Below are 567,996 nucleotides of genomic sequence, written 5' to 3' on the forward strand. Positions count from 1 at the left end.
CAGGAGGTTTAAGACGTATGCCCGCTTCTCATGCATGAGAGTGCGGGTTCGAAATCTACCAACTGCAACTACCAATGTGAGTTTTCCGAGTTATAGCATTTATTTATCAGTTGTTTTACACTGAGATCAGCACTTAATAGATCCTAGTACATAAACTTAATCTACGACTCTAACTTAATTTTCGAACTATCAGTATACGTTATAATTATGAATATTACATAAAAATATAATGTACCCTTAGTGTGAGTTTCCTTTACGTTTAGAGTAATTGAAACGAGAGGGCGTTCCGCACTCTGGTCATTGGTCGGATCGAATAACCCAACCAATCATAGCACCGAATGCGCTCTCGTTTCAATTACATGAAACGTAAATCAAACTCGTACTATGGGTACTGAACGTGGAACGTAACTTTAACGTCTTGCAGCGTCCAAAGATAAAGTGTGTTTATTAGTTTACAAAAGTGTGTGGTAGTAAGGTCCTGTACCACCAGTGGCCGGTTACTGGAGCTAATCTAATTCGGGTCTAAAGTGTTTGCGTAAAATTTTATGTTAATGTCCCCGTTAATATTATGTCCTGTTCGGTTGTAGGGCTTACACTGTGAATATATAGTACCGGGATAATGCTTTGATGGTTTTCTTTTTGTATTTCGATGGTTAGGTTTATTCTTGCGAATTCGAGAGTAAAATTGTAGCAATAATCTACTTTTGGAGTAACTCTTTTTTTATGGAATAAACCAGAAGCGTTACAAGTGCGTTGCCGGCCTTTTGAGGGTTAGGAATTTAAGCGTTGTTGGGGAATCGGGGATTGGATAGATTGGGGAGGGGAGTGATTGGGCCTCTGGTAACCTCACTCACACAACGCAAGCGTTGTTTCACGTTGGTTTTCTGGTATCACTCCGGCCCAATCGCGCGGAAGCAAGACTCTCCCACACTTAGCCATAATTAGGAATGTACTATTTGCGCTGATCCATTTATTTTATTTCGATATAATGTTTAACGTGACTCCTTGCTTGGTTTAACGACGAGACGTATCTACGCATTTGTGAAACTGTTAAATTACATTCTATAGACTTCACATTTAGATTGATTTTCACTTAAAGTCTTCCAAGAATCTGTTGCTGCTAACTATGAGTTGCCGGACAGCCCTGTGCTCATAGTTCTCTCTGAATGAGGGTCTTTATGGTGACATTAGAGTGTGTAATAGCGTGTGTGCATACATTACGGCACCTGCACCTATGGAGATGGAGACAGTTTCCAACCCTGCCTGTCTTATGCCCATCAACCGCTGTTTGAACTACTTACTTCACTATAGTTACTCTCTCACAGTTTCTGTTGATTTTACTATAAAACTGTTAATCCAAGATTGGGATGAAGTTGTATGGTTAGAAAATTGAATAATATAGTCTTTGGTGGTTTTTTTATGGTATAAACTGGTAAACGAGCAGATGGATCAACTGATGGTAAGCAATCATCGCGCGCCAAGGACACCTAAATCATCAGAGGCGTTACAAGTGTGTTGCCGGTCTATCGTTCTAGAATCGGGGATTGGTAAGATTGGGAACACACACAATGAAATAACGTAAGCGTTGTTTCACGCCGGTTTTCTGTGAAGTCGTGGTATCATTTGTGCCGAAGCATGGAAATTATTATTATTGAAACTCAATAACATCGGCATCTTCCAAGAAGAAACTATAAATGTTTTATAACTAGAATTATATAACAGTTCTGTGTTCACAATTCCAGGTAAAACCAAACTTGCAAGGTTGGTCCGAGCAATATAAGTTGTTATGTAAATTAAGATACATAAGATAAATAACAAGCTGTCCAACACTCGACCACTAGACTAGACTAAACAATGCCTACTTGTTCAAATAGCCTAAGTTTATGGATTCATAACAAGTAACTTAGGTCGAACTAAGCTAACTAGGGCTAACTTTAAGAGCTGTGTACCTACGCCGAAATAGATTGACGATTGGTTTTACTTGGGGATGAAAGTAAACGAACCATGTCGGATGTTGATTTAAGACATACTCCTACTTCTTACTTATTATAATTATATTTTTTGCAACGATACGCCTTTTATCCACAAATGGGTAGGCAGAGGTGTACATTACGGCACGAATGTCGCTATACAATGTACACCTACTTTTCCCTATTTGTCTTATAAGTCCCATTTAATATGAGGTGATCCTATTGTCATATAACTGGTCACAATTTTAGGCTTCATGCTACCACTGAGAAATTTTCAGATAACCGAAAAATGCCTAGTTATGCTTTGCCCGACCTGGGAATCGAATCTGGGACCCCTTGTGCGGCAGTCGTGTTTGCGATCACTCGACCAACGAGGCAGTCATGTCATGTCACTTACTATAAGAGGTTTTGATAGGTATAAATATTACACTGTTTTCCCAAGCCTAGTTGAGGCTCAGGCCATTAACACGAGATGCCTACAGACCACGATCAGTGATCGACTTACAGTTTAGCGAACAAGGAGATTATAGCTGATATTTTATTTAGATCCGAGAAGCCAGGGCACGCAAACTTTAGGGTCCTTTTCTCACGTGGGAGCCTGCACAGTTAATATCATTAATCTTCGTTGGAAATTCATAACCAACTAAACTCACGGCGGGTCCCGGGGGCCGGAGGATGTATTAAAGTGGTGCGTTCAAATAAATACGTAATGAATTTGTCCGTCCGGCCGTGTCGCCCCTGGGACAACGATTTTGTTGTGACTAATAATCCTGAATCGTTGAAGGGTTGTTCTGTTATCTTATGTACGAGTGTACGAAACATTTGTTTGTATTTATCGAGCGCAGCCTCCTTTGTTATTGTGTGCCCATCCATCATCACAAGTACAATGTACATCATGATTATGGTAATTACTTCCTTATTTACATATTGTATCCATAAACGTTAAAGTAACTTTTTGTTTGCTCTCAAAACGGATAGACATAGAGTATATTATCCTCTTAATTCTAAGTATAGAGATATAAAGAGCAAACTGTTGTTATTGTAACTGAAGGAATTCTGAAGGTAATTGTCCAAAGTTCAATGAGTAATTAGTTCCAATATTAATATAGATGGTTAAGTAGTCCACAAATAGAAGGAGGTATTAAGTTGAAATGTTCTTGTAACAGGAACTCAGTGGAATGTCTCGAACCTAGGCCCTTGGGCTGGTGGCACACTGCTAGCGAGGTATCGCTGACAAACTATATCTGTTTAAATTGACTAAAAATAACGGTTTACTCACGTAAATATATTGAGTTCTTCTACTAGTTTCGAGTCACAGAAGCGCTCTTCCTCATGAGCAGACTATGTCGCGGCTAATTTAGTATGTCTCATGATATCTATTTTAAAAATAAATATACCAGTTTAACCCTAAAGAAAAACAATTTTCAACTTTTAGTATCAATATTATGCTGTTTCACATAATTTTGAAAATATCATGAATTAAACATTTTTTAAGGGGGAAATCATACAATAACTTTTCTAACCTTGGGCAAGGCGAGACGGTGTGTCAGACTCTTACTCACTAAAAACCATCCCGTTCCTACTCCTTGGCTCTAATTCTCTAAATCTTAGGAATAGGTTTAGTCATACAAGTTAGAAACTATACCATACGTATTATAAACTTTTAGTGTTTCTATACGTATATTTGGGCGGCGTGGTTATGTATGAAATCACCTAGCTTATCTAAATGTAGGTACATAATTCACATGTGCGAGCGACATTATTTAAAAAACGTTGGTTTATAAGATAGCCAATGAAATATTGAAGCCATCACAATAACAATAACAAACATAAAAGTTGTTAAGTTGAATAATTTGTCGCATCGCCATCGCTGGGTGAGTGTCATGCCTCAGTAGCTACTACCAGAGTCACAGAAATACATTCAGAAGTACAATACATTCAAAGATTTGTGTTTTGTAAGCTGGTAAACGAGCAGACGGATCACCTGATGGTAAGCAATCGCCGCCGCCCATGACACCCGAAACACCAGAGGCGTTACAAGTGCGTTTCCGGTTTGGAATAAGGGTTGTTGAGGAATCAGGGATTGGGAAGGGGGGTAATTGGGCCTCCGGTAACCTCACTTAGCAAGCGTTGTTTCACATCACAATGTCCAGAGATAAAACTAAGCTGGCGATAAATGTATTGTGTCCTGTAGTGAACTGTCATCACTACATGGTTTTAGAAATCGCGTTTGTGAGATAAATGATGTGTAACAGGGTGCAAAAGCTTTATCTAACAGACTACGCATCCATGACCTGTGACACAAGTCATAATATCAATATAAAAAAGCACAGGAGATATTTCTGTAATGTCTTCACAATGGTAACACATCTGATGCATCTTTTATCGTAGATTTCCCCGAACGACGATTAGAGTCCGCCTTATTACGTTTTTCCCCGGTACCGTCACGGCCTCTATCCATTCTTGTCCGTAAGTACGGCTATTAAAATACTAAATTATGTGTATTTTGTGTACGTTACTTATGTTTATTTACGTTTGTCTAACAAATCTAGAACTAGGATGGTTTCAGTCGTTGTTCAAAGACACTGTCCAAAATTACTAAAATTGAAGACTGATAAAAGTGATATTCATACAGTGCTAGTAGCCAAATTGCACACACTATAGTGGCGTATGAATATTATTTTTTTTATACTTCATAGGTCGACGTTTGGCTGCTATCTCGCCTGGTGCACGCTTGGCAAGAAACACTTCTGCCCATAAGGATAGGTTATTCACTTGAAGACACCCAGGTTAAACCCTTCATATGTCAATCCCATAATGTAGATTTTTCTCTACCATTCTTTACGATAGTCTGTTATAAATAGTTAATTTATTGTTTTGGTGTATGACGTGTTAGCCTTCTGTGTATATTAGTGTGTGTCGCAGTGGCCAGTATTCGCCCGTCAGCTGACTCGACAATTTCGTTCAATTCAATTTCGCTGTACTTGTGTTAATTACTCAGGCGAGATGCTTAAGGCTCGCTCGCTTTTCGTTTATAATAAAATAACAGAATCAGTTTTCTTACAATATTGAATAATTTCAACGCTACTCAGTATTTGATGGGTTAATTCAAGTTATAACTTAGTATAAACACTTCTAAATGCTTTTGTTTGTAGTTGCAAAACTAGTTATATTGGTAAAAGCGATGCTTTACTCGATTTTCTTTTATACTTTTTTCTTTTATAAGTTTTCTTCTATAATGTGACGTTATTATTATTCTATAGTCGATATATTCTTGAAGGATATATAACTGAGAAAACGATTATTTTTAGCTCAGGAATCACACATGTTTTAATAAGGACATACAGCTCTTAATGCATTATTATCTTAAGTTTTGTGACCTTTTTAACAGAATCTGATATAAAATATTATATTATTTGTATACAACATTCTACATTTGCTTACAAACACAAAAGTACTTATTTTCTAACAACGAATGCTCCACAAATCCTTTGCCTTAACTCGAGAAAAATCTCATTTGCTTTTATATAAAATTAAAACTTATCTATTTTTCCGAGCGACGCCGGCGGACGGACCGAGTGTTCTTAATTATGCGACTCACAGTAAATGCTTTCAATAGTTTGTTTGTTTGCTTGTTTTTTTTTCTACTTTATTACTTACGAAACTTTATTGAAATACTTATTTGTTCCCACTTTCCCCCTTTTTTTAGTTTTATTTTATTTGCATTCCGTTTTCATTTAACTGTTGTTGGTAAAGTAATTCTGTTTCCATAGCGATTTGGAAGTATTACCAGTAATCAAATTATGCTGGTAATAATATTTCTTGCTAAAACTTTTTGTATTTACAATTAGAAATGTTTCATCAACTTCTTGACTGTTAACTTACTGAATGACGTCAGATCAAGTTATTTACAATTTTAAGTAATTAATTTCTGAAGTACATAACAGAAGCTCATTCTATTTGTGACAGTTGTCAAAGAGTAACTTTCACAATACTTATGAAAACCGTTTTTAATGTCAAGTAATGTAATGTCCTACGTAAGTGGCGAAAACCACGGAATACAGAAACTAGACGAAAACGACACGATGTCATAATAATATCCTTTGTTATTTGGTGTGAGAGAGCCATGCTTCAGCACGAATGGGCCGGCTCGACCGGAAAACTGACGTGAAACAACGCTTGCGTTGTGTGAGTGAAGTTACCGGAGGCGCAATTACTCTCCCAATTTTCCCAATCCCTGATTCTCTAACCATCTGTAAATTCCTAACTGACCCACAAAAGGCCGGCAATGCACTTGTATCTTATATATTCTGATGTCCCGGGCGGCGGCGATTGCGTGTCATCAGGTGATCCGACTTCTCGTTTACCGACAAAAAAAATGGATGTTTAAACCTATTTTCGAATCACTGAGAAGTATAGAACAATGACTTGATGTCACGTCTGATCACTTACAATACAAAAGCGCGTTACTTCACGGCTCAAGACGTCTTAATTAAAAATCTATTTTCGGCTCGTCAGTTCTATAGGGTTTCAGTCAAAAACTGAGATAGATCTAGAGATCTTGGAGTAGGATTCGATCTTTAATCACATTCGTCGCGTTGTAACACATGTACCTATAGCCTCGCAAGACATGTGTACTACTACATTCTTGACTTGCGTTCTACATTCACAAATTATAGTTTACTAGCTTCTGCCTGTGACTTTGCCTAGTGGGATAAAAAGTCTCCTATGTACCTAACGTTATACTTCTGTCTTTTAGGATAAAACGTGTCCTATGTGTTATTCCAGACCATAATCTACCTCTGTTTCAAATTACATCCCGAACCCTTCAGCCATTTTGACGTGATTGAGTAACAAACTCACAAACATTCGTGTTTACAATATTAGTTAACATTTCACATGCTACTATTGTAATTATAATTATAATTTAATTACTGCAATCTCTGTATTTATTAATGAATTAGTCGCTGATTATTGTTTCCGATTAATTGTCGTCCGGATCAATATTACGGTACCTAACGGGTAAATGGACAAAGGGACGGGTGGCTTATATAATGTATATAATTTGTATTGCATTGTACATAATTATAATATCGAACAATGTCTATTGTCTTACATAAATAATTATTCGCATTAATTTGTTCTGATTGATTAGTATTTTGAGTTAGGATAATTATTTACTTTTGTTTTTGAAATAAAAATATATCTATGTCCTTTCTAATAAACTATATCTTCAAGCTTTTTTAAGTTCACTTTTTTGAAGGAGGAAAATCATCCAATGTCTTCTCCCGCCTTGAGCGAGGCGAGAGGAAGTGTCAGACTCTTACTGACTAAAAACCACCCCGTTCCTACTCCTGCTTTTCCAGTCGAAGCCCCGGTGAACCCACTGCCACTAGGTAATCTATAACTTCGGTTTTCAGTTCACTTGGTCTTGTTTTTGCTTGGCTAATTATCATTCGCACTTTTAAAAATCACTGAATGAATTAGAACAATCAAGTATCTACAAAGGATTTATCAAAATTTTTAGTTACAGCGATTATATTTAGGTACTCATACACCCACCACCATTGTCCCTATACACATAAAAGACAATAGCCATCCCAACGTCAAGTATTATACTTATATGTACTTAATCCAAAAAAAACCAACGATGGCCTTGAATCAATGACCTGGGACTTGATTTTGCGAGCACAGTCCGAAGTTTATAGCAGGCCTGAGCCACAGCCACCCCGAGTTGATCAGGCCACGTTGTAAAATGCGTCAATAAACTTTATTACACCTTTTCAGATGAAGAGCTTCATATACCTCGTATGTAAGTTTTAAAAAACTTAGTTTATAGTATAGGGGAGTCGTTTTCAAGTAGCTATTAAACTAGTTTGACTAAGAGCGGCTACATAAATTTAACTGTGCAGTTTTAACTGTACAGGTAAATCGTAAGACTTGTAAGGCAAACAGTTGTACTGTATAGTTTTATCTGAATCTAATCAAGAATAGATGGCTTGTCGTTCCACGTGGAGGACTAAGGAGGAGGCCTTTGTTCAGCAGTGGACGTCTCTCGGCTGATGATGATGATGATGATGAATCAAGAATAGTTAACTGTAAAGTTAAATCGTAAGGTGTGTAGGCTGTATGGATCTACGATTTAAATGTACAATGGTGGTCACATGCGCTTGACCACCACTAAGTCAATGCTTGCTTGCACCTGATGAGAAAACTCTGATAGACCTGAACTTTTTAAACTGCCTCTCAACCCTCTCGCGTAGAAGAGGTTTATAGTGACATGGATATTGATATTGAACCTAATATGTATAAATAATAGAATTTATATTTAAATGATTCGTATATAGTAAGTACTAAAAGTATTTGTATTTTATTTTGAACAATTACTTTATTTATAGATCAACCTACGCGTATAATTGTGATTACTTTTGTCAAGTTGTATCGATCGGTATTGTTGGTATATTTATGAAATTTAAGTTACACGTGTTTCGGGCGAATTGTTGTGGTGTTCAAATAAAGTTAATAGATACTTAGGAGTTTGTAAAGGCTTTCCTTTTGTTGTGTCGTCACTTTATGCCATTTTTTCAGGGCTAAATTCTTTATTTTTTTATGGAACACACTTATCACCTGATGGTAAGCAATCGCCGCCGCCCATGGACACTTAAAGCACCAGAGGCGTTACAAGTGCATTGCAACCCTTAAATTCCTAATCCCCAAAAGGCCGGCATTTGGGGATTAGGAATTTAAGGGTTGTTGGGGAATCGGGGATTGGGAAGGCCGAGGTCGAGCCGGCCCATTCGTGCCGAAGCATGGCTCTCCCACACTTTCTGCCATTATCATAACAGGTGAGCTTAGTATCAAACACTCATCACGCTTGCAGATATACTTTGACGAAGATACGATACGACGCTTTTAAAATTCAAAATACGTCACGTAGTGCTATAATAAGCTACGTTTTTTTATCAACAACCAATTTCAGAGCAATGTCCATATTAACATATACGTTTCGGGTCAATGACCCCAGTTCACTCTACATACTCCAATCACTGTTAATCACAGATCGTATATTTAAAAACTCGATCCTATAGGGACTAACACCGGAGCTGCGGACTATGTAGCGGGTTTACCGGGGCTCCGGCTCGAAAGGCAGGAGTAGGAACGGGGTGGTTTTTAGTCAGTAAGAGTCTGACACTCCCTCTCGCCTCGCCCAAGGCGGGAGAAGGATGATTTTCCACCCTTAAAAAATAGGTTACTTACAAGAAACAAATGTAAAAAACAATGTTTTTTTATTTTTTGAAAAAATCTATAGTAACACGAAGTTGCGCCCAATATATGCCAATAGGGTCACCGTCTTACCGCCGCGCCGCTGCCAACCCTTAAGTTCCTAAACCCCAAAAGGCCGACAATGTACTAGTAACGCCTCTCTCAAACTCATCTTTCAATAAGTCATCGTTTCCCCACACACACTCCCCCACATACACAACAACAAATCAAAACTCCAACATTCAATAGTTGAACACTACAATTCGGTGTATAATGTAAAACAAAACCGAATTGAAATGAAGCGTCTGTCAGTAATAATTAAGTGAGCCTCTCAATATGGCGGCGGTGCAGGAAAACACACCGGAACTTTAATTTCCCGCAGTAAACACGGCGCGCATTGACTGCCTCAATTACTACCGAACAAAATACTCCACAGCTATTTAGATTGTGCTCTTTTATAAACAAACATCTACTCGTACCTGCTGTAATAATCTAAATATGTGTATTTTGTTCGACTGTTTATTCTTTCAAAAGCAACGTCACGCTTTTTATCCCCGAAGGGGTAGGCAGAGATGCTCATTACGACACGTAATGCCGCTATACAATTTACACCCACTTTTCACCCTTTGTCTTATAATTCCCATGTAATAGGGGGTGAGCCTATTGCCATATACTGGACACATTTCCAGGCTCCATGCTACTACCGAACATTTTTAAAAAGCCCAGTAATTCTTTGCCCGACCCGGGAATCGAACCCGAGACCCCTTGCCCGGCAGTCGCACTTGCAGCCACTCGGCCAACGAGGCAGTCAAAACAAACATCTACCTGCTATAATAATCTAAATATGTGTATTTTGTTCGAATGTTTATACTTTAGTTTTGAATGTTCATTTTGAATACGTTTTATTTAGCTTTGCCTAGTTTGTTTGTTTGAGTCAAATTTAGATTGCCTCGTTGGTCGAGTGGTCGCAAGTGTGATTGCCGGCCAAGGGATCTCGGGTTCGATTCCCAAGTCGGGCAAAGTATTGTTAGGCTTCTTTTTGGTTTTTAGAAAAAATCTATAGTAGTGGAATTGTGCCTAATGGCAATAGGCTCACCGCCTTATCGCCGCCGCCAACGCTTAAATTATTAATTAATTAAATTCCTCACCCTCAAAAGGCCGGAAACGCACTTGTAACGCTTCTGGTGATTCGGGTGTCCATAAGCGGCGGCGATTGCTTACTATCAGGTGATCCATCTACTCGTTTACCGGCTTATACCATAAAAAAACTGGAATTTGAAAAAAATCTTTCACCATTGACAAGCTTACACTTATAAGATTAATATAGTTAGGCTTTAATCTTTATATTCCTACATGTTTAGGGCCTATATTTAAAGAATGCTGGTAATAGAAAAATCAACTTAAGATTCTAAAAATGTGTTAAGTATTTTACTACAAAAACAATTTACAAGTATAAAAATAACAAAAAGAGAATTATTTACTCGTAAAAGTGTATCATTTATGCGAGTGGGTTGTCTGATGTAAACACTTATACTTTATTATAAGAAAAAAAAATCTATTTTAAATATTTATGAAGCTGAAGGCCTAGTACGAGTTTTTTACTATTTAACCTTGCGATTGGCAAGTTCCAATTAACCAACCAATCATAAGGCTAAACGTGGTCATGTAAAGTTAGAAAAAATCTCGCACTAGGCTCTCTAGTATCTATTTTAGTGGAATAATCTGGAGCGACCTTCGTGTCTAGTGGTTAGAAAGTACTCGTCGTGTCGCTCTTCTCTAATTGGGTCAGGGTTAAGATCCCCACCGCTGAATGGACACGCTCACAGAATCCGCTTTTAGGCGCTGGCACCACGAGCGAGAGAATCGCGGCGATATTATCGTCGTGCTTTAGGGAACAGAGAGTAAAGTTCCCTAAGAAAAGAAGGATCCTCCGACCAGGTGAGGTGATCGTGCCTGGCGGGCTTTCTGCCCAACTGTTGTTCGTTGGGATTTTCTATCCGTGTTAATTCGCATGCAAACTTCATATGTGCGATGCAGGATATTTGTGACGTCATCCGTTGATTTGCTCGTCGCTAGTCTATGTGCGACTTCTGTCATCTATCACTTGTTACTTGTCAATGTGTCGCCACAGTGCCACGTATTTCTTTGTACACTCTCTATGGAACCGTCTCCACACGGCGATATTATCGCCGCGATGCGACGAGTGGCAATGAGCGCGCGAAACGTCATTACATCGTCGCGACTAGCAGCGGGCCCGCCGCGCGCTCGCGACGAGCACGCAGCGGAGCGTAATTTCAGCGTTGCCTCTCGTTAAGCAAGAACGTTTCGAGAAGGTTTTTAAACGCGTCGTCAAGGAAACGCGGCGATACCGTTACGAGTCGCCACGATAACTATCGGAACTATCGCTCGTTCGTGGAGATTATCCGACGATATAAGGGCGGACTCGTCGCGATTCTCTCGCTCGTGGGGCCAGCGCCTTAGGAACGCGCCTAACAACACCAGAGTCACGGTCACGGTTATTGCTTCATGGTGAAAATTGATTTTCACAATTTCCCCGCGACTCTAATCATCTGAGAGAAGTCTTTGAAACTTCGGTAAGACGATGGCATGTAATAAAATATTGATTAACAGTGTAACCAAATAATTAAGTTTTGGGTGTTTTGATAATTTGATTAATAGGAGTAACAGAGTTCGAATTTCTTCATGAGATTACTAAGTAATGATGTGAATTAAAGTGGTAATATAATTGAACTAACGAAAAAATGTATTCAAGTATTCAAGTATTTATTGCATCCATAATGTACACAGGTGTTAAAAAATACAGTATTAAGTCACAATTATGGACCCTGTCGGGCACAGCAAAATATAAAATTAATGTAACCAAGAATTGTATTGTGAACCTGATTGAAAAAGAGTAACCTATGGAGCTTCTTGCTCGTTCTTCTCCATAGGAATTTACACTTTGGAACGAGCAAATAGCTTCACTAAAGGACTGACCGACAGACAGACATTTTGTTTTCTTTATACTGTAATATTTGCTTTGACGTTCAAAAGTGCCTTCCCGGTCTATTTGAAATAAATAATTTTGTCTTTGACTTTGACTTTGGTATAAGATACATATCAAAATGACGTTAAATTAATGTTTAACTAATTATTTACATAATGTAATAACAAGACAATTAAATCCACATTAATAACGACCTGACTTCTGACCGAATTAATTAATTTTAGAGAAAACTGATTGGCCACGTCATTTGCATAGATATTACTAATTGTATTAATGCTAACTGATTCAATTATCACAAGTGCTACCTACTGTTTAGTGCATGATTTGTAACACCGTGTGACGTCACTGTGGAACTTGGAACTTACTTCAACTGTTCCATGGAAATGGATTTTTTTGTAGAAAGCCTTGAGACACTTCAAGAACTAGTGGATTTCTTGGTAGTAGTGATTGGAACTGTTACCTCCTGAAAGGTGTTTCTTTAACACATTGATTGAGTACAGTACAGTTTTTAGTTTTCAGTTTATTTACTCTATACGTGTCACAATGTGACTTATTCCAAGTTATATGTACTTTCTAAGATTATTTATTTATCACTTATAAATAGTGAAGGAAAACAACGTGAGGAAACCTGAGCTTATAATTTCTAATTATGAGTTTGAAATCTCATTGAGCAAGCGTGGTGATTAATGTACAAACTTTCCTCGTGCGAGAAGAGGCCTTTGGTCACCAGTGGCTACTTATAGGGTGTTGATGTAATGTGTGTGAATATAGCATCATGCCTTTAAACAAGACTATTTTCCTGCATACCCGCCCGGGCACAAAAACCAAAAAATTACTTAGCAATTGCACTTCTACCATACAGCAAACGACGGATTCAACAACCAGCTGCTAACAGCACTAAGTTATCACCCTCCTATAACTTAAACTAATACATTGAAAGACTACTGTCAATCAGATCAGATCGGAGCACAAGTGAACTATCGGCAAGTTGCGAACTATTCACAGGAACAGCTTACGTAAACGTTCCGAAGATAAACATGCTCTCCGCGAAAGGTAAACTGAGATAGGAAGCAATCCGCTAAGTAACTGCTGGTAAAACGGATCGCAGCGACAGCCAACCGATATCTTTGAGTTAAGTATATTTAGCAAGAAAGTGTTGCTGTGCTAAGTGACGTACTAAGTATTTTGTTGGCTTAACTTATTACCTGGTGAAAAATTGCATATAAGTGTATTAAGTAAAATTCTCAAATTGTTTTTCTCAATTTTCACATTCAATTGTACTGTTTCACGGATTCCTGCGTGAACGACTCTTCGTGTAATGAGTTCTCCCGCCTTGGGTGAGTAGTGTCAGACTGACTAAAAACCACTCTGTTCCTTCCCTTGCTTTCGGCCGAAGCCCTAGTAACCTGTAACTTAACATCAAAATTTGTTGTTGCGAGTCTTTGTAGTATGTAAAAGATATATAGCGAGGTGGCACATTTAAAAAAATAAATAGCATTGATAGTAGATTTATAAAAAGATGTAAATAAAATAATAAACACAGTTACAGTACCATAATTACAAAAAAAAGAAAGAAATGTAATACACTCTCAAAAATAATACGAGAATATGTGAATACAAATAAATGTTAAAATATAATGTAGATTTTACATATTGGCTTCGCTACGAGCTTCGTTCTGATATACAGTGAAAATAAATAAAGCCAGCAGCAACATGTTTGGTTTCTATAAATTCCTGTGTTCTGTACCACCTGTATTCTGCGCAAATAAATCTTTTCTTTTTTTGCAAACGCGGAAAGAGAGGCGTTTATCCTCTTTCTTTCATTCATGTTTTTAGTGTGTAAACCTATTTTCGTATATGGATACAGAATATCTGCTGAAAATTCAACAGCATTCAGAAAAAAAGGTATTTCGTTTTCGTTTTATTATGCATTAGAAGTCATTTTCTATTGCCGTTGTCTCATGATCAGCAGCTAGTAGGTCAGGCAAAGTATAATTGTACTTTTGTTGATCTAATTGTTCTGAATCTTACATTTATCGCTCTCGTAAGTATTTCACGAGCACTTTTCATGTCCACACTTTTTTTTAGAGGGAAAAATCATCCAATTACTTCTCCCGCCTTGGGCGAGGCGAGAGGAGTGTCAGACTCTAAAAATCACTCGGTTCCTACTCCTTTTCGTACTGGAGCCCCAGTAACCTGCTAGGTAGTCCGCAGCTCCTGGTCGGTATTAATACTGGCTGGATGGCTCGTTAGGTGCGCGTGGATCACGATGTGCCAACCATCAACCAATTGAGTTGAAGTTTTGTGTCCAGGTTTAGTTTACGTGACCATAACTGCTTAGCTGCGTAAGCTTGTTTTAAAATAAAAATTTAAGTTTATTTCTGTGTGAGTGTCGAGCTTCCAGCACGTTGCGCAGTAGCCGATAGCTCAACTTAGTTACCTCAACCTATTTACAGTAAAATTGAATTGTATAAGCCCCATAAGTCTTTTGGGAATATGTACGAAGGAGGGTTGTTAAGTTATATGATTATTAATTTTAATAATTATAGTATGCACTAAATGACGTCAAGTGTTAGTACAGCTACATAAGTACACAGCGAATCATATAATACCAGTTTATCAAAGTCTCGCTTTGTACGATACTTCGTCACAATCGACGGTCAGTTTACACTGGTTTAGCATGTACAGCCAGTATCCAGTTTACGGCGACAGCTTCCGTCATAATTATTCAAACCTACCAACTTTTAATATTCTATTCATTAACATATTTTTATTATTTAACTGTTGTTGTTCGCAGTCGACCATAAACCAGATGTGGGTAGTTATAACTTCACTCAAACAAAACTACCCTCAAATATTTTCACTTTGAGTGTTTCTACGTCATAACTTTAGGTATCGTTAGTTATGTAAAATATATAGAAATAGTTCTTTATAGGAGTGAAGGAGATGGAAGATGTTTGCTATCTTTCTCTCTCTCTGTGGTTTTGAAGACTAGGTAAATATTATTCTTTGATAACCTTTCTCTATGATAGTATACGTAATATTGTGTATCTTTTCGTGTTTGTTGATGTTTTAAAGTGGTGTGTTAGTTCAGTGATAGTAAGAATTAGTGTTAACCATGAGGTTTGGTGGTTTGATTTCAGGTTAAGCTTTTTACAATCCTTGAATCCATTTGTAAGTCCAAAGTCAACTAATTTATTCTAATTAAAGCATAAATGGGTATCAATTATAGTCTGTCAGTGAAGCAAGGTATATTTTTTCCTTTTAAAAACGTTGTTCCCAGATTTTCTTCTGTTTCGTGGCTGCGTTTACAAATATACAAATTCATATAACCCAAGCAACAATAATGTGGATCAGGCAAAGAGTTACTCTGTGCGTTCGAACCTGGGACACATTGAGCAGTGTCTACTGCTCAATGTGTCCCAGGTTGGCCCAGTTGTCCCAGGCTGGGCGTCTGCCCAGCCACCGCGCCAACCGTACAGTTAAACAATGGAAATATAATCTGAATTGAACAATAAACATTAATTAAGAGATTAATAATTTTGTCATAATATGGCAAATAATTAACGCCCAGGTTAATTAATTCAATACTCATATTATAAAGGTAATATATTTTAATATATTGAAAACTAAGAGTTACAGCAGTAATAATAAAAATATCACACTTTATGTGAAATCGTTCATTATAAATTTAGTATCGATTATCTACATGAATTAATAAAATTGGAGTGTCTGTTTGTAATACTGAAATAACTGCTTTTTGCTACAGGCATATAAATATACGTGCGATACATACACCAAAATAATATTTTTTACAATTTTTATCTGTCTGTCTATTTGTTTGTTCCGGCTAATCTCTAGAATAGCTGGAGCGATTTTAACAAGTCTTTTATTGGTAGATAGCTGATATACTTAGGAGTAACATGGGCTAATTTTATTTTGAAGGTCACAAATTCCGTTATCCACGTGGGCGAAGCCGCGGCATCAGCTAGTAATCTATAAAAGTATATATATATTTTTTCAATGGTGTTATTGCATCTGTTTTCGGAGTGCTTATCAGTTTTAGTTTTATTTAATGTGTAAATAGTCCAATGAACCAGTGAATATCATTCATATAATATGATTTATTTCCGCGGTTTTTGTGTTTTCACTAATTCAATTATACATTCAATTTAATTAAATATCCATTGTTTAATTACATAAATAATAATATTTGTAATTAGCTTCATTTCATAATAATCTGTTAAATTGGTTTCGGTATTAATAAAACCACAGTCGGCGTAGCAGGTACTACGGCGTAGCATATTTCGTAGCACTGCGCTACGTTTTTCCTTCTATGCTACTGGTATGCACTTAAGTATTACCTTCGAGCTATTTGACTTTGCAACATATTTTTGATACAGAGATATAACAACTTAGACTATTAGTCGACACTTGACAGCGTAACTAAAATGTAATATCCCTTCCATCGTAAAATATCTCAGTTACAAACACAATTTCAAGTTTCACCATGGACTTTGGGATGTAGGACGGCTATGCATAATGTAATCCACCAATAGCAGCCAAGTCTCGCCGCTCGTCGACATCTCTGAAGGCGGCCGTTCATCATTTACGTGTCCCATATATTTCGGATGCATTTCTGCCAAAATTCGTTATTTTTAACGTTTACTTTCAGCAACGTTCTCGAAAGCTCTTTTATGTAAAGTGTATGCCGTTGAAGTATGAACGAAATGCATAGGGAAGCACTTTTGAGACCTCATGAACAGAACATTCTGTGGAGTTTTGTATGTTTCTGATGCGATACAGAGACTGTAAAAAGATTTTATGAAAGTAGCATTCCTTGCAGAGACAGAGATTGCGGAGTGCACACGTTTATGTTATGCTCTCGTGATTATTTTGTTACTCTAGTGTGTATGAAAGCACATATTACAGTATTACAGCAATGCTGCGATTACTCGGTCAAACATTGAAGTTGGACGTGACTGCGTTTACAAATATGATATTGTACATAGTTTTCTTTTGTATACATTTGACTAGTTACATAACATTACAGACGACGCGGCTATTCGTTCAGACTAATCGAAGTGTAACATCTAACAGTAAATGTGTTTGTATGTATAATACTGGCAACACGGTTCCGAGCAAAAGTAATAAATAAGGAAAAGTTTATACGTAACCTGGCATAAGGTCGAATACTTGAGTGTAAAACTTAGCTTTTACACCGCTGATTAACGAGCAGGGAAATCTAATTTAAAAGAGTAACGCTTTCAGCGCTGGTTTAGCGCGGCGGGTGGGCAGGCGGCAGCCGGGCACACTGCAAACAAACGTTAAACAATAAAGGCCTGGTATCGGAGTATCAGGGGCGTCGCTCCGAGTGCTGATGCCTGATACGGCTCGGACGGGGGCGTGTACCCAGCATTTACCATTTACGAAAGGCGGGCCGCCACGCTACAACTTTCCTGTTATCTTCGTGTCTACAAGTTTTCTTTTCAGCTAAAAAGGTTACTTTGTGGACTCGCAGAGGAAATTTTTAATTAGATCACGTACCTGCTTTTGTTAGTTTTTACGAAGCGGTAATACGATAGTGAGATTAACCTTGGAGGCTCGCTCGAGAGTTCGTGCCCGAAATAGAATGTCATAATGGTACTAAAGTAGCTTTGCCTTGTCTCTCTGCTTCGCTTGTTTTTTATTTCCAGATTATTACAATATAAGCCTTAATTAAATCTGGATAGGTAATGTACACCATTTAATATTAAATATTACGATTACTTATAGATTTCATTGTGTCACAGCAGGAATTTTGAGGTGGTTAATATTACTGGAACTAACGTGTATTTTCCTAATACAAAGATGATAAAAATAAAATCTAAGGCTCAGTTCGTATTAGCCTCGTGGCGTACAAGTGAAGCTAGATAACAAAATATTGAGGCTGTGTGCTCAGGAATGCGGGTAGACTTCAAGAGGTCATCGAGAATGCCGGCATCGGCTCGGAGGCACACGGTAGCACACTGCTGCATACTTGGCAATACGCCTCGCATAACTCCGATACAGCTCGATATTGTTTCATTATTTTATGAACTCCTGGTATTTTCAACAATTTGATTCACAACGTAATTGATTTTACTGAGTAATCTGAAGTGGATGTATTGAATTAGCTGGCAGACCGAAATGCCGAATTGTGGTTTGCACTAATCAGTTTTTGTTACTCGAAATGTAGTATCTAGTATGTTGTGGTTATGTGTGTTATTATAATGTTATGGTTTGGCTCATAATTTGTGTGAGTTGTCATAAATCTTTAATTATGAATGGAAAATAAACTTCCAATTTCCCGAACCTTATTAAAATAATCTTTTGTGTTAAGTAGAGGGTCTTACGTTGTCACCGGCCGTGGCCATCTGTCTCATATTAATGAGCTCAGCCCCATTGTCCCTCGATAGCAACGTGTTTAGAAGAATTTTACTAAAACAATTATATCAACTGCGAACACGCACCAGTTACTAATTTCATTATTAAGTAAGCTGTAAGTTGTTAGAAATAAAGTTATTGTAAATCTAACATATTATTTTTGTTTTACTTTACACACATGAGAGATCGTTTAAGAAATTTGGTCATGTGTGTGCGATGTTTGTTCGCAAGGTAAACTGTGGATTTATTTTAATAAGATTGGAAAGTTAGTAGAGTGAAGGAATTTAATTAAGCTGTTGCTAAGTTTCTTTTTGTAGTCAGATACTCGAGGACTGAAAAATGTATATGCAAATGATGTCGGAGTAGAACAGAAGGAAGTTGGGAAGTTGTTCGAGGTAATTTGATAAAGAGACGATTGTTTGTGTCTCTGTTTTTGTTTATATAAATAAATAGAACGCTCTATGTACTACGTACTTCCTCAACAACTTACAACAAGCAACAATTAATTAAAATACTTCAAATGATGTAGCGAACAAGACAAAGTTTCATATATTGAGGGTACGTACTATGTAGATAATTAAAACTTTAATTTTCTACTAGAGGGAGCTGTGAATGCTTGAGTTAACGCTAACATCATCATCTTTAAACTCTTACTTAGTGTAACAAGATTGTTAACTGCCGCACTCAGAGACATTTAATAATTACTTAAACTATTCCTTAGTAACGATTTTGTATCGAAAACAATTGCTAAAGACTGGGTTAATTAGCCATTAAATGACTCTGAGTACGGCAGTAAGACATTTTAATTAAGGTAAAATTGTAATTTCCTTACTAATTGTACACTGTAGTTATGTTTTAAAGGGAAGCGGCCCTTTAATTATCCGTAATGACGTATTCAACCAATATAATAAATACGTAATGATTCATATATTTAATTTGGTATCATTTGACGTCGCTGTGAACAACTAGAACAAAAAAATGTTAAAAAAAGAAACTGATTCCGTGGAAGTGGAACAACAAAGCGTTTAATAACAAAAAAGTTTTCGTAATTATGTCTGTGCGCACCTACCGCGTTAACTTTTAAATACATACCGTTATTCTTTGACGTTTGTTATTCCAATTTAACTTTACTGAAAGAACTCAGTTGTACAGTCAGCCACATTATTTTGTATGCAGATAAATACCAGTGACACATAAAAAGTTGTGTTAAACGGATTTAATGAACTTTATTCTACTGATCAAGCCCATAATGGTGATAGTTGTTGAAAAATATATTATAATATTGTATGGTCATCAAATTTAAGTGCGTGTACCAAAATCAGATCAATCTGTCCTAATGAAGGGGCAAAATTTCAGTCACTAAAAATATAAAATACCGTTTACAAATAAAAATTGACTCAGTACAGAGCAGTAGGTATACTGAATTGTATGCTTTTTAACAAAGCCATATCTTTAGTAATAGTAAATAAAAAAATCGTGCAATTAGTAGCCAACCAATGGTTAATGGCTCAAAACTGAAACAATCTTATTTTTTTTATCTATATACTAAATAACTCGCCTTACTGTACTTGTAGTGATGTACACCTTTATAATACAGGGTACAGCCAACAAAAGAGCAAAGTATGCAGGTCACAGCTAAAACTGGCTTTTACTATTATTGTGGGCATTGTATAGTGCAGTTGTTCAAAGGGTTTGAAAGTCCACTGCGAACATTTTGTTATGTAGTTTATGTACTGGACATGAAGTTGTCGTGTAAAGTCTAAGCTTGGCAGGACTCCGGTCAATAACTTCTAGTTGTAAAGAAATATTTACAAAGAAGTTGGTTTTAGATAGAAACACTAAAATCTTTAATTCATATTTTATTGGCGAAAGCGTACGCGATTTTAATTTAGTTTGATTTTTGTATCTGGATATATGTAATTATAAAACAGGATATTTTTTTTTCCTTTGACGGGTGAAGACGCCGTGCAAAGCTAGTTTTCAAAAAAATAGTAGACACTAGCAGAAGTTATGCTTATCACACTTAATTCTAGAACTGTTTGCATTGTTGGTGTACACAAAACTATTTTGTGGACTGTACGTGTTGACGGTTTCAGAGTCGGAGTAAAATAAACATAATTTAATTAAAATTCGTGATCGCTCGCTCAGCTCCGAGCGCCGAGCGCCGAGCGACGTGAGTCCTTTGTGTTGATATATTGTGATAAATCGTACTCCACTGCTTTTTGCCGAATGCTTTTTTCTGTTTGGGGAATTCATTTCGGATGGTTAATCTGCGATTGATGCTGTGTGTGGCTTAGGATTGATCGCAACACCACCATTACTCGTTCCAAAGTAATTGTACGACGATTGATGAATGTACTGACTTCACAGTGAAGCTCCCTTCCTACTGTTCATTTTGTAGGCAATCTTTTATCGTAACCTAAAATAACATTTTCAAGTAACAATAGCTTAGTCGACTGTGTAATCAGGGCGAGGTAAGTAAGGCGTTTCGTAATTACCGCACGTATACACGAATATAGAATATTTATAATTATGATTGCCATATCTATGTTGGCTACCGGCTTAACAATTACGGTGACTTAACGACTTAGGGTTGTTCCGCACTGGTACGCCGCTCACGTCGCGATGCCGCGCCGACTTCGCAATATGTGTAGTAATTACTTCGCCCTACTAAAATCATAACGATGCCGTAAACGACTTTCGAGATTTGCCCACCTGTGGGACTATAGTGTCGCCTTCCAAGTTATAATGGCTGCGCGTAACTTCTTATTGTATTGTAAACTGTATACGTGTTGATACCGCGGGTTTGTTTGTCGCGCAGTTTAAGATTCAATGTATTATGCATGTTATTATGAGCATACTTAAGAATACTTGTTAATTTTAGTTTCGTGATTAGGTATTTACAGAACGTACGGTACAAAATGTGTAGATTTTTACTGTGTGCAAATGAGTCAGATTGCATTTTTACACAAATTTTGAGTTTGTTTATTACACATCTATGAGTACCAACCCTATTCCCCCTTGTAACAAGAAGGCATTATCCTCTCAACATCATTGTGATCTTAACTAATTGAAGTGATTGCCAGATCGTGTACTATTGTGTGGCACTAGGCAAGTAGGCACTATTGTATGTGACTAGTGGTGCTGTAGTGTGCTACTATTGTCGTAGTGTCAGTGTGTGCATGTGTTAGTGCCCGATCAATCAGCTGCAGCTGTTCTAATTAGGAACTTGTTAATATTTGCCCTAATTTGATTAGATACCTAAACAATTAACCCACTACACATATACAATTGTAATGAAACAAAGTATAAAATTACTATATAGTTGCAGTCTTCATTAAAATATTATACATTTTCCATATATTTATTTAAAACACTCTAAAATTATATTTTTAAACATTACTTATAAAAATAAAAAACAAAATAACATTTAAAAATATAAAAATAGGAGCCAACCAGTAGCGGGAGCATGGTCCAAGCTACCGGTGGTTAGGGCTCCAAAGACAGAAACCTCCTCACAATACGTGCCGTTTCGAGGAGTACTGCCTTCTGCATCAGGCCCTTGATCCATCCGCCCAACCCCAGCCTTCTAAGGTGGTTGTCGAGGCTGTTGGGTATTAAACCGTTGGCCGACACGACTATCGGCACAACGATAGCCGAATCCACATTCCACATGTCGACAACCTCGTGAGCCAAATCAAGATATTTTATTTGTTTATCTTTTTCAGCTTTCACGAGGTTCTCGTCATGAGGGATGGTGATATCGATTATCATCGTGCGGCGCGCTTGTCGGTCTATCACCACTATATCAGGTTTGTTGGCTACAATGGTCCTGTCAGTGATGATAGATCGATCCCAGTACAACGTGATATGGCCGTTTTCGAGAACTGGATCGGGCGCATACTTGTAGTATGGAACCTCAAACTCAACAAGTTGGTAGTGCAAAGCAAGTTGCTGGTGGATAATCTTGGCCACCTGATTATGTCTATGCAAATATTCACCATTAGCCAAACGACCACAACCAGAAATTATATGTCTTATGGATTCACCAGGACTATGACATGCCCGACATATGTCAACGGTCCCATCCTTAATAATATATTTCCGGTAGTTATTCGTAAGGATAACTTCGTCCATAATTGCACAGACAAATCCTTCAGTTTCTCCAAAGAGATTACTGAATCGTAGCCAAGATACGGACGCCAGAAAATCTACACTGGGTCCATGAAGGGCCCGGAAGAAGCGTCCATGGAGCTCCTTGCTATGCCATACCTCCTTGCGGTCATTGACGCTTAGTACCACAGGTTTGCGCCAGTTCTCTTTTGCTAGAGATAGTGGAGTGAATCCATTGTCCACTGCTGCTACTTCTCGATGCATACCCTCGTTTACTTTCAGGAAATATTCCCTGAGGTTGCACACCTCACGGTTATGAAGGGTCTTAGCATTTAATAAGCCTCGACCCCCACACTTCCGCGGAATGTACAACCTCATGATCGATGAACGAGGGTGATGCATACGATTTGCAGTCAGCAGTGTTCGGACTCGCCTATCCAGAGTGTCAAGTTCAGTCTGAGTCCACTTGAGTATACCAAAAGAATACATTAGAACCGGCATGACCCAACCGTTATAGGCTCGCACCTTGTTTCCGCCTGATAATGAACTTTTCAGCACTTTATTCAGGCGGCCAAAGAAGCGTTCCCGTAACGATTGTTTCATGTCCGGTCCATTAATGCCTAATCCCTCTGACATACCCAGGTACTTGTAAGTATCATTTGCGGAGAGCGCTCTTAGTTTTGTGAAATCTGAGAGTTCTAGACCCTCAGATTCCACAATCCCTCCTCGCTTCACATGCATGACAGCACATTTATCTACTCCAAATTCCATTCTGATGGAACTACTAAATTTTTCAGTTATTTTCAGTAGTTCCATCAGTTGTTTGTTATTTGGAGCAAACAACTTGAGGTCATCCATGTAAAGCAAGTGGGATATGACTAGACCCCTTCTCCGCAAAGGATAGCCTAGCCCTGAAGCCTCTAATAAAGTACTGAGAGGATTCAAGGCCAAGCAGAACCATAGTGGGCTCAGACTGTCACCCTGGAATATTCCTCGCACTATCCTTACAGGTTCTTCACTCCCTTGGATTTGTCTACATCCCGGATAGCAAAGCACAGTACTCCATTGCCTCATACATGACTGCAAGAAGGCGCGTAGAGTTGCATCTATCTTATACAACTCCAGCACCCTCATGAGCCATGTATGCGGCACAGAGTCATATGCCTTTTTATAATCTATCCAGCATGTAGACAAATTCTTTCGGGACCGACGAACCTGTTGGCTTACAACCATATCAATGAGGAGTAGCTCCTTAGTTCCACGAGACCCCTTCCTACATCCATTTTGAGATACAGACATAATGGAATGTTTTTCAATATGTTTTGTTATTTTTGTTCTCAAAATAGATGTAAGAAGTTTATAGACCGTTGGTAAACATGTTATTGGTCTATAATTTTTGGGTTCAGTGGAACTACCTGATTTATGGAGCAGATGGGTAACGCCTGTTGTTAGAAATTGGGGCAACGGTCCAGCTTCTAAAGCTGCCTGGAATTGCGATGCTAAGCGAGAGTGTGAACTGGTGAACCATTTGAGCCAGAAGTTGTGCAGCCCGTCTGGCCCCGGTGATTTCCAATTTGGGACCGAACAGGCTGCACTGCTCACATCAGAGGAGGTGATTATCACCTCCTCCATCTCTGGCACAGTTTCACACCTTCGCTCAACATCACAGATCCAGTCATCCTCTGTGTGGCTAACAGGCACCGACCAGATGTTGCGCCAAAATGTGTTAGTGGCTTCATCATCCGGTCGCCGCCCATCAGTCACATCTTGGTTAGATCGTTCCCAATTTCTATATACCCACCTCTGATCTCTTTGGAACATGCGATTCTGAGTATATCGCTCAACTCGTTTTTTGTACCGCCTGATACGATTTGCCCATGCGTAGACTTTCTGCTTCAGGAAGTCGATGCGCTCTGTAACACGCGACATGTATTCATGAGGACTGGTTTCAGTCCCTACAAATGCACGTCTTACAAAGCGCATCACTCTAGGACGAGTATTGCCCTCCCTGAAGCAGGATAGTTTGCCGATAAGCACCCTGGCCTCACTGATACGACGCTCAATCCTGCACTGCCAGGCTGGTACTGCTGGTTTTGGTCGGACTGCTGCGTCAAGATTCGAGAATCTGACGTTAGCCACTCGACAAGCTGCTACCGCCCCACAGTACAGGATCGAGTGTGTATCATAGAGGTTTTCGCTACTTTCAAAATATGTTTTAAGTAGCGAATCCAGAGCGCTTACCAGCGCTCTATTTTTTCCACACATGGGCAAACGTGGCAGTTTTGGTTTTAAAGGAGCAAATCTATACTCACGAATCGCATCCTCCAAAGCACTCCTCAGTCGTTCATTGCACTGAGTACTTACTTGTTCAACCCTGTCGTCCTCCACTCCAGCGGCAGGAGTGGTCGGTATCACATTTTGTGACGCTATAGGTGTTTGTGCCACCTCTTGTGGTGGGGCGGGGACGACACGGTTGCGCAGTGCTTCTGAGCGCAGCCGATCAAGTGCAGCCTCGTCCAATCTACGATTGCGTTGGATGACCCGCACCTGATCCGAGAGTCGTTGAGCCGAGACGTTGACGGATGGCTCGAGTACCTGAAACATCGACAGCATCCTTTCACGGTACGCAGTGAGGTTGGTTCCTCCCTCCGTAGCACCGTAGTACGCGCGCATGACGTTCTCATTTATTGTTTGAGACCATTTCATGCGCCGCGCACAACCACCGGTAGCGGGGACCCGTCCCGAGGTCTGTTGACCCCTGGCTCCCAAGCCCGTCGGTGGCCGGCCTCTCCTCGGCCGACGTGCAGGTGGTGGCGACGTCGGTGGGGAGAAATATTCGTCGCTCGAGCTCGACGCAACTACTGTCACCGGAAGTTCTTCGTGGTTGGGTTCCGGTGACGGCGAGGCGGAGCTGAGCGACGAGTCCGGGGATGGTGGGTGTGCGTAACATCGTCTTGCTCGTGTCAACATTTTTCACTTTTCACTAGTATAATATAATATAATTATCAAAACGATTTTTGGCTTCTCCTGTCAGTGTCATGGTGTACATTTTTATTTCTTCTTAAATTTTAGATAATAGATTTTTATTGTAGAAGGTTTCTTATTGTAAAAGATTTCTTGATGATTTTGTTGATGATTTAATGTGAATATTGCTGTACAAATCGGCTTTAATAAAATATTATAAAAACAGTGTAAAATTTGTATGTTGACGTTTTTTAGTGTTGCAAGTTTTTTTTTTAAAAAAAAATATTATACTATTATTAGATTAGGTAAAAACTAATTAGCTTCTGCCAGCGGTTTCGCCGCGTCCTTGTGGGATAAGAAGTTGTATATGTGTTATTCCAGGCCCCTACCCCTATTCTAAATATCATCCCGATAATTTCAGCCGTTTTGACGTGATTGAGTAGCAAATATACAAACAAACCTACCAACTTTTGCATTTATATCTAATATTAGTAAGATAAATAAAATATTAGTAAGATGTGAAAGTTTTAATGTTTAAAAGTACTGTAAGAATTACATTTACAACACTATATCGATGCATATAAAGTATTCACATTGTAACGGGGATTGGCCCAATTTACACAAAAAATCTCTCACAAACACAAATTATTTTGAGTTTATAAAGTTTGGGCTCTTTCGCTGATAAAAAAAAACAACAAGTAGCTCTATAAAGTATTGATCAATGCCCATTCAAAAACTGATACTGATAAAACTACTGCTTATACTCGTAGTAAAAGGTTTCACATGAAAAAGCAGATAAATCAAAATGAAAATAATCTGTATCGGAGTCAAAGCGAGCCGTGTCCGACGCTGGCAGTATTGACACGTTCGATGACGATGTGATTCTTTGTCACAAACATCGACTCCTGGATATATCGTCCGATTTGTAAGAAAAAAACTACGAGTCGAGTGGATGAAAGAAGATTTTTGTGGGCGTCATGTATGTAGATATTTCAAGTACTAACTACACACACAAAGCCGTCAGATCCAACGGTCAGCTTCAATGCACAAAGCTAAAAGGTTCTGTAACTTTTGAACAAGTCTCCGATACAAGTTTTTGTCTCGGTACTTTCCGGGTAATTCTGAGTAACCAGTGAATCCCGTGCTGTTATTAGCTAGTAGCAAAGGTTTGATACAGCATAGAGCCCGAGTTTTATGCTGCATTTATGAGAATACTGTGAACGCATCTATCATTTTAGGATCGAAATATTTCGTAGATATTGCCCTAGTTTTAATCCAGAGCCTTTTAACTTTATAAAGCTTTGAAGATTTGCATCAATAAACTCTTTGGTCTCATCCCAAGTTTCAGCTCTAAGATTCTCTTCTCGCAGTGCTTAGTTAAATTCTCAGACATAGCTAAAATCTCGGTTTCAGTCTGTGAATTTCCGAGAGAGCTCCGGGTATGCGAGTTTATTTCATTTTACGGACACGGGCATTCGCGCTCCTTTAAAATTTGCAAGAAGGAATGTAAGCACCTCCAGGTATTCCACAGGTATTTCCGGGAGCGGTGCGCGGTGAAGTGAACTCGTCAGCTCGCGCCGTCGCCCACGTGCCACGTACGTAATCACCAAAATGAAATCTCTACTAAATTCAAATGTTCGTTTAAGACAATTGGGAATGTAACGGATTGGATCGGGAGCCGGTGTGCCGCGGCCGGCCCGTCGGCTGCCACGGGATGAATCTCCCATTTCCTGGCGGTATTGATCACGCAGTGTCACGTCGGTGCGTGCAGCCTGCCCTGCCGCCCTGATTCATTGTCTGCTGGCCGATATTACCGTCGTTGTGGCTCGCAATTCGGGGTTTGATCGGGTGATGCCCGATAGCATGTGAAGGCTCCAGTGATGGCTTTTAACACATTACAGAGAACGAACAAAAATAAAAGGAAATCCACTTTGACATTAAAAAAGTTTCAAAAGTCAAATATTAATGTAGTTCATTGCGTTGACCCAGAAAAATGTATGTAACTTTCTGGGTCGCTTCTTATTAAAGCGGACATTGACAGACAGAAAGTTTGACTTTTAAATATTTTTCGTGGGCGGCTCGGGCTCGTAGTATTGGCTAAATTATAAGAAAAAAGATGTGTCGACTTCCTGAGTTACATTAATTATTCTATAGAGATGATGTAACAGTAACAGGGAAAGACTGGTAACTTATATTCGGTTCTGTGTGGTAACCGCGTAAAAATGTTTCATGTGGAGGCATACATATGAAGGTATACGAGACTACACATAAGCTATACAAAACCAGTTTATCATGGTCTTGATTTGTTTTACCTTTCCGCACACTCGACAGTCAGTTTACACTGGTTTTGCATAGCTAGATGCGTAGCAGTGTGTACATAGGTACAGTCCACACAGTGAGCTCGCAGCCCATGTGTCACTCTACACGCTTTGATTTCAGTAAAAGCCTTTTTTGTGGTGTTTAGATTCTAACGGAGTGTCACGTGTGACGTACGAATATAACTAAAAAAGTAGGTACCTATTTGTTACTGGCCCCGCCTGGGTGTGACAGGCTGATTTTGTGATTGTACTTTGATTTATGGCATTTAATTGAATTTGTAATAACTTTCTATTATTTTCTCATTCATGTTTATATAATTATTTTTGTGACACATACTAAATTAATTGTTATGTCTTTTGGCTTACGTAAGTAAGTATTTGACGAGGAACTCAGCTAGTCTAAAGTCATACTAGAAACTCATATACTTGAGCAGCATTCCGCGACATACGGTGCGGTGACAATCGCATTGCTACTTATTTACTTCAAAAACATTTGATATTTTGTTTAGTACGTCAAACAATGATTTTGCTGACAAATATTCCAGATTCTTTTGAAAGATGTGATATTGATAAGTTTATTATTATTTTTATCAGTCCATCGATCAAATACAATACTTTAACAATTGATTGCTTTTCATTGGATTTTTGTTATTATTTTTAAACAAATAAATCTTCATTTGTTATTGGTTATTATTATTTGTGAAGAATTCCATTGAAATTTATTGGATGACTTATACAATGCAAATTTATTTGTCTAAATGATTGATTGTAATAATTATATAAAATTTATTACTGAAGATTTTTAGTCATTATTGAGATTACTGTTGTGGATTAGCTTTATGTGTGATATTGAAGATATTTGAGTGAAAAGTGTCGTACAAAATCTTTTTATGTAAAAGCATTGTTATCTACATATCATGGCACTTGCATCAGTACCGAAATATCGGAAACTCATAGACAAATGGTAAATATAATATGGTAAATATAACAACATGGTAAATATCCCGTCTTAAATTCTAATGACATTTCGAATTTATAATATTAATAAGATAAACACGTCATAATAAATACTTTTTTGTGGGTATTCCTGATCAGTCGCCAGAACTAGCAACAGTAGGTACGTTCTCGACAGAAAATATTGAGATATAAATTTTTCGATCGCTGGAAATTGAAATATTTCCAGGGTATAATATAAAATTCTCTCAATCAATGCCCCTCCTTCACTTTTCTTCATGAAATGCGATAAAAATCAAAATTTATTATTCTGGGACTTATACCGAATTTTTCCTTGAATTTTTATTTTCTGCTTTCTGTCATTCAAATGAAAAACTGTTAAGGAATGAAAGATTAAAATTACAATTTCGGTTTAATTGTTCGAAATTGAATATAAAATTAATATTTGTATTAAATTGTGCCTGCTGTTATTTACTTTACTGGATATATTTTATTTAAAAAACTTTTTGTGGGGTTACGTTGAAATCTTAATACATTTGTGTAAGGAGGAGGTTTTATGAAATTTAAATTCAATTTGCCTGTTCTAGTTATTGAACCCAAAATATCGTGTACAACAAAGGTACTAACGACCATTTGATACAATCGATTTGAATATTTAAATTCTACTTTATATTAAGTAAAATTAAAATTATTTAAATAGGCCTTTCTTTAATGGAGCGAGGCTGGAGTCTGACACTAAGTTAGACTCTTGCTGACTAAAAACCACCCCGTTTCTACTCCAGCTTTTCGAACCCCTATCGCCTGACGCAGGTACTTACCAGACATGGGAGTTTCGGTAGGTTCCTGTTTCTGATTGGGCGGGACGAAACGCCCGGGTGTCATCATTGCGAGAATCGCCCGGAGGACACGGTGGAGCATACGGTGGTGGTTTGCCCTGCATGGGTTGAGCACCGCCGTGTCCTCAGGGATGTGGTTGGCGACGGTGACCTCTCGCGTCCGGCATTGGTTCAGACCATGGTGCGGAGCGAGGGGGACTGGAATGCCGTCTCCTCCTTCTGCGAAGCAGTCATGCTTGCTAAGGAGGAGGTGGGACGCGTGATGGAACGAACTTCCTCACGCCCCAGCCGACGCGAAGGATACTCCGGGCGTCGGGGATCGCGGGACGATCTCCGGCCACCGTAAGTGTGGGCCTGGGGACGGCGAGAAAGGGTAGCTCGCCGCCCGACCAGAACCAGACTCGTGCGTACGGCGCGTCGCGTTCCGCGCGCGCCTTAAAGAGCCATCAGACCACCACAGATGGGGCTCAGTAGGGGTGATGCCTGATCCGGAGCTGCGGACTACCTAGCGGGTTTACCGGGGCTCTGGGTCGAAAAACAGGAGTAGAAAAGGGGTAGTTTTTAGTCAGTAAGAGTCTGACACTCCCTCTCGACTCACCTAAGGCGAGAGAAGCCATTGGATGATTTTCCCCCTAAAAAAAAGCTTTTCGAGCCGGAGCCCCTGTAAACTAGCTAGCTTTGGATCAGATTTATATACTTATACATATACTTACCCAATCATATTGTTATTTATACATAACTTTTGTCAGTCAGCTAGCATGTCTTTTTATTTTTTTTCAGTTGGCTTTCACATACATATATAGATGACAAAGGACGCGGACGGTAAAAATAACTCGAGTAACTCTCAAGTATTAAAAAAGAATTCTTTACAAGTGTTTTCTTCTCGGAACTTTGATATTTACTATTAGTGTTGCTCGATACAATGGAATTGATTTCAGTAGAACAGTTTATTCCATTACCTAGTAGTGGAGATTTGCGCTATTTCCCACAAACTAGATATCAAATTATTATGTTTTTCGCCTTACTCATGTAATTATTTGCCGGCGAATTTGACTAGTTTCAAACCGTGCTAGAGACACAAACATATTCATGACCAGCATTCCGCGACACACAACGTGGCGATTGTTGCGCTATTGCTACAGTTTATGTTTTTATAGGTATAAACTAGTCGAATTCCACGACAAATAATTACGTGAGTAAACCGAAAAACATAATAATTAATTTAGATATACGTGGATTCTAGAAATAGACTTCTATAAATTAATCCAATTTGTATCTCTATACATAAAGAAAATTGTATTTATAAGAACAATAATATCAGTTTTTAACCGACGCAAAACGAAGGAGGTACACATTGTTTTAAGCATACATTGTTTCGTTGTGGGTTCACTTCCCACAGCGAGCAAATATTTGTATGAAACACTGAATTGCTTTTGTACGTTTACAAATACAATTTGTTTGTAAACGCACTTCCGACAGAAGAAACATCATCGCCGAGAAATATCTCCTACAAAAAGATTTTTGTGTTATTGACACGTCGTGTGTGGCGACCTCTCGTGGCAACAATGGAAATATTATACTCAACTTTAATTTCATACACCGCTAACTAATTTGCTTCTTAAAACCACTTTACTCAGTGGTTTCTTTGTTATACTTGAGTTACGCCGTAAGAGTTTGTACCGCAAGTTTGTTCAAAGACTTGAAATAAAATTGATGAAACGTTCATGTACCGAATGCATAGATAGGTCAGCGTGGAAACGGTTGATTCGCCTTTAAATAAACAGAAGAAGCGGCAGTTTGGGGAACAAAGTATCTGGTTGCCAAAAAAGTTGTACCAGCAGTTGTGTATGCAGATGAGCAGGTTAGCGAGGCTGGGGGCGGCGACCTTGGCTCCTCGGATTTATCGTCAGAATTAATTCTTAATGAGTTGCGCTTACATTTCTTGCCCTCCGCCTAGGGTTGCCAGTTTTATAGTCAGTTTTATTCGGTATTTTTATTGTTGGGAATTGTTTAATGCTTTGTGGAATAGCTTTATGTGCGTCGGTTGAGGATAGATTGAACGATAAAAGTCTAATTGTCTCGACGTTTGTACGAGCTTACACGAATGTCTGTACGTTGTTAAAATTGCGGCTTTTACAGTTTAACAGTACACGATTGTTTAGTAAATATTTACAACTTATAAAACGGTTGACGTACAAAGTCAGGTGACTGCAGGTTTCAAATAAATTTTATGTTTGTTCACCGTGACTCAGCATTTATATGTTTAGCAGTTATTTGACTACGGTGGTTATTATACTGTATTTTTTCACAACAAAGACATGGTAAGTTAATAAACGTTTAGTGTTGCTTTGAAATTCGAACAATGGCAAATGTCATACTAAACATAGACATACACACTGAACAATTTAATCTACAAGCATTTTTAAATTATACTAGATTTAGAAAAAGTTTGTTTTTAATGAAACTAAAGACACGAAACTTATGAAAGCATATTTTTTATTTAGCTGTAGTCACTTGAGAATTTGAGAAGAAATAACTTTGGAAATTACTGAGGCTCTCTTGTATCATAAATAAATAACTGTACTTTACTTTAAGTTTTTTGAAAAGCAGCTAAGTTAAAGTGTGGACATTTTTCTCAAGAAAAAGTTGTAATAATTCATGTGACTTGTCAACCCTAGTTAGTGGGTTCACACTCGGGCCGTGACAAAATCACGTGGCTAGGAGCTTCTCATGCAGATTCCATATAATTATATGTTTATGTAGGGAACCATTTTATTATTCATGAATATTAATACTCTGGTCGTGTCTTAGAGATATTTTTAATTGCTGGGTGCTTTGGCTTTTTTTAAGTATGTATGTTTGTAAATGTATTTCGTACATCGTAGTACCTATACCTTGCTTTTTAAGGGTGTTAAAGTTGTAACGATTCTCTTCCATAATAATCTCCAAAATGGAACAGTTAGGTATGTAGTCACAAAATGAAAAGATCAGCTTCATTGACGAACAAACTAACGGATGCAAGTTCACAAACACATGGTACCTAGACCCTAAACAACAGTTTGTTGATCATACAAATAGCTGTTCCGTGCAGGAATCGAACCCGCTACATGTTGCGCCCAGCGACCACGCCAACCGTTAGTAGCGGGTTTGCCCCAAATAAATAACAAAAAAGCCTTTTATAGATGGCGGTTGCAATCGATTTATATAAATTTTCCTCGGTTTGTTCCATCCTAGTGTCTACTTATAGTAGTAGTAGTAGTAGTAGTAGTAGTAGTAGTAGTAGTAGTAGTAGGAGATTAGTACTCCAAAGTGTTGCCTAGGTAACAAAGCATAAATTACCAATCTAGCTGGACTTGACTGAGCAAGTTTGAGAATCACAAGTAACAAGTTTGTTCGCTAAGTGTCCACAACCTGACAACAAGTAAGTGTAAACTGGACGTATTATTTTATAGTTTTTTTTTTAGGGAGAAATCATCCAATGGTACCCCTCACGCATTGGGCGAGGCGAGAGGGAGTGTCAGACTCTTACTGACTAAAAATCACTCCGTTTCTACTCCTGCTTTTCGAGTCAGAGCCCTGGTAAACCCGCTAATCAGGATCCCCCTCCGGATCAGGCATCAGCCCTACTGAGCCGCATCTGTGGTGGTTAGATGGCTCTTTGAGATCGGAATGCGACGCACCGTACGCACGGGTCTGGTTCTGATCGGCGGCGAACAAGAGGTTACACTGACAATATTTGGTATAGACAAGAAATTAATTTAATTCAATCAATAAATAAAAAGTTGATAACACATGCATGATTCAAGTGAATCCAGGCTGATAAAATCACTTCATCAATTTTAAAGGTCGTGACAGTCCGGTGCTGGACTATTGGTTCGGAATAAAAAAGTTTGCCATAATCACGAGTTGAGATAAACATCATCACCTACGCAAAATTTAAAATTAATTTCGCTGAAATTAACTCTGACACGTGTTGTGTAGATATGGTCTTATTATCGTTCATCATGTTGTAATTTGAATACAAGTTTGAAACTTAAATTGCATATAAATTAGTTTCGAGTTCAATGTGTGTGCAGTCACACTTAATATTCACACTGTTAACATATTTAACCTTTCGTAAAGTCTGGTTAATAAACTGGTTATTAACAACATTTTCACTTTGGAAAAATATTTTATTAACGAAAGAAAATAATAATTGAAACAGGATATCCAATTTGTTCAATTACTGTGAACGTTTACTTGGCAAAACAACGACGAAATTGATATTGTTAAAAATAAAATAAATGAAACGAACTGCCTGTGTCCCAGCTGTGATGTGACGAGGTGACACGTGCCTCGTGGACCTCCTGCTGGCATGACATTGACTTTCATGTTGGGAGGGGCGCAAGGATAAGGGAACCGTCGACAAACTGCTATTGTTTTGTTTTGGAGGTCATTAGAGCCGCCCGTCGCTCTTCGTCTAAAAAGGCCAACAATGCAACACTTGTAAGACTGGTTGTCTGGTGTTACCACCATCAGGAAACCATCAAAGTCAAAATCGAATAAGATTTTTTTTAATTTTTTCCAACATACGAACGTACGTTTACAAACATACAAGTTCACATACATAACACACCCAGACTCGAAACATCAATTTGTGGACCATACAAAGAGATTTCCGTGCGGGAATCGAACCCGCTACATAAAAAAAAATACAGTCTGTCGTTCAATAATCACTTTGTCACTCATTCCAAAATATAGAACCTAAATGATTATAAAAACTACGCGTAACTTTTTCATACGCGATTTGCGTTTTTCAGACCTAGCTTTTCACAAAACCTTTATTATAACTTCACCACTATTTTCTAGGCAAACATTTTGAAACCTGCATTAGTATCAAAAGCTTATCCTTTAGATGTACTTAGCGTACCCTTTTTACCGCACCCTCTATAACAAAGTTAGTGTTAGACTGTATAAAGAACCATTTAGGAAAATATGACGTGAGATTGAACAAATATCTGTATTAAAATATCTATATTGGGAACCAATTACCTGTAGATCTTGCAAATATTTGTTACGTTTGGGAATCGAGGTCAATACACCTAGCAAGAGAACTTATATTTAACTTATTTTATGTAATATATCATCATCGATATAACATGTTTGTATATCTTAAATACTAGGTACACACAGTTGGTTATTTTTGAGACTATCACCAAACTCCTCCCCCCGGTTAAGTTTTGATTATAATGTCGAGAGAGAGGCCGTTTATTTCCAAGTGTATGTAACAAAATATTTCGTTCCAAGGCTTAAATAGAATTGTTAAATCCAGAATAGAAGTCCTAACACTAGTCAGGGACAGAGTAGAACTACAATGGCTTTAGAGTCGGAGCCACTAACAAACGGGTTGGAGTTGAGTCTGGCTCGTTGTATGGTTGAGTAAATGATAAATGAGCGAGCTCTGAGTGTGGCGACGCTGGGCACAAGTCGCAACGTCGACACGCAACCGTCGCGCTGTTGTTGCTAACTAGTCGCTGTCGCTAGTCAAGGAGCTAATTTGTTAAGCTATTTTTTGAAATGCCCTGTTTCATTAATTTGTTTGTGCAGTTTTATGCAGTATTCTTTATGAAAATTATAAGTTTCGTGCACAACGGATAGCTTTAACCACATAGCCATTAAACTTGATAAAATATTACAAACCTAAATCTGAAACAATTAACAATTACAAAAATTAGTGCAAAATCTGATTAATGCCCTCGTAAAGGTTGAAATTAACTAGAAAACAATCAAAATTATAATATGAGATTAACACGAGCGGCCCTTAAAACTAATTTATTAGAAGTGGGTCCACTAGCCCCGCTTTTATTGTTCACTAAATTATAAACGAGTTCGGAGAAATCAGCGTTTGTTTTAACTACTAATAGGGGTTTGGGGAAACCGTAATAATAATAACAAAAGTGCACTGTTTCGAGTTAAAATGCTCGGTCGGGCTCGTGTTCAACCTTCGCCCTTAAACTAATGTCAAATTGTTACATTCACTGAATTGTGAATACCCTCAATTAAGGAGCAAAATGTAACTTATTTCTACTTATGACATTTAGATTTTACTCACATATTTTATACTTTTTCAGCATGTTAAATAAAATATATAATTTGTTGTTATTGTATATTAAGCTAAAAGTAACCAAAACTTGATTTTTTTTAATAATTTATAAGTTCACGCTTGACCACTATCTCACCAGATGGGAAACGACGATGGAGCGCCCTTACCTAGAAGTAACCTATTCCCTCATTTGATTTTTGTTAAGGGAATAAAGTACTAACACCTTGTTCCTTCCTTTAACCACCCGACGTGTGAACTACTTTTTTATCAACTATTTGATCAAGACTCTTAATAACTAACGAACAAGTACACCAATGATCCTGCAACCAGTAGCAGTCGCACTTCGACCAGCAGCGCACGGCAACAGCGCGAGTGTCGACAATAATTAGCCACTTCATGAATAGTAAAGTACTTTGTAGTCGCGACTCCGTTATGATGCACATTACTAAATTATAGGCAGCCAGCCTCCCGCCACAGTACCAAGTACAGTCAGCCGAGTTATCTAGTACACAGGTAGGAAAATAACATTGATTCAGTACATAGAGACGGCAATCATTAGTTGCAAGACAATTGGTTACAATAGATTTGGCTTTGTTAATATATCCACAATATTTCATGCAAGAATAGCTACTGTCTTTGTAATAAGTCAATGTATATTTTCGTGCTTGTATACTAAATAATTTTGTTGACTGTACCTACTTTACCAAACTCAGGGCACATCGTTCATTGTTCATTTTCATGTGATATTTCCCAATGGGGTGCTACAGTTCAACTCTTCAGACAGATATTAATGAAATATGATTGATTCGTTTCATTTTGTTTGCCAAGCCTTAATGTAATAATAGCCAAGATATCATTAACCTCATCTGGAACATGGATCCAGTTCACAACTCCCACAGCGAAACCCAACACCAACAAAGGTTTCGTTTTAAAATAAAATCATAATAAAACAAGTTGAAGTTGAACAATAAACAATCATTTCATGGTTTGTTCATTAACTTCGGGGCAGAGCTGTCGCTAGTTTTATTAGCAGTAAAAGTAATATCTACAGGGTGTGTCGGTTGTCGACGCCAGCATACAAACACGCTGTATAGTTCCCGCTATTTGTCAACAACATTTGTTGGCGAACCGTCGCAGATAAGAGCCCAGATCACCCGCAGCTTAATTAAAATTATTTCAAATGTAATCAAGTGTTAAATCATTACATTACGAGCGGATTGGATTGGGATTGTTCCCTGCCTGTGTATCGGCAGGTTGAGCCTGTTGTTACCATTTTATTGGTACTTATTCTGTTTTTGTTCTGGATTTTTATGGGAATTTGAGCAATTGACTGCCTTGTTAAAATTAACGACTCGTGACTTGGCATGTGTATGTACGAAGATTTTTTTTTTAAATTGGTCCCTGTTATCGTGAAATTTTGCTGCATTATGCGCTAATAAATAGAAATATTTTATGTGGAACCAATTTTATTGGATCGAAGCACGCTTTTTACGATTTTCTCAAACAATGGAGATATTTATTTATAACTTTATTCATTTTAATGCTTAGTAAGATGTGCTTTCAATTACACATTGAGCTGTAGTAAAATTTTTCATTACACTTCAACATCTGTGGGAAAACTTTAAATAAAATATCACATAGATTAAACTATGCTACTTTTTAAATTGCCACGATGTACACACATGTACGTGAGGACGTGCAATACTGTACTGTCACCGTAGCTATCCAATAAGGCCCACGTTTTCAAACATTCAATATCTCAACACGTTTCCACTGCGCTTAATACAAAACCGGTTTGTGTGCGTTACGTAACACAACGGTACGTACACAGATCGGCTCTGTTTAATATTTGAGTGGCGCGAATGACTTCGCATAAACCGGGACATAACAACCTCCTACCTCTGGACCCTCCGTGCTCCGGCCCGTAGCGCCGTGCTACGACCCGCTACGAACCGCTACGACGGCTACGGCTACGAGCGCTACGAGCCGTAGCCGACCAAGTTATGAAGCTCAACTTATCCCGAAGTTACAGTTCATGTGGAAAACGATTATATTTTATTAGTTCCGGCCTTTCAAAGTATTACACAAGATTCTCTTTTACCAAGAAGCTTTATTGATTACTTGCGAATAGCTAATTTTAAAAGTTTTTTCTTTGTATTTTCATTTTGGTATCAGTTCGATGTGTAGTCATGGCTGTCCCAATTTTAGAAGGTTTCTATTTCATTCAATATTTCATGCATGTACTGTTTAAATAGAGATTAATTTATCATTGAAATTAATGGTTTCAATGATTTAAAAAGCTTTTGTACATCGAGTACAAAAAGAAACAACGAAAAAAAGGCTGTCGATGTTTAAACCGATTGCGCTCTACACAAATACATGTTTAAGTTTTTGCAACCGGTTTACTATAAGCATACAAATCGTAGGTAGATAAAACGAGAAGTTGGAAGTAGCAGGACGACATACGGCCACAGACTCCCTCTGGGTACGGGAGATTAGTTACTCATGCGTAAACAGTATGAAAGTAACATAAAGCAAAATATCCTCATAACAAACTGTGTTGCCATGCTCCGACCTTTCCCCGCCCGCCCCACCCGCCGTCGACCCATACAACATTATCTATTTTCATCTGCGCGTAAAAAGCATAATTAAACTTGATTCTCATATTTATCTCAACAATTTGTATAAATGTTAGTGTTCCCTTCGCGGGCTAGCACAAAGCATCCTTAATTTATTCATTAATCACCATAAAACTTCAAGTTGAAACTGTTCTGCGCACTGAATTATAAAAATGTAAGCGGAATATTTTAACTACCGCCTACAACTCTTTGATGGACTTTAGAGAAAATTTTATATTTTAAACTTTGTGTTTATTTTTATAAAGTTTACTTTTATTTAATCACCCTTTCGATTGAAGCTTTTCACTGTCTGAGTGGGGGCGACCCACTCTAACTGGATAAATCGCAATTAGCAGCCGCACAGTGACGAATCATTTGTAAAAAATTAAGTAAACATTTGTAAAAACCTGTTCAATCTGGGTCTGATATTCTAACTAACGTTAACAGCTTCGTTATCTCTGTTCGTAAAAATGGTTCAAAAGTCGAGTTACACAACACATGTAAAATGAGCGAGAAAATTCGTAGATTTTGTGACGTAGGTAAGTTCTATATAGGTAATTACTATAGTGAAGTGTACACGTGAAGTGGTGCTCACAACTTCATTAAAGCTGTATACGAGGAAGGTGCCACTTGTGCTAAATATTTCGCTCGGACAAACTTCATCATCTTCATCTCAGCTTACAGCCGTGCTCAGTTTCCAAAACCGCTGTATCTAAGTGTGAGGCCCTTTAGAATTCCTTTACCAAAACACAGTGTAGAATGACTAATTCAAGATGAACTTAAAACTTTTGTAGTTATGCAAAATTACCCACCTTGGAAGTTGGAGGCAAAGTTGTAACTACGCACTTGATACAAATGACGTCACACCGCTCGCGACGCGACGCGCCGCCATCACACGTGACGCCTGTCATTTTAGTTGTCGCGCCAAATTGTTGGAATTTATGATCAGTTGTTAATATCTTACATGGTTGTTCTTAATTAGAAATTCCGGAACATATTATTATGTACTGTTGATTATAATTTACATACTGTTGTCTTTTTACATGATACTGTATTGACGCTTATCGCGCTTACAAAGTAATTATTTGGAAGATAAGCACCCTCAAATACTTACTGATTACATCTTACGCAGCGAAATAAGATTATGAAAAGAATAAATACACGAAATTTGCATCTAAATTAAATGTTGATAGAATTTCGAACGCAATCTGGATTTATTAATATTCATCTTCCTTAAGTATAAAAGAAAAGGTAATCCAAATTAATTAAAGTTCCAGTAAACAAGGAAATCCCCGTGGTGTAGTCACGAAGTAAGACGATATTTTATATTCCGAAAATAATTCGTATCAGACTATCTAAGACAATATTACGTAAATTTATATTTATGTACAATTTAATTATGAGAAACATCTAACTTACTGTTTCTTGTGATTCTCCATTTGTATGGTATTTCATATAAATCCACGTGTTTGATTGGGTTTTTATTGGTTCCTATCGAACGTGGCTGATTCATGTCATTGTATGATGACAGGAGATAAACTTAATTATATGAAGATTACCATAAAGATGGCTACTAGAAAACTTTATGTCTGTATGGGCGGCTTTACGGCGCCAAAAAAAGAAAACTTTGCTCTCATGTTTGACTGTGTCATTATTTTTGTTTACATAATCGAAAAGTACATATGTATTTTATCTTCTATATAAATAACTGTAGTATATAATCTATATGAATAACGTTATTTAATAATAGACTTAGTTAAAAAACATAGGTACCGACTAAGTACGTTAAGCCATAATAAGTTTTGGTATAAGAAGAACGTTTACGAGTCGTGGCTCAGACAATCTCCCGCCGATGTTTTTCCAGCAGATCAGCACAGCCTCCTAATTGGATCACGTAAGACGGGAACACTAAATTATTGCGTTTACCTACGTGTTTGTGGAGAAACGTCGAGGTCGATTTTTATACCGAGCAAATGTTTCGTAACTATGGCTCGGGAAGGCGAAGAGTTTGTTGGTAAAAAAAATTACGCGCTTCTGTTGGTATGAGGGGAGAACTTCCCCTTCCACTGAGAGCCCAAAGATTGGCGATTATGGTTTCATTACTTCTCTTTGTTTCATGAGAATGCTATGTTGTTGTTAGACATTTGTAACCTTGCTATCCTACTTTGACTTTGAAAAAAGACAAAAACACTATAAAGTGATGAGGTTTCATAAAAAACAAAAGTATATCTAGGCCATCCCAGTTATGGCAGTCAATCAGTCAATAAGAAATCCTGTACGCAAGTATTGCACAGTTTCTGTACATTACGACGAAACTTCTCATCGATAACTTAATTAAAAGTTGTGAAATAGTAGACGAGTAGACTGGCTCACTATAATATTTGTGACTCAACTTTCAATGGTAAAAACCTTCCAAGTTTTATATGACATGTTTTTAAGTATATTAAAAAATGAAGTTTACGAGTCATATTTTATGAAACTTTCTGACGTAGCTAACGAAGCCATATATTAGGACAGTCCGTTCAATATAGTGAAACATTATTTCAAAATTTGTAATTGAATTTATCATCAGAATTGATGACTACCTTCAAGTTTCAATTCATTATACTGAGTATTGATTACGTTTTTACAATTATTCGCTACTTATTGATAACGAGAGAATGATACGACTTGAAACATTGGGAGTAATGTTCAAAGCCGAGCTTAGTTTAATTACTTTCCGATTTAAATCGATGATTGATTATGATTTCGTCTCGATACCGAGAATAGGTAGGTACACCTTTGTAGGGTTGTCAGTGAGGTAATGGTTGTGCCTGTCCGGTATTGTGTGGCTTCGATTGGACAGCGTGAGCTGTTATTGTCTCCCACAAAGCGAGTTTGAGGTTGTGAGTGGTAGAATGTATACGTTACTTGTCGCTGCTATTAATTCTGAGCTCGCTTTTGAAGCGGTACCGGTGGCCATATTTGTGGCAACAACAGAGGATTGTATTTGATTGGAAATTTCAGGTAGGTGACAATAGGTTGGATGCGTTCCTCTAGTCTTGTTAAATTCGAAAGTTTAGCATGTTTTTTATATGGGTAATATTGTCAGTAAGTAGACACCCCTTACCAGGAATCTGTTGGAAACTCATTTTCAGTGAATGGCAAAAATAACAATCGTCAAGGTGTTCCGCGGAACATCCACCATTTAGCATCCAATTAACGGGTGAGGGGATGGCCGACATCCTTCGACTGGAAAATCATCCGCTTTGAACTTTTATCCTTTTGCTGACACAGCCAATATCGTTAAGGGAGACATTTACAAAATGTATTTCTGTCTGTGAAATGACTTGGCTTAATTATAATTTTGTTTGTTTCTTATATCGTTTCCATTTAATGACATATTTTGTGTTGGCAATTTACGAAATTACTCAAGTATTTTTGTTGGTACTTGTTGCGAATGTTTCTTTATTTTTTCGATATTTTTTGTAGGTAGGTAATTGATATTGACTGACAATATAATATTTTCATTCCGAATTAGAAATAATTGTAGCATTATTTTTGTTTGGATTGATCAAATCGCTGCCTGGTGGGAGGCTCACTGCGGCCTTGGAGCTTATAAATTAACAAAATCTCAATGTTTGTATACGCTTGGCATGTCACACCGAAAAATATAGGTATGAATAATTTGTCAGTTACGTAAGATTTCAGAGATAAAACGTGTTAGTAGGTTAACAAATCCAACACATTCATGTAATGAATTTACTGCAACTTTAGTGTTCACAACAACGCTCGCGACCCCGCACATAAAAAACAGATTCAAAACTCACATTATTTCTAAAACTCCAGTTTCCTTAATTATATGTACGGTTGTAAGTTCCTGTGTGCAATTTATTCTGCGTGGCGTGGAGCGTAACTTTCTTAGTGGCGCCCACGTGGGACCGGACAAACTGGTGGAGTGGTCGCCTCAACATATGACTCAGTGGAGGTTCTCTCTCACTGACTTTACGAAGGGAAAATTCTATGAGAAACTATCCAATAATAAGTGATTTATTTTACCTAAAATAATGCTTTACAAAACCAGTTTTGAGGTATTTCTGTTCGCCAACGTACACTGTGCGTTTACCTACATAAGAGTATGCACAAACAACATGATCCGGCACAATGATCCAATCCATTTAAATAATTGATTGTGCAGAGATTGAATTCCTGAACCAAGCATGGGAATCCTATTATTTAGGCTTTTCGTGTTCGGAATTAAAATGAAGTATTTTATGTGTGTACATAGAGGCTAGAATGGCTTGCGCTCGTTTAACCGGAGCTGACGAAAAGTTGTCTGTTAAAAACGAGTTAGTTTTGCGAATAGCGATCGGCTTCGGAACAACGGCAGGTCAGGGTGGATGTGACCGCATCGTGGATGTAGGTCGCCACAAAATGGACCTCAGCCCGAGTGCAGGTGGTCAGAACAGAATTCTTAATAGCCAGAGAGGAGCCTGCCATTTGATCTAGAATTCTAGATCGGCGAAAACTGTTCAAAAATGAACGTGGGGAATTCTGGTGTCCTGTAAAGAAAGGAAAATCTGGTTTAGAAAAGAGAAGCTCTAATCGTAGATAAGGTACCTTAATGAGGGTAATTAGTGCTTAGTGCTGAAGACGGATATAATAGTAATTTGACATTATGAGCCTATAGTGGTAAAGTTCGATGATCTACAAGCGGTCCCTTCTCCAGCGTGACAGAATTAAACAAAGGCCGACGTAATATTATTATTATACTTTAGTGAACTCAAGAGCCGTGACGTTAAGATGATAATGGAATCTTAAGATAAAGTCGTCTGAAGCGTGCGCCCAACACGAATATCTAATCTGGACTATTTTGTAAACAATAATTTGCATAATTACTTGGTATTCCAGTGTGGCAAGTGTGATATATTGAGATTTATGGCCGAGACGTTGTTTAAATGAATGGCCATTGTGTCAGATAATAAAATGGCTGACGAAATAATATACTTTGGAATATTTTATGTAAATTTAGCTAAGTACGAAGAACTAGCAATTTAATGCAGTCTTATACTCTATTTGTAAACTGACACACATGATGATATATTTACTTTATCACAATATAAACTTCTAAAAAAGTGTGAAGAGTGGGAACACGTGTAAATTTCACCGTAAAATGATATTTTTACGCTTTGAAGTATCTGCTAATGAAGCAATGCATACATACAACTACAAGAGAAACTCTGGAAGCTTTATATATGTTGTTACCTATATATTAAAGTAGTACGTCGTTATCGACGTGCAGACTTCCAGGTATATATTGAAAAGTAAAATAAATTGCAATATGTCGGAATTATTTTTAATGTTACAAAGTTATTTTAAAGGTTATTTCGATATAAAGCGTAATAACAGAGACCATCCCTGTTTTATCTTCTTGGTGAAATGCAATAACGCCATTGTTTGACGCTCTCCGGAGCTGGGGCACGGCTCGGTGATCAAACACAACATACTTACGTTGCAGCGCTGTCGGGTAAAATACAAATAATATTTAATTTACTGCCGCGTTCATTGAGTGAGGGATTATAATGTATATTATTAATTATGCTGAATATTTTGTTCGAGGAATATTTGAGTTTAATATTCTGTAATATTTGAACACGAGTCGAGCGGCTGGTATCCGCACTATGTGTCGCGGTTTCGTTCCCACGTAGTACTAATAAGTCGACGAGCCGATTATGCGATACGAGAGAAATTCGTCGTACTTTTATATCTTATTCAGTTATATAAAAATACTCTGTATATAACTCGAGTGCGTAATTTCGTAGAAATTAAAAGTTGATTATATTTTATAAAATTCATTCGAAAAAGTTATATAAAAGTTGAACTTGTACAACTATGCTTTAATAGATGTACAAAACTTTTATATTTTCATGATTTTTCTACACCAAGGAGCTTTGTGCACAACTCGAGAAAGTCCGTGACTGAAGCTGTAAATATATTGTATAAAATGAAAAATATAAACTTTTCACATTTTTTTTGCAAAAGACGTATTTTTTTTGGATTTGTAATGAAGTGGCGTACCGCTGGGTTACAGATAATAATTTTCTTTAAAAAAACATTATCTCCTGTGTCATGGGTGCGTTTACAAAATATACAAGTTCACATTCACATGACTCCCAGACCAGGAACAATTATATGTGGTTTGACAAAGAAGTGTTCTGTGCAGGATTCGAGCCCGCTTAACGTTTCGTAACTAACGAAGTTGGATGAAAAATCGAGAGCACACATTTATTTATTTATCACATTCGCTAAAAGTTTTTTAAAAAGAAGTTTCTTATGAAACATTTCTACATACATACATAACATCACGCCTGTCTCCCATGGGAGTAAGCAGAGACAATGGAACGCCAATTCCTACGAATCTTACACACCTCTTTCGCTTCATCAACAGTCATCAATCTTTTCATGCATGCTCGTCGGTTAAGGGAACTTTTAATTCGGCCCTTCTTTAATATAAATATCGATGGAACATTTCTAGAATATAACAATTTGAGAACAAATCTCTACATACAAGTTTGTACGTTCGTGTTTTGTTATTAGCTCACAATATGCTGTAGTACTTACTGTAAGTTACTTTGTCGGCTTTATATGTACGCCTCCAAGTTTTGCTCGTACAACAGAGTCATTTTCACAGTTAAGCCGAACAGAATCTAACCTTAAAACCCTTTAGTGGCTTCTCTATTAAATATCAAGTTAGGTCAAGCTCTACTTCAGGGCACGGCTCATTAAGTTACACATAACCAGTTTATCTTGGTCTCGCGTTCTATGATCTTTCTCCACATTCAGCGGTCAGCTTATACTGGTTTTGTGTAGATTGATGTGTCTCAAAGCCTAGCTGACTACTTAACGACCTTAAAACACCCTGCAACTATTTTAATTGCCGCAATCAACGAAACTTCAGAATTTCTTCACAAAATATGTGAATTAAAGGTGGCCTTTACATTTCAAATATTTGACCTCTCGGTACCTCTTGTAAGTGGGCACTTTAAACTATTTCACTTTTATTTGAGACCAATTTTTTGTTTCTTTATGAGTGCGTTTGTGTATATGAATTTAAGTTAAGTGGTCCAAATTCAAATTGGGTTTATTTGTTTATGAGGGCCTGTTTTCAAAATGTCTAGATAACCTGGATAGATAAAGAATTAAGAACATATTTTTATGTTATCACTTAAGTATCATCACATGTTATCACTTATGGGGGTACTTATGTGGAGGTGGTGGAACTGACTCTTAGACTGCCTCGTTGGTCGAGTGGTCGCAAGTGTGATTGCTGGGCAAGGGGTCTCGGGTTCGGGCCCAACCCGGGAAGAGTTCGATTCCTGGGTTGGGAAAAGTAATACTGAACTTTATTAGATTTTTCGAAAATTTCTCAGTAGTAGCACGATTCCAGACTCCGTGGAGTCCTGCATTGTTCAGTTTCCTGTCCATCCAGTTTATGAAAATAGGTTCACCCCCATTACATGGGACTTATAACAGAAGTGGTGAAAAGTGTACAATGGACACCACATTGTTCACCCATGTAATGTGCACCTCTGTCTACCCCTTCAGGGATAAAAGGCGTGACGATACGACACGAATTTGAATCAGCAGACAAATAATTTTACTTATTATGCTACATGATAACCACTACAGCTTGTATTTTCACTTCAGTATATTTTTTGTCGTGTGTACGAGGGATAACTAGGAATTTCTTGTATTTGTGTAGCGAATAAGAATACAAGAACATTATATCTGTAACGGCAGGGACGCCAGACGTGTTACCAACTTACATACATAACATAATGGAGTATATACAAGTATTACGTAAATTAAGAAATTACTTATGCATTTGTACATTTAAATGGTTTTGAAACATTGTCGTTTTTAATGGTATAAACCGGTAAACAAGTAGGCGATAAGCACTTTATGGTAAGCAATCGCCGCCGTCTATGGACACCTGAAACACCAGAGGTGTTACAAGTGCGTTGCAGACCTTTTGGGGTTAGAACTATATTAAAAAATAACAATACAATTATGGGCCGTTGTACTAAGACGTCACAGTATGACGTCAATTTTGTGTGAGAAATTCTATTTACAAAACTTTAGACGCATATAATTCCGTCAGTTTTCATTGTACAACAAAAATAAGTGCATACAATCATCAATTCATTATATTGAGGGCTTTGTAGTTTTTAGACATACATGTAGTATGTCTAAAAACGTGAAGATTCTTCATTGTGAGATTTCATATTTCATTTGATAAATTAAAAATACAATTAAAAAAAATATTTCATTTGATTTATTTTCTTCAGTACATATAAGATAGATAGAGTGTGCATTTCCAGCAGATTTTTAAAATTAGCGCGTAATGCTTTTAAGTTTGAAATGTCTTTCTCAAAGAGGTTCGTTATTTATGATGCGGGTTCTATGCAGGTGATTGAACTGCATTTATTGTTAAATCGATGATCTTTATAAGTTTGTAAGTAGTGATATCAATAATATGATTTGCAAATGAAACACTATAATGTTTACCCCGGGAATTAGCCCAATTGTTAGATTTTGAGGCTATTTTACTGAAAATGTTTTATAATTTACAAAAAGTTGTAATAGTTCTTCTGATCTTTATGAAGCTCTTATTACACATCATCAGAAGTCTATGAGTAACTACTGCTGGCCAAAGGTCTCTTCTCGTACGAAGAAGGTTGGAGCATTAATCACCACGCTTGCTCAATGTGGGTTGGCGATTTCAAGCTTATAATCAGAAATTATAAGCCCAGTTTTCCTCACGATGTTTTCCTTCCCAGTTAGTCAGTGGTGTCTAAATAATCTTACAATGTATGTGTACGCGGAAGAAGTCAGATTGGTACTTTGCCGTTGGTAGGTTTTAAACCCGAACCCTCATGCATGAAAGCGGGTGTCTTAAACCTCCAAGCCACCACGATACTCTTATTGAAGCTTTTATTTACAAGTACATAGATTTACTTAACGTAGTAAAATGTAAAAGTATATTCCTGTAAACGTACATAAATACCGGGAATTTTGATAGGGTATACTCAATTTAATAAATAAATCACATAATTTTAAAAATTTCACTGAACCCTGTGCCAGTGCCTGTGATAGCTTTCACAATTCTTAGTAAAAATCTAGGGCCAAAATATATTTTATTAATTTAAAATATTGATTACACTGAGCCCATGTCCATGTGATGAACTGTTGCTAAGTATGCAGATGTGTGAGTGAGGTTACGGGAGGCCCGATTATCCCTTTTCCAATCTTCCCAATCCCCGATTCCCAAACAACCCTTAAATTCTCAACCCCCAAAAGGCCGGCAACGCACTTGTAACGCCTCTGGTGTTTCAAGTGTCCATGGGCGGCGGCGATTGCTTACCATCAGGTGATACGTCAGCTCGTTTACCATAAAATAAAATGACACCTCTACAGACTTACGCAGAGCAGGTTCATAGTCCAGCAAGAGACTGTCCCGGGCTGTTAATGTTATTGTTCATTGATTAAGTTATTTTGCAGTAGAAAATAATTTCCCTCACGCTGTTTCCTAAGTGAAATAAGCTATTATAGTTATTTATATTACTGATTATGTTATGTCTTTAGACGTTTCATTCTACTCTCTCTCTCTCTGTCTACTCCATTGGGACATTTTGTCTATCTGTGGATGATATATGTACTACGTAGTACGTATTTAGGTATGTACGTATGGAACATGTAATAAATTAGATAATCTCTGTCACAGATTCAAAATTGGCACTCAGAAAGCGTGACAACAACGATCGAATTAAACATAGACCTTTGTAGTTAGTAGTTTTAACATTTTCAATATATTCGATTATTTAGAGAGTCACTGTAAATAAAATAATTGCGTACAACACTCGTACCTTGATACTTACGTACTAATTTTAAAGTATAATTATAACAAATTAATTAAAGGATGGAGGGCGGCCTCAGGTCGTCTCAGCCCGCAGTTCGACATGTTTAGGCAGCTCGCTAGTCAAACGACTGACGTACAACTGACGTCACTGTCAAACCACCGTCAAAACAACCACCAAGTTTAAATATAAAAGCTCTCCGCCGAGCTTTCATAAGACAGACTTCACTGATTTACTTATTAATTCAGTGGGTTAAAAGGCTAATGAATTTTTATACTATTCTGGCTTAGAATATATTTTCAAGCTAAAAGTATTTTAGCGAATGTGACGAGAGAATTCTTAAAGATTTTTGGCATTGTTTTTAATAGGCTGCCTTAGTACATATTATAAAAGTATCAAAATCTTCGCTAAGTCTCAAATTCCCCGGACGACGCTAAGCTCTTTAATAGAGAACTTGCGAGACAAATGTTAAAAAGCGAAATGTTTATTATTGTATAGAATAAACGTTTATTTAGAAATGTTGAACGATAGAGTTTTATATTGTGTATTACGTTATACTGATGTATAACATGATCACAAGATACTTTGGATATGTAACAATTTATTCGACAACGTAAAAAACAGACAGGCCAATTTAGCCCCAGGTAGTAATAGCCATTGATTAATTTTTAGAGTGTACTTGTAACATAATTTTTAATTTATTACAGGGCGAATTCAGCGAAACTCGCGCCTGAAAGGGATTTTCAGCGTCCTGCGGCGCGGCGGGTCCCGGCGGGTCTCGGCGGGGGCGCGGTGGGGTGCGCGGGGGCGCGGCGGGCGCTCGGGGCGCCGGCTCCGGCAGTGAGCGACCGCCGTCCGCCGCGACTGCCCGTGTGTGCCCGCCCTTAGCCGCGCCCCCACACATACGTGAACACTGTACGTACACGCGCCGTGCAAGTGTTACTATTAAATATGCATATAATTGTGTGTGTGTGCTGTGAGAATTGCCATCATATGTGCTCATCTATGTAATGAGAGCGCGGTCAGCCGCCGCCGCCGGATCTCTGTGAGACTACATGTTCATTAATTGGCCGTATGTTTACGTAAGGCGTTCGTGATTACTCCTTATGAACTAATAAATATTATTGTAAATAACAAACGCAGATTTACGATACGTTCGCGTGATTTAGAAACCAATTAACGTCTCGAAGAAATGTATTTCAGTGTTCGTTTCCAGGGCTGTACCTACTGTAGGAGGAGGAAAACTTGATGACTGCGAGGGTGACACAGGAAACGTTACAGGAACAATTTGTCCAAAATGTTTTTCGTACACTTATATCGGTGGCGTAACTTATGAAGGGTGAAATTAAGGAAGAAGGGTTCCAATCTCCTTTGGAAATATTTCCACATAAGTAATAGCCATAATTTCTTCTGAACGATGCCTTACGTTTAGTTCACAAGCAATCATTTTTGTATGGCATTATATTTAGTAAGAATTGAGACACATACCGATATACCACAGCGATTTATTTTGAGGCAGTGCTGACACTTTGTTAAATATCTCCGAAGCCCCGAGGGTTGGCAACCCTGCGTAGGGCAAAGGTTTATTAGGTTTTTAGAAGGAATTAGTGGCAGGGTTGTGGCTGGCAGCGCGTGGCACCGGCCAGGGCTGCGTGCCACACTCGCCAGCTCCCAACCAATAACCAACCATTTAGACAGACGAATATTAAAATCAAATTATAATTACTGTCACGACTGACGACAGAACTAATCGCTCGTGACAGAAAAACGGATAAAGTAAAAAAATATCTCCGATAGGGATGAGCTTTCCTCGCTGCGAAATAAACTGTTAAACTCACTCTACTATGAAATGCTAGGTAATAAAACGTAAGTACATTGAGAATATCCGCGAGTAGACAGCCCTATTAAAGTCGTTAGGTTTTTGAATAGGATTCCTATGCAGATCAGGTATTCTATATAAGGCGAAGAGGTTTCCGTTTCTTATCCCACGTAAATTGGATCTTTGTGTTTTTGCTGAGGTCACCCTCCCGCCTTGATGACGGCTGCTCAGGTTTGGGACGGGATCCATCTTGAACTGTGACTATGTACAGTTTTTTTTAATCTAACTACAGTAACTAACTAGTAACTAACTACAGTACAGTTGCTTTTTTATAATTAAAGCTTTACTTAATAATAATATGTGTTCGATACGATTAGACGAGTTTCTCCGTATTATGAAAACTATTTTCAAATAGTTAACAATTTTGTTAAATAAATATATGATGCGAAGTAGATTGGCCTGTCGACCTTTAATTAAAGTTAGTTTTAGGCACTAAGATTAGTTTAGGTTTTAGTATTCATCTAAAATAGCAGAATATACACTGAACTAAATATTAATAGACGAAATTGTGACTTTAGTCGGTTTGACATCTCGAGAGTCTGCGATCGATTCCTAAGACGTTGTCAAGATGACTCGGGTTTGAGGCCAGGCAGTTTTACAGGCATATAAGTAGAGAAATATGTTTGCTTTTGATAAAGTTGTAAAATTAGTTTGATTTTGAAGCTAATATCATATGGTATTGCTTAATGGAACCTTCAAGTCCACTCGATTTGAAGCTTCATGTATAATTAAAGATCAAATACGAAGATGGAATGTGTGTGTATGACCTGATTGTAGGAACAGTTAGTAGGTGCATGGTATATCTGAGTCTTGATTATAGATTCATATATTTATTTGAGGTACATACATTTCTTATAGATGTAGAATCTCTCAGTAGAAAAGAGGTAGCATTATTTTTAAAGTATAAAGTCTTAATTTCATTAGTCCCTAGCGCCACCAACTTACATTTCTGATTACTTAAACTCGAATATAAAGGAGATAAAATGTAAAACTCAGTGTTTCCATGAAATAAATAGCTGTCTGTCGTGTGACCTGACTCCGTAGTTACATTCCGTCTTTATATTCTTAGGATTATTCCACGGTGGGGAAAATGATAGCAAGTTGGAGATAACAATATTTCGTTTAGCAGCCGTCCTTGTTAAATCCAGATAAACACCAAAGGCGGGCGAGATAAAAAGCTATTCACTAGTAAAATCTTTGCTTGCTTCACTCGAGATGTTTCGTTTTTCCATGTGTCGTGTAAGTGTTGGGACGATTCTGTCCTATTTGCGGAGCGCAGTAGGTGCGGTGTGGGTCTACAAGACCCGGCCTGTCAGAACAAACATTTATTCTTGTGATTAATGGTCTAATGTGACGCCGATAAATGATTTCTTTTGTTTTTCTTTTCGTAAATTATAAATTGTGTACGTGAGTGTATTTGTAAACTATAAATAAATAATAAAAAAATATGATTTTTATTTTATGATGATTGACGTAAGAGTGATGAGAGAGCTATGCTCGGAGTTTCTTTTCGCGACTATATCCGAAATATGGAAATTCGCCAAAGAACAAGAGTTACAGACATAGTTCTCAAAATATACTGAAGTGGCAATGGGCAGGCCACGTCACCAGATTGATGGCTGCTGGGTCAGGAAGGCTATCGAATGGGGACCGTGGACCGAAAGACGTAACGTGAGCAGACCTCCTACTCCTACACTAGGTGGACCGACGATATCGTCAGAGTCGCAGGAGCTAGTGGATGCAGGTGGCGGCTTGTCGTTCTACATGGACGTCTTATAGTCAATGATGATGATGATGAATAGAGTCCGTTGTTTAGATAGTAGATACCACCCAGGTTGCATTGGCAGAAGTTGATATGATTGAAGACATCATGATTGACATATTGAGGGCTAGTAAAGATATTTTTTAATCATAGAACAAAACATTGAGCCACCACCGATGGCTTATAGATAACAGCGGTCAACAGGTCGCACTGACACGTCATCTTTGATATTTTCAATTAAAAAACTAAACAAATATTTCAGAGATATTTTAAATTTAATCCGAAATGCTTTGGAAACATAATATTCATTAAGTCTGACACGATGCGCCTTATCAGACTTGAGTACCCTTTAAAGTCTTGTGTTAATTTATTTTTCTAAAGTAAATCCGCTGGCGTTTACAAAGAGTTTCATAAAAATATTATAATACCCGAGGGACACTCGCAAAAACATTTCAAACGGACTTATTTACTCAGGTGTTAATTAAAGAAGGTTTAGTGTTTAAGAAGCTGACTCCTCCCTTGTAAACTTCAAAAGCGTTATTTTTCTGAATATCCTATTACGTCACTGCCTCGGAAGATCGCAAGTACGATTATTAAGTAAGGGGGATTCGATTCCTAGGTATTTTTAGACTTTCTATGAATGATTGGAAGGTGGGAGAACTGTCACGGGGTCTGGAATTGTGTCGGGTGTATGATAATAAGGTTCAGGTCATTCCCTATTACATAGGACTTATATTATAACTGGTGCTAAATGGGTGTACTAAGTTCCGTACAAAACGAACTCGTCATTGTTTTACCGAACATCTTATAGTATGTAACTAACCACTGTCAGCGGCTTGGGCCGCGTTTTTGAGAGTAAAAAGTAGCCTACGTGATATTCCAGACCATAATCTACCTCTGTTCCAAATTCTATCCCGATGCTTTCAGCCATTTTGACTTGATTGAGTAAAAAATTTACTCTCTTTCGTATGGTTCAAGCTAATTTCAATCGGCCCTGAGTGTTTTTCTAGTAACACCCCCTACTATTTTTTAATATTTATATACTCTATGGCTTTTCAGGTTTATAAGGAAAATATTGAAAGTTTTAAAGTTTTGTTCACAGACAGTTTAGCGTTTGATTTCATATTCCAGGCGCCAACTTGTTTTGTGTTAACTTACAAAGTAGATTGTTGTCAGAATTACAAGTAAGTTTCTTAAAATATTCATTTTACAAGTTACGTAGGTACTTTCTTTAGGTAACAAAAAAATGAAGGCTTTGTCGTCTTCTTGTAGTGAAAAAATAGAAAAGTAGAAGTTTTCCTTTATTTTCATGAATAGTACATTAGTACTTAGGTCTGAGTGGAAGGCCTAATGCAATAATAGTTTGTCCCTAGTTGCGTCTAGACTTCGTTACGAATAACAAATTAGAGCTTACTTCTATTATAATAGCCTTAAAATAAATCGACTAAACTGCCATGATAGTGAAGTGATCACAAACATGAATTTCAAGCAGAGAGTCTCAGGTTTGATTCTCAAGTTAAGTAAAGCAAAGTTGGAGCTTTTTTCAGTTTCTCAAAAGCACAGAATCTGGATAGTATCCGTTGTATGGCAAAAGCCTATTTACCTTATAACTGTAGGAGAGCCATGCTCCGGCATGAATGGCCCGGCTCGACTGGAGTGATATCACAGCCTTACAGAAAATCGACCGAACCGACGAACCGCTTTGTGTTTCGTCGTGTGAGTGCGGTTACCAGTAGCCCAATTACCCCTGAATCGCCAACAATCCTCAAATTCCTGACCCCTTAAAGACCGGCAATGCACTCGTAACACTTCTGGTGCTTCAGGCGTCCATAAGTGGCGGTGATTGCTTACCATCAGGTGATCTGCTCGTTTACCAACTTACCAAATAAAAAAACTATACTTATCAGAAGTGGTTGTTATATTGCACTATTTGTGCACCAAGGATTTAAATTCATGACGTGTTTCATGTTAAAATAATAATCAGTTTCGAGTGTGGAACTGTTTATTCAAGCAGAGTATAACAATTCCCAATCACTACAGAATTTACATGATTAGCTAGTATTGTTCTGTCGGTCTGTCTCGCAAGTTTGGGATTCCTATAGTATTACTTAAGTCGAAGTTTGCTAGCAATATACCGCGGCTTCATCGCTTTGTTTGTTCTCTGCATACATCAGAAGTTACAAAACTATCTGGATCTAATCTAAGATAACATAGTACATACAATATATTTTGGATAATAATACGACTGTTTTGTTGGTCGAGTAGCGCCAATGCTGAGCAAATCTTCTGGTAGTTTTGATCAAGGCAACGTCACGCCTTTTATTTACGTTTATATAATTGTAATGATATCATTATAACTTAAAACGGGATATTTACCATGTTTATTAGTTTTGTGAGTTTCCGATATTTCGGCACTGTTGTAAGCGCCATGACCACGGGTAAATATATAATTTTAACTCCTTATCTAAGAATGTTTGGTGACAACAGGCATTAGTGATTGTGAGAAAGGACTACCTTTCTACAGGCCACTACCTTGTGGTAGTGGTCTCAGATTCGGTTCCCGTTTCGGGAAAAGAGTTAGTAATTCATTTCTTTTCGAAGATGCTCCGTAAGGAGTAACATAACAAGAAGGCAATAAATTTATACCATAACTGGAGGAAGTCACATTAGAAATATGCAAAACACCTTAAAACGCGAGTATTCAATAAAAAAAATAAACTTGGTAATATTGTACAGAATATAATCATATTTGTTGAGCAAACACTGCCGGTCAAATAAAGGACTGGCACAAAAAACCATTTAAACACAAGAGAGGGTTATTTAATTTTATATAAATATTTTTTAAAGTCGGTTCGTTAGTACTTAGTCAGCTGTGAATTAAAATAATAATCCGTGTAACAAAAAATATGGGAATTTATACGATACAAATCAAGAGGCACATATATAGAATTTGGTTCCGATTAGGTACATTTTTTTATATATAACCCATGGATAAAATTATGATAAAAACATAGAACATGGAAGTTGATACAAATGTTTTTGAGACTCATTTTGTTAAGGTATTTAATGAACTTATTTTTCTTCGCATGTGTGAATCTGGGGGCACGGTAGTGCCCCCGCCAAGACGAGCCATATGTTAAATTAAACCATATTACTGACATACAAACATAGACTAAAATATTTACAACTTAAAAATTCCTTAAAAGAAATATTTTTTTGTGAAATGTTTCGGATGTTCAATATTTAATGTATTAACGAGTTTTATATTGAATTTATTATCATCAGCTATTATATATGGATGGATAGAAGAAGATTTTGTCGGAATGCCTGAAGTACTACGAGAGGAACTTAGGAATTCTGTTAATTTATGTGTTTTAGTTATGTATGTAAGTTACTTTAATTGGTTGTATATCGTTGTAACTTTTGAATTAAATAAATAAATATGCTATACTTGTGATAGTGATGTGACAGAAAGACAAACAAACACACATTTTGCGTTTATTAGTTCAATAACATATAAAACTATTTCTAAAGAATGCAATACAAGGGCCAGGCTGCTTTCCAGATATCTATTTACAGACACGTTTCTCTGTAACACAAACTACTACAGGCTTCAGTAAACGGATATAGATAAAGTTTCACAACTGAAATGAAATACACGGTTTATATAAAGAACCCACCCACCTGCATCTCAGTATAGTCCCAACAACTCAGTATGACTTAGTTCAGATTTACTCAGAAATGTAATATTATATTTACTGGTAACTTTACTGAACTGAACCTGACTGGTAAAGTAGACTTATTTTGCTGATTGTGTGCTTTTCCACCAGAGATGTGCTATGTAGCTAATAGCTATGCTTCGAAGATGTAATAGCTAAGCTGTGAAACTATGTGACCGCTGACTACTAAGCTATGTAGCTGTGCGAGGAAGATGCGCAGCTTCAGTATGCGATGTATCGATAGTAGGGAAACCATCCATAGCACGCATCTTTCCATTAAAAAAAACCATAGCTTAGCCGAGTCCGTTTCCACTGGTGCTTAGCTATGTGGACCAATGAATATGATTGGTGGAAGCCAAACACATCTATAGCAACATAGCATAGTACATCTTTGGAGGAAGAGCACCCTTAAGATTTCTTTCTCATGTCGTTGATGCATTTTAAAACAAACAAAACATATTTCATCGGATTCGAAACAATTATTGGTTTACTTAAAGAATTGCGAATAGAATGCATGGTAGCCAGTTTTCCAGCCACTGCGATATCTAGGCAGTCGATGCTAAAGGTTTAGAGAGCCATGCATTATTGGATTACCGATTTCAACATTGCTCATAGGTCTGCTCGTGTTTCGTTAAACATATTACATAAATGGCGAATCATGTATGTGTATTAACCATATATATGTGTAGTTACATAATACGTGTAACTTAGTCCATCCCCTCCTAAAACAACAGGTGTATCTGTTGCTTCCAATCTAGCAGAAATGTAGGTGATATACCTACCTACGGTTTCCAGAATTCTCTTGTGTGTCCGTATTGTGCCTTATTTTATACAATAAATATTTTAAACTTGGAATAGGTCTTATTGCATAACGTCTAGCCTTATAACCCTCGAAGGAATTGGTAGGAATTACGAATATGTCTTGATTATGAATAATATCGAACCCTGCTCTTAAAACGTCGTTCCAATTCTTTTTATTATTTTGTGCTTACTATAATTTAACCAATGAACCATTTCTGAAGTCTTTTACAATAAACGGAAACCTCTGTGTTTTACTTACGCTATCAACTCCCTTGCTATTCGATATTGCACTCTAACAGCACTATATAAAGTTGTGTTTTATTTCCCTCTTATCGAGCACTATTAGTCAATGTCGAGTTGTACCTAGAGAAAGGCTATACCATAATAAATCCCTTTTTGGGGTCGACTACCGTTTTTCTCGGCGCCTTTTTTGTATGAAAATTGGATTATTTTTCTCGTTAGTGGGTCTTGTTAAATAAAATTAGTTAAAAAAACGATAGACCTTTTAAATCACGAAGTGAAGAAACCTTAAGAGTAAACCGATGAAGTTACCTCAACAATCTTGGAGCGGTTAAATTGATCAACTTTTGAAATACTTTCATATCTGCTCTTCACAGACGATTTTGTAACCAATGAGCATTTGAGTTCCACAAAAGATTCCGTTTTTACGTCACGTCTCCCGTGTGGCCGAGACAAAGGAGTCTGACAGTTTGACTTTCAATCGTACCTACCCAGATATCTGCTTATTCATTCTACATAGTGTAAAAATATTTCAATAAAATGAAATACACAAATCATTCTGGCTTTAACATGTTTGTTACTGGCCTAAATAAACTTTCTTATAAACTCAATTAGAAAATGTTTTCGCTTTTTCTTAACATTTTCCGCCCGTTTGCCGTTTTGATTCGTGAAATGAAGAAAATGTAATTGATTCCAATTTCATCGCTTTTGAGTAAGCATTTATAATTTGTTTATGATAGATCTCATTAGTAATTATAGATCGTAATGAGTTGTACGAAGTATTTTCGATTTGGTTCGTCTGTATGTCAACAGCTTTTAATAATATAAGTAAAACATCATCCAAAGTAAGATCGAAACAAAATTTCATCTCAATCTCACAATAAACCCAGCACGTAATGTACCAAAATATAGACGGCTAAGCTTTCTCGCTCAATTCCGTATAAAATATGCATTTTTTCGCTGAACGATATTGAAACCGTTGGTTACCTGGGCATAATAAGGCCCTGTGCCCGCCCGTGCATAATTTAGAGCCCCTTTGGACACTTGGGGCCGCGTCTATAACTTATACGCGAGGCGAGCGGCCACACAACACAACCCGTACCACGCACCTTCTATGCTGGACCCAGTTTAATGGAACCAGTGTCATCTTAGTCTCGTCATTAAATCTTACTAATATTATAAATGGGAATGTTTGTGCGTATGTTTTGTATTCAACCATGTCAAAATGGCTGAAAGGATCGGGATGAAATTTAGAACAGAGGTAGATTATGATATAACACATAGGATACTATAACACATAGGGGTAGGAATGGAATAACACATAGGATACCTGTTACTCCATGGGAGCGCGGTCTTAGCCCCTGGCAGAAGCTAGTATTATTATATACACACATGCCATGTTTGTATCGTGTGATCATGGAATAAAATATATATGTAATTAGTCCTATTCTAACACTAATCAGAGCCGTCTTGCCTAACCTCTCTTCTCAAGAAGAGGCGATAGTCCACCAGAGTCCTGTTGATAATCTTTCACACATAAATTTTCATTACCTCTCCACATACTATATATACTAGCTGCATTGATGTTGCGTTAAAAATAAATACCAATCTATTTTAAGCTTCTTTAAATAAAATTTCACTTAAAGGAGCGAATTTACTTCAAATTTTTCTTTTTCTTTTGAAATCTCCGTATATTTAAGCGTAGGTACTGATCTGTAAGCGGTACAAGGCAATCTGCCGGTCCTTTGATACACGACGCTCGTGTGAGCACCTGGAGAAGTGAGAGCAGGTACCTACTTGTACTGTCGCGAACACTGGTGTTAGCTGCCGTCCGTATATATTTTTTAAGTCTTAGACTGCCAATAGAAAACTGTTGGAGGCAAATCCTCCGCTAACATCGTTCACTGGTGACTACCACGGCGTTCAATGTGTTAAATATGGTCCCACATTTGGGCTTTCTTTGGTGTAAACAACAGTTTTGAGTAAACAATTTGTAGATTACAAAAAAAATATAGTTTCGTGCACGCGCTGATCACTTACCATTAGGGGACTCGTCTGCTCGTTTGCCACCTATTCCATAAAAAAGGAATTGAAAGCACAACACGTTGCGTAGTAGCTGGTTACACAGCTACTGAGCTTACAGAGCAGTCAAGTGAGTTGCGCTTTATTATTTTAACAATTTAAACAAAATCCACAAAAAGCTACTTCCAACATAAATAATAACGTTGATAATACAAAAATTTACCCCTACCTTAACACGAAAAGCATTAATTTTTGTAAAAATAAAAATATATTTCTCCAATGCTTTATTGCCTGAACCGGGAATGTAATCTGGAAAGGCTAGCGACCGAGATATTAACGAGGCTATGTTTATAGCCGCCGTTGTTAATAATTAATAACAGCCTTTTGCTGTAAATTATTACTCTAACCGACAAAATGTAAGTAACTATTATAACCAGAATATGTACAGTTCACTACAGAGGTCTAAAAACGTGTTATTAAAAAATATTAACATCAAAGTCCGTTCTAATATTTTACGGATTCTTTTAGTTGTGAATCGTGACAAGTATTTAAATCTCAATCAACATAGCTTGTCATCATATAACACATATAAAATATCAACAATATGAAAAAAAAAACACGCTGTAGAAAGACAAAGCACATAGACCATGTTAAAATATACACACGTACTGTAATGTGTTTAAAATATAAATAAGTAATTTAAAATAAAGAATTCTCAGATGAATATTTAATCACTTATACTACGTATGTTGCTGAGCACTTGTCTCCATCGATCAACTTCATCGCACATATTTGTATACTCATAATATAATGTACATTATACCTTTCACTCTCGGTAGACTGCTACCAGTAACTACACTCGGTAGACTCTAAGTGTACGCTAGGTAGCAACTTGTGTAGTCAACTGTACCTATTTGTGTAGCCGTAATTTATGGCTGAAGCCGAATGAATTTGTCACAAGTATATTTTATTAGCGCTACAGTAATAACTGCCTCCAACGCTGTTTATATTAATACCAGTAATTTGTTATTTAAAAATAACAGATTTATGTAATCTGTTGTTTACGTGCTTGTTACTCAAACAACGATTAAAAATGGCACTAAAATTAACATCGTTGTATTAGTCAAAGTTGAAATTAAATATGCTATACATAGTCAATATACCTATGTATATTGTATAACTGACGAGGGAACGTGAAAGTCAATTTTCTCGTTTTATTATGTACAATTTAATAACTCAAACGATCAAAGTTAAATTTTCCTCTTCTCAAAATTCAAAATGAAAACCAACATAAAGGAGGAACTGTACAAGCTACTAACTGTATAAACGCCTTTATTATGTTATGCAAGTAAATAGAATAAGAATTCGTAGCGTCGTAGCACGCGTAGGTTATTCCTACAGCGAGCACGTAGCAGCAGTGTTTGTTGGCTATATCTACGCCGTGCTACGGCGCTACGCAGTTCGTAGTCGCTACGTGTCGTGTATATTCGACGTTCGGAGTTCCTAGGCTTTATCATCATTTAAAAAGAAGGTCAATTTTTATAAAATATCTGAAAAATATTGTGTATTTCGTGAAACCGTTCGTAGACGGTTCATTGCTTGTAAGTGACATCTTTGAATTTATATTCTACAAGTACCTACAACCGATATTTACATTTCAGAAAATAAGTTCCATACACTCAATTGACTTTTACTTGAACGTATACATTGATTTTATGTTGTTTCTGACAGAAATCCTTTTTGATTTTTACATTCACAGTGAGACAAAGTAAATGAAGTTAGTAGTGCCAGCGAAACAATGTAACGGAACAGACTGCATGAGAATCTTGAAACGATGCACATGCAGATAAAGTTTTAAGTTAATAGCGTTAACTAGGCGGCGCTAACCCGGTGCCGCCGGGCCGCGGGCGCGCGGGCCCCGTGACCTCGAGATGTGGCTGTTGGCACAGCGCGCTCCGCTCGACGCGAGCGACGAGCGTTGCGGAGACGATAAATCCTTGTGCGGACACTTTTTCTGCTTTCCAACACCCCCTTTCCGCCCCGCACACCCCCCTCTGCCGCCCCGCGACTTGTTTGTCGCCACCTCACGTTTTTGATTTAACTTTTTGTAAAGGTTCCGCGGGTGTCGCGCCTACACCAACTTATTGCGTCGATAATCTCCCTATATAAATCTGTTTCGGTGACACATTTAGGGTTATGTTTCCTGTTTATTTTCCACGTTGATTTGAAAGGGAAAACGATATTTAATGTATTCGGTACAAAATTTTATGCAAGTATATAAACGGGCGTGGTGCTACGTTGTTCCTTTGTTTACATACATACAATAACAGTAACTGGTACACTAGTTCAGGCCACTGTTCCTTTTATTTCACACAACACGCACTCGCTAGTCGGTGGGTACACATAACCGCACATAATCAGATTTAACGTCCGATTGGCACGTCGCGCCGCGCCGCGATTTCAAATGCAAATCCGATATCTGCGATACACACAAGATTGTGTGAACAGCAGATACAATATAAAATGTAAATATGATGGCAGCAGCGCGCGGGGCTGGTGGCAGGGACCAGGAAACGAGTGTAGTGAGTTGGCCAAGTGGCGGCGCTGGTGTCGGCCACTCGTTCTCCGCTGAACGCTGGGGGTTGATTAAAAATATCCGGTGTGCACGGCCGCTTCGAATCCGTATTATTTTGCATAAAAACTCTCAAATAAAATATGGCCGGTCCGCATTCATTGAATATTCAGCATCGGAGCTATGCCCGGATTAAAATAATATTTTATGACGACGACAGGAAATTAAATCTTTTCTATTGTTTTGTCACCTAAACGTTAAACAATGGAGGGGGGATAAAGCGCGCGTACACTCGCCCTCGCCTGCTGAAAAGGTGTCGCCTCTTGTAGTTTTGGTATTCTGAGAGCCTTTTCATCAGTGAATCCAAGATGTTTTCAAAGAAAAACAAAAGACTCTTGACGCTTATTAGAAAAGTTTGTCGGCTGATTTGCATAGTTGGATCGGTGGAAGATATTCGATCATGTGGGGTGCTTGATGTTTGCAGGCGTAGTGTATGAGTGTGCATTGAGCGCGGTATAGAGTCACGGATGCACGTGTGTAGTGGACAGCGGGTAGCGGACAGGTCGATAGTGGCGCCCTCGAGCGTGAGCACCGCGTCTCGTGGCGGGCTGTGACACCAGCGACCGGTATGATGATTGCCTCACTTCCCTATGGTCACGGTCCTGGTTGTATATTCTCCCTCACATACACATTCGATCGTCGATAACTTAAAAACTTACTTTTCCAAAGCATTGTAGTTACAGCATAAGAATCTTATTGTTATTTTACTTCAATAAAACAAATAACAGAACAAACTGTCTCAGATAGTCCTTTACGTAAAGCTACGAGATTATCAGATTACATACGATGTTTATACGAATATCTTATTCAGTAAAATGTAATTTGTAACTTTCTACGGCAAATAGAAATAATAAAATATAAGAGAAAGAGCATTGTTTTGATAATTTTGTTAAATACATTTCGCTGTATATGACAGTAAGTGTTAGTAAATTGTACATGAAACAGCGGTGGCATTAGATGTATTGCAACCACATTGTTATAATAGCCGGCGAGCCGTGTGCTGCTAACATGTACATAAATAACGGCCATGTAACTATTTCAGGCGATACCATTTAATTTGTCCAATTACACTGGTTTACACGACACACTACGTGTAAATATTGTCACAAAATGGAATTTAAACATTTGTAATTTAATATAACTATAGGTGTTTTGAAATTATTTATTTACTAGCTTTTGCCCGCGACTTCGTTCGCGTGGAATAGCGACTTCCGGCAAATTTTTGGTTTTAACCACATAGTTCCCGATCTCGCGGGATCTCTTCAAAAATGAGATGTGGAAGATATTCCAGGGAACTCTTCAAAAATCAACATAATGAGCTCTGCGTTTGAATTTAATAGATGTATACTCACTTAGGGCATTGAAAAAATAGTTTAAAAACGGACTTAAACTAACTTAAAACTAAAGAAAGCTACGAATTACGAATTTATAACAATTAAAAAAGAAACTATATTACAACCTATCCTCTATGCTATAATAACCAAGCTTAAACTAAATAATTTAAAAGAAACGACTTAAATCTAATCTAATTAATTTATAAATTAGACTTACAATTTTATTAAAAAAACTAACTACAGTAACTACTAATAATCGATATCAAACTAAACCTACGTTAAATAGTTTAACCAAAAAACCAGGAAAACCCAACAAATAAACTTATTAATTGACAAATACAACGAAACCAATTTAGAATATACGAAACAGCAGGACCACTACAGACAAATAATCATACGACTGATAATACACTTTTTCTACGATAGTACCGAAGCGCTCGGCCGATACCCAACCAAATGAATGTAATTGGATTATTTATTTATACTCCGTTCGGGCATTTTCTTTGTACTAAAAGTTTAATTATATTGATATTATTTTTTTCATACCTTTTTACTATTTATTTACTTTTTTCGATGAATTAAAACAATAACATGAACCGAAGTCGTGTAACGATCGACATAGAATTATCTATACTCCGTTAGAGCATTTTCTTTGTACTAAATGTTTTATTATATTGATATTATTTTTTTCATACCTTTTTACTATTTATTTACTTTTTTTCGATGAATTAAAACAATAACATGAACCGAAGTCGTGTAACGATCGACATAGAATTATTTATAAATAATTTATTTCTTATTTTTATTTTTTGATTTTTGAAATAAAAATATCTATGTCCTTTCTATTCTAAACTATATCTGTACCAAATTTCAATCAAATCCGTCAAATAGTTGCGGAGATTAATGGTATAAGCATAGAATGTTCGACGTGATTCTTTAATTTGACATAACTTTTTTATTTATGAACCGATTGACATGAAACAAACACTAAATGTAAATTTAAGCATCCCACAATATATTCGTGAAAACCGCATCCAACTCGGATCAGCCGTTTCTGAGATTAGCGCGCACAGACGAACAGACAAACAGACAAACAGACAAACAGACAAACAGACAAAAAAAAGTTAATTACATTTTTGGGTTCGACATCGACATAACAATAACCCCTGCTATTTTTTTTATTTTTATTTTCAATGTACAGACAGCACTTTTCTACGATTTTATTATATGTATAGATGAAATGGGTTAGCGCTTTGTAGCACAGTATAACATACACTATGTTTAATCAATAATGTACATAGTTTGAAGTAGTAATCTTGATAAAAATGGTTTACAATCAACAATTTTGCTTTAACAGTTTACAAAGTACGCCTATATTGTTCGAAATTTCGTATGTATCAGATATCTGAAACTGTCATCAGTAGCCGGGCGTGACCCCGTGTACAAAGCTCGGCACACACTAGTCGATTCTTTGGGCACACTGAGTGATCGCGCACCTGTGTCTACTGTCGCGCGGATTATGATCGATCGTGACGAGATACAAGCCTCTAGTGTCACGTTTGTCTTTAACCATCGCCATCTTTCTGTTTTTATCGTATTGTTTTATTAACTGGCTATGAATAGTTTGTTAAATGGATTTGGTTGGATTTTTAATTGTTTTTTTTTTTGCTGTGTTAATATTAATTTGTGTCAAAGAAAGTATTTCATGTGTCCGGTACATTTGTGTATGTCACTGATGTTTGTTAGATTTTTTTTAAATATTCATATTTTCAAAGCTCTGCCGAGGTTGTCATCAGAATCATTACACATGACTTCATCAAACGTACAAAATACAGAACGAAAGTTATAAATAATGATAGAAAGAAAAAAACAAAACCAATGTCTCTCCGCTACGCAAACAAGGCATCAGAGTGAAACTAAATTAATTAATTATTCGCAAACTTACATTTCTAGGTCGTCGGTCATCCACAAAAATAATCTTTGGGATTTGTGTTTTATGTTGTTACGGTACCAGAAATTGTAATAAAAATGTAAACATCACATTATTTGTCAAACGTCCCGTGAGATCTCATGTCACGAGTTTGTCACGCGTGTGACGTAATTTACCTTCATTTTTTTGGGATTGTTGACATTAAAAATTTAAGTTGTCCATCATAAGGCCGGTGTTCACAGGCGGGCTGCCAGCGTGACATTGTACCGTGAAAACTGGCGTAATATTCACAAGCAGGTCACGGCACGTCCCAATACCGGCGTGAAGACGAGACGGTTCGGCACACTACGTAATTAGGTGCTCGGAGAGCGGGGCTCGTGGCACGCTCCTTACGCCGGCAGCGTGGCAAATAAGTGTTTACAATGTTAACGGTACCCGGGACATGCCATGTATACTCGTACATCCCCAGACTCAATAATCGTGTTTGTTGTTTCGGTACATGAATTCCCCTGTTTGACAACAGTGCATGTTTTGCCTTTGAAATTAAATATTTATTGCGTTTTCGGCGCCCCATATGTCTCTCCTATCCTCAGAATTTTTCAAGATCCTTTCCAATATTAATTTGATCTCCAAGTTGAACTTTCTATCGCGCTTCCAGACGTTTATCTAAATCTCTTAATGCATTTTAAAAGCTTGCTCTGTAAGCTGATATTGGATTTCTAATTGCAAAAAATCTTTTCTCTCTAATTCTGAAAACTGAAGTGTGAAATAATGAATCCCACCTCCGTTTGAAGATTGAACCTTAATATTATTCTAAAAACGTACCATTAATATGCTGCAATTTACTTTTTGTACAAATTCAATCTAAAACTTTAATTCGTTCGTAAACGTTTCGAAACTCAAAATTTTCTATTAGTTGTTACTTGTGAAAGCGTTCACTTGTAACTTTTGGTCGGAGATATGCAAGTTTAGCAACATTTTAACGCCCCGAATTTACTATGTAGATACATTTATAGAATTTTGCAAGTAAAGGGAGAAGTTTTAATAAACTTACTTTTTAACTCGGGCCGTATAAAAATATTAGCATTACGAATTCAATTTTCATTTGAATACGAGAAGAGGTTATTATTCGGGATGACTGAAGTAACTTGGAATATTCCAGAGATTTATTGTTTCCTATGACGAACACCTTGTTCTTTGTTCTCGAGGATAATCGATATTGACTTTTTCGTTTTAGACAGTTTCGATAAAAGTACCTATGGAACCTTTCTATAAAAATGGCGATATAATGATGATGATGATTTCAGCCATGATCGTCACACTGCATATTTAAAAATTCGTTATTTTAAAACATTGCACGTTATAAGTATAATTTAATTAAGTTCGACCCCGATTTTCCAACAACCCTTAAATTCCTAACCCCATAAGGCCAGTAACACACTTGTAACACCTCTGGTGTTCATGTTCATGGGCGGCGGAAATTGCTTACCATCATTTGATCCGTCTGCTCGTTTACCGGCTTATACCTTAAGAAAAGTAAAGTTATTCACATTAATCATAAAACACAATTAATTCCTATCATCGTTTGCTTCATACACGGTACATGAATATTTACTCGTATCTTTCTATATCCAACTGCATACACTTTGACATCTTGCCGATACATTTCCGCCACTGACGTTTTCGTATGTAGATGACAAACGGCCGGCGATGCGTCGCAGCGTGCGGATAAATCTGAACGAACATTTGACTGCCGGGTACAAATCGCAAGAGATTTGTCTTTGCTCTCCCATCCCGTACGGTGCACTGTTACGTCACTGATCCATGAAAATCGATGCTTTGATCAAAATCCTGCTGTTAAATTGACAATGAAGGCTCTCGTTTTTATACTTGCCTGTTGGCGGTAATGTACCGTGAAGCCTGTTTGTCCAATAGAGAATGAGCTAGTGTCAAACCATTGGACGTTCAATTTTTGCAAGTCACTCTGATTGGACAAACTCATTACTTGATTGTGGACTCGTAACGATAGAAGTAAGTTTTTGTCTTTATTTAGAAGTGTTACTGGCCACATTAATTCTGTATTTAGCCATTAGTTAGTACTAATTGTGCTATAATGACTACATTAATACTCATTTACTTTGGGGCAACCTTGACCTTGGTTTTGTCTTCTGACCTTTGTCACGTTTCTGAACTGTTTTTACTAACTTATTTAAGGCTATCTTACATAAAAGGAGCTAGAATATGTCTTTGTGTTAACGATCGATCGAGAATACGAGTTTAAAATACGTTATATTCTGCCTTAAAAGCTACTGAAATGAATTCACATTGAATCTCCCTAATAATTGGACGTCCGCTCCAATCTTTACAATGATATATGCGTGCTATCTGAGATCACGTTTCGGAACAGGATCCTGAGGACGGAGGGTTCTGGAATTCCAATATTGTAGCGGAGCGGAGTGTAAAGCAGGTAAATATTGCGTGGCACGACACTCGAGTTTTATCAGAAAGGGTTCTTCAGGTGGAGCCGAGCTCTCGAGCAGTTCCCTTGCGTTACGGCTTTGTGCCAGTTATTCTTATTTCGTTACTCGAGCCTCCTCAAGTGTGTTTTGAGGTTTGTGTCTGGGTTATTGTTAATTCTTTGTGGTTTCAAGCGTACTTCCTTGCCATGATTGAATTAGAGGATACCGGATTTTGAGGTCTTTTTTGATTGAGATGATATTTTCGTGCACTGGTTGATATTATTGTTACTTTGAGTGTTAGACGATATGGTTACTACCTACAATGGTACTCAAACGTCTTTAATGCGTTCTTTTACGCGAGTAAACGGCAAGGGTTAGTGTTGTACCGCTGGCGTTATAAATTGCTCGGTACGAACCTCTTTGTTCGGCGGCGGTTCAATGAATACTATATGAGTCCGTGCTGTGCCAGCCCTGGCCGGGCTGATGTCAGCCAGTGCTGCTCAAGGTTTTTCGGCGTTTCATATTACCATTGCATATTAATATGCGTGCTATATGTTCTGTTTGAAGACCTCTTGTGCGGATGTTTGGGAGATCTGTATTTTATGTTATTGTTTTTTGTGTGATGGTAACTGAGTCTCCACTAGTTAGTAGTCGACTACTCTGCCATATGTGGTAAATGTTATTGTTGTTTAAAAACATATACATAGCTACACAAAATACAGCAAAACGTTGACGGTTTGTGGTCAATGTGACATTCTAACAAACTAAGTAACATCACCGAAGTTTTCTTCGGCGGTAATAAGTAACGGACCGCAGTACATGGGTAGCGCGAGCCAGCAGCCCGCATCACGCCGCCAACACCACCGACATTGTAGCCTACACAATCAAACTTCATTACGAGCGACATTAAAAAGTTGCAGGACAAACGACCAACTCCTAGTTCCAGTTCACTTTACGACACACGAATAAAACTCCTTCATTTTATATTTAAACTCTCACATACACTGTGTTGTTATTTTGTCGGTTTTTGGCCATTTACTTTGTACCTTTTTTGTTAGATACTAGGTTTCTGTGACACATTTTATAGCAATTTATTCTCGGTTTTTGCAATTTGTGATTTTGCTTTACCTGGCTCTGTGTGTGGGGGTTTTATCTTGATCTAATTATCTCAGTGTAACTGTTTGCATTACGTACATTATGTTAGTAGTTAGGTACATGTGTTTTTTCCCGCTTGATATAATATGTTATAACTAGCTTTTGCCCATGTCCTCGTGGGATAAGATAAGATCCTTTCACCCAAGTCAGCTCATACCCTGTCTGTATACCAAATTTCATCAAAACCCGTTCAGTAGTTTCAGCATGTTTGACGGACAAACATCGAAACAAATAAACTTTGACATTTATATGATTAGTGTGATAAAGTTTCGTTCATGTTCATGTAAAAGTTGATGAAGACTGTTTCCTCGATCAAGTAGTTGCAAATGTAACTGCTGATCAAGGGTGTTAATTTTGGGTAGTTAAGCGGTATACAAAAACAAACATATTGAGCAAACATGGGTTTATAATTTGTATTAGGTATAAGTTTGAAATCGCCAACCCGTATTGAGTAAGTGTGGTGATTAATGCTCAAACCTTCTCTGTGCAAGAAGAGGCCTTTGATCAGCAATGGCCTCTTATAAGCTGTTAATGTGGTATACGAGGTTTTAAAATATTTGTCAAATAGCCACACTTCCTTTGGGGAGTAATTGACTGTTCCAAGACATGCTAATTTGCCAGTATGTATTTAAGTTCTTCATCACAGTTCAATAGAGGTCTAATAAAAAGAGGTCAAGCAAGTAAAACCTCATCCGTAGAAACGGTACTGCCTACTTAGTGTAATTACAATGAAGTAGGATCTGATGAATAATGTAGGTATACAGAAGTAAATTACGTAGCAGGATGGTACTTGTACGGGAATCATGTAATATACTGTCTATGTACTATAGTTAGTTGTATGTTCTGTCTATGAAACAAGGAAAACAGCTTATTAGGTACCTGTGTATGTACTATGTATGTGTGTATAAATACAAGATCTCCTGATAACCCACTGTGAATCAACCAGATGGGTCACAATCAGGATAATGAGGAATACATATTTAATGAATTTATTAAATACGAGTACTCATGTAATCCATATAACGCATTGCCTCTCATTAAAGTGAGACTCAGCCTACTTTTTACCCACATAAAATAATATTGATATAATTTTTCCGTAACATTAACCAAAGAAGGTTGTATTATTTTATTTTAGCTGAGTACTGGAGCAGTTATAAAAGCGACATAATCTGTGGACTCAGGCGTCCGCCATGATATATCTCTATTACCCACTTTATGGCCTACCTTTATGAAAATGTTATTCAATAACAGCGATCTTAAAGCGAAAAGCGCTTCAGTACAAAGTATGAGAGCAATAACAAGCGCTGGATCGCTGCACGCCTCATTTTGATTGTACTCATTAAGCCTCTGCAACTGCACATATTACCTCGTAACCTCTCGACCCTATTTCGTGAACAATAAAGGCGGTTTTTGTGTGCTGCCACTGTGTAATTAAGTATCTTTGTATTGAGTAGAATCTAGCATAAGCTTTTGTTTCGTGAGAGAATTATTGGATGTTCTAATGTATGTTATATGCATCTCGCATATTGCTGTAGCTGTGGATGATCTAACAATACCAATTACTTTTCAATTTAATGTTATTCGCGAATCACTTGAACCTTTTATTTTGTGTTTCAAACAATAGTCTCAGTGGAATATTGTAGAGTAAAAAACACTCCAATCGTCTTTCATTTTGCTGTCTCCGTGGAAACAGGCTTAAGATACTACTTATTGGCACTCGTGGACTTCAAAGATTTTTTATAAAAGAAATATAGTAAAGTAGCTGGCTTTTGTTGTGAAAAAAGAGATTGGATGCGGGAGCTGGCCTATAGTTTTCGTTATTACGCGATCCATTTACAGTAAGTAGCTAGAAGCAGGGAATTATGTTGGCGGACAATTAAGCATTATTAGACAAAAACGAAATAGCTGAAGATTAAGAAGTAAAAACAAACTGTATCTCCAAATATTTTACGTTCATTTTTCATTGTCATTGCTCTCTGCTAATTACATGCACATTTTTTTAGAATAAGTTGTAGTGCGTTTAAACTTAGTGTCGGTGTGAGTGTGTGAGATATTTATAAAGCAATTAAATGCGCAGGCGACGCAAATGAAGTGTTCGCGCGGTACAAACGATGTGCGGTTAATAGTCGACTTATTTTTAGAGTAAACGACACGAATACCTTTCTCTGCTACTGACTGTACATGCATTCAAAACTCATACAAGGAAATGTAGATAATATTTTTTATATACATTCTCCAATATTCCAGAATTTGGGCAAAGTATTATAAGGGCCATTTTCGGTATTCGAAAATAATATGGAGTTTGTAAATAATTGTGCTTGAACTCATCTATACTACCACTACAACACCCGTTTATACCAATCTGTCATTTCAAAATTAAATTATAGAATTTTTTGTTTTGACTAATCTAAAAGTGACACTTAACAGTACAAGTACGGGGTTAATTTAGGTGTTTGTTTGACGTAGCCGTCACGCTAAGTGGCTTTTAGCTAAGTGACAGTTTAGGAGTGATTAGTGAAAATGACCATAAGACACTCATATCATATCTATACATAAATGTGGGATTTTACATTGTACAGGGTGACTAGTAATCAGTGAAGAATATTTAAATACGTGATTGTACTCATGATTACAAATAACTTTCCCAAAGAAACTTTCTTGAATATTCGAATTGTATGTTCGAAATTTTGTTGTTGTATATGTGTACCTCTGTCTACTTAAATAAATCATGTATGTATGCAAACAAGAAAAGGGAAACTGGAACCACTTAATAACACGATTCTTTATAATCTTTTTCCCAAAGACACTGACCTAAAAACGGGACACTACATTAAATGGGAAAGTTTTTGATTTGTTTAAATGAACTGTCCGTCTCTGTCGAAATTACACCAAATACTTTTACTAAGTGGCTCCGATGCTGAACTTGGGGATATTGGGTCGTCCCTAAATTTTTCATTAGCATTAAGATAATGCAATCGCTTCGATACCGAGTCCAGTACCCTTACTACGAGTTTGCTTTACGTTTAAAGTAATAGAAACGAGAGCGCGTTCGGGGCTATGATTGGCCGGTGCAAAAATACCAACCAATCAGAGCGCCGATCGCGCTCTCGTTTCGTTTTCGTTCAACGTAAAGCAAACTCGTACTAAGGGTCCAGTTACCTAACTCCATTGGGCAACACCCGTTTGTTTGTTCGCTGTAAAATCCAATGGCGTCCTAATTAAAAAGTTGTATAATTTGATGATATTACAGCTGCTCCATTATCTTGAGATTAGCGACGACTAAAGACGAGTTAAAGTCATTAACTTCACGTTTTTAACTCAAAGGGTAAAGATATTCGTTTAGTTTAGTTTAGTTTTACTATTTTTCTCGAGTTGAGAGTTTTATAAGTTAAAGCTAGGAGTATTAATTTTTCAAGTTCTATTTTTTATTTATTTTAACGTCATCTAACACTAGTTTATTTTCCTGTGTCGTGGGTGCGTTTACAAACATACAAGTTAACATACAAATAACACCCAGACCCGAAACAACAATTTGTGGATCACACAGAGTTGCCCCGTGGGAAAATCGAACCCGCTACACATTGCACAGCAGTCGGCTGTCCAGCCACCGCACCAAACGTGCAGTCAGTTTATTTATTTATAGCTGTATTTTGACAAAGTGAAATATTTATTTTGGTTGTTTGCTTGTAGTTTGTACAAAAATAGTGATGTACAGTCATCGAATCATCACAATAGTTGTTACGGCGCCGATGTATCCGCGTGAAGATATTACTCGTCTCTATTTATAGCAGATATTCGGTCCCCGCTAGTTAGAGCTGTATAAATCATTGTCGGTATTTCTGTACGTCCGTCACTCTGTAGCGTCGTCTGATTTATTAAACTAATTACCCCTATGTTTGTCTTATTGTCTCATTCTCAACAACCCAAAAGTATTCCCCGAGATTAATTTTATGTTCTTAATTAACTTGAAATACTTTGACTTTGAGGCTGTTAAAGAGTCTTTAAGTAAGAAAGCGATAATTTGGTTCGGATTGAGTTTGAAACTATCGGATTTAGAAAATACGACGCGTCGTTTCAGAGTGATAAATTACTGAGAAAGATTAAAGATTTTTATTAAAAGCTCTAACAAAAGGCGTACTTTCTTAACGCGGCTTGAAATGGTCCGAGACACGCGTCACCAAACTACAATAGAATATAGTATTAAGAGTTATGTAACTATTGGCACTAGACCTATATTTACTGAGCATTCTGAGTGTTAAATATTCAGCATTCTCTGGTTGAGACTCATTTGACACAATAGTCTCTAAATACAAATTTATTTTCTCCTTGTGAAATTCTCGGCGGGTGACACGACCGCCTGAATTCAGTCAAATTGCAGGAAATTCCGCAGCCACGCTACGGTAATTAACATTTGTAGTGAATTGCTCGTTGTTGCTCATTGTTGCCCATTGTTGGCAATCGTTGGCAATTGTCGTACGAGTGCACGATGCATGGCTGTGCATCTCGACGTCTTACGGCTAATCCGAAACATAGATTTTAAACTATTTATAGTCCGGACTGATTACTGCTCGGCTTAATTAATGGCGGCCATTAACTTGGTTTACTGCACACTTTTTACTGTTATCTTATTGAGCTATTTAACGCTTGGATTAAACCTCTTTAGGAGTTATTGAGGGTGCTCACATTCGTCTAGTAATTCGACTAAATAGGCAAGTTTTTTTAGTATTGTTCGATGTCACTGAACTAAGCTAATAATAGGACATTTTTATCCTAGGCTCTGCTAAAAAATAATTGGTTAAATAAATCAAAATTACTTCGGAGACCTCCCAGCAGTGCGCACATTTTTCATATTACCTTCGTCACAAAATCCAAGTTATTATTAATGCTATTTTAAAAACTCCACCAAAATAAACCCATTTTATGAAATCGCTTTAGATTATTGAAAAATAATTGCCGTTTTATAAAATTAAATGTTATTTCATTTACGTTGCTGCTTAATATTAATGGTTATTATCGATTTTCGATATTTGCGCCCTCAAACATGTAGTTAATTGAAAGGCTAAACACTGGATCGCTCTTAGGGCGCGGTGTGTACACTATGTTGTCACGGCTTTACGTATTTGTTGAAATCAATACATTGTATTAGACAGCTTGTAGTGTCACAAGTTCATTGTGTAATGTTATTAGTTAAATATGTACACAGTAAGTGATATGTTGTCGCGTCATGACAGACACTAGTCAGTTAGCGACCAGTGTGCTCGACTATTTATTTCACTAATATTTGTGGACACACTATAAGGTTTAATTAAAGTGGCGGTCACGAGTGGCTCCTGTTCCAAATGTAGGTGTAAATCCGAGCAGGAGGGCAATTGTGAGTGTAACGCGAGTGTTTCGGCCCTTACACCCTTTATTACAGCCGCCATGAATACAATTGTAATTAATTTAGTCGAGTGTGCATAGGGCGCGCCACTGTTCACGTTATTTTTATACCTTCCTCTGAATGTTTTATGGGTTTTGGCGCTTTCAAAGGTATTCGTGTAGTTGGTCATTTGTTTTAAATGGTAATTTAGTTTCAGTTTAATTTTAGAGAGAGTTGCTTTAAATTAGCGTGCGAGAGGGGTCGCGCTTTCTCCATTGTTGTATTTAGCGATTAAATTAAGGGAACGTGATATTTTACAACTTAAATGATGGATGTTATGCATTAAAGCTATCAAATTTTAGATGGATGGGCTATCTTTTCTATTTATTATTCTTATAAAGCCCACGTAAAATGAAATAGAACAAAACTAATTTCTAGTTTACTTTAGCTAACATATAATGGGAAGCCATTGAAGTTTTGAGTGAGACATGAAATAGCTCTTAGTTTCGTCGTGTACTGAGTGAGTAGGACTACATTAGATGTTGAGTAAAGGGTTGCAATTACATAAGTAATGAGTGGTGGCTAGTCAATCGTCCTCTGCCGTTGGAATTAATTATCCTTTACCCAGTCCACAGCCGGCAGCTGACTCCTCGACCTGTGTTATCTTTGGAGTACATTTAAATTCGAGCCAAGGACTGAATACATATACATTATTAAAGCAAACATCTACTCGACGATTGAAAACTTCACAGCGTACAGTTTAATGTGGGTTACAAATTAGATTACGTCGTCAGAGTGTGAGTAATTGTATTATTTTTATCATAAATTAATTATGTTTTGAGCTGCGCTGTATTTAATAGCAACTATGAGTACTCTAGCAATATTAATTTGAAAATGTTACATAGAATTTAATTTATAAGTTCTGAAGCACCAAATATGTTTCAAGCTGCATACAGAAACTAGTACTATAACAATGAAATAACCACTGGAAAATGGAATCCTTACGGAATGTACGGAATGGAATTTAGTTTATTATTTTTTGTGATTCACATCTTAGTGGACGCTTACATAGGAGGCTTCTAAGGTTTTCATCTATTATGAGAAACTGATACATTACCATTTTAGGCATTCCAGGTATTCCAGAATCTAAACTACGTAAACATAACAATCTAATCATTGGATATACGAGTAGATACATCCTTTAAAGAGGAGGCGAGGAGGCAATTCATCACCGTAGTGCTCTTGATAGCTAGTGTTTTAGGATATTAGGGAAGTCATAACCTTGCGGATTACTTAGTAGCGAGAGAAACAATAAACTTTGCTATTACACTACATACGTATTTACGAGAAGTATTTAAGGAAAGTGAGGATAATGCCGGCAATACCACGGGCTCGGCTCGCTCGAGTGGGGCGCTCGAGCGGTGTTTGTCGTATCGAATTACCGTCTCGCCTAGCGTTTAAATCGATTTGTAGTAAGTCTCAACACATCTCCATTACATTTTTAACACATTTCTTTTAAGAAATATATTACTGTTATGAATGTGCCATTTTATGAATATGAATATGTGATATTTTACAATACACAAGAAGTATTTAAGGATCGTGAAAGCTGAGTGGAGATTACGTCAAGAAAATAATAATAATACTTGAGTGATCCTTTTACTTTGTTGTTGTTGTAAGGCAGGAACTTTTCAATCCGGCCACGTATGTTCTCTCAATCCCGAACTAAGTACTAATTGTGTTCTTCTGTTTGATTTTCCAACGAACCTTTTTGTTCGGATCTCGTTTCGGGGAAAAATTCTCTTTCTACTTTCCGTAACGTAACGTAAAAGATAGTTTCATTGGCATCGATGATTTGTAGAACAGAAACACGTTCCCGAGACATTATAAAGCATCATTAGTCACAGTTATTAGCCGTGCTACGTGTTTTCTATGAAAACTTCAAACAAATGCGTCTCGTCGGGGCTCTACGACTAATTTATTTCAGTTCACAGCAATTTGTTTAATAACGTTTTTTGTTCGCGCATATTTTTATAGAGCCCTTGCGACCTGCCGCTATGTCGGACTCGGTACAGTGAAATATTAGGTTCGTTACTGGTAATTAATTTAAACTAACAAATTGGTACTTTATTGATTTCACACCGCTTTGCAGACGAAGATATTGGTACATGTTGTTTGCATCTTCTAACCATAATTAAACATTATAAAATATATCAAAAGTGATAATAGAATAATACTGAGATGGTATTTAAAAATCCTTCTAAGTTCTCGTTAAATATAGATGAATTATTTACTATCCAAACGAGTTGTGAATACAATATAATATCTTTTCTACATTTTATTTACACGTGATAATGAGGCTTCACAGTATCTTTTCACTTTGAATTTGAATGAATTCACATTATAAATAGATACTTATTGAGAATATTATTATTACAGATACATATATTTTTTATTTGTTTATTTGTCTACGCAGTTACGAGACGCACTTTATTGAAGCTTTGTTTGACAAATCGAATATTTACGTAAACAATAACTGCGCAATAATGTTTCACATGATGCTGACATAACATTTAACATTATTGAAAAAAATCTGTTACAAAAAAGATATATTTAGACGGAGGGTACCAGAGTCAACGAAGTCATAGGGTTAATCACAGGGTTAATTAATTATAGCTCTATACTCGAAAGGTCAAAATCCTTGTAGAATTTAGACGAGACAAAAAGAGCCGGTGACGAAGTGAACTGACAAATAAATTCAAATGTACACAAAGTAAATTGAGCCGAGTACACTGCTGAGCATCCTCTCAGCTGTTATCTTAGTCAAAGGATCGAGATACCGTGGAGGCGGCACTTTCTTCAAACCCGGCCCCATAATTAAAATGCTTTAGTGTTTATGTTTAATTTTGTCGTAAAAGCTGATTTAATGTTTAAAGTTATTAGCTTAGGAGCGCGGAAGAGGGGCTTAGCTTTTGTTGTGAGAAGGTGCAAAAAGTTTATAGGTGTGTTCTCCAAGGATTCTATTAAAATTTTACCGAGATGACACTTCCTAGTTATGGTAAACGCAGTCATCGCTTGTCTATCGGTTGTACTTATCTCTAAATGAGTTTGCGCGTTGTGCAGCGAACGCTAACGTTGCTATGATAGCAATATAATTTTATGAAATGTTAATTAACCTCAACTAATTTGGTTGGATATTAGTATTAGTATTTAGTGGGCTGTGAATGTTATCTGTCCCCCACAATACACTATGATACGCCAATCCTGGCTACACTCAAACTTTTGGCCATTCGATTGGTCATCTGAAAATCATTGCCTTTTAAACGGCATCAACGTTTTACGCATATTTTATTTATCGGATTCAGTATTATTTACCTAGTTGTATGAATTTCATCAATATTTGAATTTGTACCTGCATATATGAAATTACAATATTTGCGAACGTTGGTCATTACTGAACTGATAGTTGGAATAAAAAAAAATCATCGGTGAGGCAGGATGTTGGGCGTACCACAAATTAATACAATTTGTTCAATGCATTTGAGCTTCCTATATTTGATATGGATGGATGCCTATTTCACTGCGGTGTTTATTAATTTACGTGGTAAATATTTACAGCAATAAACGACTTTATAACACGTGTAACTAACATTTTTTATTTATTTATAGACACTGCTTACTTACAAAACTTAATTTCTAACCACATGCAACTGTTAAAATGTTTTAAAACATTACGTAACGGAAGCTATCCTGTGGTTTCTGTTTCCTTTACCAAACGTAAACTTGCGCGTTTACGGCGTGGCTTATAAACCGCGGTTACGGATAGTTAACATTCTTTAACAGGGTTCTCTTAGACCCCCTGTTTATGGGGTCTTTTGTGTGGGAAGATGTATTGCTTGCTATTGCGTACTAGAGGTTTCAAAGATTGATTGACAGGAATGAAATAGCAATTTGTTTTATTGTATAAATGCACTTTAGATCTATCACAACAACAATCTGTGGGAGTTCACTGTTAGAGTATGGACTTCTTCTAAATATGAGGGTTTGTCATAATCTCTACATGTCAGGTTTACACATGAAGTTAATACAAAGCTTTAGTCTTAAAGTATAAGTTTGAAGTTGGTTACGTGTTGTCGCTTCATATTGTCACGCCACGCTGCGCTGGTACGTCGCTGCAGTTATGATTTCGAACTATAACAGCAGCACTACTGATCCACGGTCGGGCGTCATTGAAGTCTGCTACTCGATGACGCGTCGCTTGCTTCGTGTCATTAAAATTCATAGAAATACATAGAAAGCAGTAAATGTCACACGTCGTCCACTGCTGCCCCATGTCGCTCTCTTCCAAGTTCTGCGATACCCGTGTGAAGAGTAGGGATGGTGACCAATGTATTCTACTCTATATTGTCACAATTGCCATGTTGTCAAACTTATGTAGGTACTATAAATATTAACGTCACGAATATTTCAATTCTATTAAATTATCAAAACTATTCAACGTTGATTTCAAAGGATGTTTCGATATTATATTATACCTATATAGTTGCAGAGTTCATTTCCAGTTAATTACTAGTTATGTTATTTCATTTTATAAATGGCACATAAAGCCAATCATTTGTAAAAGTGATACATTTTCAGCAGTGAAATAACCTATAGAATATAATCATGTAGGATATCAATATAGGTACTGCATAAATATTTTGTGTTATGCAAAAATGGTTTTTATTGATGTAAACATAAGGCGCAATTAAAATGTAAGTAAAGTAAGTAGATTAGGCTCCTCGATCCATCGTTGATTGAGTCGTATACCGAGGAGTGACGTCACATTATAAATGAGCGTTTTTATTGGTTCGTCTTCCTGTGCCCCTCCGTAGTAGGAGCGCCTACTTACCTACCTCGCTGTATGATCGAGGTATAAGTGGAAATTGACTTTTCCGGGTGAGGGGTTCAAATTAGATGGCGCGAGGGGAATACCCAGCATATAAGGCAATTTATTTTAGGTAATAAAACAAAATAAAAAAGTGCGTTACACGTGCTTTTATAGAGCTCAAACAGTGACGGTAACGACCGCGACCTGTTCCCCACAGACATCGGCGTATTTTTGGCACAAGTACTTATCGTGTGTTATCGGAATTTGTTTGATATATTAGTCTATAATCGGATAAATAACATATTTTCTTACCGATGAAAAGCAATCATCATTACTTTGCTTACGCCGACTAAAACAAACAACGTTGCGGTAAAAGTAAAGTATTTCCGTGACAACATCCCGTAGCCAGATATAAAAGATTTAGTTTTACGACGCGGCCCTAAAAGGATCCAGAATTACAAGGTATTAACTCAACGAATCTTTATTAATCTGCGGCGGCAGGTATTTTCTCCAATAAAAAGATATCACGGAGTCGCGGCGGTAAATTAATTCTATTGATACTTGACCGGATACTCTTATAAGCAAAAATACAAGAACTCAAAAAAAATGTTCTAGAGCTCACGTTGAGGCCCGGCTTTAAAAGCTCAGTGTCCTTGGTTTTACGGACGCCAATTTTAGTCTGGAGGCTTTTATTTTGTGACGTAAGCACCCTTATCTCCGTAGGCATCGAGGCTCCCGTAATATCGCGAGGATATTTCTTATCTTGTCATTTTCACTAGTAGCTTTAGTAATTTCGCGTTTTTAACTCGATTATTAAAGTCCCGGACAACCGAAGATCAATCATTATCGCCATAAGTATTATAAAAGAGCAAGTTTTTGTGTCGTGTGCCCCAACTTGGACAAAGATTCATCGCGCCGTTGTGTGCGTAAAGCGATTTTGTAATACGATGGTCGCCACAAAGGAAGGGCGGCGAAACTTTTAAAAATTATCGTCTCGCCCAACTCGCCGGTATCACACGGCTCGGGTCAGGGCTGCTGCTATAAATTACGAATCGATTCCGAGAGCATGCCAAATCGAATGGGATTCGATTAACTCCTCGATTTCTACGACGATTTGTCAATTACAAGCGTTTTCAGTGAACGATTTGGATATTCAGCTTAATTTATTCAATTTCTTGAAAGGCCCGAATGTTGCGGCATTTACGTTTTAATGACATTTTCTCTAAATTTGTTTGAAAGATCGCTTTATGCTAAAAAATCGTAGACGAATCGATATAAAAGAATTCGCGTTTTCCCACCTCTACGTTCGGTATCACTTCATCCGAAAACATCGATGTCCATTAGAGTCTCAAAGTTTCGGGAGCGGAACAGCCCCCGTGAGTTGTGTGCCGCGATGGGGCCTTTATAGGTATCGTAATGGGCCTGTAAGAGCCACCTTTGTGAGAGCAAAGTTGTATGCACACGTTGTACAAGAAAAAATGGGCTCATAAACCGCAGGATTTCTCTAATATATTTCGCGGGAGTGCGTGCGTTGTATCGATGCGATGTGATATTAAAGTTCGCTCGACATTTACTTACTTTTGTTTTTATTCTGACTTTCGACAATATTGTTTCGAGTACATGGCTCAGCACTCTGAAGTTGTCGTGAGCTGTCTGTGCCAATACATTGTCTGATTACTGTAATGTATTGAATGTTTACAAAGAATCTCTCAATACTTACACGCTGAGCTATCGTGTTACTATTTGTTTTGGCCGCAGACATATTGATTATTATCAAGTACACAAACACTAGTGTTTAGGGAGTTACGTCATTAGTATACTACAAATATATTATTGTTATTTCTTAGGTAGTTAATACCTACACAATATTACTAGGAATAATATTGGAACAGGAGTACCGTTGTCCTTAGTAATACATTACTAGGAAATTGTATCTATTATGTACGGTTTATATAGATTGTAAATGATTACATAACCGATAGAAAATTGTGGGGAGCTATTTTTATCAGTAACGACTTTGCCTGTAGATAAATCATGGTTACGAAATTGTTAATAGGATGGCGTTAGGTAACTTTTTGAAAAATTGGTATCTGGTTTATAAGGGAAGGTGGATTTTGTCAAAAGTTGTTGGAAGTTGGCACGTTACATTTATTATCAGTTCAGTGTGGAAGTAACACGGGAACTTTGTCTGGACAGTCGCACTAATTGTCTTCACCTCGGGTCTGTTTTGTTAGTTAAACAAATCCAATCAATGCATCTGTGTTCAGTAACGTGGGAGTTCCGTGTGAGTAGTAGCTAAATAAGTTTGTGATTCGAAGACCTTATGACTTTGGTTTACTGACCATTCTTGGATGCTTAGGTTATTCTCAAAAGTATTAGGAATAGGAACAATAACATAAATGATGTCCAAACAATAGTTATCGTCGATATCACAACATCACACCACACACGTTGCCACGTGCAATCAGGTATACCACCCACTGCACCACTACAGCACGCAGTGCGCCGAAATTAAAAAAAAAGAACCACAGCATCCGACTCTCCGTCTCTTTGTTTGGCCTCAATTCTCTGACGTCACATCCGCCACATCGAAAGATTAAAAACTTTATTTTGGTGCACAACGAAATTGTTTAATCAAAGCGTCGTTTGGGATGAAAGGGATGGCCGAATGGAAGTGCTGTGTGCGCTGACGGACACAGTACAGCGAACGCAGTGACTCAACTCGCCCCTGTGACTAACGCAAGTTTTGTCCGAGGGAAGTGGAAACTATCGTTTTCTTTTTCTTCTCCTCTAATAACATCTTCTGATTTGTTTCGTTGCGGGATCCAAGACAGTCATTCATTTCCCTAGGACGCGCCGGACTTCAGTGTTCCGGTGTTTTCATGTTTGTATCTATTGTAGATCCTGGCTTACAGGAGTTGCAGCGGTATGGGAGGTTGTGGCGGGCTTGTCCCAATAACGCAAGGTTTGCAAGTGTCAGCACGCATGTGACATGCATGTAGTGTAACAGTAACTGTCAGTGTGCAATGAGATCCGGAACCGAGGTGTAATGTAACGCCTGCTGCGCTAACGGCTGTAAAAGTCGATTAATGTGATGGACATTTATATGCCGCGACTTTTATGTCGCTCGTTAACACACATTAGTATTTATACATATGTATATGAAAGGAATATTTTTGTCAGAATCTTAAGGAATCTTTTGTCATAACATTCGGTTGAAATGGTAATTAAATCAAAGCATTTTATTTCAATCAAATAAAATTGATGTCTGCTAAACATTTCCACATTAATGTGCAATGTATAAAACCCTCTTTAGTCAGCGTGCCACGTTCGTGATGAATGCTAATTAAGTAAATTAATAGTTATCTCAGAATTATTCCTTCGTCTAATGATAAAGTAACACGAAAAACATTTTTATTGAAATGTCGCCGAACATTTAGTTTGTAATTAAGTAGTGAAGTCATTAACGTTCGCTTTTTGTCCACATTTTTCATAAAGTTTGACGTAAAAACACATTTCGTGAAAATATATATTATGTTGAGGTTTGATATTCAGCAAACGTCATTAATAAAGGCTGTGACTCGGAGAAATGTGGAGATTTATTTAATTCTTCTAGACTATGAAAAAAAATCATTGACTTACTGTGCGGGCGTCACTATGTTCTTTAAAACTAGGTAGACGAGTAAGAAAAAAAATAGGTGAGCACACAGTGCAATACGCGCCGTACATCATGTCAGGGACGAGCCGAATGTGTTCCGCTGCAGCCTGGCGCACTGTGACAAAAGTGTGCGTTTTATTTCAAACGTACTACCTATTGGAATATTTTAAATTTATGCCGTGTGGTTATGGCTGCTCGCATATACACATAAATATGGGAATTGTCTTCGCATCTAGTTCGCGTATTCGTTTATTGAGGGCTATAAAAAAGAGGTCACGTCGTTGGTCTACAATAATGTCGCCATACAAAAATGATCGAAGATATCGAAATGTATTTCTATCTACAGAAACGTCTGTGGTAGTCCTTTGTAGAAGTTAATTTGTCCGAAGCCAAACAGAGCAATCTTTACAAATCGGGCGAGTATAATCTCAGCAGTTCCACACATCCATTGATCCCACTAATACCACGGCTCTGTAGGAAACTAAAACTTCCTTCATACTCAGGACATGTTCGTTACAGCTATATTTAGCTATACCACTGTATGCCGTAGTCGAGGAGTTTTTCTCGCCAACTTTATTGGGTCATAGTTTGGGAGCTCACTTGACGAAGTTTCTGCATCTTTTATAGTTTCGTAGTAATCTCATTTTTTGTTGTTTTTGTTTTTGGGGTAAACTGGTGTAGGCGCGGCCTCGCGATATTAATACTTTTTTTGACTTGTACTTGTGGACGGACATGGGTTTTCTTATTTGTTTGTTACAGTTACATGTTGCGTAAGAACTTGTTGTCACCGATGTTATCAGCCTTTTTGCTGAATATGAGCGTCGTCGGCTGACCTTGGCATTGTGCCCGATATTAGGAGATAGGCTCTTTTCTTCGACACGAATATGTTGCCTTTTTTATCGCGAAGAAAAAGTAAAGACGTATTGGAATAATCTCTTGGGTAGCGTAGGCTCAGCTGAATTATCTAAAAAGATTAGCTGAAAGTCTGGTCGGGCAGTAGCTCTTTCATACCTTTCTCCTAGACTACGCCCACGTTGTCTACACTCGACGAGCGCTCGAGTGTAGTTAAGAATGCTCTTTATTGTGAAACTTTTAACAGTTATTGCTTCATTGATTTTTCTAAATCACGTATCTTCTTACAGGTTGTAGTGTAAGTAATATACCTATATCTACAGTACAGTGGTCAGTATTCGCTAGTGCGGATCAATATTATGGTTAATTTCTCGTGTGACGTCACTCGCCAGCAGCCACCAGCCACCCCGACATACTAGTAACCCCACGCCTCTCTGCCAACATAATGGCTGTGCAAATTGTACCCAGCTTTTAGGAGTTAGGTGCACTTTTAGTGGAGATTTAAACGTCGGCCGAATAACGGAACAGAGCAAATCGAAATCGTTTGTTGAATTCTGGTCAGTGTCCTTCTTGTATGACGTCCAAAGGTCTATTTAAATTGATAATATGATTAGTGAATATTTTTGTACGATAATAAAAGATTATATGATATAAATAAAAGTTTCTACAACGGACAAAATAAGAAAATAATCTCACTAATAGAGACTCCGCTCCTACACACGATTTACCTACGCAACTGTATTTGTCTGTAAACTGCTTACCTTTTTCTTAGAAGACGAAAAACTTGAGTAAAGGAAAAAGCTTATTACGTAGTCGGTAGGCAAGAACTCGGCAACCTATCATCATTGGGAGGCTGCAATTTATACACATGGCTTCCTTATAGTAAACCCTGGTCCACAGCCGAGCATAACACAGAAGGTTCATAAGACGACCCGAGTTAAAAGAAGAACATTAAGTTTTTTATTCGATCGATAAGTAACGAGCTCTCTTTGAACTTATTTTTGTTCGAAGACTAAAAAAAGCCGATCCATCAATATGTTCGACCATTTTCATACAGAACATGGAAGTGTGGTTTGGCTAAACTCCACTGATTGCTTTGTAACAAAAGCATCATATAGCAGTGACGAGAACCATTGAAAGCGGTTCCCGCAGGTTTGGGGTAAGCGAACCGGCTCGTATCCGTGCCTTGTTTAAATTAATTCGCGCGCTGCGCTGCCAAAGCCAATCGAAATTGTTGCGCGGTATGAAAACTAAAACGGAACTGTTACCGACGACTGTGGCCGCAGTTTGCACTTGCTTTTGTTTCACTCCGCTATGGATTTAGTTGGTCTTCTGTTGTTGACTGCACTGTGACACCAGTTCAGCACTGTTGCCGGGCCGAGGTGTGGGAAACGTGAGGCGTGAAAATGTGCAACGTTGCTGTTTATATTAAAGTAAGACACGTGGAAATTTCACAAGATTTAACTGTTTATTAGGATTATTAAATTGTACAAGTGAGGTCGTTTAACATGTATATACGGGACCTTTTCACAAGACTCGCGGTTCACCTATAGCCGATATCTCACAAAGTTTCTCGTGAGCTCGCTCCCTGCCTCGATATATAGGAGGCACGTAGTTATGTAGGTAGCACTCACTTTTATCAGCACTAAAACGAGTGTTTATACCATTAGTGGCAGTTTATCGGCGAACTTGCACATCCAACACTTTTATGATCACACACACACTTTGTATCGACGCCGGCGGTACTCGGCTCACCAACTTTACTTAAACTTTGTGTTTTACGATACTCTTTTGTTTATTAACGTTCGCTCTGCTAGTCTCACGCGAAGAGGTATATTTTGTGGGTAAATATTTCGGGAAACTAAAACCTACATGTAACCTGTCTGAGTGATAACAATCGTTACGTGGTTCTCTTCGTCCGTTTTAATCCTTTTCCTGATTCCTGTAATTATTACATAAAACAGCGTAGCAACAATCCCTGTTGATTGGTGGCGGCACGCCCCGCATACGTAATCGCTTCGTATCATTGTACCATACCATAAAGTTTTAATTATAATTTGGCCAAAATACAATTCGTATTTTGTATAAGCGACAGACAAGCGAGGTCGGCGGTCCAGCGGGTGGACAGCTCGTCTATTGTACAGTCAAGCATTTGATACAAAGCCGACTGTATCTAGTCACATCGCCACATCTTTGATATTTAATGGGCTGTCTATAATGTGTCTGAGATGGCGTAAGGGACGACTATGGGATTATAATGTTGAACGATAATCGGATTGAATTATTGGACTGCTTATTGAAGTATTAACGGCGAAGGTTGTGTGATCTGCGCAGTCAAGTGGTGCTTGCTGGTTACAGGCTCCCGCGGCTCACCTTGAGATGTTCTTCAAACTCCTTTACTCTTATAATATTGTACTTCATTATTTAACGCGGTTTTATTACATGTTTAAGTAATGAAGTGTTTCTTTTGATATTTGGTTATATTCGTCGGTGTTGTTATGACTGCGATAGTTGGTTTCGTTATCTAGTGGTTAACATATATGTTGTATAGGTATGATTAGTTTATGATCAGCTTTAGCATCAGTAATTAGTTCATGAATATACTTTGTACACGTAACTTGTATACTTAATTAACTTGCTATGAAATAATTACATAAATTGTAAACTAAATTAAACCTTTTTTTTAAGTTATTTAGTCACTGTGCAACGTCAGTTTAGTTCTGAATTAGGCAGGTATGGCAAGGTTTCTCAATGTTTAATAGATATCCTTACAACAAACGGCCAATTTTAATGAACAGGGATGGCATATCTCACACTTACACTAATGATATAATGTTTGCTTCTATAACATATATGTATTTGTTTACAAACACAAACTGATTTCCAACTTTGCTTACAGGTGGCCAGTAGCTCCCAGAAGTGCGGACATAGATGTGTGCGTAGTGCGCGTGTGTAAGTGCGAGTGTGTGTATTGCGCGGTGTGCGCGCGCGCCGGGGAGTGGCATGCGCAGGGGGGGCGCGCGGGGCTCGCCCCGCTAGCGACATGCGCGCACGCGACGCTGCGCACCTTGCCCTGCTGCTGCTGGCGCATCTAGTACCGCCAGGTAAGCTGCACTTTAATATCATCATCAGCCCATATCTGCCTACTATCTATTGGATTTTTTTTTGAGAGGGGAAAATCATCGATTGACTTCTCCCGCCTTGGGCGAGGAGAGAGGGAGTGTCAGACTCTTACTGACTAAAAACCACCCCGTTCCTACTCCTGCTTTTCGAGCCGGAGCCCCGGTAAACCCGCTAGGTAGTCTACAGCTCCGGATCAGACTATCTATTGGCTGGTATTGGCTTCTTAATTAAAAGGGCACTGAACTAATTCTTCAACTATTTCTACTATCAGTTACTTTAGAAATGTCTTCACATTCTACCAGAGTGGAGCTTGCATTACGCATTCTTATACTTAGGCTAACTAACATAACATCAACTGTCTACAAAAATCAAACATCAACAGGTTGTTTATTGTAGATAATACTATAATTACTTTAGATGGTAAATTCCAAAGTGTAAGTCCCTCTTCTTTTGTCCTGGCTAATCAACCTATAAACATATGTCACAAGAAGCCTTTGTCTTGCAGTCTTTTTCCTGAAGCAAGCCCAAGGAGTTCCTTTGTCTGGCCGTCATCTTTCGCTTTTTGTTGATTGATTTTCCTTTCGTTTGACAATAAATTCGGATCACTTTCCTTATGAGTTCATATCGGGTTCCCTTTAGTGGCACAAAGAAATAACTTATGCGCGAAGAATATTTGTTTCTAAATAAATTCATAAACCAGCAATATGTCGGCATTACATTATCGCAGTGAATCCATTCCGCTGCCTACTTGTACTGGCACGCTCGCATCCTATGTACAAAAAGAATTATTCATAGTGATATATCGTGGGCGACAGTTCGCACTGAGAGTGTCCTTCGTTTCATCACATAATACATGAATATCCAAAAAAATAACGCACGAAAATATTATTCAGCCTTTTCATATTCATCGGTTTTATTTGTCGTAACGACAAAACACTCGAGCGATAAGGGTTTCATGTTCAAATTTTGCCGAGCACAGCTCTAAAATGGTCAATAAAACGCGAAATTGATGCTCAGCCGGCCAAAAATTGTTTTATCTCCAAAGTTTCCTCACCGCGCCGATAGAAAGGGCGATCCTTGTTGAAATTGAAAAGCGTTTCCTAGTGGGGCGCGCTGGGCCTGCTCTATGAATAAACTCGATAAAATTTACCTAATCGTAAAAACTTGGGGACCTTCAGATACGGGCCGGACTGGCAGCGCCCCAGGGCCCCGGAGCCAGCCCGCCGCGGCCCCAACTGCCGGATACTGCCAAACTGAGGACAATAAACCTCAACTGATTACATCGACAAAATTCGTTATACGTAAACTTTGAGAATATCATTTTAGTATTAAATCGTAAACGTGGAAGTGTGACGAAGCGGCTATAAAGATGTTAGGTGGCGCTAGGAGCGAGCTGTGACGTCACAGGCAGTGAAAGGCGTTTTCCCGCGTCACTGAACCGTTTGGGAATCTCCGCTGCTCCGCATGCCGCCGATGCTGATCAATTCCATGTAGAATTCTATTAAATAAGTTATGGGGAAGTTGGTCGAGTGAAGCAGCCGGCAGTTTGAAAGTTATGAGGGTTTTAATGATGCAGAATCCCATCAAGCGTCACAACATCAAACTGCGCCACTTGTTTATTAATGGGAAAACTTTCCGCCGAATACACGCAAGACGCGGACTGGCGACGGCCATGTGGCTCGTCAGTGACCCGCACAAAGGTCCGCTAAATGAAATTCGTAGCTTTGATGTGTCCTGGTCCGCGCGCAGCTGACCCTAAACAAAACTATTGATTGTGCCACCGCGAGGAGTCACTGGTGACGCGTCTATTAGTGTTATCGATTCACAGTTTCAACATAATTGTTTCGCTGAATATTTTATGTTGTCAAAGTAATGTGCCATTCGTTTGACATCATTTCTATAGAATGAAGTTATTCCAGTGCCATCACATTAAGTTAACTTTGAAGTTATCGGGGACATTATCAAAGTTTACGTTATCTACCGGCGCCAGGCTTTACTCACCGTAAGCTTCCTTTAATGCCCGTTCAAGGTTCCATTAAATACTTGGACGCGAATAATAATCTCCGGATAGAATCCCGAACATTTATTAATTGCAATGTACTTCGCGAATAGTATATCTCTGGAATGAAAATTAAATGTTTATCGTACAATAATTACGAAAGGAGAAAAGCCGCCCGTTGCACGTTGATATAATAAAAATATCTCATTATTTGTAATTACTTTAATATAATCCAATAAAGAGTGTTTGCGTTGTGTTGTGTGTGTGCAATATTTCCTTTCATACACCTAATAGCTCTTGGAAGAAAATTATCATTAACTAAAAATTACGGTACATTAATGGAGAAAAGCTCTACTAGTTTCGAGTCACAGAGCGACGTGAGTAAACAGTGATTTTTAGTTAATTTGGTATGTCTCACTACAATAGGAGGTGCATCATGACGATTACTAAATAAGAGTGAGTCATATCTGCATTTATTTGTTCTGTGATCCTTGTTTATAGGATTAAACGTAGGTGTTTCCCACACATTACTTCTAAGCATTATGTTCTATGGACCTCCAGTATGTCTGTGGTTAAACTAAGATAGTAAAGTATGATAAAGATTTACGATAATCTCCGTTATAGTGTTTGTGATGGCTGTTGTTACCATTACACACTACCCACACACACATAACATATACTTAGGTTTGTTACAGGGGAAAAGGTGACTACCATACATTCATTCTGTTTCTCAGTGAGTTCGTGTTCTATACTCAAAGTCAAATCATTTATTTCAACTGCCTACGGCCGAAAGTATTCTATTCAATACTTAATTGAACTTTTTTGTTTAAATTTAAAAGTAAATTATTAGTATTTCCAGTGTTCTAATTGATGGAACTCCTTTTCTAATTTTAATGACAGTCCCTCAGAATTTTGGACAAGAAATTAAATTCTATTTTTACATTTCGACTTAATTTAATTTAAAGGGCGAAAAAACCTAACGTTGAAAATTGATATCCATTCATTTATTTTCACTGTTGAGTTAAAATCCAAGAAGGCTTTTGTTGTAAAATCCTAAAAGTTAAAGACTTGGAAGGATGTATATTTTGAGTTCGTGAAGAATAACTTTTGTGAGAACTCTTAGAGTTTTTGTTCGAAGAAATAATACAAAGTGATTATTTTATAAATATTTTTCTTAGTTATAATTGGACAATTACGTTGTGTCAATAGGGGCGAAGACAACAAAGAGTCGATGAAATGTATTGTTACAATATTTTACAAATACAAACAGATACGTGCCTGTGAACTAACGACGGCGACGTATTAAACACCGATGGTCGAACAACCCGGCGACGCGACGCTTATAACAAAGTAAATCTCTGCGCGCACAGCATTTACCCTCAATTATTCGCACGACGAGGACACAAGGGACCCGCAGCGCTCCGACAAAATACCTGTCCGCCATTGTATGCTAGTTTGTCATTATTTGACATAAAAAGGATCGAAGAAAACTGGGAGTCCTTGACGATAATAGTCGGGCCACAAATCACACAAGGACGATTTTCCGGAGAGAGCGGCTTACAAAGAGGCCGGCTATGTTCACGGGAGATCAGCTCGATGCGAATTGACTAGGGTTACGTATGAAGGGCAGGCTTTCTGTTAGATTGTAGGAAAATGTCTTGTAAATGGTTATTGAATAACTTTGACCTTTTTCATAGCTTTCAACCTGAATTTTGATTTTGGTTACTTTCCAGTTTTTTTTTGCGTGTGAATTTGGGAATAAGTTATCGTTTAGTGGTGGATGTTCAAACATCTTCATATTCAGTTCCTTTGTCTGTCTTTAGTTTCTTATTTAAGCAATTAATGGGGCTAATCTAAATACATTAAAATGTTCATAAACTTCATGGTGTATTTTTAGATAATCTCCCAACCTTAAGAAGGATAAAAATAACATAGAAAAATATTGTTATGTCGGTGATTTGTGAGCAAAGATTTTGCATGACCTTCTTAAATGTATTTATAGCAAAGAAAAATGGTTGGCCACGATTGTGTGCTCGACCCTAACGGGCTTTGTTACCGCGGGTCCCTGGTGTAGCCCTGAGGACACACAATACATTCTTGTCAGCTGATCACCAATGGCCGCGGCTTGCTGAAGGGATTGAACAATTTTCGCAACTTCTTCCCTGTATTCTCTGATGTCTAACCTTTGAAGCGTGATCATGCTATTTGAGTAATTGGATAATTTGTCTTGAAGTTTAAGTATAGTGGATTATTTTGTACAACTCTGTTATTGCTAGTGTTGTTTTGTTCATTACATGTTCTTTATCTTTTTTTTTAAAGAACATTGCCTCACTCTAGGATTTTCGGTGTCGTGGGTGCATTTATAAAATATACAAATTTCATATACACATGACACCCAGACCCAAAAAAACTATTTTTGAATCACACAAAGAGTTGCTCCGTGCGTGAATTGAGCCCACTACACGGCTCACTCATTGCATGTTGCGTGCATACATTGTTTCAATAAACATAATTTGTAAAGCAGAACTATGATGTGTTCTGAAATTATCACGTTAGTTAAACCACATTGCCATATAAATTGACTGCATACATTTTCAATTTCCAGCAATCAGAGACTGGTGTTACCAGCTACCATAGTCGTTACACTATGAAATAAAAAACCTCATCAACTTCAGTTATAAAACGTATTTTGTCACTGAACCGAGTTCAACACCGGGGTGAATGACCTCTTGACGTCTAGTTATTATTTTAACGTCACACCAGTCACGGTTCAGCACCACTATTCATTTTCTTAACTGAAATTTAGAATGACACGACACAATACTTATCAATCTAGTTAATAAAGGGAATATTCACGAATATCCGTCCCTTTTATTATTGTTAGTGATAAAAGAAATAGTAAATCTTATTTTATCGTTATAAGGGTTCATTTTAACTTGGCGATAATGATTAGTGCGTCATCACATTGTCTGTGTGTGTGTGTGTGTGTGTGGGCGTTAATTTTAGTAATTAAAGGGGCGGTGGTGAGGTTAATCCGCGAGTTAATCGACGTTTTCCCTAATAAGCGTGTGTATGTAGGTATCTTGTAATTGTCTAGTGATTGATTCATTATTAATACGTGCCTGTATTGATCATTTGATGTCTCATGTGTCATTTAGGGCTCTACAGTATGGAGTTTACAGGTCGTAGTTTAACCGTCGTATGAAGAGTCATTTAATGGTTACTTAGCCCAGTCCTTAGCAATTGTTTCCGATACAAAATCGCTACTAGGGAATAACTTAACACGTTAACTGCCACGTAGGTCACCGGTGGCCTACGTTAGTGGAGGATTTGCCTTCAACAGTTTTCTAATGGCAGTTAAAGGCTTAAGTAATCATTAAATGTCTCTGAGTGCGATAGTAACTCTTGTTTATGATAGTCAAAGTTCAACAATACAGTTGTCACAAGGGGTTTTGTAGCACACAGACGATTGCATTCTCCCATATTGCATTATGGCCACCGTCGCGGCCAGTACAAGTACAGCTACAATCTGCCATCAGATCGATACCCGTGCCATTCAACTCTCCAGGTTCATACGAAAGGGTCCAACTTGTGCCTTTGAAACCTTCATACAACTTTAATGAACCATGAATGTACAAACTAACGAACATTCCCTTTCACACATAGCCCACGTTTTATATGAAATTGTGCACGAATTTCTATACACACACAATCTGAAGTCCGATATAAAATGACTTCGGTACTCCAAATCCTCTGCACTGGTCCGCTGGGACTTCCCTGCAGCAGCAGTTTGGTAATGAATTTTTATAGCAGAAGTCAGACAAGTAAAATGGAAGCTGTTGTTGGCTCGTACGGTCCGAATGTGAATAATCCCGTAGAGTAACGAGAAACTGCCTCGTTGGTCGAGTGGTTGCAAGTGCGACTGCCGTACAAGGGGTCTCGGGTTCGATTCCCGGGTCGGGCAAAGTATTGCTGTGCTTTTTTCGGATTTTCGAAAATTTCTCAGTAGCCTGGAAATGTGCCCGGTATATGGCAATAGGCTCACCACCACATATGGGACTGACAACATAAATTGTGAAAAGTGGGTGTACATTGTTCAGTGGCATTAGCCATAATGTGCACCTCTGCCTACCCCTTCGGGGATAAAAGGCGTGACGATATGTATGTATGTAGTAACGAGAAACAAAGGCGTCGGAGCTGTGAGCAGACAGCCTCGACTCACCATCCATAATCCGTAAATGAGATAATGAATCGCCGATCTAATTAGCAAGTTAATTGCACAACCCGCCGATGTTGCCAACTTCAAATTGAAACAACTTTGCCAGGAAAAAATACCGAAAACTTTGTACTTCTTGTTAAGTAGCTTCTTTACTGGTTCTTTAAATATCTAGCTTTCTTTAAGCTGGTGACGGTGGGCGGCGGCCGCGCGGCGAGGGGGCGGGGGCGTTAATTAAAGATATTTTTCGTGCGCTGTCAGTGTGCCTGTACACACAAGATTTGTGGCCGACTCGAGCTGCTGTAAACATCGTCGTAATTACCGAAATTATATTATTTGTAGAGTTCACTGCTTTAATGTCGCGATATTTGTTGAGCTCTGCAGGAACCGATGGGGTGATCGTGTGGTTGTATTGATGTGGTTGCGCTAGGGGTACCTCTCAGTAAAGGGGACGATTTGATTTGTATTTTACGAGTTTGCTCGCCAGTTCAGGCCGTTCAGGCAGGTGTTGCTAATAAAACATTAACGAAGCTAATTTGTGATTCTGTAATACATAACAAAGTGCCAAATTTTATTGCGATCCTCTCGCTTTACAACCTGTAGCGGTAATTAAACACTGAACCTTGAACATCGCCGTAAAGGCATGTCCATGGTTTATTTATAATGTTGGCAACCCGTAAAACAGAATGCACAATCAGGTTAAGGCTGAATGGAAAACGGGTCGTTCAGCCAGCTCTTATTTCCGCCCCGTGAGCAACAAACAACAAAAAAAAACTCGTTAATTAACGCTCTATACCTCCCTCCCTCCCAACTTTAACCCTTTAAAAACTCGCGTAAACACGGGAAAGTAAAATAAACAGAAATATTAACATCTGGCAACGGGAATAAAACCTCCTTAATGAGTGGCGCCGGAGAAGAGAGCCAGTGGTGGTGGTGGGAGGGGGGAGGGTGTGGTAGTAGGTCGGAAACGTTCACGCGTTTATTGCATATAGCTGGATTGTGATACGACTGATATAAATTACGCCATTGTCGGGGAGCACGTGCTACATTTAACTGACGCGACGTTCATCTCTTATGGAAATATTCTGCTCAAAAATATTCGTCATCCGCCGACACATTAAAAGTTAATTTTCATAACCATTTCGTAGCTTTAAAATAACTACTTATACGTGGATCAATTATTATGTTTTCGGCTTACACACGTAACTGTTTGACGAGATACTCGACTAATTTCGCAGCTTGAGTAGTAGCGCGACAATCGCCGTGTCGTGTGTCGCGGAATAATGCTCATGAATATAAGCCTCTAGCATAGCTTGAAACTAGTCGAGTTCCTCGTCAAACAGTTACGTGAGTAAGTCGATAACATAATAATTAATTTAGTACCCGTGGATCGTTATAATTATATCGAACAAAATTCAAATTAGTTGCTAACAGGCAAGCGTGAAGAGTTCAATAATGTTATAATTATCTATTTATTCAGTAGACTAGTAACATGATTGCCTAGTATTTATAAAGCCTCTGTCTGAGCACTAATTAGTACAACCTAGATTTTGTTTACAGCGTTTACTCGCAAGCTGGTACTTCAATCAGTAATTAATTTGTTACGCTCACTATAATTGTTACTAATAAGTCAAAATAACATATTTGTTCAAGCCATCTTGCTGTGGCACGCTCGAAAGTTCGGGAGCTTCTTTTGAAGAGGTGGTCAGAGTCCTCATGACCATGACCATATTTTTGTGTAAATATATACCAAATATAATACAATACATACATACTTATACCACCTATATCCCATACAATTATATTAGAGTGAATCTATTGCCATCAGTATTAAAATATTCTTTATTTATTTTCGTTAAAAGCATACTATAATTTTAAAGTACTTCACATTTCAGCCAAAGGTAATAATTTCCATGTATTTTTTAAACATATTGCTTTATAAAGTTCATTGAACTCTGAGCTCCGGTGTACGTTGAATCAAGTAGTCACGTACGTTATAAAACCTCAGCTTCATACATCATATCTTGTACTAAATTGCTAGGTTTAGAACGAACCCTAGATTAAGTGTATAACCTATAAGATCTACATGTCAAAGTTAAACCCTAAATTGAGATGTGTTAAGTTTATATGATCACATTTCAAGTTTATACTAAGTACGTATAGTACATATGTATTTATTTATAAGTGCTACTGTATACTTGTAATTATTTTAACTTTGTGAGGTTATATCATGGATCAAGTACAAAGAAGAGATACCATGATATGGTTGTGCACTGTGACAAAAGAAATTGCATGCACAAGCGTTGTTTCACGTCGGTTTTCTGTGAGACCGTGGTATCACCTCTGTCGAAGCATGGCTCTCTCACACTTAAAAGTAGATTGTGGTAAACCCTCAACTTAAGGTGACCCATGGTCCAGCAATAGACTGTAATTTTTAGTGTAGGTACCTACTAAATGTTAAACTAAACTAATCGAGTACCTCGTCAAACAGTATCGTGAGAAAGCCTAGCGGTGGTGAGCATCATACCTACATACTGTATTTAGGAATAAATGCACTTTTTTCATAATTTCACAATTACGGTCTTAATTTGCACATCCTCATTTAACGTGGACAACCAGTTTAACTCAATTTAATATAATTACGTGAAAATTATAAGAATTTTTCGTGAAGATTTCAGAAACGCGGGCACAGCTTTAATGACGTAATAAATGCTGAAAATGCAACCCTGACAACTTATAACGACTTCATTTGTCTACGTTTTCGTTTTTTATCGTTCTATCTCGTTTCCTCACTTCCTTCCTGCTCTAAATGCTTTTTGTTAGGATTACTTTTTAATTACTATTTTATTGAAGCGAAAGAGAAGGAAATTACGTGAATAATAGCTTCTAAAATAGAATAGTACATAGAACCACTATGTAACAATATGTCAGACCACTCGTATGTACGTCAATTAAAAAATATCGCTGCGGTGTTCTCACACAAAAACTCTTGAAAATAACTAAAAAAGCGCGCTGTCCAGCGGGCGGCGGTTCCGTTTATCCAGCGAGCCAAACCCAATCAAATTCGGTTTAGCGGTTATAATACTGCAGAGGGATCTAACGGCTAACGGCAGTTTTTCCACGGATTTACAACTTTTTGTTCCGCGCCCAACTTTTGCTGAATTCGGTCGAGAGGGTTTTGGCGACTTTATTTTTTTATGGTCGCGCAAATTGAACGATGGCTTTCAATAAACTTGTTGTTAAGTGTTTAGACATTGAATAACCCATGTTTATTATTGGGTTGCTAATACCTATATATCATTAAGATTATCTAAGTAAAATATGAAAAAATAGATATCCCATTTTGAAAAAGTCTCAGAGTGTCGGCCTCAGAAGGATTTGGAGACACACAAACACCACTAAATACTTGCCTTCACTATTTATTGTTTCTTCACCTTCCCGCTAGGGGCGTTGCTCGAACTCTCATCGACATTAAATTGACGCCGAACCTAACTAAATTAATTGAGGTAATGAAACCATAGCGCGATCTATCTCGATACCAACACCATCTATCGAGCGCCGCGTCAACTTTAAATACTAATAATATTTTTATTGTAAAATGTTGATTGCGCTATGATTCGGTTACTGCTTCGAATATATTTATTTAGATTAACCATCAGAGGCTGTTATTAAATAAGAAAAAAAAAAACTTTATGCAACCGCAATAAGATAGGTAATTCAAGGTCTGAATAATGTCACAATGTCAATTAGTTGGTTGGTGCCATATTCGCAGCCACGGTGATGAACTACGCTCAGCAATTGTTTCTTCGCGCTGATTAGAGGGCGCGCACGAACCCAAGACGTAATGTGATTCTTGTAATATGCATGAATTGTACTCTGTAAAGTGTAAAGGCAACATCATGTGCTAGACTCATTAAAGTTATTCAAGAGCTGTAATAGTTAGGTACCTGTTATAACAAGACTGGGTTGATGAACATGAATTGTAGAATTCACTGAGGTATATAGAATTTATATTTAAAATGAAAGTTACAAATGTATCTATTTTATTCTAACCTAAAAAAATGAGGTTTTAATTATCAACAATCACATCGATTTTCTCGTGGCTATGTAACTCGATTTTTAAATCTAAAACTGTAGCTGAGCCCTTAAACTTTTTGCAATAGGTGCCGTGTGGTGCTCAGCCCCATTACTCAGTCTCGCACAAGTAAATAATGTTCAACATAACTCGTGTACTCAGCTTTTCGGCCTCACTTTGTAGAACAAATCGAAAGCTTAAAACAACATTAATCTTTATGTTTCAAAAACAATCGAGAGCCCTTTCAATAAATACAAGTAAAAGAAAGCAATGACTTTAAAAGGCGGATTCATAAATCTTTGATAATAAATAGCTCGGGGCAGTCTGCAGCCGGTCGACTTGCTTTCATCGCAAGTTTTAACGTGAATGTTGGTGGCACGCTGCTGTCACGCTGCAGGGTTGCTTGCTGGTATACTGTCTGGTAATTGGGGTAGTTAGTGTAAGTAGGGTTATGTTGTGTTGGGCTCAACAAATTTTTGTCAAAGCAAAGTATAAATAGTTCATGTGCTTGAGGTTCAAAACAATCCAAGCAGGATGACTACTCGTAGTTTTATTCCACAAACTAGCTGAAACCTGATTGTTTTTCTCACAAAACTCTCTTGGCTTTGATGTTTAAAAACACAATTGGCAAACGTTCCCAAAGAAGAAATTGGTTTAAGTGGATTGAGATGTCGAAGGTGGAGCTAGTTTATTTTTTCCTGTATAAACCTTTGTTCATAAGTAGATTTAAAAGCTTTTACCAAATAAAAGACACTGTCAGATCGAAATCAAAACTGTACCGTACTGTTTGTTTTGTACAATTTTTCGTATGGACCAACAGCGGGACCATAAATCTCGCTAAATAAATAGCTCCACAGTTTGAGACCGTTTCAGTTGCTCTGTCTCGCTTGCAAGTTTCCTAACAAATACTTGTGTGAGTTATTGCAGGCCGGCGCCGGCGACTTCAAGTGATACGCTCACGGCGCCATCACTTCACAGCTTCAGCCATCGATTATAATATATTGTCTATTGTTGTTGTTGTCCCAGTGCACCAAAATACGATTCATGTGTGAAATCTCTTGAGAGGAGATACGGATCAGGATCTTAAGTTTAAGGGTGTTTTTTCACCGGGCTCAGCTAAGCTATGTTTTTCATATAGAAAGATGCATGGTAGGGATGCGTGCTATGGATAGCTTCCCTACCTTCTTCGCACACCTATATAGCTTAGTATCAGTGGAAACGGTAACATAGATTCATAGTTTAGCTCTTCGTAGCATAGCTACATAGCGCATCTTTGGTGGAAAAGCATCCAAACACAAAATATATTTCCTTCTAACTGGTTGAATATAAGACCAGTGTCGGTATTTGTAACTATGTAACAATGTTGTTGATAGAGACATGCTGTATAAAGATACTAAAGATAGTGACACAGGACAACACAGTACGGTAGCCAAGTATAAACAAGTACAAAGTAACAATAGCGGGAGTTTGTTCAATCTTTTGACTGAAACTTGTCCCTACCATAGCTAGTGCGACTTCCAATGCAACAACGAAAATTCAAATCGTAGATAAGAGCGCATTTTTCTCACAAATATTGTTAAAGTTATTCAATTTCACGTCGGCGGCTTCAAAAGACACGTGCAAGCGACATCTAGTGACGTGCTTCGAAACACGCTAAGTCGACTTGGAACTTGTGTATAAGAGGCTTTGGGAAGTTTCATGTGCAATAAGATGCTGGAGAATACTTGTTTCGTTAGTGGCTTCGGTTGCGAACGGATTAGCTGGGACGATGGATAGTTGGTACTATTTTTGGTAGATACATGAAAAATCCAATCCAATTGCCAATCCGCATACGCTATACGAGAAGGCACTTTTAGTCAGCAGTGGCCATTCATAGTTATATTTCGATGAGATTTAATTAGGTATTTATTTGTGAATGAATGAAAAGACAATATTATGGTGGTAAAACTAATCGGAATGTATAACTGTTGATGTGCAATAAAGCTTACATAATATCTACAGATCTATCTAATTTTGGAAGCTCTGTGCAGTAATGCAATAAGGTGATCCATAGGGGTTTTTGTATGGTAGGTAGGTAGTACATTTGTCCACAAGTACCGCCGCCGCGTGTCCCTCGGCCCACAGCACACACACTGCCTCAATCTGCCGCAGCCGGTCAAGTTTTGTTTATTCGAATCAGTGTGACGTCACAGCCGACAGTTTTCTGACGGTTCGATCAAAATTCCTTTGATGTTTGTACTCTTGTGTGAAGCTGATTCGTATCTCGTGATAGCTGTCCTATTTAGGTACAACTGTTGTCAAAGCCAAAGTCAAATTTATTTACTTCAAATATACCAGGAAGGCACTTTTGAACGTCAAGCAAAAAATGTTTGTCTGTCGGTCATCCCTCTAAGTCTTGTGAAGTTATTTGGTCGTTACAAAGTGTTAATTCCTATAGAGTAGAATGAGCATGAAGCTCCATAGGTTACTCTTTTTCAATCAGGTTCACAATACAATTATTGGTTACATTGTTTCGTTGGTTCAATTATGTGAGAACAATATAGGACCAATATTCAGTCAAAGAGATCGCTGAGTCAGTCAAAGAGTTGATTGCTATTTATTGTATGAAATTACAAGTTAAGAGGAAAAATTATGTTTTATTGTATTGAGGCGGAGTAGGTTAAATAGTTTCTTAACTAAGCTATAGGTACAGATGAACTAACATGGCTCAAAACTAGAGTTTAATCCAAATTAAGACATCATGTGTAATACCTAAACCTGTTAGTAGTTAGTATCTGTTAGTAAGTAATCCGTTCTGAGAAGCCAGAACATCAAAGTGGAGAATGAGGAGATGTTACTTTTAATCACAGCAGCCACATCTTAGGCCGGGCACGACAGACAGACACGTCTGGCTAATTGGCTAAAAGTTTACAATACGAGCGCTGTTCCACTGCGGATCTGTGCCGCTCAGCCCTGATTGGTAAACCGAGCTCTGACGAACGCTCCCGACTTAATCTGTCTGTTAGGGCTGCCCAAACATTATTCCACACTCGAAATTCAAGGCTTCTGTATTATTTCTCAAATGTTTCAAAAACCCCACTAGAATATTGTTCCTGATTCCCAATAACACTACACAGCTGTAAAACCGCTTGTCGTCCCTCTATTTATCATTCGCTGTATTTTAAAAATGTCTCCCAGAATCCGCACTCCAATGTTTTCATCGAACGTTTCCACTGTTTTGATGAATAAATGGAAAGTTCCAGCGAGTTGATCGTCGCAATAAGTTTTAAAAAGTAACGAAGGAAAACACTTAAAGGAAAATAATAAAATGTCGTAACCGTGTCCTCCGCGCATTGATCTCAATATTCATTTGCAAATGGATCGTTCCTTCGCCTAGTTTGTACAGTAAACTGCTTCCTAATTAATCAGCATTTCACGAGGTACTGTTTTGAATAAGCCCTAAAGAAAGTTAGGGTTGCCTAGATATCAGGCAAAGGGTTCGTCGATAAGCTTACTAGTATTGAAATTTCCGTCGAATCTCGCGGCCCGATCATTAGGCGGCCCTGGCAGGGCAGGACGAATTAATTCTATCGTTTTCTAACTAGACAAGTTCGGCGTGATGGCTGTGCCCCGGTTGACAGGTATTTTGCTCTGATTAGGGTCCCCTTTAATATTTATGGTTATTTGTTATTGCTGATTCGATTTGTATGATGGTGGCTCAATGTTATGGGTCACGGGAAGGTCAGGTATCATTTGCGTATTTACATAAAGTGGGTAGGTGTAGCTCTAGTATTTAAGTACTCGAGTTATGTAACCTTTAAGCCTGCGTATGCGTCTTTAAGGCGATTAATGGATTTTCTTAGGGCGGAAGCGTCGAATCCTTATTTGATAATTCGTTTAATCTGCTTAGTAATTACTGCGTGGTTGTATGTGTGGGCTTAGCATAAATATGTTGCGTTTTAACTTAAGTGGAACAGTAGGTTATTTTTAGTTATGGTAAATAATTATAATGTTAATGATTGCATGCAAACTCAGTGCAATTTCCAAGGAATGTAACATGGTGGCAATGCTTCATTGGCTCGCTATAACAATCTCAAAGTTTACACGAAGTCACATTGGGATCGAGCGGGAATTACTGAGTGCCTATAATAATCCTGCGGTGAATATGGTAACTCTATGATTTATGGTAAGTACCCGTGTTCGGCACCACCGGAAATTGAATGGGCTTCATTGTACAAACTCAAATAATACGACCTACCTTGTACCGGACTGTGCTTAGGTAGGGGAGATTATTATACCACTAAATATTCATCGCTACTCATTTTGTTAATAATAAATGTTCGAGGCTTACTATTTACTTTTTTTTATGAAACACTCCAGTAAACGAGCAGACGTATCACCTGATGTAAGCAATTGCCGCTGCCCATGGACACTTGAAACACCAGAGGCGTTACAAGTGCGTTGCCGGCTTTTTGGGGGTTAGGAATTTAAAGGTTGTTGTTCGGGAATCGGGGATTGGGAAGATTGGGAAGGGGGAATTGGGCCTCCGGTAACCTCACTCACATAACGCAAGCGTTGTTTCACGTCGGTTTTCTGTGAGGCCGTGGTATCACTCCGGTCGAGCCGAAGCATGGCTCTCCCACACTTATTCACAAAACATGAGATGATATCACCGTAGCGATATTAAAAAGAACATTAAGATAGAATTCACCTAGTGTGAATTTAGTCCACGTTAATGAGGCGCACTTTTCTATACACATTCAAACTATTCCGCTAAAGGAAAAGTTGGCCAGAAGCGTTCATTATATTTTATCATATTTTTCCACGAGAATATTATCCTTTGATGTATATTTAGGTCTTGGCTGGTAAATTACGATGTATAAGTGTCTGTTAGTGTAATAGGTAATGACTAAAATTTTCATAACTATCGTAAGATATAGCAAATTAACTAAAAATCACGGATTACTCGTAAATTAATGGAGAAAAGCTCTACTAGTTTCGAGTCATCATGAGCCGCGTGCGCAGACGCGGCGACGTCGCGCGACATTAGGCTAGGCTAAAACCCTTATTTTTAGTTTATTTAATGACTAAATTTGTTTTATTGTCAGCCTGGTTTACTAGATTATTTTAAAGACTAATAATCGTTTTTGAAGACGTCGCGAATTTTCTACTTTCTTATGCAAACAAAAACCGACAATATATTGCCACATGTCATCGTTTATACGTTTTATACTTAGAATGACGTAGGTAGTCCAATTCTTAAATTTTAAATCGTTTAATCTAAGTATTGTTTTGTTATACAACAAAATCAATAAAATATGCACCTATATTTTATTGATTTTGTTGTGTGTATGTATGTACGTTTTTTATTGTGTATCTTGTCAGATACACTAAATTAAAAATATTTGTAGTATGTCTACTACAAATATTTTTAATTCTCATATCTTGTAGTCATCCCTATTACATTGAACGGGTATGCTCTAGGTATCCTAGCTAACTGGAGCCTGTCACAACTGGATTACATTAACCACTATCTATGACGTATCAATCTCAATCGACGGCGGGTGATTAGTAACCGGGTGATTCCGGCGATTAGGCAGATGGGGGGAGGGGGGTGGTGTTTAGTCGTCCATGTTTCACCAGCCCACTGCGATTACATTTTGATGATGAATTCGGCGTAAATTATAAACGTGAGTTGAAATTCAAGTCGATTTTATTTTATTTTATTCTAAGCCTTTTTCTATCCAATTGTGGTTTTTGTTTATACTGCAATTCTTGTATAGTTTTATTAAGATGGTCGAGTTTTATTATCGTCTAGTGCAAAGCTTTCACAGTCTGATAGTTTTTTTATTATAACAGTTATTGAATTTTGATAAAGTGCAAAATATTATTTTATCATTTATGAAATGCTCATTTTATATTTATCGGAGTTTTTATGAGAGAACGTAAAATAAAGCTGCACTACCTATTTATAATATGATAATGCTTTGAATTTGAAACATTTTATAGTTAGAGTTAGAATTCTGACTGCCTCGTTGGTCGAGTGGTCGCAAGTGCGACTGTCGAACAAGAGGTCTCGGGTTGGATTCCCGGTCGGGAAAAGTACTACTGAGCTAATTTCGGATTTTCAGAAAAAAAATCTCGGTGGTCTGGAATTGTGTCCAGTATATGGCAATAGGCTCACCCCCTATTACATGGGACTTATAACACAAATGGTGAAAATAGGGTGTACATTGTATAGCGGCATTATGTGCCGTAATGTGCACCTCTGCCTACCCCTTCGGGGATAAAAGGCGTGACATTGTGTGTTTGTGTGTGAGTTGGAATTCTCTAAGATGGTACTTAGGGCACCATTAGTTGTGAACTTGTAACAGTAGGTAACAGTAAGTGAAGCCGTTAATTACCGCTGGTTATGGCCAGTCAAGGGTTTGATTAGCGACGGGTCATATTGATATATTGAAACGCAATTAGTCACTAATAGTGGCCTCCGCCTGAGCCTTTGATTACCGCTCGTATCGAGCTAATTACCGTCGGCGACTGTCGCTACACGTGGACGTAAACATTACTCACTCACCCACTCACCCACTCACTCACTCACTCAGTTACTATGTAATATTGTCTAGTTCACACTACCCAAGTATTTAAGTCGTAGTAAAGAGTATTTAGTAGCTTCAATTTTGGAACAAAAGCGGTAGAGACCTACTAAGTACTAACTATTCAACTAAAATATTAGCGTAGTGTGAACAACCACATATGTGCGTAGCTAGCCCAAGAATTTATTCTCAAGCTCATTCAGGACATGTTCAACTGTTTATTGCTTTAAGTACCACATCACTAATCCGGAGCTGCGGACAACCTAAGGGGTTACCGGGGCTCCGGCTCAAAGCAGGAGTAGGCATAATGGGTGGTTTTGAGTCAGTAAGAGTATGACACTCCCTCTCGCCTTACCCAAGGCAAAGTCAAAGTCAAAGCATTTATTTCAATTAATCCTAAATTAGGCACGTTTGAAACGTCAAATTGAATTGTCCGTCAGTCCGTCCGTTAGTGAAGCTAGGCGGTACTTCTTCTGCTTTCCCCTTATGATTTTCCCCCCTCAAAAAGTACCACATGAGTAGTTAATAATTAGAAATATATAATGACGAGGTGGAAGTAAACTGTATTTTTGTGTAAAACACGGTTTTTAGTTGAGGTAGATAATACACTCGATGATAGTATGGAACATAAAAATAATGATAGTCTTAGAGTAATACACTCGATGATAGTTTGGAACATAAAAAAAAATATAGTAGGAATACATTATATAGTAGTTCAATCTAAGAAGGAATGTCAAAATAGTTTCAAGATTAAGAAATAAACTTAGGTACGACTACTTAATGACACCACTAAAATATGTATACAGGTACATTTGTAAGTTTGTATATTACAAACTAAAGATACAATACAACGCTTTCTAAGGTAGCTCTAATAATATAATTTGAAATGGAACTAAAGACACATTCCTTGTATTTGTGAATAGCATATGTATGTTAACCTCGTTACGATGAGCGACCTAAGTAATGGTGGCTATGTATGTCATAATATATTACTGGGGATGTTACGTAAACGTGTCATTTGGCCAGATTACCTGCTGTTTGCTTGATTACCAAATAATTATGTGTTTCACTGAGGCACCCAGTCTGTTGGAGCTACACAAATTGCTTTGAATTCCTGTAAATATACGCTTTTGATTTCATCGTTTCACTGGGTTCATGTTCGCATGTGATAAAATAATATATCAGTACTTTTACTTTGATCATTGGTAACATGTTGGGAGTTGGGGGGTCTCTCGTGCGCTTATTTTACTTTCAAATAGAAGCCAATAACCTCTTTTTAGATGACAAGTCGCAGTCAACGACCACACTCGTCTTTGTTCAACTAGGTATATTGTGATGCGTCTTTGGAAATCGTTGGACTGTTCATCTCAGACGTCAGAGCAAAGTCAATTCTTGTTGAATGTTGCACACTGAAATAAATAGTTGGACATACTGAATGTGACGTCTTTAAAGTCTTGCCCCTGGGTTAAGCTTCGTCATTTGTTTTGCAGTAAACTGATTCTGAAAATACTTTCGTTCTATATCTATTACCCAGGTGATTACAGTTTTAATGGCGTGATAATATTCCAAAATGAATACATGAAATGTTAAATGTAATAAAGATAATTACATCTCTGTGCACTGTGCAGCTCATGTGGAAATATTTGTATGTGTGATATTGTTATGATTGTTTATTCTCTCCATAGCTAAATAAACGAAACATTTCATATGACGGTAAACATCTTTGTAGTCAACATACAATCATTGATATCTGTCAAGAGCCAAACTCTTTGTAATATTTCGAAAGCAGTTGTGATCGGTTCTCCTAAACACGTACATACAACATAACACACATATTTGTTATGGTTAGAGCTGCCGAAACTCCATACAAAAGTAATGTGTAAGGCTTACTACTGCTTTGTGGCTGCCCTTGATATATTTGTGAAGCTCAACGGCTTTATGCGGCCACGGAGGACCATTAGTATGGATTCAGTAATTTATGAGACTGCTTTACTTAAACGTCATTATACTACGCTTGACATCAAGGTCAGTCGATTTTATTATGTTTTTTGTAAGTACCTACCGTGACATTTTTACCTATAGTGTACGTGGAAGGTGATATTAAAAAAATATTAGAAGAAATCAATTATTATTGTTAAGAGTGTGATATAATGAAAATATATTTGTCACCACCTTTAGGTACTCTTGGGTAATAACCGATTACATAACTAACATTAACTACATACATATTAATATAATATAATATTTGAACATAATTTGAACCTAGATCACACTTCCTCTCGCCCCCCCAAGACGTGTGAAGTCATTGATATTTTCCTGTCAAAAAAAGGGGGATTTTACTCTTGAATCACATTCCGATCAATTGATATTGATATTGTGCAATTTTGTGCTCTTGAGTTGCAACATGCAGCGCCCAATGCATCCGTATTGCGCGGATATTGAATAAACTAAATGCTATTGAGTTTGGCTTTCTATTCCGTACTCTTAATGCTATTTTAACAGCTACGATTGGGGTTGTATAGTTTTGACATTGAATATTTATTGAGATTTTATTGGATTGAAATTGCATTGACATTGAGATTGGTTTCAAGAGTAAGTGCCTAAAAGTGAAATGTCGTCTTTTGTAAAATATGATTTGGCGAAATGACACTTAAAGAAGACATGAAATGATTTTACAAAAATCGGTGGTTAACATCCAAGTATGTACTAAGCTAAGAAATAAATTAAGAAAAATCCAAAAAGAAGAAATATTACCTAGGGGAGTGTAATTTAAAATATAAATTAGGAGCTTAAAATGGAATTAATTAACCTACATATTTTCTTAAAACCTAGTTCTTCTTTTTTGTCTGTAACGAAACGACTATGTAGACAGATATTTTAACCTAGTATTTTCTTGTACCTAGTACAAAGTACTAAGACATTAGCATAGTTAATGATTACGAGTTTTTGATGTCTTTATAAGCAAAGTATCAAGTTGTGAGTGTGTGGACAAATACGTGTGAGTCAATGTTGACACGAGGAGCTAATTCGAAGGTAATACAGTCATCAAGTCGTTTGTTTTCTTACATTAGTGGAGCACTCAGCTTAATGTCATTCTTACCTATGTATTAGTGAGTAGTGAAGGATACTGATAATGTTTATTTAATTAATTACGAGTGGTCTTGTAAGTAAGGAATCCGAAAAAATATTATTAGACTTTTTTAGTCTTGTAAAAATGATCTGCAAAGCAGTAGCCGAGTTATATCCGGAGCTGCGGACTACCTAGCGGGTTTAATGAGGCTCTGGCTCGAAAAGCAGGAGTAGGAACGGAGTAGTTTTTAGTCAGTAAAAGTCTGACACTCCCTCTCGCCTCACCCAAGGCGGGAGAGGTCATTGGACGATTTTCCCCCCTTAAAAAAAGAGTCTGGGATTATGCCCAGTGTATAAGTGATAGGGTCATCTCGATTATATGAAACGCATATTTAACATAACTGATTAATTTTAGTATAATGTACACCTCTATCTACCCCTTCGAGGATAACAAAACATAATGTTACGTAGTAATGAATATTTTTGAAATACACACATTCACATACAACCATGTAGAGAAAAGGCCATGAAAATCTAAATTAAGCGCAGAATTGTATTTAAAGAAGCAGTTTAAACTTTAATATATGTTCGTGTTACATTAAATATCTCTTAACAAATATGTAATGGGTAGGCTCCGAGTCTAATACACGGGGTTATTAATTCCACTCCGCCCGAGAAACTGTTCAAGCGACATAATAATCAGTTCGGAGCAAAATTACATTTGAATTTCAACGTTTTTTATGTTTTCTATCAGACTCCGTTTATTGCCAGATTTCTCTAATAAAATGTTCGTTTTGATTCAATTACTTTTTCTCCAAGATCTTTGGTTAATTGAGTGGAAGTCATTGTTATGGCTAAGAGGTGGGTTGTCGAACTGTGATTTTTTTTTTAATTTTAAGTCTGTTAGTGCTTGAAGAATCTGTCGAGTGGTTTTTATATTTGAGGGGCTCTATAGTGTTAGACTTTAGCTTCAATGTCACATTTTACGTATTTGCTACGTAATGGAACTTTATTTTATGGCATCATAATACTGTGTAATGTACAGTTTTCATTAATTATGATAAGATTCCCAAGTAACAAAAGTTGAGCTGATTTCAGACGCGATACTACTGATAAAAAATTTTATAAACCCACCATCCAATACATATTTGCCTGCCCGCGGATTCAAACTGTAGATCTCTTGCTCGGCAGTAGCACTAGTCTCAAGTCACTAGTATTTAGATTTATTTTTCTATCTTTTATTCGCGCATCGTTTAAAAGCTTGGGGCACCATGTGCGAAAAACTGACTCGTTGAAATAACTCCGACAGATATGTGTTCTAATAATATAGGCACTTAAATAGACTTGAATGCTCTGTAACGGCAGTATGGGAGTAAGCAGGGCACATGTAACTCGGGCACAGGTGTGCACGTGCAATTATTACGCACTTGTCGTAAAACCTTAGTACAATGCCGCTCCGTTCGCTTTGTTTACTGCAAATAGCATTCTCCTGTATGTCTGAGAGTCTTCAGTGAGAGAAGCGTTTCGTAAAAGGTTTTAAAAAGTTGTTTTAGGCTAGCTTTAAAGTACCTTATGTAAATAGAATGAGACTAGAAAATCTGTTATTCTTGTCTTAAACAAGAATGATGATTAATGATGATTATAGAATCATCATTGTAACTTAATGATGCCTTAGTTAGATAATAATGAGCGACAAGGTGTCATTTTTCGCTTAATGCTGTTCATGACTGTGAGCCCCAAGTGTAGTTTGAAATCAATCGAGTTACCTCGTGAGTATATCGTAAAATTAAATTTAAAATATCTCAGAATAATTACTAGGGATCTGCAAAAGTGCTTTCAAAATTTATTGTTTAAACAGTAAACATTACATAGTCACATAAATATATGTATAAATTGTATCCCGGAATACATGTGTGCTTATATATTTACACAAACGTAACTTGTAGTAGTATAGGTAGTGATTGTGCGTGATATTCGACAGTCAGCTGCTGTCATGTCGCCTGTCCATTAGGCGCGTCCTTCCAAATTGACCGATACACATTTTTGTGACATCAAAGCGCATCGCTTAATGGATCATTACTACGAAATCATTATTTTCAGGAAATAATATAGTTATGACATTCAGGGATTTTTTATTTCAGAGTATGTTACAAAGAATATATTATTATTAAATTAACAAAAAAAATATTTAAGGCTTAATTATTAACTGGGTGGATAGTGGCTTGAAACTAGTTGAGTTACTTCGTCAAACAGTTACTTAGTGAATAAGCCATAAAAGATAATTAATGTTTATAGGTGTAGGAATTTGAGGTACTAGCTTGTATATGGAAAAACATAATAATGACGTCAAGTAATTTCGCCTTAATGTCAGTATTAAGTGGCCACTTTTAACGTTCACTTCAGTAAATGAAATTTTAAGTTCAGTTTCCTTCAGTACGAAGGTCGCAAAGAACGTTTTCCAAATATTATTCAGCTTGGCGACAAACAAAGAGAAATTAACGTTGAAATATTAATAAAATGTTACTGTTATTTCAATTTTACGTCCAAACTTCAATCATAGTACTTAGTTAATCCTTCTGGACTTCTGTGAATTGGGATCAATGAACGTATTTGCGTTTCAGTTCGAATAGTCTATTTGTTTTCAAGGACCGTAGCGCGTTCTTTTTATGAATTAACAGAAATATATTTAAAAATGTATTGAACATTGCGTCGAATAAATAATTCTATTCGCTTTTATTTTCCTTCAATAGTGTGTAATTTCGAGTGGTATAGCCTATTGTCTATCGCAGCTGTTAACCTCGAAATCTTTTGTGGAACACATTAGAAACAGACGAGAATGCCTAAACAAATCCCGTGGGTCGACTTAGCAAACTTTAGAGATCAAAAAAGGTCGGTCAAATGACTTAGGGGCCTGTAAACCTGGATCAGGAGGCTATCCGAGCTGTAGTCTTAAATAAATTAAATAGTGCTTCTATCTGGAAATTAAGCACTAGAGAAATGGTACCTAGGTAATGTAGGAGATTCTCGTGAGCGGACGTTTTATGAGGACCTGCCATGAATTATTGATCCTGAGGTAGTAAATGCGGATCAGTCAGCCACCACGCGGGTCATATATAATGCGACTATGTAGGTTCTGTTCTCAGATAAACTCATAAAGCTGGACGATACCTGAATACGTTATAATTGCACTGCACGGTTGGCGCGGTGGCAGGGCAACCGGCTGCCACGCAACGTGTAGCGGTTTCGATTCACAGAGCAACTCTTTGTGTGATCCACAAATTGATGTTTCGGGTCTGTGTGTACAGGAGAAATATTTAGTGTGGTGCAAAGTTTAAAAAACAATTGTGTGGAATCTGAACTCATCAGGTAATTGAACTTCAATTATTACATTTATGGAAAATGTTGCTAAGAACAACATTAGACTTTAATAATCATGGACGTGGAATAAACAAGTTGAGATGTTTTTTTACAAAATTCGTAAAACTTGCTTCATAGTTCGGTAATTCATTTGACGTCTGTCGGGGTTAGTGCTGTTGCTAGTTTGAAACCATTTAGTTTTTTTAGTTTATAATACTATTACGTATAATGTTTTTTATGTCTGTAAAGTTTCACTAAGTCAGAGCAACTTAGTCTACTGCAAAGATAATAAATATCTCGCTTTAAATAAATATGTTAGCAGAGCTAAGATTGACATAATTATTACATCAAGTTTGACTCGTATAAATCTCCACCAGCGTACAGTAATCCTTTATTGAATGCTCATAAATTCAACAAAGAAAGCTCACAAAGGAATTTGAATAAAACCAATCAGATTTTGATTAAACAGTACCAGAATGTAGAACATACTAGAAAATGTTTCGTTCGTAGTCTCGAGAGGCGGCGATCGGGTGACTCGAGGGAATATTAAAACGCAAACATTCGTTAACATTTAGAAGCGAATCTAAACTTAGAAATTTACTTAAAATAGCCTTAGCTAAGCGGCGCTTACTTTGCTAACAAACTGCTTCAGTGTACATTAAATCTGTAAGTAGTGTACCAGCCACCATCTTTGTTTTAGTTGAACACAATGCACAAACACATTCCACTACTTCGCTGCTTAAATATATTTTTAGCTTCCCCGACGCTATGATATATGAATGAAGTGTTAGAACTATAATTGTTCCGTTAAACAACAGAGACGGAAACACACATTCATAGCGCTATCTCGGTTACACATGGAACTGCAATAATCATTCATGTTGCGACCCCTATTTTTAAAATAACTCATATGTACGGTACGGTACGCGTAGATTGTTTAGAACGTTCATACCGTTTTTATTCCGTCCTCATTCATCTTCATAAATGATATCTGGAGCAGTGCATCCGTGGGTTGCAGCTCTACTGGCTTCAAATGACAGTAACTTTTCAAAATAGTTTATTTTCCACGTCTGAATGCAGTGCGCTAACTACGTATTAAATGTAGTTCTGGAGTACCTAGGTGGTCTAGCTTTGAAACGTTAGCAATGGATCGTTCTTCACGTTTCAATCCACTATCATCAAACATTGGATTCGGTACTGAGAGTAAATCAAACAGTACTAAGTCACACATTAACCCGGGCACCGGCCGGCGCCTGGCGCTCGCTCGAGGAATGCGATCGCCGATATAACGAACAGCAAATACAACAGAATCTCATTTAACGGGAACATTAATTGCTGTTTGAAGTTATGCCTCTTGTCCGACGTGGAAGTTTACCGTAGGCCCCTTTGTCTTCGCACGGTGAATTAATTAGCCAACTATGCTCCGTAACTATGCCATCGTAACGTACTTGTGAATTGTATTCAATTGTTTTCAGCTTGTGTACATTTTGGGCCGGCTCCGGAATGTTGCCGGAATATTTGCGAAGCTGTAGCCTTGTTAGGGAGTGACTTGAATGTATTCCTTAATGGGTACACATTACGATCTGTTTTATTTATAGCCTGTGATGTCATTACGATAATCAGTTGGGTTGGTCGCTGTTATTAGAGATTTTTTCCTGCTATTATCTCTTATTTTCTTCGCTATATTTAGTGTGTATGTATGTATATTTATACAAATCTGTAGCGCGCCTTCCTTAACAACGCGTGTCTGTTGTTATTACGTTTAATACGATTAAACGTGAGTTAACTTAATTATTCAGCTTACGCAGAATTCTGTTGAGAACATTTTTTTTGTGTAATGATGACTATGGCGCGACACAAGTGACGTAAAAAGGGTTTTTAAGTGGCAAGTCGGAGTACGGCGCGTATCTTTAGTGCTTACTGGAGAAATACTGATATCTGAGCTGAAATATGGATTTGAAACGTAGAAGATATTTTCTTTTTCGTACAAGTAAGTAGTAAAGTAGATAGGTATATATTTAAAGTTTTCGGTTAAAATTCCTAAGTCAAATATTGAAATGTTCAATAGCTAGTTATTTGTTAGAAAATTATTTTCGAACAGCTATTGTGTACAGTACAACAATATTGGACGCAAGAAAATTAATTAAAGGAAGACTCAAATTATTATGATTTCTTTAGATATTCTAGAATTCGTGTCCAGCAGACAAATCATTTGCAATCGCTCGACCTATTAGGCCGTGTCAATAAAAATAACAATAACACAGACTGCTAGGAATATCCCAATTGCCACATTTACTACGATGACCACAAAATTATGAATATCTTAGACATGAGACTGCTAACCTCAAACCCTTCACAGAACCCGGGGTTCTACACGTATAACCATTTACTGGGTCACAATATAATATCGAATATCACATTACATATTAGACAGTTATTGTAAGTTGATAAACGGAAATAGTGCGGTACAAAATAGTACCACGGCCGACCGGCCGGTGAGAGGGTTGGCTCGAGAGGCTTCGCGCTATTTCGGCCTAACTTATTCCCGGCTAACTGTGTTAGATAAGTTCAGGGTCTGAATCGATACTGAAATGTTTATATTTTTATCTGCCTCGTGGATTCCAGTGTGCTTCTAAACTGATTGGAATTGGATATTTTGTTTCATTTCAAAATACATACGAAGATTACGTTATTTACATGTGTTTGTATGTATAAGTAAATAGAAGGGAGTCTGAAATTGTATCGAATTTCGTTTCTTATATTTTTACAAAATAACTGGTGAAAAGTGGGCGTATTGGTAACACACGTCAAGGTGTTGTATTAGATGTTCCCTTAGGGACTAACACGTGTTATGTTATGTATCGTCTATCGTATAATAATATTTATGTTATACACATAAATATGTAGTGAATTGATTAATCAATCGCTGCTCTAAGACAAGTATGGTGATTTTATTATGTACTTATAATTTATAACTCCTAATAAGTAGTGACCATAAAGATAAAGTTATAAGAAGAGTAATATCTTTCTTTTCTTTGATGCATAAAGAATACTATTATAACAAAGAAATACGAAATCGAACTGTTACCGATGGTGACGTAAAAAATCACATTAAATAAACACGAGCGAGCCTCCCCCGACTTTGACCGTGTCGCCGGGATAAAAGTATTGTATATGTTATCTAAGCCGGACTAAAGTCACTATTTTTGTATATTTTACGTGAAACAGTTACATAACGTACTATCTATTCTTGAATTGTATCACGAAAAAAAATTTTTAAACGAGATTCACAGAGTGTTGCCACCCACTCTAGGATATTCTCCTGTGTCGTGGGTGCGTTTACAAACATATAAGTACAAGTCACATACACAGGACACTCAGACCTGACACAACAATTTGTAGATCACACAGAGAGTTGCTCCTTGCGCTACTCGTTGCGCGACAGCCGGTTGCCCAGTCACCGCGCCAACCGTGCAGGCAGAAATGTTATGTTGCTAAGTTTCATGCGTAAGTGATGCGTCTGAATGTCCAACCTGCTGTTTGATAGCGCCATTATTTGCGAGAAGCCCTTCTCTTTGTGAAATAATGGGCAGATTAAACAGAGGGCTTAGTACGAGTGTTTTACGTTTAACAACAGTGGCTTCGGCGCGGCGGTCTGATTGGTTGGTTCATTCGCGATGGCCAATCAAAGCGCCGAACGCGCTCTCGTTTTGTTTAGAAAACTCGCACAGTTTCTCTCATGGTCAATGATGATGACATGCTTGTAATATATCGGGCATTTTACTGATGTTTTATAATACAATGATTATTCAGCGAACTATAATCCTTGCAGCTATTACTAAAGCGATACTAGTATAACGAAGAACTGTACTACGCAGTTAAAATATTGGACAATGTACTTACGTAGATAAAACTTCGGCCAGGGTCCTAGACGAATTGAAAATACGACGTCAAACAGATAGCAGAGGGGACTTTGTGCCTCTTTAACCGATTTCTTTTATAATACATTTGATACGTCGCTCCGAGGAGTCACACCAGGGCTGACTGTCGAGCTGATTTACATGCTCCAATGAACCGATGCCTCGGGTTTATTCCAAGGAACTTTTCCAGCATTTCTCGACACACCTCTCTCGTTTCCTACCTATATTTTAGTACGTTCTAATTTCCAAAGAGGTAGGCAGATATTTTTTTATGGAACACGCCGGTAATCGATCATACGTATCACCTGATGGTAAGCAATCGCCGCCGCCCATGGACACTTGAAATAACAAAAGCGTTACAAGTGCGTTGCCGGCCTTTTGGTTTTTTTTTTGTTTATTTACATTTGTTCTCCACGGACTCTTGGTCCGTGCCCTTGTCATACAATTTGTTTTTATTTTTACAATAAATTTTATCAATATGGTATCTACCTTACACACTACAATTAACCACAACTATTCAATTATAACTACAAAAATACTTACGATTAACATATTTGTTTGTTTTTTTTTATCCACTAAATTAAATTTACCGGCGGCTCTGCCAAGTCAGTCCACCGGCGCGCTGGGAGAGCCGACCTGTCCCAGCAGAAGGCACTCGTTCACGAGTATGACGTGTGTGTCAGCAATTGGTCCGGTCAACCATTTTGTTGGGAACGGAACAACCCAACACACAGCGCCACCGACTGTAGGACATTTATGTGTGCATGACGCCTCAAACCCTGTCGGGTGGGCTGACTTCAACAGAGCTTACAGAAGTCAAAGAGTTAACAATTATATAATTATGTATATAGCAGTTATGTACTTATTTACGCTTTCCGCATACACATTACCCCCCGCTATATAAATTTTTATTTTAGTCCAAGGAACATTTCTCACCCAAAAGCGCCCCCACAACTGCCGCGTCTCTGTGTTTGATGGCCATTTTCAGGTTGTAGTCCATAATCCTATGGTCGCTCTCTTCAGCAGCCCTTCTGATTAATTTACTTATCGCGTCATCGCAGTTGTCCGTGTAGTAGATGCAACTATGTGTGTGACGCGATATTGCAACTACTGCATGTGGTACGCTATCGTGAATTTTCTGCCTCTTTGTTGCTGTGTTCACAACTACCACTTTCGCGGACGAAAGTCCCTGAGCCTCATGTATAGTGAGGATGCGTGATCCATCGCCCGACCCGTATCCCTGGTTCTTAAGGGATTCCTTTTCTGCCTGGGTGTGTACCAGGTATAAGGTGTCGGGGAGTGATTTTGGGATCATCGCTCCCGAGAATCTTTTTGTCTCGAGGGATCTCACGCCCGACCTGGACGAGTATATGCCACTGTAAACTGTGTTGAGAGCATAGGCCACGTCCATTGGATTCCTGTGATTGCCTTTTGGAGGTTAGGACTTTAAGGGTTGTTGAGGAATTGGGAAGTGGGGGAATTGGGCCTCCGGTAACCTCACTCACACAACGAAACACAACACAAGTGTTATTTTACGTCGGTTTTCTGTGAGGCCGTGGTATCACTCCAGTCGAGCCGGCCCATTCATGCTGAAGCATGGCTCTCCCACACTTATACATGCAATGTAACACCAAATTTCATCAGTTTTCTTAACTTACACTGAGCACAATTCAAGCTATCGTGCTGGCAGTAAGACTCCCGTGCTCAGCTACCCGAAGCAGCTATATTTCAGTAACACCAGCTAATCTTATAATCCATTGAAAAATACTGTAAGAAAGCGTATTGTTTATGTGTTGTTAGCGCCAGTTATAACTGTTGGGTTAACAGCTTATAGCTAACCGCGGCGTGGTGCTAGTAAAATGGTTCTTATACTGGCTAATCCTACGTTAAGAGCCGTTGACATAAGACGTAGGAATTTTTGTATTTTCTTTTCTTTACAATGAAGTTTTGTTTATTTCTTTCATTCATGGGAATATAATGTTCGCCTTTGAAGCACTTGCTTTCTTGTGTCGGTTTGGTCGAATTTGTAGAAAAGATTTAGCGTTTTCTTAATTTTATATTCCTTAGTTGATGATATAATTTCTCTTCAAATGGTTACTCGAGTAGACTTAAGATTCTTAGAAGACTTTTAGAATACTTGAATCACTACATAGTATAAAACAAAGTAGCTTTCTCTGTCCCTATTTCCCTTTGTATGCTTAAATCTTTAAAACTACGCAACGGATTTTGGTGCGGTTTTGTTAATAGATAGAGTTATTCAAGGGGACGGTTTATATGTTTAATACATGCGTAATATATCACCATTGCATCCATGCGAAGCTGGGGCGGGTCGCTGGAAATAATATAAAATTAAACATTGTCAGTTAGTTGTAAAGTCTCAACATTATATACTGGGTCCACATGAACGTTCAGTTGTTGCCAGTTATCGCGTGTGTTCTGCTTATGGTACACTAACACTACTGGTAATTGATGAGCCAAGTTGTACCAGCGGCAGGTGGGCGCCGTCTCTGATACTAATACTAGTGTAATTACTTGTTACCACTTGATTAATTGAATTAATTATTAAGCTATAGAATTATGTGTTTCTAGAACATACGGTAATTGCGCTCTAGTTTCGTTTGAAGTTTAATTCTAAAGATGTAAAAATAAGGTTGATACACACACGTATATTATACGAACCTTTATACCTAAAGCTAAAATAACTCTCATCGTGTATGCGAAGGTTATTCAACGGGCTGGTTAACCACTTTTGCTGGTCCATTACGCTTCATTCTCTCTGAAATTTTTAAAACAAACCAAACCACCCTCGCGCTACGTAAACAAAACACAACGTAATTCAATTAAAAAAAGCTTCTCGGAAATGAATACTAAAACAGCAGTGATCTGTGTTGTCGTCAAACTTAATTTCCGTGGAAATACACAAACAACGAGGTACATAGATAAACAAACAAAAAGTTGTGCAAACGCCACAAGCCGCCATTGACAGCGCACTCTTTCACAAATAAATTGTTTTAAATTTATACTAAGTCCTGCTAATGAAGGGGACGAATCCAGGATAAAAAGTTTATGAAATTGTCTTCTCAAGTTTTTCTAAGTTTATTTGGGAATTGTTTTACTTTTTTGTTAACTTATGGCTTTGACGGGAAAGTTTAGTTGTGTTCAACTGGAGTGTGGGTTGTTCCTACTCCTGCTTTTCGTGCCGGAGCCTCGGTAACCCGCTAGGTATTCCGCAGCTCCGGATCAACTGCTGTGTGGAATAAGAGTCTGTAATTACAAAACACATATTAACGTTTAATGACTGCCTCGTTGGTCCAGTGGTCGCAAGTGCGACTGCCGAACAAGGGGTCTCGGGTTCGATTCCCGGGTCGGGCAAAGTATTACTGGGCTTTTTTCGGATTTTCGAAAAAATTTCCCGGTAGTAGCACGGAGTCTGGAGTTGTGTCCAGGATATGGCAATAGGCTCACCCCCTATTACATGGGACTTAAGCACAAAATGGTGAAAAGTGAGTGTACATTGTAATGTGCACCTCTGCCTACCCCTTCGGGGATAAAAGGCGTGAAGTTGTGAGATATTAACGTTTAAAAGGTAAGATTATGCTTGTAACGGTATGAGGCAGAACTGAGAGCGGCGGTGCGCCGGATGGGCGCCAAGAACACCGCCCCAGGACCCGATGGCCTACATGGCAAGGCGTGGGTCCTGGCCTCGGAGGCTCTCGGGCCTCGATTAATAGGTCTCTATAGCGCATGCTTGGAGAGGGGCCAGTTCCCGCTTCAGTGGAAGACGGGAAAACTGGTCCTCGTGAAGAAGCCGGGGCGCCCTGCGGACTCTCCATCTCTCGCATACCGGCCCATTGTGCTGCTCGACGAGGTGGGAAAAGTCTTCGAAAGGATAATTTCGAACCGCCTCGTCGCGCACTTGTCCGGATCTGGGCCGGACCTCGCGGATGGCCAGTTCGGCTTCCGCAGAGGGCGCTCCACGGTGGACGCCATCATGCGCGTAAGGGACCTCACGACGGGGACTGCAGTGTCCAGGGGTAAGGTCGTTGTAGCGGTGTCTCTGGACATTGCCAACGCCTTCAACTCCCTACCCTGGAGCTGTATACTGGAGGCACTTCGGTATCATCGGGTGCCTACCTACCTCCGTCATATAATCGAGGCCTACCTGACAGACAGGTATGTCATATACCCCGGTCACCAGGGCGAATGGAAACGGCGAGAGATGTCGCGCGGTGTTCCACAGGGTTCGGTTTTGGGACCGCTCCTGTGGGATATCGGTTACGACTGGGTGCTGCGCACCGACCTCCCGAACGGCGTCGACGTAATATGTTACGCCGACGATACGCTAGTGTTAGCGCACGGGAGGTCGCACCAGGCGGCGGCCAACTTAATGGCGAGAGCGGTTGCGACAGTTGTTGATAGGATCCGGCAATTGGGACTCGAGGTGGCGCTCCACAAGTCCGAGGCCATGTGTTTTCATGGCCGCGGGAACGCGCCACCTCCGGGTGGGTCCCAAATAACGGCAGGAGGGGTTACCATCGGCGTCGAGACGACGATGAAGTATCTAGGACTCGTCCTCGACAGTCGATGGAACTTCGTGGAGCACTTCCGACGTTTGGCTCCTAAGTTGGAACGGACGGGGGCTGCGCTTAAGCGGCTCCTGCCAAACCTCGGGGGGCCAAATGCCTCCTGCCGGAGGTTGTACGCGGGGATCGTGCGGTCCATGGCCCTCTATGGCGCCCCTGTGTGGGCGCCGAATCTGATGCGGCGGCCAGCTCGGACGCTGCTCACGTCTCAGAGGGTCATGGCCATCCGAGTGATCCGTGGATATCGCACGATCTCCGGGGAGGCGGCGAACTTCCTTGCCGGATTACCGCCGTGGGATTTGGAGGCGAAGGTGCTCGCGCATGTGTTCAGTTTGCGCGCCGACGCGTGCCGCCGGGGCGAAACTCCACTGCCGCGCCAGATCAGTGCGTGGCGGGACGAGCTCCGGCGCGATCTCATGGCGGAATGGCAGCAACGACTGTCGCAACCGAGGGCTGGGCTCGCTGTCATCGCAGCGGTAAGTCCCCTCTTTGAGGAGTGGCTAGAGAGGCGCCACGGCGTCCTCACCTACCGCCTGACGCAGGTGCTTACCGGACATGGGAGTTTCGGTAGGTTCCTGTTCCTTATTGGGCGGGAGGAAACGCCCGGGTGTCATCACTGTGAGGACCGCCCGGAGGACACGGTAGAACATACGGTGGCGGTGTGCCCTGCGTGGGCTGAGCACCGCCAAGTCCTCAGGGATGTGGTCGGCGACGGCGACCTCTCGCGCCCGGCACTGGTTCAGGCCATGGTGCGGAGCGAGAGGGACTGGGATGCCGTCTCCTCCTTCTGCGAAGCAGTCATGCTAGCTAAGGAGGAGGCGGGGCGCGTGAGAGAACAAACCTCCTCACGCCCCAGCCGTCGCGAGAGACAGTCCGGGCGTCGGGGATCGCGAGACGATCTCCGGCCACCGTAAGTGCGGGCCTGCGGACGGCGAGCAAGGGTAGCTCACCGCCCGAACAGAACCAGAACCGTGCGTGCGGCGCGTCGCGTTCCGCGCGCGCCTCAAAGAGCCATCAGACCACCACAGATGGGGCCCAGCAGGGCTGATGCCTGACCCGGAGCTGCGGACTACCTAGCGGGTTTACCGGGGCTCCGGCTCGAAAAGCAGGAGAAGGAACGGGGTGGTTTTTAGTCAGTAAGAGTCTGACACTCCCTCTCGCCTCACCCAAGGCGAGAAAAGTCATTGGATGATTTTCCCCCTCAAAAAAAAAAAAATGCTTGTAACGGTATAGTGTTATAGTAAAGGGAAGTAATATCAGTACTGGGGGCCAAATCCCGCGTAGCATGCAGCAATCATCAAATAACCGAAATAACGCCTGCACCGCATCCCGGCTGCATACAATCACAAGTTCCCATGTTCTCAACACAAGATTACAGCGATCTCCGCTCTCGCACACCAAACTATTCGGAGATTGCAGACTTCTCAAATTAAGGGAGTGGGGCGCCATCTCCGCATAGCAGGATATTAAAGCGAAACTGTGGCCGCGCTCAAATTTATTATCCTATAACTAATATTTACCTGTGTGTCTGTGTGTGGAATGAGTTTACTGCTTATTGTTTTTGGCGAGAATTTTGAATCGTTGCGGATTTTTGTTGGTGCTGTACCGTACCGCATTACTGACAGCTCGCTTTATGTGCTGCAGTGAAGCGCCCAATAAATGCTGGATATTACCCTCGTAACATATTATGGCGCTATTGTTTTCCAAAATATATTTTAAAATGTGTTTATTGTTGCGCTAGTTCTTTATTGCTATAGTTTCTGCCAGTGGGTTCACCCACGTTCCAAAGTTTCAAAGTCCGTTCAAAAGTATCCTATCACTTAAGTCAGCTCATACACCGTCTTTATACCAAACTTCATGAAAATTCATTTAGCAAATCTAGCAAAAGCTCTAATTTTACTACTATTTCTCGAACATTACATAGCTTAAAATCGCAACATTGTTTGGACAGATAGGGCTCTCTCTTGCCTTGGCCGTGCCTGTGGAAACTCATACTCTTGTAACCCTTTTAATTCGGCTCTGCACCACATACTGACTCGCCTCACGGTTTGGCCTGCGCTATATAGCTATATAATACACACACCACAGCGTGGGCGGGTAATGACGCGCGCTAATTTCACTTAAATGTGAAATTTTACTTAACCGAGGGTACGGAAGGGTTAACATGCGTTGTATGAAATATGATGCTGAGAAGTTGTTTTTTCTTTTCAATAGTAATTAACTGCGTTAATCTTATTAGACCTTTTACTTGATTTTTGAAGCAAATATGAAGACAAAGAGCTTTTACTGTTTTAATCTAATTATTACCAGACTGATGGTAATTCAATAAAAAACATTTTTAAACAAGCAACTTGATCTTTACTTTACGAAAGTTGTCTATAAATCTCTTGAATCGTTCACCCCTTATTACAGCAGTCAACAGACTAAAAACATTCACAGACAATAAACAGATAAACGGTTAACAAAAATACCCCGTGGACTTGCCCGGGGAGGGTTCAAATATAAATCACGCCTAAAACAACAATACACAAGTTTTAAGTTAGCGACTGGTGGGCTAGTTGGACGGAGTTGGCAACACAAACTGAGCCGGGCAATATACGGGCGGGCGGCCGCGGCCGGCGCGCTGTGGGCTCGCTGCAACTTGCAACTTACTGCGACCTACTGCATGCTGGTCTCGTAACTACTGTTTAACTTTCACTCTTGACCAGGTTTATTTTGCACTGGTTTTGCTGTGCGAAATAACTGGGTTTTACTTATTTAGTATTTATTTATTTTATTATATGGGACTTACAAAATTGTGAAATGTGGGTGTACATTGGCATTATGTGCCATAATGTGCACCTCTGCCTACCCCATCGGGGATTAAAGGCGTGACGTTATATAATATAATAATAATAAAAATGTACCTATTTTATTTTTCCTCAAAAATACAGTCATAGACATCTTTATTCGTTTACTTTTTTATGTGTATTTTCTCTGGTAACCTTGAATTTAGAAATATTTTTAAATATGTTTTATTTTTCACTAAAACACTGCATCTAGATCTATAGCCATTTTTAGATCTTTCAATGTTTTTTACAATTACAACAAATTGAATAGTTTTCTACACCATAAATATTAATGATAGTAAACGCATACATCGTAGCGCGCGGGCCATGTGTTTCCACTTGGGGAAGATATCACTGACGCTTGCTGTCAAGGGTCAAAGCGATGAGTGTTAATGACGAATACAAGATACATTATCATGGTGTTACTTTCATCTCTTTCTCTCTTACAGTTTCTCTATTCTCTGTCTCTGTCGCTCAACAAGCCGGTATTTGTCTTATTATTCAGGATTTAGTTCGTTTAAAAGCTACTTTGATAAAGTTAAATACGTAAGAGAGAACTAAATATTGAATACTGGAAGGTACCTAATTAGTAACTCACTCGGATATTAAGTTTAATATTATTATTAAAGACAACTTTTTCTTAAACGAAATCTAGAACCTGGTTTAAGGACTAAAATAGTCTATAATTTTACACCCTAGAACAAAAATCTTTTTAAATAATTGATTAATTAAGAAGTTTAAATTCAGTCAATCAGCTTTAACACTATAAACCACGTGTGAATGCACTTGGCTTATCCATATGTTTTTTATTCCAATATCACTTCACAGGGCTGCGCACACGCAGTACTAATGACAAATACAGGCGTGATAATGCGCGCGCGCCCCAAACTATTTTTATTCAAATGTCGTCGCGTTAAGTCGCGCGTCTGTCTTTTGTCTTGTCTTTCTCACTAATTGTACAGTAATCGTTCCCATCGCGTTAGTCGCAGACAGGTTTACTGCTGTTTTTAATCCGAATGCGTTTGTCAGACAAGTTACAGTTAATGTGTGAAGTGTAAATAGGAGATCCGTTTCATTGGAGCTATAAGAGGAGTGTTTTTGTAGGTATATTTTAAATCACACTCACACAAATACAAGTTTTATAATCCCCAAAAATGGTAAACACATACATTACATGAATAGTAGGTACATTATAATTATGAATATTTTTATTTTAACTGTGAGATCATTAGAGATTACCGGTTAAGTGTGGGAGAGTCATGCATCCGCACGACCAGAGTAATACCACGGCCTCACAGAAAACTGGCGTGAAACAACACACTTGTAACGCCTCTGGTGTTTCGGGTGTCCTTGGGCGGCGGCGATTGCTTACCACTAGGTGAAAAATCATTAACATTTTAGTTCAAATACATCAGACAGAGACATTAATTATGATCTTCCAGTTGTTGTCGTTTAAATACACCATTCCCATGACCTTGAAACACGTAATACCAAAATTCGCAACATAACTGATTAGATACTGTAAACAGTTTATAATAGCGATAAGATCAGTTATAGATGTCTATACACCCCGTTGTTAATCAACACCGTAGATTATATAATGTTGGCAGTTGTCAAAGTTCCAAGGAATCATTAGTCGCGATCAAGCCGGTAATCCTCCGATTAAGCCACAAGATCGGCAGTTGTAAGGCAGGTTCACTATAACCGCTCAAATAGCATCATCTCAAGACGCTAATCCTATTATTATATTGTCAAGTTTATTGAAGCAGGGAAGGAATGTAACCTAACTAATGTAACTAATTAATAGGTGGAAGAATGGCATTGGTAGTTCATGTTTTTCTGTGTTGAAAATTCGCGGTAGGTTTTGTGGAAGTTGAATAAGATTTTACACTACATCTCACACAGTTTATTCGTTTAAGATTAATGCTAATGTAGAACCCTATTTCAATACCAATATTTCCATATTTATTTAAAATTCTCTAAAATTATATTTTTAAAATCTTACTTATGAAATACAAAAAAAAACATAAAAATATAAAAATAGAAGCCTGTAGCCGGAGCATGGTCCAAGCTACCGGTGGTTAGGACTCCAATACTATTATTGTAAATCGACTACTACTTTTGTCGCCTAGGAAATCGAAACCGAAATCAAACGAATGAGTTTCTCCAATTAGTAATACATACTTTTATTTGTCAATAATAACGAGAAGTCGAGAATGCTCCCAAGCCCGATTGCCTAGGGGCCCGGAGCGCCTCCGGCCCTGCATATCTCACAGCGCAGCAGTGAGAACAAACTTACACAATAACATTGATATTATTATCATATCAGGAATTCTGCGTCATCTAATATTTTGTTGATGGCTCTGTTTTTTTCCTCTAACACATGATAGGAGGAGAGCCGATGTTGAGTGTGGAAAGGAGATTAAAACATTTGTTTGTATATCAATTTACAAGTCGACTTTTGTGATATTCATAAAAATATTTAGGCTATCTTTATTTTTGATTGAAATTGAAATTTTATTTCTCCAAGACTGCGGTGGTCTCTGCAGTTATATATACTTATGAAGTTATGACCTCAAGGTAGACTTTATATTCATTTTAACAGAACAAAATATAGTACATCAGTCTTTATAAAGCCATAAACGTTAGTAGGCCTAATAAAGAGTTTATAGTTAATAGTGGTTGAAGTTTAGTGCTCAGTAAAGGTTACCTAAAGGGTGTTGTCAGACCTTGAGACAGTTTCCACGACCTGCCCTGACTTTTATAGGAACCATAATGAGAAAGGTCGTCAGACCTAGGGAATGAACCCATTGCCATGACATTGTGGCATTACCTACCACACCACTGGGAAACTGGGTGATTCATTAACTCGTCCCACATGCCTACGGCCCATTTGGGACGACTTGCAGAAAATCAAAATTAATATTATTTTCATTCTGCAACTCGTCTCACGTTACTTTTTGGGTGGGATTTTAAGGGACGACTTGCAGAATGAAAATAATATTTAATTTGATTTTCTGCATCTCGTCCCAAATGGGCCGTAGGCATGTTTAACTCGTCCCAAATGGGCCGTAGGCATGTGGGACGAGTTGATGAATCACCCGGCAAACTATGTCTAAAGAAAACTAGAATAAATATATAAGTGATTTATTTATTTTCAACAATTTAATACATGAATACTGACTGGGATACATTGATCCGATTTTATAAATAAAGTCGTGTAGTGTGCGCCCCCTCTCACTGACAAGTACTGACAGGTTTATACACAGTTCGTATAGCACATGTGTTTGTGCTACTCACTATAACACTACACACGCCGCCCGGATTCATTCAGCTATTGACACAAAAATAGAACCCTCACTAATGGTACTCTTTGTCTTTTCATTCAACAGCCAACTAATTAAAGGTTCCTTTAAAAGAGGACTTACTGCCGTATTCAGAGACATTTAATGATTACTTAAACCATTCCTTAGTAACGATTTTGTATCGAAAACAATTGCTTAATGACTGGGTTAAGTAACCATTAAATGATTCTGTTTTTTTTATGAAACACGCCAGTAAACGAGCAGACGTATCACCTGATGGTAAGCAATCGCCGCCGCCCATGGACACTTGAAACACCAGAGGCGTTACAAGTGCGTTGCTGGGTTTTTGGGGGTTAGGAATTTAAGGGTTCGGGAATTGGGGATTGGGAAGGGAATTGGGCTTCCGGTAACTTCACTCACACAACGAAACACAACGCAGACGTTGTTTCACGTCGGTTTTATATGAGTCCGTGGTATCACTCTCTGGCTCTCCCACTCTTAGATTATGTCGATTCAGTAAATAATTTCACCGATGCTCATGCTGATATACAAATAAACTGGCTACCTATTTACTAATAACATTTACTTTGTGCGGAAGTTAAACAATGGAAGAGTTCATCTGTTGTTCCCGGAAATGTTGGAAAAATATCGAATTATTCTGTGCAGGGAGGCTTGATAATGTGGCCGACGGATGTTTCGGTGTCAGGGGCTTTTATAAACCTCTCATCGACTTCCTGCTCTGAATAATGTCAATTAATACGTCAAAATTTTGTTTTAACCTTTCTAGAGTTACGCTACAAACAAGAAGCATTTTTATAAATTTTATACCAATAATGTAAAAATGTTTTTGATATTTTTTTTCATTCTTCTTCAAACAAATAATGGGGGACTTAATGCCTCAAGCATGATTTGTAGTGTACTCTATGATTCACGTTTCATTTGTGTGAGTTTGGCAACAGAGGTTCCCGTAGTAATTGTGTTAGATGACATTTCCCTTAGTTTTTTCTTTTCCATGCCCTCAAGGCATTCTCTGACAGTCAACCATAGGGTAGTGCAGAGAAATTAATTTTGAAAGTATTGGGTGGACATTTTTGTTTTGTTTATTGGATACGATAAGTATTCACGAGATACAGCCTTTTTTAGGGGAGAAATTCATCCAATGACTTCTCCCACCTTGGGCGAGGCGGGAGTGATTCTTACTGACTAAAAACCACCCCGTTCCTTCTCCTGCTTTGAGCTGGAGCCCCGGTAACCTGTTACGTTGTCCGCAGCTCCGGACGAGATACAGTCTTACTTTTAGATAGTGTAGAGGTTGAGTATGTAGTGTTACGTAGCAAGTACCGGTAAGTACCGGTTAGTGTCGGTTAGTACCGGCAGGCCATAATAGCAAGTAACAGGTGCAAATTAGTTTCTATTGTTTAGGCAAATATTGACAGTGACGGCGGCTGGTTTACTGGTCACTTTATCATTCTCATTGGCTCGTCTGCGCCCACAATCTGTTCCTGAATTTACGGAATAATTTCACACAGACAAAAGCTCTTATAACTCAAACAATAGGGCCGAATTTCGTCCGCCAACATTGCATACTGTTTCCACTTGCTTGTTGTCGAAACAAAGTTTGTTTTGCGAGTATTGTGCGCTTTAATGTGGAGTAATAAGGTATGTTTTCGCTTGTTGTGTCCGTGTGTATTGTTATCTATTCTGTTGCTTAATTAAGGGTACATCCATCACGGGCAGCCATTGATGGCTCATTGATTAAGTTTGTGTTCCATTTTTTGGTCGAGTCCTGAGATTGATTGGTTTTGTTAGTGACCATTGAAAAAACGCCATTAATTAATGTTTATTTAGCAGGAACTACCGCGGGGCCGCACATGTATGCATATTTATGTATTGTGGTTGAAGCCGCGCTTTTCATGAATGCTATGTATTGAATTTAAACGTTGTAGCTTAACATTTGTGTTGTTATTGCTACAATTATGACAAGTAGAATTATGTAGATTGTATTTTATTGTATTGGTTTCCATAGCCTAACCTAATCGATGACCTGTATACCTCTGCTACCCTACATATTGTATCAGCCACAATCGTGACAGCAACCAGGAAGGTTGCCATAGTAACGCCACACAAAAAGCCTTTTCTCTATTATACAGACACTTCATCCTTTTCAGGTCAAGGATAATCGTTTGTCATATTTTAATGAAATTAAAAAAAAAATATTTTGATCTCCATTGCTTTCAAAATACCTATATCAATCAACTAATTATAATTTTGCGCTAATTTCATTAGGGGTGAAGCTCATATCGAGTGTAGAATGATGATGTGAGATCTAAATAATTAGAGAGCCCCATTAATAGGAGCTCCTTAATATAATTAAAACGCATATCAATCATGGAAATCACTGCGCAGCGCAGTTCCGGGGTTAACCCGGAATTGGCCCGGATGCGCAGTTCCATAAATGGGTCACAACTAAGACAAACACAGAAGGTTCACAAGAACTTTATGGATTTTCCTCATTTAAGAAAGTTTGAGTTTGTTTCTTTGGCCTTAAGGTCCGTAGTTTGACTACAAAATTCCACATTATTAATTCAGTAAACACTAAGCAAAGAAGTTAGTAAAGGAAACTCAAAATAATAAAGAAAATTCTAGTGTGAGACAACGTCTTAATTAAAAATAAAAACAGTTTTTTTTCACCGATTTGGAAATAAAATCCTCACATTCAACTCTATACATTTATTTCAGAGAAGTAGCAAACGATGTTATTTTACATATAAAAGGTCGATCTTGAAAAGGATGACCGGTATTTTATGAGAGTCTGAAATTGAGAAATAACTGTTCTACAATATTGGACACGTCTCGTGTTGAGCTCTTACAATTTCTCCCCACTCCTGAGATATCGCTATAAACTAGTACTCTCTAGTAATGAGAAACTTTAGTGACGGACATCTGACAGTGTCCCATCCTCACTTTATTTTAAACTTGAGTACACTCAGTGTCAATATAATCAGTCGGAACATGCAACAACTGATGTTTAATGACCTCTCACTTAAAAAAAGTGCTTGCGTTTCTTAATCCCTACGTTTGGTTTGTGGCTTAAAAATTGTGGTAAAGTGATCTGAAGTTCTATTAAAGATCGTAAAAGACCATATTTCTGTTGTATTTTGACATACTACCCTTAGGTATGCCTAAAATTATGACTTTAAAGTTAAATAATTTATTTCAATTCGACCAATAAAGAGCAGAAAGTATAAAAAAAAATATAATAAACGTGACGATTTGGAGTTCAGTCCTCTGTGAAGCTATGACTTCGGTCCAAAGAGTAGATTTCCACGGAGAAGAACGAGCAAATAGGTAACTCCATGTTTACCCTTTTACAATTAGTTTCACACCTTCATCTTGAGTAGACCTTCTGCGTCTTCTGTCTCTAGCATAACTGCGGGGTTAGTGTGCAACATCAATCAAGTATTTAGGCGGTGTGGAGCTAAGCGGAATGATTTCCTCGTTGACATCCGCGCCAGCCTCGCTTCCAATGCATAACGATGCTTCTGCTGAGTTCTAGACTTTGCCATGTTTACAGTTAAGTGAATTTGAATGCCAAGCGGTCAGTTTGTTAGCTTTGAGTAGGATAACATTGGGGTTAAGATTGTTAAGTTGAAGTAGAAGTGATAATTTGATGTATTGAAGAACATACAAGGTTATTGTCGCATAGTGAGTGTAAGTCATAAACTATATCACTATGTAATATACCATTATGTGATTAATTATATTTATGTTATTCATTTTTCGAAGTTTTTGTAAGAAATACGTCTTAAGAAGTAAGAAGGAAACTCATAAAAAGTTATCGTTTTAAATTCTTATTATTTTAATTGTATTCTCTGTTAACAGCGCTATCTGGCTACCGTATTTTACACAATCACACTTCAACTGTCGTTTGAACTTTCGTTTTTAATGACGTCTTAAATTTAGTGAGAATCTTCCGAACCAGATCTACAGAAATGAAGACGAAATATTAACTTAAAGTTTGACAATCGTCTGTGGACTAACCCTCGAGAATACTAGGCACTCAAGACAAACTCAGATACTAAGTTTACTCGCCTTACAATGGGAGGGATCATGTTTTCATACGATTTTATTGTTGTTGAGACTCCAGAAATAAAAACGAGGTTTAACGAAGGCATATCTTCCGAGCATAGTTTAATTAATGCCGGGGACAATGGGACTGCCGTCTTTGTCTCCGCACAAATAATCTTAGCTCCACAATGAACACAGATTTTATTTGGCCGTAAACTTTACGGATGCTGGATGGATTTATGATGATGTTACACGTGTTGCTATAGTGATGGCGGGAGAATAACATGCTCATTGAGATTGTAAGCTGTACGATTTATCCGAAACTCTATAGATTTCGGAAAGATATCTTTTATGGATTATGAAACGATTTCGGGAAATATTTGATGAGTACGCGTAAAACAATGCCGGCTTTGTTTATGTTGTTTCTTTATAAATAAAGGTCTATGAAAGATGTTTATGATAATTATGTTTGTATGATATGCCTTATCATTTACAGATTTGCCTATAAAATATATATCTAGTAAAATATCTGTCTGACTTGTTACGGCGTAGGGTAGAATACTTGTACCTAACTCTTCTCATGTATATCGTAATCGTAAGCTTCAATTAACATTCAACAGAAACCAGACAACAGTGGTGTCTAATTGAACATGACCGATAATGGAAGCGAGGTGATTGTGGCAAAACCCTTTAAAGTAGAGGATGCCCGTGGTCTAAGCCAATAGAATGTTGAGGACAAAAATATGGCCAATTAGCCTATGCCAGCGGGTTTACCCGAGTTACCGCTCATACCCTGTGTGTATTTTTTTTTGTGTGTATACAAAAATTCATCAAAATCCTTTAAAAAATTGTATAAATGAAACTTTCACATTTATGACATTAATGTGATAATTCCAATTTTCTTTATTCCCAGGTTCATGCGACGTCGCGGGCGGGGCGGGGTCAGTGAACGCTCTGCCGGCGGGCAGCGCCGGCGCACGTCTGGCGCCGTCCTTCGACGCAGCCACACCACGCAACGTCACCGCCCTCGTCGGGAAGTCCGCCTACCTCAGCTGCCGGGTTCGAAACCTGGGCAACAGAACGGTACGTACTTGTTCATTAAGATATTCAAGGTCAAAGTCAAAGCATTTATTTCAATTAATCCTAAATAAGGCACTTTTGAAACGTAAAATTGAATTGTCCGTCAGTCTGTCTGTCAGTGAAGCTAGGCGCTCGTTCCAAAGTGTTGCTTCGAATGGAGAAGATCGAGCAAGAAACTCCACAACAAACTATATCATAATATAAAAAATAGTATTATTTCAAATATATAGAATGATAAATGATATTGTATGATCCTGTAAAAAGCTGCAACACTTTTTGACAAAGTCAAAGCCAAATCCTTTATTCCAGTTAAACTATAACCTATACCTACTACTTTTGAAATGTCAACAAGTAAAGAAATAAAAAAATTGGCTGTCAGTCTGTCCGTCAGTGAAGCTAGGTGCTCGTTCCAAAGTGTAGCTTTGATAGTTTCTAGGAAAAACGATACGATCGGTCGGTATTTTCAAACTGTTTTCTCCGAAAAGAAATATCGAAACAAATCTAGAGATCACAACGGACACACATTTTTTGTTTTTGATTAAATTATTAGAATGTTTTTCTACCATTCTTTTACAACCGATCTCGATTGAAATTCAATGAAATATCTGCCGGTCGATTGGATAATATAAAATATTGACACATTTTGTTCCAAGGCTGCGGACAACGTAACAGGTTACCGGGGCTCCGGCTCAAAGCAGGAGTAGGAACAGGGTAGTTTTTAGTCAGTAAGAGTCTGACATGCCCTCTCGCCTCACCCATGGCGGGAGAAGTCATTAGATGATTTTCCCCCACAAAAAACAACAATAGAATAAGCTTATGTCAAAATTCTATCATTAAAAGGTCTCTATCTACCTAGAAATTTATTGAAAATAGCCGTTAGTAGACTACGAATTGATATAAAAAGACTAATGATATAAACCGTGGCAATTGGCGTTCCATGGTCTCTGCCTACCCCATGGGAGACATGTATTGGTTATGTATGTATGTAATGATAAAAAGATAAAAATGTGTGTAGCTCGAATTCTTCAAATAAAGTAGTACTATAGACATGATAGGCTATTCACATCGACACTTGTATCCTACATCAATGGCTATGTGAGTGAATATTTCTTATTTCTTTATTGAACTTTCTCAGAATTGCGTGGGCGGCTGAAATGTCAGTCAGTATTGGTACTCTTTTTTATATTCCAATTGTGAAATATATTTAAGTTATTACCAATTTATATAATCGTATTCATACTTAGTATTAGTATTTTATTAAACCTTGATAAAGGATTTCCTACGTGTGCTAGTACGTTTACAAACATACAAATTCACATACAAATGATACCCAGACTCGAATCAACAATTTGTGGATCACACAAAGAGTTGCTCCGTATGAAAATCGAACCTGCTAAACGTGCCGCTTGCCCAGCTATCGCGCTAACTGTGCAGTCAATTTATGAGTTGTTATTATTTCAAAAAACCTTTTATACGAATCCAGTAATCAAACAAGTTCAATTAGATATTTTTTTAAACCTTACCATGGCTTATGTACCTTATTGTTTCTTGCGAAAATCGAGCCTATAATATGTGAAAGAGCAAGTTTCCTAACAAATGATGTTCAAGACAGAACCAGTAAATCTGTGTTAAAGAATAAATAGTAACAATCAAAGTCAATAGAAAAATCTAGTTATTTTCTCCGCAACAAATTCAGTACCTAAAGGAATGACAGCATTTTTACACATTTTCAAGAGATACGTTATTGTTAGGGTCTCTCTTTTATTGTTCCAAAACAAATAAATATTAAACAAAGAATCGGGCCTTAGTCGGTATTTATTTAATGGAATGTAACAAATACCTTACGTCGCGGGATTGTTCCACGCTCTTAACCTTACAATAATGTTCTTTGTACTCATAACTAAGATAAAAGTGAAACATTGAAATAATATCCTTTTATACGAATTATTGAAGATAACCATTTGATTTTTATACATGCATTACTGACGGTCAGTTCGCTTTATGTGCTGCAGTGAAGCGCCCAATAAATGCTGGATATTACCCTCGTAACATATTATGGCGCTATTGTTTTGCAAAATATATTTTAAATTGTGTTTATTGTTGCGCTAGTTTTTTATTGCTCACTAGCTTCTGCCAGCGGCTTCGCCCGCGTTTCCGTGGGATAATAGTTAGTACGTATACCCTGTCTGTATACCAAATTTTATCAAAATCCGTTCAGTAGTTTCAGTGTGATTGACGGACAAACATCGAAACATCCAAACAAACAAACTTTCACATTTATAATATTAAGTGTGATAGACAAAATATAAAAAAGTGACATGGTGCACGTTATTCTATAAGATTATTTTTTTTAAATTCGTTTTCTATCCGATACAAACACCGGACCTGCGGACGGATTACCAGAGCTCCGGTTCGAAAAGTAGGAGGTGGTTTTTAGTCAGTAAGAGTCTGACATTTCCTCTGGACAGGATGATTTTTCCGCCTCAAAAAAATAAGTCACGAATATCGTAGCCTACCGCCCAATTATAAAACCATACAATCAGTTATTATTATCACAATTTAGAGATAGAACACCATAACACGACTAGACATTTCAAAACCGACCACTAAAACAGAAACTATCAAATAAATAACTGAACTGTGACAATCCTGGAGTAACTACAGTTCCAACCCTTTGCCCTTCCGCCCTTTAATATTGGTAAAGTCAGTGCTTCGTAGTTTGTGTCCGATATTGCGAGTCAATATCCTAAGATCGCATCGCCCGTTACTCGGTCACTTGGTCAAAGGACCTGTGCTGCCATTTTGATATTGCAAATAGTTTATTTATTGACTTCAATGGAATTTTACAATCTGGTTGCTATTGCATTGCAGTTCGAAATAGCGGTACGATACTGTTGTTAAGGAATTGTGTTAATTTGTCAAATAACATGACAATAAAAACGTAATATCTTTGTTCTGTACCCTTAGTACGAGTTTGCTTTACGTTAAACGAAAACGAAACGAGAACGCGTTCGGCGCCGTGATTGGTCGGCGCGAATGAACCAACCAATCAGGTTGCGGAACGCGCTCTTCGTTAAACATTAAATAAACTCGTATTAAGGCCTCTATTACATCTGCATTTATTCGAGAACAGTAGTTTTATTACAATATGGAGAGAATAATACGACAAAGCGTATTTTTTGCAGAATATAGAAGCAAACTATCACAAGTTTCCTGGAATCTCTTTGTGTTATTATACGTTTACTGAGCTTTATCCCTTTTTGTACATTTATTTAAAATGGAATAGTTAGTTAGTTGTGTTATTTAACAGAATACAAAATAAGTAAGCTTTGTTTTTTATTTGGAAAGATGTGTGCTATAGATGCGTGCTTTGGATGGCTTCCCTACTATCGATACATCGAATACTCGAGCTGCGCGTCTTCCTCGCACAGCTACTTTGCAGCAGCGCATCTTCATAGCACATCTTACTCACACAGCTACATATCTTGATATCAATGGAAACAGTCACATAGTTTCGCATCTTCATAGTATAGCTTAGTATCATTGGCAACGGTCACATAGTTTCAAATCTTCGTAGCATAGCTATATATAAGTTTTTAAACTGACATGGTCACTAACTTACGACCAGCTATATAGCTATCTCTGATGGTACAACACCCTTACGTTGTAAATTAATAACCATAATTCAAAACCTCTTAATCGATCTAAATTAACAGAGCCCTTATCAGTCAAAAATCGATCTTAATCCAAATATATAAGATTGAGATTGGTTAGTAATTTCGGTCGTAAGTCGACCTTTATCGGATTATTGCAGCCATCATTCTTGACTAATTGCACTTTAAACTTTATCGCTTTTAAGTCGTATTTTATTTTATCGATATAATTATAGTAGAAATACTGTCATTGGCTAGTTGTTGTGAACTAGCATTCTTGACCAATATGTGGTTAATTTATTATTGTAAAAGGGTCAATCTCCGAAACGGGGGTATTTGTGTGATTACTCTGGCGCTTTTCAGATATCATTATTTTCAATGAGACACATAATTACCATTAAATATCTATATCTAAAAAGCACCACGAATACGCCTGTTTTGAAGATTGACCCAAAAATTAATGTGTAGACCATAAGTCGGTAGACCAATCTGTTAAGACTATAAATAGCCACATATCTTAGTTTTTTTATAAGTCATTCAGAAGAGACCAAATCCCTAAACAAATTTAAATAAAACCATTGACTAGTTCCCCATGTCTAGTCATCTTCACAATATCTATCACAGTGAAGTGTGAGGCGGAGAGACAAACGCGTCGCGCTCGACTCGCGACTGCGACTAATTGCTCGCGATAATTGCGCAACCGCCGCCTTCCGGGCGCTCGGCGCGTGCCTCCCCTTGCATCCGCTCCCGACGGGTGTGCAGGAAAGAAAGGATGTGTCGCTGCTGCAAAGGGCTGAGGATTTATTGCAGATTTTATATTTTTATTTTCATGGGAGTTCTGGTTTTATTCTTGTACATATTAACTAGTGACTACATTAGGAATAGGTTCAGCACATTACGTATACGACGAATTAAATAAATCATAATAAAAAAATCTGTATAAATCTAATGTCGCCTCTTGTTAACAAATAAAATTATCTTAAAAATAATATTTTTCTTCTAATCAAAATAGTGACGAAAATTAAAACAGTTTTTAATATAATAATATCTTAATCTATACATAGTATAAAACAAAGTCGCCCATTTTGTCTGTAGTCCCTTCGTATGCATAAAACTTTAAAACTACGCAACGGATTTTGATGCGGTTTTCACTAATAGAAAGAGTATTTTCTCCGACAGGTTTTTATATATAATTGAAATACATTGAAACTATATTAGCTGAGTTATAGCGATTTATGTCCAAGAAGTCAGAAAAAAATCTAATTGAAGATTGCATTTGTGCGTGCGCCGCTTATACCGTTGGATACAAGTAAGAACAATGTATAGCAAAAACATTGGTCTTTATTAGTTCTACAAAAAAGTCCGCGATGACATATATCCAGCTTTTTTATTTAAGTCACAAAAACTACTTTTCTGTATTAAAAAAACATTTAATTCGTTGGGTGATGTTTAACTGGTGATATAACCAATAATACATATATCCTTATCATAATAAGTAAGTTCATCATCACGAGCATTTAATTTAGATTATTTTTGCAGTTTACAGTGTGTTATTTAGACATATAGTTTAGGAGATATCACGATATTAGTATTGCGGCACGGTACGGGCCGGCCGCGGCGGCGGGGGCAGCGTCCCTATAAATAATATTAAAAAGTAGGTACTACGACTTTGATCTATACATATAAGACAAAAAAAATCTGTACATTACTTAAATATTTTTTCCAAAAACTGATAGGGGGGGCGATCAAAGAAGAGTCACAGAAACAAAAAAACATTTTAATATTTTAAACGCGGTTAAGGGAAAGAGAAGTTATTGTGAATTGAAAATTAGTATCCAATATGTGTTGGTGCGTTGACTGTATTTGTCGAAGTAGCGGGATACACGCAAACGAAGTTGCGCGGGTCAGCTAGTACAGTATATGAGAATATTGGACAGTATTCAAATAATATTTATTTCAGTACTTTAATTATTTATTTAGTTCAGAGAACCACATTTAAGTCTCGTAACATAATTAAAATACGTGTAACATTGATATTGTTAATAAAAATGAATTACGGCCGAGCCTTAATTCATTTACCAATTAAAAACAAGGTTTAATTTCCATTTTTAATTTGTCAAAATTATTAAAATTTACGGCCTTTCGGCCTTCGCAGAACAATAAATTATTGTAATATCTTAGCTGGGAGAATTTCTGGTATTATTACGCGAAGTGCTCCAGTACATTGTGGTGAATAAATGTAAGGAATTAAGTTTGGTGTTAGTGGTTCTTGCATAATAATTTGAGACCGCGATGAAGCCTGCCTGCCGGGCGGCCGCGAGCGCCATTTTACCGCCGCGCTACGATTTACACCACACTTTCTTTATGCATGCCTGAATGTATAATGTTTTAAAAGGTTTCGTTCCCATCACTTTTCTTTAAAGTTTTATATTTTAATCTGATGTATGTGTTAAAAATGCGGCTTCAGCGAGTCCCGAGTGGCTGCTCGAGTAGGTACGGCAAACAAGTTACGAGCGCACCGACTTCCCCCGGGTCTCTCCACAATGGCCACGGACATGAAATATTCATGAATGTCTAAAAAATATGCAAAACCTTTGTGCATATCTTATTGACGCTTCATTAAGCATTACTAATAAGCAGACGTAGCGGGGTATCACCATAAACACACCGTTGAGACCGCGACCCTGCCCTCGAAATATTTTTCCTATAAGTACCTAGAGGGCAGCTCCCGAGGGTATTTGCTTATGATAATGATCTGATGAATATTCAAGCACCCTGAAGCTTCACTTGCGTACGGCATTATAATTATGGGCTGCGCATTAATTTTGTTTTGCTTATTGTTGCCGATTTAGTTTTGGAAAATGTAAGGACGAACTTTGTACTGATAGTGTGACGTATAGCGTTGTTGATAACGAGGACAAAGTTGGCTGATTAGATAGCTGTTTAGGCTGTCTACGTCTCCAGGGCTCCGGATGACAACACCCTATATACGTCATTCGCTGTTATTTATACACCCGATAGGCGTACGCTAAAATGGCTACAGAATTTCTAAAAACCTATTCGATCCTTACTTTCATGTAGGTATAAATAATTCTATTTTTATTGGGTGCTTAAAGGAAAATACACTTTATGCGGGACACATTCGGTTCAACATTGTGGGATTCAAAGCTTCATTAACATGTTTAATTTTATGACTATTTTAAGCTTTCCTTTTGTAATTATCTTTGGTACTTGAATGAGACAGGGATTTGGAAGTATGTATATGTATAATTTTCTACTGTTGCTTAATTTCTTTTTTATTTTATATTTTCTACCTACTGTCCGTGAGTGCGCACTGCAGGAACTTACTCGTATGTATTAATGAAAACTTATATAATAACAAATCGATAGATTTTCAACTTTATTACATAGTAGTTACATCCCAAGTTTCCTACTAATTTTCGATTTTATTACATAACAATGAAACTGACTATGTGTTAGAGTAATGTTCAAGAATTAGTTTGGAATACAGTTGTGCTATGCAGATACTGCAATATATGTAGTATTCCACCTTACTAATTTTATAAATGCGAAAGTCTGTGAGTTTGTGTGTATATTTGTTACTCAATTACGTCAAAACGGCTAAAGGGATCGAGAAGAAATTTGGAACATGGGTAGATTATGGTCTGGAATAACACATAGGCTACATACTTTTTATCCCACGGTAACGCAGGCGAAACTGCTGGTATATATATTTATAAATGTACAGTTTTGCAAAGGCTCAGAAACATAATTTGAAATGCTTTGTTAAAATAACTAAACAAGGAATGTTTAGTTAGTTGTTCAAATATTTCACTTAAGCCGCGACTCATTTACAACGGCTGCGGTTCAAGTCAGATCGCACTGCGGTCTCTATGCTCACGGCCAAACATATATATTGTATACTATGTATATATTGTATATAACTCTCTGTACATACATACATATTCAGTGAGTATCGTATATACAGGCTTATGATATAAAGACTTATAAATATTTAACTTAGTAGTACTTATAATAAATAGTTATCAAACTGCCTCGTTGGTCAAAAATAATATAATCATTGGTTGGTTATAGAATCAACCATTGATTTTTTTACTAATTACAAAATATATTAATACATGTTAAAAAACATATAATTTAATATGACAATATATGGCTACAGTCTCTATATACTTGTATGTTGATGATTTTGATCTCCAAATACATATGTTCATTATTTATGTAATTCAGTTTATTAATATATAAATAAATTAAATGGGACAGCTTTAATATTTCACATATTGCCACCGGCAATCTAATTTATAAACACTATTGTTCAATCATAACTCCATGCGATTTAACATGTATTGTGTAAAGTTAGAAACTGGTCACGAGATAATTATTATACTAGTGTCGGTTTGTCAATACCAATAATTTATATAAATATAAATGTAATTTTCACTATGAAATTACAAGTTATTAAATATTCTTTAACATGACTGCTGGGCAAGCTAAACATGGTTTAGCTGCTTTCTATGCACTGTATTTTGTATCATATAATGGGGCTGTCATGTTCCTATTAGGAAAAAAAGCCCTAATAAAAATTTTGATTAAAAAAAATGACTGCTAAAAGTGAAACGCTTATTATCCTACTAACATTATAAATGCGAAATTTTGTGAGTATGTATGTTTGTTACTCTTTCACGCAAAAACTACTTAAGGGATCAGGATGAAATTTGGAATAGGGATAGATTACGGTCTAGAATAACACATAGGCTACTTTTTATCTTACGGGAACGTGGGCAAAGCCGTTGAAGCAGGAGGTAGTTTAGAAATATAAATATGTATACATACAAAGATCCTAATAATTTACATCAGCAGTACGTCAGTACGGCAGTCCGCTACTGATCTATTTGCCTTTTCTACATAAGAGAGGTTTGGTCTAATATCCTTGCTTGGCAGTTGGGTTAGAGATAAAGTGCTGCTCGGTTTTTATTTATTGTTTAATCTTTTAGTAGGCTACTGTCTACTGTGTCATCCGCGAAAAGAGTAGTGAGAAATAGATTAGGTTTCGTTAAAACTTGTAACGAAACAAATCATCACTAATTCATTAATGAATAAAATATTAGAGTTTAACTCACAAGATTATATAACGTGCCCATTAGGACCATTTTAACGATGTCTCTTTGAAGATGATCACTCGCTGCTAAAAGTTACGGAAGCACTGGACTCCTGGTCTTTTTGCGCGATTTAAATCGGACCAAAGGACCAGAACTTCCACACTTACTAAAGAAATTTAAAAACTCCTTTGTCGGATATTGTCGAGCAGGATTAAATTGTACCTAGAACTGTCTGTTTGTTTGTCTACAGAAGTAATGGAGCGATGCTTTTAATGGAGTATTATGAGTTAATTAATTCCTTTGACTTTACACTGAGATACTCGCTGATTAACTTTGTAGTACAATAGCTGCTCCTATTTATTATATAGTTTATAATATTCTGCTTTTGTTGTTCTCACGACTAGAATAAAATAAAGGAATGTTTTATACGAACTAGTTTTTACCCTGACATGTATATTAGGTATACGGTACACATTTTATATGACATAATATTTTACAGACTAGAATAATAACTGTTCCAGTTTAGTCATAAAGATACAACATTTTTTTACGCAGCCATCCAAAAAATTCGCTGAGCACTGTACACAAACACAATACATAGTATATGTGTAGTCTGGTGCTGTGACCCCGGCCGGGCAGACTATGAATATGAGCCAGATTACCCCGAGTTTGATAACTAGCTTTGTTGTTTTAGGTATTTAGAATATTAATGTTGTTTTTGTAAAGTTTAATTACCGCGAACTTTGTTTATTTCGACATCGTTATCTTTAAATGGGTCAGCAGGTACAATTATTTTAGTGAAAACTTTCAAATTGAAAGGTTGAAATAATTGTACAGGCAATTATCGACTATAATTTTAACTAGCTTCGTAGAATTCAAATCAAATTCTCCTCCGCCCGCTCACGTAGTCGGTGACGGGCTCGGTCCGCTCCACCGAATGTTCACGTGTAATTGAATTTTATATCAAGCTGCTACCTGGTACTTTAAAGTACCTAAAAGATTAATGTTTAATAATGTCTAAAACTCGGTCGGAGGCGATTTCGAATTCATTTAGTACCAGATAGCATTCTGTTAGAGCTGAGTTGGTCCTTTGAGACGGAGCTGGAATTTGGGTCGAAGATTCATAACTGTCAACTGACAAACGTATGTAATAACTTGAACGAGGAGCTTAATATTTTCGCGGCTGATTATCTATATACCGTAATACATAGAGAGGCCTCGTAAGAGCACGGGAGTTATTTACACGACTCGATAATCCTCGGCAATCCGTAGAAACATTAGTGTGTAACCTTTAAGCCGACACTAGTGACCGATGTGCTGGGATAAACCTCGCCGGCCCGTGTTTGTGTTTCTGTCTGTTTGTCCAAGTTGTTTGTTCAAATATCTGAGTGTATTGTGTACTGGTAGGAGATATTACATCGTTTCAATCGTCCTTATTGCGGAGTGATTTAGGCGCTGCTTTATTGATGACTGTCTATTTGAGGAGTGTTCTATTTATTTATAGCTTAACGCTGTTGTCTCTTGATACTAGTTCGCTGTCTCGCGTATATTTTATCTTTGATGTTTAACAGAAAGCCATAAATACGGATGGTCTATTTATATCATCAAGGTTTCGCAGTATCATCTGAAGCTTTAATTAAGTTACGTAAGCAGATTACATGATTCTCTTAATTATCACAAATTACCCTAGTTATTGAATACTCTAATTATAAAGAACACTTTTTATATAAAGTGAATAAGTACTTTCTAAGTGTTCGTGCTTCATCTTCGGCGACATCTTCGCTTTGCCGTCCTGGCAGTAAGCGGGTTGGTGGCTAAACGCATACTTATTAACGTTAAAAAAATATATAATTGTCGGTTCCTCCAACCCATTCTTCTTCTCTAAAACCGAGTCATAACAATGCAGTTGTTTTTATGACCGTCTAAAAATTACCGCCCGTCAACTTGAATTTCAATTAGAATGGCTTATATAACTTTATGTTTGTTCGTTCGTTTGTTTGCCCCGTGGGGTTGATAATTTGTTCCCTCTACAACTTTAATTTGAACAAAGTTTCGGGAGCGCACTGTAGGGGGCGACGTTGTTTTTATGCTTTATGGCAGCTTGTACAATTAGTTGAAGGGTTGGAGGTGCAACTGAATGATACTGTTTATCCTATTTCCTATTAATATTATAGCTACTATACTTTACTAGAATTTTTTTTATAACTTCTTATTTTTTTAAACTTTGCCCCTCATTAGGCTTGTCTCCTGTGTCGTGGGTGCGTTTACAAACATACAATTTCACATGGACATGACACCCAGATTCGAAACAATAATTTGTGGATCACACAAAGAGTTGCTGCGTGCGGGACTTTCACGCAAAGAGTAACGATTGAAAGATGATAGATTATAGTCTGGAATAGCAGGAAAGCCACTTTTTACATGGAATAACATGGCGTGGGTGAAATAACTGACATACACTGCTACAGAATAATTTCTCTGCCCACTTCAATTCGCTGTTTATCAATATTGATGTTATTTTGCGGCCAAATGCTATATTTATTAAGTCATGTTTGCAGTTCTCGCAAAATGAAAATCGAAATACTTATGGATCCATGAAAAAAGTAAACGTTTATTTAACGATCAATTTTACATACATTTAATCAATGTAACCACTTACCACCGTGTATCGCTTGATATGACTGGGACTTGAAAACTAGTTGAACTTATACTGTAGCTGTATTGAATATGTTACGATTTTATTTAATTCCATGTGTTTTATATGCATAATCTATCCATACAATTAACATTGTCAAAATATGGGTATGGAATAACGCAGTATTTATATTATAATTTTCGTGACACACACTAATTTAATGATAACGTTTTTTGGCTTAATCATGTAATTATTTTACGAGGAAGTCGACTAGTTTTAAGTCATGCCAAAGGCTCATATTTAGCAGCAGCGCGATAGTCGCGGAATACTGGTCATGAATATGAACCTCTAACATGGTTCTAAACTAGTTACTTAAAACATAATTATGTAATGTTATAACCATGCTTTCCGATATTGTCTATAATAAACTAGCAACCCGCCCCAGCTTCGCATGGGTGCAATGGTGTAATTTTGCATGTATTATACATATAATAAAAGATTCTCTCGAATCTTTCGGAGAAACCGCATCAAAATCCGTTGCGTGGTTTTAAAGATTTGCCTAAGCATGCAAAGGGACATAGGGACAGAGAAAGCGACTTTGTTTTGTATTATATAGTGATAATCTGTATCTCTTTAATAATTAAGTCTAAACTTCCCCTCTATAACCTTAGATTCTTAGCTAAATTAATCCTATATACCAGTTAACCACAGAAATATCTTAGCCGGGGTCTTCCCAAGTATTTGAAGATTTCGCACAAAGCGATTGATATCTTCCGACGAAATTTATTTTACCTAGTAGTTCAGTTAATTTAATAAATTATGTATACAACCTCCTTTAGTTTCTAAGAAAGCTGCGACCTTATCTCGTGACAAGAGTTACGAATTTAATGACTTTTGGCGTCTAGATTTCTATCTAGAATTTAAATCGGTACATGGTAATTATCAAGGTGCCTAGGATCTAGGTACTAGATTTTACCCGCGGCTGACGATGATTGCGTACCTGCAGACTGCCAAATGGTTACCTGGAGTCCGGGTCGAAAAGCAGGGGTAGGAACGGGGTGGTTTTAAGGGTCAATAAGAGTTTTAAAACTCCCTCTCGCCTCACCCAAGGCAGAGAAGTCATAGAATGATCTTCCCCCACAAAAAAAAACTGACGATGATGTCATATGAATAAAGTATTTAAGTATTGATGTTGTACTACGCACTTCGGAATTAGTAATGCTTTCAAACTACCAACTTTAATAGGTACAGACTAAGGTCTTCTAAATACATTTAAAATCTACGTCGCAATAACACAAAATGAAATAAAAAGATTCTAGCATCGAAAACGTAAAATAAAATTGGTGTTGCCTGATTGAATATTGTTAAATTGTCGCTTGTCATGGAAATTGTGTTGTCACATCGAAAAACGTCGTTTATTTAATATTATTCATACACATGGCTGATTTAAAAGACTTTGTTCTGAATTATTAGTGATTGCCGAGAGGGAATTTTATATAGGTATTTCTCTACGGCGTCTTGATTACGTTGCCAATTATTTAGCAACAGGGACGTTAGTCGTCAGTTTACTCACTTAAAATATGAAAATAAGAAGAGAGATCGATTCATATACTGAAATGTGTATCCAATTATGTATATCTCTATAAACATTCAGAAATTATTACACTAGCTGTTGCCCGCGACTTCGTCTGGATTTGGGATTTGTTTTTTTATTCTAAATTAAAATTAGCCCAAGTTACAAGTACAAGTATTACATCAGGTACTTGCCAATAAACGTCCAGCCATTTCGGAGATTAACCGGGACATTGTAAAAAATGTGATTTGGGTATATGTATTGGATATTCATATGCATGTTACTACATGAGCGAGTTTTTTAATATTACAAACCGACACTCCAATTTTATTTACTAGTCTAGACTAGATATTCATGTATTTATGGTAGCACTGTTTTTATAAGTCTAATAAAAACTAATTAAACGCTAAATATCTTATTTCACTCCGGTAGATATACAGCTACCTATCTATCTAAAGCATAATAGGCGTTACAGGATTCAAGTTCTCGATAATCGCGTCTCCATGATCAACTACAACGAGATCTTAATAAATTCGATTACACAATTAGAGCGAACGTAAGTCTAAGCTCTTTATCCCGACTAAACTTATTAAGTAAAATATCTTAAGTCATGCATAACTTAGAATATGTGCGACGCTAGACGTGCGATATGATGGAGCGCTTATTATATTATATGCGAAGCTGTGAGTTACTTCTCTTACGCTTGCAAAATTACGTCATCCGACTCAACTACCGACCTTTTGCAGATATCGTAAAATTGTTGAATTCAGTTGTAGCTTTATTATGTGTATTGAAGTGTGCGAGCAGTGGATTTTAATACCTATATCATAGAGTACACGACTAGAGGTACATATTTTTATAGTATAGTGCACCTACTTAAAAAGAGTTTTGGAAATATATACATTTGGAAGGAAGTAAATAATATGTGTGTAAGAGCCATGCTTTGGCACGAATGAGCCAGCTCGACCGGAGTGATACCACGGCCACACAGAAAACCCCAATTACCCCCAAATTACCAATTACCAAAAGGCCGGCAACGCACTTGTAACGCTTCTAGTGTTTTGGGTGTCCATGGGCGGCCGCGATTGCTTACAAAAAAAAACATACCTGAAAAAGAGAGTAAACTTAACTTTCGACAAGTTAGGCCTAAAAGTGTTTTAAATAGTTTAAGCCTTAGGCCATTTATAACATTTTAAACCGCCATTTTGTAACCTGTAGAGAAGATGAAGAACCCTACAAGTTCTTCTACCAAACACTCTATATTTCACTTTATTAAGTCGTCTCGTGATTGAGCAAAATCTTTTGATAAACCTCTCGAAATTAATAATGATTCTAGATTCAATATTTGTCAAGCTAGAATTGATGTTTCAGTTCATACGAGTTTATTGGGTTGTTCGTCAATAACCAATCATTGCACTGTGTTTGCTATGGATTTACTATTTCATTTGGAATGTAGAAAAAGGATCGTTGATTAGATATCGGCTGCGTATGAGATACGTAATTAATTTTGAGCTAGATTGAATTGTGAAAGGGTTTGATTTATTTCGGTGACATATTCATCAATCCATGTTTTATTGTATAAAGGTTTTTGAAGTTCAATATATAATGTCTATGTAATATCAAGCTTATAATGTTTTTATGGGATAAAGAGACACTGACTTTCCATAATTTATAGTATAAAAAATGACAATCGTCCTCTGACTGGCTTTTGAATACTACTTATCTAGAAGAACATACAAGACAAGTCACATATGCGTTGACGGCCTTTAAAAAATACAGTATTTTCTTAAAGGTTTAAAGGTTGCTTAAGTAAAGACAGAAGAAAGAAAGAAAAGGCATCTATTTCACAGAAGACAGGCACACAAATACAAAAATTATAAAACACAGAATTACTTATATAATATAAAATAATAAATATAAACTGCAAAGAGTAAATACAAGAACAAAGAAACAGCGGAATAGAAGAAAACAGTGAACATGAAATAAAAACAGAAATTTAATACTAATATAAACAATTGCGCTTGCCCACGTTAAAAGGGACCACGTCAGAAGGTAATAATTGTTTAGTATATTTAGATAGGTACATTAGTTTCTAGTGACGTATTGTATAAAGGAGATATGTTATTGTGAGAGAATCACAGAGGGCAATAACACTCCTCTTGTTATTAGTTTAATTTAGTGGAGTGCTCGTCTGGCTCCCACGTATCGGCTTCCCTTAACTAGTTTGATTTAAAATAATCACTAGGCTAGGCAATATTCCACGCTCTTGTTATTGGCAATTTATCGCCTAAGCTGTTATATGGGCGTTAATTAAATTCGATCTTGTCATTAAAAACTGTACCTAGTTATTGAGAGGTTTCTGTTTCATGAAGACTATTTGTCTATATTTAACTTTGAGTGAGTTAGGGGGTATTCAGATAACTCTATAGGTTATGGCGATTGAGACTGATTGGTAGGTTGAAATTCATTTTATAATGAACTTAGTGAGTAACTTAGTAGGTATTTTATGTCTCTTTCTGTTTCTTTTTCTTACTTTATCTTGCAACTTAGCAATCGGTTTTCTGGAAACAATAATCCAACATGCTATCAGATTTCATCAGAGAGAAGTGTCGTGAGCCGAGTTGGGCATCCATTGATGACTAAATCATCTGTTGTCAACAAATTTTGTAACCAGATCTATTACATTATTTCTCTTGAGCCGAGAAAATCTTATACTGCTACGAAGCCTCGTAAGAGTCCCGTTTTTTCTGTTTAAACAACTTTTTTTCTTTGTCGTTCTATTAGTAACTTTACCAACAATGAGTATAACAAAGGCACAATACGGGCAAATCTCTCCCAACCACAGTGCGACCACTACCAGATAGGTACGTATTAATAATTCCATCAGCTGGAGGCTAATCCAGCCAGACGCCCACTTGGAGCCGCGGAAAAGCAGTTCGGCTGAACAAAGGAAAACATCTGCAATCTTATTGTTATTCGATATTGACCCGAAGCACTTCACGAGGTCACCATAGAAATTGAATAATTCATGGCAGAACGCTTCCAAATTAATTTATAGAGTGGATAATTACACGCCCTCGGGGAAAATTCCATTTGAATAATGTAATTATGACCGTATGCCGTAAGAATAAACCCAAATTGTAATAAATTGTAGGAAATGGGCAAATGTATTAAATGGACGTTTGTTATTAATGTATTTTTTTTTCAGGGCTGTACTTTTATTTCCTAGATTAGGGCATTAATCAAAGAGCCTACAATTACTGCACAATGGCCGGCCGAGTGTTGAATGCCAATGGAAGTGTGTGTATGTATTGTGCCACCGACCCACAGCCCGCCACCGACCAGTTACTGTGTCCGTGTTGATTGTGTTTACCATTACTAAATGTATACTTACAGCAGTATACAGCGTGATACCAACCGAGTCACTCAACAATGATAGTCAAACATAATCCCCCGCTGTATTTTTATGTGGTCACCTGATTTCGGAGCAGACGCTCATTAAAATGAACACAAGCCGAGCGTCCTTGAAATACTTGACTTGTAAACTTTGCTTTAAAACCACCAAAGGCCTAGCCCTAATAAGACTTAATTGTAGTGTATCACATATAAACTTGTGTTGCTCGGTTTTGTGAGCCCAGTTTAATGGGTCGAGATCAAAGGCCCTCCAGGCTGAAATCCCTTTGTTCGGCGGACGCAAACGCGTGCGTTCACGTCGGACCTAACCACGAACGCGGCGGTTAGCGTTAAGCCGCCGCACAAAGCTCGCCACTTACATAATGTGAGGCAAAAAGTTGGACACTAGGCCGTATTTATGAGCAGGTGTATTAATGTTCATAATAGATGATGAGGCGGCGTAAATATGGAGGAAACGAAACCAGGTGATAGACGTGCGAGATCAAGCTGCGACTCCTTGCCCCTCCCCCACCTTCCTCCGAAGCCTCTTAGTATTGTTCCGGTAAATTCACAGACACGCCGCAGCACTCTCAGACCTCAATTAATTCATATTATTTTTAATGCGTGGACAACAGACATATTTTTGAAAGAAGGTCAGAGTTATTTTTGCAAACTTTATTAAAATGTTTATCTTCAGTACACTGTTGATGATAATTACAGAAGAATTAACTTTTAAACAGCCGAGAAGACACCAGTGTCACTTCCATTATAGGCTTTATTTCCATTGTTTAGAGACTACTATGATATGAACAAAGATGCGAAGTTGATGTAGTTGGGTTGACGGTAGCACATGCAAGAAACACATGATGTTTGACATAAAGGGGATGCATCATGCATGCATGCGAGTTTACTATAATAATAATAACTTTATTGACCAAAAATCTAGCAACAGACACATACCAGTATATTATTATTTCACAAAAAAAAAACATTACCACAACAAGAGGCCGGCAACAAAAGTCTTCTCTGAAAAATTGTGAGCCGAGGTATTTTGGCGCACAATATAAATTAAGACGCAGCACTTACTCCACAAGAATAAAAAGAAGCTTTTCTGAAGAATAATTTTAAATCGAGCAATTTTTGTTTGAGTCTTATTTGGGAAACAACGGAGGTTGTGCGCCGTCTTGTCACTGGTATAATGATGTAATATTGCAATAATAGGAGACACGACGACCTTCACCAATTAAATTGGTTCATCTTCTAAAAATGGACAGGTCTGTACTTTGCTTCTTTTTAGAAAAGCCATTTGTATCTTGAGTTTTTCTCTGTGATGTGCTGACTACAGTGAATGTTTCATAATATTAACTTTAATACAACTTCATAGGCTGACGGCGCGGTTGGCGCGGTAGCTAGGAAACCGGTTGCCACATAAAGTGTAGTAGAGGGTTCGATCCCGCATGGAACAAACCTTTATATTATTCACAAATTGTTTTTTGGATCTGGGTGTCATGTTGGACGTGAACTTGTATGTTTGTTGTGCCTCACCCACAACGCAGAGTAAAATTCTAGTGTGAGGCAAAGTTTTTATAAAAAATAAATATAAATAAAATAAATAGGCGCCAAACCAGTCTTTCATCACCTTCATTTTCCAAGTAAATTAATTTACATTCATCGTCGTACAAAAATTTAATTCCATAATGCGAAATATTCCTTTCAGCCGTACGCAAACCCAAAACCGCTATACATGGTGAAAAAAGAAGCGTAATTTTTCGTCGACCATAATCACGTCATTAACTGTGAGGGCTGGTATTATGTAATTGGCTCTTTGTGCAGGAAAAGGCACTCGCTACGTACTTTGAAGTGTACTTATTTAGGGCTCCGGCATTCTTCGCCGGTGAAGCCGCGGAATTTACATTAGCTATGGCCAAGGGGCTTTATCAAACAGCTGCTGCCCCCGGATTAACCTCTCCGTAATTTGACGGAATTTCGCCAGTTTACGAGATCTTCTGCCCGGTGTGAAGCCGAGGTAGTTTCGCGTTGCGTTCCATGTTAAGCACGACACGTTCAGTCGTCGCTACTCTTTATCTCCGTATCGATGGTCCAATATTTCTGCAAATACTTCTATTTCTCGCAATGTTTGAATTCTGTGAGGGTATAATAACATGTCAAAAGCAGTTTATCGCTTTGTTAGCGACCCTTATTTATTTAGATGTTCTCGTACACATATAGGTAAATACATAAAGTACTAGCTGCCCTTTGTGCGAGCACCGAAAGAGTCGCGCGGTCTAAAAACAGTCATAAAAGTTTACTTTTATGACTTCCGACTTGTGTGAGGAGATAAGATACTCCTACTAGTCAGTTTTACGTGAGTTCGGCCATTGTACTTCACGATGAAATATATTGGATCGCTATAAATCGATTTCTTAAGAGGGTTTTCTATACCGAAGCCTATATTGTAACAAAATAAGGTAAGATAACTTATTTATGTCGAAGTAACATATCATGGCATTCTCCTTTATAGCATCGTGTTTAATCCACAATGATTACCTTTTTTCAATTTAATTCTCTCTACAATAGCTTGATCAAAGTACCTTTCTAAGTACCACTGTTGATCTTCAAAACAATCTTAAAACAAAACAAAACTCGTCTCCAGCTGATCCCATCCTCGTCCCTTACACTCGCAATAACAATAAAAACAAAGGGACATCAGAATCAATGGTGGGCCCTTCAAACTGCGTGTAAAACTATATGTTGTTCCGAATTTCCGAATTTCCGAAACGAGAGTCGGTAAATTGAGGCGAGAGAAACATGGACTGGTCCAGTGGACACCTTGGAACCTGGCCAGAGGTCCTCCCTCCCTGAGATCGATACCTCCGCCCTCTTGGAGGCTCTATCGCTGAATTATCGCCTCTCCTTCGTTTACACGGCGCGTTGGATAGCCACTTTTGTAAGGTTTATGTGCGGACCATGTAGGAAGTTGTGTGGCGACGCGGGGGTTCTGAATGTGAGGCCGGCTTTTTGTATTTGGAAATGTACGTTATTGTGTTTGGATGCAGTACTATACTAGTGTGGTTAATCAAACTTTATTTAAAGGGAATTACGTTAAATTGCCTCTTGTACTTGTACTACAAATATTAATAAGTTTTAAGCTCTCGTATATAAGACACAAAGTGCTTGCATACCAAGGGTTAGTACTCTGAATATAACTTTAAAATAATTTCTTTTTTCGAATATTTTATATCGATTCTACGATCGAGATGAATAAAATAATACAATGAACATAATTTCATCAACCGTTTTCAATGTTTCAAATGATTACTCGAGATTTTTCTATCTTTTTATGTAATACAAAGAGTCACTTAATTTAGAAAAAGAATACAAAAAGTCGGTATGACGTCACTAACATGTTATTTGTTTATTTTTTGTATGGAATCGTCATTCTATAAACATTTTTAAATTTAAAATGAGAACAAAATATATTGCTATTCTAGTCATTTTGGGCGTGACGTCATTGACATGTCATTTGTTTTTATTTATATTGTGAATGAAGAAAGATAAATTATGTAAAACAAAATCACACAACATTTGTTTTTAAAATACGTAATGAATTATGGATACCAATAATTTTAAATTGTAAATCATTACTAAAACCTCTCTACCATTTAAGCGCGATACGAAGACTAATCGATTTCATATAAAATTAAAATTCTATATTACTACATAGAATTTAATTATTTTTTTACGTAAGTATATATAAAAAGTTATTTAAAACGTTAACCAGTTAAAGCAAGCACAAGCGTGTGTAAAATAATGTATCATACGATTTCAGTTCGGTGTAATGGCAGGATTTAGTTAACCTGTTTTATTTGCGCGCCACAACGTTAAAGTCGGCAGCAATTTTCACGCTTAAACGGCGTCAATTCAATGTATCACAATTTCATAAATATAAATCCTTACCCAGGCGACCTACAAAAGTTTAAACATTTTTATTTAATGCTCGAACATATTTTTATGTGAAAAAATAAAGTTGGGCTGAGTTCCAGGGCGAAGACATGCGAAGCGTGCCACTAAAACTCTCTTAGCTTTGTGCATAAACAAGCTTAAACATAAGTGCCGTTAAAGCTCTGGCATCCATATTTAAAGGGGAGGTATGTGAGCCTGTGTACTGTGTAGTGTGTGTGTTTGTGTATTGTGTATCACGTTACAACACAAATGTCGTAAGTGAGGATACAAATTGAATGGTTCCAAATCCCCCAAATGGAAATATCCGATTCCTCGGCAGGCACCAGGAAGACACTCCTATTGTTCACATCCAGAGTTTGTGTTACAGCTTTATTAATTCATTGTTTACTTCATTCGATATTTAACGCGTTTATGCGTGTAACAATATCATATTCGTTGCTGAAAACTTTCATACACAAGAGCCGGTGCGTTCCAATAACAGCGAAAACAAATATATCATCGAAACGAAACAAACTTTAGTATAGATGATCAAACAATACGTGGCTAAATTTTGTAAAAAAAAAAACATTGTTCATATTGTTGCAAAACTGTTTCAATTTGCCTAAACTTTGTACATATTCATTTTAATCAAAATTCTATTTTTTACGGCTTGCAATATATAATTTGTGGAGTTGAAATGATTCATTCTGTGCTGACAAAAGCCATTCACGTTTTATATTTTTACCTTCAGTTGACTATTGTTGGGATCAATAGAAACTAGGACAGAATAGAGGTCCCAAAAGTATGCTCTATCTGTTTACTTACAGAACTTTATGTTATCTCCACTCACTGGGTGGTTCCGGATTCAATTCCGGGAGTATGTTTGTCCTAACAAAAGCTATGCATATTTACTGCTATGTTTGTTTCAAAATATTATTTTAGAGTACATAACAAGTATTTTGAATGCATATATTCATTGGCTATCAGGAAACAATGGTGCAGTTAAGTGAATAGTTTTTAGAACAACGATAGTGCAAACCAAAACGAAACAGAATAATAATCAAGTTAAGTAAAGAGCCATCAGACCACCACAGATAGGGCCCAGTATGGCTGATGCCTGATCCGGAACTGCGGACTGCCTAGCGGGTTAACCGGGGCTCCAGCTCGAAAAGCAAGAGTAGGAACGGGGTGGTTTTTAGTCAGTTAGAGTCTGACACTCCCTCTTGCCTCGCCCAAGGCGGGAGAAGTCATTGGATAATTTTCGCCCCTCAAAAATAAAAGTAAAAAGTAGCGTGTCAGTAATCAGCATCTAATGAGTAGAAATAAGCAATAGACAAGTGCAGCAGGGGCGCGCCATTAGTCTAGCTAACGAGGAAGTTAATGGGACACTGAGCCAGCAATTACAAGCTTCAACAAATCCCTATTGTGTTATTGTTTTTAATGGACAAGTTGAAGTGTTTACGCGAACGTTAGTTACTCCAAGTTGCATGATTTACGCGCAAAAGTTGCGTAAGAGATTGCGGCAGCGCGTACGCTTTTATCTTCTTACATTATCCTATTACTCAGTTACTCAGTTATAATTCAATTGTAGATGTTTGGCCAACGACAGTTTTTGTGAATTCGTGCCGGCGACGATGTGTTGGTAAACATGGTGATAGCTTGCTTTCCTGAATATATTTGATGTTTCGAGTGTTTGTCGTGTTGTGTGACGTCACCACACGCCATTATGTCATCGTGTTTTTCCATGTGCTGTCGTGTGAATTCTGTGTTCTTGTTAAATTATTCGAAAATAGTTGCAGAAAATTGTTAGAAAAAATGTTCTGTCGTTAAAAATGTGATTGAATAAATTGATCAATTAACCGTTGACTTTTGTTTGAGAATTTTCACGTAAAACTGTATTTAGTAAGCTAAATACAGTTATTACAAAGCATTTGCCTCAAAAAACATATTAAGAAAATATCAAATAAAAAAAGAACGAAAAGCATACGCATTACGCATGATTAGCGCCGAAATATCAAGCATCCACTCGGATTTCGGATAAGCAAGTTCCAGCGTCTTAGCGAACATATCCGAATATCCGCGTATCCGGGCCGGTGCGGTAATAAATCTGCCAGTTTATCGGAGCCGGCGTGACGCGGGTGCCGTCGAACGCACGGATAACAAACATAAGACTAGCATTCATTATTCTCCATTACCCAAACAATACTCAATGCGCTTCAATTCTTTACTTTAGTACCCAAATAATAAGCTTCACTCTCCACTTGCCCATTTCTCCACAAAAAGACCATTTGGGTGTTTCCGCGCAATAATTTTTAAAACAGTTTCCCCCAGTATTAGATGTTAAAAATGTACGAACCGTATTGAATTTTCTCCTTTTGTGGTCCGCGAAGAAGTAACGGTAATTGTTATGGTCTATTGTAATTATTGTAATGTTGAAAGGATCGAGTTTTTGGCACAGATTGCACCAAGAAAATATTTTATAAATAAACGTCTATTTTAAACCACGTAGATTTTAATAGAAAACATAAACACAGCACATTTAGAGTATTAAAAGATAAAATAAGACGATCTAAGTGCTCCCTAATTTAGAAAAATGATTTTAATGATATCGTTTTGGCCATCCATTAGGTAATGAGCCCCGGCATGTCAAAGCTGACATTCGTCCATTAATGCCGTAAAAGGCCGAAAACTTTAAATATCAAGATCTTATTTCCTCTGAGTAAAAGTCGTTTTGAAACGACATTAAGTTCAGTCTATCTGCCGGCCATCGCGACTCATCACAACTTTCAAAATTATCTTGAGATGAGTAAGTGGCAACTATGTACAGTAGTCAGTAGTTCAAGCTACTCCAATCTCCCAATTTTTGCCATTAGGTTTTCAACTTTATAGTCAATGTAATAAAGTTAAATATCTAATAAAGAAAGGAGTAGGTTGATGTGCTGCAGCCACTGTAAACACATAGGTTACGCAACTACGCATACATGAATCAATTAAAAGTTTTCTATCATATTAGTATGTATTCTTAGAATCTGACATAATTTAAAGCCATATCTCATAATAAGTTTTCTTAGCATCAAAAATGTATGAAACGATATTAATTTCCTAAAGTTAGGCAGTGCCTATCAACATCCACAATATTGGAATCTTAAGATACGATCAATGGAGCGGGCCGAGACAGATTACTGTTGCTATTCTTAATATACTACCTATGTATATGTACTAAATAGGTATGTATCGCGGTCTGTGTCCCAGATTGTACACAAGATAATTTGCATAGTGCCATCACTCAACTAACTCATAAGCCACCTTTATGTGGATCTCAGAATTAATGGAGAATTTGCGTTATATTAAATTTTCACTTAATTTACAGTATAATGATATCTTAGTCGATGCTTATCATTAGGGTCTGAGATGAAAAGGAGTGATTGATGATACCCTGGCACGTTGAAAACACTGAATCACTGTTGTCTGTCGGTTTCACTTAAACCCTTTTCATTTTATAAAAGGGTTCATATTTTTTAGCATAGAAAACATGACGCCGTTTTTGCCCACAATTTTACGGCACTAACTTAATGAATTCGTTTTATTCTTACTACGAGTATAAACAAATGAAGTTTGGCAAAGTTTACTTGAACATAAGAATTCGTTGTAGTCAATTTGGAGCTAACATTTACTTAGGTGCTAGTCATTACGTAAAAGAAGCGTTTGTTGTTTTTGTTCTAGTCCTCACTGTTGTAAGACATTATTATAAAGTTGTTAGTATTTTAATAGTAAGTTTAGTAAATTGTTGTTTTATCAGTATGACTGGTGAAAAGTGGGAGTATTCAGTTCGGGATAAATATATAGTTAGGTACCTAGATTTTTTTTATTCAGTACTCATATCCAAAGTTTATTTATTTTTTGTCTTTTTTCGACCTAACCGAACGTCCACTGCAGGGTACCACCCGAAAATCAGCGTTGAGTGTTACCGCACTCAACATAATGCTGAGGTGGAGGCCTATTCGGTATAGACATGTTAGGAAACTGTTTTGAGCTTTAATATTGTTATTTAAATTTTGTAATGTTTATCTTTTGGTATTATTATTATTTCTGTCTGTATCTGTGTACATGTAATGTGCCGAATAAATTAATTGTTTCTTTAATTAAGTATATACTCGTATATTGTTAAAAAGCAGGCTGGTTAATGCTCAAATCAACTTGTGAGAAGAGGCCTTTGCTTAGCACTTGTAGATTATTTATGATGATGAGCATTAAAAAAATAATTACCAATTAAAGCTTCTAATTGTCGCCATCTATTGTCTTATGAAATAGATATACATAACAATATTTATATGCATGTCCGTACGTACGTAGATAAGCAACGACGAACGGACTGAATAAATTGATAGCGACTTAAATGTGTGCAGAGATACATAAACTTGAGAACAATGACAATGTCACTAGTTTAATGTTTCGTGATGATAAACATAATGAGCCTGAGACAATATTGTGAGGGAATTGAAGCAAATACATGTAAATATTGAGAGGAGACACTCCCTCACAAATTACGTGAGAAGTAAACTTTGACAATGGGTCATTAGGATGTGTCTCATGGTCCAAAAATGATGGGCACTCATCTTAACGAGTGGTAAAACGAGGCGAGCTCAGTTTGCTGCCAAAGGCCTCTATTTCTACAGTACCACAGTGTGGATATCAACACCACCCCCCATTTTCTTTTGTTATGGTAATCCCCGCGCAATGTAAAGCAGCTTTATTACGTTTCAGATGACGTTAAAACTCGTTCTCAATTGCCTCCTTAAATATAACTGAAGTCGAAGTGAGTTTATGTTATCCCACTAAAATACTTTGTCTTGTTTAACAAAGATCTATTTTATTGGAAGCATGCCCCTAAATATCTAAGTAATAGTTGGGTCTTCAGTTATTTATTTAGTAATTAATTTTGATTGTTTTCCGATTACTTCTTCTGCGCCATAGCGATAGTTAATAGAGCTTGTTTAAATTTAATTGAAAGGAGGCTTATAAACTATGGCCGCCCACGTACGAACAAATTATTCAGTGGAAGGGGATACGAAACAGTTTGAGTGAAGCACTCAGCTCCCTAGAATATAAGAAGTATAAGAATAATCCAAGGTCGGAGTGAAGCGGATCCAATAAGTAATACAAACGAGACGGCCCAGTCTGGCGGATCACGTTTTCAAATCAACACTTTAGACGGTGTAAACGCGTATAGAGAAATGAAAGGGGCAGTAACGTGGGCCCGGATAAATTGGCGTAGATTCAATGTACAATAGTGCGGCGCGGGACGCAGCAGGGCTGCCCGGCCGCGCGGACTCAGATAGCAGACCAATTTATTTGATAACACCAACACTTGAAGAAATAGCAACGGCTTTCTTCTGAGTGAAATAGTTTTTGCAGTATTACAGCTTAAAGCGATGGCCACAGGACTGTTGACTTGAAAAACTTTTTACTGGGAACTACTGTATGGACCGGCAACCCTAAACGCACTTTAGGCTTTCTGTTCGGCAGCTCATTATCTGGTGCGGACGTGGATAGCATCGGACGCGAGCCGCTGCGAATTTCTATCCGCATTTTTACACCCCAACAACCAATAAAAGGCCTCAAATGAAACAAAGCCCTCTCCAGATAAAACTGAACAATGGTCGAGTTTGACGCAACGCTATCTCGCGCCCGTCACCATCTCGACCGCTTCGCCCTTTTTAATTGAATGCTGTTTTATTTTGGATATGTGTTCATTTACTTTAATCGTAAATAGAATTCCGCCTCTGTGTATATCCGTAAAACGGTAGTGGATAACTAACTACACAATAATTATCGACGAGACGGATTTAGACATCTTGAGATACAAGATGTTTTCTTCACTTTCTACAGACTTTCGCAAAAATATAATGAAGACAGTCTGTTAAAAACGCAACAGACCTTATGATTTCATTAATGTACCAAGATAACATCGTAACAAAGCTGAAGCAGCGAATACATCACGCAGTGTTCATAACATTGCACAATGATTGAGTAGTAACATGGTTATTGTTCGTTAAGGAAAACACGAGGTTCCAGGGCCGGCAGCGAGCTCCGCGCGGCATATTGTTGTAAGACTCGGAATGAGATTCCAGCCGCGTACACCGGCATAAATGTGGGATATTACACGCTCCGAGCAATTTACCAATTTACTGGCATTAGTATACAATTCTCCGGCTCTGGGTTGTGTTACCCAATGAAAGTAAATCAGAAAAATAATGAATAAATCATAAAATAAATGTAAGTACTTCACGCTTCTTGTCGACTAAGGCCTTGGGTGTCTAGTGTGAGCGTCGGGTTTATAAAAATGTTAAATGGCGTATAAAAATATGTTGATAGCTCATTATGCTTTCCCTTTCAACTTATGTTTCCGCCATTAAGTATCTACTTTCATTTCTGGAAGATATTGTTTGTGGACTTACTCGTGTTTTTTGTTATTTTTTAAAAGTACCTCTTTGTGCAGGATTACTACATTATCCCTGGTTATGATTACAATCTCCAGGACCATTGCCTTGTTATTAAAGATATTACATTTTATATTAAACTAATTTAGTAAAGCTATCATACATATTAACACCGAAATGCAATAACAACAACATATTTGTCAGTGGGAGCTTGTCACACAAATCACACCTGCGAATCGCTGGCCACCATAGATCAGAGCGTATTCATGAGTCGGCAATAATCGTCGGAGCGGCGCGCGTAAATCATTTGTCGCCGAGTGACGTCACGCGACACACGCGTCAGTCGCGCGACATTACCTTCGCAATATGTCTGCGACGTCGTGTCGCGCCTCGTCTGCTGAGTGCGGACACGCGTCACAGCAGCAATACCTAAACATCATGTCATTGGAAGTGTCATTTTATGGCCACATCAATGCGATGAGAATGTAGATCACAAACACAAAATGTGTATTGAACTAACTATATTGTATCATTCAAACGCATTCCGATTTTATCACGATTAAAGGGCCTCTATATAGAACGAGCCTACAGTGCTAGCAGCCTTCAAAATACCATTACTGGCACACATCGCACTAACAAACTAACAATCTGTGTCAATAGCTGTTCCAGAAGCTATTCAGGCTCAGCTTTATACGAAACAAATGAGGTTACTATTCGGATAGCTGTGTAGTCTGAACTACATTGAAATTAAGCTCGTATTCGCAGTTGTAGCACCGTATTACCCGCCGCCGCGTGGCTACCGCCCGTCAAACATTGTTGTGTGAAATCTCCACGGAGTCGTAAATGCAAAGGCACCTATTAAGTTGTGCCGTTGAGCCGATATCTGGTGTACTACTATGTACATAGTACCTACTCCGTGTAGCAATGTGGAGCTTAGTAACAGCTATCGATCGTGTCGCTTTCAACTATTTTAAGACTCACCTGTGTAAACTTGTTACTGAATATTGAAATGTTATCGGTGACTCTCCTCTCAACGTAATAAGGTATATAAGTAGATTTTAACATATTCGATAGTTAGAGGCTTTGCAGTAATTTGTATCACAAGATTGTTTGTCGCACTTAACTGCAAGACGCTGTAACTGTAATGTATTTCATGGGAGCATTTGTTGTGAGAGTGTCCCGAGACGCGTTATGTCAACAAATATCACGTTTCCCTCTCGTGGCGTCCTCCCAGTGTTAACTCCCAGTGTACACACATAATGAGTTCCAAATCGTTCCTCCCACCACTCCGCTAAGTAAACACTCGAGTGTATTGTCCAAAATGTTTACAGCAATTTCGTAGCTTTTAAACAAAAACATCTCTTCCCTAAACAATCCGCTGGCCCATTTCGCAGAGTGATAAATTTCTCACTTATCTGGGTTCGTTTAGCTTAATTGTACACACAGTAGACATCCTATTGTCCTTGTTTAAGGCGGGCTTTTTTCCTTTTCAATGGATTTTTCAGGTAGCCCCCTTCTCTGGTGGCACGGCCAGCCTGCCCCCAGATAATGTATTTCCTTTGTCTATTGTGTACAGTGATTCATCTAAATCACTTGGGTTTACGGCTCCCCGTGGCACAGCCGCCGGCGCTGGTCCGCGGCCGCCGTGCCTGTCATAATGTCTTGTAATAAATCCCTTTGCAATTATTAGCTGAGGAACTCGATGTTATAATCCCATCTGCTTACGTTCTATTGTATTGTGCGTTCAGTTAAATGAGATCGTTTTCAGTAGGGCTACATATTTGGTGGCGAATGACACGTAATTTATATTGTTAGTCGGGTGGTGTTGCACATTAAGCCGTCGCCTGGTGCTGGTCGTTCGTTGTGTCTGATCATTTAGAGTGTAATCCTAAACACAATCGATGATATTGATTGTGCGAACAGAGTTATGCAATGATTCATTGTTACCAATTGTATTTGAGCCGCAGTACGTATTATTGTTTTGTGAACCACTCTATTTTCGACACCTATCACACTTTTCATTGGCAGAAGGGGTAAGTTGGGGTAAAATAGAATCTATTTATAGGTAGTAGACCCAACGCCACTCTTGTGATCAATGAACCAGCAACGTAAGGATTAGGCAGGTAAAAACAAAATAGGCGACATATTTTACACATTGTGTTTATCAAAGTAATTAGTAGAAAATGTTACTCCGAACGAGCAAAGTGCACATACAATCACAAGAGTGGTAAGTTTTATTCAAGCGGCAACTATTCTTAAAACAAAGTGCTGAGATTTACGCAGCACAGATGTACACATTGCAATAATTTCAGCACGTATACTTGCAGCAAACTGCAAGGTTTCCATAACGCAAGCAGTTGCAGGGCTGTGCTGAGTGTGTCGTATATTTCGCACAACTTTACAACTTGTACACTTAAATCACGCTGTACACAAACTGCTCCCAAACATACTTTCTGTGGAGTTTCACCTACATCTGAACTGCTGTGTTGCTCTGTACTGGGCGTGAATATTAATATCATAAGTGCAATAGTAAGAGCCTCGTCTCAATATGGATAATCGCTAATAGGATCTTGCTTTCAATCAAAGCATCAGACAATCTTGTTATTTTCCAAGAAACTAACATTTTAAGAAATCTATTTCGATATCCTTGACATTTATAGAATAATTTATCCACATACCCAAGTATTTATAATGGCACTGTCTAAAGTTAGTATATCATCTCGGAACTTGTTGTTTATTCATTTAGAGTGTTGACCTTCAATCCCACACAGTACTTGGATAGGTCGGCGGCGGCGGCGGCGCGGGCGGCTCCTTACAAATGTAAAGTCCAAATATTTGAGGCGTCCAATATTTCGGGATCAGCCCTGCAGGGGTCGTGTCAAGTGGCAGAGTGGCGACCACCCTCCGTAGTCCGCGGTAATTAAAACGAAGCTCGGCGCTCTCCACAAGTAGGTCAGGTATCAATCGCCGGCTGATGGTATAACAAGCGATACTGCTGCCTCCAACTCTGCCGGTGACGCTTCGCCTCCACCGCTCGAGTACTATTGTCTCGTCTCATATGTTTTTGTTGCTGACTTGTTACTCGTTCCCTCTTCTGTATAAACTGCTTAGTCATTGAATTTACCCTGGAATTGAAAAATACTGAACAAAATCCACCACTATCTTTATCTACTTTGGAAAACACTTTTAAGCTGTGGCTTCTTTTATTTAGTTCCGTGGCTTTCTCGCCTGTCAGATCCTCGGCTCATTGTACTGGTATAAAAGTACTGAAAATGCAATTAACTTATTCTTCCACACTTTACTTAAGACTGGCCAAGTTCCAACTTATTCTACAAGCTTAAGTTACTTTACTTGGTGGCCCGAAGTGGCTCGGAACTTCAATTACACATCACCGCTGACATGTCCTTGGAAGGTCCCTCACGTCACCGTTTGTCCCAAGATTGAGTGACGTCATTTACTGACGAATTATCTCAATTGAGCAGGTTCTTCTTTTTGTAGTCGCCTGCGAGTCGTGTGTGCCCGCCAGTCAACATTGACTTCAGACAAATAATTCAATGCGAATAGAATGCTTCTAGCAATTTGTCAAATAAATATTTTCTACTTCGTTTTATCATTCCAATTTATTTTGTAGATTCAAATTGGATGAATAATGAAAAGGAATTTCGTTCAAAGGATTTTTTGACGTTAAATAAACAATTGTAGCGAAACTATAAAGTTGAAAGTTCTCGTTAAAAATGCCTTTAAATAGAAAAACATTTTGACTGTCAAAGAGAATACTTTCACTGGGTATGAAGTCATCAGTGGAGAGAAGTTACAAGTGAGTATGAACAGTTAGTGGATGGTAACAGTAACGTAGTGGAACACGTACACCAACAAACTGCTGCTAGTTGTGGCAGTCGAAGTTTAAACTCAGTTATTTCTTACAAGGAAACCTCGCGAACAAAAAGACTTGCTCCTTGTTAAACGGGGAACGAGTTGCCGACTGTAATTATGGATGATTAAACTTCTACTTTATGAAGCAGGGCTGAATCAAGGCAACAAATAATAGTATTAAAGGTCTTTCAATCTTACGAAACAATACTGTTCATAGAATCATTATATATAATTGTACAATAAAACAATACTGTTCCCAAAACCATTTCATAATATAATTCGTATAACTTAATTAGGTACAAGAATAGAGTAATAATGATAAATAATTACCCACCAATCACTCACTGTTCGTAGCACTCAATATGGCTGACATTGAAAAATCAGAAATTGTTTGATTTATCTTTATATAAGCGAAGTCGTTTCCGAGAAATGCGATACTGATAAATTGTGGGATGTAAATAAAGCGGGGACCGCGGGCGGCGCGTGACGTCAGCATCCATTGTACTGTACTCGCTGAAATGTGGTTAGATGAACGAAATGTTAGATGTACTGAACAATAAACCACCCTATAGATGGCATAATTAGGTTATTATCTCTCAATCTTGATTAAAAAACATTGAAATGGCGTTAAAAATACAGAGTGAAACAATTACAGAGGTTTTATACTCATTTATTCGTTCTACAAGACTATGTCTGGCGGTGTAGCTGCCAGTTAATCTCATTACCTAAGTACTAGTGTTTTAGAACGATCTCTTTGTAAAAAGTACAATAAACTACACCAGTTGTAAAGAAAATGTAGTTCTTTCACAATTAAAACTAAGGGTTGCGAAAATGAACGGCTGTAGATAATTGTCACGTCTAGACAAAGATCTTTATGAAGTCTGTGGTCTCGAACACTAGGCATGGTTAATAATGCACGAACCACGATCTCAGGCGCGATCTCTCGCGCGATCTTCATTTTAATAGGAATTTTGGTTACAAAACAATATTCAAAGTTTTAAGAATTGAAATGTCAAAAACAGTTGAAGATTTTAATGAAAGACGTTTCATTTATTTGCTTTTTGTTCAATACGAGTTTGTAGTAGACGCACCTATGTTTAACATCGATGGATTGAAAACGTTTTCAAATGGACCTACTTTTGTATTTTTAAGTATTGATGCTAATTGAAACAATTCATAATTTTATTATAACTTTCGTGAGACATACTAAATTAATTATTATCAGCAATAATTAGTAGCAGCGCGACAATCGCCGTGTCATATGTCGTGGAATGCTGCTCATGAATATGAGCCTCTAGCATGGCTTGAAATTAGTCGAGTTCCTCGTCAAACAGTTACGTGAGTAAGCCGATAACATAATAATTAATGAAACAATTCATTTAATACTTTTTAATCTTTTTGTAATAGAATTTGGGAATTTTTACGTTTTTTGGAAACTAAAGCCTTTTGCAATCAGAGCTGCATGGCTGCATCCGATTTGCAGCAACGTGTTAATTCGGTATTTAGCAGCAAAGTGCGCTAATGTTGACTCTACTACCTGAGCGATGAGCCCCAAATTGCAGTAAGCGCTTACATAATATATACAGTAAACAACAAAATAATATGATTTACTAAAACTATTAAAATATGTATAATCCTCACAAATAATGTCTGCACCAAAAAATATGAATTAAATATTTCTAAAATTATAAAATTTAATTCGCATTAAACATTGAGTTTCAACCAACTATTTTAACTACGGACAAATAAATACAAACAACGTAATTTATTCAGTGATACAACAATTCGTCAACAATTTTAAATATTTTAACGTAACCGTCGAGAACATACCTAAAAACAAATAACATTAAATATATTGGGCAACGCGCAGAGTTGCGATGTCACAGCGGATGCCTAGACCCGAGCGTGGGCCGCTGTGCCACCGAGTCACTGCCGGCGTGCCACGTAATTGGCGAGCCGGTCACGTCCCTGCGAGGCCGCTTGCCACTAATTAAGCGAGCAGCGGAGGACACTTTCTAAATGGCACACCTATCAATCCCATCTTACGCCTCCATTTCGGAGAAAAATTGGCCCAGCCAGGTGCCGCAGTTAGCTGCTAGATGGATGCACGGGATTCCGAGCGCGTCCCGACGTAATCGTTTTTCTAGGTTTTGCTGGTTGTGTACTGAATTGTTTATACTGTTCGGGGAAATGAGAATTGATTCGATTGCCTGCGACCTTTACAGCTCTGCCACGAGTTATATTGGAAACGGCGAATCAAATATATAACGGCCTGGTATTGCTCAAGAAGGTCTCCTTAAGATGATTGATAAATTGATTCGCCGAGTTAAGCCCTCCTTTCACTGTTCAACAGTGAAATCTTAATAGTAAATCTCCCACTACTGAGCAACCAATGAACGCCACACCTCGTAAAATGCTTTCCTTTCGTTAGATTTATAGCAATCATTAATAAAAATCACTTAAAAGCCGAGACCTCTGATAGAGACCGCACACTGCGATGGTTGATGACGGCGAAAAATTATTAGTATCGACGTTCCCTCTGAATTATCTTCTAGTAATTGGATTTTAGATTGTGTAATTTATGAAGCACATATTTCGTGATATTAGTGGCCGAGCTCGCGTGAACCTTGTAATAAATGTGTCGTCGTATATTTTCTACGAATTTGTATGATATTTGTGTGGAAGTAGTCTTGGGAATCGCAATCGAAATGTTATTGTTTCCTTTTAAAACATTTTGCTGCGTTTAACTTTAATTAAACATATTCACTGGCCATTGATTCAAGGGATAAGTACCTTATGGTTGGAGCACGCGGGCAGCGGCGGCGTCACTTCGTGGTCACATGCATCATTCATTTGATGAGCTCCCAGTAATGGACGCGTGTCGCGCGATGATTGTTTTACGAAATTCATTCATACATTTATTTTAAAATTCACTTTTGAAATGTTTCCACAATTTAAGCTTTGATTGTATGTATATCCTACAATAAAACGTCAACACGACACCACAACTGTTTTGGTTCAGACCAGAATAAATAATTCATGTTTCACCACTGTTTTCAGTGACAAACTCACCCAAATAAATTAATGTGCGTTGAATTTTGAACCGTGGCTTGAGACGTTAAGGTTAAAAGTAGCTTGTTGCCTTCAATTATAGTGTTGCAGTAATATTTCTTGTTCAAAAAGGAGCACCTTGACAGCTATCGACAGTTCTTTGTCGTGGAACTTTGTGGAATCCGTTGTTTTGATCAAAGGCGAGGACTGGCGGCTCGATCTCTGAATTACCAATGATCGATCAACGTCAATTAAACCTTGAAGTTGTACACGAGTCAATCGGCTTGATTTACAGACGAAATGTGGCCGGATTAACTGAACATGTTTGTAAATTAATTGACATTAACAATTTAGAACTTGCTTATTGTTGCGACCTATTTAATGAATTGGTGTCTAATGTAGACTCAAATGTAGCTTTGGTTTGAGTGATGTTAATGTTACCTGACACTAGTAATTTTCCTTTTTGATTTCACTTGTGACCTCTCGCCATTTAGAAGTCTAACTCCAAAGGTTAAGTGTAGTAAAAATAATTAATAACGTAAGTTATTATAAAGCACATCAGTATAAACAAACAAACACACAGTGCCTTCCTCTCAGCCCTCAGTGTTTACACTCGGAACAAAGTTCAGCTCTTACAAATAAACTCATTTCATCAGAATTGTCTTTCTTTAAAAGAATGAAAAGCTTCAACTGGAACAATAGCTTTCTTTCGTTTTAACTTTTAAAATTCAACGAACAGCTGAATAAAGTCCAAGATCTGTTACCTCATTTCACAGTAAGATTTTTAACGTGAGTTTGTGAGGTAGCGGTACCTGTGTGGACGGCGCGGGGCCCGGGGCCCGGGGCTCGGAGCTCGGGGCCCGCAGCGCGGGGCTCCAGTCCAACCAAGTTTCCTCGTAAATAACTGGAAGAAGCGCGGCTTGGATCCAGCATTGTTCGTTACAAACTTACAATTGCAATCGATCCAATCCAATTTGAACTTTAAGTAGTAGGTTGTAGTGTTCACAAAGCGGCAAAGCTTCCGCTCGGAGGTAATGGGATACATTTGTTATTGAATACACGTCTGCATTTGTTCATTAGGTCTTACCAGGGCATGTACCGATGCACTGGGGACTGGCAAACTTACTACTGCTCTATTATATACTTTACTTTGTAAACCGCCGCGATTTGTTGTTCAAATGATTTCTAAGAATTCGTCTTCAGTTATATTATATTTGAATTTTACTATTGACTATACAAGTTCTATTTTTAAGGTTTGTATTTAACTCTGAATGATATGATATGATGTTCGATATTTTATTTCAAAAAGGTGTTTCAATCTACCGTAGCAGTTAAAAAAATACGGAATTGGTACCCTCTAATCTACAGCAATTGATCTATAATAATAACACACGACTGGCGACTAAAAGTACGGTTATAAGTCTGGAAAATTCCTTCAAAATATTATAATAAATATAACGTCATGTTTATGTATAAATTGATAATCGTTCTCATAGTCTTTATGAATTCAGGTCATGTTTAATCTTTTTAAGTATTTATGTAGTCAGCTGTCTGTCAAGTTAACCGGCCGCCAACGATTACGTGAACTTCTTTCGTAACGAACTAACTTCTAAGAAAACTGTTTTATTTAACCCGGCGTCATGGGGTTGGGTCTGTGCGACCCACCAAATTTTATTTCGCTTGTAGTTCGGTTACTATGTATGCGACGTTGCTGCTCTTCTCAATAGCTGGAGCTGTTGAGTTGTCCTACGCGTTGCAAGCCACACGTTAGTCGTGCCACGGCCGCAGTGGGAGATACAGGAGCACAAAGTTAAAAAAGGTACGTGAGACCCATCCCCGCAGTCGGTGTAACAATTTCGCGCCATTTTGTATACATATTGTTTAACTTATAATCTGTGTTTTTATCATTTTTATTTTTGATTTTTATTGTTATTTACAATTGTAGCTGGTTATATATAGTTCTATGTATTTTATTTGTATTTTTTGTAGGTACTTAGTAAAAATGGACCGTGAAGAGGCTGAACGACAGCGTATTCTGGCAATTTTACAAGAGTCTGACTCTGATACTGAGTTGTCAGACCAGGATGTGTGTGACGAAGAAGATCACTTGAGGGAGCGTAGTATTTCAATTGCCACAGAACAGGATATCTCAGAGTCTGATAATGATGATATACCACTGTCTATTCGATTGCAATATATCTGCGTAGAACATATAGTACCTTTCTGTGCTGACTGTACCAAAGATAATGATTCTAAATGATTAATTGTTTATTTTTAAAAAATATTTAGTTACCTACAAAAAAGTGCCATTAAATTTTAAGACTGATTGTTAATTAATAATAATATAATTACATTTAAGTAGAAAAGAAAATGTTTATTGATAATTTTAGTTCTTTTTTTAAAAAATTTATTATATACAATTAAAACATAATATAACATAATATTTGTGTTTTATTTAATCACAAAAATACCCAAAAATATAAACATGCATAAAATAGTCTTTGTTATTTATAAATTTATTGAAATAATTTCGACATTATGAACGGGTCGGTGAGACCCACCCCAACGTCCGTGTAACACCTTTCCACCCCCATGACGCCGGGTTAACGTCTATTATCACTTTTTAAGAATACAAATTTAAAATTTACCCTTTTATAAATAATTACAGTACCTAAAATAGGTTTCTTAGTATAGTGCCTTCAAACACAAACAACTAATTCCAAGAAAATTAAGAGCTCATATTTTTTAGGTAGAAATAGTACAAATTAGAGTTAGTATAGTTCAATATGAAAGAACAGAATTAAACAACAGTGCATTAGTAGGCGCACATAATAATATGCACCTGTGCGTAGCGCGTAGTATGTAGGCCGTAGCACGTAGCTCGTAGCCCGTAGCGCGTAGCCCGTAGCGACTCAACGCACTTGTAACAAAGTTAGGTAGGTACATATATTGTACCGTGTGTAGTATGTTGTAGTGTGTATGTACGCAACAGTCGCATCATGATCGCGTAACCAGCACGAATTTACCGGGTTTTATTGTGAACATTGCGAGTTTATTGCAGCCATCGATAACGTTAGAACGGGAGCCAATTTTCAGTTGCACCGTTTGCACGGAACCCGTTCTATATGCACACTAAATGTGCCATCGATATTGCCGAGTGTTTAGACGAAAAGTGAATTTGTATCGAACGTATTTGTATGTGTCCGACGAAAAAATGGCGTGGAGTGATTGAGGGGCTCGAGCCTTCAGGCCTCGTTTGCTTGTTTTGTGTCGGTGAAACTTTCATATTAAATTCTAGCTAAAACTGAAGTTTGGTTTTGTGAAGCATTCGGCGTTGAACAATGTTAGGCGAGTTATGTATTTTTATTTTTTTAAATGTTAACAAATATTTTGCTGACAAATATTGCAGTGTGTTATGATGCGACGACAGGCCACTAGCCACACACCACATGCCAACATAAATACGATGCACTCTACGTAACGAAGGCTGCTACCTTGCAGCGAACTCTTTCTGCTTCCGGGTAACTTAGCAGGTAGATTGTGTTTTACGTCTCGCATAGTTTTTGGAAGAGTTCCAAATCTTCTATGGATGCAGTAATGATGTACAATGTATTCTGCTGCCAGGTTCAGCCCGTGCTGTGGATAGGAACACCGCCAGACTCATTAAACTCTTACTTTATAATACTTTATGAACCTTTTGTGCAATTGTGTGGATTCACAGAGAGTTAAGACAAAAACGCTAACAATAACGTTAAAAGTTCTAATACCTAAGTGAACTTTAAGAAATTGGCTCATACACATTCTAGTGCAATGGAAACTTAAGATCGTACGCAGGATTTCTGTATTTTGTAAGCGTTTAACTAAAATACACTCATATTAGTGATAGTGATACGACGGTTGCTTGCACTGTATAAAATGAGGCAGTACTTTGAACATTGACTAAGACGTGCTATAATAGCTGTCGGTACCACACAACTCTTAGTGGCAGCACAGTACAGATCTGAATCTGGTAGTACCGTTAACTGATTTTCATGCAATTTTTCGCTTTAATAGTATTAATAGAGGAGAACAACAGGGGCTTCTTTTTTTCAATGAAAATAAAAAAGTTACAATTAAATTAACAGTGACATAGGTTAACCAATGAAATAATTTTAATTAAAACCTATATGTACTATGTAGCTACATTCGCACAACTTTACAGAATTGCATCCAAATTGCATTTAACACAATGGCATTATTAAACAAAGCTGTAATAAAACGAAATCACTTCGCAACACACGATTAGAGTTTCGACAATATCAAGCAAAGCGTGTTGCGGCTACAAGTCGTGCAACTTCGCAACGGTTGCTGTAACAGTTGCATCTTATGTACTTTGCAACAGCTAACGCGAATATGAAATGGAATACGACATCTTAGTTGCAAAGTGGGACGTACAGACAGACAGCTTCGTTCGCGGAATATTATACATATTTTGGTAATGTTTTGCAAGTCTCTTTGAACGTGTTGAATATAAATTAAGATGGCCTTTTACTAAAGCTTGAGATAGATGCGGATCGAATATTGAAAGCTGTGCGAGAAATAATCACAGTCGACAACTTACACAGCATTTATTTATGAACTAGACGTAGATGCTTGATGTGTAGTTTAATTAATATTTCGAGGCATATCTGTTTGTGGCTTTTCCATAATGTTATGTCACTTTTTATTCAAATGATTCACTTGATATCAAATGAACAATGTTTTCAATTTTTCTGTGATCGTGTTTCATCTTTCTTCTCCAATTAGAGAGCCTCCAAACAACTCAGTTACTTCAAAGTTTAACTAAAGTATCGTGAACTAGTGGCCCGGACAAGTATTTGTGCTTTTAAACTAACAAAAATTGATTTTATCTTAGAGTTCTACTTTTGAGTAAAAGACTTCGAAAATAAAGTTCAAGAATTCCTCTGTTTAAAAAGTTTGTTTTTGTTAGAAAATATTTTCAATATCAGCTAGTACTAAATAGAAATCGCCCCTATCATAATAGACCTCCTAATAAACTGTTCGAGTTATAAGCCTAATTACCGAATGAGAGTTGACCAATCTCGCACGCGATACGGGCCTCACAGACCCGGCCCCAGGTACCAAGTTTTAATTAAACCACCTTCGTTAGCCGATAGTTTTTAATCTGCCCCCGATCGTTTCCGCAAACTTTTATACCGAGCTCCAACAACTTGTCCGGATTTTGCGACCTCCGTCCGGATATTTGTATTGAGTTGAGTTTTTTCGAAGTTCTTTTTAAAATGCGATTTACGTGACTTTGTGTTTGGACCCCGAGTTTTGGAGATAGTTTTTAAGCTTCGAAATGTTGGCGCTACGAGTTGTACGTAAATGTCTTTTATTTTTGTAAAGTTTGCGGTTTCAATGGTTCATAGAATTTGGTTTGACTGAATGTAGGACAACGTTTTTTAGGAGTTTCAACATAATTCTGCTGCTTTAGCCCATATACCTAATAATTTAACTTCAATGTATGTATAACCTTCAAGCGTATATGTTAAGCTAACACGCTCCGCTCCGCACCGCGCTATAACGTCAAATCACGCCGAGGGATGTAGAAATAAACAAGGCAGCTGTATCGAGAGGTCGGGAACATAACTTGCACTAAGTGCGTAAATTATATCGTCCCAGAAAATACGAGTTAAGGCTCTTAAACAAACGGAAGGGGTTCGAAAAGCAATTAAAAGCAATGACCCAAACAAAAGGGGCTTTTCATAATAAATCAATTTCAATCGGAGAATTTTTTCACGGATTGTTTTATAAAAAAAAAAAAAGTTAAATATAACTGTAGCCGCTTATTGCCGGAAATGAACGATTGATTTTAAAATGGCATCTGAGCCCCTCTCTTCTGTTTGTTTTTGTAAAATATTTGTAACTTTGTTTTTGCTTCGGAGTGTTTAATCAGTGTGCTAATGAAAATACTGGCAAGCCTTTTAAGCAAAATGGCTGCCGGTAGGCAATGTAAGGTATCTACTCGGGAAATTTAACGGATGGACTCCACTACCCATATAGCTGATTAAGTCAGGAACTCCACATATATTCGAATTTTGAACGTAAGTATCTATAGTACAGGCTACATAAAGTAGCACGGTACAATAATGTACTACGTCCTGCTCTATTTGAAGCTATAAGCTGAAGAGTTATTTATATGCTATCAGCAAGCCGCTCTCCATGAAATCAGTATATTTCACACGGTCCATTTACTGCTCCGTAAAAATCCATCCAGTCTGAATTAGGTTTTCGTTTTGGTGAAGCCTGAGTGGTTTTATTCGCGGCTAACGCACGTAGGTCCCGAAGGAAGCATATCTGCTCCTACACTGCGATAAATTTACTGCAAACAAAGAAAAAAGGCGGACTTGGCCCCAAATATATCATTTGAAGTGATATCAGGGCGTGCCGGGCCCCGGCGGGGCGGGGTGCGGCGGGGAGCGGGGCCGCGCGGATAATGCACCAGTATAAACTTGCTCCTTCCACTCCATTATTATGTGGCGACAGTCGCCACACTTGCCGTACATTACGTGCTCCGTATGGTAATCGCATCGATGCTTTATTGGACAGTTCAGCGAGGCAGCAGTGTATGCGATACAATGGTGCTGGACGGAATTGTGCTGCTCTCATGCTAATAAAACGTCGCTGAAACCATTTCATAAGTCCTGAACTAACATAGAAAAATTCAATAACCAATGGTAAAGTTAAACTACCGTATAGTACAAGTTATATGCGGCTCGCTTATTAAAAGCTGGCAAACATCGCGTTTGTACAGGAGTTAGTGAACTATAGTTATTCGGGCTAATTTAAAACTCGATAAGGATCACTGACATGAAAATCATGTTATGTAAAAGCGTTGCATGCGCCATTTCTATTTACCGCACAATTTATCATCGCCCGCTTGCAATTTTGCCTTCATCGTCCTGTGGATTAACGTAAGGTGGACACGAAATAGGGCTACCACCGGCAGCCACCGGCACCTGCCGACATATCACGGGGACTTATTCAGAGAATTAAGTGACATGAAGGTACCTTTATGTGAAATTAATTCATACTTAGTGTCACCAGCATTTCCGTAATTTCCGCAGAATTTATTTGACAGCAGACACGCACACAATTAATTACAAAGATTTTATAAAAAAAAAACACACAAATACTTATCTATATAATACAAAATAATAATAATATCTAAACTTATAAGAATAGTTAGAAGAACGAAAAAACAGTGAAAATAAAATAAAAACAGAAGTTAAATATGAAGTACTTTTAGTTTTAGTTACTTACCAAAAGCACATCATATTTCAAACCACATACATATTCACATTCACAAAATAAATAAACAATATATACCGTAACTCTTATTCTACACTTACTACAGTCTTAATAATCCGCAGCCAGGTATCGTGGCTACCCTACGAGCTGATTACGCGGCGGTCGAGCAATTTCCACGCGCGCGTCAAGCAGGCGATGTCAAAGGAGAGCCGCGCCTACATTTCATGTCGCTCCTTTGAGCCACCACCATCTTCCTGCCTCGTTAAAAATAATGCACCTTCCACAGATATTAATATAACCGCTTTGTAGAACACCCGCTTCTAGATTAGATGCTAAGAAAATCGTGTGTATTAAAAGACATTTTCTTATAAACTTTTTAAAAAGTCAAAGTCATTTTTTTTTTTTTTGACGGGGGAACATCATTTAATGACTTCTCTTCGCCTTGAGCGAGGCGAGAGGGAGTATCAGACTCTTACTGACTAAAAACCACCCCGTTCCTACTCCTGCTTTTCGAACCGGAGCCCCGGTAAAGCCGCTAGGTAGTCCGCAGCTCCGGATGGTGCTCGTTCCAAAGTGTAGTTTCGAATGGAGAATAACAAGCAAGAAACTCCACTAAACTAAAATGTTAATTATTTTTTACCCCGTTTCGATGAACATATTATCTGTCATAATGTAAAGAGCCGTGTTACGTTGGAATTTAATCTTGCTACCATGAATTGGATACCAGTCGCAATACACTTTCAATCAGATTACTACCACAAATGCAGATGTTAGATGCCTGTGACAACAAACAGATCTCGCTACTCTTAATACGTACGTGTGAATACACGCACACATACACACGCACACGTACAGGGTGTCACACTTTGAATAGAATTACTGAATAGAAGCAATATATCATTCAGATTGGTAACATTTACAATTATACACACAAACACATACATATTCATGACAAATTAACTGGAATTTAAATATTTATTTGTGATATTGATATTGGTACTATTGTGACAACCAATCAAAATTGATTATTATTTTTAAAAATGGAATGTTTCTTTTTTAAATCGGGGATACTGGCCTATTAATTGTTCTTCTTTGTCGTTTCGCTATTGGTCGTGGTCACCTTGAGGTGGCCATATTTGTATTGGAGGTGGATGCTGCTTTCTTCACGGTCTCCCACCATCTCTCCCTGTTAGTGGACTATCATTAGAACTTGAGACGGGATATTTACCATGTTTATTTATATCTATGAGTGTCCGATATTTCGGCACTGTTGCAAGCGCCATGATCACGTATGAACTGGAGTATATGCGGGTGGATGTTTATGAGCAGACAAATCGGTCTAGCCTCTTTCTAGTTCATTTTTTCTGTTAGTGGATTGTCTGGCCCAGTCTCACCTAGGTTTCCCGTTGCCGATTTGACTTAATCAGACTAGCGCATTGATTGTACTCCCCTCCATATACTTTAATGTCTACATACAGAGGTCATAAAATACACCAGAAAATACAATACGAAGGTACTCTACTGCCGAAGCGTGGCCTATACTTTACTTACGTACTTAGTGAGTTGTATAGATTCCTAATTGAAAAGAGAAAATGTAGGCACGAGCCTGCTCATCAAATACATTCATTATACCTAGGTACCGTGTGTACCAATCTGTGTATTCTTCAGTGCGTTCCATAGAATTACCATTCCTTAGAATATAAATAGCCTATTTGCCTTTGATTAATCCGTAATGAAGCTTCATCAAAAATTCTTATAATTCAAGGTTTTCTTAGAAACAAAGTATTTTTAAATCTCGTCTAGAAACATTGTGTTTTTCCGAAATTAACTTAGAGTTGAGAGAAGTGCTTGTTAACATGCTATTTTCGTGTTTTCGTGTTTACTGTTTAAGGGGTTTATTTTAAGAAATAATACATTAATGCATGCTTTATACATTAAAAGCAGGCAAAACTATAATTATCTCATTATATTTAATTACTAGCTGATAAGCGTGGCTTCACTCATGTGGATTACGGGCTTTGTAACTAACCTACGCACTTAGTACATCAGCTACCTACCAGTAAAAGTCCTGTCAAAATCGGTCCAGCCATTTCAGAGATAAGCCGGAACAAACAGACAGACAAAAACATATTTTGGTGTATGTGTTAAGTATATTCATATGCATGAAGTAAATATAGATTACGCTTATTTTTATGTATAGATTATAAACCAAATTAAGATTTTTAAACTAAATATTGAACAATCGTCTAAGACCAATCAACACCCTTTATAAGTAGTACCTAACTAACTCCACACACATAGTTATTTACTCAGATCTTCCCTATCCTTCCCTATCTGCAGGTAAGAGGAGCAACGATCAATATTGCGGGCATCACTATCGAGTTATGCCAGTGAGCCTTGCAGCTGCAGAATTATTCAAAGTCCATCGTCAGTCGTCACCCCATCCGAGTCGTCGGGCCGTGCAATCAGTGCCGTCGCATTGAAACTAACAACGTCACGCTTACAGCTCCTCTAGTTTACAATCATCCTGTATAGAGTACAGTCTGCACCGTTATTTAGCATACAGGTACGAAAATCAATGTCGATTCAGTAGGTATATTCCTATAGAGTAACCATTATTTTGTTACTGAGCCGACTAGTGGCTATAAAAAATATGGCCTCATTGAAAACTATTTATATAATTTTGGGTCGATTTTGCTAACGCCATATAGTTTTTTGTTGCAAGAATTAAATATATGTATAAAAATAAATTGCTGTTCGTTAGTCTCGCTAAAACTCAAGAAGTGATTTGGTAAATTTTGTTTTTGAATTATTTGTGAAAATCCAGGGAAGGTTTAAAAGGTTAGAAAAAAATGTCTGAGGCGGTACGAAGTTTGCCGGGTCAGCTAGTGTTACAATTGAAAATGATCCATACTAAAAACTGTCAAAAATCAATTTTATTCTACAGTTACAATTATAATATACTAGCTTCCGCCCGCGGCTTCGCCCGCGTGAAATTAGTTTTTGTCAATCCTGGTCCTTTATGTCTAAGAGACTCTTACAGGGGCCAGCCTCACGTTGTGTACAAAAATATTTTTAAATGACCTAATTTAAAACATTTTTGTACACAACGTTTGCTGTTTTGTTATCATTTGTTAAAATGTGGAGATTGTTTTGGACTCGACACTCGCGAGCAGGCCACGTACAGTTGGTCATGCGAAAAACAGTTTTTCTCTAAATGGACACCTGCTACTTTAAGTGTTTGCCCTTGCGCTTTGTTAATGGTCACGTTTAAATGGAAAAAAAGTAACTAAGAAATTAAATTATCAATATTTATTTACAACCAATGCATAAAAAAGTAGGAGGTTAGTAGCTTAGGTTAGTTTTACACCTACTACGACCTCTTAGATTAATTAAAAAAAGGAAATAAAAGCAAATCGGATTTTTTAAAGTAACGGAAACTATCTTACCTACTTTTAACTATGAACTAAAAGAAATATCAAGTATGTACAAAATTAATTTACTAATTTTGAAAAAATTAATTTATTACAAGGACCTAATTAATAAAAAACACTTAAAAAGTTATACGAAACAAAAAAAATAATTTTACTGGATCGAAAAATGTAATTCTCTATAGCGCAAATTTCTCTAATCGCATGCGTCCGACAACGACGTCTGCCCTCACGTGTCTGCCCGTTCGGGTAGGCATAGTTAGATTCGTGCGCTCCCCCACCACACGACAGCGCCGCGCCGTTGCCTGCCGCAGATGCCGCCACACTTCGGCGAATGTGCGCGACGACGACCGACGGCAGCGGCGGCGATGCAGAGTATTCGTTAAAAGGAATTTAAACTTCAAAAACGAACTTTTTTGTAACTTGATACACCCAAAACTTCTAAATTACATGTTCCTAGGTTCAGTGATTAAGATTTCGTATACAAAAAGTTTGGCTTTGTAGTTCCAGTTCCGAATCCGTTCCGTTCGAATTTCGGGAATTCCGTTTGTAGAAAAATTCTGCACATCCTTTGAGACCTACGTACCAAGATTCATGGTCTTATCTTCAATTCAACCCCTATTTCACCCCCAAACTGGTAAAAATTTCAAAATGCTAGAACAAACGATTTTTTGTTTCTTATGACGTGATATTTGACGAACTTGCATACTAACTTTCAACCCTTATTTCACCCCTTAGCTGGTCGAAATTTCAAAAATGCTAGAACAAATGTTTAATGATTTCTTATCAAGTGCTTAAATATAAAGTTTCATGGTTTTATCTTTTAAAATTAAGAAATCCCATACAAACTTTCAACCTCTATTTCAACCCCTTCATCCCTTTTTTTCGAAATAAAAAGTAGCCTATGTTCTGTCTCAGGGTCTAAAGATTGTCTGTACCAAATTTCATCAAAATCGGTTGCGAGGTTTAAGCGGGAAAGCGTAACAGACAGACAGACAGACAGAGTTACTTTCGCATTTATAATATTAGTTGGGATTGATTAATAAATCAGTTCTTAGTATAACAATAGCTACTGCCTCTGTACTGAATCATTCTGTACCTGTATACCAAATAACTGTGCAGACTGTACGTACATACATACGTCATACTCACACTAATGCAATCACCCATTCATTGGCGTTCCATGTTTATAAGTGATTATCATCAAAGAGCCTATAAAAGGGGGGTCGCAGATATAAATACCCCTTTATTGTCTTTGTACTTTTACCTGTAGATACTTAGGTAGTTAGTTTACGAAGTCGGTGGTAGATTGGTAAATTATAATAAGCTCATGTTCAGTCAATGAGGTGTGCTTAGTATTGCTCAGTCGGCAAGGAATGTTAATTATAGGTTCGGAGTTTATCTTACTAATATTATGAATGCGAATGTTTGTAAGTTTGCGTGTTTGTGTGTATGTTTTTTATTCAAAATGGCTAAAGGGATTGGGATGAAATTTAGAACGGGGTAAGATAATGGTCTAGAATAACACAAGACTCCTTTTATCCAGCTGGCTATAGCTAGTGGGTACATGTTTTTAATCTTTTTACTAAAATTGAGTCTGTATTGAAACAATTTTGGGAAAGTACAAAAAATACAAACGGTGGTCATCTGACGAATGTTTTATAATTGAAAGCGAAGTTTATCTGCAGCACAGACTAACACACACATAAACTTATATACGCAGTCATTGTACCTTCTATGAAGGTGAACCATACAACGCAATTTAATAGCACCAATTAAAATTGTAACGATACGTATAATTAAAAAGACGGCGGCATCAAAATACCAGACTGACGCCTCGGAACACGCAATTTATTTTTGCGCAAAATATTCGTAATGCTGGAAGATCGACGAGCGACATTGTCGCGCGACACCGAAGCCTACGTTAATTGTTTCAGGTGACACGAGACAAATGCCGCGTTTGTTTCATCCCTTATTTATTTGCTTGAAGCCATTCTTTGTCGGCAAACAATTTCACTGAACATCGGGCTCAATTTCGATCTTAAAGGTCCTTTGTAGCGAGCAATGAGACGATTACACATTTTTATCATTGGTTTTTATGTTAATTGTTGTCAAAAATGTAAAAAGTAAAGATAAAGATCATTTATTTGCATAAACGTGTTTTACATACAGAAAGCGTACAAGATGTTATTGTAAAATCAGTTTCCATTGCATATTATTTTGCCGTCAGTAACGTACAAATTTAAAATTTTATCAATGGTTTAGTACCATAATTAATACATAAAAAAAAATATTAAATTTTTGTTACAAATAGAAAATCCATTTTACAAATTAATAAATATGCTCTCTTTACATAAGGTCAAACGTGTCAGCCAGAAAGTCATTCAAACTATAGTAACACTTTTCTGCTAATAAACATCTCATTTTTATCTTAAACATTTTGACGTTTAAACATTTATAGAAAACAATCTCTATTGTAATTGACTAGAACATTTTTTGCATTGTAGTTCATGTAAATATGAGATACACTGAATAAAGTTAATCCAGTGTTTTGCATTGCTTCTGTACTACATACGTAATCCAAGTAGCAACCCTCAAACTAGCCACGAGGTAAAAGCAAATGTATGTGTTATTTTAGGAACAAAAGAAATTAAGGGTCCTGGGCCTGCGTCCCAAATCCAGTGGCCCGTTATTTTATTGTACGCACATTCATGTACCTAATTTATTTTTCTATTTAAACTTGACGTTATTGAAGTGAAATCCTAATTAAACGATAAAAAGACTCAGGTACCCAATCTTTTGTATCAGATTAAGTCCATTCTATTATCTCACCAGTAATTTAACTAGATTTTTTAACTGATAAAAAAGTAGATACGAAGATACAGGCAGACGTGACCGTACTTTAAAAAGTATTTAGTAATTTCTCAAAGAAACTGAATTTAGTTTAAAACAGTTTAGAAATCACGGGATTAAAATGAAAACGAACGCTTGAATGGATCTCAAGTAAAATTGGTAACCGATGTCCCTAAAACTTTAAAAGCATTGATATAATTTCGAAGAGAGATGCTCTAATGAGACTGAACATAATATTTAATTCAATACTTTACATGAAAAAGCTTTTAAGTGTTATCGTGGTAATAATTTTGGAACATTAGACGGAGTTAATGTGTATTAATAAATAGAAGAGGGGTGTTGGCCCGAACTATACACATTCTTGTGCAGAGTCTTAGAAAGGTCGGTTACTCTAGCCCCCGTCGCGTCGCGTGTCCCGACGTAGGTACAAGGACCCTACTTAGGGCTCATTACCGCAGTCGAGTGGCAGCTTCCTTATTTAATATGTGGAACGAAAGGATTGCTCGTCCATGTGTGTAAGCAGCCATCGTTTCCATGTTGGGATCTTGAAATTCAGGTAGAACGGAATTGTTTGAGTAAAGTATGTCAAACAATTCCGTTTCACCTCAATCAAGACCCTCCGCATTGTTTGTTTCATATTTATTTTGAATTCATCCCGATCATATTTCTGGTGAACTTTAATTGTATATTATATACTTATGTACCCTACATATAAATTGAGGTGGTGAAATGTTTTGTCTATTTAGCGATCAGTGAACATATTTCCTTGTAACCCATACCTAATCAGCGATGTTTTACAGTACATAAAGTCCACGTTTTTTCTGAAATATATTTTGTTAAACGACGAGAAAACGGTCTTTAATCGTGGACATTTTCCTTTGCCATTGATATCGAGCGTACTCCATCTTTTAAAACAAAACGCTTCATAAAACAATTGACAAATCGTTCAGATTTCTACCGCCTCGGAACAATGAAGGTCACAATAAGGAAAAGTCAGTTGGAAGCTGGAAGGAATGTATTTGATAGCTCGCGATTAACAATAATGATCTGATCGATTAATCTTTTCCTTTTTCTTTATTTATTTCGCTTTAATGTATCGCGTATGTTGGGTAAGAATATATCTATCATTGCTCATCGACGCTGTGACCCATAAAATGTAGAATATGCTAAAGTTCCACTATATTTGCATGCTCGAAACTTCATCAATCGTTCATTCAAATTCATATCTAATTCTCAGTAGCTAATGTTCTGCAAAATTGGTCGACCTTTGCAGACTCCATTAATTTCCAAATTGTTCGTCCTCAAATATCATGTGGAGCGACATCTATAACAATAACTATAACTACATTACTGTGTAGTTGTACGTTGAGCATGTTGGATATGCTTCATTAACAATGTGCGTATAATACGCATGTATGTACGAGTATCTACATACATATACATAATATAATATGTAAAAAATATTGTGCTTTATTACTTTCATCAGTTTACGATGTTATTTTTATTTTATCGAGTTTCATATATACTAAACAATGAATTGTTTGAAAGTAAAGTAAGCCTTTAATTTTCAAGTTAATTATCGATGACAAGACTTTCACGGCTACATATGTACATATACTGTGACGTGGGCGGCCGGCACTAAAGTTAGATCAAAGAATAAAAGTATTTCATCAATTCTTGGCTTAAAAATACGTGACTACTAGTAAGTATTGAAGGAAAAACCACAAAAGCAAGTACGTGAATGTTATAAAAAGTAAAGTTTCAGTGGTAGTGCACCATTTGTCTGAAACCCTTCAGTAGTTGTGACAAACGAGCCTCATTCGATTTACTTCGGCTGCCAAAGTGTAAAAGGCTCTCAACGAAAAGATTTTATTTTTAAATAACAAATGAGTATGCTCTTAATGTTTAAGTATAATCTCTTTCAAGTGGTTGTCCAACCTCAGACGCTGGCATTTTTCAACATTTTTCACATGAAAATGTTGTTTTAACTTTTGATGTAATTAGTACGTTTATGTTTAGGTCCTTTAGTTATATTACAGGCGAGCGGTGAGTGTGTCGCTGGGTGCTGTTGCTACAGATATGTATTATGTACAGTTAGCAATGTTATTTGGTACCCAGGTAAAAGAATAAAGATTGATTCACAACAGAGCCTGTCATTGTTAATTGTATCCTTTAATGAACGAACATAACTGTTGTAAACACTAGTACCGGCTAAGTTCCCAACCAATGGTTACTGTCTCAGTCTTCAATGAAATTTTTATATAAAAATATACGATAATTCTTACATGCATACCAAATAATTTATTTGACTTTTCTCAATTAAACATAGTATGAAAAACTGAAATATTATATCCTTTAAAAAGAATCACAATCTCAAAGGAATCAGAGCGCGCAAATCTCAAATCCATTCGAACATAAAAAGGTCGCGAAGATTTTTCAATAATATTTCTATTCGTCTAACTAAATTAAAGTTGTAGGTAGTTCGTCAGGTAACAGGTGCTGGGGCACTGCTTCATCACATCTTACTCCAAGTTAAAAATGAATGGCTGCAGTAAACCGTTACCGTTACGAGACCCTTTGTCGTCTTTGATAAATTACAATCGAGGGATACACGCATACGTAACATATACATACACACATATACTTCAAGCTGTAGATGACTTTATAGAGGCAGAAAAAATAAACGTAAGAATGAATTAGGGGTGATTTTTTTTTACGTCATAAATAACAAATGTATGTGAAAGTATTACGTGTTATAGAAAATTATTCAGAATGAAACACCCTGGCAGCCACATAGTATCGCAAACAAGCATCAGTAAGTAAGCAGAACTGTGCTAGCTACTGCTACTACGTTATCCTGAACATTTTTCTTAGTCCGACGCCAGTTTTTTGCTGTACTCCTTTAACTATGTTCTCAAGTACCTATCGCTTTACTTTACTCGCTATAAAAATCTGTTGAAGCGCTTTTAATTTATTATCAATTAATTATGATACCCGACGTTAATTTCCCCTTCCTCTTAGATGTAATTTATTATCTTATTTTTGTTTTATATTCGTTCATGAAGACGTTGAGTGGGAAATATAATGTACAGGGTGAATATTTGAAGTATTTGTTAATGACGGTAATAGAAGCTCGATTGGAGAACCAGCCGGTAATTAAGCAAATGAGAGTGTTATTCTCAATTTTGTAGCTTTATAAATGTGCTGCCTGTACTTTAAATGTTTAAAGAAATGCTCAATGTTAATCAAGTCACGCTTCATACTCGATTCGAGAAATTATCTATTTATTCATGAGCCCCATTAGTTTGGAGCAAATGTCTTACTTTACAATAATGTACCTAATTTTGTAACTGTTAGGTTCCATTTTATGTTAGGCTGTAGTATTGAATGGATTATCGTAAAGTTTGTGAGATAATGCAATAAAAACAATAGAATGTAATAATTCAACAGGTTTGGAATTAACTTTGTTATATTCTTGGGTATATTCCTAGGTTGTGTACTGCGTATAGTGTATGTATTGATTCTGTGTATATGTTGTAACGTCTGCCACAGTCGGGTGGTGTCGTGTTTGCGTTCCAAGTCTCACATTGATCAGTGACAGCGGGAGTATTTGCGCCCGTTCTTCACGTCAACTCAAATCAAATCATTTTGTTTGCTCCGTGAATATGTATCGGTTACAGGGGGCGCTGGCGTCGCCACGCATGTGTAGCTCCTTGCGAGCAGTTTGCTGAGTCACGCTAACTATCGTACATATGTATCTGTCAAATGCAAAATGTTTGATAGAAAATATATTATAACATTGTATATTTTATCCTTCTAAGATTAAGATTTTGTCCTTAATGGAAGATTCTAACAGCCGCACTTAGAGATATTAAATGACTACTTAAACTATTCTTGAAAACAATTGCTAAGGACTAGGTTAAGTAAACATTTAATGACTTTAAGTACAGCGGTAAGGAAGAACTTAGCGAAGATTTAGATTATGTTATAGAAATAGTTAAATGTTTTTACTTTCTCGATTAGTTATCTTAAATGCAGTTTCCGGCTTTATATTGCTGTTGTTCCTGCGGCCATTTTTAAACAGAAAGCGCGGGTTTTTGCATTCGTAGAGGAAATAAAAGTGTATTCGTGAAATGCAGGAAATAAGGGAAGAGAGGTAAATGTAAATATCTTAGAGCTCAACGCTGAGAAAGTTGCAGTTGGAACGGTGCACAGTAGCTAACTGTTTCAATGCTACTGACCATTGCACCTATATCTACCTATATACCTTGAACAGAATAGTAACACTAGCAAACTAACACATCTTCAAATATCAGACTCTGACATTCGAAGATGGAGGTGTTTCTTTATTCAAAAATATTAACAATTCTTCAGTTCAGCCTAATCTCTTGATAGCTTCCACGAAATAATTTAATTTATATCGCTGCTTATAATATTAAAAGACAAAATACGTTCCCTGATATTCATATAACCTCAATTCCAGCAAAACAATCTCATTTATCATCAGTTTTAAAGCTTTATCTTAACTCATAAGATGAAAATTAATTTATTCAGCGCTCGCTCACGAGTTCCTAGTGTTTGACTTGCGGAGTGAGGGATAAACTCACTGCATTGCCTCTCTCTTTCATTTAACCTAAATACACAATTTAACTTCACCATATGAATGTTAAAGAGGTTTTAATAAATATTATCAAATTCATCTCCAGCTCGTGAAAGACTTCGGGTCTCTTTTGTAGTGTTGTTTTATATTGTTGTGATAGTATTTTGTTTTAATCTCTACGATTGGCAAACGAGTTAGCGATCTCAGTTAAAAAGGATCTGTACACTTAGTATGAGTTTGCTTACTTTGCTTTACGTTTAAAGTTATCGAAACCACTCGGCGCTCTGATTGGCCAGCGCGAATGAACTAACCAATCAGAGCGCCGAACGCGCGATCTTTTCGATAACTTTAAACGTAAAGCAAACTCGTACTGAAGGTATAGGTTAATTCATAGAGTGTATTAGTGAACGCTGCTAATAAATCTGAGGCCAACCCTTTAATATAATTATACTCCCTTAGGCGACTGTCACAAAAATCTCGGGTGCAGTAGAATTGGAAACTTTCTTTTACGTTCATGTTCCCTAAATTCTCAAATGGCATTGGCAAAAATCTGTTATAAGTATTGATTCGATATAAACACCTACCAAGCCATTACATCCACCTCCACCTTCATTTACTTTCCTTATACATATTTCCGATTAGCAAAATCTACCGAAAAGATAAATAATAACCGAAACATCGCCCTGTTCGCTGAGACGTCCCGCTAATTAACACAACACATTAATCTAGATATGGCAGCATTGTGCGCCATTGTGTGCTTAGCGCCAGGAGTATTAGTCAACGTCCTGACGTCCCACGTGATACAGGAACAAAAGTGTTCTGCGGCTGTCTGACACGCCTAATTAACTGTGACCTTTAGCCGCCATGATGTGCCCCGATAAACATCTACCGCTGAGCTCGAGACGCGGTCACTTACCGTCATTTTTCCTTCTTTAACGAGATTTCTCACAGACATCTTACAACGAGTTTCCACTACGCATTTCAAGATTGAATGACTTCATAATCTAATTATTTGTTGCCAAAAATATTTAACATTAAGTGCTAATAATAATCGTAATTTTCTACACGCTTCTAATTCATTCCGAAGCTTTTAAAACTCTAATTTGATGGCCCGAAATAACTTTTACTAAGTAACTTTTCCTCTCGCGAGTTCAAACTTGTCATTACCTATTTTTATCAATTACGTTTGGATAAACAATTTTAAATGGGACTCCCATTTCATTGACAGTGGGCGAACAGCGCAAAAACTAAATTAAAAGTTTCTTTACGTCGTTCCGCGTAACTTCCGCAATCAGAGGCGAGCTTAACTTAATGAGCAACTCTTGCCAAACCAACTTAGCGATACTAAAAACATTTTAAAATGAATCTGTGTAAGAAAATGCATATATTACGCGAGAGCCGTGCCTGCTCCGAGGGGGGATAATAAAATCTCCATAATATATCGCGGGGCATCGTGGTAGCGTAGCCTTGTCAGTGGGGGCACAACTTTAAGCCGGCCAAATTCCCTTTGTTAAGTATGCCGTTTCACTGACTTTTCACTGAGGATTATTTTCGGCGGATAGAGGGCGCGGGGGAGGGGGTAAAAGTTTTATTGCGGGTTGTTAGTTATCACAGTGAGACGGCACCGCTTTATGTGTTTTCATAGGAGACGCCATTGTGTAGCGACCGATATTCTAATGTATTATCTCCTGTTAGTTTAGGTTAGGCGCGTCTAATTTGGAAACATGTTTGGACTGATTCAACATTATTCTAATGTCCACAAAGTCTTTTTCCAACATCCACTTAAACGGAACAGAAAACAAGTAGACCTAAATTACTAGTAGTGAAGCTATAACTTAATTACAAAGCCGTGGATTAATAAACTGAGACAACTTTGTCTTGTAATGCATCGAGCTGACATGTCGGCGAGTCGGCAAAATGCGACAAAGTCGTATAAAGTGTGGGCACTTGCGACAAGTTGTGACAAGTTGTGATTGCTGTGGCCGTACAACTAGTTCCCCAGTAGTTTCCCACCAGCCGGCAGCGCTGGCAGGATACATCTAAATACTTGATTAACTACAAACACTCAGTCCGGGATTATATGACTTACTACTCGTGTGTTGTGACTTTTGGAACTGTATGAACAATCACGACTGAATGTGTTTTATGTTGAGAAATTGAGAATGGTACCACGTGTTCTTTAGTTACTGGTACTGTGGCTCAAGTGTGATCAGTTTGTCTCATAATCAAAATAGTAATGGCAGTAATCTAATCACTGTGGTCAATGATCCTTACAGTCAAGGCCATCAGAATGTGAAAGTGAGGAAGATAGAAAGACCTGAAAGGGTTCCTGTAACAATAAATCGCGAGAAAATCGGAAAACCGCCATAAAATGGAGTCCACCAGTTCTAAAAACATGAACACCACAATTGTAACGGCCGAATCTCATAAAACAGATTTATATTAAAAAAAAATGTATTCCCACAAAATCGCATGGCACCTTTTTTGCGAGAATTTCTTTTTTTTTGGTAAATTTATTGCGTGCGGCCTGTGCGTGCATAGACTGTTATTGGACAATATTTTCCGCGCCGCTTCGAACCAATGAGCAGGCTTGTCGATATTAAACTCAAATACTACACACATGAGTGATGAAACAAACGCTCTGGTGAGCTCGCTCCAAGGAATTATTCATAAGTGGTTAGCGGCACGACGAGCTGCGTACAGATCGCTACGTTAAACGATTTTCATATTTGCATATTCTTTTAGATGCTGCCGAAGCTGGAGCGGGCTTTGCTCTGCTCTCGGGATTTACTATAATTTTAGATTGGATTGTGAGCTGATAGCCCGTCGCCTTATGATTTATACATCAAGCCGTTCTTTATACAAACGCTACACAAAGAGTTTATTTTTTTCCGACACGCTTTTGATGTCTGTAACTACAATTTGAATTTGAAATAACACTAGTTACATTTGATATTTTCATACTTAAGAACTGCATTTACGAACTGTAATCAACTTTGCTATCAAATCTCAGCGTAATAAAGCAAAGCTGAATATACGTGTAATAATATTTATGGCTCAGGTTAAATAATTTCGCCGAGGCTCCATTAGACGTCTTAACTTAATAATAAAAGATGTGACGATAGGCGCCGCTATTCCTACTTCATAATCCATCATATTCCGGCACGGCGACCTCTCGCGTCCGGCTTTGGTTCAGGCCATGGTGCGGAGCGAGGGGCACTGGGATGCCGTCTCCTCCTTCTGCGAAGCAGTTATGCTAGTTAAGGAGGAGGCGGGACGCGTGAGGGAACGAACTTCCTCACGCCCCAGCCGACGCGAAAGACACTCCGGGCGTCGGGGATCGCGTGACGATCTCCGGCCACCGTAAGTGCGGGTCTGCGGACGGCGAGCAAGGGTAGCTCGCCGCCCGACCAGAACCAGACCCGTGCGTGCGGCGCGTTGCGTTCCGCGCGCGCCTCAAAGAGCCATCAGACCACCACAGATGGGGCCCAGTAGGGCTGATGCTTAATCCGGAGCTGCGGACAACCTAGCGGGTTTACCGGGGCTCCGGCTCGACAAGCAGGAGTAGGAACGGGGTGGTTTTTAGTCAGTAAGAGTCTGACACTCCCTCTCGCTTTGCCCTGGCGAGAGAAGTCATTGGATGATTTTCCCCCTAAAAAAAAAAAAAAAAAAAAATCATATTCCGGCGCTGGATTTAATTAACGCGTATCATCCCTGTGTCCCCCTTGGCCCCCGTCCTCTGTCCCTGTCCCCGGCTGTCCACCTGTCTGTCCGCGCCTTATATTTCAATCAGGCGATGTTAACGATGGGCCCGAGCATCAATCTCACTCATTTACATTTTATTTCAGAATAGAACACCTTTACTGAAGCCCCTGTTCGTTTCTTCATTACATACTTATTGATTTATATTTACCTTCGAAGATGTTTGTTTTTTTTTCTTCAAGTTGTGACGTAATACGCTTATAAAGGTTCTTTAAATATTTACTTAAGGACATTCACACTGCGGCAGTTTCCACAGTTTCAGACCGCTACCGCTTTTAATGTTGTGACAATAGTCAGACGAGTTCTTAAAGTGTGCGTGTTGTTGCGATGTCAGCGAGTAGACAAACACAATGACTCGTACATATATAAAGAAGTAGGTATGTATGTTGTGTGTAGTGAGTGTATCTCTTCCGGTCTCGTGGCCGTGTTGCCCTACAAAGCCACTGTAACCTTTTATACAGAGTCATTCGCAATTCCCTTATAATCAGATTATTCTATATTTCCCGAAGGCCGACATATAAAAGGGAAAAGGAAAATTTATCCAAACAAGTACTCTTAAAGGTTTGGTAATTTTTGAAGGTCCGCGAATCTTTACTCTCGGTTCGTTTAAGATAAAAATAATCCTGATCGGTCGTGAACGTGATTGGATCGATGTCCGTCGGGGGCTTATCGTAATTCATTAAATTGATATTTGATTGGATTGCGAGTACCATGATTGCGAACGTTTTTCAAGGATTTTTATGAAAGACCTTTTTAGTAAACAAAAACGGAATTTATACATTGTAATTGTAATTCGCGCGAGCGGAACACTGAAACAATAACAATTTGAAACAACATTCACGAAATGTTTGTAGTCATTCCGAATGTATCATCGGTTTTAAAATAAATTGACGCGTGTGAATACCCTCGCAAGTGGCGAATGGAAAAGTTTGTTGGACAAAACATGGCGAAAGTAATGAGATAATTAATCATTAGGACAGTACTACTATTAATTTTCTAACTGCTAGAACTCACTGACAATTATGACAATGCTTTGTACGGGACAAAGTTCGTGAGCTATAAACGGAACACGTGGGCGGAACACCCACACGTGAACAGTTTTACCTGTATTTGTGTATAATCACGTTACAATACATGGGATCATGGAAACTTTAGTTTATTATTTGTTCTACATAATTGATTTTGACAAACAATTATGTGGAGGATCAGCCTCCTGGCGAGGATATCTGTCGGACAAATGCCGGCGCCATTTGTGAAGAGATAAAAATTTCGAACGCACGCAACGGCCGGCCGCGGCCGGTGAATGCGGGTTCAAGCCGGGTAATGTCGGCCAATTCCCGGGGAATGTGGCCAGCTCACGTCCGTAACGTTTATAGGCGATGAAGCGGCATCTTGCCTATTTATCAGTTCGTTTGTAATTCGATTTGTACGTTTTTTGATCGCAGTCTCACGCAGCGCCCCCTATGTTGTTATGAATGATATGCGTATTACTTTCTGCTCGAAGCTTTTCGGTTCGGTTTGCTTATTGGAAGGCATTTCGAGGAACATATCAATCGCGTTTCTTTTATCATTACATATCATCATTTTTGTTTACGATTCTTAAATTTGGCAACCGACAACTTAATCGAATCGAAAATTTACCAAGAAATAAAATGAATTGCTCCATTTTACTGCATATACTTTATCTTCAGTCAGTTGGCATTTTGAAAACATAAAAGAAATCTCGCTTTAACGAGGTTAAGGTCAAAATCCCAGTATTATGAAAATCGACAAAAGAAAATCCGAATTGTGAGTGGAGCTCTGTGACACTCGAGTCTGTGGGGCTGTGGGAGACAATCGCGGCCTTAATGATCGGTGGCCGCCAGCCGAGACGTTAATTCGAGGTTCCACAATCAGTTCCCGGATTACAGAGCTCGGAATAAAAACAAACAAAGCCACACAAAGTGTGACGAGGGTACAGGACCGCCCTTATCTGAACCAAACCTTGACTCGTTCTCTTCACAAGAAAAACTCGTAGCTTTTATTTTATTTTCAGCTATACACAGCCCACACACACGATATACAAATGTCTTACCATCACAGTTTCGTTTCTATTTATAATTCGCAAACAATTCAGATTTCTACATAAACAAACAACAGTAACAATCTGAAACGTACCTAATTGTTAGATAAAAAGCGTCGACGAGTCTCGTGGAATAAAGAAAACTTAGTTCTGTTACAAGCTCTATAAATAAAACGAATGTTTCAGGTGTGAAAACAAAGGAAGGCGTTGATAAATTGTATAAGAAATTTTGCGGGGCCCGAGCCGGGAGAGGTTCTTTAAATCGACTTGGCTGCTGTGAGGCTGTATCAAATTGGATAGTTAGTTCTGGAGAGGAAAGTGCGGGAGAAATGCACAAGAAATGCTCGATAATTAACTGCATGAGAGCTTACTTCTCACATCTGTTGCGCGGGAACGGTGCAGTGAATTACTTTCTTGCATAAAATCTATTGCAGATCTCGAGGTGCAAATTAATAGGTACAGTCATACGGAGCGACAGTCGTACGTAAATCAACTTTATGTCACGTATCCTGCAGTAAGGAACGGCGTGGAAAATAGAGTTTTTAAAGCAAACCTAGTTTAAGCTACAATTTTGAAACTACCTATTTTTATTTTCTTTAGAAGAATATACCTAATTATGCCGTAGAAAAACGAACACTACAATTTGGTTAGAGTTTGATATACAATTTCTTTTTCACTCAATGGTTATGTGAAATTTTATATAGTGTATAGCGAAATATCGTCGCGGTTTGTCGAAGACTGTCTGGGTCGAAGCTATCGTGCAACCATCAAACTATTCAAACATTTATTACTTTTAGCTCTATGCATGTTTAAGTTTTTCTATTTTATATTTTCATTTTTATTACTAGTCCCACACGAGTGTCGTCAAAGTATCGTAAAGTTATTTGATAAAATGGATGTTAAAAGTTTTATTTGAAAATATGAAATAAATAATTCTCTTTGCGTCGTTGTCTAGTCCCACTATACAAAGTGATAGTAAATTTCTAACAGGTATTGTATTTATTTAATAAATAAAAGTAGTAGCTGACTTCATAGCTAGAGCTATGTGAGAGAAGGCTTAGTACGTGTTTGCTTTACGTTCGATCGTTAACCAGATCGAAACGAAGCCGCCTTTGGCGCTTTGATTGGTTGGTTAATTCGCGCCGGCCAATCAGATCGCTGAACGCGGTCTCGTTTCGTTTTCGATCAGCGTAAAGTAAACTAAAGGTACAGTAAAGTAATCGTTTGCCGCTGACGATATTTTTTAATTACCGATCTATTCTCAGTTGACTGCCACGTTTATAATTGTGTCACAATTACTATAACTAGTTGGTCACTACGAGGTCGTTATGCATATTTCAGGTGAATTCATTATACCAATAAAATGTATTTAATGCACGTTATTCCACTAATAACTATATTTGCCCGGTACTTCGAAGAATCGCCGTCGCACATTGTCCGGCGCCGTGCAGTAGTTAAACCGGTAACTACCGGTTAATACCAGTTATTATAGTAAAGTAACGTATGTTTAGTACATTAGCGTGTCTCCGGGAACAATAATTGTATAAGTTTCATAATAAATGCTGGCAACACTTTATAATATAATTCGTCGTAATAGTTTATTACTTGGACAATATTGTGATGCATATTGAAATGTATCCGTCACAGAAAAGTCACTTGTTATACCTACATATGTTGTAGTATGTTGTTGATCTTGAGTATTTTTACTATTTTTGTAAAGACTTCTATACTATCTTAGCGTATACAGAGATTGCTAAATGCTTACTTAAAACAGATATAACAATTTAATAAACCCATCATCACACTAAGACGAATCCCACATTTTGTCATTATGAACAAGAGAGACGGATACATGATAATTTCCTTCAGATTAAAACTGTTATTACACCACGCAAACATTAGTTGTTTGTGTGCTGAGAGCGCTAAAATGTTGACTCTCCTCGCTACGTGTGGCGGCCCCGCCCCCTGTCACACCGACACGGCGTGTGTATGCATGTGTGCGTGTATGAGCCCCTGTCGCGTCGCGGATCACTTCGAATATTTCCTAACTTGTTTGTAGAATAAAAGTGATAGCTTTCCTGTCACATTTTTATAGAAATGTTATTGTTCTTTTTTCATATAGAACGGCTGTCAAAGTCCCTAAACTCCTTATATTACTGTGATACAAAAATCCTAAACAGAATAGAATCGAAAATATTGGTTTGACACAAGAGTGTGCGTCTTATAGCTGAATTGATTGAATTTATTCGTCATATGTGAATGGCTTCGTATGGATAACTTGGCAACGTTTGTGTGGAGGAAGGTTTAGATATACATATACTAGGTAAACGAAATCCCTGCGGTACATACGTAAATGAACCCGATATCATGTGAATATTGTCTCGAAAGAATGTCTTTTGGCTCGTATTCTAAAACCGTGCTTTGCTAAGCAGCTACTGAGGATTTTTATTGTCTTCACTTATGCATTTAGGACGGTAGCATTTAATTCTACATACAATTGTGACTTCACTTAAAATTATTAAAAGTCTTACCAGCGTAGTCAGAGTCATTTTATGGTTACTTAACCCAGTCCTTGGCAATTTTTTCAGAACAAAATCTTTAGTTCAATTAATAATTAAATGTCTCTAAATACCGTAGTTAATCCAATACAGTACCTACTGCAACCACAAAATCAATAACATTAGATAATATTTGCATAATGCCGAGTCAAAATAATCTCAATAACAACATGACACATTATAAAGTGTAATGGTGCGCTTCCAAATCAATAGAGCCCTCATAATTCCCCTCCATTCGCCTCCCCCCAGTAACATATTCGAATAATATTAATATAGCGTGGAAAACAGCGAGAGGATTATATATACCATCTACATATATCATTAACTAGCTACTTCCGCACGGTTTCACCCGCTCTGCTCGGCTCCTATTGGTCACAGCGTGATGTTTTATAGCCTATAGCCTTCCTCGATAAATGGACTATCCAACACAAAAAGAATTATTCAAATCGGACCAGTAATTTCGGAGATTAGCGCGTTCAAAGAAACAAACAAACAATCAAACAAACTCTTCAGCTTTATAATATTAGTATAGTATAGATACCCCCATTTTCGCGTATTTGGTGCAGTTAGCAAGTGCAAGAGTTTCCTGAGAATGAGAAAAGGTACTCGTGTCATATAAAGTTAAGTTTACGAGTCGACTGCTTCTATGAATGTAAAGCTTGGTACGATTAGTGCCGAGTTCGTACTATTTGAATGGCTTCTCCGACACGTGTAGTGCGATCGATTCGCAGTTGTTTACGAGGACAAATACTAGTGTTTGTTTATTTATTTATTTTACACTTTATGTACAATCATACAATGGTGGACTTAATGCCAATTTGGTATTCTCTAACAGTCAACCTTAGGGTGATGCAGAGAGACAACAGTAGGTGTAAAAGTTTGAGTTTTTCTTGAAATATTATATGTAGTTTTTAATTTTATTTTTGTTTGCTATTTGTATGTCTGCGATGCAAAGCAAACACAACTATATTAATGACATAATTTTTATGTTAGTTACACTCTTCATAAAAAGTACAACTATGAAAATTTAGCTACATACTATTCCCACCAAATTACACTCATAATATATCTTTTTGTAAATGTAGCAAAATAGTTTATACGCTGCAAAGAGCACTTAGTCATACGAGTCGCGCTTAACTTCGTTTTCAGTTCACATTCAACTGAAACTTAACTAAGATTTCCGTATGTTTTCATGACATATATTTTCCTTGACTGAAACTTTCCTTTGACTGAACCTTTTTTGATTTAACCTTAATTGACTGTCTCTTGGTATTGGGCCGTGGATGTAGTTTTGTTTTGATTGTATGTATGGTATAGGTATATGGTAAAACTTTAATGTTTTGCTTTTGACGTATTTATTACTCGTATTATCAGTTAAGGTATGATACAAAAAAATCCTAGAGTAACATGTTACATTTTTTTAATTACAAGAACACAACATTCATACATTAATTGCTGCGTTGACCATATTCTTTTATATTGTTAAGTTTGTTTTTTGTAAGTGAAGACTTGTTATTGTTATTGATGGCTGTCAGTCTCAAATACAATTTCTACTTTCTGTTATGTCAGCTTTAAGTCTTCCATAGTTGTTAAATGAAAAATGTTACAGTACCTACACTGTTAAATACTAAACACACAACAGGTATACACTTGCTCATCATTTCCACTACACTTCTCTCATTTAATCCCTCACAGTCCGGGCTCCCGACAGCGACGTCTTCATACCGTCGTGTCTACTCGTAGCTGTCTTTCTCAATAAATATTTAAATTCAAAAGAGCAGAGGCTCTACATTACAAGTTCCTCGGATCGCTTTTAATTAAACTTGCAACTTTGATCGAGCCTCCACAGCGGCGCCAACTAATCACGTATCACGACTTGATTAATTTGTGATAACCCGAGTGTCGTGTTAACCAAGTTTTTAGTTGACAAGTCTGCACACATTCATGAGACGCGAACAGGGTGAAACCGGGTCTTTAACATGTTTTGACGTGATGTAACTACATTCACCCTCATCAGGAAGTTAGGAATGCTGATGCAAGAATACTCGAAAGTTGTTTGTTATTGTAAATGAGAAATATATTATAATGTTTTATGGTTTAATTCTATATTCTGCACTAATATTTGTTGACGTTCGCATATTTATTCACCACATTGAATTTGAAATAACTTCTGTTTTTGTATTATTTTATAAATTTTCATTTGACCACAACTATCTATTGCATATTACTCGTATGTTATATATGTATATGTTCCGTTATACTACGGGTACCCAGTAGGCACTGCCTCTCCGCCTCTGCCCGATGCGTAATTTCTAAAGAATGAAGTTTCCTTGTTATCTTTTATTAGCTCCCAAGTTTACCCAGCAAACAATAACGTTCAAACTTTAAAAATTATAATAATCTTTAAGTAGCCTCCAGAAAGCCGATAAGGCAACATAAAGATAATATAAAACTACTTTCATCATCGACTTTTACACTTTTATAGAAATGGGGAGTGAAAAAATTTAATGTAAAGAGCAGCATCATCTAGGCTCCGTAAGCAGATTTGCGTGTGTCTAGAGGGAATATAATGCAGTGTAATAATGAAACAACACAAATCTCCCCCGCGCCCCTATCTACGATCCTCTGAATGCGATAAAACCGCACGCGTGCTATCATAATATCTAAAAGCATTTCGCTATCCTATTTATTGAAAATCCTATATTCTTACGGGAATGATAATTCAATTTCTTTTACAGTACTGAATATATAAAGAGCGACTCATATTTCAGGACCTCTCTTTGTCTTTTATACTTTTGCGGGAATTCCGCGCCATTCCTTTGCACATTATTTTATTTTGCTTTTTCCTGCTTGATTACACTACAAAGTTTTATTCGTTTGTTTTGTAAACTGACAGTTTCTTTTTACTGCGGACTGTATTCCGAGATAATAATGTTGTTACGCAATATTCAGACGAAAACATGAACAACAACCATTGTAGTCAGTGCTTGCATATTATATAAAGTAGACCTATATTTGTTTTATTCAGTTGTTTCTCTCGGCATCGCTCTCACACGACAAGCAGTCAGCGCGACTCGTCTCAGGTCCCTGGAGACAATATGGTCCGGTCTTCCATCTCTTATTCATTGACGAATAAAAAGTATACAAAGATATAACATTCCTAGCCCACCTAGACGGTTGAATAACTTATGCACATGAGTTATTCAGGGAAAATCTTATATGAAGCGCAGGCGGACTGAATAATAGATGGCACAGGATGGTGAGGAGTGGGAGTGTCGTAAGTATATGACGGTGACCACGGGTATTACGAAGTTTGTTGGGCAAGTGTGCCCAGTAAGCTGTTTGTAGCTGACTGGGCAAGCCCGGCCTGCCACAACTAACCACATGAAAGGTAGTTTACGGGGCAGCGCAGCGGTGCGCGGTTTCATTATATTTTTAACTTTATGAGAGCAAGTTTTGTGTAACTGTGTCGGCAGTTTCATCATACTTCGCGAACTGTGGCCGTCGATTACATTAACTTTAGTTTATTCCATTTTCACGTTAAGTTAGTTTTAAATAATAATTACACATTTAGTTTGTTACATTCGTGTATTGCGACGGTCAAAGGGGATATTTCAGGTAGGATTTACTTTATGGACCTCTGGTGTAATTTTCCAGTCACATGAATGTACAATTTTCCATTTTCAATATACCTACATACCTACACGTATATTTGTAACAAATCAAGGTAAGACGGGTCCTGTACAAAATGCGAACAATACGTTTAGTGTACCTACATTATTTGTGTTTCGACGGACAATCTCAACAGCTTGCTACGAAATCTCTGAAATACATAGTCTGAAAGGTCAAACGTACCTATGTACAGTATATTTGACTATTTATGTACAGTATGTATGACTAACTTTCTGCGCATGGTTTCACTCGCTACACTAAGTCATAAAAAAGTAGCCTGATTTACGCTCCAGGCGCCCAACTATCTCTAGACACAAAAATCATCATAGGTACAAAAACGCTCATCGGTGTAAAAACTGTCTGTCACGACATAAAAGTTATACGAATAAACAAACACACACATTTACCTATAATATTAGTATGGATTCTATTTGTACATAAGACCTGTGGCAACCATTTTTCAATAGTTTCATTGTGACACGTGTATGTACCTAAGTAAGTAATTCTAGGAAGGATCACTATTATTTGTCAATGTGTGTTGCCTCAGATATTTTACTTGACAAAAGAAGTTACATTTTCTTATCTGGCTCTGCCTCCCCGCTACTTTCCCCTCGCTCCTTTTGTTTAAATCCGCTACTATTCCACTTTCATTAATTTGAAATGGACTGATTAAAAAGCTAATGTAGATAAATGGGACGTCGAGAGCATCTCTTTTGTTTTTACTTAAAAACGTGTTAATTAAGTTGTTTATTGATATTGTTTCAGGTAAGCAAAGTGTGTACTACGGGGCAGTAGATAAACGGGTCGGAGTTCGAAGGTACTGTGCATGTTGGCAGTGGTGCTCGTCTTATCAAGCGTGCCATTTGTTTGCTAACCACATCAAGTGACGTCACGTTCATAAAGTTTAATTGCATCGTTTTTACTGCGCTATAAAAACAAGGTGCGCTATAAATAGGGCGCACGTCGCGCCGCCGCGTGACGCTCAGCTCGGCACGGCTCGTCATAGCGTGTAGATCGCGCGTGCTACGCCGGGCTCATAAATCGTGGGCTCATGCCTTCACATTATTTAACGCCGATGTCACGCGAGCGCTGCATGCCCGACGTCATTTGTCGGCAAATTTTTATTTACACGATGTAAATAGGTTGCGATATTGCGTAGCGTAGCCGGAGGTGGAACGGGTGGCGCCCTCTGCCGGCTGCCGGTGACGTGTGACGGGCTCTCACCCGTTGTTTGTCAAGATTTCGGAGATTTAATATTATTAAGTTGAGAGACTTACGGCCTGATCATTCATTTTTATCGTTGATGTTGACATCAAGATATTAAGTATTTACCTTTTTTATTTAGGTACAGGATATAATCGCGTAGATGCGACTTTACACAATGAAGCTATGGTTGATGTAGAGTACCTAAAGCCTTTTTTTATTAACTTGTTAATTACAACCATCAACTGGAGCGGTGTAAGCACTACGAGTACAAACAAACACGGACTACATTCTCACAAAACAGAACTCATTTTGATTCAATTACAACCGCATTTCGTCCACGGTTGTTCAAACATAATTTCCAGTTACACCAAAAAAATGCAGTCAACCTCATCTCCCACACGCGGCCATTTTCTAAAGCAGAGTAATAAAACAGTTGGAAAATATAATTAAACTGCGGGGAGTAACTGTGCCGTTGAAATTAAACCTCGTTTGACCGGCGCCGCCGCCGCCCTGCACTTGTGACCGGCACAGATTTTATTTCAGATAGCACCCTGTGATGTACACACTAACTAATAGTTAGCGTAATTGTAAAACTTGGATGACTGCTGGTTATTACCCGGTTAACCTAACCTGTCACTACTCGCTAACGGAGGTTCCGCGAAAATTTTAATACGACCTGTGGGTTCAGCCGCTACCCTTATTAAATTCCTAGCATTGCTGTAATTGTTAACATATTCTAACTGTGGCTACGTACCCACTACGTAGTTAGAGCTATGGAACATCGCACTGATTAGGTACAACACGCAAGTTAGTACAGCCTATACTGAAATGATAAACTTGTTTCGTTTATTTAATACGAGCCCACATAGTTCGAGTATCAGGTGGAATAAAAATAGTAAAAGAATGAAATTTTTATCAAAAAACGTTGTCAGTGTGAATAGACAGTAAATATTTATTTTGAATCCTAGTTGTTACTGGATTTTGCGTGAGTAGATATGCGGAAAACATATTTTTATTTTTGCCTGCGGGCGAAATGTAAAAATTGCCTGGTAAGTTATTTTCATGGAATGTTGGCAGCTGTTGAGCGACTGCGGCGCGCCACCAGAATGTGGTTATCAAACAACATAACTCAGCGGGCGCCTACTTTTTGTAATATTTTAAAATATAACGTGAAAATTAAATGCTGTTCTCTTATCTATTGAACTGTTTGCACAGCGCTTGTCATTTACATTCTGACACAACAATTGCATTTACATCTCACCACGAGTAATAAAACTATTATTCATTTTGGTGCGACACCCGGACATGCAGCTCCCATAAACACTCTTATATTTAATACATGTGTCTCCCAGTTTATATAAGACAGTTCAGAAACAGGCGTCAAAAACGAAATTGCTTCCGTTGAGCCGCTGACACTCGCTGGATGTGTCCCCATAATAACTTCACTGCAAACTGAATTACTAACCCACCTTCCTTGCTTTATGCTGAGACTGCCTTATGTTCTAAGCGGTAAGGTTGAGTATCGGTGGTGTGGTGCAGGTGGCGGCGACCGCAGTTGGCGGCCGGGCGTCGCTAGTGACAACTGTCCCGCTTTCCTACTACTGTCTGTCGGAGTGACAAGCTCAGTTTCGGCTCAGCGTTTTGAAGTTCGGGATTCGAGTTTGTTATAACGAGTAAATATTTTGCCGACGGACTGTCACCATTTCAACCAGCATTCCAAACTGTTATTTCGGAGTTCCATTTTGAATTTGACATGTTCTGAAAGTCACTTCAGTTTATATTGTTAATTAATTTCATTTGTTTTTTCTCAGTATTTATATCCACCGACAATTTTATTAATAAAACAAAATGAGTAACAAAGTTGATTAAGTTTAACTTACTTACGCGATAATATAAACAATGTGTCGCATTACCGCGCCGGTGTGCGTTACATCGCGTCACAGTGCGGTGCGCGCGCCGCAGCTCACCCGCCGGTATCGCGCCACGCGACTTCAAGTCAAACGCAAACTGGATTATGAGTATAATAGTGCACGAGGCGATAAGCCTTCAACTAATATAACTTAAGCGATACTGCAATCTTTAACGCCTAAGCTCGGTTCACTTTGTATAGCCATAAAGTTTACTGAAGGTAACCCCAATCTCAAACCCCACGTATATAAATAAAGTCATTTTCCTGACTTTCATATCAAAACGAATAAATAGTACAGTTTGTTCTAGTTACAATTATTATAACAAGATAAACATATTCAACTGTTGGTATTCATAAAGGTGAACTAGTAATAAAGAAGGTGAATAACAAAATGAGATTTGTTTACGGGAGCATTTCTCGGAAACGTTCATCATGATTTTGTAAAAATAGGTCACGACATTATTATAATAATATACAAATGAGATAATACATAATGATGTCGCTAAACGTTTGGGTTATGCCGTAGTCAGTACTTTATTTAGGGCATGAGACACGTGTTCTCGTTCACATTTATTACATACTACTCCTACTAAGAACAAACAAATGAGTGTGTAGGAAGTCAATCAACGTAAGATGTCCGCTTTATTCGTAAATGTGCGAGGAACAATGTAATTGTTACGCAACCTACATAGTGTAGGGCTGCCTCGCAGTGGATTGTGTTTACCGCGCGCCGCACCGCGCGCCGCACCGCGCCGCGACAGACGCGCGACTCGTGTGAGCTATCTCCAACTTAGATTTATGTGTTGTCGCTACTTTTGCCCCTCAGCGAGATGTTTTACATTTCTCAGAATCTGTTTTCTTGTAATCTTCACTTTTATCACAAACAGTTTTTTCTGACTTCTTATACGTTGTGTAAGTGAACATGCGTGTCGATCGTGACACATTTCTGAGTAGTAAAATATTTGACTTATTACTCCTCTTTTCTAAGTCTGTAAGCTTCTACGATATAAAGTTGCCATAGCAAACACTCCTTACAGCGGCACCAACTTAAAATAACTTAAAGCAAGTCGTAAAAAGTCCATGAATAAGTTATTTTCAGTGCAGTCTGATAAAAGTTAAAATTGAATCTAGCATAATTGCATACATCGCCCGGCAGCACGCACGCCCCTCCCCTCCTTCTACTTCACTATATTTGATTATTTCTAAAGCAATTTCAGCTGCGATATAGCGGTGTCAAGCAAACTGTCTCGGATCACGAATGCATTTCCATTCGTGAGAACATGCCGTTACAATATAAACATTATAATATTTCTTACATTATATCACTGTTGTATACTAGCTTAATGTAAAGTGTGGGGCGAGCTGTCACTGAAACCTGCTTCGTGTCATATATTATACTTATGAATACCCTTACTTGACCTCAAAGAGTTTATAGCTTCATCGTTCCAATGGCGCCAGCAACATAATCAGCAAGGGGCCTGCACTCCGCACTGTCCGCAGTATTCACATTGAAATCACAACTATGCATTAATGTGACAGGTTATTAGCATACGATCTACATATCATTGACCTACCATCATTCATTACCCCGCAATAACCAATCAATTTAGCTGAAAGACGAATCACTCACTATCAGTCCAGTATCACCAACATTAGAACATGGTGGACTTAGAAGAAAGTCGGTGACACTGGCAGACACTATCATTCCGTTGTTTTGCAACGTGGCGCGCATTTGAGCGAATATTCACGGGACATTACTGGCGTTGAGGAACTCAATTTTCAACGTAGACAAAAGTGAAGTGTCACGAACAAAGCCAGTGACAATGCAAAAAGTAGGAATGCAGCTCTCTCAGCTCAGTGGAGACACAAAGAAAATTGTACAGTGAAATGTTCAGTCAATTTGCGAGCGCGCAGGCCGCTGCCCTCGACTGATTGATTCGATCTCGCGCCCCGCGCCTGCCGGGGTTTTGTCCAAGTTTTATGAGATCATCTGTTTTACGGGTTGATGGGTCTGTAATTAAATCAAGAGCCTTGTTCCCCACCACCGTATATAGGGTCACTGGGCACATGTCGGCAATCCGTTACAGGGCTGTTGGGGTGGATATTTGCTACCAAATGATCCCTATGAACCGTATACTGATGCCAACCATTTTCGGCTTTTACATTTTGTTGTTTATTACTTGAAAATTTGCCCCGACTTTACACTGAAGCTCCACCATTACTTTTGCAGTTTTATAATTTTTTCCGTTTTATTTTTGGCGGAACTTTAAGCTACCACCCGCTGCACAGCAACGTCGTATTAAAGTCAAAACTTTTTAAAGAACTATTAGTGTTTTAAACAGAATGCTTACTTGTTAGTGAAGCACTTAAACTCTGGCAATGATTCAATAAACGATCGCCGTGAAGACAGCGTAGAGGTTTATTACAGTCTCGGGCGCTATCGTATCGGCGGCAGATAGTGTGGGTCAAGGGGCCCTTACTGCGAGATAATTCCCAGCCTAGATAGCGAGACACGATTAATTGCCTGCTAGTGTTCCATGGATAAAGGGACGTGCACCTGATTGTCACCTCGTAGACGTATTTAAATTGCTAATTATCTTAGGACTTGCTTTAGGTTTAGGTCATCTGCTTCAGGAATTTAAGTAGAATATTTCTACATCTAGATCACACATTTTTTTTATCCTTCGTTAGAAAATCCTCATGGAGTCTCCCTGTTCAAGAAACACGAAGTGCAACTGTTTAATTCCTATTTATAAACTCCTAGCCTCACTAACAGACAGACTGACGAACAATTCAATTTGACATTGCAAAAATGTCTTATTTAGGATTAAAATAAATGCTTCGACTTTGACTTTGAAAGACTAGTAAAGACTACCCCGGTGTCTTACCTCACACGTACGCACGAGGGTGTGGGAACCTCACACACATACATCACATGCTGATTTATATCACAAACAGTATATTCTTTCTTGATACAAAACCGTCATACGTTCAACACTGAATAACAAACAAATGTATCATCTTCAAATTGTTGCAAGTTAGTTGACGTCCCATTTACAACATTTGGAGTAAAGTTTTGACATATTTTTATTGCTAGCCAATTGTCTGGATTCTAGAATGCACAAACAAATGTTTTGTGCACATTTTGTTTGTGTAAACACTATGACAAATACGATATAGAATTGAATCATGAAAAATATCACTTATGGTCTCATAATCATCTCATCGTAAAATTCTGTTTAAATTATTAACTGCCGAAAGAAAACTGTTGAAGTCAAATCCACTAAGCAACGTGGCAGTTGACGTATTAACTAATCAAGAACTTTAACTGTCTAATTAAAATATCCAATGGTTTGACACTAGCAATTAAGACAACACACTAGCGCCTTTTGCTTAAAACTATGGCGCGAGAATCATCATCGCTTGTGATAATGAGAACCGTAGTTACCTACGTTTTATTACCCGACTTATGTATAACAGTCGTTCGTAACATAGGCAGTATGAGGTGCGAACCGGTGTCGTGTACCTATACCGGCGAGGATATGGGTCACAACTGCACAAGGTGTTGCGTGCAGTGCAATGGCGCGCTGTCGCCAATCACCAATAAATCTTAACGAGCGCGATCCCATCGTGCGATGGTTTCTGCATTGCAGTGCATGGTGTTGCCATTACCTGCGATATTGCTGCGTAGGTACACACATTAAACTATGCAAAACCAGTATAACCAGACCTTTAAATCTATAGAAAGATCATACAAAGCGAGACCATGGTAAACTGGTTTTGTATAGCTCCATGTGTAGCTGTGCACCACCACTCATGTTCATGTTACATCAAATCGTGCTTTGAAATCTATTCAGTGCTTTATGCACTGCAATAGCGCCAATAATACCTTAACTTACACCACTAACTTTTCCTATTGTTCTGTGTTTGTTTTCTAATATATAAAGTCACGCTTTCAACTGTTCTATCTGGAAGTGTTTGGTTGAGGCCAGCAGTGGACGTCCCGGTTAATATATGACAATGATAATGATGAAAGTGACACATTTGGTTGCCAGAAATCAAAGATTGCCACCTAATATGTTCATTACGTACTTCTTTAGCTTCTATCACAGTCATGCTATTTGTCATGCGGTGCATCTAATTATAGTTTTTTGTAAGTGTCAAATCATGTCACTGTAGTTTTTCTAAATGCCTTTATGTTTTGTAAAGTATGTCATGATGCAGAGCAACAATTAATTAGTTGATTGTACATGGTCGTGCTTGTAGTTAGAAACTATTGATACGCCGGTGGCCCCGACCGCCCCCGGGTACTGAGCGTCAACTTATAATGTGTACTTAAACTTGTTTATAACTAACAATTCTGTTAAAGGTGCGCCAAGTTTTGGCACAGAAACCATAAAGTTAAACGCTTAATAATTCGCCACGTTTTATAAACCTATATCGGAATAGTTTTGTACTAAACAAATTGGCTACAGTTTCGGACAAATATTATCTTAATGAATTCAAATGTCAGCAATGGGTTTCTCTTGTTAAAGATTTAACCCGTCGTGTGCCGAAACGAGGATCCGCGCGAGACACAATGTATTTTCTATTGTGTCTTATATACAAGAGGTTAATAGAAATAAAGGAACATAAGGCAGTAGGTACATACGTTCAAAGTAAAGCAACAATATCTATACACACAAACCATGTCACCACTACCTACCGCTGTGATATAAGTACTTTCTCTAGTTTTCTTTGCCAAAACAAAGGCGTCGTCTATAATAGCACATGGTTGTTATCCATCAAAGTACAACGATCAACAGACCATTATTTACCGACACGTTGAGCAGAGTGGGTGCATCGGGGCCATTTCCCGTGGACATGGGCCACGCGCCCCCCGCTCCCTGCGCCCCGCGTCTCTGCGCCCCCGCGCCCTCTGCTAACACGGCTCCGATACATGTCATAGCTCTCCGTGATAGGGTTACCACTAAAGAGTTAAGAAAAGTGCTTTATATACATACGACATTATATTATGTGTAATAAAAAGTGTGATTAGGTTTGCACAAGTTATTAATGACAACAGGTAAACTAATACATCATCGTCATCATGTTAACTGCCACAAGACGTCCACTGCTGAAAATAGACCCCCAATAACTTCCAACAAATAATAAAAATAAATTCCATCAGAGTGTAACTCTAAGAACATCATATCTTTTTAAAGTCATAACAATATAAATAGTACATACTCCATTTTAACAATGGCAAATTATACAACGCATTTAATTTACAGAACAAATAGAAGAAAATCCACGTTCAATGCTTACATAAATCTCTATACATGAAGTCAATATCGTATCTTATAGATATACAAGTATAATGCTGTGTTTGGTAACCCTGGCCGTGTATCCGCGAGCTGTTTGGTTTGTAGATGACATTTTCTGAAGTGGGCCACTGATTGGCCGAGCTAGCGACGTACACTCCAATATCTGTTCACTGCACTTATTGTCCATTCATGTCTTTCTTTGTACCACAGGACCAATACAAAAGGACCAAATAATCTATACTTTTCAATAAATGCTGAATCAAATAATTTATTTGTAAACATAGGTTATATACAGTGCAATACAGCCAGACCATCTATGTTTTGCATTGAAGCATACAAATTCCTATAGTAAGAAGATATAAATTTTAGAAAAACAAAAGAACTCAGACTCATTAGATAGATAGAAGAATAATAAATAAATAGGTGTAGGTTAGAAGTACAAATTTACTTTAAGTACAGACCTATAGGAACAAAAAAATTTAATGGAAATGAATTAAATGAAAGCATCATACAGAATCACCTAGAGAATATAATACCTTAGAATGTTAATGCTGAAGAATTTCTTTGCTACCGCTCTCTCTCTCTAATATTCTCCGAAATTGCTAGTTTAAATTAAATAATTCTTCGTGTGTTCTATAGTTAATTTGTTGAGGTAACCTATATGCTAAAAAACATCACACTATGATAAATAGGAGCCGAGCAGCGGATAAAACCGCGCGGTTTAGTAAATACTATATTTGGAAAGGTTTCTTCCAAGACATAGCTTTACATTAATAATCTGATCAAAGATGAAACCTAACAACTTGATCGTTAGGCTTCGTCTCCCCCATGAGTAGATTACAATGTAATCAAAAGTCTTTTCAACTTATACCAGGCTACAGAGTGTTCCAATTTTGTACAAGTAATTTAAATACAATTAAACTTATCTAATAAATATGTGAATTATATTAGGAACTAAGTTTTGTCAAAATTCTGGCAGAATTTGGAATGGAAATATAAAGATTCATAGTTCCTCCCCTATAAGTAATAGCGTGATAATATGTAGCCTATATGTTGACCCAACCGGTAATATGTATGCAAAATTTAAAGTAAAACCATGCATGCAATGTGAAGTTTAGACTTTCCTACATTATTTTTACATACCTGTATAGATAATAACAAAAACCAATTTGACAATGAATAATGTTTAATCATTAACTTATTACACACAGGATGTTTGAACTCCCGCGCCGGAAGCGAGCGGCCATGACAGTTTGTCATGACAATACGATTGTGACATGACAACAGTCAATGTTCGATTCAAATGTTTATTGATGTGTTTGGGGGAGCTAAGTAAATTATTATCTATCATGTTGCTCCCTTGTGGGTTGTATGCATAATTAACTAATATACTAAATATCTATGTATAATAATATCAATTTACTGAAAAGTTTGTTATGATTAAAGAGATGATCACGTCATGACATTTTTTTTGTTGGGGGAAAATCATCCTATGACTTCTCCCGCCTTGGGTGAAGCGGGAGGGAGTGTCAGACTCTTACTGACTAATAACCATCCCGTTCCTACTCCTGCTTTGAGCCGGAGTCCCGGTAACCCTTTACGTTGTCCGCAACTTCGGTTCTGGACATCATAACACAATACTTTTAAAAAGATATAATAATAATCGGAACACGGTTGCAAATCCATCGCCATTATGAAACTACAGGCTGATCCGAAATATTTGAATATGTACCCGAAAGCGGGGGTTGCTCTAAATATTCACAGTTATTATCTCACCCTGTATTAGCGCGTCTATTAAGCCGGGTCGCTACTATGTACACACACACGCACACACACACATGAAGCTATACAACCAGTTTATCATGGCCTCGCTTTGTATGATCTTCCTAGAGATTTAAAGGTCAGTTTACACTGGTTTCCTAATTTGATACGTAACTGTGTGTACACAACACACTTGTCCTAGGTACCCTATATATGTACCTATCTGTTTACTCGTTCACTGGTTTAGGTTCCTACAGCCTCGAGTTAGGAGGGTACTGTTTATACGGGAATTAATTTTTATCACTGTATTCTAAGTAGCTTAAGTATCATTATATATTTTAAACCTAAATGCTGAGGCTGGCTATTTATAAATATTTTGTGTGATTTCAGTAATCATCACAATGTGAAAAAATAATCGTTGCCCCACATTAGGATTTTCTCCTGTGTCGTAGGTGTTTTTACAAACATACAAGTTCACAAACACATCACACCCAGACCTGAAACAACAAGTAGTGGATCACATAAAGACTTCGAGGAAATCGAACCCGCTACACATTGCACAGTAGCCAATTGCCCAGCAATGGCACCAACCGTACAGTCAAAGAAAAAATCTTCTAGATCGTGTGATCATAAGTCATTGTTCGATTCCCAGGTCGAGCAAAGTGTTAAAAAAAGGGTAAACCTTTATTAACCGATATTCGAAGATTACATAATTTTATATACTACTAGCTTTTGCCCGCGACTTCGTTCGCGTGGAATAGTGACTTCCGGCAAATTTTTGGTTTTAACCACATAGTTCCCGATCTCGCGGGATCTCTTCAAAAATGAGATGTGGAAGATATTCCAGGGAACTCTTCAAAAATCAACATAATGAGCTCTGCGTTTGAATTTAATAGATGTATACTCACTTAGGGCATTGAAAAATAGTTTAAAAACGGACTTAAACTAACTTAAAACTAAAGAAAGCTACGAATTACGAATTTATAACAATTAAAAAAGAAACTATATTACAACCTATCCTCTATGCTATAATAACCAAGCTTAAACTAAATAATTTAAAAGAAACGACTTAAATCTAATCTAATTAATTTATAAATTAGACTTACTATTTTATTAAAAAAACTAACTACAGTAACTACTAATAATCGATATCAAACTAAACCTACGTTAAATAGTTTAACCAAAAAACCAGGAAAACCCAACAAATAAACTTATTAATTGACAAATACAACGAAACCAATTTAGAATATACGAAACAGCAGGACCACTACAGACAAATAATCATACGACTGATAATACACTTTTTCTACGATAGTACCAAAGCGCTCGGCCGATACCCAACCAAATGAATGTAACGAAACCATAGCGCGATCTATTTCGATCCCAACGCCATCTATCGAGGATAAAGACAACTTGGATTATTTATTTATACTCCGTTCGGGCATTTTCTTTGTACTAAAAGTTTAATTATATTGATATTATTTTTTTCATACCTTTTTACTATTTATTTACTTTTTTTCGATGAATTAAAACAATAACATGAACCGAAGTCGTGTAACGATCGACATAGAATTATCTATGCTCCGTTAGAGCATTTTCTTTGTACTAAATGTTTTATTATATTGATATTATTTTTTTCATACCTTTTTACTATTTATTTACTTTTTTTCGATGAATTAAAACAATAACATGAACCGAAGTCGTGTAACGATCGACATAGAATTATTTATAAATAATTTATTTCTTATTTTTATTTTTTGATTTTTGAAATAAAAATATATCTATGTCCTTTCTAAGGTTCTAAACTATATCTGTACCAAATTTCAACCAAATCCGTCAAATAGTTGCGGAGATTAATGGTATAAGCATAGAATGTTCGACGTGATTCTTTAATTTGACATAACTTTTTTATTTATGAACCGATTGACATGAAACAAACATTAAATGTAAATTTAAGCATCCCACAATATATTCGTGAAAACCGCATCCAACTCGGATCAGCCGTTTCTGAGATTAGCGCGCACAGACGAACAGACAAACAGACAAACAGACAAACAGACAAAAAAAAAGTTAATTACATTTTTGGGTTCGACATCGACATAACAATAACCCCTGCTATTTTTTTTATTTTTATTTTCAATGTACAGACAGCACTTTTCTACGATTTTATTATATGTATAGATTATAAGGCTGAATCTTTGTTAACTGGCACACATTTAAGGATTATAAAATTTGATATAAATATTAAATAGGTAAATATTGTAATATGTAAATATTATCTATAATTAACTAAAGAAACTAACGAGGTCTACAATATCACACTCCAGTTAGCTCTAGTTCATTGTCATCAAAAGTCACAAGCATGCCAATTTACTTTACTTTAGCAAACAATTTTCCACAGTGAAGAACAAACGAGTATATATTTAGAACAAATCTGTGCCCTTAGTATGAATTTACTTTACGTTTAAAGTAATCGAAACGAGAGCCCGTTCAGCACGGCTATGATTGGCCGGCTCGAATAAACCAACCAATCAGAGCGCCGAACGCGCTCTCGTTTCGATTACTTTAAAACTCGTACTAAGGGTACTGTCTAATGATTAAATTAATTTTCTTCTTGTCTAAGTAGCTATATATAGGCAAAATATACTCTTATTATTATCACGTTCATTGTTTCATTTTGATTTTGTTACTTATATTGAAACTCAAATTAATTACGAAACATATTACAGTAAAGTTTTATTTTCACTTTAAATAATGATTGTTTTAATTTTGCTATAAAATAATAGAATACCTAATTATAAGCCTACATAAAATCTTATGCCTACGCAGAGGCGTAGGCTGTCAAAAGTAACATAAAAAATACTGCAAGATTATGGCCCATATTACTTGTACTTTATTGAAGTTTGACCATCAAAATAAATAAAAAATAATGAATACAGTAAACTTCAGGCTATCTAACAATGATTGACGACACAAGGATTATAAAGAACAATTATTGATGACACAGTAATTGTAAAATCAAGAAACAAAGTCGTACGGGAATTATAATAATCTTATTATTTGACTGCACGATTGGTATGGTGGCTGGAAAACCAGCTTGGGCACATCATGTAGCGGTTTCCATTCCCGCACGAAACAACTCTTTGTATGATACACATTGTTGTTTCGGGTCTGGTTGTTATGTGTATGTGAACTTGTATCTTAGTAAACGTACCCACGACACAGGAGCAAATCTTGGCATTTCTTTAAAAAAATATCAACGTCTTGTACCTAACTGTACCTCTTTTTACCACCAAGGTGGATTGGTCGCCACGTTTAAAAAAACAATGTTTACCTTACGACAACACACAACAAATAAATAAAGATAGTACAACACACATACATAAATAACTTTAACAAAATAACTAAAAATAAACTTTAACAAAATAACCAAAAAAAAAATACTCTAGACCATTACTCCGAAATAAACTTATACACGATTCCCTCTCTTTGAGAAGAAATAGCCGTGATTTCAATAACGTTTTTCCGAACAATTACAATAACAATTCCGCTTTTATTAGGTCAATGGTTCAGTTCTGTAAATACCCAGGTCCCGAGGTAAATAAACAGCCACACTACCCACTCACAACGACAATTTCCTTCGTAAGTACCATAATAGAAACGACACTACTACTACTAATAATATAAATGCTAAAGTTTGTATATTTGTTTGTTTGTTACTCCTTCACGTCAAAATGGCTGAAAGTATCAAAGTGAAATTTGGCATAGGGGTAGATTATGGTCTGGAATAAGACATAGGCTTTTTATCACACGAAAATGCGGGCGAAGCCACTGGCAGAAGCTAGTACGAATATAAAAATAAGCGACATGTTTTATTAGATTATTGTGAGGGCGTGTCAAGGTCTTGTCGTATAAACTGCAGTATGTATATGTATGCTATGTAACTGCTGGTATAAAACCGGCCATGTTATTGGCAGTGTCATGATCTGAGACACACGTCTGCAGTGGCAGACTTCTCTTTCTTTACGAGTGTGGGCACGTCCAGCTCTCAGGGGGTTGCATGAGAATTTGGATCATCGATTTGTCTTGTATTTCATGTAAGTCAGTAATGACTTGTAGTCGTTTTATTATGATAATAATAGGATCATGGTGCTGTACCCTCAAATTAAAGAGTCGGCTAAATGATATCTACCTACTGTATCGGAAAAATATTATATTTCTAAGAAATATCCAATATGTTGTGTAGACGAAGCAGTAATATATTTATAATGTAATACTCGATAAAATGTTCCTCGTATCTCGTCCACCTCCGCCCTCCGTAGAGGAACTTACTTAGAATAACTTTCAAACAATATCTGCGCAAGCTGTGCCGTCATACATGTCAACTGTAAGTGATCAAAGACATCAGCAATAACTTCAGCGTCGCCACAAATGTAAGGAACATTGTGGCAAAGAACACTCGTTTAGTATGTATTGTGAACTGTCAGTAACTGTGGCGCACATAAACATAATTGTGACAGGAATAACAAATGTAAAGAGAACGGAAATGTTCACGAATACACAACGACGTCTCACAATGGCCGACACTTCAAACGATAAAAACATCGAAAGAATTCAAACGTCACTGGAAATATTCAAGCCTTGGTCTTTGTTGAGGAAAATGTAATATAATAAACCTTGGCCTACCTTCTATATGTTAAGATCAACAAATGAATTAAGCGTAAGTGGAGCTAAGTCATAATAAAACAAAACTAGTCACAGTGCGGGTAGCTGTGAACCGAACACAAACAAAGGTGAGGTGTATAACAAAGTTGTAACGAGCGGCCGAGAGCACACCATGGGGGTTCCACCACATGCAGCTCATTTGCATACGCCGTGAAATCCTGTAAGCTGTGTGACTACGCTTAATACGCAGTACTTATGCGTGGCCTTACGGTATAAAGCATAGTAAAGAGGTCTCAACCCTTAGATCCTCCAAGGACCACAAAAACTTAATGCTGGTATTTTTAACGTGGAGCGGAGAAAAAACCTCGCTTGTTTATTTTTGTACGGCGACGTGTCTTCGCTGACTTGAAAAATTATTTTAAGCTCAAGGATGTCGTTTCACCCCTAGTGGGGTGTGGATGGCAGAAGATAGTCGTTCAGTGTAAAATATTGGCAGCCAGCCGAATGTACTATTGGTGCTAACGTTTGTGAAAAGTGTAGAATAGCTAACATAAGTATCTCTGTAGCTGTTGTAGAGAAGTATAAAGACAGTGTCGTTTGTTGGTCGTTAACTAGAGAAGTTCCACAACACAGTGGTAATACGTTAGTCACATGCAGAGTTGCCTAATTACCCAGAAAGTTGTGACTGCTGGTGCTGGGGCGCGCCGCGCGGCTCAAAGGCTCCGCGGCTACCAGGCGAGCAGCGAGCGCCAGAAGTTGCTCCACTCAAAGCCGGCTACTTCCGCCGCACTGATGTTTATTCATTAAGAATTAAATTAGGTTTACCGTGCTGTGTTTTTATCATCATAACTTTTATTTCATGCGTTTTCTTTATGTACAAACATTAATTTTGTGGAGGCGTAAAAAGGTGATGTATCTTTGCCAAGTTCTTAAGGCGGGCCGCGGACGGTACGTAAATAACTTTCATATTTATTCGGCTACAGTTTTAATACTTTTCTGAAACTGTATAAGGTTCTTTCGTGAACAAGATGTAGGTACATAATTATGTAGGCTTATACTGAAATACACAATGTATAACATACATAGGTACTCGCAACTGTTAAAAACTAATTTCACGTAGGAAAAATATACAAAACTGAATTACTGAAAACACGAACCGAAGTATCGAACACGATCTGCCAATACTCGTACATGAAAACAATAAGCATACAAAAGATGTAGATACATACATACATATAAAACATACGACAGCAAACATGTATGTGATATAATACATATTTTGCAAATATTCAGCACACACGAGCAATTTCAGTAGCCAGTACTTTTAACAGCACTCGTATCGGACGTACGCAAATACGTGGATCCAAATAAAACGACATGTTGTAATAAAAAGTAAAGGGCGGTAAAATGAAAGGTAAATTCGACGGGCGCGCCTTGCGTTGCGTGCCTACTCCGTAATTTTATTTCTATAGCGGTGAAATGTGATGCTGGAGGGAAACAGATCTACCTAATATACTGGTATGACGCTCATACGGTATACTAGGTCTTGATGGATTGTGAGAACCTGTCTCTGTCTATTGCTAGAAACAAATTTCAGTCAAATAGATAAACGAGATAGGCATTGCATATCTACCGAGTTTTCTATGCCGTATTCTATCTCATATGCTATCTATTTGCGAACACATGTATGGTACTATAGTGTTTTATGTAGGTACTACCTACATATTTAGGTTTCTTAAAAATAAGAATCCGATAAATATTGTAGTAGTCGTCTATTGCTAGATTTACTAGAAACTAAAACCCTTTGAATATTCAAAATTAAGACAAAATAGTTTTATCCATTACAATAAATACTTTAACTCCACAGCATTGCAAGTCAACATACATAGTTTTTTTAAGAAGGAAGAAATGAGCATCTAATGACTTCTCCCGCCTTGGACGAGGCTAGATGAAATATCAGATTCTTACTGACTAAAAACCGCCCCGTTCCTACTCCTGCTTTTCGAGCCGGAGTAAACCCGCTAGGTAGTCCGCAGCCCCGGATCAGGACATACATAGTTAGGAACACTAATCGATTCACTAGTAAATTGGAAAGTCCAAATCCTCGGTCATATCCTCTCTCATCATTACAAGTCATTGACTGTGAACACCGTAGCACTGCATGTGCAACGTCCGCCATTTTGTCTGCTCACTGCACCATATATGGGACATTCCGATGGTAATTAGTGTTGTGATATCACAGTGCTTAATTCTTAATAGTTATTTTGTAAATAAAACCCCCATTTCTAAAAGAAAAACGCCAACCCCAAGATTGCAAAAATGTATTACATAGAAAATTCTTGATAGTTTTATTACAGAATTTAATACTTTTCTGCATTACACATTAGCTGTCCATTGCCTCTGCCTACCCCCATGGGGGTCAGGCGTGAAGTTATGTATGTATGTAAAATCTCACAAATGCCACAAAAAATATGTAGACATGTACTTTCCTGTTACACTACTACGAAAATGTAAATGTCAGTTGGTGTGACACTCCGAATCCCTCTATCAATAGAACATTGTATAAAGTAGGCTAGCTGCCTGTGTATATGTGTAAATTGTATATGCCATATACCTAATCACCCTTGTTTTTCCCGAAAAAGCAGACAGACTTATATTGTATTTTATTGTTACTGTTTTATGAAAGAAAGTTGATGTACTTATTCAAAATGTTATATGTCATTTTTCTTACATACTACACATAAAAGAGTTTTTCACACTTTTAAATTAAATCAAACATTTCATTGGAAATAATATTTTACTAATCTAGCACCTGACTTCACTGACGGACAGACTGACAGACTATTATTTATTTCTGTATCTGTTTGTTGACAATTCAATAGTACCTATTTATGGATTAATTGGAATAAATGATTAGACTTTGACTTTGACTAGAGCGGTTTACACCTTCATTGCTATAGTTAAGACTAAGCAAGAAACTGCCACGATACAAAAGTCGATGAAAAGTAAACAATAAGCAGGTACAATTGAACCTACAAGATCAGCGGAGTATATAAGAGTGTAGGTGGAACCAGCTTATCAGCCGGCGCGGCTCGGTTTATGCACACATAAACATGCTCGCCGCAATAATAAAAATAACTTAGCGGCCCAACTCGGAACAACTTACATCCTGGAAAATATACTTTTTTTCTACATGAAAAGGGTTAGGGTACACAGTACAGGGATTTATTGTGTGCTCCAAATGTTTGGGAGCCGTGGCCCTGCCAACACTGGAGTTATTTTACATTCAATGGGTTTTACTATAATTGGTACTCGTTTCAAATAAAAAGAAGAGCACTGAAAACGTTTTCAATGAGAATACACAGCACTAGTGAGTACTGAGTATTGAGCGCTTTACAAAGAAAACTACTGAAAATATTTTTTTTAATATTTTTCTAAAAGGCACTTTGCGGACCTACATACATGACATATTATTGTGAAAAAACAAAAATAAAATGTTGTGTAAAAACTCGCCAGGATCGAATTCCCTTCATTCGTGCTGACAGATATCAATGTCCGTTTTTTAAAAATTGTTTTCACTAGAAATTATGATTCGGTATTGAGATTCCACGAAAATATGTAACGAAATCCTGCTAATGGGAACTTTACTATTGTGGCTGTACCAATTCCAATATTTGTACATACACAACATCACACCGGCTCCCACAGGGGTAGGCAGAGATAATTGAATGCCAATTGCTACGAATCTTACATCTCTTTCGTTCTTTCGTTACATTAGTCTTTTCATGCATACTCGTGGGTTAAATGTACTTTTAATTCCAATATCCCGTTTGAAATTATCAATTAGTCTAGAGCTTTTTGCTGTTCAATATGTTGATGAGACTACTTTCATGAGTATATGAAATAGTTCAGTAACATATTATAATATCAGGCCATCTATTTCAGGCACCACTTTCAGGTATTTTTACAATAATAACCCCCTGTTAATAACAACTGTTTATATCATACAAATCATTAGCTACGACTTTCTAAAATAAGCCTTATTTTATGTACTGACAGTATATAAAGCTAGGTGTACATACAAGGGTATTATTTTTAACACACCTCGTATATTTAGAGCGAGAGTGTAAGGGTGTGTACACATCTACGTCACGTTGTAATGGGCGCATTATCGAGTGAAGCCGGTCAGAGCCTGCCCTAACCCCAGAATCATCGTTAACCTATATTTTGTCCTCGGATCAACGGATTTATTGTCAGAATGGAATCTCTGCTGGTATTCGTGTTTAACCAAAAGTCATTATTATACGTATCATAAGTTACCAGTATAGTAAGCTACAATATTAAATGATTTCGTCTCGAAAAGGGCCTGATAATGACAGAATACCGAGAAAATAAACATACCGGATGAATTGAGAAACTCGATTTTTGGGAAGTCGATTAAAAATACACTGAGCTATTCTCTGAAACGTAAGCTTTAAAAAGATGAAATAATTTTCCAAGTAATCTTATTCACAAGTGTATAAAATAATATAATATGACTATCATTAAAATATAGTCAGAACGAATACCAGCATTTATTCAGTATCTCGTACATAATTATTTATGAAGTTATTTAACTTAGTAGAAACACGAAGTTACAGTGACCGCTCGAGTAATGTACTGCACTACATCTTCTCTCATAAATATCATTTTGTTTGTCCGTTTGTATGTGTGTTTGTTCGCTACCAATTAATTCCGCTGACAAAGGAAAATATTCTTTCTTTGCTTACAGACTTTAAAAAATAACTACATGATTAGTACTCATTAAAAGTTGTATGTTTTGTTATTTTGCATAGAATATTATTCTATGTAAATTCCTTCAAATGTTGGTAAACTAGCAATAATGTGCCGAAAACTGAAACAATACTAAAAACCCATTTAATGAAACAAATAAAACGTTATTCGATCGTAATCCCTATAACGAGCATATTGTTAAACTAAAAAAGTTTTAAACTAAACAGTAGTTACGAGTAAGTACAAAATTGGTATAATATTATGTATTTATTACTATTATTCACTTAATGAACTGATGAACCACAATTCCATGTATTACCAACACATAAAATGTAAATTACCATCAACCACAAAGGGTACTCAATCATTTTTTACCAACAGGAATCACATTTACAATATCGGTAGCAAAATTTTTAATAATAATATATCCGTTCGTTCCGCATAATTGCTGTTAGTAATGATACACAAAGGAGGATTCGTTAGCGCGCATTTCCCGACGAGGCTAAATTTGAAACGATCACAAAAAAGTCTGTTAACAAGCGTCCGGGAATTACGAAGCAAATACAATTTTTGCTCGACGTTCCGTCGCCGGCCGCCGCCCGGCTCCCGCACGGCTCCGGCACGGCTAAGTAAGGACGGCTTGTGTCATTGCGCCGTCCTCGTGTGCGCTTCACTTTTTGTAAAAGCTCACGATTTTTCTGCCCCTGCAAGTGAATGACACCTGCATCTTTATTTCTTTTTGTGATGCTCATTGCCCGGTGAATTACCGATGCTCTTTTCTTTTTGTCTGTTTTTTGGGATTTTTGTCAACATTTTTCATAAATAGAAATTTAGTTTTTTTTACTAAGTTTATTGTAAAGCTATACAATGGTGTCCCATGTAATAGGGGTGAGCCTAATACGGGGTTAAAATTACGTGCCGTAATGTGCACCTCTGCCTACCCCTTCAGCGATAAAAGGCGTGACGTTGCAGGTTTATAATAAAACAAAACATAACACTACACATACTAGCATCAACAAGCCATACATTTAGACTTACATTAATTAACTAGCTAATCCGATCCATTTGGATAACAGAAATGAACAAATAGTTATGTACATCATACCAGTACCTGTCGTATTCTAAATGAACTTTACATTAACATTAATCATCATTTATTAACAGAAGACAAGGATGTGAACAATATAGGGATTCAGAGCCAAGGATATGAGCAAAGGTTGTCAAATTATTCTGAGCCAAGTTAAACCAAACATAAATTGAAAAGAAGAAGTAATAAGTAGGTAGGTAGGTCTGTGTATTCATTTCAAAAAGATGTAAAAAAAAGTTAAAGCTTGTTAACTACTTACTTAAGTAATTATATTTATATTTATACTCACTTGTTGTGAAATGAGATAAAATTAGCACGTATGTAGGCGTTTCTGAAAACAAATACTGTACATAAACTTATTTATATCTTTCTAACGAAACCCACAAGAATGTAGAAATTAACGAAAAAAATATTCAAAGTGACACATTCAGAATTAGCAATTTCCTCATATTACGAAGCTTATGAGTTGGTTGGGTGTGCCAAATAGTTGTAGTTGGCCTACCGCCCTGCCTCCTTGGCGCTAGGCGTGATGTTAGCCGCATTAATGTTGCCAACAGCTTGTCCTACAGACTCTTAGCACAGACCAGCAGCAGCAGATCAAGCTACCCCAATCTTTTTATTAGATTTTCAACTTTATTCTTTTGATATTGAGGCAAAAATCCAATGAAAAAATGTTGACAGATTGGAGTAAGTTGATCTGCGGCATCTGTACATTGAACCTCAGTTTTTCAGCCTCCAGTAATCGGCTTCAGTGACTGACCTCTCACAATACACATCTAGATTGCTTTCTTTGTTAACAATCACAAAAAAAAACATTAATAATAATATCGAAACAAATTAAATATTTCCACAGTAATAAAGAACCTGTTTTTGACAACTTTCCCCGAGTTTATATTGTTTAAGGAATAACATTTCACGGAAAATATCTATTTTTAATTTCTTGGTAAGTAAGCGAAGCTGTCCCTTTCCCTTGGTTTTGATATTGTGGACCGTTTCTTTACAATGCGGATAAATAAACGCTTAATACGGACTCGGGGCCTTTCCAGGAAAAACTGTGTTTCAATCAACAGTCCACTGGCGGACTGTTGTCCACCTCTAAATAAGATGGTTTGCTTCAGTTCCCATGCTTAACAGGCGGATTAGAGATCGCTGTTTAGAGCTGAATCAGATTTGTTAGAAAGTGTTTATTTGCTATCTTCTACTGGGCCCTAGTATCTTCGTATTCTATCTTATGATACCCGTGGGGTGAGTGAGGCGGTGGTGACAAGTACACTTAATCCCAATTATCAGCAACGAAGCCTTGTATACGATCACCATATCATCTGCAGCTTAGTAACAAAGCACTCATTGGCAAAAATACCAATAAATTTATCGTAAACTTGAGTTGTGTAAGTGTGTGTAAGTGAATGACCGACAGCACACGAGTGACACGTGTAGCTCGGAGCGACGTCTGCGGAGCACGCACGATTACCACCACTCCGGCGTTGGAGGAGTGCCAGTCTTTGTCTCTTTAATGTTGTACGGAGGGATTGATAGCTTCGGGTTTTTATCATAGCTTTCTATTGTACGTCTGAAGTTTATATCGTATTGAATATATATCTTAAAGCACACAATTCAAACAACACAGACATATGTATCGTCACTCCTCCTGCCCTCCACTATCTCCCATTGGAATAGGTAAAGACAGTGCAATTTCAAATGACATGATTCTGGTACATCTTTCGCTTCATCGATATTCATTAATTAATCTCTTCATAAATACTCGTTGATTAAGGGTGTTATTACAGTTAAACTAACTACCACCATAATACTATCACCAGCATTATTTTATTTCTTAGCGAATACACTTTTTGTTAAATGAATAATATATTTTGTTTTCTTGTGTATATTTGTGCATGTTGACACGTTCACTCGCGTGGAACACCTTTATTAATCACTGAGCCTTTGCTCTCTACCGAACATTCTATTAAAACATTCGCCTACTTTATGGGACGGAAAGTCATAACTCTTGCTAATTGTTTATATTCAGCACTTTTTAAATATCTGCTGGAATTGTCGCACGCAAATGAGTTTTGGTGCGCTACGTTTAAAGTTAGTAAATGCTTCATTCTGAATTTTTCACTACGATTCTATCAGATATATTAGACAGAAATCCAAGGTCTTTGTAATATCTAAGAATCAGTCGTAACAGAGTACAAGCAGTCACTAGATTCTTCGAAGGACACTATGCTTAGTTGCCATAGAAACAACAAAATTTCATTAAAAAACAGCTTAAAAATATGTTTCCCTGGGATCAGGACGTTTTATTGCTATGCTCTTGTTCCGTGGTAATCCCCAGCCGACCACTACACTACAGTAATTGTTCTCAGCGAAACGCTTTAAGTGCTATAATCCTGATTTATTTAATGTTTATTTTCATAAATTAGACTACGAGACTCCTCACAGGAACAGAAGACGGGCAAGTAAGTCGGCCAGCATTTACTCGCGATATAAATAAAGAGCGGCTTTCCTCACTCGTCAGCTAGTGATGTACGGCCCCGGGATCCCGGGCGGCAGGCGGCGGGCCCCGGGAAGCGCGCCCGTTTTATTGCTACGACACACGGAAACGTTTCGTGTAATGCTCCTTTTTAAAATGCAATTTGTTTCGTTTTAATATATTCATTGTTTCGACTAATCTAGATGTGCTCGCATGTCGTCGACGTTGTTCCAAGGGGCTAACCGAGACACTCAACTCAAGTGTGTCATGCTTCTTATCTTATTTCTTTAAATAAACCTGCATAAACACGTAATATTACAACGGATCTATCGATCATTTTCTAAATGCTTCTTTTGGCTTCTTCCAGAATGGGCGTCAAACTTTTTGTTTATTAATTACATTGTGTAATAAATACTTTAGAAATTAATTACAAGTCTGCTTTAAAGTGCTTCATTTGTTAATTCCGTCTTCGCAATGAATACTGTGGAAACGTTAATGTTTTGTTCAATTGTTTTGGTCCGTGAGTCTTTATCCCTTTGGTAGTAAAACACACAGAGGGAGGGAGGAGGAAGGGTCAGTTTCCTCCGGCCATGTGTTCCGTGCGCGACGAGTGATGCATGGCGCCTGCCGGTCACCGGACCTCGGGAACTCACGGCATTTTATAGTCGCAGCGCACGGAAATGTTTCGTATAATTCTGCGGTTACACCTTTTTCCCCGAGCCATCGAGCGCTCAGTTCTTGTAAACGATGCCACATTTGTAGGTTAACTCGCTGATATCAGGTTTCTTGAAAGTTTAGAAATAGCATTAACCCTAGAAAGATAGTCTGCGTAAAAATGACGCATGCGTTTGCGAAATATAGCTCTATCTTTCTTAATAGTGGGAATCCATAGATGTGCTTTTAGGACATCTCATTCGTCGCTGGGAGCTTCCATATGGCGCACTTGTCAGTAAGGTAAGTATAACCGATTTTAAGATATAACGACCCCATGCGTTAAAATTACGCATGATTATCTTTTACGTGACTTTTATGATTTTGATTAGTATAATATTTTTTAAATTTTTTTGATGTTATTGTAATTGTATATCATTACTATCATTAACAGTTTCTTTTATAGATATTGGTGCAACAATGGGAAGTAGTAATTTGGATGCAGACCGTATCCTGGCCAGTGTCATGTAAAGTGACGACGAGCTTCCCTGTGAGGATACCGATTGTGAAGTAGGTGACCATGAGAGTGAAGATGACGTGCAGAGCGACACAAAATAAGCTTTTATAGATGACTTAGAAGTAGACAGAAGAAAATACTGAAGAACCTGTAGTAAAAAAGGGAATTTACTGTACTTTTTGCCCTTCTAAAATAAGGCGAAGGGCATATGCGTCTTGTAATGTGTCAAAACTGTTTGTAACTGATTTTTATAGAATTCTATGTTCATATAATATGTATAGGATATTGTTATTGTTGATTATGTGAAAAAAAGGCTGATTATCACGGTTAAAAATAATTTATGGCAGAAAAAGTAAATGTTATAAAGTTTATTTGATTTATGACTGAAGTTTATAAGTTTGGTTATTTTTTATTAAAAAAATAATTATAAATATATTATCTGCAGTTTAAATTATTCTTATATATGTGTCAATATATATAACATACAATTTTATTAAAATAAATTAATAAACACCAACCTACAGCTAAATAAAACACATGCGTAAATTTTACGCATGAGTATCTTTTCCGTACTACACAATATGATTATCTTTCTAGGGTTAACAGGTAAAGCTAAAATCAATACGTGTATACTCACGTACTCAGCCAACATGACTTATAAATGTAATTGCGTGTTGATGAGAACAACAACAAGCATAACGCGATGAAACTAATATTAATTTGCGGCAAATACTTGAAGCTCGCCGCGCCGTAATTTAGCCGGACAACTTTTATTTAACTTCGGGCGCTGACCGCGTCCCGGCCCCGTATGTAGGGCGCTGTGAGACTGCGCCTGCTCCACTGTCCGAGTGGGCAATCTCCTAATTTAATTGTTAATGGGAAATAGTTCAGGATCGTGCGTGGTTTTAATTGTTTATTGAGTTGGCGCCAAAGAGTTTGCGCAGTGATTCGGTTACGTTCGTTCGTTGGGCTCGCTTTGTTTGTTCAGCTTTTAAAGGGGAGATAATTACGGTGTTTCAATGCGTAATGTACTTTTAATTGTCTTTTTTTTTAATTTGAAACACGGAAATGGATCGGCATGCTAGCTGTGTAGTGATTTATCAATCTGTGATTTACTTTTAAACTTGTTTACAACAAAAAAGAATACGTAAACACTAGTCTACAATGTCCACAATGTGGTAATGGATCAATGCAACAAAAGGATGACACTAAATTTAATTCTGCACTTAATGCCATCTACATAGAGTGTGCGAGTATACAGGGCAATAAAGCCAGCACTTAGCATTATTGTTAAGGAACCAGATAAATCCACACAAATTGCGGCGTGTAGCAACAACGTCTTTAAAAGCCACTTACGTCCGCATTTTATCATAACGACGTCCGACACAATGCGCGAGCCGGCAGTAAGCTGTGCAAATCTCTAAACTGATACCGATTCCAGCGCGAGCGGCTAACAGCATAAATAGGGGCAGAAACATTAAGTACAATGCGCTCTATATCTTTATAAAGACGGCGTATGCCACTTGAATCGCAAGTAGTCCGGGATCCATAAATCGGGCTATGGGCCGTTCTCGCCCCCGCGCGCTCCTGCCTACCAATCCCGAGCCGCATTTGTCACATCTCTAAATTTGCGCACACGCCTAAAATGGCGGCTACGGCTTCGTAATGCGGTGCCAAGTGGCTATTTTCTCCTTTTCAAACTCTCTCAGGGGATGATGGTGGCGAGGAATATTAGGCAGCTTCGTATGTATGACCACAGTGTAGTGCCTACTTTATACATTTCGTAAGATCGAATACATGGGTTGGATGGGACTTTTTGAGATAACTTTGGTGATGATAAACACGTAATACAACGAGTACTTTATAATATAAGGTAGTCTTACAATGCGTACAATACCTAATCTCCTAAATGGAGCGAAAGCCGCGCCCAGCCGGTCCAGCTGCTGAATACGGCGAGCACAACAGAGGGAGCTCTGACGCTAGCGTTAAAATCTCTCAATCTCCAATTAAAAAGTAATTACCAACTGAAATTACCCTTTAAAGTGTAAACAACTCACTTAATAGCTGAATATTATCAAACGCTACAGTTTTGTCTAAGCCCGCGCCTACTCGCATTTTATTATTGCTCTCACTCAAGCTAATTAAAGACTTTTGTTTTAATTACAATAGACAGAGGTTACAAGTATACTGTGACGAACTGGCTGCTTCATCGTGTTACACTCGACGTCTACGTGAACAATTTTGTTACTAATAATAAAGTGTCCTTGTAAAGGGGTACCTAAATGATATTTAAAGTTCAATCCTTTTCTGTATTATGCAACCTATGAATCCAATCGTGTTTGAGCTGTTTGCAATTACGTCACATATCTAGTAATAAGGCTGTCGTCACTTGCTATAATGTAATTGTAGTTAGTGAGGCGAGGTATTAGTAGCGCAGTTAATCACAAGCCAACACTAGCCACAGACATGGACCGCAGCATCACATAATGTGCGGCATTACGCGAACATCCCGCGACACGTGACACAAGCATAACGGAGCGATTAATAAACCGCCGGCTACACAGTACACGCTACACGGGCGATCGCGACCGAACCCTTGTAGCCATTCACGACATAATTACCCGCCACCTCCGCACACCTATACAGTACACGCTATTTGTCACGACTCCACTCACGACACACTGAGGAGGGGAACGCAGAAGATCGAGAGACGCTCTCAAATAACAACGAAAGTTTAGCTACGAACAACGAAAATTGTGAAGCATTTAATGTCTAACTTATATTATAAATGTGAAACTTTGTGAGGTTATTCTTTCTCGCAAAATCTATTGAACGGAACTGAATAAAATTTTATGCAACTAGACTGTAGCCTTGATTAGGTACTATAGAGTACAGATGGACTGAGTATAGACTCACCGATGACGACCCGATAGACACCGATGATACTAGATTTATTCAACAACATTATTAATCCGATAATTTATTATTAGAACAATATTGCATTATAAATTGATATTCCTGAATGAAGTCGTCCATGTATTACAAAGTACAGAGTGAGACTTCTGCGAGTTACTTGCCTCGCAAGGCCTGGTGTACACATTAATGTTATAAAAGTTATAAATTGTTGCGCTACCCGGGTACTTGGATAAACGACGGAATTTATTTCACGCGTCCCTTTGTTTCCACACTGAATAGGAACCCACCTGAATACGCGGCTCTTGTTTCATAATTCTGCTAAAGGGAAATCAAAGGGTTTCCCAAACAAGAACGTATAGAAAAATGAAAATGTATAAATCATAAATTCATGAAACCGAACGAAACAGAAAGATATAATATGTATAGGTATTTGTGTTGTTCCATGAAAAATACACAAAAATATTACTGTATAGCAGTACTTAGAAACAAGTATATTTAAAAAAATACCGAAAAACGCCTTGGCAATCACGGGTCACGGGAAGAGCTAATTATTTTCTTTTTTATTGACCTTATTAAAATCCCCAAAGTGCTTGCAAAGCATGGGGATTATTGCCAAATCTTTCCAGAGAAGTTGTTGTTCAGCAGTGAAGGAATTCCAGCTGATATTATTAGTACATAGTTGTGTAGTTCAAAACTTAGTCTATAAGCGATAAATCTATATACATATCTATACATATAATAAAATCGTAGAAAAGTGCTGTCTGTACGTCGTAGAAATCTGTACATTGAAAATAAAAATAAAAAAAATAGCAGGAGTTATTGTTATGTCGATGTCGAACCCAAAAATGTAATTAACTTTTTTTTTGTCTGTTTGTCTGTTTGTCTGTTCGTCTGTGCGCGCTAATCTCAGAAACGGCTGATCCGAGTTGGATGCGGTTTTCACGAATATATTGTGGGATGCTTAAATTTACATTTAGTGTTTGTTTCATGTCAATCGGTTTATAAATAAAAAAGTTATGTCAAATTAAAGAATCACGTCGAACATTCTATGCTTATACCATTAATCTCCGCAACTATTTGACGGATTTGGTTGAAATTTGGTACAGATATAGTTTAGAACCTTAGAAAGGACATAGATATATTTTTATTTCAAAAATCAAAAAATAAAAATAAGAAATAAATTATTTATAAATAATTCTATGTCGATCGTTACACGACTTCGGTTCATGTTATTGTTTTAATTCATCGAAAAAAAGTAAATAAATAGTAAAAAGGTATGAAAAAAATAATATCAATATAATAAAACATTTAGTACAAAGAAAATGCTCTAACGGAGTATAGATAATTCTATGACGATCGTTACACGACTTCGGTTCATGTTATTGTTTTAATTCATCGAAAAAAGTAAATAAATAGTAAAAAGGTATGAAAAAAATAATATCAATATAATTAAACTTTTAGTACAAAGAAAATGCCCGAACGGAGTATAAATAAATAATCCAAGTTGTCTTTATCCTCGATAGATGGCGTTGGGATCGAAATAGATCGCGCTATGGTTTCGTTACATTCATTTGGTTGGGTATCGGCCGAGCGCTTCGGTATTATCGTAGAAAAAGTGTATTATCAGTCGTATGATTATTTGTCTGTAGTGGTCCTGCTGTTTTGTATATTCTAAATTGGTTTCGTTGTATTTGTCAATTAATAATAAGTTTATTTGTTGGGTTTTCCTGGTTTTTTGGTTAAACTATTTAACGTAGGTTTACTGCCACACTCAGAGTCATTTAATGCTTACTTAAACCATTCTTTAGTAACGATTTTGTATGGAAAACAATTGCTAAGGACTGGGTTAAGTAACCATTAAATGACTCTGAGTGCGCGAGTTAGTTTGATATCGATTATTAGTAGTTACTGTAGTTAGTTTTTTTAATAAAATTGTAAGTCTAATTTATAAATTAATTAGATTAGATTTAAGTCGTTTCTTTTAAATTATTTAGTTTAAGCTTGGTTATTATAGCATAGAGGATAGGTTGTAATATAGTTTCTTTTTTAATTGTTATAAATTCGTAATTCGTAGCTTTCTTTAGTTTTAAGTTAGTTTAAGTCCGTTTTTAAACAATTTTTTCAATGCCCTAAGTGAGTATACATCTATTAAATTCAAATGCAGAGCTCATTATGTTGATTTTTGAAGAGTTCCCAGGAATATCTTTCACATCTCATTTTTGAAGAGATCCCGCGAGATCGGGAACTATGTGGTTAAAACCAAAAATTTGCCGGAAGTCACTATTCCACGCGAACGAAGTCGCGGGCAAAAGCTAGTACGTAAATATATTTGGCGAATAACTTAGTTTATCGGAATGCTACCCGGGTGATTAACCTGGCGAAGTTAATCAGCCGGGTAGCGGCGGTCAACGTCCGGTAGTTATTGGTTTTTCTCATCATTTCCGAGCTGATGTGCAGAACAGAATGGTAAATTGCTTGTATTCATGTATAGGAGCACAATCAACAACTTTATTGTCATTTATTGGACAGACTACGACGACACTATGGTCAAAGGTCATTGCCCCCAAGTTATAAATAGCGACCAGTTGACGGTGGACAGCGAAGATATCAATTTGAAGCTAATAAATCTTGATGAATAATGAAATACTCGTCAGCAAATCAGTTTTATTTTTGTATTATTTTAGCACCAATTAGCGCTCACTCATTTTCATACTTAACGTGTTTTTTAAATTGCATTGCCAAGCACTACTACAGTCTCTTCAATATTTGTGCATTTTCAAAAACCTAATAACCTAACCCATCTCGGGCATTGAAACCAAAACTCATTGGAACATGAAACCACTGTACGATCCCTAGCCAACCCTCTGAATACATAAGAGATAATGTGTTAAATCTTATAAAAACACTAAAGTGCACACTCATTCAAATAAACTCGCGTCAAATTATTAGGTATTTAACAAAACGTTATTTTTATTCATTTTCATGCAAACAGTATGAAAGGATTTAGGCAATTCTTTTAGTGCATGAATACTTGAGAGCCATTCACACGAGATTACGTACTTATGAGACAAAGCCTCGCTTTATCTGCCTGCGAACCTACATAGTTGCGTGCGAAACCCTCTCCGAGTGAAATTCCAGCATATTATGACAATGTGGAATGTCACCTTTATGTCCTAAGTTTTGAACACGGTGCACAGAGGGCGACACTGTAACTGAGGTAGCTTTAAATAAATCACAGCTATTGGTACAACAGTCTCTTATTAGTTTAAGTCAGATATCGTATTGTATTACACGAACTGAAATATCGTGTTCTCGCAATTACACGGAACGTCGTGGAGACGTTTGTTAGTATTAATAGCTGCGCTTCATGAACTGACGCCCGAATTAACCCGTCACATGCGACTCGCGCCGGCCGGCCCATTGTTAAATGTGATCCAGGAGATCACATCTCTAAGTCTTGCGACATCGTTTATTGGAAAACAATTGTTCAACATGTGAACTAAATTCAAATAACTCATTTACTAAATGTGAACGATCTCATTGTTCGCGTTGCCAGACAACACTAATTAGGGAACATAAAACAAAAACCTTCGGCGCGTAAATCACACGCGAATCGCGACGAAAATTTGAAACATGTTCAAAGATTCAAAGGTATCTTAATGATGAGGTACCTGGTTACTTACAAGCCGTAATTAATTTCACAGCCGCCGCTGCGACAGCGTGAGAACTCGCCAGCTGACACGTCACGTCATATTTACACACACGCCGACACTTTCACATAACTAGGCAATAATCATATTATTTGCCACAGAGTAGGTAGCGGCTGAATGGAGTGCTAATGTGCGGGGTAATGTCGGCAGAGGGCGCGCTACTATTGCGTCCAGTCCAAATAAATAACGAGTGAGCGGCGTGACAGTGAGCTTTAATGCTGTTTGCACTGCACCCGCACTCCACGCTCGACTAATGCAACGAATGATTTATCTAACATACTTTAGATCTGTTTTAGCTTGTAATTGTGACCTAAGTACGTATCTAAAATGGAAATTAATTGTTAGTCACCCGCAGATTCAGCCATATAATAAGCATATTCATATTTCCACACACAAGTATACGCACACACACGAACGTACCTAATATGCTTAAGTTAGTATTTCATTTAATTACACACATCGACAGTGATCAGAGCGGAAATCTGGCGCCATAAATATTTAGCGGAATGGCGGTCTTAAATACAATATTAACAATTCAAGCAGTGCTACGCGGATTTATGCGCGCTGCGAACGCTCCTTGTAATAATTTAATTATATAATTAAACGTAACGCGTGTTTACGTAACTTGGTAACGACTATCGCAATTTGCGCGGAGTATTCCGCCCTCGTAGCTCATTTATAAAATCTGTGTCGTCGGTGTGTCGTGTCGCGTGTCGCCCGGTGTTACAACATTATAGCACGAATAGTAGGGTTATCCTAAACATGGAGCACACCCCTGAATATTGATACAGCGGGCCCTGTGTGTCGCCGACACCGCTATACCGCACCACCCTGTGCTCCTGTCTCCGTCACCTTGCTATAGAGCAGCGAGCCCCAGATGTGACTGCACGATTTCTATGGGAAACGACAGCTGATGTGAAGGCTGATTTCGCATTGTTATGAACTTTATCGAAGTGGCCGACGTTTAAATCAATATTCAATAGGAACGTATCTACTAAGGACACATTATAAAGTAGATTTTAAACACATTTTCCCCTGTTCAAGTTTATTAAGTCGGTCGTTAGATAGGTAGACGGCGACCAGTCCAAGCAGAAAATTTTGGAGCCTCCTAACGATGCTTGAGGGAATTGAGAGGTGAACATTGATATATAAAATGTACATACGTATACATTGATGGGGGAAACTGCCCTTGTCCGTAACTGGGGTCAGACTGTTTTTGAATTAAGAGAGACTAATCTTGCTTATAATATCTGAAGTGCTTGTAGATCCTTAGACAATACAAATGTTCGGGAATAAGTCATATTTATAACAACTATCGTGAGACATATTAAATTAAAGTAACGCACGCTGCTCATGATGAAGAGTCCCTCTGTGACTCGAAACTATTAGAGATTTTCTTCATTAATTTACGTGAGTAAACCGTGATTTTTAGTTAATAAGAGACTTGCTCGTTTTGCGCATTGTTTTTAATAAAATTGAGTATTGTTTTAAAAGAAATCCTTTGTACTATCAAACCATTTCTCTAAAACGTTGACATAAATATTTACACTCACATTTTAGAGTGGAATGAGTGAAACAACGTTAACATTTGGAATCGATATCGCTCAGCGCCCCGACTCGGGCTGCAAGCCACTATGCAGTTTAAACTGTTACTTTACCGTTTAATACAACCAGTTAACCGTTCCGTTCAATTTACTTTTTAACTCGCACTCAACTGAAACTGTTTCACTGTATTTTCTTTTCTTGTTTCTCTTAATACTATTGTACTTGTTTTCATAATGTATGAAGGATTTAAATAACAACATAAAATTGATATTGTAGCTTTTGGAAAATTGTGTTAGTATTTTCTTATAGAACGAGCAGGTAAACGAGCAAACGGATAACCTGATTGTAAGCAATCGCCGCCTCCCATAGACACTTGAAACACTAGATGCGTTACAAGTGCGTTGCCGGCCTTTTGGGTGATTAGGAATTTAAGGGTTGTTGGGGAATCAGGGGTTGGGAAGATAGGTAAGTGGGGAATTGGGCCGCCGGTAACCACACTAACACTACGCAAACGTTATTTCACGTCGGTTTTCTGTGAGGCTGTGGTATCACTCCGGTCGAGCTGGCCCATTATTACCGAAGCATGGCACTCCCCCACATAAAGAGACAATTTCTTACTTTCAGAGACAGGTATGGAAAATAAGTAATATATTTTCAATGTGCATAATATTTATTTATAGATTAACCAAGTAACAGACAGCAGACCGAGAGAATCTGAACAAAACTACATTTTACGAACAAGGATTTATTTTTACTTTTAACAGTTTCGTAACTCTATTTAGCATTTGTGAATACTTCTACGAAACCGGGTCAGAGATGGGCTCGCTCCTAATTTATTTTACTTTCGTCAGTTTTGATAACCTCATGTACAAAGAGAAACTTATATCTACCCATTTTTCCTGTAACCAACGACCTATAAAAAGTTTGTGTCTAAAAAATTCTCAGAATGACTCATTTACATTTGAAGAAAAACATCCGAAATTATAATGTTATATCAATAACAGGGATGATTATGGGGTATGAAAATTAAAAATCTATTTAGTCCGTCAGTTACGTAATGAAAAAATGTTAGACACGTATTTTCTTATTTTGTCACATAAGACCACAATACTTAGATTAAACGAAACAAAGTTTAAAAGTGGGAGCAAATACGTCATTTCTACGCATAAAACATGTCAAGAAGTGCCATCTTCAAAAGTATCTGTTTCCGTTCAAAAAAAGAAGTAAATTCTTAAACTACCTCCCTGGACAAGCAAACAGTGGTTCTTTTCAGGGAAATGAAATCAATTGGATAGAACCGCATATAAAACTAATCTAAAGACGTGGATTCAAAAGCAAATGTTTTAGCTAATGGTTTCGACGAAATGTACACGAAATATATAGACATGGGCGAGGTAAGGCGCGCGACAACTCCGCGACTATAAAACGCGTGGATAAGTTTAGTGGCGCGGCCGCCATGTCGTCTGTCACGATCGCAAGATTGATTGTGTTCTGCACCTCACAGCATTACTTCCACGCAGACACCTCACATATTTTACACCTATTTCTTGAATATTATCCTTTATTGTTAAGTAACATGTTTTTCTTTTGTTACCACCGTGACTATGACCGATGGTTGCTGTCTTATAAATAATGTGACTATTTTAGGTTGTACATAAAACATTCGAATGTCGCTCACAATAATTGCTTGTGAACTAAGTTAGTAGGTAGCCCGTGTAGTCGTGTTCGTCAGTAATACATGACACGGCCGCGCCGGCGAGCCACGATAATTAACTAAAATAATATCGCCATTTATACGCGTCCGCCCGCTGCGCCTGTAAAGCTAGTGATACACTGTCGAACGTGTCGTTGCAACTTTTTACTTGGATCATAAAAATACGAATATTTTTTTCAATGTTTTTTATAAATTTCAGTAACATGTATACCGAGTGTTTATAAATTTCAGTACATGGCTGAGTATTTGGCAATAACGTTAGAGAATAACTCCATGTTACGTGTGCTCATCAGCACTCATATCCCACCAATTTGTCATGTATCATTTTATAGCACCTCAATTTATTTTGTTTAAAGTCTCATAAATTTTAAATCCTAATATATTTCTCCCGTCGACAATCATATGAATGGACACACCGCTTTGGATATGTATCTGCCAGACTGAAACGCCTCACGGCAATCAATCTAGTGTACACTAAACGACATGTGGCGACTGACAGCGACAACGCCCAGGAAGTAACAAGTCGCAAGCGTGCACGTGCCCTTATGCAAACTGTATCTCTCAGCTTTACGTTCAAAACTATCCTTACATTGAATTAGAACTCACACATGTGTGCCAGTCTCTAATTCAATTTATAATGTTACATTAGAAAACTATTCAAGAATCTAATTCCAAAATCTAAGACAGTTTTCTAGCAATGTTTTAATTTGTCCAAATAAATAATGATTTCGTTTAAACTTGAGTGATCTGACAGTGACAACATTAACATTTCTATCGTGACATTGAATGGAAAAACAAATGAATTCATTACAGGGACCTACTCAAAGCTTATCAGTTCAACAGATCTCAGTAACTAATCTCGCTTGTTGATCTTTTACATAAAATAACGTCGAGATTTTTCATCAAAAACTTAGGTTCGTAGTTTCACAATCAAGATTAGAAAAATAAGAACAAATGCTGTAAAAGAAAACCTGCTTCGTAAAAATATGGTTCTTTAACATAAGCTTAAGTATTTGTTCGTGTTATTGGAACCCGTGTCTCAATTTTAAATGTAATTTTGGTAGTAGGTAGTTGTTTTGTAAAATATTTTTACTAGATTGAATTACCAGTATAACATAATGATGTTATTAAATGTACACCTATGATATTAATTAATAAATTGGAAAATATTGATGCACTTTGTAGTTAATTACTATGACCTACAAATTAAACCTGGTCTCATATTTCTAATAGTTAGTACTCGTAGTCTAGATATATCGCGCTACTGATATTCACACTTCATCAATAACATAACAGTTCATTATTTCAAGTAGTATTCTACTAATTCGGGTTACAATTATGTAACCCGAATTAGTGGAAATTAAATATTTTACTCTAGTCTATAAAAACATACGACGTCATAAAATTATTTATCACACCGTAATTAACAACCACTACTCATAAAACATATAGTAGTCGTATAGTACGTTATATTATGTAATCAAATAAAATTCAAGGCTTCTAAAATACGTGGAAATTTAAGGAGGAGGTGAAGGAGGAGGAGGACATTGCCCACTTAAGTTTTCACTACGTGTATGGTCGGACAGTACGTAACGAGGTTTCTTTGTTAGTGTCTCCGCAAAAAGACCTAGTGGCGTCGATACAAAAGAGGTGACAACTAACGAGTACATTGTACTAACCCCTCCCTCCCTCCCCTAACCTAACCACGTCGTGTCCTTCGCAGCGAATCGAAATCTAGAAAGATATCCAATAACTGATGGACATTCCGTATGTAGAACCCTGACACGTGACTGCTGTGGTTGTCGCCGCGACGTGTATTGACAACGTTACTGCCACGTTGACGTATTTGCTAATGGCGACCACAGCTCCACTCCGCGACAACAAAGAGTTTCCGCCGTTTATGGAGCGGCAAATAAAACGTAACGTAACCCTCGTACACAACTATATTACAACGGAACAGCTTTAGCCTTGAAACATTAACGAAGACGAATCGTACGCCGTCTGCAAACTCGCTGAAACCGGCTGAAAACTCATAAACGTTTACACAAACAAAGGGTCGGTTACCACGATAATTTTCTTTTTTACAACCACTGTTGTTGCTCTGTATTTTTTCAACAAAACATTGCGACCTTTTCAAAGTTTAAGCAGAACAATAAAAAGTCGGTTCCGTCGTTTCCGGCGCACGTTTGTGGCTCACATTTAAAAAAGAATAATGTGTTTCACATCTTCTCTTGTTTGTCTCGTTCTCATTGACGCTTGCTGATACCATCACCTTGTTACGTGATTGTGAACAAGCGTTCATTCTATACCGTATCAATGGAATTATTGTTTCATACAAACGTCAAAATAAATTCACAAAGAGACAATAAACACATTATATCTTTATTAGCATACAAAGCCGGAATAGTAAACCGGAATATTGGACCATTTTATAAAAACGGAGCGCAATAAAATGCGGCGCCATTTAAATATAACTGCAACACTAAACCGCTCACATTGCAGTTTCGCAGTAAAGCACCGCTGCACGTTGCATCAAAAAGACTGAGTACACACCAGCTGCTTGTGGATATTACTAAAACAAAACTACACAATCTCTTTGCCTCGGTCTTACTGGAACTTTGGGCTGTATCAAAGACAAATGCTTGCTCTTTTTAGAAGCAACTGGAGTGAACATGAATACTGCTACGAATTAAGCGTTTTACTCACGTACTAATTGCCAATCGACGGTTTATAGCATTTGCTACAGTTGATTCGTGGTTTAATTATATTTTAAATATTGTAGGCCGGTGTTTCCAGAGAATTGTATTTACATTATGCCCAAAAGTTTACCAATTTCTGCAGTCAGTAGGTTATGTGTTCAATTAGGTAGGAATGACAATAAAACATAATTTACGTAAAACCCGTCGCGTCGCTGAGACAGAACGTATGTCTTCTATAGGTTGTTTGCCTCCAATGAACATTCGTTCAGTACAGAAAGCGTTATAAATCCAAGATTACCAGCAATTCCCTCCCTAATACCTAAATTAGCTTGCAAAAGTCAAAACTAAAACTACCATAAAATGTTATCCGTACCCCTTGTTAGTTTGCACCGCGGTTACATGGCGTAACTTTCCCAATTTAAATCCCCAGAGCAAACAAGACTTTACGGCTATTTACTTAGAGTTTGGTTTGCCGTATCTGTTGACAGAGGAAGGGCTAGTTTACGAATAAGTTATATACTGTACACAGGACCCAATAATATTGTTTTTAATAAAGGAATCCGACGAAGCTGCTGCTATTTTGAGGCCCGGTGGTCCTTGGCCCGCCCGGTTGGGAGATCATGACAAAGTTGTTTAGATTATATTGAAACGGAAGACTCTATTTGTATTGAGGTCTTAAATATACACAATCTTCGACAAAATCAATATGGAAGCTATAGTTAGTCGGCAACTTCCTCGGAGCATGATTCACACAATCAAAGTTTCAATGACAAACGTATCATCAACGGTAAATAGAGGCCCGAGGCGATCGTTTCCATTCAATCAGTTCCTTGAGTTTGATTGTACAATAAAACAGATTCAATCGAAATGGAAGTCATCAGGAAGTTTTCACAAATGAATTTAGTTGTAAATGGGAGGGCACACATGTAAATGTGTGATGGTGTGAAGCACGCAACATGCCGTGTCTCCCGGCACTGCCCGGGGTCATTACGAGCCCATCCATGTAACGAGTGTATCGCGGCGCGGCGGTGGTGACGGCGGCCTTGTGCGGGGACCGCGCGGCCGGAGCCGGGGAGTGGCGGCGCCATCGCTTACTCAAATGGTGCTATTGACACCACACACTGCAGCCAGATCGTGGCAAATTTTATCAAATATTTTCAAGTATATAAAATTTTACTAAAAACATTTTTCACTGCGATGCATACCTACAGCAAAGGTTGTAAATCTTGCAGACTTTTCTATTGACTTCATTGTCATGACAAACATCTTATAAATTGTCATTATCTTAACAATTCCGTTACTTATAAATACCCAATGTCTCGAGACAGTGCCATCGACAAGAGTTAATTAGATTAATTTACTTTGTGCCTTTATAAAACAGAAGCCAAAACAAGTGTCTCGTTAAATTAATAATTATCATTTATTGAATAAAGGAACTGAGCAAAGGAAATTCGGGAACAATCATTCTCGTGTTTAGTTCAATGACTCATTATTTAAGTTATTATAGTTTTCCTTTATTGTTCCCATCAAATATCTTTTGTAATGCCGTTCTACCAGTCACTTCACTCACTAGAGAATGTTTCTATAAGTTCACAAATACACTCCCTTTGAATAGCATTCCAGTGGAAAGCCTATAGACACGCCATGATAATGCTAATAATAACATTAAAGCCATTCTGGCATAAATCACAACGGTCTGTGGAAGTGCGTCAAAGCCGCCATTTCGAAACTCAATCAAAGACTGTTTATCACAGAATCCAGTTCAATTATAACAATAAAACGAATTACGGAATATGAATTAATGTTGATACAATTCAGCTTACGAGTTTACTACCCCCCCCCCTTCTACCCTCGACATACAGTCAGCAAGGGGGTGCTGTCACCCCTTCTCGTAGCAACTTAATTAGTGAAAACTTTATGTTTTTAATAGGTTCCCGGCGTTCCATTATGATGTTAATAGAATGGGATGAATCTTCCAACTTTTAATTACTGATTGCTTTATGCCCGTGATAATGTTGCCGACTTCCTTGTTCTGTTTATTTTGCAATTGTTTCGTTCGCATTCCGATTATTTCAGTTACAGCGTATTCAGAGGCCGGCTTCTGTTTGTGTTTCGGTGAAGGCTTGCGTCTAATATTAGCGCGAGCAATCTTTGGTATTGTAACGTAGCTAGTCTTTCTTACAATGATATGAAGGATTCTTACTGTACTTGAAATCTCAAGAACTTCTAAAGATAAGTTTCTAAAGATAAGTCCTATATTTCATTATTATTTTCATTCCACTAAGATGAACGTTTTCTTTTTTAAATATTAAAACATTGCTCCGCACTAGGATTTTCGCCTGTGTCACACACCTACACATGACATATGAGAATCGAATCCGCTATACGTTGTGCGGCAGCCGGTCACCCAGCTACTGCGACAACCTTCGAAAATAAAGATAATTCCCAACAAGTCTTGTTGTCAAGCCCTTTGATTACGATCTAAAACAACCACCGTCTACAAATAACCGTTCAATCAATCATAATTATCAACTCCACATAATTATAACGATATACTCTCAAAAAAATGTAACACGCATGTTTTAAAAGCAAAATCCTCGCAGTGTGCGCTAAATCCACTCACAACCCTGCTCATCCCATGCGGGAAATGGGGCGTAATGATTTAATTAAGCTTCGGTGTAGGATTTACGAGACCATTATCCATTGGAACACATCAGTCCCGACGGCGAAGGGCGAAGGGTTAAATAAAATAACTTTTACATACACCACCATTGACGTATCGAAAGTATTATTAATGGAGGTATTATAATAGTCAACTAGTTAGTTAATTTCTGTATTAGTGTTGTTTAATTGGTTTTAATTGAGCGGTTAAATAGGTTATTATGTGTCGTACTGTTTAAATATGACGAACTTGTACAATGCACACACACAACGTCACGCCTTTAACCCCGAAGGGGTAGGCAGAGGTGCACATTACGGCATGTAATGCCGCTATACAATGTACACCCACTTTTCACCATTTTGTGTTAAAGTCCCATGTAATAGGGGGTGAGCCTATTGCCATATCCTGGACACAATTCCAGACTCCGTGCTACCACTGAGAATTTTTTCGAAAATCCGAAAAAAGCCCAGTAATACTTTGCCCGACCCGGGAATCGAACCCGAGACCCGTTGTTCGGCAGTCGCACTTGCGACCACTCGATCAACGAGGCAGTCATACTTGTAGAATGTCGAATGGATAACAATAGAACTATTAAACACATTCACTGTATTATTTTTAGAAACTTTTTTATAAAAGAAAAATTATTTATTTGTATTTTATGTCAATTTCGGATGTTGGCAACATTTTTTTTGTGTTGGTACACACTTATTTAGATACAATCTGTGTAAAAAATACGTGATGGTATCACTGCATCGGTATCCATGCCTTTTTAACCTCACGGACCTGTTTTTATTAAATAACCAGCCCCTATTCAATTTAACCTTTTTCTATCGGGTACACAATTTTCTTCCAGTATTAATATTAGTCAATACTTACTTATTTACTAAACTAAAGTCTTGTTGTACACCTGTTTGTAAGTTTGTGCCATCAGTAGGAGACTGGGATCTCTTAGTACGGCCCTGGTGAAGCGGCCATGGCGGCAATATATCACCAACATAAACATAATAATATCACGATTGTGAGGACGATTCATACCAATAACAATTAATTACTGTGTAATCTCTGACATTGCGCGGAACACTGAACTTATTGGTTAAATTGTATACAGCCACATGCTTTGTAAAATTATCGAAATTGTACTATAAAATCTTTATATGATAGTGAGCACTATTTACATTATTTTATATATTTCAAATGACTTCTTACTTCAAAGCTATTCTGTGAAGACAAAACCCTTAGGATTAGTTCTTTGTGGTTTCGGGAACGTTTACAAGCGAGTGACGTCACATCCGTAGGAAGGGCCCCGTCTTTATCAGCCAATGACCTCTCTATTGGGAGGGTCAACAAGGAAAAGAGATTACTTTATGGTGGCAGATGGGACATACACGACCCGATATTATATGGCTTATCTGTCAAAGGAAACTCGACAATACTACCGTTATTGTACGAGACCAAAATATATTATACAAACCTATTCACTAAACTTGCCTATGAAGCGCCCTTTTTATCGACAATAGTGGTGGAAGAGTATTGATTTATGTTCATTTATTATGCATAAAATATATTTCTACGTAGCGTAGTGATGAACTTTTAATTTAAATACAAGACAGGGTATTTAAATACCAAAGGAGCCTCGACGCGCACCGTGCTCCAGGTTTACCGTGTGTGTGAACTTTGAGAGCGTCAGGTTGGCGCATTATGACGTCATAAACGCATTATTGAAGCTCGAAAGTGCTGAAACAAGATTCCGTCAGAGTTTTTATTTTGCTAAAAATACTTAAAAGTGTAGAATGTTCTCGGAGCTGCCATAACGGAGGCTTGTTTACTATCCGGCTTGTTTTCTAATCTAGGTAAGCTCAGGCAAAGTTAGTACGCCGGCGTGGGTTTGCCCAGCGCTGGGATTACGAGGAAGCAGCCGGGATATAGTGTCCCACAAACTTAATTCTGTCCGTGGTCAAGCGTTGAATTCTAGTTGAGCCACGTTTTACTTTCTTGTGTACAACAGAATGAATAAAATGCATGGCCTAGGTCACCCGCTGCGGACACTAACTGTACACTTTACGAGGGTAGGCACTCCTCGTGTCAGCTTACGATCTTCTAAGACACGTTGGCCTCGCCCCAACACTGATGTGACTTTCTTTAGCTTCACCTTGAGGTGTTAACCAAACTATGTTTAAATGTAAAATTTAAATGCAAGTGTGAATTTGCATGAAGATTGAACAACTGACGTCACGAGTAAATGCGTCCCCCGGGAGAGCAGAGAGTGAGCACGAAATGTTTGTACTTGAATAGAATACTTGTCTGTGCACGTGTGTGTGTGTGTGTGTGTGCTTGGGAACGATAGTTACACTTAAAGCTGGAAGCTCTTTCTAAGGAAAATGTGAATAAAAATCGGGTTAAACACATTCAAAAGTATTAATTTCGTTCCCGTGAATTGTGGACAAAAGTTAATTTAATGTATGCTGCGTGAGTTATGACTGCTCACGTTTGACTGTGCATTGATTAATCAGAGCTCATCACACTGACTGACATCTCGTTAAAGTTTATCTGTATATTTTACTCAATGACTATAAATACCAGATGAACTATCTTGATATGACACTGGTTATTGATTACGTAAATAATTATAAATTGGCCTTCTTTAACATTTTTACATTGCATCTTATTTTATTATTGGCAATACATTTAAATAGACTTATAAACAATAACAAAGAAAATTTCAACGGGACACATCACGGAAGTATCGCATAGAGAGCACTCGAAGAATTGTTTGTGAGTAGTTGGGAGCTCGCTGGCAGACAATAGCGAGACACTGACAATTACACAATGACTTGCTCCTCATACGGTTCACGACAATTTAATGATGGCCGACAAATTAGCTCGTAACTCATTTAGCGAGCAATCACGAGCGTAGGACAGGCGAGCACAGGCCCGATACAACGAAACAGTGTTCCGAGCTCCATTGACGACTCATAGTGTACTCTGCCAACACAAACATTCGAAATATTCTCAGAATAGATCGTGCGGGTAAAACTACCTCGAGCCTGCTGAGTAACGTATAGTAAGTAGTGAGGAAAATTGAGAAAAATCCCCTCGGCCATAGTGCGTCGGTCTTGATTACGACCTCACTACGGACGGGGAAGCTCTTCATTCATAAATATTTGAGTGGAGCAAGACAAAAGGTCAACGTTACCAGCAGCCATGTATTGGCACACAGCCTTTTGATCTATGCCGAGGTACCGTCGTGTTTGTGTTCAAATATTTATGATATTTCTCGAGGCTTCAGAAAGGTTCGGCCGGAATGGATGTGTTTGTCCACTTTGGAAGATGAGCTTGATTGAAATATTGTTGCTAGTTTGTTATCGCTGCGTGAGAGACCGACAGATTGTATCATAACTACTTTTCGTATAAAAATACGGAGCGGAATATTCAGCCCCATTCCAGGCGGGGTACGACATAAATTCTCGTCGACATTCACTTCCACTTGTATTTGTTGGAGGTACACTTTGGTTTGTTTGCTTTGCAAAACTTTGGCTATATGAACGAACGTATCTTAGATCTAACTATCCAGTATAATAATTATATGTAAATCTTCTGATCTCATCAGCCTGTTCCATTTCTAAAACATGTTATACAATTAGGAAATGTAAGAATTTAATAAAGTGGACACAATAATAGAGTTTATTATAAGCAGCGGGTGTAGCTGTTTTACTTTCAAGCGGCATATTTGCACTCAGCGACGGTTCATAATTTATCTTGTAGCAGCACTAATTCACAGTGGATATGCAAAACTTGGCCGTAATAAAGGACCCGTGACTTAGAGCGGACGCTCATAAATAATTTAATCATCACTTTCAAACTGCTACATAAAGTAAAACCTTCTTTACTGTACTTCTTTCTGGAATTTCCACTTCGATTACCGAAGCGCCAAATATTTTATTGAATATAAGTGTGTACATTATTAATTAGTAAAGCATTGTACCGGTTCCACACCGGTGGGTTTTCGTTCCTGTTGAATTTGTCAACTATTTCTTTGACCTAGTAAATCTTGACCTGAAAAGACCTGAAAAGTAAACAAAGTTGAAAACTTTTTGTCATCTTTCAGTTGTTAGTTAGTTAGTTACATAAACAGTTAGTTATGCATGGACTAAGCTTTTTTTTAAACGGCCTTCCTTAGAATTTTCATTTATGCCATGTGTGCGTTCACACACTCACGTATGCAGACCCGGAGCAACAATTCATAAATACCCAAAGAATATTTCCGTTCAAGTATCAAACCCGCCACACGTTACATAGTAACCGGTCTCACAGTCAACGGGTCAATAAATTTTCTAATTTTAGTATTTTATTTCTTTCTTAAATAAAGTGAAATGTAGCTTTTAAGCCGCTGATCAGTATTCATTGTGAGGCGTGTATGAACTCGCAGCAACAACACAAACGTCACAAAGTTATGGCGGGCAAGTTGCTCCACACACGGCGCGTTATTACTTACCCAAGTAGTTTTAATGCTTCTCCTACAATAAGCCCGCAACACTGTCTGCCAGGGCTGCAACTGTTATTTGACTGGATAAAAAAAAGTAACAAAGCATTCCTAAATTCTGTAAAGAGACCCGCGGTACAAAATACCAAACGCATTATTTAATGATCGAGCTTCTAGCCTTTTACAAGGAAATCAGTTATCAAGACTATTGAAAAAAAAAACCTATATATAAAAACAATAACATCGTCAGCTAACAAAACAAAAGTAGTACGGTATATCTTGCAATGTACTACCGTACGTGTTTAGGTTCCCTTCCAACACTTCCATGTTTAAAATTCAATTGATCAAATTTGTCTGTTCACAAGGAGGCATAAGACAGGCGTGACAACCCTGTACACATAACATATTCAATTAGGGCCCGCGGAGTGATGCATTGCGTGCCACCCCTATTTGTTGAGGCCCAAACATGTTCAGTAATTACTCGTCATTGCGACTTGTTCCAAACTTTCTTCATAATCATCATACGAGTGCCGTTTGTCTTTTGTTTTTGTTGATTTTATACCATGGCAAGGAACGTTCTGGAAACTTTGTAAACTTAATACAAGACATTTTTAATTGGATATATTGTTAAACTTTGTCATACTATGTATAAACAAAACAGATTTGGGCACATTTTGTAAACTAGAAATAGATAAAAATATCTTTACGGTTTAATAGAAAAATTGAAAACGTGGTGCCAGCTTTTGCTGGAGTGGAGACCGTGGGACTATAAATTACCTGTTGGTAGACCGCAGATGAGATGGACAGATGACATCAAATAGGTGTCAGGACAAAATTGGATACTAGCAGCCCAAAATATGATGAAATGGAAAGAAATGAAGGAGGCCTACTCCAAAATGGTTGAAAAAGGCTTAAGATGATGTTGATATAATAAAAATAGATCGATCTTACATCAGGAAGGGATTAAACATCCAATTACCTAATTTAATCCAAACAAACAGAACGGGGTAAGCTAAATCAAACCATTAAAAAAATTGCACATCCCTAACCAAAAATTCTAATTCAATATTACAAAAGAATATCAAATAACACAACTAATAACAGATCACACGGTAGTTAAATAGGTACAACGGAATCATTAAAACGCGGTATGTTATAATAAACTTGTAATATTGATAATTAATTAAACATCAGTAGCGTTTGACTCAGTTCGCGAGCCTCAGGGAATACCTAAACATTATTAAACACTCAATTCCCATTAGACAGCGCAAACCAAACAATTTAAACTTAGTTACTGATTACTAGAACAGTTTAAACGTGGGCTCATACATATACAATATTGTGATTATTACTATGTTGTAATTATATGTCACTCATACTCGCTTCTTGAGATCGGAGTTTCAAAACTATTTATATCAATAGTATCAATTTTACATTAATAGGTAACCTGTTACAATTAAACAGACAGAAAGGCTTCCAAAATCAGACAACGTATATAACCATAGCTCCTTGGAAAATAGTGATATTTACATTTCACTGCTGACCTAAAACAATTAAAAAAAAAAACGAGGATCCCTGTTTTTACAGTCATAATAACTGAAATAGCAAGACTAATCATAATCATGGTTTGATGTTTAAAAATGCCTTCCCGGTCTATTTGAAATAAATAATTTTGACTTTGACTCAATAACGATATTATTATTATCTTCAGTTAATTATATACTTGAACAATAAACTCGATCTAAATTAAACTATCCTCGTACTCGCTAAACATTCAATTACAAGCGTTTTCCTGTTGATCTTAGTGAAAATGCTAATATAACAGGAGTGACGTCACCGCAGGAATCGTGTTCCAGTGATAAATACAGGGACCGAGCAGAAGTAAGACGAATGATGCCGATCGTGGTTAAATTGACGCGTGTGTCCACCGCCATCGTATGCAGGGCTGCCACTGACTATACTCGGATGAATAGTACAAGAATACATACATTTAGTGCAAACCTCTACTTTGAGTGATAGTTGTTCACCGCGACGCGCGAGTTTAAACAGCTGTTACAAAGGGACCGACAGCACCATCCTTTAAATTTCCAGTAACTTAACAGTGATCAAGCTATCTATCAAGTACGGTACGGCACATAAAACGGCCCTTCCTTAAGAGAGAAACCTCAATGCAGCAGTAGATTTTTTCCAAACATATAGACACAAAAGGATTTAACGTTAATACCAGTACTAAAATCTATTCCTAAAACCCAGTAAACCCTTACATCACAACGAGCTTCCCTCTCCCAGAATAAACTAATTAGCATGTATAAAATGTGCGGATACGTTCGCGCCGACGTACCGTGTAACTAAATCGTTAGCCAGGGGCGCGTACGATGTACGGCACTTGGAACAAATCCCTTGTTTAATCGACTATTATGAAATGATCCAGAACTCGATGTTCCCGTTGTTTTCTACCGAATTCTAGCGAGTGAAGGATTTGTTAACACTGTGAATAACATATTACATGTTGTGTGTGAACAACTGAACTCGTTTTAGACTCAATAATTAAACTTTTCGTTACCGTATATCGGTTTCGTAACTGGTTTCAATTTCTTATTATTATTTGTGTCGATATAATATGATACATACTAGGTGTAACAATTGAATACCAACCCTAACTACATACCTTACACACCGAATTTATAGAGGAATGAGAAGCATAAGGCTGGCTATGTGGCCGGATACAGCAGCGGCTACAGCTGATGTAAAAACATCATTTATCTAACTGATAACATCCTAATATATCGCTGAGAACACGAAGGGATGCTGCGAAGATTGACTGGGATTGATAGCCATAGATAACGCGAAATCCGTCGTCTCCAAATATCTAGTATTCAAAGTAATAGGTTTACTACGACGTAGCGGCGCCTCTACTACGACGGCTACGCCGTAGCAACTGCGTAGCAAACAGCTACGAAAGATTTGAGTCGTTTATTTAGGCACTACTACTCATTACGAAATTAACATTTTATTACAGATAATAAAATGATTTACCATCTTAAACGCTTTTCAAGCAAATTAATGTTATTCCATTTTGTAAGGATAATATAACTGTAGGTCAGCGCTAGGTCAACATAGTTTGAAGCCATTAGCAGGAAAATTATAGAGGAACTATCCCAGCAAAGACCTATTTTCATATTCATAAACGCTCCATAAATTTACTATTAGGGAAATGTTTTATCCAACTACAATGTCTTTACTAAGCATTGTAATAGCTACTACCTAGTGGGTTTACCGGGGCTTCGACTCAAAAAACAGGAATAGGAACGTGGTGGTTTTTAGTCAGTAAGAGTCTGACACTCCTTCTCGCCCAAGGTGGGAAAAGGTTGATTTTGCCCCCTTAAAAAAAATATATTATCTTTATATTTAATTATATTAGTTATTAATATTTGGCTAAATATAATTTTCATTAAAGCCCATACTCGCGCTTCTATTCATTATAATTCGGGAAATAATAATGAAGAGATTGGACTTCAAAAGTTAATTGTCGACAAGAATAGTATGATAGGCTTTGATTCGGATGTACGAATAACTTAGGAACTGGTTGTTGAGTTGTCATGGCCCGCATGGCGCCGAAGCGCTGTCGCTCGCTAGACGGGGCTCCGACAAAGCGCTGCACAAACACTGCGCTCGCTGAATTATAAAGTTGGAGTTGGTTCGGGACCTGCTATTGCAATATTTTGGCAGCCGTGAGCTGTTTATTGTTGTTTTCTGTCTCTACGTTTTATTATTGATGGCACCGATGTGAAATTATTTCACTGAGCTGTGATTTTCTTTGGATATTTTATGATTATTACTTGTTCTTTTTTTGCTAAGTTTTGACTACAATTGGGACGTGGCGCTTTTCTAAACTTACTTTCTAGATTAAGGTCTATAAAGCGACAGGACTAATGCACATACAAACCAATTATGACTTTATATAAAAGGTGTAACTGACTACAATCACGTAATTCAAAACTTATCGCATTTTATTACTTCCAATATGACATTATACTAACAGGAGTTACCTACAGAATAACTCTGGAACTTTACCGATTAAACGTGTTGCGATAAGGCTCTACATAACTCATGATGCTGACTAGCTCGGATGCAGTAGACGCGGCGTATCTGTTGTTCGCATATTTTAGCAAGGTTAAAGAAAATCTAAGAAAAACTGTTCACTATTTTATGAAATTTTACGGTTGACGTGATCAGAAAACAGTAACCGTGCAACTTATTATGGATTTAACTTTCACTTTTAAGGATCTGAGTTTAATTAAAGATATAGGAAATGACATGTCTTTAAAAAAACGAAAACAATATAGTTATGACATACACGGAATATTTCAAACTAATGAATAGTAAAAGCACTGGCAGCTTTAAATGGCCTTTAAGTTCGACATAAGTTGTAAATCACTTACAGACGCATTACAAAAAGTATTGGTAAAAAGCAAAGCCACTCTCGATCCTCCCTAACATAACTATTACTCGGGACTCTCCCCTCTTCCGGCACACTCTCTAGTTCCGTGCTCGTGATGCAGCCGAGCGTGACTGCGAGCGTGACCTTGACTCAGTTGCACCCTCCTACATGAGTGCCTCCATCCTCAATCTGATACTCAAGCACGCTCTTACACGATGTGTGGGGAAAATGCTGACCATAGCGATTAGATATAGTCATATAATATGTATTGGGAAAATTTTATAATATGTAAATTAAACTTATGTTATGTGCTGTCTAATATTGATCGGTATTTTTTTGTGAAATTAAAAATTAAAATATATTGTGTCTTGTGCTAAATCAATTAATCAATTAGGACACTATCTCAATTGAACATAAAACCTACTATTACAGGAACTAATATTATTACATACAACTTAATGTAGCTAGTATAGTATATATCTGCCAGTAGCAGGCTTGCAGGCTCCACCAGTGACTGCTCGTAAACAGCTCTATATATGTGAGTATCAGCTGCAATAGGTACTATAACCTCACAGGCAGGCACTGAATCTGTTCCTAACTACAACGTACTGAAGTTACCAAACCAAGTACCGCTATATTGATTTATTATACGTTTAATTACCGTTGTAGGCTCCACAACAAACTAGAAAGCCTCGATGTTTATGATTTATTAACCATAAAAGTAATTGTGCTAGATTGGTAATGTGTTAACGCCTGCCCCATAAACGACTAATCGAAATAGATTTATTGTTACACATATTTAGTGAACTTCATTCGCAGCTTTCAGCTCTATCCAAGGACGACACATTTGCTATGTATTTATGTGTAATATGATACCTCTCGTTTAATAATAGTAAGTAAGCAGTGATAGCATAGATATGCAGAATTATTTTCTACGGTGAATATATTCTAATACCTACTACCAAAATCATGTAGAATTTAATTAAGCCTTGAATGAAATCGTGACCGCATATCCGACCCACAACGTTACCTTAGTGACTAAACGGCACACGTAATCGTATTATCGTATTGTTAATAAAAACAACCAGCCCACACTGCGTTAAAGGTATATCGAGGCAGGTACCCACCCCACCTGATTAACTTAATTAAAATTCAAAATCCGAATGTAAATCAAAATCCAACATCCGTGATTAATTTGATACCGAGCCGGAATATAATTAAATGAATGAAATTAGTATTAAATGAATTAAAATGATTGTCGGTCGGCTAACACGTCGGCTCAGTGGCGATCGGGACCATTAGTTAATGAGTAAACGTTAAACCTCTTTGCTAGTGCCGCCATGTTAATTAGCTCGACTGTCCGCCGCTTAATAAGCGATTAATTAACGTTACTGTTTTATAATGTGTTTGTTTCGTTCCGATTCCGACAGTTAGTTAGATTCTGTTCGCTACTCGCGAGTACTCAAAGTAAACAGTTAGAAACTTGTTGTGTGCCAGGGATTGACCTGAATTATAACTACAAACGGAATTAGTGCGAGTGGTATTTCGTAATATCAGTATTAGGATTAGCTAGATCTACCTGCTTATATACAGACTCTAAAAGGCAACTTATGATCCAAATAGGAGATGCTTTAACAAGGTAATAACCACATTTACTTGTATGTAACTGTTGCTTATTTAATAAGAATGAGGCGCACCACACGATCGTCTACAAATAAAAAAAACACCAACTCGAACTGCCAGTAACTGTGATACGTTATTAATTGAAAAATAATATACATTTAATTCAAATAGATTATAGAATTTATAAAATGTAAACCGAGCGGTGAGCGTTAATCACGCAACTGCACATTAATACACGTCCGTCACACAAACGGACACCTCTGCTGATCCCACCGCAACTCAAACATGCCACCGCTGTAATGATGGAACGAATGACACGAACAATTACTAAATAAATATTAGCGACCAATATTTAACTAACAAATTCTATAATAAATTATTGCACAAAATGTTTCACGTACGATCCAAATCGAACTCTAATGTGAATTATATTTTGCAGTACTTTCATGCAACTGTTTGACAAGGTAATTTGACTAGTTTCAAGGCTCATAAAAAGTATACGATAAGTACATACATACGTAACTACACGCCTGTCTCCCATGGGGGTAGGCAGAGACAATGGACCCCCAACTGCTACGATTACATACTTCATATACGATAAGCTATTATATAAACTCCACCGTTAATGGTTATAAGGGTCTATAAGAATCAAAGTGATGTGGAACTATCTGGAAGATGACCAAAATCGCTCGTTGACGGCGAGTGCCAGCTGTGTCCAGGGTGTGGATCGATTGGGGATCAGACAAGTATTTTATGGCCTATATACTATGGAGGTCGCCGTAAATGCCCTTTTCCGACCATCGAACAAATGTACCATGTTATTTCTGATATGCTTGATGTTTTCTTGGGAAGTTTTTGTAGCTATGTTCCATATTTGTATCTCAATAACAAAATCTGTGATGTGTTACGTTGATGCCTCTTGAACCATGACTTTCGAGTACAAATCTCATATTCGGTTCTTAGATCAGATTTTATAAACTGCAACTAAGTGTTACCCTGTCGATATCTACGATCGCAATCGTTAATACTGATTAGTATACGAGTGATATATACCATATATCGTGTATATTTTTCCAAGGAAACTATGAGAAAACGTTATGTTACACAAAAATGATTAATCATGTTCGTATTACTTAGTGTTGCTCTTCTTTTCAAGATGAAAATGAATCCCCGAGGAACAGACGCGAGGAGATTAAACAGGGCTCAGGTGAGAACAACTAACTCGCCCTTCGGACGACCCTTACCGGCCTATGAATCGCTATAATATTCACGGACTGTCGCTATCACTATAATATACACGTTTCAAAGTAACTACTACAACTGCAACAAATTCTCAGCTACACGACTCGTTCTCAATATTCCCTTTTGTTAAGTTTTCCTACATTTTCGAGTACATACAAATGTTGTCGCTTAGCATAAATAAATGAGGGAAAGTTCCGACGATATGTCAATGTAATTTCAGAGTAGTTGCAGACGTCCGAACACCTACAGCATTAAATATCGACGACGCTACATCGGGCGAGCATGAAATATTCAGCGGCGAGCGGCGGCGCCCGCCGGACGGCGCGCCACCCGCTCGCTACCCGCACACGGACCGCTCGCGACCCGCACGCGCACGGCGCACCATCACCTCACTATTCATTGCTCTCTTGAGCCTAGAATTCTTGAGTGGCGAATCTAAAAAGCAATGTATAGTCAGGCAGCACGCGACAAGATTCGTCTCCGAATATTTGATGGGTGAGCCCCACTGAGCGCCAATGAGCGCCACCGAGCGCGGCTGATTGTCGCCCGTCACAGAGTAACGTCGTATTTCTCACACTTTAGCGAGGGATGTAGCCGCCCCTTGTACGCGCCGCCGCTGTACTTTATAGTCCGCAAAGGGTTCCCCTATATTGACAACCTTTTGTGGGAACTGTCTGAACGAGATATACGAAGAGATTCGACGGCGCACTGAAATAAAGGGGCCGTTACGCGACCGGATCGGCGGAACGAAATCTTGGTCGGAAGCCAATTTTTTTACTAAGTCTCCATCATCCCGTTACGGCGCGTTTGCCTATTACGGTCCTCTCTCGCGACAGGGGGGATTATCATTTTATCCTGGTGGAAAATGCTTCGCCGAAATGAATTTAAATATCACTTCCGGGTACGTACAAATTCATTGTCGGTCCACGAACGATAGACTGAGTCCACGTGTCGTCGCTCTCTAAACTTTTCCCATTATTAAATTTTCGGAAGCTCAAGGGAGCCCCGATAATCCTCATAATAAAAAACCTCACCAAAAGTGTATTCGATGTTAAAACCTTTGGCGAAATCTTATTATAGACAAATCTAATAGAAGCCGATTTCCTTGGGCAGTGTGCTCACACAAACATGATTAGGGGCAGAGTGAGGGCCGCGCATAATTGTTGCTATTGGGCTAATTTGCCGTCCATTACTTAAGGGCGGCGCTTCAGCCGTGTAATTGTATTATTCTTTTGTTGTTGCGCAGTCTAGTGTTATTTCTAAATATAGCAGTGACATGCTCCGCCTCACATTCATTGCATTATACTGTTTAGCTCCAAAATTACTTTCACGGGGATGACAAATAGAGTTAGTACAGTGAGTCGCTCATTAGCCAGCGATATATTTGCCAACACCGCACCGCGTCGTGTAATAGAGCTGCTGGTGCAAACGTTCCACTTCCTCAAACAACTCGACTCGTGTGAAAATTATAAAATAAACACGTAACTCGTTTGTTTTAACATAACAATGTCCCAAAACACGTGTTTGAGTAGTGTGAATGTGTGCGCCGGCGGCGGTGCATTACACGGCATTAGCATAATACTCGGCAAGTTGGGCGGCGCGCATACAAATCTTAATAAATTAAGTCGCGAGCTGAAAGGAGCCTTTCTTATAGACTGTGAATAATTCGAGTCAGCCGCGCAGCCACGATGCCGACCTGACGACGGCCACGTTAAAATATTAAGTGCTTCAAATTTAACTTCATTTTCCTTGTTTCAGTAAAAGTTGGAATATTGTCGGATATTGATAAAACTTAGTTACATATTATATGAGTTAGCTCAACGTGGAAATCTTTAGATATCCGTTTGATAGTATTTCAAAAGGATAAAGAAAAATCTGAATTTAAGATATCCTTTAAAAAAATCTGTTAAGTTTAACTGTAAAGTTCTGCAGCTGTGAGTAAATAACAGCGGTGGCTCAAAGAGAGCGCGGGACAGTAATGCGAGGAGTGAATGCGACGTCGACATCGTGACGTCACGTCATTGATGTCACGTCAGGCGCGGTGAATTCAATGTAACTTCAATAATGTGGCCGTTTAGCACTCCACCTGTAAATTGGTCTTCATCACTATTTTTGCATAATTTTTACTTTCGTGCTGATTAAAAAAACTTTCATATGGATTAAACGCTTTGAGTTTGAATTATTACTAGTACAAGTAGGTAATAATTTTAGATTCCAAATTAAAATATTAGAACGAAAGACCTCAGTTTCGGTTCTCGGTTTGAGAATATATGAAAATATCCCGATTATAGTCTTATAATAGGGATATTTTCAAAATTTTCTCATTAGCAATCTTAGACTGCATAGACAAGAAATCATAACATAACTGGTGAGAAACGCAAATCCCTTCGTGAATTATTAGGCATAATATTATTTACGTTTGAATATAATATGCAAATGCACGTTATGCATTCAAACACGTCAAGCCATTATCATTCAAATCACATAAGTTTCAGAACTTACATGCAGAGCTGTGCGATACGAAACTAAAAACAAGCAAACATACAAACAAACAACGTTAGTTTAACGTTTAACCACTTGTAACACAAACCCGTTATATGAATGTTTTGTAAAATAAAATAAACTATAGAAAATAAATACTGCACGTATGCAAATATCTGTAGGATTTCGATAAACCTGGCTTTATTTCCCTTTGTTCACTATTTCGAAGCAATAGGATTTTGTTTGAATAAATTACAACTAGAATATTTTTGCGTTTGGTATATAAATATTCAATTTTTATGTTTTACTCGTACGTACAGGAATCGCGTGGGGATTGGTAAATTATAGTGCGATACCGACTTGCATACTTCTTTATATATTCCTTGATATTTCTCTATATACAGAAATTGCCTTAATACGTATCTTTGCATACCTACTTCTTTAGATTCTATCGCCTCATTCAAACGCATATCCTATTAATATTATAAATCGGAAAGTTAGTGTCTGTGTTGTGTTTATATTATTTCACGCAAACGATTTGAATGACTGCCTCGTTCGTCCGAGTGGTCGCCAGTACGATTACCGGACAAGGGGTCTCGGGTTCGATTCCAGCATCAGGCAACGTATTACTGGGCTTTTTTCCGGTTTGCTGTACTTTGTACAGTGGCACTACGTGCCATAATGTGTGCCTTTGCCTACCCTTTGAGGATAAAAGGCGCGACGTTGCGATTTTAATGATTTCCGAAGAGATAGATTATGTAGTCTCGAATGCGACAGGCAGACACGAGCAAAACTGCTCACAAAAACTATTAAAAATATATAAAAGCTATAACATATGCTTAATATATTCATTCAATTAGCTCCAAATTTGTGAAAGTCATACACATGTAATACGAATTTGTGTTTTAATAACAGTTACATTAATACTAGAATTGAATAAACTATTTCAGTCTGACTTAGTTGCAACTCTGTAATAATTTCACACCGAGTGTCTGCGAAGTTAGACAGACGAACAAACGAACTACTACACATTAATACAATCACGATGAATCCTTATTAGTATTAAATAATCTTTATTAAAGTAATACGAGTTGGTTAAACTTTACCAACGAAAATATTATTTACTGTGGTATATTTATTAACTTTTTCATGTAATTAGTTAATGATGTATGAGTATAATCATTAACAATCATATTTATTTTTGTTTTTACAGCTGTTTATTAGTGTAGTCTGAAATAATTGCGTGGCAGCTGGTTGCCCAGCCACCGCGCCAAACGTGCAGTCGATTCAGCCATATCTATTATTTGGATTGTAATATATGATTTTTATAATAACTATCATGATACATACTTAATTCTTATATTACGCAACGTCGCCACGTCTCCGCACATGATAAAGAGTCCCTCTGTGACTCGAAACTAGTAGAGCTTTTTTCAATATACTTACGTGAGAAAAGAATATTTTTTATATGCCTTGAGTTTGGTGTTTAATCTAATGTTATTTTCTTATTTTGTTACAGGTAAGAAAAGATCCATACGTCACTACCTAACCTCAAATAAACTAGAGTATAAGTAAGTAAGTTTTCTTCTCTGGTGTTGTGGGTGTACATTGGCGGCACAAATCGCTTACCAGGAGGTGACCCGTGAGCTTATTTGCCTCCTAATCCATAAAAAAGTTTACAACAAATAACTAACCGCTATCGGCAAGTAAATAATCTACAAATAATTCTAAAAAATGTATTGTTGTAGTTTGTCGACTGCTTAACTTGTCTTTCACATTAAAGAAAGATTATTTTTCTTGCTAACTACATTTTTTTCCATTTCAAACTAAACAATAACAAGCTTCCACGTCCATTCAATTTTCGACTCAAACTCTATTACGAATTGAGTCGTTGTTTCAATAACCTGTCGAATGGTTCTGTAGTTGTCATCCGTGAAACAATAGTGACAATTTCGTGAAATAATAATTTGAACTTGTTAACGATAACACTTTATTTTGTTTTTTTTTTTTGTTTGATTCGTTCCAGCGAATATTAAAATTGGTGACGCGTAGTAACAAATGATTTTGTTTTTAATTTTGACAATAGTGTTATTGCGTCTCACCCTAAACGTTATATATGTTATTTCTACATAATGTAACCCTTAATTTAATATGAAATTCTTGATTTGACTTCAAGATAGATTTTCACTTAAAATTCTAAGTTTAACAAAGTTTGAGTTTTTTGGAATTACTACAAGTCTGATGCTCTCTAGCATGGAAAAAACCATAACTTTGTAGGTTTTAATAAATTTTTTACTTTGTATAACATCGTACAATGGAGCATTGATGGTTCTTCCCAGTCAGTAATTCTAGGAACCGCCAGTAGGAGTGGATACTTTGCGAGTCCCTCGTCATTAATATTACCCTGACGTGAAGTATCTCTTCCAGATTAATTAATTCTGTAACAAATTACGAATTTAGCAATAATTAATTAATTAACCTTAAAGACGTCTTAATTACCTTCAGCTAATTGATGATTTTATTTTCAATGTTAATTTTATTAAGTGGAGAGATGGCTGTTACTTCGGACAACTTTCTTTACTGTGAATACTGAGCCAAATTAACTTGTTTAACTAGGTCAGCTGTATTCAGTAAATAAAAATGTGTTCCTCTTTAGCCGAATCTGAAACCCATTCATAGATGTTTTGCTAGTTTATATAAAGTACAAAATAGAAGACAGCTGTAGTAGTTACAGACACAATACAAAGGTTAGATAAAGGAATCAACGAACCAATGCAACACACAGCACCGTGTTCTAGTGAGCTCAGAGACCACGTTCACAGCGCACTCAACTCCCGTTGCCACCGGACCGAGCCGGCCCGGGCCGGCCACGGGACTCGATACAAAAACGCAATCACCTCGCGCTAAATATTTATGTGTGTCGCGTGATACGTACAATCAATTTATTGTCGCCGGCCGTGATTGACGAGCCGTCAATGCGCGCGCTTCTACCGATAAATGATCGAGGACCAATCCAATGTTTTTGTTCAATCGTAAGAACTGATGGACGTTCGAATCTATTGGCATCAATCAACACTGCTGCCATTGTAACCGCCGAGCCGGCGCGCTGCCGGAGCCGGCCAGGTGCCGACTGATCTGCATGAGAATAACTTGAATCGTCATTGTTATGGTAATGCCGTACATAAGTAAGACGAGGAGATTGGTTTCCAAGTGGCCGCCGCACTCTATTATTATAATAACAGTATTATCATCTCGTTTCCTCGGATCGCAACAAAACAAAAGTGATCCTCATGAATTTCATGTTTTATGTATGTGCCGCTTGACTTTTTTCGTAAACTGCTAAGCTGATTTTGATAAACGAAATGCCACTCGATCTGTTTCGGTGGAAGGCGAACAGAATACAACTCGTAAAAGTGGCATTAACATTTTGTTTTGCCTTTTTACTAAATTTACATTCGAGGAATACTAAGCAGTTCGGGAATATTAAACAAGTTGTTTCAGTCGATATTTAAACAGACATTTCGCTACTACCCACACAGTCAGCGTTTCGCAGTAACCTATACAAGGTTGTAATTAATTAAAATAAATTATAATAATCCTTAACTAAAGTAATTACTTATTAGGATATAAGACATATAATTATTTAAATATAAGTAATATAATCAGTAAACACAATTATTGATACCGATACGATACTGAGGAAAAGGTACATAGTACATACCCATGTACGCACTGTACATATTTTTCCTCCAATGAATTATGTAGGCATGTTTCTACCTAACATAATTTGACAGTAAAGTAACCTATGTACCATATAAAATATTACATACAACATGATTGGTGTGTGTTTCATGGCCTATCATAACATAATACCGTAGAACCATAATATAATATACGACTATATAGGTTTATGGTCGCCAAGAGCAAGTTGATATCATAACGCGAGGCAATGAGTGCCCCAGTACCGCCTCATGGCAGGAACATAGAATTTTTTTCTTAATTTACTACATGACATATGTTCCGTAGTCTCTCACAATTAAGAACCAAATCAACTTTGTACTTGTAAAGTTAAGATAATTAATTACGGACTCCTTTTTAAAACTTGTTTTGCGTTCAAACTAAATTATTTCATTTACAATTACAAACATTTACACAGGGTGCTAAAAACGATAAGAGGCTAGTGCAGTATGGAGAGACTCCTTTCAATGTAAGTTATGTAGTGTTGTGTGATTGGCCGGACAACATGTTATGGCCGGCCGGTCGCACTCCACAGCCGGGGCCTGGGCCGAGTGGTCGCCATAAAAACTAACGTCTGTCCTCCTTTAGAGGGCTTCTCGTGATAATGTTTATTAATAGCGCCATCTCTTACACTTTTTGCCGCCAGGATAAACTTTGTGGCAGTGTAAAGCTTTACAGAGTTACGCAGTGACCTCGAATTGCTGGATAATTTCGCCTTAACATTTTACGAATTAGAAGTTAAGAAGAATGTCTTTGAAAGTTGTTTCGAGTTTAATTTAAGCAATAGATTAAACTTGTTTAATTAAGCTTGTCGGCCATACCTGAACAAGATTGGTGTAACAAAACAAGAAACAATTACGTAAATGAGGGGAGGCCCGGGAACAGCGCACGTGCGCGCCACGGACGCCGTGCCTGCTTTCTACTCTTTAACACCTTACGTCTTTTAAATAATTTACGACTTTTTTAGATTTGAACTGAGAAAACCAAATGAAATTAATCCCAAATTCAACCAAGAGATGAAACTCATAAGAATTTCTTCGTAGTTTCTTTCTCTTGAAAAGACTAGCACAGCCCTAAAAACTGTGAATCATAATACACCCAAGACAAACAAAACAAAGCAAAATGAACCCACGTACGCATCTAATACATCACAGTAATTAATACTTATCAGAGTTCAAAGTACCTTAATATTAAAGCCGTTATCGAAAGTTGGGCACACTGGCCCGCTTCCGTAATGACCTTACAAATAAATGTCCCACTTAACTGAATTGGCACAAACACACACACACATAGATTTACATAACATCTCAAATATGAACAGTGTTACGGTACCGTAACCTTGTTTCGCCGAGATTCGTCCGGCTGTCCGGTGCCGTGCGCCGCCGGCCGGCTCCTGTCCGGCAGGTGGAACTTTTAAACGGCGGTCGAGCGTTGTGTTGTGCAAAACTTTTAACGAGCTTCCGGCAAGCAGTGCCGTGCCGTGCCGTTTAATCATAGTTTTAAATTGCAGTAGGCAAGGGTCTCTGTGAAAAACACACTTTTGTGTTCTAATCCGATGGACAATGTAAATCAGGGTTAATCGTAGTGGAAGTTATAAGTATCTATATGAACTATTGTACCTATGATTTTTGCTATTAAGTATTCAACTCGGGTAGTTCTAACAATCAAGTCTACAGGATGAGTTCATTGACCCTTTGAACAGCAACCACAACAAAAACACCACCCAGTTAGCAGGTGGGCGGCGCCCCGTGCCCGCAGTGTTTACGTTTCATTCTCTTAAATAAAACAGACAACTAGTTAGCCGCGGCGACTGACAAAATACATGAAAATTTCGTAAACAAACTGATAGTGCCACTCAAGTTACTCGCTTAAAACAAACTACACTGCCCAGAGATACAAATGCGACCACCCCCTGTTATACCAATCCCATTTTTATTACGTGGTGCCAAGATTGATTTTAGTTTGTCAATTTATTATGGAGATGGGATATGGGGTTGTTGATAGAGCGTGGTGTTTACGTGCCGAGGAAAATCGAAGTTGTTTGTTTTTTGTTCGGCAATCGTTTGCGAATGACGAGTGATGTGCGAGCCGATAACAAATGGCGGCGGCGGTGCTTGCCTACAGACACTCCAGCGCTGACGCACAGAGACGCAAATATATTATCATAAGGGAAAGTAGTACTAGTACTATGTACTCACATTACGGATGTTTTTATTATTTCTCACTTTCTCTACTTAAAAAACTCTACTACGTTACGGACGAAAATTTCTCCACGTAAAAAGTTACGAAATAAGATTTGAGTTCTAGATTCACTTCTCATTCTTGTCATATATGTACCATTATCGTGGGTAGGGGTGCTTCAGCCCACAGTCGTCGCTGTAGGGTTGTAACAGGGTTCGTGTTAACCCTTCATCAGCTGTCACTCATTACTACCGGCACGCGTTTAATTGGCCGGGCTCCTTTGATATCACTCTACACCTACACACTAATTTTATTAAAATAGGTTCAGTTTGTATTACAAAAGGACTTCCCTTTATAATATTAGTTCAGAAATATTTTCTAAAATCAATTGGGTAGTTTCCTCAGTCAAAAATAATTTATAGATTTGATGATCTACTTAATTTTGGGATTTTTCAGCAAATTTTCTAGAAATAACTCTGGTTTTTGACCTAAAAATCTGATGACGTCATAACGCACTATTTCATATAAAAGATAGTTTTAGACGATACGAAAAAAAGTATGAAATTTGACCAGAAGGAAACTAGCCTATTGCATATAAAGCAGTTTCAATGACCGTATAACGCAATCTCTAGTTCACACGCAATCCTGTGATCATACTATCACACAGCTCGATACCGTACATGTCTCTGTTTGCAGTGCGCAGATCACAAAAAGAATCCTCACACATACACATAACACATAAAACTAAAGTAAATCTCGGAATGTGACTAACGGAAAACGTGGATCCAACATTACAATAATAAAAACGTTTGTGAAATGGAGTGAAAAGTCAAAGCACTGCATTACACCAACCAACATTTGCGCTGAGGTCACACGAATTTAAACTTTATTGAGATTGGGCTAAGGTTGTCTCGCATAGCAAATAGTTTTGCGGGGGCGGGCAGCGAGGGCTCGGAGTCCGGCAGAAGCAATTCATTCCACATTAGAAGGGCGAAGGGCTTTTTTATATTAATTGCGGATGCCATTACATTTACAAGGTCATCGCGGAATCCTTTGAGCTATGTTAATATTTCGGCGATACACAATCGTTGTGCCAGAGAGCGTGATTTTTCTTATAATGGTTCTTTGTATTGTATTAGAAACAATCCATACTAATGCCGTCTTATCATTATTGACGTTTAAAATTTTTATTACTATTTCTTTTGAGATTACTATTGTAAAATTTAGTACGCTTTTCAAAGCGAAACATAGCAGAATCTCTTCTGATTCGGAGCTGCGGACTACCTAACGGGTTTTGCGGGGCTCCGGTTCGAAAAGCAGGAGAAGTAACGGGGTCGTTTTTAGTCAATAATAGTCTAACACTCCCTCTCGCCTCGCCACAAATAAATACGTTGACTTTGACTTTAATGAATTGATAAAATTATTGCATAGTTTACCTCATACATCTCCAGGTTAACGTAGAGATCAGCTTACACAACAGAGCGCAGTAAATGTTGGCGAGTCTTCACTCAAGAGCTTTCGCCTGTTCCGCGTCGTAAAATAACACTTTAAGGTTGTGTTGTTAAAAACAAAGTATTTACAACCTTGACCCCGGACTTGAGAGTATATATTACTATGTAGGCTTCATTGTACCACGTATTATGTACCCACGGCTACACATCGAGCTATACAAAACCAGTTTATCATGGTCTCGCTTTGTATCAACTTATCGCACACTCAACGATCGGTTTATACTGGTTTTTCATAGCCACAGTACAGTGGGCGTTTCTACCAATTCTTGAGTTACCTTCGATAAATCATCGCCTGAGCTCATCAATATCTATTAGCCACTTAATTTACTCGTCTTGTTTACTTTTATATTCCTCTATATGTGCGTGAACTCTGAATTAGTTATTAAGTCTGGTTAACTAACTTTCTCCATGTAATTGTTTTTGACGTACATAACTATGAATAAGTTTATTTTCCTTTCCTTTCGAAACTCACGTCAAAGAACACGCATGTATGTATTTGGCACAACGATGTGCCAAATAAATCTATGCTCGAAGCCACAGGCACATCTTGTGATAGCGATTGGCTATCTATCTAAGTTCGTTACAACTAAAATCATATTAAAACATTAAATTAATATTGGAAATGTTCTTAAACCTGTATGTAACTGTTATTATAATATCGGTATACGGCCTGAAGAATAATTGTTTCTATACGAGGATCCTTAAAGTATAATCAACTGATAAATTGGTCTAACATATAAATAAGATCAACTCTCACTTCACAGTATTCTATTGACGTATTCTGAATAAGGAACAGATATCTGAAGACAAAAAGACATTGCCAGTATAATAGTCTTAGAGTCGTGATAGAGACACGTGTGCGATGCATCAGATCACAATCGACGGCGCCGTACATTCGACACGTGGCATCCGACGCCGAGGAGATAGCCCACCAGGGCTGCCACCATCACCTTCACCACACGACAACTCTGATTTTGAGACGTAACTGTTCATTCTTTAGATTCATTTTACAACGTTAAGCGGATAAAATTTCTAGTTTACTACGTGCACCAATTTTTCAGAGGTTTATAAAATAACGTACACATTTTCAAGCAACACCCTATTTGTAGCAACTAGCAACATAAAAGATATTTATGTATTTACTCGCACGTTACAAGCTCGCAGCCACGAAAGGTATTTCACACGTCTAGTAGCTATTCACGGCACCGGAAAGTGGAACCGTCACTGCAAGACGATCTACTTTTCAAATAGCCAACTAAAATGTGAAGCGTGGCAGCCCTGGAGTAAAGCTCCCAGCGCAGGAAGCGGCGCGATGAATACGACTCAACTGTCGCGGAAAAAATATATTCGACGCGAGGGAAACCTGTAGCCAGCGTATACCTGGGAGTATAATGTACTCTGCAGGTTTAGTGCCTACTTAGTCAGGACCCACTGATCCACTGCTACTGACTAACTTTATGAAGCTTCGATTATATTTGATGATTACAAACTTGCTACCTGACCCTAATATTTGTGATAAAATAGTTCTGTCAATCCACATTAGATTTTATAATTAACTTGCGATACGTCTCAGCTTCACGTGGATGTTACTTCCCGGCCTTTTCATAGACTTTTTCTTTCACCTTTTAAACACAAGAATAACGAATTAGGAAAATCAGGACATTCATTTTCAAGATAAGAACTTAGCAACTCGTTTAAAGATAAAAAAATATACTAAATGTTTTTCCTATATAAACAATTCGTGATATATTTTGTGTTTATGTTTATATTCAATTCACATATTTCTCATATTTCAAAATATGATTTTAACACTAGTTACAGTGATAGGATTGAATCCATCCGTTTGATACTATGGCTTATTTCAATACAAAGAGTTCGACTTATTATAGTTATTCATTGCTTTATTCTTCGGGATCCGTGAACCATGTCGTAACTCTTGAAATTATTATCAATAAAAGCCTTTCCCTGGAACTAAGCTAACGTTAATATTTATTTGTTTATAAAAGTTTTGTTGTTATTGAGAGTAAAAGTTTATTGAACATAAAGTTATACTGAACACTGAACGGTACTGTGTACTGTATAATACGACGTTACAATATTTATTCATGAGTTCAGACTGCTTCAGATGTTGGTACCACAATTACTTCTGTACAACTTTCAGTTCTTCATTTAATAGAGTTCTAGAGCTTGTTTAAAAAGTAGATATTTTAATTAAATACATACATAAACTGTTGAAATCTTATATTTTATAGGAACAATTTTAGTTTTCTAATTTGTGAAATGATTGTAAACATAATATTCAATTATTCACACGTTATAACTATCGATCGTTCGACTGCACGGTTGGTGCGGTGGCTGGGCAACTGGCTGCCGCGCAACGGGTAGCGGCTTCGATTCCCGCACGGAACAACTCTTTGTGTGAACCACAAATTGTTGTTTCGGGTCTGGCTGTCATTGTGTATGTGAACTTGTATGTTTGTAAACGCACCCACGACACAGGAGAAAATACTAGTGTGGGGCAAAGTTTAAAAAAAAAAGAAAAAAGAAAAACTACACTACGGCGTAGTCAGTGCCGCTACGCCGTAGCACTCTGCTACGGTATAGCCCAAAACGCAATTTTAGCCACTGAGATGTTAACGGAGACTAGGCAACTGTGAAGGATAGGTACCTTTGTCTATTCTTTTTTGCTCTCATAATCCAATGAGATGACAATCCCACATGATAGGAAAGTTTTAATATTTTTTAAAGGAAATGTCATAGCATTTCTCAGAGATGTAGAAATATTTATGTTCCAGTGACGCCCACATGTCGCAGGTGGACGTTGGCCAGTGCATCGACAGCGGTGTAAAATAAACAGCAAATCGAAGTGTAGAGGCACCACGGTCGAGTGCTTCACTTAATTAACGGATTTCTGTGCACAAGTCACAGGACCGTGACTACCGATACACTATCTACTCTTTAATTGGACAAATACGAGTATCTTACTCGTATCCTTTTTTCTATCACTAACACATATGTGATAGAGTGTGTTTCGTAGAGATTTTTATTATAGATAACATATTAAGTAGTCTGAGAGGTGGAGATTAAAACTTAAGTATAAGTATAGTATAGTATAATTATAATTTAGGGGTAGTAAAATATAATATTCTGAAAAATATCAAAGGTTAGCATGAAGAGGAAAATTGACGTTAAGTCAATAATTGATTAATACATTCAATATATATTCTGTAATAAATTAATCACTTAAGCGACGCTGGAGCCAGTAAAAATATGATCGCTACGTAAAATATGGTGGCGTCATAAAACATGTCGCGTTAAAACATTAATTCTCAAACACATTTAACTAAAGAGTTCATAAAAATAACCGTAAAGTTACGGTTATCGCCGGGAACCATCTAGTTATGATAACGGTTACGTTCTAAACTTTCATCTTTTATTCGTTGCGTTGAGATGAAACTAACGCGTTCCAGACACAGTTTCGAAGAGCATTTTCTTTAATTTTATATGAACTAATTCATATACTAAAGTTTTACACAATTTATGTATTAGAATAAGATAATTCAGGTATTAGATTATGAACGTTTCAGTAGGTTAACACATCAGCCCCTATATCAGATTCAAATGTCATTTGTCTAGGGGGAGCTTATAATAAATGTTACTGAACTAATAAAACTGAGCAATGACGTCGCAACAACATAACACGACCTTTACACTGAATGCTTACAAACATTCGTGTATGTATGATCTACAAGGAAAACGTAAACCTCTTCCTGAAATAGGTAAAAATGCCATATAATGTGTAGTAAATAGTAAGCAATCAAAGGGATGTTATCGGCGACAACGTAATGTCGCGCCGAGACATAAATGTGAAGTAATTTCTGGAAGCGCGGCCTTCGCTGTTCCGGGTGTAGGTACCCGGGCACCGTACGAGCACCTACTTACCTTCGTCCTCCGAGGCGGCACCCAGCCACGTTTAGTGTTTCGTTTTATTCGGACATAAAGATTAGGCATAAGAGGTGCGCGGCTATTCGGCCTGGTGTCGTAAACCAGCCCTCAATTCGCCAAATGAGCAATGAAACTTAACTCAGTTGCTAGCGTCGAGCTGATGTCGAATGTATCCGAATATTGTCGAATATTACCGAGTATCGTGAAATTGGGGTGCGCCGGACGGTGGCGGCTTAATTTTTAATTTATGATCGAGTAATGGTGTGTTGCTAGTGGCACCCGCCCGCCCTCAAACTGGACAATTAACCAGTATTGTGTGCATTGAATTGTAAGTGTAACATATCGCCCACTGCTTACGTATTTACACATCAATTAATTTATCTTTGAAAAATTATATTATTGGTCATTCAAATTATTTACAAGTGTTATAAAGCCAAAGTGACTGTAACAGTTGAGTAAAATATGTGTTCCATACAGTACACATAGTTTACCTGTAAAATACGTATTGTAGAATTTATGTAACTCAACAACACAAACACACAGCAGTAAGCAACAACTGTAGAGCGCTGCAAAGCGTTTCATTGCGTTACTGAGTGCGGAGCGCGAATGAAGCAGCGTTCTTTGCTTTATGCTCAGCCGCTGTTAATTGCTGCAAGTAAACAGCTGCGTCGAGAGACGTCTCGCACGCGTACAGGGCTGCCATCACACTCGCTTGCGATGTATCTCAGTTACTAGAAAATCCTTTTTTTATCGCTTGTATCCTTACATCATTATTTACATGCGTAGTTAGACATTAAAACCATTGATAGATTTTTTTAAATACAAAATATAGTGGAATATACAAAATATAGTAAATACGAAATACTACTGTTTTCGTCAGGTAACCCTAGCAGCAAGGCTCCATTTGTGAATTTAATTTTGTATTTGCTCCGTCGAAGGAATTCCTGCGCGGGCCATCATATTTCAACGGAGAGCACGCCTCGAGCACAGTGCAGCTACTCGAGCGAGTCACTCGCATCAAACATCGCGGTCCGCCGATACAATCAGCTAATGATACAAGCTAAACCCACGGTCCAAGTTACAAGTAAACTTTGATTGCACCGGGTGTACGCAAATCAGTTAACCCAATGAAATTCTGTGCACGTAGTGGAAAGCTTTTAGCTGAACTTCTTCATCAACTTTATTTGCCTAATTAATCCAATTTCAGTTTTTATTTGGGGAAACTGCATGCATAAATTGAATTCGCAAGAATCCTACCGCTATTCCAGAACTTATTTAATTAAAACTTATCAAGTAGGTCTTCGAGCAGTCGAGTAGTGGGTCGAGTAAGCGCGGTGTGAACGGTCCACCAAACATAAGTTTGTGCCAAACCAATAAGTTGCTCCAAGTTCTGGGCTCCTGAACGACTGACGAAATTGCAATTTGTATCGACTCAACAAATTATAAATCCAAGACAATGTGACGTTTATTATTTTTTGACAAATGACTTCAGCGAAACCAAGGTCCTAGGGGAAGTTTTGCTTTAAAATAGCTTTTCAAGTTCCGTGTTCGACGACTAAGTTCTCCGGTATTACAAGTCAAGTGCTAAATTCTCTGTACAATTTCCAATCCGTACGTCTGGAATCCAATATTTGCGAAGCGTTCAGAGCGGTGACGTCACGCGGCGTTTGCCATTTATAATTGCACGGAGCTGGTGACACGACACAGGATGCGCCGGTTTAATAAACTGGGCGTTAGTGCACCGTGTCGTGTGAGCATAATGCGGTGAGCGGCGGCCGTGACGGTGGCAGCGTGACGGTGGCGTGACGTGTCACGCCTGCACGTGCGAGTGACGTCATAATCGTGCGACGAACGCCGCGGAGCAATTCAATTTGTGGCGTTACAACGGTTTATGGGGTGGAAAGATATTGAAGTAGAAGCGAACCCCGCGCCGCTGACGACGAACGTCGCCGCGCCGCTAATGTCGCACGAAAAACGTTTACGATGCGAGCGCGCAATGTAATGTAATCTTAATGCGAGAAAATTAATCTGAATGGGCGTTTAAAACAAGCGACGAATGTGAGAAGGAGGAGTCGAGGGCTGAGTGAGACACTGCTGAGGTACAGGACTAATGACATAACTTGTGAGACGTCTCAACTTAAAACGAAATTAAAAGATGAATGCTCTATTCTGTGAAAAGCTGTCGCGAACATCTTACAGAAACAAGATTATCTACTATCAACTTAAATTACAGAGTGTAAATTAATTTGCAGTTCAAATACCAATTTTAAATGGCTACAAATTTTGGAATCTGAATGAAAAATCAAACTATGTTGAATAATAAATGGAATTAGAAGTGACAGCTGTTCGCTTTGACAAACGCAATTAGTAATCACCGGGCGTTGGTTCAACGAGGGTACGCGTACTGCGTACTGGTGTAAGTCGGGGTGAAAGTCAACAGCCACCAGTCAGAGAAGAACAAACACAGCTCCAGAGACGGCACAGGGTCTGGTGAACACAGTACACTGCGCTCTGTAGCATGCACGAAGTATCTTAACTCGGTTCAAAGAATACAAATAGCTCAGCAACTATTAAAACTTATTTAAATAAAATGGACATGATTTTTAAGTCTTGTAAAAGTAACATAAAATTTGCATAGACGCTTTTTTAAACTTCTTTAAGAAGCTATTATTTATTGGAACTTCAAGTGCACACCCTTTTTTTGAGGGGTCGAATCATCCGTTGGTTTCTCCCGCCTTGGGTGAGACTAGTGGGAGTGTAAGACGCTCACTGACTAAAAACCACCCCTTTCCTTCACCTGCAAGGTAGTAGTATCACGGAATGTGAAAACTATCATAGAATCGGTTAGTTTTACTATATCCTAAAATTACATACACGAATAAATAGAAGCTATAAGTACCAGTCCCAATCATGGTAACCAGCTTGAGTAATAATCGCATTATTTAAGACCCTTTTAGCCCTTTGTACTCTAGCTCTAATGTCAAGTTAGTCAAACTCAAAGTATTTATTTCACAAAAACAGTTTGCAGGCAATTTTGAAACTATTAAAAGTATTTTGTTCGTCAATCAACCCGTTAATGAAACTAGCTGTTGTTCGTTCAAATGCAAAATTAATTTTGGAAAGAACTAGCAATTAACTCCAGTCTTTTAATAAAAATTGACTTTCCAAATTGGAATCCGACTATTGAACAGTTACGCGCAAACAGCTGGTTTATGAAACAGGAAAATATTCTCTACAAACAATTCAGCAGTTATCATTTTTTAAAGAAACAACTAAAACAAACAAGATTCATATTTTTAACGACTTTAAAAAAAGGAGGTTATCATTTGACCTGTATGTATGTTATAATGCACTCAAGACCAAAGCTTTTCTCACACGAAGATATAAGAGAAGCAAGTGTGGTGATCAAATCTAAAATTATGCAACAGACTTGACTCAAATTAAAATCGACATCACATACTATGTGATATACATTACATTGTAGCTACAGCTCACATCTCTAACAGCATGGTTAGTAAATACATAAAACCTAATCAATACTTTAGACACGTATTTAGTATGTATGTACGTGCATTCATTAAAATAAGCTCTACACAGTCACTAATGCAGGCTACACACCAGGTTTAGATCCTGCTCTAATTCAGTTCACCTGTAACTGTTCCGTCAATAAACTCGGCTAAAGGAACACTATTTTGCTCGCCATCTCTACTTTTTCGCTCCACGAAGCCCCATTTTATCGAAAATGCAGCGAAATTAATTTCCACACCAACGAGAAACGACATATTTGTCACCAATAAAAATGTATGTACCTAGTTACTTACTACTTACGCTCGGTTTTTATTGAATAAGCTGAGGTTAATACTTGACATATTTTAACACTTAGTACTCAGTGCTTGTGGGCACGAACACTATATTTTCTTACTTTTACATTTACCGAACGTGTATAACCTGCAAAACTACAAATAGAATAATAAAACCAAACGAAATTCGAAATCAATTCGACATAAGTTCTGTCGCAATTCCAACAATCAGCAGTGGAACAACATCAGCCGGCAGTAGTGGGAGGACCACTCGACGAGTAATCGACACTAGAAACATTCGATTCCGATGCAAATCGAGCGCCGGCCTTACATCTGAACTTAATTTTATTTCATCTTACACCGCCGTCCCGCCTCGACGTCCGCACACAATCACTTTACATCGCCCTCCCTCCGATTCGACATGATCGGACCTCTCAAAATCTGAATTTACTATTCGCTGTACATTGCGCGTTTAGTGCGAGGTCGGGGGATGAAGGCGACGCACACGGCGCGCTGGAGGTATCGGCGGGCGAGCGCGTCGCGCGGTGTAGCGGGTGCGCGCGCCGCCAATCGATACGGCCGCAGAGTCTGTGTCGACCTGGTTCCCTGCATACATGCACTCGCCTTGTAACCTATATCACTGCCCACCTCCCTGCATCTGTCAGCCTCGCAGCCTCGCAGCTTCGCAGTCTCGCAGCCTCCACCTCAGAGGTGTCGATACCGAATACTTTTAATGGTAAAACATGAAAAGTTTTGATGTACGAAATTGTGAAGTATCAAGTCACATTTTTAAAAGATTTTTTCTTAGGTGCGAGGCGATGTTGCGGAATTTTAAATGTAACTTTTTAACTTCTGTGTAGTTTTTATGATCGCCTGGGGATGACACCGGAACAATTAATTGTTCGGTTAACACAGCGAGTCAGTTCTCGCGCGCCCTGCTCAATATTATTCAGTTATGCGAGGGCCACGTAATCTGATATTGTGAAACTGGTTTATATTACGCTACATATTGAAATAGGCTCACACCATATTTTCTTCATTTATCTGCATGATCGATGCGCGCTATTATTATTCTGCAGCACGTACAAGTGGCCCTCAGCTGTACAATATGGGGACAGGACCTCGCAGACACACAGCTGTACGGGCAGATATGTATACATATCAGGTCCAGACTAGTAAGGGCTTCGAAGTCGATAGTCGATACTAAAGACGCTGCTCCTCGAGACATTAGCTGAAGCTAAGTTGTTGGTTGACCCCTTCTAACTTACCGGAATTGTAAGGTGTTGCTTGGTAAGATTCATATTAAATATTCATAGTAAAAGGGCGAGTTTATTTCCATCTTCAAAATAAGCTATAATAACGTTATTTCCAGTTTTATCAGATTTTATTTAAAATTCAATTCAAATGCGAGTTTTTGTGCTTAAATCATAAAATGGATCAGAGCTCCCGCCCCCACGCGATCGTCTCGCTCTAACAGAGTTATCGTATCCTAACATAATATTTTCACTGCTCTTCAATATATTACAGCTCGTGTATTGCTACTTTTTCAGCGAACAAACTAAATCTAGCGCCGACTGTAGCACGAGACGATACGAATCGAATTGCTATTACAATACTCGCACTCAGTGAATTTATGACTTGATTGCCTGAATATGTATCATTCTGGAACAGGTATCGGATATTTATAACGTACTGAACTTTCGTAGCTCTCTGTCGCATTATGTTTATATGTATACACAAGTAATTGCTTGCACAGAGCAGCTGAAACAGGTAAACATATTATTACGAATATCTACCACAGACCAAATTCTATCCAAAGTCTACTTATTTTTTTATTACAATCATTACGTAATGTAGTTTATTTTATGCAAAATGTAGACTTTATCCATTACGTAAAACGGATGAGTCAGTTATTCATCGTCATAATTTTTACGAGTGAAGGGAGTCAATTGCTTTAGCTATAAAATTTTGTTATAAAATGTCGTCTTAGAAGTGCGACGTCGATATTACCTGCGGAGCTCGGGCCATGAATTATTTGATGATTGACAGAGTGAGAGACAGGCCGCGAGCCGCTGCTGTGTCACCTGCATAATAAATACATATGTAATTGAATGCTCAACCTGCACGTATATATGTGTACATGTGAAGTATTGAAACTGCGTGATATCCCATCGTCACGCGAAGCAATACTCTCAAGAGAACAGTAAGAAAAATAAAGGACAAGAGCGAACAAATGATCAGTCCCTTGACGACCATACAAGAAAAAGAAATAAGCCAGTTTTATTTAAGAGCTAAACTTCCAACTGGTTTCGCAAATAGAGGAATATATTTGCGAGTGAAGGAATATTTTGACCCGGCTTACGTTACGTGAGTAGCGCGCACGGATCTCCGCGCGAAGCCGTTTCTCCGAGCGATACTTCGCCATCAAGAGCAGGTTGCTGAATTTTGTAAACAAACTGCGCCGGCACTGCATGCTGCCTGCTTATTTATTGCTCGGTATATTACAATTTGCAATAAAAACATGTGAACGTGTGTCTCAAGGAATTAATTTTAATAGCATGAGTTGACCGCCAAAAGTTGCTTTTTGTTCCATTTGATATGTATGAATCCCACATTGGTAACAAAATTTTAGGTTCTCAAAATGATATGACAACAATAAATGATCTTGTTTTTCTTGAAATACGTGATTACAATTAAGTTGTTCAGTCATGTACAAGGGAGTTATGACTTGTTGACAGTTTCGTTCTTTACATGGACTTGAACATGTATAAACGATGTGAATACGTAAATGTGAGAATTTTGGTGGCTCTGGCAGTCCCGGGGGCCGGCCGGTATCGCGGCGCTCCCAAACAGACTTGTTGCCCAATTTCACAACACACTACACTCTCTCTGAATAAAATGTTAAGCAATGTGTAAAATTGTCACCGTTCACTATGAATTTGTTCAAGTTTTAAACTTATTATTTATGCTTGAAGTGATTCAAGACAGATTTATATTTGAACAACTCCGTTTTAGCATTAAGTTTAACTTAAATTGCAAGCTGACGTTGAAAGTAATTGTTCACTATAAAATGTTTAAAATTGTTTTTTATAGATTGTGACTTGAATGGATTGGGGATTTGTATGAGAGATGATGTGACATTAGTAAGTCCGGAGGTCAACCGCTGTACGCACACGGTACAGCTACACATTGCCTCGTTGCTCCATTAAAGGCTTATGACGGATATTCAATGAGGGCATTAGCAGATTACCAGCTGCCAACGTGCGGTGTACGGGCGATCCGAGCGACGATTGTCAACCTGCAGCCTAGACCTGCATAATATAACAGTCAGAGAGTGGTCAAACTCATTAGTAGTACTGACTCAAAGTGCTCATTCATTTATTCAGCGATAAATAATTGTAATGTCGGTTTAAAGAAATTTATTTCTTATAAAAACTGTACAGTTCATTTAAAATAAGATATGCATAACAAACTCAATTGGAATATTGTATAGTATCTCCAGCGCTTATTACTATTTATTATACATTCATTATATTAAAATTTTGTTTTTTCATGTTAAATGTTCTATTTCTATCTAGCGTCTGATATCTGAACTTTATTAACTCAGAAACTTACAAATAGATACTATGCAATAGATATAAGAAAATAATATCACAATCATAGCACTAAATTATAGAAGGCGTTCTAAAAGTATCTGCCAAGTCTTTAATGGGAGGTAATGTCGTGTTTGAAGATTACATTAGTAAGTAATTATTGATTATGAGTATTTCTTTAATACAAAATATTCTACGTGTGCGTTTGTTATGAAAGAGCTATCTCTTTCACTGTCTCTGTCGCTTCGTCAATGAAAACAATTTCTATCAATCATTATCACTATATGCAGAGTAGACTCAATGTTTATTTAACTTCTTTATGTTCTCAAATTAATTTTTTTTGACCAAGGTACAACATTTCTTCAATAATACCTTCCATTGCAGGTACTTTAAGAACACCTTATATATCAGCGAGACTAGTATGACTGTCATACTAGTCTCACTCATATAAGAAACAAGTACGCATCTACCGGTCAGATTGTAACACGAACTTCAGGTAACCTACGATGCTTGTATCTATAAACCATCCGCAATTTTGATCCGATATCGATACGGCACATTAATCCTTTATCGTGACAACGGGCGGGCCCGGGGGAAATAACGAGAGCGGATGAATTTCATCGGTTCCTATGTAATTAAAACGAAAAATGTACACCAATTAAGTTATGTTCCTAGGTTTAGTTTTTAAAGGGTTCTTACTGCTAAATAAACAAAACAAGTGAGTCATCTCTATCATATGATATGGGATGGAGTAAGAGTTATGATCCAATATAAATAGATTCTCAGTATTCTCTAGGATTTAATGGAATTTGGCCTTTTTTTGAAATTTAAATTCAATTATGGATACAATGTTTCGGAAATATATTAAAACTTAAAAGGAGTTAAATAGATGTTGGTAAATTTTCGCAACATTTATTCATACTTCTTCTGTTCCCATTCACCCTGTTTCACTGTACTATAAGTATAACGAAACCATTGCTGAGTTAGTTCTTGGTATAAAGCGTACATTTGTATAAACTTATCAATGAGTTGTGAACATGTAAGCTGGTACAGGCAGGCTGTGACCACACCCGTACATTCTATACAAGATAACGTCACAGAATCCTCGGGGAATGTGGTTAGCGTCATCTACAATACACGTTGGTTTCTCTGCTGAAATTGGTTTAGTACTGTTTACTCAGTAGTGACGTCACGAATAGCACGACACAACCAACACCTAAAACTGTAACCCTTGGTTGTCGCAAGCATTACTGCCAATACTTCATTACCTCAGATATGCCATAAAACAAAACACGTTTTAAAATCTACAAAAGATAAGCATATAAAAAGTGTGTACATATATATATGTACAATGTGCGCAGATAATGCCATTCGCCAGTTTTTGATAGCCAACAGACTGCCATACGCTCATCAAGCGCCGACTCCGAGCCATTCGAGGCACAGTATTATTTAGTACCTATTCCGGCATCCCATCGTCTTTTTTACGCCGAACTTATTTATGTGGCCCCCGAACGGCTGGGCCCATATCTGCGGCGATCCATCACGAGAACGACCGATATCGAGACACTGTGCATGACAAACGATCCATGTTTCACGTAAATGTATCGCATACGCAAATGTGTACCGTGACAATAATAGGGACCACTTAACGTGTCGCGCCGCCCCGCGGGACCTCCGAGCAACCTACAGCCGACACGAATTACATTCTACACATACTTCGTGTATCTATTTCGAGATTTCACATTTAGGTTCGTCGCAGAATTTTAATATCGGATGGTGTTTTAGGGTGGGAAATCTTCTCCCACCTTGGGCGAGACGAGAGGGAGTGTATGACTCTTACTGTCTAAAAACTACCCCGTTCCTTCTCCTGCTTGTCGAGCTGGAGCCACGGTAAACCCGCTAGGTACTCCGCAACTCCAGATCTAATTTATGTGTTGCATGGACTATATGGAGAAGAATAACTTTAACGAACCACAAAAAGTACGTCATTAAATATTCCAACATACATGGCGAATCTCAGTAAAACCTTCCATATATAAAACTATACAAAAGTGGTACGATGCGCTTTCCAATTGAATCACGTGTTCTTTTATCCTTCTTTTAACATGTGACGCGTTCGATCTCTAGACACGTCCTGTCTCCTCGCATTGCCATCGGTACGATCAAATTACATTCAAAATTCTACCAGAGCTCCCACTCCTATACTACTTGCTCTCGACGCTTGATTGCATATCAAACGGTTCGTAGACATTATATTGGACACTAATAGTCGAAAAGGAGAATAGAAAATTGCTAGCTGTCTAAAAATTACACAAAATTGTAACAGTAGTGTCTGTCACCTGAAATAGTTGTGAATGAAAATAGCTTGTAGCCTGCTGATATAATTTTAGCTGTACCCGGAGCTGTTGACAATCGCGAGCATTACTGAGTTGAAGTAGAAGTTGGAACGGGGTGGTTTTTAGTCAATAAGAGTCTGACACTCCCTTTTGTCATCAGGACCATTTGGTGAATTTCGGCCAACAAAAAATTACTATAGCGGATAGAAAATAACAAATAAATCAGTTTTGCTTTAAATGACGTTATGATAGTACGTGTACGTAGACATAATAAACATAGCAATCGATATAACACAAATGAAATGCTTTCCTAACTGCGTGGAAGTGTCACGCGCGTCACGTCCTGTCAATTAGCGAGCACTAGGAGTGATTTTTATTGGAAGCCAAGTATGGGAGCAAGCGGGATTGTGGCGACGTGACTCTATAGTCCGACTTTATAAACCAGTTCATTGGTTCAATGAAAAACCTAATTTATTCAATATGGTAAAGAGTTCAAATTATAGAGTACTTGGTCGTAAAGGCAAGCAAATGTGAGTGTCAAGTAAAGAATTAGTGCTAAAGTGAGCGGTGACAGTGTAGCAGTGCGGGCAGTCTGTACGGAATGGGCAGTAGTTTAAGAAGCGTACGGGCAGCAGCTCAGTAGCAGACACGCGTACAATGTAGGGCTGTAGGTACATGACATCCCGTACCGACCGGCGACGGTGCCGGTGAGCACGAATCGGAAACGAATCAATTTGTCCTTTGTGCGCGTTCTCCTCCGGAATATTTCTGCATTAAAACTCCGCCGTTCTAATGCAAATGTTGAGTTTAAAAGAGTCCCGGCCACCAGTAGCGGGCCACTCGCTTTTATTATTTAATCCGCCGTCAACCGGATCGAAGTCAGCTCACAAATAAGTAACGACGCCATTCAATTAGTCTGAAGTACTGCTGCAGCGATTCTGTTATGTATTTCAATTTTTCATTTTGCTTACGTACGAGTGACCCATTTTAACTAACGATTAGAGCGTGGAAATCAAGTATTCTGACATTAAAAGGTTGAACAGCACTTGGATGCAATCCAAAAGCGGGTGAATCAAATAAAAAGTATGTATTACGTGTCAGTGCGGGTGTTTATCGAGGCATTGGGCGTCGATGCAACGTATCGGAGCGCGCCTGCCCGCCTCGAGACATGTATCGTCGCGGACACCACTCTAGAACACCTTAATACGTTGTAGCAGCAAAAAGACAGTTCTTGAAATTCTTAAGGGAACTAGAAAAACAATTAAATAATTCTCAATTGCTCAAGAATGTGTTTATACAAAGGTTTCTAATTATTTATCCTTTTGTTTTGTTTCAGGTACGTGACGTCTCCAATCTCTTCCATACCTCACGTAACAATAAAGATTGAGGTAATGTGAACATTTATACTGTTATACATCACAAACATTCCTGAATGAACATGCAGAACAATAGTTATTGGAAACAATTCAGTGCAACTGAACTACGGATCAAAGGTATCGCAAATATTGGCCAAAATATTGGTAACAAACATGAAAGGCTCGCCAACTATTTCATATCCCTATAAACGGGCGGGAACGAGGTAACTGCGTTTATTTTTACAAACCCTCCTTTATCTTTAGAAAAACATGTTATTTTATTATTATGAAAATATCCCTTTTGGTAAAGGCCGTCTGTCGATAATGTTCATCGCTTAGGGTTTGAGAAAACGATTAACTATACTGTTTTGCGGATAAAACATCAGTTTAGGGGATCAATTGTTGGTTTAACACGAGTTCTTTGTGGTCTCGAGAGGTATTTTGGTATGAAACTTGATTTAGTTGTGATATAAAACGGTACAGAGATCCGCCTTATTGTCGCGTCACTTTGTGTGGAGTGCGCGGAGCAGGGAGGCTAAGTACTAGCTAGCAGCGAGTGGTGGGGAGTCAATATCAGTGGCGAGGTGTTTACTTAACGTATGTGCGACCCACATTCTGATGGAGGTTTTTATTGAAAAACTACGGAGCCGCGAAGTAAACTTCGTAGGGAGCAGATCTATGGAAGACTTTATTTACACAACCCGCAACGTGCCAGCTTCTAAAATCTTAGTGGGGTTTGGGACGCCGCCAGTTCACACGTAAACGATGGTTGTGCGGAACCAACGAAATGCCTTAATAAACTATGTACAAACGTTTCTTTGCCATAATATATGTTGGTTTTATAGTATGTGTGAATGTGCTTAGATACTTCATACTTGAATGTGTAAAACAAAATGAAAAATCAGCAGCCACAGCTCACCACTGATTCAACTTTACCTACTTCAATTCCAAATAAAATAAAAGAAGTCATAGAACTGTTACTATACACACCTAACACCGGACACCCCCTCCCCCCTTGCAGCGCGCGTCACCTTCTCCTTGAACTCGATTACTTAAAATTTCCGTCGTCCGGAAACTAATAATCACTTTAGATTTCCATCGGCGTCTTCGCTAAAAAAGATGAAGTAGGGCCGAGATAGTCCCCATTGAACATTGAACTATTTCAGAGGCGCGGAACAAAAGCTTTGTCCTCGGAGACTGTTGAAGTAATTGATGGTATCTGGGATACTGATGTTTTTCACTATAACCCGTAGCCGCGGAAACGCAGAAGGATAAAAACAGTACTTTTAGTCTCTGTAGTAACTTTCAGTCACATTTCTTATAAGACATTTCAATGTATTTGTCAAATCTCAATGTTTAATCATTTAAATGAAACGTCAAAGTCAAATATGTAATTTATTGCAATTAAACCATATACTTAGGTACTTTTGAAACGTCAACAAAGTATTTCTATAATAAACAATAGTCTGACCGTGAGTGAAGCTAGATGCTCGTCCCAAAGTGTACCTTCGAATGGAGAAGAACGAGCAAGAAACTTCAAAAAACAAAACACTTTCATATTATTAAAAGCTTAGTACGTGATTAAAACCTAACATGATTCGACTACGAATGACTAATATGCTATTTTAAACCCTATTATAAAGTACCAAGCTTCACTATGGATCTATGGTACTTCTGCTGGTAGCTTGCAGCGGGTGTGCACTGGCGGTGGCAGCGTGCTATCGCCGGCTGGCGGGATGGCGGCTGCTTGACAGGCGCTTTGTGCGGGATGCTGGGACGCTGGGACGGATAGATTCTTTCCCATTGTCTCTGTGAACCTGATTTGCATTGATTGCCAAGCGGAGAACTCGCTAAGTAAACACCTAATGTTCCTCTGGAGACTATTGACGACTTTACTCTTTTCCTTGTACTTGTCTAGGTACATTTAAATTACAAAATGTAGATACTTATTAAACTGGTTCTGTAAGCATAGCCGTCAAAAACTGTCATCAAAGTTTTTGATTTATGAATTCAGTGTTTAATTTATTAATATTACTTGTATACTTGTACAAGCAAATAAAAGTCGAAAGTAAAATATTATGAACAAATAAAATAGATATTTGTGATGAGCAAATAAGTCACCTACACAGCTTGTTGAAAACGTGTCATTTTTGAAATATAGGTAGTAATTTCATTTTACGCTCGCACGATCAAATGTAACAATAAAATTAACATTTAATAAAGAATTTACGTACAATTTTTCGAAAACTGTAGGTACCTAAACGAAAGACTGCCTTTAACGTTCCTATTTTAGCTTCAAGCCGCCAGATTTTTTATCATATATCGTAAGTAGAGGTCCTAATGAAACTCATAATTGACTGCATCAACTTACAAAACCCGATATCTACAGAGAAAACTCTTCCCTTTCCTATTACAATATACTATCGCAACAGGATAACAATAATGAGATGAACGCGAAACAAAAACAATAGCGAACAAGTAGGGCGGTGTAAATAGACAATAAGGGCGGGCCAGGGTCGGTGGGGGGTGGGGGGGGCAGGTGATTATCATCTGACGTACAACTCCTTAATGCGGGTAATAACCGGCGAGAGCATCCAACGCCTTAATGCTAAGGTTTTCTACTTAAGAAAATGACTAAAATGGAAAAAGGATTGTTCCATACCACAAGGCAACAAACACACGTTTGTAAGTGAAAAATATATTTAGAATAAAACACATAATTACATAGTAATGATTGACACAATGACAATCATAAAAGGCTCCGGTTCGAAAAGCAGGAGTAGGAACGGGGTGGTGTTTAGTCAGTAAGAGTCTGACACTCCATCTCGCCTCGCCCAGGGCGGGAGAAAACATTGGATGATTATCCCCCCTTAAAAAAAGCTGTTATTTTATGTTACAACTTATAAGAAATACAATAAAAACTGACAAATAATATTATACCTAGTTACAATAACATAAGTACTAAATTAGCAAAGCAATAGTTTAATTTCCCTCATCATGTGGATAACTTAAAGCTAAAACTGTGAGTGAAGACAAAGTTGCTCACTGTCAAATTACGAGGTTCAAAGTAAATCTCGCTTGATCGTTAGAATCGAAGTAAGTGTTCTGAGTAACTCGGTTAAATTGAATCTCTGTCACTTCGCCAAGTGCTGACGGTGACACACAGCACACTATGCGCGCGGTGTAAGCTGTATAGTCGTGTCACCATTCTGTAAGACTTCAGCTACAACATAATGTTGATATTGTCAATTTACATCCTGCTGCCTCATTGAAGTGAGACTGCCGGGCAAGGGGTCTCGGATTCGAGATTCCCGATTCGAGTGAAGTAAATTGTGTAAAGTTGGTTTACATTGTACAGCGGTATTACATGCCATAATGAGCACCTTTGCCTACCCCTTCGGGGATAAAAGGCGTGACGACATATACAATGTGATAGGCGTGGGACTTCTAACCCGTTAAGGCTGAGTACTACATCTAATTTTATCGACAAAAAAAATAATATGGGGGGTTGAACCCCTAATTGAAAATATAGGAAAATAGTGATTTTTTCGGTAAGAATAATTCACAAATTATTTTTTTCTCACCAAAACATTATTAAACATATGAAAAAAGTAATGAATTAGTTAGCCAAGGTTATTAGCTACCGTTTGTCGTCTTTTTTTTGTTTCTACGACGCATACAACCTTTGATATCAAAAAAAGTAAAAAAAATATTAAAATGGCCATAACTTTTAAGGGGAGGGGATTCGACCCCTTCGACCCAGGACTTTTGTCGTTAAAATTAGATGTAGTATTCAGCCTTAACGGGTTAGAAGTCTCGCCCCTATCACATTGTATATTGTCAATTTAATAAAAATAACGTTTTTATGAAGCTGTTTTTATCTTCCACGACGATATAACTTCGTTGATGTCGTTATTGCTACTCCGATATTCATGTTCTTTTGCCGTCATATTTTTATTTCGATTTCTTATTTACAAATCCGTTTAACAACCTCAGTTTGCTTAACTAGGCCTAAGCTACGACGACACTGTCCTCAACGCGTCATTTGACGAATGGATGACCTACAAATGGAAATAGCCGGCCTACAAATTACAAATGCTTACATCTTGCTTATAAGTAATGGCAACCGTCCACGCATCGACAATTGTTGACCGTATCATCATTTTTAGAACTTACTTACATATAATGCTTATGGTGAATTATATAGCGGCATTGCGTACCGTAATGTACACCTCTGCCTACCCCTTCGGGGATAAAAGGCGTGACGTTGCATATTATAATGCTTATGTCAAATGCACATAGATATCTGTTGACTTCGGGCGCTTTAATATCGACGACTAGTTTCATAACCAACCACTGGTACAATTAACAACCGCGGCTTAGCAAGTCTTAGCGACTCTACAGATAAGATGATCAGACCTTGCCATTAATTGCTTATTTAAGATTAAAAACTTAAGACACTGCATTTCTTTTAGGTATTTTATAGCAGTTACAAATGTCGCCTAAACGTTTATAGTTTAGATGTCGTTTTGTCCAATATGAGCAATGGTCATAATTATGATTTATGCACAGATAAAACCATTTAAAACAATAAAATTACCTATCAAGTTTATTTATGTTACAAACTTATTTAACTGTAAGAAGCATAGACATAACATAAACTTAAATAAATAGACTAAATAAAAAGTAATCAAGTTATCAAGTTTAGTTATTAGTTATTGTTATGACAATGGAATACCATATACTTATATTATAATGATAAAAACATAAAATATACAATAATGTAACACGACTCCTAGCTGATTAATTAGCAGCCAATTAGTTTATGATAACATTGTGGTTCTAATTACATATTATTGTTGTAGAAAACAAACCTTCAAGAGAAATAAATATAGATAGAAACCTTAAGATCTCTGTATACCCGGGGCTGCGGACTACCTAGGGTTACCGGGGCTCCGGTTCGAAGAGGTTTTTAGTCAGTAAGAGTCTGACACTACCTCTCGCCTGACCCAAGGCGGGAGAAGTCATTGGATGATTTTTCTCCCCCAAATAAATGCTCTCTGTATTGTATAGTAAATTGTATTCTTTTTGACTGGGCCAAATCGTTTGCTACCTACCAATTATCTACCTTTAGTTGACTGTACAGAATCAATAATTATTTTCATATGCCTGTAAAATAAAAAACTAAGTTTATATTGTAAGCATTTACTGGTTTACTTAACATTTTGAGGTGTCTCACATAGACACTACAGAAAACGCGGTGATAGTGCACTGGGCGGCGGACAGAAGCGGGTGGACACTGGAATTTCATTAGCAGTGTCCACCTGTGGTATAGTCAACGTACGCGTATATGTCACAATACGGAATTGTTGCAGGTTACATTCTAATGTGGCTTATCATTCATACACTAGAAATAAAACTTTAATTCTTCTAGAATCGATTGCGAGAAGTATGATGAATTTAGCAAATCTGTAAATTCTAGCGGTCGGACATCTATTTTAAATGAGAAAGCATATTTTTTTCCATTTTTCGAATTCTGGTGGCATCTGATAAATATTTATTAAATTTTTCTTAATCTTTACTTTTTTTTTCACTTAATTTTTTTATCTTTTTTGACAGAGTATTATGTTTCTAAATTAATTTGTACTTAATTTCTAATAAAGATGAAGAACCTTGTAATGATGCCGTATAATGTATAGTAAATATTACACTATATGGGTAACCACAGCTCCTACCAGTCCTCGCTGCAAGTAGTGTCAGGACGAGGGGGCCTGAGGCGCGGGGAGGGGGTACCAGGCAAAGCGGGGCTCCACCGCAACATGTAGCGACGGCTTAAGCGGACGATTTCCAGTTACGACCCTTCGCTATCAGCAGGAATGTCGGTATTGATTTATGTAACACATTTATATTGAGGTCCCAAAGGTGCCAGCTACCTAATACTGCCGACGATAGGTGCCACATCCTTGAGTAAGTGCCACATAAGTACTCGTTTATATACTCAGTGAGAGGATCTCTAAATTAAGTAATAGTGAAACTCATCGGAGCACTTGGACTGGGTTTATTTATACTGCTCACAGTAAAGCAAGCTACAGTTAAGCATAGTTTTGTTTATGAGGTCATACTTGTAAAACTTATTTCATTTCATGTAACATGTATATTAACTATTTCGCTAAGTAGTAAAGCACAAATGTAGTGAGTACCGTATATAAAGTGTACAGATCAAAGTAGTACGGACGGGAATAAGAGTATTCCTTTAGAATTTCTTTATATATTCACAAAGTTTTCATAATAAAATCGAGCTACTGGCCCGAAAGAGAACGAGGGAGCAATTTCAATTTACTGGTACAATCTCATCGCCGCCGCCGCGACCGGCGCGGGCGGTGCGGCCGGCGCGGGCGGTGCGGGCGGTGCGGGCGGGTGGAAAACAACGGGATTTGTGAGGTTCTGCGTAATCTGGGAACTGGACTGTCCTCGTGTCCTCTCGTGTCATTTGTCGATTGTCGAGGAAGTTCCACAATGGACTACGGTTACAACACAATTGTTTCTATTTTACCGATCCGAGTGACGATGTGCAGAGACTTGTTAATACTGATTTTATTCATTCGTTATCAAAAGTGCCGTACCAATAAATCACGTCACTTTAAAAAAAATCAATCAGAAGCTAAGAAGATTTTACCAAAATATTACCATCGCCTTATTTCAGCTCCACCAGTTATTTGCGAAAGATGTCGGATTAAGAAGCTGCCATCTGCGGCACTACTTCAGTAATTCAATTAATAAATGGCATGTGCTTGGTTGCTGGATATGTCTGCTTGGCAAATTAAATATCATGTAACTGTTAATGGAAGTATTGAAAGTAATGTAAAATGGGATACAAAACACCTTCAGTTCGGTAGAGGTTTCTACAAACTATGCCGCTTAAACAAGCTGCCTAAAAATGTATGGAGCAACAAATGTTGACCGGCTAACCCGGAGGCTAAAAAGTGATAGCATAGTGTGTAGAAGCCATAATGTCCTCGAACATGCATCACATGGTGCCTTCACTAAAATGTAAAACTATGCGGCCCGGATTATCCGATGATCCAATTTGTCGTCGAATCGCAAGAGAGTACCGTCTATTTTACTTTGCCGCCGCAATTTTCAATTTTGTTTGCGCACGGCATCCAAAACGGCAGTTTAAATTTCGTTTTCCGAATAGGATTTTATTTTTTAAAATACGCCCAAGGAAATCCGAGGTGCGAAATCAGGGATTCGCTTTGAAATGCTCGAGTGTATTTGGCGAGTGGCTTGGGCCTGCGGCGGCGAGTGCAGAGGGGGCCAGGTGTCGTGTAGACAGGGGGGTATGCACTGGCGCGACCACGTCTGCCCACCCCCACATGTCACCTGTCGCGACCGCGCATGAGATGACTTTTCAATAGCAGTGTGCCCGAGTGTAACGCAGCTCCTTACCGAATTACTTCTGCAGGAAAGCTTCTACACTCCCTACTGAGGACCACCTGCTGGGCACAACGTGCGCCACACAGAGGCTGACATCGTTACTCACTACGTATTACTGTCACAACTAGATTTAAAAATCATCAGCAAACGACAATCTGACAGTTTGGTAATCCGGCACCATTAGTGACGTCACACACTAAACCGGCCAACACGATAATGGCGCCATCTGCCGGGATTAGGGAGAGCTCGAGGCGACGCCGGGCGGCGCGGTGCTAGCTTGCATGTGTCGACTTAAGCACAAGAGAACACGGCTTTGTCTCCAGAACATGGCTAATGACGTTTGTGCACGGATTATGCTTGCCTCGGAAACTGCTCATCCGAACTAAAAACTGTAGCTGCGCTGCGGAGACAGAAATATAAGCAACGACAACCAACAAAGCTGTGTTGCCTGATAATTGATACCTAGAATACTAGATAACTGACATGTTAATTAACACACATAGTAACATTTCCTATCCCTATGGATTGATACCATTCTATTTGTATAGGTAGTGAGTTAGAATCGAATTTTACTCAAATACTAAAGAAGGTGAATCGAATGATTACTGACTTCGGTTCAAAGGATTATTTGGCATTACGTATTCAGGCGAAGTGTATTAGCAAACAGAACGATTCAACCACAAACATTGTAGGAGAGTCGCGGTTGAGTCGCGGCGCGCCCCGGGGACCGAGCCATCGCTTGTCTCTAAGTAGAATATATCAAACGGAGCACACAAAAACCCGCGTCCCGCACTACATTAGCGGCGCTCGGCACACTAGCAGCTCCCCCGAGACACGCCTGCTCCCAATATGACGGAAGATATCTCCCAGCAGATGTATGACACAAATCAAAGATATGTGCTCCGATGACCACTTTGTGAGCAAAAGAAATTATTGCTCCATTGTGACCGTTTTATATGAGCTTTTTTGCTCGTAACCAATATGACAGATAAGGGTCCGAGTCATATAAACATACATCTTTTGAGAACGATGAGTGTTGAGAGGATTAGTGGGCAAACCTCACCGAAGACTTAAGTACAGGGAACTAATTAAGTTTGAAATTGGGCAACGGGAGAAAAACAATAGAGTCCAGCTATCTCCGGGCGATGCCGGTACTAATGATAATCCGAGTTCTTTCAACGTAAATTGGACAGAACTAGAATGAATTGAGAGGCAGAGGCGAGCAGATCCGACGTTCTATTGAGCAACGGCTAAAATCTCTAATTAGCAGGCGCACAGGCGCACAGGCGCCAGGCGCAGGCTCGCTACATTTTACAGCTCGTGTTTTGGGTCGTGGAGCTTTTTCATCTTACTTCTTTGAGGTTTTCGTTTTGTATTTCGTTTATGAGCTCACAATACACGGCTTGCATCATTTTTAATCCCTTAAAAGCAACCTAAATATAAGGTATAATATATTACTTAGCATTACGCTTTTTATTCCTCGTCAAAATAAACAGAGATTGACCATTTCGAACAATAATAAACAATTTCAATGAATGACCATCGCATAATATACCTGAGAGTATTCGTCAAGTTCCATTCAATGTGGCATCGCACTTGCAAGACACATCAGATCAGAGATGTGCCGGTGCGACGTGCACAACCGGACTAACGAACTATTAGCATAACAAAACAAATCGCTTTCCATTGCTGGGCAGGTGGGGGAACACAGGCGGGTATGAAGTCAGATAGTGCAATGTACGGGCTGCACGTCAACACACTCGACACTATTGTCGCCCAATTGTATGCTCGGTAATGGGTGCGACAATCTGAGCCGCAGAGCGCGTACTTGTGAGATGCGATAGTAACGTCGCCGCGCGCCGCCCGCTAGTGTTGTGCCGTGTGCTAGCTCAGTTGACTGGGGACGTGTTGTCAATGTCGATTACCGTATTATTGTAAGTAGGACTGCCTACCTAGAGACTCATTCAATTTCGCAATGGTCTAAGTATACAAGTTAATATTATGTTACAGTTGCATTATTTGCAAATTAATTTGATGGAAAATTTTAAAATGTAGTAGATATCTAAAATTACATCTCTCTCTAATCTATTTAAAATATAGCAAAATGAACACAAGTTCAGTTCCATACAACTTATTTAGCTCAAAATATTTCATACGGAGTGTGCTGTTGGACACATCCCTATACGCCTACCTACAAATGGACACCTTTCCGCAGTCAGGTCCTGTTTGCTCACCGGGACACCGACTCCCTGTCCACCACTAGTGCTGCGGGTACTTTTATTTGCACAGCACCAAACGTTAGGCAAATATAATGCTAGGAAACTTTATGTTCAAGGAACCGTTTACTGTGTTAGTATAAAAGTAAAAAAATATGACAAGGCAAGACATAAATAGAATTAAAAAAAAACTTTAAAACTAACGAGTAGAAATATAGAAGTAGTCTACAGACTACTCCATCAATAAACACGTTAATAACTTTTCTCATACTAATGACATACCTATGTAAAATTTCTCTAAGATAAAAATTCCTTTATTATACCACATAACTTACATAAACATTTATGTAAACTCGTATCCTTTTGTTTAAGAAATAGGTAAACGAAGGAGGTTTGGAAGACACATAGGTGGCCACCCACGAGCTACGACAGATACGCTACTTACAAACACCGTTCCACACATTCCTCTTGAAATTGCATTTCTTAACAAAATACGAGAGAAATCGCACACTTTCAGACCGCATATAAATTGAAAATTGTTACCTGAGCGTCACATTGTTTGTGTAGCGTGCGTCACATGGACCTGTGTTGCGTGAATAGATATCAGCTTGTGTAGCTGAACAGCAGCAGTCTACATGTTTGTGGCATACATACATTAATAGCCTGTGATCGTCCACTATTGGCAAGCGAGTTGGAGATCACAGTTTAGAAGGATTATGTTTATCAGAGAACGCTACTGTCCGTTCTCTTGTAAATATGTACCGTACCGTAGTTCTTTAGTCTTCTCTTGTGACACTTCTACAGATGACGTCATTGTCGTCATTACATTACACGGCAGCAACATCTCACGCGTGTCACATACGTGTCACTTGCGTTTCCCACGCGTGTCACAGTCTGTCTAGTATCTAGTGACAGGCCCACACTCACACATCTTCCAATGTGTGCGTGTGCCGTAAAGAATAGCACTAGTTTAAAGTACATAAAGTGAAATACTCGTACCGTACATAGTTACCTCACGCCACGACGCGTTTGTTTGCGACAGTTCCGCGGCAATACATTACTGTGTGACAGATAGTTTAGCGCGGTGTCCGCTGTTGATTTATTTTATTTGGTGTTTAGTGGAAGTGTAACTACATGTCGGTGGCGCGGCCATCCGTGGCGTGGCGTGGTGTCTACCGTAGAATGCAGTGGTCGACCAGCCGTGATCAGTGATCATTGACATCGACACTAGTTTGTCTATGTATTTTAATTTTTGTAAAAGTAGTTGGATTAGACTGATGCAAAAAATGTGTATATCCTAATTATCTTTTTTTTTGTCTTTAAATCATAGTACAGAAATACGTTGTGAACTATAAAAGAATTGGACCATCTTTCTAGATATCAGGGTCAGGGCGCATCGTATGGTCCGTACATAGATCCTGTCAGAGGTCATGATTGTGAGCCAGCCCTCAACCTTTACTTGACATGTAATACTTAGGTACACACAACTTACCTAACTTCAACCCGCAGCTAAGTACACGTCTAGCAATGTGATCGATTTCCACAGGACAATACGCAGTACGTACGTGATATACGCTCAGTGTGCGCTCTCTTCAATTACACAGAACTATTGGATCTAACTTGTCTAATCTCATCGTAACTAGGAGTATGTACTACATACTTATTTAATTTTGTCTCAAGTACGTATTATGTATTTCTGTATTAACTTTAGGTAATATCTGTTTTAAATTGAAGTAATGCGTAATTTGTTGCTATTCGGCACCAGATTTTTTTATTTATTTTTAAGCTGTAAATATTTTAGTCATAGTTCTTATTATTAACTTAATATTATGTATGTTATAAAATAAATAAAAAGCAACACATGCTTACTTGCTTTGTCAAACGTTGAGCTTTAGAAGATCTCCTATAATTGTTTTCATAAATAACATGTTCTAGTTTTGCTAATTACGTTCTAGTACTATAGTGGTTAAATGACTAGTAGCATGGGGATATGACGCATGGTACACTGTAACTGTAGTGGAGTATGTACTCAAATGAAATACAGTGTATGAGTTATAGCAACGCGGTGTCAGCGGCCACTCCGCTCCTAATACTCGCGGTGGCAGCGCGGCGCGATGTTGTCACACCTCACTAATTCACTTTTTGCGTGGCCACAGTGTCGCGTCGCTCCACGCCATTACCATATATATATAACGTTGATTTCATTCAATTTCATTATTATTTGTCACCTATTTTTATGTACCAGTTACAAGACAAACAAAGAAAGCACAAGTTTTCAATAAACTCTTCAATTATTTTTGCCAGTAATGTCCAAAACCATCTCGTCTCTAAGAAAACCAAATCCTTATCAATGTAGTTTATATTCACAGTCACTTTATGATTTACATTTCTATATAGAATATTGGCCATTTCCATGATTCTCGGAAATTAAATAAACCAGGAGCAGCGACACAGCCAGCGCCGAATATAGGCGCACCCCAATATATTGAGCTCCTTTCGAGAAACAACGAGGAGCCTATCTCGTTATTTGAATATATTTTCCCAAGTTGTGTTTCATTTATCGCTCAAGTAATGTATATACGCTTTAGTCGACTGTGGATACAAGGATACCAGCATCTCTTACATGGTTCTCTGCTAGTGTAAACCCACATACTCGATAGAAATTGTACCTAATTATAATTGGAAACCGTTGTTCAGTAACTTATATATCTGTAAATAACAAAGTCATGAAAAACCACACAATAAATTAAATGAACAAATTAATAAAAAGTACTATATCAAATATCAGTAAGTGCGAGACAGGATATATTCATCTAAATATGACCGTGACCTAACCTAACTAAAAAGCAATTAACTTTTACTAAACTAAAACAGACATCAAACAATAAACCAGCAACTCCTGGCTGCAAACCGCAGAACATGCAGAGCTCAGCACAAAAAGCGATGCTTCCTGGCATGCGAGGCTATAATCAAGCGATAAGTAACAAGCTCAGCGCCCGCCGCCCTCCATTTGTCAAGCGCACAAAAACGCGAGCGCTAATCGCAGGCGCTCCGTCTTCGAGGGAATTCTTCATTAACTTCAAATATTTACGCTGACCGCCTGTTAACATGCCGACAGTTTGCTACCTCGGTAGTATATGTATATGAAACAGGGTCGTTTGTCTGGTCAAGTTGTTGTTTGGGTTAAACAAAGTAGACATTCCTTTAAGTCAAGCGCCATGGTTATATTTAGATGGCACCATACTGAAATGAAAGAGACAAAATCATTACCATTTCATAATTTATTAATGTATAGTAACATGTTGCAAAAATACTGTAATCTTTACTTATAATAAGAATAGAAGGTCCTTCTCTCGTCGTTTAACTGTAAAATAAACATCACTCGATAGCTATTGTATGGATCTAGATGTTTGGTGTAGAATAGAGCCTAGAACAAAATCTAAACTAGGGTTTATTAAAATAAATGTTTCCATGGGGTCTCCTTAATTGTTTAATTTAGCAAAACCATGTACCTCATGAGAGTTAGCATCAATGTATTTTTTTTACTGAAGCATGTATATGAGTAGTGTGCCTATTGACATATTGTGACATAATATGGTGGTCCTTCTGTATCTGACTATGCAGTGGTCCACTCTTCCCCTTTTCTAGTCCATCCCTGTGGTGTTTGTCACTTTTTCATTACGTCAGCCGCAAGTAAAGGGCGGATTAAATACTTTGAGGCGGGTGTCCGCCGCGCCGGGGCTTCACTATATATCCCTTGACTTTCACTCTCTTGATGTCTTTACTATTTATTTATATAATATATGTGTGTGCACTGGACATATACTTATATTATACACTTAATATTGTGGATTGAATATATACTATGTATTGTTTTTTCAGCCATAGTCCCACTACAGGGCAAAGGCCTCCCTACCCTCCTTCCACTCGTCTCTTTGTAGAGCTTTCTGTGGCTAATCCTTTTCATAGGCATCGAGTTTGTTCATACCATGTTAGACATATAAACTTACGTTGTATAGTGTGTATTGTGGCAATTTAACCTTACCTGAATGATTAATACTGCAGTGATGTCCATTAACCTTTGCTTAAACCAATCAACTCATATAACCATAGATTACGATACAAAGTTAACTCTGTTTATTAGCGCAAACAGTAGGTATATTTTTACACTACGTGTCAAGTCCATTGCGCGATTATATAATCCTCGGCTTAGCACCATAGATCCGTTATATCAAATCCTGTCAAGCGACAATAGACAGTAACCGCTGTAATTAGAAGCGACAACTGTGTGAACTGTATTGAACTAGGTTGAACAATTACATTAAAAATTATTCCTTAACTAGCGACCCACCCCAGCTTCGCATGGGTGCAATGGTGACATATTATACTTATAAACCTTCCTCTTGAATCACTCTATCTATTAAAATCCGTTGCGTAGTTTTAAAAATGTAAGCATACAAAGGGAAATAGAGACAGAAAACGCGACTTTATTTTATACCAAGTAGTGATTTGCAATTTATTAAAAAACAATCCTAATCTTAGAGTAGAGACGCTTCGTAAGAAAAGGACGGAGATAAACTCGCAAACTGGTAACGTTCGCCCCATTTTAATTATAACTGACTTTCAATATGCCATCCTGTGACTACACAAGTGTTACATAATCATATTACCATTTTTTTCTTTCTTGATATAAGACACGCACACACGCAAACATGTTTCCACGCGAGTGAGGTTATTGTATGCGTCGCCGCACAATTTTGTCAATTTTCCTCGTCGCCACACATCCGTCAGGACAACCCTTTTAAAGGACCGTGTCTGATGCCGGCCGCTACAAGATAACAGGTTAATACTTGCAGCTCCACAACTGGGTGCAATATTCAACAAATATAATGTCTTTTATTTAGTTCATAATATTGCATTAACTGTTTATGAGGGCTGCTTCGATGGTCAAGTGATCGTAAGTGTAACTATAGACCCCTTAGTCTCGAGTCCTATTTCCAATTCGAGCATAATATTATGGATTTTTAATTATTAATAGACATACAGCCTGAAAAGTAGGTGTTAAATTGTATACTGATATGAGCCCTTGTGTGTACCTCTACCAGACCTTTCGAGTATAAAAGCGTGACGTCATGTTTATTTATGGAACAAATGACAAATACCTGCGATATCTATGTAATCTAAATGCGCAGTGTCCGTCCTTTAATGCGAATAGCGCTCGATGTGATGAAAAGGCGCAATTTTCGGCGCGATGCCGAGATACGTTATCTTTTTGTAAGGACCGGGAGTAAGCGGAGAGGAGGACGCGGCAAGAGGGGGGCGGTAGTAGATTAGGAAGGCTCTAGTTTAGTAAAAAAAGGTCATCTAAAACGTTATTTGGAGTTACTGTCGTAATGTTGTAGCGAAAAGATTAAAGTAAACGTAAAAAAAAAACATTTCAAATAGGTAAATACAACTTCCATTCTATTTTCATCATATTACAATCATTTTGAATCTGTGCAATGGAATTAGATACCGTGCAATGAAATATTTAAAGTAATAACAGGGCGCAGCTGTTGGTGACTGTCACAGAATACATTGGACAATTGCAGCGCACAAATAAAATGGCCAGCGTAACTAGATCCGCTAACAGGCATTAATTAATCTAATATGAGCTCGCAGTGCGGTTATTTAAAACGTCCCATTAGACTTACTGCGGCGTAAACGCACTTTTGTTGCCTGCCACCAAAGCCGCTACGAGCAATACAAGTACTACGCACGCTACGTATTGCTCGTAGCAAACGTAGCGAGCATAGCAAAGCTTTGCGTTACTCACTAATTAATCCGCACAGTTATTCATTTCAAAATCAGGCCAAGTTTTATGAGTAACGACTTGGAAACAAATCCTGAACGAATCTATTGTTTACGTTTGTGGATTGTTGAAACATTGGCTCGGTTTAGTAAACAATTAGCGAAGACGTATGGCTGCGGGCGAGTAGTGGCGCGGCGTGTCGCGGCGCGGCGCGTCGCGGGAACATGTGAGGCGCGGTGATATCGCGGCCAATTAATCTTGTTGACACGAGTGACGGCCGCACAAAAAGCGATCCGTTGACCTCCGTGCCGCGACGTAAACAGATAACTTATCTGGGGTTGCCGAGATTCAGAAATTTCAGATAAATTGCATGTTAAGATTAGATTAAGCTGTTCACGCGCCTGTGAGCAACATATCATGTTTGAATGTCACGCAGTTTTTAGCATTAAACATAAATAAAAAATGCGTCGCCATAGAAAATGTCTCATCTATGGAGTGGAATTAATCATATGATTGAAAATGTACAATTTACCATGACTTAATTATGTGTTATTATATGTTTTTTTTTTTAATCTATATTCGACTGGATATGGGATTGAACCGAAACTAAAAATAACGTGGTAGGCTGTGCCGGTGGGCGGGGCAGTGATACTGCTGATTTTTTGTGGCTGACATATAGCGCCCGCGCAACCTATCAAATTACAGACCTATTTCCATCTTATCTAGTATAGATAAAATCACTGAAAAGTGTATAGTCAATCAATTAAGTAACTACCTACAAACAAATAACATTATTAACGAGTGTCAACACGGTTTTTTAAAAGGGAAAAGTACAAATACATTGCTTACAAAATTCACAGACGAAATAAACAATTACTTAGATGATAAAAATTTGTTATTACAATATTTTTTGATTACAAAAAAGCATTCGACACTTTGCAGTTTGACACCATCCTAAATGCAATGGAGGAGTGCGGGGTGAGAGAACCACTAAACCCATGGTTTCGTGATTACCTCACCGCGCGCTCATACCGTGTAAAGGTGGAGGATACATTTAGTGACAGAGTTGAGGTGCGGAGTGGAGTGGCACAGGGCTCTGGATGTGGACCAATCTGTTACCTTATGCATGTTAACAGCTTGTGCCGAGTGCTACAGCATTGTTTAGCTTATATGTTTGCAGATGACCTGTGCATACTTCGCTCTGGAACTAACATGGATGACACTTGCCAGCTAGTTCAACAAGATATTGACGCTGTTGTTAAATGGTCGCATGACAATGGCATTATATTAAACGCCAGTAAAACTAAATTAATGATAATTCATTCGCCATACTTGCCACCTCATGGTATGATTCCACAATTATTTACCCATGATTATACATGTCATCATAATAAGTTACTGGACTGTAAATGTACACCTATTGAAAGAGTAGACTGTGTAACCTACCTGGGCATGAAAATAGATGAAAACTTTTCCTGGTCTCAACATGTAGACTATATTTCTGGTAAATTAAGAATATTATTATGTAAAATGCACCACCTTAGCTTTAAAGTTCCTATTAATGTTTTAAGATGTATTTATATGTCATTAGTTGATTCTATTATGAGCTATGCTCTTGGGAGCTATGGATTAACATTCAAAACTAACTTAGATAAATTGGAAGCTCTTCAAACTAGATTTTTAAAACTACTTGTCACTAAAAAAACTAAAAGCAACTGTAAAGGAGATTACAGAAAATTATTTAAAATATGTAAAATTTTGCCGATTACTTTAAAACATAAATATCTTTTATTAGTTAACCACCATGGAACCCAAGAACATACCTTAACTTATGTGAACAACACTCTTAACACACGATCTATGGCTGCTGGTAGATTCAATGTACCCAGAGTCACCAATTACTATGGTGACAGGACACTAAACAAGAGAATACCTTACCTATTAAACAATCTGCCAGCAGACATAAGGAGTGAAGCAAAATTAAGTAATTAGATTTAAACGTAAATTAAAATTATATTACTTAGACACTTTTAATTTGTAAAAACATATATTATTAACATAGAGATTCAGCGACCCCACAGTCAAACTATTAAAACGGTTTTGTGGGGCTTAGTTTATTGTAATGTAATTATATGGAAATTGAATAAATAAATAAATAAATAAAATAACCTGTAATTATGGATTAATCGTGTTGGCAATGATGGGATACTGCACACCATTGAGGTAATGGCTATATAGATATCCACCATCAATAAAAGTGCAAAAACAGAAAAAAATATGTCTGCAAGAGGGTACGGGGTTCAGATGTTTTGGAATTATTATGAGACTCGATTTTTATCTATACATCCAACCTATTAAAATTATATTACCTATGCACTTAACACGTACACTATTAATATTTTGGCACAACATACTTGTGTCGAATATCGCTTGTAGTAAGTCAAAAAACTATTTGATAAACAATATATTTAACATGACACGATTTTATAAAAGCTTTTTGTTTATAGTGCCTAACACTTTACAGACAGGCACTTAAAGTCACGAGACGCGCATAAAATATTGTAAATCTGATACAAATCACACCTCATCAATATTTCATAATACTGTCTTTACCCAACACTGATAAAATACTCCACATGACATTATGATGAACTACTATGACACTTCAATTTTTATATGACTGGAGTCTAATGATAAATAAAACCTACATATACATATCGCTCGCCTAGTAATATATTGGCACATTAATCTATTTATTTCCATATTCATCGAGAAAGGTCGTAAGTGTCATTATACCATTAATGTAGTTTCCCCCTTCACGCACGTAAACAAGCCAGGTAAACTATGAAAACCGTAAATGTGCCAATACATATATATATATATATATATTACTAGGTGTGCGATATGTCATCATAACTCTCGCAGAAAATAATAAATAAAATGTTACAATCACAACGAGCAAGGCAGAGCTCCTTAAAAAAGAGCACAATGTCATGATGGATATTACGAGGCAGCTAATTAATATGTTCCCTGGTGAATAATCAGCGTGTTCCCGCACCACAGCGCCCCCTCTCGGGGACATTAGTCACTTTGTTTTTGCTCTGCTAACGTTACCTCATGACCTATGAGACCTGATCACTGCGACGCCTCACATGAAAATGAAACATTTGTTTATTTTATCATTGTCATTATTTTGGCAGATCATAAATGAGCCGCCATATTATTTATTGAGTCACATAGTTTTTTATGAGTATCATTTGTTATTGACTGACCTACAGTTTTAAGTTTCTTATTTAGCTTTACTTTAGTTAAATTGTTATTAGTTTTGTATTAATTTGTAACGAATTTTATCAAGTTACTTGTGATATTGTCACAATATACAATGTGATAGGGGCGAGACTTCTAACCCGTTAAGGCTGAGTACTACATCTAATTATATCGACAAAAAAAATAATATGGGGTGTTGAACCCCTAATTGAAAATATTAAAAAATAGTGATTTTTTCGGTAAAAATAATTCACAAATGATTTTTTTCTCACCAAAACATTATCAAACATATGAAAAAAGTAATGAATTAGTTAGCCAAGGTTATTAGCTACCGTTTGTTGTTTTTTTTTTGTTTCTACGACGCATATAACCTTTGATATCAAAAAAAGTAAAAAATATATTAAAATAGCCATAACTTTTAGGGGGAGGGGATTCGACCACTTCGACCCCCGACTTTTGTCGATAAAATTAGGTGTAGAACTCAGCCTTAACGGGTTAGAAGTCTCGCCCCTATCACATTGTATATGTTACCAGCCAAACCCGACTTCAGGACAAACTAGTTTTGCTTAGCCTAAACTAGTTTTTCCTATACGCGATAAGATTAGTATAGCCTAGTTCAAACTAATTTGTTCTAAGCCCGATAGGACAGACCAGTTTAGGCTAAGCCAAAATTAATTGATACTGATATAAATAAGTGTTATGTTTTCCAAAGGATATAATATAATAAACTAATATGACATTTTGAAACAAGCTTTTCCATAAATCTGAGTTGATAGTCTCATATTATAAGTATATTCTCTTAACATTAAAACAAATTGACTATGGTTATCGATAAGATTTCTCACCTTATACCAACATAGTAATATGTATGAGAGAAAAAATGTCGTCCCTAGAGAAAGACAGTTGCCGAAGTGCGGAGAAGTAGTGAGGTGTAAGCGCGGGATCCCGCGGGACAGTCCGGGATCACTGCGTGCCGCTGCGATATTTGAGACAAATGTCCCCGATACACTATCATAGAAGTTGTAGTCAAGAACACTACAAATCATTTTTCTTCAATCGCGGTTTGCCAGTGTCATATGATAAAGTTCTATTATCAACGTTCGCATACCCTAAGTGAATGAAGAGCACCGCGAGTGTTACCGGGATTCCACCTCGAAGCAGCAGTTAAAACAGCATGGTTTTAGTCAGTAAGAGTCTAACACTCCCTCTCGCGTCACTCAGGATGGGGGAGTCATTTGATGATTTTCCCTCCTCTAAAAAAGGGAGTGAATAGCACACCAGCCCGGGTCGGACAACAGCAACATGTTCCCAGTATAAAATATTAAATATCTCAGCCTCGTAAATATTAAAGCTTCGATTAAAAAGGGAAATAGCTCGTCTCCCGCGCCACCGCCCGCCTTTGTGTTACACTTTATCTCTTAAAATACTCATTTTCACATTATTTATATTTTAATTTCCACGAAACTGGTAAAGTATATATCTACTCGTAGAACTGTTTATGTTAAAACTTTGACAGGGAACATAGGATTGCTCATTATAAATATTTAATTATGTAACTCGAGTAGACGGCTTTACTGGAATCATATATCTACGTAAATACAAGAACCAAACTTGTATTTTACTTATATCGTTTAATATGAACATAGATTAACAACATATTACATGAAATGTCCACAAAAAATACTTGTGTATCGAGAAAATTACTGATTTATCGGAGCATGAAGCAATATGGAGGTTAATTACCAGGACGTTAGGCTGAACTCACCTTCTATCAAGCTACACCATCTATATAAAGTGGCCACAATGTTGAACAGTCGACAATCCCGCTAAAACACAGTCCAGCAAGTATCGTGCCGATACACCATTGCATCTACTTTATGTGTTAGCCGGAGCGTTCTGTTAACGCAGCCTTTAATCGCAGCCGCGTTAACAGAATGAAGCCTACTCAGTGATTTATCTGTGGAACGGCCGATACAAATACATCGCGAGCTTCGCACTATGTTAGTTCCGTAAGGCTTGTTTTGCAGTAACGCTAATCTTCGGTGCTGACAGATTCAGTATCAACAGTTCGTGATCATCAACTACCAGACTAGCTACGCCGAGCTTGAAACAGGAATCCTACAATTAATATTAATAAAGGGGGTTTTATTTAGATTGTGTTTTTCTGTTGCGAGCCTGTACTTGGTAGGCGTAAGACTCTGACTGATGGTCAGCGATAACAATAACCAACCTAACCAGTCACTCATACATACGAGTACATAACCTGCGCCCATAATCCCTATTAAGCCTAGGTCTCACACAGAATTTCAATTAATTTGCAATAAACTAACAACAAATCGTTACACGTTGATCTTTTTAAATACAATTAATGTTCCATCGTAATTCTTGTACTTAATGAAACCACGAACAATCATTATTTATTGCTTTTGTTTTTGGTTAGAATTTTGAACTCGACTACATTCTTTAAATTTGCAAACTCTTCTGTCAGCGTTTCTAATTGTAACTAATTAGTTTAAACCAATGAACTGTAATTTAACCAGTATCAGTCCAAAATAATTATACAGAAATACAATGGCACCCGTAGCAGTACTACGGCGTAGCAGTTTCGTAGCCGCTTCGGTAGGTCGGAGTTTCGTAGTCTCGTAGCGGGAGAGCGGCCATCTTAGCGCGTGCAAGATGCAAACGAGGTTGTAAACTACTCAGTTATGTGTTTACAGGACACTTTGCATGCGCAATGAGCTGTACAAACGTTCCTCCCGATACAGTGACACTGGGTACGGAGGACGGAGGACAGGCTCGTGTGTAGCGGTATGTGTCACGTGCCAATCACGTTTATATTTCTTTTATAAAGCAACACGCGCCTGTCTTCACTTTGAAATGAAAAATAATGTACATTTTACTATACAAGTCTAAAATTGTGCTCAAATAATCTTGATAAATCAAGATTAAAATCTATTATTTGATTGTATTATGTATGAAAAAATGCTAAAATTGCAAAAGTATGCTGATATCGTACATAAGTTACGGCTTAGCAATGGAACGACATATGTACGTGGATCCAAAATAAATGTGTTGCACAGTTATCAGACCGGACATAGCGGAAGCGGAAGTAAGTCGATTACCGCAACACGATGTAGCCATAGCCTAAGCCTCGCGGCCCGCGCCTAGCGCACAAACCATAAAGGAACTCACAATGTTACAGAACAGAAAGACAATTACATATATATGTGTTTTTGTAGATAGTGTTAGTTGTCCTTGATAAGTACTGGCACAAAAAATATTTTATCATACGACGTGGTGGCAATATTATTGCGACGCCAATACATATTATGTATATCTCTCTAGTACCATTGAAGAAAAATATGTATATCTGTTACATGCTAATATCACTTCTAATGTCACTGTGGTACACGTTTTCACAAAACTGTTATTAAAGTACAATAACGAGATATGTTTATCCGACTTCAGAAAGCACATGCCGTGGAACGCAGTTATTATACAGCGAAGAAGTAAGTCTAAACAATAATACAGAACGATTTTATCAACACTGGAGTGGTACCAGTGGCTGTTATCAGTGGCGATTGTGGCACTCTCACAAAAATTGAGTATGTTGGTATCACAAGCCGCTCACAACCGTAATACAAAGTATTCGAATATATCGGAACTGTAGCACACACAGATCGTAGATATGCAAAGGGCGCACATTACAGGTCGAGTCTCCGCAGTCACCCTCTCTTATCAGCCGAGAGCCGACTCTGACACCGACCTATCACTTCGCAACTTTTAATCTTTTAACACTTACACGAGTTGTGTGTATTTTGGCTTGTTACTTTAACGATAGGGTTCCCTGTTCAGTTTGTTCCCAACTCGACGGGGCTCTGAAGTTATACATATAAAACAAGGGACTAAAGTACACCCATTTAGCTGTGACTTTGTAACACCTGTGACTGTGATGTGGCTAACGTTTTTCTGCCGCTTCAGTATCTTAATACTAAAGATTGCTGGTACTGCAAACAACAACAACGTCACGCCTTTTTTTCCCAGAAGGAGTAGGCAAAGGTGCACATTACGGCAATGCCGCTATACAATATACACCCACTTTTCACCATTCGTGTCTGGGCACAATTCCGACTGCGTGCTACTATTGAGAAATTTTCGAAAATCCGAAAAAAGCCCAGCGATAGTTTGCCCGACCCGAGAATCGAACCCAGGACTCCTTGTCCGATAGACTTACTTGCGACTACTCGACCAACGAGGATTGCTGGTACTATTCTTAGCAGAAGTACAGCCAAATACGATGACATTCAATATTATTATAATTTCATCGTCCGTTACGATCTGCATCGCTAGGGACTCGTAATCACTGTCAGGAATGTCATGCAAATAGTTGATCCTTTATGAAGCCAGGAATTAGAGGCATCTAAACTAAATGAAAGCGATGCGGTGTCCGGTGCTATGGGGGCGGGGCAGTGGAGGGGGTCTGATTACCTCACTCTACTTAGGAAGTAATTTAGTTTGTCATGTGCCACTCAATTTACAAGGCTATCAACATATCGCGCGCAAACTATACGGGTCGCGCCCAAAACGTAAATTTTAAGATGATTCCCAACCACATAGATGTGTGCATAATTTGAGACTACGGACTGTCGAGTGTATATACTCAGTCAAACTCGTCACGTATCTGTCGTTGTGGTTCATGTACTTAAGTAAAGCCACATTTTTTTGTTAACAAACCACAGAGAAGACATTTCGCCAATATGTATTTTATGTATCTAAGTACTTACACTATATGTTATATATTAATCACATCGCTGTTATATGTAACCTATCAACATTGATAGATTAATTTTAATGAATAGCAAAGGAGTTAAAGATTGCACATAAAATTGCAACGTTTTTAATGTATATATGTACTCAGCTGTACTACATTACATGTTCTACTACAAGGATACGCCAAACCACGATAACCTTTTCGAGCTAATCGCCATTATATCTTAATCTTCAACCTTGATATGTAGAATATGCGAGTGTTATGTGAAACAACAAACGCTGAGGAGATAGAGAGCGGTGTGCAGCGTGGTTTATCAAGCCGCGGCGCCCGCGGGCCGCGACGTGAATAACAAACGAATGCAGAGCAAACACGCCGCCACTCGCTCCCACATGTTAGCATTCAACTGACAAGCTCGGTCTGCCTCCCTGCTTGGCTCTATGGCTGGGTATCATAAGTTCACACTGTACAGTGTACACTCTATAAAGTGCTGCAAGTGTCACCTTACTTATAATGATCTACTATGTTGCCGTTCTTGATCATTCATCTTCGAAAGAACACCGTTACTTTCTGTTGGCAACCTAACTCTTTAAATTTTTCTGCAGTGAATGTATAAAATATGTAATGATTAAAATAAATATTTAAAGTTTGAATAAAATAATTAATATGTGAAAACATTATTTCTTATATCAGAGTAATATGAGAAGTCCTCGCTATGACATAATTGTTAGCGACGTTTGTCGACCATGCGTCGTGCTCTAGTACCCAACATCGGCCACCGCTTCTATACCCGGCTAAGCTGATTAAGCCACGCTAACACACTATTAACCCTTTCGGTGTCATTTACATTCTAGTAGCACACCACTACCCACCCTCAACTCTCGCCCTTCATAATATAGATTCTGCAAAGTGGATCTGAGTTGGTACACACATGACTCGTCGTATATAGTAAGAAATATATGCATAAATCATTAGTAAACTTTATTAGTAGAGACGAAACAGTTCGTGACGTCACTACATTGACTGTCAGATCAGAAACCCTTAACGTCCAGTTAATACAATCTGGTTCACTCAGATAAGCAAATAAGAAAAAATCATACAATCAGACAAGCCTGGTCTAAATGAACTAGGGCTTTCAATGGGTAAATTAAGTAAAAAACGTGGAGTTTGAACGCACCCGAGATAATTAAAGAGCTGAAACCGGGAGCTCTACATGCCAACAGTAAATAAAAGGAATGAGTAATAAAGAGCCGTTCGCAATTTTCATAGAGACGGCTGATTTGCATGCCAATGGCCGCCGCGCCTAAAACAACCGCCGACGAATATTAATGCCAAAATATACTTCAAACGGGCCCCTGGCCCCTGCACAGCTCGGCGGGGCCCGGGGCTCCGCGAGGCGCCGCTTTGAGAGTTCACATTCAATAACGCCTTTGCTGAGTGATCGGGCTCGGTTTCACAACGTTTGAGGGTGATAAATGCCGCCACACTGCCGAAACACTTTTGTAGCTTTCACGGATGTCTATAATACGTATAAATATATCTGCAGCGGCGCGCACCGACACTTCTAAGGGAAATCGCAACAATCACAACGAGCCTCTCTAAATTGAATTCCTTGAGTGATCTCCGGCTTCGTATTTAGGGAACTTCAGAATAATCGAGTAATAAGCTACTCTCTTCCAGGAAGGTTTGATTTGAACGTCATTAAGTATTTTTAACAAGGACTTTAATATGTTCCAGGTGTCGTGGATCCGGCACCGCGACCTGCACATCCTGACGGTGGGCGGCTACACGTACACGTCGGACCAGCGGTTCCAGGCGACGCACTCGCCGCAGACGGACGACTGGACGCTGCACATCAAGTGGGCGCAGCAGCGCGACGCCGGCGTCTACGAGTGCCAGGTGTCCACGCAGCCCGTGCGCTCCTTCTTCGTCACACTGCATGTTGTCGGTGAGTCTTACTTCATCTTGTTCTGCTCTTCGCCACTGTCTAATCTCCGTACCTCAGACCAGTGGAGTTAATCGAGAGAGGAGAGGGCGGGGTGCAGGGCGCGGGAAAGCGCGAACAATTTGAACAAACGCTGCCGACTCGAAAATGCGAAGCGAAATCGGCATCGAGCCATTGTCACGGAACATTTTAACATATTTATTGGAGCGAATGGGCGTGCTTTGAATTAATCGGGTAGCTCACGCGCCCAAAACATCAATTTGTTGTAAATCCGGAGATAAAAGCGGGATGCTGTATGACCGTCCACGACTTTGCTACAGAGTTTAACATTCATTACGAAATAATACAAGGTCAGACAAAATATACAACGTTCGTTAAACAAACTAAAAGATCGCAAATTTTAGGCTCAAACTGAGTATTGTAACTATGCAACATATCAAACGCGCAATGTGCAACATTAGCAACAGGTACTTTGAATTTTTATTTGAAATCCGAAACTGAAATTGCTTTTCGATTCTGACTGAGTCAATAAATTGACAATTATTTACGCAGCAGATACGATTTTCACGTCATAACATAAACATCATCGTCCTAATATAATTAAAAACATCGGAAACATACTAAACATTAGAGAAGGATAATTTAAACTTAAACGATTAGTACAGATACTTCTATAAGTAGATGATATAAATACATGTAGCTATATGAAACAGTATTTAATGCGATCCGTTTGAAACGCGCGCGTTAGCTCTCGGTTACTTAGCCAATGGTCAGCAGTGCGAGGCCTCGCGCTCCACTAGTCACTGGCGCTGGACACTCGCCAACTGCACTGGCGCGAGTGGCGTGCCACTACACCCGCCTACGAACCAGGATTATCTCGCACTCGTACATACATCTATTCCTCATATTGATAACTGTTTAAGTCCTACGTCACCGCATCGCATCGCTTTGCGAGATCAGTCCCACTCTCGCTGTCTCCACTAAACGTTTCATTTAGAATAGAATTATTGCACTACTACATATCTAACCGAGTAAGTCTAGTAAATTTAACTAAAAAATAACAGTTAGAAAAATAAGAAAGAGAACAAGACAATGCTTGCTTTTAAGGAAAAACTTCCTTAAATGTTAAAATTAATTCAATATGCCATGAGTTTTGTAAGTTGAGTCATATCATATAATGAATCAGGAGCACGTAGATAGCTTAAGAAGGAATTGGATGATTTTCCACCAAAAAAAAGGCAGCAGTCTGAAAGACTGCTGAAAGTCATGGTGAGGTTGAAAGACGAAAGTCTTTCACATCAAGTCCATAAGTGACAACATCGATAGATTTTCCTTATCAACACAGAAAATTAAAAGATAGTAGTGTAACAACATGAGGCAGTATGCACCAGACTAGTCACTGCATACAACTTTGTACCACGGTACCAATGGAATGTACCTATTTAGTAAAACTAACGAACTTATTAACGTGTACTGTTGTGTTCCTGCAGATTGCGACGAGATCTACCAGCGGATGTTTTCCGATGCAGGTGTGTGTGTGTGTGTGTGTGTGTGTGTGCGTGTGTGTTTGCGTGTGTGGCCCACTAACCAAGAACTGATAAATATGTGAGAGCCATGCTTCGGCACAAATGGGCCGCTCGACTGAAGTGATACCACGGCCTCACAGAAAACCGACGTCAAACAACTGGCGTTGTGTTTAGTTGTGTGAGTGCGATTGCCGATGGCCCAATTATCACAATTAACTGTTACTGATCAGCTTCTATCAACTATATAGTACAGGTCCATCTTATTGCAAGCATTGACAATACCGTATTGGAACATTCTAAATGACAGTCTGGTGTCGTTATTGTTGGGGGCATATGGCTTCTAACAAAGTTCTTTAAATGAATAAACAAAGGGTGAAACTGTGTTAGGGGACAGTTCCAATACACGGTTATTAGAACAGCGATTTCAGAGTGGCCTGAACCAATGATGTGTGTGTGAAGTGTCTAACAATCGACGTGTGCTAATAATTTGGTGTGGTTTTACTAACATCTGCTATACGTGGTGGCTGGTGTGATTTCTTTTCGTGGTTTCTGAATTATGTTGACTAACGACATTAAAATAACTTATTCATTTTTGTGATTTCTTTGGCTATAGGTTGACTTACCACCCGTGTGAAGCAGGAGTAAGCTAGTTTAATTATAAAAGATGTCGGTCATTGAGGATGGTGTCAGACGCCGAGACCTGCGTCATTACAGGGTACTACACGTCCAATATGGCGGCACAAAGCTTCGCTGCAAAAATAAGCAATTTATTTTCCGTCGCCATCGAGTGCTGCACTCCAGCTCCATATTATCAAGAGCCTCTATTGAGGCTGTGTGGTCTGTGTGGATGTAGACTCCACCATGATGCCATAAAATAGTGTGGTAAAGAACATTGGTCATTTATTTATATGTATCATACACTGTTCAAGTCATTGTTCAAGAGATGCCGTGTGTTGACTATAGTGAAATACTTTAATCAATATCCCTACTCTCACCGCGGGTGTTGTAAGAGTGGTCAGTAGCGCTCTTTGATAAACTTGAACCTTATAAACTGCAATCTTAAAACTACTGCAAACTTAAACCCGCCTGTTAAGCACAGACATTATAGCAACCGTCACCTTCAACTTCCTACTCAAAATGACTTTATTTACTTTTCTATGATTACAAGAACGATAATTCGTATATCGTCACAGTTACATAGGTCTTGTAGTACTTAGGTTCAGGTGAGAAGATTATGGAAGCGTCGTGTTCGCGATCTGTCGGCTGCGGGGAATGTCGCGCCTGGTACTAATATCTGGAGCCTGTTCGCATTCCTAACAGAATTGCTAAACTAATATAATAATTATGTATATAGCTTAAGATATGCTATATGTATTATGTATATCAGGAGATGCTTCATATTATTTTACTCAAAAAAACGTAATTAAACTCTTCAAATGTCCTCTTATCGATTTCAAAGAGATTTTTAGCACAATATACTATAATTAATCTGTAATTCTTATACAGTTTTTACCCAAACCTGGGATCAACAACACGCAGTCGAGTCCTAACCACTAGACTAAAAAGGGATTAAAAATGAAGTAGATATACTGCTCACCTGCAGTGGCTAACAGTGCTAGCTGCACATCGTGTGTTCATTGTGTAAACTCATAAAATAGACTAGCAAAGTCATAAAATTAACTTTTTAGCGCAGTACAACATTACAAGCAGGTAAAACGCGCTGCGTAACGCAATCGACTCGGTATAAATCACTCGCAGACGGAATGAACGTCGCACGCAGCAGTCACCAGCCCGCGCACGCGGTGCGTCGTCAGGATCGCTATATATAAGCAACTGTGAGCCTTAATATCTAATCTTTATAACAATATTTTTTTATGTTAAAAAAAGTATTTACAATTTTAGAATTACTTCATTTATATCATCTTTGCAGACTTTTGCTTTGTCTACCCAATAATATACAAAATCAGAAATATAAATAGAAAAATAAAATATAACATCAAAGTCAAAATCGAAACATTTATTTCAATTAATCCTTATTTAGGCACTTTTGAAACGTAAAATTGAATTGTCCGTGAAGCTAAGTCCTTATTCTATAAAATATAGCTCCAAATGGAGAAGAAACTCCATCGTTACTCTTTTCAAAAACATGTTTTTTGTTACGTATGTACTATATGTATAATGTAAATACGAATGGACCAACCCACTAGCCATAGTTGCAGCCTCTTCCAATATGTGTCGGTCAAACTGTTTCTTTCCCTAAAACATGATTTATGTGGTCGTGATGTAGTTTTTTAAGCGATCGCCGCAGTATCTCGGTCGTCAAATGTAGGTCACACAGAGTCTGCAAATTATTCTCAGTTTTACTAAGTAATAAAATAATATTTTGGAACGATACATTAAGATATGTCTTAGAAACTACACTAGCAAATTACACTTAATTAGTATGATCAGTAATTGAAAGATTATCAACCTGTATAAAACATATTTTTTTACTCATAAAAACAATTTGACTTAGTAACCATCCCTTACTAACTAAATACGGTACCAGTTTTATTCACACCCAGTAGAATAAGTAATTTAAATGCATATAAAAGAAATGCACATACTATATATGGAAGTAAAGGAAGTTATCCGTCTCATCAGTCATTCTACTCTCCAGCAAGTTGACGCTCTCAACTTGCAGATACTTAGTACTTAACGTAACGGGAGCTAGTCAGCTAGCGTTGGGTACCTAGACTATCGCCGAGTGAACAGCGAGCGCTAAAACATCATTAGTCTCTGTCACACCCAGGCAGAGGGCGCCACTCCTGAACATGTATTACTTCAGAGCCGTGACACCACTCATTTGAATCACGTCTCTCCTCCACTTAAATTCTGATTTGTTACCATTCTTTAGCTCTGTTGTCTTTCTTTTCCTTCTATTTTCCAAATGGAATCAACATTGCTGGTAGCTAATAGATACAATTTTAACCATGCATTTGAAAGAAAACGTTTTGTGTGCTTTTTTCTATTTTGGAAGTCTACATAAGAAAAAGAAACCAAATGCAAAGCGAGAGTAAACCACGATCAGACAACATGTAACGCGTTGATGTCTTTTATACGAAAATTACGTAAGAAAACATCTATTTACTGCAAGTTATTGTAAACATCTTCATTTATTACTGGATCAACGTATTATTTTAACTCCATGAAAATTTTAAAGTGTATGTTCCCTAGGGATGTTTATTCGGTTACCGCGCATGTCGTAAATCGGTTGTTTGTCGCGGGGGAATATACTAACTGGTAGGAATAAAACGTCCTTAGTACGGTACTACTATGATCAATGTTCAAAGAGTTGCGCCCGAAGTTGATGCAGGACTGGCTCGAGGTCCGGGCGTGGCCGTGGCGGTCGATTTCAATTACTCCTCTACTTTATCCCATTCATTTTTTACTAAGCCTCTCGGCCACTTCGGCGTTGCTCTCGAAACGGCCGGAATGTCGTACCGCCCATAAAGGGACGACATACGGAATGAAGCTGGAATTCCAGAAGGAAATAAATACGTAATGTCTGTCCCTTACTGCCGTGCCTTCATGTCACTTACGGTAATCCGACTGAATTTCGGTATTTTCAGTTGCACTTCTGGAAAAGAGTAGTGATAGTGATATTGTCAGATGGAAAATAGTAGTGATATTGCTGAGCACATTTCCAAACTCCATTACGATAATCGCAAATTAAATTATATACAATTAATCCAACCTGATCACTTCAGGATATATAAACTATTGGAACAAAATACCGAATGCATCAAATGTTAAGTAAACAGGAACAAGGCGATAGAGACGTGTAAACTGTGACTCTGGCGAGCGCGCGGGTGAGGGCGGTGTGCGGGGCGCGGGGCGGCGGGTACAGGGAGCGTGAAGAAAACCTACTTCACCTTGTTTTTACGGTCACGAGATTTAATAACGAGGAATTTGCAAAACGAGCGCGTTTGTCGCCCAACCGCAAGCCAAGCTATTTGTATCCCTCCCCCAAAGAGGTAAAGTGCACAATCGACTGTGTAAAATGTCGGTTCGATAGATATTGTGCTGCTAAGCTACTTAGTATTCCAAAAGTATTAGCTAATTAAAGTTTTAATGATAGATGATGGTATAGCCTCGTGACGCGAAGCGAGCTACGATATATTGAGAGCTAGGCAGAATGGCAGGAGTCTGTTGGTCATCACTCTGACCCTATTATCTTGTTACTTAAACGATCCAAAATCGTGATGAACTAACTGAATTCCACGAGACTAATGAGAATAAAAAGTGTGTATTAGATATCGATTGTTCGTTTTGTTTTTGAAGTTGACATTTTGTTTGCCCGGGGCGGTCTGGGCGGCGCCGCGACACCTACCACCCGCACAAATAAAATAAAATTCCTCGCGAAAAATTGGAAATTCAATAACTCTCTCGGTGAGAAGCTATTTCCTCGCCGCCGACGCCGACGGCTGACGGCTGACTTTAAAATAATATGATAGATGATACATTGCGCGAGTTTTTAACGTTCGACTTCAACTCTCCCTCTTTATTCCTCTGATTTACTAGCCTTTGCAATATCCGCCCTGGATCATCGGTAGATACCTCTTGTTCTATGTAAATTTTAATTGAACTTTGTGTGTATAATTCTAACAATATATAATTTCTTCAGAACTTTTGGTACCAATTCGCTAGTAATGTTAAACTTTCCGGGATGTGCATGTATATCGAAATATGTGTCACCTGAGCTCCAATATCAACCACCACGCAGTGACCACTGACCATCTAACTTATTTCATATTTGTATGACTGACTAACTACCAAAGATATGTTAAATATTTAGTATGCAACAAGTTACCGTTGTAACATGACAGTATATCGTGGAACATATTTATTATTTATTTATTTATTCCTTTTCCATATAGATTACATTATAATATACTAAGCCCCACAAAACCGTTGTAATATATATCTATACTAGCTTTTGCCCGCGACTTCGTTCGCGTGGAATAGTGACTTCCGGCAAATTTTTGGTTTTAACCACATAGTTCCCAATCTCGCGGAATCTCTTCAAAAATGAGACGTAGAAGATATTCCAGGGAACTTTTCAAAAATCAACATAATGAGCTCTGCGTTTGAATTTAATAGATGTATACTCACTTAGGGCATTGAAAAAATTGTTTAAAAACGGACTTAAACTAAAGAAATATTATAATCTTTCCGAACTTAAGATGAAAACTAACTTAAAACTAAAGAAAGCTACGAATAACGAATTTATAACAATTAAAAAAGAAATTATATTACAACCTATCCTCTATGCTATAATAACCAAGCTTAAACTAAATAATTTAAAAGAAACGACTTAAATCTAATCTATCTAATTAATTAATAAATTAGACTTACAATTTTATTAAAAAACTAACTACAGTAACTACTAATAATCGATATCAAACTAAACCTACGTTAAATAATTTAACCAGAAAACCAGAAAAACCCAACAAATAAACTTATTAATTGACAAATACAACAAAACCAATTTATTCAGAATATACGAAACAGCAGGACCACTACAGACAAATAATCATACGACTGATAATACACTTTTTCTACGATAGTACCGAAGCGCTCGGCCGATACCCAACCAAATGAATGTAACAAAACCATAGCGCAATCTATTTCTATTTTTATTTTTTGATTTTTGAAATAAAACTATCCTATGTCCTTTCTAAGGTTCTAAACTATATATCTGTACCAAATTTCAACCAAATCCGTCAAATAGTTGCGGAGATTAATGGTATAAGCATAGAATGTTCGATGTGATTCTTTAATTTGACATAACTTTTTTATTTATGAACCGATTGACATGAAACAAACACTAAATGTAAATTTAAGCATCCCACAATATATTCGTGAAAACCGCATCCAACTCGGATGAGCCGTTTCTGAGATTAGCGCGCATAGACACACAGACAAACAGACAAACAGACAAACAGATAAACAGATAAACAGACAAACAGACAAACAGACAAAAAAAAAGTTAATTACATTTTTGGGTTCGACATCGACATAACAATAACCCCTGCTATTTTTTTTATTTTTAATTTCAATGTACAGACAGCACTTTTCTACGATTTTATTATATGTATAGATTTCTCAGCATAACTTGATTGGGACGTGATTCCGTCCAATCTACTTACCCTATCCACCATTTATATCTTACTAATATTATAAATGCAAAAGTTTTTGACTTTGTGTGTATGTTTGTAACTCAATCATGTCAAAATGGCTGAAAGGGTGGGAATGAAATTTTGGACAGGGTACAGGCAAGGTTCTTACTACTTTTTATTCCACGGGAACGCCGGCGAAACCGCTGGCAGAAACTAGTCTGGAATAAATACAACTAACGCATATGTTCAGGGTTAAGCGAAGGGAGCGTGCACTTGAAATGTAGTGACTGAACAACACACAACTGAGTGTAATGAGGGCATGGAACTAAAAATGTGTCAGCGTAACCTCGGCCCGACCTCCTGTCGCCTGCTCCCGACTGCATAATGTATCGCTTTCTTGAATTAAAGCATCTAGCAAGGTCTCCCGACTCATACATACATGACCATATAGCGTCATACATTATTATATCGTTTTTAAATATGTTACATACATGCGGAGCTTCAATCTTGCAACTACAGGCACAACTTGGATCTGAGTCTGACCTCATAGTGACGAACTTTTTAACTATTTTTCACAACGAAGTGACGAACTTTTTTCGTGAACAGAGAATCTAAAAAATGCAACCTCTTAATGTTTTTAATTACAACTGTTTTACTCTTGAAGAAAATTTAAGCTTTACATGTGATACAAACTACTAAATATGATCTGACAACATTGAGCATGTGATTGTGACGTAACACGAGATGGTGCCCATATGTTACAGTGCCATCAGCTCGTATCCTGGGCGGGCCGGACCTGCACGTGGACATGGGCTCCACCATCAACCTCACCTGCCTCATCCAGTTCTCCCCGGAGCCGCCCGCCTACATATTCTGGTACCACGAGGACGAGGTGAGCGGACGCAAAGTAATTATACTCATGGATTTTTTGTAGTAAGTATGTAACTAGATATAGAACTAGCATAGTTATCTTATACCTACTGAGGGGGACAAGCTGAGGCCTTCTTTATATATTGAGATCTACGACACGCCACATGACTGTTTATGGGTAACTGTTTGTACTCGATATACACGTAGGGGAAAGTGGGGTAAATGCGAACGCGGGGTAAATCCGAACCCAATAGTTTTAATATGTTAGAAAGATATAGCCGTATATCACTCGCCGGTAACTCAAAGATCACGCCACCACCAGTGCCAGTCAACGACACGGGAGACGCGGACGCACGTACTTTGCAAGGTATGTCAATTTTAATATTTTCAATGTTTTCGATGTAATTTTTTGATAAATTGAACTTGGTGTAGATTTATTTCTATTGAAAATAGTTATTTAACCTTTACATAGTGGGAAACTTACATACTAAACCATTCAAATGACAATGACGCATTTGGTAAAAGTTTTATAACTTAAAATATTTTTTCCATTTTATTTATTTCGACCCGGTGGGGTAAAGGCGAACGCTGCATGTCGGGTAATCTCGAACGTTCGGCATTACTCCTCTCTCCTTTTTTTGTTAGTTCCCTGTTAACTGTTGTTACTGGCAAATAGGGTATAGTGTTTTCCAGTCTATGTTGATTTCTTTGTGGCACTAAATTATGTTGTCGGGTGATTTTGATAATGCTAAACATCAAATAAATTGTTTCAGATGCCCCGTAATTATAAAAGAAAAACTGAAACGAAATACAGTTTAGAGGATCTCAAAAAGGCTATAGTCGATGTTCAAACCAAGAAACTCAGCATTGGCAGAGGAGCAAATACTTGTGTTCCAAAAACTACAATTTACCTTAGTAATGTTAGTACGTGATTACCCCACTTGGTGTTCGGCTTTACCCGACATCAGTTGGGTAAAACCGAACACTAAGGGTTTTGTTTTTCGGTCATTTTGTTATATTTTATTAAAAAAAATAATGATGTTGATTAGTAATACGTTAGCCAGATAAGTAAAGTTTATAATTTAATAATTAAAGAAACTCTGTGATTTGATTCCACTGTTTTATTTATATTTTCCCTTAGGTGTTCGTGTTTCCCCCACTTTCCCCTACACGCTCTGCATCTGAACAATGAACATCATATAAAAAGTATTGGAAACACATGAATGGCATAAATGTTCAATGTGTGCATATAACCAATTATGTAAGTATACGGTACTATTATGATGAACATAGCAATGAAACTAAACAAATTAAGAAATTCATCTATTTAAATGGTGGACCTCTTTGTGTCAGAGAATCTTTTGAAGCAAGCTCTGCGATAAACCTCTTCGCCTGTTTCATATCTATAGCAAACCTGACACCAGTGTGCTTTGCTAATATGTATACTCACGAGTTACAAAAGCGATAAATCTAAATGTAACAAAATATGAAGAACTAAAGTCTCTAAGTTTGTTGTACTTGGTAAGCCAAGCAGTGTTGTTGTGTGAGCTGACCGAGCAGATATAACAATGTGGCTGCGTTGTGTGTGAAGCAGGTGATATCGTACGACTCGTCGCGCGGCGGCGTGTCCGTGGTGACGGAGAAGGGCGCCGCCACCACCTCGTACCTGCTGGTGCAGGACGCCGCGCCCGCAGACTCCGGCCGCTACTCCTGCTCACCCTCCAACGCGGAGGTCGCCTCAGTGCGCGTGCACGTGCTCAACGGTAAGAGTACATTCTTGTTAGTTCGTACATGTTAGTATTGTTGATGAATGGTACTAAGTAATGGCGTGGTGTTCCAGGGGAGCGGCCGGCGGCCATGCAGACGGGCAGCGCGGGGCTGTCCAACAGCTCGCGCGTGATCGCGGCGCTGCTGGCGCTGTGCGCGCTGCACGCGCGGCTGCTGCGCGCGCAGCTCTGCTCCAGCTGATCGCGCGCGCCTCCCCGCGCCGGTGCAGTGCAGTGTGCCCAGACTCTAACAATAAATGGACACGCACAAGAAACACCAGTTTCTTTAAATTTTTTATCGAGAAAACTTAGTTTTCGACTAGCTAAGTAAATAAATAAATAAACTATTCGAGTAAATACCGAAAACATTTTTACGAGGAACGGAACACATAGCGTCAAGTCACTGTGATTCATGTTCTGCATCTCTCGAAGAAAATGCTAAAATAATAAGATTATTAAAATATAAAGCGGTTTATTGAGAAGCCACACCAATGGATGTGAGAAATTTTAATGAATTGAACTCTTACATAGCGTTTGTTGCTACTGAACATTGTACATATATTTATTGTTTTATTGTGAAGATAATGTATTTAAATGATATCTATTGTCGTTAGTGAAGTTAAAGTTTTTATGAACCAGCCCTACTCATTAGATTCATTCATTCCACTCCGTCACGTTATTTGCTCCGGTTGCGTGCAAATAACATAACGGTGCGGTACATGCAGCACTCTGCTCACCTCCTTGGTGGCTGATGTGTCTGTTACTGTATTGTGTTCTGGCCTCTTGTATGGTTATGTAATGTGTAAACAGAAGCGCGATGTGATCGACAACAACCTCTGTCTTGTTACCTGCTCGGGATAACGACAGACCTTACCATGAGTGAGTAAAACAAACCTCTAAACACTTTCTACCACGCGAGGGAATTCGTAATATGATGTGTTTACATTGAAGTATACTCACTAATTGAATAAAAATATGTACACTTTAGTACCAATTACCAAAACAGTAATAACTTTCATGCATCAAATGAGTGATAAAATATTTTTCACACGCGATACCTGATATGTTTGTATATATACAGGCAGTTATCAAAAAGTGCATAGCCCATAATGAGGCAGCTAATGATATACGTCTGCATATTATTTCAATTTGAATAAACTGGTCTTGAACCAAACGATAATGGAAGGTTGGTTAGAGGAGGACTACTCACTTTGTATCGAGTTTTTGTTGACACACTGTAATTACATATTACATACACATTATGTACAGGGGACCCGAATACATAACAATTATGTTCTCGAAGGATAACTATTGTATATATGATGATGCAACTGATATTGTTTTATGTGAATATTGTTGAAATGTAAGTATTTATTTACAAGTGATAGAAGGCCCACAATAACAATTGCCACAATTTGATTACTGGTCTATTGTATGGTAAAGTCTTTGGAGGTGCCTGGTGGCCCATTGTATCCGTGTAAACAAGGATCAAAGTTATTACTTTGATATTTCTTTACACAACCTACGTACCTACGATGACTAATGTATTATTTACACCCATACAATTGTACCCTTAGTATGAGCTTGCTTTACGTTTAAAGTAACCGAAACAAAAGCGCATTTGGCGCTCTGATTAGCCGACTAGAATATACCAACCAACCTCATTTCGATTACTTTAAACATAAAACAAACTCGTACTAAGGGTACTGTTAACACTACTCGTTGATCGAGCGATTAAATGTACGACTGCTAAACAAAAATTAAGTTTAATTTAAAGTCTGATTTGGGGTTAGCAAAGTATAATGCGTTGTTTTAGTAACGAATGTTCGTGTCTGATTAGCTATAGAGGCAGGTCTCTACTTCCCTTTGCTCAGTTGTCACTGATCACTCGATTAACGAGAGAGGCTGTAATATGTATTACATTAATGGAGTTATTAATTGGCAAACCCAAAAACATTACCACAGAAATGTATGCTCAAAATTATTATACAATAAATCACTACTGAAACACTGCAACAGCATGGCAACCTTATTATTATAACAATATATAATTATGTGTAATTAAAAATCTACGTATAATTATAATTAGCGAGGAGTTGGTGCGGGTATTGTGTAAGTGGCCAACGTGGGACAACGATGGTATGCTGGAAGGCCATAGGGCACAGGGCACAGACCACAGGCCACAGAGCATAGGGCAACTATAGTACAATGTACATAATGCCACGTGTCTGAACATACCTTTTTCAAACGCTGCCAGGCCGAGTATCCGACAGCACAGTGTATTGCCATTTGCTACGCACGTCTTTCAAGTAAGCAAGATAAACATCAGATAGCCAGGTGTCAGGGTGTGTGGAAAGACACTTACCTACTTAATCTAATGTTAAATGAAAGTTCGATGGCTGATGTTGAACGCCACCTACCTGTGGCTGAGTGTCTCAGTGAGACATTTACAACAACATGCATTTATACCTACTCATATAGCGCAATTTCATTGGTCGTAACACGCGTTTCAGAAATCTCTCGCACCCGTCATTCGGGCCCTATCGACTAATGAAATTGTGGCAGTATACTGACAGGACAGTGGTACGGACTGCATGATCCCTGGTCACTACGCTATGGTAGCTGTGACAGTCACTAAGGGTATCAAATTGTCTATAAGTAAAGTTCATAATGTTTTATATTGTTAGAAACAAGAACAGGAGCGCCAGTTGCAACTAATTTATTGATGACTAACCTGTGGAACATTGAACATTGAAGGGTTGAACATTTTGATTGCATTCGATTTCTCCTTTACTAAGGAACTAAAATGTATGAACTTGACTATTTTGTAAGTGTATAACACGATAATATGTTAATGTGACATGTTGTTTTAATGTCCTGCATTGCATTTAGTACAACAAAAGTTAAATTGATACCTTCGAAGCACTAGAACTGGCCTCAAACTCTCAAATCATATTGTTAATATGATTTTCTTAACAAACGTAGACACGTCTCAGTAACAAGAATTTGTGTTATATAAGTAACAATTGAATATGAAGTATAAATTATGTTATGTTTTATTTTTAATCTCATCAGGAACGCTTGAAAACTACACACACGATTACATTGTCTTATAACGTAAGGTTGATTGGCAGAAAATGCTTGAGGCATTAAGTCCGCCTTTGTAAATAATATTTAGAGCATGTGTTATTAATAAAATTAAATGTAATGAGTCCTTCTTAATGTTAAAAGGTTGTTCCCCTGCTGTCTTGGAGACTTCAACTCCGTATTGATAAAGTCTTACGATAAAATCTCAATTCAACAGAAGTTTATTTATTTCATTTATTAAAATGGTCCAAAGAACAACACCTTTCTGAATGATACTGAATAATAACAAGGGCTGAGCTCAACATTGTAAGCACGTATGACATGGGACAGTGAAGCTGTGCTAAACTGCCTTCTTATGTGTAAACTATAAAGGTTTGCACAGACAAGGGGCCTTTTGTCCACTGACTGCAATTATCATCAAGAACTTGCATCATTTTTTGTCCATATTTTTTTGCTATTATAGACCCTTTGTTACCTGTATAGAATAACTCACAGTGAGGTAATAGAGATGTCCCTAAGAGTGCCCAGAAGCCCAATTACAGTTGGACAAAAGGCCCCAGCCTGGGCAGGCTACACGTAGCGTAGTACAGTCTACACAGTTATTTGGTACGCAAGTACAAAAATAAAGATGAATTCAGTACAGTGACAGTATCAATTGTTTGGCTATTATGCCGATCAATGGTTACAAAAGATATGGCTTCATTAAAATCATATACATAGCGTCGGTACCAAATCTCAGACATTTAGTATGAAAATGTACGACGAGTCGACCTAGTAAGTCTCTGTGCCGAATCAACCTTTATTTTTTTACCTGTATATCAAATAACTGTGCAGATTGTACCTATGCTTCGGTCGTCACAGATTATTTTGGCGTTCTTGAAAACGTTTAGCTCTAAGTAAAGTAATTAATGATAGGCAATTGTAAATTAAATTCGAAAATAAAATGTTTTGTATAGAATAAATTGTAAATATGACATAGATACAAAATTTTACAATAAAATTGATCTAAGTAGAGGTGGACATTACGATTGTATGATACGGAGACTATATGTATGTGAAACATAAAGTTAATATATGTATACATAAAGAGATAAGTTTGTTTTCAAATAAAATATTTAATATTTAAGTAAAGTGACTTTTTATTCTGTGTGCGTTTGATAAGGATGTTCCTTCCCTGAGTCCCATATATTCTATACGAATACTGTTCATATTCTGTATATGTATTAGTTATATTGACAAGGTACGACTCGGCTTAGCCAACCAATCATAGCGCAGAACGTGTCTTGTTTCGATTACTTTAAACGTAAAGCAAATTTTTACTAAGGGTACTGCCTACGGAGTCGTTCCATAACATCCAATTTAACTACTTTAACGTAACGAACGTAAATCAAACTCATATTAAGAGTACTGTAGTCTGTTGTCCCGCCAGCATATTGTAACGATTGAGTAGTAACACCGGGAACCTGTTGACAGCTATAGTACGTATAGCAACAGGTTGCTCAGAGGAAGTGCGCAGGCCGCGGCATTGTAGTCTTACTGCGTGAAAACCAGTAGTAACATTTCGCTTTAAAGGCCCTATTTCTTTAATTAATTGTTAATCTGTCTGATGTATAAGTAAAGGTTTCATTTATATAAAACTTATCAGTCAGGCTAAACTTAATCGAGGGTGGTGAAACATGCCCTTACTGTACACTCATAACATGAACTAACGTTTTAATAATATTCTTCAAAATGATTTCAAAAATTATAATAAAGTAAATCGTCATGAGATTATTTTGAAATATACATATACATACATTTTATTTAATGTAATGGCAACAATTTACCAAGAAGGTAGAAGTAAATTCTGTGGACAGAAATTAATAAGATACCCTTATCGTTTGCAAAAAGTAAGATATCTCGTCATTATTTTTAAGTTGTTTATAATGTTATATAAGTTCTTTAAAACAAAGTGCTTGAGTCCTTGAATCGAGTGATTATTTTATATGTAAATTGTCTGCCATTTATATTCGTAAAAAACTTCGCCGTAGTTATTTAAGGAATTCAGTTATCCAACCACTTTCGTCGCTAAGTACTATACGATATTATTATCAAAGCAAAATTATGTTTTAAATTCTCATAAATAATGTATATGTGATGTGATATCAATCTTAACGATATGTAGGGATACCTAAATGGTTGACTCTAACTCGAAAATAATTTGAAAAAAGATCGAGGTAATATTAATAATTACAATGGGAAAAACGTTTGTCTTATTAGATATTTACTCAACAAACACGACACTCCAAAGAAAATATGATTTATTTATTTCGGTATTTCGTCTCACAGCGTTATCAGTTAAGAAATGTTGGCTTCATTTAACTTAGTTTTAAAATATTAAAGTTTAGTTGAACTGTAATTTTCTTACCCAGAAACAATAATACAAATCTAACTCATGCGATCGACATCTATAATGCGTCTCAAATTACATATAACATGTTAATATCGACATGAGTTTATTAATTATATAATACAATTAAAAATAAGTTGTTATCTCTGCGAAAACATTCGAGTACCTACACTTATAGTTATAAAGTCGGTAGGTATCAACTATCTTATCTCAGCGATAAACATATTTAATGAATCACGACGACATAACTTTATCGATATCGTTCACGTCAATAACATAAATAATATTATTTCAATATAAAACATTACATTACACCTTTTCATTTTATTCTTATAACTTTTTTATGGTATAAACTGGTAAACGAGCAGATCACCTGATGGTAAGCAATCGCCGCCGCCCATTGACAACCGAAACACCACAGGCGTTACAAGTTCGTTGCCGGCCTTTTGAGGGTTAGGAATTTACGGGTTGGTAGGGAATCAGGGATTGGGAAGACTGGGAAGGATAAAAATAGGCATCTGATAACGTCATTTACTCAACGAATCCTACCTTTGACATCAATTTAACCATAAACATCATCTGACTGGTATTTTATCTAGGCTCTATTTCACAATATTAAACAAATAAGAATAAGTTTTTGTAAATCTAACTCACACGACAATTATTTGACGTATTTTCCTTATGAAATGTACCTCTGTGTACTATCACTGTCACACAATCAGATATATTGTGAAACAGGCGGTTAGAGTTAAATTAGCATTGTAAATATGTTGAGTTATAGTGATACCTTTTTGTTATCCTATTGCTAATGATCATAATTTGACGTAATATCAGGTGACTCAGTGACTGAATAACCAACCTTACCATTAAGAGTCGCAGGATGAATGCCCACACGGAACAAATCTTCATGTATTTTATACTCCAGGTACACAAGATACTGGAAAAGATCCGTGAGTGGCAACCCTCCTAAAAATCACATTAATTATAGCGTAACAGCATCAGAAACTGAATGAGAGATTGACTCCTCGCATCCGTAAATAAAACTTCGACATAATCAAAATTGTATCTACCTACATTATTTATCGTACACAACAATGTAAAATTCTAGAAACATATTGACAAATTTAGCTTCTAGAATATAACCATTATCAAGTGTACTAGATAATGATATCAACCTTGAGATAAGGCGACCGCGATCTGTCGAGCAATCTACCTGTAATAGTAGTACCTGCTGTATTGCATCACCTGGGGGCAATGACCTCACCATAATAGCTTATTGTACGAAGCACGACGATATTGTCTACAGTTCCCTACAAACTTATGCACTGTGATAGTAGCCATTTTCCTGTGCAATAGTAAACTTGCACAATTATTTTGTGTTCTTGCACTTTCTTACGTTATCATGTGTTTGTGCAGATGTAGACTTAAGTAAATCGCGACGTGTATGGATAATATTAGTCTGAGTCAGTTGCACTGTCCGTGGATTTGATGTTGAATTGAGCATTCATTATAATACCGTACAAAATCTTCTGTAACATTACCAACCATTCTAACACCCCTGCACTTAATGTTAAAGTTTCTTGCTCGTTATTCCCCATTCTAAATTATAGATTCTATCTACAATTTGACGACAGTCTATCGGGCAATTCTATCTTAACTACAAATATTTTGATTTGTTGAAATAAATGCTTTGACTTTGGGCTTTAGACTTTGAACGTATAGACAGTAGTGTAATACTACACCGATATTATATTGTAATCTTTAAAACTGACAGTGTATGAACATCATAGGATCAGCAACTGTTCCCCTACACATATAGGTAAAAACATTTTTATGGCGTGGAGACCACACCTCCGTAAACATCGTGTAGCCTGTGTAAGGCCATCCAGGTAGGTGGAGTGATAATATTCCCTGAGTATTCCAGAAACCAGATACAATTCCGTGATTTTCTGTTGGAGAAAACTATATACATATATACCTTTGGGATAGATGACTAATTTTCCGTCTTGTAGATGAATACACATATTTTTTATTTTCTTACGGAAACAAATGTTAACGACGATATATTGATTTGAGATATCGCGGGACGTCACTTCTAGTTCCGTTATATACGTAGAAATGACGTTTTTGCTCCAACTTCTAAACTTAGATTCGTTTTATCTAAATATTGTTATCTTATGACAAACACACAGTCACAGAGACCATCTACCTTAACTAGTGTGACATCTCTTGACTCGTCGCAGTCAACGCACGATAATCGGCTTACCTACATACATACATAATAATATAAAACACACTAAAAATATTTCTAAAACCTCCTCCTTTTTTCTAAATTAGTTACAAAGGTCACAATCTTACTACCAACACCAGTCAGTGCTTGACCTTCGCGCAGATTGTATGTGACTGACAATTAAGCCACTTAAAACTATTTTATAAATGACTGCTGCGAACATTTCCTTCTGCGCAGTACTAATATTTGTGTAGTCTATATAAATAGCTGATAGTCTTCGAGAACAATCGTGAGAATCAATGAGAACAACGTTTGTCGCACGCTACGACGCTATGACATTAGGAAGTACAACTCATTATCATATACTTAAGTAGGTACAGTCAGTAATGTTAAGTAATTGGTATGAACACTTAGGGCAAACTGTCCCAAACATCTTGATTACGATTACTACAAAGACAGTAGCGTAGCAGTAGCTTGGGCGTCTTCAAGTCCCGAGTGAACAGGTTGCTCTGGCAGGCGTGTTCCATCGTCGGCCACATCATCGCTTACCACCAGGCGAACTGGTGGCCAAACGAAATCCTATTAACACATTGAATGCCGTGGTGGTCACCAGTGACCGACGTTAGCGGAGGATTTGCCTTCAACAGTTTTCTATTGGCAGTCAAAGACTTAAGTATTAAAAAAAGGCTAAGATTATCTGTTATTAAATTGTTGATACGAGTATAATTTTTATATAATAGAGGTGGAAGGTGTAGCTTATGTGACCATTAGCCTTTTGTGATCTCTCATACATACATATCAAATAGTTTGTCGGTGTGTACTTACCTATTAATACCATGAGTTATTTTTTTAAATAATATTCGCATTGTCGAGGTCGCTAAGCTGACAACATAATAAGCTTTATTGCTACTGTAAGTAGAATTAGGAAAAATTACTCTTGCTACCAACTACGTAGTTTACAGCTGACCTATTAATCTTACTACCTTACTTGTATTATAGATGTGAAAGTTTGTGAGTTTGTGTGTATGTTTGTTACTCAACCACGTCAATATTGAAGGGTTTTTTTTACGTTAGATAGGTCGACTTCTGGTCGCTATATCACCTGATGGTAAGTGGTGATGCGACCTACGATGGAGCACTGCCCTAAGCAACCTTGGTTGGGATGCAATTTGAGACAGGAGTAGATTATGGTCTAGGATAACACATAGGCTTCTTTTTATCCTACAGGAACGCTGGTAGAAGTTAGTTGAATATATACTGTACCTATAAGTTAGTTATACCTATTTATGAATCAGTAAATAATAGGTTGACAAATAGACATACAAATGTGGCACGGTGACGTCAACGCTTACCTTTGAACTACACTTGGGAGCAAAGAAACGGTGACACTAGCAATTTTTCTTTTTCATTCCTTGATAAATATTTTCTGATACAAGTACATATTTTATTAATTGGTACTACATATCAGACAAAAGACAATTTAATTACCTTTAAAATGAGAGTAATTTATTTTATTTATTTATTTAGGAAAATTAATAGAACATACATTACAATAAACTATCAAAACATAGAATAAATGCATAACCAACGACATTCTCCACAGAATATAAAAAAAATCATAAGAAGTCATCACATCTGACAAATAAGTAATATATGATATACTTATGAAAGTTGTTGTTTTTGTTATAAAATGTAGGTATATTTCTTTAAAAGTTACAGAAAGTTCTTTAAAATAAAAATTCGTTAGTACCTTCGTTTCTTTGCTCCCAAGTGTACAATAAACTAATTAGAATTTCCAGCGTTGCGAAGTTACCATTCATAATATAAAGAACCAGAGATGACTTGCAAATTCTTTATAAGTAAGTCAGTAGTCAGTCACAGTACTGTAGTGGGCTACTGCAGTCACAGTACACATGCACGTGTATAATGTACTGGATGCTAACATGCAATACTGACAATACAGTATGAACACACATATAAACACAACGTTTACTAATTACCTAATTAATACCTCGCTCATTATTTACCAAACTGTGGCGTAATTCTACACGTAGGTACTTACTACTTCTGGAACATGCATGTAATTACTTAGTGTTGCATAAACTTTATAATCTACTAGATAGGTATTGTTCTGTTGATGTACGAAATAGGTGCGTATGCGCATACGGCACGTGGTTCGCGTCGCGCATACCGAGCGCGGCGTGGCTCGGCCCCGCTACACGTTAGCGTGTGTGGGTGACTCAACTACGAACGTAAGATTATATGTATGTATGTATAAACACTGCACACACATGTTCGAAGTCAGTTCACTTTCCTGTTTCGCCAGTTTTGAGGCAACACTTGCGCTGCGAGCCCCGCGACGAGACTCCGCGATGATGCAACATCTTAGACTTATTATAAGACTATACTTTATTTTATCTACTGATTATGATTTCCAAAACAGTAACACAGATGAGTAATCCTGCTAGCATCAGAATGTAAGTCAAGTGACGAACGACGCGAGCAAAACATTTAACAATATAGTTACTACTTACATTATATGTATAGAAATACTAGCTTCTGCCCGCGACTTCGTCCGCGGAAAATTAAAAAATGTAGGGTTGTACTACCCCTAACATTTAGGGGGATGAAAAATAGATGTTGGCCGATTCTCATAGATACCGGATAAGCACAAAAAAAAACATCAAAATCGGTCAAACCGTTTCGGAGGAGTATAGCAACGAAAACTGTGACACGAGAATTTTATATATTAGATATTATGTAAATAGCAAATCATCTTCCATCAAGAGATCGACATCAGCCATCAGCCAAGAAATGAGCAGTCATTACCAAGTTTGCTGATGGTGGATAGGCGATTTAAATTTTCAAGATTTTTTCGTCTTACGTAGTTGGGGTTTATTTGTTATTATTGGTTTTGGGTAGAGAGTTGATAAAGATTTTAGGATACGCGATGGGAAGCAGGATTAAACCTAAGTGATGAGGTTATCGACGAAAGTGGCGCAAGAAGAAAGAAATGATACAATGGTATACATAAGAACTGTTACTTGTATTTTTATGAGTAGCGCAAGTACCATACTATCAGTGATCAGTATTACCTATGTTATTATACCTAAATTTACCAAACAATAAGAGTATTAGTGCAGTGCATTTTATATATACCTTCACGCCCTTTATCCAAAAAGGGGTAGACAGAGGTGTACATTATGGTACGTAATGCCACTGTACAATGTACATCCACTTTTGACCGTATGTGTTATAAGTCCCATGTAATAAGGGAGGAGGCTATTGCCATATACCGGTTTTTACCTATGCGCACCATATAGCACTATGGTGCGTGAGTGCAATGTTTAAAAAAATTACAACAGTTATCATTGCGGATAGCGTGGCGGCACTTACCGGTGCCCGGGCGCGTGTAACGACATATCGTGATTTCTGTATCTAGGTATGTACTAAAGCTGATTATCTACCTTAAGTACCTTATCTTTAGCTAATATATCGCATGGATATGTCCAAAACAAGAATTGCAACCAGTATCTAGTAAAGAAGTTCCACCTGTGTTCGTTGGAGTCCATCTATGTATGTCATTTCTCGTCAGATTAAAAGGGAAAATAGGATTATAGTTGTTTAAGGAAAGGTACCTGCATTGTATAGACAAGGAGCTAGCCCCATGGAGGAGTTAGTAGATCTCACATTGTGGAGAGTAAGATCAGCACAAGGTTAATGACTTTATGCTTTCTGATGAGACTTTCCCAACTATGTGTACTTTACTTATGTTTGTTTACTTATAGTACATAGATTACCTACAGATATGAATATCCGTTTTCTTTTTTTAAGATATACATTCCCAATCAGCAGTATTCAGCAGCTTATTACTTATGACGTAACCTCATTTAATCGCTCCACAAAAATATGAAGTAATTGTACCTAATGGAAGCATCTAGAAATAATGTGTAAACGTGGCAGTTGTGACAAAAAACAAGAATCATTGTTACGCAGCAAACTACGGCTGGGTACCATCATCAAATCTAATTACTTGTTTATCTGTAGACACGCGACTCGTTTTACGACTTGTCTATAAGCATGATTCGTCATTTTATTGACTTAGCACCTAGAAGAGATCAGAAAACATTGATAGTCTACTCTGAGCCCGCCGTACACTGGAGAGTCACGATAGCTCTGTAGGTTAAGGCAACATTTTCGGGACGCATCTCTTTTTTTATGGTATAAGCCGGTAAACGAGCAGACGGATCACCTGGGGCCTTAGTCTGCTATTACAATTGTGTCACAATGTTCGATCATTGAGCAGTGCAAGAGGGACGGAGCTATGTAGGTTGTATACAGTGATCGACCATTCTGACACAATTGTAATAGCAGACTAAGGCCCCTGGTGGTAAGCAATCGCCGCCGCCCATGGACACTCGAAACACCAGAGGCGTTACAAGTGCGTTGCCAGCCTTTTGGGGGTTAGGAATTTAAGGGTTATTGCCTCACTCACACTTCTCAGCTGATACCAAGGCTGACATCTTATTTTAACCAATGAACCGGATCAGATCAGCTTCGTGGCAAAGACCAAAGTCCAAGCAAACGAGCATGACCTTGTTTGTACTCATTAAGCACAGTATCACGATGAGACTGCAAGTTTCTTCGGTACCAGTTTTTAATCAGTCATAAATCGTTTAAAAACATTGGAACACACTACACTATTGACTATACTATATTATCGTAATCCAAACAACTAAATAAAGTCATAGTAATGATGACAAGCGTCATTCTTGTTGCTATAATAACACAAAAATATTATTTTACTTCTATAATTTATATCTGTAAGTCATTGAATAATAATAAATATGTATACCTTACCATCTTTGTCAAGTCATCTGATAATATCGATAGCTCCTAACGGACGATTTATTATTTTTACCATAACAACAACCACATCAACAGCTCGTGTTTGTCTATTGGTATAGGCATCAAATCGCTAAGTTAGTGTTTATTTAATGACACCTGTAGGAAGAATAGAAATAGTGATAGGTTCTACACTGCCGACGGCACACATGGTGTTTGTATAATATATCAACATCATCACACATCAACAGCCTATAAGTGGCCACTGCTGACCAAAGACCTCTTCTCGCATGGAGAAAGTTTAATGAGCATTAATCACCACGCTTGCTCAATGCGGGTTGGCGATTTCAAACTTATAATCAGAAATTGTTTTCTGACGATGTTTTCCTTCACCGTCAGTCTAAATAATCTTAGAAAGTACATACAACTTGGAAAAAGTCACATTGGTACATGCAGCTGGTAGGTTTTGAACCCTTATGCATGAGAAACGTTTTTATAACAATAACACTAAATATATAACAGTGCTCCCTCTTCTCAACTGTCACATTATGATTGTGTACCATCTAACAGGAGCAGAGGTCATTGCCATACCATAGAAACAGTTGTAATATCATTTACACTTGTCGGACTTGGTCATAAAACAAATTGACGCAGCTGGTCTTCCAATGGCTTATGAATGGGCTCTATTCCTGCACCGAGCAGTTTACTATTGTGGTTTTCAGTTTTAGACTTAATACGAGAGAGCTTATACCCGAAAACCATTTAAGTTGACACTTAAATAAGTTTGTGCACTGCTTGAGCTTCGAAATATAGTAGTCGTGATTTTGTAATGATATCAAAGTCATAATTTCATTTAAAAATTAATCAAGAAACTAAAATGTGTAGTGAACCAACGACTAGATTACGAGTCCACTAAGTTCGTTTTTCTTAAGTTGGGGAAACTTAATTCCTGGAGTTTTCTCCCATCACCATCCATCACCTACAAATAATATTTTGAAATACTTCACCATCGTCATCTATAGCCCGTGACAATCCACTGGTAGCCTATCAGCTTAGTCTTTAAAAAAGGGGTTTATCATAGTCTAGTCTCCATGCTCTTCGGCTGGTTGTAAATCGTAGTTAAAGAGGTTCAAGTCAGAAAATCCACTGCAGCTGTTCACCTGTTCACTATATTAGTAGATCTATAATTTTATTGTTCTTTACGCGGAAATCAATCATCGTAGTTTTTTTAAACTTTATTATAACCTCGTATCATATTCTTATTACTGGAGTTTTTGCTAATATTTGCCCTAATCATCTGTCATTAAATACCTATATAGATATATTAACTTTTGTTTTTGTTTGAGTCGAGGTCAGTTTTTTTAAACATGTTGTTTGTTACGTCTGTCTACAGTTGTAACATGTAACATCGCACTGCAATATAACACTAGGAAATAGAGCGCACAATATAAACACACAAGCAAAACTACGTACCGTAATAACTACATAGTATTGGAAGAAAGAGGTTAGGATTGAAGTTACAACAGCAATATTTAAGAATGAAACGTTTGACGCTACTATTCCAATAATAAAAAAAAAATTGACCATTATTTGGAATATATTTCCCACATAAACAAAGCTAGACTGATACTAATATACTATCTTGAACATGATCTAATAGTTCCATTGAGGAACTAATTGAACAACATTCGGCCAGCGTGTGACCTTCATCCGTATCTGTGCGCCCGCGCCGCGCCGGCCCTCCACCGGCCACGGACGGCGACGTGCGTGTTACTCTGATATTGACGACGCGATCCGACGCTCTCGCACCGATTATGTCATACCTTGCTATACTTGCCACAACAGTAAACAAGTTTTTTCGGTTAAATTCGGTTAAAAAACGGACAATAACAAATGTTATAATATCCCCGTCATCAAACTAGACCGATTAACACTAGACATTCAGCCTTGTAACATAAATAGCACCAATATGTAAATATTAATCGTAAGTCACTGTTGTAGTGTAATGCCTAGACGTAGTTTAGAATCTGTTTACTGATTGAGTCAGTACACAACTTTAGAAGTGCGAGGAGCCGAAATACAGTAAACAATATTCAGAATTATACAAATTTAATTAAATATCACAATATACAAATTATGCATAAAACCTTTGCAACATAATAAATACATCTATCAACAGTCTGTATTGGTCATGTACACGCACTTGCACTGAGTCCAGTGGAGACGCGACGTGGGGCGGTGCAGCCGCTACCCGAACAGGTAGCTGTACAGCAGGGTGACCACGATGCCCAGCAGCACGGGGAACTTCCAGGAGCTCGTGAAGCTGCTGTCGTTCTCCTGCTTGTTGTCCTCCCACGAGATCTGCCGCTTCTGCGCGTACACTCGCTCTGATTCCACTATCTCGCCGACCTTGTACTTCTGCATGAGGTCCTTGGCGTCCAGACTGTGGCCCACGTCGTCGAAGTCTTCAGACGCGTCCTTGCCAGCGACGTTCTGCAGCACCTCGTGTCCACCGGGATGCTCGTCCAGGAACTTGGTGACATCGTACACTACGTTGTCGATTATGAACACAGTGTCGGTTTTGTTTTCTGACTTCCACTTGGAGATCTCCTCCCGAGTGAACTGCTTGGAGGTCATGTTTGCGGCGCGCGCGGCTTGCTCGGAGCGGAGCGATGAACTGACGGCTACACTACGAGCCCACAATCGCGCCGTGCGTTCCGCCTCACTCCCCGCCGCGCCTTCCTTCTCATGATAACCGCTTATCATCACAATTAGAATCATCTCTCATTGTGACACAGCGATCCTCTCTAATCGATAACTTTAGTCGTGTTCTCTGTTTTAAACTGGGAAACCAATTAGCGTTCCATTGGTTTGGGCCGATCGTTGAACTGTTATAGGAACAGTTAATAGTGTTGCACAACGACGGCACGTTACTTCATAACACTTTCGTTTGTACAGTCGGCCTTCGTGGTTACAGGTTAAATCGACCTAGATCCCTGTGTACAAAATTATGAACCGACATACCTTGTACGAATGACGGTCTATTGTCAAAACAGTCTGAAATTGTCTAATCCTGAATATTACCTATTCCAAATAACTGGACTTGCAGCTCGCTTGCTAGATAACAAAAAGTGGCTGTTTTTTTGTTTTTTCAATAGCGCGATCATAAGAAACTTCCTCCTGAAAAACTGGTCTTTAAACAAAATGGATCCGAGATAAATGCACATTGCGCATGCAGCCATTAAGACCGAAAAATAAAATGGACGAATTATTATTTATGTAAATAACTTTTATTAGCGGGAAGTTACCAATAAAATTGTTGGCAGTAAACCTGCTAATGTTATATAGCCCATATATGTTGCAGGTGTTACATTCCAGACCACATAACAATTACTTTTTCTGATTTGTTGATCTGATTCACAGATCTATTAAAAATCTAAAATTAAAAAAAAATAGTATCTCGCTGTTGATGTTGTTGATAGAGGTACTCATATTATGAAAAATGATAAACAATCTACTTCGTATTTACAATTTGAATTTCCTTATTTCTCGCATCACCTCGAGACGCGACATTGTGAATATTATCATTTAATTTCCGGGTGAATCTGCGCAGCGAGGAAGAGAACAAAAAACCATGCGAATCCAGTTTGTCAAAACTAGTTAAGTAGGTACGAATATATTGTAAGTCCCTGTTTCTTGCAATGCTCTGCTATAATCATCAGCGGCGGCCTTACCCATTGCGAGGCTCCGGGCGGCAGGTCCTTGCGAGGCCCTTTGTCCTTCGTAAAAAGTATGTGATGCGAAAGTAGGTCTGGTTGTTTGGTTTAGGAACTTGTTATGTTTGACGAGAAATACTAAAGTTATACAAATAAATAAAATTTGAGTTTTAAAAGATTTTACTTTGAAAGATTTGCAAAATTAACAAATACAGAGATGATACATTTTAAAATTGATGTTTGCGACTTTTCCTAAGACTAAAATTTTTAATTAAAACAGAATAATCTAACTAGTCTCAGCACGGGGTCAAATCAGGCTATTAACTTTACTAAATCTATAAAGTTGCCGCTTGTCTCACTCGAATCACACATATATATACATAGATGTGGCTATACAACACCTAGACGCATTCACAAATTGGCTCGATAATTATCAAGAAAATGGTTTTCAGTCATCTCTTGTAACAGCGAGAGAGAGGGAATATGAGATTGACAGACAGTTTAAAGAAGTCAGAAGACGACGTAAAAAAAGGCATTTTGATTATGAAGGGAAAGATGAAGTTCATGAATTGAATGCGGAAGAGATTTTCAAAATAAACTATTTTTATGTTATTGTCGACAACGTGCGCGCAAGCTGTCATCCTAGGTTTGAGGCACTTAAACACCATGAGAGCATATTTGGTTTCATGTATATACCTAATACAAAAAGATTAAAGGAAATTAGTGATAGTGAACTTTTGAAACGATGCAGCGACTTGCAAATATCTATGACAGTAGGAGAATCATGTGATATTGATGGACATGAATTGTACGAAGAACTGAATATGTTCATTCGTGTGTATGAAGGAAACGACGACATTATCTCGGTGCTGAAATACATAATAGAAAAAAATTAACCGAAGTTTACCCCACTATCGAAATAGTCCTGAGAATTATTGCCACCACACCTGTTACAGTTGCGTCTGCTGAAAGGAGTTTTTCGAGGCTTAAAATCATTAAAACATATTTGAGGAATTCGATGACACAAGATCGGCTTTCAGCCCTTGCTATTCTTTCCATCGAAAATGACGTAGCTCATTCGTTAGATTATTCTGTTAAGAGTTGACGAACGAAATGAATCGCGGGGATGCCCCGAGAGATAGAATAGCAGAACATTAACTGTCTCGACTCCCGAGCTGACCCGAATGCTATACGATTAAAAAACAGATCTTCAAGTATTTTGAGGCGCGATATTTAAGTACTATCAATTACACTGTAAATTTCTATTGTAATTTTGCAACAAATGCGTTGGAAGTACACTGCCAAGACATTATTGTAAAATTAAAGCTGTTTTAGTAATTTTAATGGAATTAGTTAAGTAACTAACTTTATTTTAATTTACCGCTATGTTATAACCTGAATAAGTAATTAAGGATCAAAATAAAAAGTAAAAATAAATCTATATTTTTTTAAATTTGCTTGGGTTGTGTAGCGCGAGGCCCTTGCAAGAGCGAGGCCCCGGGCGATTGCCCTGTTCGCCACCCCCTAAGGCCGCCTCTGATAATCATCAATGATGTTTCGTACTCCCCGGGAATCGAACCCGAAACCTTGCAACTGCTCAACTAATGAGGCAGTTTATTTCATTTCTTTTGCCAAGTTACCAACTTACCATACTCGTAGGTGTGTGACGTGTAGTCTATGAAAGCAAGGCGAACAAGGGCCACGGACTGACGTAGCGCGTGGCCAGTGAAAGTAGTCGAAAGTGACCACAAACCCGACCATAGGCCAATATAAACACAGCCAACGTAAGTGCACCACACTCCGACCATCGCTGCTTACCTATATTAAGTATGCATCGTAGTGTCGCGGGCGCAGGTAGTCGTGGCAGTAAAACAACTCGTACCTATGGTACCTACATGCTTACGAGTAGAAAGCCTATTTCTAATGGTCAATCAAATAAATACGTTCAAGATATACGACCTAACTTTTTTTGGAGGGGGGAAAATCATCATCGTCCTTTCTCGCCTTGGGCTAGGCGAGAGGGAGGGCGAGAGTATCAGACTCTTACTGACTAAAAACCACCCCGTTCCTACTCCTGCTCTTGCTGAGCTGGAGCCCCAGTAACCCGCTAGGCAGTCAGCAACATACGACCTACCTAGTGACATAATTAAATAGCAAATTACAATGTGGAACATTCCCGAATAACCGTTCTCGAAGAGGAAATTAAACAATTTACTCTTGACCGATATTTTTTGACAACACCATAATTTCAAAATTAATTAATGTTTAGCTACTTACATTATAAAAATAAATCATACATTTAAGAGAAGATTGATTGAAGAAGTTGATCATATGAGTCACAGCCAAATTTTTTTTTTTACAACTGCGGGAGAAAAGATTTATCAATTATTCTTGGCTATTAAAAAAAAAATTGTGATCTGTGACTCCTTTGATGTTGTGAATGTCCATGGGCGGCGCAGATCGCTTTACCATCAGGTGATCCGTCTGTTCGTTTGCCCCGTATTCCATAAAAAAAAATGAGTTGATCAACATTTAACTAAATGGTAGTAATAGGTTACCATAACAATAATCAAAACTTTACATCGACATAATTACTATTGTATTTAATTAGTTAATTAATTTGAATAGGTACGGACCGATAGTGTGTAGTGCCATTTATGTATTTTTACCTACAAGGAAAGAAAATAGTAAATTAAAGTTAACGTAACTTTAATTATAATTATTAAAATATGTTTAATATATTTAACAGATTGCTCAGACTAATTAGTTCTTAGTTAACGATAAAAAACAATTAATGATTAATTAATTATTTCACAATGTCCCATTAGGTTTCAGTTTGTCTAACTGTAACATAACTATGGGTGAAGTGGCCATGGCTTTTATCGTAGTATATCATTTATTCGTCGATTTGATGATAGATGATTGATTATGATGAATAAATAAATATTCGTTTCAATAAATTCTACTGGTAACAATAAAATATACGCTTTAAAAATATTTTACTTTGATGGCATGCGGGTAAATAGGTATCGTTAGAGTTTTTTATACCTTCAAGACTATGATATTTTTGAAGGTGAACACAAAAAAGTTCTTCAGGCACCAGAAAAAAAAACCTTTCTATTTGAATGGCCATTTTCTTTTCGAATGTAGATAATAACGTGGACCTATCACATCTCACTATTATTTTTTTCTGTCACAATCACAATACAGTCTAATATAGTACCTCTCCATATCCACTATAACGAAAATGTGTGTAGGGGGCAGTAGGTACCAAATTACAAACCCAAATAACACTATCATCGCATAAGTAATTCAAGCACAAACAATAGTGAAGTTTTGGAACATTCGTCGTAGAATACATTTAAATGATTTAAAGTATTGTATCGTATTTAAATAAATTACCTACATACGTAATTAAAATGAGTCGTAATGGAAGGTGGCGGTGGAAGCAACACACTGGCTACCGCCACCCGCTAGCCGCTAGCCACTGCACGTGCGAAAAGCAGCTCACCTTGAGGACAGCCGCGAGGCGCGGGCGGCCGGACCAGCCGCGGCGCGTTAACACAAGCCGCTGATCATAATATTATTTTCGCGTTTTGCTCTATTCTGATGCTTACACTGATTAATGAATAAAATAAATACTAATATTGGGCGTCTTGGTTACCAAAGGAAAGTCATTTACTTTGTGTTCGGTTGAGAAGAAACAGAACAAATAATACTGCAAGTTTTTGTATTATATTAAAACACAACCTTTATTCCATAACCTTATCAAATAACAACCTACATAGATCCTACATTCATCTTGATTTCATCACCAATCGAGGACTCCGAATAAGCATTTAACTGCATTCGTATTCACATTAGAAAAGCATTCGAGTTGATTGATTGGTCGCTGACTTGCCACGAGTACCGACCGGAAGCTTTGCTTCACCGACTGCTTTTGCACTTTTCTAGTCCCATATTTAGCACACATAACCCACCTTAACCTTGTCCCTACAGTTTATGTCCACACACTGGTAAGGTGGATTGGTAAAGCACTGCAGCAGAGTCGTGAGACCTAAGCTGTCGGAAAGAGGTAGGTGTAGACGAGCGTAGCGAAACCGGCAAGCACTAATGGTGGGCCCCAGACGTTCAGCAGCGCCGCCAGAGAGAACGGCTCGGCGGGTGGCGGCTCGTGCACCACACGCTTCACCTCTGGCCACCGCTCCTCGTCGACCACCTCTCCGATGACGAACTTCTCGCGCCACTCCATTGCGATGTCACTGTGGCCCACGTCGGCGAAACATTGCGACGCGTCCTTGCCGGCGTTGTCGAGCAGCACGTCCACGCCGCCTGGGTGGTCTTCCAAGAACTCCGTCACATCGTACACCACGTTGTCTATGATGATAGCGGCCTCCTCGCGGCTGTTCCGCGCCTCGATCTCTTTGCGTGTAAACTTAACGGGAGCCATATTGCGCGCGGGCACCTCACTCGGCGGCTAGCTGGAAACTGTCAGGCTACGACGGGGCTCGGGGTGTAGGGTCGTGTGGTCGTGCTCGCGTCCTTCACTCTGCAGGTGACCGAGTGACACAGATAGCGCAGGAGTCTTGTCGGGTCCGGCCGAGCGCTCACTGACCCGCGCACCACTCGTTCGGCTATTGTCGTTGCCTGACATTTCGTACTACCTTCCGCATGCTAATTTATTCCACTAGCTACCTCGCAATCAATTTATCAATAAATTACGTACGTTTTATTTTTGAAGTTATAAGAAAGTCAAATAAGCAAACAATTGTAAAATAAGCACTTCTTTAACGAAGGCTGGTTAAGGGGACCCTATAAACACAAGTAAAAAAACTGATTCCAGTAAGCCCATCAAAGAGAGAACGTCGGGAAACTAACCATTAAAAACTATATTTTTCATTAATAATTATGATTCTAAGATCACGCTTTTAATTCGTCGAGTGGCCCAATAGACCTCCATCCAAATGATATGTTGAAGATATGCAAACTCTTCATCAATTGTTCGAGTTCCAGGAACGTTGATTTCGAATGAAATTGTGATAGGTACTGTATAATGGACAAAATAAATGTTACCGAAAGCAAGATCAAGTTCTCACCCTAAACACGTTTTCTTTGTAGACACTAGACATATTTTTGTAAACAGGTACAACCACTATTCAAATCACAGGTACTCGCTTTACATAAAATTCTAAGTTATTAGAACTATTAATAAATAATTCAAACCGGACTACAAACACTTAAATTGTTTGCTCTTATACCTTCCTGACGGACTATATGCTGACTATATAATGATTAATTTGAAGATGATTAATTTTACATTAAACTACAAATGTGAAACTGTAGTATAGTTTTGCCACACAATTTAATCACTAACTTAAAAAAAATACTGGCAAATTCTGCGGGTTTGCTAGTTTATAGTGAGACACGCTCCATCGTCGAGCTCATCATCCTTCCCAGGTGAGGTAGTGGTCGCACGCCGACCAACAGTGGAAATTAATAACCGATCTTGATGTTTTGACTTCGATTTAGATCTTTTATGGAGATGGAGCCGCTGTCAAAAACTTGATCAATCGCTGTACCTAATCAAATATAATAAAGCATTGAGTTAACCAGTAAAATGTGCAAATACAAGGTGCAAAATGTATCTGAACACTTTGTCTACTCTGTCTGAGCAGATGTAGGTGGGTAGATTGACAAAATGTGGTAGCCCCTTTTTACTCTCTAGCTACTACCGCCATCTTTAAGGTAAATGTTGCCATAAGTTTATAAACTGTTTCCATTAGTAATATTTTTTTTATTATTATTAAGATAGTTCGTTAAATTGAAGCTAAATTGACTTTTAAAATATTTCTTACTACTTTCTGAATCGCCCTTTACTAATAGAACCAAAAATAAATCTAAATATTTTTTATGACTAAGACATTTGGGGACTATATTGTAAAATGGTAGAATTATGTATTTTTTGTCATTGACAATAACACAAGACTAAACGTAGTTTATCATTGACAATAACAAACAACTAAACGTTGTCTTCTGTCGTGTAAGAAAAAAACAAACTTGACATTTTGTCATATTTGACAGTTCGACTTCGACGCCGTGTATATTTATTTATTTTCCGAAAAACTTTGACTGAATAAAAAGGAAAATAAAGTTGCTGTTTATAAATACGTGTTGACGAATAAAAATATGTAATCCTCTCATAATAAAATTAACAGCTGAAACTTAATAAGAGTCGAACGATGCCCTAAATATAATAATAATGTTTGATTAGGTTATATTTGGTTAAGTTATTCGTGGATAAAGTAAATGATATATAAATATACAAAATGAAACTGGTAAGTATTTAAAGTCAGTGTAAAAAGTGATGTTTTAAATAGTATAACGCTTCTAAATTGAATTGTTTTGTTCTAGTACTGCCTAAGCAACGATGCGGCCAAACCGTGTTTCGTCCTGTCATTTAAAGAGTTGCTCATTATGCTGGACTGCGGTCTGTCGGCACACTCGGTCCTCAACTTCCTACCGCTGCCACCAGTACCGAGTACACGTCTCGCCTCTCTGCCCAACTACACACCACCACATCTCAATGATCCTCTACTAGAAGGGGTTTGTAATAACTTTTTATTTCTTTACGAAGTATTTGTTAACATCTAATATTACAACTATTAAGATCAAACTAACAATTGTTATATACAACAAACAACTTGATCAAATATTTAAAATTTAAAACAATTTTATATCAGGGTTTCACTCCAGAACATGCTATGGAAACTACATGGATGCTTCCATTGATTGCATTCTTTGAATGAGAACACAACCATCAAAATTTTACAGTTTCCTCATTGCATGTTGCACCCTGACAAAGGAGATTGTCCAAATCTGGCTATTTTTGAACAGGCTGCTCAACAAAAATGTAATTTACCAATAATTTTATTTATATTTTAGTAAATGTCTGACGCTAATAACTTTGTATCAATTTGTACTTAAAAAAAAAATAGATTTTTATTGGTATTTGTTATGATAAGACCAAGTATTTGTAGTAGTTGGCTTTGAATTTGACTTTAGGGCTGCCAATCTGCTGTCAATCTGTTGTGTTTTTCGTCAAAATGACAGATATTATTCGCTTTGTTCTTTTGCATTGTGAGTGTTGAAACTCCAATTTATTGCGTGGGAAAATACAAAGTAGACACATTAGTAGGAAAACATATTTTGTATATATATTATATGAAAATAACACTAAAGGCAGGACAGCCATAAAACATTATTGCTGCAACTGCATGGTGGGTCATAGAACAGTAGGTTGATGTGCACATATAATAACTATTATTTGGTTTTTAAGCTGGGCAAGGTACCAGAAAATTATTAATCCACCCTGCCGAGTTCCTTGACCATATTTTAATTACATATGAATCGGATTAATAATGCAATTTAATAGAAAAAAAATGTTTTATTTCATGCATAATCAGTTTCAATAAAATGTAAAAAAATATCTAAATATAAATCTTGATACAAAAATAAGTTTGTATCTTCATTCTTACTGATATGAACTAATAAATCAAACATATATTATTAGCTGAAGTGCTTGTTCAAAAATAGCCAAAGTCCCATACAAGTTGGTCAATCCCCTTTTCTGTGTTATGTGCCGACATTGGTGCATAAGACACTCAATGGGTAAAGAATGACAATTACAATCACCATTTCATTTGATTAGTTCTCATAATGCTGACTTATTTATTGTTTATTGACTTTATTGTCAAAATCATTTAAAAATTAAATACCTAACTACAATTTGTAATACTTTAAGAAATGAATGTATTTGTTGTGTGTCATAATAAAGTGAATTCTTGAATACTTGTAATTACATTTATAATCAAGTGATTGAATATTACCGCAGTAGATTTACTCCCTTATTAGAAGCATAATAAATATCTGTGTGATATGCCTGACTTGATGTCTTTGTTTATTGTGGAATAAAATATGTGTTGTAGTGTTAAAATATCTGTTAATTTTGTTACAGGAATTAAAAGAATGCTGTGGGCGAGTATTTGTAGACAGTATCCCAGAATTCTGTCCCCCATTAGACAAGGTTGTGGACTTTTCCCAACTGGATGTTATTCTCATCTCCAATTACACATGCATGATGGCACTGCCGTTCATCACCGAGGACACGGGCTTCAAGGGCCAGGTGTATGCCACAGAGCCAACCTTACAAATAGGCCGCTTTTACCTGGAGGAGTTGGCCGAGTGGGTGTCGGGCGGCGCCGGCGGCGCGGGCGGGGCGGGCGCCGCGCGGCGTTGGAAGGAGTTATTGCACGTGCTGCCCGCGCCATTGGCGCTGGCGGCACGGCCGCGCTCGTGGCGCCGACTGTTCTCAGCTGCCGCACTGTCGCGGGCACTGGCGCGCGTCCGCGTCGTAGGCTACGACGAACGCGTGGACGTGTACGGTGCGCTAGACGCCACGGCCGTGAGCTCGGGGTTCTGCCTGGGCTCCGCCAACTGGGTGCTGCGGTCGGCGCATGAGAAGGTAGCGTACGTGAGCGGGTCGTCAACGCTGACGACGCACCCGCGGCCCATCAACCAGGCGGCGCTTCGCGGCGCGGACGTGTTGATACTGGCGGCGCTGACGCAGACGCCGGCGCACAACCCGGACCACATGCTGGGCGACCTGTGCGTGCACGCGACGGTGACGCTGCGCGCGGGCGGCTCGGTGCTGTGTCCGGTGTACCCGTCCGGGGTACTGTACGACCTGCTGGAGTGCCTGTCGGCGCACCTGGACACGGCGGGGCTGGCGGGGGTGCCGCTGTACGTCGTGTCTCCGGTCGCAGACTCCTCCCTCGCCTACAGCAACATCCTCGCCGAGTGGGTCTCGGTCGGCAAACAGGTACAAATTCAAATCATTTATTTAGGGGAACCAATAATTTATACTCTTGGTTGATAGAATCTACTGATAAACCTATAGCGCATTAAACTAAGGTACTAATATCTCTATAGGCTCGTGTGTACCTGCCGGAGGAGCCGTTCCCCCACGCGGCGCTAGTGCGCGCGGGCCGCCTGAAGCACGCGCGCTCCCTGCACGACGACGCCTTCAGTGCAGACTTCCGCCAGGTCAGTGACTCAGTACTTGCACTCCCAGTGGCTAAGTCGTACTATTTTCACAAAGTTGTATGTTTTCTATGCAGCCGTGCGTCGTGTTCTGCGGTCACCCCAGTCTCCGTTTTGGCGCCGCCGTGCACCTTGTTGAATTGTGGGCTTCCAATCCTGCGCATGCCATTATATTTACAGGTTAGTAATTAGGTATAGATACTACATAGGTGACACTAATTATTCGTAACTAATAAATTAGATTTTATACACTACATAGACATCTCTGATATTCTGCAGCGAGGGTATTTTTTCTTCGTAGAGCCTGATTTTCCCTACCTGGATGCATTGGCGCCATTTCAACCGCTCGCCATGAAGGCGTTCCACTGTCCCATCGACACCTCGCTGAACTACTCCCAGGCCAACAAGCTGGTGCGAGAGTTGCGGCCGCGCGAGCTCGCTCTGCCCGAGCAGTATGCGGCAGCCCCCGGGGGCGCCGCCCCCCGCCCACACATCGCGGCCGACGTGCCCACCGTCCTACTGCGCCGCGGTGCCGCGCGCGCGCTCGGCGCTCGGCGCTCCATGGCGCGAGCCACGCTCAGCGGCGCCCTGGCAGCACGCGTGGCGCCCCGCGACGTTCGCGCCGGACTACGCGCGGCGCCGCTACAGGCCGCGCTGCGCGTGCGCGACCGGCGCGTGTCGCTGGACGTGGCGCCGCCGGCCGCGCCGGGCGCCCCGCGGCCGCAGGCGCCGCGCCTGGACTGCTCGGCGCCGGACGTGGACGCGCTGGTGCACGCGCTGGGCCGCGAGGGCATGCCGGACGCGCGCGTGGAGCGCAGCGCGGACGGCTGCATCCTGCACCTGCCGCGCCACGACACGCTGGTGCACGTGGAGCGGCACGCCACGCACGTGTTCTGCCAGGGGGACGCGGCCGTGCGCCAGGCGCTGCGCCGCGCCATCACGTCCTGCCTGCCGCACGTCTGACCGCCCTCCTTCCATTACATCGTACTCCATTACTACTGTTCTCTTTATTTCTTCACCCTCTTACCCCTAAATCTGCCATGACGTGCCAACTCTGTTGTCGTCGCGCAACCAAACTCATGTCTGCCTTGGCTTGTCTGTAAATGACTTGCACTCGTTGATTTTTTATTTAATTACTCATTTTCTATTGGATTGAGATTCGACCGCGGGATAAAATTGTTATCCGTAAGTTTATGGAGATATCGAGGGTTTCATTTGTGAAATTCTTAACTTTAATTTATTCGTAGCTGTCGTACGTATCGCCTACATGATTTACAGAAAGACATACAAAAAATAATGAATTTTTGGTATCTGCAAGATAGAAACTAAAAACGACGAGTCCTCCATCCTATAATATTTTTCAATAAGTAATTTTAAATAGGTAGGTAAATTAAAACAATGTTGGGCGCAAATGTGTTTTATTTGCTTACGCTAAACAATACGAAATTTAGCAATACAAAACTATTGTATTGTTTTGGAATAAAATTGCACATTTTTATAATAATAATATAGTGATGTGGTATTGCACATATTTTATATGCAACAAAAAGTTAATCTATTAATATTTACACACAATTACGACGTATCCAACATGGAGTAACCAGATCGTTAAATTAACCATACGGATCGGAGCCGTCGGGATATAGCAAACCCTCGACCGCAGTGACAGCATGGACTGCAAGCATCGATCTGGTCACACCAATAGTTGATATGCCAAGGCAAATTATAAAATAGGGATACATCACAGGGAAAGATTCATCACAATAAAAATATAATCTGGTTAATAGAAATATCGTGCTACGAGTTGAGTAACGCGTCCAGTAAACAAACAAATTATTATGTACGTGTTGTTACGACGCAGAGTCCTCGTTGCAGAAATACATAATAATATTTATCATAATTTAATGCGTAATAAGATCGAGTGGTCTTCTAATCGATACCGACTATCATCTATACAACAATGCAGTTATTTACCAACGCACAAACCGCACGCTTAAAAACGTTACACAAAACATCGAAACGAATCGGAAATAAGTAGGGCGCAGCCGTCTACGCGTTGAGGTCCATGTCGGCGAAGATGTCCCCGCGCGTGGCCACGCACAGCGCGTAGTGCGAGTTGAGCTGCAGCAAGAGTTCCCGCTCGTCCAGCATCTCCAGCGCCTCCACGCGCGCGCGGTCCTCCTCGGGGAACGAGCGCCACACGGCCTCCATGTCCCAGGCGCGCGCCGCGTCGAAGCCCAGCGCGGCCAGGCGCTCCGCCTGCGCCGCCGGCGACCCCGCCAGCCGCGCGCCCGCCACCACGCAGCCGCGCGCCGACAGGTTGCGCACCATCACCTCCCCGAACTTGTCGCCCAGGTTGCACTGCTCGTACACCAGCAGCGCGCAGCGCGGGAAGGCGGCCGCCAGGTGGCGCAGCAGCGCGTCGGCGGCGTCGGGGCGCAGGTACACCAGCACGCACTCCGCCAGCACCAGCGCGGGCGCGTGCGGCCCCGCGCCCGCCGCCGCCAGCTTGCGCCGCACCTCGGCCAGGCAGCGCAGGTCGCAGCCCAGCAGGTGGTACCCGTCCGAGTGCAGGTCGCCCTCACGGATCATCACCTCGCCATCTGTGCTCATCAATCAATTATTTATTGGTCTTCAAAAATAACAAACAATTTTAGGTCTATTCTATTGGATCCCTTGGATCCCTCATCATGAACAGGGTTACAGATTATAAGATCACTACAAAAGGTGCTAACAGACTTTCCTAAATTCAATTACTCAATCTAACCCCAGCATGACTGAATATTCAGTGGTTTCACCTGGCACTTTACCTTGAAAGCATTGATCCTTCACTTGAATCTCCACTTACCTACATGTCAGATTCCTATTAGATTACAAGTACATAAAATACTTAATGTCAAACTAATTATTCCCAATCAGATATAATATAACTTAAAATTACAACATACTAACCTAAAAATCCTACTTTCAAGTTATTTCATCTATCGAGTCTTATGCGCATTGGTGCATAACACAGTATATTTCCCAAGGTCAAACATGCGATGGGTTTAATTAGTAAAATATTAATGTTTTTGTTTACCTTCATTTGCTATTTTCTGAAGCAATTGTTTATTTCGTTTGATAATGTGACATTTTTTTGATGTAACTGCTGGGAAGTCCAGTTCAATAAAGTTGCCCACTGCCTGTGTTGTGTCCTTGAGGCGCCAGTATAATGTATCAAAACCACAGCCCAAATTGATGATCTGACATTTGGTGCCACAGCGCTGGAATTACACAACATTTCATTAAAGCCATCTTCATTACTTTACTTGCTACCATCAGTACCAAAATCACAATTTCACAATAATCCTGACAGTGTCATAAAGGTGCTGAAGTCTACAGTTAGCTCAACCTGATTGCTACAGTCCAGTCATTAAACGAAATATTAACTAATAACATTGAGCAAATACATTTAGGTCTTAAAAGACGCAATTAACTTTAGATCTCATATGTTAGAAAGTATACTACTCTATTACTGTGAGAGAAAGCCGCTAACCTCTAAGAATTGATGAATAAATATTTCCATGGCTCTGACTCGCGCATAATACCCGCGATTTATCTCCGGGGCTTTGCGGTCAACATGCCGTACAAAATACGAAATGTAATCATCTTTCCAGTAACCGAGTTCCACGGCGCATCGCTTGCACTCTGTAGCGTCCGTGTTCGTCGCAATTATTGCCTCGTCCTCTGCCGTCCAAGATTTAATGTTTTCCATTTTTTTAATACTTTAAACGAAGCTGAAAATTATGTAATGACCTTGTACTACGTTCATTACAAACTCCCTACAGCAGTAATGGAAACCACTCTTTAAAACCAGTAAGTTTCTAGATTCAAGACAATGTTATTTTCAGTCTATCATCTTATCATAAATATTGATAATACTGATGGGTGTATGTAGAACTGATTCTGCTGACAAAATCCACAAATAACAATTTGACACTGACACTTACACTTTTACAGACAGTCAATGTGGCATAGACTATACATTTCGATTCAAAAAGTATAGAAAAAAGTTTGAGATTGATTTCATACTCGACTTCTCTCTATCGTAGTGGTTTAAGACCTGAATGTTTTAATTAATATATGTGTTTAAAAGTAAGTTGAAAGAATATTGTTAACCAAACTCGGAAATTGCATTCCCAACACAACAACTAAGTCAAATAATTTTTTTTTAGATTTAGTAGGGATTTTCAGGATATTGCTTCCAATTACTACATTATTATGACATTCCTTTTTATCCACCCTTTAACAGTCCGACAGAAGAGTCAATTTCGGAGTATGTATAGGGCCATAAGCATTAGTTATGGCCATGGTACTACGTTATTAAACATGAATGAGTAAACTAAACGAATATCAACAGTTCATTGCTGTCAGTCCAAGGTACATGTCCGACTGTCAGTCGTTTTGATGTGTGTCAAACTGTCATCTGTGTCCAACTGTCCACTGTCCAAATGTATCAATACCAAAAAAACACAGTTTAAGTGGAACTATAATTTTTATTTTATTTTATATTTATTTTACATTATCTTACTGTAATCATGTTGGGTATTTTTATGTACATATTTGAGTTAAAAAAAGAACTGCTAGTTGGTTTTTCGTTATCAATATTGTATATAACCTATTATCTAGTGGAAGTGGTCAAGGTAAAACACTGAACAGTTACTCATACAGGCGTCATTACCTCATTGTATCTCAGCTACATTAGTAACATGTTAGCCATTTTGAGCTACGCGCTAGATATGTCCAGGAACCACTGCATTACACTCCAAATCTACATCTATTTACTGCTCAGCTGATTTATCCAATATTGATTTTATATTTGATATTTATATAATTATGATGTGAGAAGACTCCATAAATAATGTAATCAACAGTCTACTTCTCTCCATAGAAATAATTATCAATATAAACATATAACATGCTCTTTACTTATATCTTAAACAAGACAGTAATTTTATATATCATCAGCTGGAAGACATCTACAGCTGATCAAAGGTCACCTAATCCTCCATTATCAAATATTTATTATAGTGTGTAATTCTTATCTAATTTGTGTTCCAATCTTTCCTTAACCGGATGGTTATGGTGAACCGGATGGTTATGGTGGTTAGAAAGTAATAGAATAGAAATAAGTAAATAAAAAATATCTGCTATACCAATGTACATTAAAATTTTTTAAATTTATTGTTACAGAAGCCTATACTGATATGCCAAGAAGGAGATTTTCGCCAGTTCCTAGAAGAGAATGTGCCACTACTGAGTGAGCACTATTGGCCGACACCATGGTGTGTTGAGTCACGACTACAGACTGTTCTTGGGTCTCTATTGCGGTCTCGTCTTTTGCCGCCTGTGAAGTATCACCGGTATAGTTTTTTTTACTTTGTTATATAAGATTGGCACTGACACTAGCATAGCGGCTATATAATTATATTATGAGAATTTTATTGTATTTCAGAGAGGTGCTGCAATTGTCTGATGGTGGGCAAGTGGCCCTCGACTGGGTTCGGCACGAGGCGGGGCCCGCACGCGCGGTCCTGCTGGTACTGCCGGGGCTCACGGGCAGCGCCGACGCAGACTACGTGCGCTGCCTGGCCGCCGCCGCGTCTGCTCTGCGAGCGCACTGCGTCGTCTTCAACAACCGCGGCCTGGGCGGCCTGCCGCTGACTACGCCACGCCTGTACTGCGCCGTCAGCCACTCCGACCTGGCTGAGGTTGTACGTGCCGTACGCTCGGCCACCGGAGACATTCCGCTGCTGGCGGCAGGCGTGTCGCTGGGTGGCCTCATCCTGGGCCACTACCTGGCCGAGCACGGTGAGCGGGCCGGCGTGCACGCGGCGCTGGCGGTGTCGTCCCCATTGGACGTGGAGAAGGGCTCGGAATCCATGGAGCGTGCCCCGCTGAACGCGTTGCTATCGTATCACATGGCGCGCAACCTGCGCCGCACCCTGCACGCGCACGAGCGCCTGCGTGCCGCGCCCTGCGATTGGAGCGGAGTGGAGCGCGCGCGCTCCGTGCGGGAGTTCGACGCAGCCTTCACGACGAAGCACTTCGGTTTCGGGTCAGTGGACGCGTACTACCGCGCGGCCACGCTGCGCGACAAGCTGGCGGCGGTGCGCGTGCCGCTGCTGTGCCTGTGCGCGGCGGACGACCCGTTCCAGCCGCTGGGCGCCATCCCCGTGGCCGAGGCGGAGGCGGCGCGCAGCGTGGCGCTGCTGGTGACGGCGCGCGGCGGACACATCGGGTTCCTGGAGGGCTGGTGGCCGGCGCGGGGCGCGCGCGACCAGTACATCGCGCGGCTGGCGGCGCAGTACTTCGCAGGGCTGCTACGACGCCGCGAGCTGCTGCATGCCGCGCCCGATTGCTGACGGCCCGCGCGGGGCTAGCCCGGGCCCCGACTGCGGCCAGGGCACGGGACTAGCCCGGGCCCCGGCTGTCGACAGGTCACGGAGCTGGCCACGACCTAACGTTACTCTACGCACACTATGTGCGTTGTGAGCTTTGCCTTAATATTTTTTAACAAAGACTTACTTTGTTAAGACTCACGCAAATATTTGTGTAAAAGCGTAGCTTTTTACACTGACAGCTACATATCGTAAGTTAATTTAGTACACTGTGATTTACTAACCATAGCATATTTTTAATTTAATATAGTTATATTGGATTACTAAGGTTGCATAATTATTACTAATGACAACGACAAACGCGCGTGTTGTAATGTTATCTAATTCTACGCACGATTTAGACGAATCTTTTTCGTGATTATGGGCCTTAATAGTTGTTAGTACATCCGTCGCGAGCGATGCGTTCGAGAGATATAGTATTATTATACATGTTACATTTGTTGCATTTCAGATAATTTATATTAATTATTATATTATTATTTAAGCAGTTGGTGTTGTTTATTCATAACCCTAAACAAAAAATACATTTTCTTGTGTTTGCTGACGAAATATTTCTTTCTTCCCGCCACTTTCATGCAGTCTCAACAGTTATAATAATAAAATTAATGTTTAAACAGAGGCAGGAACACTGTATGTATGTGCATGATGTTTTTAGTTTCCTACATTAATGAAGATGATTGAAATGACTAAAGTTAAAAGACAATATCAGATAATATAAAATTATATTATAGTATGTACATACATAGCGATGACAGCGCCTATGTTCAAATCAAGTAGACGATAATAAGTATGGTGAAGTGAGACGAGTTCAGCAGGAGTCCATGTCGTAGCCGAGTGCCCGGCAGAAGGCTTGCACCAGCGCCTCGGCGTGGTCGAGTCGCTCCGTGCCGCCCCCCGCGGGCGCGGGCCGCGTGTCGGCCGCCGCCCCCAGCGACCCCAGCGCTGCCGCGAACGCCTCCGCCTGCTCCACGGCGCGCAGCTCCTCCGCTTCAGAGTCCGACTCGTCCGACCCGCCTGAGCTTGACCACGAGTCTGATGATAGCACTGGAACGAAATAACAAAAAGATAGATCAGAATTGAAATCGATTACAAAAGCAAGTACCTACTTATTTAGAATAAGGAAGAATGGGAACTGACATGGGGGTAGGCGGGCCGCGCGGCCCTCTCGTTGCATTCCGGGCCACACGTGCGCCTGCAGCGCGTCCCGTGCGCGCTCGGGTCCGTCATCGGGCGGCGCGCCGCGCCACGCTAAGAGCTCGGCGCGCTGCGCGGCGCTCCAGGCGGCCAGCGCGCCGCCGGGGTCGGCGTCGCAGTCCGCCAGCACGAGGCGCACGGCGGCCCGCCGCCACGCCCCGCCGGCGCCCGCAGCTCTCCGACACCACACACTATCATCCTCTAACTGTATGGACAAAAGACAATACACTTAATACCTGTTTTTTCCAAATTCCTGGTTAGGTTCGGTATATGATTATAAATTATTGGTTTGCTTTGCATACTACACTTTTCTGTAAAAGCACTGTTTTAGCAGGCTGGGCACAAAGTCTACTGTTTTTCACAGCACTGACTATGTCAGTGTATGTGAGTATATAAATTCGGGTTATTATTAAAAAAATAAAGCTAATGTTGTGTACAAAAAACTAGCTAGTTGGAGCAAGTTTGTGTATGAGAGACTACTGATCTTTTTACATAGTATGTTTATAATTTTTTTTTTTCAGTTCAACTAACTGTCAATAGTTCGGCCAAGAAAACAATATCTTACTATACCATACTAGCTTTTTTTGTTGTATAAAATTATTATAAATCAACTGTATATTTTGTGAATTTTGTAATCTTTGTCCGAAGTACATATTTGTTTTAGTCAGATTTATTTTTAAATTATTATAATTCAACCATGAGATTATAGACGTCAGAAAGTGATTAATGTCTGAATTATAATGGCCAATGTCCTTACATGTATGTATTCAAATAAAGTAAAAACTATAAATTATTAGCTTTTTATATAATAGCTATAAATATAATTTTAGGTACAACATTCTAACTGATATCACAAACTAACTAGTGAATAGCAATAAGATTACATTATTTGGAACTTACAACTAGCAAAAAGTTATAAATATGTAAACTTGATCACATGTAAGTAACATACCTCGTCCTCAGTAAGGTGAATGATGTATGCTTCTATACTCTCAGGGCTGACACCTTGTCCACTGCTGTTGTCCAGCTGCCCATTGTCTGGCAATATGTGAACTCTCACATTTGCTGTGTAATATTTATTTACCAATTTCCATACACGATCACCAGATTGTCCATCTTGGATGTATGTGTCTGTTACATCGTTGTCTATTAATTCTGAAATTAATTACATAAAATGATTGCCTCCAATTCTGTTTAAAATCTCTATTGTTTTCTATCAGTGTACTTACGAACCAGAAACAAGAGCCTTAGCAGCCGCCTCTTCTAAACTGCTGATCAAAATCACAGGTAATGATCCTAATGTTGACATTGTGACTGATAGTAAAATTATTTACTAGTCAAAGCAGTTCACATCTAAATAAAATTAGCCTTTACGAATACTAGTATTATTTTAAGATGTAATGTAATAATACGTTAGTGGTCCTAATAAATTAAATGTATTTTTATCGTTAGGCCAAAGGTTTACGAATCAATTAATTCACTTTGCACTACTTTCATTCTGCCAGTAATGTAGTAAAAATATTACACCTAAACTACTAGTTTCTCTTGAATTAAATAACGATGGAATGTATTTTTTTCTGGATTTTGAGCTACGACTACGACGATCCTACGTTTTTGTCGTCGTTGTTGACATCTCTTTGACGTTTTTGACATTTTTAGGACGACACTTGGTTCACCATAGATGATATAGATCAAAAGGATTTAAGATTATGGTTTTTTTTCATTACTTGTCGACATATAATGATGATCAAAACCTGAATTTATCAATGGCTTGATCTAAATTAGTGTAATGATGATAAAACATTTGCCAACAAAACGTTAATTATTCGATATGATGATGATTAGACTTAATAGGCTAGTATTCAGTTATCTTTAGTCGATGTTTGATCTACAATTCCACATACGTCAATTAAGACTAACGTCAAAGCTAGACAGGCAGACGTAGAGGCATTTTTTTATATCATTCATATTTTTGTAGGTCCTATTAGTGTTTTCTGTTTTGAATTAGCAATTTTGTTTTTTATTTTTATTAATTTATTTTCGAGCAGTTTTTTACTATAATGTACTATTGATATTCTAGATAATATAAATACTTGTTCATTATTGTATAAAATTAATTTTAATAAATAACTTTAAAATGAAAGGTGCAAAGTTGTTAACGTGTGCTAACCGCTGCATAGCAGGGAAAACACCTCAGCTACCTTTGCCTGTGCACAGGTATGTACTGGAAAACCTAAAAACACGTAATAACCCTTACAATGTTGTTAAAATTTGGGTATAACTAACCATGGCCTTGTTGTTCCATAGTCCACGGTCATGTGGACTTTGTACCTCAACCTCATTATTAATAGACAGCTGACATAGTTATTTAAAACATTATCTCTGATTAAGGTCAACATTTACACTTGTAAATATATCTAATAGGGATTAAATTCTAATTAATACTGATAATAATGTACAGTGGAATATAATACTGATATTTGACTGAATATCTTTATTTTTGCTGTTTATTGCTTAAATTTATTCAATTACTAATTTGGATGTGCCCATATTTGTATGATTTAATATAAATCTGTTGTTCACTGATGTTTATGCAGTATGCACTCTAAAACTTAGTGTGTTTGTTTCTAGTATTGTAAATTCTAGAATTAAAGAAAATTTTTACAAAAATGTAAATAGTTTTCTTGTCAACTTGAACTACACAATATAAACGAAATTTCTTTGGCATTCTCTGTATATTGTGTAAGTGGGTCATTTTAGTACTCAGAGGTTATTTTTGTTTTGTTTGTAACTTGTGAAAGTCTAATTTTGAGACACTTTCAAAGTAAAGAAAACAGAATGATTATTCAGTTTATTGAGGTTACTGGCTCCAAATTCAATAGCTTCTTATAAGATTAATAAGAATGGCATCGCATAAAAATCATATCTTATAATACAAAATTTATTTGAAGTGGGTAGATAAAGGTAAATGTGTGTTATTGTAATGCCTAGTTTTTGCCAGTGGCATTTTAAACTTTATGTTCTTGGCACAGAGTCTATTCTCATACATGAGGGATAAATTCTAGATTACTACTAAGGATAGGATGTAATTTATTTAATTTCAATAAACATAGCAGTATTAAAATCATTAAAAATTTCAGTGAATATAAACAATAAAAAAAGGTTTGTAAACTTATTAGCAGATGGCTGGCCACGGAAGCGTCTCCCGCCGAAAAGCGCGGCGCGGCACGCCAGAGTGCGTCGTTCACACTAAACCTGTTCCGCGGCCGCCTGGAGACCGCGCAGGTGTTCCCCTACCCTGAACCCTTGGCCGATGACCAGCGCCAAATGCTGCAGGAGCTCGTGCCACCTGTAGAAAAGTTCTTCCAAGAGGTAACTAGAATTTCTTTAATAGTCGTCGTAACTTTATCGTAAAGAATCAAGTTGAAGGTACTTTAATGAATAAACACTAGGTGGGAGTTAGGCTGCTTGGTTTCAATACCTAACTTCTCTAAAATAATGCCCTTAAAACGATATGCACCTCTAAAGGGAATGACCTTCGCCTGCACCTCACACCTATGTATAGGTACTTTCTTATAAATGTTGTTAGTCTATCAATCACTTCTCTTGGCAATAGTTCACTTCACGTGCTTTAAGCGCCGTGCAAATATCACGTGGCTAGAGTTTGAAGTCGGCACTATTATTACGACGGTTGCTAAGTCATGAATTTAATTAAATTAATAAACTAGCAACTTTATATTATTTATTTATTTATAGCCTTTTTATTCGGACATGAAAAAAAATATCTTAAGCTATCAGTGCGTTCTTCCTCCACTTCTGTGTGTCCGTTTGCCAGGTGGCAAAGGCCTCCTCCAATCTTCTCCATTCTGGCCTTTCTATGGTCATTTATTATTTTGTATATTATATAAATATTATTTTCGTTTGCAGGTAAATGATCCCGCAAAGAACGACACAGATTCGAAAATTGAAGACAACACAGTATCGGGGCTGTGGGACCTGGGAGCGTTCGGTCTGCAGGTGCCGGCGGATTTCGGCGGACTCGGGCTGTCCAACACGCAGTACGCGCGCCTCGTGGAGGTGGTGGGCGCGCACGACCTGGGCGTGGGCATCACGCTCGGTGCGCACCAGTCCATCGGCTTCAAGGGCATCCTGCTGTTCGGCAACCCCGAGCAGAAGGCCAAGTACCTGCCGCGAGTCACCGGCGGGGAGTACGCTGCCTTCTGTCTCACTGAGCCCTCCTCTGGCTCCGACGCTGGCTCCATCAAGTATGAACCGCGTATTCTACTTTCTCACTAACTAGCCTTATAGTCTATGCTTGCTTGAATATTTGATAAGTAACTTGAAGTGACTATAATATTTTTTTATGGCAATAACTCCATAACAAAGAAACGAAGTAGTAAGATGTGAACTTCCGACAGGTCGCGCGCCGTGCTGTCTCCCGACGGCAAGCACTTCATCCTCAATGGCTCCAAAATCTGGATCAGCAACGGAGGCATCGCCGAAATCATGACTGTCTTTGCGCAGACACCCATCGAGAAGGATGGAAAGACTGTTGATAAGGTACACTCCAAAATATTTTAATAACAGCGCTAGCTAGTAATTAAACTCCTTTTTAGATTCTTTTATATTCATTGTTATGTATTTCGTGAGTGTATGCGACTAGTAACATGTTATGGTACAGGTGACGGCGTTCATCGTGGAGCGATCCTTCGGCGGAGTGTCGTCCGGTCCGCCCGAGAACAAGATGGGCATCAAGTGCTCCAACACCACCGAGGTGTACTACGAGGACGTCAAGATCCCCATCGAGAACGTACTGGGCGGCATCGGCAACGGGTTCAAGGTGGCCATGAACATCCTCAACAACGGTCGCTTCGGTATGGCGGCCGCCCTCGCCGGCACGCAGCGCTCCGCCCTGCGCCAGGCGGCCGAGCACGCCGCCACGCGCGTACAGTTCGGGAAGAAACTCTCGGAGTTCGGCACCATTCAGGAGAAACTGGCGCGCATGGCCATGCTACAGTACACCACCGAGTCCCTGGCCTACATGGTCAGCGGCAACATGGACACCGGAGCCACGGACTACCATCTCGAAGCTGCCATCTCCAAGGTAAGGGAGTGCTGCGCCTTGTCGGCCTCGCTCTCGTATCTAGCTTTTTGTTTTGATTCATTTAATATTTCCTCTAAATAAAAAGTCATTTAAAACCTTCCACATTAAATGTATGTACAAGAATAAGAAGAATACAAATTATTGTCTGTGCTTTAGGTCTTCGCGTCGGACTCAGCGTGGACAGTAGTGGATGAAGCTATCCAGATTCTGGGTGGTATGGGATTCATGAAGGCCACCGGGTTGGAGCGAGTGCTGCGTGATCTGCGTATCTTCCGCATCTTCGAAGGCACCAACGACATCCTGCGCTTGTTCGTGGCGCTGACCGGCATCCAATTCGCGGGCTCGCACCTGCAGGAGCTGCAGCGCGCCTTCAAGAACCCCACGGCACACTTGGGACTCATCTTCAGCGAGGCCGGACGTCGTGCCGCGGGGGCCGTGGGCCTGGCGCGCGGGCCCGACCTAGCGCCGCACGTGGCGCCCGAGCTGCGGTCGCTGGCGTCCGAGCTGGGCCGCTGCGTCATGGAGCACGGCCGCACCGTGGAGGCCGCGCTGGTGCGCCACGGCCGCGGCATCGTGGACGAGCAGTTCATCCTCAACCGCCTGGCCAGCTCCGCCATCGACGCGTACACGGCGGCGGCCGTGATGTCGCGCGCGTCCCGCGCCGCTCGCCTGCGCCTGGCGTCGGCGCCGCACGAGCTGAAGCTGGCGGAGGCGTGGGTGGAGGAGGCGGTGACGCGCATGCCGGTGTCGCTGGCGGCGACGCGCGACCCGCGCTCGCAGCGCCAGTTCGCGCGGCTGGCCGAGCTGGGCGGCGCCGTGGCGGCCGCGGGCGGCCAGCCCACCCCCAACCCGCTCAATCTGTGATCGTGCGATCTGAACGTCTCGGTGTTCCTTCATTTTCCGAGTGTGACGAGTTTAGCAAGTATTATATTTAGGTAATTGTTCCAAGATTTAATCTCACGTTCGATCGGCGATTTAATATTTTTCGACTTTGCTATTTTAGTACCAAAATTATGTGACTTTCTAATCACTGACCCCAAAATCAAATAAAACAAAATGTAAATAACTGTACATAGATTAAGTCGAATAGGTGTATTGTTGGTCATAATCATAGCTATAGTAATAAAACAAATAAGGTAAAGTTGTAAATGTGTGCCGTCTGCAGTCTGTTGCCTACTGTCTATTTTCATGTTATTTACGTGAGTAGGCGCCACATTGAAATGTATACCGCCTCAGAGTCAACTAAAGTAACTAACTAAGGTAGCTTATACAAAATATATGGAAAAAAACAACACTTTAGTGACAAGACAAATGAAATAGTCAAAACATGAAAATTGGTTCAACCATTCTTGAATCTTTGATTAATTCATAAAGATATAAAATACATAATTATGCTTAATAAATTATAATTTTAATAAAAGAGTTTGTGTTTTTTTTTTTATATAGCCGACCCCGCGAACTTTCTTTCGCTCTGGAAGTTTTTCGTCGCATATGTTTTTTTTACGAAAGAACCTTCTAACAGTATATGTTACGCATTTACAATATTAGTAGCATAGATAAGCCAGCATTTTATGGAAGGACAAGCAGAGTATGATGGAAATATGGATGGACTGTGTTAGCAGACTTGGCTTAGAAGTTAGTAGTATGTTACGACTAAAGAAATATATATATACGGCGCCGACCCCAGGTAACATTGGGTATGGGTAGGAAAATGGAAAAGGAAGGTAGTGGGTGTGTGGTAAACCATCCTAAGAGTCTCAAGGTGTATCTTTTCTGTTTGCAATAAAAATCCTTGTGTGATTTCGATTACTTCTTACCATATTTATTAAGTGACTATATACAAGAACTAGACATAAACCGTAATTATGGCTAATCCACTAAAAGTGCTTCTTAACAGGCAATATTTTTCTGCCACACAGTGGCTGGCAACATTGCAAGTGTTGCTAAGCAACATTACATTTTCATTGGATGAACTTTTTTAAGTTTTTGGTATTTTCATTCTCTTTCTGCTACAGTTAATGCTTCTATTAACTGTTCCGTTTGGTCCTATAGACGAAATAAGGCCAATCGTGGTGCTATGCTTTTAACTCTCTCACAATTTATGCGTCGATTTGAAGCGAAGAGTCCCAAGCGCGTGCATTAACTTGTCTCAAAGTGGAACGCAGTGCCGCTCCCGGGCCCAGCGTCAACGTCAACGGGAACGCCTCGCCCCGCGGGCGCGCGTACACCGCGTGCAGCGTCTGCTCCCAGCGCACCGGGCGCGACACGTGGCGCGGCAGCTGGCGCCGCACGGCCGCCGCCGAGCGGTACACCGCCGCGTCCACGCACGAGTACACCGCCAGCCGCGGCGCGCGCACCTCTATCGCCCCCAGCGCCTCGCGCAGCGCCGCCTCCGCCGGCGCCATCAGTGGCGTGTGGAAAGCGCCCTCCACGCGCACGCGCGCCGAGCGCCTGATGCCCCACTCGGCACCGTGTTTCTCTATGAAGCGCAAGGCCTCGTCGTCGCCGGCCAGCACCTTGCAGCCCGGGTACAAGTAGTTGGCTACCTGGCAGACTGGCCCTTCCAGGCCGCTCTCTGTGGCGTGTTCGCGCGCGCTGTGCATCGCAGCGGAGAGGCGCGCGTCGGCCGTCAGCCACACGGTGAGCATGCCCCCGGGGCGGGCCGCCGAGGCCGCGCGCATGGCGGCGGCGCGCAGCTCCACGAGCCGCAGCGCACGCTCTAGTGACAAGGCATCTGCGAAGACGAGCGCGGCGATCTCTCCGAGCGAGAAGCCTGCCGCGGCGCGCACGCGTTCCACGGCGGCCGGCCGCTCCTCGCGCACACGCTCGAGTGCCGCTAGTGACGTCACTAACACTGCGGTTTGGCAACGCCGCGCCAGCTCGTCCTCGGGGCCCTCAAGGCACACGCGGGCCACATCCCACCTGTGCCAACAAATGCTCATGTTACCTTAAGCAATGCATAACACATTTGGAACTTGAGTAGAAAAATTTGTAAAGAAATTGATTCCTAAATTCTCAGTATTTTGTGTACCTTGCGGCCTAAAAGAATACCTTACAAATGCCATAACATTGTATGTCATTAACCTTGTACTGCTAGTGAGCAGACTTCAACTATGTATCTGCCAATTTATGAGGCTGATAGTTTGATATAGATATGTCATCATTAAGATATTTTACAGGTAATCAGGTAGGTCCCTCAGCCTTGTAGGCACACATAACATAACTTGTGCTTGTGTTAGTTACCATGGGTTAACTGTTTGTGTACCTATATGGGGATATGGGTAGGCCAATGCAGGTTCTGAAGTTTTATAGGTAGTTCTTTCCAAATAATGAGTTGTTATAGCATAAGTAATTTTTAACTTAGTAAATTTACCCCACAATATTAGATGCTAGCTCGTAAAGTTGTTTAGCAGCTGGAAAGTTTTGTAAAGCACGTCCCATTCCCACTTGCTGCGAGCCCTGACCCGGGAATAATAGGACAGTGGTCTCGCGAGGATCCACCCGTGGCTGCACAGGGTCGGGCTGGCCCTTGATTCGTGCTGGGTACGGTTGGGTAGCCCAACGCATCTCGGGCTCTGCAGCCTCCACTTCAGATTCACCAAATGAACTTGCATCATCTAACAGCCGGCGAAGAGGAGTTTCTTTAGGTGCCTTCGTACATTTTAATCGCGACCTTGCCAACAAGCGAGGAGATACAGCCTCATAAAATGCACTAGTGATACGCTGCATTGTTATTAAGACCTCTTTCTATTGATAAGTATACACACTAAAAACTTAGCAGTTTGGACTTGCTTTCTACAAAGTAAGGTAAAACCTAACACCAAAATGACATTAAGCACAGATCTAAGTTAATTCATGGGTAACTCATATAAGTTTACCCCTTTCATATAAAAAAATGTGTTATTTTCTGCAAAATATATGTACAATTTGAGGTTATACAAAATCCAAACTTTTCAGTAATTCTGTCAAAACATTACAACTGACAGTGTCATCTGTCATTTTGGAGATTTTGACATTTGACTTGACTTTTATTTAACCATAGACTAGATAGACTGTGGGACACCGTATTCTATGACATGGCATAGCTAATCATTCGCATCGTCATTCGATCTTGCTAAACTGCCTATTGATAGTCTATGCGTAGTTTCACTAGTTGCGTACCTCTACTCTAATATAAACTAAAATTCAGTCAGTACCACTCAGTAGTCACTTTCATCAACCAACCATTTAAATTTTCAGCCAAATCATAGTTTCATCCATCCATCCACACAGTATTATCGGCATTTTATCTTTTTTTCAGTTATTATTAGTTTGTGGTATTTGTTGTCATTGGTGCTAAATAGCGAACAATACTTTATTTGGTGTGAACTGTAATTTACTGGCATCGTTAGAAAGTTGGTAAGCATAGATTTTATATTCTTCTAGATTTTGTGTGAATTTTATTTGAAATGAATTCGTGGTATATTGAAATCGTGCAAAAGTGTTACTGTTTATAAATTTTGACTGCGTGTCGTTGTAGTTCAGTGATAATTTTCATAAAAACAACCTATTATTTACGTGGAAGGTATTGAAGTGCACACTTAACCTATTCATCAATGATTACAGCTGGCTTTTTTGCGTAGAATGTTCAATTTGTTGTTACAATCGCCATTCTATGCAGTACCGTAACATTTGTACACTATTATTTCGAAATGTAGAAGCCAAGAGAAAGTACATAAATCCAATCAATATTGAATCACAGTTCTTTAAGTGTGTTAAAATTAAAAAATAAATTGTTCGTTCCTAAGAATGAATAATATCAACAAGTGTCTGACGTCGAGATAAGGCATAAAATCAATTTTTTATAATCGGTATATTATTAATTACAAGACTGACTCTAGTGACTGCATGAGCTGGTGGTCTTAATCGCGACTGCTTATATATCAAGTGCCAATTATCGGGTTAGACGCGGATAAAATATGGGTTTAATAACAATTCTATTCCAAAAAACCCCTAGATTAGTTATATCTTGTGTCTAACATGTGGTATTATTTACATGGAACTGGGGATCATAACATCTGTCTATATGGAGAAAGGTGAAAGTATAAAAATGAAATGCAATGAAAGTTCTATTCAAAATGATAACTAATCATTGGTAGAAAATGGTATTAAACCCATCTTTCTATGATAGTACTTGAAGTGCTTAAAATAAATATTATAATATTGTGATTATCCTATATGTATTATTTAATTTTATAAATAGAGTACTAATTATTAAATTGTATTCAGTATTAAAGGATGGCACGAGGTCAGCAGAAACTACAATCACAGGCAAAAGCTGCAGAGAAGCAATCAAAACTGAAGAAACAGCAGGGACACAGCGCCAATGACCAGAAAAAGGCAGCGCAGAAAGCCCTTGTCCATGTCTGTGTTGTGTGCAAGGTAACTAAATACTTGTTTACCACTCCTGGATATTTTAAATTGAAGGAACAATTTCAAGTTTCACAATTTTCAAAATGAAGAAACAATGAAGTACCTTTGAACTTGGTCAATAGTTAATCGCTATTGAAGATTACCATTATAGATAATCTTTAAGAAAGTTCTAGAATGTTTAGATTTAAATACTTTATATGTCGGCTTATTGCAAGAACTCATTATGTGACATATTATCCACTATTCTGAGATAAATGGTATTTTAGTTAGGTATTGGTTGGTTGTTAATTTGCCCATATTATACTAAATATAAGTACATTGATAAAATTAGTCTTTTAATTTTGTAGAATGTGTCAAAATAAGTCCACTATAGATAAAAACGTATTAAGTGATTATTTGTACTGCTGACTTAATTTATAAATTACTCAATTACAACCGACCAATCTGAAAATCACTAGATCTATTCAGCAGTGAATTCTCGTATGGAATATGATTATGAAAAATGACTAATTTACACTTATTTCTCATTGTTTTCAGGCACAGATGCCCGACCCTAAAACCTACAAACAGCATTTTGAAAACAAACATCCCAAGAATGACCTTCCAGAAGACTTGAAATCCATCTAACGCCTATGACTATTCTGTAGATTTAACATTTATTTAACTTTTAAGAATTGTAAAGATATCTTCATATTGAAACTGCTATTGTTTATTTCATTATGATGCTAAGTTTTTTTTATTAACTAAATGGAGTGAGCACTTGAACGGCCACATTTATTTGATGGCATGTAGTATTTCATTGTAGGAGGTACTCATGTATCCTGGTGCAAGTCTATTTAGTAGCTTGCAACTTCATTTTCTGGTACTTACCTATTGTGTTAAACCTATAGCAGTACCAACTATCTTCCATTTTCCATCTGTTTTCTGTTTTTAATAATATTAAATTAAACAAAATGCCTATATTACTTTTTATGTAATATTAAACTACAGCTTAACTACCTATTTTTCTTGTAATTTTTGGTATAATACCTGGCACTTAACTTGGTAATAACTTGTGGTAGTGGAGTAATTTATGGTTAAGTTTTAATTATTTTATGGTTATTGCCATTATTTAGTTTTAGACTAATCTCTTGGAAGAAGTTTAAAATATGTCAAGGAATTAATGAAAGTTTAAGTTACTACCAAAAATCCTTGCCAAGTTATATGCCAGCTATTTTATACCTTGAACCTTACTATTGATTTCAAGCACTAACTTACAATAGGAGAATAGGGTCAACATTTATTACAAATAAAAAAATCTTTTTTATTTTATTTTTAATTTTATAGTTAATTATTAATATCCACACCACTGAGATACCTGGGTCAACCAGGAAGTTCCCTCAGATGATTAACTATTTTAAGACAATATTAGGTAAATATCTAAATTCGAATAACTACACAGGTGATATTATTAATTTTTACATAACATTTTTCGTCATTGTCTTATAAATTGTATCACAAAATTAATTGTATTTCCTTAAACTGTAAACGCAATCTTACACACTACAGGCGGTTTCCCAAGTTACATTATAAATTCTGAGGTAGAAGTAAACTTAATTTAACAGACCTATATGTAGATTCCTAGTTTTTTTAAATAGTATTTTACACATACAAAACTTTTCTTGTCTATTTTTTAGCAAAGTTGTAGACTACGGTACTTTATTTAATAATAGTCTGATGCCAGGACCAATATAGACTGCCGAAACCAAACTATTCCAAAGCTGAAAACAACTATGAAAAAATCAAGTTCATTTATAGAAGAATTACACACTTCCTTTACATTTTTTCATAAGTTTCGGTGTGACCACAAGCACAGGAACGCGAATATAAATCGGTGGCCTCGTCGTACTTCTCCTCGCCGAAAGTATGCTCGTGCACGGCTCGCGATTTATCGAACAGACTGGAGCGCACGTCCATTCGCAGCGCGCGCAGTCGTTTCGACGTCTGCGTATGTCGCGCGCGCACCCGCGCCTCCTCACGGCGTGCCCGCTCCTCCTCCAGGGCCTCGTCCGAACCCCAAACCAAGCGTGCGCGTGCTACCACCTGCGCGCGCAGGTACAGACGCATGTCGCCCAGTCGCGAGCCGTGCGGGTTGCGACGCCGCACGAAGCGTAGAGGTGGAGGCCGCAGGTCTAGGTCGCAATCCTTCAAGAGGAATGTGTTCTTCGCCTCAGTGCGTGTAATTAGATCGTGCGCACCCTCGTCATCCCTGCAATGCAAGGATAGTTAGCGGCGGGTCAGAACAACGAATGTTAATGATCGCAAACTATACACTATACAGACCTGCACTCGTCGCACACATTGTATCCAAATGTGTCGAAGAGATAAGACTCAGGGAACAGCTGGTCACATTCGAGGCACTGCGGTCTTTCCGTCGGGTCTACGATGGGCGCAGGTTGCGGGACGGCCCGCACTGGGAGAGTAGACTCCTCTTCTTCAGGTATGAAGCCGCCACCGCTGTCCGTGGCTGCGATGGGCGCAGGGATGCGTTCGCAGACATTGGGCCGAGCCACGAGGCGCGCATCCCTCAGCTGTCTTGCACGCAGACGGTTGCGCTCGATGCGGGCGCGCTGCGCAGCTGACAACTCCGCCGCAGTGCTCGTGTGCTCTGCTTTCTCAACATCAAAGCGGGGCACGTCGCTACTCTCCACTGTTGTCATCTTTGAACCTCCAATAAAAAGATATTGTTAGTTAGGTAACTTATCGATTTTTTTTCAATATTGGCAATGAGGTAAAAGACTTCATGCTTTTCAGACATTTGATAAACATTTTATGAAGAATTTAATTTGATAGCTATACTGCCGATTTCAATAACCAATCTCAAGTTCTAGAGCTTTTATCAAAAATGAAGATTTTGGATTAAGATTAGTTATTGAAATTGGTAGTAAGACACAACTGTCAATATTTACATAAGTACTGGTGGTTAGAGTATAATTATGCTAGTATAATATTATACATTGAATATCAAATAGTGTAAAAATTTAATGGACCTCATATTCCACTGCAATAGTTAAAGCAGTTTACTTCATGGCAGGGTGGCAGGTTTGGTGCAGCAAAATGCATATTACACAACCTACATAGTGTTTTAGTAATCTTTTTAATCTGAAACTATGTAATCACTGACGAGATTACAATCCATTGCATCATCATTTTAAATGTTGTCATTAATAGATTAACAATTGGTGTATGGAGATGTAATAACATGTATATTGGAAAGTAAAATTATACAGTGATTTCGTTTAAAAAATCTCATAATGACAAAAATACTTAAACTTGAAAAATAATGTTCCGAGTCCCACCAATACCTAACTAATATTTGTAATAGATAATAAGGTAAGCTTGTATGCAAGAGTATATACCACTTAAGTATGAGTAAGGTTAATCAATTAATACATTTAAAAACCTCTCAAATTCATTGAAAATAAATAATTTCATCCTAATTTTTGTACATGATTAGTGGTTACAAAGTTGTTATTTATTTTAAAATCAACTATTATAGCATAGAATATAATATTATATTAAAAGGAATATGCCTATTTACCACACACATTGCGTTTGATTTCTATTAAATATAGTAACAAAAGGTAAAAGACAAAAACATATTTTATTACCCTTTGTGAAGATCTCAACAGTTATTCTGAACACTTCTTAAGTTGGGAAGTTACTTCAAATAGTTCTGAAATTCCACATCGCCATTCACATGAATTATCTTAATAAAGAATATTACTTAACCCAAAACAAATTATTCTAGACGGCGTGAAATTGTGAAGAATTTTAAAATTATAAAAACACCAGCGACTACTCCTCTGGTTCATTTGACACTGACAATCAGACAATGTAGACATGACAACACCGTACCTTGTTCCGCGTGTTGAAATTTTGACTATTTCATTTTTGGAGGTGATGATGATGACCTGGGTTAGTCCAATATTTTTCTGATTAACTAAGTAGCATTATTATATACTTTGATTACATATAAAGAAGAAGGGTCATAATCGAAACAAATTTTCCCCACATCCTATAAAAAAACATGGTTTTCATTTTTTACACCATCATATTATATGAAAAAATGGCTATGAAATGACTTCAGGTGCTGTTATCGAAAATTCGTTCAAATGTTGTATTTAGCTATGAACCGACTTAAAAAATGTTTTTTCTTTGAAAGGGTACCCTTTTTTAAGGAGAGAAAATCTACCAATACGTTCTCTCGCCTTGGGCTAGGGGAGAGGGAGTGCCAGACTATTACTGACTAAAAACCACCCCATTCTTACTCCTGCTTTTCGAGCCAGAGCCGCACTTAAGGTGGCTGGATATCGCCGCGCTATCCCCGACACCTGGGGGCATACTCCGATTTTCGAATCCGAAGTTTCGTTTACTTATCGGCCGTAGGTTTTATTGATTTACTAATAGAATTACTTAAAATAACGTTTTATTTTTATATCAAAATCTATTTATTTATCTTCATTTTATTCGTTCCGTTTTGTTCACGAAAGTTCGCAATAAATCGAATTGTAGTATGCAATCTGCAAAGTTTCGGACGAAACTTCGTTTTTCGTTGAATTAGAGTAGACCCCCTGGAGTGTCTCTCGCGACACCTAGAGCGTGAAGAGGTTCGTTCCCTCACGCGTCCCGCCTCCTCGGCATCCTAGTCCCGAAAGCGTACCCCTAAGGTAGAATAGTCCCACGACTATAAAGTCATGTCTCTGATCTCCAGGATTCAGGGGAAATAAAAATGTAAAAATTCAAAAAATAAACTCATTTTTTCAATTGCGTTTATTTATACGGATAACGCGTTCCTGTGTTATCCGTAGTTGGGAAACACTGTCCATTGTGTACATTGGATAAGCGTACAGCTCCTGTACGGACCGCCGCGAACCTGTACGCAAGGTCAATCGATCCAGAGCGCTCCACAAGCTTAAATAAAAAAAAGAGAAACAAACGGAAACCTAGACGGTGGACGAAAAATTGTATCATGAAAGATAAGTGTCGAAATAGGCTTATGGAAGATATAAATTATGAAGAAAGTGGGGGCAAAAATTACAATTTAATAATTAGTGTGCTATAAAAAATTGTTAGTATGCTATATCCCATAAGACCCGGTGATATTCATAAAGTTGAATCAATCTGATAATATTTTGATTAATGAAACTCGAAGAACACGCGTGTCTATTTATTTTGCCGTCAAAATTATAGCGTACCCGGTTGTGTGCGTCCTCTTTGATGCGCGAACAAGAACCAACTGACGGCGACTCGCGCTATACGCGGTACCTAAGAGTGTACGCGTAGCTGCAGGTATAGACATGACGTTCCGGACACGTGTAAACTGACTACGCGTACCAGGGTACGCGCTATCCGTACGCACCTAATATAATAATTATAATAAAAATCCAGGAATTTTTAGGTATTTTTTTTTAGGATCGGCGGCGCTGATCACTTACTATCAGGTGACTCATTTGCCTCCTATTCCACAAAAAAAGGTATTGAATGTTATTTACCAAAATTTCAGATTTCTACAACGCTTAGTAAACTGAAGATCTCCATGGTCGCGCGTTTCAATGGCGCGGGCACGTTCAAATCCTTATAACTTTAACCATAGCTCTGACAAATTAAGCTTTTGAGAAACTTTGTCAAACTATTACAGAATCCTGGCATGGTTTCTATTGAATACGGTCGAAACGGACAGCGAAGTGCAATAGTTGAGCCAAGGATTTCGGGTTCGATACTCGGATCACGTAGTAATATCGTTAATAAAGTCTACCTACCCTAACATTGAATAAGGAAGCATGGGTTAAAAAAACATCCTGTAATTTAGAAATTAATTTTACTAGCAAAAAATATATTTAACACACTTAAAATACATATTTAGTAAAAAGCATATACTTATAACTCGAAAGAGAATATGTGCATTTAGCACACACATATTTATATTATTACATATCTATCACAGAATAAATCATCTTGAAATGATCCCATTTTACTATAAAATATATTATTAGGTACTAATAGGCCTTATAGCTATTACATTATCAGTACAAAACATTGAAAAAGAGAACTTGTTACTTAATTGTAGAGAAATATATCTAACCATACACATCATGTCAAAAACACACATTCAGGGCCAATTTCACCAGTGTCGCCCTGATAAATGTAACTGAGTAGGTATTTCATTGAAATTATAATTATGTCCTAAAGTTAACTTGTCAGGTAAATTGTGGCTATCCAGAGCCTGTGAAATCAGCCATGTCTTATACAAAAAATTACAATCTGTCAGTCAAACTATTCTCATTTTTTCTGTTACAAATAATATTGTATGATATGCTCTTACAAAATATCCTTCATTTTTCAATTTGATTGGAGTCAATAATACTGTCAAATTGGTCTATTGTAGTTTAGCAAGTGTTTAGTCAGTTTAAAATTCAGCATCCAGTGTGAATACATTGTCCATCTGGTTGGCCATAACTCCCCACTTTTGGTACTCACTTACTTTCTTCTCAAAGAAGTTGGTCTTGCCTTCCAGTGAAATTAGATTCATGAAGTCAAATGGGTTCTTTGTGTTGTAGTGCTGTGAACAAAATACAAACATGAAAATGAAGTCATATAAGTGACATGGTAGTTAAAAACACTGATACTGATTGACCTGAATTGACAAAATAAACTAGAAACCAATAATTATAAGTTAATCAGAAATTATCTTGACCTGGCTGACCTCTCGCAAAATGCGCGTCAGTTGCCTAAAGAATAGAAATAAACACAATTTACTCAACTTACCTTTTCCCCAATAAGTTCCAAAAGTAGTCTGTCAGCAACAAATTCGATGTAGTCCGACATAAGTTCGCAATTCATTCCGAGTAGCCTGACAGGCAGTGCATCAGTGAGGAATTCCTGTTCAATGACTACCGCATCCTTAATGATCTGTAGTACTCGTTCTTTGCTTGGCTTTTGAACCACGTGGCGGTACATTAGACACGCGAAATCTGTATGTAAACCCTGCCGAAACAAACACCCATTATTATCATGCAAACTGCATCAAATGGTGTAATAAAAGTACATTACTCCAGTTATAATCAGTTACTATAAACTCATAACATTATTGGTATTGGGTATTAGATTTTTTAATCAGTACTTATCACAGATTTAATGGTTATTGTTCAATCTAGACATGTAGATTACAAGGTATGCGTGAGTAGAGTAACATACTGATAACAGTATGATACAACAGCTCCCACAGATAACAAATCAATATTTAGGCTATTAATGAATGAGAGTAGACAGTAGTGTGTAGGTATATATAAGATTGCTTGTGAGTATGTATGTTAAATAAAAACGATATACAAACCTCATCTCTAGATATCAGTTCATTACTGAATGTTAAACCAGGCATTAAACCACGTTTTTTCATCCAGAAAATGGAGGCAAAGCTGCCTGAGAAGAAAATTCCTTCGACTGCAGCAAATGCGATAATTCGCTCAGCAAATGTTGCAGACTTGCTACCAATCCATTGCAGGGCCCAGTCAGCCTTCTTCTTCACACAAGGGAGAGTCTCAATAGCATTAAACAGGAAGTCCCTGTACAGGAAACATGATTATGATTACAATACTCAGAATACCATACAATAATAGTTTTATAAAATCTGCAAGACTGGATAGTTATTGATATAGTAACAATGAAAAGTATATAAGTCATGAATAAGAATCAAACAAATTACCTCTCCTTCGGGTCCCTAATATATGTGTCAATAAGAAGAGAGTACATCTCAGAGTGTACATTCTCCATGGCTATCTGGAAACCATAGAAGCATCTAGCTTCAGTCACTTGAACTTCTTGAGAGAAACGTTCAACCAGGTTTTCATTGACAATCCCATCAGAAGCAGCAAAGAAAGCCAGCACATGCTTGATAAAGTGCCTCTCACTGTCCTTCAGAGTCTCCCAGTCTGATAAATCCTGAACCAAGAATAGTAAAGTGAGTAAAGGTAAACCTAAGTGTACATTGTTGATTGTTTAAAATTACCATTAGTCATAACAACATTGTGGTTACAGGTTACTAAGTAGTTTTACCACGAAACTGCGTAGGCATGTTGTAACAAAGACGTATTTAACGAAAATCTATTAAATCTTAGATGAAACAAAAATATTGTGAAAAAGTAGAACAATAGGTAACTACTTTAAAACCGTGTTAATTAACTAAAACATGCGCAAATAGAAGCGATGGTACGGAAAATAACACGATAAACATCATGACCTAATTTAGGAACTTTCCGTTATTTGCGGGGGAGTTCAACCGTGTCCGTGAGCGCGTAAGGATACTCAATGACCAAATTAAGACAATAATTGCCAAATATTTATGAATAAACATTAAATGTATTACTAAATCAGCTGAAATCAATAGTTACAAACAGGTTATAATTTATGTAAAAAGATAATATAAATCAATATATTACCTTGGATAAGTCCACTTCCTCAACAGTCCAGAAGGAAGCCTCGGCCTTCTTGTACATCTCCCAAATATCAGGATATTGGATAGGGAATATGACGAAACGGCGAGGGTTGTCCCTCAGCAGTGGTTCCTTTTGTGGGTCAAACTCGACCACTTCCGTGGTCTTTCTTTCGACCTCCATACCTTGGTCACTCATATTTTCATTGCGTTCAGCTAAAACGTTGTTTTTAACAGGGGACTGCAAGAATAAAAGGCATCGTTAAATTATTATTTTGACATGATCATGCTGTCAGATTCAATACTCAAATAATAGTCTAGAATTACTAACCTTTAAATGCACATTGCTGAAGTCGTTGTGCAAATTCTCCTTGTTCACAATTGGTGGCATTTTATTTTAGTATAATGTAACAACAAAAAATATTATAACTTTAAGTTATGATCAAACTAGATCTTGCTTCGCAACTGCTTTTGCCGCTTCTGAGGCGATCGTGGTGAGCGCTCGCTATTTTGGTCGCTTGTTTCCCTCCAATTTGCTGTCTAAACATCTGTTGCGTTCCGAAGTCTACTATTGAAGTTACAAGATTCAGCCAAATAAGGTTAGATATGAAACTCTACAGTTAGAAAATGAACGAACAAGATTTGTAGTACAATTAAAAGTATCTCATTGCTTAGAATATTATTTTTTCACATAATTATTTCTTTTATTTGTAAAAAATAAATGATTTAGTTTTTAATTTGATAAACTTCAGACCAGAGATTCGGACCAAACATATGATTGCGGGTTCACTGGCCACTCACAAAACAGCAATATAAAAGAGCGGTATTATTATGGATTAGTTTTGTTAATTTATTGTAGTGGTAAATAAGAAAAATCTGATTATAATTTTATGTGGATCTGTTTTGTGATACTTCTGGGAGGTTTTGTATTTATTATAAAAAAATTAAAAGTGGAAAACTTACGAAAAACTATAGAAAGTAGCTTTCCCGCCAATTTACTTTTTGCTATTGGATTTCCCGTCAGCCAATCAAATAGCAGAAACCATAGACTGTAAACTTCCAAAGTGGAAGAAGTGGTATTCATAGACAATATTCATTAGTCATGGTAATATAAATAAAAAATAAAATTATTTTTCACTGTTGTGTTATCGTTATTTACGGATCGTCAAAGAATAAAATTTAGACTAATACAAAAAAAAAATAGATATTATACCAAATGAAAAAACAACTTTATTCCGCTGTTTAGAATGTTTTAAGGTAGCCCGCCAAAATTTGAAACTTTGAGTTTTTACAATTTGATTTTAAAGCTCGATATCGCATCGAGTAGACATATCACATCATCAGCCACTGCTGACTCTGACACGGAGAAAGTTTGAGCATTAATCATCACGCTCAGTCAATGCAGGTTGGCGATTTCAAATGTATAATTAGAAATTATAAAGCCAGGCTTCCTCACGATGTTTTCCTTCACCGTCCTCAGTGGTGTCTAAATAATCCTAGAAAGTACCTACTTATGACTCGGAAAACGCCATAATGGTACTTGCCGTTGGTAGATTTCGAACCCAGACTCTCATGCTTAAGAAGCGGGCGTCTTAAACCACCGAGATCGAGTAGTATGAAGATAAAACATAGGCAATTTAGAGAAGGTCTTTAATATACCATTTTAGTAAAACCTTGATGGCTACTGAACGACTATAAAGGGTACATAAATAACTAAAATCGATGCGACACATAGTACCTATACCTTGGTGTGGACCAGCTGTGTCCCTTGTTCCTTTGTGTGCCGTGTATACCTATACTAGCTACTTCCGTGCGGTTTAACCCGCTCTGCTCGGTTCCTATTGATCGTAGCGTGATGATTTATATTTATGTCTTCCTCGATAAATGCACTATTCAACACAAAAATAATTATTCAAATCGGACCAGTATTTTCGGAGATTAGCGCGTTCAAACAAACAAACAATCAAACAAACTCTTCAGCTTTATAATATTAGTATAGATAGTAGGTATAGATTTATACATAGGGTCAGGTGGGGTAAATGAAACATACTTTACTTGTATTTTAACATAACGGCATCTGACGCAGTAATGCGACGATCAATTTCAGTTGCATTTCTTGCACAGTACTCTCCTTTAACCAATGATTCATGGAGTTATGACAAACAGCTCTTTAGTCTTACCATAAGCGAGAAAACAATCAATATTTTCAGACTATGGTTTTGTTTCACTTGCCCCTGGAAAGGGGTAAGTGAAACAAACGTCAGAAATATAGTTAAATGTTGTATTTATGCAACGGTTATCTGACTAAGGCAACAATTCAGAATTTCTTTCTCTAATGTCTATATTCTACAATCAATATAAGGCTTAGTTTTAGAAAAGAAAACAAAAAACGTATTTTGGGGTAAGTGAAACATAGTTACCATGGTCAGATGTCTCAAACATTTGTGTAAAATTTAAAACAGAAATTATAGGTAGTGAAATCAAAAACAAAATAAAAATAAATTTCTTTACTGACTTAACAGTTTGCTTACAATAGGGTATATGCGCATGATTCAAATAACGATAATTTTTTTTTCATATAATCTCTTTTCCTTTAGATTTATAAATCTATCAATAATTTTCAATATAATTTTGTTTTGAATAAGAAAATAATTATTGCAAAATGCACAAAATAAGCGGGAAATTCAAATTAGTTGAAACGCATTGCTATTGGTCAGAGTAGTTTGTGACGTCAAAGTCTATAATAACAAACACGAAATATATACAAATTATGACCCAAAACACTTTGCAGTTTCAACTGTTATTATAGACTTTGACGTCACGCGAGCGCGCCAAAATGACGGTCGTTTAAAATGCTGTTACGAATCTATTATTTTAAAACTGCTTTTTTTACCCGAATTCCTTTTTTTTTTGGTGCTGGTTTTTTTTAACATTTATATAATGATGTAAATTACCATTTAAAAACATTTAAAAAATACATGCATATACCCTATTACGGAAACAAGCATCAGACACCGCACAGTGTGTAATTTCCATAATCTAAAGGGACAAAAGTCTGGAACCCAAACTGTACAAATTTACTACGAGATAAAATGTATTGAATGAAATTTAAAGACATTGTCAAGGTTTCAGACATATATTGTAACCATATTATTAACATATAACACAGCATATATTTCAATATATGTATAAAAAAAACTAAAAAAAATAAAACAATATCAAAACTTCAAATCAGAAGTACCATGAAGACCTTAAACAGGAAGAAATTCAGTCAGAATACTGAAATTCTTCAAAGTCGCTATTAGTATCAGAATCTTAATTTTCTGACTGAATTTCTTCGTGTTCAATGTCAATAGTACTCATTTGTAAAAGTTCACAGACTTCAGGAGTCATTTGGCTACATCTAGTTTTGGGAGCGGCACGTAAGCTTGCAATGTAGTGGTCTGATGTCATTAGTATCCGATTTATTAAGTCTGTGTTCGTGTCCACTCTTTCTACGAGATATTTGTGAAGGCAATCTGAAAATAAAAAAAGTATAAGAATTTCGCAAATAAAATTTAGACACAAATAGTAAATTTATGATTACCAACATTTTTAATCACGTAAAAATGTTTGTGATTTCTGATACGGGGAAGTTAAACATATGTTTCTCTTTCCCCGTGTATTAAGTTTCACTTACCCCACTTAACACTTTTTTAGGTTTAGTTTTTACCAAAGCCAAAAATTAATTATCCGTAGGAATTATCGAAATATAATCATTGGACTAGAAAGTACATACTTTTTACTCAGTACTTACCATTAGGTACATTTAAAACACTTATTTTTAAACTTTCACGAAAGCCGAAAATGTCACACCTCCAACTCGTGTTTTGACAACTGACAGTTGAAAAAATCTTTTTTGTTTATTGGTGTAGAAAATGATAATAGCGACTTCTATGTTTTATCAATAAAACCACATCGCCATTCTGTTTTACCGACTAAGCGCGAAATATCGATACACTTGTTAGTTATATAGTTATGGATGAGTGTTTCAGTTCCCCCTGAGTTTCACTTACCCCACCTGACCTTATTTAGTATTTCTTCACTTTCTTTAAACATATTAGTTTTTGAGAAATATCTCACAATCTAAAATTTTGCCCAGAAATTATAGATAAAAGTGTTACCCAGTTGGTAATTTCGTTACTATTTATCTAATTGCTACAAAATAAACGTGTCACTTAATAATAAAATATGGATGGACAACGAGCAACGTAGTCAAAATGATAATACTAGTCAGATACTCAACTTAAATATGGCACAGGCACGCTAAATAACGTGTATAAACCGGTAAACAACTCCTTTGTTACTGCCCGACAACTCAGTTAGTTTAAGTGTAGGATGCTAGAAAAGCCATAGCAGTTTCCGTTTAAATCAAATTATTGTCAAGATCAATAACAATAAACTGGAAAGTTGCACTGATAACATTTGCAATTCATCAAAGTCCACACCTATATTATCAAACCACACCTAAATCATTGGCTTGAATAACAGTGCACCGTTATCTGTTATTCAATATTGCTATCGCATTATTTTTGCATTTATTATCTCAAAGATTAGAAAACAGTTGCTTTTTTCAACATGTTGCGACAAGTTCCAAATTATTTATTCATGACTATGACGCATTTACCTGCCTGCCGAGTTATATTAGTAGGGTATTGGAGACGAGAGAAAAGGGGCTGGCTGGGCCTACTTCGAATGGGAATCACAAAAAAAAAATAGCATTCTATAGAATACATTCTTTTCAACTCAGTATTTTTAACGATCTCGATTTTACTACTCAGGGGACAATATCAACTTAACCCCGCGATGTCGCAGGTTCGTCTATCTACCTACCTGCTTTTAAGTGTAGTTTTGTAGGTGTAGTAGTTATTAGTTTTGGATATAAATAAAACTGTGCGGCCATATTCTTTACTGCGTTTATAAATTGCGCCGTAGAATAATATTCGATGAGTTTATGCATATTTTGGTTCTTTTGACCGATGAAGAAAATATCATATTATTTTGTTTAGAGTTAGAGAAAATATACCGAGGAAGCTAAGTTAAAAATCGTATGTGATATGTAGGTACTCAATGCCTGTTTAAACCGACATTTTGCGTAAAAATTAAGCAATATTTTATAAAAGCTCGAGATTGAAGTTTTAAAGTTTTTAGCAAACACTCAAAGGGTGTAAACGCCAAAAACTTTTTAGGCGAGCCAAAAGATTAAACAACCTTTTCGACATCACTTATTTTCTTGGTCTATAAAAACCTTTCTTAGATCAAAAGTCTTATTTATTTTTATGCAGGACACTTTATTAATTTAACATTTTAAATAAATAATAACTAACGCCGCGGATTATAATTGAATGTTTGAAGCGTTTACGCCCCAAGCATTCCAGCTGCCGGTTGCTCAGCCACCGCATCAACCGTGCAGCAGTCTACACATACAATACAACGATTTACGGCCGATCTATCTATAACCATATAACTATATCTTTAACCATCTGTTAAATTTGCTATCTTCAGTAGCTACAGATAGATAAGATGTAGGTAAGAGTTAATCTCTGGTAGCAACCTGAGTTTAACTTTCAGTAGGTGATTGAGATCGGTCATTACCTAACTATTACGCTGTATTGCTAGACACCACGGCAGTTATTGTCTCCGTCTCCTTGTTACTGTCTGTCTGATAATTTAGAAATCGAAATACCTACTTACTTAACATATTTTTGAATATCTCTCATTTCGAGAAATTCAGAGCGCACAGTATCTACAGTAAAATAAGATAACCGGTGTACTTTTAATACTCACGGCTTTGGTTTGTTGATTATGGAGGGTCGACAGAAGAAAACCAGAACGTGTGGTATGTGGCGGCTAACATGATAGAACAAACTTATAGGGCAAGTTGATTTTGCCTCTGTTTACGTTCAACTGCATTTCATTTACTGCGTTCTGCAATAAATGCAGTCGACTTGAGATAAACGGGGAACCATAGAGAGCAACTTACACAATTTTGCATATTCATCCTCTTATTTGCAAATATCTAGGCATGCAAATATACCTTCTGGGTCAGTATAACAGCAGCACCGAGGTGTTAAATCTCAACTTTCTCGTTGCTAATAATTAGAATTTGTGAAAAGACTGCTTCTTCCTGATTTTCCCTACGAATATGTGAAAATTTTCATCTAACAATCACAATTAAAAAAAAAACAAAACGTTTATTGTTTTAATAATGTTTTTTCTTAAATGGCAACCGATAAAAAAAAACTGGCGTGTCATCGACGTGATACAAATGTCAGTGTCATGATTGTTATGTCATTTCGGGAAAATAATAGCTTGTAAAAAATACGCTTTTGTAATTTGTGAAATTGTAAAATAAATAAATAAGAAAAGTTAATAAAAATGTCGGATAATGACGATGATTATATGTGTGAGGAGGAGGAGGATTATGGCTTGGTATGTAGATTTATCAACCGTAATACATTCTTTAATATTATTGTGTGTAGTGACGTTTTAAAGATTGCTACCAAAATCCGTTCTATATAACCTGTCTTTGTGTTATACTTTTCGTTTAATTTGTACGTAGAAAAATGGTTTACTACATTACCGTTTACACGATATTTCATATAATTTCAAAGTTATTATTAAATATCACCGGATACTTTACCCAGACGTGACAGCCGGTGACCTTTGTTAGGACTGATTTAGTTTGGTAGGGTAAATAAACGTTAAAGTAAAAATTATTTACTAATTGGAAACTTTATACCTAGGAATACTCTGAAGACAGCAACTCGGAGCCAGACGTTGATCTAGAGAATCAGTACTACAACAGTAAAGCACTGAAAGAAGATGAACCTCAGGCTGCTTTGCTTAGTTTTCAAAAAGTCCTGGAGCTGGAAGGAGGGGACAAAGGCGAATGGGGCTTCAAGGCACTCAAACAGATGATCAAGATTAACTTTAAATTGGTATGTTTCTTACAATTTTTTTCCCAGCTAAAACTACACATTTTATAATGGTGTCTGAAAATGTTTAGTTCACAATTTTCAAGTTATGTTTAAAATCGAGACTTATTAAAGCTCAATAAGTGTTTTTTTAAATTAATTACCCACTTTTGTTCCATGGGGGTAGACACAAACAAACCATGCATTGACCACCTAAATCAAATTGTAATTTAAATATACAAAATCTTATTTTCTCTTTCCATTACAGGGTAACTTTACAGAAATGATGTCTCGATACAAGCAACTGCTGACATACATCAAGAGTGCAGTCACTAGGAACCACTCGGAGAAGTCTATCAACTCCATCCTGGACTACATCTCTACTTCTAGAAATGTGAGTTCTGTAGATTTAACTGCCAGTTTTGAGTTTATTTCAATAGCTGTTGCTGTTATGTTTACTGCCTATGCTATTGAGGTTAGTTTGGTAATACAAGGAATTTGGAATGGCAAGGTATTGTAATATAAAAAAGGTTTTTCTTGAGAAAGGTTTTGGCTAAACTGAAGGATATAATTAACCTAACTATGCTTTCATTGGTATTGCTAGTTAGCTATAGTTATTACCTGATTTAAGTTTGTGTTCCAACTGTTTATGGTATATTTTTATATTACTGAAATATTTGTTTTTTTTTTGTACAGATGGAATTGTTACAAGACTTCTACGAGACCACCCTAGAGGCTCTTAAAGACGCCAAGAATGACAGGCTATGGTTCAAGACAAACACAAAGCTAGGAAAACTGTACTATGATAGAGGAGACTTCAATAAACTCGCTAAGATCCTCAAGCAACTACATCAGAGCTGCCAGGTGAGTGATCCTTGTTGAAGCAATAGAGTGCAATGTAATACACATGTAATAATAAGATTGTAGAAACTGGGTGTTACATTGTATCTGTCTCTGTGTCTTCTCATTTAACTTTACGAAACTTGCTAAGCCTATGGGTACTATGTAGTTATGTGAAGATGTAATAGCTAAGCTGTGAAACTATGAAATACTTGAAACAACAGAGGTGTTAAAAGTGGGTTGCTGGCCTTTTGGGGGTTAGCAATTTAAGGGTTTTTGGGGAATCGGGAATTGGGCCTCTGCACAGCACAACTCTGGTGGAAAAGCCCCCTATTACTTATATCTTCATTACAGACCGATGAAGGTGAAGATGACTTGAAGAAAGGCACACAGTTGCTGGAGATCTATGCCCTCGAGATTCAGATGTACACCGCACAAAAGAACAACAAGAAGTTAAAGGCCTTGTATGAACAATCTCTGCACATCAAGTCTGCTATACCACATCCACTCATTATGGGTGTCATTAGAGGTATGAGTAATACATTTTTTTATAAGTCTGATGGGAATAATTTATTTGTAATAATTTCCTAAGTTCTTCCTCTAAATAGGTTCTAATGACACTATAACCTTTTCAGAATGTGGTGGCAAAATGCACTTACGTGAAGGTGAGTTTGAGAAGGCTCACACAGACTTCTTTGAAGCGTTCAAGAATTACGACGAGTCTGGCAGTCCCCGAAGGACAACATGCTTGAAGTATCTCGTCTTAGCCAATATGTGAGTATTGCCAATATTGTGTGAGCATGTATGTAATGTAAGATCAATGGCATTCATTTATTTTATTTTTATACAGGCTTATGAAATCTGGAATCAATCCTTTTGATTCTCAAGAAGCAAAACCTTATAAGAACGATCCTGAGATCTTAGCTATGACAAACCTCGTGATGGCGTATCAGAACAATGACATTAACGAGTTCGAGTCCATTCTGAAACACAACAGGAACAACATTATGGACGACCCCTTCATCAGAGAACATATAGAGGATCTGCTAAGAAACATCAGGACCCAAGTGCTGATCAAACTGATTGGTCCCTACACCAGGATTCATATACCTTTTATATCTAAGGAACTGAACATTGACGAGAAGGAGGTCGAGAATCTTCTGGTCACCTGTATTTTAGATAAGTAAGTGTACCTAAGTGACTTTTTTATTCTTTATTCTTTTTCATGTTTTCTGCAAGATTGTAATTGGATATTTTGTTAAGAGTTGTTTGAGTGATGGCAATGTCCGTTCCGCGCAGCACGATCAGCGGTCGCATCGACCAGGTGAACTCGGTGCTGGAGCTGGCGAGCAGCGCGCGCGGCGCGGCGCGGTACGGCGCGCTGGACAAGTGGACGGCGCAGCTGTCGTGCCTGCACCTGTCGCTGGCCAACAAGATGTCGTAGTGCCGCGCCCCGCCCGCCCGCTCCCCCCCCACGCCGCGCGCGCCCACGCCCCCCGACTATTGATGCAGCGACCACAGGCAGCGGGCTGCGGGTATTCTAGAAAAGCATACGCTTCTCTATATCTTAGGTTTATAACGCTACACGATATGACGATGTGAATTGGTGACCCAGTGATAGCCATCTTGTCGATAAGCGCCACGTTCAATGAGTGCAATCCGAGTCGCTGATTTCTATTACTTACTATTTAGATTTCAGTAAATTAGTGACAAGGATGTTGCACGTGAACGGCGCTGCTATACGTGTGGACAATTTACTATTGGCTTATAAGAAACACATTTACATATGTACAGTGCTAACCTGCAAGACAGTGCGAGAAAGATCGCCTCATTCGATGTCATTCACTTTTCGCGACAGACGTGTTCCCTGCATGAAGTTGACCAAGTACTTTGTATTATAAATAACTGATAGAACCACTTCATTTACTAAAGTGTAATCTTTTTTCTGTAAAACTAGAATTGTGAAGTTAATCTTTCCATCTTGTGAATTAACACATTTATACATGCAGTACAGTAAAATAATGACTGTCTTTGTTCTAATATAAGCAGATAAATGCAATTACTTATAGATAGTTTGTAATTTTTAGTCAGTTTTTATTTTATTTTAGGACATGGATGTGGCTGAAATGTTTGCACAAGGAACTATTATAGATAGATTACAATTTTGTGTATAAGTAGTATTGAGATGTAGATCTAGGACACTGTCTGGTTCGGATTTAAACTAAAACTTCATGCGACACACGTAATGTCGTGAAACATTGTTTTTCAAATAGAAATGATCAACAGAAGAGTTGGAATTGGATATGTGATATTGTATATGGATGCGTGTAGTGATAGTTTATATATTTGTGAATAATGTAATATTTCGACACAAATTGTTAAAATACATCGTACGGAGGCTCGAGCTCGACATGATCTTACTTGTAATATTTGGGAACAATCTCGGCAGAACAACTACTGTTGACACGCCTCTATTCAGTGCAGTGTTATGCAAATACACGATTTCATGTAATTACTCGAGTTTCATTTCATAAACCATTTATATTTCCTTTTCCATTTAACAAAGTATTTCGATCTTGAGCTGTTTGACAATACCAGATTAATTTAATTCTCTGTTAACAGGGGCCGAAACAAGTTCTATGGTCGAAAATACTGATTTTACTGACCAAAAATTCAAAAATACTGACCAAATACTGACCATTTCCAAACCGTTTTTCGGGTGAATGGTGTGAAATAAAAAGCTTATTTTCAGTTATTGGCCTCCACCATCCCCATAGCCAACCAGCACCGCCTTTTTATTGTGTTAAAAAGCTTTTTTTATTGTTAGTAATTGTTATTGTATTACAAGTGAGTCATGCGCATTCGTGCAAAATTATACATATAGTGAACACTAAAATCAAATGAGAAAGAAAAAAAGTACAGAGAAGTTCCATTAAAATAAACATAACATTTAAAATTAAGTTTTCTTAAAGAAGTTTGTTATAAGTGTTTTTTTCTTCTTATCTACGATTTTTTGTATTTTTTCTTCCTCTTGTATTTGTTGTTCTTCTTCTTTTCTCTCCTTTACTACAGTTTCTAGCAGAGATTTTGCCATATTTACGGAAACCATGTCTTTTTCTTTGATTCCGCCCTTCAACATGGCATTTGCATTTTTAATTAATCTGGAAATAATAATTAATTACATTGCGAAATCGTGCATAGAAATAAACACAAACAAACCAATTAGAAACAATCACAAAGCGTGCTATATCTACCTGTCAATTGTCTCCCTCTTAATTTTTTCTTCTTCTCTTATTTTTTTTAGCGTTGTCTCACCTTCTTCAATAATCGTCTTAGTTTCTTCGTACTTTCTCTTAAGTTCTTTTTTTTCTCTATCAAGTTCCTCATTTCTTTTCTTTTCGAGCTTCTTTATTTCTTCTTTTTGCTTCTGCTCTTCACAATATGTTTTATATCTTATATATGCCGTTCTGGCTAATTTCATCAATTCAGGTGTTAAAGGGACTAAATGAATCTTGTTTTCGTACATGTTTTTTAGTGCCGATTTAACTGTCAAATGCGCATCAAGGGTCCTCTGACACATGTTAGCCCTTTCTGGTGTTAAAATTTTACCCGAACATGAAAAGCCCCTTTCCACATCTGCATTGCCATGCGACAGTGCTAATGCGGCCTTTACAATGTGTTCCAGGTTGGGGAACATTCTTTCTCCGTTATCAAAGGTCCTTTTAAAAATATTGCCCCAGTAAGTTTCAATCCTTTGTTCTTCTTGATTTCCTTTTTGATGTTGCATCAACAAAAGACATTCGTTTGTTAGTGCCGTTTCTTCAAACGCAACCGGCAAAGTGTTTGCAATATTTAAAAAGTCTTTATGACACGTTTCTGAATTTTGTTTTTTAGGGTTCAATATTGCCAAGTATTTTATTAAAGAATAATCCATTGACGTTTTTGTTAGCAGATGTTTGCAAGCGGCGACGTAATGATTTTTTACTTTGTGTAAAAATGTTACTCTATCACGTTCTTGAGCGGTCTCCAATAATTCTCTGATTGAATCTTCTAGCACGATATCTTGAAGAGGAACGTAATATTTTTCATTTAGACCTTCAACTGACGTAGGCGCGCTTTTTACACAAAACCGATTAAAAATGGTTCTCACGAGTTTCTTTAATTCTTCATGAATCATGTGAACCAATGGCTCTTCACGCTGGAAGAAACCAGTGACTTTCACGAACATCTTTACACTGGACACTACAAACATTATTTCTGCTTTTGCTAGCTTTTGATTGATGAAGTTATAGATGTTTTTAAAGTTTTGGGATGTATTAGTCTGTTTTTAGGTAGATGTTTAGTGAAATACTCAATTATTGCAGGCCATTGCTCTAAAACGCGTTCAGCAGCAGGCCCCATAGTGAGCCAACGTGAAGAAACGTGCTTAATGAAGCGATGGTTTGGCAAATTTAACTTGTCTTGAATAATTTCATATTCTTCCCAGCGAGCAGGCCAACCATCGAAAAAGTTGTGAATTTGAAATATAAAGTCAGATACGCTTTCACCAAACTCCATCAAAGCCTTAAGAAAGGCATTGTGTACAGTGTGAATGTTACATGTTCCTATATCAGCTAATTTCCGTCTGCCCAACAGAATTAAAGAATCGTTCATCAATCTTGTAACCGCTTTATTCACATTGGGCCCGTCACAGCCTAGCATCAGAAGCCTTTTGCGGGATAGTTGAGCGTTGTCCATTGCTTCATTCAGCTTAGAATAAATATCCTCGGCGGTAGCTTTACCAATGAAGAAAGTTCTAAATGTGTCGTTATTATCATTTCTTTAATCGGAGACCAATATTTTATGGCCACCTGAAGCTCCTTTTTTGATGCTGCATTGCAGGTTTCATCGAAACATAGCGAAAAATAGGAGTCTTTGTAGTCCTTCATCATTTCTTGCCTAAAATATGGAGCTATAGCATCACAAATTAAATATCTTGCTTTGGTAGTAGACATAGAAAAATCTGATGGTAGTGAATTTGGAAACATAGCTGAAAATAGTTCCTTTATAGAATCGCATGAGGGCTCTATTGGAAAATCAGAGACCACCATTTTCATAGCCCACAAAATTTCTGCTCTTGTGGCCCCATCTTTGACACTATATAATTGTACACAACTTCTTTGGCTATTTTCAGGTTTAGAAGTACTTGGTTGTTCTTCGATGGGTTTTTCATTGGGTCGCAAACTTGTCATATGCAATTGAGATGCTGTCAACTTTACTTTACACTGTTCCTTGTGTTTTTGTGTTGATGCGTGTTGTTCGATAGCTTCAAAGCCCCAAGCAATCGAAAACTTTTTAAGACACACAAAACAAAAAAAACCTGTATCACTGTCCTCTTTTTTTCCCCACTCACACACAATATGTCCATTTTTATCTTCTTTTTTAAGCCAGTCTTCATTAAATTTGCACTTACCCATAATTACTTGTTTTGATATGTATAGAGATAGAGTCTATTATTTTGTTAGTGATAAATTAAAGCACACACACAGGCAAGGTACACACATTAACAAATCACCAGTATGAAGCTGTAACAAACATGCATGAGTTAAAAAATTACACAAAATTAGAACAAAGAAATACTGATTTAAAAAAAAAATATTAGTAAGTATTTTTTTTTTAAGTCAGCTGCAATACGTCGATCATCCACATACACTTGGAACAAAAAATTTTGTGCCCAGTGTATATAGAGCATGCAAAGTGCAAAGCAGCCCTCAGATATCATCAGTCATCACTGGGCAAATCGAAAAATACTGACAATACTGACCGATTTTCAAAAATACTGACTTTTACTGACCAGGTCCAAAAATACTGACTTTTACTGACTTTACTGACCTGTTTCGGCCCCTGCCATGTTTAAATGTGTAATAAGAATAAAACAAAAAATATAGTAATAAGTAAATATTTATAATAGTAAAAATTGGTACATCACTACAATAAATGGACGGATCGGTATATCACAGGTTAGTTATATACATTTCCATTAGTATGTAATACATTCGTTATCAAACGTGTACATGATAATTAGGAATTAATACTTCTTAATTTATTCGTCTTATTGGCCATTTTCATAAAAAAATATAAGTTTACTTCAGATAGATTTTTAACTAAACGAAATTCTGTCTCAAGAAACCAAAATGCATCGACAGATAATGAGATATAGCCACAAATAAGACATTATTAAATTGAAGTTAAACACATTAAATGGCACTATACATTATTACATTAGAGTCAATTATAATTTCATAAAACAACACTTTTTACAACAAATAATGTCTTTAACAGACTGTTAAACCAAATATTAATAAATTTTATAAATCTTACAATTACGGCAGTGTATAATTTTGTATAAGTACTATCAGTAGTAATAAAATTTTCATAATTATTATTATCATCTAATAAAATAGGTATTAATTCCATGTAACAACATTTTTTATTTATAAAACAGCTATTCTATTCTATAGCTGCACTTCAGATTGGTCACAAATTTTGACCACATCCAAGGGCTTGATTGAACTTAACACGTCGTTTTTGTTTCGTCTCTATGAATTATTATTATAATAACAAAATATCTACATACTAGGATTTCTTAATATTTGTTTACTGTAGATTTATATGGAGAACGAAACGAAAACAAAGTAGATACAGCAGATTCTTACCAAGCCCCAGATTTTAGTATCTATAGATTTATGTAATGTATGTACTTCCTATAGTCGTATAATCGTATTCGCTTCGCGTTCGGCTATTTCGTTTACGAATGAGCCATCGATATAATATAGCTTTTAATATATTATTATGATTTTGCAACAATTTTGTAATATTAATTATTTTTTAAACGATTATTTTGTTTTGATCATTTGCATCAGTACTTGAGATTCGTAAGAGATTTCGATTTAGATTTATAACTTTAGTTATAAAACATGTTTCATAGATTCATTCTGACTCGACATACAATGTTTATAAACTTGTATGGGGAGTACAATATGTCCAAATTGCAATAGCTACAATGTTGAACATTGCTATACAAATTCAAAATTAGCGAATTAACCCTTTCGCATACGACGACATGTCTTAAACGTATTGTAATACGCGTACAAATTCAAACAAGTCTTCTTAATAGTAACCGTCCACACGTCCGCATCGCACGCATCGTACGCAACGGATTTTAATTTGTCTTGTATAAAAACACATACAACTGCGTTCACTGATCCGCATCGTACGGACCGCATCATCGGCAATGCCAACATGCGATGAGTACCGATGACGTCATACGGAATGCGTGCGTTGCGTACGATGCGGGTCTGTGGACGCTTACCTTTAGATGTGATTGTTAACATTTCGATAGTTGAAACGTAAAGCTTATGATTAAAGTACGAAAGGGTTAACGCTACAAAAGTAACTGTCAGTACTGCGTGTCAATATTTGTCTGTCTGTTTGTATGTCAGTGTGCTGGCTTGTCGTGTAGCCAGGCGCGGAAGATGGGCAGCGTGCTGGGGTAGTGCGTGGGAGGCTGCGGCTCGTCTGATTCCTCGCGGAACGGATACGTACCTATCAGGATCGGGAGCTGCAGCTTTACTTCCTTCTCCAAACTCTTCGGCTCGATTATGAACTGGAATTTTAATGTGGCATTAACTTTTATTTGGAAGCAGAGAATTCAGTGGTAAAGCCCGTCACTCTGGCATTCTTGCTTTGGCTTATTAAGTCACGAATAATGCACTCTCACAAATCGAAGGTTAGATGTCTAGACGAGTACCATCATCACTTCCGGGCATCTCTGATATCATCGTTGGTCTACCTGACGTAAGTTCTACTTGGCCCATTGACAGTCAGTACTTTGGGCGATGTGGCCCATTGCCACGTCAAAGTCAAAGTCAAAATCATTTATTTCAAATAGACCAGGAAGGCACTTTTGAACGTCAAAGCAAATATAATAATATTAATAACGTCTGTCTGTCGGTCAGTCCTCTAGTGAAGCTATTTGCTCGTTCCAAAGTGTAGATTCCTATGGAGAAGAACGAGCAAGAAACTCCATAGGTTACTCTTTTTCAATCAGATTTACAATACAATTCTTGGTTACATTGTTTCGATTACTTCAACTATGTGAGAACAATGTAAAACCAATATACAGTCAAAGCGATAGAAAAAGAAAATAACCTAGAGGACAGTAAAAATTAATGCAGTCCGGAGCTGACCAGTCCCAGTTGACAGCGCCCGTTCACGAACATGACACGTACACCAGCACCGCCCAACTCAACCATGTTGCAGGGAATCGAGCGATCCAATGCCCGTGCCACCGCCAATGAGACTTTTGAGTGAGCATGACAACTCCAAGCTGACATAAATGCATTCTACTAGTCTAATTTGATTTTTTTTCACGTGCCGACGTATACCTATATTTTAATAGACTTGGACGAATGACAACTTCACCGTAGATACTTACGAAGACATCATACTGCACAGAGATGAGATGGCATCCGCGCAGGTTGGTGGGAGGCAGCGGCGGTACGTACAGGAGCTCGTGGCGCCACACGTCGCTGTCGCCGGCGCGGGTCTTACCGTGCGACAGTGACGCTAGCTCACGCACCTCCTTCGCGGCTACTTTGCCGTGAGCTGAGTACTGGATCGTCTGTCAACGTGTTTATAGGTTTATTTACTGGTTTTATCATTAGGTACAATTTTTATGACAAATGGGGCAAACGAGCAGACTGATCACATGAGAGGACGCGAGTAAGCGTACAGCGCTGCTCATGGACACCAGCGCATTTTAAAACGGTTTACTCTCCTTTCTTGAAGGTTTGAATGGCTATGATGGTTCTGAAAAACCGCAAGCTGCAGTTCATCTACTAACTGAACAAAAGCCTCTTCCCAATGGAGGTTAGGGTTGTCATAAATCTGAAGCTGCCTTAAAGATTTATAACTCGGTCACCAGAAGTGTCGAGGAGGTGTACCTAATACTGTTATTGTATATCTATAGAGAACATATCGAGACATAAATAAAAAAGGATTATTATTGAAATATTAGCAATAATTCAACAACTGTTTTACGATTAACGAGTACCTAATCATGGCAAACAAGACTTGCCTGCGATACGTGTGAAGTATTAACTTAGGTTCATAATAATATATTAATCACCTGTATTTTATACCTAATACCTATTCGCTTATTGCTATTAGGTACAGCATAACATTTACAAAGTACATAAGTATGTGCTTTTACAAAAACGATTGTAACTATTAAACTGCTTATTACATACTCTGCACTTTAAAACTATAAAAAAATTAACATGATCCGCACTACACAAGGCCTTTGACCGGTAGGTCGTGATCGTGACTTCGAACAGCAGACGAGTAAACTCCATAACTCTATATTACGATTACATGAACCCGTTTCAGCGCAAAACATTACAGTAAAAAAAAACGAACAAAGGAAATATCGATGTATCATGTTCTCTGTTTAGCTTCGTTCGTTATAAAAACGTGAAAGGCCGGTCGTCTCGCCAATATTAGAATGCTTTGCATAAACTAGGTTTTTTATTAGCCTTAGTCAAAACATTGAATTCCTAGTAGGTATTACTGGAAATCTTATGAACTCATGACTGCCTCGTTGGTCGAGTGATCGCTAGTGCGACTACCGCAAGGGGTCTCGGGTTCGATTCCCGGGTCGGGCAAAGTATTACTGGGCTTTTTTCAAAATATCTCAGTAGTAGCACGGAGTCTGGAATTGTGCCCAGTATATGGCAATAGGCTCACCCCCTATTACATGGGACTTACAACACAAATGGTGAAAAGTGGGTGTACCTACATTGTTAGCGGCACTACGGGCCGTAATGTGCACCTCTGCCTACCCCTTCGGGGATAAAAGGCGTGAAGTTGCATCAAAACACTGAATTCCTAGTAGGTATTACTGGAATGTGTACCTTATTATGTCTTAAGAATGTTGGTTTTAAGAACTTACCTAGCAGGAAAATAGCTAATAAAAATAAAAAGGTCTGTAGTTACTCACTGACTCACTGCAATAAACTTGTTCCTCATTGACAGAGATTGGGTAGATATTGGATTATGATTATTCTAATAAATTGTTTTGTTGTAGCGTGGTTACGGCGCATTCCAATAAACTACGGATCGTTAAATTTGCTTACGAGCCGTAGAATTTTGACATAAGCTCCATACAAAATGTGTCAAAATTCTACGGCTCGTAAGCAAATTTAACGATCCGTAGTTTATTGGAATGCGCCGTTAGTCATCACAGGCAAAAGTATTGTAGGACGTTTTCATATTGAAATTCCCAGTTTACGATTCCATGAGACACAACATACTGTTAGATAGCTTCCGCATCTTCGCGCTTTCACTCGCTCTGCTCGGCTCCTACTGGTCCTATCGTGATGTTTTTTTAGCAAATAGACTTTCTTGATGAATGAACTATCCTACACATAAAGAATTATTGAATTCGGACCAGTAGTCTCAGAGATTAGCGCGTGCAAACATACAAACGCTTCAGCCTTATATATTACTATAAACTATAAATATACATAAGATAATAACATTTGGAATCTCTTCCTACTCCGCACAGTGTTTTAGAAACCCCGATTTTATCTCATGCCCTTTTTATTGTTAAAATCGTTAGTATATATCATTCTAAGCATCACAGCGAAAATCCGGCATCGATACGACTTTTAGTTTTGCCAAAAAAAGATTCGAAAGTCTCCCTATTCCCGGGTCCGAAAAATCTCAAAAATGTAAATATAAAATAAACTATACAATTATTAAAAAAATAAAAATAAAGTTAAGTTGGCACTCAAAACAAGAAACATTCTGTCCATTTTTGGAATATGTAATGTTAATAGATTATGAAATAATCATTGTTTTTCAGTATTTCTTTTGTATTTTTTATTTCAAGTTTAACGCCATATTAGATTGAGATATTTATATAATATACTCTTCATACGTTAATCTATCAACATAAAAAAAATCACAATCTAATTCCGCGTTATTCAAAAGTTATTAAGAGTTTTTGTTATATCCTGATAATATCCGGATTTTTTAGACTTAGGGTTGTCACAAAACTAAATCACAAATAAAAATATTATTTATAGTTCCGCATAACATTTGCCTTCTATTAATTGATTTGCTTTTAATTTATTGACGCCATATCAACATAGTAACCCAATAAAAAGAAACAAAATGTTATGTGCCAGTATTTTTAAGTTTAAAAAACGAACAAATACAGGCACGGTCTATAAAACCTAAAAAAGCATGACAACAATAAACAGGTACTTTAATAAACATTATAGTACTAATCGTATTTTTGGGTTTTTTTTGTCAGAGGATGGCTGTGTTTTTAACCGACTTCAAAAAAGGAGGAGGTTCTCAATTCATTGCGATTTTTTTTTATGTATGTTTATGTACGTTTTTCTCGGAGACGACTGGTTATATCTTGCACTGCCTTCAAAATGTTGTAGTAATGTAATAATACATGTTGTAATAAATGTTGTAACCTGTGAATGTCAGTGTAGACAATACTCCATACTATGAAGATGACGAAAATTTTGTTGTTCCGAATGTAAGCGAAGAACCATAATACTTTTACTGACATGCGTATTAACCGCCGATAAAAAGAAATATAAATCCGGATATTCGGAGGTGACAACCCTAACCAAAATAAAAAAAATCCAATAACTTTTGAATAACGCGGAATTAGATTGTGATTTTTTTTATGTTGATAGATTAACGTATGAAGAGTATACTATATAAATATCTCAATCTAATATGGCGTTAAACTTGAAATAAAAAATACAAAAGAAATACCAAAAAACAATGATTATTTCATAATCTATTAACATTACATATTCCAAAAATGGACAGAATGTTTCTTGTTTTGAGTGCCAACTTACCTTAATTTTATTTTTTTAAATAATTGTATAATTTATTTTATATTTACATTTTTGTGATTTTTCGGACCCCGATATAGGGAGATAGATTTGGCAAAACTAAAAGTCGTATCGATGCCGGATTTTCGCTGTGATGCTTAGAATGATATATACTAACGATTTTAACAATAAAAAGGGCATGAGACAAAATCGGGGTTTCTAAAACACTGTGCTCCGTCGTAAAATAAAAAAAAAGCGTGATGTGCACAACATCCTCATTAAAAAAAATAGGTTGAAAAAATACAACATTTACTCGTAGCTATACAAATTACACAAGATCATAAGAAGGCACATACCTCAGTGAGAGCAGCCCTGGTAGCTTTGATAGTGGTCCTGGAATTGTTCACGAGTGTGGCAGTGAGCATGATGCTCTCGCCGGGCACGTAGGCCCCGCGGTCCAATGACACGGCGCAGGACACCGTGCCCCCGCCCACACACCCGACACCCAGTCTGTGTTCCACGCTGCACTCGAACTGTTGCTGCAACCATGTCAATTTTACATTAATATACACCTATAACCATGCAAATTTAGGTGTAGGAGAGCCATGCTTTGTCACGAAAGGGCTGGCTCGACTGGAGTGATACCATGGCATCATAGAAAAATTACGTGAAACAACGTTTGCCCATTTACTCACCTTCCCAATCCCCAATTCTCCAACAACCCTTAAATTTCTGACTCCCAAAAGGCCGGCAACGCACTTCACACCTCTCTGGTGTTTCGGGTGTTCATGGGCGGCGGCGAATGCTTACCATAAGGTGTTCTGTCTAGTCGTTGACCGGCTTATACCATAAAAAAAATGATAAAAAAGTGGTTGGGAAATTGGCTGCTGAGTGTTCAATTTTTACTCTGGAGTTTGGTACAAGTATTTGTATACCTAGTCAATACGATACCAAATTACATAATAGCATTACCTTTGGTAACTTTAAAAACGTTAACGTTAAACAATTAAACATCAGTTAGCATGTCGACAAAAAGTCTGACACTTCCTTCTTATTTGGTTAAACTGAAGAAGATTCCATTTCTTTATAGTAGAGTAACTTGTAACCTTAACAGCTAAGGCATTCATGTCTCATGTTATGTTACGCATTGCATTATGTAATGTAGGAGTGTTTGCTACGCCTCACTGTGCTCACTCACTGTGACAATAGTAGTTCTACTACGCAGTTATTGAATGTCAGGGATTCTATGTTCCCTTTTCATACTATATAACAATTAACATTTATTTCCATAACATGTAACAAGCATATAAAATGCCGTGAATCTGGATCCCTTTTACCAAATATTGATGTGAAGGTGACGAAGTACTTATGTTCTATAATTTTTGGAGAGAAGAAACTTTAACCTTTTCTTTAAAACGCAACGTCACGCCTTTTATCCCCGAAGCGATAGGCAGAGTTGCACATTATGACATTTAATGTCGCTATACAATGTATCCACTTTTCACCATTGTGTTATAAGTCCCATGTAATAGGGGGTTGTTTTTTTAAAACAAAGCTATAAAATATTTGAAATGACTCACAGACAAAACTGGTGGTTCCAAATTGAGGTCAATAGGGTTCATCACAATGAAGACTTGTTGGTTCTTGTGAGTGAGACCGTTGGGCTCCCTGAGTGCTGCCTTGCAGTAGTATTGGACCCAGCCGTGAGTGCCGAGGAACGTGGAGGGCAGACCCATTGGCAGGCCTAGCTTGAATGGGAAGCTGTGTATACCAGGTGATAGGACTGATGTGCTGTGACCTGGGGAATAGGAAAGTCAGGATCTTATATTGTTTACTCCTTTAAAAATTACTATGTATTTATGATAGGACTGCACGGTTGGCGCGGTGGCTAGGCAACTACCTGCCGTGCAACGTGTCGTGGTTTCGATTCCCGCACGGAACAACACTTTGTGTGATCTTCAAATTGTTGTTCCGGGTCTGGGTGTCATGTGTATATGTAAACGCATCGCATATATTTGTAAACGCATCCACGACATAGGAAAACATCGTAGTGTGGAGCAACATTAAAAAAAAGTTTGATTGTAATAAACTATTATTACTGGTCATTGTCTCATTACCATAACTCCAATTATGTGATGACTAAGTGAAAATTAACAAGTGCACTCTTGGAATATTTTATAATAATATAGGACCCCAGGTAAACATGCTTAGTACTTCAACATTGCTGTTGAAGTACTAAGTAAAGAACGTGAATCCATTGAATCCACGACACGGCAATGGTGGGGAAATAGCCCCCTTATTTAATTTAAATGATTCAGCCCCAGCATTTTAGACCTGGGTTCGGCTGACCATCAAAATCAGTTAGCACAACAAGCCTGTTTAAAGAAATCTGCTTCTACTATGAATTATGCATAGTTGTAGCTGCACTTTTAATTAATTAATAAAAATACATATATTTATAAGAGCTTAATGTTTTTAAATGTTAATACAAATGATTTTAACTAGATCAATGCACATTAAATAGAGAAGGACAGGAAAAGGAAATGCAAATATTTATAATTCTACATAACACAGCAGCATGATTTTGTACACACAACAAACTTTAGTGAAAAGAAAATTGGGCTCTCCAACCTGCCGAGCATAAATTACTGACCAAATATTGTCTATGAAGAACTGAAGTGAATCCATACCTGGTTCTCCAAGCAGTCTCATCCTGAAGTCTATGTAATTCTCTTTATCAAACAGTCTCTCATGTCGGCCCGACCCAACTCGCACCACTCCCTCACCAATCACATGGAAGTGGAGACCTAAAAATATATTTTTTAGTTACAATTTATAAATACTGTGAGTCCATATCCATAAAGATGGTTGAAAGGATAATTGATCTATGCAGCATTTTTTTGTGATTATGAGTTATATTTGGTATTATGTGTGATATCGGGAATCAGCAGTTTTTTTTCCATCATCCATTCCATCCATCATATGTGAAAAAAAATGTCACTTAGTTATATCAATTAGTCTTTCAACCGTCGATATGTAGAGGAGACCCATAATCCAATAGTGAGCTGTCACAGACTGTCGATTTGTAAATAAGAAAACTAGAAAGTAGATGTACAAATAATTTCTACAAATACATATTGCACACATGCAAGTAGAATTGGTTTGACTTTCACGAATGACTGGGTTTTATTTGTTTTTAAGTTAAGTGTGTGAATGATTTTTAGTATCTTTTTATATCTTTATTATTTTTATAGCTTATTTTTTGCAAGCAGTATTAGTATATTTTTAATTGGGATAAGCCTTGCCCAATCATCGCTTCTGCAAGCCAGGATCTACAGAGACCTAAACAATGAAGTCTGATGTGTCTCAGGGGGATGAATTACTGTCTTGGATGCCGGAACAAATTAAATCAAAAGGATTTTTTTGACAGAAAGAAAAAAGCAATTTTTTTCCCATTGCCTGTAAACGGGCCACGAACAGCCCGAACCGGAACATTCACCTTAAACTGACCTAACATTATCGACGATTTAATGGTTAATATTGATGTAAGCAAATTTATTTTTGCAATATCGAGTTATATACATGTACAGTATCAGTATTTAAGAATATTTCTCCATCAAATGATGTCTATAACTCAACATTGCAATAAAATGTTGCTTACATCAATGTTAGCCTTTCAACTATTGTTATTTAAATTAAGCGATATTATTAAATATGTGATAAAACACTATGTTCACACTTCATTATTATAACAATGGCACTTACCTAACACAGGTGTGTCATCTTGTAGTTCCATTAAAACTTTCCCAGACAAGAATTGCCCCGGAAAATATAACAATGATGTGTTATCAAATACTATGAGGAACTTGAGCAATTTGCGCGGCATTTTGGGTCACACACAGCACTTGATTACCTAATACCTCTGTACACAGAAACAAAACCACTAATCAATTACAATTTTAAGTACCCAATAAAATACTGACAAAGCACTTGAGTTGACAACACTTTAAAAGGAGTTAGAGCTATTTTCATAAGCGTTTGTAACGTCTGTATTATATAATTAATTAAGCACACAGGAAGTTTGTCTTCATATACCACAAGTTTACAATATTTAATACACTTAAGATTTTCTCAGATTATCAGCAAATAGAAGCATTTGAAAACCTTGTGGCTATGAAAGTCACGCCTACGACGAGTCAACAATATCTCATTAAACTTCTGACATCGTAGGTTGTGTATAACAAAGTTGAGAAATATGTTAATCGAAGGCCATCAACTATGACCACGGCTCATACCTTGAACAAATTTAAAAAGAAGATTATGAATGAAATTCACTTTGAAATGTATCAAGGCACTTATTGTTTTATTAATTCACTTGATTTCAATTAATACATGTATCGTACGAAGTAAAATAAAAACAAATCTAAAGTTACAAAACTTTTTTGGAAACTTTGAAGTTTAAGTTTGATTTGACATTTCGTAGTTTCCTCATTGTTTCTGAAGTTTAAGTTACGTTACGTTCATTGAGATACATTTTCATTTAACTTTTTCAATATTATAATTTATACTCAAAACTAACACGGTGAAACCTAGAAGCAAATGCGTGAATTATAAAACTAAATACGAAAAGTCTAATAAGAAAAGGATTGATACTTTTCTAAACTACGATAATTTGTTATGAACGTACCCAAAACCTGAGTCTGTCATCCATTGTTAGGAATATTGTATTCAGCTTATTCCATTGGTTAATAATTGTATTAGGACTACTGTAACCAATAGAATTTCATTCCAGTTTACGAACTGTTTTGACAAATCGGAGTGAAATTGACAACAAACTTGCGATTTGGTAATGGGCGACAGCGGCTCATGGATTTGTTTATTAAATTGTTTTGAAAAATAAACGGCCTAAATAAGGTTAATTTGTTGTTTAAAGTTGTAAACAAAATATTTCAAAATGCCGAGTGAAATGATAACATTACAACTCGGCCAATGTGGCAATCAAAGTGAGTAAAACATCGTCTGACTATTATGTTTTAATCGGTTATTTTAAATTTGTTTCAAGGGTACATAATAACAATTAATTAATTTGTTAACAGTTGGTTTCGAGTTTTGGAAACAATTGTGTATAGAACATGGTATTTCTCCTGAGGGAATACTGGAGGAATATGCTTCGGCAGGTTCAGATAGAAAAGATGTGTTCTTTTATCAAGCCGACGATGATCATTACATTCCTCGCGCCGTTTTATTGGATTTGGAGCCTCGTGTCATACATACGATCATGAACTCGCCATATGCGAAGGTATGGTATCTTTTTCGCAATGTTTACCAATAAAATCTACCACATTGACTGTATAATGGAGTAATTAACTATTTTCCCTCTAATTTCAACACTAAAGTTAATTAATTGTTCGAGCTTTATACATACAACTATGAATACCATGTTAACTGTTAGTTATCTATCTATTATTGTATAAATCCTACATAATAAATTAATTTCAGTTATATAATCCGGAGAATGTGTATCTTTCAAAACATGGAGGTGGTGCTGGTAACAACTGGGCATCAGGATATGCTCAGGGTGAGAAGCTGAATGAAGAAGTGTTTGATATTATAAACAGAGAAGCTGATGGCAGTGATAACTTAGAGGTATGTCTGTAGTCACTATGTACTCTAAAATGTTTAATGTACTAAAAAGGAAATGGTATGTTGTTTTGTAATCTAGTCTTAATTGAATAATTGTAAAGACAACAAGAAGTTTCATTCATAATCCTCACTGGTATTTCCATTCTACTTATATCATGTTTCTCATTTAGATATTCAAATTATTATACTTTTTTCTTCCCCTATGAAGTGTGAAATTGTTTTAAAATGTTATGTATTACAGATTATATAGATTAAAATACCAAAACAGACTAGATTGGCTTCTAATAGGATACACTAATCTAATTGTCTAACTCTTAACTCAATTATCCTCCTACTAATAATAAAATGTTTGTATGTTTGTTTGTTGCGCCTTCACATCTAAACAACTGAAGGGATTGGGATGAAATTTAGTACAGGGGTAGATTATGATCTGGAATAACACATAGGTTTATTTTTATCCCACGGGAACACAAGTGAAGCCCATTCAGAAGCTAGTTCTTTATATTTAGCAATATACAGTTATTTATAAGTTTAATAAACCATTTGTTACAGGGGTTTGTTCTCTGCCACTCAATAGCTGGTGGAACTGGGTCAGGCATGGGTTCCTACATCCTGGAGCACTTGTCCGACAGGTTCCCAAAGAAACTGGTGCAGACGTACAGTGTATTCCCCAACTTGGATGAAATCAGGTATGTTATAGAATATTGTATTTTATTGATTGTTAGATATACACCACAACATGACTGTATTAATGTATTGTGGAGTAAAACATAATAGTCCAGCTAGACAAGTGGTGGACAAACATTCTTCCTGAGAATTTCATGGACTATTAGGCTAATTGGTCCTTTTCTCCCAGCACAGTTCTTCTTCTCTCCGCCACCACACCATAAACTAAACACAAATCCATTCATTCATTCATTATAGATTATTATTGACTTTAATGAATTTGACTATAATTCATCCGATTAATCAGGTCATTCCTAATTTTTATCTATGAAACAAGGGAAGATGAACATCAGCAGACAAAAATCTATATTTTGTTATATTTAATTCATTGGCAATGTCAAAGTTAATTGGGAAAGAGTTAAAAATCCTACTTTACGTAGTTTCAACGAAATAATGGATCCAGTCACGCGATGCGCGGTCAACGCTATCGTTAAAGAACATTGCAATGCCACGGTTGTTAATGTTTTTATGTCTCACTATATTGTTAAGAAATAGTCATGTATTCTTCATTGTTAATAACATAAGGAAGAACTAAACCTATTGCTAAAGGGGTTGATAGAGATATGAGCTATTCACATAAGAGATACTCACAATAAAGAGTAGCATATAATTACACAATAAAGAGTACCTATATGTTACCTATTGCCATACTCTACGCAGGCACACTAGCCATCATTCTACTAAGGAGGCACAAGGTGCGTCCACATTTACAAAACGCACCGATTACGAGCTACTTAAAAACCAACACCAATTTTTTATTATTTCCCAGTGATGTAGTAGTCCAGCCATACAACTCCCTGCTGACGCTGAAGCGCTTGACAGAAAGCGCCGACTGCGTGATGGTGCTGGATAACACAGCGCTGAACCGCATCGCCAGCGACCGCCTGCACATACAGAACCCGTCGTTTGCACAGATTAACACGCTCGTCTCTACTATCATGAGTGCCAGTACCGCTACACTAAGGTAAATACGTTTTGACGTACGAAAACGACTTGTATGGTAATTTTAAGTCTTTAAATCATTAAGCGTGTTTTATGTTTTACGGCGTACGTATTGTTTGACGATGTTACTCGACTAGTTTCAAGTTACGCTAGGGGCTCATATTCATGAGTAGCGCAGTTACGTGAGTAATCCGTAAAACGTTAATTAAATAGGTATGTCACACGAGAATTCATTATCATCAACAGCCTATAAGTGGCCACTGCTGCACCTAAGGCCTCTTCTCGTACGGAGAATTAGAAATTTCTTTTCGAAACATACGAGTATGTATAATACAAAAATTAACAATGTGTTTACTTCGCAGATACCCATCATACATGAACAACGATCTGATCAGTCTGGTGGCGCCGTTGATTCCGACGCCCAGGCTACACTTCCTTATGACTGGGTACACGCCGCTGACGGCCGACCATGAACTCAATACCGTGAGTCAAAAATATCAAATTATTACGATCGAAAATCGAGTTAAAATGCATAGATATAGTCGATGGGCTGTAGGTTATTATGATAATGTTACTTTAATGTTTGCTTTTGTTCTCTAGGCGCCGAAAATTCGAAAAACGACCGTACTCGACGTAATGCAAAGGCTGCTTCAACCAAAGAATATGATGGTCTCACTCAGTCCAGACAGAACGAATCAACACTGCTACATATCGATATTAAATATTATACAGGTAAACATAAACTTTAGCAGATTTTATGTAAATGAACTTATATGAAAAGAGCATTTAACTATCTGTTTTTATGTCATATTTCAGGGTGAAGTTGACCCATCACAAGTACACAAGTCACTGCAACGCATTCGGGAACGAAAACTAGCCTCATTTATCCCGTGGGGCCCTGCATCCATACAAGTTGCACTGTCGCGCCGGTCGCCCTACGTGCACGCCTCACACAAAGTTTCAGGGCTCCTACTTGCCAATCACACGAACATATCATCTGTAAGTTTCTATTCTATTGTTTAGAGTTTTAGACAATGATAACACTCGGCTTTTCATTATTTATCGAGTCGAGCGTGAATTTGGAAATCGAATTAGAAAATCGAAAATCCAAGTTTTTGCCCTGTTCCGAAATTAAACCAGATATCCTTGCTTGTAGAAGTACCATCCTACTAATGATACAATACACACGAGATATTGTAAATAAATAAATAACACATTATGTATTTTAATACCTGATCATAAGCCCATTCCTAAACATTATTCCTTTTTCCAGTTGTTTGACAGATGTCTACAACAGTTCGACAAGCTACGCAAGCGCGAGGCTTTCTTGGAGGTGTTCCGCAAGGAGCCGATGTTCAAAGACTCTTTGGAGGAGTTTGATGAATCTCGTGGAGTCGTCGACGACCTCGTACAGGAGTACCAGGCTGCAGCCACCCCAGACTATGTGCATTGGAATCCAGGTAAATACCTGCTTACATAATAGTATATTTATATTCCATTAAAAAACTTGAATAAATCTTTGTCTTTAAGATATAAGACATATGAATGTACAGTAATATTGTAATACAAAGTTATTTTTTCTTTTTCAGAGAGTAGTCAGATATAACACTGCTGGATAAATGAAGATGGGACATAATATGTTAACAGGACTGATTGAACGCACTGTGAAAGGAATTCCAAAGGAGATGTCAAGTGGTGTTATGAAGGTGTACCCTCGATTGATAATTTAAGTTTTTTGTTTGTTTAACAAGTGCCATTTATTATTGTATTCTTTTAATCTCATTTTGTTAACATTGTTTACTCGAATATGTTATGTTATGATGCCATGGTATAAGCTAAAACACGCACAGTCTGAATAAAAGTCCGCTTTTTTTTACCAAGAATTTATTTTATATTTAATAGTAGCTATCTTTTCAACATTCCCTTAATCCATACCATTCACTTATCACTCTCGTGCGAACGTTATACATGTGGTTTGTACGTCCCGGCTATTGACACGCAATACAGACTGCTTTACAATCTATTTTATAGACGAACATCAATATTACGTGAGTAAAACATGAAACTAAGAGACTGCCGACGACAATCACACCGTGAGGTTTAGGCGCATTCTAGGAGCTTAGCAGTGAAAGCATTACCTTCTGGTAAAGCAAACTATATTATGTCTAGGCTCCTAAAATGTACTTAACACATACAAAAATCGCGCAAATGAGCTACATGTATAAAAATAAAACACTTGCCCAAATGGTTTCTATGCTCATATCTTGTGTTCAGCGCACTAGAGAGCAGATCTCAAGTCCATTGTCTTATTTTAATCCTTATTCATGTATTTTACCCTCTTATTTACTCAGTACTATGGCATATATACAGTCTCTACTGCCATCACATTGAAATATTACTGGATACATAATTATGTGAATATATTGATATTACATGATTCATCTATTTCTAAAGCATTACATTTTTTGTTAAAACTGACACATATTATGTACATTACTGGTTTTTAAAAAGTGATGACAATACATTCTACAGCATATGTTTATATCTAAAAGAACGTGTCTATATCTGGCCATTACTATAGAACAAAGATTCAACCAATCTAACATTGAACTACTAGTACTAATATTAGCTGGAATAATTTTACGTAAAAAATTTAACATAGCCAGTTTTGCTGCATCTGATGTTATTTTACATGTCAGCCATATTTTATTACTTATCACTGGATCATTTAAAATAAATATTTTATAAAAGATATTGTAACATTTTTTATTTTGGATACAATTAATAAGACCTTGCAAATACTTTGGGCAAGATCATACAATCGTCACTTTCGCAGAAGTCAAAAAGTTCGGTAAATATGTATGCGTCATGTTAGAATCAGTGCAGCGTGAAGCATATGAGTAGTGTACCACAATACCACAAACAACACCCGTTTACAGGCATGTTTGGCAAGTGACGACATTAACTTAACCACTGGCACATGGCTAGAGATGAACAAGAATATGACAATATCATTAGAACATAATTCACACGCATCCTTAACACACAACACTATAACTAATTTATTAATTTTATTATACATCAATATAACAGCTGTTCTTATAAAAGTTTTGTTTAAATTTCAACACAGACTAATTACGAATCACAATGTAGATAATTAACTATCAATCAAGGTGCTAAGAAAAATGTTATGTGATGAGAAATGAATTAATGCAACATTATTGTAAGTGAACATTTATATAAAAATAAAAGCGATGCCGAGTGCGACGCGTTACTTGCAAAATAAAAATGTGCCCTAAAATACAATGACTTTCTACAATAGATTATTGATAGAAACAAATAAAATGTATGTGATTAAAATGTGATGTAATGCAATCATTATGTTTATCTCATACACTTTATATATCTGTTCTAGGCCTCACTAGGAAAACAATGCATGCAAATATTTATTTGATAATAATGCTCATATAATAAGGAGCTTCGACTGGGAATGTGCAAACAGTCACTTGCATTCTATTAACTTAGTGAAGCCATGTTTATAATGATTGTAGAAGAGAACATTGTACAGGCCTTCTGGAATATTAGTTAGTGACACGGCCTAATGTCAACAACGGACACTGTGGGCTAGGAAGTCTGGCTGGGCGCCTGGAACTTGGGCTGGATGATGGATGTCTTGCGCAGCGGGACGGTTTCAGGAGTGGGGATGGCATCACCAGTTGGCAGCTTAGCAGGGGCAGCAGGAGCCTTGAATGGTTGAGCCAAGTTGCCTGGCCTCTGTTTAGCCATTTGGTAATCTCCAGAGTCGAAGAATTTTTGCTGAAATTTAAATTTTACATCATTAGCTAAGGCTATTGAAACTACAGTTTCATAGAACAAGAGATGTGTTATGGATACTGACCCCTTTAGCTAGCCTCTTCTGTAGGAATGCAGAGTGGCCTCCTGGTCCTCTTCCAAGCATGGCATTAGGAAACTTCGCCTTTAATTTTGCTTCCTCTAATTTTTCCAACTCCTTTGGCTGCAACAAGATTCCATATGTACATACATACATAACCTCATACCAGGGGCCTACTCTAATTTAACGAACGAACGAAAAATCCTCGCAAGTGAAGATAAATAAATATATTTTGATATATTTAATAAATTAAAAATAAGACGTTATATCAAGTAATTCTATTAGTAAATCAATAAAACCTATGGCCGAAGATTAAACGAAACTTCGGATTCGAGAACAGGAGCAGGCCCCCTGTTTCCCGTAGGAATAGGCAAAGACAATGGAACACCAAGATTTTAAGAGTCTTGTAAATAAAATACTAGATAAATCACTAAAAGGGAATCGTAGCAATGCTTAGCTTAATTTCTTTGAAGAATTCATCTTCATCAATCATTCTGCATCAGTGTTTTATTGATTATACCTTTGTAATATTGAGTGTTGTCAAACACAAGATTTGCATATAACAATTACGTACTAATCCATCATAAATTCTATACAGAGACTCGATATGTTCCACACAGAATTTTGTAGTATACAATTTCTCAGGTATCATCAAAATGGCCCCAGATTTCTTTTATTTCTACTACCACTTGTTTAAATAGAAAGACCTTTGATAACAGTATGTGTTTATTTGTTTTAAATCTTATCAAACTTCCTACATTGATAAAGATTTTCTTCTTAAAATGCACTTACAATGTACACTTTAACATTTTATCATCAGATATTATACAGTATTGTAGCTATACAATACTTGTGATTGATGAATAGGCAAAAAGATATCAACCAGTGTATCATTGGTGTTTTGTTTATATTTTATACATAATTCTAATAGGTACGAATAATTAATGTTAACATAATATTGTACTTACGTCCTTTGGGGGCTCAGGCTGATCAGGAGAATCACTCATTTTGATTACTGCAAAAAGGAAGGTACCTTTTAATTATCAGTACTTATTGCATAAATTAATATAGTCTAGAATGTACTCTAGTTCGCTATCGGGTTATCGGAGCATCTAACCTACTAGGCGATTATTGTTAGCGCAAACTGTTTTGTTTACCCTCTAATTAAAAACAGAGCTGGGTGTACAACAACGTTAATCGAGAACAAATTGCATTCAGATTTAGGTGCTAAGTAAACATAAGCAACTGAATCTTCCTCTAAATTCACAACAATACAATTAACAAGAGAAACACATGGTTCATCACAAAAAACAATAAATTCGTAAGGTAATTCAATAACGTTCATTCAAAGGAAAGTTGTTTACCTTGGTATTGATCTTCCGAGTCAGTATCTACGTGGATGTTTTGCACATCTAATTATAATTACAGCAATAGTAATATCAAGAATTCAACACAATCGATTATTTCGTTAAAATTAACAACAAATCGCAAATTCTCGTGATTTTCGTAACGTAAAAAATGGCGTTTTCAAAAAATGTTGCAATATATACAGTTATAAATTCTACCAATACCCGTTACATACTTTTAAAATACTGTGTGTGAACATTTTGATTATTATACATAATAACGTCATGACCAAAGTAAATAAATACTTGGATAGATGTAATAGCATAAATCAATACTGTAACTAAAAATATCGGACAACGGATAATTTAAAACAAATATTAGATAGTTGCAATGTCACCATTTAAAAGTGACATAAATTACAGTTAACAGATTAATATTTACGAGGCATATTAATATATTTTAACTGAAACCCATCGGAAAGAATAGCATTCGCATTTTAATCAGTGACAAAATTACCAATTTGCTTGGTAGAAAGATTGGTTTTCCTCTACTCTACTACTAACAATGGGATGCCATCAGTGAAATGACAAACAATAATAGTCAGTGTCAGTGTCACTTTGACAGAAACAGTTATCGTTCGTTTGTCGTTTCGCTTCATGTTTGTTATCAAAAGTCGGCGCGCTGAAACATTGTTGAAAAGTTCTAAAGCTAATTTTAATGTAAACAGTTTTGATGTACTGCACCGGCAGTATAAAATTTCATCAAAATGGACATTGATAACTCTGATATAGGTGTAGATACGGATGGTTCAATAGTTAGCATACATGTTCGTAACTTTTTTTGTCATGATAATTTGGAAGTTAATTTGAACAAAAACGTTAATTTTATTGTGGGTCGTAATGGGAGTGGCAAAAGTGCGATCTTAACTGCGTTAGTGGTGGGTTTGGGTGGAAGAGCGTCCGATACAAACCGTGGGAGCAGTCTGCGCTGTAAGTTTTTTCAAGTTCATATTCTTATTATTGCATTTTATTAGTTGTAAGTGCTTTTCTTTTAATAATACGCAATTACGATAAAGGCACAGTTTTCAAGCTAAGCTTAACCAAAGTTAAGTTATAACTAACTTTCTTACCAAAACAGAACTAAATTGTTTGATATTTTCCACACTTGTAGTGAACAAACATGTTGTGACTTGTGTAACAATTTTGTAAATATGTTTTATTTTCCAGCATTTATTAAAAAGGGAGCAAACTCAGCGACGATTGAGATTAAAATAAAGAACAACAGTCCGCAAGCATATAAACACCACATCTATGGTGACTACATTACTATTGTGAGACATATCAATGCTTCAGGAGCTTCCAATTACAAGATTAAGTCAGCTTCTGGTATGTACTCATTCAACACTCATACATACATGCATAACCTCAAGCCTGTCGCCCATGGGGGTAGGTAGAGACTATGGAACGCCAATTGCTATGATTCTTACATACCTCTTTCACTACATCAATAAATGTAATGTATTTTTTATAGATAGTTTATGAATTGTTTACAAACTTATGTGTATCAAGTGTTTCTAAACTATTACAAGTCTTAGTTAACTATTTGAAGAGAGTGATTATTGCAATATTTCCTACATAGGTACTGAGTGTATAGTGATACTGATATAATTGATACATATCAACTTGAAATGCATGTAACATTCCCTGCAGCGCATCATTGGTACATAATTAGGTACTTGTAGTATACCTACCCTATGTCCGACTTAAATTATCACTTCTACATATTAGCCAAACCCATATTTATTAAATTAAGTAAAAATCACAGTTTACTTACATACATTAATGGAGAAAAGCTCTAGACGCTCAGACTCGGTAAGCTCTACTTGAGTAGGTTGCGTGAAGTCGTCGCGTCTAGAGCTTTTCTCCATTAATGTATGTAAGTAATTTGTAATTTTTAGTTAATTTAGTATGTCTCGTGATATTTACTGTATACATTTTTTTTTCTAGGTGAAATAATTTCAACGAAATATGACGATGTGAATGCAATAACCCTGGCACATGACATACAAGTAGACAATCCGATATCAGTCCTAAACCAGGATGACGCAAGAAGTTTCCATGCATCGGATGCAAAGAAAAAGTTTGCATTATTTCGTAAAGCAACTAATCTTGAAGTTACCGAGAATAATTATAAAATAGCTTTAGGAAACTGTAACAGGGCTAGAGCAGTGTGGAAGAGGAAACATGAAGTAAGTTGCCATTTTATTTAATTTTCTCCTCTTGAACCTCCTTTTTGTAGTCCTAATAGAAAATACATGTAACTCTTAAGTCTACATTCCAGAAAACTATGGATTAATATGTTCTTCTATTTAATCTTATGACTTATGGGAAAATAATTTATTGTTGAACTTAATAAATACAACCAATGTATGACAAAAAACTTATTCACTGTTCCTCTATTTGACTAATACCACATTACAAATTAAATGAGTCGCGAACCGTGTAGGAAACTGTTTAATTGCATTACAATATTTTAGGCATGTGCAGAATTGGAAGAAGAATACAAGAAGAGACAGGCCCAGTTGGATCAATGGAAATCTCGAGAAGAGATCACAGCACTCTCAAAAACTCTCCAGAACGAATTCTACTGGAGTGAAGTAGCAGAGTTAGAAAGAGAAGCGAGGAAGATACAAGAACAGTATGACAAACAGAAGGACAAGATGGACAAACTGAGGGAGAAGCTCGGTACAATGGAACAGAACTACGGCAGTAATACTAGTGCTATTGAGTAAGTTTATTTAACTTTACATGTACAAGAATGTTATTTATTTATAGCCTTTTTGTTCGGACATGACGTAACTTATATTAAGCTTTCATTGCATTCTACTTCGTTACAAGAATGTAATCTACATCTATATATTAAATACACTAGCTTTCCAATTTACCATTCACCTGCTATGGTCGGAATTAAATTAGTTAAGTTTAAGTACATTAAATCTACCTCAAAAATGAATCCATTAATTAATGTGGAATCCATGTGAAAATCTGTTCAGTAGTTTTTGAAATTATTGCGAACAGACAGACGACTTTATTTAGGTACCTGTTTATAATATGACAGCATTAAAATGTATCGCAAATACTCAACTTTCTTGTGTGAAAAAACACCTATAATACCATCTTAATATTCTTTTAGTGAGCTGAAAACATTTCTAAAAGAGAAGTCTGCAGAGAAAGCTAAGCTTGAAGAACAGCTTGGTAAACTAGAATCCGAGGTGAACAGTGTGCAGACTTCGTTTCACTCGTTTCAGAACAACGCTACCAAGTACACTGACTCTCTGAATAGAGAGAAAAGGAAAATCGTTGACTTGGAGAAGGAAATAAAAAGTATAGAGTAAGTAGAACACATTATATTCAAAACTATCACTATCCACTGCTAGTCTATGATCCCCTCTACAAAAGAGGAGTTTGCCATAATCTCCACTCTTGGCAGACGGCTTGGAGACCACAGTTTAAAAGGATTTGGTTTATCAAAAATATTCTCAAAACTTGTTAGAATACATTTTTTTAACACTGCCCCACACTAGGATTTTCCTATGTTGTGTCGCGGCGACCGTATAGTACCTATTATTAATTAAATGTAAATTTATTATTCAAGTTATGTACTTATGTACATAATATTATCGAGTGAAGTAGGGGATATCCCTATCGTGCACTCGTAGATATTGTTATCTGTTAGTTGCAGACAGATTAAATGCCATTTCAGTAACAAAGATTAGGTTTTTCGTTAGAAAAGGCGCATGTAACATACATGGCCGATAACCCGTACTTAACAATATTGATAGGAGTTTTAGTTTTAGTAAATTCTAAGTAATTGTACGATTTCTACTATCGTTTCCTGGTTATTGGCAACGAACTTGTTATAGGTACATGACACTCGAAACGGGCCTATATATATGATAAGTACAGCTCTGCCTAACCTTTCGGGGATTAAAAGATGATGTTATTATGTCAGGCTCAGTTCTGGTGCGGCGGAGTCCCGTCGCGCGCAGCTAGAGGCTGCGGCGGAGCGCGCCCGGCAGGCCGTAGAGGCGGCGCGCGCGCGGTACGAAACGGCGCAAAACGACGCCGCGCAGGCACGGGACCACGACGCGCACGCGCAGGCGCAGGCCGAGCAGGCCGACGCAAGGGTACAAAGGCAGCGCGCCTCGCTACGTGAGTCTTATTAACGCATTACATTTAGGGCATTGCACTTTCTATTTCAGACGTACAATCTTCTTCTAAACGGCTAAACGTGCCTTCAAATGTTAGGACTAGCAGAGACACTTATAAAACTTTCGCTTACCCTTTGCCCTGGTCTGTCTCTTGTCACTTTTACCACATGCTTATTAATGTTGACTAGGCACCACATTCTTGAATTAAATAGAATTAGAATTTAAACCATTTGTGATAGAGTAGGTTATAACATTAATAGAATAAGTATAAATAATGCCCTTGTCACACAATAGAATAAGTATCTATAATATGGATATTTTCTTAGCAAGTACTGGTTACAAATTCATAATTCCATATACAGCCTCATAAATAATGACTTCTAAATTAAATCACCTCAACGAGATGTGTATTGTTAATTTTATCTTAGCAAGACCAATGTCGCCAGAGGCTGCATTGGTATATTCACTGATTAATTTGTAAGTCTACTTTATTTATTAGATTAGTTTATGATGGAACTAGCGTAACTTATTGTTAAAAGTTCCAAAAACAAATAAAGATTAAAAAAATATGTGTATTGTAACAGAGCAACTGAAGCAACAGCTGCGCGAGCTAGAGTCCCGCGGCAACGACTCGCTGGCGGTGTACGGAGACTTTTTGAATTTTACAAATTTCTTCATAAACTGCTAAACGTGCCTTCAAATGTTGGGACTAGCAGAGCATCAAGGAAACTTATAAAACTTTTGCTTACCCTGCCTTGGCAACCGTCTTGTAACTTTTACCCAATTTTTGTGATTGTTGACGAGACACTGCATTCTTGATTAGGATTTGAACCATTTGTGATAGAGTAGGTTATTACACTCATAGAATAAGTAAGAAATAGAAGAAGCATAAATAGGTAATGCCCTTGTCATACAATAGAATTAGTATCTATAATATGGATATTTTCTTAGTAAATACCTGTTACAAATTCATAATTCCATATACAACCTCATAAATACTGACTTCTAAATATTGTAACAGAGCAACTGAAGCAACAGCTGCGCGAGCTGGAGTCCCGCGGCAACGACTCGCTGGCGGTGTACGGCGCCAACATGGTGGAGCTCGTGCAGCGGGTCAACGCCGCCGCCGCTAAGGGACACTTCTCCGACAAGCCCAGGGGACCCATCGGTATGTATCGTTTTCAAATTGTTGTTGACAATATTATACACAATATTTAAACGACTGTGGCAGAAACAAAGCTGAATTTAGGAAAAAAAAAATAAAGTGAAACTCTGTGATAAATGTTTTTTAACTCTATCTTTCTCTTTCAGTCTCTTACGCTTTCTTTTCTCACCATTCTTTTTTTTCAATATTCATATTAGTTTTCTACGGAATTTTGACCCGTGCCCTTGTCATACATATTTTTTCAAGTTTTTCCTATTCTCATTCTAGTAGTCTTTCTGTTTGTCTTTCTATTAGTGGGAAATAATTGATGATTTAAAGTTATTATGCAAAGTCCTGTTCTCTCTACTCTTTGCCGATCTCATTAACACTGATCCTTACTTAGTTCCTAATATGCCAGAAAAAAAATGTCAGGTTGTAGTACTCATCGCCTTTTTCCCACAGGTGCATACCTAAAAGTGAAGGAGAAGAAATGGGGCGGTGCCCTGGAGCATATTATCGGGGGAAACATTCAATCTTTCTGCGTGAACACGCCCGATGATATGAGGAAACTCTTTAAGATAATGGAACAGGTCAGTACACTAACATCATCATCAGCCTATAAGTGGCCACTGCTGACCAAAGGCCTCTTCTCATACGGAGAAGGTTAAAGCATTAATCACCACGCTTGCTCAATGCGGGTTGGAGATTTCAAACTTATAATTAGAAATTATATACCCAGGTTTTCTCACGATGTTTTCCTTCGCCGTTTGTCATTGGTACTTGGCGTTTGTAGCTTTCGAACTCACACTCTCGTGCATGAGAAGCGGGCGTCTTAAATCTCCGAGCCACCATCACAGTATACTAACAATGAATTAAAAAAATAATCGGGAATATGTTCTAGGTTACATTTTGATGCCTAATATACTATAGGTATATCTCTAGATAACAGACTAATCTAGATTGCGGTTGATTATTAGAAAGTAGGTATGATTGCAGGTATCATAATTATTTCAGGCGTACCTTTTTCTCAATGCCGCTGATAAATGATAAGTCAATTCTCCTATCATTTCGTTCGCCTACTTTAACTTTGTTTTAGTCATGAATTGTTCCTATTTATTACATGTTTATTTGTATTTTATGAAGTAATGAAGGTTTAAAAACACGACATACAACAACCAGTCTGTAAATACTCTTTTTGGATCAGGTTCACAATACGACTCTTGGTTACATTGTTTCGTTGGTTCAATAGGCTACTTTCCTACTAGTCAAATTCAATACTTTTTTCGAAACGTCAAAAACGATATTTTCTATGAACTTTGTATGAAATAGTGCGTTATGACGTCATAAGTTTTTGACGTCAAATAGCAGACTTATTTCTAGAAAAGCTAGAAAAAATCGAAAATTAATTAGTTCATCTATGAATGAGAGTGTGATTATTTTTCAATATTTTATTCTATTGAAAGTTGTAATAATTTATTTTTGACCGAGGATAGTACCCAACTATGTGAGAACAATGTAACACCAATATGATAATATATCAAAGAGATCAAAAAAGATAATAACCAATTTCCACACGTGACTAGGTATACGGCCCCCGGTCCAAGCCGGGCGTGACGTGCAGCCGGTTCCTCCCGCGCGTGCACGACGTGCGCGGGCGCCGCGTGCACTCGGGGAACTTCCGCTCCGCGCTCGACTCGCTCGACGTCACCGACCCCGTCATCGCCAACTTCCTCATCGACAACGTCGGCTGTGAATGCGTGCTGCTTGTACCTGATCATGGTAAGTTTTTTTTAGAGAATAAGCCGACAAACGAGCAGGTGGGTCACCTGATGGTAAGCTATCGGCGCCTCCCATGGATATCCGAAACACCAGAGGTGTTACAAGTGCTTTGCCGTTTAAGGGCTAACTCCCCATGGGGGGATTTGGAGATTGGGGAGTGGAGGAATTACACTTAGGCTACGGTGATCGCTTACCGTCGACCAAGTCGTAAGCTTTGTTACTATCTATTGGTAGACTTTTTACATTCGTTAATAGTACCTTTACATACCTAACGTACTTAGTACCTAACATAAAAAGTCTTAAACATTTTCATTCCCTACTAAACATAATCCATTTTTACCAGAGAGTGCGGTTAGATTGTCGGACAATGAGCAGAACGTTCCGGAGAATTGCTCGAAGATAGTGACCCTGGATTCCACGGAGTACCACCCCGCACCCAACTACAGGAGCTACGGTGGTGCCGCCAGGCAGAGTCGCTTCCTGCATCTCAGCACTGCGGAGAGGAAAAAGTGAGTCACATTTACGTTTGTATAAGTATGGGTCGGTATTTTTTACAGTGATGAGTGATGACACATAAGTTATCATGAGCGTTCATGGTAGCTGATTTTCAATAGTAAATTCTCAGCAATAGCACATAGTCTCAAAAGCAAGCTTATTACATTTTACTCCCTAAACATTATATTGTCGAAAAATGCTGGTTGTTACTTACGCTTAATACCCACGTTCAGTACACAGCCTTTGTATTACAAAGCCCCTAAAACAACACTACTTTAACAGGCAAATAGCAATTGAGATAAAAGAATCAGAAGCGACGTTGCAAGATTTGGAGTCTCAGGCCGCGAAGCTGAGCGAAGAAGCGAAGCTGGCGCGGGAACAGAAGCGAGTGTCGGGGCGCGCGCTGCAAGCCCTGCTGGGGGAGCTGCACCGCGCCGACCAGGTCGCGCGCCAGGCCAGCGAGGCCCTCGAGCAACAACAAGCGCCGCAACATGCCGTGCTCGTAAGTTAATGAGTTTATTTATATTGATGTTGTGTGTGTTCTCCCAAACGGCTGTGTCGTTTTGGCTAAAATTTTGTTAAAAATATAGTTCGATTAGGTGGACTGCAGTCGCTACTTTCCTCGACAAGACGTTATGCAAAACATAGACAATGAATAAAATAGTAATTTTGTAAATCTTGTTAGTTACTATCTCATTACTTACTCTAAAATGATTAGATCAAATTGTTGTAATTTTTGCTTTTTTTCATCTATTCAAAAGTGACTAATTAAATACAAAAGAACGTATGTAATAATTAGAAACTTAAATGAAGAATATTTGTAAATATATAATAACAAAATCATTTTACTAGACAATGTTTTAGGGAACAGTGAGTAAAGTTCCCTAAGAAAAGGCGGATCCTCCGACCAGGCGAGGTGATCGTGTCTGGCGGGCTATCTGTCATTAGGGATTTTTGTTCTTATTTATACGTATGTAAACTTCATATGTGCGAAGTAGAATTTATGAAGCAAGAGTTAATCAGAAAACATTTGCAACAGGTGGAGGAGTTAAACATATCGAAGGACAAGATGGCCGGCTTGCAACGACAAGTGGAGGAGCTCGCGAGCAAGGAGGCGGAGTACAGAAAGAAGTTGGACGACTATGACGCGCGCATGAAAAAGCTAAAGAAACAGCTCGGGGAAGTCAATGCTGCTTGTAGAAATACTAGGGTAAGAGAAATATTCATATTTTGCAGATACAAAGTCCAGGTTAAGATAAGCAATCTGAATGAAAGGCGCTGAGATAGTTTATTTGACAATATTTTTATATTTGTAGTTAATAATTAACTAAAAATCACGGCATACTCACGTATTATTAATGGAGAAAAGCTCTACTAGTTTCGAGTCACAGAGGGACTCTTCATTATGAGCAGCGTGCGCAGACGCGGCGACGTTGCGCAGCCTACTGCATTAAATAATTAATAATACGTGTCTAAACCGTGATGTTTAATTAATTTATTTGACAATCTCTAGAATAACACCCAGAATTTTTTTTTCGGAATTGCGTAGAATCTCTTCGTAGAAGCTAGTATAAAATAATTACAAATGTTTATTCTGATCTGCAATATAGGAAGAGATAGACAAGGAGCAGATGAAGATGGACCAGGGTGTGATGGAGAGGAAGTCGTACGAGCACCGGCTTCGTGAGGACAGCATCAAGATGACGCAGGTGGAAGCTATCCTCGAGGACAAACACGCGGTCATTAAGAAGAAAATTGAAACCGCTGAACGACTCTGTCCCAGGATGCCGAATCCTAGGTAAGATGATCTATTTGTTTTTATGTCCTACTAATATTAGGAATATGAAAATTTGTATGTTTGTTTGTTACTCCTTCACGTCAAAACGTATGGTCTGGAATAACACATAGGTCCCTTTTTATTCCGCGGCAACGCGAGTGATTCCGCTGGTAGAAGCTAATCACACATACATACACTACAAAGAATCACCTAGCTATACTAGTTACTGCAAGGTATTATCACCTTCCGTCATATTCTAACGTTATCAGATCCTACAAGTATGCTGAACTTGGACTTTTCCTAGAGTTAATTATTTATTAGATTATTCCAAATGTTTTAACCAACATGAAAAAGGAGGAGGTTCTATGTTTCACTCTACTGGGATTAATAGGCTATTTGTTATTAAGAGTAATTCCGATGCCACTTCTCGCGCATCTGACTAGGAAATTAAAATATTTTACTACTCCAGTCTATCTAAACTTTCAGAAACTTTGTACCCAATTATCTTTTAATATCTACTTTCCTTGTTATTCAGGGACAAATTAACAGTGACGAATCAGCTGAAGAAGTTAGAGGTGAAACTAAACTCGATACGGAGCGACGCGGACGGACTGAGCGAGGCTGAAGTGACGGAGCGACTGGTCGACGTCAAGCGCAAGTACCAGCAGACTAGCAACGCGCTCAAACATCTCAAGGAACTTATTGATGTGGTAACTAACTCAACTTTTATATTATTGGAACTGTGCGAGAGACTGCCAGAGTGCTAGTTGAATATCTCATAATTATTATTGGGAAAGTTAATAAAATTATGACTGCTACTGCTTCAAGTTTTGTTGGTACTTTGTTGGCGCGGTGGTTTGGCAACGTGTCTGCCGCACAACGTGTAGCGGGTTCGACTCCCGCACGGAGCAACTCTTTGTGTGATCCACCAGTTGTTGTTCCGGGGCTGGGTGTCATGTGCATGTGAACTTGTACGTTTGTAAACACCTACGACACAGGAGAAAACCTTAGTGTGGGGCAATGTTTTTCTTTGCTAAAGAAAAGAAAAAGAAATATTCGTAGTCTCGACTGTGAATTAAGTTTCTGGTTTGATCACCTTGTTTGACAATATTCTATGGGTTTTTTGACTCTATTATATTGGATTCATAAAAATCAGTGCACCTCTACTTACCTCTCTGGAGATTAACGGTTGTTATGTTTTTTGTATTGTGTACAGGTAGTAAGACAAAAACAACCACTTCATGTTTTAATTATTTTCCCAGTTGACCTACACAACAGACCATCATTTGAAACTGTGCGTGAAACTGCAGACCATCGTAGTGAGGACAGTGGAACATATCTTCCAAGCGATCCTTCTGGTTAGAGGGTACAGGGTGAGTAAGATGCTTTGACCTCACTTTTAAGTATCTGATTAAACTTCTAAGATATTCTTAGGCTTTTCTCATATAGCTCTTATTCCCTGATTTTGCATTATTTTATTTATTCGGTTACAAAGTCAAAATGAAATATTGTTCTTACTGGTCGTAAGAGTTACTTGAGGAACAGCGACACGACAGCAACGTTGTGATAAATCTGAACCTATTATAATGCGATCTGCTATCCGCCTGCAATACATGCGAGATTATAGCAAACCTTTTTATGTAGATGACGCCCAACGTACAGCAGTGTACTGTCACAGGCAGTTGATAAGTTATTTTAACCGGCCCCTATAATATTTATCTTACAATGGTACAGGGTCACCTGGTAGTGGACCTGTCCCGCCACACGTTGGAGATCCTGTGCTCGGGCCGCGAGGGCAACAACCGCGCGGCGTCCACCACGTCGTCGCTGTCGGGCGGCGAGCGCTCCTACTCCACCGTCGCCTTCATCATGGCGCTCTGGGAGTGCGTCAGCCTGCCCTTCTGTTTTATGGACGAGTTTGATGTTTTTATGGTATGTACACGTAGTTTGAAAGGTAAATGATGGAGTTCTCCCACAAACAAATGGCATAAATACCTTTTTTAAAGAGGAAAATCATCCAATGTCTTCTCCTGCAGTAGGTGAGGCGAGAGGGTGTCAGACACTGACTAAAATCACCCCGTTCCTTCTTCTACATTGAGCCGGAGCTCCGGTAACCTTTTAGATCCGGATGGCATAAATGCCCGACTTCATATTAGAAACAAACTGGAGACGAGTTAATATCCTTGGTTTGTAAGTGCGCATAGCGCCGACCTCTACCAAAAAATAAATATTATGGGGGATTTCACAGGTTCTGGATAACCACTATAATATCAATTATAACTTTGAACGTAATTTGTAAGGTATCTAACCTTAGCAGGAATGTAAGAACAGTAAAACAGACCCTTATTTTTGTCCAGACATAAAGCTGTTATTCATTCTGTTTGTTACAGGATAATGTGAACAGGAAGGCAGTGATGGAGATGTTGATAGACCACGCATTGAAGAACACGAAGCGACAGTACGTGTTCCTTACCCCACAGGACACATCCAGTGTTACCTCCGGACCAAAGATTAGCATACATTTGTAAGTAACTTTTTTTAAGTTCCTTTTTTATCATGAATTGTTTAACACATTGAACGCCGTGGTGGTCACCGGTGACCGACGTTAGCGGAAGATTTGCCTTCAACAGTTTTCTATTGGGTGTCAAAGACTATTATTGAGGTCTGTGATTACCGTAATGATGTAATACAGAGATAAGTAGCAATTTATTATCCAGTTTTGTTTCTATAGTGTAGACAAGATTTATAGTGTTCAGTAACATACTATACATTTAAGGCAACAATTTGAATTTGTTTTTTCTTTTCACAGAATGGCAGACCCACGCCCTTAGCAAGTAAGCATTTTATACGTAATCCGATGGAGATTTTTTGATTGATTTTTTTACCTTTGTTACATTAAGGAATTGTTATTTGATTTTAATGTTTGAGTACTTTTAAGATACTCGATTTGTCTAATTTTTTAAGAAAAAAAAGCTGTTTAACAGTGGATGGAAATAAAAACATTTTCAAGTAAATAATCAACACCATTTATTTATTAATACTATTTCGCCTTGAATGACTGTACATACAAAATGTGATTGATGCAGTATTGCACTAATTACATCTGATTTACTTTTATTATCCATGACATGAGATCACATGCGATGAAGTCCGGCAAACAATATTGTAGTTCCATTTACAATTAGGTACCTTTTATATTACTTCAATAAATTGATATAAAAATAACTTATATCTAAAAATTCTAATCATTTTCTACTAAGAATATAATTTTTAAATTATTTTCATATAAAGTAACAAATCTAAGTCTTATTTATAAGGCCAGCATCGCCTTAGTGGATAAGCGTAATCGTTCAACTTATTTCTACATTGAATTTTCTAAAACGAACAATACCCGGTTCTATTGGAGTTAGGTACACTGTACATTGTTACACATTAAAATACAATAAATCCATATAATATGGTGAATACAATTTGTACAACAGATTTCTTATATGTTAGGGTCGTCGAGTGAAGTGAAAGAAGTTAGGGCAGAGGACAGTCTTAATTTTGAGAAAACATGTCCGACTATTGTCGATGTCGGCTATCAAGTCGCTTAGATTAAAAAAGAAATGTTTTATGGCTTCAGACCGTGATATAATAATGCATATATGCTATTTTGAGACATGCAGGTATTACTTGATATCCAGACAATCGACAAATAATCGAACATTGGAAAGTTTAATCCATCACTCGAAGGTTTATTTGGCAAAAAAGAAAAGCAAAGTGAATTACACAAATCGGAGATATATGTAATATGTTAAAACGGTGTATAATGATTGTAGTTAGTCACTACTGCAATAAAAGTACATATGGGCCTGATATACATAAGTAATGGCGTCAAATTGGCCATAAACATGCGTATTGGTCACAATATTGTTCATGGTGGTGCTGTGCAGTATATAATACACATGCGAATCATTTCCGATATATATAAAGCATTTTTTTCCTACTTAATGTCTAAGAGTAAGCTGTAATAGCATCGAGAGTTAGAATTTCATGCATTCAGTTCATTGAATAGTGTTCCACATACTCACGGGCAGTTTACACAATTCTACGTCATTTCTAAGTGTGCCAAATGAAACGATCCAACGGAAACAAGTCTTTGGTTAAAATACGCCGCGATATATTTTTTACATACAATAAGAATTTATATCAATATTAAATAAACAGTTGACTCAAAGCTCTAGTTATCAGTCTCTAGAACGTTTTGCGTTCTTTTATCATCAATTAGAAGAAATAAATTACAATATTTATCAATTTATATACAAAACGTTGAGAAAATCAAGGACTAAAGTATACATCTAATTCACTAGTAAGTGGGAACAGTTTTTTTAAACATAGATTATGTATAAGATATTGACATTTGATTTGGATACTAAAGATAATAATTACGATATAAAAAAAATACGAAAATGATTGTTTCGGTAACTCGTGAGTGTGTAATGCACAATCAAACGGCAATTTTTAAATAAAGACCAATAAAGTTATAGTAGCAGTAAACTAACTAATTAGTTAAAGATTCAGAATAAAGTATTGATTGAAAAAATGATTCATTGCAATGCATTCTTATTTTTATTTACATAAAAATATAATATTATGCGACCACGTCGATATTTCTTTGTGGTTTACCTAGCAATATTTGATCCATACTAAAGTATAAGTAGTGCTTCCAGCTGACATGGAAGCAATCGTTGATAAGATAGATGTTACAAGACGAGAAGACACAACCTTGTTTAAAATTATTATTAAAATTGCATTTAAAAGTAATACGGTGGATTATCTCTACTTAAACATGTTGTAGGTGACAACATAAATTGCATGGAATGTTTAAGCAGCATGTAATGGCTTAAGCTAGCGTAAGTCCAAAACCATTGATATATTAGAATTTTTCAAAAGTAGGAACAATAATTATATTATTTACATTTTTATTTGTTGTGTGAGCAACATTTTTTTTTCTAGTTACTTCAAAACTTCAATGCAATACACAGATAGAATCTTTCTTATTATTATATCATACACATAAATCATCTGTGGATTGCAAGGGTTTCTTTGTAACATTTTTATTTATTAACTTAAACGGCTACTTATAAATAATTCTAACTCATTAGTGGTATTCTTAGATCTGCATGGTGATTGATGTTTTGCATATTCAAAACAAATTGTATATTGAAAATCATTGACAGATCTAAAGTAACAGCACACTTCAAAGAGATTTTGTTCAAGAAAGTAGGATCCTGATAGAATGAGTGGCTGGTATCTCCTCAATTGATGTGTTAGTGTCATGCACACACCAGTCGCGTCATTAGTGCCTAGTGATGTTAATAAGCAGCAACAAACACGCACTCGCATTAGATACTCGCCATTTCTTATTAAAAATACAATCCAAATGTACAATCGGGAGATACCAGTGTAGATTGGCTTGTTACATTGCAATGTATAAATACAGACATATCAGTTGTTTCTACACAAGTCCATTTGTTTTGTCGAATAAAGTCCGTAACCTATAATGTTGGTGGTCCAAGTGTGATGACAATTAAGTGTGACATATAATTTATTAGCATATTATCTATTTCTTATTGAAGTACTTCGCGATATATTTTAATGGTCGCGTGCCTTAGTGTACTTTAGTGAATAGTTGAATTAAATAGTCATATATCGTTATACTAATAAAATTAGTAGCAGGTTCCTCTAGCATATGTTTTGCTTTATATAAAATAGACTTTACAGTATGTACTTCTGTATGTATAAGTCTTAAGTCTTCCAACTATGTTGTGAGTCAAGTGTGCATATTATAGTCAGAATACATTTTCTCTTACCATAAGAAATTGATAAATTTATCCAAAAGGACGCTAAAAATTTCCGTGCTCAATGGCAAACAGTACAATAATAAAAAAAATGGAGCTGCTTGGCTCTACTTCAGATGTCAAATTGTACCAAATCAAAAGAGTATTACAACAACTTCTCTTAAAAAAACTAGTATCAGAACATAACAAAGAATACAACAAGACACACCTTAATATAAAGTGTATTATCACTCGGCGGAGAGTCGCCGGACCTCGGGCACTGGCGACAGGCCACTGCAGTGCCGCGTCGACGGCGTCTTAGTAGTTGGAGTCTTCGGGCTCTTGTGGTCCGACTGCGGCGGCGTCGGCGGGAATATGTGCTCGCTGTCCTGCGACGTGGACGCCGCCGTGTCACCCTGCGTCGACGACTGCTGTTCCGTCATTATCTGGTACACTTTATCCTGGCGGAACAAAATTCAGCATTAGCATTGATAATACAATAACCACTGCATTGTACGAGCGGACTTGATAAATTATCTAGACTGGTTTAGATAATCGATTCGTAATACATCATAAATCATATCTACAACATAAAAGCGGGTGTGGAGAAATAAGATAGTTTGCTTTTTTTACTTATTTACATTTCATTTCATTTACAAAAATATAGAAAACTAGACAATTGCTGTTATTGAATGTTTGAATATTTATTCGTATGAATTGATTTGTTGGTTGTAACGGTAGTAGTGTAGGGTACTCACAAACATGTCGAGGGTGACGTTGTGCGACTGTATGCGGTGGCTCTCGTCGAGGTTGACGTCGGGGCAGATGAGGTCGAGCCCGGCGGCGCGCTGCACGAACTCGCCGTCCCCGCCGCGCACCACGCACACGGCGCCCTCGCCGCGCACCACGCTCACGCACGGCGCCAGCCACCGCCAGCACGGCTCCAGCTCCTCCCAGCTGTACCCTGCACACAACACATTAGTTGTTACCATTTATTATTTAACCCTGCATTTGATTCATCATATTGAACCTACTCTTGGTTATAAATATTTGCATTGATAAGTGACTTTTATAGCAAAAGTGACAAACGTTTTGAATCACACGCGACCCACGCTTTTAACCCAAAAATACTGATATTTATGTAACATGATTTTCGTTGTTTCGGATATTATTATGTGGATATTTTTTATAACTAATGTTATAATGATATTGTACTCACCAGATACTCTTATAGCTAATTCTTTGGAGAACGCGTGTGCCATGGCCGCTGCGGCGACGGCACTGTACGGGAATTGGTTCACGTCCACGTGTAACACTGCTAAGTCTATCAATTGTCCACAAATCACAAACTCCAGCGACGAGTACTGCGGGAACACGAAGGTGTACCCTCGGAGCGCGTTGGCGCCGACGTCACTCTCCCCGAGCAGGCGTCGCTTGGCGCTGCGGCCCTCGCTGGCGAGCTGCATGTACACATTCAGCCAGCTGTTGATGGTGATGGGCGTGATGCTCCACGACAATATCTTCAGGATGAGAAGCTCCTCCAGGAGTATCTCGTCTGTGGTGCACGCTCCATCTGTCACGTACGCGAACTCGCCGATTTTGGGTGGATACACTTCTTCTACTTTCGCTGCTATAAATAAACACGTTATACCTGGAAGCAAAACAAATTATTACTTGATTTGTCCACAGAAGTACCTTCTTAATTTTGTTAAGTAGTAGTCGTAAGATTTGTTTACCTATAAGCTGCAATCTGCCTTTTTGCACATCTTCTGTGTTGGATAGATATCTGTCGACGTAGTCCACAGTGAGATGAAACGTTTCTCTGTGCAACTTGTATACCTCACATACCTGGAGAAGAAACAATAACGCTTTAGATAAATTACGTGCGACGACGATTGATGTAAATACAGTTCAGCTGTTTAATTGTTAATTAGAATTAGGAGTAAACATATTTGAGCTTATAAGTAAATGATATTTACTCAGTAAATAGATATTATCGCTTTTTAATTGAGTTAGATATAGTGGGCGCCTTTCAACTACCCTGATGGTCTAAGCGTACCAAATACAGATTAATGACAGGCGAAAGATCTTTCAGTCTTCATCCAACAAAATGTGCCTCATTTCAGAACTATAGGTAGCTTTTCGAGCCAGAATTCAATCGTTTTATCATCGGCATCTCTAGAATTACTCAAAGCAAAAGACCCTAACTTGTAGAACAATCTTCAATACAGTAAGAATGCCACACGTCATGTCTCCATTAACAATGTAGCCCGTGCCTATCGTAAAACATATTTAACATATTACTGCCCATCCTCCATTGTTTGTCTCGGGGTTATCTCTCCCGGACGTTGTAATGGCTAAAGCGAGATTAATTTCGGCTAAGACATCAATTAGGTAAATTGTCTACAACACTGTTCCTGCTTCTAGTATTAAATGAAATGACGCATCTTACTAAAAGCTCTATGTGTACTTGAATTAGTTAATTGACATTGAAAAAATGAATGCACGGTTGGCGTGGCTGCCGTGCAACGTGTAGCGGGTTCGATTCCCGCACGGAGCAACTCTTTGTTTGATCCACAAATTGTTGTTTCGGGTGTCATATGCATTTGAAATTTTATGTTTGTAAACGCACCCACGATACAGGACAAAATCTTAGTGTGGGGCAACGTTTAAAAAAAAAGATAGATAGAAAAAGCTTAACTTTTACGAGTAACTAAGACGAAGACAAGACTAATATTAATAATATAAGATCGCGGCCTGCGGTTAGTTAATAGACTTACATTTTCTGCAACAAAAAACGTCCAATATAAAAGATGCGTAAATAAATGACATAACAGTACTATTTGGGGCGTTTTGTTTGAAACTTTGGTACGAAACAATAAACTGTTATCTAAATGTGTCTCAATCAATAAACGGGGGCCGCACACATGTTCTGTAGACTCTGTAGGGCCTAAAAAGTACGGCGCCTTGAGTTCGTGTTATTTATTTGTATAAAACTTGGGCTTGTAAGAAACACAATTGGAAATAAATATCTTTATTAGACCAACTCGATAGTTGTGTGGTCTGCTATTGTTGAGCAAGGGATCTTGGATTCGTTTTGCGATTTGGCCTGAAGTTTGTAAAGCTTTTCGATAGTAAAAGATATCTGGAATCGTGCCTAATGTATAGCAAACAGGCTCATCTTCTCATAGCCAGATTTACGTAACAAAACTGGCGAATACTGTAACGCAAAATTTGCTCATTCTGTGCTTTCGGGTAACCAAAGAGCGTAATGTTAGTAATGCTCCGATTACCACGACCAAAAACAACAAGTTTACGTTATAATCCCCGATCACTCAGAATTAACTGTATCAATTCTCACACAGAAACATAACTGACCTCACATTCTAAGATAAACCACGTCCTTTACAAACACCGGAAATGCAAGGATATTAGTTAATGTGATACCGTAGAATAGGATTGAGGAAAACGCGACCGAAATACGCACGTAAAGCGTATAATTGTGAGACAGACGATGCGCGCAAAAACTTCAATACCTACCAAGTTAAATATACAGTTATGTACCTAGAGTTACCGATCGATCCGTGCTTCGCGTGAAGAGGCGTTATTTCAAATTCATTATTTTGACTGCTAAAGTACAATTAAGGTGCTACATATTAAATGGGCGAGAATTTATTCGTAATTCGAAATAAATTGTTCCTGAGTTTTAAATAAGAGCTATGTTTAGTTTCCCTAATTTTAGGTTTTTTTATAGCGATTTATATTAGGTGTTTTTTGATCGCTAACTAGACAGATAACTCTAGAGGACAAATACTTCGATCTGTGGACATCATAGCGTATTTACACACTTTTTTTTCCAAAATACTAAAAATCTATTCATATTTGGACCATCCGCAGCAATTATGTTATGATGTAAGATTTTCTATAGTATGCGAAAATATTTGCAAAATCGTCAACATTATGACATAGGTAGATGTCAACATACCTATACAATCGAATACTAGTGCAGCACTTATTGGCATTCTCGTTCAATTCATCAATATCATTCAATTACGAGTGCCTTTACACTGCTTTGACCTGTGACCAAGCCCCATTTTTTTGCCGATTGCACTTAAAACACGTTTATAAGCTTAGCCTTTTAGTTTAATAATAACAGTGCATTAGAAAGAGTATTGTATGTATCATGAACAAGTCTGCGTGCAATTTGTTTTTGAAGAAAAAATAACAACTCTCATAATAATATAGATCAAGAAATCCCGTCATGTTTTTCTTAATCTGATCAAATAATTGTATTGTTCAAAATGTTTGCGATACGATTATGGTATTAAACCGTGTTGTTCTTTTCACGTCAATAGGAATCAAGTAACGCAGACAAAACGATAATATCGATAGCACAATAGGTATCTAAGATTCGGACTTCGGTTTTCAGTTATATTGTCACGATTTCATACTTATTCGTTACATAAAGAACTGCAGTTGGTTTTGTTATCCTGGCTAGCCTCTAGACAACGAGAGCTTAAATTCTTGGAACTAAACTGTAACGTAAATACAATCTGTACGGTCGATGAGCAAGCCATAAGCTCATCAATAGTACATCATCAGCCACTGCTGACCAAAGCCTCTTCTCACATGGAAAAGGTTTGAGCATTAATCACCACGCTTGCTTAATGCGGGTTGCCGATTTCAAACTTATAATCAGAAATTATAAGCCCAGGTTTCCTTACGACGTTTTCCTTCACCATTTGTCAGTGATGTCTAAATAATCTTAGAAAGTACATATAACTCGGAAAAAGTTACATTGGTAAGTACCAATGTGACTTTTTCCGAGTTCCGGCAAGTGCCGTTGGTAGGTTTCGAATCCGCACTCTCATGCATGAGAAGCCTTCCTTCGGGCCACCACGACATCGTACAACTCATCAATAGTACCCATACGAAATTAATGTACATTTAATCTTAGAAACCTTATCATTACACGCTTACAATAGAAGTGTCCCACTTTCCTAACAAATTAAATTAGTACCTGCACTGAACTGGCACATAAATAGTACGCTTCTTATCTAAAAGAAGCAAAGCTTTGCGTTCGCTGTTACGTTCAAGTTCCATGTACGGTGAAACAATGTGCAATCATTCAAATACGTTATTGTTGCTTTAACAATTACGCTCGTTAGATAACTACAAGATTTAGTATCGAAATTCCATGAAAACTGTTACAATGCTACGAGTGTTGGAGTATTGCCTATACGACATTCCGGATGTAATATGTTCAAAAAACTTCACACGCTTTCAAGTGAAGGTCATTAGATATTGGCTTCGTTTTCTAATCTATAAATATAAATTATATAAAATATAAAATTCGCTAGCCTGAAAACTATAGCTAAAATGTCTCGGACATTTGCAAGCGCATGGCGGACTATGAGAAGCAATAAGAATATTAAAAACGCCACGGGGTCAATGGCACTTATCGACAACGAATTTGCCGATTTGCTGATGCGTTTACGACCTTGAAAACCTAATTCTTTTTTTTTTTAATCTACAATATAATCAATCGTAATAATCTACAAATGTTATAGATAAATATAAAAGGGAAATCGCTGAAGGTAACATCTTCAAAACGAGTTGGTTTAGGGGTCAATGAACACCGCAAAAAAGAGGTCAACGACCCTATACTCAACATTACTTTTATACATGTGCAATTGAAAAATCTTACCTCAACTTGTTCAAAAACCACTGTAATGCTGCATGAAAATAGAGAGGATTCAAGTGTTACTACATTTTTTCCTACAAGTATCATTAGCCAGACACTCATTCACACAGAACTTATACTAATGTTTTTTATACAAATTGTAATGATAATAATATGCTAATGCTGCTTGTCTGTCTGAAGACAGTGTCTGGCTGTTAATTTAAAACCAGCACAATCATAACTCCTGGCATTTTCCCAAAATACCACTCCTGTGGGACCTAAGAGGATAACCCATTACACCCTATAGAACAGGCCTTTACATGATGATATTATCTATTCTATTTTTAGCCCAAATTGTCCCACACAGCTAATGATTACACAGTTATTAAGTAAGTACAATAATTTCAAGTTTCCATGAGTCATTAAGTAAATAGAGATATATCTTACCTCATTCAACCAGTCCAGTAGAATAGCTCTCATCCTGGGTTGTAGATTAGGGTGATTGTCAAACATATTGGGGTTCTTCTTATTACTAGATCTGGCATCACAGTCACACATATTGTTCCACACATCTTCAGGGTCCGCCCAGGACAAGCCAGGTAGAGGACACTTGCGTTTGGGCAATGTTGGGCATGGTAATTTACTGGTACTGCAAAAAAATAACACATGTCACAAATACACATGAAGGTGATTCTATAAGACTGCATTAACACTACTTATTATGCACATAGGTATAACTGTACACATCACTTGCGAAGGTCAAATGAGAGTTAACTTTTTTCATACATACTTATCTATTATCACAAGCAAGCAAGCAAGCCCTTGCTACTACATTGAGGAGAGATAAACAAGGCTACTGTGTCAATACTTCTTGAATTAAAAATCACTTGTGCCCAGATTTGGTTAAAAAGATTCTAGGTCCCAACGAATCAGTGTTATACAAGTTACTAGACTTACCTAGGCCTCTTATTTGAGTGTGGTGTGGACTCGCCTCTTGCCACATTTTCCAGTGGGCTGAGAACACAATTAGGTAGATCGGAAATACTAGGTGGGCTTAAGAAACTATCAGGGTTGTAATCTATGTCTGTGTATACACTTCTTGGCTGGTCTGTAGTACCATACTGGGAGCTCTCATCATCACTGGAGCATGACGAAGATTCCACCACTACATTGTGTGCTGGTTGGTCAAGGAGTTCATCTTCAAGTACCGATGAGATCTTCATCGGTGGCATATTCTCTACCTACAATAAGGTAAGGTCAGTAACACTCAACATTTTCATCAACAACAAATGGGGAAAATGAAGCTGTACAAACCTCATCGTCTGTGGAATCTCTTTTTCTTTTCAAGGTCAAACGTTTCTCACTGGATTCACAAGATGAACTGAAATAAATGCAGAAATCCATAAGTAAACAAACCCCTACCACCAAGGTCAGTATCTGATACAGGAGCTATAACACTGCACTTACCCAGTTTGTGCCATTGTAGTTGTGATTTTTCAACTGGCACTTTATCTACACAGCCTAAAACAAAACCAAGAATTAGTGCATATTATCATTATTCTGTTATCGGTCATCAAAACTTGGTTTTAGTATCCTAAAATTACCGCATGTCATGTTCAACTTGTAAATAGGGTTATGTCACTTGACAACCGTAATTGAGGGCATAATTCCAAATTTATCATGAAACTCTTGCAGTCTATTTTAATAACGAGCTCTCTACAATGTATTGTACACCAGTAACACGAAAGATTTGGCCGTAAAACACCCTTTATAGGTGGATGATCCCGCAGCGTGCCCCCTGCTGATTGGCGGGAGAAATTTTTTCAGAGGCTGTTTTAGGGCCATAATTTTAGAAAAAATCACATATTTGGGGCTTATATCTTCACAAGAATACATAAGCTTCGATTTAAAATGATAAAATTGTGGAAATACATGAATCAGCTGCGGTAAAAATTGCCACGAATCCGTCACAATCGCGCGCGAAATTCTCCCGTCAGCGCCATTAGACACGTCGCAAGCTTGGGTTTCTTGGCACATCCACTTATGGAAATTGATAAAAATAGCACACGGACGATACAATATCATCACATTACTTATAAATAATTGAAATATAACTATTTATAATGAATATTTCCTTCTAATTCAACTTAACCGTTGACAGTATAATTGGCTTGGCTTATCGCCCACCAAAGGTTTATAACCTAATTATGCCTACAAGCTAACGATTTCTTTTGAAGTATTTGGCTGTGAGAGATATGACATATCATTAAGTAATGAAATATTAATCAATTTCATACCTGGTCATTCACAAATTAATCCAAATTACACAAAACGTACTTTGCACATATACGAGATATGATGCACGAACTTTCAACACATTTATGATGGATTACACTGTATTTTGGTCACATATGAGACTATATTCACTAAATAAACGATAAAACTGCACAATTGTTGTAATTCTTAATTTTTCATGATACTTTACAGCTTTTCACGGCTCAATAACGCCCGGCTTTCCGCGCGAAAATGTCGCGGTAAAACTACGAAGCCCAGCGGGTTAACTATCAGCTAACTTCATGTTTGTTTCTTCTGAAAACGAAACGTCAGTTGTTAAATGTAATCCATTACATGAAGAAATTGAGCGTTTTCTAAATAACGATAAATGTTTGTTTACTTGATCTATTTTTTATTTGACTCGTTAATAAAATTATTATAAGGCAGTAGTAATCAAATTTACCGCAAATTTTATCAGCTCACGGGAGATATATGCGAAATCTTTCCAAAAGTCATTCCTAATATTATACATTAACGTGTTTTGGCCTACTATTTGACTTTATTTTCGAAATAGGTGGTTTAGATTTACAAAATAAAGCAAAAATGGTAGAATATCTTAAATATCCACTAACACTCTAACCAATTGTTGTGTAAAATGGAACTGCGCCTGACGACCAACGCTTCTTGTCTAGTGGGTAAAAAATGCACTAGCGCCACAGTGCTACCACACTAACGGGCACAATGTTTGTCCTTGTTGTTGGCATTTTGTTAAATAGCTAAATTCATGTTGTATCTCAGCTGGTCGCCAGCTGATAGAAAATGAGCGAGAAAAGTCAATAAAGGTGCGCTATTTCGATATTGATAACGTGGCGATACGGTGACATATTTATGTATTATGTGAACTGCAGGTGAATTTACAGTGAATATCGGTCATATAACATTATGGCGGTTCAAAATATAGCAGTGAAATTATGTGGCGTGCTACAAGCGCAAGGCGAAGAAGGTAACAGAAACACGATTATTGTCTTTACATGAGAATGACAAACAACACCCTACGAGTTTATGTAAAAAAGATTTTCTTGATAAAAATAATCAAATAAACATAAACAATGAAAAATCCAGCCTAACTTTGCCAATAGATAGGTACACTGGACGTAAACTCCACTCCCCAATCATGTATTGTAGAGCATATTATTGCATTTCATGTTTTGTTAAATTTCCAGAAGTGACGGCACGAGAATGGCGTCTCTTGGGCCAGGAACAAGACGGATCGCAACTCCTAAGCTGGGTCTCAGATAAGGATGGCAAAGAGGTTTTAAATATTGGATCATATACCAATAAGAACAAAACATTGATTGTTCTTCACACTTTCGATGAGAAATTGAATATAATACAAGCATCTGTGAACGCTACACACACATTATTAGTGTACATTGTGAAGAAGCTTGCAAATGAAAATGATGAGAACAAGGAATCTTTATACTGTCCCTATTTGGTCTGCTTACTGCCTGAGAGTGATAGGACACCTGAGGCTGTAGAAGATCCGTCTATCAAACAAATCATGGTTCAATATGTCTATGGAAAAAGCACCAAGTACAGTCCCGGTATAAGGAATGACAGATTCTTACTGTTCAAGCATTTGGAATGTAAGTTTAATTATCCAACTTTCTAATAAACCAACTTTTACTTGCATTCATATAAATATTGCTCATTCACCCATCAAGTTTCGTTAAAACTGAGATATATTTGTGTAATCAAACCAACTCATAAGTTCGTCTATCAACATACCAAAATATCTAAATAATTTCAGCCATAAATAATGGTAACACTTGTCTTCCATTGGAGTAGATAGATATTAAATTATGAAAAATATATAAAACAAACAATCTCAGTATTAAGATTACGCAATATTGACTTAAAAAGTGTTACACAGTAATAATTAATCTACTAAATAATAATTATCATAAATGTGGGTCATTATTGGCTAATAGCAGACTCACAATACAATATTAATATGTCTTAATCATCAACAAAATATGCTGCAGTCATTCGATTATTTCTGTCATTTAATTTTACTTCTTTTTTTACTAATAAAATTACAGTTTTCGAGCCAACTCTGGCACTGGGCCAGGGTGTCAATGTTATAAAATGTTGGTTATTTTCCTAGGTATCAAAATATACCGCACCCCTATGTTCCTCAATGAATGTGACGATGGCACTGACAAATGGGGTTTTGATGGCATTTATCCTGAACCTGAGAAGATTGTCAAAGTATTCTCATGGGCACAATGGGACTGTGTAAATCAGGTAAGTTACTAAATATGTATAATTAAAACTGCTTTCTGCCTCGCACATCAAATGTATTTTCATACCACTACCACCAACCAATACCACCTTTAAACCTCCAAGTAAAGAGTGCATTCTTAAAAGTCGGCAATGCACCTGTTACTCCTCGGGTGTCCATGGCCGGCGCTGATGGCTTACCATCAGGTGACCTGTCTGCTGGTTTGCCCCCTATTCCATAAAAAAAAAACAATATACAATTTTTTTTGCATATTATCTTAAAATTTATACACAAAAAAAAATGTAAAGAATAATAAATAAGGAATTGATAAATTTCGACATCTATTATTTAAGCATAATTACGACTATTAACGAAATATTTTGTTACAAATTATCTTGAAAAAGTATCAGTTGGTTTCCGGATTTGAACTCGCGGACATCGGTATCGCGGTAGATCTAACACCGCTAACCGCAGGGCTATCGCGACTTCCTAGATTCTTACGAAAATAACCACTACATTGAGAGAGACGGTGTCGTTAACCAATAAAACTATTAATAAAATTGAGATAGATCTGCTTTCTTTATCCTATCATGTCTTGCTGTGTTTACCTATTAATATTTTTTGTCGTTACAACAAAATTAGAACTTCCTACCTACAGAAAACGTACGCAGTTGCGTAGCGAGAGTTACTACAGCTTCGTTGAAAAGGCCCGTATAACTAACCTTTAGTCAAAGTTAGAACTTGACCGCAGTTCCCACGCATGCTAAATACTGATACAATTTCATCAACCCAGACCCAGAACAACAATTTGTGGATCACACAATGTCTTGTTCCACGTGGCTATCGTACCCGCGACAGCGACATCATGTACAGTAGCCATCAGTTAATCAGACGTATTCACTAAGCCAGTTGTATAGCACCTACCTAATTAAAAAGTCCTCACTGGATCCGTAGTAACTTGTATATTTTTTCCAGGTGTTGTACTACATACACTATAGGCAGCCGACTCAGAGTTTTGCCGAAGGTGAAGAAGTGAAATCTCCGTCGGAAATGACACCGACCTTATCCGCGTTTCAGTTTCACGCCGACTTGCCGCACGAGACTGTTGTATGTATTTTATATACTTTAATTAACTAATTAGGCAATTTTATAACTTTAATTAATGAGGTGCTTATTTTGCTAGAAGCTCATTGACTTATTCCGATAAACAAGCTAAGTACCATTAGCTAATGACATAAATTAATTAATCATCAACGAGGTATGGATATTCATATGGGTCATTCATTGTCATATTTATTAATCTATTGCACAGGATGACATAAAATAGAAATAGTACATAACTCAACATGGTTTATTAAAAATAGCATCAGGTAGGTATTTGAAATTAGTTTTGCACTCATTCATAGATATTTAAATACTTATACTACCTACTAGGTGGTGCGCTAGTAACAATAGGTGCCGACTTGTTATTCCAATCATTATTTCTATTTATAGTTTAACTTTCGTCGGACATTTAAAATAACCAAGAATACCTACCTACAAACCTGAATGAATGCCAATACTCAAACTAGGCAACTAACTAGTCACTTTGCCAATTAACTATTTTTTATTATTATTATCTACTACCTATTACGTCTACATTTAATTTTGGCAAGCGAGTTTCGGATGCCCCACCTATTTGCGTCATCATTTATGGGGAGGAGGAATCCCCAAACTGATGGTGCAATTAAACAGTTTCCCCAATCGACTTAAGCCTTAGCTTCTGTATCCTTAGTATGCTTTGCGTTGAACGAAACCGAAAAGAGACCGCGTTCGGCGTGAATGAACAAACCAAACGGAGCGTCGAACGCACTCTAGTTTCAATCTTGTTAAACGTAAAACAAACCCGTACTAAACCCTCTAGTGTTGCCGTTGTACTAATTAGGTGCACCCTGTTGTACCTGGGATTGGAAGCCGCGAACTTAACCAATCTCAAAACAATAGCATAAGTTAACAGTTTCTCACATGGTGGGCAACGGACTTTAGCCGTTTCTGGTGTTGCAACCACATGGTGGGCAACGGACTTAAGCCGTTTCTGGTGTTGCAACCACATGGTGGGCAACGGACTTAAGCCGTTTCTGGTGTTGCAACCACATAGTCAAAAGTATTTTCGCATCTCTTTTGATTACTTTTTAACAAGATCTTACTGACAACAGCTGAACATCCCGTTGAGTTTGCCTCACGTGTCGAGTTCGGGCGAGGGAGCGGCTTGCGGCGCGTACGAGGATGACCCCATCCCTCTACGCGTGCACGACTGCAGTCTGGACCTTCAGATTGTGTGCGATCAGAAAGGCGTTCTGTGTATATGCCATCATTATCTTTATAAAGTAAGTGGTTTTTGTCAACATAATGAATCTTATGGTTTCTATTTTTTTTGCAATTTATTAGGTACTAGATTTCATGTTGGTTCTAACCTATCAGTTGATAAAGCGATTCTCAAGGAAAGTAAAGCAATCCGGAGTTGCGGGCAACGTAACAGGTTACCGGGGTTCCGGCTTAAAGAAGGAATGGGGTGGTTTTTAGTCAGTAAAAGTCTGACACTCCTTCCCGCCTCACCTAAGGCGGGAGGGTAAAGTAGGTAAAGCATATGAAGATCACGTCTCGATCATGAAGATCAAGGAAAGTAAACCTAATGAGAACCACATGTGAAGCTGCAGACGGTAATCTAGTAGCATAATAAAATTTTAAACCATTTTTCTTCTTTCTTTCTTTCAATCAAACAGCCTCTAGATGACTCCACAACATCCTTGGTGCTGGAAGACAGTGCTGATCTGAAGGACTCTGGAGTGAACTTTGCGTACTCCATCACACTACTGCAGCACGGATGCGTGGTCCACAGTGTGGTTCCTGACCTGCCCTGGTCGCTCGCCAAGTCTTTGAGACCATCCTACACTCTTTATGCTGGTGAGTGTGGCACTAATAATCAATTTTAATACCTGTCTGTTGATAGGTTTTGTATAATATAAGCTAATTATAAAATGTGTCAAAAACAACACACCTACGCATCTATTTTATCCGTTAACATTTTTAAATTTCCTTATCCTGTCATTAAATTTTACCGTTGAATTAATTGTCTGTTTATTTACCTTATTTTGCAATTCCAAAATAACTTTTTATCAGTTTAGTTATAGGTATTTCAATAATACTGCAAATTAGTCTAACCGCCATTATGATAACCACCACGTGAGCGAATGCATCAAGATCCTCATTTAATTACAGACAACCACCTTCTAGTCAACATTCCGATGCTCTACACACAAATGATAGACATCAGTTTGTACCATGAACCTTGCTGCCACATCGTGATACCCATGGAGGAGTGTGACAGTGGGCCCAGTCTGGCTCCCATCCTGGGCTGGGGACCACATGCCATGGTCGACCTGAACACCCTGGACGTAGTCACCATGATCGTCGCCGATAAGGATCTAACAGCCACCTTCAAGAGTAACACGGCTGTAGAGAATAAGTTGGCTATCCTCCATTATCTGATACAGCATGATGGCAACATGGATTTGGCTGAAGAGGTAACATATTGCACCTAATGCTCAGCTTAGTATAATTTATTTTTTCTCTATTGGCAAGAATTATAAGATAGTGAAACAGTATAAATGCTAATCAAACTAGCTATTGTATATTTGCGTCATGCAAGCGCCTTTTTTATGGTATAAGCCGGTAAACGAGCTGACGGATCACCTGATGGTAAGCAATCGTGGCTGCCCATGGACACCCGAAACACCAGAGGCATTACAAGTGCGTTGCTGGCCTTTTGGGAGTTAGGAATTTGGGGGTTGTTGGGGAATCGGGAATTGGGAAGGGGCCTCCGGTAACCTTACTCACACAACGAAACACAACGCGAGCGTTGTTTCACGTCGGTTTTCTGTATCACTCTGGTCGTGCTTATATTCGTGCCGAAGCATTGCTCTACTACACTTATATTACACACATCGCCCTTATTGACCTTAGATGCCCTAAATAAATAAGATTATTTCATACTAACGCAGTTATGTTTCAAAGTCGTGTTACGAGTAGGTAGAAACTAGAGCATTACCTAGTACCTACGGCCCTTACACACCCACTTAAGATGCAGACCACCGGGGGCCTTGTATTAAAATCGCAGTGATATTTCAGCTGATATCCTGGATGTGCTTAAACCAACGCGATGGGTTCGGGGCGTTCCAGCGAGTGATGCAGGAGTACCTGATTGGTACCACGTACGCGGTGACCCGTCGCTCTCTGCCCGCATCGGCTCTCAACCTCATGAAGATGTTGCCCTTCACACAACACCTCAAGTTTGCTGATGTCAAGGTAAAATTATTGTAGATTTCGCTCATTGTTTTTGCTTACTGAGCTTACTCTAATTAAAACTTAGGAACTATTGCTGTAAATTGTCTACCGTGTATTGTCCTTTGCATTGTTGACTGTTATGAATGTTTTGTGTCCTTTTAATGAGATATGATATAAATGAGCAAACGGACCTGATTGTAAGAGGTGAACAACAACACAACCCCAGAGGAATTACAAATATAACACCAGCCTTTTAATAAGGAGTGCCCTCTTTTATTAAAGGTGTTAAGGTCATACAGGTCCGGAATTAGTCATTACTACATAACAGTAGAAAAGATAACCCAATGGGAAGAAAATCACGTTTTACCAATTTTATTGCAGAAACTTAGAATAAGGGCAGGTCTACATTAGCAAAGTTACTTTCACAGGTTCGCGACATGTGTGTGTCGGTGAGCCAGGAGAAGCTGTGGAACAGCTCGGTGGTGGTGCTGGCGCCGCGGCAGCGCGTGTGCCAGTTCGCCGAGGACGTGTGGACCCGGCTCTGGGCCGCGCTCAACGACCAGGCGCAGAAGCGACTGCAACCGCAGGCCGTCATCGACAAACTGCGGGTCAGCCTGCACTGCTACCAGGTACGTTGGTGGGAGAAGTTCATTTTCATTGTCAAAAAATCGTTTGACGATCACCATTCTAAGGGAGCGGAAGAGAAGACTTTTTTGTAGTGGTTCGATAATGATTATGATTAGTTCGTTTAAACAAAATGTTGTGGTAAACTAGTCGCTCGTCTTTAGATTGGTATATGAGCTATAGTGTCCTATATCAACGATATTGTAGTTATAAACTTAGAACTGTATGCTTCTGCCCAACAGCCTGAAGCTCTATCCCGCTGCAGCACCCCCCTGTCCCCGGGCGCGCCGCCGCCCCCACTGAGCGCTCCGCAGCGGCGCTCGTCCATCGGCAGCGGACAGGACCTGCTGCCATTCTTCGAGCTCGACGTCTGCACCGCCAGCAAGCAGGAACATATCATCGCTGCGGTAACTTACTTTCTTTTCTAACGACACACTGTCTCTAACTCACAACACACTAATTTACTGACATTTTAATGTAATAAGGACCTGTTTCACCACTTTTATACTAAAGTTATGTTAAAATTTACCTGGTAGTGACTACCCAGACATTGTGAAACAGGCCCTACTAAGTAAGCAACAAAATGCATGACACATAACACATCTAATACTCGCATCGCGATTAACATAGTACTAGTAAATGAGCATGATATGCGGTGGGGACAGAACTTGCGTGAGGTGAGCGTGCACCTGATGCGGGAGAGCGCGGGGGGCGCGGGCGGGCGTGGTGGGGGCGGGGGCGTGGAGAGTGGGGTGCATGCCGTAGCGACGCGCTGGGCGGCGGCGCAGCTGGACGCGGCGCGCGCGCTCTGCCGCGCTCTCACGCGCCCGCTGGCCGCCGCGCCGCAACACCACCAGCAACGCGGCTTCTCCTTCATGTACGGATACTGACACTAACTAGTGTTCGCCCTGTCTTGTGCCCCATTGTGCTTGCTCGTGTTTTGGTTTTGAAGGAGACAAGTTCGTGCCCGATCTGTTAACCCTTACGCAATAGCAGTTGACCGCGCGGCTAGCCGCCGCCGATTACCCGTTTTTTCAATTTGATATGCAACGGCTATGGCAACCGCGTCAGGAAAAACGAACTGCCTAATCGGTATGTAAAAGGACTTGGGTTCTCAATGTTTGAAAAGAATCCTCCATCCAGAGGTTCAGTTAAGGTACCATTCAAGTCTCTTTCAACCGTTATTGCGTTACACCTTAGGTGATCGTACACGATTTTGTCGGACCGTAGTGTTTTGTTTGGTTTTCGTTTTTGCTTCTGTCCTCCACATACCTACCTACTTATGGAGTTTTACACCACCACCTCCTAAGGTTCTTGCTAAATCCATAGGAGACGTTAGGAGGTCTCTCTAAGTAGGTATTCTAGTGGAGAAGTTATGTTCGCAGCGTTGTTCCAGGTCATTTGGTTTCATATTGTGTTGTTTTCTGTTTTTCATTTAATTTGCGGTTAATTGCTTAAACTTAGGCCATAGAGCTATGTTATTTGGTATTCATTTTGTAGTCTTGTTTAATCCTAATCCATTTGTTTTTTGTTCTAAACAAGGATCAAAGGTAAGAACTTGGCTAAATGGTTTGTACTAAAGTCAAGGAATCACCTTCATATGGGTGTGTGTTTTTTACATTATTATTCTAAACGTGTGTGAAAGTTGGAATTGCTACTTTACCATTTTATCCATTTTGAACGGGCTTAAACTTATTCATTGTTTATAATCACATTTGTCTTTCTGTTTTAACTAAACTTGTACGTATCATTCAACGAACCATTGTTACCTACATAAACTGACATATTTTTTATTTTGCAGCGATGAAATGGACCCAACGCACGCGTTCATAGTGTTCAAAGTCCTGGAGCAGTATTACTTGGCGACGGACTCCATCGCGTTTCCCCTGCCTCAGGGGTTCAGTTCCTTCTTCACTTACCTCGGCTACCGCACGCTACCGTTCCACTCATTCGTCCAGTATGTACACCGCAATGTCTTCGAGCTGCAAATTGATGTTATGAAGGCTATTATTGCCTGTAAGTAATTTGATTTGATTTTATGAACTATGTATTTTTTTACTTACCTTACTTACTTTGTAAATTTTTTTGAGGGGAATTGTTGCCTCTTATCTACTCATCTAAAGATAGATATCACATACGGATCTGGAAAAAAGTTACCATTTCTCCCGACCTTATTTTATAACATTTGATTGGTTTTCGGCTTTCACCAAATTCGTTCGCACAATATTAACGAGGCAACAGACATTTTGATTAGACCCTAACGTGGCAGAAAAATATCAGTTGTAAATCAGCTACTAATTTTTATTCTTTCTTGCATGAATTTAAATTGAACTATACCTATCACATACCTCTCCGTGCGAAAAGAGGCCTTTGGTCAGCAGTGGCTACTTATAGGCTGTTGATGATGATGATACCAATCCCAATATTGTCTGCAGCCAAAGACGACGAGAACAAGACGGCCGTGAACAACAAGCTGCGGCTGATCCAGTTGGTGGGCGAGGGCCGCGCGCGGCGCGCGCTGGCGTGCTGGGCGCACCGCGCCGCGCTCGTGTTGCGGGCGCGGGACCACGCGCACACGCTGCTCAGCGGGGGCAGCGCCGCCGCGCACGAACTCACGCGACACCGCCCCGTCAAGGACACTGGTACTGCATACTTTTGTAACTGGCATAAGACATGCTTATTGAAAGTAACGGTTTACTCACGTGTAATGACTGAAAATAATTGTAATAGTTTCAAGTCATAACGGGACTCATATTTGTGAGCAGCGTGCGCGGCGACGTCGCGCAATTAACTTTTTTATGTTTAGTATGACGGCGGCGTTTGATCACCGATTTGCCTGGTGGTTTGCGATGATTTACTGAAGTTGCAGTGGTTTAAATGATTGAAGCAGGCTTGTCAAAACAATATGAGATATATTTATGTACAACTAAATCTCGCGACAAGGTCTATTCTATCATGAACACTTTTCACATTAAGAAACTATTCCGTAAAGCCATTAAATTCGCAATTCCCTATTCCAGGCATAGCAGCTCTGCCTTCAGGGGAGCGGCTGTCTCCACTGGACACGTTCCTGGACTTGTTGACAGCGAAGGCCAGCCTCAACGAGTTGGACTTCAACCTCATCATCGAGGCCACCCTGGCATCAGTACAACAGGACACAGCAGCTTAATATTATTATGTTCTAGTGAATGTGCTTCTCGTAGTTGAATTTAGTCTTATTACCAAAGAGTACATAGTAGGTAAATAACTGCCCCAATTAGTCCTATGAATTTCACATTTAATCATCGACAGAGTACATACAGTCTTATTTTAAAAATGTTAATTAGACACAGTTTTCAATATGTTAGGCATATTTTTTTTATCACTTTGCACTCTCTTTTTGCCAGATCACATTTAGAAAGGGTAGGTTTGTTTTGTCTGTTGTTCCTATACACACGTTTACAGTATTTTTAGGGGTAATCTGATCTTTAACATTCCATTATTTGGGGACGTCCATTAATTGCGTGGGACTCAATTAGGGGAGAGGGTTCGGCAAATTGCTGGGCTTTTCTCGGATTTTCGAAAATTTCTCAGTAGTAGCACGGAGTCTGGAAATCTGCCCGGTATGTGGCAATAGGCTCACCACCTATTACATGGGACTTACAACAAAAATTGTGAAAAGTGGGTGTACATTGTTCAGTGGCATTACGTGCCATAATGTGCACCTCTGCCTACCCCTTCGGGGATTAAACGCATGACGATATGTATATATGTATCTATGTACGGTTCGACAAAAAATCACCACGGTGAGGGACGACTTTATAAAATATCACGTGTACTAATTTAATCGCCAAACGTGGGATTTTTAAACATTAAAACGAAGAGTAGTGTGGGGTTTTTTCGACTTCCCCATAAATGAGAATAATTTATAACTATGCCTTTCAAAATTAAACCAATTTAGATGATATTTTTAGATACTTGTATTACGTACAAAATGTAAACCCACTCATATTTTGTGTATTAAAAAAATACACGTGATGTTGGTTGGGGGTGAGGGGGTTAATCTAACATCTCACCACATATCACCAAGGGGGAGGCGGGGTCAAAAAATAGTTAAAAATACCACACGTGATTAATGGACGGCTCCTTTAATTTTAATAATATTTATTGGCTATAGGTGTAAGTTGGTGTATCAGAAGCACAAATTAAAATGTGTAATATTGGATTTGTGTCACTAGTCTCGATGTGCAATTTTTAGTGCAATATTTATTACTGATTTGTATTGAAATAAAAATAACATTACTATTGATTATATGTATTTTATTTAATAACATAATATTTACAATTAAATTAAATTTGGACACAACAGATCCGCGGCGATTGCCACAATAGTGGACTAACATCATAAATTAACTACTTTTTCAGTATGTTTAACATGTTTCATCCACATGTTATTTTATGGATGCGTCATAATTTCCATACAATATATTAATTGTAGAAAGGATTATATGTGACCCAATGGGCCCTCTGCTGGCTTTTATCAGTTTTATGGGAAGTGAACAATGATTTGTACACTTCACTGGTCTGAGGATCCTTAGCTACACTGTAATCCTTCTTGGTCTTCTTGTATGATGGGTCTTGGGCCAGTTCTGTAGGGTGGACGCGCTTTGAAGATCCGAAATGTCCTCTCGCCTGCTTGTTGGGATTGTACTTCGGCAGAGATAATGGTATAGTTTCAATTTCCTTCTTAACTGCATTACTCGAGCTAGGCTCCGGCTCAGCTTCACTTTTAACATTTACATCATTCTCTGGTTTTACATCTGTGGATACTTCAGTAGAGGTGGATGGTCCTGGAGTCAATGGCTCTATCTTAACTTCAGTCTTTGGTGCTTTTTCTGCCTTTGACTTCTTACTAGTTTTTCTGCTAGCAACTCGGACTGCCATTTTTTCCCTCAGTTTTTCTATATCCTCATCAGTTCCATTTAATTGTACTATATCATTATCTGTGAATGGTTGCTGACACTGGGGACAAAGATAAAAGCAATAAATTAGACATGTTGTATTTGATAATTTAAGAAATGGGAGCAAGTTTATCAGTAGTGGCATGGTGGCCTAATTTTACACAGATTGCGAGATGATGCAGGCCACCACAAGCAACATGACCTCAGACACTAATAAATCAAACATGAAATAGGAAAGGTCAATGATAGTAAACTAGTGTGTGAGAGATAACATTGTAGTAATAGGTCACTCCAAAACATGGAAAATCATTTGCTCATAGCTTTTTAAGACCATGAGGCAATCTAGAAATACTTGTTAACTTTAAAAAACTTCAATACTCAATTATCTACTCTAGAGAACAGAATTTTAGCAATTAGAGTACAAAGAACACAATTCATTAAGCACTAGTTTTGCTAGTCCTTTACATTTTGATAAAAAGTTATAAAACTTACCATGTGACAGAGATTCTGTCTAACTTCTTTGAGTGCTCTCTCAGCGAGGACACATCCACAGCTCCAGAGGAAGACAAAGCGGAACTTCCCGGACATCTCCAGCCCACTAATGGGGCAGATGTAGGGGGCATTGCCCTCACCCACAGCACCCTCGGTGTGATCAGCTGCTGTGTATGCAGGGTTTTTCACCAACTTCAAGTCTTTGATGTCCTAAAAAAAAAGAAATATTGTTGAAGATATTTAAAATGTACATAATATATTAGATGCAGGAATTTAAATTGACCAATAAGAAATAGTTCTTAATTAAACTTTAGGTGTCAACAAAAAGAAGGTAAGCCTATATTGCTCTCTCTTTCAGACATAAACACCATGCCATTAATGAAAGAAAGACCAGAAAACACCACAAACACAACACCATGCCATAAAATTGGTCCATTAATGAAAAAAAGACCACAAACAAACACTCTTTCACATATATCACATTAAAGTATGCTGATTAAATAATCTAGCAAGAATAAAAGCTGACTCTACCATGAACAATGGGACTAATAAGATTTTGTTGCTAACAACAAAAAACACCACATGTTGGAATGTACACAATTCCAATTTGTATTGAAGATATTTAAAATGTACATAATATATTAGATGCAGGAATTTAAATTGACCAATAAGATATAGTTCTTAATTAAACTTTAGGTGTCAACAAAAAGAAGGTAGGCCTATATTGCTCTCTCTTTCTCTCTACAGCTAACTTTCAGACATAAACACCATGCCATTAATGAAAGAAAGACCAGAAAACACCACAAACACACACACTTTCACATTTATCACATTAAACTAATTTAGTTATAAAAGTCATTAAGTAAATACTAACTATTAAACAAGAATAAAAGCTGACTCTACCATGAATAACGGAACTAATAAGATTTGTTGCTAACAACAAAAAACACCACATGTTGGAATGTACACAATTCCAATTTGTATTATTCCAATTCCAACTAACATATTGTGGTATTTTCTAGTTTTGACACAAAATGATACATACCTTAAGGTTTTTGATGTGGTTGATGGAGTCTGGCTTAGTTTCTTTGTCCAGCAACGATTCAAGCACAGAACTCTTGCTATACAGCCTACCGAGGCCACAAGCCACCACAGGCTCTTGTAAAGGCTGTTGCGACAGAGCGCAGTTACGCCACTTGAATGATCGTTCCGCATCTTTATCTTTCTGTAACAATAAAAGTTTAAAAGTATTAGTGATTATCCTTAGGGGCAAGGCGTAAAAAGAAATCAAAATATAAAGTGATTGTTTGTGAAATCTTTACAAGTGAACGCTTACCTGTTCTGGCTTCTTCTTCATTCGCACGAGTTCATCTCGGCGAGGAATAGTACCACCATCGCAACCCATTGTGAGAAATCTTTAAGATTTAGCAAATAATACAATGAAAAACAATAAATTGTGGCTTTAGGCTTTCTAAGCACTCCTCACTGGATGACGATTGTTGACGGAATGAATGACGTTTTTGTTTTGCTCGATGACGCACCCAGTGTTGCCAACTAAAAGAAAAAAAAAGTGCTACCAACCAAAAAAAAAAATGCTGCCAACCAAAAAAAAAAGTGTTGCCAACTATTATTTTGAAATACATGCACCACAACCTAACAAAATAGAAGTCAATGTAAAAATAAAGTGAAACTACGTCAAGTTCAAGTACTAATCTACGATTCATATTGCTGGTCTTACTTATCGCAAATTCTTTTGTTTTAATTTTCATTACAGTTCATTCTAGTTGCTCTATGTTCACCAAAATCAGCTGTTGATCGACCATTCTGTCATTCACTGTGTAAAAAGACATTGACTGTGACAGGGTGTTGTGAACGTCATTGACTGTTGACATTATTATCGTTATCGTGTAGAGTTCTACGCATGGTGATTTTATTTGATTATTATAAAATCTTATAATTAAAAGTTTAAAACAGTGTTTTTATAATGCCAGATATAGACATGGCTAGTGTGGACGGGGAGGATAGCTCCCAAGACGGCTCAATAGCCAACAGTACGTCAGATTCCGGAAAAGGGAATAAAGCATTGATTAAGAAAAAAACTAGGAAGCGAGGGATTATATATCTGTCGACGATCCCTCCTTACATGAATGTGGCTAAGATCCGTGAAATATTCAGTGAATTCGGCGAAGTCGGAAGGATATATTTGCAGCCAAGTGCTAGTAAGTTTTTGAGGTTATGTTATTGTTTGATAATCTTTATTTTAAAGCCTTTCTGTTCTAAATATTAAAAACTATGACAGAAGTGTAAATTAAACCCATTAAATCAACACTTTGGGCTAGTTGTATAATTTCAGTGATGTGATTTATTTAAAGCCTGTCTGGACTTTCTCCCTCTCTTCTCTCACTTATCTAATTTCTTGATGAATCTTTCTGTTATAGCTTGAATAAAATAAGCTTTGGTTCTTCATATTAGACAATATTTCTAAGTTTTATTTTTATAATATTATAGTATAGTTCAGGGAAATTGTACACACTTGTCAATGATAGTACTGCTAGCACTTATTTTCTGTGAAATCTAGACATGCAGACATGCTCATTGTATTATATCTATCTTTTTACAGAACCTGGTGAAAAACGCAAGCGGGTGCCAAATCAATTTACAGAGGGCTGGGTAGAATTTCAGAAGAAAAAGATAGCGAAGTTGGTGGCAACAAAACTAAACAACACTAAGATTGGCACAAGAAAAAAGTCCCGATACTATGACATGATATGGAATATCAAATACATACCGAGGTTCAAATGGATACATTTGAGTGAAAGACTTGCGTACGAGAGGGCTGCACTCAAACAGAGGTTGAGAGCTGAAATATCACAGGCTAAGAAGGAGGCGCACTACTTACAAACAAATGTAGAAAAGAGTAAAAAAATGAAGAAAAAGAAACTGGTTGACAACAATAAAACAACTTTAAGTTGAATGTATTGTGGTTTTATTTCAGAATATTGTTTAATTTTGTACTATAGATATTTCATGATTTACTTTGTTGCAAACTGAGTTCTACTTCTGACTGAAGTTAACTCTTCCACTGATAATTTCTTCTACTCTCATCCTTTGGTTTGATGTCAGAGGATCTGGCGTCAGCTTTTGTACATACCGACGCGGTGGTATTGTGTGCGAGAGGATTCCCTGCGAGAACTCTCTGTGCACTCTCACACCGTCCAGGGCATTCGTTTGCAGTTTCTCGAAACTGTGTAGTTCTCTCATAAACTGCTTACGTTGTGCGATTTTAGACCAATGGTATCGATGGCGGCATACCACTCGACTGAAAATTAATTACTAGATTAGCAATAACAAGTGTTTAGACGAAAACGGATTGGTCATGTTTCTTGATAAAAAAAAACATTACTTTGTGGAGGTACTTACTATGCCAAGGTTAATTTCGAATAGGCTGGGTATATGCTGACATCAGATCGCGCCAGCTCAGGGAACCCAGGGTACAAAGGAACACGTCTCTTTTTCTCAACATTTTGGGTTATCGTATGGTGCGACATTTTCACGATTCCTAAGGAATCTTATTATCTGGACGAGCGACGACGCGACGGATAGGTAACCACTATTTACTATTGCTAAGTCATTGTTACTTCGGTAACAACTGTTTAGTCGATATTTCGGCTTTTTGACAGTACCAAAGAGTATAATAAGTATAGGGGCCTAAGTTTGAATATCATTTAGCAGATAATCTTATCTATGGGAAATAAACAATGAGGTTGTTATGTAAATATGCATGTATTTTCTGATAAGGTTGTATTCATATATGATCAAGGAACATGGTTAATACAATTTAAATGACTATGTCTATGACTATCTCTAATATTTATTGTACTTTCTACACCAAGGCAATTCAAGTGTTAATAATATAAACAAAAGTTACAAGTGGATGAGGTGGTGTTAGGGACAGCTAAAAGATAATTATAGAGAACTATAATTTTTATTTGAACAGGCCTCATGAATAATATTAAATGCTCAATTAAGTACCAACTTTATTATATTATATAGAAAGAATTAAAATTCAACATTTGACTCAGAAAAGAACAAATCCAATATAAATTAATAACAGTTTATTGATACAGCATTAATATTAAAACTACTCCACGGCCGAATGCAACCTTTGAGGTCTGTATTGCTTGGTGTCGACAGAAACATTTACTATAATGATTATTTACATAACTCTGGTTGTTAAGACGTGGCCGTCACGGCTGCTACTCTGCTCTTGCACACACAGTCATTGAATTCATTCACTAACACTGAACACAGAAGTGATTTGTTTGGATTTGTACTGTAGCACTGGAGAACCTGGAATTAGAGATAGAATCATTTTAAGATGATGTAAAAGGTTGTATACACTTTTGATGATGTATGATGGAACAGGTTGTGATAACACAAACTGCATTGTGATTTTACTAAAGTATCAAATAACAAGACTTATATTTATGTTTAATTATGTACATAGGGTAAAATTAAGGACAGTTTTCCGCATCTCTGCTTACCCCTTTTTTACATAAAAGTGCAACATTATCTTAAGTAAACATTTATGAAACCTAATTTGAAAATCAATATTGCTACTGTGTACTGGAAATATGCATTCGAAGTTGTCAACCAATCTGATTATCAACCTTATCTAATCATTCACCATAATTCGAAAGATTTTATTTAGATTCCATTTTTTCATATAGATTTATTTTTTGTGGATTGCCACCTAGGCAAATGAGCAGACAATTCACCTGATGGTATGCGATCAGCGCCGCATATGGACACCCACAAAACCAGAGGAGTTACAGGTGCGTTGCCGGCCTTTTTTTCTGATGACTGAAGATAATAAATATACAGTAAACTATACCTTAGCCTTCTCCTCTTGGCAGGGTGGCAGTTTAGAAGCTACTTTGTCTCCTTCAACCATATTAAATAAATCATTAGCTTCCTTCAACGTCTTTTGATATTCCAAATGCATTCCGCTGTTTATTTTCTCATGTGCCCTCTTTAGTTTCTCAATGCGGTGTGCCCAGTAGGCCTCCTCAGCAGCGTACTCATGCTGGCGTCTGTATTCATACGCAGGTGGTGTGTAAGATTGTACAGGTGGTGGGGGTCTTTGCTCAGCTTGCTGAAATTATATCATTTAGGAAGTTAGTTAAAATATTTTCTGTTGTAATAGTGTCTAAATAGGCTTAACTAAAATATTAGATTCAATTAGAGGACTACTATGAAGTAGTATGGTGTGTTATTTTTCATAGGAAGACATCATCCAAAAGTATTTGTGATATATTTTTAAAATATCTATAAATCAACATAAATGTATGTAATATAATTCATAATTGGAGAGTGTCTTGATGGTATATTCTCTCAAAAGTAGGCTTGGAGGACTATCTTAGGAATTGTGATCTGTCAACATGAGAATGATATCAATCAGATGTTTCAACTTTCAAGCAATCTTCTGATAACCTATAAGCCCTGTAGTAATGATCGAGTAATGACACACTTGTGATCATGAAATTCATAATGATGGATGTAGGGACTAAAACTAATTATTTACGATTTTTACAACAACAACACTCCTTTATTATGCCCTAACAAGTGATGACATTGATGAAAATTATGTAATGGAACATCATATTTACTTTTGCCGTGAGCTGAGATTGTATCCGGTCTAAAGCTTCCTGAGACACTTGGATAGCATTTTCATTATCAACAGTTACTTTTCGAGTGCTTTGAGAACCTCCCATGTTTATAAAAATGAACTATCCAAATAATTTTATCGGCAAATCACGTCAAAAAGACATTTTTTGACAGATCAAACATTACCTACTGCTACCAAAGACTAAAGAGAAAACAACTCAAAGATTACTTTTATGTCATTAGAGTTCTAAAAAGTTCACTGCCTTATTAGTGTTTATGGTCAAAAAATAAGGAGCTGTATTTGGATCCCCGAAAAAGTGAAGCAATAAAATAAAAGTAATAAGAATAAGTCATAATTAAAAATATGTAATTCAGAGAACAGCTTATGCAAACGACTTGTTTACCAGAAGCAGACCAATAGAACACCATTCCGCTAGTGTGTCCTTAACTTAACGAATAAGTACAATAATGTTACAACAGATGGCATTACTTGCTAAAAATTTAACAGGAACTTTCAGAATTAATATCAATCGGGTAACTTTAACGTTGATGTTTTTTCTATACAGGGTGACTTTGAATTCGACGTATTCCTTTCGGGAGGTGATAATACAACTAATTTCCTACAAAAATAGCCCTGAGGTCCTTGGGCGGAAAGTGGCTAGTTTCTGAGATATTCAACATTTTTGGTTTTGGTAAAAAAATCCAGAATTGATTACAAAAACATCAATAAATAAAAAAATACTGGTTGGATTTTAGTAGTTTTAGTTTTAATCAGTTGCCAATACATCAGTTATCATTTATAAATACTAATAATAGCACAAATATAATTCGTTTTAAAATTGCAAGTAATTTCCTATCAAATTTTGTTTTGTGTCTCTAATTTGGTCGATAGCAAACTGGATTTATTTCAAAAAAAATATATGACACTAAGCGTACAAACTATTAGAAAAACTTCCTTGGTTTATTAGCTATCCAGAAACATACAATTATTGACAACATTCTCAAAAATAAATGAATTAATTGATGATAAGTCGAGTGTAAAGAAAAAAGGGCAATTTCCAAAACATCTTTATTTGCAAAAATTTGTTCAAAGTAACCTTCCCTACGACGAATACATGCCCGAACATGCTTCCTTATCTCTATGACGGTCACTCTTGGACCGAATATGCGTCTAATTTCGTCATTATCTTCAAATACGTTTTGGAGAAGAATTTCGATACACGGCCTATTCCGTCTGTATAAACAAGGGACTTTATGTAAAAATCAACCGGCGTTAGGTTCTGGTCACTGTGCATGCCATGTAGTCATGTAGTGGGACCGCCCTACATCTACCATTGCCGCACAGTAGATCGATAGTGCTCTGATCAAACTATCACAATATCCATTATTAGCCCCAAAAAAGTCAAAGAAATAAAAAAAAAAGCAAAACCAACAGGTGTGGTTGGTTTTGGTTTTTGGATACGGTTTTGATTCAAATGTTTGGATAGGTATAATTAATAATGACTTGATTGGGCTCTACTTTTTACGCAATAATTTAAATGGTGAGAATTAAAATTAATTTTTAAGGAATGAGCTAGGATCATTGTTTTAAATTTGAATTTAGAAACAAGATTATGAGTTTATTCGAACACGACGATTGTTTAGTGCACTATCGAACTACTGTGCGGCAGTGGTTGGATACATCGGTTTTCAGGCGTTGGATTGACAAGGCGGCCCCACTACATGACTACATGGCATACACAATGACAAGAACCTAACGCCGGTTGATTTTTACATAAAGTCCCTTGTTTATACAGACGGAATAGGCCATGTATCGAAATTCTTCTCCAAAACGTATTTGAAAATAATGACGAAATTAGACGCATATTCAGTCCAAGAGTGACCGTCATAGAGATAAGGAAGCATGTTCGGGCATGTATTCGTCGTAGGGAAGGTTACTTTGAACAAATTTTTGCAAATAAAAATGTTTTTGAAATTGCCCTTTTCTCTTTACACTCGACTTATCATCAATTAATTCATTTATTTTTGAGAATGTTGTTAATAATTTTATGTTTCTGGATAGCTAATAAACCAAGGAAGTTTTTCTAATAGTTTGTACGCTTAGTGTCATATATATTTTTTTAAATAAATCTAGTTTTCTATCGACCAAATTAGAGACACCAAACAAAATTTGATAGGAAATTACTTGCTATTTTAAAACGAATGATATTTGTGCTATTATTAGTATTTATAAATGATAACTGATGTATTGGCAACTGATTAAAACTAAAACTACTAAAATCCAACCAGTATTTTTTTATTTATTGATGTTTTTGTAATCAATTCTGGATTTTTTTACCAAAACCAAAAATGTTGAATATCTCAGAAACTAGTCACTTTCCGCCTAAGGACCTCAGGGCTAATTTTGTAGGAAATTAGTTGTATTATCACCTCCCGAAAGGAATACGTCGAATTCAAAGTCACCCTGTATATTACGGCAGTTTTCTTTATTATATGAAATAAATTAACTTAGGTACTTGGTATTCTCCAACTTTTTATTGTCATAATAAATTGACAGATCATAAGAAGAGCGATAATTTTGGCATAATATCTATAAATAACCATATGGAAAATTTATGGAATGGTGGTATTCCTTTTTAGGCTTGATTTTACCAGAAGGGTAGTATCCCTCTCGATCTTCAAATCATTATTTATTTATTAATAAGTAATACTTAGTTAAGTTATATTAGTTACTCGCTTCTGCCAGGGACTTCGTACGCATAAATAGGTAATTCCCGTTTTTACCGTATCCGTGGGAATTCAGAGAAGTCCTCTCTTAGTACTCCCCTATACTTCTTCAGGAACGTACAAATTGCAACGATAACTAGTATACACCAACACATCGGCACAACTATCGCTACACAATATCCCTGTGTGGGTATTCCGTAGTAATGTGCATAAAAACGTTTGACCATTACGCACACATTGGTATATATTATAAATTTTGTGTCGGTATATGTATTTTTATAATTTAATAGATGGGTAAGGTTAAAAATATTTACAATTGATGATATGCTTCAACATTTTCACAGAAATAGACGTAGTGCTCGTGGACGAGTGGTTTAACGAGCTTGCTCTAATCGTCTCCCTCTACGCCGATGTGGGTTCGAAACCAGCAAAACATATTTTTTAGATGTATTTTATTTCGTTGTTTGTCTTTGTTAAGTTTCTTTTTTGTTATCTGTATAATATAATCAGACTATAAAAGAAGCATTTAAGTCGGTAAATAAAACGATATCTATTTTATTACATATAATTTATTTTTATAGAAATAAAGTATAAATATTGGATATAAATCAAATAAAAAATGTTATTAATTGTTTTCATAAACAATTTTTTATTAATTAATGATTATTACAAAAAAAATATTATTAAATAATAATTTTTATTATTAATTAAATAATAATAAATTAAATTTTAATATTGTATATTACTTATTATTAAACAATAAGAAACATTATATATTTTTTTTAATATTAAAATTTAAAATTAAAAAAGTATTAAAAAGTAAAATTATTATAAAAATTTAATTAAAACATTTTTTTCCAAATTTCCGCTTCACAGTAAATATTGTTATTTCTTGAAATTAGCAAATTTTTTTTATTAGAATTCTCCATTTTGTGTTTTAAGGCGGTTGCTATAAGATTCAATATTGAGTGGGCAATATGTTAGCAAAAAATGTGACGGTTAATACAAATAAGTTTTTAACATTATAACATTTCGAATCATATTCTAAGTTGGTTAAGGATGAGCGTAAATATAATGTTTCAAATTAGTTGAACAGCAGTTACATAAGTTATTAAAATGAGAAGTGAAGTGAATCAACATGTTGAATAGAAAGAAATTATGACAATTTCTAACCGCATAACAATAACATCACTTCACCGTATTTTCTAGACTGCATTATAATATTATTTTTAAAATATAAACATTGTATGTAGTTAATTTGGACTATATATAATTTGGCTGATGGCTCAGTAACTGATTCAGAAATCGATATAAGTCAGCGTTAACCCAAAAAAATTCAATACAAATAAATTTCAACTTTATGCTGCTAGCATGAAATTAATTCTTTACATCGGTAAATATAACCAAATTATTAGCCCTATCAAAATTTATAAAACTTCTGGCAAAATTTTATCGCTGTTCCTGGTGCATTGTGGGCAGTAAAATCTTTTTGGGTGGCTTCCTGCACCAGAATGCAGGTGCCTCCTTATTGTTTGTGTGAAGACATCGAGTGCCGTTGCCGTAGTGCGCGTTGAAAAAGGGATCAACCTTATGCCTGGTTACGATGTCGTAGTGCCGAGCTGACGAATTTGCCTTCGGCTTCGGCCCAGCTTGGCAGTTTTCAATATCACCAGTCTCCGCATATCTGCGCACCCATAACTGCACGGACTTACACTATTAAACAAAAATATATTATTTAAAATACCACGAAACTCTATAAAGTTATTTATCAATAGGAATAAAATATAACTACAAGTAGCTTTATTTGTAAACACAATAATTATACAATATTTTATAATCAACATATATATAGGTTTACACAGTAATAAAATGCTACTAAAATCCTTTAAGTTACAACAGGATTTATGTTGTATAATGGATAATTTAATAAAAAATTATCCATTATAAGGATATTTAAGAAAATATTATTATTAGTATCCTATTAATATAAATTAAAATAGATTAAGTTTTAAATTTATTAAACAATAATTAAATAATTATTTATTCTTAATAATAAATTCATCAATAATAATAAAAAAGTATTCATTATTCAAATATTAATATTCATTAATTTTTTTTATGTTATTATTTTATTATATTTATAAAACATAAAATAATAACATTATTTTATTATATTTAAAAATATAGAGAACTTTAAATAAATAAGTGTAAATAATTAATTCAATTAATTACCCAGAATATCAACATAATAATTTATCTTATTTACTCACCGATATCGTTAAGCGCCTTTCTATTTCACTAAATAAAAGATCTATCTAAAACAAAAGATCTATCTTTTGTTCGTGCAAAATAATTACTTCTGCCTTTTTCAAATTTGTGAAGTGTTGAGACATGTTGAGCTTTACACACGAATTATGTAGCAATAAACTATAAAAATGAAATGCTCATAAATTGACCACTAAGAATATAATTTTATTTTGTAAGTTGGGTGATTTGGAAAATATTTAAAGAATTGACGGTAGTTACTTTATAAACGGGCTAAATAAAATGACCCGAGAGTTCCGTGGTCGCCACAAACATTACAAATTTAATACTCAAGTATCGAATGATTAGAAATTTAGAATTAGATGTTGTTTAAAAATATTTGGTAAACACTACAAAAAGAACTCGTTGTTGCTGGGTTCGATCCTGCGACACTTTGCCTGAAGACTCAAAGCGTTAACCATTACGCCAAACGTGCAATTAATAAGTGTTACGAAATATTGTAATGGATTCAATAACATAAATATACGACGAGAAGATTCCTTTAGATATATTTGTATGGGTATAATTGTGTAGCTCGATCGTTCGTTGTTCGATTTATTAAATGTTTGTTAAGTATTATTTTTATCTCTACCCTTGTTTTTATTCATAAAATCTTTTACGAAATTCTTACATATACCGACACAATAATTTATAGTATATACCAATGTGTGCGTAATGAACAAACGTTTTTATGCACATTACTACGGAATACCCACACAGGGATATTGTGTAGCGATAGCTGTGTCGATGTGTTGGTGTATACTAGTTATCGTTGCAATTTGTACATGCCAAGTTTGAGCTTCCTAGGTCCAGTAGTTTTGGCTGTGCGTTGTCTGTCAGTCAGTCACTCAGTAACAGAAGAGTTTTATACATTTTATGCATCGTACTTGTGTATTACTTAAGTAGCAATTATTAATTGACCTAAAATATAAAGCAATTAAAAGTAAAATCAATTGACCACAAAGAATGGAGAACATTTTGGCGGAGGTAAAAAGCGGGTGTCGTGGGGCGGTGTGGTAGGTACAGAGCACGTGAAGCTACCCTGGCCTGTCAAATTTGTTCTATGGAATTTCAATTTTAAAGCGAGGAGGATAAAGTTGTAATTGTGTTAAAGATTTTTGACAGCTAGAGGTAGGTTGTTTTGCGGACGTTTTGTACAAAAACTGACCACAATGGGCGACCGGTTCGGCCGGTTGCAGCCTCCGACGCTATCATCCCGCCTCCGATGTACTTTCTTCTGTCTGATCGGAACGCGATACGGCTTGCCGCAGTTTCTATAATACATTTTTAAATAAGTTTTATAGTGTTATCGTAAGAATCCACATAGCTTATGTATTCTGGAGAAAAGAAAAGAATGCATAGACTGGAAATGCATAAAGAATAGTAAAACTGAGGTGATTTTGTATCAGTTGCGCATATAACTAGTAAAACGTGAACCTTTTCTACATACGCGTGAGTTTTATGGGAGAAAGACAACCTTCGCAAATAGGATAAAACAGACGATCTGAAAGTTCTCGGGGGAGGCATATGTTCAGCAATGAACGTCTTATAGCGGACAAGATGATATACCTAACACAAAAATAAATGCTTTCACTACAGTATCACGCTCTAAATACAGTAGACCATATTAAATATAACATCTTGATACCCCTTTCTTAATAGTTGTTATGGTTCCCGAATAGTCGACGAATTTATTGACATACATTGGAAGCAGTTGCAGTTCCAGACTGTGTGTTACCTATTAAGGTGCGTTGGGGTAAGATCGGCGCAGGGGTAAGAACGTACAAATCAAATATCTCACTTATTTGGCTATATTTTTTAATGCTGATCACATTGCGTGACACGTCATTAAGTCCCGCCCCACCCCGCGGTGACCACCACTCGCTCCGGTCAACACAGACGTGTAACCGCGCCGTTTTAGAAAAAAGGAAAATTTTATAAAATATTTGTTTATCCGGTCTTTCACCTACATTTTTATTTGCATATTTTAGCAAAAGTATAGCTTATTTTGACATGGTTTTGCCTAAATACTAAGTTTTGAGCAATGATAATATGATAAAACTAATCCAGATTTGTCTACTACCTCTGTAGGCTGAAATCCGGTGTTACCCATGTCGGGTAAAGATCGGTCAAAAATATCCCTATTCGAAAATGGGCAGTGATTGTCAAACTTTTGTTACACATGATTTTAATTTAATTTTAAATAATTACTTAGGGCTGATTTTCCAATCTTCAGTTGCCACGTAAATACTCCCGAACCTCTTCGCGGGCCACTTCTTATACAAAAGAAGCGCTGGAATTAGCCATGCAGCAAATAAATAATAAAGAACTCACGTATGCAGCCACTTCAAAAATGCTTGTGGATAAAACTAAACTTTGAGAAACTCAATTTCTTTGAAATTTGGTATGCGGGGTAAGATCGGACAAATTAAACGAAAAAAAAAAGAATCATTTGGAACATCTATATTTGTTGTATTAGGTAAATTTTTGTGATGTTATGTTAAAGTACAGGAAAGATGGGATACATTCCTTTCATACACCTTGTGTTCCTAGCACTAGAAATTATTTTAAATTGTTGTCCGAACTTACCCCACGACGGCCTAATCGTCATCACATTAAAAAAAAAATTGTCCTGATTTTATAGGCTTGCAAAGCAAAAAGTATTGAGTATTTATAAATAAATTAAATTTTAAATTACACTGTGTTTAATCATTATTCGTTTCCACTATTTCTCATTAATGTACTGTGTATCAAAATTGAGAAAATAAAGTTTTTGCAACATCCTTGCAACTATTCGAAAATCCGTCCGATGTTACCCCAACGCACCCTACAGAGAGATTCCAAAGTCAAAGTTTAAAAATAATTCCGCATTCGTAAAAGCCACACACAAGCCTAATCGCGTACTGGCCGTCTCTCGCGCCGCTCAGTTCTACACCAGCGCCATCTACACGTACCATAAACACCGCATTCTATAAATCAGTGTAATGTTCCCAACTGTCACACATAGACGATTAATTACCGTGCTTTGTAAATGGTAATGCCCACGCGTTGTCACTCTCGCCAGCATATGGATTTGAGAATTTAAAAGTAAACTAGGCTTTCGTTCGCTAATTTGGTCCACACACCTTTTACGGCTGGTTTAGGTGGATTTGCTTACTTGAGATAGAATTTTGACACATTTTGTATGGAGCTTATGTTAAGCTTAAGGTTCGATGATGGATCGGAGTTGGAACACTTATTGTTTCGTATTTCTAGGTACAGTCAAAGTCAAATCATTTATTCCAATTAAACCATGAATAGGTACTTTTGAAATGTCAACAAATAAAGAAATAAATAATAGTCTATCAGTCTGTTCGTTAGTGAAGCTAGGTGCTCGTTGCAAAGTTCCATTGCAACTCTTGTGAGCACACAGTCTTAAATCTGCTCCTGAATAAGTATGTACATCCCTACAATACTGCAGTAAATGTCTTGTTTTTGGATATGGTTAAAACGTACACATCTCTTTTGGATATTTATAAATATCTAGAATCACATTAGCTTTTAAATGTAGGTAACACATAGAATGAAATACGAACATATTTCTCCTGAGATAATCTTAATCATATTCATTTTACACTTTAAGTCAAAGCTACATTACCAGTTTGAGCTATCTTATCTCATTTGCCTGCAGACCTTAATTCATAATTACATTTATAATAAAGCCGAGAGTACAAGAGGCAGGTGAGCCGTCGTTCAGGGCGACAAGCTGACATACAGCTTAATTGCAATTTATGTGCATGAAGGAACCGTGTGATACCTCCCAGGTAACCGGTACAACACTGCGAAACAAAATAAGACTATTATTATTAATAATTTCCATCGAAAACGTGACTTCACACCAAGTTATTATAACAGTTATAGTAATTTCATATAAAACTGGACTTGCGATGTAAAAGATAGGTCAGTTAGTTAGCTATGTTGCTTTTTGTAGTACATATTAAACGTATATAAGTAGGTGAATTACCTGTTAGATACCTATGTATTTTCATGTAACAATAGAATATAATAGCGCCTAAACATCTGCACAATACATCAAAAGCTAAATGATAAAGCTAATTTGACATGGAATTCTTTGTATCCGTTCGATCACCCATTCTGTTCGGAATCGATTCTTTACAATATATTTATGTTATTATGAGGAGCCCTGACGTCTAATAACAATCGATTTTCTACCTGCACGACTTTGCCCTGTCAGTGGTCGCATCTTCTCACTCCGCGATCAGAAAAGATTTACTAAAATCTCAATTTCCTTCATCACATTTTTAACCCAAATCCAATCTTCATAAAGTTCAAATTTGAACCGCCGAAAAATACTATTTGTACAAAAATAACCAGTCATTGAAATCATCGAAGGGTCCGCTTTTAGACACAGGTGCTTGTCGGATAAAAAAAGGAAAAAATCCTTTTGAAAAAGAGGTCCCGATCCCGGCAATTAATGGATTACGTATAAAATAAGACGCGTAAATGGGACCGTAAAGATTGTAACGTCTTTCGCACCAGAGGTGTTCAACTTTGGTACATTTATTTATTCGAATATTTTTTTGTTTGGATGACAAAAAATACATTTTATAAGGGACCGAGGACCACGATGGCTTGTGTAATAATAAAATGTCACAGTACTATTCTCATTCGAAGAGTATAGTGATGAGTAAAGTCCAGGAGAATCCATTCTCGATTAGGACTTAGAACTGAGGAAGGTTCTTTATGCTGTATATCTTTATCCTTAACTAGCGACCCGCCCCAGCTTCGCATGGGTGCAATGGTGATATATTATGCATGTATTATACATTAAAAACTTCCTTTTGAATCACTCTATCTATTAAAAAACCGCATTAAAATTCGTTGCGTAGTTTTATAGATTTAAGCATACAAAGGGACATAGGGACAGAGAAAGCGACTTTGTTTTATACTATGTAGTGATGATGTATGTAAACACTAGACATTTTATGTTTAAAGTACCTAATACCTAAATAGCAATAATAATGTATCTGGAATAAATTATGTTTTTGTTTTTAATGTAGCTTTGAGATGATACCTATTTCCTGTTGATAAAGTCATAAAATTTGCAATACTTATTGCATAATACATAGAAATAGAGAGGTGAACGAATTTTGACGATATTTTTTTAAGTCGACGATCCTAGAACTAGCAATAAAAAGAAAAATAATGGTTATTCGATCCTTTTATTGCTTGACATACATTATAATATAATAATGTGCATATGTTTATCGGTTACTCTTGATTGTTAGATGTCCAATGAAGTAATGGATTTAAAAAATCGTCTCGAATTTTATACAGGATTAAATGTTGCCAAGCTATGTTTAATGTACCTATGTTATAAACACGATGATTTTATTTCTGGTCACTTCGTTTTACATAAGAACATTGACCTGGTATTAACCAGAAAGCTTGAGATCCCGACATATTAATATTAAAAGGGGTGTATTTTAAAGAAGAACTAAGGACTTCTTCAGGATTTCAGGCAGGCACTAAGTTATTATGCAAGATAAGTCCGGAGCACATCGTTCCCGTGGGTAGCCTTACAATTTATACCGCGAGAGGTATGGACCGTCTCTATTCATTTATCAAATGATGCGCTTCTGTGCTAAGTATGCTGAGGGCATGCCCGTACTCTGGGTTTTACTATTTTGTTCGAAGAGATTGATGAATTTTGATGAAATTAAAGAGGCATGCCAGAATCTACCTTTTTGGTGTCCCCTTTGTATTTATCTTTTGTACAAGTTACAAGTTCGTTCTTTATACTAAACTTAAAACCATGATAAATAAAATGAAACAGCAACCTTAGATTACGCCTATTCTTCCACCCGACGAACTTTTGGTACCTACATGGTACGCCATTGATATTTACAGAAATATTATGTTAAATAAATGTCAAAATTAATTAGGATTTAATAACAAGACCGATATTTCCGCACATAGTACGTGATAGGCCTTCAAGTTCTTATAAATTACATGCAGTACCGATAGCCTTTATCTTGAAGTGGCTAAGGATTTATTTCCCTTATCAAGAGCTCGCGCATCGCTTTAATTTGTTTCAACTAATTGATCCGCACTTTCGTTTATCTTACTGAGAAACTCACTGAGATATGAACAGTAATATTTAGAATGCTGTTGGAAGATTCCTGCAGTGGGATGTAGAACGAAATGCAGTTTGCATAGAATTTATAGGTAGATAGATAGAATCAAAGTAGTAAGTTTAATTTGGTTAGTAGGTATCTAGTGTTATTTAAAGAATCACTATTACTCACGTACTGTTTTGCAATGTAACTTGAATAATTTATGAAAATAAAACATCTATGGTGGTTTTCATCGGTAGTTAGTCTAATCTTCTATTGAACCCACAATTATCCACAATAGTGATATTTCAATGGTTTCTTACATAAAGGGATTATTATGTATAATGTTAGTCATACTTTGTTATAAAGGCTTTTAACTAAGGGATATTTTTTTTGTTTATTTGCTAATCTAATTGGAATCAATGCTTTAATTTTGACTTATACAGTATGTAAAAGATAGTCAGGTACGAAGTGCCGTAACAGGCGTTGCATCATAGGGGCTCCGGAGCAGGTTTAATTAAAGAATCAGAGCCCCATCCTTATCAGCGCTGAAGATGGCCACCGGCGTGGTATTAGTGAAGTAAAAATCCCACACTCCCTAGTCCTTCTTCCCAAAAAGCTATCACCAATTTGAAGGTTTGTTTCCGTGGTAAAAAAAGTACGAAGTGACGTCGTCTGCAAAACTTAGCAAAGAAGAGCGTCTTATAATGAAATGCAACGTAACCCTGGTCGTCTTAATTATGTGAACGCTTAATGTGCGGTTTGGTCCGCGATTAGCTTGCGGTCGTCGACTCACTGGGAAAATGTTCTAATGATACAACATTTATAAAAACAACTGCATTTGGGATCTACATTTTGTGGTTTTAGGTTCCAGAAAGTGGGTATCAAGTTCTTTACCTCAGACCTATCTCTGTCTATCATCTGATTGATGGCGTGGTTATGATTTTGAAGTATGCGCTCGTATCTATCTTTATGTTAATCCGAAGATAGATTAACACCCACGTGAAATTAAATAAAGCAAGTTTTACGAACAAGGTTCATGAAAAAGAAGGGTTCCCTCTATCTGGCAGAATTTTAATGCTCCGAAATTTGTTTGGCATAACACACCCGGCAGAATCTTCTTTAAACGAATATACATATGGCATAAAAATTGTTTAATATAATTATTGTTTTGCCGAATATTTATATGTCCGAATTTACAAAGGCATACTTTTAAGATGGTAGAATTTTATTTGGCATAATTACGTTTGGCAAAGCTTAATTTTGCATAATTTTGTTTCACATAACGTTTATTTAGAGCGACGATTGTTTGGCATAATTTCACTTGGCATATTAAGATGGTAGAATAAAAGTTAGTGAAGTGACAGAACCGAATCGCTGCAAAACCGACTGCACGTAGTCTTGTCTGCCCTACCCCTAGAGTGCAATTTAAAATCGCGTAGGCGCGGAGGGGCGAGGCGGCCCGCGGGCTGAGGAGCAGGCGGCTATGAGCGAGCTTCGGCTTGTTGGCCGGCTTCGCCGGCCAGCCTCAGCTGCGGCGGTGAGCGAAAGCCGTCTGCGACGATTAGCGCGCGTGGGGCCGCCGGAGCCCCGCAGCGCCGGAGCCGTGACGGAAACCATGCTTGCTTGCATGCTGTTTGCTTGCTGCCTGCATGCTTGCTTGCATGCTGCTTGCTTGCTTGCATGCTGCTTGCTTGCTTGCTTGCATGCTGCTTGCTTGCTTGCATGCTGCATGCTTGCTTGCATGCTGCTTGCTTGCTTGCATGCTGCATGCTTGCTTGCATGCTGCTTGCTTGCTTGCATGCTGCATGCTTGCTTGCATGCTGCTTGCTTGCTTGCATGCTGCATGCTTGCTTGCATGCTGCATGCTTGCTTGCATGCTGCATGCTTGCGTGATAGATGAGTCTTTCAATTATTATGGATATTAAAAGTATGCCAAAAGACAATTCTAACTGTGAACATTCTGAGATATGATGGTTATACTTTTTAATTATTATGGTTATGAAATTTATGCCAAAAGACGATTCTGACAGTGAACATTCTGCAATATGATGGTTCTACCTTTCAATTATTATGCGTATCAATTTATGCCTAAAGATGATTCTGACTTACAAAATTATGCGTTTTTAATGTATTGCAAATGATGGTATACCAAATGATTTTCTGCGAAATGAAGTTTCTGCCATGCGTTGTTATGCAAAATAAAATTATGACCAAAAAAATTCTACTAATAAAGGTAGACCCGAAAAAGAAAGAGAAATCAATTCCTTGCAAGTTACTCTATGGACGAACAACATTTTAAACTGGCAGATTAATGGTCACTCCTATCGCGGAAGGTATGCAAATTCGTAACCTCTGCCCTCGCACATACCAACCCTGGATAGTTCAGCGCCACATCAAAAGTGTAAATAAACACAAAAAAGGTGTTTCTCTGATAATTATCTCGAGGAACATGTGACTATGTAATTACACACTAACTGCGGATAAATCAGTGAAGCTTTAAGCAGATACAGCGATTATGCGCTGTAACAAGAAATCGCATGAATAATATGTATGGGGCTATGTGTCGGAGAGTTTTATGAACAACACAGTAAGTCTGCTTTGTTCTTTGAGAATTTTAATGTGTTTAACTTTCGCGGAATTCCTTTGAGTTTCGTCTTTTGCCGGCCGAACGTTTAAAGGCCTAAACGCTTTGTGGGGTTGCAAAGTTACTACTCGTTACATTCGGGCTTTCTACTTTCAAACTTCTTTTTAGCTACGTTTCTACATATACTTATATCCTTACTGTAACATTGCTAGTCTAAAATAATTCTTATTTCTCTGAGAATAAGAGCAAGTATGGCTTCACACAAGCAAGGGGTTTGTTGAGTTTTATTTATTACATTTAACTTTATGTTTCTGTTAAAACTTTGTGCGTTCTCACGTATTTGGAGCTCGGGATGTTATTTGCAACATTGTTTTTTTATAGATAACAATGAAACGATCCGATGAGCTCTGGATGAGGGGAATAAAAGAACATAAGGTATATAATATACACATCTTAACTACATTGTCATTGTATGGTTGAAACTGTGTACAAAATATTGAATTCATTTTGATAATTACATAGGTACATAAAAAAAGTGGGTGCATCTAATAATATGACCAGGATTTGTAAGTCTGTCTGTCATTCAAAATAGTCTACAACCTGTAATCTATGAAAGAATACTTTAATCCTAAATTTCGAATACACTTTATCACCCTTGTGGTCACACATCAATCACCGTCTTTAAAATAACGTCTACCAAAATATAATTAGTGATGTGCTCAACAAAGAGTCGTACTGTGTGTATAGCGCCTAATAGCGAAGGTATGCGCGACATCGAGTGACCTGCAGTGTGCCTGCAGCTTAATCAAGTTTATTAATGAGTACTGCCTCTAATTACATTATTTACATTAAATATCTTGCTTTGTGCAGTTTGTATAGTCATTACTGCTATTAATAGAACCATTTATGTGTCACATGTAAATTTATTTGTAGGTAAGTAAACTTCGTTTTTATTTAACTCTTGTATTGTCTAGTCTTGTTACAATTGTTTTCTTTTTTCAGATTCCTGTGCTGGGATGCAAGGTTTGTGCTTGTAGTATGTCGATCTATAAAGGGTTTACGTTCTTTGAATTGTACACATGTTATGTTTTTAATAAACGGTTATATCAGGATAATAAAAGTAGTATGTATTCTAGTGTAGTGTTTTGACGAACTATTGAATATCTTAGTTCCCAGTCTTAATGCACAATTAAATTTAACATTTAATGATGTAGCACTCGCCAACAGCTAACTGTCGTAACAAAATCTATTTAGCGAACTTCAAACTTATGGTTGCAAACAAAAAAATTGCCTCGTCTCTTCACTTATATATACGTAAGGTTATTGGTCTGTACGGGTGACGCGTACATTTCGGTGTGTTCTCAAGAGTACGACAGACAAACAGACTAGAGTGCTGTACTAACATTAGTGAGTCAGTACTGCGGCCCTTCCGGACCTCAGTGTTTATATAAAACGACTCTCTAGAATTGTATTTGACGCCTTTTTCTTTAAAGAAACAAGGAAGTTATTTGTTATCTGTGATGTTGGTTCAGAGACATGAAGTCTAGGGTTCGATTCCCGGGTTAGGAAAGGTATGAAATTCTTCGTTATTAAAATTAATGTAATAGAGTTTTTCCATTAAGTGTTATTATTAAGAAAATATCTTTAAAATTGACTTCTTTGTATTAAATAATAAGAGGTATTTATTAGTTCCAAAGAAGAGAGAACTGTTAAAGAATGTTTTGCAAACTATTCGTATTTTTATACGATGTAGGTGTGTCGTTTATTACAATGTTCAGCAAAACATATTTTCTACTAATTTATTTTGCCTATAAAACGAAATGGCTGCGATTGTATGTTTTATTAACATCGGTATTAGAAGAATTAAAATAGAATGGATTATTATTTTTCGATTTTAAATACTTTCTGCAAAAATATAGTTTCTCAAAACGTTTAGTGAAAAGTAACTAAATATAATAAAAGAAATCGAAAAAGTCAATGTATTTTAGATAAATAGGTGTCAACAACGGACCATAAAGATATAATGAAAATATCTCAGTAAAAAGCGTGTTAAAAAGTGAATTCCAAACCAATATTTTGATAACGTTAAGAAAAAACATAGTGCGCGCACGCAGCTAGCTCGTTGATGTCTTTTGTATGCAGTCACGCGTTCAGTAAAAATAACACTTTCATTCTATTTATAGACTAATATAAAAAGTGATTTTAATTTAAAGTTTTATCGAACTCTTTAGTAAACTATGTTATGTGTTAAAACGACATCTACCGTACATAAGTTAACAAGCGTGTGCGCAGCTAAATCGTTGATGTCTTTTGTATGCAAACGTTCTACATTGATTGGCGTTGTTCTCAATGCATTTCCGCAGTTAGCGTACGTTGAATTTTCGCCGTATTTGTTTAAACCTCCATATATTTGAAGTTTTATATACAATATATACAATAGGTATATTATGTGTGTACCAAATAGAACCATCTCAATTTAATATGTCTTATTATTACCTAGCCTAGTGAGCCTATCGCCACATACTGGGGACAATTCCAGGCTCCGTGCCACAACTGAGAACTTTTTGAAAAAAAAACCAGCACTATTTTGCCCGTTCTGGGTACCGAACCCTTTCCCGCCAGTTGGCAGAACATATAACAAATTAACAATAATTTATTAGCCCAGGAACCGTTCGCGTTCCATTTTAATAACACTATGTATTACAGATGTCAGCTTTTCGTTAAAGTAATTATTTATTGCAGTAATGTTGCAAACGATGTTCACACGGTCGCCGGTCGCCGGGCGCTGTCAGCTCGTGTCTCGCGGAGTCCGCCATCATGATTGTAATATCTGTAATATATCACGCTAAGAGCATTGCGAAAGGAATCGATATATATGTATGTTGATATTTAGTACCCACGAGTACTGTTTATTTATTTGTTTGTGGATTTATCTTTGATGCTGAAAATGTAAGTCGAGGTGAGATGTTTGTTAGTACGGTACGTTTTCTACAGAATTTTACGCTTCGGTAACTATATACAAAGTACTAAATTAATCCTGACGTTTCAACGAAATTGTTACCGTATACGAACAATGTGAACTTTGAAAAAGTGTCAAAAAGCGAGTTCAACTTGTTTTCAATTAGGAAAGTTTGCACATAAAGTTGACGCGAGGCGGAGCCGCGAGGGGAGCGTGTGTATCAAATCGGCGCGCCGGCTCGCGGGTCAATGACCAGATAATCTAGACGTCTAGCTACCTACCAATAATAACTATTTTCCTTCCTACGTACAACCGCTCAACTAATGCTTTTGACCTTGAATTTTAGTTGTTTGCATAAAAACGTTGAGTCAATATCAATTAATTGTACAACTCTCAGATGAAGTAATATCAGTTATTTGGCAAAAAAATAAATATTTAAAATAAACGAAAATGTTAAATTGTATATTGGATGAATGAACACGTTTCTGGATTTGACGTCTAAATCTGTATAAATATGAATCAATATTTTTTACGCTTTGATGCACAAATCGGTTATTTTATCATTCGGATGCTGTTTCTTGTATCAATCGGCGTTTTATTTCTGTTTTCTCAGTAATGTGAGGTCGGCACGTAGCCTCGACCAGATGTGGATGAAAATCAGTATTTTGGTACACGCAGCGTCCGCCATTTTTCTTCACAACCCATAAAGGATGTTGTATCGTTCATGGTTAGACCCTTGTCAGACTACAGGGTTACAGAATCTGCAATATTTTCTTATATATTTGTAGATGTGTAATTTACTCAATCGTTTATGATTTTTCTTAGAATTTAGCAATATTAGGCTAGGTTTTTTTTTCTTCTAATATTATCTTCTCATTTATTACGCTGCGGGATCCACGACAGTAATTCATTTCTCTGCGACGCGCCGAACTTCAGTGTGTTCATGGTTGTATCTACTGTAGATCCTGGCTTACAGGAGTTGCAGTGGTTTTGGAAGGCTGTGGCAGGCTTATCCCATAAAAAATATTAGGCTAGGTAATAAAAAAAATCTCAATACCATTGGTTATGATAAAGAAATACCCTTCTTATATTTCTTGTAGATACACAACTGCCTATAAAACAAACGAATCAATTTCTAAAGAACATTGCTCCTAATGGTGACTACGCTATAATCCCATATAACCATATCCGCGAACAACACTGAATAGGCGTCGAGACATTGAATGGGTACCATCAGGACCCCATACATGAAGCAGATCGTTTATATTGTTCCCAGATACGAGGAGGCTATCAGTCTCACAGTATGTGGCTCAAACTGGCTCGAAGCTAACGATCCTATTGCTCGAAGATATTGCTCGAGTATTGTCCTTATTACTGAGATGTGAAGATGTATACAATTTGAAAGACGTCATAGAAAATGTACCAGGTACTATGATAGTAGATATTTAGTCATGAACTGCAGAACCATAGTATGCCAATTTGTAATAGCCACAAGAAACAAAAACACAACCAAACTAAATAAACCTAAGTAAAACAACGCTTGCGTTGTATGAGTGAAGTTACCCGAAAGCTTTTTACCCCTCTTCCCAATCTTCACAATCCCCGGTTCCCCAACAACCCTTAAATTTCTAACCCCCAAAAGGCCGGCAATGCACTTGTAACGCCTTTGGTGTTTATCATGTACATGGGCGACGGCGATTGCTTACCATTAGGCAATACGTATTTACCGGCTTATCCTATAAAAAACATCTCGTCCCCAATCGAAAATCTGCCATACATTTATTCGTTACATACCCATTTACCCATCTATACATATATGTAACCATTACCTCAACCATTCGAACAGAATCGCATTAGTTTGGTACTTAAAAGGCTTTGTCTTTACTCTGAATACCTATTCAGATCTCACTCCTATGCTATTTCCGTAGCTTAACTAAATACTGGACTTAGTTCGTTCCAAACTGGTTTCTCTTCGAACGACACTTACTTTACTTTATACATAATGTATCTGATGATGGAAAATTTTGGCTAGCTATCTTTAAAACTATTTATTAGTAGGTATTAAATTCATTGGTGTCGGATAAAATATGTGTTAAGATGTTATTGAGTTTTTTAGATATTCTTCAGTTAATACACAGAACTCTTAAAATAACTGGCGAAATGTGCTTTTTTTGTTAGTTTTGTTACCTAATCTTACCTATAGCCGGGAAAAAAATGCATTATTATATATTATGACATAAAGTAATATCATCATCATATCAGCCATAAGACGTCCACTGCTGAACATAAGATTCCCCCAGATAGGCCGGTTGGAAGAGTAAAGTAATACCGACTCATAAATCTACACATAAATAATGAGTGACATATTATAGAGCACTCGATTATAAAACTGCAAGATTACTTTTAAATGGGCATTTTGAAATATCCTTCACATTAAATATTATTTTATAGGTATAAGATTATTTCAGTTTAAAGTGGTTTAATCTATACTATCCATAGGTTTATGGTAAATTAATATTGATAAGTTTATAGATTTAATATTTATGGTCATGTGGGAGTTTATGGTGCAAATATTACGAGTACCATTGCATCGATGCAGAATTAAGACGGAAATTTAACGACGTCGTCTTATGGAGAAATATATTATTTCATATTATTTAAATACCGACAGAGCTAATAGCATCAGGCCAGTTACCTAGCTATTGCATCTTTAATTATAGTTTTGTGGTCTACTCCAGCTTAGCTTAGCTCCAAATTATTGATAGTTTGAAAATATACATATTACTCAAATCTGGAGTGAAAATGTGTTCTCCATTCTGTTATGTTGAGGAGAAACCGAATTAACGAGAAATCTTAATCTTAGCACTCGAAAGTAATTGGGATATTACAACTTTATGACGTTTCCATATTAACCCGTTTATAGTAACTCCAGCAGTTTGAGGCGGTTATATCTGGTTGTTTCTCGTCAATTAATAACAAGTTTTTCTAATACAAGTAAACCATTTGATGCCGACATTTCACGTAACACTTTATTTGCCTCGAATTAATCCTTTCCGTGGTTTAGCTGCCGTGGATAAAAAAACGACACCGATCGCCGGAGAAATACCACGATAACTTTGGAGTCGGAAAAGTGAATCGCAAGGAAAATTGAACTTTATTGTGTTTAGTTTAAGGTGTGTGTGGGTGTTTTTTGTTTGTTGTGATTATGTGTGTGTATAGTAACATGTAACGAGGCAGGGGTGCGGGGTAAGGGAGCGTGGGGCACAGGAATGCGGTCTTCTGAGATACCCTATAGGCTATACACTATACAGTATTGATAGATGTATATTTTATATAGACGCTCGACTCGGAAAACTTCGGACTGGATTATGATAATGGTTTAATAGAATTTGAATAGACGCTGCTTTAATTGATTATATGCTTATTAAGCACACAGCGTGACTTTATTTGTGAAATATTTGTTTATGTTTGAAGTCATAAGTCATAGGAGACCGTTATTATTAGATTTCTTGCATAATCTTTTTGAGTTTTTTGGTATAATATTTCATATCTGTGTTCTAGCTTAGTCGTGGGCGTAAGATAGGATTCTTTTGATCTTGTATGCTAAAATTATACGTCAGTTGAATACTAAAATATAACAGGTTCATTAGGTTTATGTATCGATGACGTCTATAAGATTTATAACACGTTATTATCATCTTCATTATCATCAATTAAAAATCAGTTTAGGCTCGTCTACTTTACAATTTACATGTCTAGACTAATAAAAATCTTAAATGGCAAACAATTATTTTATTTTACTTTACAAAAATGTCAGTTACAAATCAGAACTAAGCAAACTAGACAGAATTTCTTCAAAGACATATAGACAGACAAACAAAATTCCTTATTTGCCTAAGTCCCGAGTGTTCGTACTCGTCCTGTACACTCGAGTAGTAAAAGAAAGCCCGCGGCGACCACTGGGTGGTTTTTTGGCCCGTCCGACCATTTCGTGGGTTCAATGACCCGGCTTGAAACAATTGCCATCGTAATTTATTTCTTGAGAATATTTTTAATGATGCTTCGCTTTGGGAGTTAATGTGTTGTACGTACTCGCCAATATCTGTTGTCCTTTTTCGGTTAAGTGTCGATTTAATGTCAAGCTTATGGTGTTAGTGATAACGTGCATTTTTGTGCGGTTTTAGGGATGGACTGTGAAGTTTTATGTTCACTATAAAATCTAATATTAACAATAACCGAATTTGGACACACACGATGTCGATAGTTTCGTTATTTGGTGAAATTGTATTGATTATAATCCAATGGTTCGTTTTCCATACCCTTTGTACTACAATCTACATTTCATTTAGGCGATCCATTAGTGTTACTTAACCCAATGCAATTTAATTATCCCCTATAAGAAGTATATGGAAATCTAGCTCTACTAAAGATATTTATGTAATGAAAAGGAAAGCAATCAAAACCAGTTAATAAGTCATTATTACCATAATGCACATAATATTACAATACTCTACACTAAGACTCCGAAAAAAAAGCATCAGAAAAAAAGTCTAAGTTATGCATGACGTCACAGGCCAGGTCTGCGTCGTGACTGAACGACGGGAGTCGCAGGCGCAGCACTCGCGTATCGCATTCACGAAATATTCTAGCATTCGCTTAACTAGCCACGAGCCACGAACTTAACTTTAAAAGATTGATTTGATACTCCTTTTAGGGAGTTAAGGATTTAAAATGCTGGTTAAAGATTTGAATTTTTTAAATGTGGTGTTTTTACATAGGATAGAGCCTATAGTAGGTAGTTCTCTATATATCTATGGGAAAAGAGAATAAGGATTATTTTCTTAGTTTGGGTAAATTATATTGATAGGGTTTGTTGTACATCGACATTTTTAACATAAACCAAAGAAGATTCGATTTTAAGACCATTTCTATTCAGCCGTCTTGCTGACGACCATTTGACTAACCAGGCAATCTTAATTACTAGAAATTAATAAAATGGGGAGGTCTCTCCTTCTCGGGCTTGCTAGAAATTATATAATTATTAATTAATACATTATTAATTTTTCTAGTAATAAGTATACAATTAATAATTAAAAATGTTTATGTATTTTTTTTAATGTACATAATTAGCTCTATAAAAAACTTATTATTAATAACAGCACTTAACACTAATAATACTAATATATTTCAAGACACACAAGAAAAATATAATCACATTTTTTATATTATATTTTAGTACGTAACCAGTTTTATATTATTAGTGCCTTAAATTAAATAATAATAAAATGGAACAGGTTCTGATCCTGATCTGACCGACCTGTGAGTGGTTAGTGACTCATGAGGATCTAGATTCTTTATAAGATTCCTAAATATTTCTGTATGATGTCATGGAAATGAGGTAATAATTTTGTGTTAAGAATAATTTGTACAGACTCTATCGTCACACCTTTTATCCTCGAATGGGTAGGCAGAGGTACACATTACGGTATGTAATACTACTGTATAATGTTATAATGTAAATTTGTGTTATAAGTCCCATGAGATATGGTGATGAGGTGAGCCTATGGCCATATATTGGGCACAATTCCAGGCTCAGTGCTATTACTGAGAAATTTTTGAAAAGTCGAAAAATACTTTGTCCGGCCCGTGTACCAAACCCGAATTGACTATACATTTTGATGTCGGTTAAAAACGAGAACTTATGGTGTTATTGTATGTAAAATGATCTGTAGAGTCTATTGCCATATGCATACTGGACACAATTCCAGGCTCTGTTCTACTACTGAGAATTTTTAGAAATTTACTTAGTCCGACCCGGGTATCAAACCCGAGTTAGCCATACATTTTGATGTCGGTTAAAAACGAGAACTTATATGGTGTTATTTTATGTAAAACAATCTGTACCTACTAGACAGTTGAGAACAAACCCTGACCCTCACGTTACAAGAGAACCATACAACATCTACTAATAGATCATCACACACATTTGTCAGTTTGTCTTAACCGTTCACACTATTTGCCCATGTCTACACACATGATGTTTCTATCCTGAGCCTATGTTACACTAACTTAATCTTAATTCAGTTAAAATAGGGTTCAAATTGCTTCAGACAGTTTTGGACGTGTTGTGCACGTATCAGTATCGTTTAGACGGTCTTAAGGTTGGTTGTCTAAGTTATTAGACTGTGTTCAATGTAATTTTCTCTTATTGAAGTATTTATGATGAGGTATAGTGTAGTCGAGAGTATAGAGAAGTCTTACATGGCTATATTTAGATCTATTAAAAAGGAGAATCTGCTTAATTCATCTCGTTTTTGTAGGCGGTTTTGTATGTATGTATAAAGATTAGTAGAGGTTTATACTTAATCAGATTTTAGATTATTATATCATAGAATACAGTCATTTTTGAACAAATGATACAGAAATCGAAACACTGAACTTGGCAGCAACAAACTTTTTTTACAGAACCGGTAAAAGTAACATTTTATCTTGTACCAAAAGATACAGTATCTTTCACCAGGTAACAGCAGACTCTTGGCAACCAAACTGATATCACTTCTAGTTGCCAAGAAAGTGTCGCAAAATAACAACCACAGCTTGTCTAAGACCACACAGCTCAGTAAAAGCCGAGCTTCCACGTTAACCGATAAATCCGTGACAATGGATCCACACGAACATTTCAAGTCACAAAGTCGTGTGACCGCAAAACAAATGTAAGACTTGACAGAAACATGAATACCTCTCTACGCCAAAAACAGTATGTGTTTACACTATATTAAATAGAATTCTAGTGTGAACACGATTGTTCGACAGTGGAGCGTCACTCGTACTCGAAATATACGGATTATGCCGAATAGGGATGTGAAGGATGACCATTGAATGGTGATAATCGTTCGAGAGGAATAGTGATGGGACAATGCTTGAGGAAAAGTTTTTGTTAGCTAAACTAAATTGAATCTGAAGATATGAAAAGAAAATTAACAGAAAGCTTTTAGAAGTGAACAGTGTATAATTTGATATTAGTCTCTATAAACAAATGCCTTGAACAGGTATCTCAATATTATCAATGGACTAACCAAAGAAACCTTTTAACAAAACAACACCTAGGTATATCCACTAGACGCAAGAATCCACTTGCTTTATAAACCGCATCCCATCTGTAAACTAGAGCGGAATAAACAGTTTTATCGACAGCGTGTAGTAGTCGATCTGTCAGCCCTATCTAGTTAGCAGCGCGTTATCGCGCGCACACGCGCGGTATAAATGTTCACGTCTCCCCGAGATACCGCGGCACAGTCCCACAAACCACTATAAATTACTCCATGTAAGAGTAGATAGACCTAAATCGTTGCTGTAAATCTGGATGTCGGTCTTATATGGTGTTGCTTCGTCGAGCAAATTGGGTACTCAGTACCCGAGCCCTAGATTATGTAGCTGCAGGGCTCAAATGAGCGGCCGCGTAAAAGTTTATAGCGAGCCTGAATTATAATCGTGATAGCAAAAATATTTGGGGTTTACTGCTTTTTTGGTGTATAATTTATTAAAAAATCTCGAAGGTCCGCATTCCTTATTGTTTTTGTTATTTTTGTTCCTTGTAATTTTTTAGGTAATCTATAATATAAAATAATTCGGGTTTTTCTTCCCAACGCTATAACTCCAGAACGCACTAACCGATTTCCACGGTTTTGCATTCGTTAGAAAGGTCTCGGATTCCGTGAAAGAATAATATAATAGGAAATCTCATCTCCTTATCATAAAGGAGTGAGATTGAGTTAAAATGTAAAAAAATGTACTCAATGTTCGTATGTATTTCAAGCTCAGATAAATAATAAACCTAATTGTATTATAAATCGGGATGAAGGCATTCAGGCTTTAGCCTTGACCAGTCGAAGGCTATTTTTCTTCACTTAAATTCCAGTTTAAGTAGCAGCAGACAGCAGACGGCTCGTCCCTCGTCATGCACTCTAATTGATGACGCGATGTTTCTGGACCCTCGGAAATTATTCCTCCATCATTGGCATTCAATGTTCGTTAGGACCAACTATTTATAGCAGGGGTGGCCAACTTATATGTACGCGATCGACTTTTTTTGTCTGAAAGTTGCTCGCGATAGACCTATATTTCCGAAAGTTCCTCGCGATCGACTTTTTATCAAAAATATTTATGTGTACACATACTTTGGTACCCAAAAATTTCAATTCTTTTTTTAAATTCTAGGCCGCGATCGACCAAAAATGCTCTCGAGATCGACCGGTCGATCGCGAACGACCTGTTGGCCACCCCTGATTTATAGTAACTAGTGTGTGGAATTACGTGACCTTTTTTAAAATTTCCTTTTTCATAATAACCTTTGGCAGTTGTGTCATTAGGTGGGGTATGCTTCATCATATTGAGTAATGGATAAAAACTAGAAAGTCAGGGATGATTTTTTAGTTAAATAAACTTTTTATGGTAAGTAAGTGACGTGAATATACATATATAGGCTACTGCCGAGTCGGGCAGAACGCCGGGCGGTAGCATCCTCGTAAACGTTCATAGACCTAGCCTAACTGCAATATACTTAAATATAACTTTTTTTTTATAACGTCACGCCTTTAATCCCCGAAGGGGTAGACAGAGGTGCACATTATACCACAACCGAAAAAAGCCCAGTAATACTTCGCCCGACCCGGGAATCGAAGAGACCCCTTGCCCGGCAGTCGCACTTGCAACCACTCGACCAATGAGGCAGTCTACTTAAATAAAGTCTCTATATTTTTTCTACAGTACATATTTCTCTCACATAAATTCACTCTCATAACTGAATCACGTATAGCTTTTACAAAATATAGAGATAATAGGAATTGAGCACGGCATTACGTCATTAAGCGCAGTTCGAACAAACGAGTGGCCACTTATGCCATAAGTCGGTTCGTTTCAATTAGTACTGAGTTCTGACCCTTATACGAGTTGCTCTGCAATGAATTTTTAACATTGAGTATGACAAGAATGGAGTGCGGACTGCTGTAGTATAGTTCCATTGATTGACAACTATGGTGAGTCCTTTAAAATCGGGGTAGCAGTACTCCAGGTTTTCATATGAGGAAAATGTTACAAAGTCAAACTCAAATTATTTATTCCAATTAAACCATAAATATGTTCTTTTCTATCAACAAATAAATATAATCAGTCAGTCTGTACGTCAGTAAAGCTTAGTTACTTATGGTAGCTTACAGCTTTTATAATTGTAAGACCAAATAATTTTATGGTTTAATTAAATCTTCTTGATTATCTGCTAACCAATATTCTAAATTAATTTTTAAGCCATTTTTGTCCGATTAGCCAGCTATAAACTGCATAACTTATGATCCTAATTGTATCTTGGCAATAACAATGGCCTTGAAAAATGTGCTACCGTGTACCGTTCTTAATATACATAGTCGCGAGTAGTCATTCCATTTTGTACTTACTCACGTGATTTTAAAGTTAGTATTCGAGTTATAAAAAAGTTAATTAACAAGTTATTTAGTTTAATGTCTTTGGGATAATTGGAAATAGGTTCTCTCAATTACATGCCACTAAAAATGGTGAGATGACAGCGTGTGCAGGTTTATTCTGATTTCTTAAGGTAGTCTATAGCTTGGATTTTATTGAATCGTGGAATGGGTGCTTTACGTAGCTATAAACTAGGATGATTAAGTGGTTCAGATTTTTAACCGACTTCCCATAAAGGAGGAGGTTCTCAATTAGGCCGGTATGTTTTTTTTATTCATTTGTGGGATATATGTCGAATGTATTTATTTAATGGCTTCTGAACTACCATTATTGAATAACCATGAGCTTTAGGTTCTAAAATTGGTCCAGTGTTGAACAAAACATTTCAATTCCTAAATATATAGAGAATGAATTCACTACCTACATGAAACTAAGCAGTATAAACATTCTTATAACGATTATGTAAATTCGTTTGCTCTCAAAAAATTCACTACACCAACTACTTATTTATCCAAATAAGCTCTCGTCTCAAATAATGAGCTCTTGACATTTACAGGAAATTTCACCTTAAGATGTAGTATTTTAAGATCATTTTCCCTTGCACAGAGATAACTGATGTCCATCACCAGTCTTCATAATGTCAAAGCCTCTTATTAAATTCAGCGCATTAGTAAGTAATTGCTGTAATCGATAAAATCGGTATAATCGGTATAATCGATACATTCGCTACAATGTATCGATACCGAGTCGAACCTTATTTAGTATCGAACACGCTTCGCCTGTAATCGATTGTAAATGTTGATTAAATTATCTGGCGATGCTCGTTTTAATTTGTAAGTTTGTTTTTAATTTAGCCATAGAGTAGGTTTCTCCATTATAATCTCGTGGGACGTACGCACTACGTATAGTAACCAATAATGAGGTAGTTGCAGTCTGAATTTTGAGAGTTTGAGTTTTGATCCCGCTTGAGCAGGCAGGCAGCAACCTGCCCTTACCTGTAATCGGAAAAGACATTAGTTTTTTTCAGATTATTTTAAAAAGATACTGTTTCTTACTTTGTGGTGATCAGCTACCCTATTCTGTATCTGTCTACGCTAGTCTGACTCTCCCTCTCGCCTCGTCCAAGACGGAAGAAGTCACTGGATGATTTTCCCCTCTCAAAAGAAACGCCTATTCTGTAACTATCATCGGTTAAGACTATTTTCACTACCAATGACATGGATCGAAGTGAACTCGATCACGATCTAGTTAGGCTAAAGCCTAGCAGTTGTAAATACAGTCTAAGCTAAATTACAGTCGGTTTTATAATCTGATAGCAATTATAGTAATACTATAAGAAACATTAAAACTAAATCTTTAAAAAGAATTAAAACCTTCAGGTGTTTAACAACAGTTTCAGTTTCCGTTACCCATTTCACGTAATTTCATAATTTTATGCAATTACTGTAATTTTCAACCTGTTGCATTAAATTGCTGCTTTACCTACAAAGTGTAGGCCTTGTATTTCTTAATATTTTATTATAATTTAACATAACGCCAGTTTTTCTTCAAGAAGTAAGCTAGAAACACTTTTTTACTAGTTTTCATATAACTATAAATCTTTAAGCGATACTAACCGTAATACTCAGAGACATTTAATGGTTACTTAACCCAGTCCTTAGCAATTGTTTTCGGAACAAAATCGTTATTAAGGAATAGATTAAGTGTATATGTATAATAGTTTAATAATACTAATTGTATACATACAAAATTCCAATGTTGGCACATACATGCAAACTTGATTCCCTACAATGTATGCGTACACAATGCCAGAAAATACGAGCTATGTACCAACTTCCCAACAAAGTAAATTAGCCTTTATTGCAATGTAATAAGGTACACAACAAAGCCATTATGTATAATGAAGCAGACGGATCTCACTGACACGCGGGATGATAAATTAATGTATGATAAATGGATTTATAGTTGCACAGACAAAGAATGGACCATTTGTTACCACTGGCAACCAGCTCGATATTATTTTACGAAATTGTATTAATGTTGTTTAAATTTTATTATTTTGTATTGGTGTAGAAACATTCGAGCTTGCTTGTGAAGAAATAATTAATAGATGACTTGAGAACTAGTTATAATTAAGTTAAATTTGTTTACTAGTTTCTGCCAACGGCTTCGTCTGCGTTTTAGCGGGATAAAACGTAACCTACATGTTATTGCGGTCTATAATTTACCCCTGTTCAAAATTTCATCTCGATCGCCTCAGCCGTTTTGACGTGAGGGAGTAGCAAACAAACTAACTAACATTAGACACACATTCACATTTATAATATTACTAGGATTATTACTTCGTTCTTCTAGTTCGCACCTATTCCATGAAAAACACTAAGAAATTTAAACTACAAAACATGAAAAAATACATAAGATACGAGTACCTATAATTTCTCGAAAGTACCAGTTAGTGACTATGCAACAGTGACCCATGGCCTTTAAAATAGAAAAATCCTTAGAAATTTATAACCCTCGTTTAAACACTAGCCCAATGCGGATTTTCAATAACAAATTATGAATAGCAAAGAAGCATTCATACTGCAATACCCAACCCACAAATAACGCACACACCTAGCTAAACTTCTCAAACACAAGCACTACTTAAATCACAAATTCATTGTTCTCAATAATTCTGTGACCTAAAAAAGTTACAACTGAGACAGAGAATAGGACATAGACTTTTATTATATCGCCTGTCTTTTGTCTTTGGCTCGTCGAGAGCTGGTAAGCGGATTCCAACGAGTATGTCTGAAGATTATTTAGTTTGACTGCTTATGACTGAACTAGTCGTTTCGTCTGACTGTTATTTTCTGTACTATTGAGTAGAACATGTATATCTTGTCAATTTTAAGCCGATTTTGAGTTAACCAGTTAAAGATGGGTATGTTTGCGGGTTGGTTTGCCATTTTTTAAACAGATTTTGTTAACCAGGATTATTTGCCATTTCGTTGCTATGCACATAACTATTCTGGTTTTATTCTGAGTACAGTACAAAGTTCTTGATGACCTGAGTTATTGCCTAGTACATACGTGCCAAATGCAACAGTCAGTAATTTCCCCGTAGGCAGATATGCACATCACATTGTCACATTTGTGTTCTGAGTCCCATAGCAAAAGTTCTTGAGCCTGATCTGCAGTTATTGCTAATGCATAATATTCCATGACTCCGTATTGTACACATCATTTCCATAAACAGCCCAGCATAAAAAATACTGTTAACCATTACAAAAGCCCTGGTTTGGTAAAGTTCGTACGTGATGTTGGGGGTAATAGGGCGATTAAGGGCTTATGGTTTCCGATACTTGAATCTACATAATACCAAATATCCACGGGTTGGTCAAATATCCACACACACAATATACTGTCAACATCATCAAAAATCAATTTTGTAGGATAAAACATGCAGATGTGACGTTTATAAAGTCTATAATCAGCATGGGATTGATTTAAAAAAAAAACTTCGGTCTGACTATGAACGACAGAAATTGTAATTGTAAAGTATATGAGAGACAAGATACTGTCAACAAATAAATAAAAGATTCATTGGAAAATCCATACACATTAAATTAATTATTATGTCTATAGTCGGCTTACTCACGTAATTATCAGTAGCAGCGTGACAGTCGCCGCGTCGTGTGGGTTTAATACTTAAAATATAATTATGATAGCATGGCTTGAGTAATAGTTGAGGTCATTCGTCAAATAATTCGATCGTCTAGTAAACCGAAAAACATAAAACCATATTTAGTATAAGTCACATAAGTTTTTACATGTACACATATGTAGTAGAGATGTATGTAGTAACTCTCAAATTCTTGACAACAGCAAATACAGAAATAAATCTTTATACAGTCCGATGCCTAATCGACCATTCTCGTCACTCTATATAGGTAACGCCATTACGACGGCATCAAGAGTGAGGTAGTCAAATGGAAGAACAGTTAATGCAATCAAGTATCTAAATAGATACAAGGCATCTAATTGAAAGTTGCCACAATGGCCGAGTGGTTGGAAACTGCGACATCAAGTCTATTCAATGCTCAATACTGCCCGTTGCGATGCGTTGCAAACTGCTTTTGTTCTATAGGGCTGGATAATGTTGAATTGTTATAAGTGGGTCGCCTAATAACAGTAAGTGGAATTGTAAAGAAAAAATAATGAGTGCAGTTCTGTCTAGGTTGTTTTTAAACTTCAAAAGTAAAAGTTAATAATGATAACAAAATATTATCGAGTTATAAAAAGGACATCCTCTACCTTTCGGATTTATTCTGCTTTATTAAACCGAAAATCATATTTTGCTTTTCACAAATCAAATCGTAAAGGGTAACTAATTTATATATGGTCATCGAAACGATGAAAGTATATGTCTATTAGAAAGATACGTTTTGAATAAAATATATATTTTTTATTCTTAACAAAATGGCGCTTGGCCGCCATCTCGCCTGGTAGTAAGCGATGATGTGGCCAACGATGGAGCACGCCTTGTTGTTTTTAAATTGTTGAAATTTGTTTAAGGTAATCATAGATCAGGTGGCAGCCCTCGCTAGCTGACATCGTTAAGTTTCCATTCTGTCAGGCCTGGCGGGCTAGTGGCCCAGGTTGTTGTGAACAGGCCGCCCGACGCTGCCAAACGCTAGTCATTGTTGTACGTACGAGCACTATGACTCGCACTATCTACAATATCATACGATTTTGTAAGTCTGTTAAAGTAGTAGTAGTGAGTATGTCGTAAATATAGAGTAGATGAGGAAAACATAATAGGTCATAACTTTTAATCTCTGTAGGAGTAGGCAGAAGTGTACTGCAGATATGAAATGAAAATCCAACGTTACAGATAGTTACGTGTCGCTTGTTCGCAGTTCTAGGTTCTTTGCCGGAGTCTGTGTTTCCTGATGGGTTTATAACCTGGGTATCTTCAAAGCCCGCGTAAATAGGTTGCTTATAGGCAGACGTGCTCCATCGTAAGGCTGCATCAATACTTACCATCAGGTGAGATAGCGGCCAAACCGCGACCCATCAAATGTAAAAAAATGCTGAAATAAAAAATCAGAACTGATAAGACACCGTTTGCTTGATTGTCGCACTTACGACCTCTTGATCAGCGAAGCAATGCTAGACATAATATATATGTAGGTATGTATGTATTGTGTAATACTAGTAACTCTAGAAACCCAATCTCCCAATATGTATTCAAAGTCTCGACTTGGTAAACTTCTCCATTATATTCCCAAGTTTAGTACAATCGTTAGGACATTCCTATGTAAGCAAATATGATTTAACAGATTGCTAAAGAATTCCTTTTGTGGGCACACTGGGGAATGTATACGTTGCTATGAGTCTGATTAAATGCTAAGCGCAGAACTTTGCTTCGTATTTAATGTACATATTACTAGGTGCTTGAGTGTGAAGTAGTAAATAAGTAGTGCTCTATAGCTCCTGTTTACATCTCTTATGTGTTCATGTATGAACAAAAAACATCATGTTATTCTTTTTCTAAAAGAACATATTATGTAAGAAACACTTTTCGCTAGTAATGTCACGAAGCCCGACTAATTACTAGGCAAGTCCATCAACATGATCCTTAGACAAAGAAGCTTAAAAAGAACGCCTATCAGTACACATCACCCACAAAACATAATAATAGAGTATGCGACTAAAATCGCGGTACAAAACTAGTCTTCGAATAGTACGTTGCCAAACAATTGCCTTAACAATATCGGTATGAATAATATAATAAGACAATCGAACAATGACGCCCACCGACTTTTAGTAGGACAGCACCCGACCCGTTGACACGACTCTATACTTACCTAGACATGTTGCCAATCCATTATTTAGGACAAAAGTTGCCAGTAATCGTTGGAATTATGCTCTTCTATAAGAGCTCTACTCAGATCCGGGATCTTATTCTCTGGTCCGACTGAATTAGTTCCATTTCGACTATTATTTCCAACCTAATTACGTAGAGATTACAGAGACAAGCGCTGCGAGTCTAAGGACTAAACCGCCATTTAGTTGGAGTAACGAACTGGCCTATTCTATTCTCCTGTCAGCCTATGAAACGTACTTAACATACCATTAAAGTGAAGTTAATCAAGCTTATTAATGACTATGAGTTATCCTTTCAAGCCAAATGGCTGGATGGACAGCAAATTGTTGGCTTCAAGAGTACAGACGACTATAAACTCTTAGCATTAGGAATAATGGATGTCCATTAACATTGGTCTGTAAGTGGATTGATTTGCGATTTCATTGCGAAAGTCGTATTGCATGGATAATTCCCATCAGGAAATGGAATGATGATTGAATCCCCAATTGATGTTCAATCTCGAAGATCACTCTATTATTGAAATCATTCTCTTGTGAATTGCGGGTTGAATATCTTCATGGGTCATTGAATACAAAATAGTTTGAGATACAATGTTTATTCAGAAGAAAAAAGCATTTAAGTCATGTTACACTTGACTTCAAGTGGGCACAATCTAAGGTGAGTGGTGTGAATGTACCTATTCAGAATAAAATATATGATAAATGTAACTTAAAAAGCACGAATTATAATTTTAATGCCAAAGAGACTTATTAAGGTACAATGCCAGAGACTCTGATACAAAGAAATAGTCTACTTTCTGCCTCTGAATATGGACATCAAGATCGTCAGTTGCACTATTAGTTTGATTTGATCACTAATTTATCAATTGTCTACTAAATTATTTGGGACACGAGAAAGATTATAATTATAGTTCTGAACTATATCACTACATAATATGCTAAGGAATATACATCTCGTGAAATATTGGCATCAGCAAATAATCGAAGCTTAATTATTTTCGCTGTAAACGCTTCGTAATGAATATGGTGATAAATCAGTTATTTACAAGTCCTCCACTATCGTGGGATACTCGCTAATTAATCGCTGTAAGTACTCGCGTTAACTGCTCGCATTAAACTTTTAATGACTATTTCATCGAAACCAAAAATTGATTCATTGGTTCAGTGGTCGTGTTGGTAAGTCTGGCGAGTGAGATTCTACTATAATAATCTATTAAGTACGATACAACCACCAACATAAACTCATCCACCAAACCATAAAAGCATCTATTCTCAAACCCCTGCCTAATAATACCCAACAGCTAATAATATCGAATTCTCAAATCACTCGATAAGCATCTTGGAACAAAAAGTATTGGAATAATAAGGTTGGGTCGCGAGTCGCGTACGCACGTCGCTTAGCCGGCGGCGGCGGCGCAGGATTCGGTCAGACCGAGAGACCGGTTGATCAGGTTCCAGTGAGAGCCAGTTTTTTCGCAACACAATTCTTCCTGGCTCCAACCCCGCTCTCTCACGATTTCGATGTGTTTGTACGTGTGATCGGCTCGTAAACTTTTTGGCTGTATAGTGTTATATGACGGGAAATGGTGGCTGTAAGAGGAGCGGCCATTAGCATATTGTTATACTTAGGATGTTGGGTTAAAACTCTGTTGTAGATGCGTTATGTTTTTGTAGGGTGAATGATGTATTGTCTGTATACCATCATTTAAGTTTACGTCAATAGTACTTGGAATCTGTCCTCATAGCATTTCAGGTCAAATTATTATATTTTATATACTTGCTGATGAAATTAACTAGATTTACTAATTTGCAGTTACAATCATAAGTTAACAAACACGATGCGACGTCACCACGTCTGCGCCCTCTGCTCATGATGAAGAGTCCCTCTGTGACTCGAAACTAGTAGAGCTTTTCCGAGTAAACCGTGATTTTTAGATAATTTAGTATGTCTAACTGTCGTTAGACAGAAAGCTTATGCTTTCAGTTGTTAGGTTGCTAACAGATTTGCGTGGGTTCATAATCAGTCAGTTCAATCGAGACCACTTATTTTTCCTTAAAAGGCCATAAGATCGTGTTAGATAGATGGGCCGTGTCAGTAGACATTGAAAAGCCGCTTAGTTAGTGGGTGAACGAGTGCACAATCAAACTACAGCTGACAGTTTGAATTGGTTTAACATTTGTTGGTTGGTTTTCTAAATCATTGGTATCTACGTTTGCTTCAATAAGCTGAGCTGAACTATGTATTTCTTATTGCACTTTTGCTGCTTAATTTTGTCGAAGTATTGAAGAGTTAGATTTACTAAAGTGTCGATTCAAAGATGCTTTTATTTTAATTGAGACTGGACAGAAATCCGACCTTTGTGTGCATGGAATTAAAGTCCAGTTTCGAAATTATCTAAAAATATAAATAAACAAAGTATAACCACTGGGTATATATTAGTATACTTCCAAAACTGTCGCAGATAATCATACAGATAAGGGCTATTTTCCAACATTTACAAACACCTCAGGACAATACAGCACTAAAGAACGATTCCACCACAAGTACTATCAAAAGTAGTACTTATGGACATGTAGAGCAAAAAAATCAGCAACACGCGTAACTCCGAATCTTGCGCAGAGCATTGACTTCGCAGATGAACCATTTAGACGAGCCTGTGTACTGTGTACTCGAACGAGTTTCGTGACCGACTCCATGCTCGTACGTCATACGATATTCTTTGAAATTGTATGTGGAAGATTTTATTTGGTTCAGATTGATTTTGTACTCTAAAGGTTTATAATGCTAAGGTAGCATTTTGCAGTACTAGTTTTCAGCCCTACCAGCCCTTGTATGGTAGTTTGAGGTTTTAGCATGAACAAGTCCCCTCTATATTCATTCTTCGTCTATACGCCTTCTCAGGAATTCAGTTCCAATGGGTACTATATAGTACTTGTATCATGCGATGGTCGATGGTACTCGCTTCATTAGTCTCATTCAATTTAGCCGATGGTTTATTACAAGCGTCCACGGTTATCATCATTAAAATCCTTTACACCGATGTCAGTTTCATTTAAAAATCCATTCAGCACTGACACAGTGAGTCTCGTTGGTTATAAAAATTGCAACAAAAATAGTAAAAACAAATGTCTGTCCAATAAACGAGCCAACGGACACAGCGCGCCCACACCCACACATACGCACCGCCTATAGCCACGCCCCACATGCGCAGGCGCTTGGTCACGAACGAGTCCGAGATTATACGAAGATTGTCTTCTCGTCTAGTCTGGCTATGTACTAGTACATAATAGCAAGTACCTATTGTCTGAGGCGATGACTCGTAGATACCAAGTATATGATTTATAAAAGAAAAAAGGGTATTGGAAGGCGTCCGTAGGTATAATGGTTCCGAGAACAAAGTTAGGTATTCGGTTTTATGAGTCAATATGGGAGAGAAACCGAGACTAACGATCGTCTCGGCCTTTATAGCGAACGTTGTTTTTAAAGTTATTGGAAAATTACATTGTTGCCTAGATTTTCTCGGATCGCGAATCTTTATTGTAGCATCAAACGGTTGAACTAATTAATATAGTATCGTTAAATTTATATACATTTCTTATTTAGTTACCTTACAATCTTACCAGTTGGTATCTGAAGAAAATCGCTACTAATTTTTGCTTTATCCCTTTCAACTACAAGTAAACACGCCAACTGTTTATTTTGTAAGAAATTTTTGTTATGGAAGAGCTCCTAACACAAGCATACTTTGCTTAAAAGGAGTCCCCCAAACAGGATTACCCAATATTTTAACAAATGGCAACAATAAGGGATATTTTCCTTTTCATTTTCAAATCCAGGCATCAGTTCTTAACGTAGTATATTAGTCATACGGTATCATTTTCAATATGTTAAAAGAAAAATCGTCAAGGGATACGAGACAAGAACTTGACCGATGGAGGAAAATTATAACGCGGTCCTTTCTTGTTTTTGCTATCATCAACCGTTTTTTCATCAAGGAGGCCAGTTGTCAACGTCACCGTATCCTCCCTCTCAAGTATTTAACGTCGAATACAGAATACATATAAAATTAACTTGTTTGTATAGTGGTTTAGTGTTCGATCTTCAGTTGTGATAATAAGTTCTTTAAAATTATTTATTACATAAAGTAAAACTGTAGAAGTGTACATTAAAATATTAAAAAAAGGTAGGGGTTGTTACTAGATAGATACTAAACCCAAAAACAGTGGTAAGTTGTGGTGTGGAATAACATATAGGACACTATCCGACGAGACTTCGGGCGAAGCCGCAGGCAGAAGCCAGTCAACAATATTATTGTTATTTCATCCGTTACTCTGTTGTTCTGACCCCTAGGTCTCAAGTTGTATCTGAAGATCAGATCTTTAGCTGTAATAGATAGATAGACAGGCAGACAGACAGATCGACAGACAGATCTTTAAATATGGAGCCTTGAATGAAACCTGATGATTGGCTGTAGGCACACACCCTATTGGCTACATAATACAAAGTATGATACTTTATAAAACTCACAACATAACTGTCGAGAGGGTGTTAATATTTCACATTTATGAATCTCAGCCCATTCTTCCTATGAAGGTTTGGTGGTAAATATAATATCTTCTGGCAGGCCACTCCACTAGTGAGGGCCGCCATAACAGATTCGATCAGGATAGTATCTGTTATCTACATACAAATTGCCAATCAAGTGTATCACCTATTAAATTGTCTGCCAGTAACAAACAAACTATTGGTACACATCCACACATCAACCTATACATAACCAGTTTACCATGGTCTCGCTTTGTATGATCTTTCCACATATTCGACGGTCAGTTTATACTGGATTTGTGTAACTTGATGCTTCATAAGAACAAGTCTTTATTTCCGGTGGATACAGATACGAGTATTTTATTCGAGGATGGTTGTTAACCCGGGTACACATGGACGAGATACTATCGTGTGTACGCAAAATAATGGCCTTATGTATTTTATTTATGGTAGTTGTGGAAGATATCTTAAACCTATTTACAATGTCATGTCATATTAATTCGGTTGAAGAATGTTAGTGGTGTTTTATTTAGTTCTTTGACCGATTTCTTTCTAATTGAAAATTATGATTTGTACTCTATTAATTAAAAATGTAGTTAGACATCTAGACATCTAATTATATTTCTCTGTCACAAATTAAGTGTGGGAGATTGGGGAGATTGGGGGAGGGTTGGGAGATTAAGTGTGGCATTCTTCGGCGCGAATGGGCCGGCTCAACCGGAGTGATGTCACGGCCTCACGTGAAACAACGCTTGCGTTGTGTTTCGTTGAGTGTGTGAGGTTACCGGAGGTTTAGTTACCCACCTCCCCAAACTGCCTAAATTCCTAACACATAAGAAGCAACGCACTTGTAACGCCTCTGGTGTTTCGGGTGTCCATGGGCGGCGGCAATTGCTTACCATTAGGTGAACTCGTTTTATACCATAAAAAAATAATAAGTACTAAATAGATAATACATGACTCTACAGACAAACATATCTAAAACTCCTTTAATTTTGCATTCAAACCATGAAAAATATATAAGGAAAATAGTGAAGTAAAATAAAAATACGTTGGCAAATACCATAGTAAGTTCACCAACAGCCTAACGATACTCACTCACGTTAGCCACTTGACCCCAAACTATAACTACGACAGTTATCCACTACACTTTGTATACTGAATATAAGGAAAATGGTTACCAAGAAATATATTGGATTATCTGAGAACTTTCAACATAATATTTGTGTTAACAATTTTTGTGCTTATTGCTCTGATTCAGACGATGACGTTGTTTTGAGTCATTATAAAACTGTTTGTTTCGGCTTACTCATGTAATTATTTGACGAAGAACTCTATTAGTTTCGAGCCATATTTTTTTAAACGGAGAATTTCATCCAATGGCTTCTCCCGCCTTGAGCGAGGTGAGAAGGAGTATCAGACTCTTACTGACTAAAAACCACCCCGTTCCTACTCCTGCTTTTCGAGCCGGATCCCCGGTAAACTCGCTAGGTAGTCAGCAGCTAGAGGCTCATCTTCATGAGCAGCATTCCGCGACACAAAACGCGGTATAGTATATTTTTAAATATTTAATTATAAAAAATGATCTTAGAAACAGACTAGACCATTTAATTAGTTATTACATATTTTTGACGTAACGATTTGATGAGATTCAAACTGTTTAGTTTACAACTAAGAGTAAACATTTTTTAATTGCTATTTTTAAGAATTATTTTTTAGTTCCCATGTAACCCACCTTTAACAAAACAACAAAAGCCTAGTACCTAAATAAACCGAACCAGTTTTCTATCAGTCCTCATAAATAACGAGGGAAGTTAGGCAGATGTTCCATTACTTCCATTACCAAGTTTTTTATCGCAACTTGGTAATTGCGGTGTAATTATTGTGCTATATCGATGTTCAGCGGGGCATTAGGCCAGTGTAGTACTGTTCTGTACAACTTGTATTTAGGACGTGCCTGGAATACTTGGACCATCTGTAAATATAAATAGAAGCTGTAGATGTGTGGACTTGGGAATGATATGGAACTGCTACGAGTTTGTTTTATTTATTGGGTGCGGTTTATTAGTTTAGTGGTAGTAATCAGGATTACTGTGAGGTGTTGAGAAGTGGTAGAATAAAATAATAATAGTTGTTCAGTTAAGTTATGGTACTTAACTCAGCATATCTAATTTTGTAACAAAACAAAATCACATTCATGTTAATATTAGATGTAATAACTAGCATAGTTTAAGCCCAATAGCCAAACACCGACTACATTGTGGTTAAACTCAAATTATTAATTCCAGTTAAACCGTAAATAGGCACTTCTGAAATGTCAACAAAGAAATAAATAATAATCTGTCAGTCTGTCTGTCATTAAAGCTTGGTGCTTGTTCCAAAGTGTAGCTTCGAATAGAAAAAATAGCAAGAAACTCCAACTCAAACTCCAAACTCGTGGTTTCCGATGACTTCCAGAGTTTTTCGAAATTGAAACATCCAACACTTATCACATCATCACATCGTCACAAAGTACTTAGCATTCACGCTTACACCAACTTCAACCAAAGACATAGTAAATCAACAACATAATTTCAATTAAGTGAGTGGAGGGCAGATGGTTCAGCTGTTCTGGTTGCTCAGTGTTGACCCCGATCCTGCTGAGAGGCTGAGAGAAAGCTGTCCTTAATATAGGTAACGAAGCTAGCAGCAACTCATGGAAGTGGTCCGCTCGGAGACTTATTATTGTGGACCAGATTCATTGAATGGTTCAATATTTGGTTCGAGAGTAGTGATGTTGTATTTTGCAACTTTAATGTTGATGTTCTTTGAATGTTTTACTACTGACATCAAAGTGCAAGATAGTTAAAAGAAATAATTATGGGATGTTCGGTCGAAAGTATAATACTAAGTTTTGGCCTTTTTTTTGAGGGGGAATATCATCCAATGACTTCTCCCGCCTTGGGCGAGGCGAGAGGGAGTGTCAGACTCTTACTGACTAAAAACCACCCCGTTACTACTCCTGCTTTTAGAGCCGGAGCCCCGGTAAACGCGCTAGGTGGTCTGCAGCTCCGGGAGTTTTGGCCATACATCACACTTCGGGTAAACAAAGTCATGTAAAAATATGTTTTTACATTTCGACAATTCACAATCGTCTAACTAGGAGGGGCAGATTATACTTATAAACTGTTCCAAATTTATTTTAGTTTCAGCGTCAAACATATTTATGTATAAGTGTATTAAGGATTGATCAGTATGCAGTAGACGCCAACGGGAGTCCGTTCACTGAGTATATAAATCTAAGGTGCGTTTGTAAATCGTATCTCATTAATTGAATTACAATAATAATTATAGTTTGGCGTGCACCCACCTCTAATCATTTATCTAAACAATTTAGATTAAACGATTAGTGCTTTTCAAATGAATCATTCATCCTAGGATACAAGTTAACGCAACGACTTACACTGTCATAGCAAAATCACCTTTATGGTCTATTAAATAAGATCGGCGGTAGTTCATAGTCCTGTGCATGTGTCTTAGGAATCTTTTCGTGGAAGTGACCAGTCTGCTGTACTGTAAATGTTGTAGACACTGCGAGAATGAAGTAATTTATTAAGTCTTAATGCATTTACATTTTTGTGGGTTGTTATTTGCACGTGAATTAATTTATCTGATAACGGGAATATGAGAATACTATAGGACCGTTCCACAATAGTACAATTCAGAATTACCGACGTAAAATAATTTTACGTGTATTTATAAAATCCATTCTAAAAAAGCGTACCTATTTAAATTAATGAATGCAAATATTCAACATTCCACAAATTATTATTAAAATTATTTCTTTTTACCTAAAAAAACTAAAATTCTCTGACCATTCCTTAGAGAAAAAAAGAACAAAAATAAAAATAATATAATAATAATATAGAGAACAGAATCGTTAATAAAAAAAAATCTGACATTTTACTAAAGCATTATCGTATCGTGAGATCAGGCGTGACCTGTTGAACCTGTTGCCTTAACCACGAACCTGTAATTACCAGGTTGAAGGGTTAACTAGGATGTTACTAATGTGCATGTTCACACTACATTCATGTATATTGTTGACTATATCGGATTATGATGGTTATAAGCATAATATGAACAGTTGGCTTTTAATTCTTTTTCTTCTCCTCTAATAATATCTTCTGATTTATTTTGTTGCGGGATCTAAGTTCATGTCCCTTGGACGCGCCGGACTTCAATCTAAGGTAGATCCTGGCTTACAGGAGTTGCAGCTGTAAGGGAGGTTGTGCCAGACTTGTCCCATTAAAAAAAGTTGGATTTTATTTAAATGGTTGAAATTCAAAAATTGTATGACAAATAAAAGTTATAAAATTGCGGCGATTGCTTATCATTAGGTGGTCTGTCTGTTCGTTTACTGGTTTATACCATGAAAACCCTTGTCAATAACAGGTAGTAGACAACATGAGCTCCTGAAAAATTCAGGAAAAACAGAAAAACATGGCATTCTTATCTCACACTTATTTAATGATTAAATAATGCATCTTAATTTAAGTACCAACTAACATTGTGATTAAAATAAATCAATTAATTCTTAAGAAGAATGTACATCCATAAATCAAACTGAAAAATACAAAATACACTACTATATACCAAATACTGCTTAATTTACAAATGTTATTTATCTTAAAGGTGTACATGTCGCAAGTCTTTGGGTATTTTAGCTAAAAGCATGTGATTTTAATCGAATACTTGATTTATTGCGGCATGCTCCCCTCTAATTGGGCTAGACGCAGTTTTAGTTATTATAGCTATGTGCTCGCTCCGTATAATTAGTTCGACGGCGATCTAGCTTTTTATTCTTTTAAGTCTAGATATTTGACTTTAATGTGCTTGTTGTTAAAGAGGTTTATGTGTTATGTAAATTTTTGAAATTCTATTATTATTTTGATGAGAAATAAAATTTAATTAGCTCGATATTATTTATAGCTTTTTGTTATACAAAATGACGCGATAATTAAATAAAAACTTTGATGAAATAGAAACATGGTTTTTTTTTCACTATTTCTTACGAATTATTCTTGAAATGAAACGATGTCACGTGTTAATTAAAAAGGAATTTTAACGAAACAGCAACACGATTCCAATTTCCCTGTTCCTTACAAAATCAGAAGCCGCATAGTTCAGTAAGCGGCGAGATTGATTCGTTATCACTAGCGACGTCGAGTCCTACGTTGTTCGGGACAGGAACGCGATGTTTCGACCACATTAATTGACAGTTGAATCGGTACGGACCTCGAATTAATCGGACTTCGTTTTGAATTATTTATAGGATGCATTGCGCGAGTGGCCGGTGGGGTGCGGAGTGAGGCGCGGGAGGGGGGGAGCGCGGCAACAGGTCCGCATTGTGTCGGGATGCAGGGGATGAGGACCGACCTAGGGCTGCCTGTAAAGAGTTAAATAAGGATTATTTTTACGTGTGATTTTTATTTAACTAGTGATTGCACGTAATCTTAATAGCGGGATTGCTAGTTTATAACAAGGAAATCGTACGTTTTTCGTATGTATATAAAATTCAGGTTTTAGGTAACCTCTGATTGCAAAATATACCAAATATATGCTCATCTGTTATATAGGTATAGATGTGTGGCGACACTGACAAGTGACAAGTGACAAGTGACAGATGACAGCAGTCGCACATAGACTATCGACGAGCAAATCAACGGATGACGTCACAAATATCCTGCATCGCACATACGAAGTTTACATGCGAATTAACACGGATAGAAAATCCCAACGAACAACTGTTGGGCAGAAAGCCCGCCAGGCTGATCACCTCGCCTGGTCGGAGGATCCTCCTTTTCTTAGGGAACTTTACTCGCTGTTCCCTACAGTGGTGACCCCGACGTGATGAATCCAACGAATAAAAAGAAGACAAAACGTTTTCAATCTATTTTTGAATGTATAAATTTCAAATAAATTTTTGCGAGCACAGAGCACACCTCAGTCGCACACAGCAAGAAACGAAAAACAAAAAAATATATATTATACAATATTTGTACAATAAAGCTTGAGCTTCAATAGTCATACAAAATTCTCACATAAGGGGCTATAAAGTATTTGCACAATTAGCAAGTTAACAGGGCTACTAAAACTATAACAAATTGACTATCTTCTGTTAAAGTATTAAGGGTGAATTGTGTAAAACTTTGATGTACACTCCTTTCATCCAATTTATATTAATCTATCTAATTTCACTATTTACATAGTATAATTGACTCTACACAGCCAATAGAAGCTGTTACACATATTGCTATCGAATTTACACAATTGTTGCGTATGGCACGCTGTTTGCAAACTTGTAAGTTTAAGCATTGGTCTCAAGCATCGACAGCCGTCTCAACAGTATCGACCTCCGGTCTTGAGGCGGGGGGTGGTGTGGCGACATCTGACAAGTGACAAGTGACAGATGACAGATGACAGAAGTCGCACATAGACTATCGACGAGCAAATCAACGGATGACGTCACAAATATCCTGCATCGCACATACGAAGTTTACATGCGAATTAACACGGATAGAAAATCCCAACGAACAACTGTTGGGCAGAAAGCCCGCCAGGCTGATCACCTCGCCTGGTCGGAGGATCCTCCTTTTCTTAGGGAACTTTACTCGCTGTTCCCTACAGATGTATTGAAACATTTAATGTGATTGTGATCTATCACATTTATAGTGTTGAAGAACACTAAACATTAAATAGTTTTCCGAACTCATGTTACCAGCGGAATGAGGTTTATTGTTCAACCAAATGTAGGCTATGCTTTCCTTACAATTCTCTGTTAGCAAATTCCGATGAAACCATAATAGTTATTGACCATAAGACACCACTAATAGGTAATTAGGTAATTCCAATTTCACATTAGGTACTTTAGTATTACCAGCATGTTTGATTTGATAGAAACTTGGATCTGGGTTTATAAGCATTGTTTCTGGGAAATATGGAAAGTTAGATAATCAAAGATATCTATTTTAGAGTGTAATTTTTTAAAAAAAGGGCTTTTTCTTTTTATTTCTCTCTTCACTTCCTATTTGTTATCATTTAAAATTGATAATATAAAACAAGCCTAAGAGAAATATTATGTGATATTTTTTCAGAATTAAATCATGATTTGGCACCCCTACGCATCGGGTGCGGGGGTGTAAGGTGCGCGGGCGGCGCGGCAGGAATGCGCGCTCTTTTTCGTTTTGGGGAGCGTCTGCGCAGGTAGGCGCGCACCTCTCCACCGTCGCGCATGCCCTGTTACTATGCGCATGCTCGACTAACGAAACTTCCAGAATTTTTATTATTAAATCGAGGTTCTTTATGAAATTCAAATTATGTAAATAGGTTAATCGTTTTACGTTTAAAAATATATACTTTAACACTGTAGCAAGTCGGTTTAAAATTAGTTTCATTGGGAGCAACTTAAGTCTCCAATTTATTAAAGAAAATGAAAAGTGCCACGTTTATCGATTTATTTTAAAGAAATTATTATTAAGCTTTGTTTTCTTCAGCTTATTTTTTAAATATCGAACATCACATCAAGCTATCGACAAGTTTAACGAAATAATAATAACACGAAACCTATAACTCGTTACCTGCGGCACCCACCTCAACGTTCGTTAGTCGAGACTACCTCGACGGAGCCCTTCAATATTTTTTTCTCGTTTACTCGTCCGGAGGTCATTCGAGTAGTAAAAGTAAAGTATTGAGTCAAAATAAAACCGCTCCGACCGCTCATGGGAGCTGAATCCAGGTCATAAATGGGTACCACGAAAACTGCACAATGCTTTAATTAATTGCTGTTTACAGAACACTATTTGTACTTTAATTATTAATGTGGTTTGTAGTTTTGTGTTGTTAAAATTGATTTTAGGTCGATTGGTGACTGTGGACTTATTTGGGCTCTGGTTTGAAAAACAGGAGTAGGAACGGAGTTGTAGATGGTTTTTAGTCAAGAGTCTGATACTTCTTCTCGCCTTGCCCAAGGCGAGAGACGTCAGTGGATGATATTCCTCTCTCAAAAAAGGTGGATTGGTGAACTACAGAGATTGTTTAATTGGAGAACAGTTAAATTTACTCTTAGTCGGTTAATAACCGGGACAGAAGTTCACCTTTTGGAACACCGATTAACTTTTTAACGTACTTATATTACCTATGCTTTTCGAAAATTTCGTCGATGCTACGACTAGTGACTGTAGTATCAACCCTAGATAAAAATTAAGTATTCTGCTCTCCAACCTTTTCTAATTAAGTCAGAATCTGTATACCCAGACTAATTGAGTGGCCATATTTCCTAACGCGATTTTAATTAGTTCTTAAGAAAAAGTTTTGGTCTCGCCTCTCGTAGTTTGTGTTGGGTTTAGAAGATGGTGTAGATTTATTAATTGGTTTATGTTTATTAAATAGACAATTTAGATTTATATATGATGTGAAATTATTAATATGAGACTCAGTGGGATCTTTTAACTAGAATTAACTAAAACTGACGTATGTTTTTTAATAACTGCCCAGGACTGATTGCACAGTTGTCGCGGGTTCGATTCCTGCACGAAACAAATCTTTGTGTGATCCACAGATTGTTGTTCAGGGTCTGGGTGTCATGTGTACGTGAAATTGTATGTTTGTTAACGCACACGCGATACAGGAGAATATCCTAAAATAAGTGAGTGAGTATAAAAAAATTAGAACGATTCTACATTATACTCGGTGTGTGGCAATAGGTAGCATATACATATAGACATATATCAAAACTGGCTGGAAAAGTGGGTGTTACATTTAATATGTGCAGTGCACCTCTGCCTACACCAGTGGAGAAAAACACGTACTTTTTATAGCCAACATAAGTACTCCTCAAACATACTAATTCAGTAGTGGGTAGCTAAGCTGATTACGTTTATCATACAAAAGTAGATAGTACATGATTGGGACACACAACATTAGTTGTAGTGGGATTATAGAAGTACATACACACATATGTATCTAAGATATAATACTATGTCTCTCTACAATAATAATTTGATTGACAGGTAAATTGTATACCTACGCAGTTTACCTAGAATCTTGTACTAAGGATTGTTATAACTTAAGCCCCTACTTACAGTAGCTATGTATTAAATAATATTAATTTATGTGATTTTTTTATAAACGATATAATATAACTGTGAGTTTTTTTATTTGGACGGGGGACCCGGTGATCATTAGATAATTTCTTTCCGGCATTTCTGACTAAAAACAAGTTCTGTTTTTCAAGTTGGAACCTCGGTACTATGCTCCAACTTTTGTGGTCTGAATAACAGTGACTCTTATTACCCAAATTGCAAAAACAGAGATAGTTTCGTCAAGTAAAAACTGGGTGTCCCTGCCCCATACTATTTAATTAAAACTTCTCCAATGAATTACTATAATTAATGTTACTGTCTTCGAAATTAAGGTTGTGGTCATATGAGCAAAAAGTTTGCGGTTTGTCTACGGTTCACAATAAACCACAACACAATCAATATCTAAAATTATCTTGTTTTGTGTCTATTGTCTGTTATTTTATCTCATAGTTTGTGGCGATGTAAATGTTTTGTGGTGAAAGGTCGTGGTGATTATGATAATGATGTGGTCGGATTATGTTTTTTAAAAACGCTCCTGTACTAGAATTTTCTCCTTTACTATAGTTGGGTTTATAAACATACAAATTCACTTACATATTAATTATAATAAATAGACCCAGAAAACCAATTTTTGGGATTGTACATAGAGTTGTTTCGTATGGGAATCGAACCCTTATCACGTTGTGTAGCAGTGATTTTGCCTAGCCACTAAGCCAATTGTGAAGTTGAATATCGTTCAAACTCTTTGGAAATTAAAAAGCGTGATCTTACGTTACGTGATAATTATTAAACTCATTTAAATAACTTTAAAGAACCTGTTTTGAACTTGGATTATAGTAATCGTATAAAATATTTATGGTAGCTAACAGTTGAGTTAGAAAATTAGTTCGCCAATATGTAGTAGCGCGTGACTTGGCAATAAACATATAAAATATAATGTCTGTATTATAATGATTATGATTTCAAAGTTTTCTCCGTTGATAGTGAAGACGTGATGTCATCAAATCAAGGCATTCGAAACTTTATGGTCTTGTAATAAAGTTGATGATTTATTTTAATTAGTGGCAGTTTTATATATTTCATGGTATGTGATTAAGTTATCCTTACTCATATAGTAATTATGTGATTTCATACGATTTTTGTTTCTAGGTTTAGGAGATTGAATAATTATGTAGATTGGCTTTCAGGACTAACAAAATAAATTACGAAAGGTGAAAGAAGGAAGACACATTATATAATAAGTTACTGAAAATGTTACTGAAAAAAGAAATCACAATTCTGTCTTCATAGACATAAAATAGAAAATACCTCAAAGATATTAGAATTATACATAGTAAAAAGCTTATAGTTCTTTATTATTTTTCCTGGAATTACATTTAATGCTAGCTTATTAGTACAGGCACACGACTGGTTTAAACAAAAGATCCTCCAACAATAGCATGGTTAAGCGAATTCCTGAACGTCTGAATGGATGGCTTAAATACTTTTAACACTTACCGCCGCACTCAGAGTTATTTAATGGTTACTCAACCAAGTCCTTAGCCATTGTTTTCGATACAAAATCGTTACTAAGGAATAGTTTGAGGAATCATTGAATGTCTCTGAGTGCGGCAGTTAGTGCAAGTACTAAGTACAAACTTAAAACAATCATAATTTTAATATTATAGAATACAACAACAAAATAAGTCAAAATATTTTTATATACACAACTACACATAGCTAAATATCAAGCTATATATATATAAAGCCAGTATAAACAAGTCCATGATAAACTCATTTTGTATAACTTGATATACAAAGCCGTGTATTACTTGTCCATCTCTATGTTTATGGTCCTTGTGAATATCGTTAATGAGTGGTCCTTTGATTCGAAATTCAAAATTAGTAGAAGCGTTTTGTGGTCCTTCGAGTCAGAGTTTTATAAATGTGTGCTTCGGATTAATTATAGAAATTTATTTGTGTTTGCTGGCTGTTATTATTTTTTCTTTGATTTAATTTCGGATTATTTTTTTGAATACATTTTGTTTATTCAATTTTTTCCAAACCTTTTAGTATTATAAAAGCTTAAATAGTTAAGTTGACACCATTAATCCTCAAAACTGGTTGTCGGATCTAAAGAATGTGTTTGATAGTCAGATTATTGTTATTATTTGATTTGTAGACGCCCTTAGAAACAGATTAAGCATGTGAAACCGCAAAGCGAAGCTAGTTTACAATTAGATTAGGGCGACAAATTCGGAGTGTTTGAAGTCGGATTACACTAAGGACCAAGTTTTGAGCTGAAAATTAAACTACTTCGAACTACTAAATAGAATTTGATGTAAGCTGATAATTATGTAAATTAGTTTTCAGTACTGTGGAAAACTTGCAAGTTGCAACAAAGTTAAAGTATTTAGGTAGAAAATTAATTCACGAACATGTTACAAGCTTTAAGCTTTTAATTTTATGAAAACTTGTTTAGTAATAGGTACTATTTTAGCATACAATCGAAATTGTGAGACAAATTAGAATTACTTGATTGGTACCGGTTTTAGAGTGGTCTTAAGTAACAAGCTAGTTTCTGCCGGTCTAAGAATTGAACCATAAAATTTCCATAAAACATCTACAATGATCTAGTGAAGATACCGGGGCCTCTATTCTTCCCCTACCCCTAATTCCAAAAACCCCAATCTAAGCACTAAATGGCCGGCAACGCACTTGTAACTCCTCTGGTGTTGCGAGAGTCCATGGGCGATGTCGATTGCTTGCCATAGGGTGATCCGTTTGATCTCATTTACAGTTTAATAATAAGTAAAATGTTACAGAAACAGTACGAACAATAACTTTAAGTCTATTTTGGCGGCAGACATAGAAACTAGACAGTGTAAAGTGTGAGTAGTGTCATAAATCGCTGGGGAATGTTCATGTGTGTCACAAATCTAGGGTCACGCTCACGACACGCACGTGCCACGACAAATGTGGTGTGTCACTAGCTCTGTAGGGGGTAACCCTGTTTGTAGGGCTGCTACTTACATACTTTAAGGGTACTTACATGTGACATACATAAGTATACTCATGTGTTTATTACTTACATCGTTAGTTGAGTGGTCACAAGTGATAGTTGAGTTCGAAGTCTCAGTTTCAAATATTTTCAAGTCTGTACTCTTAGTATGAGTTAGGTTTCCGTTAAAGTAATCGAAACGAGAGCATGTTCGGCGCTCTGATTGGTTGGTTTATTCGAGCCAATATTTTTGGTGTATTCAACTTTATGGTGTATGGTGTCATACCCAGTGTAAGTTGTAGAAGAGCAAAGGAAAATTGAACAAGAAAAATGTAATTGTAACTAATTCAATTATTTTTTAAGTATTGAGGTAATATCTAGTATATTTTAGTTTTCATTGGCTTAAGCCTTCTTAATCAATTGAGCACAAAATATAAGGTAACTTATTTACACGTTTATCTTTAAAATAAATCAGTATTTAAGCTCGAAAATAATTCAGACAATATTTGACAATACAAAATGGACTAATAATTTACAATTGTGTAGACTACAGGGTTGTCGTGTTCCACGGATCTAGGGTCAAATCCACGACTCGCACGTGCTAAGACAAATGTGTCCTGTTATGAACAGTTTGTAGGCGGTAACCCTATTGTTTTGATGTAGGGTTGGTGCTTACTTCAATTGTACATTCCGTGATATTCAATGTGATGTATGTGAATCGTCGTATGTGTGTGAATGTCGTAAATCGATACACATTTAATATTCTGAAAATTTTCTTGATTCAAAGTTTGTATGTTCTAATTAAGCCACACGATACAACAGGTCTAATTTAACAGAAAATACCATAACACTATTTGTTAGTCTGCATTAAAACTAAAAACTAAAAATTGTTGGCATTGATTTTTCATTGTAATAAAAAAGTAAATATTTTATATGAAAAGTAAATTAAAATACCAAAAGCTTAAAATATTCGTGAGTAAAATCGTGTGTACGTAAAATAATAAATTTCAATTACATGCCACTGTTCACTGAGTGAAAATGCTAGTAGTAAACGAAACCAACAACATTAATCTTACTTAAAGCAAACTGAGCATTCGTGAATATATTTTATTTTCACACTAGTGTTTGACATGTACTGTTTCAATACATTTCAGAATTTTCAGATAAAATGTGGTTGCTGACTGGTTTAATACGTAGTTGCTGAGTATGAAAGTTCAGAAATATTATCGTTTTCAGTAAATTAGTCTAGTTGGCTCGGCAGACTTCGTACTGTCTCAATAATTATTTTCTTACCTTTTAAACCTTTCCTAGACTTCCACAAATAATTCAAGACCAAAATTAACCAAATCGATTCAGCCGTTCTCGAGTTTTAGCAAGACTAACGAACAGAAATTAATATATCTCCAATTTAGTATTTGGAAGTGATAAAATTACATGCTTGTTTACAGAAAGTTTCAGTCCAGACATAGAGGTAGATAGAACATCACTGAAATTGTAGACACCGTCTCAGGATGCAAGTTTAATATTTGACAGTCTAAACTAAATGGTGCGGTGTCTGAGTGTTTACCTTCGATCCCCAGGACCGTCAGTTCGATTCCCACACCCGGACAAATATTTGTCACGTCCACTAATATTTGTTTTGAACCTGATTGTCCGTGTTCCTATTATACAGGCTGTTCTATGTTACCTCGTAATGACAAGGAGTCTGGTAGTTTGAATTTCTTTATTTGTTATTGGTCTGGAAGACGTGTCCAGATCAGTATCATGATATTTGTTATGTTGGAAAAACTAATAGCCCTTACTGAAGCTAGTTTGTGAATGAGTTGGGATTCACATTGTTCGTAATATCACCGTAAAGATCAAATATTTCAACGTTGTAAAAGATTATATGTAATTGGTTTACAAGCTCAATTAGTCGTAAAGTACATCAGTTTATAAAATTTCTATAAAATATAGCTCTATACTAAGTAAATATTCCGTTTAAAAAATAAACTCTATTAGACAAACTATGCAATTTACATTTCACTTTAAATGGCAGTTTAAAATAATAACATGAATACTTTAAACAACAGCACGAAAGCTTAATAACTTAATAACGTATTCAAGTTGAGTTATGGCACAAAAATGAATATAAGATGTAGTTTTTACAAAACAAATCCCATTTTCTTATGTTACGTACAAAAGACATCAACGCGTTGATTTTTTTAAATGGTAAGCAACAAACTTCTGTACAAGCTTCTATACACATACGAATGGTTTTACATATCAAAGCAAGTAAATCATTAAATATGATCGTCATTTTTGGTATTTTCTTTTGTATACAACAAGTATATAATACCTTAATTCAAACACGAACGAAATTAGGGCTTTAACTTAACTTTAAAATGATGTAACCGTGAAACGAAGATTTTCTATTCAAATAACTAGGCGTAAGTTTATGAATATTGACATTTAGAATTATACAAACGGAAGAAAGTTGCAAACAATGACCCAGCATTTAGATCAGGGAGATATTCTTCAACAAATAAGGCTTCAAAGGTCACGTTTCTCCCAAGCTCTGAATGTCGCAGCCTTTATTTATGGCTACAATAAAAAGATTGGTGGACGCGAATAAAAATATCATTTAGATTACGCTTGACGTAAAAGTAAATGGTACATTTACTAGCAAGATTCTGTGTCGTGTGTACAGTTGAATTGTCTACTTAAGGCTTTTTATGTTCTTTTTCTTATAAATATTTTTTATGAGCCACACTTTTAGTAGGTGACTCTAATGAAATACTGACTTATGAAATAGCTGTAAATGAAAATGTAATGATAGAAAGTGTATCTGGTGAATTTGAGGTTCTGAGTATGATTCTTAGGTCAGATACAAGGTATTAAGATATATGTACATGAAAATATATTTTTGCATTAAAATTAATTTATGGTTTTGTAAGCAAGCAAGCCTCTTCAGTTGAAGCCGTCTTCTATGTGATATACGTACTTGAGATCGAAACACATAAAATATTATAAGTACAGTATTTGTTAAATAAGCCCGAAGGAATATTTTGATCGGAATAATAAATACATAATGTCAAAGTAAACCAGTTTGAATTGAACGGTACTACATTAGTACGTACATAGTACATAAGTGAAAAACATCAGGCACTCAGCATGACCACTACAGTTCACTAGCACATAAAACTAATGTAAAACAATTTATATAGGAAACCTTCGAATAAATAATATAAAATTGCCTCCATCCCTTTAACGTGGTATAAAATATATTTCGAAGAAGTAGTTTTGTAAATATAGAGGTCCAGTGCTTGTGGGATATGATTGCCGCATCGTAAAGTTATGGGGCGGGGAAACTTTAACAGACGTGTAGACAGACAGACATCGTGTAGTATGTGTATATGTTGTTTTGTGTCTGGTTTTCAGATATATATGTTTGGTTATGGCATAAAATTATAGTAGCGTTTGAATAGACTCATAATACAATCCATCGTGACTAATCTTAGATACTAATATTACGAGTATAAATGCAAAAGTTTGGCTGGATCGTGATGAAATTTGGAATAGTGATAGATTATTCCCTGGAATTAAGCATAGCTACTTTTTATCCCATGGGAACGTAGCGTAGGCGAAGCCTCTGACAGTAGCTAGTGTACAAATAAATAATACTCCATACAATCCTAAGAGAACTTAAAATCAAGTTCACTAATCAGACGTGCAATCACTCGACCATTAATTTATTCGTAGTAATTAATGTTAATTCAATATCTATATTATTAATTGTTATTGCCTATAAATCTCCGTTTTTATTTTACATTTGGACAAGGACAACTACTTTTTTTGTGTATGGTGTAAGTGTATCTAAAACCTTTTGCTATTATCTACAAAGTTCCGAATCGCTTTATTTTTTTCCCGGGAAGTATCAGTTAATAAAAATAGTCTATTAAATTATTCCTCTGCTTACCTATTCTTTTCATAGGTATTATATAATTTCCTTGAATAAAGTAAGTAAAATTACATAATTGTTAGCAACTAATAGTACATTTTCAGTCGATAACCTAACGCTTAACCGACTTGTTCTTTTCATAACAAACAAATACAGTTCGATACTATAGTATATAGTGTATACAGTAATAGTGCGGTTTGTATGTGTGTGTAGAAGTCGGCTCGCGAAAAGGTAACCTTGGTACAAAAATATGTGTACAGTAACCGGCGATAAATATTGCACATCGATCTTTAGAAAGATATAATCGGACAAGTCACCGCGTATACTGCTCATGATTATGAGCCGTTATAATTAGTTAAGCACTTTCCGAATATTTTTATAATAACTATCGTGAGACATACATACATAAATTAAGGACATCGACGAATTGATGTCGTCGCGCAAGCCTACGGATGAAGAGTCCCTCTGTGACTCGAAACTAATAGAGATTAAATTAATTATTATGACTCATCTGTTTTGACGAGGAACTACTAGTTTAAATTAATGAGCAGCATTCGACACGACGCGGCGATTGTCGCGCTGCTACTGACTACTACTGTAGCAGCGCGACAATCGCCGCGTCGTGTGTCGCGGAATGCTGCTCATGAATACGAGCCTCTAGAGACCTCGAGTAACTCGAAACGATAACATAATAATTAATTTAGTATGTCTCACGAAAGTTACAATAAAATAATAGAGATTAGCTCCTTTAATTTATGTGAGTAAACCGTGATTTTTATTTCGCTTTCCGAATAATTAAATATTTAAAAATAAATGTTTTGTAACAATAAATGATCGCAAATTTTGTCGTTCAAAAGTGCCTTCCTGGTCTATTTGAAATAAATAATTTTGACTTTGACTTTTGGCAATATAACACGAAAATGTTTTTTAAAAGTCGATGTGCAATAACTATCGCCTGGTACTGTAAGTCGGGTCGCCGCGGGCGGGGTCTGGTTTGGAGTTCGTTAAGAATTTTCTTGAGGTCCTTTTTTAAGTGTTGGTTTAGGACCGAGGGCTATCACAGCGGATCCAAGTTCAATCGGTTGATGATTAAAATGTATTTTTAACTGAAGTGGTGACATTTTTATGGTAGGGTTGATTTTGCGATATTTTTTGTCATATAACTCAGATTCGAAGTGGATTTTTAAACTGAGATTTTGCTGAGATTTTAGTTTTGGATACTGAATTACATCATTTTTGTCACAATGAATGTAGGTAAACGTAAATTGTTAATTGAAATATTGTTACAGTTCTAGGTAAATGAGACGAAACTTACCGTATACCAGGCACAATTCCTACAACTTAATTGACATGAGACTCACATCTTCTGGCTCAGCGTTAGTGTACGAGTATAGTATACCAATAAAGTAGCTTAATAACAATTAAAATAGAACATGCAGAACCTAATACAACAATCCATTTACACTTGACACAATTCCTTGTAAGTTTTTTGTTATATTTTTTATGTTGTTCGTACCCGATGCTGTTACTGATAGATCTATCTTTTGCCCCGTGATTGTTTAGGTACCAGCCTTTTTATACAGTACACAAGGACCTGCCAATTATGACCGAAAAATGTTAACTGTATCGGTGATGAAGATATCAATCTAAAGATTTTGTATGATTTATTGAATCGACTTTGTAAGAATTTGGTTGGGAATTTTGTGCGGATAGAAGGACCAATTTTGTTTTGGTTTGTTCAGCTTTGCATATTACAGATCAGGTATTCTAAAAGGCAATGCATTTTAACCGAAACCTTGAAGATGAAATGATGAATTTGTAGGAAGTAAAGAAGTTTTTTAAAAATAATTGATAAATATTTAATATATCGATGTCGTTTGCAACAATGTTGCAATGCGAAGACAATAAAATTTCATATACCGATTATTTTTAATCCAATTATGGTAAAGATATATAATGTGTATAAAAGAGCTACGAGGAAATAGTATGATGTGTATTGTGTATGTTTTATTTGGTTCAAAACAGGAGTAAATCTTGGTATTCCATATAAAGATTATGTCGTATATGTTGTGATTTAGTTTACCATACACCCTGACTGTTACATCTGTCTACATATATTACAATCGCTACAAGTGTATTATATTCCTAACTAAACAACACATATTCCCAGATTCATATTGCAACCAATTTGTAGCCTATTTGATATATTCTAGTAAGTACTCGTACGACAAACAGTGTCCGTTGCATCAGTTTTTGTGCCTCGTTAACGAGCAATGGAGATGAATGGTGGCGCTAGTCACCGGTTTCTTAAACCACACTCATGATGTGATAAAGATTTATGAGGAACGGGTTTATATCATTTAGGTGTTCCTCTCTGATATAATCTAGACAAATAAATGCTTCTTAGATAAATTAAATAGAAAATGTTGGAAAACGAGGTATTTCAAAACAAGATAAGAATTGTATTTCAGAAGTTGAATGTTTATAGTTAGAAATTGACAAATTATATGAATGTCTATTTTTGGTTGGTAATAAATATTATTAACATGGAAACTGTAGATTGGCGTTTCTTCATCTTAGGGTGAAAAAAATTGGTAGACGATGGCTTGTGTGCAAGAATTACAGTAGATGTAATGAACGTTTACAAAGAATGAATGAAAATAAAAATGGTCATGATACTCTACAAACGAAAGGACCACAAAAAGTTTAAAGAACTGCAAAGGACCACGCAAGAGTTTCTGCGAAATGTGATTCAAAGCGTATAACGTAACTAAAGGATGCCTATAGCAATTGAACTCAGAACAAGCATATTGACTAAGAATTACACCTACAGGAAAATACTCCGAGATTATGTTTCATAGGCCCTAAGATTTAAGTGGCTTTGTGCATTAAATTGAAATATTATGCCGTAATCGGTGGTTTTATTTACAAAATGCTTTTAGTAGTTAGTTATAAATAACACCAGTTAAGTTAGTACACATTTCTTGTAATTTTCTTGCTTATCTAAATTTGGTTTTGTGCAATTAAGATTTAAAAACATTTAAGAAGAATTTAGTGAAAGTCTTTATGCAACCATTGGTCCTATTAAATTTAAATATCTCTTTATTGTTCCTTTTCAAGTACACGAATGGCAACAGTGAAAGGTCCGTAATTTTCGTATCGAAAGACCACAGAGGCCAGATAAGTGATTCCGCGAAAATGACGCGTAAAACCGCATATCGCTTAATTGACCTTTGAGCGAGGGATTAACCGCGAGCTTGGTTCAGACGTTCGCAGTAATACTATGTTAGGTGAACTGTATGTCTGTGACAAACAGACAGAAATATATGACACTAATTTAATGTGTTGAGTACACATTGTTGGTTTACAAAAAATGTTTGACAAATAAGTATGCCACAATAATTATTGATTAGTGTTATGATGTAACTGAATGAAATACTGATCTGTATTTTTCTATAACAATGAGATAATATTCAATTAAAATACACTTGTATAAGCAAGTAATTTTAAGTAAGCAAAACAGTAGACACTAGTCAAAATTTCTGTAAACTGGTCCTTGTTTCAACACATGTACCTAAGGACCAGAATAATTTCCACACAGAAAAAAAAATCCGAAAAAATATTCACACTGAAGTGTTAAGAAAATATTGACACAGACAAAGTCGGGGGCAAGAGCAGCAGAATTATAATACCGTTATCTAGCAAGCTGAGCGGAATTATCTAAAGCCATAGGGGCCATGGCATGATGAATGGGTGCGGGATATTCGTGATTTTCATTTATCATCGTCTTTGCCAGTTCAGATACACCGCTACAATTAACGGGTTTTGTACAATTTTGTATCTCACTATCTACAACAGTACAGTGGCAAAGATAAGTTATCTGAGAGACAATTTAGATGACACGCTTTTAGCTGTGAAGTTGTACGCTTAAAGTTTTGCTCAGAGTAAACCGATGAAGATGACGATAATAGTTTACCTGAGTCGCCTTTTTTCGAAACTGAGGATTTTCATAAATGAAATATAAAATTATTTTTTTACGTACACGTTCTAATACCCATAAACAAAAGTGCACATACAATGTAACACCCACTTTTCACCAGTTATGTTTTGCCTCTAATGTTCATTACTGAGAAAAAATATTTGTTTTTATTTCTATTTGACCAAAGATTTAAAACTTGACTTTGAATTGTCAAGGGTCGCCTGTCTATTATTTTAAAAGAATATTTAATAAAGAGGTCAGTTTGATTTCACAGAAAAGACGAACCGTTTCACGGAAAACAGGACCCACTTCAAAGAAGGGTTGGAAAGGGCTGCGAGGCTGTAACAAAAGTTCCTGTAACAACAGTATATGAAGAGTATTTAGTAAGACTTTGTTGTGATATCTCGACCCTTTCACGAAGATCACATGGAAACTGAAACATTGACGACCCTTGGACGAGATTTCCTTGTATGTCTCTATATATTGCGTAGGTTACATATTAAGATTGGTTTGTTATATTTGATGTTGTAATGTGAACCTAAAGCAGTAAGTAGACGGTTTAGTTTTATTTGACACACACAGTTTTTTTATCAAAAAGTTATAGCGTATAAGTGTTTCACAGAAAAGACACAACAAAAAGTGGTATAAATACATATTACAGTATTGAATATTAAAATGTAACAGTTTCAAAGTTATTGGCGTGAAAATAGTTCTGTTTAAAAATACTACTACTTTATTGAAAAAAATGTTAAATGGGCCACCGTATCAATATTACAAATGTTTGGATGTTTGGATGTTTGTCTGTTAATCTACTGAAACTACCGAATGGATTTTGATAAAATTTGGTATACAGACAGCTGACTCGGATGATAGGATACTTTCTATCCCACGAACGCGGGCGAAGCCGCTGGCAGAAACTAGTAAGTAATAAACAAGGCAAAATTAAAGTTTTCGAAACTAATCTTAAACTATTTCATCAAAATTCATAGCTTGTACTCCCATCAGTGTGCAATCAATTTGGAATGTAAATCGCGTCTGTTGAAGTATTCAATTTATTTCACTTTAAACTTAATTTTATTCGCAGATATTTTGAAGTGAACCACCTGTTTTGAAGGCGGGGCTGTAATTGCTACCGAGTTCACTCTCAACGAACTTTAGGATTCAATTAAAGGCGTGGTATTGGAGTCAACAGGATATCGGCTTGTTTACAAAATTGTGAACCAGGTGTCAATTTGTACTTGTGTACTAGAAGTACTTCTACTATGTACTATGTAGTTGGTCCTAATGGGTGTTGGTATTGTTGTGATGTAGATTTGATATTATGTTGAGAGTCGATTAGTAGGTGAGCTTTAATGGTAATGTACAACTCATAGTCGTATTAAATATTATTTTACTATAATTTATGAATTTTTATTTTACCTTTAAGAAACAACAAAAGAGAACACTGAAGACGAACCCAGAACCTCACTATAAATACGACAAGGAACAAACTGTTAAGACTAAGGTCCCGTTTTGAGATCCTACTTAATTAAGTTACGCCTTTTGCTTGTTCTGTTCTAAGTTTTGAGATACAAAATAGCAACAAAATATTTTCAAGATCAGATTCACATTTTATAGGCAATATTTTAGTGGGCCTGGGAAACAAAAAACGTCGTAACCACACAAAATGCCTCGGGTCGTAGATATATTAGAAATTACTTATTCGAGCGGGACCAATCTATAATTATACATTAGCCGAGACAAGATTAGGTCAGGCCCTATGTTTTAACGGTTTGTGAATGTCAGCACTTTGACGGAAGGCCCATAAAGATTGTCACGGTCTGGTCCAATTAAGAGAATGTCCAGTTAATCTTGACCTGTGGTAAAAAACAAAGACAGTTATAAATGTTCTGGATAAAAGTTATTTGACGTGTCTACATGGGATTGGCAATCTAATTGCCTGTCAAAATAAAATGGTCAATCTCAATGCATGACGTGACGTGCAATGAAGTGACGTCAAACTGACATTGACAGTGACATATCTGACGTTTTGAAATGTCAGTAGCTCGGTAGCCATGTTATGTTTGGATGGTAACGTTGATTGATTTGATGTTTTCACGTGAAAGTTGTTTTGACCTTTAGTTGCAGTTGAATAAATCTGTTATTTATTTACTTGTCGGAGTCATATTCACTGTTGATCTTTGAAGGTGAAGGACATAAGTATGATATAATAATAGGTGTAATAAAATAGTTTCAAATATTTTAATTCCAGCTTAAGATGCATATTTTCATTTTAAGCACACATTTTATTTTGGTTCTCGCAGTCAATGATTAATATTCGAAACTCTAATTAATTATGAATCTCTTTTAAATGATCAAATATGTCAACATAAATGTACTGCTACAAATTAATCACTTTAAACTAAAGTAACTTGATTTTAAAATGTAAACTGTCATTTGACAGCCAATAAATGTCAAAACGAACGCATTACGGCTGAAATATTGATCATTTTGCGCGTATATTTTGGTTATGGCGACAACATATATGGGTATACACGATAGCGTATTGTATAATGGCTTGTAAAAGCAATAATTTTAAATGAACGTATAGGTTTTAGTGAATGTTTGTACAAATAAGGGAAGTCTCTTATCAGGTGCTGTAATAGTATGTTCAAACCTATACGTAATGCCATTTTAAAGGTGACTGGAATGTTGTATAGTAAAACGAAATAGTTTTTGACCTATTGGCCTAATATAATGGAATTGAACACACATACACGAATGCAGTTTCTGTTCAGACTCACTGCAATAAAATTTAAGGGATCGTAGCAATTAGGAAAAAATTACTTAAAGGCAATAAACTAGGTATGTATTGCAATTACAACAATAACACCACCAATTTTTAAGAATCAAGCAAAATATTTAATGTGAAGAAGTCGGACAGTGGTGGGCAAAATCACTATATAGTAATACACTCAACGTCTATAGACGATGCGGCAGGGCCAGAAGGAGAAAGCGGGATGAACTTGACGCTTATGAAAAGGATAGGCCACGATCTTCATGACGTTTAGTGGAAGGAGGGTAGGGAGGCCTTTGCACAAAAGTGGGACGATCATAAGTAAAAATATAAGTGACCGTCTGTCGATCAGTTCCCTAGTTAACATCAGAATTTACTGTGAAAACAACTAAGGAACGATGGTTTAAACTCACTAACAATAACATACAAGTGCTTAAGTCACTAATCTAATAAGATAAATAATTTTAACATATTCGTAAATATCATTTAAAATCACATTAAGTGAAATAAATGTACAACCATTTACTCCTTAGGGCTAAGTTACTGTGATGGGTGAATACGCATATTTGTGCTTAAGTTAAGCTGATGTTACTGAGGGCCTTATTTAAGCGATAAATGAAGGATAAGTATAATAACTTTACATACAATGAATGGGCCAGGATTAAGTTTAAGTTATGGAAATGCGCGCGCACTGAGAAAATCCTCGCCTCCTTGTATGTTTTATTTCAAGTGTATTTTTACTTAGGTATGAACGTAAACACGTTTTTTGTTATGATAAGCATTATTCTTAAACATACCAGATATATTTTTAGCTAGCTTATTGCTCTTATTCGTCTAAATATATATATTTTTTACAATTTGTTGTTGATAATTGGTAATACAAAAATTGACAAAAAATACGTAACTTGAAATCAATAACTTAACCCAGTTCAATGATTCGTCACTTATGATAAACATTAAACTTATCCAAATAAAATGAGTGAAGTACTTAATCTTTAACTTAAGTTAAAAATAGTCCATTGATTAGTCAGTACCATGTTTTATTAGGCCATAAAAAATAAAACTAAGTGTGTCTAGACGTTAGATACTATAAAAGTGATTGGTACCAAAGCGTCGTGAACGGTCTCCGTTAGGAAATAACATTTTATTTGTTACTGCTAACAAATTTTATCGAAATTCCTAATAGGGAATGGTTCGGGGAATTTGTAGAGGGAACTAAGGTGGCGGGGCGCCGAAACCAGATGTCAGGAAAATTGTAGTTAATGTGGATGTTGTGATGATCTCTCTGTTGTTTATGTAAATACGAATGAATTTTCTATGAACGCGGGTAGGACTGTAAACGAAACGCTGAAAACGACAGCGTATCTAATTACGGTTTCTATTTTTAGGGTTCCGTAGCTAAATGACAAAAAACGGATCCCTTATAGATTTGTCATGTCTGTCTGTCTATCTGTTTTGTAATGTTCAGGATGCTTGAACATTTCGTTAGTTTAATTAGAAACTTTTATTATTTTAAACAGCAATTAGTTAACAAATTAGAAGATATTTCTAGTATTAAAAACAATGACGATTGAAATTACTACATATAGTTGAAATGTACCTATATACATACAATACATACATACATTGATAAAACATACTTACCATTTATAATATCATACTACATTTCATTCTGAACGTATAAATCAATATCAACCTTCAATAAACAGCCTCCACTACAATTTACAACCGCTAGTTTCAAGGCCCCATTCTTAAAATAGCCTTTGTATCGGCCCTCGAATGTTTATAAAGTAAGATTTAAATGCTACAAGAACGAATTGCCATTGTTCAGGAGATAAGCCGTTACGGAGGCGGACTAACTGTCTCGTAGATAAGACAAAGATTCAGATAATAAGCTAGGGAAGCATTGTGGGTGCGCTCCATTTAAAATTATCCTAGACTCCAGCCTGCATTGTTTACAAATTATTATCCCAAATCAATGTTGCAGCCTTTCTTTATTAGGATCGTTGGTTGTTGGGTGATAATCTACAATAGGGTTTGCGAGTAGTTCGTCTTTACTCCTTATAGAGAGAAACTCTTAGCAGGATTTAAGCAAATAAGCAAAGGTTGCTTGTATGTAATGAAATAGCTGTAGTAGCAATTCCAATTCATTCATATTTACGAGTTAGACGAGATTATGCCTGAAAACATTTCTCATTCTACGCCTGGGATAATAAGGATATTCAAAGATTACTTACTTACCTTAGTGGTTACAACAACAACGTTATGCCTTTTATTCTCGAAGGGGTAGACAGAGGTGCATCTGTACAGTCGCACTTGCGATCCCAGGTCCAACGAGTCAATCAAACCCTAGTATGGTTTTCATAGTATTTTTCCCTTACTTGGTTTACTCGCGATCTTATGTAATTGAGACCTCAGATCTATATTTACCACCGAAATCATAGATTTAACTATAAAATCTAGGGTATTAAATAGCGTTCATAACAAAGACACCTTATCCCAACAATAACTATTTTACTACCCTGTAACTCGATATGTTTTCGAAACACTAACAATAAATAAAGCAGTTTTATGTACGTTTGTTATCGTTACTTCAGCAATTCACAATAGTTGTGTACCAATAATATAAATTAGGATTATAAAAATATATCTCAGTACATAGACCATTAAAATAACTACCAGATTTGTCGTCCTATTGTAATAATCAAAATAATATTCTAGATACAAAATCACTTTGAAGACAAAGGCCGAAAGCCGAAACCAGAATTGCTTTCTTATACAAGTTGATTTATAACTCAATAAACAAATTAACTCATGAAAAGTAAACCTTCGTTATAAACATAAGTACTTAAGCCGAAACCAGAAATTGAGAGCAATACTACCTATAACAGTCCGTCGTAAATCGGCACTAGTATTTTATGGGTAACACAAATGGTTACTGTTAACATGAAATCTTTGAAAATTATCCTTTTAATGTTTTCTCTTTATATGGCTTCGATATTGTTGTGTATATAAATGTATAAACATAAAATACTGTCTTGTTAGTGTTACCTCTTATAACTTTTGAGATCGTAAACGAGAATCATAGTAGATAGAAGCTACCTACTATGATAGTGTATGATATCAAGTAATTTTGTTTGTTTGACATTAAACCAATGCAGTGCAGATATTATTCTTTTACAACAAACACTATCTACCTTAAAGTTATTGTATGTGTAGAAAGGAAGTGACTTTAATAGTTAATACGACTATTGATGTCATACTGTCAGTCCTGTTTTCTTCTTATAAGACTAGTTTCAATACAAGCTACGTCATTCTATCTATTCGTACCGTTTTGTATTAACACCCGTATCAAGTCAAAATAAAGACTTCTATATGAAATTAGTGATGGGACCAGTTAATGGTCGGAAAAGAGATAGGCCGAAAGCCGAAACCATTATTTTCCGTACCATTTTAATGTGAAAATGAAATCTGAAGTTTTCAAAGGGATATAATGCTTTGTGAACACCATTATATCTTAGATGTGAGTTAGGCTTGACACATGAATGTTCCATTATAACTAAGAGCTTTGATATTTTGCTCTTTTGTCGTAACTCATGGAAATAAGTTTATCTTTTGACGTGACGGTTATTATTATACGAATATAGTGCTTTTTGATGTTTCTGGTTTGTTAATGAAAATCGCACTACGCCTTTGATGTAGTAATTAAGCGATCAGCCGAGATCTCGATAGACAGGTTTGTTTTGTATTTAATGAAGCTGTATTGGATGGTAAAATATTATATATCAATAAATATAGAAGGAATCTTTGACGTAGATGGTGGTATCTAAACTGTAGGCATATTAGGCTTTTGATTTGGTTCTGGTTAATTAAATATTTTCTGTAGGACTCTATAATTAATAAAAGCAAAGTATCCTAGGCTTAGTAACCGTACCAGTGATTCCTTATCCTTTTTTCATTTCGATCCTTTTTTCTAAGCAGAGTTGAAAATTTTTAATAGTCAGCATCTTATACGAGTAGCAAATATTTTGCACAGTTTTTGTCATGTCAAGTTCAAATACGTATCCACGCAGATGATCCCAAATTGGGATTGTAATTGGAAAAAACGATGGCTGCCTTCAGTTAGCTGTAATAACTATAACAAGCGGTTGTTAAGTAAATCGCGGTACACACAGACGTAACCATTTGATTCGGCTCACAGCTTCACGCCACGGAGGTCATTCACCCTCAGAATTCGCGGTAATCGTCTTATCACATCACACTGCTGGGAATAACAATAACTATAAAATAAATGGGGACGTATTTTTGCAAGAAAAGTACTCGTCTTTATTACTTCCTAATATTTTCGTGGATTTTCTTATGGAAATTATGTTGAGTACTTTGAATTAATTCAGGAATTGAATAATGCATTTAATCATGTGTATGCATTCGGTTTTAGTAGAAGGAAATACAGTGTTAATCCTTCCGCATTCTACTTACATAATTATGTTCTGTGAGCGAATTGTGGAAATGGGAAAATTTGACAATATTCTCGACGAAGATGTCTCAGCTTTTGAGTATCACTGACTGACTATCTTCATGAAATCCATAACCCATGACCACTAGTAATTAAAATAAAGCAAGGATCACAGACTATGTTGTAACTTTTCTCGTCTCTTACATTACCAGATAATTCGTAAATTGGATAAAAACAAACGTCACTTCCTATTTACAGTTGTCTGTGTGTATGTAACTTAACATACGAGTGTGATCGTGTGACTTACCACGAAGATAAACACGCGAACAAATAATTGTGTTAGCCAATTTTTAGGTTATCGTACCAATGTTTGTGGGGTGAATACACTAAAACCTTCGACGTCGCCATGGGGTTTCCCCATTACTATGATGCGAGGGTAATTCCGTGTAAGACGGTTTTTCATAGTGCCTGACTATAAGACTTTCTAATCGAGTACCGTATAGGTTTTAGCACGTCTTCTCATAAGGAAGATAGAAGACTTCTGTCTGCAGCTGAACCATGCAGGTTGTTTATAACTAAGCGATCTGGAAGTCACTGGCACAGGCTCGTGTTCAGCAGTTGGCTGGTACAATTATGAACATATAGACATATAGAATGTACAGAAAAGATATTCTCTTTATTATACACCATGTACAAACACAAATGATAAAACATTTAGAAATTGATATGTAGTACAATGGTTGGTCTTGGAATTTTAATATACTGTTACTGTACTCACAATATGTCACTTTAAAAATTACAGTTTCACCACTACATGTCGTCAAGTAGTGATCCAGTGTTAAAGGGATTTCATTTGGGGTAACAGAGTGACTAGTCATCAATAAAATTTTCAACATTCCTTGTGCTGCTGTTGCAATCCTGAAAGTATTCGAATGCTGAAACCTTCTCCGTATGAGAAGAAGAAATTTTTGTCCAGTTGTGGGCAATTATAGGCTGTTGATGAAAGACAACGATAAAGTCCTTACAATGGGTTTTGCTCCAACTTGCGTCATAGTGGAAGATTCATCTAAATGTAATGTAAATACTTATTCAGTTATTTTCATTCTAATATATTTTAACAGTATTAGTAAGATTTTGATACATTAGTACTTGTTGTGTAAATATTGGGATTGTCACGTGCTGATCTCTTAGTATGTCTATTTCCTTACGAATCGTCGTGATTTTTGATGGGTAAACTTTTATAGGTATATTATATTTTTGCATCAGATTTTGTTACTATGTTGATTATTACTAGGTATTCAAATTGGATGTAGATATAGAAATTTTTTTCTTGTCATTATGATTACATCACGGTTTCTATGTTTCCAAAGTTAAGCAAGTTAAGTATATTGAAATGATCGGGAAATTAGTAATTTATTTATTGTGCAATCCTAGCAGGTGGAATTAGGTTTCATTTCAAAGTCAAATCATTTATTCAAATTAAACCATAAATAGGTACTTTTAAAATAATACTCGTTCCATTTATCACCACATCTCTTGTTTTCTGGGGTATCATTGGAGTTGACGAAGTGACCGAACTGGATCTTTTAAACTATGTACTCCTTACCCGCGTAAGGAGTTTAAAAGATTCAATTTAAGAGCATGGAAACTTAGCAAAGAAGAGACTGCAGTAAAGATAAAATATTCACAATAATATTAAAATTACTTATAAAAGGTGTGACTACGCTAAGTACAATAAACTGGAACAAATTGTACTTAAAGTAAATCCAACAATAGCTTGTAATGAGTGTGGGAATCATGTTTTATTGATCCGAGATCATTGCTCGGCGTAATTGTTAACTTGCTCATTATATCATTGTGATTAGCATTCATTTGAATACGAGATTACAGCGAAAATGACAAGTTAATAAAGGAATATTGTTTAAAAAATTAAGATTCCATTGTGGTCCTTTTGGACGGAAAAGTTTACTTTTCTATACAAAATGCAGAATTAGATTGGTGAAAGAATTGTTTCTTTTTGAAAAACTTTTTAGTTTTTTTTTAACAAGAAAAGGAGTAAAGATTTTTTATAGCTTTTCTCTTGACACACGTACAGTTTTAAGAACAAGGGCTTAGTTAATTGCACCACCTCTGCATTAGATTAAAGTATAGTGGGGAAGTCAATGGGGGAGACCTATGTTCAGTAGAGGACGTCTTTTGGAGTCAAGTTGATTATTTATTTATTTTTTAAATTGTTTTGATGTTTTGCCTGCAATATCTTGTGGTATAGGTACAAATCAACTGTTTTGATGATGATGATGATGATAGTGGGGATTTTAAATTTCAGAACCTTTAGAGCGATTGGTTAAAAGTAAAATAACTCCACTTAAAACATTTTAAATGAAACTCTAATTGAAATAAATATTTATTGAACCAAAAGTGTGGCGGCCTAAGTACTGCGGTACTGGTTTACTTGACATGCGCGTGCGCAGAGCTCGCCCACGCGCCACTACGACATGCCAGGTCACATTGAGGGCTGACACGCACTTTTTATTTTATTTTTATTACTTTATTTATTTATTTTATTATGATGAGTATGGTGTTTGGTTTAGTTATTTGTATTTTGTTAAGTTTATTGTGATGTATGTAGTATATAAACGTTATTTGTTTCAATGTGTGTTCACTTACTTCAATTAATCCTAAATTAGACACTTTTAAAACGTCAAATTGAAGAATATAAAATGTGCCCAATAGGGCCCATAGTTGGAACATATTACTATAAAACTGTCGACCAAATTGTACACTATGCATTTGATGCATTAAAGTGATTTGATTTGATTTGAATAAAAAGAAGTTGTTTTATAAAAGTGTTGACTGGGTCTTTGGTCGAGTGAGAGTAAAGGTTTTCTTACATTATGTATTTTTCATTATCCTATTAAATTTTCTCATCTTCATCTGTGTGTTGCCAACCTTAACAGCCCATCATAACACATTTATGTAGCCTACTTATATAGGTATTGTGACATCCGGGATAATTCCCTATATACCAGATTATACCTGGAACAGCCGTTAATCTAGACGAAGGAACAGTTTCTTAGTCGAAACAGTTATTCCTTTTAGTCACAGCCGTTTATATTATCATTTAAAATGTACGTTACATGTATAATAAATTGCAATCAGTTCAGAGTTCAGGTTATACGGACTAGTTCTTAGTATAGCGGCTTAGAGCTTGAGTTTATAGCATAGATCGGATTTAGCACTTATGTTAAATTATTTATTGGTATTGAAAGTTTCAGGTTTTTGTAGCCTCTCCACATATTACTGTTTTGTTTGAGATCACATTACATTGGCTTATGTAATTCAAGTTTTTATGTGAAAAAATTGATTTTTATAAACCCCACTGTGTTTGTAATAGTTCTGGTTTGTAGTCAAGTCCCGGCGGGGGTTTGTAATATTTCTAAAGACTTGATGAAAACTCGGAAGGTCTATTAGGTAAAATCATTCAGTTTTGTGTAAAAAATCTTGTCAAATATTAATAACAACTGTCGTGAAACATACAAACCGGTTTGCTCACGTTTTTTGTGAAATCTTGTCACAGCTTTTTCTATATTTAGTTACAATACGGATCTTGTCATAATTACTATTGAAATTGAGAATTCGTTTAGAATGTCTCTCTCGTAAAGCAAATAAAGTATGTTCCTAATTTCATGGTAAGATTTGTCAAAACGAACGTTCAATTGAACTATGTTTACAGTTAGTTTGATAGTGCTAATAGTCACGATCACTTAGAATACTATGTAGATTCGATTTCCGGGCGTGGACTAATTATTCTTAAGCGTTAGTTAGAAGCTATAGCGAGTCGTATAGTATAGTAAGGCTTGCAATTACTTTATTTATAGTTTGCGGTTAACGATAATAATTTCTTTAGAAATATTTCGCATACCATCATTACGAGGTTATTTACACCCAGTTTTTTATCGCCCAATAATAATAGTCCAATTAAGAACCAATCAATTACATATTCAATTTCTGAGAACTCTTAACAATCACACTTACTCGTATTGTGGTGTGCTCAGCATCCAATGCGTGGTATGTTCCTCATTGGTAAATTAGTGGACAGAGAAAAACGTCAATGGATATTGTGCAACGGCCAATATTTGTGTGGATGTCTGAAACCAATGTCCAAGGGTAATTTGTATTAACTAATCTCATTTTAGTGAGGTTGATGCCTCTGTGCTATTGGCTGAACGGGGTTCATTTGTTGTGTTGCTATGTATGAGATAAATAATTGATTAGGAAATTCCCAATGGACTTGTAAAAGGCTTTCTTTTTTTGGTGATCTTATTAGTGTGGTTATAGTTATAGGTAGGTGAGTGTATATAGGTACTTGTAAATATAATTAATGGATTTACGGTAAGTATTTTGGAACATTGTTCAACCTTTTAACGATAGATACAGAATCATGATTTGGTATCAAAAACAGTTATTATATTTTTAGTAGGCAAAGTGTCTTTTTCTTCTTCTCTAATACCTAATATCTTCTGATTTATTTCGTTGCGGACAGACAGTCATTCATGTCCCTGACACACCCGGACTTCAGTGTTCCGGTGTTTTCATGGTTGTATCAAGTAAATCCTGGCTTACAGGAGTAGTAGCGGTTTTGGAAGATTGTGGCGGGCTTGTCCCACTAAAAAAAGACAAAGCGTAAATCTAAGACTAAGTAAAGCTCTAAAGATATATTATAGGTACATTTTAAAATGCATATTTTTTTTTGTAATGCGTTTCTTTATGTCGCATCTAGTATTCTAGGTATTATGCCTCTATGTTATATTTGAACAAGTCAGTAGTAAAAGTGAGTCATGAAAAAGAGTGGAAATACTTCCGGGTAAGAACACTTAGTGGTTCGATTTCACAGTTAATCGATGACTGTTGAGGACCTTTACTTAAGAAGTTTTCCGTCTCTTTGCTAAATCATGCCTTAACTTGTATGATTCATATTTTGCGTCATATCATTTCACAATAATACGATAAAACTTCGTTTTGTACATTTCAATTTAGTCACGTAATTGCATAGGTATTGTGGTTTTGTGTGTAAATGCGGATTTAAACGTTTCTGATTCAATTTACGTCTTCATCACCAAAATTTTATTTTTTTCGTAAATTACCTAGTGGTACGGTAAACCAAGCCAAGTTAAGCTGTTACCATACAGTGCAAGGGCGAAAAGATAAAAGTTTTGAAACTTACTTACTTGCTCTCGATCGACTAATGCTACATATTTTTTTTACTGCACGGTTAGCGCAGTGGCTGGGCAGCCGGCTGCCTAGTAAATGAAGCGGGTTCGATTCCCGCACAGATCAACTCGTTGCGTGGTCCACAAATTGCTGTTTCTGGTCTGGGTGTCTATGTATGTGAACGTGCGTATATTATAAACACACTTGCGTCACAGGAAAAATCCTAGAGTGGAAGATATAAATTTTTTTAATATTGATATGATATAAAATCACATATTTTATAGTACAATTTGTGACTTCGCCGTCGGCCAGTCGATACACAGTTTACACACAGATTTGATGTCAGAAACTCATTTAGTATGTAAATGTTATGCATACAATCTGCATTTAGTTTGAACTTGCCCACTTTATAGATAACTCAGTTTAGAGCCCATGTTTGGTGCTGGAATTATGCATTATATTCCTAAACGGGGAGAAATGGGTTGTTTAATAGCTTTTCTAGAGAAGAATTTTATTAGATCCATGTTTCTGGTTAGCCTTATGTTAAGTACTGTTAGATGCTTAAGGAAACTATTGGTTATATACAAATGTAGACTAGGTGCTAGTGAGAATTTAATTAAAATGGTTTGTTGGAATTTAGTCAGCAGACAGTTTAATAGTTTGGTCGTAAAATAAATCATGATAGCGGGTGCTAATTGTAACGAGTAAGATTGTTTTTTAACACAAAAAAGTATTGTAAAGTCTCACGTTTAATTCCTCTGGTGTTGCGGGTATCCATGGGTGTCCTGATTCACTTACCAATAGGTGACCTGTCTACTCGTTTGGCCCCTATTCTATAAAAAAAGCTTTGGAATTTTGGTTTCCGTTGAAGATAATTCGGTATACTCATAACACCGTTCACTAGTGACCCCATGGCGTTTAATGTGTTAAATATATGTTACAAAATTATAATCGCCAAACAACAGTTTATATAAAAATTCACGAATTATACCTAGTATATTTACAAACCAAATATATACTGTAAACAATAATAATTCTAATCTCATTAGGAATAAAGTTCAAAGCACTTTAAAGTACCATCATAATCCAGTTTTCTTCTACAGGATGATAAAAAAGCCGTGGCATATAAACGGATGACCGTACGTCAAGTAAGCTCTGCCGCCTACGTTACCGGTAATAGACAATAGATCCGAACCGGCTCGGATCGGATCCGGTTTTGTGTCGATACATATTAACTTTCCGATGACGCCGGCCGGCAGGCTAGGTGAACAATAATTTTTACATTATTTTCTTTGTTATGTTGTATGTAACATGCTATTTGATTACAATTAGATTTGAGTGATATTTATGTATATGTAAATAAATAATGACATGCGTTAAAACTGAGTAAACATTCGTTCTTCATGCTATATAATTACTAACTATTAAGTCTTTTGAGCAGTCACATTTTATCAACAGCCTATAAGTGGCCACCGCTGACCAAAGGCCTCTTCACACACAGAGGAGGTTTGAGTATTAATCACCACGCTTGCTCAATGCGGATTGGCGAATTTAAACATATAATTAGTAATTTTAAGCCCTGGCACATTTCTTCACAAAACAAAGTATTTAACTAATAACATATTAAAACAGATCCTATTAACTCTCAAAATCTTTCTCATTAGTATTAAACATAACCGACTATACAACCAGTTTATTATACAGGGTGACTTTGAATTCGACGTATTCCTCTCGGGAGGTGATAATACAACTAATTTCCTACAAAAATAGCCCTGAGGTCCTTGGGCGGAAAGTGCTGATATTTATGTAGGTATATTTATGTAAGAATGAATAATTACATACGTTTTGAGTAAACATTCGTTCGTCCTGTATAATTAGTAATTATTAAGACAAAAACATCACAAAAAGGTATTTAACTAATAACATATTAAAACAGATCCTCTTAACTCTCAAAATCTTTCTCATTAGTATTAAACATAACCGACTATACTACATACAACCAGTTTATTATATAATTTAATATTTATTAAGTTTCTCATGAGCCATTATTATTTACCTAAGTAGGCTTTAGTCGTGTGGCCTCTGACCCCGGAGGCTACTGTATCTCGTCTTTGTGCGCCCACGCGTACCCACAAACTGGTAGACATTTCTGGAAAATTCACTTTGATTTATATACTCCTTAGTTCTAACATTAGCGGTTAGGAAACAGGATGGAGGTTAATTTATTCAATACTTCCCAAAAACAATTAGAATCTTGTATTAACATGAACTAGTGGTCGCCTAAAGAGAAAAGTTGCAAATTCAACCATATACATTTAATTTGCAAAACTTAACATACGTTCAAGGATGATAATTCCCTACGACGAATACATGCAAACTCAACACAAACTCCCTTTATTAAAACTCTTGGGCTGAATATTCGTTTTATGAGACGTAATTATCTCGCAATGTCTATCGATTTTCGGTTTTGAAGAAAGTACGATCAGATATTATGTATGTGTGTGTAATGTCTTATTTGTTAATTTAATGTACTTTATAAGCGTTATTTTTGAAAAATATTGCGTCCTGCAGTTGGACCGCCCTACACATAAACTATAAGTGAACCAAATTTTCGACCATTGCCCTACGTCCGCGATAATGCATTTTCGTACAATCGCGGTCCATTAAATTTTTGCATCAATTATTAAATTATTATAAGATTACTTCATCTTTTTTAAATTCAAATTTAAAACAATGATATTTTTTTGTGCATTTAAATTGCTTTCTGCCAGAACGGCAAAGTGAAGATGTGGCTGAGGCTGGAGCTCACAGACTTAGTAAAATAAGAGGAAGTCATTGGAGAGGCCTTAGTATGTGTTACTAAACAAATTCTCCGTAATTACCTACTACGGTTAATGTTAAAGTAAGATTAACCTATGAAGGTTAATGATAAGGAGAATTTGTTATGGATATGATGTAATTATCAGCAGTCAGCCTGTTCATAGAATTAGACCTTAAACACTGCTTTAAGAAACACTCAGAACATTGGAGATTGTACCATGACTTCGTCACTACGGAAATCTAAGTAACGTATACGATATCCCTCATCACAGATAACCTACTAATATCACACTTCACCAATCAATCACTAACCAAAAGACCCTTTCTATCAAAGACCTATTTATCACAGCGGGTTTCCGCAAATGTCTCAGTATTCCAGTCATTTCTATACAACTCAAGGATTGACAGCAAGGTTCCCAGGTCAAGAGAAGAATCGACCAATCACCTCGTCCAATTTGCACATGAATTACCACAGGTCTGTTGGTCCCAATAAAGGATCAGTAACGAAGGTTACATGTAAAATACATGATCAGTTCGACTTCGAATGTACTGACAATCACTGAAATGTCACCGGTAGACATCTGCAAACGAGTTTAGTGAAATTGTGTGAGTTCCAATGGTAATTGATCGTGTCTCCATACTAGGATAACATATTCATACGGATGGAATGAGGCTTCGAGTTTGTAACGCTTGCAATTTGACCAAGTTTAGTATTTGCATAGGAAATAGGGAACTGATTTTGTTTATTTTTGTTGGTTTTTTTCAATTTTTTGAAGGGGGAAAATCATCCAATGACTTTTCCCGCCCTTGGGCGAGGCTCAGGGAGTGTAGACTCTTACTGACTAAAAACCACCCCGTTCCTTCTCACCCGGTAAACCCGCCAGGTAGTCCGCAGCTCCTAATCAGGCATCAGTCCTGCTGGCCCCATCTGTGGTGGTCTGATGGCTCTTTGAGGCGCGCGCGGAACGCGTACGCGCCGTACGCACGGTTTCTGGTTCTGTTCGGGCGGTAGCTACCCTTGCTCGCCATCCGCAGGCCCGCACTTACGGTGGCCGGAGATCGTCTCGCGTCCTCCGGGCGGTAGATTCACAGTGATGACACCCGGGAGTTTCCTCCCGCCCAATAAGGAACAGGAACCTACCGAAACTCCCATGTCCGGTAAGCACCTGCGTCAGGCGGTAGGTGAGGACGCCGTGACGCCTCTCTAGCCTTCCTCAAAGAGGGGACTTACCGCTGCGATGCCAGCGAGCCCATTTTTGTTGGTGTGAGTTAGGAAGCTAGATAGACTAGAAAAAAGTATTTTTTAAATCTTTGTTCATTGCTTTGATTGTCTGGTGGTCAAAGGAGAAACTGCTGAGCAAGAGGTTCCAGGAATGATTTCCTCACTCTGTCTGATATTCATGAACTACGTTAAAAATTTTCGGAAATAAATAATACCCTAGCAATATTTACTTTACAAGGGATCGGATCCATCGATCAAAATTCCCAAAAAATAAACACTTTAATGAGCAAAAAACAAAAACACGAACAACAAGCACTACAGTGTAGACGTCATAACATAACATAAGTTGCAAATGTTTATGATTCCCACATTAATTACACGTGGCGAAGCTTTCATAAAAAGTAGTTTAAATGATATAATGGCTGGCTGTATATTAGTTTCTTGCACTTTTTTCTTTTTTAGTTTATTTAGTTTGTTTCTTTTTTGTGTTTTTATTTAGTTTTAAGTGCTGTATTCAAACGGTGCTGTTGCTGAGGTTGACGGTTTCGGCTTCGGGAACAGTTATAATTATGTTGAACTTTATTTATTTTTCGATGAACATAGCTAACATATAATATGGTAGACTATAATTGTCAGAAATTTCATCTTGCAATTTCACCAAAAATTTGTTAAGTCCTTCGTCCTACTTTTCGTATTTATCTATGCGTATATGGAACTGTCGAGAAAAGCGGGTTACCGGGGCTCTGGCTCGTCAAAGTAGGAATAGGAACGGGGTGGTTTATAATCAGTAAGAGTCTAACACTCCCTCTCGCCTCGCCCACGGCGGGAGAACTCATTGACTTTCCCCTTCAAAAAAAAACACAAATGTTTTGTAATTGCAAACGTTTTTTTTTCGCTGGTACAGAACCACGCTTATGCGAAAGCCGCTCATATTTAGTCAGTTAATGTTTGTAAAAAACGCTCTCCTTCCATTTAATTATTTTGAAGATAAATGATGATGATGATAGATCATTTGGTTACCGTAATAATTAGACGAACGCTTATAATTTATTATCCTAATAAACGTGTATAGCCGAGGTTAACTTTTATTACAAATATGTAGATATAAATGTGTGTAAAGGTGATTTCACACCTGGATCTGGTTCAATAAAAAAAGAGCGTTTCAGCTCGGAAAAGTTTCGGCAAATGCTATCCTACAACCATTTATTTATTTTCTTCACGCTGATTTTCTGGTAAATAGGATGTTAGCCCAGCGTTTGACCCGGTATATTCGTGCAGAAGAATAGGTCTGGCTTCCACGTTAAGCAGACGTGTAATTAACCTAAAACATTTCATAAGCGAAATAGCTTTTGCCCGCAACTTCGTCCGCGGAAAATTAAAAAGTTTAGGGTTGTAACGGGTGTCCCAATATGGGAACGCAAGATTGCCTAATTTGGCGGCATTCGAAGTGTTTTTTTGTATTGACATGCCGGTTTGAAGCACGTGTTTATTTGATGTTAGCAATAAGGTAGAGGTTAGTAAAACATGGAGTTTACACGATTAAAAATGGCAGTTCAAGCGCAAACAGTCAATCATGGTGTTCGGATGGGGATCATTAAAGGTGATAACCAGGGATGGTTTTTAGTTAGTAAGAGTTGACAAATTCGATCGCCCACGGCATGTGGACAAGTCATTGACATTCCCATTCAAAAAAACCAAAAAACAATAATTGCTGTTTCTTCTATTCCCGGTTTTTATTGCTGCTACAGAACCACGCTTATGCGAAACCAGCTCATATGGCCGCCTAGATCAGTTAATGTTTGTAAAAAACGCTCTCCTTCCATTTAATTATCTTTGGGATAAATGATGATGTTGATAGAATTTGCCGTTACGTAATACGACTTGAGTCGAACGTTTATAAGGCTTGAGCTATCCTAAAAAGTGATAGCCGAGGTTGACGCTTTATTAACAAATATGTAGATTTATGCAAAATGTCATGTAGAGAAAATTTCAAACCTGGCTCTGTTCAGCGTGAAAAACCAACAGCTTCTGCCCGGTATGTTTCAGTTAGATAAGCAATGTCTCTACTTTACAATATTTTTTATATACTCTTCGCTATTCTATTATAGATTTGTACTTTTATTTAAAATTGGATAACTTGCGTGCTGGTTGTGTTATTACCTAAATAACTGTAAAGTGCTTGATAAATAAGCTGTATAACGCAATTGTCATTGTTCCTAAATAAGCAAATAAAAATTCATGATTTTCAGTAAGATTCGTTCGGAAGCATATCTCTTCAACGAAAGAAAGTAATTAACCTAAAATTTTATATAGGAAAAGTATGATAGTAAACCTATTTAGTACGAGTACTCTGCTAAACTAACTCTCTATCTCAATACTATTCACACAATTTATACTCTCACACTGCTCCTATAGAATTAATTGAAGTGCACAATTTAACCTAAGTTCATTACGTAGATAAAATAGTTAATGGACGAGCACTGAGGCTGGGGATATTAATGTAGTCAGCTTTCTAGGTTTACGTCAATTAGAAAGGAACACCTACATAAAGATTGGAGTACACTGCTCTAGTGGTGAGCTGATCTTGTTAAGGGCGGGTGTACACGAGCTGCGTTGTTAGTGCTGTATAAAATTGAGCTCGAAGATGTTGTCTGTTCCGTAGTGCTTGTAAGCTTTTTAATGCTAAAGTAAAGTTTTTTTTTTATTTGTTCAGTCTTGAAGTTTAGAATAGATTTCAAATAGGTAACTTAACGGTCCATCTGTTTTATTATATTTGTAAGTTATAGGCTGTTCAATTATATTTGTAGTTTACTTAAAAAAAGCAACCACAAAATATTTTAAAGTACCTAAAACTTTTTAAGTTTCAAACCAAGATGACATATCCTAGCAGTCATTGATCAAAGACGGGAAAACCCAGATAATCCGACGTTTGTATCACCCGGGCACTGTGTACGCCCTCTTAATACCAGTGAGTCAGTCGACGCACATCGCCCACACAGCGACGAGGCGCTATTGTATTCATCTGAATCCTAGCTATTTCGTGAAAGCGTTGAATGCAAAACTTATTTATAAACGCCGTAAAATCGCCATATTTTATAAAATATAGTGGTTATTGTAAAGAATGGCGATAGCTTGAAGCCCTCCTGGAGATAAATAGACGCTATAGTTCTTTAGCCCAGCGGGGGATTGTGCCGAGTATGCGTGTGCGCAGAGTACCTATGAACTAGGTACCACGTAATGTGGACTTTTTGCTGGTTGTAGAACAAGGATGGCTTTGATTGTAAGGCTTTATTGTTCTTTTAGAATTCATTATGGAAATAAGTTATTTGGTATTGCGAATAGTATGTTTTTTTAATAACAGGTTTGATATGTTGGATATATCGCAGAAAATTATTATAATGTGTTTTATTGTTGCTAATATTAGTACATCTAACGAATTAAAGAATTCCTTCATCATTTACAGTTTTTTTACTTTGTGAAGGCAGGTTCAAGATATAATTTTATTAATAGCTCATATATAGATCAATTATTAAGCAAAGCGACATTTTAAAATTTATATTACAGCAAAAAATGCAGGAAGTACAACAAAATCGTTCTCAACAGGAAAACAGTTGTCCGCGAGTTTAACATGTCTATAAAACATGGCAGTTGCTATCTGTCTACATAATGGCTAGGCCAGAGATGGCGAACTATTGGAACACTTACCACTGATGGTTCGCAGCACAATATTTTGGACATGTCATTGATCATAAAATTTGTCTTTATTTTCAGTTTTTAATACTCAAATCAGCATTATAAAGGTATCTACAATTCTACATCAATATCAACCAATGCACTGATGGGCTATGGGTCTTCTCTACAAAAGATGGGTGTGACATAATCTCTACCCTTGCGATGTGTGAGTGAGGTTACCTGTGGCGCAATCACCCCTACCCCAATTTTCCCAATACCATTACCCTTAAATTGCTAAACCCCAAAAGGCCGGTATTGCACTTGGTGTTTCAAGTATGCATGGGAAGCGTTGACCGCTTGCCATCAGGTGATACGTATGCTCGTTTGCTCCCTATTCCATAAAAAAGATCTTTAGAAAATGAACCATTCAACCGTAAAGGTTCACCGTCTCTGGTTTAGACTACCTAACTAAAATAGTGACTGCCGGTGACAGAACAAAATATAACTCAATATACTAAGTGATAGATATTTCCTGCTGGAAACTAGCGTGGCTATGTAATAATTTATTTAGTAAATAGTAGCTATTTGTTCAACTTAGGTAGTGTTGCATACCAGACTTCTTTGACACTCCTAAAGTTAGGCGTTTTAGTAACGTACGTGATTGAGATATTTTTGGTTTTTCCAAAGATTCTCAGTAATGGCATGGTGTATGGACGTTTAGACGTTGGAGACGGTTTATGGTAACAGTCTAACATGTCCCGCTTTTTGCTATAGGATTCGTAACATAACTGGTGAAAAGTAGGTGTTTTTTGGATGTTTGTCCGTCAATTAACCACCGAACGGATTTTGATGAGATTTCGTAAACAGACAGGGTATGAGCTGACTTGGGTGATAGGACACATTTTATCACAAGGCGGGCGAAGCCGCTGGGAGAAGCTAGTATTATATGATTTTGTTCACCTCTCTTTGCGTCGGGGATAAAAATAATGCAACACTAAACAATAAATAAATAATCACATTTGCAATACATTTCAGAAAGGTCAATATATTTTGGTCGTACTAGTAAAGTACCAAGATTTTTACTTAACTTGGCACACGTGCTGACTCAGAAATGCAGTAACTTTAATACCAAAAGCACGATTGTTTTATCTGAATGAGTAATCATTTGTATTAGTCTAATTGTAATTCCGTCATGATCTAATAGTGGCAACGAATTTGTATTGAAATAAATTATCTTTAAATTGTCCTTAAAAAATCTAAAACATACATACATACCTCACGCCTGTCTCCCATGGGAGTAGGCAGAGACAATGGAACGCCAATTGTTAAGAATCTTACATACCTACCTACCTCTTTCGCTTAATCAACAGTCATCTGTCTTTTCATGCCTGGTCATCGGTTAAGAATTAAAATGTAAAACTTAAAAGTTACCACTGAAATAACATATATACAATGCATATATACATTATACATATATAGGTATAACAAATCCTAACTAATAATATAAGTGCGAAAGGAAGGCAAAGGCTACCTTGCCGGTTACCAAGCTCACAGGAAGAGCAGCCAGTAAAAGCTAGTATAAATAACATAATTAACTAGATTAAGTGATATTTACGTTTATACAAATTCGGAATTAGGTAGGAGACGGGTAATTTGATACAAGCATTCATGTTCCGGTACAGTTGCGGCCAGAATTCATTGTTACGCACACCAGTATACATGCACGGCTGTAATTACGAACGCACACAACTGTACTTATTGTTAGGAGGTGGACACATGAGAGGGTTTTATAAAAAAAATGGTAAATATTTCTGTCTATATTCGAGGTTGATTTCTGCAATTATAATAAGTATTAATTTAATTTTTGCATAAGTATTTGTTGATCGTGTAGTCTGTGGTGTAGTGCCTAGTAAATTAGGCTCGCTTCATAGTAATAACTAGTGACACTGTTTAAGATTTCAAAGTTTTGATTACCGTACTTATGTAGTTAAAGTCCTATGTCAGGATACATAGGACTGTAACTAAATGATGGGGCAGACGGCGTCAACAGAGGTCTGTCACTATCTCGAGATGGAGGGAGGACATTTGATTTGCGTAGGTACTTGTTTTGTAAGTTATCTTTTTTCAGACCACCACAGAGTGGCCCAGTAGGGCTGATGCCGACCCGGAGCTGCGTACTGCCTAGCGGGTTACCGGGGTCCGGCTTGAAAAGCAGGAGTAGGAACAGGGTTGTTTTTAGTTAGTAAGAGTTTGACACTATCATCTCCCTCGATGTGGGAGAAGTCATTGGATGATTTTCCCCCTTAAAAACGATCTTAAGTGTGGCAGAGGAGTGTCCACAAAGGACCTCTGTCTCTGAGATGGAGGACATATGTACTTGTCTTTATTTGTAAGTTATCCTTTTACTTAATCAATATTCTTGACATAATTAACTCAATTGGGTAAAGACGCGAGTAAAAGCTAGTCTGGTATCATTCCGCCGTTGTGTACAGGGTGTTATGCGCCGGCGCTCATTACAGACTCGCGGAGTATCCCACGAGCTGAACAGCAATTTGTTCTCGAATTTCTGTGCGCATTGTTTTAACATATTACTTCATTTGTTTTTAATATTGTGTGTGCCTTGTTAATGTGTTGTGTTATTGAATTTTATTGGTGCTGTTTAAGTAGAGGGCTTGTTAATGAATTATTATAAACTTAATAGTAGGATGCTGCTTTTAGTGTAGCGGTCAGAAGTTTTAGAGATTTAATTTTATACTTTAAATTAGTTTCTTGTTGTTAGACATCGAGAATGCCTTTTAATTTTTTTGTTTGACTCAGGCATTGAAAGATCAATTTATGTTTGAGTGGAGTGTGGATTCATGTGTACATAGAGTACTCTTGAGGTCATGATTATTTTCTTATTTAAATATTCACTATATTTTCGTTCATTCCCATGTCCATTGATGCCCCCTACTTTTGTTTTACTCTACCAACCAACCGTACCCTTGGAATGTTTTCTCACGTGCGTAGAACCCTAAAAAAGCTTCCTCCAAATCTTTCTGCTCACCACCGAAGCATAACAAGCGTAGCGAGTCGACTTGTTACGCCATACGCGTCTCCCGTGACGACCGTACTCCTTATGTTACCATCAAGTCAATAAATGATATGAAAAAATAACCTCAATTGAATTGGAATAAAGGTGGTAATCCTGTGTACATTTGGTGGTATTTTGAGGAGTTTTATAGACAACTGTACACTGTACTCGTTGCGTAAGAATAATTAAGATTTCGGTGCAAAGGTATTAATTTAAATGTAATGTTTTTTGTTATGGTCGTCGAGTGGTTGCAAGTGTTTGTCAAGGAACGAGTCTCTACTACGATTTCCCAGTAGGGTATGGTATAGTGGCATTGGCACAGTTCAATAATATTATTAGAAGAACATCGATCCTGTTGGATTTATTCACACTTAAAAAGTAATGAATTACGGTTTTGCATATTTTCTTGTAAAAAACCCGGTGTCTATAGTAGTTTATTTTAGTGTTTTTAACAGAATAGAAACATACTAAGAACGTTATTATATACATAAGAAACAGATTAAAACGGAATTATATATAGGAATCGAAGCATTAAATAGTGTGTCGTAAAAATTAAATGTTCGATTTCAAATGTCGATTTCTAAGGGACTCAAAGTTTATTGATTTTGAAAGTTCAATAAAATGGTCATAAAATGCTTGGAGACATATTATCTTTAATCTTACAATAAACGAGCTAATGTTCCATTAATATGTTAGGAAGAGTGTACGGTAACTCAAATGTCAACTAAATTAAGTATTTAAGCGTAAAGAACTATCGACGTCATTTGACGAATGCATGCACCCTTGATCCTTCACAAACAAAGGCTGCCTACAATGAAAACTCGAAGCAACAAAATTTAATCCTATTGCCTGTCGATATAATGGAGACAGAAAGCTTAGGTCCATTCCATCATAGAATACCTGTATGGAGTGGTCATGTAATGTTGCTGCGTTTCGAGTGGCAATAATGTTAATTGTGGATGTCCAAACCACTATTTGATAGACCTGTCATTTTCGGAGAACCCTCATAAAATCTCAGTCTAAGCAAAAACGGAACGTAGGAACGTAAGTGAACAAATAACTAAGTGCCATAGTTCTTCTTTGCACTTCTGGAGTTAACCGGTAAATTGTTATGTTATAGTGAGATTTATATAAGAAACTACGTTACCAGTAACAGCATAACATCTATGACGTCATGATTCGGTGTCCCACGAATTTCTTACCAAACAAACTAAACAAAAATAAAATAATATAATATATGCAAAATTTGCTTTCGAGAAATCGAACAGAAAACGAGTCGCTGTTATCCTTTTTCAACTGCATATTATTATCGTGTTTGTTTAACACAGTGTGAACAAATCTTTACACGCATTAAATCAATTAAATAGGCAAATAGTAAATGAGCACAGAATTCTAAGAAAACAGTTTAAATAATTCTTTTGTCATGTCTCGAATGTCTGTTAGTAGGTATATTTAGGAGCTCGCCATTTTATGAGTTATGGCGAACCAGTTTTGTGGCCTTCTAGCTTAGGCGAAATACTCGAGACGTGGTTTGGGCACAAGGAAAGACTATAACAGAAGTATTTAAAGTTAAAAGTTAAAGCATTTATTTCAATTCATCCTTAATCACTTATGAAACGTCAAATTGAATTGTCTCTTAGTCTGTCTGTCAGCGAAACTAGGTGCTCGTTCCAAAGTGTAGCTTCGAATGTAGAAGAAAGCGCAAGAAACAAAATTGTTACTCTTTAAAAATAATGTTTTTTTACAATGTCTCTTCACATTATTTGATCCAACGTCCACACGTTTTGTTATTGTGTTCACGTCATTTTTTTATGCAAAATACATGGTGTATCAGTCACAACTCTAATATAATACAATATACAATGTAGCATTTACTTTTCACTAGTTAATGAGCTCCATGTAATTGGACCACTATTGCCATATTCCAGAATCGTGCTTATATAGTTCTGAAACACCTGAGACTAGCACTCTTGCTCAGCATTTCCACTTGCACCCACTCGAACAACGAGACACATTCTCTTCAATTTATTGTTAATCTGAATTGACCTTCTGTGAATGACGTCTATAGTGGGTTTCGATTACGTAGATCACGTGTTTGAAGCTAGTCTATTAGCTACATGCGCGTCAAGCGTGATCCTGGCTATGCGCCAAACTGCCATGTTTTGGCTAAAGGGTTTAGCTTCCTATTACAGAAAGCCTTTTACTTGTTCAGTGAGTATACAAGACTGTTGGACTTTAAAGTGTTTGAAAAATATACTGTTGACAAACAGTCGCTTTAAAAAAGGATGTTTGGTCGTCACTGTTTTGTATTGTCGCTTTCAGTTAATGTTTTACTTGACTTCTTTAAGTCTTTGACTGCCAATAGAAAACTGTTGAAGGCAAATCCTACACTAACGTCGGCGTTCAATGTGTTAAAAATGGTACCAAAATACCTATAGGTGCTTGGTTACACAAGAATGCCAAAAATAATATGACCAATGTCTTCATGAAGATTTATGCCTTAAATAGAACATTTCTTCTAAAACAAAATTGATGTAAATTCCTCGACTTTTAACCCATAAACAGCTGACAATGATTCCTTATTCCAGTGACCTTCACACGCCAGACGACACGACTCCGGCTTACGACTTTACGACTACAACAAAGACTTCTTATAACCTTTTTTCTTCTAAAACGCATAGTTTCAGTTTTTGCAACCAGCTAGGGATGTGCCGCTACTTTACTGTAACCGAAGCTTTTAAATATTTGAAGTTACGGATACAAATAGTTTTATATTTGTATCCGTAACTGTATCTGTAAGTTCGTAACCATCATCATGCTGCCCTCATTCCAAGTTCCTTAGGGCTGTCGCAATATACGGTATAAGCATTGTCGAAATGACCACCACAGATGGGGCCTAGTAGGGTTGATCCCTGATCTGGAGTTGCTAGCTACCTAGCGGGTTTACCGGGGATCCGGCTCGACAGACAGGTGTAGGAAAGGGTGGTTTTTAGTCAGTAAGAGTCTGACACTCCCTCCCGCCGCGGGAGAAGGCATTGGATGATTTTTTCCCCTTAAAAAAAGGGTTGTGGAAAAATTGTTCAAATAATTAAATCCGTATCCAGATCCGAAACATGAGATCCACAACAACCCTTCTAAAACACGAGGTATAGTTATGTTTTGTTGAAAAATTTTCGGCGGCTTTGTGTAACGGCTGAGATGGCCTTCGGCGTCCGTGACTGGCCCGCTCCGGTGGGTCATCGACGTCAAATGGCTGAACCAAGCTAGAACCTAGACGGAACAGATAGACGGCAAGACGGTGACGTCACTACACTGGTATTTACCTCGAGGAAGTTCGGTGGGAACCTTTGTTAGTAATTATAGGTGTTGACTATGTCGGAGCTAGGTTTTAGATTGTGAGATTAGTTATGATGGCTTGTGTTAAGAAGTGGTGGGTGTTTGAAATACCTGGGTACGTATTTAGTGTTAAAGTAAATTAATATATTAAGTGTGAAATAAAATAGATGTATTAATTATAACGGGAACTTTCTGATTACAATTTTGCTTATGGGCTGTTTCGAGTTATGGTTCAAAAATTCATTTTTTTGGGTATAATATACCTGTGAAGTAATTATTTTATAATGGACATGTTCACACAGTAACCAAAGGAAATTTACACAGTTCCAATCAATCTAGGAATCCGGAATTTGACTCATAGCAGACAAATCCAGTTTCTCGAATAAAGTAAAAGGCGCCTGTTTGCAATCAGTACGTGCGACAATTCGTTCACTTATCGGCGCTTGACCTCTTTTGTTGTAGAATTAAGCACGAAATGCGATTTGCGTCGCTCCAAACACCGAAATTTGAGATCTCAGTCAAAATATACGAGGCTTTCGGACCACCAGTGTTTCTTGGCCTATGTTCCGATACTTTATTGGTACTTTTGTAGACTTATCAGTTGTGGTGGGTTTTGTTTTTTTGGTGATTACACTACTGTATATTAGTTGTGTGTGTATGTGTTGTAGTTGTGATAAGATTAGCTTTGTTTTGCATACTCGGTCATATAATTGTACTTATTTTTTATTAAGGTAGTTGTATAATGCAAGTAACGGGACATGAAAGTCTTAGGGCCTGTTTCACCACCTCTAAGTAAGTCCCCGATAGACTTATGTAACAGATAATTCATACAAATTACGTTCTTTATTCAAATATATCTGGTACATAGCGGTTATCCAGACATTGTGAAAGAGGCCCTTAGCGCTTTTATCCTTTAACTTTAAATATAAGATAGTTATAGTAATATACAAATAACATAACTACATATAGGTATACGCTATACGCTATAAAACACAATACTCATTAAATTTAAACACGTCTAATTTATAAAGCAATATCGAAATTTTATTAATGAATGAATTTGCAATTAAAATAGAACAATTACCTTTGTTAATTACTTGGCTGTCTCATAAAACATGGAGCCACGTCGCCGACTTAGTTTATGAAATAGAGTATGTAACTCGTTACGCTAGGGGGTATTAAAGGCCTGGCAGATATTATTATGACCTAAGGTCTTAAAAGCTTCGTCAATTTCGCCTACAAGATTAATGCATGTGGGTGTGAAATGACTTGGTTTGATTATAGTTTTGAGCTATTGGTTGTAATGCAAATAGAAATGTTAATATTTTTATATGTATCTATTACAATAGGAGTCGCGTTACTTTAGTTCGAGTTTGAGACTTACCATGAGAACCCAAATGAACTACCACAACTGGGTACCATTCCTAATTTTAACTTCAATTTTTAGATCCTTTTACTCAGCTGTAAAAATTAATTTGACTTTAAAAGGGACAAAATATGTTATAAGACCTGTACTGTAGTACGACTCTTCCTTTCAACCAAAACCATACACATACAATTCAGTACCAACACGACACGTAACCCCATACAAAGTCACTTTAATCCCATAAGAAGTAAATGTAAGTGTGAAAGAATTTATTGCATTTCTGTAAAAGACCATACAGACTTCCAATAGCGGAACATTTCTTGTGGTCCAATTAGCACTGAGAGAGTTATTGGTCCTTTGGTCCGCATTTAGCAACAACTGCTTGTCCACTGTCTCCCAACGTGTCTGCAATATCTATAGCTTATACCATTTATTAGTTATTTGATTTGCTACTCGATTTTCTGTTTTTAATTACTATTAACTGTTTTATTGGTTTCTTGTTTCGATTGCAGTTTATACTAGCTTTTTGTTCACGAGTTCTTTTGCATATTAACTTCGTTCCTGGTATAAGAAAGTATCACTCTAATTGATCACGTCCTAGTAAGAAATATTTTAAATAGTAACAAGTAACGAACGTACAAAGTACAAAAAAATATTTTTTATGCGACTATATGAAGTTAATTTTGCAAAACACTATTTTAACTTCTATTTAAAAAAAATAAACACTTACTATTACTAAGATATTAGCAAAAGTTTGATAAAAACTGATCAGTTTATGAATTTGACGCTGAAGACCAACAAACAGACAGAAACCCAGATCACCTTTGTTTGAAAACATAGTGTAGTGGACATAAATTAATAAGCTGCCTTTATCCACTGGATAGAAGTATTAAAATCAAACGGTTTATAGCTGCACCCAACACTGAATGTGTTGGTAATCATAAGTTGTCATGAAGCCGGAGTTATCGACACATTTATTTGCATAAAATCAGTTAGCAATCCATACAATATATTCGTTAATTTAATCCTGCCGTGATATTATGGTTTGATTTGTTGGTTCTAAATATCTTTGATGTTTTATGGCTAGTTTCATAGAGAAGTTGTATACGCAGCTGGTAGCATTTTTAGTTGTCCCGGTTAAGGTGATTTTCTACAAAATGAAAGCGATTGGTAATCATATGGATGTATAAGGAATATACTAAGTCAGTATCATAAAATTTCTGCCGAACATATCAATATGCTCCGTGTCCCAGACTGGAATACTAATATGGCATAATATATGGCATGGATGGACAAACTAATAAAGGTTTCAGGAACCTACTGGATGCAAATCGCTGGTTAATATGATGAGGATGATGATGATCAAGGTAGATTCCAAATGGATATATTCACATACCTAACCTACTATCAAAAACCAAAATCCACGTTTATACATACATATAATTATTATAACTATGTCCCAATGCAGAGTAAATGTTCGGCAGTAATCAAGTATCGCGTGTTTAGCTCCCATGAACTATAGTAAGCCAGTTTAGGCTTAATTAATTAAAGAACATGTCTAAGGAGTGCTAGTTACCGGCTACCGGTGAGATCTTACGCTAAACTTCAGTTTAACTTTGTAGGAGAAAGGTAATAGTAAGTTTAGCGTTCGTGTTGAGGGATGCTTATTTATATGTCTTACACCTAATTAAATTGGTTCGCATTAATTATCATTAATTAATTATACTGATGTAATTCAGCATTACTGAAAATCAAGGTTTATTATCATGGAGATATGCTCTATTAGTTTCGTGTCACCTCTGTGACACGAAACTAATAGAGCATATCTCCATCTTCTCTAGAATAGGTTAAAAGTTTGTATGGGACATTCCGCAATTTTCAAGCAAAAGGCTGAAAATTGGCATGTAGACCATTTGTGACGAACGAAAATCGTGTGTAATATTTTTTTATATATCTGCCCCCAACCACTAGCAAAATGCGTGTAAAGCCGCCGCAGGAAAGCTAGTGTTACAATAAATTCGTGCTAGGCCCCCAGCAGTAGCTAGAACAGACGAGATACATTGATACACCGTAAGATAGGTTACCTAGTCGTGACGTCACGAGCTACTGCCTTAGATAAGCTGACTTGTGATAGAGCTTACAAGACTTGTGGTTACTTGATGAGTAAAACTTAGTACCGGTGTAACTTAGTAGTTGATGGGCTATATTGTGAGTTTGCTTAGAGTAACTTGGTAGGTCGTGTGACCAATGGATATGTGAACTGCAAGTACTTATTATGTACTATAATTCTCTTCTGGTGAAGTACAAGATAATACATAGTTTGGACCTCATCCTCAGTGTTTAAAGAACAGATAAAGTTAAATACTAGAAAATCTATGTAGGCTTCAAAAGTTTGTAAAGGGCAAACATCACCCCTTTAATGAAGTTAAGACGTTAAGAAAGACTAATCCCATCAAAAACATCCTGTAAAAAACCCAAGTCTCGCAGCTCAGTCTTTCTACCGTCAAAAGTTGTGAGATCCATGTAATACCAAGTCGGTTAATCTATTTAGTGTCTACTTGAAGGACCTTCTGTCTTAAGTTATTACATAAGTTATTATCATGCCAATATTAAAAATATTTAACGTTTTAAACAAATAGATCGACTTGGACATCGCTTGATTTGATTATTAGTATGTATCACACTACACAGCACGACGGGCCAGCGACCAATAGGAACGAGAGTTTCAATCGCGTGAGGCGCGAGAGACTAAAGAATCTAATATCTTATATATAAAATTCTCGTGTCACAAAGTTAGTCTCCAAACTCCTCCGAAACGGCTCGACCGATTCCTCTGAAATTTGGTAAGCATATTGAGTAGGTCTGAGAATCAGCTAACATCTATTTTTCACACCCCTAAATAATAAGGGTGGTCCACCCCTCAAATTTTTTTTTTCATTTTTTCGACAAAATTTTTTTTATTTATTTTTTTATGATACGATATTCAAAAATACATACAACCCTAAGTTTTTGCCCTTCTATCACCAACCCCTATTTTTTATTAATCATTTTAGTAATTTAATTAATTTTTAAAATTTTCCGCGCTTTTACTCTGGATACTCATTGGCCAGACTATATCGGTGTAACTACCCAGTGAACAACGCGGAGTGGGGATGAGACCGAAGCCGGTCTCCTGTTTCGCGGGCAAAAGCTAGATGTTTTCAATAAACATTAATGTCAAATATTTGTTGTCCATCCTGTCAAATACTGTAAATAATGATTGACATTTATGTATAAACTATTTGAAAAGGGTGAATAAACAATTGTCTGTATTTTTTTTAAATCTATTGAAAATGTTGAAAAGTGCATTAAGCATTAAAAGAAATTCCTCAAATATTTATGCGTGCGTTCAGAAATAATGACAAATTATCAACAGTTACGCGTGTGTTCAGAAATTTATTTTGTGTAAATTAAAGTTTCTTTTCACGTTTTCGAACAAACGATGCTCTTTCAATATAGTCTATTGGTGTGAATGACATTGACATTCGTATTGCGCGTTTTTTAAAATATGCAAAATTAAATGTATATTTTTCAATATTTCTGAAAGATTATTTTAATATTTTTTCGAGTTTTAAAGACTAAGAAGATTTTTACTTGCTAATAAGTGTTTGTTAATCAAGGTAAGTTCACATCTTCATATTAATTTTTAGTAATTTTGGTGACACACAATACTACAATTTGGTATACATGGTTATGCAGAAAATGTATGAGAGCTTTTTATTTTCAGTTGGGATTCCGTTTTTAACAATGCTACCAACCAGACGTACAAGCTTAGGCCGCAGAACTCGAAATACGGCAAGTCAAAGCAATATAAGAGCAAATCAAACTGATGAGCAACGCGAAGCGCGAAATGAACTTGAACTGAATCGATATCAAGATAGAAATGTTGTGTTTAATCCCCACAAAGCTGCATTCAGTTATAATGTGGCAATTGATTACAGTTCAGAGCAAATTGTTGCTATTGGACTAATGAACATTGTGTGTCCACATTGGGATTGAAATTCAAAAATGAAGCCTCTGGATTGTGTTACGCCAGCGGCCAAGTCAAATTGACGCCATTGGTACCGCCACCAGAGCCACTACATTCATTGGTTAATTTTTTGACTCATATCTAGCAGTACAATAATTGCTTTCAAATGACATCATTTGGGGCAACAAAAGTTATACGAGGCAATTTTATGCCTACTTTTAGTAAGTATAATGGCAAACGTTTTTTTTTAGTTTTAAAACCATGTAGTTGGTGCAAAATATGTCGAGTCAGTGATGTGTATTTTGTAAACAATAAGTCAAATACATAATAATAGTCTTTAATCCGAAGACTTAATCAGCACCATTTTATAACATGTTGTATTTTATAGTGGCATGAGCAAGGTGTTCTTGGTAAAGCCTACTGCCTAAAGCTGCCGTGGATGGCTGTTTAATGTCGAGGTTTAAAGTAGTTTTAATTTGAAATGATATAAAGTATTGTGGCAGTATTTTGCGAGCCACATGGTGGTACAATTTGCTATACAATTACCTGTATAGATATTTATATTCTTGCAGATTCAGGGATTCAAATATATCATCAAACAGGTTCCTTATTGCCAGTGCCTGTTGAAGACTATACATTTTTGCAAATATATTTTATGGACAATTCAGCAAGAGAAGTCGATCAGCGTTGCGCACACAACAACTCAGTAAAAAGATCCATTGTGATGAACAACTTCAAACATTTTTCCATCAAATCAACACAATGAATTAGTTGCATTAATCACAAATGCATTAGACCGCATGCCATCAGATAATCACAAAATTGTCATCAGAGCCGATAAGGCGCCTGCAGGATAAAATGCTGGACATTTTAATGTGCCAACAATTAATAAAGAGCGCGCGTGGTATTTAACTCAGTGTTTACTTAAAAATGCCAAGTTCTTCAATAGCGATTTGTAAAAATAGTATTGAAATTATTGAATCCTATGGAATAAACACTATTATGAAAATATATTTTGTTTTCTATTACATTAGTAAAGTCCTTTTCAGGTATAGTGAGATCAGGAAATTATGAATTCATTTTTATATGGAGGATATTATAGATTCCTGTTCAAATTGAATAGGGACTCATACCTAAGATAGCTCAGCTTTACAAAATAAGGTAGAGCATCATTGCTACGCGAAGGCGGTACGAAGTTCGCTGGGTCAGCTAGTAATATTGTAATATTCATTTTGTTTTCATGCGATGTCCAAGTCGATCTATTTGTTTAAAACGTTAAATATTTTTAATATTGGCATGATAATAACTTATGTAATAACTTAAGACAGAAGGTCCTTCAAGTAGACACTAAATAGATTAACCGACTTGGTATTACATGGATCTCACAACTTTTGACGGTAGAAAGACTGAGCTGCGAGACTTGGGTTTTTTACAGGATGTTTTTGATGGGATCTCACTTCTTTTTGTAGAGCCTTTCTTTTTGATACCATCTACTTCTAACGAATTTTGTTAAAGGTCTTATGATATTTTCTTATTTTTATATGTAGTCTTCCTCTTTTTCTTTTCCGGTACTACTTCTTGAGCTTCAGCCACAGTTTTTCTCAAAGCCCACTCCCTGTCTCTATGGGCTTTTCTCGGAGGCTTTGATGTCTCAATTTTTGACAAGTCTGGACGGTAAATACTTCTTAATCTGTTGTATTCACAAATTGATGATTCCTGCGCTTTAATACTTCCGAATCCATTGCGACTACTAGTACTGGTAGATATGCAAGATGTAAGAATACAATTAATACTTAAACGTAACTTTGGTCTCGTTATTTCGACCGACACTATTAAGTAATTATATTTGAAGACTAAGGTATTTATGTAAGTTCCTTAAAATTAACCAAACAACATCCCAATCGTAAGCAAATAATATCAGTAAACTAATGAGCAAGCCTTTTAATCGTAAATGTAATTAATAAAGTCGTAAATGCCTCGAAACCTAACCTATAAGTTTGCGATTTTCATTTATCAATCGAAATTATAAATGAAAATCGCAAACTTATAGGTTAGGTTTCGAGGCACATCCGAACAGCATGAGGGCGCTCGCACGTATGCGTGCGGCTGCCGCTCGCTCGAAGGCATTCACATTTCATTGTTCTGTCATTTTGGCGTATATTTTGCTTGTCAGTCATAGAGTAAAATAAAGGCCAGTCTGTCTGTAAGGAGGCTAGTCGCGCTAACAATTTATATATAACAGATTTAAATTATAATATATTGTTCCATTAGATTTTCGTACTTCAAGACATGTCCAATCATGTGTTTTTCATTACGTCGACCATTTTACAAGTAATAATGTTGTTCAGTTTCATGGGCTAAACACACCCTTACCCACCCTATACCCCCTCCCTTGCCTCATATGGTAGGTACCTATCTACACCTATTAAATTTATAACCACCACCAACCACCAACTGCATAAATAACTTTGTAATCCCATATATTTATATGGGATTACAAAGTTATTGATGCAGTTGGTGTATTTGGAAAACTGGACCGAAATTACAAAATATTTAAGTTTTCCCATGATTAAGACACTAAACTCTATATGTATTCCAAATATGAAGCTTCTAAGTCTGCTAGAAGTGCCTTGGACTTTTGATGATCGGTGAGTCAGTGAGTGACAAAATTTAGAAACTTTAACAAGTTGTCATTCTTAAACTACTGGTTCAAATTGACTGAAATTTTTAATATTCCGTGTTTATACAATGCCGGATTAGTTACTGAAGATTCAGGTTTCTTGCTTTATCCACAACCGAATTATAGGGGGTCGAAAAAGGCCTGAATTGCTTCGAGAAAAGGATGGTACGGCCGTGCCGCTTTTTTTTTGCTCGACTTGGCGGGGGCACTGCCGTGCCCCCAGATTCATCAAGCCTATCTCAGGTACTGAAACACCTAAACAAACCACAAAACACAATAACGCTCAAAGAAAATTAGCGCAGATAAGCCACTCCGCTACCGAGATAACACGAAGCAAGTAATTTGCCTAAACCGTCGTCTAATTAAGAGTACGGTATCAGTGTTCCCGTGCAGTAACGATGTTGTTCCCTCAATAATATGCACGCACCTCGAGAAATGTCGCCGAGAAATCGGAGCCACGCCTAGCAGATAAGCCTTTCGTTGCGACGTTGAATTTGCATGCAAGCCAAAGATTATTGTGTAGATGGGACATTTTTCTTAGCACCTAAATTATGTTCTTTGAATAAAAATTTGGAATATAGTGATTAGACGTTGGTTTTGAAAAAGCTATTTCTTTTGCTGTAGATCTGTGTGTTAACAAAACCAAATTCGTTTTAATCAAAATGTCGACACTATGCACTAATCAGTCCCCTAGTCATTATCCGGAGCTGCGGACTACCTCGCGTGTTTACCGGGGCTCCAGATCGAAGCAGGAGTAGGAGCGGGGTAGTTTTTAGTCTAACACTTCCACTCGCCTCGCCCAAGGCGGGAGAAGTCATTAGATGATTTTTTCTCCCTTGAAAAAGTCCGCTAATACATTGCGCCATTCATAAATGATCAGAATCAGGAATGCTTACATTTTCAATAGAAAATTATGTCTCTTTGAAATAAGACAGACAAACTAATACTATGGAGCGTTGTCATAACTTATTAAACGGTGGGTTAATACTAAATAGTGTTGTCAAAACTTTTTAAACGGTGGCCTTCAATCCACTAGATTCAGGTCCAAAGAAGCACTGGATTTTAACGAGTCGCAACTCCTTGAAATCTTAGTCTGTGGTATCACGTTCTTCAGAGCTGCATAATGAGTAGCATCGGCACCGCGAATCATGCGGCCCGCCATTAAAGGCGACGCCAGACAAGCTTCGCCCATTATACAACACATATCGTAACTGAACATTTTGTTTTAATATCCAGTTTCACGATTTGGAAATGTCTCTTATAAGTAATTCTTGGAAGTTATTTTCGTTGCCAGCATGTCAAGCTACCCCTTTTGTGGAATTTATTTAACCCTAGAAAGATAATCATATTGTGTAGTACGGAAAAGATACTCATGCGTAAAATTTACGCATGTGTTTTATTTAGCTGTAGGTTGGTGTTTATTAATTTATTTCAATAAAATTGTATGTTATATATATTAACACATATATAAGAATAATTTAAACTACAGATAATATATTTATAAATATATTTTTAATGAAAAAAATCCAAACTTATAAACTTCAGTCATAAATCAAATAAACTTTTTAACATTTACTTTTACTGCTATAAATTATTTTTAACCATGATAATCGGCCTTTTTTTCACATAATCAACAATAACAATATCCTATACATATTATAGGAACATAGAATTCTATAAAAATCAGTTACAAACAGTTTTGGCACATAACAAGACGCATTTGCCCTTCGCCTTATTTTAGAAGGGCAAAAAGTACAGTAAATTCCTTTTTTTACTACAGGTTCTTCAGTATTTTCTTCTGTCTACTTCTAAGTCATCTATAAAAGCTGCTTTTGTGTCGCTCAGCACGTCATCTTCACTCTCATGGTCACCTACTTCACTATCGGTATCCTCACAGGGAAGCTCGTCGTCACTTTGCATGAGACTGGCCAGGATATGGTCTTCGTCCAAGTTACTACTTCCCATTGTTGCATCAATATCTATAAAATAAACTGTTAATGTTAGTAATAATATACAATCATAATAACACAAAAAAAAATTAAAATAACTTATACAAGTCAAAATCATAAAAGTCACGTAAAAGATAATCATGCGTAATTTTAACGCATGCGGTCGTTATATCTTAAAATCGGTTATACTTACCTTACTGCCACTTGCGCCATATGGAAGCTCCCAGCGACGAATGAGATGTCCTAAACGCACATCTATGGATTCCCACTATTAAGAAAGATAGAGCTATATTTCGCAAACGCATGCGTAATTTTTACGCAGACTATCTTTCTAGGGTTAATGGACTTTCGACTTTGTTGTTTTGTAGTAAAGTTGAAAGTCTGTTAAACAGATACTTTGTATTTCATGGTAAAAAAATGGGTTGGTCTGAGCACATTATATTGATGTATGCCTTCTTACAATGTTGCAGTACTTGGATTCTTACATATTACTACGTATTATGCAACTTTTATATGGTAAGTGAACTTTTATACAGCTCTTCTACAAAAAGTTTTGGGTGAAATTCAAAAGAACCATTTTTACCAGTTTTTTAATCATCGGCTTTTATTATAAGTAAATTCATAGTACATTTGTATGGAGAAGCGTAAATATTTTTTCTTAGGATTAAATTGATATATGGTGTTAAAGTCCTTATAAGGAAAGTAGATTAGTAGGTAGGTACTCCTACTACACTAGAGGTATAAGTTGTCAGCCCACACAAACCACTTATTTGGTATTATTGCTACGATTTTTGTCAGGTACAAATGAAGGCCATTTACGTATGTATGTTACGTTACATATAATTTACATATAGTCTAGCTTCAATTCTTGGGATCGTCAAGGTTTGTCAAGACGAGAATTGTCGATATCACAATGATTGGAAATGAGCCTGATCTTTGACAATAGGATTTAATTTTATATTATAAATTAGCTTATGCCCGCGGCTTCGCTCACGTTAAGAAGAAGTTTATTCATGGATTTTTTCAAAATTCTTTCTCAGGAGATTCTTACGTAATAGTAGCTTTATGCATAGAAAGTCTCAGTCCATACAAACTTTCATCCCCTATTTTATCCCCTTGGGATAAGTATAGATTAAAATCCTGTCATAACATCTATCTGCATGCCAAATTTCATCCCGATCCGTCTAGTGGTTTTGGCTGTTCGTTGATGTTAGTCAGTCAGTCAAATACCTTTGAGTTATAAATATTTAGATAACATAAGAAATAAATAACATAACTGTCTAAACAAGGATTAATTTACAATTTTACTTTATGCTTATTGTCGAAATTAATCCAAATTCAAAATCATGTCATTACAATCCGTTTTTGACATTGGTACTATTGAGTTTCTGTCGAAAACCTAGCTCAATCCAAAGCCTTTAAATTGAGAAGGGTTAATCTAGGTCGACCAAGGGGAGGCCTTTGTTCAGCAGTGGACGTCTCTCGGCTGATGATGATGATGATGATGAATCTAGGTCGTTAGATGATCCCTTTCCGTGCTAAGCTTGGAACACACAAGCGACAAGATTGCAATATTTTCTCCGCACGAAATGATTCAATGACTCATTAATGTGTAGTAGTGAGGTAACTTGTCACTAGGACTGAGTGTGTCGACACTCGGCCACTACGTATCACCATTTACCAACCAGTTCCGAGATAACAACCAGTGTGTAACACACTTTATGTCCTGTATTGGTACCTAGGAACATAGACTATGGGACTTAAGTGATATTTATATTTACCGGGGCTCCGGCTCGAAAAACAGGAGTAGGAACGGGGTGGTTTTTAGTCAATAAGAGTCTGACACTCGCCCAAGGCGGGAGAAGTATAAGTATTTTCCACCATTAAAAAAAGTGATATTAATATTCTTCTTTAAAATCTTTCTTGGTTCAGTCTTTTTCCCAATTCAGTTTAGGACTAACTTTGCAACGATAGTTTATTAGTTTACTAATAAAATAAATACAATATAAGTGTGTTTGTTGATTTGTTTTTTTTTTGTGTTTCGAGGTAGGATACTAGAGGGTGATTAACGCTATTGTTTTTTGTTCTTTTGACTACACGGTCAAAGCCACAGCGCAAGTAATTCTGTAATGTTTCTGAGTTTCTGATATTGACACTCATGTCATTTATCATAATTATGTCGAATAGTCTGATTTAGGTTTACGTTTGAACCTAAATCTTCACATGCCGAAGTTGTTCTAGAGGTAACAATAGCAGAACAAAGCAGTAAGCAAATATTAATTTATTGGTACAGTAACCAAACAATGAATTAAAGCATCATTAGCTTCAAAACACATTTAGGTGCTAATTTAAATAACGACTCAACGTCACAAAAAAGGAAGTTCTTTTGTTATTTATTTATTTACAAGCCTGAATCATCACTTCATATCCAAATAAGGTTTTATAACCACACAACGAATTCAAAATGGTAGTCGCATGATTGGACCAAAAGGAAAATCCAAACTGTTTAGTTTTCTGTTTAACGGCATCTAATGGCGTGGATGTACAATCGACATGTTTGAACCATGACCCACTATAAAGCTTATTTACTTAGTGAAGTTTAAATGCAATTAAGTGTACATTAAGTTCATTGCCATGTTAATGATTTTGGTCTTTATTATTTAAAGACTTCAAACGATTCTTGACCAGAGTGGATCATGATTCACATTTGTCAATAGTACTTAATACGTACGATGGAGTACGGTGTGGGTGGATGATAAATTTAAGAGTTACAACTGAGGTCAGGCACACCGTACCCTTTTGAACGGACTATTTACTTATCACGGTACGCTAATAGCTTGGTTGTCAATTGAAAATGATCTTTATGTTGTTGTTAACTTGGTTTGATTGCACTATTTGTGTACTTGTCTTTAGGGTAAAGGCCTATTTGGTAAGATAAAGAGAGCATCTGTTGTTAGGCTTAATATAATATGAAAGCACGTATTTAATCTAACGGCTTCCAGTATGACCACTACCTAGAATCTAGATCTGAATCTAGACTCATCCTAAGATCTAGATTATACAGACAGAAACTGTGGAAAAACCTATGCTTTTTATTTTTCCCTTTCGCATTTTCATAAGCCTGTACACAAGTATTGTAAAACCTCATACTCCTAATATAATTTTCCTCAATAATCCTAGGTATAATTCCATTCAACATACATAGATATTTACCCGCACACTTATATTACTCACATAGTCAAACATACCTACGCGAGGCGGCCATCTTGAAAAACCAGTCTTAAAAGAACGTTAGCTGCAACGATATTCAAATTTCGAATGTTATTCGCACTTGCCGAAACTCATGACCTTCTCACAAAACGTTGTGATACTGCCGAGGTCGATGAACTTTGCTGATGCAGTTGCGTTGCCGTTCACATGTAGCGTTACAACCTCCCACGTGAGCTGTTGCAAGTTATGGGAGGTAGCGGAGAAAGAAGCGAGTATCGAGATATTTTATTGTATGGATAGGTATAGTGTGTATACTAGCTACATATTAGACACATCAGTCTACAAGGACAACCCATCCCATATTGGGAGATTGTAGTGTGGAAAAGTCTTCTGTATTTTGTAATCAGGTACCTATAACCCAAGTTCTGGTAAAGTATTGATGTGTATCAAATGTATAGATGTAAATGTGTTATGTTTGAGAAACTTTATTCATGTTTAGATATATTATAACTTTCGTGATACATACAATTATTTTTTTTTGCGGCTAACGGACGTAAGTTTTTGACAAGGAACTTGACTAGTTTCAACCCTTCTAGAAGCTTTTATTCATTACTTTATTTTTTTAAATATTTTATATTTCTATACTTATATCACACAAATCACATTTGTGATATGAGTAAAGAAATATAAAATTGCTGTATCTTACAACTTGTACCACACGTCTATAAGAAATCCGCCTACACGAGTGGCTCTCGAACTAAATCCGTGGCGGTTTGAGGAGTTTTTGTTGTATTTAAATTGGGTGCGGCGCGCACTCGCCAATACATGGAGGTTGTATTCAATCATAGTTTTGTTTGGCCTTCTTTGGGCCATTAGGGAAAGGAGGATTTTAAAGGATTGAGAGCATTCTTCTCTGTAATGTAGTAACTGAGATGGGTATGTGGTATAGTTGAGGAGTATCTCAATGTCAGAAATCGATATAATGATGGTAAAATTAAACCGACAGCGTGTGGTGAGGTTAAAGCTACAATACGGCTTTGAGACAAAAATAATATTTGGTTATCTAAATGAATATCAATTCATTCGATACAAAATTCCCAAGAAAGGTTTCGGCTTATCTTACCAAAAGGTACGCGAAAGTAGATAAGTGAAACAAAATATTTCGAAGCAACGATCGGTTCGCTGGGAAAATACAATTTCTACAGCAAAAAGTATCCATGTTGGTGTCTCTAGTGGATCAAACTAGCCATGAGCATACTGGCCTGTGGGAATACGAAGCGAGATTGGATTCAGATCGAGTAAACATTACAAACAACGGTTCTTTACATTTCCTCCGGTGTACAGTCCGATACAATCTTGATTCCGAGGACATTTTTGCAAAACGAAAACTTTTTTTATCTCCGCGAGTACAATCGAGAGGTGAAATTCTCGAATTCCTCGCTGGCCGGTTGTAAAACCGCGATGACGTCACGTCTTGCTACGAAATTTTATATAAATGCGCTTTTGAATGCGATTGTTCCACGTGATTTCTCGAAGATATTTCAAATATTTTTCGTGTTCTTTAATAAATTCGATATACGTTGCATTTCTCTTTGCCGATTCTGAGAATAGTGTTCGAGTTTGTTATTCGACAGAGATTTTGGATTTAAGTTTGAATGCTTTGATACTTTATAGCGAGATATTTTCTAAGAGAGAAAGTAAAAGGATTTTGGTTTTTAATTTATGACCTATGTATGTGGTAATAAGGGTGACCAATATATACTAAATGCGCAACAGAATTAATACATATTACGTGAATCCGTAAGCTATCACTGAAGAAATGAAGACATATGTCGACACGTGACAACACAGATTATTTCCGCTCCAAATAAACAGCACTTCTTACTTAAGTGTTACAAAAGAACATTTCTTCTACAAAAGGCGAGCGACGTCGCGTGATGTAGTCTGTATGTCTGTATCTAAGATGTTGACACGACGTTATTGTTTCTCTAGGTAAAGGTCAGACAACGATTCACCTAGCCGACCTTTTGGTCCACACTTTCCCTGTACCAGTTAAAGCAGAATGAACTTTATGTCTCATTATTTTAGATTTTATTTTCACTTATTATGAGGGCAATTGAAGTTCAGTTTAAAATTGCTGTCTGGAATGTTAAAAATAGATTGAAGAGTTGATGAGATGCGCCGATGATTAAAGTTATTTTAAACGTTGCTAACTTGTTAAAATAGTGATTACTGAACTAAGTAGACTGTCATGAAAATAGCCCTACACACTGAGTGAGTTCTTCTAAGCTCTTTTTACAAGGGTTTAGGATAAACTTGTCAATATTTGTTATCTAAAAAATATTTTCTTAATATTAATTCAAGTGGAAAATCCATTTCTGAGGTATAAAAGATTTCTCCATTCCACTAGCATTTACTTCATAACAGCCTTACGTCATAATTTAACGCTCGACATTCAAAATCTACAAACGGCACAAAATCCAATCTGCCGGTACAATCACGAGAAAGTTCAAAACAAATACGTAGGCCAGTCGTGCCAATAGGATCGGATAGATGAGTCATGTGTCACGAACGAGTCACGGAGTTAGCCGAGCCGTCACGAATGCGACCCGACTCCCCCGCCCTCTATTGTCTATGTAGAAAGTTAGAATCAAACCTAGAACGTGGTGTAACTCTGATGCACTATTGTTAGGTTTTGTTCGAAACGTTCTGTTTGAATTTGAGCTATTTTTATCGGTTTTTTGGCTTCAGGGGTTTTGTAGAGGGAATAATATAATGGCAATATGAATTCTTATGACGATCGAAGGAATATATAGAGGTCTCTGACTAACAGAGGGTGTACTGAGTAAACTTTTGTAAACCTTTTGGGATTATTAGTATCATAAATAGCATTAGTGTATCAACCAAACACGATTTCCATGTTACTCACTCTATAAAGATAAAAAAATGGCAAGAAGGGCTACAAAAACATTAATAAAACTTAAAAAAAGGGATCTTCCTTCAATTTTCTTTACCACCTTCATTTTTAAGTCAGTTAATATACCTAAAACATTTTCCTAAGTCTGAAAAACACTTTGCTCATCATTGAAATCGGTTTAGCCTAACGCGAGATAATCGCGCACAAACATACATATCCAACTGAGAACCTCCTTTTTTTGAAGTCGGTTAAAAATTTACGCCGTTTCCATAAAAATGTTTAGCAACCAATCTAACTAATACTAACTTCTGTAATATAACATACAATTCGCTCCTCAAAACTTACAACACAGATTCACAATGATTTTACATATGGCTGCCATTTCTCGTACACACAAAGAATTTTATATAAAATGGGCGATACGCCCCGAGCGATACATAACGTTTTACTCGAAATGTTGCTCAGTTTTGAGTAACGTTGAACATGAAAAATATGTTTGGGAGGAAAACACGAAAACAAAATGTATGGATGTGTACCATCGGTGAGGGAAATCATATTATTTGTTGTGATTGGGCTATTTATAACTTGGAGGAACATTTTTTGGGATCAATAGATATCATAGATAGTTTGCTGCGTGATTGTATAGGAGTTTATGAGATTGTAACATGAAGAAATCTTTGTAAGTAAGTAAGTTATAAACCGTGAATCACACAGCCACTTTAAGGGTTGTTGGTGAAGATTGGGAAGATGGATAATTGGGCCTAATAATCCAGGATCGAACCGCATTATATACCTACACGTACATAAAAGCACTACATTATAGCCACACCTAACAAAATTAAATTAACACCAATATTTTTTCCCATAAACTACATTAACGATGTTTAGTTCGCTCGCTAACTTAATATAAACGTTTAATATAATCGGCGTTGAACAGACGTTTATTAGGAGAAACTATGGCAAACGAGTTTATAATAGAATGTACTTAGTGCGCTATTATACGGAATAAGTGTTCAAGTTGACTTAAATGCCAGATCTGTGGAAAGTATGAGGCAACTTTGTTAGAAGATATGGTCGGATGATAGTACTCGACGATAGTATTACAAGCTAAAATATAATTAATTTTAACTAGTACTGTACTAGGCAACTGGCTGCCTTGCAATGGGCAACGGTTCCGATTCCCGCACGGAGCAACTCTTTGTGTGATCCACAAATTGTTGCTTCAGGTCTGGGTGTCATGTATATGTGAAATTGTATGTTTTAAAGTAATGTTGGAAACTGGGTCTTGTATCTGCTGGAAGAAGTCAAGGTTTGTAGATGAGAACTAGTACAGAAGCTAGGACTAAAAGCTACTACTGGAGCCTATGTTTGGTGGCTGGCAGTACATCTCTCAGGTTTTAAATATAGGCTATAACTAACGTAGTAATGTATAGTGGTACAGTATTGAACGACAGTAATTATAATTTTTAAGCTAAAATTGCTGCACTAATTCGTAATGAAATTTGGTATAGTAGAGGACCTGTAGGATCATAGGACTATAGACATATAAGACCTTGAAGACCATCATTTTTATACCTACCTGTATAACAATATATAGTACATTAAAGTGACCAAATAGACGCAACACAGACAAACAAATCCAATCACAGAAGCCTAAGGCAGATCACATTGGAAGCTAGAACTAAAAGATAGCACCAAAAGATACATAGAATAAGAACAATATAATTTTGCACTGTGCAAAGTCGTAAACCCATTGTCGTAAGTAAAGTGCGGTTGCCAGTAAACTAAGATAGCAATAGCTTCATAAATAGTAATAAGATAATCATTGAGATATGATATTATTGTAAACGGTGCACAGGAGTATGCAGTGAGTTTAACTTAATCTTAAACTAAACATATTCTAGTCACATTCTGTTTATTGGCGATAAATTCTCGCCAATGGTGGTGCTTTTGATATTTATGGTGATAATAGTGATTAGAAATGAGTTGTGATATTTGTTTTTAGATACGTTAATAATTCTGGATTGTTTTAAAAATGTAATTATTGTTTGTAACCTAAGGAGTTTTTTACTCGTTCATCTCCATAGGAATCTACACTTTGGAACGAGCAAATAGCTTCACTAGAGGACTGACTTACAGACAGACATTTTTAATATTATTATATTTACTTTGATGTTCAAAAGTGCCTTCCTGTGGTCTATTTGAAATAAATAATTTTGACTTTGACTTTGCCGTTGTTTTTAGTGCCAAACCACTAAAACGTATACGGATGATAGTATATTAAGTATAAACGTTACGTTTTATTTGATTTTTAAACTACTGCTACGTAGGTAGCTTGCACAGCTTTAGTTTAGCTTGAGTTAGTAAAAACTGTCAATTTCTACATAGAAACGCTCCTGATTTGGAATCTTTGAATAGTTCCTTGATCTTAGATATTGCAATCATAAAGATATTTAATTGGTTTACATACATGTGAACATTATCTCTCCAACAATCATAAAAAAACTAAAAACTAAAGTAATAAATCATTTGAGATAAATAGTGCTAGACTTGTACGTCTGCATGTCAGTAGAATATAAGCAGGTGGAACACAAATATTTTTGCTTTTTTGACGTTTTATTATGTTACAGAGAGCTCAACTGTAATTATAACCAATAAATAAAAGTGTCAATACTTCACTATTATTGGAACGGATCTAATAAATATCGTGAGACATCCGTTCATTTGTGAATCTTTTATTTTTGTTTATTAAATTGGTTTTAATTGCATTGTATTGCTATTGTGGGACACGTAAAGCTAGGGTACGGTGTTTATGGTTCTAGATAGATTTAAGTAGTCCAGTAAGTTAGATAGTTTTTAACTGATCGGATATGAGGTTCTGAGAAGAAAAGAGTTCGTGAGTGTTTGTGGAGTATGTAGATCCTGCTTATGGGCTAACCTAGCTATGGGAAAAGGCGTGATTGTAAGTTGTATTTTTTTATATGTGTAAGGAATTTATACTATCTTTTTAAACAAGGCTTTATCCTCAATTTCAGTAACTTTGATAATTTGTAAAAATACCTTTAAAATTAGAAGAATATTAAAAAAAAACATTCTATTCTGTCAAAGAAAACCAATAAAACCACATTTTCCCTGTATTCGAAATCCAATCCTTAATACTTTCCACCCCAACGCATCTCTAGTTCATCTCAGATTGAAATCGTTGAATACATCTCATAGGTGCATAGATCCATAAATTAGAGAAACTGGTTGTACGGATACCAAGGCTCGGTTGCTAGGGGCTCAAACTAACTCCAAACGCTTAGACCGGTCCTAGGTTTTTTGTGTATAACTTAGTATAGTACCTGGCTATAAATATTGCACATCGGCTTTTGGGAAGAAAGAATTTTGTGTGATATTACAATAATTTATTCTTTTGTTTATACTTTTTTAAAAAACGTTGCCCCACACTAGGATTTTCTTCTGTGTCGTGGGTGCGTTTACAAACATACAAGTGACACCCAGACCCGAAACAACAATTTGTGGATCATACAAAGAGTTGTTCCGTGCGGGAATTGAACCCGCTACACGTTGCACGGCAGCCAGTTGCCCAGCCACCTCGCTAACCGTGCAGTCATTTATATGTGATTTTTCAATATATTTTGGATTTCTTGGCTGGTTTTAGTAGCTTATAATCATGAGTGATATACATATACAAAGACTTGGTCGGTTATTTGTTACATAAGGCCGATGTGCAATATTTATCGCCGGGTATTGTATGTATAGTCGCAAGTATTTTCACTATTATATTCGCCATAAAACATAGTATATGGCGGTTTAGGGGAATTTCCATACATTTTTGTGGTTGTTAAAGGATGTTTTATATTGTTTTGTCTTTTGTCCGTTGGAAGCGGTTAATTTTGTTTGTTTTACTGGAATGTATGATATTGAGTTGTCTATTTATTGGATTTATATTTGTTTGTTGCTTATGTTGGTGTCGTTATGTTCAGATGGTCATATTAGTAGGTAGTAGGTAATAATAGCTTATCCCTACTTCAGGGCAAAATATTAAGCTTAAGTAAGTAATATTTTCATTTTATTGAAATTAATTCAGAAATTAGTCGAGTCCATGCTATTTAAGGTTAATCATGGTTGTATACTACGTAACATCTATCTCACTAAAATATTTTTTTCCAACCATTCAAGCATTCAACCAAAGCTCGTAGCAGCCTCAGATATTAATTTACAATTATCGTTCGTCCACCCACAAAGGCATCATCCGTGCTTAACCGACAAAACTCAGATGTATAATGTGTTTCGGTTCATCAACCTCGAATAGAAGTTAAAATACAACCTGTTTATAAGAGCCTGGTCTTGTAAATCAATCGGCTTTCCGGCCCCTTGCCTTGTCAAGTGTGTTTCGACTATGATGGATTGATATTCTCGATAAAAAACGCGTCGAACGGGGTTTTGGTACTCTCATGTACCAAGTGTACAAGTAGACAGTAGTTTGGGTAGATTACTTGGTAAATACTTTGGGATTCGTTGAAGGATTCGGTTAAATTCTTTTGGTTATGTTAAGGGATATCTATGTTAGGTGTTATTTTTCGTTTTGAGTAAAGATTTTTTCTTTTAATTTGGGTTATTGGTAATGCTGTATCAGCATTACTCACTTTTAATATAAATTATAAATTTACCAATTTTGAAATAACAAATCTACCATATTAATACTTAGACGGGATGACGAAATGTATAAACTATTTTAAATAAATTCGACAAAAAGTCTAATTAAAATATCCAACTGAATCTTTATAGTCTTTATCTAAATGGATCACATCAGATATTTACTAACATTCGTAACTCAAAGTGCTTCCAGTCTCCAGCTGAGCGATACCTTACACTCATAAACCTTGTAAGAATTCACGAGAAATAACTGTTTTGCATGCGGTGTCAATTACCACATCAAATAAATAATAATGCCACTGGATAAATGAAAGAACAGAAGGCCTATTTGGTGTGAGACGTTCATAGTAGTTAAATAGCTACTTCATCTTCTAATTCTATACTTAATTTTTTTTTTATTTCGCGGTTGTTGTTTCTGGTCTGGGTGTCATGTGTAAGTGAACTTGTAAACCCACACATGACACAGGAGAAAATTCTAATGTGGGGTAACATTAAAAAAACTTAACTCAAGTACTACATTCAAATTGAAATCGTTTATAACTTTTACTAACTTTACTCTCAATAGGAAAATGCGAGAAAATTCTGGAAATTTATCTTAGCAATGTCGGTTTATTTACCGTACGTCACCACATATTATGTAAATGGATAAAACGGATATTATTGACGCGAAAACTCACGTTCTATAAATAAGTATGATTTTCCGTACATTTGTGTATATAAAGTAGGTTTGTATGTATACATGTAAGTGGAATATAATGCGTTATGTGGTAATGTATTCTAAGGTTCAAATAACTCAACAGGGTTTGTATTGAGTTAGTTTATGATACGAGGTTCGAATAATGCATTTTGAAAATATTTAAGCCGGTTTTGATTGAGACACATTATTGTTTTTTTCTTGTTTTTTCAAGGTATTTTCCTGTCAAGTTATATGTTTGTTTTTTCTTTCAAAGTTGACTACTAAGAAGAACTCCTACCATCGTCTTCTTTCTGTTTCTACCCAATGCTGAAAATATAAAATCTTTAAAATCATCTCCAATTCACAAGAGAAACTCAATCAAAAAACTTACCTTCAAATAAACCAGTAATTCTTGGAACTCCAACAACAAAAGTATGCATTAATTTCCACCATTAAAGCGTACAATTGAAGTACTTAAGTTTCCCATAAGATTAGAACGGCTTATTAATGTCCATACGCTAACTGATTTTGGTACGCTCACCGTACTATGGGTGTCAATGGAAAACCATGAATATTATTGAGATAAAACGATTTACGTGCTTGTGTCTGTGTGGTCCGTAATAGTGATTTGATATTTCTATTTTGATTACCGGTAATGTAAGTTACTAGTGTTTATGTGAGGTAGTATTTGTATAGATTTGTGGTACATATGTATATGTAATATCTGTGTGATAAATGTGAAGTAACTTCGCAAATACAATAATTTCTCATCCTTTATGTTTGGTAAGAAATATGTTTCAGCCTATAATTATGCGCAGAGTACGAAACTGCTCTCTGTCTGACTGCCTCGTTGGTCCAGTGGTCGCAAGTGTGACTGCCGGACAAAGGGTTTCGAGTTCGATTCCCCGGTCGGGCAAAGTATTACAGGGCTTTAACGGTTTTTCGAAAATTTCTCAGTAGTAGCACGGACTCTTAGAATTGTACCCAGTATATTACGGCAATAGGCTCACCACCTATTACATGGGACTTATAACACAAATGGTGAAAAGTGGATGTAAATTGTACTGCGGCATTACGTGCCGTAATGTGCACCTCTGCCTTCCCCTTCGGGGATAAAAGGCGTGACGTTGCACTTGCACAAAAGAATATTGTGTTTAAAGTATCTACCACAAAAATCTATCTTTGTTATTGATCTTACTTACCTACATAGATTGGTATTGCACAGGGCTTCGGTAATAATCGGCAAGTTTCGTGATTATTCGTGTCCGCGAGCAGACGGTGTGGCTAATCAGGAATCGTGGGTGCTTGACCGGGTGAGTCTGTTACGAGCTGATGCCTGCTTGAAGATTGTTGGAACATATTCATACTAAGTAAAAATTATTGAATTTTGCTATAGCACTTTGTTTGTGTAGAGGGTTAACTGCATCATCCCTATTAAGATATGATGATACACTAGTCTCTAGTTTCATCTTAACGCTTAAGGTGTAAGTAACACTTTACTTATTTTATTTGGCCGTTCCCATAATTACTAATGGGATCAGTGAAATGTGGATCATGTTCTAACGAAAAGCAAAAGACGAAGTACTATAAACGTTCTTGTGGAATAAAAAACATACTTATCTTTCTCGCAACTTAATAATGAGAAGCAGAATACTTCTTCATTCACCACTTCAAACGAAGACATCGTTCACTCACATTTAAAAGAAACAATAACAATTTTCCTCTTAACTCCTCGATTGGGAACAAAAACTGGTACCACCCTTTAAAGGCAGACTTTGTGCTAGCATTCCTAGGTTTATCTTAGCGGCTCCTAGCTGACTAAGGAATTTACATCGATTACGAATACCTACCGTTTGTACAGACGTGTGAACTAACTAGTATGGACAACTGCACATCAAGATCCCCCTTTCTGTCAAACTTCTACATAGCATTTTCAACTTTAATTCCAAGGTCATATGATTGGAATTTGATTAGAGATGTTTGACTGGTTGGTTTACTTTGATGTGCTAGTGTCTACAACTGAGGACGTTGGCGAAGAATCATGATCACTGTCTAGAGGTTATTATTAGACGGTTGCTATTCTCGGTGGAAAATGAGACTTAAGTTTAACTGTAAGTAATTAAATAAAGTACCGTTCCAAGGTTGTATTATTATCTCTGGGAGTTTAAGGGCTGGAATATTATTTGAGTTAATTTTTTAGTAGTAACAGTGTTGTAATTTTTTAGTGTAGTTTAATTTTATACTTATAATAAAATAGGTTTTTAAACCGTTAAACCTGGCTTTAATTTTCTTACTAAGATGTAAAATTAAAGCCATTTTTACGTCTAGCGTCTGGACTATTAAAATTTGTAAAAATATGATCGCATAATGATCTTATCTGTTCTGAATGAATGTGTTGCCGAAATCATTACAATGATTTGTAGATACTGGTTAGGTTCCAAGTCATGTAGCGGTTAACATATTCTCCAATAAATAGTGTACGTTAGAAAACGAATTAAACGTTAGTTACTTTAGGTTGTGTATATTATTGCGCTTTTCCAGCTGATTATCTCAAAGTCAAGGGTCTCCGTGAATTTATTACGATGCACTGTTATAACGATTAGCATGAGATGCCAACAACAGTTGAAATGCACGGAAATTAGAAATATTCCATTCCACGCTCGTACTCCTTTCGCTTTAATTGCGTTGGCGCCACGCAGTAATTAAACGTGAATTTTCATACCGACATCCGTCAAGCGGACCTAGATACTACTACAACTATTTTAAGCCGCAACTCTTTCGAAACTGGTTCCTCCGTACAAATGAGTATTTTTAAACCTCAAAATAAACCACCGCACGTTTCTCAGTGAATGGCAAGTATTCAAGTAATTTCATACCGACAGAGAAATAGTAAACTCGACGTAAAATTCAGCCGCTAACCTTGAACGGAGGTGCCAACTAGCGCGAACTTGTTGCAATGGTAATCATAACTCTGGTGGTTTAGAAAACCGGTTATTTCAGTCCCGTGAGACCGCCTGAACAGGGAGGACGTAATTTATACGAAATTAGTGCATGAAATTGTGTTCGGCCCGAGTTCGCGAAATAACCGAGTCTCAAACCGGTCTCGCGTTCGAAGAAAGCCGCCATTGTGGGGCGGCCATTACGAAAATTCGGCCATGTTTGTTTCGTGGCGCAAAAACGCGGCAAAAGTGTACGATCTGTCTAGTCGCGGCTAGAGACGTCGTGTCGGATTCTAAATTCAAATTCGAACAGATGATTCGGGATAGTTCGTCTGAGTTCGTCTGTCGGCGTGAATAACTTGTGGTTACATGTCAGAGGCGTCGGCGAGGGATATGAGGTTGGTCATACATTGGATAGGAACAGCGAAACGCTTAAGCTTCATATTCTTAAAATAGACATTTAAAAAAAAAAAATTTTATTGCCATATTTTTTTTTAGTATGGTATACCTAATAATAATATCAGTACATTGTCTAAAATTCAAATTGTAACGAACAATATGAGTCATTTAAGGGTGGGGGGACTTAGTAAGCCCTGTCCTGATGGTATATAATGTTACTCACTTAGGCATCCTACATGTAAATGTGCGTGGCTAAATCCAGGACTAAGACAGCCTAAACCAATCAATCCTAATTTTAACTTGTTCAAGAAGGATTTCCGAAATATTATATTTTAGTGAATACAACAATATTGTCTAGAAGTGATTTGGTTAAAGTGAAAATAATTTTAAAAGTTAATTACAATTTATACATTTCATAAATATTTGTGCACCTAAATTAATTTAGTATTGTGACACGAGTCACTGCGTTTTTAAATAAGAGGGTGTTATAAAAACACCGCGTACTACCGCGACTACATAACTCCAGTTCTTTCTCAAAGGTTCATCTCGGCCGTTACCAAACAAAGTTCTCATCTTAAACTTCTCAAAGTCTTTGTTGTGTGTTCGTTCCCGCGTCCGCCTGTGTCGTGCGTCGGGGTCATCGTGAGCTGACGTCATCAGGCTCGGCTGGACCAATGGGGGCGCGGGGCTTAGCGGGGTGCGCGGGCGGCGACGCGGCGCTCGCGGCCAGTCGCGGCCCTCCGCCGCCCAGTGCGAGCCGCACGCGCATCAGTGAACCTCATACCTCCTGAGTACCGCATACCGCACGCCACACGATCGCTCCCTCTTGCACCAAAAACTGACGTTTAAGAAAACCATTATTGGGAGCGAAGCCTCTTGAAGCGTGAGGTACTCAACTCACTGTTTCACGCAGAAAAGGCTTGCTGAAGGTACTTCCATTTGCGATCGTGCGGTTTCTGGGTGCCCCGGATTCACGGACCAACATTCAGATCCCGGGTGAGTTCTTTTCAGTTTACTTTTGGTTAGAGTAAAATTTGCGACCGGTTTTGTAACTAGATTGGTGCGCGAGCGCAAATACCTCGCCGGTCGACTTTAATCTTTGTGATCTGACTACCGCCTATTTTGTAATTAGTACAAGTAATTTCCTGTACACTTTAATGAACTAATTATTAGTTTATGCAATGTATTAAGATCATTGAGATACGAATACGTATTATATATTTCCTGGTTTTCGTATTGGGAAACTTTTGTTCACTGTAACTTTGTCCGTAGATTTTCATTTTCTTTAGATGTCTGGTAGTTACATAAAACCATATCCTTAAGAAAGCGGCTTTTCTTTTCTTGATGATTGTTACGTTATAAACTCACGGGTTATATTTTCTTACCACCGCACCATAAAGTGGTATTCAAGTTCTATTCAAATATATTTCTATAAGGTATATAAATCTCGGTGATACACAACATATGTGGGTTTTTTGTGAGGCATTTACATCCGGGTTCGTTGTCTGCGCCGCCCACCGCAGGCCTTGACCGCCGCGAACCCACCGCGACTCGGCCACGACACGAAAACGATACGACTACCCGCCGTATAAGGAAAATATACTTATTATAAAACATTATTTATTAGCTAAAATAACAATTTAGAAACAGCTCGTTAAATAACTACAAGTTAAGTATGTCATATTAAACATGGCGGTTCCTAAGATAACATCTAAGTCGTCTGGGAAAATACCGAAGTGTAGGCAGTAGGTGGTACGATGAACCAGTGTTCAGTTAGTTACGCCTCTTGAATAACTTTTGGCGGCAAATAAAATGTGTTTTTTGACGTTTAACGTTACATTCAACTCCCACGCTTGAAATAATTAAGCAGTCATCTACATATATGATTAAGAAACCGTTTTATGATCACAGAAATATCATAGCAACTATAATTGTATGGAGTTATGTTATCTCATAATTTACGGTTAATAAAATAAATTGTAAAATTTAATTTATTCGTCGTGAATAAATAAATTAAAAGTATTCAATAATGATAACGCTGACGTAGCAACGCGTTGATGTCTTCTGTACTGGGCGGGGCGGGGCGGCTACGCATTGGTTTGATTAGCATCCAAATTACAATATACAGACCTAATAACACCAATCTTATGTTTTCAAAGAATATTAATGCTTAGGAAATTATTTGAAAAAGGCAATAATGTATTAAAATTATTATTGACAGCTGACAAATATTTTTACATTACAGTATTATAAATAGACAAAATCTCAGTTTTTTATTCAAATGATAATGTTCGTAGCATTTTAATGGAAAGGATGTAATAAAAAGCGTGGTCTAGTTACGAAAGTGTTGGCGCTAGGCCAACAGGAATAGGTAAGCGAAGCCTTGTCACCGTGGAAACATGAAACATACATATTCTCGTTCGTTTATCATTGGAGTTAAAAGCTTTGAGTTGGGCAATTGCTTGTTAAGTTAGACTTAAGTAATAAGGAAATACACTTAGACTATAACAAGTTAGTCTAGTATCAACTTGAAATTATTTAAGCCTTAGTTTTTAACAACATGCTGTATCGTGTCTAGGGACAATTTAACATCACTCTGTATAAGTATGACCAGGTACAGTTATTAGTTACTACCCTTAGAAAATAATTTTATTAATAAAAGTAAAATTACTCATTTTATTTGAAAATATTTCTAGCAATCAGAAATAATTGCTCCAATCAATTTTATAATAATAAGTAATGAAAACGATATCTTCGTCTCGTCTCAGATAATTAAATATTTTGTCTTTGACTTCGGCTTTGAATATTCTAGTCTCTTTGATGAATAAGACTTATATTAAAATTTTCAATAGATAGATTCAGGTACAATAAAATTAATGGGCCTTTTAGATTAAATTAGGTTTCGAATACAAGGCTTTTGTTTCTAGAAATGTATTTATAGATTGTATTTTTTAATGACTATTAACTATCATCTATTTAAGAATTCTTAATTAGTCGATTTTTTTACTAAACCTCTCGTATTCTGGTATATCAGACCACTCGTGTGGATTCGCGTTCCGACACACGAAGGGTTAAACAAAAAAATATTTCTATTAAGATTTAATATGCGTTGAATATATAAGTATATGTATATAGAGTAAAAACTCAATGGAAAAGTGTTACATAACACACATTAACGTATATAGTATAATGTAAAACTGATGATCTTACAGTTACAACATGTCTCTTACAAATATATTGCATTTCACATTGCCCAACGTACATTGAGCCAAGTTTCCACTTATGTACTTACGGCCACTAAAACGAGGACAGATATGTAACTAATTGTCTTTAATTGGCTCCGAGATTTTTTTACACAACTTAATTATGACGGTACTTTTATCGATTTCGAAAATTTTTAGGACGCTGTCATTTTATGATAATGTAGTATATACATCCCAACTAACAATTTTGCCCTATAACCAAACCTTATATCTCAAAAAAGCTGGGTAAATGATGTATAAAGGTTTTAGTGGTGACTGATTGTTGTGTAAAAGCGTTTGACAACACAGTTTGGCTCTATAAGTTTATATAGCAAAAACGACCTATTAATAGTTGATGTAAAGGTTTACTTCACGACTTTATATAGCTGTTATAGTCAGGCGTTATAGCAACCTCCATTGTTACTAGTATACAACGATTGAACTTCATAACAGTTTTGACTGTCACCCTAATGCGCCTAATTTGCGCAATAAAGGTTCGAAACGAACTCCTATGTGTCGTTTGTTAAAGTAGAGATGACAACTCAGGAATAGGACGATATTACGATATTGAGGGTTTTAAGATCATCGTTACAGTACACAGTAATATAGTGGGCACAAAAAGTCTACATCGGAGTGATTTGATGATACAGCTGAGTTTCAAATTATATTTATATAGCTTAATTGTCTTATAAAGGGTTGTTATAGCTGTAGTGATAAACTTATATCACAAATACACTTTTTAGAAGCAGATTGTTTTTTTATAACTATTATAGTTCCTCTATTACACAACAGTACTATAACGGAGATCTTATGTGTTTTAAAACATTATTATTGTGTATAAAGGTAGGCTAGCAATGCTTTTAAATGATAATTCCGTTTTGTAAAAGCACTTCTATCGCTCTTCTACAACAATATTGACATTTTGATTCAGTGTAATTAATGCGACAATATTTTTATCTATACTAATATTATAAAGCTGAAGAGTTTGTTTGTTTGTTTGTTTGTTTGTTTGAACGCGCTAATCTCCGGAACTACTGGTCCGATTTGAATAATTCTTTTTGAAGACCCAATTATAAAAAATGGTTCCGTACAAAATACAGTTCACGTCAGTGATGAAATGGAGAATAATTCATTTGTGGACAGCGATTCCAGGTGTGACAGTTTTTCAGATTGTTTGATTGATTCAACTGAAAAAAAAACCAGCAACTACGAGATGGTTTGAAGCATTGGGCTATTAATTATAATATTTCACACGAAGCAATAAAAAGTCTGCCTCGTTGGTCGAGTGGTTGCAAGTGCGACTGCCGGGCAAGGGGTCTCTGGTTCGATTCCCGGGTCGGGCGAAGTATTGCTGAGCCTTTTTCGGTTTTTCGAAAATTTCTCAGTAGTAGCACGGAGTCTGGAAATGTGCCCGGTATATGGCAATAGGCTTTCCACCTATTACATGGGACTTACAATATAAATAATTGTGAAATGTGGGTGTACACAGTGGCATTACGTGCCATAATGTGCACCTCTGCCTACCCCTTCGGGGATTAAAGGTGTGACGATATGTATGTATGTAGTTATACTTCTCTGACGTCATACGTAGTACCTACATAGATTTATAAACCATAACATTTATTCATTAACAAAAGTATTCATCATATTTATGGAATAAGGACAAAAAATAAAACAAAAATAACAAACAAGCTCAAAAGGAACCCTAATTTCATGTAATGGTGGATGTAATCTATCATAATGAGTACTATAGTAGAGTTAAGGAAGCTGGAACTATGTTTATAACTTAAAATAAGAAATTATTTTAGTAAAAGCTCATTAATTCGAAGGGGGCATTCAAATATGTCGTAAATCCATACATAGTTTATCAGTAAAATTACAGTCGCACAACATTTTCCTCGTAAGAGACGAATAATTCGATTAAGTACAAAATAATATCTTAGTCACCACGATACCCTGTCACTTTTCTTATTTTTTTATTTCTCTTCTAAAACACTGAGACACTGCAGCGACGTGAACGAATGTAAAATGAATGAATGATGAATTTTAGTGATGTAATGGAATCATGAACTCTTTGACAGTACCCAAAAACACTTTAGTAGTGCTGCGGTGGCTTATATATCACAAAATTGTCATGCCTGATACCCTTATAGTTCTACTTTAACACTGAATGGAGATATAATTGCGCCACTTTCTTTGTAGATGCACCTTCTTTGGCCTTTTATTTGACCACCGTTTAGTTTTTACAAAACGTTCTATGGCCTTCTATAAAACTAACTTTTGTTGGTTGGGATACATAGGTAGACGTTTTGGGCACATAAATAATCCATTATTTCTGATAACACATGGGAGGGACGTATTCTATTAGGACGTACGTGTCCTATCTGAGTATTCCACTCACACTATGCCTATACCTCACTCGTAGCTACAGTAACTCGATTACGTCATCCCCACAAAAAGACTATTGAAAAGCTCACGCTACTCAAATTCTAATAACCATTAATTTTTTATAACCAAAGTTATGATGATATTTTACATTCTAAGAGCAATACCCTTTGTAAAACAACATCATCTTCGTCAATTAACACACTCAAATCGATTAGCGCTTTTAACTCGATTCTTGAATCGATACCTTTGATATATTGGAAGAAACTCTTTAAGTTAGTCATTGTGGGAGCTAATAATATTCCTGGGGCGGTCGTCGCTCGGTGTGTTAGAATTCAAATACCTATTTACATAGTCAGCGACCGTGAATGTATGTGTAAGTATCATTCACAAGTCACTACCGTGTGAATTCGCTTGGCTGAGAATGCGGCGGAAAAATTTCAAACATTCACGGGTTAGTGGCCAGGATTCTTGGTCGGATATAATAAAAACTTTTTTGTTTCATAATTACTTTTAGTAGATATAATAGGTGTGTTATTTTGACGTCTGATTCATGTTAAGTCATACAATTTGATCGATCAGTCATATAGAAAAACGTTTGATAAATATATTCATATTTGCACTAATATTTCAAGTATTTCTAACGTATATATGTACATTAAAATAATGTCTAACTGTGAATATAATGAATATTAGAAAACGTAGTCAGCGGTCGTTGATTTCATATTTAAATTATTAGTTTTTTATTGACATGTGTATGCAAAACTTGATGATTAAGTCTTAGAAATATTGTGGCGAATATTTACAGTTTACAGAAGAGTTTATTGACCATTAACATACATACCTACTGGCTGCACATTAAGGTATACAATCCTTACATAAAAAGGTTTTATTACATTATATACGAGTATATTTTCACGTGCTGTTGGTATTTAGTATTTTAGTTCAGTTATTAGCAATAATTCATTTCGAATAGTCAGGTTTATGTCCTTTCTATGTTGAAGAACTCGTTACGCCTAGATTTCTTGGTTGTTTGCCAAGCTGAGGAATTATTAAGTGAATATGAAACATCGTCTTTCTATGTTTCCTAGCCAAGTCTAGCGTTTTCCTTTTTGTGTCAAGTGTTAAATCAAGTTGGTTTTGTTTGTGTGCGTAGAATTATTGTACACTCATTCTTCGTTCTAGTTACAATTATATTTTACTAAATCTTTTATGAACCTTAAAACTGATATATACTACGTCACGCCTTTTATCCCCGAAGGGGTAGATAGAGGTGCATATTACGGCACCTAATGTCACTATACAATGTACATCCACTTTTCACCATTTGTTTTATAAGTCCCATTTAATAGGGGGTGAGCCTATTGCCTTAAAACTGAATGTTACTGAATTACAGTTATATTAACTTCTATCAAAAATAGTTCTTATAAAGCTTTATCTAGCTATATACACAGAAGATTTATTCTATATAAATATAATATCGACACAGAATCCAGGCTAAGTATAGGCTAGCTTCGCAGTTAGGTAAAGACTTAGATGTCAACCATGATGACTAACGATTAGTTTCGCAATGTACCACTGTGACAGTGTCGTTAACCGAGTTTCACAACTTAATAGTAACTCGATTCCTCTCTAATGTCTAGTATTCATCTCGATGTTTTGTGTGCGTTAACGATTCCTTTGTTTGCTTGGTGTTAAAAAGCCGAATGATGGCGAATGATGCCGAATATTTCCGAAAGGTGTGTGGGGTTGTGATTAATGATGGGGACTTTTTCTAATTTTGTAGTTTAATGTGATTTTTGTTAATGTTCTGTAAAGATGTTTGGCAAAAAGTTAATTTGAAACATACGTAATATAAAACTGTATGTGATAGGCTCACCCTTATATATCCTAATAATCTTATAAATACCAAAGTTTGTAAGTATGGATGTTTGTTACTCTTTCACGCAAATACTACTGAAGGGTTCGGAATGAAATTTAGAATAGGGATATAGATTATGGTTTACAGTAAGACATTCTGTACTTTTTATCCTACGAAAATGCGGGCGAAGCCGCTGGCAGAAGCTAGTTAGACCATATAGATAACATCATCCTTTTGGGATACCTACGCTTATTATTCCTTGATTAAATTAATCTAAACGTTAATTTCATTAGTCTTTCAGTTACCACAAAAACATTTTGCCTAAAGCAAATTAAATACGCGTAACAGCAAAATAGCTGATGTTCTAGTGCATTAACTAAAGTTCCTTGACTCGTATCTATTATAACTAAATTACCTCCCATTCAAGCACTACGCTGTATGTCGCCGAACTCTCTACACGGTTCATACATCATTATATTTCATATTTCTATTGTTTCCACAATATTTACTTCGCGTTAGTTAAGTCTTTCTGTCATATGTAACAGTATTTTCGTCTGTATTTCAAGTATTAGTCATTTGTCATAGAGTGAGAAACGTTTAGAAGTCGCAGAATTTATTTTCAGTACCTATCTTCATAAATTATTAACACGGTGTGAATTTATAGAAAAAAAACTTTATTGCAACAGTTTTTTTCCGCAGATTAAGAGTGAGACCAGAAGAGACTAGATTGTAATTGATTCAAAATAATTATTTTTAATTATTTTTCGGCTTTATTCAACGTTTATCATGGTCACTTTTAGGTACACATTACCAATCAACACTTACACTTTGCTAGATAGTCCAATTAGGAAGTACATAACAGTTTCAATCCAAGACTAAACAAAATAATAATGAGGTTTGTATTTTTAAACATTTTCGTCAAAAAATGCGTAAGTTTGTTACCCCCAGTGACGCGTCTATGTATTCTTATTTTGTTCTACGTCCCACATTTACATAGTCAGCGACCGTGAATTTCTCGTGTGAAAAGACTCGGGCGTCGGAGCGTGCAACGTTCTTCTATGGCTGATGTCCAAATTAAATTAGAACGTTTTGTGGCTGTTTTTTAGGAGATCGTATCGTGTGTCGGATAAAATGTAGTTTTGTGTCAAAGATCTGTGTTTTTTCAAATGTATCTAAAGTCATCGCTAGTGATAAAAAATGTCGTGTTGATGATAATAGAATAGTAACTTGACTTGATATCGCCAAATAAAAAAAACGCCTTAAACTTCTACGAAAACCGTATTTGCATGTAATTTTATCCAAATTTATCCTGTCAGTGTCACATCGTGTTCCTTATAGTCATAAAGCCGCATTTGGAGTTAAGTCACGGACGGCCCGTGGACAGTCCGCGGACGAGCTCAAACTAAACATATGTGTTGTACACCAACTTGTTGCTTTAAGTAAGAACTGTTAGAAAAATATTAGATTTTTCCTCTTATTATAGCACTTCTAGAGAATTATATATCCACAATAATAATTCAAAAAACTGATTTATTTAAATGAAAATAAGGTTTAAGATTGTGTAGGGAGTGAAGTGTTTCAAAAACAATTCTCGAATGTTCTAGAGATTTCTTCAATACATTTTAAAGTGCGTGTGGGTGTGACAGTTTAAATAATAGTGCTTCTACATTTAATAAAAGCTTCAGTGCAAATATACTTGAGCACGCCAGAACTATTCAAGTGCTATTTTAGCTGTGGGAATGGAAATATTAATAAAGGTACTCGTAGGAGTCCTTTTAAATAAAATTCTTTTAAAACAGACGTTAAATATAACAAAAGGAGATGGGAACACACAACATCCTTCTGCTTAGTATAAGTAGTATTACTGTGACAGTACTTCTTACAAAAATTACCTGTACCATAAAAATCTTTGTCCTTTTCAAGTAGCCACTAAAATCGGACAAAAAGAAACAATGAGACAGAAACAGAGTGTCCTCATCCCTTGAAAAGTACAGCTGTAATTGCAATTATCAACTTTATTTACATTTAGTATAGTTTCAAAATCAATTGTTAACTATTATTGTCAAGTCACTTTTTCAAAAAACATAGGAAATATACTATATTCTCAATGGTATTTCTAGAAATATTCTACAGATGAAACAAATGTATTAAGATTGAATTATAACTAGTGCGTTAATGATATATGAGTATATTTGCATTTGACGTCACTTTTTGCTTCTGTCTGTATAAATAAATATTATCTTACTTTATGCATGTTATAACTGCATTTATGTGCATTCGTTATATACATATTTAAAATATAACATATTTTTATATGAATGAGAAAAGGTATCATTTAGCCTATGTATATTGATATTTGATATTAAAGACACAATTATGGCTTTTGCTACTATTTATAGCCTTTTTAAATCAATTATGTAGTTAAAACAGTATATTGTTGCTATAAATAAACGCATTTATAATTAAAACCAATTATTTGGAAGTAAACTGGCTCTTTTAATAAAAACAAAAACGAACCAAAGAGGTAGGTAAAGAATTTGGTCATTAAAATTAAAAATAGGTTGTCAATTTAATTTTATTGTGTTTTTATGGCTTATTCAAGTGTGTGATTTTATTTTTAACAATTTAATTAAAGTGTTTATGCAATAAATTACAGTGGCTTTACATATTTAGTAATGTGATTATGATTATTTTTGTCTCCTACTAGTTTACACGCCCTGTAACTTTTTAAACTACTGAGGCACAGTTTTATTTTTTGCGTTTTATCTCTAGTAGTAATAAAGCTCATTATTGATTGTATCGATTCTAAGTACTTAAGTAAATTGTAACAATAAATTTAAAGACAAGTAATGGGAAATTTCTCTATTTAACTTGGGTAACGATACGTGACCCACCGATTAAGGTACCGATTGTTTTACATCGAGTGGGTGAATCGATTGCGTTAAACGTGGGAACACTAATCGATTCACCAAAATTAGATTCAATGTTTAGGTTATTTACAAGTAAAACTGCGGCAGTTAGTTTGTTAAAAATAACTTAGGACGCTTAATTTGTGGTTTGGAAAAATAATGTCGTTGCGTACACCAGATACACAATGGAAACTTCCCTGCAAAAAGTGATAAGTACAAATAAGTTTGAACGACCTCGGGCAGGTTATTCATCCTATTTCTTTTTAAACAAATTATAAAGCGTTCCAAAGTGAAATCAAACAACACGGGCCGAGGAAATTAAAACTTTTTCAAAGTTCCTTCGCTATAAAGATTTTTTGGAGCTTCTTTTACCCTTCTTGTTTACGGGTTACTCCGGTTCACCCTCTCCTGTTTCTAGTTCCCCACTAATTTTCTTACTCAATTACATTACTTAATATTTGTACTACGTTTCCTGACTAAATTTTTCCGTCGAACCGAAACGACATGAAACGAGACTTCGTTAATTTAGGTAAATAGCCCGAAATAATGATCAAGTTACGGCACAAAACCAACAAATCGTAACAAATCCCAAAAGTCGGTTTCGACCAATTAATTCGGATGCCGGACCGGATCGCAGGTACCTTTTATCTTTCCCTTCGAGCAGGTAAGTGTTCGGTCACCTGTCGTTGGGGAGCTCTTCACATTGTTTTCGTGGCCCCTGCGTCGCCTGTCGCGAAGGTGGCGCGGGGGGCGGGGTGGGTTTTTGTACGCTGGTCAGTCTTGTGCAGCCACCTGTGCAGTGTACACGGTTCTCTTATTGTGCTATTGACGTATTGTCTGCAGCCAGCTGCCCCTTCGAGGTAAAATTTTTCTTGTATCTGTTCAATGTGTGAGATTTGGAGTTGTATTGTAAGCCGTTTTTGTGTTATTGATGGTTTTATGATGATGAATGTGTGTGTGTGTGAGTGTGTGTCGTCTCTTTGTAAGGTCCTTTATGCGAGGTGTTGTTGCAGTGTCTTTCAAAGGATCGTCTGATTCGCTGTGATTTATGAGTTGTGCTTGTGATTCGTACTCTTGTGATGTCTTTTGTTTGCTTTGATGAGATTGTCGGCTCACGTGGTCTCTATGGAACGTTTTTGAAGCGATTCCTTGCTTAGGTTGATCGATCTATCTGTTCTATCACTGTGTTTCTACTGTGTATCCTTAGTGTAACAACACGTACATTTAGTAGTTTTCCACGCTATCACACAGTGGTTTAGTTTAAGCAAGTCACGAGGTTCTGTTAGTAACGCCTTCTTCCCGCATCTGGTATCTTGTCGGAGTGTTTGTGGCCATATTTGGCACCGTCCACCTGTTCTTACTTATTACATTGACACACCTGGGCCTGCGCTCAGAAATGTGGAGCGTTTTTCTTCAAATGTTCTCTGTTATTTCTTATGAAGACGCATTTCTTTTTTTCTGTGGTCTGTGTTACTTATGTGCTGATGTTTTCCTTTGTCGTTTACTTAATGGTTTTACTTATCCTTTTTGATGTTTAATATTATTTTAATTTAGATATGTTACTAGGTTTGTGTGTAAAGTTTTAAATGCCTTTGTTTACTCAAGTGTAAGATTTCATAAATATAAACCAACAAAAACATCTTTTGCAATTAATAAATGGATAAAAACCTCGACACAGCGGCTGATCATAGAGAAGAAAAAAACGCAAACTCGTAACAGTGATGATAATGATGAATTTGTAATTACTCGTAATTGTGTGCGGTTGGGCGCTACAGGTTGTGGCGCCTGGGACTAGTGAATGAATGAATCGATTAAACGCGAGTGAATGACGAACACACATGGTACAATTGAAAGAGTATTGCGATTTTGCTGCAACAGGTTACAAAATATTTTACTGGCCTTTGTCTTAACATATAGCTATTTAACTCATTAAATGCCATGGGGGTAAAAGTGACTGGTGTCTTCAACAGTTTTTGTTGGCAGTCAAAGTCCTAAGTATAAACCACATTTAAATATTAATAGAATTGCTAGTGCATGATTTACTACCTGTTTTATAACTAAACTTGACAATATAAAACAAAAAGTCTTTAAATAAATGTAAATAGCATTCAGAATGATCATAGAATGAAGTCTGGGACTAAAATAGGTTGTATAGCCTCGGGTGATTCACGAAGGCGGTTCATAATGTCCGACGAAAGGCTTCACAGAACGGCCTGCGGAGGGTTATTATAAGACGGAAGTGCTATATCTTTATCTTCAGTGACAGGTATTATGGCGGCTCCAGGGTTAATTTCTGCTTTTTGTTGGCGTTTCATGTTCGTCTTTTCTTTGGATATATCTTTGAGTTTGTCTTCGTTATTGTTGTGTTTGGAGTTAGTGTTTTTGAGATTTATTTTATTTTTGTTAGTGGTGAAGATTCTGGAAATTTCGTTGTAGAGATGTGGTCCTTTGGGTTGAACTTTGTTGGTGGTCCTTGTGCCACGGAAAGTGTAAAGAGTGGAGACAGTCAATTCTATATTGTGAATTTCTTTAAACTTAAACTTAAATCATGTCAGATAAGTGTATAACAACATAAAAGCGTAACTAAACGGATATTTTCAACAAAACTTTGCTCATATTTTTGCTACAAAGTAAAATATCTTCGAATCTCCATCCATAAATAACATTTATCATTCAAGAAGTATATTTTAACTGAATTATGGTAACACTACAAAATGGTATCTGTCTGGCATAAGAAAGCTCTTTTATAAAATGCAGATAGAAAATAATAAGTCGCCATTCCTGAGGCGACTGTATTGTGTTGCTGCAGGTATTAAAATATTTATCCTTTGTTACGTACTGGGAACTGCAATTTACAATCATAGAGCAGACATCTTTTATTTATTTCATTTCAATGAAAAGTTTTAGTTAAAATTAGTATTTCTATGTGTAGTACTTAAATAGATTTTATGAAGGCCGCGGAGTTAATGACTCTTAATTTGGTCTTTAGAGACGCGATGTTGCTAAAAGACGTATTGTTGTATTATTAGGTCTAAAACCTGAAAATAAGTTCGAAACTAATGGGTACTTTACATCTACACCTCGCTAAGTCATTGACTTGGACCCGTCATAAATTATATTTGACATTTCGAACAATGCGTCACGCATAACACAGTACGTGTGTAGAATACTTCATCACGTTCCTGCAACAGTGTGAACGAGCCCTAACACTGTGATCGATGCAAACGGTTTTCTATTATAATGTTACGGAGTATATTATAAATTCACCCGAGTACGTTTACTACGAATTTTACAATCGGGAATACGAAATGCGAGTGGATGCGTTTTCGAAATTTTAAACGTTTTTACGTGAGATTTTTTTGTAATTGCATTGTTGTATGCAAGTGTGCTGTGAAAGTAGTTTTTATTGTGATGGTCATATGAAAACAATTGAATTATAGTTTATCATTTTCGGAAGGATGCTTTTTTCATCTTTTTGTGTGCGTGTTGAGGGTATTCAAAATGGTTTGCGATTTCAAATAATATACCCCTTTACCCCTTTATTTAAACGTTTCTATGATTTTTGTTAGAACAAAACTCATAATAATTACGACAATAAGAAACAATTATCGAAAAATTCATCACGTACTTACTTACCTAAGTATGAGCGTACAAAGTTTATCGAGAACCGTTCCCCACTCCCTCGAGTGTACACAATACGTGTGGAATTAATGAAACATGTTTCTGATTTACTTTTCTTACTTTTATTCCCTCGACTCTGTAAACTTTATTCACTTGTGATGTTTGATGAGCTCCTAGTAGCTGGTATAAATTAGATCTTTGCTTCTTATGGGGATTTTATATCTCTTGGGAGTATAATAATATGTTTGGATATATTGATTTCGTTTAGATGTTAAACTAAAATATAAAGAAATAAGATGGAACGTCATGTTAGAATTTAATCTCCAATCTTTTAACTACATTTTTAAGTGACCAATCAAATAAAATTGTAACGGCTCCAGTCTAAGACACAAAGCACTTGATTCAATCACAGCAATAGTAAAGTGGTTAGACTCCTAGCCACTCCAAGAGCTGTCGGTCTCATCTTCAGCCGATTTATTTCGAACCGTAAAATGTTCTCGATCAAAGAATGAGTGACTGAATTTAATTTAGGACCCATTTAAGTTCGTTCGATCTCTTTTGATCCCGCTAACGATATAAGCGAAGTGTTTTCTCAGTAACGAAGTTTTGATTGGAAAATAATTGTGTTTGGTTTTATTGGGTGTATTGGAAACTGATATCTTCATTGTGTACCGAATTACTAATATGTTGTAAAGTAAAATTGTCAATTTAGTAAAAACACGAAGTTGTACCAAAGGACCAAATTTTTCCACAATCTGGTCCTTTAAGTCTTCTTCCTGCATTATGAAAACAAATATTTGAAACGCATCAGTTTCAATGTGTCTGCGTGTCTTGAGATAAAGAGTAAGTAGTCAACTCGGACCACATACCTACGGCCCATTTGGGACGAGTTGCAGAAAATAAAATAAAATATTATTTTTAGTGGTCAACTCGTCCCACGTCACTACCACAATGAGATAAGGTACAGTCAGTAGCAAAAGGGTTAGTGTGGAAATAATAAAGTTCTATTACTTTGTTGAAAACAAAAGATTTTCTAGGAACTTCATTCTATCTATGTTATCATTTACTTCATAAGTGACCGCCATGACCATAGTTTAAGCCACACATGTTTACTATTCTTAGTAATTTTGGTTAACACATGAATTTGTGCGATTGCTAACAAAATATTAGGTAATAAATTATTTAACCGACACTAAAAAAAAGAGGTTCTTACTTCGTCAGGATTTTTTAATATGAAATAATCTATGAACAAAACGAAAGTAAAGAAAAAACTATAAAAAAATATTTTTAATCTTGTGTTGCTAACTGTACCAAACATTGATAAAGTTTAAAAATCCATACAAAAAAAATAGTGGGACGAGTTGACCACTAAAAACTTAATTTATTTTTAATTTCCCCAACTCGTCCCAAATGGGCCGTAGGCATGTGGTCCGAGTTGACTACTTACTCGAGATAAATTCAATGAGTTTTTCGTTCAGATCTGTCGGTGAACATAGACATGGCTAGTGCAACCGGTCTGCCAACTTCGCGGATTGAATAAGCCATTACTAAAGTTTCTACAGCAATTACTAGTACCCTTAAATGGTCAGGTCTGGTCTGCTGCATAAAATTTATATTGCACAGATGCTCGGCCCGAATCGGACGGTTATTTCTTTAGTTCACACCGGTCTCGTGTAGTGCGGTTTCTCTGTATTTTTTTCTGTTTTTTGTTTTGTATAATATTTTTTTTACATATTACGTACTACAATTTTGACAAGGAAATTATACGCAAATATTTCAATATAACTACAACTACTATGATCTAAGCCAAATGCGAGCGATTTGCATTTAGTTTTCTACATAGTTTTCCTATTTTAAATTCTAAAGTAGATACGTACATACATCTCAGACAACTTACGTAGAGGTCGATGGCTCGCAGCCAGTGAGCCAGCGTATCTAAGCACTATAACCTACTTTCTCGACAAACTCTAGCACTGGTTGGAAATCAGTTGCAGTTTTTAAAAAAGGAAAATAATATTCTGAATTTAAAAATGACAGGAGTAGATAGAAGTTTCCGTAGGGCATTGGTATTGCAAGTCACGCACAGAAGCGGCCTGTCGACGCCATGACTGTGTCTGTCTGTCGTGACCGCTCTCCTATCTGATGTGGCCGACTAACTACGTCCCTTTCCCCGAACCACGGTGAATTTTTAAAAACTGTCGTAAAAACTGCTAGCATTTTCTTCGGTACTGTGTAGTATTTGTTGAGTACGGAAATGATTAAATTGAAATACAGTATAAGATTTTCCTTTAAACAATGTGTGGGTCTGAGTGTGGGAGAGCCATGCTTCGGCACGAATGGGCCGGCTCGACCGGAGTGATACCACGGCCTCACAGAAAACCGACGTGAAACAACGCTTGCGTTGTGTTTCGTTGTGTGAGTGAGGTTACCGGAGGCCCAATTCCCCCCTTCCCAATCTTCCCCATCCCCGATTCCCGAACAACAACCCTTAAATTCCTAACTCCCAAAAAGCCGGCAACGCACTTGTAACGCCTCTGGTGTTTCAAGTGTCCATGGGCGGCGGCGATTGCTTACCATCAGGTAATACGTCTGCTCGATTGCCGGCTTATTCCATAAAAAAAAAAAAAAAAAAAATGTTACATACTCGTAATTATAAGGAACTCATTATAGGTGTTATTCTGTGTATAAAGTACAAAGTAAATTATATTATTTATCATTGTCAGAAACATTTACTGTAACGATATATCCTTCTTTGACTAAGAGTCAGGATTATGGAAGTTTCAAGGAATATTTTGGTTATTACTTACTCCAGATTATATTTCTAGGCATGACTATTATTGGTTGATAAATAGCGAAATATTAAAACATTTTATCACTCCTATCAATGAATGACTCAACTAGGACACGGATATTCCATCACAGCATTTTTCATAGTAATTGCAACAGTCATTTATTACTCAACAAGCCAGTAATAACTTAGGATATGCAAATAACTTCAGTGATAAAGTATTATGACACGGACCTCTTATAATGGATGGATGCGGCTGCAAAGGTCGCGGAAATAAGGTTGGATGCGAGTGACTGGTGGGATCTTTTTTATCTTTTAATGTAGGTAAAATTTATTGTTGTAGGCTTTTATCCTTGTGTATTGGAAGTATATGTTACGTATTGGTTAGTGTCAATTCTTATGTACAAATATAACATATTTTATTCCACACGTACTAAGAAATTAAACAATTCGTAACGTGACCGGACGGTTTAAATGTTCTAATATAACAAAGCGTATTTATTCTACTAAAGTAAATCCAACAACTGCCGTATCAGTGTCTCAATAAAACATATTGTTAAAATTAAAATTCAACTTAGGTGGTCTTGTGAAATAATCATGAGGTAATACGTCGAAAAAATCGTAATTAATACTAAAACTAGCTTAAACATTCAATATGAGTCAAAGGGGACCTAAACACGTTTCTCATCACGTCTCCACAAGGCAATTCTGAAGAGAAACGACAAAAACGCGTTTATACACGACTAACACACATGAATGCTAATGTCTGTCTGCCAATACCGAATTCAAATCATGTGTTTTTAACACAATTCACGCGTACCGAAGGACGAAATGCGTAACGGCCAATCACAGGCGTGGCCGTTAGAATTCAAATTTCGATTAAAAGAAAACAAAATATACCTCCATGGTACCTGTTCTTTAATAGATGTGATCCGGTTAAGTACAGGTTTGCTCGCAATCAATTTTATTTTAATGATTCAATTAATGTTTTTTATGTTTTTTAATTTGTCTTGCCTCTTATCTTGTTGATAGTGAATTTGAAAATTATTGATATTACTACTGGTTATACTAGAAAGATTCTGATTAGGTATAAGTAATTTTGATGTTTCTAAAGTGATAACTCTATAACCCTTTTAAGCAACAATTTATCTGGCTAGTTAACAAAGAATGGGTACATTGAGAGGAAACTAAACATTACAAAGAGCAAAGTGTTGTAAAATATTGTACGCAGAGCTACTTAGCACGGAAATTACTACAAACCAAGACAAGGTCGTCGATGGCCGTTGGCTCGTCACTGTGACCTTCTGAGAGGCGACGATTCCTTGGCGTGACTTCGTGCCTCAAGACTTTTACCTTTTTCGTCGCATTATGTCATTTGTCACGTGGTCACGATCTCGTACGCTACCATAAAATGTCTTATTTTGGACATTACGTCGGTAGTTGATACCTACCTGGATAGAGAGACTTACTTGGTGTAGAATTATTCCTTATTCCTAAAGAGTTAAACTTCATAGTAAATACGCATACTTACATTTTGTATATTTGATACCATTCTTCAAATAAAACCAATCTTATAAAATCATTATTCTATTCAAATATATCAGAAGGAAAAAACCAACGACGAGCAAATTTTAATGATTCTAGGCCATTTGGCTGGTTTAGTATCGCACAACCAAATTAAGATGACCTTTGCGAAACTAGCATTTTCTATTCTCACGTTCTAGAAAATGAATGTTATCGTTCAAGTTATGTTGGTGCACCCACATAGTAATCTATTTAAATAATTCCACGAAGTATTGACGTTCTTCATACAAGTCATTTCGACTAGTGGAGCCCGTGGCTGGTGGGCTGACCGCTAACGTTATTTTTTTTACTCTTTTTTGTGGTCGTGGTCGGACGATATGCGGTCTCGTAGTTAATAAAGTATGGCAGGTAGAACTGTCAGGTTATATACTTTTTTTAGATCGGTTCTGTCGATAGTCGGTAGATTATTATTACTCTTGTATGTAAAAAGGAATGGTGCTACATTTTGTTAGCAAACTTTTATTTTGTAAATGTTCTACTGAAAAGATATTTTCACAAAGAAGTTTTCTATATTTAAATAACTGTTATTATATTATTCGAGGCACTCTTGTCTAAGATTTCGGATAAAAGGGAAAGGAGGCCTGAAAGAAATACTTCTAACGATAAAAAATACAAGACACAACCTCATTATATTGTCCGCCTCGGAGGCTTTATGAAAATAATAGGAATAATTCGGCAGATACTTGTGACGAGACATATTTCTTTTTTTAATTTAATTAGCTATTTCAAAATTGGAATAACAGACGCGTTGACGTTTCAAGAAATAGAATGGGGAAATATATTTTTGATGTTACACTTTTAGCGTTCATTGTACTTATTTACAAGTGTATATTTTTTGTGGTGTAAATCCAAAATTACAGAGAATTACACAGGCAATCAATCCCATCATAATTATAAGGGAATAAAACAAGCTTTAATTAATAACATCGCTATACAAACAGTGGCTTCCTTTTAATTTCGATATTGTACAAAATAAGTAAAAAAGTACGTTTCTTCAAAAGGAATTTTTGTTTCAAAGCGTCTCTAGAGACCGAAGTTTTTTTTCTCATTCGTAAATAAATTGGAGTTCCACTTTGTGAAACATTCTTTTTTAAAAATGTCTAATAAAATATTAGCCTCTGTGTATTCTGTTCGTCCGTTGTTTTGTACTTATTTTTCTTAAAAGGATAAAGTACAATGTCGTAAAGTAAAACTAACTTTTATAGATACAAAAATACTGAAAAATATTTAAGGGACAAAGAAAACATTGATGTTTAATTTTCGTTTTAATTCACATAACTATTATAAGTCACTGATACAGATTCTGTAAACAATTTCAGGTGCTGAAAGTTCGAAACAACGAAGCCGCTCAACAACAACAGAAAATCACATGAAAGTTATCTTCAAATTGAAAAAAGAAACTCTTGAAGACAAACAAGAAAGAAGATAGCAGAAGTAGAAAGAAGTTGGTAGAAGAAAGAAGAAAGTAGATCGGTTAATTATCTTTGGTTATCTAGCTGTATGAGTATTCTGACATCATAAAGCTAGGTTACCGGAGTTAAGTGCCATCTACGACTACGATACGACTGCGACACGAAGCGAAGATATTGAAGCTTTGAAGATTTTCAACTCTTTTTCGTCGTTATTGTTATTTTAATGTTATTGGTGTTATTTTTGTATGTTTTTAAGATAATTTTGTAATGTTTTATTAGATGTACTTAATTATAGTAGTATACTTAATTTTTGTTAAGGTTTAACTAGAATCTATGTATTGCTACTATACTACAACTCTTTATATGGTAATTGTAAATAATTTTTCGATTTTGAGACTATTATTTATCATTTTTAATGTTCTGTACTTTCTAGCATCCATGTAATGAGTTTATCTGTGTGTTAGTTGTTAGTAAATAAATAGATATACATTAAAATAAGACTGCGCTGTTGATGAAAGTTGAAAGTATCGTCAGTGACCCGGTTGTGGCCACTTTAAGAATTTTGTCGACTTTGAGGCTTTCTTAACTTATAGTTTTTTTTATCACGAACATATTTCTTGTAAAAAGTAATTTAACATGTATTAACCTTGCCTAAGAAAACCCTTTTTTAAAGAACGTCCAATAGAAAAATAACTGTATAAGAAATAAAAAAAAGGCAGTTTGTGTCATTTTTGGCCAGATTCGTACCATTTGTGGCCACGGTCTTGTGCCAGTTCTGGCCATCAAAAAATACAATAAAAGTAATCAAAATTTATTAATTAAATTGGACATTTTACAAACAATGGTTTTTATTTAGTTTGGAAAATATGAAATAATATTACTTCACTTGAATTTAACTTACAAATAAAGAGATCAACATTTATATGACGTTGGTAAAAGCTGCAAAGTTAACTGACCTCCCCTTTGTGTGAAGGCAATTTATTGTATCTCTGAAAATGAAAAATATGTATTTGTTGATATGTAAAGCCAAGGAAAAAAAGCCACGATAAAATAAAGGGGAAGAAGTCGGGTGTCTATGTACATTAGTTTTGGCCAGCCATGTGGCCAAAGATGGAGAAATTCATAATTTTGTCTCCATTAGTGGCCACCTTCTAATAACCGCACTTCAGAAACATATGGCGACAAAATAACTTTAGTTTCACTTAGACAATATATTCTTCATGTAGTATTAACATAAACATCCAAACAATAAGCAAAGATTTAAAAAATAAAAACCAAATCCTCACCTGCTCGCCTTAGCCTTTTTGTTAAGATCTTAACAATTTCACCCTCAACTAAAAAGAATGACTTGTTGCATCGAAGTGAAGTTTGACACATCAAAGCTGTCAACGGTATCAGTATCTACAATATTCAATATTTTAAATACTGTACATCACAGAGTAATTTATTTGTCCATGCCTTGGTTATAAAAATTTGAAGGCCCAAATGGCCACAAAGGGGTCGATGGCCACAACCGGGTCACTTGCCCTACAAGTCTGACTGCACTAAAGATTCTTCTATACAAACTACCACCCTTACTAAAATCTATACTACTATTTGAAGTCGTTCAAGTTAAATCACTTGAGAGATTCGATTATCGCTCGCATCTATACTTAGCATATCGCTTAAAATCTTTAGATATTTTAATCTTTAAATGATAAAAATCTCAGATTTAAATATTTTTTTACGAAGGCTGAATTCCAGGTAAATTGGCAGATCAAATATCTTAAGAGGCATTCGAAGGAGGTCTAAAAATACCTTGATTGAGTCCCAAATTCGATGTGGACAGGCTCATTATCTTTGATAGTCACTAGATTCTGCCTAAAGTGATTTAGTTTAAAGTAAACTTACTGCTCAGAGTCATTTAATGGTTACTTAACAATTCCTTAGCAATTGTTGTTTTCGATACAAAATCGCTACTAAGGAATAGTTTAAGCAATCATTAAATGTCTTTAAGTCTATTTGAGATTATTCTTTCCTATCAAGATTGATTTTATCGTAATTAAAAGCTATACTTGTTAAAGTTAATATTACTTCGTATCGGTTTCAATTTTGTGACATGATTTCCATTGTCAAAATTGACAAAGATTAATTGCGAATCTAACTTTGGTGTAAACGAGGCAACTTAAAGAAAATGTATTAACTTTGGCATAAAATTTTAAATGAAAATGTATTCATTGTTCATCGTTGCCACAAAATTGATAGATATTGAAAAATAAAGATGTGTTTATAATGTATTATCGCAGATAATTTATTGTCATAAAATATTACGTATTTAGTACCCTTAGTATACGTTTTCTTTACGTTTAAAGTAATAGAAACGAGAGCGCGTTCGGCACTCGGCTGATTGAGCGGCTCAAATAAACCAACCAATCGCCGAACGCACTTTCGTTTCGGTTATTTTAAAAGTAAAGCAAACTTGTACTAAGGATACAGAAAATTATACTGATCACAATTAAACGTTGATTTATTTTTGACAAAGAATTCAATAACACACCTTTTCTGAATGGGATGTACTACTACTAACATACTTATTTGTATGATTTATGCATGCATACTCGAGTATAACATATGGTAGGATAGCAATCAATATAATATCTTGAGTTCAGTTTATAAAATTGCAAGAATTGTGTATATTAATTACGGTTTTCCTTTAAATAATTTAATGAATGTTAAAGTGAAACAAATTGTCGGTTTCTGTAAAGGATCCTATGTATGAACAAGCCATTATCAAAGAAAGTTGAATGAAAACTTTCTTTAAGTAGATAAGTTTTCTAAGCGACGTTTTGGGTTTCAGCAATCGCCTTCAGGGGGATCATTCGGCTTTATACACTCGACTACGTCTGAAATTCAGCGGAAACTCGGTTTTCATCTATGTACAGAACTTTTTGCCTCAGATCACATTTTATGTAATTGATTGGTCACAAGAGATGCTGTTATGACTTTTATTTGTAGATAGACAAATTACTTTTCTTGACTTGCCAAAGAAAATATTTTAAATAAAAGTAAGATATTGTTTAGTATGTTATTCTTTAGCCATTCGTAACAGTTCTCAAAGACGTAGGTATTTAAATAATAAAACATAATATATAGATAAATAAATTATAATGCAATAAAACGTAGTTATTTTATCTACACCTAATATCACATTTAAAATATAGAGAAGTTAAAATCAAAACAAGAAAAAGATATACAAAAACATACCTATTTAAAACACACAAACTTATCGAAAAACCAGTTAAACTTATTGGCCTTATTAGGCTGAATGCTAAAGTGCAATGTTGTATACTCTGTGGCGAATATTTGTGACAGTTTGGAATTAATGGCTGACGTCACGATTCCATTAGTGAATTAAGATTTTATACTTTGACCGCCTTATTAACATAATTACTTCAGTATTTTAGGAAAAATGTTTACTGGACGTATTTTTTGTTAATGGAAAATAGTTTGTTTTTTAGAGTTTTTTGTTAAGCTTTTAATCTTTTAAGTCTTGTTGTAATGTTTAATGTATTTATGGAAATATCGGATGGTAATCCAGTTGACGAGGAACTTATTACGTGCCATTGTGAAGTAAAAGTGTGTATTTTAGTTTATGAATGATCACTTATTGGTTTGGGATTAATTAAGTAGGAAATGGCATTATAACATTTATTTTAAATAGGTAAATTTATAAATTTTAGTAACAGATTTTACAAATCTCATATTCACTAATGATTATGAAAAAATATCAGAAACGATTATACGTTCTATTTTATTTCTGAAGATTAATAAGATTTCATAATTTCAAGTTATGTTTAATGAAGAAAAGAGACCAAGATTCATCCTTATTGCAGATACTTTTATTTTAATATTAAGATATTAATAGAATGTAATAAAAGCTGTCTTTATGACTTGGTTTCCGCAACTGTAGGACATAACTCGGTGCAAATGTCCTCGGCACACCGACTCCCAAGGCAGTACCTTTACGCTCACAATTTCACAAATAAACAACAACTATATTTTCTCATTAGTTACCTTATTTTACGATTGTTATAATTACTTGAATAAACATTTTGATAATGTAACAAAATGTGAGATGTTTGAAGGAAATATCGCTGTAACAGAAAATTTTAATACGTATTTGTTATGTTTTCGAAGGGTTAAGCCGATTATGAAACATAATTCATAGCTCGGTGCTATAATAAGAATTTCAAAATGGAGTATTCGGTTATAGGTACCTATGTACATTCCCTGCCGCATTAGTAGCCTAATGAAATTGATCTTTAATTACCCGACTGCGCCAGAAGGAGGGTTATGTTTTTCGAGAGTATGTATGTATGTATGTATGTATGTATGTATGTATGTATGTATGTATGTATGTATGTATAATTGTTTGGCACGCTCTGCAGCCTAAACGGCTTGATGGATTTTGACTTGAGAGGTGTCGTTAGATTCGTATTAACTGTGAGAGTGACACTAGATATATCAAAATATAATAAATAATAAAACTAAAAGAAAATAAAATAAAAAAAGGTAATTTAAAAAACTAAAAAACCCGACTGCGTTTCTTTATAACATGAAAATGAAAAAACCGTAAAATAAGAATACAAGAAAAATTTAAGCAGTCGGGACCAATTCTAGAAAGCCATAATTCTAGAAAACATAATATTTAGAATGGGTCCCGACTGCTTAAATTTTTCTTGTATTCTTATTTTACGGTTTTTTCATTTTCATGTTATAAAGAAACGCAGTCGGGTTTTTTAGTTTTTAAATTATTTTTAGGTATTGTTGTCCATCAATTAATGTTTTAACACTAATATTATAAATGTGAAAGTTTGTTTGTTTGGACGTTCGTCCGTCAATCACGTTGAAACTACTGAACGGATTTCGATGAAATTATGAAAATACAGACGGATATGAGTTGATTTGGGTAGGAAGCCGCTGGCAGAAGCTAGTATGGTCATAAATTCTTCCAAATGGTAAAAATATATGCAGAAGGGAAAATCTTTGAACAGAGAAAACTAAACTTCAGATTTCCATAAAGATTTTCTACAGCAAAACTAAAAAAAAGTCTTACAATGAAATGAACAACGTAGACTTTTTTTGTCTCAGGTACAAAAATAATTGAGAAATATTCTTAGCAATGAATGTTTCTTAACAACACAAGTTTTCCTCTTAGTTAATGAACTAACAGACAACGTCCATGTATTTCTTAGTAAATTTCTTGTTTTATTATGTCTTGGTGAAACAAGAATTTTATAAACTTTTGTAAAGATATGTATTACGTGTAAATATTTTAAGACGCATGTTGCTAGTATAATCCCGGGAGGTGTAACGAATATAATTTGGGATTCCTGTTGAAAATTAAATGTAGAATAAGTGAGTTTTGGTGTTGTATTTTTAATTTTTCGTGTGGCTGTAGGCTTTCAGTGTTTAGTTATTAAAGTGTTTTTTATTTATACATACATAACTTCACGCAGCTGTCTCCCATGGGGGTAGGCAGAGCCAATCTTATATACATCTTTCGCTTCATCAACAGTCATCAGTCTTTTCATGCAAACTCTTCGGTTAAGGGTACTTTTAAATAATGAGAAACTAGTGCGCCTCACCACCAACGATTACATCACTACTTACCATCAGGTGGGATTGTAGTCAAGCATTAGTTTTTGTCGAATAAAAAAAAAAGGCAAACAAATCATGTCACATAAAAACCTGTATTTTTAACTGTTCTTTTTTCATTAATCTCCTAAAATCTGAGACTGAAATACACATATTACAGATACTTTAATTATATATAGTTACTAGCGGACCCGACAGACGTTGTCCTGTCTACACGTCTTTAATTTGAAAATTTTAAACTTTTTTTAATAAGCTAAAACATTCTGGACCTTTTTGATGAAAATTGTTATTCAAATGTTATGACAATATCTAACGTCATTAATATTTGACACTGCGATAGTAGCGCCGTCTGTCGGATCCAATGTAAAACATTCCAAAATCAACAACTACTAATAAATTAAAAACTAATTAAAAAAACATTGTCCAGCGGACAAAATTGTGAATCTAAACCATTCTCAGATCCCCTTGAACACACACAAAAAAGTTCATCAAAATCGGTCCACTCGTTTAAGAGAAGTTCAGTGACATACACACTTACAGAAGAATTATATATATAAAGATATTATGTATATTTAAGTGTCAGTTGCAGAATATCGTGAGACTGTAAAGTCAACCATCTCAAAACTAATTAATTTAATTAAAATCTTCTTCAGTGAACTTTACAACTATTACTAACAAATATCAGAGGTACTCACACAAAGTTTAGCATCTACCTTGCTTTAAACTAGAAACATGTGCAGAACTCATACGAAGACGTACGAGGTGGTAGACAGCGGAGTTTATATATAGAGGGCGCTGGGGAGCGCTGCGTTGAAATGATGCAGTTTCTTCATTATAGAGAAAATTGTTGACTTTACGAATGTAGAAGTGTACTTTGCAAGAGGATTAAATTTAAATGTGTTGATGTTTGGTTTTAAGTTTATTTGGCTGTTTGTATGTATTTTTTTAATAAATTGAATTGTTTACTTTAGTTCTTTAGTAAACTGCGTTTGTCAAGTGGGTGGTATATACTCTTAGTATTTTTTTATGTTAAATTGTTTTAAACGCTTATATGCCGTATGTATATAGGGTTTAAGTAAGTTAGTTCTAATCATGAGTACAATCGCGTGTTTGAATATCGGTCACTAATTACCAGTCACCCTGAATAAGACACAATAGAATCAACGGTCAGTAGGTAGCCTTAGGGGCGGACAACATTGTGTCTCGCGTAGATTTGTATTACACCATGGGTTATATACCAAGATATTTTCCTGTTGTAATCATGATTCCAAGGTTCATAATTCCTAAACAATTAAGTTTGTTTATTTGTAGAAACTGCTGTGAGGCTGCGGAAATTATGATGAAGAATTTGTTACACTTCATATATTTTTATATTATTGTTTCAATTGTGGGGAAATTGTAGCTGAGAATTCAAGAGAAGTAATGTTCTTAGTCAATTTGTCGTGAAATATCTTTCCTCAAGTTCTTGTAAAATATTTAAATACAAGAGTTACTATTTCGTTCCTTCGACTATGTAAGATTACAAGGAGTGAGTTTTGTAATTTTGTTTAACCAATTTACAAAAGTAAGTTCTCTTGCTTAGTGTTAATTATTAAATGAATATTCATATCGTCTTATGTTTACTTTATTTTTAAGGTTCGATATAGTCTTATATTTATGCACGGTTGGCGTGGTGGCTGGGTGGCTAGCTACCGCGTAGCGTGAAACAGCGGGTTCGATTCCCGCACGGAATGAAACTTTGTGTAATCCACAAATTGTAGTTTCGGGTCTGGTTGACATATGAATGTGAACTTATATGTTTGTAAACGCACCCACGATACAGGAAAAATATTACTGTGGGGCAAGTTTTTTTTTTTAAAAAAAAATCTAACATAGAAAACTACTCAAAATCACTTTTCTACTAAAAGTAACGTGTGAAAGCTGTATCGGTTTCCTGTAAACCTTTGTTCTAGTTCCGACATAAAGCTAGACTTCACAAAGCTCCAATATAAAGTGCGCAGGTATATGTAAGCCACTGAAAGCTTGTTACGGTACGCCACCTACGGTACAAGGCTGGAAAATAAAATTTCAAGAAACAACCTCAGTTGGCTGCCAGTTTCTATAAAGCACGTTAGTTATTTTAAAAATAAAAAATGAACGCTACTACTTAAGGTAGCGTTCATTTTTTATAATAACTATCATGAGACATATTGAATAACTAAAAATCACAGTTTAGTCTCGTAAATTAATGAAAAAAAGCTCTACTAGTTTCGAGTCACGTCGCTTGGTCCTAATGTAGGTAGGTAGGCTACATTCATTTACGCAAGAAAACCGTGATTTTTAGTTAGTTAACTACTTAGGTTTTTAAATGCTGGTTGAATAAAGTAGAACATATAATTTGTTTACTGATAAAGTACTTTAAGAAACTAGTCATAATCTCGATATTAATAGAAGGTAAAAATTACATACTTAACAGACATAAGAAATAATGAAATAAAGCGTTGAAATAAAACGTGAGCTGTGTGTTTTACTTATGAAACAAATACAAACAAATATACTTGATACTTGCTTCACGGTTCTACTCATTTAATTTTCAAACACAGAAAACATCAAAACTAACTCGGTCATGAAACGCGTAGCGCCCGCGTAGCAGTCTACGACTACGGTGCTACGCTCGTAGCAATTATCCTGTAGCCTGTTTTATGTATAAGATACGCTCTTTATACCCAGCAAGATGATACAGAAATATTCATTTAATTCGTAAAAAGTTTGCAAAGAAAATTCATACTTAGTGTGAATTAAAAACAAAGAAACAATAGAAATATTTGTTCGGAATTGATGTAGTTTATTGAATTCGTTTTTCGCAGGTTACGTATATAAAACAAATAAACATTTATTTCTATGTTTTTAGGTAAAATATACTCTATCTACTCTCGGGTTCGAATCCCGCGTCGGGCAAAGTATTATTGTGATATTTTCAGCTTTTCGAAAACTCAGTAGTAGCACAGAGTCTGGCATTTTACCCAGTATATGATAATAGGCTCACACACACATAACACAAATGGTGAAAAGTGGGTGTACATTGTATAGCGGCATTACGTGCCGTAATGTGCACTTCTGCCTACCCCTTTGAGGATAAAAGGCGTGACGCTGTTCAACGACCTAAGAAATGCAAAATTCCATTACCCAGCTTAAAAAAACAGTCTTTCCACTTAAAAAGACTAGCAATAAACATCACAGAACAATCTGTTAAAGGCTTGTAAAAAAGCAGCAAGCTGGGTAAGTAATAGGGCAATATTTGCAAGTTATTAGTCGGTGCTTAGTTCTGTGCAAACTATTTTACTTGCGATGCTACGAGTACTAATGAATACTTGCGACTGTTTATCTACAAGCTGTGGAAGCAGCTGTGCACTGATTTAGTTTTGTAATTTTTTTTATTAAAAGTGGATGGTAATGGGGAAATCATGAAATATTTACAAAGAAGTGATGATAATGTGATTGTGCATTGTGATAAAAGAAATTGGCCTTACCCAATGATATTACAAGTAAAAAGGTGTACTTAGATAGGTCAGAA

At 37.2% G+C, this 567,996-nt stretch overlaps 26 protein-coding genes and 1 long non-coding RNA gene across 40 annotated transcripts; 12 read left to right on the top strand and 15 right to left on the bottom strand.

Annotated features, from left to right (window-relative positions):
• Positions 1–17,507: 17,507 nt before the first annotated feature.
• On the bottom strand, positions 17,508–25,728 carry LOC118270128 (uncharacterized). The gene is made up of 2 exons (XM_050698755.1): positions 24,174–25,728; positions 17,508–17,554 (listed from the first exon to the last, which is right to left on the bottom strand). Exons 1-2 carry the CDS (start codon positions 25,726–25,728, stop codon positions 17,508–17,510), a joined length of 1,602 nt encoding a protein of 533 aa, XP_050554712.1.
• A 23,498-nt stretch (positions 25,729–49,226) lies between these two features.
• LOC118277563 (zwei Ig domain protein zig-8-like) lies at positions 49,227–309,492 on the top strand. Of its 7 annotated transcripts, none has more exons than XM_050698538.1 (8): positions 49,227–49,341; positions 85,998–86,202; positions 129,127–129,296; positions 294,744–294,954; positions 296,442–296,480; positions 303,403–303,545; positions 305,103–305,271; positions 305,349–306,056. In XM_050698538.1, the coding sequence occupies exons 2-8, from the start codon at positions 86,142–86,144 to the stop codon at positions 305,474–305,476; spliced, it is 921 nt and encodes a 306-aa protein (XP_050554495.1). In that variant the 5' UTR covers positions 49,227–49,341; positions 85,998–86,141; the 3' UTR covers positions 305,477–306,056. The 7 variants fall into 7 exon arrangements, with proteins under 7 accessions (XP_050554495.1, XP_050554497.1, XP_050554494.1 ...); XM_050698540.1 differs by having other exon boundaries at positions 303,403–303,530; XM_050698537.1 differs by having other exon boundaries at positions 305,100–305,271; positions 305,349–306,055.
• LOC126911441 (uncharacterized) lies at positions 285,673–286,963 on the top strand. Its single transcript, XM_050698535.1, has one exon. The coding sequence runs from the start codon at positions 285,935–285,937 to the stop codon at positions 286,961–286,963; it is 1,029 nt and encodes a 342-aa protein (XP_050554492.1). The 5' UTR covers positions 285,673–285,934.
• A 10,425-nt stretch (positions 309,493–319,917) lies between the features above and the next one.
• LOC118273802 (cytochrome b5) lies at positions 319,918–320,621 on the bottom strand. The gene has a single exon (XM_035590929.2). The coding sequence runs from the start codon at positions 320,604–320,606 to the stop codon at positions 320,073–320,075; it is 534 nt and encodes a 177-aa protein (XP_035446822.2). The 5' UTR covers positions 320,607–320,621; the 3' UTR covers positions 319,918–320,072.
• A 4,645-nt stretch (positions 320,622–325,266) lies between these two features.
• Positions 325,267–326,193, bottom strand: LOC118273808 (cytochrome b5). The gene has a single exon (XM_035590942.2). It carries the CDS (start codon positions 325,989–325,991, stop codon positions 325,599–325,601), a length of 393 nt encoding a protein of 130 aa, XP_035446835.1. The 5' UTR covers positions 325,992–326,193; the 3' UTR covers positions 325,267–325,598.
• Positions 326,194–327,594: 1,401 nt separating this feature from the next.
• LOC118278270 (integrator complex subunit 9) lies at positions 327,595–331,635 on the top strand. The gene is made up of 6 exons (XM_035597482.2): positions 327,595–327,876; positions 327,953–328,144; positions 329,556–330,419; positions 330,530–330,643; positions 330,718–330,820; positions 330,942–331,635. Exons 1-6 carry the CDS (start codon positions 327,868–327,870, stop codon positions 331,601–331,603), a joined length of 1,944 nt encoding a protein of 647 aa, XP_035453375.1. The 5' UTR covers positions 327,595–327,867; the 3' UTR covers positions 331,604–331,635.
• A 406-nt stretch (positions 331,636–332,041) lies between these two features.
• Positions 332,042–334,637, bottom strand: LOC118278292 (leucine carboxyl methyltransferase 1). The gene is made up of 3 exons (XM_035597527.2): positions 334,176–334,637; positions 333,720–333,903; positions 332,042–333,243 (listed from the first exon to the last, which is right to left on the bottom strand). Exons 1-3 carry the CDS (start codon positions 334,392–334,394, stop codon positions 332,690–332,692), a joined length of 957 nt encoding a protein of 318 aa, XP_035453420.1. The 5' UTR covers positions 334,395–334,637; the 3' UTR covers positions 332,042–332,689.
• A 436-nt stretch (positions 334,638–335,073) lies between these two features.
• LOC118278286 (phospholipase ABHD3) lies at positions 335,074–337,567 on the top strand. Its single transcript, XM_035597515.2, has 3 exons — positions 335,074–335,322; positions 335,873–336,042; positions 336,135–337,567. The coding sequence occupies exons 1-3, from the start codon at positions 335,218–335,220 to the stop codon at positions 337,042–337,044; spliced, it is 1,185 nt and encodes a 394-aa protein (XP_035453408.1). The 5' UTR covers positions 335,074–335,217; the 3' UTR covers positions 337,045–337,567.
• Positions 337,568–337,785: 218 nt separating this feature from the next.
• LOC118278301 (uncharacterized) lies at positions 337,786–339,927 on the bottom strand. The gene is made up of 4 exons (XM_035597538.2): positions 339,508–339,927; positions 339,227–339,429; positions 338,218–338,479; positions 337,786–338,124 (listed from the first exon to the last, which is right to left on the bottom strand). Exons 1-4 carry the CDS (start codon positions 339,581–339,583, stop codon positions 337,889–337,891), a joined length of 777 nt encoding a protein of 258 aa, XP_035453431.2. The 5' UTR covers positions 339,584–339,927; the 3' UTR covers positions 337,786–337,888.
• Positions 339,928–340,190: 263 nt separating this feature from the next.
• LOC118278275 (very long-chain specific acyl-CoA dehydrogenase, mitochondrial) lies at positions 340,191–344,800 on the top strand. Of its 2 annotated transcripts, none has more exons than XM_035597496.2 (6): positions 340,191–340,491; positions 341,454–341,646; positions 342,202–342,539; positions 342,693–342,834; positions 342,956–343,378; positions 343,535–344,800. In XM_035597496.2, exons 1-6 carry the CDS (start codon positions 340,412–340,414, stop codon positions 344,240–344,242), a joined length of 1,884 nt encoding a protein of 627 aa, XP_035453389.1. In that variant the 5' UTR covers positions 340,191–340,411; the 3' UTR covers positions 344,243–344,800. The 2 variants fall into 2 exon arrangements, with proteins under 2 accessions (XP_035453389.1, XP_035453396.1); XM_035597503.2 differs by having other exon boundaries at positions 340,193–340,491; positions 341,457–341,646.
• Positions 344,801–345,170: 370 nt separating this feature from the next.
• LOC118275935 (probable malonyl-CoA-acyl carrier protein transacylase, mitochondrial) lies at positions 345,171–347,372 on the bottom strand. The gene is made up of 2 exons (XM_035594082.2): positions 346,752–347,372; positions 345,171–346,300 (listed from the first exon to the last, which is right to left on the bottom strand). Exons 1-2 carry the CDS (start codon positions 347,105–347,107, stop codon positions 345,478–345,480), a joined length of 1,179 nt encoding a protein of 392 aa, XP_035449975.2. The 5' UTR covers positions 347,108–347,372; the 3' UTR covers positions 345,171–345,477.
• A 171-nt stretch (positions 347,373–347,543) lies between these two features.
• Positions 347,544–350,096, top strand: LOC126911444 (zinc finger protein 706-like). Of its 2 annotated transcripts, none has more exons than XM_050698552.1 (3): positions 347,544–347,776; positions 348,647–348,799; positions 349,328–350,096. In XM_050698552.1, the coding sequence occupies exons 2-3, from the start codon at positions 348,656–348,658 to the stop codon at positions 349,415–349,417; spliced, it is 234 nt and encodes a 77-aa protein (XP_050554509.1). In that variant the 5' UTR covers positions 347,544–347,776; positions 348,647–348,655; the 3' UTR covers positions 349,418–350,096. The 2 variants fall into 2 exon arrangements, with proteins under 2 accessions (XP_050554509.1, XP_050554510.1); XM_050698553.1 differs by lacking the exon at positions 347,544–347,776 and adding an exon at positions 348,300–348,453.
• LOC126911442 (DNA repair protein complementing XP-A cells homolog) lies at positions 350,088–363,251 on the bottom strand. 2 transcript variants are annotated; one of them, XM_050698545.1, is made up of 3 exons: positions 363,087–363,251; positions 351,113–351,497; positions 350,088–351,038 (listed from the first exon to the last, which is right to left on the bottom strand). In XM_050698545.1, the coding sequence occupies exons 2-3, from the start codon at positions 351,487–351,489 to the stop codon at positions 350,606–350,608; spliced, it is 810 nt and encodes a 269-aa protein (XP_050554502.1). In that variant the 5' UTR covers positions 351,490–351,497; positions 363,087–363,251; the 3' UTR covers positions 350,088–350,605. The 2 variants fall into 2 exon arrangements, with proteins under 2 accessions (XP_050554502.1, XP_050554501.1); XM_050698544.1 differs by lacking the exon at positions 363,087–363,251 and adding an exon at positions 352,441–352,661.
• On the bottom strand, positions 354,634–359,047 carry LOC118275970 (ribonucleoside-diphosphate reductase subunit M2). The gene is made up of 6 exons (XM_035594098.2): positions 357,592–359,047; positions 357,268–357,501; positions 356,535–356,770; positions 356,166–356,394; positions 355,598–355,816; positions 354,634–355,391 (listed from the first exon to the last, which is right to left on the bottom strand). The coding sequence occupies exons 1-6, from the start codon at positions 357,649–357,651 to the stop codon at positions 355,239–355,241; spliced, it is 1,131 nt and encodes a 376-aa protein (XP_035449991.1). The 5' UTR covers positions 357,652–359,047; the 3' UTR covers positions 354,634–355,238.
• A 312-nt stretch (positions 363,252–363,563) lies between the features above and the next one.
• LOC118275954 (COP9 signalosome complex subunit 2) lies at positions 363,564–367,568 on the top strand. Its single transcript, XM_035594095.2, has 8 exons — positions 363,564–363,731; positions 364,046–364,240; positions 364,485–364,610; positions 364,913–365,080; positions 365,411–365,585; positions 365,692–365,830; positions 365,907–366,239; positions 366,356–367,568. Exons 1-8 carry the CDS (start codon positions 363,678–363,680, stop codon positions 366,498–366,500), a joined length of 1,335 nt encoding a protein of 444 aa, XP_035449988.1. The 5' UTR covers positions 363,564–363,677; the 3' UTR covers positions 366,501–367,568.
• A 394-nt stretch (positions 367,569–367,962) lies between these two features.
• LOC126911443 (UPF0430 protein CG31712-like) lies at positions 367,963–368,886 on the bottom strand. The gene is made up of 2 exons (XM_050698546.1): positions 368,311–368,886; positions 367,963–368,217 (listed from the first exon to the last, which is right to left on the bottom strand). The coding sequence occupies exons 1-2, from the start codon at positions 368,841–368,843 to the stop codon at positions 368,013–368,015; spliced, it is 738 nt and encodes a 245-aa protein (XP_050554503.1). The 5' UTR covers positions 368,844–368,886; the 3' UTR covers positions 367,963–368,012.
• Positions 368,887–372,407: 3,521 nt separating this feature from the next.
• On the bottom strand, positions 372,408–381,438 carry LOC118275985 (arrestin domain-containing protein 4). 4 transcript variants are annotated; one of them, XM_035594111.2, is made up of 7 exons: positions 381,255–381,438; positions 380,725–380,881; positions 379,650–379,766; positions 378,540–378,757; positions 377,316–377,498; positions 373,533–373,718; positions 372,408–372,701 (listed from the first exon to the last, which is right to left on the bottom strand). In XM_035594111.2, exons 2-7 carry the CDS (start codon positions 380,843–380,845, stop codon positions 372,534–372,536), a joined length of 993 nt encoding a protein of 330 aa, XP_035450004.1. In that variant the 5' UTR covers positions 380,846–380,881; positions 381,255–381,438; the 3' UTR covers positions 372,408–372,533. The 4 variants fall into 4 exon arrangements, with proteins under 4 accessions (XP_035450004.1, XP_035450016.1, XP_050554493.1 ...); XM_035594123.2 differs by lacking the exon at positions 381,255–381,438 and adding an exon at positions 381,124–381,254; XM_050698536.1 differs by lacking the exon at positions 381,255–381,438 and adding an exon at positions 381,055–381,171.
• A 342-nt stretch (positions 381,439–381,780) lies between these two features.
• On the top strand, positions 381,781–387,013 carry LOC118275941 (tubulin gamma-2 chain). The gene is made up of 10 exons (XM_035594094.2): positions 381,781–381,962; positions 382,056–382,258; positions 382,459–382,605; positions 383,155–383,291; positions 384,098–384,292; positions 384,633–384,753; positions 384,871–385,002; positions 385,087–385,269; positions 385,544–385,730; positions 385,860–387,013. The coding sequence occupies exons 1-10, from the start codon at positions 381,914–381,916 to the stop codon at positions 385,874–385,876; spliced, it is 1,371 nt and encodes a 456-aa protein (XP_035449987.1). The 5' UTR covers positions 381,781–381,913; the 3' UTR covers positions 385,877–387,013.
• On the bottom strand, positions 386,138–389,706 carry LOC118276001 (cAMP-regulated phosphoprotein 19). Its single transcript, XM_035594130.2, has 4 exons — positions 389,527–389,706; positions 389,131–389,177; positions 388,169–388,285; positions 386,138–388,086 (listed from the first exon to the last, which is right to left on the bottom strand). Exons 2-4 carry the CDS (start codon positions 389,167–389,169, stop codon positions 387,895–387,897), a joined length of 348 nt encoding a protein of 115 aa, XP_035450023.1. The 5' UTR covers positions 389,170–389,177; positions 389,527–389,706; the 3' UTR covers positions 386,138–387,894.
• Positions 389,707–390,116: 410 nt separating this feature from the next.
• LOC118272443 (structural maintenance of chromosomes protein 6) lies at positions 390,117–401,935 on the top strand. Its single transcript, XM_035588966.2, has 18 exons — positions 390,117–390,498; positions 390,736–390,894; positions 391,516–391,757; positions 392,046–392,296; positions 392,702–392,899; positions 393,521–393,720; positions 394,741–394,887; positions 395,326–395,453; positions 396,447–396,642; positions 396,986–397,151; positions 397,420–397,639; positions 398,177–398,347; positions 398,748–398,935; positions 399,450–399,624; positions 400,177–400,287; positions 400,649–400,846; positions 401,305–401,438; positions 401,724–401,935. The coding sequence occupies exons 1-18, from the start codon at positions 390,276–390,278 to the stop codon at positions 401,743–401,745; spliced, it is 3,129 nt and encodes a 1,042-aa protein (XP_035444859.2). The 5' UTR covers positions 390,117–390,275; the 3' UTR covers positions 401,746–401,935.
• LOC118272451 (G1/S-specific cyclin-E) lies at positions 401,925–412,980 on the bottom strand. 2 transcript variants are annotated; one of them, XM_035588978.2, is made up of 9 exons: positions 412,717–412,980; positions 411,887–411,940; positions 411,734–411,800; positions 411,377–411,660; positions 410,867–411,068; positions 406,473–406,584; positions 405,956–406,387; positions 405,495–405,700; positions 401,925–405,197 (listed from the first exon to the last, which is right to left on the bottom strand). In XM_035588978.2, exons 2-9 carry the CDS (start codon positions 411,898–411,900, stop codon positions 404,985–404,987), a joined length of 1,530 nt encoding a protein of 509 aa, XP_035444871.1. In that variant the 5' UTR covers positions 411,901–411,940; positions 412,717–412,980; the 3' UTR covers positions 401,925–404,984. The 2 variants fall into 2 exon arrangements, with proteins under 2 accessions (XP_035444871.1, XP_035444880.1); XM_035588987.2 differs by lacking the exon at positions 412,717–412,980 and adding an exon at positions 412,024–412,614.
• Positions 412,981–413,434: 454 nt separating this feature from the next.
• On the top strand, positions 413,435–423,454 carry LOC118273820 (protein pigeon). Its single transcript, XM_035590970.2, has 14 exons — positions 413,435–413,696; positions 413,917–414,339; positions 414,861–415,000; positions 415,953–416,084; positions 417,173–417,343; positions 417,740–417,920; positions 418,236–418,540; positions 419,145–419,321; positions 419,729–419,929; positions 420,167–420,331; positions 420,590–420,801; positions 421,726–421,940; positions 422,360–422,566; positions 422,945–423,454. Exons 1-14 carry the CDS (start codon positions 413,636–413,638, stop codon positions 423,091–423,093), a joined length of 2,739 nt encoding a protein of 912 aa, XP_035446863.2. The 5' UTR covers positions 413,435–413,635; the 3' UTR covers positions 423,094–423,454.
• Positions 423,455–424,206: 752 nt separating this feature from the next.
• LOC118273824 (replication termination factor 2) lies at positions 424,207–426,872 on the bottom strand. Its single transcript, XM_035590984.2, has 4 exons — positions 426,693–426,872; positions 426,402–426,581; positions 425,357–425,566; positions 424,207–424,925 (listed from the first exon to the last, which is right to left on the bottom strand). Exons 1-4 carry the CDS (start codon positions 426,759–426,761, stop codon positions 424,392–424,394), a joined length of 993 nt encoding a protein of 330 aa, XP_035446877.1. The 5' UTR covers positions 426,762–426,872; the 3' UTR covers positions 424,207–424,391.
• A 354-nt stretch (positions 426,873–427,226) lies between these two features.
• LOC118275875 (uncharacterized) lies at positions 427,227–428,330 on the top strand. Its single transcript, XM_035593996.2, has 2 exons — positions 427,227–427,575; positions 427,977–428,330. The coding sequence occupies exons 1-2, from the start codon at positions 427,341–427,343 to the stop codon at positions 428,327–428,329; spliced, it is 588 nt and encodes a 195-aa protein (XP_035449889.2). The 5' UTR covers positions 427,227–427,340; the 3' UTR covers position 428,330.
• A 32-nt stretch (positions 428,331–428,362) lies between these two features.
• On the bottom strand, positions 428,363–429,127 carry LOC118275894 (uncharacterized). The gene is made up of 2 exons (XM_035594018.2): positions 428,777–429,127; positions 428,363–428,675 (listed from the first exon to the last, which is right to left on the bottom strand). Exons 1-2 carry the CDS (start codon positions 428,902–428,904, stop codon positions 428,411–428,413), a joined length of 393 nt encoding a protein of 130 aa, XP_035449911.2. The 5' UTR covers positions 428,905–429,127; the 3' UTR covers positions 428,363–428,410.
• A 249-nt stretch (positions 429,128–429,376) lies between these two features.
• LOC118275883 (uncharacterized) lies at positions 429,377–431,238 on the bottom strand. Its single transcript, XM_035594008.2, has 3 exons — positions 431,026–431,238; positions 430,251–430,511; positions 429,377–429,706 (listed from the first exon to the last, which is right to left on the bottom strand). Exons 1-3 carry the CDS (start codon positions 431,128–431,130, stop codon positions 429,590–429,592), a joined length of 483 nt encoding a protein of 160 aa, XP_035449901.1. The 5' UTR covers positions 431,131–431,238; the 3' UTR covers positions 429,377–429,589.
• An 88,114-nt stretch (positions 431,239–519,352) lies between these two features.
• LOC126911447 (uncharacterized) lies at positions 519,353–520,581 on the top strand. The gene is made up of 2 exons (XR_007705988.1): positions 519,353–519,797; positions 520,145–520,581. It is a non-coding gene; the product is annotated as an uncharacterized LOC126911447 (long non-coding RNA).
• Positions 520,582–567,996: the final 47,415 nt, after the last annotated feature.

Source organism: Spodoptera frugiperda, chromosome 15, assembly GCF_023101765.2.
Source record: "Spodoptera frugiperda isolate SF20-4 chromosome 15, AGI-APGP_CSIRO_Sfru_2.0, whole genome shotgun sequence".
Taxonomy (NCBI): domain Eukaryota; kingdom Metazoa; phylum Arthropoda; class Insecta; order Lepidoptera; family Noctuidae; genus Spodoptera; species Spodoptera frugiperda.

What these genes read in the sequence shown, in the direction of transcription:
- LOC118278286 (XM_035597515.2), top strand. Translation starts at nt 335,218, where the DNA reads ATGTTGGGTATTTTTATGTACATATTTGAGTTAAAAAAAGAACTGCTA. An exon ending in ATCTAGTGGAAGTGGTCAAG is followed by an intron (nt 335,323 to 335,872) that starts GTAAAACACTGA and finishes TTATTGTTACAG; the next exon opens with AAGCCTATACTGATATGCCA. An exon ending in CCGCCTGTGAAGTATCACCG is followed by an intron (nt 336,043 to 336,134) that starts GTATAGTTTTTT and finishes ATTGTATTTCAG; the next exon opens with AGAGGTGCTGCAATTGTCTG.
- LOC118270128 (XM_050698755.1), bottom strand. Translation starts at nt 25,728, where the DNA reads ATGTTGACACGAGCAAGACGATGTTACGCACACCCACCATCCCCGGAC. An exon ending in CCATCTGCTCCATAAATCAG is followed by an intron (nt 17,555 to 24,173) that starts GTAGTTCCACTG and finishes GTTTGTTTGCAG; the next exon opens with TGTGCCCGGCTGCCGCCTGC.
- LOC118273808 (XM_035590942.2), bottom strand. Translation starts at nt 325,991, where the DNA reads ATGGCTCCCGTTAAGTTTACACGCAAAGAGATCGAGGCGCGGAACAGC.
- LOC118275941 (XM_035594094.2), top strand. Translation starts at nt 381,914, where the DNA reads ATGCCGAGTGAAATGATAACATTACAACTCGGCCAATGTGGCAATCAA. An exon ending in ATGGCAGTGATAACTTAGAG is followed by an intron (nt 382,606 to 383,154) that starts GTATGTCTGTAG and finishes CATTTGTTACAG; the next exon opens with GGGTTTGTTCTCTGCCACTC. An exon ending in ATCACACGAACATATCATCT is followed by an intron (nt 385,270 to 385,543) that starts GTAAGTTTCTAT and finishes TCCTTTTTCCAG; the next exon opens with TTGTTTGACAGATGTCTACA.
- LOC118272451 (XM_035588978.2), bottom strand. An exon ending in GAGATTCCACAGACGATGAG is followed by an intron (nt 411,661 to 411,733) that starts GTTTGTACAGCT and finishes ACCTTATTGTAG; the next exon opens with GTAGAGAATATGCCACCGAT. An exon ending in ACGTCACCCTCGACATGTTT is followed by an intron (nt 405,198 to 405,494) that starts GTGAGTACCCTA and finishes TTGTTCCGCCAG; the next exon opens with GATAAAGTGTACCAGATAAT.
- LOC118273820 (XM_035590970.2), top strand. Translation starts at nt 413,636, where the DNA reads ATGGCGGTTCAAAATATAGCAGTGAAATTATGTGGCGTGCTACAAGCG. An exon ending in ACTGTTCAAGCATTTGGAAT is followed by an intron (nt 414,340 to 414,860) that starts GTAAGTTTAATT and finishes TTATTTTCCTAG; the next exon opens with GTATCAAAATATACCGCACC. An exon ending in TCAGCCTGCACTGCTACCAG is followed by an intron (nt 419,930 to 420,166) that starts GTACGTTGGTGG and finishes TCTGCCCAACAG; the next exon opens with CCTGAAGCTCTATCCCGCTG.
- LOC118275875 (XM_035593996.2), top strand. Translation starts at nt 427,341, where the DNA reads ATGCCAGATATAGACATGGCTAGTGTGGACGGGGAGGATAGCTCCCAA. An exon ending in ATATTTGCAGCCAAGTGCTA is followed by an intron (nt 427,576 to 427,976) that starts GTAAGTTTTTGA and finishes ATCTTTTTACAG; the next exon opens with AACCTGGTGAAAAACGCAAG.
- LOC126911441 (XM_050698535.1), top strand. Translation starts at nt 285,935, where the DNA reads ATGGAGGAGTGCGGGGTGAGAGAACCACTAAACCCATGGTTTCGTGAT.
- LOC118277563 (XM_050698537.1), top strand. Translation starts at nt 86,142, where the DNA reads ATGCGCGCACGCGACGCTGCGCACCTTGCCCTGCTGCTGCTGGCGCAT. An exon ending in GGCGCATCTAGTACCGCCAG is followed by an intron (nt 86,203 to 129,126) that starts GTAAGCTGCACT and finishes CTTTATTCCCAG; the next exon opens with GTTCATGCGACGTCGCGGGC. An exon ending in CGTCACACTGCATGTTGTCG is followed by an intron (nt 294,955 to 296,441) that starts GTGAGTCTTACT and finishes GTGTTCCTGCAG; the next exon opens with ATTGCGACGAGATCTACCAG.
- LOC118273824 (XM_035590984.2), bottom strand. Translation starts at nt 426,761, where the DNA reads ATGGGTTGCGATGGTGGTACTATTCCTCGCCGAGATGAACTCGTGCGA. An exon ending in TGAAGAAGAAGCCAGAACAG is followed by an intron (nt 426,582 to 426,692) that starts GTAAGCGTTCAC and finishes TTATTGTTACAG; the next exon opens with AAAGATAAAGATGCGGAACG. An exon ending in ACCACATCAAAAACCTTAAG is followed by an intron (nt 425,567 to 426,401) that starts GTATGTATCATT and finishes CTTTTTTTTTAG; the next exon opens with GACATCAAAGACTTGAAGTT.
- LOC118278275 (XM_035597496.2), top strand. Translation starts at nt 340,412, where the DNA reads ATGAAAGGTGCAAAGTTGTTAACGTGTGCTAACCGCTGCATAGCAGGG. An exon ending in TAGAAAAGTTCTTCCAAGAG is followed by an intron (nt 341,647 to 342,201) that starts GTAACTAGAATT and finishes TTTCGTTTGCAG; the next exon opens with GTAAATGATCCCGCAAAGAA. An exon ending in ATGGAAAGACTGTTGATAAG is followed by an intron (nt 342,835 to 342,955) that starts GTACACTCCAAA and finishes GTTATGGTACAG; the next exon opens with GTGACGGCGTTCATCGTGGA.
- LOC126911443 (XM_050698546.1), bottom strand. Translation starts at nt 368,843, where the DNA reads ATGCAACATCAAAAAGGAAATCAAGAAGAACAAAGGATTGAAACTTAC. An exon ending in AAGAGGGAGACAATTGACAG is followed by an intron (nt 368,218 to 368,310) that starts GTAGATATAGCA and finishes TATTATTTCCAG; the next exon opens with ATTAATTAAAAATGCAAATG.
- LOC118272443 (XM_035588966.2), top strand. Translation starts at nt 390,276, where the DNA reads ATGGACATTGATAACTCTGATATAGGTGTAGATACGGATGGTTCAATA. An exon ending in TGTGGAAGAGGAAACATGAA is followed by an intron (nt 391,758 to 392,045) that starts GTAAGTTGCCAT and finishes ACAATATTTTAG; the next exon opens with GCATGTGCAGAATTGGAAGA. An exon ending in TTCTGGTTAGAGGGTACAGG is followed by an intron (nt 400,288 to 400,648) that starts GTGAGTAAGATG and finishes ACAATGGTACAG; the next exon opens with GGTCACCTGGTAGTGGACCT.
- LOC118275985 (XM_035594111.2), bottom strand. Translation starts at nt 380,845, where the DNA reads ATGCCGCGCAAATTGCTCAAGTTCCTCATAGTATTTGATAACACATCA. An exon ending in AGATGACACACCTGTGTTAG is followed by an intron (nt 379,767 to 380,724) that starts GTAAGTGCCATT and finishes ATATATTTTTAG; the next exon opens with GTCTCCACTTCCATGTGATT. An exon ending in TGGAACCACCAGTTTTGTCT is followed by an intron (nt 377,499 to 378,539) that starts GTGAGTCATTTC and finishes ACATGGTTGCAG; the next exon opens with CAACAGTTCGAGTGCAGCGT.
- LOC118275883 (XM_035594008.2), bottom strand. Translation starts at nt 431,130, where the DNA reads ATGGGAGGTTCTCAAAGCACTCGAAAAGTAACTGTTGATAATGAAAAT. An exon ending in AATCTCAGCTCACGGCAAAA is followed by an intron (nt 430,512 to 431,025) that starts GTAAATATGATG and finishes ATATAATTTCAG; the next exon opens with CAAGCTGAGCAAAGACCCCC. An exon ending in GCCAAGAGGAGAAGGCTAAG is followed by an intron (nt 429,707 to 430,250) that starts GTATAGTTTACT and finishes CTCTAATTCCAG; the next exon opens with GTTCTCCAGTGCTACAGTAC.
- LOC118273802 (XM_035590929.2), bottom strand. Translation starts at nt 320,606, where the DNA reads ATGATTCTAATTGTGATGATAAGCGGTTATCATGAGAAGGAAGGCGCG.
- LOC126911444 (XM_050698552.1), top strand. Translation starts at nt 348,656, where the DNA reads ATGGCACGAGGTCAGCAGAAACTACAATCACAGGCAAAAGCTGCAGAG. An exon ending in ATGTCTGTGTTGTGTGCAAG is followed by an intron (nt 348,800 to 349,327) that starts GTAACTAAATAC and finishes CATTGTTTTCAG; the next exon opens with GCACAGATGCCCGACCCTAA.
- LOC118275894 (XM_035594018.2), bottom strand. Translation starts at nt 428,904, where the DNA reads ATGTCGCACCATACGATAACCCAAAATGTTGAGAAAAAGAGACGTGTT. An exon ending in TCGAAATTAACCTTGGCATA is followed by an intron (nt 428,676 to 428,776) that starts GTAAGTACCTCC and finishes ATTAATTTTCAG; the next exon opens with TCGAGTGGTATGCCGCCATC.
- LOC118278270 (XM_035597482.2), top strand. An exon ending in ATGATCCTCTACTAGAAGGG is followed by an intron (nt 328,145 to 329,555) that starts GTTTGTAATAAC and finishes ATTTTGTTACAG; the next exon opens with GAATTAAAAGAATGCTGTGG. An exon ending in GCATGCCATTATATTTACAG is followed by an intron (nt 330,821 to 330,941) that starts GTTAGTAATTAG and finishes TTTTCTTCGTAG; the next exon opens with AGCCTGATTTTCCCTACCTG.
- LOC118275935 (XM_035594082.2), bottom strand. Translation starts at nt 347,107, where the DNA reads ATGCAGCGTATCACTAGTGCATTTTATGAGGCTGTATCTCCTCGCTTG. An exon ending in CTAGCATCTAATATTGTGGG is followed by an intron (nt 346,301 to 346,751) that starts GTAAATTTACTA and finishes TTGTTGGCACAG; the next exon opens with GTGGGATGTGGCCCGCGTGT.
- LOC126911442 (XM_050698545.1), bottom strand. Translation starts at nt 351,489, where the DNA reads ATGACAACAGTGGAGAGTAGCGACGTGCCCCGCTTTGATGTTGAGAAA. An exon ending in AATGTGTGCGACGAGTGCAG is followed by an intron (nt 351,039 to 351,112) that starts GTCTGTATAGTG and finishes CTTGCATTGCAG; the next exon opens with GGATGACGAGGGTGCGCACG.
- LOC118278292 (XM_035597527.2), bottom strand. Translation starts at nt 334,394, where the DNA reads ATGGAAAACATTAAATCTTGGACGGCAGAGGACGAGGCAATAATTGCG. An exon ending in TTATTCATCAATTCTTAGAG is followed by an intron (nt 333,904 to 334,175) that starts GTTAGCGGCTTT and finishes GTGTAATTCCAG; the next exon opens with CGCTGTGGCACCAAATGTCA. An exon ending in TCAGAAAATAGCAAATGAAG is followed by an intron (nt 333,244 to 333,719) that starts GTAAACAAAAAC and finishes TGATGAGCACAG; the next exon opens with ATGGCGAGGTGATGATCCGT.
- LOC118278301 (XM_035597538.2), bottom strand. Translation starts at nt 339,583, where the DNA reads ATGTCAACATTAGGATCATTACCTGTGATTTTGATCAGCAGTTTAGAA. An exon ending in TTCACCTTACTGAGGACGAG is followed by an intron (nt 338,480 to 339,226) that starts GTATGTTACTTA and finishes TTGTCCATACAG; the next exon opens with TTAGAGGATGATAGTGTGTG. An exon ending in CGCGGCCCGCCTACCCCCAT is followed by an intron (nt 338,125 to 338,217) that starts GTCAGTTCCCAT and finishes ATTTCGTTCCAG; the next exon opens with TGCTATCATCAGACTCGTGG.
- LOC118275970 (XM_035594098.2), bottom strand. Translation starts at nt 357,651, where the DNA reads ATGCCACCAATTGTGAACAAGGAGAATTTGCACAACGACTTCAGCAAT. An exon ending in TCAGCAATGTGCATTTAAAG is followed by an intron (nt 357,502 to 357,591) that starts GTTAGTAATTCT and finishes TTATTCTTGCAG; the next exon opens with TCCCCTGTTAAAAACAACGT. An exon ending in AACTGATATCTAGAGATGAG is followed by an intron (nt 355,817 to 356,165) that starts GTTTGTATATCG and finishes TTGTTTCGGCAG; the next exon opens with GGTTTACATACAGATTTCGC.
- LOC118276001 (XM_035594130.2), bottom strand. Translation starts at nt 389,169, where the DNA reads ATGAGTGATTCTCCTGATCAGCCTGAGCCCCCAAAGGAC. An exon ending in AGCCTGAGCCCCCAAAGGAC is followed by an intron (nt 388,286 to 389,130) that starts GTAAGTACAATA and finishes ATCTTGTTGCAG; the next exon opens with CCAAAGGAGTTGGAAAAATT. An exon ending in AGAAGAGGCTAGCTAAAGGG is followed by an intron (nt 388,087 to 388,168) that starts GTCAGTATCCAT and finishes TTTAAATTTCAG; the next exon opens with CAAAAATTCTTCGACTCTGG.
- LOC118275954 (XM_035594095.2), top strand. Translation starts at nt 363,678, where the DNA reads ATGTCGGATAATGACGATGATTATATGTGTGAGGAGGAGGAGGATTAT. An exon ending in AACTACATCAGAGCTGCCAG is followed by an intron (nt 365,081 to 365,410) that starts GTGAGTGATCCT and finishes TCTTCATTACAG; the next exon opens with ACCGATGAAGGTGAAGATGA. An exon ending in GTCACCTGTATTTTAGATAA is followed by an intron (nt 366,240 to 366,355) that starts GTAAGTGTACCT and finishes CGTTCCGCGCAG; the next exon opens with CACGATCAGCGGTCGCATCG.